Source organism: Eulemur rufifrons, chromosome 7 (assembly GCF_041146395.1).
Source record: "Eulemur rufifrons isolate Redbay chromosome 7, OSU_ERuf_1, whole genome shotgun sequence".
Taxonomy (NCBI): Eukaryota; Metazoa; Chordata; class Mammalia; order Primates; family Lemuridae; genus Eulemur; species Eulemur rufifrons.
Genome location: NC_090989.1, coordinates 109552189 through 110128904, shown reverse-complemented (window position 1 = coordinate 110128904; position 576716 = coordinate 109552189). Strand labels below are relative to the sequence as shown.

The 576716-nt window shown below is 34.7% G+C and overlaps 1 pseudogene; it reads left to right on the top strand.

Moving 5' to 3' along the window:
* The first annotated feature begins 259804 nt into the window (after window positions 1-259804).
* On the top strand, window positions 259805-259922 carry LOC138388666 (U2 spliceosomal RNA; annotated as a pseudogene).
* The last annotated feature ends 316794 nt before the right edge of the window (window positions 259923-576716 follow it).

Genomic DNA, 576716 nt, shown 5'->3' with positions numbered 1-576716 from the left:
GAAGTCCAGCTTTTCCTTTGTCTTGTTTCTACAAGTAAACTGCCACAACCACTCTCTCTGTTACACACCATCTCTGTCACTCTACACCTGCTGCACTGGCTCTTCCCTTGAATATCTTGCTTCCAAATTAAAGTTTAATACAAATACATCTAATTAGTGGAAGATGCACTTAGCACACAGGAGAAATGTGTAGGCTTTTTGAAGTTCTACCTTGGAAAGTTTCACAATGTGAGAATAAGGTTCAGATTTGCATCAGGCACAAATGACAGATACACTCTATGACATATTCATTAAGCAAAACAAAACAAAATAAACAAACAAACAAAAAGCCCACCAAAACCTCAATACTGTGATGTGCTAATATTATAATGGTTTTACTATGACCATGGTTACAATTTGAGGTCTGAGAGCCAGAATAAGAAAAATCAGAAAGTTAAGTACTTGACCAGAATTGAAATAATTCAACAAAAAATCAGGACTTGTTGATTATCCTGTGCTGAATAATCTAACTTAACAAACATTTTATACTTTCTTGATATGACATAAAATTCCACTCCAATATGGGAAGTCTAACTTAATTAGTTCACAATTAAAAAAATCATATCTCTTAGTTGCTAATTAATAGTTTAGACCACAAGATCTGGATCAAGCCAACAGAAATCAAAAGGTTTCAGTTTACATAGCTTTTGGGCAGCTGAAATTTCCAATTTATTTTGAAACAGTTCTCTAAAGAGAGCATACATTGGCATAGTTAAATCGAATGACCTCCCCATAGACACAGTCTTAATTTTCCCTAGTAACAACTAACTGTATCTTCTCTCCCAAGCTAGGCAGCTTCTTCCATTATCCATTTTGGATGTGAATGAATATAGAGTAGTACAAAAAGAATATAAATAATACTATAAATAAAGTATATAAAATACATAAATAAACATAATGTTAAGAATAATATAAGAATACAGGGAGTTTATGTCTACAGTAAAACTTAGTTTTATACTTGACAAATTAAAAAAAAATATAATTCACATTTGTGCTTCCCAGAGAATGAAAGCATTCTAATGGAACATTTGTGAGTCTAATTCAATTTTGCCAGCTTTCTTTCCTTTGGACCAAATATGTGTGGTAAACATTTTATACAGATACCAGCATGTGATCAAGGTTCAGACAAGCACATGATTGCTTAAGGAAAACAATTATTAGCATTAGAAAACACTCAATCTTGATGTTTTCTTTTTCCATGCCATGCATAGATCTATGTGAGAAGCAAGCATATGCATTTATGGCCACTCCAATATTTCTTTTACAATTTATGTTCCTCAAAATACTTTCTAAGGCTTCCCTCATCTTTACCCCAGGGGCAATCTCTATATTGGACCTCTTTCCCTCACCTCTGTACCAATCTCTCCCCTTTCTGTGTTCTTTAAGGCTATAGTCACTTTTACTTTTGTATGTTGTTGTTGCTTCTACCTCATCGTTCCCTGTTCTGCTTTCTTTTTCTTGCTTTGGCTCAATCTGTTTATGTTCTTTTTAAAACAACTTTTATAAAACTTTTCTTGAATTTACTGCTCTTCCATATAAATTCAGATAAGCTATTCATCCAGTAAACTTTCAATAAGGTCAGTTCTTTAGTTGGTAATTGTGGCCAAAAGAATGGTATCCAGAAAATGCTGGCATCATGTGTCCTACATGACTGAAATGGACACATATTTATTTCACATGGGCTGGAAAATTTGACTTGAAGGGTTAAGAGAGTAGGTTTTTAATTCTAAATTTTAGGCCATTATCTAATAATATTGAAGAAAAAAAGGAAGAAAACTATTGATGTTTAAGAAAGTTTTCAGAACAAAGATATCACAGAGACATTCACCAAATAAAAAATGTTCAATCTCACACAGACATTTTTGAGGAAAGGGTAGGGCTGAAGGATGGGAGTATGACTAAAGCAGTATTCAGGAGTGAAGAGCAAGCAATAAATAATGTGAAGATTGGTTTTTGGCTAGGAAAAGAAGGCTCAGACTCTCTAAGGGTAATTACAATTTTTACTCATTTATATTTTTTATTTACCAGAATAGGTGCTGGTAAATAAGGACATATAAGAAAATAAAATGGTTTTCATTGATTAATTGATTTTTGACAGGATAGTTCCTAACTGTTTAGTTCATCTGGCAAAGGATATGATATTTCCAGAGCATATCCTCAAAAGTTTCATGAGCAAGACAGAGAGAGAGAGAGAGAGAGAGCGAGAGAGACAGAGACACAGAAAGACACAGAGACACAGCGAGATAGAGAGTACTTACTTAGTCATGAATTCTGCCAGGGTTTTGAAGTTCGTAGGAGAGAAAAAGTATCTTTTTCTCACCCGTCACAAGGTTCATAGCTGAGACCCCTATAACAAAAGACAGATCAACAAGAGAAACGCATATGAATTTATTTAAGTTTTATGTGACATAGGAGTTTTCAGAAATGAAGACTCAAAGAAATGGGGAGATCTGTGTATTTTTATGGATGATCATGCAGAAGTATGATTGGAGGACAAAATGGCATGATCTAATTGTGATAAACTGGGGGAGCAGGAAACTTAGCAAGGCCTGTTTGTTCAGTTTCTTCTTGGCATCCCTGGGGAACATTCCTTTCCTCTGGGAATAGAACAGGTCACTTGTCACATGAGGGTCCTCAGGGGAAAAGGGTGGGAGAAGATCAGAGATTGACTTCCCTAGGTTTCATGGCCTGCTTCAGGGAAGAAGGGGCAAGGGGTAGTCTAGTTTCTATGACCCACTTCAGGGGAGAAAGGGGCAAGAGAAGGTCAGATAGACATTCTTGTTTCTGCAGTTTTCTCAATTTCCAAGGTGCCATATTTTGGGGTAGTTTTTTCTGCACCCCATCAAGTTGCAAAGGCAAATACAACATAGCTATCTTCAGGGCTTTTATTTTAGCAAGGAATCACCTGTCTGGGAGGGAGTAACTTTTTCTGTCTGAAGGATCAGGGAATTCTTCACAGAAGAGTTACTGCCTGAATAGGGGTTTTAAAGCAGTCTTTCTTAGATCTTATTGAATATGAGAAACAAATCCTGGGAAGTGCTTAAATCACACCAGTGTCTGAACATCTTGTGAATGCCATTTGCACCTCCTCCATGATCATAGGTTATTCTAATGTGCAGCCCGAGTTGAAAATCACAGGGGAAGTGCCCACTTTTTTGCATAGAAATTCTCAGGATCTCAAAAAGAGTCTAGGAGGACTTCCATATTTGTTTCTTTGTTTTTTGCTTGGGTGGCAGCAGCAGCACCTGAATTTTCTAATTTACATGTGGTTAAAGGGAATAGCACATACTCAATCCATGTCCTCAATGAATGTTAAATAAAAATATATGAATGCAGGGAAACACATTGTGCTAACATTGACAGAAATATGCAAACACTATCAATCAATACATGAACTTCCTTTAGGTGCTGACAAGAAATTTAATACAATTGTTGGTGAATTGTAGGGTTAAGAGTCACATACAATCAACTAAATTGAGATTAAGCTTTGAGAACACACTTTTGAAAATTTATATGTATTGTGGCAAGGTTAAAATCAGTTATTTATGACCATTCTAGGCTTTAATAAACTGACCTAGAACTGCTTGGAAACAGCTCTGATTGGCAACTGGATCCCATGGCTTCTCTTATTATATTAGATTTTCAATAAAGCTAGAAATGGAGGGAGGCAACTTAAAAAACTAGTGTATTTTGTTTGGTTGAGTCATATTTCACAATTTAATAACAATATATGAGAAATAGCTAATAAAATTGTTTTAAGGAATGCTGTGAATGTAAAGTATGTACAAACATAATAATGTACTTAATGAACTATAAAAATAAAAGGCTAGATTAATATCCTGTGAAACTTTTGCAAGTTAATTATGATACAATGAGAGGCAAAGGCATTTGTATTTTACTTAGCTCTGTGTGGGAAGGGGATTTTATATATCCCTGATTCATAGGTGATCACTGCGTGTGCTGAATCATAGAAAGAAAACAGCCCGTGATGTTCATTAAGGGCAGAGTGGGGAAATTAAAAAATGAAGCAATTATGGCAAATGCATGTATTGTTTTTAAGCTTCAATCATTTATTTAAATATTTTAATGACTCCCAAGTGATATATATGATATGAAATAAAATTATCTAAAAATGAATAAAGTTGTTTTGTGGAGAGTTACAAGTACATAAAATGATAGTCACTGGAAATTGGAAAACTTTCCTAAACACTAGCAAAATAAATAATGTACTTAAGCAAATACATACAATGATTAGTTTATTCATTACTTATTTAGTTAAATAAAACTATTTTAATCAAAATAGCCATCTCTTTTCTCATACGTGGAAAATTAATACTCATTTCAAACTTTTCAGAAAATTATGAAGAAGAAAAGAAAGATCTTTTTTTCCCTCGACCTTCGACCCAGAGATAACCACTAGTATTGTATTGGCTGTGCTATCTGGGCTGTGCATGCATTAAAAAATAGTCTAGGTTATCTGCCTTTCATTACTTGTCTAATCTAATCTTTTTCTCATAATAATGTAGTGTATATACTTTTTAATGTCAGTCATTTAAAATGGTTGCAAACTGCCTACTATTGAATATTTTCTTACTATTTTAAAAAAATATGAACAAAACTTCACAAGTTGTATGTGTATATACATATAAACACTAATCTAATTACTTAGAATATCTGTTAGTGCTATAAATTATATTATTAAATTAATATCTGGAAAGGTGCCAATTTATAATTCACACCTACAATGCTATTGAAAAAAGTCCTAACCAATCTCTTTGCTGAAAAACATCTGTCTGAACAGCTTTTAACTTTTTAGGTGGTATTTAAATACTCTATTCATGATTCTGCTCATCATTATAGTTTCTATAGCTTTATTGTTCATTATAAATGTTTATGTAAATCAATCTATTACTCTGTTTCTTAAAAAATTGTTCCTACCTTAAAATTATAAAGATTACTTGTCAAATTTTTATATGATTATTTTTCTAATTAAATCATTAATTCATTAGAGATTTTTTGGTTTAAGATACGGGGAAAGAATATAATATTTTTTAATTGGAATCAAATGGTCCCAATATGTATTCTTTCCCCACTGATTAAAAATTCCAGTTTTATTATATATTAAATCCTCATATTTACTTGAGTCTATTTCTGAAGTTTCTACTGTATTCTATTGATTTTTTTTCCCTTTTTCTGTATCAGTAATAGTTTAATTAATTATATTTTTATAACAGGTTTCTGATACCTAGTAGAGTAAATCCTTCTCATTTTCTTTTATTTAAAATTTTTTTTCTGGCTATCTCACACATTTATGATTTTAATGAATTTAAGATACTCTTACACTTTTTAATCCAATTCAGTTGGGCTATAATTAGAATTCATTACATTGATGGGCTAACTTTCAGAAAATGTTTATCTGCACAATACATACATCCAAGAAAATGGCATGTGACTGTACATTAAGGTTCTTTTTAGCTCTTATGTTAAATTTTTAAAGTTTCCTTTGTATAATTACTATTTTTATTAGGTTTATTCCAAAGTATTTTATATTTTTTCTGCCTGTTATTATTGTTATTGTGGATAGATCTATTTTTCTAATACATTTACATAATAATTTTACATGTTTACTTTGAAATTGACTTTCTTGCTGAATTCTTTAAGTTTCTGAAACTTTCTTTTAATTTTCCTGGATTTTCCATTTATCAGATAGCTTATACATCATATTACTCTCAGTCTATTATTTCCATATTTATTAATTCTAGTATACTATTGGCCTTCTGAAGCAACATTATAAATAGTAGTGTGAGCGTGCTAGAGCATTTGGTCCTTAATTTTAATGAGATTGTTCTAATTTGCTATTAGGCATAAAGCTTGCTATAATGTGCACACACATACACACAATGATGAATTTTATAGTAAATGTCTTTTTCTGTAATCATTTGATATGATTAAATATCTTCTTTAACTATTAAGATGGTAAACACCACGGATACCAAATTCTTATGGCACTAGTTGACAATTCCAAAATTCCTGTTCATTTGGCATAACAATTTTAACCCTTTTTTGTCTCATACAGGGATTTCTAATCTGGGATAGTACATTTGGGTAACTGAGAAAAAAATTAAAGCTTTAATTTTGATAATCTATGTCTTTTTAAAATAATTGCATAATATTTTAGTAGAACATTATATTCATTTATATTAAATCTTTTTTAAATTTTATTTTATTTTTAATTGTCAAATAATAATTGTATATATTTATAGGATACAATGTGATGTTAGTGTAATGATGCTACTTTCTGAGATCAGTCATCTTAAGCTATAGTTGATTTTAACAGTTATAATTTTGTTCTAATCGCATTGATTACATTGATGCTATGACATTTAATGCATGAACATCTGTTCATGAAGTTAAATTTCATTAGTCCTATAATTAATAAAAATATTCCATGTTCCAATTTAATGTTTTTACATTGAATATTTTCTGATATTAATATTGTACACATTTTTTTATTTTTTATATTTATCTGTTGTATTTTTACCCATCCATTTTGAAGTACTTTTATGTTCTGCCTTATGTTTAACAAAAAAACACTAAAGATTATCCCAATACAAATTTATATACTATCACTACTATTTTAGATATTGTTTCAGAAGAGTTATCCAATAATAGAATGTATACATCTGAATAGGGTTAGGCACATATATTATGATTTACAGATTTTATGATTCATAGAGTTCATTTTCTCAAATTTCCTTAAGATCCCAGAGACAATTTTTTTTTTAATGTGCCTTTTAGTTTTTGGAGTTAGTATTCCAAAATGTCTTTGTCATTTTTCTTTCACATGTTATGATACTTTTTTCTCCCTTTGGATGATATTTTTCATTGACTCCATGGCATTTTATTTCCTGTTTCTTACTCATAGCTGTAGCAGAGTTTCACATTTGGCCAGAATTTATACGAGCGGACCTTGTTGAACTTTCTCCCAGTTAAACCAGTTACCCATTAGACCTTCGGATGGAAGGTTAGGTGTGGTTTACTATTTGTGTTCAGTCACTTAGCTGTCACAAGTACTGAAGGAAAATGAGGTAGGGCAGCTGAACAGCAGCAGGGTTTTGTTTTCTCTGATCACTCTCCTCCATTCTTGACGGTGTGGTGACATCTGCCCTTGTGCCTGGGTAGGATTCTTCCTGATCTCTGTGGTTCCACACACATAAGAACAGCTCAGCCTGACTAGAAGAAGTGGATGAGAGACTTGTGGTTCCAACTCTGTTGTTTAATGTTTGATTGGCTTGTATATATATTAATTTTTTTTTCCCAAAAACATCCTTTGGGCAAGAAGAAATTACCTAATATATGAATTCTTATAAAACCTTCCCTTTCAGCAGGATATATCTCAATTATTTGATTTTAATTTGAGGAATTATGTGACTTTCCCTTGAAAAATTGTTTGAGGAAAGATCTTAGCATGAAATAACCATAGCCGATACTAGAAAGGTCTCACACACAGCTTACCACTTGTTTCCTGGCAGTATGACAAATGTAGGCTGTCATTATAAATCTTTTAATACTTGTTAGTCAACGATGAAAAGCAATACAGAAAAAAGAAAGCAATAGAGTAAATAGTTACCTTTGGGAATTATTATATAAACATGAACCTATATGACCCTGTTTCCTTAAAAAAAAAGCTTATATATAAAAAAGAATGAGAAAATAATGAATATATATGAATAATGAATATCTTAATCTTGGGTGGGTTCTGGTGTCTCAGGACAAATTTTACACTGGTAATATCTTAAGTAGATTTAAAATGTTATGCCTCAAAACAAAAAAAAAACTTATGTGGAAGAAGAGATGATATAATCTAGAAAATGGATGACTAAAAAGTTCTATGATAAAGATATTGTTGATTTGAGAAGCTTGAAAACAATTGTTTCAGAAGTTCTTATTGAAAAATATCTTTAAGTTACTGTCTTTTCATAATTTATTTTTTTTGGTTATTTCGTTTTATTTTTTGATATTTATTTTAATAGATTAGGTGGTACAAATGGTTTTTTGTACCATGGATGAATTGTATAGTGGTGAAGTCTAGGCCTTTATCATACCCATCACTTGAATAGTGTACGTTGTACCCAGTAAGTAATTTTTCATCCTATACCTTCCTCCCACTCTCTCTCTTATGAGTCTACAATGTATAGTATATCACTTTGTATTACCATGTATACCCATTGCTTAGCTCCCACTTATAAATGAGAATATAATTATATATAATATAATATATATGATAATATAATTGGTTATTTGTTTCCAGGTTACTTCACTTAGGATAATGGTCTCTAGTTTCATCCTAATTACTGCAAAAGATATTATTTCATTTTTATATGGCTGAGTAGTATTCCATGGTGTGTGTGTGTGTGTGTGTGTGTGTGTATGCACTCCATTTTCTTTATACACTTATCAGTTGATCGGCACTTAGGGTGGCTTCATATCTTTGCAATTGTGAATTGTGCTGTGATAAACATACAAGAACAGGTATCTTTTTTTACATATTGTATGATTTTATTTAGTTAGTTATTTATTTAATTTCAGAGTATTACGGGGGTACAAACACTTTGGTTACATAAATTGCCGTTTTGATACAATGACTTCTCTTTCTTTAGGTAGATCTCTAGTAGTAGGATTGCTGGATTGAATGGTAAATCTTTTAGTTCTTTGAGGTATCTCCATACTACTTTCCATATAGGTTATAATAATTTACATTTCCACCAACAGTATATAAGCATTCCCGTTTCACCACATCCCCAGTGACATCTATTGTTTTTTGACTTTTTAGTAATTGTCACTCTGGCAGAAGTGGTATCTCATTGTGGTTTTAATTTGAATTCCCCTGATGATTAGTGATTTTTAGAATTTTTCCATATGTTTGTCAGCCATTTATTTCTTTTCTTTTGAAAAATGTCTGTTTCATGTCTTTTGGGCACTTTTTAATGGGCTTATTTGTTTTTCTTTTGCTAATTTGTTTGAGTTTCATATAGATTCTAGATAGTAGTCCTTTGTCATATACATAGCTTGAAAACATTTTTTTCCCATTCTGTGTATTATCTGTTCATTCTGTTCATTATTTCTTTTGCTGTGCAGAAATTTTTTTAGTTTAAGTCCCATTTATTTATTTTTGTGGGTTTTGTATTTGTTTTGGTGGTCTTAGTCATAAATTCTTTGCCTAGGCCAATGTTAAGGATAGTTTTCCTAGATTTTCTTTTAATACTTCTATGGTTTCAGGCCTTATATTTAAGTCTTTAATCCATCTTAAGTTAACTTTTGTGTATGGTGAGAGAGGGGGATCCAGTTTCATTCTTCTGCATGAGGCTATACAATTTTCCAGCACCACTTATTGAATACAGTGTCTTTTCCCTAGTGTATGTTTTTGTCTACTTCGTCAAAGATCAGTTGGTTGAAGGTACATGGCTTTATTTCTGGGTTTCCTATTCTGTTCCATCAATCTGTATGACTACTTTTATACCAGTACCACAGTGTTTTAGTTACTATAGCCTTATAGTATAATTTGAAGTCAGGTAATATGATGACTCCAGATTTGTTCTTTTTGCTTAGGATTGATTTGGCTAGTCATGCTCTTTTTTGGTTCCATATAAATTTCAGGACCATTTTTCTAATTCTGTGAAAAATGACATTGGTATTTTGATAAATATTGCATTGAATCTATAGATTACTTTGAGCAGTATAGAAATTTTTAACAATATTGATTCTTCCAAAGCATGAGCTTGAAATGCTTTTCCATTTGTTTGTGATAGCTATGATTTTTTCACCAGTGTTTTGCAGTTCTCTCTGTAGAAATTCTTCACCTCCTTCGTTAAGTATAATAAGTATATTATTGTTCACAGCTTTGTAAATAGGATTGAGTTCTTGATTTGATTCTCAGCTTGGTTATTATTAGTGTGTAGAAATGCTAGTGATTTGTATACATTGATATGTAATTTGAGACTTAATTAAATCCATTTATTTTTTCTAGGAGTCTTTTACAGAAATCTTTAGTGTTCTCAAGGTATAAGATCATATCATCAGCAACAAAGATAGTTTGACTTCCTCTTTTCCAATTTGGATGCCCTTTGTTTCTTTCTCTTGTATTATTGCTTTGGCTAGGACTTCTAGTACTATGTTGAATAGAAATGGTGACAGTGGTCATCTTTGTCTTGTTCTAGTTCTAAGGTGGAATGCTTGCAGTTTTTCCTTATTCAGTGTGATGTGGGCTGTGTATTTGCCATATATGGCTTGTATTATTTTGAGGTATGTTCCTTCTATACCTAATTTGTTGAGTGTTTTTATCATGAAGGGGTGTTGGATTTTATTTAATGATTTTTCTGTGTCTATTGATATGATCATATGGTTTTTGTTTTTAATTTTGTTCATGTGGTGAAGCACATTTGTTAATTCGTGAATATTAAACTAACTTTGCATCCCTGGGATGAAACCCACTTAATTGTGCTGAATTGTCTTCTTGATGTGCTTTTAGATTTGGTGAGCTAGTGTTTTGCTGAGGATTTTTACATCCACGTTCATCTAGGATATTGGCCTGTAGTTTTCTTTTATTGTTGTGTCCTTTCCTGGTTTGGTATCAAAGTGATACTGGCTTCATAGAATGAGTTAGGAAGGACTCACTCCTTCTCATTATTTTGGAATAGTTTCAGTAGGATTGGTGCCTGCTTTTTTTGTATGTCTTGTAGAATTCAGCTGTGAATCATCTGGTCCCAGGCTTTTCATAGGAGGATTTTTTATTACTGATTCAATCTTGCTATTCCTTATTATAGTGTTCAGGATTTCTATTTCTTCCTGAATCAAACTTGGAAAGTTGTATGTTTCCAGTAGTTTATACATTTACTCTACATTTTCTACTTTATATGCATAGAGGTTTTCATAGTAGTCTTGGATGATCTTTTGTATTTCTGTGGTATCAGTTGTAAATGCCTCCTTTTTTTATTTGGTATCAAGCTTATATTAATTGTTGTTTTTCTTTTCTTGGTTAATCTAGCTAGTGGTCTATCAATTTTATCTTCTCAAAAAAACCAACAAATCAACTTTTCATTTCATGTATGCTTTGTATTGTTTTTTTCTTTTTGGTTTTCATTTTATTTAGTTCTGCTCTGATCTGTGATATTTCCTGTTTTTTTGCTAGCTTTGGGTTTTGTTTCTTTTTGTTTTTCTAGTTCCTTGAGGTGTGAGGGTAGGTTGTTAATTTGTGATCTATCCCTCTTAGCACTTCTTTTACTATATCCCAGAGATTTTGATAGCTTGTGTCAACATTCATTTTGAAAAAATTTTTAATTTTCATTTTAATTTCATCATTGATCCAAAGATCATTTCGCTATAGGTTGTGTAATTTCCATGTATTTGTTTATTTTTGAGAGCTCCTCTTGGAATTGCTTCCTAATTTTATTCCACTGTGGCCTGAGAATATACTTGATATAATTTCAATTTTTTTAAAATTAGCTGTTTTGGGGCCTAATATATGGTCTATCTTAGAAAATGTCCCATGTGCTTATATATTGTGTATATTCTCCAGATTTTTAGTAGAATATTCTGTAAATATCTATTAGGTACCTTTGTTCTAGAGTCTCATTTAATCCAGTGTTTCTTGTTAATGTTTTGCCTCAGTGGTCTGTCTAGTCCTGTCAGTGGAATGTAGAAATCTCCCACAATTAATATATTGATTTTCATTTGTTTTCCTTGGTCTAATAGTATTTGTTTTATGAATGTGGGAGCTCTACTTAGGTGTATATATATTTAGGATTGTTCTATCTTCTTGTTGAATTAATCTTTTTATCATTATGCAATGACTTTCTTTGTCTTTTTTTTTTTTTTAATCAACGTTGATTTAAAGGCCATTTTATATGATATAAGACTAGCTACCACTGCTTGCTTTGGTTTCCATTTGTGTGGAACTTTTTTTCCCCATCCCTTTACCTTGAGTCTACAACTTAAGTGGGTTTCTTGGAGACAGTAGATATTTGGGTTGTGCTGTTTTATCCATTCTGCCAATCTAGATCTTTTAAGTGAGGCATTTAGACCATTTACATTCAATGTTAATATCAATATGTGAGATACTGTTCCAGACATGTTGATTGTTACTTAGTTGCTTTGCATTCTCCGTTGTATCACTATTTTATAAATGCTATGAGTTTGTTTGTTTGTTTTACTTTTGGTTGTTTTTGTACTGGTAAGTATCGATCTTTCCTTTTGATATTTAACATTCCTTTAAGCATTTCTTGTAGGGCCAACGTAGTGGTGGTAAATTCCCTTAGAATGTGCTTGTCTAGGAAAGAATTTATTTCTCCTTCTTTTATGAAACTTAGTTTTGCAGGATACAAAATTATTGGCTGACCATTAGTCTGATTGAGAAGATTAAAGATAGGACTCTAATCCATTCTGGCTTGTAGTGTTTCTACTGAGAAGTCTACTGTTAGTTTGATGAGTCTTCTCTTGTAAATTACATGATGCTTTTGTCTCTAGCTTATAGGATTTTCTCCTCCACATTAACTTTGGCCAGTCTGATGACTATGTGACTTGGTGTTGTCCTTTATTCAATGAATCTTCCAGGAGTTCATTTGAGCTTCTTATTTCTGGATGTCTAAATCTGTAGCAAGACCAGGAAATTTTCCTTCATTCTTCCCTCAAACAGATTTTTCAAGTTTTTTCTTTTTCTTTTTCTCCTTCAGGGATATCTATGATTCTTATGTTTGGGCATTTTACATAGTCCCGCATTTATTGAAGACTTTGTTCATTTCTTTTGATTCTTTTTCTTTATTTTTGACTGATTGAGTTAATTCAAAAGCCTTGTCTTCAAGTTCTGAAATTCTTTCTTCTGCTTGGTCTAGTCTGTTGTTAAAACTTTCTGCTATATTTTGAAATTTCCTATGTAAGTCTTTCATTTCCAGAAGTTCTGTTATTTTTTTTAAAAAATATCTATCTCTTTAGTGATTTTTTTCATTCATGTCCTGAATTTTTTGTGTTTTTTTTGTGTGTGTGTGTGTGTGTGTGTGTATGTATATTGATTTTCAATTTTCTCATTGATCTTGTTGAGCTTACTTGTGATTCATATTCTGAATTCTTTACCTGACATTTGAAAAAATTCCTTTTTGTTGTAGTCCATTGCTGGAGAGCTAGTATGATCCTTTGGGAGTGTTGATATAGCCTGTTTTTTCATAATGCCAGAGTTCTTATGGTGGTTCCTTCTCATTTGAAGCCTCTTTCCTCAGTTCAAAATAGATAGCTTTGTAGTTCACCTATTCTTCTTTGCTAAAAACTGCTGCTCAGTGTAAAGAGAAAGAGCTTTGCTGCCGTTTGGCTCATGAAGGTACATACCCACTGTGGTGTTGGTGGCAATTTTGGTTGGCTGGACCTCAGACTCCTGGAAGAGTATTCAGGTGCCAACAGTAGTGGACCAGATTAGGCAAACCCCAGTCCCTAGGATGGCATGCTTGAGTTCTAGGGGACAAGACTGAAACCAGGCTGGCAAAATTGCCCTTGGGCTTCCCTGAGTTCAAGCACTGAACTGGCTGTGATAGGGAGGAGCAAGGTGATCTCCTGGTCCAGAAGAATGCTCAGGTGTATACACTCTGAACCTGCCACAAAATGGGTGGCCCTTCTCAATGAGATTAGCAGAAGCAGGCAGCTATGGGGCATACAGGCTACTCACACATTCCTCTCTTAGCAATGGTTTTTGTCCTTCTGGGACACAAAAGCGCCTCTATTTCCAGCTCCCATCCTGGCCCAGCTACAGCAGAGGCAGTAAAGGCACATGTTGTGTGCTGGGCTATTAGAATGGCTATGGGCCACGGCTGAAATAGGCAGTTGTGTCTCAGATTTGCCTCCAGGTAGGGTAGGTATCTCCCAGTAGAGGCAGGCAGTTGGGGGCAAGAACTGCTCACCCTGCCCTCCCTCAGTGGAAGCAGCAGTTTTTGTCCTTGGGGTATATGAAATCTCTGTGGAAGCCTGGGTATGGTGAGCAAGCTGTAGGGGGTGGGAGCAGATGCTCCCAAGTGCCCTCGCTTGATCATCCCCTGTGGGACCCTCGCCAGTCCTGAGTAGGAACAGATGCAACTGCCTCAACAGCAGTGGGTGGGGGAGGGGAGAAGGAAGAGAAGGTGGAGAAGGCTCTGAACTGGGGAGAGCTGGTATTCTGGTACCCTTTGTCCTGAGGGGCACACTATTGTACTGCACTCTCCTCTCAGTTGGAAGTGGTCTGCCCTAATGCCCAAGCTCCAGTTGTCCCACAGTTCCCATCAGATCCACCGGTCCCCTTAGGCTGCTGTGGTCTGAGTGGGTTCTAGGGAACATTAGCTGTGGATCCAGTGATGTAGAGACCCAAGGGCTGAGTTTCCTTAATTGGGACAGCTGCAAAAATGTCCATGAAGGGAGAGAAATGAGGTGCACCCTCCATGGAAAACCCAGGCATGGCAAGCACAGTATTATTGAAGGTGCAATGCCCCCACACCCTCTGAAAGCCCAGAACTGTCACACTTGTATCAAAAACTCTTGCTTGGGAGTAGAGGTGGCCATGTCTGCAGCATTGCATGATTAGACGAAGGGAAGCCCCCATCTCCAAGTTCCTTCCTGGGTTCCATTTCTGCTTCTGCTCTAAGGTGGGAACAGTCTCCTACACTACAGACTCTGCTCTGTCTTCACTTGGAGAAGTGCAGACAATTTGGATCATGAGTCAGAGACTCTCAGGAGCAGGAGAGTGTCCTTTGTCCCAAAAAGTACTCATGGCACTTCCCTGTCCTCTTGGGACAGCAACCCCTATGGGTCAGGACTCCAAACATATTGCTGCTGTCTTGTGTCATCTTGTTCCTTTGGGGTATTCACAGTCAAAGTGGGTGATGGGGAATGTTTGTGTGGGATCCAGTAACAAGGAGACTGAAGGGATGTGACTCCCTAGGCAAGATTGAGGCACACAGTGGGTGGGCAAACAGTATGGCACCTGCCCACCTTGGCTCAGGTCTGTGGTGAAAGGAAATGACCCTACGTGGGTTGGCAGGTCAGTGGTCTGTTCTTAAGGATTTCTCAGTTTGCCAGCAGCAGCAGCACTTGGACTCCTGAGGGTAGAAGGGCTCCCTGACAGATCGGAGCTGGCAGACTGCTACAGGTGTGAGGGAAGGAAAAATAAACGCTCCCGCCTACTCTTTCTGCCAGACTCCAAATTCCTCGGTGGTGGTTGGGGGGTGCTCTCTGCCAAAATCTTGCTCTTTGTTCTGCTTCACAACTTCTTCCCATGTCATCTATTTTGGTAAGGGTAAATTCTGGCACTCTTCCTTAAGTATTCCACTTGGTCTGTGCTTTTTCACCAGAAACTTTTTTTCTTTTTCTTTCTTTTTTTTTTTTTTTTTTTTACCAGAAACTTTTTCTTCTTTTTGGGATGATCTGGTAACTGATATCTCTAGTCAACCATCTTTCTCCCTCTTATTCCTATTCATAATTTATAAATGTATTCATGAGAATGGCCAGTATTAAAAGGTCAAAAAACCAATAGATGCTAGCAGGGATGCAGAGAGAAATGCATGCTTATATACTGTTGTAGGGATTGTAAATTAGTACAACCTCTATAGAAAACAGTATGGAGATTCCTCAAAGAAATAAATATAGACTTACCATTTGATCCAGAAATCCCACTACAGGGTATCTACCCAAAGGAAAAGAAGTCATTTTATCAAAAATGACTCAAATGTTTACCACAGCACTATTCACCATTACATAGATGTGTAATCAACCTAAGTGCCCATCAATTCATGAGTGGATAAAGAGAATGTGTAGTGTATATACTATGGAGTACTACCTAGCCATAAAAAGGAATGAAATAATGTCTTTTGCAGCAACTTGAATGGAACTAGAGACCATTATCCTAAGTGAAGTATCTCAGGAATGGAAAAACAAACACCACATGTACTCACTAATAATTGGGACCTAAATGATGGGCGCACATGGGCACACATGGGCACAAAGAGATGTAAAGGACATTGGAAACCAAGAAGGGGGGAGAGGATAGGCAGATGAGGGGTAAAAATCTACCTATTGGGTACAAAGAATACTAATGGGAACATTAAAAGCTCCAACTTAAGCATATATGAGGTATTCATGTAACAAAAACATTTGTACCTTTTCAATATCTTTTTATTTTATTTTATTTATTTATTTTTAACCTTTTTAATATCTTTCAACAAGAAAAAAAGTATTCATGTAACTAACTCTATAGAGAATTTAATTTTAAAGTAGATATATGACTATTTTATCCATATCTCTAAAAGTTTTTAAAATCAAATTGTTTAGAAATTTTTGGATCTTCTCATTTTGGGTAAGAAAATAAAAATGGCTTTGCTGAGTTCTGTTCTGAAGGGTCTGCTTTGTTATTTCTTGAAACAGAATACACAGGACTGCTTCTAATGTTTGTGGAGCCCAGGAGAAAATGACAAATGGAAGCCCACTACCACATATAGTGATTATTTAAAATTATAAAACAATCTGACAAATAAAAAATATTTCTATCATCTGACATTGACAAATATGCCTTCATAAAAACAAAATTAAAAAAATATGTAATCATTTTCATGTGATTAAAAAGTCAGCAAAATACTAACAAATAATTGCACTTTATTATTGTGCATATTTGGGTGATCTGGTAATAGCTGAGTAATGTTTAGATGAGTAATAAAACAAGGGCTGGCACAGTTAATAAATTCTTATAATTTTTTGTGAAATTTGTTTTATTGCCTCTATTTCAGCAAAATTACTATTATATTATTGTATTTGAGATATTTACATAGTTTGTGTTATAAGTATAATGTTAAATTAAACATTTCTTAAGGCATTGTGGTCCCTACTTTTCACTATTTTAATTTTGAATAAAACTTTACTTTGCTAAACTTTATATACCACATGTTATTGGTTGAATCATGTCCCCCCCACCCCACAATGTGTATGTTGAAGTCTTAATTCCCAGTACCTAAGAAGCTGACCTTATTTGGAGGTAGGGTTGTTGCAGATGTAATTAGTTTAGATGAGATAATACTTGCTTAGGCTAGGCCCTTAATCCAATATAACTGGTGTCTTTATAAAAAGGAGAAATTTGGACAAGGACTTATTCACAGGGAGAACACCACGTGAACATAAAGGTAGAGACTGGAATGATGCAACTACAAGCTAAGGAATGCCAAAATCACCAGTAAACCACAAGAGGTAAAGGAGCATGGAACAGATTCTCTCTCACAGCCCTCATAAGGAATCAACCCTGCCAATACGTTGATGTTGGACTTACAGACTACAGAACTGTGAGATAATAAGTTTCTGTGGTTTAAGCTACCCAGTTTGTAGTACTTTGTTATGGCAGCCTTAGCAAACTGATATACCATGTTTGACCTCCGTAATGGAGTAACATACAACTTGTTTCATTGGTAAAATATTTTATGTTTTCTCCAAACAAGCTACTCTACTTATATCATGCTTTCACCATCTCTTAAAATAACATCTAAAATCATACAGTTCTTCTTTCAAATGCTTAAATACCTACGTATTTTAAAGAAAAATGAAAATAGCAATATGTTGCTCAATTCTTTCAAGTTGCTTTTCGAATAAAACTTGATCTAGTATAGCCAGCAACTGGTCTCCATAGAAATTAAATCTTAGTAAACATTTTATTAAAACAAAACTACTCATAATTCTAGCATTCAATGTCCACGTAGCTGCTAATACCAGGAATCTGTATTTAGCTGCAAGTATGTTACCTTTAGAATTACATTTATACAAATATAAGAGGAATGTGAATTTTTTAATATTGCGAAATGTTTCTCAGCCACTCTATACAACTTTTATAATACCACAACTATATGGTAAATACCTTTGGAACTAAGAATTAGAACCTGATGAAAAGTAAGAAAACTGGAGTGTGATGTTATGGTAAACAAATCTTTATTGTGCAAGAAATATTACATTCAAACTACCTGAGATGAAAGATTTACAAATTAATTAATTTGTCTTTTTCTCTTCCCTAAATTCTTCAGCTACGCAAATCCTCCGTGAACGGTAAAGCAGTACCCATCTCTTCTGGCACAATCTGCGAGCCCTCGAGATGTTCAAATGCATTCAGCAAGAGCTGTGGATGAGAGTTCTCCTGGAATCTCAGAGCTATTAGTCCCAAGAGCCAATGGGTAACTGTGTGGTACCAGTGCTGAGCCTTGAATTATTTGTGACAGAGGGGCACCTATGTGTTTTAATGAATTTATTTTTATGTGTTGCTGATATACAAGATATACAAGACCCTCTAAAGTGTGGGGTCCAGGACAGGAGTGTCCCTTTTCTGAGTCTTTACTGCTCCTATTGAAGGGCAGTACAGGAATAAGGTCCCATACAGTCTTTATACTTTCCTCACGAGTTTCTCATGTCTCTTTTGAGGTCCTCATCTCTTCAACCAGAGCTTTTAACAGAGTCATTCAGAATTGTCTCACCTGTTATCCTCTAGGGAGTTAATGAGTTTCACGTGGTTGAAACACTATGTCTTCTAATTGCTTTGCCTCAAAGTTCATGTATGTCTGGCATACCTTTTTCAGAGGGTGTATGTCTGTGTGTGTGTTGGTGTGTGATTACTGCCATTTTCAACTTTTATTAAAAATAGAATAATGGCATATGCTCTATTTTTAGTTCTTTTTATTCATTTGGATGTGTTTTTTTAATTTCAAAGTATTATAGGGGTACAAATATTTTTGGTTACATGGATCGCTTCTGTAATGCTCGAGTCAGTGTGCCTGTCACCCAGATAGTCTTCATTGTACCTGTTAGGTACGTTTTCACCTATCTCCCCTGCTCCCCTCCACCCTGCTTGATTTCACTTGAGATTTACTTCCCTCTATACACATGTGTGCTCATGTGAGAAGAGAAAAATTACACATTCTACTTCCTGTTTTAAATGTTAATGATTACTTTTAAAACTAGAAATATTTATGGCTGGATGTATAAAATTCAGTATATTCGGTGTAAAAAGGCAGATTCAAGTACCTAACTGGATTATAAAACTTCACATAATAAAAAAATCACAATGTATTTAGACCTTCCAGAAAACACAAATTATTTGTGGCTCATATGTTTATTCATTTTTATTTTAGATTATGGTCTGAAGCATTTAAATAATTATTAAAAATTAATAATATAGTTAGGACTAGAGGCATTAACTGGAAATGAAAGTTTATACATTTTGTCTGTCAGCTGGAAAGTCCCACTCAGAAACTGTTTAGATATAACAATGGCACTATTATGACAGAACACAATAAGGTGATCATGTACAGGATATTTCCTCAGGCCTAGGAGTGATAGTGTGCAAATGACATATTAACAAAGACAAACTTGTTTCATTTAGGTAGTGTTAATTAGTGCCTCATATAATTATCGACATCTGGTCTGGTTTTCACCTGCTTTCCTTTTGCTGATAAATCCAATCTCTATTTAGGTGAAGTCAGCAAAGTGGGCTTCAATGTAAAGAACAGTATATCTAAGAAAATATATAGGCTTTAAGGTAATTATCAAAATGAATTGATGGTTACTGAATAGAACCCAACCAATGAGGATAAGTGACAGAGGGAAAAATAATACATTTATATTTATATCCAGTAGAATCTTTGTAGACCATGGACCTGGGAGTTCAGATAAGGTTCTGAAGAGTGTATCCATAGATTCATCCCATTTCAACACAGAATATATAACTTACTTAATTGGAAACAAAAGAAGTATAGCAGTTCTGGGAAAACAGATAATAAGTTAATGGAATTTTCTGATTGGTTAAAAATTACTCTGAAATAGTTTCTTGTTTCAATACTTATGGGTTAGAAAGCCTTCTAAAATAAATATTTAATGTCTCCTTCTACCCTAGTTAAAAGCATGTAAATATTTTCTAGAGATTGAAGATTTCACGATGCCGCTGAATCATTCTGTACAGTAAAATATTTGGCACTGTACATGCGTATCCATGGATTGAAATTTCATCTAGATGGACTATAGCACAAACTCCAGTAGTTATTCTTTTGCAAAAACTACTATCTGTTTTGCTGCCGCTTACTTTTTTCTAAGAGTCTTGTGTACATAGTTGAAATCTGCATTTGTCTAGTAAGTAGTTTTGCTGTGTAATCCCATTTTCTTTTACCTAATTAAGAAAATCTCACTGGCAGTACTCACTCTTCTTTAAATAATCATTTCTTTTTCTCTCTACAGGGTCATTTCCAGTAATAGACAAACATGGTATTATTTCTTTCATCTAAAAATATTTTCTCAAACCATTTTTTTTTGCTAGCTGTCTCACCAATTCTCTGAGCCTTTTCCATAAAACTCCTTCAGATAATGGTACATATCTGCTGCCTTCAATTTTTCTTTTCCCATTTCCATTTAGCCCCTTTCCAGTCGTGCTTTTGTGCCCACCACGTCACCTAAACCTAACTTTTCACAGACTTCTGCGTTGCTAACTTCAGTAGTCATGTTCTCCATCTTCTTCTTACTAGAACCTTATCAGCATTTGCTCAGCTGATCATTCTGCCTTCCTTGGCATGCTTTCTTCCCGTGGATTTCAGAGTACCACACTTTCTTGGTTTTCATCCTACCTCAGTGCTCATTCCTTCTAAATCTTCTTTTGCTCAATTCTTCTCTCTCTGGACCTTTAAATATTGATATTTTTCCCCATCTGCATTTATTGATGATCTCATCCAGACTCAGGACTCTAAACATTATCTGTAGGTGTGAGGAGGATGCTCTGTGGCTAGCCTGTGCTCCTGCGCAGGCTTCAGAAATTGGAAGAAAAGGTGAGTGGCAGCAGGCAGGTGAGACATACTCTTTATTGTTCGGGGAATACAGCATTGGTGAAAAGCATGGGCAAGAATATGGCGAGCACTTACATATGGCTCTGAACCAAAGTGGCAACATGCCATGAGAAAGCTCAATCACATGGGGTTACAGGAGATAACACCTTGGTTACATGAGTGTATGCTGATACATGCCTCCCCAGAAGACCAGCTACCCAGGGGGAGCTGAGCTGGAAAAAACACTGAGGCAGTCATCTTAGTTTGGCCTAAGAAACCTGTTGCTTATATAAATGTATTTTCCCTTATAGCAGGCCAAAAACTCCCAAATATATACTTCCATCCCTGACCACTCTCCTGAACTTCAGACATCAACATTCAACCATCTGCTTAAAATCTTCACTAATAGATAGGGAGTCTAATAGGTAACTCAAACTTAACATGTCCAGAACTAGATTCCTAGTCTTCCTAAAAAAATCTACATGCAGTCTTACAATAATGCTTTTTTCTTTCAGTTGTTAAGGTGACCGACCATCCCAGTTTACCAGGGACTGAAGAAGTTATTAGGATGAAGGACTTTCATTGCTAGAATAGGAAAGTTCTGGGCAAACCAGAATGAGCTAGTCACCCTACCAGTTGCTCAGGTCAAATACCTTAGGGTCATCTGTGATCTTTCTCTCACATTGCTTATATAATATACTAGAGAATCCTGCTGGCTCTTCTTATAAACTGACTGGTTCTCATCACCTTCATTGATACCACTTGGTCAAACCACCATGCTCTCTCAGCTGAATTACTGAGGCATCCTCCTAACTGGTCTTCCTACTTCCACCCTTCCATCTTGATATGGTTTGGATGTTTGGCCCTTTCAAATCTCATGTTGACATTTGATTCCCAGTGTTGGAGGTGGGGCCTGGTGGGAGGTGTTTGTGTCATTGGGGCTGATCCATCATGAATGGCTTGGTGCCCTCCCTGAGATAATGAGTCCTTGGTTTATTAGTTCACATGAGAACTGGTTGTTTAAAAGAGCCTGGAATCACTGCCTCCATCTCTTACCCTCTTTCTTACCATGTGACACACCTGTTCCCCCTTTGCCTTCCACCTTTATTGGAAACTCCCTGAAACCCTCAACAGAAACAGATGCTGGTACCATGCTTCTTGTACAGCCTGCAGAACTGTAAGCCAAATAAACCACTTTTATCTGTAAATTACCCAGCCTCAGGCATTTCCTTTATAGCAGTACAAATGGACTAATACACACCTCCCATCATGAATTCTCAATACAGCTGCCAAAACAATCTATTAAAAATATAAGCCAGATCATGACATTTCTTATTCCCCCAACCCTGTCATCTCTTCTTATTTCAGAGTAAAAGCCAAAAATTTTACAGTGGCTTATAAAACCTACATGATCTAACTCTAACTCCTGCTCCATATACACCCACCCATAGTTTATCAATTACCTTAACTCCTACAATTCTTTCCTTTGTTCAGTCTGCCCTGACATATTAGTTCCCTTGCTATTCCTTGTTCCTGCAGACAGACTACTGTGTCAAGGTCTTTGCACTGGATGTTTCTTCTGCTTGGAACACCATCCAGGTATCTACATGATTAACACTTAACACTTTACACTTGCTTCAAGTTTTGCCCCAAATTTCACCATCTGCATGATGATCATACTATTAAAAATTACACTCTCCTCCATTCCCCAGCTCTCTCTCTGTGCTTTATATTTTCCTATTATTCTTTTACTCTTTAACATTCCACATAATTTACATGTTTGTCATACTCATTTGTCTTTCTATCCATGTTAGAATATAAACTCCAGCGAATTAGAGGATTAAAAAATCTTTCTCAGCTGATATATACCAAGTACCTAAAACCGTACTCTATGCAAGAAGCACTCAATAAGTATTTATTGAATGAACAAATGTATTTATTTAATTTCACCTCAGTAAGTACCTTCTAAATTCCCCTGACAGTCCTAGCTCCATCCCAGATGCTTATAGAAAACATTAAAGATGAATGAGGCATTGTCCTTGAATTTGAAGAACTTACTATTTGGAGGGTTAAGATATAAGTATTAAGAAGACAAGTATTACATGTAGTAATAGCTACAAACCTTGGGATCATGAGAAAACCTGAGTTTCTTTATCTGAAAAATTAGTTGCCTATTCTAGGAGTTTCCTAGAGACACTTTCAATTCTCAAATAATATTACTTTATGGCTTCATAAATCATGATTGTAATTGTACTACAGAATCAGGTAGGTATGGACGAACTACTGGAAGAAGCTACACAAATCAATAGATATGGGAGAAACTGAGAGTCAAAAAGTATTACAATATACTCTACAAATCCAGGGAGAAAAGAACAATAGTAGCAAATATTTCCAAGTGGAGAAGGAGCTTACCCTGAGTAGAAGTGATTGGGTAGATCTGAGAATAACAGGGAACCTGGGAAAAATTGTCACAGCCTCCAAGGTGAAGGTAAGTACAGGTAAATCAATGTGTAGACCTGGGAAAACTGCATACTTAGTGGGAAATCTAGGCCTTGGGAATCAATGAAATATTCGAGAACTGTCTCCCCCATCTTCTTTGACTTTCAGAACAGAGATTTACTCTAAGAAAACTGGAAACAAACAAACACACCTAGACACAGAAACAAAATTGAGCAGGACTGAAATGACTGGTAGAGATACAGGTCAAAGGACCAGATGGGTAAGATGTAGAAAGGAGAAACTTTCCAACAGGTACTTTAACAGCAAAATATAATGTCAAAAGCATAAAGCACCATTTGAGTAGGCAAGGCTTATAGAGCTCATGGGCTAAGTATAGGGCTGGAGACTAAAAATCTTCCTGAATAGACTTAGATCTGTGTGAATAGAACATATTTTGAGCCTTTCTGGGAGCAACATAAAGAGGAAACCCTTAAGCCATAATATATAGAAAGCTATGCTATTACCCATTTCTTTTCTAAGAAGCCTCTTTTTAATAGCCCAGGAAAATTAATCTCACTTAAAAATGTGAGAAAAATGTAATCTAACTCCAATAAAAGTTACTGCTAAAAAGTAATAAAAATTATCATGATAATGTTCCAACAGACAGTGAGAACACATCAAAAAATGTAGCCTCATAATAGATAGAAACCCTGGCATAATATTTCAAAGTAATACAAAGAAAACATTAGAAGCTTTGAAAGAATATCACTATTAGGAAATTCAGGCTGGGTGTGGTGGCTCAAGTCTGTAATCCTAGCACTCTGGGAGGCTAAGGTAGGAGAATTGCTTGAGGTCAGGAGTTGAAAACCAGCCTGTGCAAGAGTGATATCCCATTTCTACTAAAAATAGAAAAATTAGCCGGGCGCACCTGTAGTCCCGGTTATGCAGGAGGCTGAAGCAGAAAGATTACTTGAGCCCAGGAGTTTGAGGTTGCAGTGAGCTATGATGATGCCACTGCACTCTAGTTCGGGTGACAGAGCAAGACTCTGTCTCAAAATAAATAAAAAAATAAAGAAATAAGAAATTCAAAATTATATGGCTAGCTAATAAGAAGATAAGAGGGAAGGACTGAAAAATATCAAAACTGATATTTTGGAATTGGAAAAGGAAAAAAAAACTTTACAAATAAAACTAAAATAAGGTGAACATAAAAATAAAGTGGTGACAGGAAGACCACTGTAAAGGAAGTAGGATAAATAGTTAATAAGTGAAAAACAAAACAAAACCAGTCAGACTCAAAGAAAGATATTAAAAGGATTTTAAAAATTGATGGAGTAAACCTGTAAAGCTGATCAAACATGTATTTAATTGTTGTTCCTGAAGATGGACATTGAAACAATGGAACAGACAAAATTATTTTAAACCACAGTTCAACAAATTTTCTAGAAAAAGAAGAATTGGTTCTATTGAAAATTCACACTCCTCTTGTACTTGGAATCAGAGCAGTCGACACCAAGATGTAACTTATACAATAAAGATAAGGAAAAATTGCCTTCAGAACTTCAGAACCACACATCTTTCATCCCCACTCTCTACCAACAACCCACACATACAGAAATCAAGTAACAAATAATGGAAAGAAAATGAGATTAGCACCAATTTCTCAGCAGCAACATTTTAAGTTACAAAACAATAAAATAACATTGTTACTGTACTGAAGAAAAGCATATGTGAGCTTCTTATACCTGGCCAAACATCCTTTCACTATTAATATAAAGGCCATAAAGAGTTCTACAAAGGCGATACTTGAAAGAATATTTTTCCCTAAACCTTTTCTAAGGAATCCGTCACAGAAAGAGTTTCAGAAAGACATAATATCTGGAAAGTTTCTTCATAAGGTCTAGAGGCATGGCAGTAAGTATTTGAAGACCAAAAAACACAGAGATAAAGATGAAAAATATAGTGTGCATATTACAGGCTCTGATATTGGAGAAATAATACAACAATTACAAACTAGGGCATGGGGGCAGGGGGAAAGAGTAGAGTAAAAAGAAATTAGTATAATCTTATTGATTGACTCACTGGTATTAGGAATGAAAAGATATCATTAAAAATTAATAAGCACTTGACACTTAGGTATATTTTGCTTTACAAGCATTAAGATTATACTTATGACTGGCAAGAGAGGAAAAGAAGCAGTTCCTCGCTGACATTAGTATTAATAATAGAAAGAAACTTTTTCAGAACAAAGTGAGATTTAAAGCATTATAGATAGGTATTAGTATAAAACTAACCATTGGAAAGAGTCCAAAGCTTCCCAAATAGCAAAGGAAATAACTAGAAAGAAAGAGCAAACAGCTAAAATAATGGAACATATACATGTATTCATGCTTCTACAACATAATATTCTATTATAGAATGAGACCAAATGTATCAGTTCTATCAATACATTTTAGAGGGCTCAACTTACATAATATAAGAAAAAGACTTTCAGATTGGCTAAGAAAGTAAAATTCAACTTTATGCTGTATGCAAAAGACACCTAAAATAAAGTGAATAGAAATGGGTGAAGATAAAAGCATGAACAAAAATATACCAAGCAAAGGCAAGAAAGAAGAAAGCAGAGGCCATGATCTTGATCTAAAACAAGGTAGAATTCAGGCCAAGTAGAATTAAACAATACAAAGTAGGACACTCTATAATGCTAAAGAGTACAATTCACAGTGAAGATATTAATATCTATTCACCAAATACCGGTAGCAACTTTCATAAAGCAGAAACTACAGGCGATGAAAGGAGAAATAGACACACATTAAAAATAGGAAACTTTAGCACACTTCTCTCAGATCTAGATAGATCAAGGTGGAAAAATGTTAGGAAAAATGTAGAAGACCTAAAAACCATAAGATAAAGTCTAAAAATATATAATAAGCACTTTTACCTGATAGCAGAGATTGTACATTTCTTTCAAGTGTGTATAAATCCCTATTAAAATTAACTATATATTAAGCTATAAATATCTCAAAAAATAGAAATACAAACATTAATGAGCCATAATGAAATAATAGTAATAATAACAACAAAAAGGCAGTTTCACCAGGAAACTATTTTAAAAAGTAAACACTTGTATCAAAGAAAAAATACAAACCAAAATTCTCAATTTCTAGAAAAGAATAATGATGAAAGCATGATGCATTAGATTCTAATGAAAACAAGAATGCCATTAAAAAGGTAGTAGAATATCTTTTTTGGGAAGAGCATAAAGCATAAAGGACTAGAGAGAACCACACTTTAAAATTAGTGAGGCTGGCATGTAAAAAATGGATAGAGAGGGGAATAGAAGCTCAGAGACCAGGTAGTTTAGATTAGCATAGTAGCAGAGGAGATGGGGAAAACTAGGCATATTTTAGATTATTTTTGTATGCATAATCTAGAGAAAGAAATGTATAAAATGATAATGAAGAGTGAGATGCAAGGAAGAATCACAATTCATAGCGTAGGTCCTAGGTAGTTTGCAAGCACCATTTACTGAGAGAGGAAGGCTGAGAGAAGATTTTGGGGGGTGGAGGGGAGGTGGTGGTGGTGTAGTTTATTTTGTAATTTGCAAAATAGATAATTCGTAATAGAAGAAATTCAAAAGGCCAATAAAATAAGATTAACTTCAACTTTGCTTTTCATCAAAGGAATATATTTAAACATAAAATTTTTAACCTATTAAATTGATAAATTATTCATGAGAGTGATGAAATGAACCCTTTCATAAACTGCCAATATTTTATAAACTTTTAACCTTTATGATTAGCAATATGGAAATATACAACCTATTAATTCCATTTTTAGGAATGAATCCTGAGAAACTAATTGTGATTTGGATCAATATTTATATACAATAATAGCAATCACAACCTTATACATAATAGCAAAAATTATAGTCAATCATTCATTTTCACCATATAAATTTTAAATAACAAACATTAAATTGATAGACCAATATATGATAACATCTATGTATTTATTATTAATCATGGTTTTGAAAGCATACCTCAAAAGGCAATTTTAGTGTGCATCAATGAAGAGCTCTTAGCAGTCAGCATAGCTATCTGCACCAAGCCACATTCTAAAAATACTGATAAGCTAAATTCACATAAAAATAAGCAACAGAAATATAACAAGATAAAATATTATACAAAATTACAACAAAAACAATAAAGAAGACTAGCATAACATTCCTAAAGACAATGAAAGCATGCTAAATGATACACTTAAAACATCAAAATTATTACATGTTACAAAATAAACTAAAGTTATTAATAAAATGATTTGAGACATAAAAAAACAACATAAGCATGAATTAGACAACTCAAAAATAAGGCAATGTCAAATGAGAAACCATGAGCTATCTATAGTGATTAGAATCGTGGGTTCTCACATAAATACAGAGAACCTAGATTAAAAATATTGCAGAAACCACACACATGAAAAAAGACAAGAAAATTATTCCAAAATTTTCCCAGTAGCTATTTCTAAGGTGTAGAATTATAGGTGATTTAAATTTTATCTTTCTAGTGTTTTCCAATTTTTATACAATAAACATGCATTCTTTCCATAAACTTTTGCATTAGAGAAGATATCAGGTGTAAACATGAATATGGATATTCCTCAGTTTATGACATACTATCATCTTTTATCTACATTAAGTGTTTTTCTTATGTATTTGTTTATTCTGTCTATTTCCATCCCTTCTATTCTTCTACTTTCCATAACCAACCATCTTCCTGTTTTTAATGCATATTACCTTGTTTATATGCCTTCTTTTTTTTTACCTGTTAATTTCATTCCTTTATTCATTTATTAATTGTTCAAATGTATATTGGATAACTATTACATCAAATATATGCCATGCTATTTTAAAAATCATAATCCAAATTCCAATAAATCATAATTGTTCAGAGAAATATGTTCTTATTAAACAATTTAATTAAACAACTTTAAAAATATTTGATCCCTTTTATGTCTGTGCACATTAAAGATATAGTTTATTAAATGTTACATGAATACATTTATCAAGCAGATACATATTTAATTTTAAATATAACCCTTATATGTAGTGACATTTTGTTTTGCACTAGAAATTGATATTTAAGTAATTTAGATAAAAATGTAATTATTTAACTACAAATATATGCCAATGACTTAAATTTGTTTGAAGATTGTGGTGAAGTTATTGAAAATTGACTAAGTGTCTTTATATGCCTTATTAATATTTTTATTTTATGTGTATGCATTTTAGTTTATATCAATGGAGGATTCTTTGAAGTTAGCAAAGCTATCTGTACCAAACCTCACTCTAAAAATACAGATAAACTAAAATCACATAAACTTATACAACAGAAATGTATCAAGGTAAAATACCATACAAAGTTACAATAAAAAAAATGAAAAGGAACAGCATGACATCTCTAAAGACAATGAAAACATGCTACTTTCATTTATGCATACTTAGAAAAACATGAAAACTGTTGATTGATTCCTTGGTTGTGCAGAAGATTTTTAATTTAATTAAGTTCTAGTTACTTATTTTCGTTATTGCTGTCATTGCCCTTGGGGTCTTATTCATAAATTCTTTGCCTAGACCAATATCTAGAAGAGTATTTCCAACATTTTCTTCTAGAATTCTCATGTCTTCATGTCTTAGATTTAAGTCTGCTATCCATCTTGAATTAATTTTTGTGAGTGGTGAGAGATATGCATCTTGTTTCAATCTTCTACATGTGGCTATCCAATTTTCCCAGCACAATTTATTGAATAGGGATTCTTTTCCCCAGTGTATATTGCTGTCTGCTTTGTCAAAGATCAGATGGCAATATGTAGATGGTCTTATATCTGAGTTCTCTCTTCTCTTCTATTGGTCTATATCTCTATTTTTTGTGCCAGTACCATGTTGTTTTGGTTGCCATAGCCTTGTAGTATAGCTTAAAGTCTGGTAAAGCAATGCCTTGAGATTTGTTCCTTTTGCTTAAGGTTGCTTTGGCTATTCAGGCTCTTGTCTGGTTCCAAATGAAGTGTAAAATTACTTTTTCTAGATCTGGAAAAAATGATGTTGTTATTTTGATGGGAATTGCATTGAATCTGTAAATCACTTTGGGTAGTATGGGTATTTTAACAGTGTTGATTCTGCTGATCCATGAGCATGATATGTTTTTCCATTTATTTACATCATCTGCAATTTCCTTCCTCAGTGATTCACAGTTCTCTTTGTAGAGATCTTTAAACTCCTTGTTTAAATATATTCTTAGGTATTTTATTTTCTTTATAGCTAATGTGAAAGGTATTAAGTCTTTGGTTTGATTCTCAGCTTGACTATTGTTGATATATAGGAATGCTACTAATTTGTGTACATTGACTTTGTAACCTGAGACTTTGCTGAATTTATCAATTCCAGTAGTCTCTTGGCAGAATATTTGGAGTTTTCCAAATATAAGATCATATCATCAGCAAAGAGTGATATAATAGTTAGACCTCCTCTTTTTGCATTTTGATACCCTTAGTTTCCTTCTCTTGTCTGATTGCTCTAGTGAGAACTTTCAGCACTATGTTGAGTAGAAGTGGTGACAGTGCACATCCTTGTCTAACTCCAGTTCTGAATGGGAATGCTTTCAACTTTTCCCCATTCAGTATAATGTTGGTTGTGGGTTTGTCATATGTGCCTTTTATAATGTTGATATATGTTCCATCTATCCCTATTTTGTTAAGAGTTTTTATCATAAAATGGTGCTGAATTTTGTCAAGTGCTTTTTCTGCATTTATTAAGATGATCATATGATCTTTATTTTTGCTTCTATTTATGTAGTGAATCACATTTATGGATTTACATATGTTGAACCATCATTGCATCCCTGGAAGTGGAATGAAGCCCATTTCCAGTGAGAATGGCTTCTATCAAAAAGTCCCAAAACAATAGATGCTGGCATGGATGTGGATAGAAAGGAACACTTATACAGTGTTGGTGGGACTGAAAACTAGTGCAACCTCTATGGAAAATTATATGGAGATTCCCCAAAGAACTATAAGTAGACCTACCATTTGATTTAGCAATCCCACTATTGAGTATTTACCCAAAGGAAAAACATTATTTCATCAAAAAGACACCTACACTTGAATGTTTATTGCAGCACAACTCACAAGTGCAGTAATGTGGAATCAGCCCAAGTGCCCATCAATTCATGAGTGGATTAATAAAATGTGGTGTATATATACACATATACATAGACACACATATATATATTCATATATATATATACACACACACATACATACCATGGAGTACTACTCAACCATAAAAAATGAATTAATACCTTTTGCACCAATTTGGATGGAACTGGAGATCATCAAATAATGGAAAAACAGACACCACATGTACTCCTTATTAAATTGGAACTAACCAATCAGCACTCATGTGCACAAATGGAAGTAAAACTCAACGGAAATCATGCAGGTGGGGGTGGGGAGGAGGGGATGGGTAAACTCATATCTAACCAGGACAATGTACACTATCTGGGTGATCGCACACTTATAACTTTAACTCAAACAGTACAAAAGCAATCCATGTAACCAAAATATTTGTATACCTGTAATATTCTGAAATTCAAAAAAACATGAAAACTATTACATACTATTTCAAAATAAGTGAAAAACATTCAGAAAATTATTCAAGACATGAAAGAAAAACATAAACATGAATTAGAAAAACTCAAAAAATGACAGAAGTTAAGGAAAAATAAAAAATGTAAGAAAAAAGTCATTTTAGAAATGAAGACTAAGATGGTAGAAATACAAGAATAAATAAAGCAAGAAAATATGCCTTAAGACAATTAGAAGAATAAAAAAAGGATAATTTTTTAAATGAAAAGGAAACAAAGAGACAAGTCACCAAGTTAGGCAAATAAATCCAACACAGGAATCAAAGCAATATTAAGAACTGTAATTCAATATAGTCTTGAAGTAAACACATAGATTTGAAACAGCATATTTAAAAAGTGCACTTTTTACCTGAGAATATCAATCAAGAAAGGCCAATATCAAGGCAAATTCTTTTAAAATTATTGGACTTCAAAAAGAAAAAAAGAAAATATCTCATGTGTATTTAGGCAGAATAATTGTGACTAATAAGTGAAATAAAATTAGATTGTCATCAGAATCTTTGAAAGCAACTCTGTAAATCCAAAGAAAATTGAGTAATATGTTTTATGTACTGTTAAAAAAACATATTTTGTATACTCAAGGAAAGAAAATGTAAATCAAAGATTTTTTAGATGTACCAAAACTTATATTCAAGTTTAGAGGGCAGAGGTAAATGGTTATTAAAATGTTAGAGAGAAGCAAATATTGATCCCTTGAATGTACCAAAGGATCGACTTTAGATAATCAAAATTACTAGAGAGAAGTCTACACAAGAACTGGTGGTGAGCATTAAGTACATAATTCCTTATAAAACTAGCATTATATGCATATTAAAAGAAAAGATTGTAATAGGTAACATAAATATGAGCTGATAATGTACATATATTACAAACCTAAAAAATGGGGAGAGCTAGGGGAGGGCATATGCAAAACTTTTTGGAACTATTCAATAATCATATTTTTTAGTCTCAGTCTATTGTGATTCTGAGACTATTATGTGTTTAAAATGGTATAAAGTGCTATAGAGGAAACAGACATAGAATATTCTAATTCTATTATATCCAGTATCCTTGAGAACCAGAATTCCTGGTGTGGAAGACAGGAGATGGTAATGATATATGGAAGAAATGAAATAAAGGCTTTCTGTTCCTGAATTAGACTTGGATCTCTTTTTAAAAAGATATATATACAATTTAAATATTCATCCTCCTTGCCAAATGCCTAGAAGCAATGTCTGACAACCAACACAGCAGCGATGAGCATCTATAATTTCCATATATTGTTCTTGAAAGAATGAAACATTTTTCTTGTTAGAGTTTTTTTCTTGTTGACAAGACTTGGAATAATATAAACAACTTTCTTTTCCTTCCTTCCTCCCTTCCTCTCTTCCTTCCCTCCCTCCCTCCCTTGCTTTTTCTCTCTGTTTCTCTTTCTCTCTTACTCCTTCCCACTCCTTCCCTCTCTCTAGCTCTTTCTTGGAAAAAGCTTGGAAAATTTAAACACCTTAGAATTCTGAAGAAACAAATTATTTTTCCTTTTCTTTACTCTAGATAACTGTTTTTGAAAAGATGTCTGTCTAAAAAACAAAAACAAAAATTAAAACTCTTTCAAAAATTGGCAAGTAAATTTTCTTTAGCCAAAAATGTTGAATATTACAACAAAATGCTAAAAATAAGACAAATAATATTCTCTTAAGACAAAAAACAAGCATTTAAAGTAAATTATTTCATAAAATGGAATTTCATGGACTAAGTAAAATGATGTTGACAAAATAAAAAATGAGAAACATTGCTGTGGAAAAATTTTTTATACAAAAATTATTCGCAAAATATGTTTCAGCTTTATCAAATTCAGGTTCGCTACTGTGAAGACAGTATTGTTGATTTATTCTAAAGGCTTTCTTAAGAATAAAAATTTTTTGACTTCTCAGGTGACCTCTTGTCTTAGTCCATTTGTGCTGCTATAGCAGAATACCTACGAATGGGTAATTTATAAAGAATAGGAATTTATTTCTCACAGTTCTGGAGGCTGGGAAGTCGAAGATCAAAGCACCAGCATTTGGTGCCTTTTAAGGGCCTTTCTGCTGCATTCACACATAGTGGAAGGTGGAAAGGCAAAAGAGGCCAAATGCTGAGTGAAACCTCATTTATAAGGGCCTTAATCCCATTCAAGAGGGAGAAGCCCTCCTGGCCTAATTACCTCTTAAAAGACTTACCTCTTAATACTGTCACATTAGAACCACCTGAATTTTGGAGGAGACACATTTAAACCACAGCACCTCTTAACTTATGTTAGATTTTTGTTTTATTCCTTCTTAACACAGTTTCTAATTTTCTCCTCTGATTCTCTTAGCTATCAACTGATTCCTGCTCTCAGACATTACAAGCCTACTATATTGCCTACTTTAGCTGAAAGCCATAATGGAATTGTCAACATTACTGAGTATGTCTTTAGCTTGTATACCTTCTATGTTCATTCTCAACTATTTCAAAAATTCTGAAATTTTCCTATTTTAGTATCATTATGTACAGATGAAAAAACACACATTTCCTTTAAAAATGTACATTTAGATGTTTACTTTATTAAACAAATCTTCAGTGGAGATTATCAACTCTTTTAAAAAATAAATGTAAATATTAAATCCAATATTATAATAATAATTATAATGCTTCAAAGCTATCTGCTATAGTCTGAATGTTTTTATTCCTTCCAAAATTCATATTGAAATTTAATCCCCAATGCAACAGTATTAGGAGGTGTGGCATTTAGGAGGTAATTGTGTCATGAGGGCTCCACCCTCATGAATAGGATTATATGCCCTGATAAAAGGGCTTGGTGGAAGAAATTTGTCCCCTTTCGCTTTATAAGGGCACACACTGTTCCTCCCTCCAGAGGATGCAGTATACAGAGTGTTACCTTGGAAGCAGAGAGGAGCCCTCACCAGACACAAATATCAGTGCCTTCATCTCAGACTTCCCAGCTTGCATAACTGTGAGAACATGCAGAAAATTATAGCTCCTCATAATCTCAAACTTTCCATGCCATAGTGAGATTTTTATCTTTGCATACGTAAAGGATCATTGAGTTTTGCCAAACAAAAGAGTTGTCTGTCTCCAAAGACAAAGTCTTTTGTTCTCATTCAAATTTAACAGGGCAAAAATCTTCCAAAGTAGTTGACATTTTCCAAAATAGTATGTGTCTGTCTATACATACATAAATGTGTACATACATGAGTGTGTATTTATATAATATGAATATATTTATCTATTTCTACATGAGATAATGAGGTTATGCAAATGTTATAACTTATTCTCTCTGGCTAAGTTCATGTATAGATGTTAAGATTTTTGTGTTTGTAAAATTTCCAATGATGAATTTTTATAAACTATAATAAGAAAAATTATGCTTACAAATCTATATATTGTTTAATAGATATATGTCAATGGAATATTTCTGGTTCAGAAGAAAATATCATCTAATCTATAAATAGGAACTATAAATTATAGATTTCTGATTTTTAAGCAATTACTATAAGTAATAGAAGGGTGGGATTCCTAAATTGTATTTAAAAGTAATGGATTTACCCTCTTAAGTATGCTTGTTTAATAAACTTGCAGTTTAGAGACTTCTTAATTAAGTGTCTCTTGGGTGTACTGGGCTCTGTAAGCTAACAAAATATGAAATTTTCCTTTTATATATTACATGTTGTTAATGCTAATATATGTGCAACACAATGTCTTTGCAAATTTACTTTCACTTTCTTTATATTTGTGCTTCTTTTTTCTTCTTTGAAAGCAATCATCCATTAGAAGATAAAGTAAAAAGAAATGTATACGTATGTGCCTATATATCTATACTTATGTGCATATATAGTACATATATCCATATATAAAACATAAACTTTCATATATACATGTATGTGATCATATATTTATGTGTATATGTGTTCATATGTGTATCATATAAACTTTAACATCCCAATGTTTTGCTTCCATATGTTTCCAAAGCCTCATTTAATCCTAATTAAATATGTTAGGCATATTGAGATAGCTATTGACATGATCACGCCAGTCAGAATATTTAATTAACGGCTGAGAATATAACCTCACAGAAGCCATCGTCTATATAGTTACTTGCCTCCACTCAAGTGTGACATTGCAAACATTAGCCATTCAGTATGTTATGCCCACTGAGTAATCAGAATAGATATCTATTCAGTCAGAACAAATGTCCAATACTAGTGTATCCCAGATAACTATCAAACCTTCTCTTAAAGTGTTTTGTCTACATGGTACAAGCCTTATATATTTTTTAAGAAGTTTGGAGTAGTTTTTAACAGTGAAAGATAAATCTTGAAGAATTTTCCATTCTATCAATAGATGAGCTAATGGACAATAAATGCCCAGCCTATCTCTTTATATTCATTCTCAGAGTGCTCCTGGACTTTAGAAAGAGGTCTATGAGGAATGGATCAACAGAAGGACCAGAAAATTCATAGACTTTCAAGGCTATGCAGCTAATCCACAGCCACATAATAATTAGAAAGTGTTTTCTTTCTCCATCATAGTTTTCTTGACTGAAGTTGGAGAATCCAAAAGAGTAAGTTATACAATCATTCCTAGGGACAAGTGGAAGCCAAATTGGAAAATATGATCATGGTGAGCTATGAGTTATTTCCTAAGGGGAATGTGATCATTTCCATTTTTTAATTTTCTCCTGTCTATATTTTGATCTTTTTAGATATATGACCATACCAGGAATGAAGTGAGTGCCACGGATCTCTGATTCAATATTAATATTAATAAGTATGTTAACTATAGGGTTTAATCTTTTGCTTCACTTAAGATTAGCATGTGGTTATTACAAAATATTATAAAATGTGACAACATATAAATAATTTTAATATATTTATAGGTTTCTTTTAATTTCAAGTGATCAGAAACTTAGGTAAAACAGGCTTAAATGAACAAGAAAATGTATTGGGTCACATCATTTAAAAGTCTGGGGAAAAGACCTGGCTTCACACATAGCTTGATCAAGAGACATAAAAAGTGTCAAAAACAATATTTCTTTCCACCTTTCTACTCTGCTCTCTGGAGTATTGGCTGCATTATCCGATAGCTCCTCTCCTCAAGATGGTAGCCATCTTTGGCTTAACTCCCTCTCCCCAGGGTATATCACTTTTAATAATCACATAAAAAGTATCATTGCATCTTTTTTGAAAGTGATAGGACACATGACTAGTCAGGAAAATGCATTGCTCTAATTGGTCATGTATGATCCCATGCCATCCCAAGAGTGGCTAAGGGCAGAGTATGTTGCCCTAAAGTAATACCATAGTATAGTCAAACACAAAGTATGAGTGAATTGGTAGCACTGACAACACACTTTCTGATTCATATAGACTAAGAAACTTTACTACCCATGAGCCCTTGTGAAAAGGATCGCTAAAGTATCTAATTCTGAAAAAAAAAAAAGTAAACTCAGGAGGAAGGATGTAATACAAGAAATAACATTTAGTGTAGAAATGGATGAAGTATTTTAGCAAGTTTAAGAGACAACTTTTGGTAGACAGAATAATGCCCCTCCCCCACAAAAAAAGTCAATGTCCAAATCCCTGGAACCTGTGCCTATGTTACCTTACATTCATAAAGAACTTTGCACATGTAATTAAATTAAGGGTCTTTAGATGGGGGTATTATCCTGGACTATTTGGGTGGACCCATTAAAATCACAAGTCTTTATAAGAGGGACACAGGAGGTCACAGAGCAGGGAAGGTGCTATCCTGTTGGCTTTAAAGATCAAGGTATGAACCATGAGGCAAGGAAAGTAGGCAACCTCTAGAAGCCAGAAAGAGCAAGGAAACAAATTGTCCTCTGAAGCCCTCAGAAGGAATGCAGCTCTGCCAACATCCTGATCTCAGATTTCTGTCTTGAGAACTACAAAGGAATGAATCTGTCATCCAGATCTATCCACGTTTCTGCAAATGACAAAATTTCCTTCTTTTTCATGGCTAAATAATATTCCTTTGTGTACATACACCACATCATTTTTATCCATTCATCCCTTGATAAACCCTTAAGCTGATTCTATAATTTAGCCATTGTTCTGATGTTCACTGGTACAAGGGGGCAACTATATTTGACAATAGTTTATTGTATTTCGGAATAGCTAGAAGTTTTCAAATGCTCCCAACACAAAGCAATGATGAATGTTTTAGGTGAATCTTGTCCCAGTTACCCTGATTTGACCATTGTACGTTGTATGCTTGTATCAAGATGTAACATGTAATCCATGAATATGTACAATTATTATGTATCAATAAAAAAATAAAAAAAAGAATGAATCTGTGTTGTTTTAAGGCACTAAGTTTGTGGTAAATTATTATAGCAGCAGTAGAAAAATAATATACTACTGATTGTAAAAACTAAGTTTGCTAGATTTAACAAAAAATGACAGAATATCCAGTTAAATAACTTTTTTCTTTTAGTTTATTTGAAACTCAAATTTAACTGAGTACCCTATATTTTACGTTGCGACACTAGTAAAATCTAAACATTTTTTATGTTGGTTTTTTTCCTTTGCTTTAATTTTGTTTTGTTAGGGTATTAAGAAAATAATAAAACAAAAACTTTAAAAAAAATAAACAAAATTAGAGAAGATATTTGATAGGTAGTTTAAATAATGACATAAGTGTTGGTAGAATTCTTCCTCCACAAAAGTAACATTTTAAATTGGCTCAAGTGACTTTGCTTAGAGTGGAAGATATCTTTCACGCCTGTAGGAGAGAGACAGAAGAGTATGCCCTGAAATGAATGAAGTGTAGAAACGATTTAGACTTAACATGAGGCAAGTTACTTACCCTCCCTTAGTCTTCATTCCTTCATCTATAAAATAGGGAGATCAATAATACTTTCATTTCTCATTGTGGTGGTCTGGGGATTAATGTAATAATGTGTGTAAGTTGTTTGAACCAGTATTGATCAAATAATAATCAGTAAACAAATATTTAGCTATTATCATGACATCTACCTGCAGACAGTGACGCAGTTATGTATATATACACACAAAACCTTATATCTTTGGGGCACTGATTATTCCAACTATATTCTAAACAATTATGTTTGACTGATGTGTGTTTACATGATATAGGCAACTCTCCTTCAGTCTCACTGTTTTCTTTGGGTTTCATTGTAAGATCATCTTATATTTTAATGGTACTTTTTACACACCTAAAATTCACTTCTATTCCATCCTCCATTTCACCAGTGAAAATATAAGTTACCCGTGTCCAGGATTGACTACATTGCAGATGCTATGTACCTGATTTTACATTTTATTTAAGATGTGTTTTTTCAGTTTATTGACTAATTAGAATAAAGAGGCCTGGCCCATATCAGTGACGAGTGGTAAGTGGCATGTTTGATGAGAATTTGACCATAACTTACTTTATGATAGAGAATTAATTTTGCAAACATTTTATTCTTTTTTAAATATCTCTTCTTTGTTGTGTCAACATGACACAATTATTTGAAAGGCATCATAATTTTATTATTTTGCCAATAATTGCTAAAGAATGAGATTAGTGATTTTATTAAAAAACAGAATGATTAAACTGAGCATTGGCATTAGCTTTTAGTTTTCATGTTTTCATATAAAATTTTGAATTATTAATTTTAAGATAAAATTTATAAATTCAGCATAACTAATACAGTATGTACTTCAAATGGCATAATACAATTTTTTATAACCTGGTAAAGTATCTGAACTTGAGCATTTTTCTTGGAGATGCCACTGCCATTTTTTGTGTTCTGTTTACCTACACTCACACACAGCTTTGTGGAAACAAGGCTGCTGAGCTAAACGATCACAGAAACATAGCTCCTAATGATTTGTTATTTTAATAGCATTGTTAACTCTGCTATAAAATTTATTTGTTCCTAGGAGATTCATTAATACCTGGAGTGTAATCTTTATTCAAAACATATAGGAGTCTTTCCATTTGAGAGTAATTTTAGAGTAAAAAGGGAATTAATAGTTGATCTAACTCCCCCATTTTTCAGGTAAAGAAACTGAGTCTCAGGGACATAAGGAAGTTTTAACTCTTTGAAATGTGATCTTGGTAAGTAATACTTAAAGATACAGCATTTTGATCTACAATATTTTTATGTCTTGGGTTTCCAGTTTTTTGATGATTAATTTTATTTAACAAACTTTAATGTGTTAAAATATCCAGCAAAACATTGAAACCATGTACTTTCCAATCTCTCTCACATATCATTCATATTTCATTTCCCTGATGCCAGGTATAAAAACCAAGAGGTACTCTGAAAGGGACATATATTAGTGGCATTATTACCCTCCATTTTCCTTAAACATCTGTGACATTTTCTTCCCCTTAAGAACATATATACAAATTACAAATGGAAAAGAAATAGCAATTGCAAGGCTTTTAATACAGATTTTATAGCTAAAAATATATTTCTATAGCTTTGAACGGCTTTAACTTAAAAAAAAAATGTTGAGACACTAGCAGACTCTGGAATCACAAAGTTGTATTTAAAGTGAATATGAGCCCAAGATACATTAATAATGATAAGATAGCATCTAAGATCCACAGGAAATATGTGTGTGTACATACTTAACAAACGTAAAATATATGTACACACAGCAAATACATGTTCACACATACACACACATACACACACACAATTTTTCTTAATGTAATGGTCCTGCAGAGCCAAGCCAAGGAAGATAGACTTACCTCATACTAATCCATGTTTTCTAACTTCGTGGGGGCTTAGATTATTTTCTATTGAGCTTTCTTGTCCACTGCATTAAAAGAAAAAATCGAGGACTAATTTGCTAAGCCACAAAGCCTGGCTCTCCTCAACCCATTTTAAGCTGAGGATATGCTGAATATGAAAGAAAGACATGAATGAAAATGAACACATTCTTTGAATTATAAAATTCCTAATAGAATGTATATTCTTTTCTTGAAATGAATACTCTTATGTATGTAGGTGTGTAGACATTACGTGTATAATATATCTATATTATCTACTTGTATAGATCTTAATGTATGTATTTTAAAATGTGTTTTTCTATAGTCTGACAGTAATTCTTTCCATCATAAACTGTTATTATATTTGAAATCATTAAGTTCTTTGAGCACCTGGTTAATCTTTAGCTTAAATTCTGTATCAGCCAGGTGTCCTCTTAGGGATCACATAAAGATTGGACCTCGCTTAAGTGTGAAATAATCCTGTTGCTTCTATCTGAGAGTGAATGAGTTTGGGATTAGATCAGATAAAATACACTCAAGCTAAAGTGCACAAGGTGGATTATGCAAGAAAAGAGGATTTAGTGAAGAACAGATCCACAACTTTTTGTTAACACAGAGAATGGTAGCTTTTGTAAGCAACATTTGTGGAAACTCAACTGGAGCTTTAAAAGCTATGCCTTTTGTTGTACATTTCTCTGCATACATTTGCTTTGTAGTTGGGAGTGCTAACTTTGGAAGCCATGCTGGGCCAGGACTCACGCTCATTTTGCCTAATGAAAGGCTAAGGATGTACTTTTACTCATACATTCTTGTTTTGTCTTCTTTGAAGTTTATTAAGCTCTCCTGAAAGATGTGAAGTTCATTAGGTTATTATTATGACCACGAATTAAATATCTGTTCCCTGGGGAGTGTTAAGCTTCAAGTATAAGCTATACTTACTATAATATTTACTTAATTACTAACATACCGCTTCTTGTTCTTAATATAAAAAAGAAAATACACCTACAAATGTCTATTGCAGTATGTTCTGAATTTAATAATACTTGTTTAATTATCAACATTCTATTGCTCCTTCTCAAAGTTACAAGTTATATATACAGCTGACAGTTACATATGCAAGAGATGTATTAAGCATTATGGTAAGATTTTTCACGAGAACTTCCAAATATCACAATTCTGTGTAACTTGCTGAGCTAAAGTTTTTCCTATATTCAGAGGAATATTCTCTCACCTCTAAATTGCCAGATACCATGAGGAAATGACACTGTTTATACGTGACATCCTTAGTGCTAACATTTCTGTTTTAATATAACAATCTTTTAAATGTTGAGAGAAATAGACATTTTTTTGTATCCACTGGTTTTAGTTTGTGATAGAACCAATCACTGACACCTCTAATTTAGGAATTAAGTGATCATGTCCATTCCACTCAATTATTTCTACTTTATTACAATTAATTTGTTCAATATCTATGTGTTCTCTGATCAACTAGATTATTAACTATTGAATATCAGTGAATACTTCTCACACCTGCTTGTACTTATAGTGCAGCATCATGTGTTAAACTTTTTGAATATTTCTTTTAATGTTGTACTTAAAAGTGATAATGAAGTAGATATGACCAAAAGGCAGGTAATTCTTGAGGTCTGGATATAAAATTATTGTTTAAATTAATCAATTGATTGAGAGACTATTTTAATACAACTGAGTTCTCAAGAATGAGAACCATATCTTCTCCAGAATGTTGTTTTGCTGCAATTCATTCCTAAAAAAGAAGTGTTAAAGCATATTTACCATTCCATGTAAATATCACATGTATATACATTGGAAGATAAAGAGCCCTACTCTTAGTATAATGGGATGTGATTCAAGATAAAAAGAAAAGTATGACAACCTCAAAGTGTCTCTCCCATCAGTCCACCAAAAATATGTATTTTTTTACCAACGTAATCTGTTATTAGATATGTACTTTGCGAGACTTACCTTAAAATGCCTTAAAATTTGAGTAATAAATTTTAAAGTTAATAAATTAAGCTAGCAGAGGATGATACCAGATGAATGACTCATTTGACATTTATTATTTATTATATGTAATGTTGTATAAGGCAATGAATGAATATAAAAATAGCTCAAGTACTGTAGCAGGATATGGGAGGACTTCATGGAGAAAGATAGATTTCTGACATCTTCATTTGGATATTGAATAATTAGGTAACAATTTTTCCAGATAAATAATGTATTGACTTTGCTTTAGCCACCAAGAAATCTAAGCCAAGTTCATGGCCCAGGTTTCTTACCTCTATAGGAATGCTTAGCATGCATTTTTGCATGCTAATCTCCCTAGTGCTAGTGGATTGCTTTCTCTTTAATCACGTTTTTCCTTAAATCAGATTCCTTCAGTTATTTATATCATCGTTTTGTACCACAGATATTTATGTAAGCTTCTTTAAATTCTCTGTGGAATAGAACAGAAAATAAATACATAAACAATACTATGAAAGATCAATCATTATAGATTTACTTACTCTTTACGTTAAAGTTTTCATTTTATTTCATGAAGTTCAATTTGTATACATTTTCTCATCTACTTTTGAAATATATGACAGTTTAGCTGGAGATTTAAATAAATTTTTATATTGCTTTTATATATTGCTGAAATAGTAAGCACAATTTACAATGTAGTTCCCAAAGAATGGATGGACAGTCAAGTGGTCCACAGAGAGTTTATTAGTTTGGGAAGAAAAACTTATTATATATTTTTTCACACATATTTTAGAAGTTTGAAAAGGAAAGCTGATAAACATTATTGCAAAAATCCTAGCACTTGCTTAATAATCTTTACTATATTAAAGGTTGTGGGTATACTGCAAAGAATATGCTTATCAGTTTAACTCAGCTGCATTTATTTATTAGGAACTGCTTATCCTGGGTAATTTTTTTCATATCACTGTATATTATATTTTAAATATGTTAAATCTGTGTTTTTTTTATTTTAACTAGTGGGTTGTGTTATGTTCCCAATTTTTAAAAAAAATTTTCAGCAGTTCAAAAGTGTTCCCTTAAAGAGCCAAAGTCTTGAAAATCAAAATGCTAGACTCAAAATAATGTCATGGCTTTAAATATTGAATGAACAATGCTCTAGTGAAATTATAAACTGTAAATTTTTTATGTATAGAAACCAGAGACTGTTTTACAGTGTCTTTGATGAAAACTGGGAATGCAAAATATGACATGTAGTATCTGAAAGCTGGGTTTTATTTGACCAACTAGGGGCTATCCTAATTTTCAGGAAATTTTCTGTTATAAATATGATCAAATAGTGAAATAAAGATATAAAGAGCTTTATGTCATTTTCAAAATTACAATAACCTCACTGGTAAAACAATCAGGTTTTTCCCAAAACAATCACAAAGTCATGCTTTTCAGCATATTGACGAATTGTTTTGCTGAAATAGAAAATGACCAAAATTTACTCTTTTCTTTATAGCAAAATCACTCGCAAGTCACACGTTGCCAGGAAGTATACAAACCCTCTGTAAAGTGACAAATATTATGCTCAGAGGAAAACAAGGCAAGCTGGTGGCAAATCTCTTTTATCAAATGATATTTTTTTGGCTTTGTATACCAATAGCACACAATCGGGAAGAGAAATACTACCTTGGGTAGGCGGGAAGAGATTTCTACTTATAGTAGGATAAAATCTCTGGGTATGGAGTGAGAATTCACTCTTAAGAGTGAATATATGTTCTTAAGAGTGAATATATGTTCAAGAAATGATGTATACTCAATAACTTACTATTATTCTCATCTTTGAACGCCCAAACTATAGAAGAAGAGTACTTATTTTATGAGCCATGTTGTAGATTGGAGAAGGTGCTTCTGGCTCATTTCTGAGCGAGCACAAGCCATGCGGGCATCAGGAAAGGCACTGCTGAATGAATTAAAGTGGCACTGCCAATCCACATACTACTTTATTCACAGAGACCAGTTGGTAGGTAACAAAATGCCTTCTGATTTTGATTTAATGCTGAAGGAAATGGTGAAAATTGTGGTACAATGATGCTAAACATTTGAGAATCCCTCAAATATTAAATATTAAATGTTATACTCTTATACTGGCTTACTAGAATTATCGCTAGAACCTTTCTAATTATTTTTCAAAATCATTCTTGTGTCACTCTAATCTAAGTGTTGGCAAACTTACTCTGTAGAGGGCTCAATAATACATACTTTCAGCTTTACAGGACATATGTTCTTTGTTGCAACTGCTCACCTCTGTCATTGTAGGAGGAAAACAGCCATCGACAATATATGAATATTAAGTGTGATATGCTTGGATAATAATTTATCTACCAAAAGGAAAAAAAAAAAAAGTGGGATGGATTTGGCCCATAGACTATAATTTGCTGACTCCTGATAATTCATTTCTTATTTCTTCCAGGAAGATTAATGTAATGAGCAAGTTTGATCATAGCATACCTATACTTAAAAGCCCTTAAGGGTCCTTACTTTGCCCATTATAAGGCCCAAATTCTTTAGAATGATATTTACGATCCTTTTTATCTGATTCCTCTTCCTCTTCTCAATCTCATCTTTTGCTTTTCTTCCATATGCCCTTTATTGAATCAGCTAAGTTACAGTTTCTTCAATGTACCATGCTCGTTAGGCCTCTGTGCCTTAAAAGAAATGTATACCTTGAACATGCCTTGACTACAAAACTTAGCAATTTTTTGTACTGTTATTACTTGTTCACATGTCTGGCCACTGGATTACAGTGTGAACCCCTTAAAGGAGTGAAGTATATTCTATTGATTTTTTATAGATAGTGCCTAGGATGGTGCATGGCCAATTATAGACACTTAATAAATGGTTGTTGACAATAGTTCAGTGATTAGAGCTCATTCAACAAAGGATGGATTAACTCCCAAAGTATTAAATCATCCATTCAAGTAAGTATTAAGGCTGAAATCTGGAGACTATTCACATGGAAAAGGAGTTTTAAGTAAACTTTAGACTTAAGAGTCAAGTTACAATAGAGTTGGTGCTCTCTTAATTTAAATCCAACTCTGATTATTTGACACACTTGCATCATATGAACTTCCTCCCCATTTTTAACAAGTATTAAAATGTTGGTCTTCATTTATATAGTGGGATTTATTGAGGCATTCTAATTGCATGTGTCTTTATTGCCTATAAAATCATTCAAGAGAAAGTTTTAGTAAAGCTTGAGAAAGGAAAAAAAAGAAAGGGTCTGATTTCTACTTCTAACCAAGATGGAATAGCAAGGACTGGATTGACCATTTTACTTTAAACAAACAAAAACTGGGCAATACAAGTGAAACAAAATTCTCAGGACATGGACATCAAGACAACAAAGGACAATAATCTCTCCCTGAGAAATAAAAAACAAATGAGTTAAGCACTACAGCTTGCTATCGGGAAAATATTTCCAGATTGCAGTGTAGAGGGGAAGAACACAGGGAAGTTGGCAATCTCATTGAGTTCACAACATCAACATCGTGCCGGGAGTTCAGGAAGCTCATAACCACCTTAGGAGAGAAAAGAGCTGCACAGGGAGAGAACTCCAGAGATCTGCAGAGGTTTCCTCTTGAGTATTTTGGCTGAATACTAGTTAGTACGTGTGTGTGAGGAAATGATCTGAAATGGGGAAATGAACTACTTAATAGGATTAGAAGAAACAATTCACAGAGATCACAAAGGACTGGAAATAGTGTCAGTTCCTACCAGAATTAGGAATGAATAAAATCATAATTCACAGGACATTAGATTAGGTAGGGTACTCAGAGGGTTTGGCTTCAATAATGAGATAAAATTAGCCCTCAACTAAACCTGTTCTGGTCCTGCTATTATAATAAAGTCGGAAAAAAAAACCCATAAGAATCAAACTATTTTCAACTAATTTGACCACTTCTCAGAATAAACTTTAACAGGATACTATTCACATTGTCTGACGTTCAATAAAAATTATCAGGCCTGCAGGAAGCAGATACAAAGTGGCTCATAATGTGGAGAAAGAACAATAACTAACTAGACGGAGTGACACAGGGAGACTCTGTCTCAAAAAAAAAAAAAAAAAAAAATCAATCAATAGAGTTCACTATAGTAACAGATAAAATCATAAGAAAATCATATAGTCATCTCAATAGGTACAGATAAATTATTTGACATAATCAAACATTCATTCCAGATTAAAAAATAAAGACTCTTTTCAATTTCCTTTTTTTTGTCTCCCCAGCTATTGTGTAGTGGCGTCATCAGAGCTCAGAGCAGCCTCAAATTCATGGGCTGAAGCACATGCCATGATGCCTGGCTTTTTCTATTTTTAGTAGAGACTGGGTCTTCTTACTCTTGCTCAGATGATCTCGAACTTCTGACCTCAAGTGATCCTCCCACTTTGGCCTCCCAGAGTGCTAGGATTACAGGTGTGAGCCACCCTGCCCAGCCAAAAATTAAAGACTCTAAGCAAACTGGAATGGAAAGAAATGTCCTCATTCTGATAAAAAGATCTTCAAAAAGTTTACATTTAACATTATACTTAAGGGTGAAAAGCTAAATGCATTTCACTTAAAATCAAGAAGTCAAGAATGTACACTTTTACCAATTCTATTCACAATTGTACTGGACCCAAGGCAATAAATTAAGAAAAAGAAATAAAAAGTATCCATATTGGAAAAGGGAAAAAACCAAAACTTTCATCATTTACGTATTATGTGATCATCTATCTATGTAAAAATTCTGATGGAATCTATAATAAAAGCTACTGGAAATAATGTGAATACAGCAAGGTGAAAGATACAAGATAAATTAAAAACTAAATTGTATTTATTTATACTAACAACAAAAGTTGAAATAGAATAATGCCATTTATAATAGCATGAAAAATAAAAAATAAATCTCAAGAATAAATCTGAGAAAAGGTGAAAAAGACTTATGTTCACTGAAAATTATAAAATATTGCTGAGAGTAATTAAAAACCAAAATAAACAAAAATATATACTGTGTTCGGTATTTCTTTTTATTGGCTATGGATCAGAAAGCCCAACAGTTATTAAGATGTTAATTCTTCCCAAATCTATTTTTAGCTGTAATGCAATCTCAGTGAAAAATCTCAGCATGACTATTTTGTAGAACTTACCAACCTGATTCTAAAATTCACATAGAAATAGAACTTAGAATAAGCAAAACAACTTTAAAAAATAAAAAGCAAAGTTGGAGTACTGACACTATCTGATTTCAAGGCTTGTTATAAAGCTACAGAAAACAAGCTTTTATATCAACATCAAGGCAGACAAATATATTAACGGAACAGAAGAGAGAGTCCAGAGCTAGCCCCATACATGTGTAGCCAATTGCTGGTACAAAAACAATTCAGTAGAGAAAAGACTGTCTTTTTTAACTAAGCTGGAACAATTGAATTTCCATAAGTGAAAAAATGAACTCAAGTTTCCCATATTTCATGCCATATGAAAAATTTAACTAAACATTAATAATAGATTTTCATGTATAACTTAATATTATAAAACTTCTAGATGAAGAAAACAGAATACTGGTCCCAGCTGAGTATCCCTTAACCAAAATAAAGGACCAGAAGTATTTTGGATTTCATACTTCTTGTGTTTGTTTTTGGAATATTTGGATATATATAATGAAGTATCTTAGATGGTACCCAAGTCTAAATATGAAATTCATTTGTGTTTTATATACACTGTATATATATAGCCTGAAAGTAATTTTATAGAATATTTTTAAATAATTTTGTGCATAAAACAACGTTTGTGTATGTGAGGTCAAGTGTGGAATTTTCTACTTCTGGCATCACATCAGCACCTCAATGAAATAACACTATTCACCAGTATGTCTAAAATTAAAAAAAACTAATCACACCAAGTATTGGTATAAATATGGAGCAACTGAAACTCTCATAAAATGGCACAACCACTTTGGAAAACATCTTGGCAATTTCTTAAAAGTTAAACATACCTCTACCATGTAACCCAGCTATTCCACTCCCATATATTTATGCAAGAAAAATGAAAGCATATGTACATACAAAGATTTGCATATGAATATTCATATCAGCTTTATCTGGAGTAACCACACACTGGAAAAACCCAAACATTCATCAATAAGTGAAAGGACAAACAACCTGGGTCTTATCCATACAGCGAAATATTATGAAGAAATAAAAAGAAATGAACTATTGATGCACACATGTATAAATCCCAAAATAACTAAAAAGAAGACATGCTGTTTGATTCCATTTATATGAAACCATAAAAAATGCAAACTAATTTATACAGAAAGGAAGCCAGTAAGTTCCTGCCTGTATGTGGTGGGGGCATGGAAGGCAGAGGAAGAAATTACCAAGGGGCAAGAGGAAATTTGGGGAGATGATGGATAAGTTAATTATCTTAATTATGGTGCTAGTTTCGTAAGTATATATATACACATACAATAAAACTTAACAAAGGGTAATTCTTAAATATGCACGATTTGTTGTATGTCTATTATGCCTCTAAAAGGCAGTTAAGAGAAAAAGGAAAAGAGTCCTTACTCTCAAGGAACTTTCAATCTTGAATCTTTTGGGGAGGGTTACATGGCTCTGCAATGGCTTTTTAGCAAAGACATTGCAATTTAAATAGTATTATTTTATTTTTTAAAGGGTAAATAAGAGCATTTGTCAGTTTGACAGATAAAGATTCATTTTCATTTACTTAGGTATGCAATATACCCAAACTTCTTCTGTATTTGGTGTTCCTAATGAAAATATTGTTGGCCTTCTAAGAAGATAAACATGTACAAATGTGATGTCTATTAAATAATGCCCCGAGGCAGATTCTGACCTTTCTCTGGTAGATAAAATTCTGTACGGCTCATCTTCTAGGAATTTCACAGCAGGTATAGAATTGACCAGTTAAGAATTTACTACAGAATCAAATATGACATCATAGTATCTTTAAGAAACAGTTCATTTTTCAACTTTATAAGTCTTTCCAGTGAGAGGTAATTTTTATTTGAATGTTGTGGCATTTATATGCTAATACAGAAAGCTCAAAGTTAAGCACATGGAGGACTGCAAGTTGCTAATTCACTTTGCTTACTTTTTCCAGTCACACATTCACTCATTTATTTCCTCAATAATCTCAAAGATTGCCCTTCCAATGCTCCCATCTTCCTTTGCTGCTTTTACCCTTTCTTCCTCTCCTATTTATGCCCAACAGATGTTCTTTCCTATTTTCTCTCTTCTTAATTTGCCTTCCCTAACTTGCCCCAACTCACTCCCAACCCCACTTCTCATTCCCCACCAACCTTGGAATGACTAGACTTGGGAAAGTGTAGGGAAAACCTATGCACACACACAAAGAGATAACTAGTTATTTTACATATGTTAAACAATCATAATTTCTGACATATTAAAATATAATTTTATGTTTACATCTTACTATTAGTTTAAAATTTGTTCATTAGGACTAATGTTTCTCTCCCTGGATAGAAATGGTCCGATTCCATGAATTTTGCACTCACTCTAAGTCTTGGTTCAAAAATTAGAAAGTGTTCAATCGATAGTATTGAAAAATACTTCAATTTTCTCCTACAGTTAAAATTTTCTTTCCCTTTTCATAATCTAAAACTTGTAGTTAGTGTCTGCCTGCATTATCATACAAAGATTATGGGTCAATTTTCTCTCTTTTTTCCTACTTACCTTCTTCTTCACTTGATAGCTGCTGTGTTAGGCCATTTCAGGTTCAAGAAATGGAGAGGGAGGAAAGGTGAGAACAGAGCTTTTCTTACTAGGCTGGATGGCTTTCTACTTTCTGAGTTTGAAGGATTGTTAAAAGTCAAACCTTGGTGTGGATTTAAGGGTTCTTTAGAAATTCCTATTGATGGGACAACTCATGAAATTCCTCCAACTCTAGATCAGAGGTGGGGAAGCTTTTCATGTTAGAAGGCTGCATTAATTTAGCAGTGATCAAATAAGGCTGCAGTCAAGAAATCTCAATTAGATATACTTAAAAATGTACATTATTTTATAAAAATCCAACTACTATGCACTCAATAATTTCAAAATATGATAACTATTTGGTAATTTTAAACTTAACTAACCTTTTAATGACTTTGTTGGAAAACATTTGAATATTTGGTTGCAGTGTGGAGGTCCGCAATTTCACTTGACCCTCTAGATGGGTATCTGTCATTTGTGACCTTAAGGGCGTCTTGATTTGGGTTAAGTAGGAGAACGTAGATTCAGGGCAGTAAGTGGTTGAAAAGCAAGAAATCATTTTCTGGGCATGTTGTTGAAGGTGTGTGTATTCGACTGCATTTTTCCATATTTCAATTGGATCTTTCTTAGCATTAAACAATGATTTTAAAATGTCATCTACAGGAGAGATCGATCAATTCCATCCGTAGTTCTTCAGTGCTTTGGTAATATCAACTAGGTGAGGCTGAAATGCTAATTTGAGTGAGAAGCCATGACTCTCAAAGTCAGTGAACTTTTCATTGTATTCTCAATAGGTTTATAATAGCTGCACGTTCTTCAAATGATTCGCATATATCATTCTGCTCATCAATGAATGACCTTTGCTAACTGGGGAAAATGTTCATCCGATAGTTCCTTTGGAAGAAGTGTTTTGAAAAAAGATAACGTTGTTTGAAATGCATGGATTTTTTTTCACATATGATATATAGATTTAGTTCTACTTTGCAAAGAAATATTCAAGTCATGACATCACACAGAAATGCTGCATTTCTATAGAAATCTTCTCTCAATAATTCACATTGCTGATTTTTTTCTTCATAAAATTTAATTATGTGTTTTCACAGAGAAAAATTTTGGCTAACACCTGTCCCTGTGATAGCCAATGCACTTTAGAATGATCTGGCAAATCCACACTGAATACCTCATCCTTCAACTTTGGTATGTTACGAAACTGACGATGCTGCCTTGCATTTGCACAAATATAGTTAACAATATAATTTGTTGCAAAGTGTCACTTAAAATAGTAGCATTAGCACAGAGATTTTGTTGATGCAATCAAAAGAAATGAGAGCATCTGGATCTGTTAATACTTTTTTTAAATCTGTGCAATAAACTCTTCATGTTTTCCTGTCACAGAAGGTGAACTGTCTGTACATAAACTCACTAAATTTACCAAATTTAGTCCAACTTCATGACATTTATCTTGAAAGTTGTTGAAGATATCTATTCCCCATGTCTGTTCGCAAGAGTGCCCAAAGCAAGTAACTCTTCATAACAAAGAAAATCTTCTCTTATGACCTGAATGAAGTATAAAACCTGCGCCAAGTCAGTAGTATCAGTTGATTCATCCAAAGTGATTGAATAATATATATTTTCCGTTTGAAATATTGCATGAAGTTGTTCTGTTAAGTTGAAAGCTAATTGATGATGCCAGTTATGGTTCTCCTTGAAAAAGGCAGTTGCTTGTACTTTGAAATGTTATTGGGATCTAAACATCCTACAACTTTGACTATGTATACTTTCATAAATTCTACATCACTGAATGGCTTCCCTTTTTTCTCAAGTATATAATCTAATTTATAAGTTGCTTCAGTGGCTTTGTTTACAGGTCTTATTGCTGCTTAAAAGAATTGTCTTTGCTTTTGCTTTTCATGTTTTAATTTCTACAATAAAACCTTTCATACCCCTCCCTCTAATTTAGAATATTTGTGGTCCTTATGAGTGTTGTAATGCTGGTAAGCATTAAATTTCTTTAATGTTGATGTTGCAGCATCACAAAGCAAGCAAATCACCTTATCTTTAGCAGAAAAAAGATAATATTGCAGTTCCCACTCCTCATTAAAAAATCTGTTTTCTTCCTTCAGCATTCTCTTGGTCTTCTTTGACATGCTGGGCTGTTAAGCAGACAGAATTTAAATATATTGTCAAGCTGTGCACCTATTCACAAATTCCACTTCAAACAGAAACACAGCACACCATTGTCAAAAGCTGATAGCAGACTGGTATACTCGACCGCTATAAACTGTCGCCAACCTGCCTCTGTGAGGTAGTTATGCCAGTCAGGCAGGGGAGGTTAGAACCAAATCATGATGATAGCAGCCTTCAGTTTAGCCCTTATGGCTCACTAATGTCCTAATTGTGTGGATGAATCTGAGAGGATTATTTGGTTGAAACTCATTTTATTTTTTGATATTTTAAATACATTCATTTTAAAAATAAAATATAAAAGATGAGCAAAAGGTATTAATAAAAATAAAAGGATTTATTTTGTAAAATTTGGATTCAGTCAAAAGGCTACACTTAAAGATCTAGAAGGCCACCTGTGGCCTTAAGGCTTCAGGTTCCCCATCCCTGCTCTAGATAGAGACTATTCTATATTTAGTTGTCCATTATAATTCATTCTGCGGACCCTACAATCCAAATTTGCTGTCAGCTTCATGCTGCAACCCTTAGGTCCTCCTTTTGGAAAAGATCTGACTATACTATATTAGTTCTTTGTCCTTAGTAGTCCATTTGGAGTAAGAAATTCCCATGTATTCCTTTTATTGGCAAGGCGGGTATTCCCTTGTAAAATCTTTATACAGGCATTCTTCTCACACCCACTTTAGAATCTGATACCTATCACATTGTGTTTTGAGTTAAAACTTCAATTTTTACCCTTATTTCATTAATTAGGTTTAAAGTCTTATATCTCTTGTGATAATGTTCACCTTAAAAACAATCAGTCCTTCTGACAAAGTCATTTCTTCTTATCGAATTTCAGACCTTATTGAGAGTGTGTACTTTATACACACACACATACATAAGATATGTGGAGAAACCAAAATTCTTCTAGAAGCCTGGACATTATTCCAGAAGGGCAGCTACTGTAACCTTTAGTTATAATGTTTTTCCCAAAGCAATTCAAACTAGGAAAAATAAAAAAAAAAAAAAAAAGAAATCATAATTGCTTTACAGGATTGAAAAATCTATCCCCTTCCTTCCCTTTCTTTGGTGCCCACTTGGTTTGTAGGAGCCATCCATTTTTCAGCATCCAATGAAATGGTAGCAAGTCTGAGAATTATCACTCTGTCTTTTTCAGGGAAAAGATAGTTGTTCAGAGGTGTCTCAACTAGAGGCATAATTTCAGTGCCCAAGCAGAGGATAGATGTTTACCTAGCAGGATTAAAATAAAGCCAAGCCTACTCACTAATTTGCCTATAACTTGAACTACCCTAGTAGCCTAGACCAGAGACAAGCCATACTCAGAGTCACCTGGTAGGTACTGGTTATGACACTGGGCGGGATCCAGGTGGCTGGTCAGAAGTCAAAAAACCCACAAAAGACTTGATCTAGTAGGTTTTCATGGCCTATTTACTTTATTATCCCTTTCTATGTGTAAATATGGGGTTCAGCAACTGGAAATGAATCTTTCAAAAGGGTTGGGTCCAGGAGAAGGGAGATAGCTGGGACAGAGGGTGCTGCCAAAATGTGAGAGGAAAAGGAGGATTATAAAAGTTACTCGATGTTCAAATTTTCTATTTAAACAATGGAATACTGAGAAACTAGCAAAAACAGATATTGAAGGTGGTACTTGTTCCATGAAAGGGCCATATATACACAGTGGCCTCCCAGCATAGAAGGAGCCAAGAAAGCAAATACAGGGCAACCAAATCCAATCTGTCAGTAATGGGTGATTTATTTGGGAAACTTACTGACAAAAGTGTGATCTTCTGCAAGTGCAAGACAGGTAGATCTCTGTACCATACCCCCCCAGACTTATATCTTGGGGAAAAGAAAAGGCTTATTTCTTGGGGAGAGGGTATATGTGTCTGGAAGGACTGTGTAGGTGGCTGAGAGAATGCTACAGGTGTCACAGCCTAGGATGTATGTAACAATATCAAGGGTTGTTTTGGAGGAAAGGCAAAACTTACAGTAAATTGACATTTCTACATGAAAATTAGTATATCAGCTAGACGTCTTGGAGGCATGCCTGGACTCAGGGTTAGTCAGAAGTCACATGGAGAATTAGCATATAAAATAGAGTTACTCTTCTTCCCATAGTACTTTTAATGCTGGCTTTTGTCTGCATTCCTACTAATGGAGAGAATGGTCTCAAAATCCCCATTATTACTTTGGACCAAAAGACAAGTAACAATTTTATTCACAAAAAATTCAAGAAAGACTGTTTTCTTGTATTCTTGGTAAGAATTTATTTTTTAAACATTCCTTCCAATTCTTCTGGATCAAATTTGTTTTTCTTGAATCTTGTTGAACATAAGAATGAGTTTTGCCCTATGCAAAGCTGACAAGATGTTGGCACAAATCTACAGGTCCAAATGTAGAATGTAAAGGCAGTGGTTATGTTCAAATATCTATATACATATATTAATAAGACTCAACTGTTGTGCCTAAATCCTCTATATATCAACAAAAAAAGTGAGTACAGAAATTGCAGAAAACTTAAATTGTGTCTACATAGAAGCGTTTGCTTATTTTTCTCTAATTAGCTTAAGCGGGGGAGTTCTTGTGATGACTAGCACTGTTTTGCAGGAATTGACTTGATCTTTTGGGAAAATGGTGAAGATGGAAGAGAATAATCAAAAAACAAGATTTTTATTTTACAATACTGTAAACTCCACTTATTTAGAAAGCTTTTGTGGAACACCTTGCCAAAGTTTATTTTGTTTGTTTTCTTTTGTTCTGGCTGAAATCTGACTATCCTATGCATCTGGGTTAGGCTTCTTGTTTCCTTGTCTCTTTTCTTGTTCTTCAACCCAGGACTAGATGTGTGTCAAAAGTGCTATTGAGACAGAGTTTGATAAGTCTTTGAGAAGCTTCAGGACAAAAGGTATCCTATTACAAATATAATTATTGCTAATATATCATGCAGATATAAGCTTTAAGTTTGTGGATCTCTCCTACCCTACCCCCTACCTCCACCACTCACTTCCTCCACAGTATTTCAAACAAAGAACAGCCAGTCCTTTTAAAAGTCATGGAAAAGTTTTGACCCAAGGCTGAGTTCTAGGACCATTGTACATCCTGTTTCCTCCAAAAATGTGTGACTGAAAATCTTTGGCACATGCAATGCATATTTGATGTGATGAATGAAATTATGAAGCCTGGGAGTTAGCAATATATGTACAATATAATACAGTGTAAGTGTAAAAATGTTTTCATGATTTCAAGTTACTGATCTGTGTGTTTTGTACAGCATTAGATCTTAATTAGCCATCTTATTATATATGCATCATATTTCTAAATATATGGCAAATATGAATCTGTGCATCTCTTCTCAGAGTTAAAACTTTCTGAAAAGCTTTTTCATAACACCTATTTTCAATCAGATCTGGCACATATATTTATTGCAAATATTTTCATAAAATGAATTTAATATTTAAAATGCAATTTTAAAGGTTAAAAGCAAGCCACTGGATATTGAATAACATATCTGCAATGATCTTAAGAATACATATACTTAGGCACCACATTTTAATTTAAACTCGTGTTATTACAGTAACTAGTCACAAAATGGCTCCCTATTTATGCAATATGTTAGCTGTAATGTTACTTAAATTGAACAGACGAGTGCCTTCTAATAATGTATGTTTACTTCATGAACTTGTGGGCAATTACATTGTAATTATGTCTTTGTAGGTGCTTTTTACTGACATATAGAGCGCCAGTGCATTTTAAATGTAATTGCAGTTCTCTGTACCATTTAGCAAAGCTGAAAATTGTTAAAGGTTTGTAAATTACCTACATTTAGACCATAGGCAACTAGACAAATTAAGTGACACTGTCAGTAATGTTACAACATAAATTGGTACCAAGTATAAATTCAAGGTAGACTTTCTTTTCTAAATTAGAATGTTGTTTATAGAGTGTCTTCTAAAAAAAAAAAAAAGAAAGAAAGAAAAGTGCACTCGGCTCATTGACAGGATAGATCAGCCTTTTAATACACACAGAAAACAGTGACTGGCCTGGAATAATTAAAATTGTGAAGCTGTTTAAAATTAGGAATTTGGGTTGGTTCTATAGTACTCAGAGAAAATGAGCTGTTTGCCCCCAGATGACCATGATGGCACTGGAGAAGAACATCTACACATGAAAATACACTGCAAAATGAGGAAAATCTGGCATTCAGAGTTGAACAGAATTCTGTGACTTTTAATCTCTATGGCCTTGTTCAAGTTACTTAAATCTTGAGCTTCGGCTTTTTAAACTAAAAAATGGCAATAATAATAGCCAGCTTCAAAGGACTACTGTGAGGATTTAGGATGGAATAGTGTTTGTAGGTCCTCAAAAAATGTGAGTTCCCTTAGTCTGATATTCTCCTAATAGTTGACTTGGCCTGCTATTTTTTAAAAAAAAGTTTTTTTCTTTAGATTTGCAAAAAATAGGCTTCTCTGAGACTATGTTGAATCAGCCAAGGAATCACAAAGTTTACATGGATTTACTTCACCCTATGGGATTAAAGAAAACCAGGGACAATTGTACACTGAAAAATATTCACTTTTGCTTCTGAAGGCATGCCCCATAGAGGAGACCAGTCTCCAAAGACCAGTAATGCCAGTTAAGGAAATTAATTTTGAAAGTATTACTCTGTCACTTCGTGCCTTCAGGCCAGTCACTTATTGATGGCAAAGGTTTAGGTCCGGATAAAACCATTTCACCCATGCAAGCCCGCTCCATTAAACGGGAAACGACATCTGGGCTTGACAGCTTAGAGAGCTCTGCTGTGCAGAAAGCCATTCTTAGAGGGTCATTTTACTTAAGTGTCAGATGAGAGAATTGGTGCAAGGCCATATTCTTAAAGTACAAATAATGAATAATATGATAAAATTACATGTATTTTAAAAATCCTATATTCATATGACATGCACATGATTAAAATTAATGTTTTAAACTGGGAAATTCTCTAGCTGTATAGAGAAGTACTGAACAAGTATCAGATGACCAATGTCTAACAGAGGGTTTATTTCTCACCAGGTAACCTCAGGCATGTGACTTACTATCCTGTAAATTTTCTCTTTAAAAACGTAACAGTAGTTAAGAGTTGTCCTTCCTCCTCACAGTTTTATAATTTATAAATGAGAAAATGGTCTTTATCAAGCACGGTATCTATATATTATAGTATTTTATGTGTACCGATTTTTCATAGAAATTGGCATGGAAACTTATAACTTTGATATTGTAGTTCTCTTTCCTATATTCTTATCATATATTTTTTCATCCTGTTTAGTGGTATAATTGAACATTGGTTTTTGTAGCAGGAAGATCAAAGAAGCCACCACCCATTCATACAAGCAAAGAAAGTGGCATGTGAGCCCTGTTATGTGTGACACTGTTTTCCCCACAGCTGAAACCAATAGAAGTCTCTGCAGCGAAAGAATTAAGCCAGACTCAGTTGTGCACTCCAGAAACAATAGTGTACTATGGAAAGACGCAAATTGAATTAAGATTAAGGGGCAGAGGGAACCTCTCAGGACATAGAGGGGCTGTGTAGAGAGGATTTGTAATTTCCCAGAGCTCAGGAGAAGGAACTTACCAGGTCAGGAAGCACTTAGTAGCTTGAGATTGAAAAAATGTCAGCAGAAAGTTTACTGGAGAAGCTAGAAGCCAAAGCATGACAGAGATTAGCAACTCCATGAAATAACTGGTCTCAAGATTCCTCTCCAGTGAGAAGGCATCAGGCATTTTTGGAGGCCTAGTGAGGCCAGAAGTCTGTGTCCTGATCTGAAAAAGATTGTTTGATTTTTTTGCTCAAAATGGAATATTGGCACAAGGTGTTTCAGAACCTCTGGAGAAACCTCTGTCCAGATGGTTGATGGAGGGATTTAATTTTTGTAAAAATAGAATGGAAAGTTTTCTTTGTGAGTCTGACTCTAATAGAAGGACACTGATGCTGAAGAAGCAACGTAGGTGGGAGGACAGAGATAGTCTCCCAAGAAGTGACTCAGAGAACAGAAGACTGTGTTCAGGGAATTCAGGAAGAGAAGTCTTTCCAGCACATATATTGCCTATTTCCTATTTCCCCTCCTACTGTGGTTGGCTTTGTTAGACAAACTGCTAGAATGAAACTGATTTTGTTGAAAGTGAACTCTTCTGTATGTAAGAGTGGACAATGGACGATATGAGACTAGTGGTGATTTGAATGATAATTTGAACCTTATAAAGCAAGCAATCAAATGTATCTGTTCCTCTGAACTTTCTGATAAGAAGTGGGACAAATCTGACATGAATTTGAACCCAAATTTTGTAGAAGGGAAAATCAAGATTGAGAAAGGTTAAGTGATGAGAAAATGGATAGATAGTTGGGGCACGTTGGGAGAGCTCCACCCTCAGTGTCCACATCTCAATGCTGAAAAACCTGAACCAATGTCCATGGTGATTGTGAGCTACTCTCTTGGCTCTTGGGTGGCGAGCAGAAGCTGAGATAGAGAGAGCACCCTGAAAGCCTGAGGCCCCAAAACACGAAAAAGAATGAATTTATGGAGAAACACTTGTTTTAAAGACCTAGAGGAAGAAAATTTTCTCTTTTTCTTATTGTAAACAATATTATTCCATATGGCTTGTCAAATTATCATTAGTTATTAAATAACATATTTTTCCCCACTGAATCAAACAGGAACAAGCTAATTTCAAAATATTGATAAGACTACTATTCATCGAAAACCTGTATTCTAGGGCAGCGGTCCTCAACTTTTTTGGCACCAGGGACTGTCTTCATGGAAGACAATTTGTCTACGGATGGGGGAGCAAGGGGATGGTTTCAGGATGATTCAAGTGCATTACATTTATTGTACACTTTATTTCTATTATTATTACATTGTAATATATAATGAAATAAATATACAACTTACTCCTTTGATCCATCTACAGCACAACATTGCCAGACATGTTTTCTTTATGCAGGGCTTTTTCTGTCAAAGCCAGATAGAACAACCTCCATGAATTACTACATTATCTGGAAAACCTCAGCCTGACTTTTAATGCCCTTTCATACTTGGCCCAGCTATACCTGCCCTAATTATAGCTACAAATACCTTTGTATATTCAAATTTTTCTTTTCATTGTGACTTTCATTTTTCCTTCTGAATCTGCCCTAATGGCTCATTCTACCTGAAATGTTCTAATATTTGGCCATCTCATCCTTCCTGTTGATGGACCACGATCCCCTTTGGCAACCTAGGACTTATTCTCTCAGATGCTGTGAAGTGTTTCTGGCAAACTGCACTTTGATCTTAGCCCCTTTCAGGGATTGCCTCAGCTGAAGAAAAAATACTGTGCCCCCTTCCCAGGGCAACCCACCCCCAATAACAGAAGTAGAATTATAAAGGCCTGGCCTGCTAGGCCCAACCTGGGACCTATCTGAAGGGTTGTTCCGTATTCAGGGCTCCTCAGGCCTCCAGTGAGACTGTGTCCCCACCCAGCCTTCTCTCTCCTTCTGCCCACTCTTGCTGCCTTCTCTTCTTTTCTTCTGATATTGATTCCAAAAGCATTTTATGGTAAGCCTCCTACACGCTAGTCTCCTTCTCAGGTTCTGCATCCTGGGGAACCCAATTTGCAGCCCTTCTCATTTCTGCTCCTTTTAAAAACTGCCACCTTCACTGCTCTTATACCCACCCCTAAAAAACTCCCTGCCAGAACGGGGTGATATGCAAGCTCTACTATAAAGCCCTCTCTGCCACTTCAGGTTACACAATTTCCTTCCACCCTGAAGTCTTATTGTCTTTGTTGTGATAATGACGATGATGATAAGGAAAAAGAGGAGGTAATTACATTTACCAGTATTATATAACTTAGTGGCTATTTGATCTGTTATTATTAACATTTATAGTTTTATCTTTACAAAATGTGTGTAGATGATTAATATAGTACATAGTAGGCATTCAAAACACAGAAAAGCAGGGAATATAATATCTTTTTCTTTTTCTCAGAGTAAATAATATACTATGCACGTAATAGGGACGCCACTTGCTGATTAGTAGTGAAAACTCAAGAACTGTTGGTTATTAAGTTTCAAATCTGAAACATCCTACATACATCAGGCTTTTCTACATGTGGAGCAGTAGTCACTGAACTTTCATCAAAAAGAGAAACTCTCTGAGCTTAGTGAACTCTCAGTCCCATTGCTGTTCTTCTTTTTCCTTAATCCATCTCACTCCCTTACTCAGCCTTTGCTCCCCGTCCTTTCCAAAGGTTGTGTAAGCTCTAATTCTCTGTGCTAAATCTCTCACAATTGGTATTTCTAGAATGGCTCCTGTTTTTTTTGACTGTACCATGATTAATACAGAATATAAACAACCAGTGTCCGCTACATTCAGCTTAGTGATCATCTTTACTGTGCAGAATGTTTGCAATCTCCATTCTATTTCCTTTCCTTTCAACATTTGGCAAGCATTTCTTATTTCTTTTACAAAAATATTATTTGAAAAAAAGTGCATTTATGAATGTTAAAAAGAAGAAAAGTTAAAGACAAAAATATTTAAATGTTGAGATCTACTTCTTCATGTAGACACAGAATAAAGAATAACCTGCATTATAACTACACATAACAAATGCTGTGCAGCAACATGGTTTTCCAACAAATTTGATAACCTGTTTCTGTCTCCCCCTTCCTCCATTAAATTGAACTCTCTGAATTATTCATGAGGGCTATTTTAATGGGATAATTTTTTCTTGCAAACGCTGACACTAATACCAAAGAATATCTCTAGGTATTCATCTTGGATAAATAAGGCTCCTGGTAACTCGTTTTCTTGATGCTTCACCTTATTCAAATGAACATATATGGAAGTAACTAATTTAAACCATTTTTTAACATTTAATGTTTGCAATATGTTTCTCTCCATATATGTATAGCTAAACATATGTTTACCCAGGAATTAACCAGGATGTTGAATAAAATGAAAGTAAAGCAGAAAGTTAAGCAATTCTCGGGTGAACTCGGGCAGGGCATTAAGAGGAAATTTAAAGTCCACATTTTCCAGCTGTGATGACAGCTCAGAATGACTTTGGGAATTGCCCATCTCTCCATAGTACTTTGGCCATAGTCAGAAGCGATCATTCACTTGAATGTGTACATTAGGGGTTCTTAACCCAGGCTAGTAGGATTTTAAGGAGTTGGTGAATCCCTTGAAACTGAATACCAAATCTTCTACGTGTTATTTTTTTTCCTGAAAATAAAGTTTATAACATTCATCAAATTCTCAGAGGTGTTTTTGACTATTCCACCACCACCACCTCTAAATGAAAAGAATTCTCATTTCACATAGAAATAAGACTTCAACAGTCAGGATTCTCTAGATTTCTGGTGTATTTGTGTGTTAGGGGGATGAGGTGGTGAATGAGTGGTTATTTGTCCCTCATTAAATTAGTACTAAGAAAATTCACACGCAAAATTTTCAGGATGTGGAGAAAATTATATTAATACTTTGTGGGTTAATAATACTAATATATCATTATTTTATTATGGTTTATTTACCAATATCTTTGAATTTTTTCCAAGTATCTGCTCATATCTTTCCCTAAATATAATCCTAAATAATTTTGTGTTTTTTGTATTGACATACATTAAGAAATTAAGTTAAATATTGAGATGGTCACCCTAACCTATTTTATTAGAAAGGATGGTGCCCATCTACATGGTAGTTAGAATGCTTGAAGATGCAAAAGTACATAAAAATGATGCTGTTATATAATATTACTAAAGAGGATGCAGCTCCTGAAGTTAAAAAAAAAGACACTATTTTTATTTTAATCACAATGTAAAGTGAGGACTTACGTTACCTTTAAAAAATCAAAATTCTAAGAAAATACTCATTCTTTTCCTCCCAATATAGCTTTCTAACATTTCTAATGGTTCTGCAATAAATTCAACAAGATTTTTAAAACACTGAGGTGACTGTCACTGCTGAAATGTGCCCTAGGGGCTTTTTCTGTCAGAGGAGATGACAGTGACTCTTCCCATGCAGATTAAGCTGGTGTTTACAGATTTGCCCTGGGTGTGCATTCTTATCCCGCTGTGATCTAGTAACACAGCCTTATGAGTGCCAGACAGATTTCTGGATAAGAAAGGCTTGAATGTACCCTCACTTTGCACAGGGTGCAGCCTTAACCTGGAGCCTTTAGCAAGGGTGCATTTCTTGTTCACTTTGACAATGATAATGTCATGTACATTTTACCTTTACTGTTCCCTTCCACTTCAGGTAAAGCATTGGGAATGAATCTGCAAAAGGCTCAACAGTGATTTCTGAGCTGAAAGTCAGACTGTGAATTGAAATAAATGTAGAATATAAGAAAAAATGAGGATCAGTATTAGAGTTCAATTTTTGGAGACATGCTAGGAGGCCTGTGTGACCACAAATGAGACATCTAAAAATATTTGAGTTGTTTATGGTAATTTCAAAAGTTTTGTTAATTTTCACACTGCACAGTTTTCACAGACAAAACTGGAGAGATAAGAAATCTTATTCTGGGCAAAAGCTAATCAGGCTCCAGATGCTGTGAGTGTAAAATCAGGGCCAGTGGAGCTGAAGCTGTCAGTGAGCAGACACCACCTCCAGCCTCCAGGCCCTCCCACCTTCTCACTATTTTGTGCTTAAAGCTAGCATTTTTAATAGCCATGAAAGAAAACTGGCTGTTGTCATCAGATACTGAAACTCAGCTCTCCACATTTTGATTTCTTATTTAATTTCAATGAAAACGCTCCGTTAAGAAATGTGTTAGGCTTTGAAAGAGATTACATTTTTTTCATAAGTGTACTTCAGTATACTGAGTTGAAAACATAATAAAATGTCATGATAAAGATGAAAATGTATAAGATGAGCCTCAAGGTCCCAGCTCCACCATTGTTTAGCTTTTAGATCTTGAGCAAGTCACTCCTTTCCATAAGACTGAATTTCCTTACTGTAAAACAGGCACAGTAAGACCTTTCCTTCTCCCATGCCTCACCCAGGCCAACCTGTAGAGTAACCTAGAAAGTGCAACACTAAAAAAGATTTTATGTAGTGCTCTATAGCATGTCCTGTTAATTTCAAGAAGCAACCAATTAATATATATTGATTTAACTGTTAATTTTTAAAAGCATGTAATTTTAGTAGGGTTTGTTTCCTTGGAATAGATGTAAGATTTTGGACTTTGAAATAGATGTAAGACTTTGGAATAAATGTAATATTTCCCATTACAACCAAAACACTAGTGGCTAAAACCTCTTCTCGGCAAATCATGCTGTGAAAAAGAATTTTAAAACAGAACTTTATCAACTACTCTTTAAAATTAAGCTTTTGAGCTGCATTTTTTAAATTAAACAATTTTGACAATAATGAATGTCATATATACAGAGGATATAGGGAAAGTATGAAATCTTCAGAAAATCTTTCATATTTTCTTTTAGTCATTACTAAAGGTAATTTAGCTATTAAGCATATTTTAAATTTCTAATAAATTTGATATTAATAAATGTCTGTGATTCCCAAGTATTAAAAAAATTCTAAGAAACAGTGATATAATCCAAATCTTTCTGAAAATATCCTGAGTCCAATGTCATCTCTGAAGGCCTGATAGTCTTGTCATTTGTCCAGTTTTTGTTCAAGACCCTTCGACCAGAACACAAATACAGTATAGCAAATTAAATGAAGGGAAGGGAGCCAATGATTATTGTATTCCATCAGTGTAGACAAACCCAACTGTCTGTACATATTTTTCTTAACATAAGTTATCTCAGCTAATCCTCAAAGCAGCCATGATGAGGTTGTCATTACTGTTTCCACGTCACAAGTGAAGAGTCCTCAGAAGCTTGTGCACATGTCCCAGGCCACACAGGCAGTGTCCTGATTGTAGGATTCCAAAACCTGAGTACTTTCTTCATTGTATTCCATCCCTAAGAGATGTAAAGGCCAGAAGATTATAGTATTTTCCTTCAGATGTGTTATTTTTGAAAGCAACATCTATTTTCATAATTTTATACAGAATGTGTGTGTAAGAATTGTGTTATTGACATTACTAAGCTGAATATTTTTCCTAAATAAGTAAATAATTGACTTAAGATAATCCCATTCCTCTCTCCTTCCCTCCCTCTCACCCTTCCTTCCTGCCTGTCTGCCTTCTTTCCTTCTTTCTTTCCATACTTTTACTTTTTTCTTTTTTTAAAATGTAGACACTTTTACTAGGTTCCTGCCAGACACCAACCTTGTGACAAGGATTTGAGTACAAGGAGTTTATATGGAAGATGATTCCAGGAAACACCTGTGAGCTTGTAGGGGCTTAATATAGGTAAGAGGAGGAGGTAATACAGGGTACATTAATGAACAGGATACTGCTGTGAATCCCTGGTGAATTCTGGGAGACAGAAAAGAATGTGTTTCAGAGCTGTCCCACCAGAAGGATGAAATAGCTGGGCTGTTCATCTACCAACTCCCAAATACCTTGCTGACAGCTGCTCCCAGGAGCTTTTAACCCCCTCTCCCCTCCCCACAACCCCCACCTCTCTGCCTGCCCCATACACAGCTGTGCATGTTCCTTCCACCAGAGAAAGCCCCAGGGAGAGAGTTGCAGTTGTTTGCAGTGAGAAGCCATCAGTTTATTCAGGAGACACGAGTGTTGAGGCGATTTGGGTGGAGCACCTACAGTGACTGCTGTAGACACTTCCTTAAGATTCCATTCTGTGGTGAGAGGAGACCCTTAACTGTTCCAAGTTGTTTCAACAGATTTAGTTTAACAATGAAAATGAACAACAAATATGCTGCAGTGAGAGAACATCTGACCCTTTTCTGTAGAGAAAAATAAATGCCCAGTAGGCAGACAGAGAATAATGGGCCTGGCCTGACCTAGATTGGTAGAAATTTAGATGTCTGTCCCCTGGGAAAAGAGGTCTTAAAGAGCTCAGAGTAGCGAGGATGAACTGAGAAAGCTTTTCACCCCTTTACTTTAAAGAACAGTATAAAATGGACTGTAGCCTTTGAAAAGTACCTGTAAGGCCAGAGTTAGCAAGATTAAAGAAAAAGAGCCAAGTTATGAGGTAAATCTTTAGTTAACTAGAGTGTGTAGCAATTAAGAAGGGAGAATAGTATTCAATTTGTATTTGAAATTTTATTTTGCTTTAAGCTCTTGTTCTGTCTAAGGTTTTAAGCCACATAGAAAACAAAATTGAAGATTATACATGTTAGATAGTAGAGAAATATTTCTGATGACAGTGAAAAAAAGTTGCATGCATTGATACAAATAATTCATCTCTGAATAAGTCCAAAACTTGACTTTATGTGTTCCTGAACCTTATATCTCTTTGAGACCTTACCTAATCAGAAGCCTAATAATGCAGAGGTAATTAATTCACATCCAAAAGTTACATTTCATGCTCCTTCTTAATTAGTAATGGAAAAGTCATACTCCCATTTACTTGCATAAAGTTTTGGTATATAGGTCAATATTGATTCAAAAAGCCATGCATAACTAACAATAACAAAATCTCAGTGAATGCAATAGTAGGTATTTCCCACAAGAGTTCAAACCCAATCTCATGAGCAGTTTTCAAGCTTCGGCTTCAGTCATGTCTACTAATAACCCATTGGCCAAACCAAGGAACAATCAAATCCAGAATCAAAGGATGGGGGAAACACCCCATGGAAGTTAGGGAAAGAGGGTGAATATTTTGAACAGTAATCAATCACACAGTACAATGGAGAAGAAATATGTAACTGGTTTTCTGTTTCCTTTTAGGAAAAGAAATTAAGTTATGCTCCTATAATTCTTATCCTTTTCCATTCCAGGATCTCCTATGAAAAAAATTCAGAGAGTGGAGCTGGAGTGCTAGTTAGCATTTATTTGTTAACCCTGTTTTCCAGGAGGCTAAAGGGGTTAGTAGGATACAATAATAGCAAATAATAATTAGAACATAAGAATCTAAAAGTTAATATTAAGGCGGGTGTAATTATCCCCATGGAATTTTATTTTCTTAGAATAAATGTAAGGTGTGACAGATATGAATGACTCTGCACAAACATTCTGTCTGGTCCCCAACATTTCTTGGCTTCCTTGCAGTCAGGCAGGCTATGACTTACTCTGGCCAATAAAATGATTGTAGAAGTGGTATCACTCTTCCACCATGACGGGGGAAGAAAGAAAAAGATTTCACTGATGGCTACTTGAGAGGAGACTCCTATGCCTAATGAGCTCGTGGCTCTAGGGAAAGAGGTAGGAAAATAAAACATTAACAGTGAGTGTTGACTGTTTTTGGCTGTGCTTGTCAGGTGTTACAAAAAAGAGATGAGCTCAAGAAAGAATTGGCTGAATTTCAAATAGACATAAAAGGATCTAGAGAGAGACTGAAAAGTCAAGGCCTTGCAGGTTTAGAAAAAAGAACTGCTTCTTGACTTTAAGGGGTAAAAAATTATTTGGAAAAATAATTTGGTTAAAATGACTGGACAAATATCCAATCTGGATTGAGGTCTTCACAGAAGCCCAGAAAGTCTCAAGAAAACCCCTTTACAAAAAGAGAAAAAAGAAAAAGTAAGTAAAGACACATAGAAATAACAATTATCTCAAAAAAGACATGTGCATGCAATTATTGGCACATAGAACTTTCTGCAATCAAGTAAAAGCCTACTAAGTTTTGCAAATTCTTGGCTGTCAAAAACCTTGACCATGACAATTTCTAAATGTAGGAATTCCTCAGTACATAGTTCCAGGTACTCTTCTCTTTTTATCTTCCTACCTAATCTCACTTATTACCTGTTTTCAATACAATCTATTGGCCTATTACTATTAAATTTAATCTGCAATCCAGACCTCAACTAAGCTTTAAAATTTTAACTCCTACTCTTTATGTAATATCTCCAATTAGATATCTCACGAGTACAGTAAATCATTGTCTCTTGCCCAATCTTCAGCAATAGTTTCCTGACTGGTCGTCCCACTTTTACACTTGCTCCCTTCTAATCTATTCTTTATACAGCAGCCAGAATGATTATTTAAAAATATAAATTGGATCATGTCACTACCCCTCCTTAAACTCCTTCAGAATAATTTTCATTGAATTTAGCCATAATGACAAAATCCCTAAAAGAGTCCACAGGGCCTGCAGGACCTGGCGTTTGCCTTCTCTCCAATCCACCTGCACACTTGCTATCCTCCAGGTGCACTGTAGTCCACTGAATTTCTTGAATACTCCACCCATTCATGTGTCTCAGAGCCTCTGAACTTGCTGTTCTGTATGGCTGTGACTTTCCCCTTTTATCCTCACAAATCTTCATGCATCCTTCAGGTCTCCGCTAAAATGGCAAAAGCTCACAGAGGATTTGGAAACCCTTCCTTCTTCCCAACTAAATTAGATATGCCCTACAGTCCTCTGTCAAGGTACTCTCTCTTTACCTTTGTAGCATTTACTATTATTTGTAATTTTATATGTGCGTGTGTGTTCAGCTTATCCACTAAAACGTAACTTCCCATGGGAGGCTGCTGTCTGTGGGCAGCTGGCAATCTACATCTATCCCTGCACCCTCTAATTGTTTCCCCGCATCATAAGGGTAGAAAGCTAACAGGCTTCCTTACACATAGGCTTTTGCATGTGAATTATGTTTTCCTAGGAAATACACTCTTGTGAAATTTGTATATGAGGTGGAGTTCGTCTTTCTGCCGCTTTATGCAGTTTTCTGCTGTCAAGCAAGGCAATGGACACATGGGTTTTTTATTCAGCATTGTCCACATGTCCAGTCTCCAGCTTTGGGGGTGTCCAGAAGCAGGTGCAGCAGAGCTGGGGCCTGGACTCCAGTCATCATTTCCTAGAAGTCAAGCAGTAGTTGTGGCAAAATGTCCAGTGGCTTCTTGCCTCCAATTCAGAGCGACATTGATGAATTATTGATCTCAATCATTCCTAGATGGCCACCTCACACTCCACCTTTCTAACTTGTAGTAACTCCTGGTAAGACCATGCTATGGTGCTATGTGAGATCTAGATTAGAATCTACTTCTCCAGCTTTTCAGTTTTTTCAATGACTTTATAAGCATCTAAGCCATTTGTTAAATCCTTTTCTGCTTATGACAAGAGAAGGAGAGGTTTCTGTTTTTTGCACTGAACCCTCACTGACACAACTAATGACAATGTTTGCATTGTTCATTCATTTTTATCCACCCCCTAGAACAGGGTCAGTCAAAATGGGGTTGGTTATAGAACGAATAATTGAAGCAGTCAATAATGTTTAGCTATTCCAAATTTGGAAACGTAACAATCTTTAAATTATAGTGAGTTCTAAAAACTCCATCTCCTCTCACCCAGTAAAATCTATTCCTGCTAAATCTTGTGGCAGATATTTAGCACATTTTCACTTACAAAAAGTTTCGTTTGACATTTTTAATTTTTTAAAAAGTATTTGCTCATAGCCCTTCAAAAAGATGCATTTTTGAAAGTTCCTTCAAATAAATACAAAAAATGTGTCTGTATGTGATTTATGTTTATTTTTATTTTATTAAGCTCTTCTCTAAGCAAATATATAGACCATAAAATAAATCAAATCGGTATGCTTTACAGCTTGCCAAGGATGCACTATTTTGCTGAATGTGTGACTCTTTGCAATCTTATAATATACTAAAGTCTCTGGCCAGATATTTATATATTGAAATTTAGATGTGACTTTTGTTCACAATTTTTCATTTTTGTCCAGAAAACCTGCAAGTACCAGTTTCCTTTTTTTAAATAAGAAAGGCAGTATCCACAAACAAAAATGTGGCCTGAATTGTAACATCAGGGTCCAAGGGTTTTACCTGAAGGAAGAAAATGGAGGTTGAGGGTAAGGAAGTTTGAGGTGGCTGTCACATGAAAAAGATAACACTATTAAACCACCATGTAACTTGGGCAAACTACTTCTCCAAATCTGTTTCTCACCTTTAGCAAAGGGATAATTATAGTTCTCATTCAATTGCATTCTTGTGGTACATGTGGCATTCAAAAAATACTAATAATTGTTATTTGTTATTATTATATAACTTTTAATAAATTTTTACATTTTTGTTAAGAAAAATTAAGATAATACACTAGAAAATTCATAAGAAATTTTTTTGAGTACTTTGATTTTAAAATGCGTTTCTCAAAATTAAGAATCATGTTAGTTTCTTGGAGAAAGCTATTCGAGAATTTTGAATAATAACTTTTTCCTCTGACAGGAACCAGGTCTATTCTTCATAAAAACCTAATATCAAGTTTTTTGAAATGAACGTGTTATATTTTATACTGTCAATCATGTTTAGTTAAAACGTAAGCAACAGAAACTTGAAATTTTAAAAAGAATCCCTACATGCTAATGAGGAAGAAGGTTGAATGCCCAAACCCCAAATAGCAACATAACACGATTTTCTTTGAGTTGAAATTTCTTGATCAGTTTTTCTGATACAACTTTATACCAAAAAATGCATGACCTGTCAACTTATTGGTCATTCAAGATATTTAAGGCTCATTTAGACATCTTGGATAGAGGAAAGTCTTAGTGAAACATTTTATAATTATAAGGAAATTAGACCAAGAGTCTAAATTAGTTGACTTGACTTTTTGAGAGTTTGCCCTGACGAGCTCAGAGAAAATGTGAGTGGGTTTGAAGAATTAACCTGTGTGTCTAAGTGTGTGTGTGTTCTGATTACAATAGGAATCCTTTAAAATTGTAAGTAGCTTGTACAGTGCAGGAAATTAATTGCAAATAGTATGTGCTCCGGCCCCTGTCTTCGTCTCTTGTATGATTTTATGCTTCTTTCCTTTTATCCACAATGTTCCAACCATCCTGGTCTCCATTCAGTTCTAGGAGGATTTTCATATATGCCATCCTTCTGGGTAGAATATTATTCCCACTGTTCCTCCCTTGGCTGACTACACATTTCATATTAAATGTCCTTGTTCTTTCCAGGATACTCCATGTGATGTAATTCCACTGTCTACTCACTATTTGCTTCCTTTATGGCACTTAACACCATTTGTGATTAAATATTTTCGCATATTCTTGTTATTTCTAGAGTGTACACTCCAAAAGGGCAAAAATTCTGTTTTATTGACCAATCTTTGTGAGATGCGTTACCTGGATTAGTTTTTCACTCTTCTTCCTTACAAACAATGCTGAAAAATAATATATTCTTGCATAAGGGGTTTCACTCCCCCTACTACCCTAGCCATGCAGGATCACTTTAGGACTCCCCATTTATATGCCTTTGGTTCCCCCCTACTCCCCACAAGGGATGTGTCACATGTAACAAGTGGGAGTAAATCTATTGGAATATTTTAAGTATTAAAACAATCTAAAATTACCTTAAACAGCATGAACATTACCTGACATTATAGGATATTGAGAGATTAGGAAGTTCCAAGATTTATTAATTCAGCCACTGCATATGATGGCACATGTGACTTTCTACACTCTAATCCAGACTCACCTGCCCCCACTCATTCATGTATAGCCTAAGCTGCCACAACAAATTTTATACCTTTATACACTCTGTTTCATCTCTTGGGAGCAATAAGAGTGTTAGCTCATATTCATCAAACATGTACAGTGCCAGGCACTACACTGATCAATTTCCCTTCATTATTTCATGTAATCCTCATACTATCTGATGAGATAGATATTATTAATATGGTCTTACTGGTAGGTTAAATAACATAGTCAAAGTCACACAGCTGGAAGGGAGAGACCAAGAGTCAACTTAGTTCATCTGACTGTAATACCTCCATTTCATAAACTCGCTGCCTAACACACTCCTTCTTCCAGAATTAGCTTCAACAACATTCCACTTACAATTTCCTGATTCTTCCAACTTCTCATCTTTCAACAATTCACTTCTGCTAAACTCTATTGGCACTTAGCTCACTACAATGTAACTATTTTTTTGAGTGGATCTCTTCTGAAACATTCTATGTAAACTAGCAACCACATTTTTTTTTCATTTTTAATCCCAGAAACCTATTATTAAGATGTCTGGTTTACAATTTTTGTTCATAGAGGAGGAAAAACAATTTTCTTTCTGGCCTTTATAATTTTTACTTGGGAGGGACCACTATGATAAAAGAGATTAACAAACAGAATTTTATTAAAAATGTATAGCTCATGTATATGTTGGGTCTGAGAAAAAAGCGTTCCAAAGTATGATGCTTTGAAAGTACGATACTTTGAACTAAAGAAGCAACCTCAAAACTAAGGTCTCTCTGACCTTTTAGCATCCCTATCTCTTGCCCCTCTGCAGCTCCTGGAATATAGGGAGTGGCTTTCTCTGAAGTTCTCTTATCTGACTAAGGGAAGCTCCTCCACAAGGAATATAATTGTCTTGAACCCTATAATCTCATCAAACAGGAAAGATTAACTGGCAGGAAGGAGGACTAGAGTTGATACCATACCCAGAGACCAGAGGAACTTTGTCTAAGGCTATTGTCTGTTTCTTATGCCCATTCATCTCCCCTAAAAATCACTTACTCTTCCTCTAAAAGTGCCTACAGCTCCCATTTCCCTCTCTCCTATAAAGAAGACTATAGAAACTTCTAAATTTCATAGGATTATTGGGTACTGACTTTCCTATGATGCCCCCATGCACATAATAAACTTATTTGCCTTTTCTCCTGTTAATTGGCCTATTGTCAGTTCATTTCTCAGACTCAGATATTAAATCTCAACAGAGGAGAAAGAAGGTTCTCTCACCCCAACATATACATGGGAGATACCCAGAGAAAAGCAAGTAAATCTTCAAGAGGTAGCTTTAAATTCAGGCTTAAATACCATTATTTGCTGAAACAGATGAAAAAGGGTGTGGGAGGAGGCTAGTTATGGGGAGATGCCCAGGAAAACTGTCGTTGAAACTGCAAGGGGTTTCAGTGTAGGTCAAGTTGCTCATCGCTCAAAGATCCAATTATTAAGACTATGAGGATTGCCAAAGAAGAAAAGAATTTTTAACATGACAGACGTCTTCTTGGGAGAACCAGAGAATCTGCCTTAAATCTGCCTTCCTGACTGAGGAGAGATCATGGGCTTTTAAAGGAGAGGCCACGTGCCTTGGAACAGGTAGTGGTGTAATTAACAAGGGGCTATGTGCATTGGGGGCAGGTTGTGGGAAATGGTGAATCTTGTCATCAGGAAGGCTGCCCAGGAGCCTTCAGAATCTCAATTCCTTTGTCTTGCAGAAAATCCACCATGCCTGGGAAACAACTCAAAAGGTCAAGTAGTTAGTTCAGGGAGAGGTTTATACAAGGGTTATTGAATTTTTTTTCGGGGGGGGGGCAGTTACAAAATACAGTAAACAAGAATAAGGTTTGTTAAACTGATTTAAGTCAATGCCTTCTCCATTAATGAGTCTCTAGTGAGTTAGTCATCTTTCTCTTCCTGGTAAGGAGAAGGAAACACCCTTACAAAATGGAAATTTCCTTTATAGTTGTAAATTTCTCTCATAAAATGGTAACTTCTCTGTTTTCCTAGCTTCTCCTATGTCTGCAATTTCTCAAAATAATCAGTTCAAAATAATTCTACGCCAAAGAGGCATATCTTGGGGCTGCTTATTCTCTTCTCCCACATGTTCAATGAAGCTTTGTTAAATGAATGATTGAATTAATTTTATTGTAATTTAACCTCCTATCTAAAACATGTCAAATGGTTCCTGTTAAGATAGATTTTTGAAGGTAGTGATGAATCTTGGGCATAAATTGCTGTCCGTCTGATGAAGAGCCAGAATCTGATCAAATAAACCATCATTATATTCCATTTAAAACAAAATTTTATTTTTTGTGGGGAAAAAAAAGTAACAGCATGTAGCATTGCCCTTAAGTAAAAGTTAAATAAAATAGTTAGTTCAGCTGGTTAGAAAATATGCTTCAAGTTTAAAACCACATATCATTGTTTGTACAGATGATTATTTGGGACAGACTTCAATGGAATCATACTTTGCTAGCAAGGAGGGAGGTTTTGGCAATAACAAACAGTGATCAGCAAGAGTGACTCATATTTTCCAACAGAGATCAATGGAACCTAATCCATTAACACAGACCTAAATATCACCTGATAGGAAGGGATGACAGTGGAAGTATGAGTCAGAAAGGTATGGCAGATTCACATTTAAGATTTTTTTTCATGTTATAATCCTTTTTCGTACTCTACAGGAAAGCAGTATAATTTTAGATTTTCAATTAGTTTACCCTAGGTATTAAATGAAAAATGTCTTTTTGAGTAATGTAAATTATTTTTGTTCACCTACTTCAAGCTGCTCTTTGCAGGATTTGATTTTTAAAAGTCCTTGGCAGCATCTTAGCAATAAATCATTTTAAAATGTCAACACAAATAGTTTCATTTTGGTGTGGATTAGAATCTTGCTAGTAAATCAGATGCCTGCTAAATATTTAAATATTAAAGGAGAAGCCAGTGAGTTAAACACAAAACAGTCAACAATTAACTATAATAAACTAAAAATAAATAATTCAAATACCTGGAAAAAAACATCTGGAAGCAAGTAATGATAGTGTCCTTTGCTTTAAAAATGACACTCAGAATTTCTTCTTCCCCAGTTTATCACAGTATTTTTAAGTATGCACTTGTTAATACAATTGTTTTATTTTGATATTTAAACTTATGTATAGCCCTTAATGAATTATAAATTACATGGCATGGATGTGGATTGAGAAATGAATCTGAGAGTTACTTTTGAGTCCATAACATCCTACTTGTGATTTCCTTTTCTGTTTTCTTCTTTCTTTCCCTGGCTATCTTTTTCTCATATTTTTTAACTTTTTTAATCTATTTATTTATTTTTTCTTACTCTTAGATTTATGAGCCTCTGGGAGGTAGAGACTACATTTTATTTTTATTTGTATCTCACAGCTCAGTCAGTATAAATTATGTCCCCAAAACATATTTATTGAATGATTGAAGGAATGATTGGGAAAGACTGACAATCATGAGGAGAAGGATAACTTCACATCTAATTGAAAAAGCTAGATGAACTCTGACTCAGAGCATAACAAGTCAAAGCAGAGCAAATTGGCATATCATATTTTTAACTACTAGCAGTTCTTATATGTAATGCTTTTCTTCTAAATAGCATAATATTGATATAAAGGCAATCATACAACTTTGCTGAGGGTATTAAAGTAGACCCAACTAAAAGGAGAGATACATACTTTTCTTAAATAGAAATATTCAATGATGTAGATAATGTTCATTTTCCACAAATTAATCTATAAATTTAATACATTTCTCAATATTTATAACAAGCATTTAATTTTTGGAACTTGAAGGGTAAATTTTAAAGCTGAAAGAAAAAAACATAATTGCTACGTATATCTTGAAAGAAAGAAAAGGCTGGGAGTGGTGGCTCCATCCTGGAAACCCAGCACTTTGAAAGGCCAAGGCAAGAGGATCACTTGAGGCCAGGAGTTCGAAACCAGCTTGGGCAACACAGTGAGACTCTGTCTCTACAGATTTTTTTTTTTTTTTTAATTAGCTGGGCATGGTGGCATGTGCCTCTAGTCCCAGCTATTTGAGAGGCTGAGCCAGAAGGATCATTTGAGTCTGGGAATTGGATGTTGCACTGAACTGTGATCATGCCTCTACATACCAGCTGAGCAACAGAGCAAGACCCTGCCTCACAAAAAAATAAAATAAAAAAAGAAAGAAAGAAAGAAAGAAAATAGAACACTGAGGAATGCTTAACCTCTTGGATAGAATAGCATATACAGAACCAGGAAGTTAATTTAATATTGCCACACAGTGGTCAAGAGAGAAGTAAGAAGACCAGTTAGGGAATTATTACAAAAGCCCCTGTTGGCGAGCCCCTCCTGGCAACCCCCTGTTTCAGCCCCCATATCCTTGCTAATTTGCTTGGTGTTCCAGTTTCTGATAAGGTGTGTAAAAATAATCCACTATGACGATTAGTCTATTTCTCTTTGTACCTCTGTCAATTATTGCTTTATATATTTTGAAGCTATGTTAATTGAATATGAATTTGTGATTATTATATTTTTCCTTTTTATTGATGTGTAATTTTTACTTCTCTTAATGCTCCTTTACTTTAATTCTATTTGACTCATGGTAATATTGCTGTAGTATACTGTGGTTAGTGATTTGCACTGTATCATATATCTTTTCCCATCACTTTATACTCAGCCTTCTGTATGGTTTTGCTTTAAGATAATTTCTTATGAGCACAACATAGTGGATTTTACTTTATTTTTTTCTTTATAAATTGATAATCTCTTTGATAGAACAATTTTATCCATTTAACTTTAATGTGATTACTGACAGAATTGGAGTTATTCCTGACATTTTATTTTGTGTTACTGTATCTTATTATAATTTCGTTTGCATATGTGTGTGTGTGTGTGTGTGTGAACTGAAAAAATGATGAGGTTAGTAATTTGGAATAGGAGAGCTTTATTTTTCAAAAGAGGTTTACAGCCCATGGTGGCTATTCCAGAAGGCTGGGAAGCAGGGCTCCCAGCCACAAGCCAGGAACATGTGTTTCAAGGGAGGGACAAAGGGAACAAGATTTTTATACCTAGCAGGGTGGCTAAATACACATATTTAATAAGCTATAGGAGGAGTCATGAATGTTTATGCAAAGAGAATTATGCACCTGCGCAATGGGCTTTCTGGCATTCTATGTGGTCGATGTTCAAAAATAGCCACCGTTTACGTCAAAAAGGTGAAACAAGGATGCAAAACACTCTTTGCACAGGTTCTGTAGACTGTTAAAACCACTTCATGTTTGGTGGTCTTTTATCAGGAAATAATGCTGGTCAGACTCTTAGGAAATAAAGTCTGATGGCCATTAGTAAGGGAGGGGTAATATGATGCATGTCTGACCTTCCACCATCATGGCTGGGAACTCAGTTTTAAGTTTTTCTGGGTCCCTTTGGGTGAAGGGGGTCTGTTCAGTGTGTGTGTGGGGGTAGGGAGGGTAGCATTTTATTTTTCGTTCACAACATCTATAAAATATATATGGGTATTAAATATATGTAAATATATAATGTGTAGTTCTTTTTTCTATATAGATTTGAAAACTACAGATTTTTATATTCTTTTAGGGATTACCTTTAGATTTTTAAAATACATACATATACATAAATTCTATATTCAATATTTTTCTATCTTTCTAACCAAATAGGACCTTCAGAGTATGCCTTGAATTCCCAATGAACAACTTCTAACTCCATCATATATAATTGTTCAGAACTGCAGTTTCATCTTCTTTTAATCAAACAAAAAGTGGCTTAAAGTTACTTTAAATTGTTAATATTTAATAAGCTTCAGACATATTTTATCAAGGTACGTATACACCATAATTTCATATGTTGAAAAATTTTCATCTGTGTTTACTTTTGTTTTATCAAAAGTAGATATTTTAATAATTCTTTGAGTGATAGTCTGTGTGTGGGCTTTTTTATTTATCTTTATGTGTTTGAAAATGTCATTTTTTTCTTACTTTTAAAAGAGGATTTGGCTGAGAATAAAATTTTATGTTGACAGATATTTTCCTTCTACCACTGAAGATATAATTTTACTATCTTCTGGCATGAATTGATGCCAAATAATGCTGGCAAAGAATTGTTGCTGTTAGTTTAAGTGTCATTCCTTTGTAAGCAAAACATATTTCTCTCCTCTGGCTGTGTTTTAGATGATCTGTTTATAGTTGATGATCTGAGGTATTATGATAAAGTATCTAGGTGTGAATTTATTTTTTTTAATTCTATTTGCATTTAGAGTATAATTTTAATTCTGGAAGGTTGTGGGTAGTTACTTCTCCAAATGTGGATTCCCTGCCATTCCCTTCAGCCTGTTCTTCTGGAACTCTTATTAAATTAGTATTAGACCATTTCAATTTAATCTGTGATGTTTCTCAATTGCTCTTCACATTGTTCTGTCTTTAATGAAGACAGAATATGGTACCATATTCTAGTTTATTCATTTTCTTTCTGACATTATCCTGTCTTAAGTTTATTCCATATATTAGATTATTTTTCTTTTTAATGATTATACTTTTCATTTTCAAGATTTTAAATTTATTTTTTTTTTTGTATCTGTACACCATGGAGTTCTACTCAGCCACAAAAAAACAATGGTGATATAGCACCTCTTGTACTATCCTGGATAAAGATGGAACCCATTCTACTAAGTGAAGTATACAAGTATACTTGTGGCAAAACAAGCACCACATGTATTCACCATCAAATTGGTATTAACTGATCAACACTTAAATACACATGCAGTAATAACATTCAACATGTGTCGGGCAGATGGGAGTGGGGAGGAAGGGATGGGTATATACACATGTAATGGGTGCAGTATGCACCGTCTGGGGGATGGGCACATTTGAAACTCTGACTTGGGTGGGGCAAAGGCAATATATGTAACCTAAACATTTGTACCCCTGTAATATGTTGAAATAAAAAAAAATTAAAAAATTAAATAACATAAAAAATAATAAATAAATAATTTTTTCTTATCTTCATTTTTGTATTCCTTCTGACTATTCTTGTTCTGTAAATTTTCATTCTTTTTAAAGGAAGCAACGTATTTTTTCATTTTTTTTAAATCCATAGTATATTCATGTTAAAGGTTTTGTCAAGACTGTTCTATAAGATCGAAACTTACCTGGAATAAATTTCCCTTCCAAATGTTTATTTTGATTTGTCCTTCTTAACATTAGACTTTTATGTGCTTGAAATTTGCATTTAAATTCACATTTAATTTGAAAGGATTCTTATGTTTGGTTCTTTCTATCAGTTCCTATTTTTTGCCTACCCTTCCCTGCCCTTGCAGGTTTTACACTTGCCTCTACTCAGCTCGCTGGGCCCCCAATACAGAACTGTTTTTTAAAGGCGGCTCAAAGTGCACAGTGACATTAAGGATTTACACATCCAGCCTCTGATTTGGCAAGCAGTTTTCCTCAGCTCCAGATTGGAGGCTATGTTTGTTTCCTCCGTATCCTTGAGCCTGTAGCTTCCCACAAACCAAAATCCAGGACAGTAAAGCAATGGTAGGAGATATTTTCAGCCTTCTTTAAAACCTGGAGGGCTGCACTAAGTTCTTGGCCATAGGCAGTGAGTCCGATTCCATCTCTGTGTTTAAGGTGAGCGCTTATGCTTCTGTTCCATAGAAGCTGATTCCTGACCTCCACTTCTTGCATCTATATCCTCAAGCTCAGCTTGAGTCCTGATTATCATATTGCATTTATGACCCATTTCTGGTCTGAGAAAATGTTTACCTTTATTGGAGACAGCTATTTTTTTTAATATTTTTTTCCTTTCTTTTTTAAAAAATTGTATCCATCACTGCTCTGTTTTTTGGAAAAGAAGATTTTTGATCTAGAATTTGTCACTTTTTCTTTAAAACAACCCTGTTAGATAGATAGGCAGGGCTAAGAAAGTCAGAGATTATTAGGTACCTGCTTTTTTAAATTTTACAGATAAATTACTGTAGAAATGTATCTTTCCAATATTTCAGGATAAGTTGAGGAAACAGGGCTAACCTCAGAGCTTTACATTCCCATTCTACATCGTATTTTTCTACATTTTTGTTGTTGTTTTTAGTCTTATTCTCTACTATTTTTTTAAAAAAATATTTGAGGTAAACGTTTATTTGGAAAAAAAATTTAATGTCTATACTTTCAGAATATTTTGAATGACCACATTCCAAGATAGCCTACAGTACTTTCTGATAGCTTAAATGGTTGCAGACCCTTTTCCTCAGAGTCTCAAGTTCAGGCCTCATGAAGAGCTGAAACCCATCACTTCATAACTTCTACCCTTTGGATGACCATCTGAAACAACCCAGAATAACTTCTTGACCATTGTCCCATTGTATCCCTTAGAACAAGCATAGGCTGGGCTATAGTCTTGCTCATTTGTTCATTCATCCAGTGGATCATGAATACCTACTATGTGGCTATCTCCAGTTTGCCAGGGAGGACCCAGGGCTCTGTCCAATGTAGCAGTTTTCTCAGATAAAAGTGTTCCAGTTTGAGTGATAAATTATATGGTTATGCTCATCAGATGCCAGCATGGCTCTGAGTGCTGTGGTTACTTGAGTGACTCACACACACAAGTAACCTCACACTTTCCCTTTTGTCTCCAGCCACCCTGAGTTTACATGAAAGCTCACTTGATGGAAATGGGGAGATCAGGGAATTCTTCAGTAAGAGGTATGTATTGTTTTCCCTACTCAGAGACTGTAATGGGCATTTAGAGGCCAACAGATTGTGTACATAAGTAGAAACTGTATTTCCTCTAAGAAAGGAAAGGAATCTAGGTACTGAGTCATGGGCTGGCTGTTGTCATCGGTGATGTCAATCCTTTCTGCAACTCCTTTTATGCTTTCCTCCTTGGTCTCTAACTTCTTTTTACTAGGCCAATTAAAAAGGAGGGGAAAAAAACCTCAAAACACTGTGATCACCTCTCTGGTGGATTTGTAAACTTTAGAAGAGTTATGACTTTGGAGCCAAAGTGTAGAAAATTAGGCACTAAGGTACAACAAATATGCCCATAATTAGAGTCTCTGAAAGTTTGATAAGTACCAAGGCCTTTCTATGTTCCAAATCCCCTAGAAAGGCAAAAAGTAAAGAAATGCCAAGATAAGCTTTGGAATATTGTGATCTATTAAATGTAAATTTTACAGGCTGGGCTTCTCTAACCAATTTTTTCAGTGCATATCTTCTCTGTTTATATTTCTTTGAACATTTTGCTAGTATCAAAAGTTTAAATACGAGGCACTTCTGGGCCCTGGGCTTTCTACACACACATATACACACACACACCCTCCCCAAGGACTGTGTCTGTAATGACACATTTTAGGATAAGAGCAATAAAGCATTATTTTTTCCCCATTGTCTCCTTTTCTTAGAGCATGGAACTTTTACAGCAACTTCTTTTTTTTTTTTTCTTTTTTTTTTTTTTTTGTTGAGACAGAGTCTCACTTTGTTGCCCAGGCTAGAGTGAGTGCCGTGGCATCAGCTTAGCTCACAGCAACCTCAGACTCCTCGGCTTAAGCGATCCTACTGCCTCAGCCTCCCGAGTAGCTGGGACTACAGGCATGCGCCACTATGCCCGGCTAATTTTTTCTATATAGATTTTTAGTTGTCCATATAATGTCTTTCTATTTTTAGTAGAGACGGAGTCTCGCTCAGGCTGGTCTCGAACTCCTGACCTTGAGCAATCCACCCGCCTCGGCCTCCCAGAGTGCTAGGATTACAGGCGTGAGCCACCGCGCCCGGCCTACAGCAACTTCTTTATTTAGAACTTTAGGCTGATTGAGAGGACAAAAATATCCACATATAAATATTCATATATAAAGAAAGGTGTGTTGTTTAATAGACAAAGTTTTTCATTAACCGTTGAATTTTAGTAGTCAAATTTCTATCCAAAGATGGAAAACAATGTATATGACAAGGAGAGATAGGATTATCTCACGAAAACAAGAAAGGAAGCAAAGCTTGTTACAAAATGTTCTCTGTCAGGAAACTCAGGAAACTATGCTCCTTCGGGTGGGTACAGACCCAGGCAGAACATGTCTCCTCCCACTGTACACCCCAGCCCTTCATTAAAGGGCAAAGCTAGGTTCCTTGCTACGGGGAGCCGTGACCAATTGCGAGTGCATCTGTACCATCCTCATCTCTTAATTTCCCAGGGCTACCACCATAAAAAGACATGGCCTGGATAACAGTTTACATGTGTGCCTACTGACTTTGTAATCTTAAACAGATTAACAAACTTTGAAAATAATTCAGAATTGTCTCTGATAATAGTCATATTATTGATTTTCTTTCTTACTTGTTCCTTTATGATTCATGCCAAAAATTTGGCAGAGACTTGACCAGACATACAACTACAAGCTGTTTTCTTTTTTCTTTTAGATTTGACAAACTGCTTGGGTTGATTCTAATTAAATGAGTAGGAAAAGAAAGAATCCAGGAAATGTTGTGTTTGTATTTACTTCCTGAGAATAACTGGTAAACAAATGAAATAGCTTATAATGACATGACTCTCTTTATTCATGAGGCAACTGGGCCTATACTTGATTGTCATCAAAAGCATCCAGGCATTTTAGGGGCTAGGCTGCCCAATACTTTAAAAATATGTTACCAAAATCCAGTTGTAGCCTTTATTTTAAAAAACGCTACAGAGCAATTAGTTGCATTACCCAACTTTATAATCAAGACCTATAGAATACAACTTTACTAGAGTGATGTTTAAAGGTAGAAGTTGCAGTAACGTGTGGCATTACTGGATGTGGGACATCACATGGGATGATCTTAGAGTCCCCTTTAATACACCTTTCACTATGATTCTACCTGGAAGAGATCTTGTTCCTATGCTCAAACACTATTATACATTCTGTCCGCCACTGAAGTTGCACATAAGTTTTTGGTTACTTTCTCATACATATATTTCTTATCACTAATTATATCATGAGCCTGGAGTCTGTAATACAAAATCCCTACCATAAAAATTTGCTATGTATGTGTTTAATGTTTGCCACTATTTACCTCCAGAATAGAGAGCAGCTCAGAACCTAGGTGATCAGAGAAATTTAGATCCTGTTGAGATTTCAGACATCATTTAGTAATGTGTCTTTCAAAGTTTTTGTTTAAATATCTGAACCTATTCTTATAAAGAAATATAACCCAAAGTCTAATGTATAAAAGAGATGTAAAAAGGAGCTAGAAGGGCAGGGCCTAGTGGATTGGATTTCCTCAAACCTCCCATTTCTCAGGCTTCCTCTCCATCCTAAACACATTTCAAAGAACTCTTAGGACCCCATGAAGTTGATCTAAAATGCACTGATCTCTGATCTCTTCAATTACAAGATAAAAGAATTACCAGAGTGATTTTCTTCAAAATTTCCAGATCACAATTCTTATCAGTAAAATCATTTTGAGCATATACTCCAAAGTTTATGGTTATACTACCAATATAATATACTGCTTATAAAACATACACAAAAATATACAAAATAAAAATTTCCAATGACTTGAAAATATGAAAATTATGTTTTTCTCTAATATCCCAATAGATCATCTTGTGTACCCTATATTCTCTGTATGAAGAACACAGCCCATGGATGTAAGGTCTGACATCCCCAAGTTTCATCACTGATTGCAATAAAAACTAGGATGCAAAACGTGACCACCTACTTAGTGATCCAGTGTTCTATTTACTTTGCAAATGTTCCCTCCAGTTCAGAGCTTGATGCTCTAGAACTACGTTTTTGAGTAATGTACAGCTTTCTTTATAATAACATATAAATTTCTTACATTTCTAGTTCTTATACAACAAGAAGGCCAAAAACTACTTTAAAAATCAAATATGATACAAACTTCAAAATTAATAAACACTGTAGTTGCGAGAATGACTTGTGATGACTCTTTTGTTGTGATGAAATTAAATTACCACTGTATCACTTGGGAATGATTTCACATGCATATAACAGCAAACAAGATTTACAAAGATTTAGAGAAATAGTGCTTTATTTTTCACACATAGTGCTATGGTCTGAATGTATTCCTCCAAAATTCGTGTTGAAACTTAATCCCCATTATGGTGGTAGTAAGAGATATTAAGAGATGGGACCTTTCGGGAAATGATTAAGTCATGAAGGCTCCGCGTTCATTAATAGCATTAATGCCCTTATAAAAAAGATTGAAGGGAGCTGACTTGCTCCTTCCACCTTGTGAGGACACTGTATTTGCCCCTTCTGTCATGTGAAGATGCAGCAAAAAAGTGCTGGCTTTGAAGCGGAGAGTGAGCCCTTACCAGAAACCAAATCTGCTAGCATTTTGGTCTTGGACTTCCCAGCCTCCAGAACTGTGAGAAATAGATTTCTGTTACTTATTAATTACCAGATCTAAGGTATTTTGTTATAGCAGCCTAACAGACTAAGACAGAAATAGTAAGAAGTCTGTAGACAGATGATTACTGGCATTGGTGTAGGGGTTCAACAATGTCAAGGCTGCTATATCTGGGAATTGTGCTGGCCCTTTATTTCATAGTTGTAAGGTGACTCCTATATTTACTTTTATTTTTAATAACATGTTTCAACCATTGACTGATTAATGAGCTACTCAATATAACAGTACACAATAATATACAGCACCAAAAAAAATTAAGTCTGTTTTAACAAAAAGTTCTTTTCTGTGTATGTATAACTACCTTTTCACATAATTGATTCAAGCTGTTTTGTGCTAGGCAGCCACCACTGATATTTTTGTTATTTCAAATCAATGACCAAATTTATTATTAACTCAAAACTGAGCAGCCTGAGGAATGGGATCGTTGAGAGTAAAAAATGGAGCGTTGAACACACACTTCTTATTCACAGTATGCTGTTGGGACTATCCCAGCTTACCGAGCCTCATTTATTTTTAAGTGTGTTTGCAGGGTCAATATACACCTGGTGCTATCTTCATATATTAGCTAATTAAATATTTAGAAACCAATGAATAATTATTTATGGGTGGGCTGGACTGTCATTGAAAAAGAGGGAAAGCCTGCAGGCTCAAGGAGGAACATATACAAGTGCCTGAGGGACACAATATAGGTGGGAAATGAGAAGAAGGCCTCAGAGATGGTCAGGGAAAAGGTCATGAATAATTTTAAAGACTTTGGATTTTATTCTCAGTGGAATGGAGAGTTTTTGAAGGGTTTGAAATAGGGTATTGACATGATCTGAAATAGATTTGGAGAAATTAAGTGAATGCTCAAGGTCACACTGCTTATAAGTGGTAAAGTTGTGATTAAAACCCACATCTTTTCTACTCCAAAGACTGAGCTTGTTGCAATCTATGTCTGATATTACTCAAATCAATTCTACACTCGAAGTTTGATTTATATCTAAGTTTATCTTTACTTAAAGAGAATCCGTTACATCCATAATAATATATTTTGAATCTGAAATATATTACAAAACATGAAGGCACAGAAAAAAGATACAATAAAAAACAACCCTCCATTGAAAAACTTTACTATATTGAAAACATTTAAGCAAACTAACATGACAGAATAATTCAAAGATTTATGTTAGTTGCATTTATATACTATGAAATACAATATGAATTATTATGTAAAAATAAATACAATTTTTTATTTCAAAATTTTTGTATACAATAAATTGAGCTGAACATACTATGTACATAACTTCTTTATGAATTTTTCATATATTTCTTTTATTCTAGATTGCCCACAGGTATATGATTAGATATGTTCAAATCCATGAGAAAGGCTCATGTTATATTTTCCTCCTGATTGGGGAAAAACTCATGAGAGAAACTATTCCCTATTCCTGTACAATTTGCAGTCTCAAGAAGATTGGATAGTTCAAAGAAAAGCCTCATTCTGTTTTGAAATTCTTCCATTATTTATTTATTCTGAAGTCATATTATTGCGTTCTTCGTTTTCCCTTTCTTCTGAGGGAGCTAAGACAGGACAGTTTTATGGAAGAAAGTAACTATCTCACAACAAAATTACACTTTTATTTATTCAGTCAAATAATTTTTTATATTGATGATCCTTAATTTCCTGTTCTTCTTTATTTTTCTATGAGGCAATGAAAATAAAACTTCCAAAGTGGATCAGCTGGTGCATCAGAGCTGCATAGACTATTAGTTTGTTTTAGAGTGCCTTTTTTAAAAAGCCACAAATTACCTTGATAACAGCCAGATTTATTCTTTTTTTCTATCTAGACCTGAATTTGACCAATATTTTATGTAAATGGTTATATTTTGTTGTGAGAGCCATGCCAATCTGAGATAAGAACAAGATATTTTACTGTCAAATGCTATCTTTATTTCGTATATTGAGGACAGCTCTTTATGCCAACAGATATACTTCTACAGTATTACCATTTTTAACAACTTCAAAATATTTTAACAGTATGAATGTACTAAAATCCATTTAAACAAATCCCTACTGTACATTTAGGCTATTTTCCACTTTTTATTACTATTAAAATTACTGTGAAGAACAAAATCATAATTAATCTCATTCATTTAGCTAGTATTCTACCATCTGTTTTCCCCCACACAGATAAAATGGTCTTTTCCAAAGACAATTCTACCCCGATTAAAAATCCTGTAAAGATTTTAAAGGAAATTCTAGTTATTTGAGAAAAAGAACAAAACTATGACCAAAAAATGAGAAAGGAACTCTGGTGCTTTCTTATTCCTCCTGCCTCATCGCATACTACATTCCCCTTTCCCTTGTCATTCCAGTCACGAGGGTCCTCTGTCGGGTACTTGTGTCCACCATGTTTCTTCCCAACTCAGGACCTTTGCACGTACTACTTCTCTGCTTGAAACCTGTTTTCTCCCTCTTCTGGTTAGCTCCCATCCCACATTCAGCTTGCAGTTTAGAGGGCCCTTCCTGAGAGAAGGCATTTTTGATCTCTTTGACCATGTTAAATACCTCTGTTAAAGGCACTCATGTCTTCTTCCAATGTAGCACTTGCCACAGTTGCTACATGCTTATATGATTTTTAATATAGCTCCATGAGTAAACTGTACTTTCTCAAAAGCAGAGACTTGTCATAATTTATATCTAGCACCTAGCACATTGACTGACATAAGTACATGAATGGTATGTGTGTGTACAAATATTTATCAAGTGCATACTATGTGCAAAGTACTATGCTAATTGATGTATCCATGTGAATTGTATTAAGTATGTTCTTAGGGTTGCATTTCTAGAAGTGGAAGTAATTTTGTCAAAGAGTAAACATATTTTTATGTTTTTAATACAGATGATCAATTTGCTTTCAGGAAATATTGAACCTAATTAAAATTAAAAAAGCAGTGTATAAGGGTGACAACCTTTTCCCCTGGAACTTCCAAAGTACTTACAATTGTTATCTGCTCTAATTTGTATTTCTTTGTTCCTAATGAGAAAGAATGGTTATTTTCATTGATCATTTGTGCCTTGGATTGTATATATCCTCAGGTTAAAATTATTCAGTGACATTTTACAAATAGAAATTCATAGATCCCTGAAGTTCCAAGAATTTATTCTTAGAGATCTGCAATACTTTTTAAGTTTTGTGTTGTCATGTGAATAAAATTATAATAAAGAAATTAATATAGACATCTTCTGGCCATCTGGGGAGCCATCATAAAATCAAGAACTACTAATTGATTTTAGTACCGATGTTTTCATTATGGTAAAAAAGGAACCACATAACACAACTTTACTTAATCAATAATGAGAAAAGAACAAAGGCGGACTTATAATGAAGTGATGTTTTTATACCAAATGAAGGCCAAAGAATCCTATGGTGTGCTCTATGAATAATAATGTCATCATTATTTAAAAACAGAGAGTTGCTGTGAAAACCCAAAAAAAACCTGCACAAGCACTACAGCTGTGACCTGAAAAGAGATTTAGTTTCTGCAAAACATCATCTTTCATATTAAATCATTATTTTTCATTTAGATTTATGTTTTTTGTGGGGATTTTTTACATTTAATTAAAATATCTGGCTTTGTTGTGTAAGATAATAAGACTTTTATATTGAGTTCCATATTTGTTCCTATTTACCACTATCTAAATAATTTTAATCAATATTAGGGGTCCCTAAGAATATTTCTTTTTTAAAAAATAACCTTGTATTATTCAACTATGTGAGACACAATCACAGGCCAACATAATTTCAATTAAGATCAACAGCTAGCACTAATATAGTGAACTATGAAGGAGAAATATCTACTATTTATAAGACCATAAAAATTACTGCTAAAATCACCAACACACTTTAAAGAGTGAAAAGTCATGCTATTAATAATTATATCAGGACAACAAGTATAAATCTAAACAGTCCTATGCAAACTGTGTTGTTTGGTGACCCTAAGTATATATTTGGCTTTGTGGTAACTTTTGTCATATAACATACAGGGCGGAGAAATGGGGATTTAGCTAGTCCAGTGATATGTTAGTCAGGACTGGGCACAATAATTACATGATATTAGCCCTTGAGATTTGACTCACCACATTTAAAGAAGAGAAGCAATAGAAGCATCTTATGGAATGGCTATATCTAGAAGTGAGTAGAAAGTACAAAATGAGTCATTATATACAAAACCAGGTAAGTGGAGAAAAGAAGAGGAAGTACTTGAAGTAAACTTTTTAAATAAATTAGACACTAGCATAATTTGCTGATTCCATTCATTTCCCTATAAAGAGGAATTATACCAGGAACACACAGCAGAATTAAGCAGTGTACCTTCAATCTGGCTTTAAATGCCATCTATAATTGTTAATGACTTCCAAATTCTTATCAATAGACCCAATCCTCTCCCAGACTCCAGAATCATGTATCCAACCCCTACTTGATGCATAGAAGACACCTCAAAATTAACAGATGCTGTATTAGTCTCCTTGGGCTATTATAACAAAATGCCATAGACTGAGTGGCTTCACAGTTCTGGATCAAGGTGTTGGTTGGCTGATTCAGTTCTCTTCCTGGCTTGCAGACAGCCAACTACTTGTATCCTCTCATGGGGAAGTAGGGGAGAGACAGTGGTTTCTTTCTTTATAAGGGCACAAATCCCATAATAAGGAGCTCGCCTTTATGACCTCATCTAACCCTCATTACCTCTCAAAGGCCCCATTTCAAAATATCATCACATTGTGGGTGTGGCTTCAACATATGAATTTTGGGGGAACAAAAAATATTCAGACTTTGATATATGCCAAAACTTTTTACATAACCCCCAACCTAAACTGGCTTTTCTCCTAGGCTTCCTCATTTCAGTGATACTCTATTCAAAACTGTTCAAGCCAAACATTTAGAATCATTCTTGATTCTTCTTTTTCTCCTATACCTAACAATCTAAAAATCCTTTTAGTTGTTACAGCAAAATAATGCCTTCCCTGGATTACAATGTCCTATGAGATATGGGGTCTGGTTAACTCTGATTTTTGCATCACTCCTGGCTATGCTTTCTTAATTTAGAGTATTACAGTTTTGTCCTAGAACTGATATTTCCATAATTGTTTAGCTTCATTTCTGTGTTTTAGTGAATACAATGCTCATTTCCAAGTATTTTTCCTTGTTTTCTCTGGTCATCTATCAGGTGGCCAAATATCATCATCCTGATGGTGTCATTGTGCTGTGAGTTCTTGTACATTTGAAACTATATGATTTTTGTCTTTATTTTTGAGTGATGACTTGACTTAATATAAATTATTGAATTATATTTTCATTGCTAGATATTTGTTTAACATTGCTTTACCGTCTTCTGATATTTAATGTAGATATCAAGAAGTCCAAGAACAGCTTGATTTTTAGGTTCAGTAGGTAGCTGTTTTTAAAAATTGGGATTCCTTTTTTTTTTGTCTTTGAATTCCAATAATTTTTCAAATATGTAACTTCATGTTGATTATTTTGTATCAATTATATCTCAGATATAATATACTCTTTGGTATTCAGAGTCTATTGTATCAAATATTTTCAATTCTAATTAGTTGTATATTCTTCTTTAGTTGCAACATATAAATGTACATTCATCCCTTGTATCTGTCCTTCATTCGTATTCTTTTTTTTAATCCCTTTAAACTTTTATGGGCTTAGCACTTTTGTTTGATTAACTTGTCTCTCCTCCCTGTCCCTATCTGTGTTTTCAGAAGTGTCTATTTTAATTTTCAGTTATCTTTTAATACTATAGGTAAGTTGAATCTGACAGTTTACTTTCATCTCTTTATTTATTCTTGCATATATATCTTCTTTGACCTCATGTTTCAAATAAGCCATATTTTTAGTTGATTCTTTGAGATCAGGAATATGTTCTTGTTTCCTGGCATAATTATTTTGAGGTAGAATTTTTTCTCCTGCTTTTACATATCAACTTCCTTTTCCCCCTTCCTTTTCCCTTCTCCCCTCTTCTCCTATTACCTTCTATTCATTTTTGCTTAGCTCCATGACTGATTTCTTCTAGTTATTACTCATCTTTAAATGTGGTCCATTCTGTCTGAATCAGCTTATTGTTTAAGAAAAGAAAGAGAAAAGTAAGGAGGTGATTGAACAAGAAAGACAGACAAATCCATTCTAGATAGAGTACCTCATGATCTTGCCAAATATTCCTGGGCCTTTGCCCTGGGAATATATCTTTATTCATTCTGCTAAATTGCCCCTCAGAGCAATTAGAATATTTGTGAGGGTCACAGCAAAATCTCCAATGTCACTCATTTTTGTGTGACAGTTTCACATTCACCTATTTATTTTTAGCTCCCTGAGATCAACCCCTTCAGAGCAAATTGCCCTCATCTCTCATACACCCTGCGAAATAAATGGATTACTTTCATCTTAAAGAGATGGCTCATCTCTGCTGTTTCTCCTTCATCCTTATACTGTGTACGAGATTCAGAGATACTCCCTCAGACCCTCACCAGATCTCGCCGTACCAAATAAAGAAGCATTAATTAGGCCCTTCTACTTTAGTAGAATTTTAAAATTTGCACTATATCTATGGAAGTATGTTTCCTACTTGGCATTCTCCCTCAAATTGATCTGGATTTCAAATTTCAATAGTTGTGGTTGGGAGTTGTGACTATTAGTTTTTTGGAGAAAGGTTTACAATTATTTTTGTTCTTTGTAATGTTTGCCTGCTTTTAGAGAAAATGAAGAATAAAAATGACTTTATTCCTGAATCTTAACTGTAAGTTTGGGCCAAAAGATTTACAAATAGAAATATGAAGCCAGTCCTCAAGATATTCAGGAAATTGATAATTTCCTCTTACTATTTCATATGCTATATAATGCTATATTCAATAGCTGACTTATTTTAATGCTTTCATCAGCTCTTATAAAATAGTTTTTTAAGCAAAAATGCACATGTAAGCAAAATTTATTATTTATTATTTTATATGACATTAAAGCAGCTGAATATATGTCTTTACTAACCAGGAATTTTTAAAATTCAAATTAAAATGATATGACATTATTAAACACTTATAATATTAACAAAATTTTAAAGTTTGACATTACCAAGCTTTAATGAAGATGTAAAACATAGGGAACTCTCCTACCATTTGAGGCATCAGTGCTACTCCTGGTGTAGACTCTAAGAAAGTATTGTTTATATGTAGAAGACACAAAGAATTTTCATTTTAGCATTATTGGTAATAGCAAAACTTTGGACACCAACTAAATGTTCTTTCATAAGAAAATAGATAAATAAATTATAACAAATAAAAGATTGGCATATTATATATCAATTAAAATGAATGAGCTAAAACTAACGTATTAACATGGATTAATCTCAAAATTATAAATGAGTGGGAAAGAAAGTTGAGGAAAGATAGGTAAAGTCAGCCATTGTATAAAGTTTAAAGTCATATACAACAAAACTCATGTTTCTATTAGTCAGAGTTTGATAAAAAAAATTTAGAAGCCACAGCATAGTCCACGTATGGATTTTGATACAAGAGATCAGAGGTACACACAGTAATTAAAATGGCTAGGGGTGTATAAATAAGGGAATCCACTAGCAATGCTCTCAGTTGTAACCATAGAGCTGATAGTTTTCAAGAGGTTCTTCAGAAAGCGCTGAAAGTCTCAGGAACCTAAAACTATATCAGCCAGCAACACTGGTTCTCAAGCAGCCATTACTTGTGATCTCAACTGCCTGCAGCACTAAAGCAGGTGAGCTTTCTAGAAAGGCGTTTTGATCTTCTTGTTTGAAATCTTCCCGGGGTCTGCCTGAAAGTGCCTCCAGAGCATCTTATCCTCCCTTCTTTTCTGCCTTCCAAATTTCACTGGAGTACCTCTCATTGGCAAACTCTAACCAAAACCACATGGAAAAAGGGACTCTGAAATGTTATTGCAGAGGAGACCTTGAAAGGGAAGGTAGTGATGCCATACTGAGAACAATCCAGCCAAATATTGTTTCAGGACAAAAACATTTCTAATAAATATTTTAAAATAAGCTTGGGAGCAATCAACACTTGGGAGTAATATAGGATAGTGATTACTTCTTAGGAGCAATCAACACTTGGAAGTAATACAGGATAGTGATTGCTTCTGAGCAGGGAAATATTCAAAGTTAAAGCAATGTGAAGTGAAGAGAAAAAACTATGAACATCCGAGAAAAGAATCTGTAATCCAGTTGTGGCCCCTAATGAATAGAGTTGTTAACTGTTCAAATCATTATTTTGAGCACATTCTTGTAGACCATAAATTGACCAGGTCATTTATCATCTAAGACTAATTAGATTTGTTTTATGACTTGAGTTTAGCCAGGTAAAAATAGTTTTTTAAAGTACCCAGATTCTCTATTTAAAAAGGTACAATTATCTACAGTCTGAAGGACTTTGCAACAGTGACTCTATCACCAGTTATGGAGGTTCAAGGATTAATTCTGTGTAAGATGAGGAGAAGAGTAAACACATAACTAAACAGGCCATGATGTGTGCACAGCTTGACTACCACTTGGGGAAGTGATAGGCAGATATATATAACCTTAGACTGTATTTCAACAGGAAAGGCTGACAATTTCTTACTTACAGTTGATCAAAAGACAAATACCGCTTTTTCAAATTTTCTTTACATATACACTTCCTCATTTCATCTTATGGAAAAGTAAAAAAAAAAAAAAAGGAAAAGAAAAGAAAAAAAATTTAAGGAGCAAAGTGGTTCTATTAGTCTGTGTGAAAATCCTATGAGTATCTTTTCAATCACAAGAGAATACCTTTTACATTTTTCTATCAGTGGTTAATTTAATCCAAACTTGTCCCCCCCATCCTGTGTCTGGTCTCCATAATTATTATTACAGCCCCATTAGATCTTGGCCTCTGATGTGGATTGCTTTTCTTTCAAAAGGCTAATGTCCAGTTTCTTACAACTTTAAAAACATATTTTTTAAAAAATTATGTCATATTTAAAACATTGCTATGTTTTAACATGATTAAAACACACAGGTAAAATATTTATAAGTATGTACTTTTATGTAGCCTTCCATAAATAGCTTTGTACTCCAAGAATTTACTCAATCTCCAAAAACACGTAAGAATAAATTACAGCATAGTGTTCAGGAATGAATCTATAGCAATGTTATAACTTGTTTTATACTAATGTGAATGTTCCAGTAGATCATGATACAAAAAACTGTTTACAAGAAAAATGTTGTGTAGGTACCAAGATGGGTCGAAAATCGATAATCTTTAACAGGAGGCAAGAAAAGTGAATCAATTTAGTTTTGTGTGAAATTCTTTAGCTACAGATGCCAACAGAAGAGCAAGTGGCTAGAAAACAAACAATGAGAAAGGGATTCCTACTGTTGTCCAACAGTAAACGTGTCAATTCTTCCTTGATCAGACAAAAACAGTCACAGAAACTATGGAGCTGGATGGTAGCCATATTTTTTCAAAAAGTATGTGTGGTTGTAATTTGCAGACTGTAAGAGGCAGACTGAAAAAAAGATCTGGCTGCAGATTTTTCCTCAGAGTTGATAGTCAACATCTGGAGAGATTAAAAGAAATAAACTAGTTTATTTAATTAAAGCCTTTGATAACTTACACGGCTCACTTAGTAATAACTAACCTGGGATTTACAGTTTGCAAAGTGTTTCACATTAAAATACTTCTAAACAAAGTGCTTGACCATGGACACTCAACTAAACTATTATATTGAGCACTTAAAATTTAGTGTGTGTGTTTATTCAAAAGCATATTTTCTCCGTTAAAAAGAAAATAAAACAACAACAAATAAAATGACAACAATACAAAACCTTACAGTAAAAACTGACTCTTGGTAACTAATAGAGAAAGAGACTGTAGGCCCAGTTGTACTAAACAGACTGACATGAGAACAAATATCTTTTAAGAGTATAAGCTTAAATTCATGAACCTTAAAATTGGATTTGTTCAACATCACAAAATTTTCCAGTTGCCTCAATGTCCCCATATACTTCCATTATTCCTTAGCAACCAGACAAAAGGAGATGGGATGTAAAATATTCATTTAATGATAGCCATTTGCTATATAAGGCTATTAACCATACATTTTATGTTGCCTTTTGGTATTCAATCTAGTCTCTCTATAAGTTATGTGATAGAGAACTCAAGAGGTGAGGTAAGAAATGTTTAATGTGGCTTTTTTGAGTTGTGGTCCAACAGTCAGAGACTTCAGGGACCATTATGTCTGTCACTACACTGTCCTCAGAAATGTTATGATAAATGAAATACGGGGACTCTCCAAAGTTAGATGCCTTCTGTGATTCACTCCTTGGTTTTCAGCTTCTGCAGTACCCGTGACATCAGACAAAGTGAAAGAGGGTTGACCAGCTTCAGCTTTGAAACTGGGATGCAACTGGTCAGAACAGAGGCAATTGTTCTGAAAACAATTCTGACCCAAAGAACCTTTCAGTGCAAATCAGGCAGAGAGGGATGTTAATGGAGTTGAGGGAGCTTAAAGTTCATCTAAAGTTAATGAACTGCCAAGGTTTTTTTTTTTCCTACTTAATTCTTTTTTTTTTTTATTCTTATTTCAGCATATTGCAGGAGTACAAAAGTTTAGGTAACATATATTGCCCTTGCCACCCCCACCCCCCGAGTCAGAGCTTCAAACGTGTCCATCCCCTAGACAGTGTGCATTGCACTCTTTATGTATGTATACATCCATCCCTTCCCCACCCACATCTGCCCGACACCTGATCAATGTTATTCCTAAATGTACTCTTAGGTGATGATCAGTGAAACCTTAACTCATGTCTCGTAATCTTCCTTTTTTATTTATTTTTATTTTTTTTATTTCAGCATATTACGGGGGTATGAATGTTTAGGTTACATATATTGCCTTTTCCCCACCCGAGTCAGAGCTTCAAGCCTGTCCATCACCCAGATGGTGCACAAAGCACCCATTAGGTGTGTACATACCCATCCCCTCCTCCCTGCTCCCACTTGCCTGACACCTGATGAATGTTATTACTGTATATACACTTAAGTGTTGACTGGTTAATACCAATTTGATGGTGAGTACATGTGGTGCTTGTTTTTCCATTCTTGGAATACTTCACTTAGTAGAATGGGCTCCAGCTCTATCCAGGATAATACAAGAGGTGCTAGATCACCATTGTTTTTTGTGACTGAATAGTACTCCATGGTATACACATGCCACATTGTATTAATCCACTCATGTATTGATGGGCCCTGGGTTGTTTCCACATCTTTGCAATTGTGAATTGTGCTGCCATAAACATTCTAGTGTAGCAATCACAGCAACAACAAAGTAATCTTCCTTATATTCTACAAATAGTTTGAGTAATAGTTGTTCATTTATTTTTCTAATACATATCTGTTGTGTGCCTTCTACGTGTGCAGCGCTGTTATAGGCACAGAGGTACAGTAGTGAACACAAACAACAAATGCTGTTCTTATGGAGGTTCCATCCTAGCAGGGGAAGAAAAATAGTAAAGAAAGTACACATAATTTCAGATAGAGGTAAATCATATTGAAACAATAATGGAATAAAGAGTACTTAGGGGGTTAAGGTGAGGGGAGAATAGTAAAGATTGTCAGGTAAGGCTTCTGTGAGGAGGTACTGTTTGAATTAAAGTTTGGCCAAGGAGAAGCCGGCCTTGCAATGATACAAGGCAAGAGTAGTTCTTGAGGAGGGAAAGGTGGGTCCAAAGACCCTGAGTCAGGAATAAGATTATCCTGCCACAGGAAGAGAAAGAAAACCCATGTGTATAGAACATAGTAAACTTGGGGAGTATAGTATAAGATTAGAGAGATAAACAAATAATGTAGGGCCTTGAGACTCCATTGTAAGAACATGTAGAAGCCACTTAAGAATTTTAAGCAGGGGAACAGAACTTTACACAAGATGTGTAAAGAATGGATTGGGCAGCCAAAAATAGAATCAGCTGGGGACTACTGCAGTAGTTTGGGTGAGACAGGATGTTAGCTTAGTCAAAAGTGGAGAAGGTGTTGAAAAGAAGGGTATAGATTTGTGATAAATACATATATCACAAATCTGTCCCCTTCTTTGAGATATATATATATATATATACACACACACATACATACACATATTTATATGTGTATATATATTTTTGAAGGTATAATCCCAAGGCCTTAGTGGTATATAAGATATGATGGTGTGAGGTATAAAGAGGAAATAAAGATTATGTTAAATTCAAGTTTCTGGATTGAGTAAATGAATGAATTACTCATATAGAAAAGACAAAAGAACTAATAATACTGGGGACACAGGGTGAGATCTGACAACTCTGTTTTGAATATCTTAAGTTTGATATTTATACTAGACATGCATGTGATAGATATCAATTGAGTACATATAAGACTCTGGAGTATAGAGGAAGCGGCAAGATCTGGGGTGGCAGTGGGGTAATCATCAGCAGGTGCTATTTAAAATTGATGAACAAGATGAGATCATCTAGAATGAAAATATAAATAATAAAACAGAATAAGGACTAAGACTGAAGCCTGAACATGTGGACATTTAGAGGTTGAGAAGAATATACGCCAGCAAAGAAGACTGAGAAGGAGCAGTTAGTGAGGCAAAATTTTAAAACAATATTTTAATATTAACAAATCACATGCCTTTCTTTTCAAAATAGATCCAGACTCTCACCACTTCTCAATACATCCATTGCTTCCACCCTTGTCCAAACCTCCTCCATCTCTTGCTTGAATTGCTGGAATAGCTTACCTGTTTCCACCCTCTATACTAAAGAAGCCAGGTGATCCTGTAAATCATCAGGCAGATGATGTCACTCCTCTGCTCAAAATCTTGCTAAGTGTCCTTATCTCATCTATATTTAAAGTCGACCCCTTTCCAAGCAGCCAAGGTCTTTGACAGTTTGCACCATTCTCTCTCTGGTCTCTTCTCTTTCCTTTGCTCACTCTACTTCCGCCACAATGGCCTCATCACTGTCCCCCAGGCGCAGCTGGCACTCTCCCCCTTCAGTGTGTTCCACTGGCTGCTCCTTCCACTGAAATGCTCTTCCCCTTTAAGTCATCACGCTTCCTCATCTCCTCAGGTTCTTTGCTCAAATATCGCCTTTGCAGTGAGGTCTTCCCTGAACATCCTGTTTAAAATGGCAATCCCTCTCCCTCCCAACTTTCCTTATTTTCCTTCCCTGCTTCATTTTTCCATAGCATGTAGCAATATCTGATGCACTATAAATTTTATTCATTTATTTACAATATTAATGCCTGTGTTCTAGATGAAGACTTTGGTTGTTGTACCTGGAACAGTTCCTAGCAATAAATATCAGTCAAATAAATTGATCATTTAAATCGATCAATAAATAATGTCATGGAAACCAAGAGATGAAAGTATTACAGAAAGGAAGAAATCAACTCTATTGAATACTGCTGAGAAATTGGTTAAGGTACTGTCATTTCCTTTGGCAAGATAGAGGCCATCAATGATCTGAATAACCTTGGCTGGAGCTATTTCATGGAATGGCACAGATGGAAGCCCAGCTGGAGCTAGTTGAAGAGAATTCAGAGGTGAAAAAGAGGATAATCTGAATTTACACAACTCTTTTGAGTAGTTCTGCTTTAGAAGAGAGCAGGGAAGGAAGTGGTTGCTAGAGAGGTATAGTATGGGGACAAGAATGTATATTTCTGGTAGGAAGATCCAATAGAGGAAAGCAGTAGATAGTGCAGAAGAGCAAAGTGGCAGAAGCTAAGTCTTCAATCAGGCAAACAGAGGCGGGATCCTGAGGGCAGTTGAAGGAGAGCATGGTCCATTGTAACTGGAGGGAAAGCATCTATACAGTTGTTAAGCTTGTTTATGTGACAGTCACTATATTGTGTGTGTATGTGTATCTGTGTTCATTATACCAAATACTTTAAAGGAGGGAGATAAATAATAAATACAGAGGCAACTTAGTGTACATACGTTTTGGCATCAGTCATTTCAAATATTGTCCACACCACTAACTCTAGGTGCATTGACTTAGACAAATTATTTAACATCCCTAAGCCTTAGTTTCCTCGCTGTAAAATGGAGATGATAGTGTAATGAATATGTACATGAGATCCAGCACAGTTATTGGTGAATAATAGATTCTCAATAAATGGTTGTTATTAACATTATTAAATTTTTTTATTTTTTTAAATGTCTGAATTTACTCTTCTGTATAGTTGGAATAATCCTTTTATTCTGACTTTTTATGAGGGTTAAATTATTGCTTTTTAAATTGTAATGTTAATAAGAAAGTAAAATATCAATACCAAATCCCAGCTAGAGCTATCAAAACAAAAACAAAAATTGTTCCATCTGCAACAGATTAGAGTGAACTCTGTGAGCCTTGCTCTTTTAAATTCAGAGACATAATGTTTTCATCCCAGAATAGAGGGTTCAGGAGTGTGTATGCCACAACTAAAAATAAAAGTGACAAACTGCAGAGTTTGAGTACTGGGACTAAACATTTGAAAGACAAGTTTGGTTAAAGTTCATCAGAGTTAACATTTCAATGGTTTCCTAACATTGTCATAGTGCATCTTTCTATTCTTCATAATTATGAACTTATTTTATCTACTTTGTTTTCACAGCTTTGTTTTTATTTGAATCTTCAGAGAAAGACGTGTTCTCAATATGACTGCAAAGAGAAAAGTGACTATCAACTATTAGTGGCTGAGTAAGACAAAACATGGAAAGCCCTTTAATGTTTATAATTAGAAATATTTCATTCTATGTACTCTTACATCTATAATCCTTACAGAAGCCTTTGACCAAAAATTCGTAAAACTCTGAAATACCTGGTATATATTATAAGGTGCTTTTCTTTCTTTATCTACTTTTTTCATAAATATGGTTTAACTTTCTAATTAGTCAATTCTATTTACTAAAAGTTAGTCTTAATATCCGGAATGGGATTTCTTGGAATGAAAAAAAAAAAAAACATTCTTATTGTTATGGAGTTAAAACTTTTATTGGAGAGACAAAATATTGTGTACAAAATTTTATATACAAAACCCAGGGCTGCTGCAAGTGCACGTAATTATATGTACACTAAAAGAAAGTATACTTAGGTAGTAACAGTCACATGGGGATGATATTCTCTGTACCTCCTCAATATCACATATTGATGATTCTCAAATTCATATGTATAGTATGTAGGATGACCAACTCATCTCAGTTTGCCCAGGAGTTTTTGATTTAAGCACCAAAAGTCCTGGTGGAAACCCCATAATCCTGGCAAACCTTATAGTCTGCTCTCTCTCTCCCCTGAGATTAAACTACCTCCTTGATATCTGAGCTCTGCGTGGACAATCCCACAGATGTCTTGCTCTCAAGAGGTCCCAAAACAAATTTATCCTTCCTTCACATAAAACTGCTCTTCTGCTTATGTTCCCTATTTCAGTTTTACTACCATTTACCCAGAAGGTCATGCCAGACACCAGGTCTTTCTTCTTAACTTCTATTCTCTCTCTCATGCTTCATCTGATCTGTCAACAAATTTTGTTAATTCCATCTCCTGAGGACTCAAATTCTTCTTCCAAATTCCTCCTCAAGCTATCTTAGCTTTCTGACATTGAAATCAGAAATCTTAACTAGATTTCCTATCTCACTCTTGTCTTGTTCAATCTATTTGCACACTGCGCTCAGAGCAGTTATTTTCCAAATTGCTAACTTCATCATTTCAGTTCTTTGATAAACACTATTCACTATTTCTTTTTTTTTTTGCTATTAGAATAATGTCCACATTATTTAACATGTGACATACTATATCAATATTTCTTGGCTGCTTTGTTTACATAGTTATTTTAACACTGGAAAGCTTTAAACATAGCAAAAAGCAAAGAAAAACCAACAAAAAAAATTTTTCTCTTTCTACCAATAAAAAAGTTTTATTTTTTTATGAATATAAAAGCAATATGAGACTAGAATAAGATTCAGACAATGTACAAATTTTCAAAAAATAAAATAATGTAAAAATCTTCAATAATTTCCACATACACAACAAACCTAATTTCAGTTATGTGACTTGATATTATTACTTACATTTTTGGTTCCTGATTCTTTAATCCCTGTATAATATATAAAGACCCAATCATACCCAAATTTCCTTTTGATGAGACTTAACTTTATCACATCACACTCACGAATTGAGGAGCTGCCTCTTACACTCCAAGAAAGGATGTCTTTTAGAAAAGTCTGTGCATATTCCTTTAGTAAATATAGAAGATACTTCTTATTGTTCCCCCAATATCTTTTATCTCCTTATTCATCATTAAAAGAATCCCAGGTTACAGGACTGCCCAGAATAGAGATTACATTTCCCAGCCTCCTTGCAGCTGTATTTGGCCATGTGATTAGGTTTTGATCAATGACAGGTAAGATGATGTGTAGTGTTCAACTTATTAGAAGTGTTCAAAAAGATAAGGGTCATGCTTTCTCTTTTTCTTTTCTCCCTGCTGTAGTGGACTATCGAGAGACTCTAGCAACTAGCATGGATTGTTGAAGATGGAGAAATAACCCATTAAAAGACTGATGATTGATAAACAAAATGTGTTATATACATACAATGTGATATTATTCAGCCTTAAAAAGGGAGGAAATTCTGAAATGTGGCCCTTGAAACATTATGCTGAGGGAAATAATATAGTCACACAAGAACAAATACTGTATGATTCCACTTATATGAATATGAGATATCTAGAATAGTCAAATTCATAGAGGCCAAAAGTAGAATGGTGGCTGCCAGGGGCTGGGAGGAGCGGGGAGTGAGTAGTTATGTTTAATAGGTACAGATTTTCAGTTTTGCAAGATAAAAAGATTTCTGTGAATGGATAGTAGTGATGGTAGCACAACAGTGTGAATGTACTTAGTGTCACTGAACTATACATTTAAAAATGGTTAATATGGTAAATTTTCTATTACATATATTTTGCCATGATCTAATTTTTTTGATTAAGGAAAAAAACCTGATGATTTTGGAATCATCATACCAAGCTTGAACTGCCTATATCTATATGATACCAAAACAAGCTTCTATGATGTTTAATTCCCTATTTTTCCCCCATCAGAGGTCATTTTATATCTTCACCTTTCCCAACTGATTTGGAGATTCTGATTATTCATTTCCTTTTTCAAAATTTAAAAGTAAGCGTTACTATCTCCACCACGTTTCTAAGTGTTTATGATGAGAATAAATGGCTCAAAGGTTAATTCCTCAGGAGTAGCTTATCCATAGCATGATTTCTGAGAAATAATAATCCATAATATAATTTAAAAACTCAGATAAATGTTTTAAAAGCAGGAAATAAGATTAGCATTATGACTTTGTAGATCTCTTCAACAGCAGAAATCTGTTTCTCTTGGTTCTGGAGGATTGAGAAGTCCAAGATCAAGGAACTAGCATATCTGCTGTGTCTGGAGAGGGAACACTTCCTGGTTTGCACACATCTCCCTGATGTTTCTTCTTATAAGGGCACTAATCCCATTCATGAAGACTCCACCTTTATGACCTGATTACCTCCCAAAGGCCCCACTTCTTAATACCAACACACTGGGGGTTCGGATTTCAACATATGAATTTTGGGAGGACACAAACATTTAGTCCATAGCATAAGGAATTTGGGAGAAATCCTCATCACAAATGTCATCCTTCAGTAACCATAGTACATTAAAATTAATTCCAACTTTGCTTCAAGAATGTTAGGACATATTGTTTATAACTATGGTCTATTGTTTGTGCAGATCATAAAGTTGAAGTTATTTATATAAAAAATACATGCAAGTGTATGTATATACTGTTTTCTGTGGACCATCTAAGATGTGGGAATGTATTAAAACAGAGCTTAAAGATGAAGTTGGAGGAGCTGAAAGCATCTCTGGCAAATTTATCTTTTGTAATAAGTAGGAAAGGACTGTCAAGTCGGGGCTGGGATGGATGGGTGGCCCATTCACAAAGAAGATGTCTTCTCTGGTCCAAGTGAGAGCTGTGACTTCTCATGTCACGATCAGTTACCCCAAAAGGAATAGCTGCACAAACAGCTTTTACCTTGTAGTTCTGTGAGAATGGCAATTTTACTCCTGGCTGATATGCCCAACATTTCAGAATATCCTGAACCTGTTCTCCATCCTACATATACCTTCCTCCTCAAAAATTAAGGCAGAATTTTTGTGGAGGGAGACAGAAGAAGCCAGCCAACCATGCTACTTCCCCTTCCTAAGCTTGCTGTCTCCCATTTGTTCTCTAAGTGGAAAGGCACAAAAAAACAGATACAAAAAGTGGTTTATAGCTCACTTGGATTTTCCTAATTGCCCTTGGGTTAAAGCAGTTTACTAAGGTTTAAAACTAAGGAAACTTGATTAGGGCTTTAAAATTCACACCTAATACATGTATAAAATGAGTATATTTTTGGTAAGTTATGATGCTCAGGATTTGATTATTGCTCATAAATAACCAAGTCCATATGAATCAAGCTAAGACCAAACAGAAAGTTTTATTAACCTCTGGCTTAAAATATTGAAATACCACATAAAAGTTTCACAATAAACATAACTGGGGTAGATCACAGATCCCATGAGTTTTATAAAGTATATTCAAGGTCTCTTAACAGCTTAAAAAATTGTACCAGCTGACAAAAATCTTAAAAAGCAGAGAAATTTTATTTTACTTTTGTAGGTCCTATGACACTGTTTTGAAAATCAACAGCAACCCATTTATATTATGAGTCAAGGTAGGCCTATATTACAAAAGAGTATTTTAGTCATTATTGTAAGTCAACCAAAAAACTATGAAAATAAATTTCTTCTGAACTACTTTAAGACACAGTTGTTCCAATCATTTGTATGTTTTTAACTGACCTCCTGAAGTGAAAAGTTCTAAAAAGCAATCCTGAAAAATTGATGGTGCATTTGATAGTTGTCGCTATGTAGCAATCTACTTCCAAATTTGGTAGCTTAAAACAATCATTTTATTTACTTCATATTTCTGAGCCTCATTAATTTAAACTGGGCTCAGTTGGACAATTCTTTTGCTGGTCTTGGCTGCTCTTGAGCAACAGAGATCAGTTAAGGGGTCAGCTGGTGGCTAGAAGATCTCCTCAGCTGGGACAGCAGCTCATGTGGTCTTTGATCTTCAGCAGACAAACTCTGAGCTCTCCACATGGAGTCTCAGAGTTCTAAAAGGCAGTGAGAAGGTGCAAGCCCCAATGCACCATAACTTTTCAAATCTTTACTTGTGTCTCATTTGCTATATCCCATTGGCAAAGTGTGTCCCTAGGCCAAGTATAGATTTAAGAATGGAGAGATAAACTCCACCTAGAAGAAGGAGTTGGGAGCTAGAAAATAGTGCTACCATTTTTTTTTTTTTGTCTATAACACAAAGTTCCATTTAGACAAAACTGGATTGAAAGCATAACATATGTAAGACACTTATGTACAAAACAAAAAAAAAATGAATGACATCTTTGTCCTCAGGAAGTCTGTAGACTACACAAAGAGATGGATATCTAAACACCTACTCATACTGCAAGACTGAAAAATTTATTCAGTGCTACGTATAAACACAAGGTATGCTTTGTGGAAGCCCAAAGCCTCATCTATTCTGACTTTAGTAATCAGAAGAAATTTCATATATGAAATAACAAATTGCTGGGCCTAAAGAGATAATATTTTAGGTAAAGAGATAAAGATATTGTAGACAGAGGGTATCCAACATATAAAATCATAGAGGTGTGAATAATATATTATGATTAATGAAATTATATTTCCCACTATCTTCCAACCCTTCACTAGGTTTATTTCTTTCGTATCTGTATCAGTTAAAAATAGATTTGGCTGCAAGTAATATAATAGTTACAGTGGCCTAAACAGATAAAGACTTTTTTAATCCCAAAAGAGCTAAAAGTGGTTTTATGGGGATATTTTTTGTCCTTTACCATTTTTATCATATTGACTTTCCTTTTCAGGTTTGTTGTATCATGGTTGAATGTGGGTGTTACACTTTCAGACACTGTCTATATTTAAGACAGAAAGAAGGTGAAAAATGAAGCTTTACCAACCACATTTTTCCCCTTATTTCGGGAAAGCAAAAGCTTGCCCAAAACTTTCCCAAGAGATTTCATTTATCTTAGAGAAGAAAATGTTTATATTTGGCTTGAAGCAATGATTACTTATCCCGTAAGCTTAGCAATTTCCTGTGCTCAACCACAACAGGGAGATTCTGTCAGTGAAGAAGGGGAAGTAACATCCGCCATATTATCCCATGATAGGCTTAGTTCTGTCCCTATGTCTATATCTATGTTATTTCTCTAGAATGTGATACCTTTCCTTCTTTCCATCATTCTTCAAAGATAGGCCAAAGGACCGACTCTTTTGTGAGGCCTTCCTATATAGTCTATTCCTAGTATGACCCATATCACTAAAAGTAGTCTTCAATTGCTTGCTAATTTTTATGTGGATAAAACTTCTCTCCTCAACCAAATTGTAAATCTTATGAAGGGATACTGTAAACTACATTTTTATATTCCCTTTAGTGACCATAATAGTACTGGGCATATACAATATATGGCCAATTGATCAAAAATAATTGCTGCCTCAGTTACTATTTCATTGCAGTTTTGCTTCATGAATGTTTATATGCTTGGAGTTGATTAAGCCATGATTCCTTCACTTCCCTTTACAATAACAAAGTTCATTGAAAAAAGGAGATTTAATCAGCATGGTGGACATATATCATCCATTCCATGTTCTTAAGCACAGGAAAGCCACCTTTCTCCTAGCCATGTTTGGACGGTATGTTGTCCTCCTATCTTATTATTGGAAATGGCACAAATCCAAATCATGGATAATGATCCTTTGACCTCAATTATTTTTGGAATTTTTATTTTTAATTGCAAATAATAGTTGTATGCATTTATGGGGTATAATGTGATGCTCTGATGTATGTATACATTGAAGAACGATTATATCAAAGTAATTAACATATCCATCACCTGACATACCTGATTTTTTTTATAGTGAGAACACTTAAAATCTACTCTTTTAACAGTTTTGAAATATACAACACATTATTATTAACTATGGTCACCATGCTATATACTAGATCTCAAAAACTTATTCTAACTCAAACTTTGTACCCTTTGATCAATATCTCCCCATTCCCTACCTCCCAACACCAACCTCTGGTAACCACTATTCTACCCTCTACTTATATTAAGTTTGACTTTTTTAGATTCCAGATATAAGTGAAATCATGCAGTATTTGTCTTTCTGTGTCTAGGTCTCAATTATTGATCCAACGATGCACATCTGACCTGAGCCAGGCCAATGAGGCTTAATTTCAATATTTTTGCTAAAAATATTAGGAAAGAGAAGCATTCTCCTTTTGTTGAAACTGAAACTGGAAGGCTATAGTTCCAAACATTTGCCTTTTGTGGAACAACTTACGCCTTTAGTAATCTAAAGTTTTTTTCAATCTTTCTGCTTTACCATTTTTAGCAGAAACAAATAGAACCAATTCAGAACCAAGGAAGGCAAAGAAAACAAAATTGACTCTCTACAATACTATATGAATCCCAGGATCTAGTGTTAGAACTGGTTCCCCTCGGCCCCAGGAACAGAGAGGCAGAGTCACCGAGGGTGCAAAAAGGCAAAGGAGTTTATTGGCTAGTTCGAGCTAGGGTCCAAGTCCCAGAGCACCAACGCAGTGGCCTCTCCACGAACCAGGACCCCACCCTGGGGTAAAAACTAAGCTTTTATACTTTTCAGTAGGTTACATACACCAGGCACACCATCCCCCTCCCTCCCTTAGTTCATTTGCTCCTTCAAGAGTGGCTGATCATGTTGGCTCCTGATTGATGGGCTCCAAGGTCATGTTGGCTTCTGATTGGTTGGTTCCAAGTCCTGGGACCTTTTAGTTGTTATCAGCGGTATTTCGGGGAAGGGGAGGACCCGCGCCGGGAAACCAAAACTTAGGCCTATTCCGGGAGGTTCAGCCTGTCTTGGAGTCACTCCTGCTCTCCTTCCTGTTCTACATTCCGCCCCCCCCTTTTTCTTGTCCCTATGAGCACTCTTGCTCATACAGGGGTCCCGTATTTCCCCTCTTTCTAAGTAGGAATTACGGCTCAGCCTCTGGTACTGTTCTCAGAGTACCATCAATTGCATGGTATTGACTTGTTCTTTTACAAAGGTAACTAATTTATTCAGAATACAGGGTCTGAAAGTGAGGATGAGCAGAAGTACAATTAGGGGTCTTAATAAAGTGGAAAGCAAAGTAGTCAGTCAAGGGGAGCTATTGAGCCATGACTCAAACCACCCTTCTCTTTGTTCACGCTCCCGCCTCCGTTTCGCCAGTCCTTCCCTGACTTTAGCCATGGATTTTTTTACTACCCCAGTATGGTCAGCATAGAAGTAGCACTCTTCCCCTAGGGCCGCACATACCCCCCCTGTTGGAGGAATATTAGATCTCCTCTATGGCGTGAGGGGTGGTAATTTGCAGATGCTGACCCAGAGTGAGCTGGTCGGCGTCTTTGACCAGCAAAGTAGCAGCTGCGATGATCCGCAGACACGCTGGCCATCCTGCCGCTACCGGATTTAGTTTCTTGGACAGGTACGCTACCGGCCGCCTCTAAGCTCCCAGCGTCTGCATGAGCACCCCCTTGGCTATTCCCTTGTTTTTGTCTATAAACAGGTGGAACTCCTTTGTGGGGTCAGGGAGCGCTAGGGCTGGGGCCTCTAACATGGCTGTTCTTAGGGCTCAGAAGGCGCCGTCTATTTGCATAGTCTATTCCCATGCCTGACCTGCCTTGTATCTTTTATACAAGGGTCGAGCCTTCTCTGCAAACCCCGGGATCTAGAGGTGGCAGTACTCCACTGATCCCAGGAACTCCTGTACTTCTCGACATGAAGTCGGAGTGGGTATCTCTAACACAGTGTGTTTTATTGTCTCGGTTAGCCATCTTTGACCTCCTTTTATTTTATGTCCTAGACAGGTGACTCCTTCCTTGCAGATTTGGGCCTTCGTAGCACTAGATCGGTACCCCATCTCACCTAGCACCCTGAGTAAGTCCTTGGTGCTCTCTAAGCAGGTCTGTGGGGTTGGGGCAGCTAGTAGCAGATTATCTACATACTGTAACAGGGTCATCTCTGGATGGCTGGCACGGTACTCACCCAAGTCATTGTGGAGGGCCTCGTTGAACAAGGTGGGTGAGTTCTTAAACCTCTGAGGTAGCCGTGTCCACGTCAACTGCCCCTGGATTCTCCTCTCCTCATCCTGCCACTCAAAGGCAAATATCTCCTGGCTGTGCGGGGCCACTGTCAAGCTAAAAAAAGCATCCTTTAAATCTAGGATGGTATATCAGGTTTGTGTCAGAGAAAGGGAGCTCAGCAGGGTGTAGGGATTGGGTACCATAGGGTGGATGTCTAGGACACGCGCGTTGACCTCCCTGAGGTCCTGCACAGGCTGATAATTTTTTCCACCTGGTTTCCTCACTGGCAGCAAGGGAGTATTCCAGGCTGACTGGCACCTCCACAGAATCCCAGCATCTAGGAGCCTTTGAATGTGAGGCGTTATTCCCACTCTAGCTTCTTGGGGCATGGGGTACTGCCTGACTCGGGCCGGTTTAGCTCCTGGTTTCAGTTCAATGTAGAGAGGAGGCCGATGTTTAGCCCATCCTGCTCCCCCTGTCTCAGCCCAGGCTTTAGGAAACTCTCGAAGCCAGTGGTCTATTTCTCCTTCCTGCTGGATCCCCACAGGTTGATATAGTTGGTATTTATCTGCCTGGGCCAGGGTCAGGACTTGAGTAATCTGAGGGCTGCTGATAACGTTCCCCTTAGCATCAGTTACTATTTTTTCTTTCTCTTCAAAATAGATACGGGCTCTTAGCTTTGTGAGTATGTCTCTTCCTAACAAGGGGGTGAGGCACTACGGAATGACCATAAAGGCATGGCTCACTTCTCCTGAGCTCAGGTCTAACTTTCGCTGGGTAGTCCATAGGTAGGGCCTGGTTCTGGTTGCCCCCTGCACCCAACTAGTCTTGTTGGACAATTTTCCAGTGGTCTCAGTAATTACTGAATGTTCTGTCCCTGTGTCTACCAGGAAACTGACTGGGCTCCCCTCCACATCTAAGGTTACCTTGGGTTTGGGGAGGGGGTCCGAACCCAATCTTCCCTATTTACTATATTCTCCTTGCCCCGCTAGTAAGACGTTTTTAGGCGATGCTTTTTTCCCTGCCCCCCCCCCCCCCCCGCTTTTTTGGACATTTTCTAGCCCAGTGTCCCCTTTTCTTGTAATATGCACACTGATCTTTCTCTAGCCTTCCCCTAAGGGGGCAGCCCTTTTTCTCTTCGCCGAACTTTATTTTTTCTGGCGTGCTCCCTGTAGCTGCCAGAAGAATCTTGGCCATCTCTTTGCTGGCTTTTTTAGTTTTCCTAGCCTGGAATTTTTTATCTTCCTGTCTAATTTTTTCTAGCCTTTTTTCTGGGGTCTCCCTATTATTGTAGACCTTCTCAGCCACCTCTAATAGATCCTGCAGTGTCTTTTCATATAAACTATTTATCTTCTGTACTTTTCTCTTTATATCGGGGGCTGCCTGGTTTATAAAGGCCATCATTACTGTCGCCTTGCTCTCATCTGTGGTGGGATCCATAGGTGTATACTGCCTAAAGGCTTCCATTAGCCTTTCTAAATAGGCTGCCGGGCTCTCTTCCGGCCCCTGGCGAACATCTCTTACCTTAGCCAAATTCGTCGGCTTTCGTGCCGCTGCTCGGAGACCGGCCATTAGAGTCTGGTGGTAGACCCGGAGACGCTCCCTACCTTCAGCCTTGTTGTAGTCCCAGGGAGGTCGTTAGAGTGGAAACGCTCAGTCTATGATCCCTGGATTAGTGGTGGGTCTGCCATCATCTCCTGGAACCAGTTTCCGTGCTTCCCCCTGTATTTTTTCCCTTTCTTCAGTGTTGAAAAGAACTTTTAGTAGTTGCTGACAATCGTCCCAGGTGGGCTGGTGAATGAACAAAACAGAATCTAAGAGGTTAATCAGATCTTTAGGGTTTTCTGAGAAGTTAGCATTTTGAGACTTCCAGTTATATAGATCACTAGTCAAGAAAGGCCAATATTGGTAAGCCTGCTCCCCATCTGCTTGCGGGGGCCCTATTGCATGCAGGGGGAGAGTCATTACTGGTTCTGGGTCTGGCATCCTAGCAGCCCTCTGCCGGGTCCTGTACGCCGGGCAATCTACCAGAGAAGCTGCAGTGGCTGGGGCTGGAGCCACAGCGGGGTTATAAAGAGGGGGTGGATTCCACTCCTGGTCTATTAGGTCAGGATATGGAGTGGAATCCAGAAGAACAGGGGGCGAGTCTAAAGGAGCGCCATTTATAAGCCCCGATTTGGACTCTCCCTCTTTCCTGGCCCCCTTTGCTATTATGATTTTGCTGTGTCCTATTGGGAGCAGGATCTTCCTTAAACAGGGTGAGGGATCCTGGACTAAGTCCTGCCAGACAATGCTGTATGGGATCTGGTCAGGGCGGCCCAGGGACCCTTTATTGAAGACAATTTCTTTTATCTTACAAATAATATCAAGATCGAATGTTCCATCCCTGGGCCACTTAACCCCAAAGGTTGGCCACTCGGACTCACAAAACTTAATAAATTTGCCTTTCCTGATTTTATTTTATTTTATTTATTTTATTTTTTTTTTTGGGACAGAGTCTCTCTCTGTTGCCCAGGCTAGAGTGAGTGCCGTGGCGTCAGCCTAGCTCACAGCAACCTCAAACTCCTGAGCTCAAGCGATCCTCCTGTCTCAGCCTCCCAAGTAGCTGGGACTACAGGCATGCGCCACTATGCCCGGCTAATTTTTTCTATATATATTTTTAGCTGTCCATATAATTTCTTTCTATTTTTAGTAGAGATGGGGTCTCGCTCTTGCTCAGGTGAGTCTCGAACTCCTGAGCTCAAACGATCCACCCACCTCGGCCTCCCAGAGTGCTAGGATTACAGGTGTGAGCCACCGCGCCCGGCCTGCTTTTCCTGATTTTTACAGAGAGGTTATGAGCCCTATCCCTGACTTCTTTAAAATGATCTATGAAAATAGACAGAGGCGTCGTCTGTGTCTGCCCCATGCTCGCAAAGGGAACGGGGGAGGGAGTTTCTTTCAGGTGTCCACCTGGCTGCACCCCTCGCAGGAACTTAGGCACGTCTTGGCTAAGGTATACCCATATAAACCCCGGGCCTGGTCACTCCTTTTTAAGGGAGTGAATCACCGTTATGCCGTACAATGCCGCCACAGAATTGCAGGTTAGGACTCACTTAGATTCCGTAGCTGTTGCCGTGGAACTTCATACAGTCACGCTTCACTCATTTAATCAGACAGACAGACTTTACATAGGAGGATTGATATGGAGCCACACTAGGACTCCTACCACAACCCAGTAGAAAAGTGTAAAGGCGCACTTTTGTGGGGGTGCCCAAGATGGAGGTGTAACAGTGAATAGATCGATACCAAACACCAGAGCTAGTGAGCTAAGGAGGATAAGTTGTAACCAAAAAGTAGTAACTCCAGAGACCGAGGGGATCATAGAAAGGATGGTCCTAGGAGATGGGGTTCCAGGGCCTCGGGGGAGTCGCGGGCCAAGGACTGGGAGACACTGTGGGCTGCGGAGGAGAAGGAGAAGTAATGGGGCATGGAGAATTATCAGTCCACTCTCGCCTGCCCCTCTGCGACAAAAGGGACATCTAACTCTGTTGTTAATCAAGGAATTTTCAGGACCGGGAATCGTCTCCCTGCACATTGGATCAAGTTTGCGGTCCTATGAATGAAGACGAAACATAAAACACGGACCAAAGCGACGAGGCGAGCGACAAACTGACACCAAAAGCTCAAATATGGAACGACACCAAAAACTCGAATACGGAAGACACCAAAAAGTCAAATACAGAACGATGATTGCAACAAGACAATAATACGGATCGACAACGACCACAAGACGTTCCACAAATCCTTAATTCTTGGCCCTGTGACCAACTTGGTTTCCCTCTGAAACAGACCCTACCGGGCCCGTGCCGGAAACCTACCGAGGAGGCGAAGGATGTCTCCCTCTGCTCCCGACCAGCGACCCTCTAGCGCGTCTGCCTAGGCCTTCTGCCGGTCACTTCCCAGGGCCCAGTTACCTGCACCGTATGGATTTTCAGAGTTCCAACTCCTCTTCGGGTCTGGATTCCGTTCCGGGGGTTTTAGGATCCTGGATGAGCCCCCAAAAATGTTAGAACCAGTTCCCCTCGGCCCCAGGAACAGAGAGGCAGAGTCACTGAGGGTGCAAAAAGGCAAAGGAGTTTATTGGCTAGCTCGAGCTAGGGTCCAAGTCCCAGAGCGCCAATGCAGTGGCCTCTCCACGAACCAGGACCCCACCCTGGGGTAAAAACTAAGCTTTTATACTTTTCAGTAGGTTACATACACCAGGCACGCCATCCCCCTCCCTCCCTTAGTTCATTTGCTCCTTCAAGAGTGGCTGATCGTGTTGGCTCCTGATTGGTTGGCTCCAAGGTCGTTTTGGCTTCTGATTGGTTGGTTCCAAGTCCCGGGACCTTTTAGTTGTTATCAGCGGTATTTCGGGGAAGGGGAGGACCCACACCGGGAAACCAAAACTTAGGCCTATTCCGGGTGGTTCAGCCTGTCATGGAGTCACTCCTGCTCTCCTTCCTGTTCTACGCTAGTCATCCCTAAAATCTGAATATTTCAATTAAACAATAAATTTCATTTGACTACTAATTCCCATTTGACAATTGATAGTTCAACATAGACTGGCAGCATTGTACCTAGAGTTGAAAATCTACTCTAATTTTGGTTCTGCCACTTTGTAGCCATGTAACCTTAGACCAATGTGTTGGATTGTGTGTTGTCAACTTGGCACAACCACTCCCCTCCCATTTAAGCATGGGAATTACATTTTCCAGAGCCCCTTTCGCTGCATGGTTCTGACTTAGAGTTGCCCAAGAAAGGAGTTTGTATGTGATTTGGAAGGTAGATGTGAAGAAACCTTTACTCTTGGAAGACCATGGCAGTCAGATATGGCGAGGGACAGATACAAAGGTCCTTAGTGGGCCCCAACTTGTTATTGCTCTCCTTCTTCCCTATGTCCAACTTGTGTTTCTGATCGCTGGGCCCAAGCCCACCAGTACATGCTTGGCTGTGAGATTACAGATGTGTTGCAGATCATAATACTCCAAATATGGCAGCTTGCCAAATGAGAAAACTATGGATGCAAGAAGCTCACTGTGACTCTCCTCTACCTTTGTCTATAAGAGCTGATCATAAAGAAATTCTCTGACTTACTTCACCTGTAAGTAAGTAATAAGACACCTAGTCCAGAGGTGTCCTATCCTATACCCAGAAACCAAAAAGAATGTAAACAGGCCTTTCTGTGTATCCCCACCCCAACTGGTTTATTACTGTTAGATCATACCCTTTTTATCTAATCATACTTTTACACAACCGTCTATTCTTCATGGAGCTTAAGCATAAAAATGCACAATTTTCCTGGATCTTTAGCTCATCTCATGTCACGTACAATTTTGATAATGAAATTTGTTATGCTTTCATCTTATTAATCTTCTTTTTGTTATAGGAGTGTCAGCCATGACTCTTGCAATGGAATAAGAAAAGGTATTACTTCTTCTCCCCTACAGAAGTAACATTTTCTCCACAGACAACTCCATAAGCTCCCTAGTCATAGTGCAACTTTTCTACCTAGATGAACACAGTTTCTCAAATTTTCTTGCAAGCTTTCACTTGTTTTCCAGGGCCAGTGCTTCATGTGAGCATGGCATTGATTATATCTCTTATTCTCTACTCCCCTCTTCCAGACTTTCACTTAAATAGTTCCTCGCACATTCATAAAAGGTCTAATTTCAATATGGAATTTCTTATTGCCAAAGTACATGTACTCGCTTTGTTTTCTTCACAGACCCTGACTAATAAGACCAGTTACTTACTCTCTTAAGCCTTAGTCTCTTTGCCTGAAAGAAATGGGTTGTCCTGCCTGCATCACATAGCTGTAGTGAGAATCCAGCGATAATGGGTCTGGTGTGTAAGCTATAAATGGATAGCATCATTGGATGTTGGTCCTCCAGAGCAAATGTCTTTGCTTTAGCACACAGGCCTTTACTGCTCTTTTATATATATATATATATATATATATATATACACACACACAAACCCTCAAAAGACAAAAGAGAAAGTAGGTAGTTTCTAATCTCAAGACAATAAGTATATGCCTTAGAAATAAAAAATTAAAAGGCAATTGCTGTTGAAACTCTATCTCAGGAATGTGCTTATTTCTTGATACTTTAATTTTTTTCTTCTTTTCATTTGCAAAAGAATATTGAAGTTTCCTTATTAATCACTTAACATTAAAATATGCATTTTCCTCCATTATTCCCAACTAAATTTCACAACTTCACTTCCTTCCATTTCAAATCTTTTTACTTCAAGCTTATTTTTTTGCATAGAAGATACAAGAATGAACTGTCAAAAACATCAATCAGATAAATAGTTATTTTAAATGTTTTTAGAGATTTATATATAAATTTAATCTTATTATTTTTATCTACACAAAACCCCCTATATAGTTAATCAAAGATTACACACACACACACATATATATTAAAGCTACCACTCAATTTTATTTCTTAACAAGAACTCTTTCATTAGTTGAGAAACACTAAACTAAACAGAAGTGTTATGAGGAAAAATGTATTTTAACTTGAGGTTTTGCTCAGGATTGAGAATTACTGTTCTGATTGATGCAAGCACTTCTTTTTGTTTGTAATAAAGTATATAATGGGCATTCTACAGTGAATGCACCCTTCCTACACAGTGATTTCCATCAATGTATAATTAAAAGTGGATTTCCTTTTCCTTTTTGGATGGTGGGAGGGAGGGGCTGGTAAACCTGGTTAAAGAAGGGAGAACAAAGAGAACTTTCATGAGTTCCTCTGCAAACAGTCTATCAGTTACAATTCCTAGTGTTCCAATAGCAGCGCCATTCTAAAGAAGTTCTGGAATAAAAAAAGTCAAGCAGGGGGTCCAAGGAAAATTCAACCCGCATGCCAACTAAAGGAAAGAAAGAAAAAGGCAGGGGGAAAAACCCTATCTTTTGTTGTAAAAAGAACTAATGAAGCTGCTGTTAGAACTGTCCACAGTGACACAACAAGGCTGTACACCCACACACATTGTTAAAATGCCAGTCATCCCTCGTAATGGGAAAAGGAAGTACTGCGATTTAAAGGAGGTGGTGACACACACTGCTTTTAGAGTTTAACTTTGGGAATCTTAGTGAGGGCACACTGTGGCTAGTGTTAACTCCCAGAAGTTAGTGGAAAAATGCATAAGGTTGTCTACTTCTGTCTTAAAGAAGAGATGGACTAGTGGGGGGTAAAATCCCATTGTCATTATAAATTGCTAATTAAATAATTATCAATTAGTTGGGCAGATAGAACTCATTCCAGTGTATTCCTTAGAGAGCTGTCAATAAAGAAAAACAGTAATTTTGATTTTTTTCCCTTTACAATATTCTTGCCTAGAGGTGCTAGTGATAATATATGATATATTCTATGTTAGATGTTTCACATAAGCTATAATGGATTATTGATCCAAGATAAATATTAAGTATAGCAAGTGAACATTAATTTTTTTTATTCTAATTGTATGGCATTATTTCACCATAGTAACTAATTGACAGGGTCATTTTTCAATGAACAAGACAATATAGTATTTATTTTCCAGTAAGGAAAATAATCTCAACACTAAATTTTCTAACATATCATATAGAAAATATTTTAGGAAACAAAAATATAAACCAGTATTTTTTTTTTAATTGTAGACTGTCTGCAATTTTCATTGCAAAAGTGTTTTATTTAAAACTTTTAGTTATATGCACTCACTAATATTAGATATTTTTTAAACATCTAGTCATTTAAAAAAGTAAGAGACAATGGAAACATTCAAAAGTAAATATATATATATAATATACACATATATGTATATGTGATATGTAAAGTAAATATATATGAATTAAAATACTATATATTCATGTATATTCTTTATTGTGAACTTAAGACTTTTAGTACTTACACATAAAGATCCTCATACTTCGCAAATGTTAAAATCATTGTTCGGCTTTTAGCATATGAGTTTTTCTGAAGCACAGATCAGGGTACTGTGCATAAACAAAACCCAAAGAATATGAAATCTGGAAAGATGGAAATTGAATTCCTAAGGAATCCAGTTGCATTTAAATATGAATGGGTTTGTAGCAGTCCTGTTATATATGTAGATCATTTCTGCCTTTGTAGAGAAATATGGACCTCTGAACCTCCCCAGTTGTCTTTTTTGTCTATGAATTTGAAAAGGGTTGTAAGCTTACTGAAAACTTTGGAAAATTCAGTAGCATGTTGGGGAAAGCAACTAATAAGTAAAATAAATTTATTTTAGTAGCTAATGAGAAAAACATCTTTCTTTGTGTTGGGATATTTTTTACTGAGAATCTGCATAAAGTTCAATTTTGTTATGAAAATAATGATAACATTTTAAGGTTTGACTTTAAAACCACTTATTTACACATGACAGCCATCTTAAATACACAAACCCAGCACTGCTTATTATATTCAGTTAATTACCTCACAACAGATAAAAGGTGTTTCTTTTAACAGCCTGATGCCCCTTCTAGACAATAGTTTACTTTTGGGGACTTGGAATCAATTGACATCTCAAAAATCTTAAAAGAGCTTCATTATGGCAAGGTCCTTAATTTGATTTACTTTAAGGAATACTTAATGGTTAAAGGTCCTTACAGTGTTGTTTTATTGAATTCTTGTCTATGGTTCAAGATTGATCCACTTCAACCTTTCAGCAGGGAGTAGTTTTCCAGGGAGGCCCAGCAGGACTCCAAATCAATAAGGTTAATAGATGTGGGGCCACGCAGTCAGAGGTGATATGGCTGGCATTTCTGATGCCAATGAAGACAAGTCCTGATGTCACTTTTGTGCTGGCAACAATGTCACCCTTATTACCTGGAGCATACAGTTGTTATGTGTTAACAGGACTGTGAATGACCCATTAATCTGAATTATTTTAAGGGAACTAGTTTACTTTTCCCTAAATTACTGGTTTCCATGATTTCTAAAATATCAACTGCTCCCTTGTGTAGAAAACAGTGGTATTCAGTTCTTTGTATTCTAGTATCCCCAGCAACAGATTGTACCCATAAATGTTAGCTAAAAAAACTAGAAGACATTTTGTCAAAAAAACAGTATTTTATGAAAGGAATTCCATATAAAGAGGGAGGAGTTTGTAAATAATAGTATCTAAAAAAGGCAAGAACTCATTCTAGAAAATCCTGTGTTTATTTAATAGTCTATATAAAACAACATGAATATAAAGTAATTAAAGAAAGAATGGATGGTCAAGTTTCATTCCTACTGTAGTCTAATCATTTAGGTTTTCTCTTTAAAAAGCCAGTAGAAAGTTAGCAATCCCTTTCAAAGTCAATAAATGTATACCATTTACAGTCATCTTGCAAGAGCTAAAGTGCTGACTCCAAAGCAAACAGATTCATCTCTTTCAATGCTTCACATAAATAAATAAATAAATAAAACATAGAAATTTTAGTAAGTAATAGTTTAAAAAATTTGGCCATCTTCCTTGAAAAAAGCTTGACAGCACATATTATTTCAAATAATTAATGTAGGTTTTACTCTACAAATTAAAGAAACTTCCTTGTTATCATATCATTCACAGAAGGATCTGTTTGACTATCTCCTACTTTTACAAACCCTTAGTTATTTAAGAAAACAAACAAAACCCAATGAATAATCTAAAGTTTTAACACTCCAAGAATTTCCTTGACAAACTCTATGACGTTCATGTATCCATCTTGGATGCATCCACTCTTATGTTTCACCATTGGCTGATTTGCCAAATTCTTAAAGATTTACAATTGCCAAAAACTTGGAAACATCAGACAATAACCATTATTTTCTTTAGACAAATTTTGCCAGTGGAGACAGAATGTACATTGGCAAACTAAAGCAGCAGATTGAACTGATGTATTCTTTTATTGTCTCCTATACTCATTAAACCTGTTTAAATAGTAAAAGATATTACATTAACTGGAAAATGCTTCAAGTCTGAAAGAAACCAGGTTTTTAAAATTACACTGGGAATTTTTCCATTAATTGAGTTGTAATCAGTTAGTATTGATCAGCCCTTCCTTCTATGGTGAGGATGTTAATGATGATGATGTAATGTGCACACAAAATGGTGGAAATGTGTTCTATTAATCTGAAGAGAATTTGTTTTTATGCCAAAGATATATGGGTTTACATGGTGTCCTTGTAACAATCCAGGAAAAGGTAGGAGTAAACATTCTGAACTTCTAACTAATCTAAATGGAGAATTTCTTTAATCTTAAATTAACTTTTCTATTTTTATTTTTGAAATGCTCGTCAAGCCTGTCCTGAAATTGAAATTGTTTGCTGAGGATAAATACCATACTTTAAAAAAAAAAAAAAAAAAGTATCTATTATTATACTTACCTTTCTGGAGGAAAGCAGTTCTTTTGCCATTTTTAAAAATCATGTCTAATTGGAATAAATTAACATATTTTGTCTATAAAAATTAATTCTAGAAAAGGAATGATAACTAGGAAAGCAATTTAAATTGTGTATTTTATAAGAAGCGAGAGAAAAAACTTTGTCATTCGCAGGGCAGCTCAGTTAATTTGATGTGCTTTGATGTAAATTTGGGGGTTGCTTTAATTTCAAAACATATTTTTTCAGTTAATAAGGGAGACAAAAGAAACTTTCAACCAGAATCTCCAGTTTGTTATCTCAGAATGTTTTGGCTTCTCAAATGTGAGAACATGATTGTTTTTATTTCCAGGAGAAGATAATAACACTGAAGCAATAAAAAAGAGTCAAGGCAGCTTGCACAGCACAGGAAGTTCACAGCCAGAGACTTAATTTCTCACACAATGTACTGTGCAATGGGCCCATTAACATAGATGAATAGGCTCTTTAAAGGTTTTTTTTTCCTTCTTCTTCTTCTTCCAGATATGCAGCTGCCGCTGAATGGTGATATGTTAATAAGGTACTCACTTGCCTATTCTTCAGGTACTCTGGCATTCTCAACCTAGGTAATCTCCATATAGGAAAAGCTATTAGGGGGCTGTATCTGCTACCACACCTTCAATTATATTAACACCTGCACTGATAATCCACGTAAGGTAAACTAGTAGGGGGCCTATGGCCTTAGTCCACCCCTTTTCTCCCTATAATGTTACATTTGTTGGGGGTGGGTGGGGAAGGAAGAAGGAGAAAAAAAAAGGAAAGTCACTTTTATTACACATCAGTGGGAACCTTGTGAAAAAGCTTTCATGCCTAGGAAATTGTTATTTCTTCAAACAGCTGACAGCCTGCAGAGGAAACTCTTAATGGAAACCCAGCTCCTGCATTGTTATGCATGGCCCTCATGTAGATTCAGGGGGGTGGATTAAGTTAGCTTCCAAAGGGTCTATTGTGTGTAGCATTAATTTGCAGGGCTCTTGATTTTTGAGTTGGAAGGTTTATAACCTCAGTGTTTACTTAGATGAACTACATCCTAGGTTTGTTTATTTCCGTCTGCAGTCTCTTATTTCCTAGTAAATGTTACATTTATATTTGTTAACAGCAAGAATGTTGCTATAAATCTGAAAGAAATAATTGCATGCTTACAATCAGTCATTGGAAAGCCTTGATCCTGATTCTTCAGGGTCACCCTTCACTGTTACATCTATAGAATATTATACAGATAAATTTATTTCTCAAGAATATTTACACTACCCAGTTAACCAGTAATATGAAGAAAATATAGTTTGGAATGAATGTTTAATTATAGCCTATCCTAAAGTGTTAACTTCCTGTGAAAGTAATATAATTGCCTCTTATTTCTTTCATAGAGCAATATTATCAATAAATGGCCCTCCAAAACCTGTGCCTTTTACTTTCAGATGAACAAATTTACTATAGAATTGATCATCGCTTTCTTTTGTTACTGTTTGAACCGTTACTTGTAAAGAATCGGTTGCAATTTTCCAATTGTGAATTTTTTTAATGTTTCCAAGTTGTTATTTGCAAACAAACTCTGTGTGGTATTTTAGGTATAGGAACCCCTCATAAGTCTCATCTTCCAAGATTAAAGTGCTAACTTTCATTCAGAAACTTTTTCAGCACCACCCCTATTCCTATTCCCTCCTTCTTTTCCTCCCTGGATTGTATAGGCCATTGCTAACATGAATTTAAAATTCAATATGAATGGCTGGCAGAAAAAAAAAAAGAAAGAAAAAAAAAGACATGCCCATTGGAATCAACCCTGGCCTTAATCTGGATTTAGGGACTCAATTGAATAGAAGTACATTATTCTTGAACAACTGAAGTTTCTATTATTTTAAAACCCTTTTTATAGAAAATAACATGCTTTTATAAAAGCATATTGAATATTTTATTACACATTTTCTGCTTTTGGTTAGTATTTTTTTAATGTCTTACAGATAATTTAAAATGTAGCCATTCAAGGAATTATCTCTGTTAGCATTTGTATTTAATAGGTCTTGTGATATAGTGGTGAGATCATTTATTTTCTTAGTCATCAGAACGAGGGCTCCAAGTGACCTTAGGTAGGTCTCTGAACCTTTTTGGGCCTTACTTTTCCATCTGTAAAAATTGTTTGATTTCTAAAGTCTCTAAGCAATAAAGTTCTATGATTCTTACCTAAGTATAATACTTTTTTAGAGAACTCCTAAAGCTGATATACCTGGACCTTCCCTACTCCCAATAATCAGTTTGCCAAACTTTGGATAATTGCAAAGGTTGCAACTATCACTATTTTTTCACCTACCATCCATTCTTTTTTAAAAAAATGGTATTTCAAAGTAAAACTGTTGATTGGGAAAATGTTGTTAGGAAAGCTCTGACATACGCAGCTGAAAACATACTTTGAAGCAAACTTTCAAGACCTGATTACTCTTGGCCTGGCAAGTAATTGTGAAAGATGGATCTTATTACCATTGGTTTGTTGTTTTTGTTTCCATCTTTCAGTATCCAGACGGTTCCTATCCTGAAAGGCAATCCATCCAACAATAGAATTTAATTTATTGATTCAGCCAATATTTCCTGAGTACCTATCATATGTCAGGCACTGTGCTAAGTATTGAGGATATAGATACACATATATAGGAAAGAAATGGGACTGCTCTTTGTAGCTTATTGGGGGCAGTGCCTATCATACTGTAGACACATAATGTGATAACTGCTTGCTGAATGAATAAAGACATATGCATATGTATAGGTATATGAATGAAGCAAACCATTAATGAATTTATGGTTTGCATTAGGCATATATGAGATATGAATTAAATTCAGCTTATTTTAACAGTAATTTATTTAACATCTCTGTGGTGTTGGGATTTTTTGTTAGGGAAATAAAAAAGCAGTAAATGTTGATATAGCAAGGAGAGAGCTGTTGTATAGTTTATACTCTTAGGTACTTCTCAATAGACACAAATTCCAGGTGCTATATATGCTGAAGAGTTGGCTCATGTACACTTTATTGAGGACAGACTTGATCTTGATCTTAAAGTTATTATTGGAGTTATGTATAATCAAGTTGTTATAGTGTGGGGAGAACAACCAAAACAAGAAAATACGAGGACCTCAAATGCTACCAATAAGCTGAATAAAGGACTGTATGGCTCAGTATATCATGCCAAAATAAGAAAAAAGAAATCAAATTTTTAGTTATTGCATAGATAATACTAATCAATGATGATGACAGTGACAATTGCCTTTTTTATTGGACTTAGTAAATACAAAATTCTATCTTGAATACTTTATATTTATTACCTGATTAAATTTTTCCAAAATCTCTTTGAGGTGGACATTATCTCCATTTTACAGACAAAGAAACACTAGAATCATGTTCCTCATTAGAAGAATGAGGTAACTTGTCCAAGTCAAAAGATGGCAAATGATAAAAACTGAAGTTTGAAGTCAAGTTTTCCTTACTCCTCAGTCTCTCCTCTTAGTCACTGCATGGCTATTATCCTATTTCTGTGGTCAAAGCTTTCTAGCTATTTCAGGTCTGCTAGTTGCTAACTTTGTTCTTCTATAATTCCTTAGGAGACTACTGTGTAGAAACATTAATTGCAGCTTAATACAAGAACAGCTTTCAGGACTGCAATCCATCAAAGAGAATTTTATTAAGCTCTTGTCCAAAGTCTAGAAATACAACTTTTTTTCACAGAAAGAGCTGCAGCAATTTTAGAGACTTCTAATGGAATATCAAATATAAGAGTCTACTTCTTGAAAGTAAATATATGTATGTAAATATACATATATACAAATACCATTGCAAGAATAAGATGAAAAAAGTGATAAGGATTAAACAGTGGATTTATGAAACTTGCAAAATGACCTGTTTAGACAATGACACCCTCATGTCATCATTAGGCAAGAAGTATGAGTGTTTCTAAATCCAAATGAGGAACATAAGAGAACATGTACTTTTCTTATCCTCCAAAAACAAATATAATTCATGGAGGGATGGATGAAGAAAAGCAGCTGCAAGGAGACTGGGAATAGATGTCTGATCCACTACTTTGACAACTGTAAAAACATATTTGATTGCTAATGTCATTACTGGAAAAGCTGATATAGTGCTAAGGGGTTTGCAGACAACATCAGTTTCTTCATGATTCCAGAGTTGTCATTTCTTGTTTATTATACTAGTAGAAACTTGCTATTATATAGTTTGTTTATATTTACAATCATATGTCAGTAAATTGGTATGTATGCAAAGAAACATTGGACCTACTTTTAGTCAAAAATTTTGTTAAAGATAGTAACTTGAATTTAGAGGTTTTCTTTTATTACAAATAAGACTAATGTTGGTAAATGTTATCGAAAGGAAGATATAAGGAGTAATTTCTATTTAATTATTTCAAGTATGAGTACATACTAAGAATGACATGATTACATATCTGTGAATCTGAATGTGAGAACATTTTCCCCTTATTCATAACAAACTTTCAAGACCTATTTTTGATTTGGGGTCTCAATATGGTTTAGTTGAAAGAAGGGGTGATTTGGTGTCAGATAGCTCTGGGAACAAATCCTTGCTACCATAGTTACTGTGTGGTCTTAAGACAGTACCTTAATTATTGGGTCTCTGTCTCCTCATGTCAAATGAGGATGAGAACATCTACCTTTCAGGCTTGTTGTAAGAGTTCAAGAGAATATATATGAAGCAATGAACTCAGTGCTCATTCTAAATGTTGAATAAATGATGATCACGTTTTAGTAATGACCAGATGCCTAGGAAATTATGACATCAGGGGTAGAATGAAAAAGAAGGTTATTAGTAATAGAAAAGGCAATGCAATAGATGAAAAGAGAATTTAAAGATGGCCAGAATTGGGAAAGGAAATAAACAATTCAAAAAACCAAAATATTAAAAGACAAGGATACTCAACAGAAAAGTTTGTTCACGTTGTACTCTTCTGACTTTAGGAATTGTGTTTTCACAAATAAATGCAATGCCCCCGCAAAAGAGAAAAAAAGAAGCAATAATGTAAAACTATGGGGAAAATGAAACAAAAACAAGAAAATTAGATTAAATATAAAACTTTTGTCAAAGAACAATTGAACAATGCAAAAGGAACAATATGATAAAACAAAAACCCTGGGAAGTCTTAAGAAAGAGACAAAAGGAAAACAAAGAAACATGGGAAAGACAGAAAAAAAGCAAACACAAACAGAGAATAAAGGGTTGAAGCCTACATTTGTTCAAGTCAGTAGAATGCACACACTCTATTTTTAATTCTGACAGCAAAAGATATCTGAATTGAGAAAAGGACATAACATGATATTAGAGAGAGAGAGCAATGATATTTAAAATTCTCAAGTTAAAACAATGCTTTAAGGATGATGTATCTGTGTTTTCAAATGCAAAAATTTGGGGGCTTTGGCATGAAGAAACCACTTGATTTCATTATAAATTTACCCATCTGGATGCCAGAAATGAGAAACTTGATTGTGTAGTCATCTACCCAATCAGAGAAGATATCTTTTTCAAATTGCAGTTATATCAACAAATACAGTAGAGATCTTATCTAGTAAAAACATCCATAAGCATCATTTTGCTGACAACAACAAAAATGTTTCCAGCTACACATCAGGCCACCTAAAAATTCTTTGGGGATCGATTTCTTCTTCTCTGTAGCAAAGTAACATGTGTATACCTACTACAAATCTTAAGGCAAACAGACTTGTTCTATTCACTTGTCATTGCAATGAAGCATCTGCTGCTCCCTATTTTTTTTGTTTTTTCTGCTTTCTCCAATTCAAAAACATCATCCTACCACCTCTTTTAGTTGTTAAATATCCCTGTGCTTGTGGCTACATTTCTTTGCACTGGAGAAACGATCTCATTAACAAACTAGTTCTGTGCGTCCTTAACACTGAGGCCCCTCGCCTGCAGCTGGAGGCAGCTTTCTGCTCAGCCCGCAGTGCGGTGACACAGGCAGGCAACAGCGTCACTGAGCACTAACTTCTACTCCACCGAGGCAGACGATGAAAACCATTTCAGAGCCACAGCAAAGCAGGAGAGAGGCAAAGGTAATCCTTCTGTTTCTGTAACCAATTTTTGCAAGAATCAAATATATTCATCTGGAAGAGACCACTGGGCAAAAAAGGGTTGGAGTGGGGGGATGTTCTGTGTTAAAACCGATGAACCAGCAATTAAATTCACCAAATTAGCTAGGAAATAAAATACAGACACAGGAAAAAAGGGCCTCATATATATATAAAATAAAAGTCTTATGGAAAATGAATGATTTGTTTGTACGATAGATATAAAAAGGGAGTGTGCTGGTAAAGGTTTTGTTACATGAGAGGGAAACTGTAGGTTAATATCTAGAAGTGGGAGGCGGAGTTTTTGTCCTGAAATCTCTAAGTTGGAAAGGACTTTAGAAACCATCTAGTCATGAATGATTGCATCTAATCCTTTTCTTTTTTTAAAGGGGTAGCTGCAAAGTTTTGGACAAGACCTCTGCAGCAACTGGAAGCACAGTGTACCCAGGTGGTGGGTCTCGTCTGTGACAATATATTTTTCTGTCTGTCCAATTGAATATGGCTATAAAGGGAATAAAACCCCATGTAATCTCCAGCAGTGACAATTTAATCAGTTGTATGAGGGGAAAAGAAGCAGAGTCCTCTCATTTTCATATTTGCATATTTGATTTTTGCATTGGGGAATAGGGGTTTTTGTCTTTCTATTGCTTCCCATTCAATTTTAATATTTAACCTTTTTATGAGCAAATTTTTACTATAGTAGGAAATATCGAATCAAGCATGTCTAAAAGGGAAAGGAAAGATTCCATTTTTGAAATCAAGCACTTGATGCAATATGCTTTGTGTAACATTTTTCCCTGCAAAGAATGTATGTGCCAAACATGGCTTGCATGTTCCCAGCTTCTGCACGTGATGCATCTGCTATTAACATTCAGAGATCCACCCTGAAAATGAAGTCAACTGTTTGGTGAACAATGCAAAATGATGAGGAATATACCATGATATGATTCCCTTTTTATGTTAATATTTCTTGAAAACCTAAATCTTACTAACTGCATCTATTTCTAAGGAAATAGAGTTTCTAATATGCTTTATATATGTACACAGGTCAGTTTTTATGAGGTTATAGAGGAACAATAAATGTAGTTAAATTAATAAAATTCCATTGTCTTTATAATTGACAGAATGATATTATTGCCTATAATATAATAACAGATTATGGGATAGATTATAAGATGAATAAGATGCAAGTAATTTGAACTCATCATCAATTACCCTTGTGATACTCCCATGAGTATATTAAAAATCTAGTCAAATGGTGTTGGATTTGAATTACTGGGACATGGCTATTTCTTTATGCATCAATGCATGTTAGCCTCCACTTGTGAAAGCCCCAAAAGTATGTTAGGTAATTAAAAAAAAAATAAAGCTAGTACTCTACTTGCTTAATGATTTAGAATTTCTTTGTGAAAAGTGAAATCTGAAGCCAAGATTTCACTGGAGAGGAAAAGAATAATGATTTTAAATCTATGTAATTTTACAGAAAAAGATTAAACAAAAGTTTTGAAATGCTTTGTATATTAAATTTAATTATGTACATATTTACACACATATATATTTATATGTGTATATATATGTTTGCATATATATATATATAAATGTGGCCTAAATGTTGCTAATCAAATTCTATGAGAAATAATTAAATTTACAATTATGAAAAGAAAAGCCATAGCATTTTATTTGAAAACAGAGCATGTGTCTTTTTAATTTATGTCCCTGAAAAGCATACCAGTAGCAGTATACAGGCATGATTAGATGACAGGTATAAAATCCTCTAGGGGTGAGCACAGATTCACATTAAATTCAAGCACATAATATGTCAAGGTTTGAGTATGTTCTTGTTTATTTAAATCTGCATTCTGATGATCACCCTCTCAAAGAGGTTGCATTTATATGAGTATGTGATCCAGTGATTACATATTCAAATTAACGCAGTTTCTTTGAATATGGTCTAATGATTGATCCCCCAAACACTGCAACTCCTCAGGGAAATATGCTGATGCCTCACACATTTTCTCAAGGCCTGGAGAGTACCAAATATGCCAAGGAGCGCCTTGAAGCATGGAAGCTCTGCTCTACCTAAACACAAGTCCTAGGCTTTAATCACAATGGCTAGGTTCACACTAAAGCAATTAACCATATGATTGCTTTCTCAGGAGCCCAGCCTCATCAGTGTCTTTCCTTCAGGCAAACTGACAATGCTGGGTCTAGTCAATGACTCAAGTGGATTTGATTACCTAAAAGGTACAAGTCTAATACAGTCACAAATGCACACTAGGAAGATCCATCCCAAATTATTTTCTAGAAGTTGTCATTTCACAACTAACACTTTAAATGTTAATGATTAAGGTAAAATAAGGTTCCATGAAATAATTAAGAGTTGACAAATATCAGAATGAAGGTGGAGACTAAATCCAAATGATACAGATCTGTTGTATAGTTTGCTTATTTATTTATTGGATTCTTTGTTCTTTTTTGCAGGGGATGGTAGTGGGTCATGATAGTTCTCAAACCTTAAAATCAGATTTACTTGGAAAATTTTAAGAGGTAAAAATGAATATAATTTGTGGTTGAATGGGCAACTTTATAAAGGGATGTGTGTGTACTGACAGATACATATATGTGTGTATGTGTGTGTACGTTTCTAACCTTGTGACTTTGCTAGTCATTGCTGGACTTGATGACATATTGTAGGGACCACAAGGGTGTGATATCTTTCCTCCCCATTGTAAAGGTCATGGCTGACACTCCCATCACAAAAGACAGGTTAACAAGAGAAAAGCATACTAAATTTATTTAATCAAAGTTTTATGTGACATGGGAGCCTTCAGAAATGAATACTGAGAAGCCCAAGGGAAAACTGTCTATTTTTGTGCTTAGATTCAATGAAGAGTGGACAGCTGTCTAGAAATGTGATTGGACAAAAAGGGAATGATCTAATAGTAATAGACTGAGGGGGAAAACCCAGCAAGGCCTGCCTATTTGGATTCTTGGCCTGTCCATGTGGTGTTCCTACCTTCTGGCTATAGGGCAGGACCCCTTTTGGAATGAGGGTCTTATGATCTGTCTGACAAAGTAGGTCAGAGAATTTCTTTATGGCCAACACTTACACAGAAAGTCCGAGGAAGGTTAGAAAAATAATTCTAGGTTTTATGGCTGGCTTTGGGGAAAAGCAAGGTAAAGCAAGGTTCTAGTTTCTATGTCTTGCCTTGGGAAGAGGAATTCTGGTTTCTATGACTCACTTTGGGGGAGAATGAGGCATGAGAGACAGAAGGGCAGGAAAAGGTCAGCAAGACTTTGGTTCTGAGGCTACTTCTGAGGCCTTTCAGTGTCCTTCAGTTCAAAGTGGTCAGCATACCAAGGCACCATACTTCGGGGTATCTTTTTCTGGGCTCCGATAATATGAAATTTGAAATTTTTCTGAGCTCCAGTAATATCAGACAGGAAACTTTCTAGCAGATTCTTCTTGGTATCTTAATGAAGACGTTTCTACTGTCATGTTAATAGTATTTTTGGTTACCATCCATTAAAATTATTTCTCTAAAAGTAAGCAACTGAATATGAATGCAAGATCTAAACAATAGAAACTTTCCAATGGAATTGTCATTTTTCAGCACTTATTTATATTATCCTAAATTTCTTCAAATGTAATTAAAATGCAATAGACAACAAAGGACATATCTCCTGAAAAATGCTAAGAAATATATGTTTCTGGTATATATTGCCCAGATATCTGGGAGACTAAGCCTGATGAGCTGGGCTGTATCCCTCTCTGGAATGCCAATGTACATATTGCTATGAAAAACTTGTTGAAATCACGAGATTGGCTCCTAAACAGATGTCTATGATATGGAATCCAACAGTTGTTTTATCATCTTCAATAAAAGAAACTGCATCATGATATTTTAGTCTTGATGATGTTGGGAGGCTCTTTTAAAAAAAGGACTTAGACAGTTAAAATGGAGCTTTTCTTTTTAAAGGTGTTAGGGTGATTTGTTTTCAATCAGAGAAGACTTTTTGTAAAGTTGTCAAAAACTTTTTATCTGGATTTTATTTTTAAGTTCTAAAGTCCAATGCTTTATGTTCAAATATTTAGTTAGATGAATGACAAAAATAATTTATCCAGTGACTTGGCAAATTATGTCCCAACTAAAGTTCACAATCATCCAGCCTCCTCATATTCAAAGCAGAATGTTCTGAGAATCTAGATCTGCTAAGAGTGTCTGAGGCACAGAAAATAAGGCGCCTAGGGAGTGGACCAAATTCTGTCACCATCACAGACAGAACAAACCTGATGGAGATCAAAATATATTTGTACTTGTATTCTATAGAGCCCATCCATCTATTTCTTTTCTTTCTTTCTTTTTCCTGTTCTTAAAGAAAAATAGACATATATAAATAAATCTAAACGCAGTAGTTATTTTAAAAAAAAACCCTTTTGATAATATGGAGTATAATCACAGCCTGTTTGAGGGATGATGAAAAAATAAACCTGCCTGTACTGTACCATCTTCCCAGTTGCTGCTGGTTGCAGTAGAAGAGGCTGTGTCTCCTGGCAGCCTGGTGCTCGCAGCTCACTCTCCTCCTCCAGTCTATTCTTGGCTGTGGATTCCCCTGTGCTCTTTGTGCACTTTAAGTTTAATTTTGCATTTAAAAACTCAATTGGCTCATCTGTTAAGCATTAAGCAGCTCCCTTTTGAGCCACAGGGGGAGCCCTGGGAAAACCCACAGCTGCTGGAACATGGAAAATGGGTTTAAAAAAACAAAACCATTTTGAAACTTTAAAGCATTTTAGCAGCCGTGGATTTCCCAATCCTTACCCCCCAAATGGTTCATCTGTTTAACTTTTATCTGGTATTGGAAAACACAAACCAGAGCATTAAATAGCCCTCAAATGACTTTTTGTTTAATACAAAATGAAAGTAAAAGCTAAGCAAGCCATGTGGGAAGATCTTTGAGAGAGCTATGGCCTGGAATACCTGCAAGCATATTCTCCCTCCAGTTACAGAAACACTTTTGAAATCCAGTCATGCTTACTGGAACCACAACTTTTCCCCTGCTCACTTAGACACCCTCCCCTTGGTGTCCCCCCCACCCCCCCCAAAAAAGAGGAGAGAACAAGTTCAAATTCCAATTTATAAAACAACAATAAAAACAATGGAAAAGTTAATAGGCTAGGGATATTAATGAAATGCTCAATCAAGATTTTAAGTTTCATAATGATTTGTTATTGACTAAAAACTAATGTTTGAAGAGAGTTCCACAGGCTCTATAAAAACTTAAATTATTCTTTTTTTTCATGTTCCCCATATATTACCCTAACTAGCTTGCAGTCTCCCTGTGGTAGGGCCCCAAGTCCCACTGTTAAATACCAATTCCTTTGAATCATGGAAAAACACTCCTTGTTAAAATGAAAATATCCTTTGGAAGGGTGAAAACCATAATTTACTTTAATACTTAATAGAGCCAAAAGTCCCACATGGCAAAACAAAATACTGTAACACTGAATAAATAGAGGAGATGGGAAAGAGATGCTTGAATTTTAGAATACTTCTCCTCAAAATTTCTTTGACCTGGGTGGAGTCTAAAATGAGAAGTTCAACGTAGCCAAAGGATAGAGGCGTAGGCACTGGAAAATGGAAGTGAAGAAAAACTTAACATGTTGTGTCTCTACTAGGAGCTAGCACAGTTGAAGATAGGAAAGGGAAGTCCATGTGGTTCCCACAAGGAAATTGGAAAACCACAAAAGAAATTTGTCACTTAACTTATATGCATGATTCTCGCCCTGGTGAAACTTATTGAAGTCTCATACAGAATTCGATTTTTTCGAACCATAGTGGCTGTAATAGTCCAAATCAGAAAAATTAATGAAGTCCAGAATATAATTTATCTAACATCATTCATTTTAATGGCCAATGTCAGATTCAGGATTCTAGTCTAATTTTTATCTTAGACTATCTTCTTTGAAATGTCAGATGTTGATCTGGGTGGTGGGGGATGGAATCATTAGTTTGTGAGGACACATTCATGGAAAATTTTCTCTTCTGCACTTTTAAATAAACATTGCATTCTTTCTTTTTTTTTTTTTTTTGAGACAGAGTCTCACTCTGTTGCCCAGGCTAGAGTGAGTGCCGTGGCGTCAGCCTAGCTCACAGCAACCTCAAACTCCTGAGCTCAAGCGATCCTCCTGTCTCAGCCTCCCGAGTAGCTGGGACTACAGGCATGCACCACTATGCCCGGCTAATTTTTTCTATATATATTTTTTAGCTGTCCATATAATTTCTTTCTATTTTTAATAGAGATGGGGTCTCGCTCTTGCTCAGGCTGGTCTCGAACTCCTGAGCTCAAACGATCCGCCCACCTCGGCCTCCCAGAGTGCTAGGATTACAGGCGTGAGCCACCGCGCCCGGCCAACATTGCATTCTTAAAACACTCAATTTCAATTTTATTTCATTTCTCTCTCTCTTTCTCTTGATTTCTGTCTTCAATATATCTATGAATCTATATAGATAGATATGGCATTATAACAGAAGTAAATGTATTCTGTAGATTATTCAAAGTATATAATGTTGTACAACGGGATTCTAAATAATTAAAAAATAGTGGGCATCAAGAAAATGGGAAAATAAAATCATAGTAGGCAAGTAGTTATACAATACATCCTCAATCCAAATACATACAATGACAAATTCTGAAATTATTAAAAAAAGAGTTTAAGTAGCATCTTTAAAAGGACCAGAAAAGATGTCAGTTTTCCCTATTGTCAAATTCAAATATTGAAGTTTCAAATTGAGGTAGAGACTAATGATAATAATGCAGGTTTACATGTTGGAGAGGGGACTATTCTATTTTTGTATTATCTTCAAAAATGTTTACCAGAGGGAACAAGTCTTTATTGAACAGCTATTCTGTGCCAGGTACAATGCTAATTGATTAATATGTGATTTTATGTGTCCAGAGATAATGCCAGCATAATGTTTTAATTGCAAATGTCCAACTCTTACTTAGTTCATGTCCTTTGAGCTATACCTGCTGTTCCAACTTTGGAGAAAGGGTGTTCAAGACCCATACACTGATTGAAGAACTTAATTATAATGTTAATTAGAGGCTAAAAACTAAATTATAGTTTGCAATCAGCTTTTGCCACAAGATACAGGGCTAAAGAATACTATTCTCTGTAAGCAAATGAAATCCATTTTAATATAGCTTAAGCCAAAAAAAGAGGCTCATGTAACTGAGGTGGTAGAGCTAGGCTCTAACAATGTCATCAGGATTCTTCCTTTTTTTCTCTATCTCTTATTTTAGCCTTTCTTTGGATTATGTCCACATCATCTCTTCAGAAAGCTTCCTCCAGATTATAAGGGTGGAGAGTGGAAATTAGATCCTACCACATTTAGCAGTTCCCGGTAAAGGTGGTCTTCCTTCTGGCTTTAATATTAAGAATGCTAGTAAAGGTTCTGATTAGCCTGGCCCAGGTAACATGCCTAACTTCTGGGTCAAGCACAGTGACCAGGGGCTATAGCGTTATTATGGTCAGGCCAGGGGCAGCTGCACACTGCTGTACTGTGATTGAACTTTACAAGAATCAGTTGGTTGGAATACAGAAAAATGGGTATCCCAAGGAAAGAGGATGCATTAGTAGAAAAAGGGAGGAAAGTTTCTAAGTGGATGAAAACCAAAAAGGTCCATTATAAATTCGAAGATAGTTTTGGGTAGGCCCTCCAGCTCTACTTTACATACATACACCCACACACATACACTCACTAAGAATCATAGACTTTTAAAATCAAAAGTAACTATCTGATCAAAATTATCCATTTTACATATGAGAAGAACCCCAAGGATGAATGCCACAATTTAATCTATAGTTCTGACCTCTGTCTGATATTCTTCCTATTAGCATATGTGACCTCATAGACATGATGCACATTCATACACACATATACACTATGTATATATGTGTATATATTTGTATGTATATGTGTATATATCAAATGTGTTCTATATATTTTCTGTATTTCAATAGAAAACATTTAAAATTTCTCAATACATTTATATTAATAAAAACTTCCATTAAATTTGAGATTTAAAGAAATTGAAATGAAATTACATTTGTGTGTCCATAACCAGGTTTTCATCATTTTATAACTGCTTAATATTTTCACATTGAATTTTTAGATGCATTCATTTATCAGCAAGTGTATATTTAATTCTGCTGTGTATGCAGGGTGGAGTAAGATGTTTTATTATTGTTGTTGACTACCCAGTATTCCTACCTTTTGCCTAATTTAGAGGAATCACCCATTGTGTGGATAGTAACAAGAGGCAGAAACCTGCTCCTTGCCGTCAAAGATAAAGAGACAGCAGTTTTCCCCATTTTCACACTAGATTTTAAAAATCTAGCTTTCTAGGAGTAGGAACATGTGACATACTCTTGGCCATTAAAAAGTTCCTTTCTAAGACACAATGATTCAACTTTGCATCTTCGTGTACATTTTGGAATGACATGTATCCTAGCTCTTTGATATCTATCTCTGAATATGCTGTGAACAGAAAATGGCATTGGATACTTTCAATAGAAAAGGAGTACACTGCCACTGAATGGACAGAAAAGCTGAGGAACCAGGTTCTGACAGCAAGACTAGACAGCTGAGCACACAGCCAAAATCAGTGTCACATGTGTCTGATTAGAACATTACTGCTCTCCCTGTGCCACCAACAGCACCATCATCAGTACCTCGCCACCATCAGGCCACTTCCCACCATGAATATTCTCTTGCAGCCTTGTGCCCCTCATTCTCTTGGAGTCTTGCCGTCCAGTCCGTTTTCTCTCTTTTCTTTCTGGAAAGACTTTTAGTCAAGTGATCATCTGCCTCTTTTTTTTTTTTTTTTTTTTTTTTGGCTTCTCATCATTGGAGTCTACATTTTGGGGCAATTTTTCAATTTTATTTTGTAACCCTTCAGGTGCAGTTTTTTAAAATCACACTTTCAACATCCAAGAAGTTTCTCATCCTACATTCCCTTTTCATAGCATCCTGTTCTTGCTTTGTGGGTATAAATTATCTCAAATTTTGCTGAAGATACTAGTTAGCATACTGTTTACTCTGAATTATTTGTTTGCTTTATGGCCACCAGTGTTTCTTTATCTTGTTTTGTTTTTTATGATGCAGACTTTTCATTAGGTTCCAGGTGATTCTTGGTTGTTGATTCATATTTAAATGCAAGGCAAGAGAAGTCTATCTGAGAGCATATTGGGTGCAGTGGTGGGGTTCTGCAAGTGAGTGGTAGGATTTACTTTTGGGTAAGTAGGCCAAGGACTAGCTATTACGCTGTGGGACTTCTAAATTTCCTAGTTCACCTCAGACATTTTATTCAATTCTTTTACAAAAGAGCTTGAACTTTCCTTTAGGGAGACAAGCATGTGATTGCTGAAGAAGAAAGATCATTCAGCATGCAGATTTCCCTGCTCTCAGCTTTGCTTCTCACTCCTTCAGAGGTACTAGATTTCTTTCAGCCTGATACCACTTTGGAGTTCTACCAAGCCAATCTGTTCCATTCTTGGTAATAACCCCTAACACATGTATTCCAGATTGTGTTTTGCTGTGTTCTGGTTGGCAAACACTCCACCAACTGTTCACTTTACAATAATTTATTGAAGTTTCTTATATGCTCTTTTCTTACATGTCATTATTGTTTTTAAATTTCTTTCTCTTATTTTTATTGTTTTTTAAGAAGATAAATAAATAGGCTTGCACAAATAAGTTCCTGAAAGAGACTACTTCAAAATGTTTAAAACATACAATTTTAAAATTTTAAAACATCATGTATACCAGTGGTCCCTAACCTTTTTGACACCAGGCATGGGGGGCTGGGAGAGCCCTTGCCACTTTGGCTCCACCTCAGATCATCAGGCGTTGGATTCTCAGGGAAAGTGCACAACTCGGATCCAACGAATGTGCGGTTTGCAGTAGGGTTCTTGCTCCTGTGAGAGTCTGATGCTGCCTCTGATCTGACGTGGGGCGAGGCTGGGGCAGTGATGCCCTCGATGGGGAGTGGCTGTGGGTGTAGGTGGGGCTTCACTGGCTCACCCACTGCTCGCCTCTTGCTGTGCGTCTGGCTCCTGGCAGCCTCAGACTGAAGCTGGCTGGTGCTGCTCCGCAGCCTGGGGGTTGGGGACTGCAGATGTATACAATTTACATTGGTTAATGCATTTATTTTCTTAGGATCCTGGAAAGTAATTAATAATTACATTGTGTTTGAGACTTAAATCTAAATAATAAAATCATATTTTAAGCACTTAAGGTATTTTACACTGAATTCTTTTTTTTTTTTTTTTTTTTTTTTTTGAGACAGAGTGTCGCTTTGTTGCCCTGGCTAGAATGAGTGCCGTGGCGTCAGCCTAGCTCACAGCAACCTCAAACTCCTGGGCTTAAGCAATCCTACTGCCTCAGCCTCCCGAGTAGCTGGGACTACAGGCATGTGCCACCATGCCCGGCTAATTTTTTCTATATATATTTTTAGTTGGCCATATAATTTCTTTCTATTTTTAGTAGAGACGGGGTCTCGCTCTTGCTCAGGCTGGTCTTGAACTCCTGACCTCAAGCGATCCACCCGCCTCGGCCTCCCAGAGTGCTAGGATTACAGGCGTGAGCCACCACGCCCGGCCTGAATTCATTTTTGTTTACTGTAAAATGTGATACATATACAGGAGACAACAGAGAATCATATAACAAACACCTATGTATCATCTACCCAATGCTACCAAATTCTAATATTTAGAAACTTCCTTCAAATTATTTTAAGAAATAAAAATATTTTAAATCTAGCTGAATCCTCAATTGAATTTCTACCTTAAACTTCTTCCTTCTCCAGAGATAATCCCCTTCTTGAATGTTGTTTACCATTCCCATCCATGTTTTTCTACAATTACTACAAAAGAGATTATAATATTATAAAATTAATATGTAAAAATCATATTAAAAGTGTCATTTTGACCTTGTTTTTGTTCAAAACATAATTTATAATATTCACATGTATTTCTAGTTTTATTTATTTATTTATTTATTTTGAGACATGGTCTTGCACTGTTTCCTAGGCTAGAGTGCAGTGGCATCATCATTGGTCACTACAACCTCAAACTCCTAGGCTCAAGTGATCCCCTTGCACCTCACCCTCCCAAGTAGATGGGACTACAGCCATGCACTATTTTTTTTAATTTTTATTTTTGTAAAGAGAGAGTCTTACTATGTAACTCAGGCTGGTCTTGAACTCCTGGCCTTAAGCAATCCTCCTGTCTCTGCCTCCCAAAGTGCTAGGATTACAGGCATGGTTCATTTATTTAGAACTTTATAATATTTCAATATATGAGTAAACAAATTATTTATAGATCCATTCTTCTGATGGATATTCAGATGGTTTCCATTTTTAGCTATTAAAGCCTATAGTGACTTTTCTTATAATCACATGTGAGTTTCTCTAGTATAAATATGTAGAAGAGAAATTTCTTGATGAACCTTACAATTTTCTAGAAAATAGTTTATCAGTTAAAAAAAATCCTAAACATACATATACTTATTATAAAAACCAACAATTGCATTCCTAGGCATTTGTCCCAGAGTAATGAAAATTTATATGTCAACACAAAAACCTGTACATCATTGTTCATATCAGCTCTGTTTGTAATAGTACAAAACTGGAAAAAACCAAAATGTCCTTCAATAAGTAAGTGGTTACACAAATTATAGTAGCATCTCCATACCATAGAATATTACTCAGCAATAGAAAGGAATAAACTTTTGGTACATGCAATAACTTGAATGGATCTCAAGTGCATTATGCCCAGTGAAAAAAACCAATCTCAAAAGGTCACATACTGCATGATTTCATTTGTGTAATATTACTAAAACCGCAAAATGAGAGAGATGAAAAATCAATTATAGCTTGCCAGGGTTTAGAGATAGTGGGTAGGGCAAAGGCGTGAATGTGAATCTGTGAAGTAGAAGAGGAAGATGTTTGTGATGATGGAATAGCTCTGTATCTTAATTACAGTGATGGTTGTACAAACCAATAAGTGTGATAAAACATCATAGAACTAAACATACATCATATCTGTCTCAATTTCCACGGATTGATACTGTACTACAGTTTGTAAAAGGTAGACATTTTGGGATACTGGGAGAAAGGTACAGGGAATTTCTTTTTTTTCTTTTTTTAAATTTCAGAATATTATAGGGGTACACATGTTTTGGTTACATGGATTTTTTTTGTACTGCTTGAGTCAAAGTTGTAAGTGTGCCCATAACCCAGATAGTGTACATTGTACCCATTAGGTATGATTTCACCTATCCCCTCCTCCCCACCCCGACCTGTATGATTTCCATTGAATTTTACTTCCGTCTGTGCACATGAATGCTGATCGTTTAATTCCAATTGAATAGTGAATAGATGTGGTATTTGTTTTTCCATTCTTATAATACGGAGAATGGTCTCCAGTTCCATCCAGATTGTTGCAAAGGGTATTAATTCATTTTTTTCTGACTGAGTAGTACTCCATGGTATACGTATACCACATTTTAGTAATCCACTCATGAATTGATGGGCACTTGGGTTGATTACAAATCTTTATGATTATGAATTGTGCTGTAATAAACATTTGAATGCAAGTATCTTTTTGATAAAATGACTTTTTTTCCTTTGGGTAAATACGCAGTAGTGGGATTGCTGAGTCAAATGGTAGGTCTACTATTGGTTCTTTGAGAAATGTCCATATTATTTACCATAGAGGTTGCACTAGTTTGCAGTCCCACCAGCAGTGTCTAAGTGTTCCTTTCTCTCCGCATCCACACCAGCATCAATTGTTTTGGCACTTTATGATAAAAGCCATTCTCAGTGGGGTTAGATGATATCTCATTGTGGTTTTAATTTGCATTTCTTTGATGATTACTGACATTGAACATTTTTTCATGTTTATTGGCCATTAGTATATCTTCTTTTGAAAAGCTTCTGTTCATGTCTTTTGCCCACTTTTTAATGGGGTTGTTTGATTTTCTCTTATTGATATTCATGAGTTCTTTGTAGATTCCAGTTACTAGCCCTTTATCAGATGTATAATATGCAAATATTTTCTCCCATTCTGTAGGTTGTCTATTTGCTCTGTTGATTGTTTTCTTGGCTGTGTTGAAGCTTTTTAATTTAATCAAGTCCAATTATTTATTTTTGTTGTTGCTATGTTTGTCCTTGGGGTCTTCATAAATTCTTTGCCTAGGCCTTTATCGAGAAGAGTTTTTCCAACATTTTTTTCTAGAATTCTAGGTTTACATCTATTATCCATCTTGAATTAACTTTTGTGAATGGTGAGAGATATGGATCCTGTGTTAATCTTTTACATGTGGCTACCCAATTTTCCCAGCACCACTTATTAAATAGGAATTCTTTTCCCCAGTATATATTGCTGTCTGCTTTGTCAAAGGTCTAGTGGCAAAATGTGGATGGTTTTATATCTGGGTTGTTCTGTTCCATTGGTCTATATATCTATTTTTGTGCCAGTACCATGCTGTTTTGGTTACCATAGCCTTGTAGTATAGCTTAAAGTCTGGTAAAGTGTTGCCTCCAGATTTGTTCCTTTTGCTTAAGGTTGCTTTGGCTATTCCGGCTCTTTTCTGGCTCCAAACAAAGTGTAGAATTATTTTTTCTAGATCTGTGAAAAATGACAGTGTTATTTAGATGGGAATTACATTGAATCTGTAAATCACTTTAGGCAATATGGACATTTTAATAATGTTGATTCTGCCAATCCATGGCATAATATGTTTTCCATTTGTTTACTTCACCTGCAATTTCCTTCCTCAGTGATCTGTAGTTATCTTTGTAGAAACCTTCCAATTCCTTGGTTATACATATTCCTGGGTATTTTATTTTCTTTGTAGCTATTGTGAAAAGTAGTAAGTCTTTGATTTGATTCTCAGCGAGACTGTTATTGGTGTTTAGGAATGCTACTCACCTGTGTACATTAATTTTGTAAACCAAGACATTGCTGAATTTATTTATCAATTCCAGGAGTTTCTTGGTGGAATCTTTGGGATTTTCTAGATATAAGATCATATCATCAGCAAGGAGCAATAGTATGAACTCCTCTTTCCCCATTTGGATATCCTTAATTTCCTTCTCTTGCCCAATTGCTCTGGCTAGGACTTACAGCACTATATTGAATAGAAGTGGTGACAATGGGCATTCTTGTGTTGTTTCAGTTTTGAGTTGGAATGCTTTCAACTTTTCCCTATTTGGTGTGATGTTGGTGGTGGGTTTGTCATATGTAGCTTTTATAATTTTAAGATATATTCCATCGATGCCTATTTTGTTAAGAGTTTTTATCATAAAAGGGTGCTGAATTTTGTCAAATGCTTTTTCTGCATCTATTGAGATGTTCATATGAATTTTGGTTTTGCTTCTGTTTATGTCGTGAGTAATATTTATGGATTTACATAAGTTGAACCATCCTTCCATCCCTGGGATGAAGCGCACTTGGTTGTGGTGAATTATTTCTTTGATGTGCTGCTGAATTCAGTTTGCAAAAGGACTTTTGCATCCATATTCATAAGGTATATTGGTCTGTAGTTTTCTTATTTAATTCTGTTCTTTCCTAGCTTTGGTATTAAGGTGATACTGGTTTCATAGAATGAGTTGAGGAGGATTTCCTCCTTCTCAATCTTATGAAATAATTTCTGCAGTATGTGTACCAATTCTTCTTTGTAGGTATGATAAAATTCAGCTGTGAAACCATCTGTTCTGGGACTTTTTTGTTGGAAAATTTTTTTATTGCTGCTTCCATTTCATTGTTCATAATTAGTCTGTTCAGAGGTTCTATGTCTTCCTGATTGATCCTTGGGAGGTTGTGTGTTTCCAGGAATTTGTCTATTTCCTCAAAGTTTTAGAGTTTATGTGCATAGAGGTTTTTATAGTATTCACAGATGATATTTTGTATTTCTGTGTTATCAGTTGTAATATCTTGTTTTTCATTTCTGGTTGAGCTTATTTGTGTACTTTCTTTTCTATTTCTGGTTAATCTAGTGAGAGGTCTACCAATGTTATTTATATTTTCACAGAACCAACTTTTTGTTTCATTAATCTTCTGTATTAATTTTTTAGTTTTGATTTTATTTGGTTCTGCTATGACCTTAGTTATTTCTTTCCTTCTGTTGGGTTTGGATTTGGTTTGCTCTTCCTTTTCTATTTCCTTAAGATGGTCCATTAGATTGTTGATTTGTGAACTTTCTATCATTTTGATATAGGCATTTAAGGGTATGAATTTTCACCTTTATACAACAGCAAGGACTGCTGTTGCTGAATCCCACAGATTTTGATAACTTTTGTCACCTTGTTATTTAGTTTGAGGAATCTTTTCATCTCCACCTTAATTTCCTCCTTGACCTAGTAACTCAACAGCAGATTGTTTAATTTCCATGACTTTGTGTACAATGGAATGCTTCTGTTGACATTGTATTCTAATTTTATTCTACTATCTTCTGAGAAGGTACATGGTATAATTTTTGTTTTTTTTCTTTTTTTAATTTTTTGTGACATATTTTGTGGCCTAAGATGTGATCAATCTTAGATAATGTTCCATGTGTTAATGAGAAGAATATATATTCAGTAGTTTGTGGGTAGAATGTTCTGTAAATGTCTGTTAGGCCCATTTGCTCTGGAGTCCCACTAAGTCTAGTGTTTTTATATTTATGTTCTGCTTGGAGGATCTGTCCAGTTCTGTCAGTGGGGTGTTGAAGTCCCCAGTAATTAAAATGTTGCTGCATATCACTTTGTTTAGATCTACTAGATTTGCTTTATGAATCTGGACACACCTGTGTTAGGTACATAAATATTTAGGATTTTTATGCCTTCTTGATGAATCCCTTTCCCATTATATAATGACCATTTTTGTCTTTCTTTAATATTTTTGATATGCAGTCAATGTTATCTGATACGAAAATGGTTACACCTACTTTCTTTTGATTTCCATTAGCATGGAATATTTTTTTTCATCCATTCACCTTGAGCCTGAATGAGTCCTTGTCAGTTAGATGTGTTTCCCGGAGACAGCAGATACTTGGCTTGAATTTTTTTTTTTTTTTTCCTATTCAGTCAGGCTGTGTCTCTTGAGTGGGAAATTCAAGCCGTACATGTTTGTTGAAAGAATTGGTAAGTGGGGTGCATTTCTGTTCATCCTGATAGGTAGACCCTTATTGCTTTCTTTTGCCTCTTAACTCATTCTTTTATATGGGCTCTGAGCTTTAGCTTTCAGGTGATTTTACACTGTTGGGTTTCTATTTTGCTAGTTGATGTATAGTGCAGATATGAGTACTTCCTGCAGGGCAGGTCTGGTCTTGAGAAATTCCCTCAGTGTTTACTTGTCTGAAGAAGTCTTTATTTCTTCCTTATATAAGAAACTTAGTTTTGCAGGGTACAAAATTCTAGGCTTGCCATTACACTGTTTAGGAAGACTTAAGATGGGGCCCCAGTTCCTTTTGACTTGTAAGGTCTCAGTTGAGAAGTCTGCAGTTAGCCTGATGGGTTTTCGTTTGTAAATGACCTGATATTTTTGCCTTATGGCTCACAGGAGTTCCTCCTTCCTATTAATTTTGGCTAGTCTGATGGCTATGTGTCATGGTGATTGCCTCTTTGTGATGAATCTCCCAGTTGTTCATTGAGTTTCTTGTACCTGGATATCTAAATTTCTAGCAAGACCAGGGAAGTTTTCCTCAATTTTTCCCTCAAGTAGATTTCCAACCCTTGCCTGTTTTCTTTTTCACCCCCAGAGATGCCTATAAATCTTATGTTTTGCCTCTTTACATAATACCATGTTTCTTGTAGGCTTTGTTCCTTCCTCTTAAACCTCTGTTCTTTATCTTTGACTGACATGTTTAATTTGAAGTTGTTGTCTTCAAGCTCTGAGATTCTTTCTTCTGTCTGGTCTAGTCTACTCTTAAGTCTTTCCAATCTGATTTGTATTTTCTTGAATGTTCCAGGATTCTGGCCTAAGCTGAGAGCACAGCCCTCCTGTGGGGGGAGGGGTGCCCTGTTAGTACACTATAGCTAGTATCCATGCTGCACTCTCTCCACTTATTTGCCCATATGGGCTCCCTCTCCTCCCAAGATTAATTCACAAATCTCCCCTCTATGCCCCTGAACCATGCGATCGAGACTGGGAGTTATGGGATCTAGCCTGTGGGCCCATCCATGGGTCTCTGAAGATTGATCCCTGACCATGCCAGGGAGAAGCATGCTGGTCCCGAGTTGCCCATGGAGTACCCAAGAAGGTTCAATGTCGCTCTGTCTTGGGACATCATCCACTCTGATGGAGAAGCCAGCAAGCAGCACCAGGGAAGGCTGGCAGGCTGGGAGGTCACAGTCCAAGCACCTCTCAGTCTGTTGCAGTACCCCAAGAAAAAAATTCTGAGCCCAACTCTCTGTGAAAGCCTCAGTGTGGTGGCTCAATTGACTCTCTTGGCAATCACAAGTCAGGGAGGGGAAGGGAAGAAAAAAGAGTCTAATTGGAGGAAAGCTAGCACTCTGGTCATGTCCATCCCTCACTCTGGAAGGCTGCCCACCTAGAATGTCCAGGCACTGGAGTCACACAGATCATCTGGGACCCACTGGACCCTGGTGGCTCCTGTACTCTGGGCTGGAGTTGGGAAATGTCTGTGTGAAAACAAGCAAGACAAAACCTGAGGAATTGGAGCCACCTGGGGAGGACAAAGGTTCATGGTGGGTAGAGAAGCAATATGGCACCTGCCATCCTGGTTCAGATTTGTAGAGATGGAAGGCACCCCAGGGGGGCTGGAAGCCTTGTGCCCTATCTGCAAGAAGCTCCCAGCTCACTGGCATCAGCAGCCCCTGGGCTGATAGGGGCAGAAAGTCTCTCCAGCAATTTGGGAATCCACCAACTGTCAGAGATGTGAGGGAGGGAGAAACGAACCGCTCCACCAATCCTTCTCACTGGACTCTAAGCCTCTCAGGCATTGATCTCTGCTGTTATCTTGCTCCTTCCTGTTCTGCTTTACAACTTCTTTCCATGGAGTCTCCTGAAGGTTCTGGTACCCTTCCTTCAAATTCGCACCCTATTTCTGTCTGTGTGTTCATTTTTTCCTTTTCATCTAAAAGTTCTCCTTCTTACTTACATGCTCTGGCAGCTGGTGTCTCTGGTCAACCAACTTGTCTCATTCTTTTAGGTATAGGGAATTTCTTCGTACTATCTTTGCAATTTTTTGTGAATCTATAATAATTTCAAAATAAAAGCTTAAAAAATACTGCAGTAAGGGTTCTTGAATCACACATGAGAGTTTCCCTATAACAAATATATAGAAGAGAAATTGGTCAACTTTACAAATTCTCCAAAGTAGCCATGCCATTTTATACTACCATCAGCAATGAGTGGAATTCTCTGCATCTACAAATTCTTGCCAAAATTTAGCCTTGTTAAACCTTTCTAATTTATAATAACCTGATAGGTATTTGGTTATATTTCATTATTGTTTTCTTGGTGTTTTCTTAAATTCTAGTGAGTATGAGCGTCTTTTCACACATTTATTAGCCATCTTGATTCTTAATTAATTTTCATATCTTTTAGCCAATTTTGTAATGAAGTATATAATTTTATTATTGATTTTTACTGATCCTTTTTTTGTTTTTATGTGATGAAAATATATTTTCCATTCTGTGGCATTGTTTTTTAAATCATTTTATATTTTTAAATGTGAGTTTATGTAACTGAATTTATCATTTTCTCCTGTTTTGGTTAATACAAATATTTTCCTAAAATTATTTTTAGAAGTATTGATTTTTGCTCTTCATTATAGATGGTTAATTGTGTATGGTATGAATTAGATATATAACTGTATCTACCTGTCTCTATCATTCATCCAGTTGTCCCAGCACCATTTTGACAGTTGTTCACACTTTTTCCTCTGACTTATCACATATAAAATCATTTATCACATGTAAATTTTTATATATACAAATATGTGTTAAAATGTGTGTTATTAGGCTGGGCACAGTGGCTCAAATCTATAATCCTAGCCCTCTGGGAGGTGAGGTGGGAAGATTGCTTGAACTCAGGAGTTTGAGACCAGCCTGAGCAAGAGTGAGACCCATCTCTACTATAAATAGAAAAATTAGCCAGGCATCATAGTGTGCACCTGTCATCCCAGCTACTCAGGAGGCTGAGGCAGGAGGATCTCTTGAGCCCAGGAGTTGGAGGCTGCAGTGAGCTACAAAGATGCCACTGCACTCCATCCAGGGTGATGGAGTGAGACTCTGTCTCAAAAAAAAAAAAAAAAAGGAAATTGAAGCCCCTTCCTCACTCCCCACATTTCATATTAAAAAAATATTTTTAAATGTGCATTATTGGATTCTCTGCTCATTTTCCCTTGTCTTCTCTGTGCACAGATATCACACTGTATTGGCTTCTGTGGCTCTATAATGACTATTGGTAGCTTGGTAGGCAAGCTACCAGTAGTCTTTCCCTTTTTATTTTCAAATTCTTTTTGTCTCTTCTTTGTCCTTTGCTTTTCCATTATAGGCATATGTTTGTCAATTTTCTTAACCTCTGTTGGAATTTTGATTGTACTTCTATCAAATTTACAGATTACTTTTTGTGTAATTGCCATTGTGGAAGAAATAAACTTCTGCATTTTATTGTGATATTAGGAAGTGTGAGCAATTTTTATTTCTAAATAATTATAAAAGTAGGTAACACATTAAGCTGAATATAAAATACCATAAAAGATAGTTTAGATTTTATAGTGTTAGTGTACAAATACCTTAGATAAAAATAATTAAAATTCAGTAAGTTTTGTATAAATTTATTTACATTCTGAATGTCAGGAAATACAACAAAGTAAATTTATTATTTACGAGAAAGAGTAGGAAATATTTATTATTTAAATATTAAACCTTCTTTAGACCATTCACCTTACTTAAAATACTTTTCTTCCTAAGTTTGTTTTAATCAAATGTGAATCTTTTATTATAGGGAAATTTATATTTCTGATTTAATATTTTCCTTCTCAAAGAGGGGACTTCTGATGTCCGTAGCATCTTTGTGATATTGAGTCTTCTCATCTATGAATATAGTATATACTGCCAATTATAGTAAAGTTTTTTTATGTCTTTCAATAATGTCTTGAAACTTTTTTCATAAGACAATTGCACATTTATTCAGATTTATTTGTAGGCAATATTTGTTTTCTTTTCTATAGAACATAAAATTTATAACTTTTCTAATTGGCAATTACTAGTATAGGAATAACATTGATTCTTATATCTGAATCTTACATCTAGGAAACTTGATGAATTAGTTTATTAGTATTAATAGTATGTAAGTTCTCTAAAGTTGTCTTGGGAGACAATCAGGTAGTTTGCAGGTAGAGACAGTTGTGTAATTTGTAAATCTTTCATAATTTGCTTTATAAATATTTTGAAACCTTAATTACAAGCACATAATTTCATTATTATTGTATCTTCTGAGTATATTTTTAATTGTTTTTATTATGACACTCCCATTTTGTCCTTATTTATTGCTTCTGACTTAATAATCAGAAAATTACTAACATATATTAACCTCTTATCAGACATTGTCATTTCATAAATGTATTAAATCACTTAATCCTCAACACAGATCTATTAGACAAATACTATTATTATCCTATCCTTGTTTAAGAAAGACAATGAAAGCATAGAGAGCTTAAATAATTTGCCCAGTGTGACACACCTAACATCAGTTAAGCCACTGAAAATATTTTAAAAATATCTCTATCATTTATTAATACTTGCAAGTGTGTCAATAACTTTGAAGATATACAATTATACATTTAATATTAAACATTCAATAAAATTCCTCTTTCACTCTGCTCCACCTCCATGAGAATCCACCTCTTCAACATTTGTTCTTAAAACATTTTTTAAAAACATTTCAGTCATTCTCCACCTCACTCAGTTTTATCCTTTACTATAAAGGATAAAACTATATTGTTCACAACAAATACATTTGAACTTTTTCTTCTCCTTCCTATCTATCTACTCAACACTTTATTATGAAAATGCCACACTTTTCCTCTGTGGTAGTCTCTTCATTTCCTTTAGCCCCTTTATTGTTTCCTTCTCTTTCTACCAATTCTGAATCTCAAAATCCTAAAGGATAGTAGAGTAGAAAAGTCTTGGATTTCATGGGAGAGGCTGATGGGAGTGGAGAGAAAGAACATGGGAGAGGATGAGAAGGTGAGATCTGCAGAAACGATACTAGATTAGTCATTCTTTGTCCCTTTAAGTAGGATTTTGATGCCCGGGATGAGAGTGTTTTAAGAAGGAAGATGAGTGCTTCTCAGTTGACTGCTGGTGAGAGGATCACTGAAAAATAGCCTTTGAATTTGGTAACTTCACCAAGAGCTATTTTGATAGCATGATGCTGGTGGAACCAGACTAGAGTGGGTTAAAGGGGGAAAAGCAGGCAAAAAAATGGAGTGAGAGAGAACAAGTCACCCACTGGAGAAGTTTGACTTTGTGGGAGAGAACAGAGTTAGGCAGGATGCGAGGGTGCTATGGAGATAGGACAAGATTGGTGATTGTTTTGAAATGAACACAACTGTTGTATGTTTAAAAGTTAGAAAGAAAGAATAGAGTTTGACTATACAGAAGAGAAAAGGAGAAAATCCTTAAAGCATGTTTGCAGATAAGCAACAGAGAATAGAACCCAAAACACAGGAGGAGGGATTTCCTTAGAGCATTTGAAGATACATTCTGGATCAAAATATTTAGGAGAGAAAGGGAGTTGCATGGGCAAAGATGGTATGCTTGTTGTTTCTCAGATTTTAGAAATTTAAGAATGTTACAGTTAATTTTGATTACTATGTTCCTGTTATTTATTTTTCCTTATACCTATTTTTACACATCATAAAATCCTTTGAAAATGTTGATCTATGATTTAAAAGAAAGAGCTGCTCTTCTAATGTTTTTATGTCACATGGAAAATAATAGTTCAACTAACTATTTTCTGTAATAATAAAGACCAGAAGCAAAAACCAAAGGCCAGGATCCCAGAGTCTTTCATGTTGACCTCTGTTCTATTATGAACTTTAAAATCTGTTTTACATCAGATGCTGCAGGAAATAGGATAGGAGAACATGGGAAAAGAATACATCCTGCTAAGGTTGCCTCGGTCCAGGGGGATTGGTGATGTTACCAAAGAGAAACAGATAGCAGTTGATGAGAGTTTTCAGTATGAGTGAAAATGCTTTGATGTAAGTTGATTTTTAAACATAGAAAGAAAGATGAAGATTTTAGCAAGAAAATATCGAAACAAAACCCAGATTGACCAAGGTATTGTCCAAGAAGGAAAGTTGCAAGGAAGTGAGTATGGGTAATGCCACAGAGAATAAAAGCATCAATCTGTTATTAGAATTCATGACAATCATTAAAAAAATTTGTTTAGTCATATAAAATTTTAAACATCTGTTTTAAAAAAATAAAATGTGTGATACATTTAGGAGAATAAGCTTTATATATAATAAATTATTCAGAGTGCATTTTGGGTGGGTACTCTGTATTTCACTAAATTTTTAAACAAATATTCTCCTTTTGCTTTGTGAAAAACTTCTTAGTATATTGTTATAGCTTTTCTAGTTTCTATCCTGCCTTCTACTTCTGTCATTGATTTCAAAACCATTATGAGTGTGATGTTCTTTACCCTTTGCTTAAAGGGTAAAAACATTGTTAGTTGACTACTAGTTTCAATGGAGGTGGTATGGTAATAATTACAGTAATAAACAAACAACTGTAAAACTATAAATACATATCACAGAATTTATCTGGATGAACTAATATTTTACACATCCTAGTGAAAACTATTCCCTCATGTTATGCTACACTCAACATAAGGGTCATGTCTGGGAGGCCAAAGTACATGCCCAGAGTAATTTATTCCACATAATACATAGCTTTTTCCAGTTTTTGTAACTCAATTTCTTCCTCTTTCACTGGAGCAGCTGAAGTTCGTGAGAAGGAGAGGAATGTGTATGCAGTCTTATTGTCCACCTGGTGAATACCACCACGTCATCCAAGATTCATTTCAAGTCTTACACATTTTATGCAGTCTTTCTGAACCTCCTTCTCCCATTAAAACTAATTTTTCTCTTCCTTGCACTTCTGGAAAGAGGAAAAAGAATGGATTCAAACTACCCCATTTATTATTGATTAAATTATTTGCTATATGTGTAATTTTAAATATTTATATTTTTATTCTTTGGCAGGATAAGACTCATTTGTCTACATTGCAGTGATATATTAATCAATGTTGTATTCAGAAGGATAGCAAAAAATCAATAATCAAAACCTGAATAGAGTCTGACTGTGTATTTGAAACTGTGAATAAAATAGAATTAAAATCAAGATACAATAGACCTAAACATCTTTTAATAACTCAAAAACTAGCTTGAAATGAATCTCAAATAAGTATACATTGGTTTTGTTTTGCTGAAATTATTCTAAATTTTCTACTAAGGGGAACATACCGAGAAGAAAAGAAAGAATATTCTTAAGAAAATATTTTATTTCTTTAAACAGATTTAAGTCTTCAAAAAATTCTGATGCTGAGCTGATTTTGAAAACTAATCATCGTTCATGTTAGAAAAGTTTAAATTGCCAGTTTAAGCCTGCTAAAAATATTTTTATTACATTCTTAGTAATTTCCCTTGGAAGCATTTCTAAAGGCTCAGGAAAACATTTACAATTTTATAAAACCTTTTAAATTAATTTATAACTTAGCTATGAACTTCTTTTTGGGAGACTCAAAACAGTGGGTGACCTTCTATCCATAATGTGTATGCTTAAATGTTTTATTACAACCAAGTGAATTACGATGGAATTATTTAACCTTAGATATCCCATTTTATTTAACTGCAATCTGTTTGGCGTTTTACTTAAACCAATTTACTTCTATTTTAAACAATTGCACGTTCACTTTTGTATGTTCTTTTGCTTCATTTTCAACTGTAGAATGGTTTCAAGTAGGGAGTGAGAAAATACTGATCAAATTTAGTAATTATCATTGGTATTTTAATCCCTCAGATGATTAAGAAAACCAATATTTCCTCATCTTCTTGATTAGTGAGATATAATATCTTGAGCTCCGTGTGTACTCAGTGTCATATGCTCTTGGTCCACCTTTTTTAATCTCACTGTTGCTATGGAAACCAACTTTGAGCAGTGTAATCTGACAGCATATTGCCTCAACCATACCTATCTTTTACTTTCTGTCCCAAGGTGTTTTTACATTAATTTTTAGTCCGACTTGTTTTCTGATAAATTCTTTAAGGACTATGCATTTTCCTCTGTGTAGCATTTCAATCACATTCATATGATGAGCTAGATAGTACTCTCATTGCTCAGTTTTTAGTTAGAATTTAAATTTAATCCCAAGTTAACCCATGGATTACTTAAATCTTCTAAATATCTGAGTAAATATTTGTCTTTATTTTCAAAGCTTATTGCCTGAAAATGTAGCCTGAATGATTTCTGATTTGGAGTCTTCATTGAAATTTTCCTTATGCAAAAGATTACATGGTTCTTTTTTTTTTTTTCCAGCTTATTATGGGGGTACAAAAGTTCAGGTTACATACGTTGCCTATGTACCACCCATCCCCCCGAGTCAGAGCTCCAAGCGTGCCCATTCCCCAGACAGTGCGCATCACACTCATCATGTAGTTATACCCCCATCTCCTCCTCCCTCCCCCCACCTCCCCGAGTCAGCACCTTCAAGCGTGACCATTCCCCAGACGGTGCGCAACGCACTCATCATGTAGGCATACACCCATCCCCTCCCCCCACCCCCCACTCAGTGTGATATCGATTGGTATCATTCCCAAATGTGCATTTAGGTGATGATCAGGGAAACCAATTTTCTGGTGAGTACATGTGATGCTTGTTTTTCTATTCTTGGGATACTTCACTTAATATAATGGGTTCTAACTCTCTCCAGGAGAACCAAAGAGATGTCATATCACCGTTATTTCTTATAGCTGAGTAATACTCCATGGTATACATGTACCACAATTTACTAATCCATTCATGAATTGATGGGCATTTGGGTTGTTTCCACATCTTTGCAATTGTGAATTATGCTGCTATAAACATTCGGGTACAGGTGTCTTTGTCATAGAATGACTTTTGTTCCTTTGGGTAGATGCCCAATAATGGGATTGCTGGATCAAATGGTAGGTCTACTTGAATCTGTTTAAGGAATCTCCATAATGCTTTCAACAGGGGTTGCACTAGTTTACAGTCCCACCAGCAGTGTATGAGTGTTCCTGTCTCTCCTCATCCATGCCAACATGTGTTGTTTTGGGCCTTTACATGGTTCTTTTTAAGAAATCTCTGTCCGTGGATACTGAAAAGTTTCTATGTAACATTATGTTACATTGGAACTCTTTCTACCTCAAGTTTGTCTGAGGTCACACACACACACACACACAAACAGTGGCAAGTACTCTCACATTCCACTGTAAGAGGCTTTGCCAAGTTATGTAAGTCTTCCAAAGAAAGTCCTGGAAATAAGTTTTATAACCTTTGTGCATCAACCACCCCCAGTACATATAAACTGAAGACTCAGACTTCAGCCAGAGATAAATTAACAAGCAGAGAGAGAGAGGCCTTTTCTGGAAAGAATTGTTGATAGACATTGAATATCATCTATCCTCTGTGGAAGGATGAGAAGTGCTTCAATTTTACTTCGAGTACCCTGTGCAAGATACTTTACTGAAATCACTCAGACAGCTTGATATGTGGCCCTTAGAGTATCAGACACACTCCTGAAAAATGTAAAGAATGTAAATTATATGAAGCTCCTGTGTCATCAAAGAGCAATAGTAGATTGTAAGAGCATTACCACTGACAGAGGGCCAAAGATGTGCATTTCCCATTGTAAAGGCAACGTTGGTGGTGTGTCACCTAAGACTGACATTCACCCCACTGGCTCTGTCACAACAGGTGTAAACTAATCAAAGGTAACCTTTCCAAGCTACTTACATTGCCTATGGGATTATAAACTGAAAAAGAAGATTAAATATAAAATTATTCAATCGATCCAGACTATTCCTGTTAATACACATACTATGCACGTATTACTTTGAGGTAGTGGTAAAAGTCCCTTTAACCTTTAGTGAAATGTCTTCTCTCCCCAGCAGCAGTCTAGGTCATCACTGTAGATTGAATCTAGAACAATGACTGTTGTCAGAACCAGATCTATAATGTCTGGACAGATTCTTGAAGTGTTGGGAGAACAGAAAATTAGCTGGGATCCTGCAGTGGGAGAAAGTGCCTTTCAACTATGAAATCTCAGGATTTTTCTCATCTATAGCAAGGAACTCCTTTTCTGTGATTGGTTCCCTAGATGTGTGGTTTCTGTTCATACACTTGCTATGATCGACTATGTGTGTACTACGTAATCCTAGTGTGTTAATTCTAGACATTATCAGCATACTGATGTTCATTCTGCTACCTTACCTATGTTACCATAGGTTGCATAGACTTGCAAATTATATAAGCCTCATTCATTGAGACACACAAGATACTGTGGCCAGGAATGGGGGTTTAGCATCAATATTCATGCAGTCCTGTTTAAGCTCGGTGACCAGATGTGGACCATAGAAAGTGATCAACTGGGGTCATTTTAGAAACAATTCAAGATGGCTGTATGGAGTGGTGTGAGGTGACCTCTTTGGAGAGAGGAAAGAGGCATATCAGGAGCCAAGGTGGAATCAAAAGTTACCAGCCAGTGAATATGCTTGTTAACGCCTCAAGGGAACCAGTTATGGAGTGAGGATCTCCAAAATCACCTACACAATCTCCATGAAAGAAAAAAATAAGATTTAACATCTGCCATGCAAGAATTACATGTACCAATGAAGAAGACCTTGTTTTATCCCCATACTTTCCCTCCCTTCCCTGCTGCAGCATTGGAGGAGCCCATGAGTGGGAGGGAGAAGTAATGGCCTCAAAAGCAAGGAAAATACTGTGGAAGTCAACTATACTTCTTTCCTCATTTCCCATGGGTGGTTTCCCATCAATACTGGAAACAAGTTGTGTGGCAAAGCAGAGACTCCAATGTTCAATTAAGCTCAGAGTTTCAGCTACTGCATGGGACTGGATATTTTAGTTACTGAATTAGATGTATGTTGTGATTCAAAGGGATTGAGGGACTTTTTTAGTTTCTGAGAGTGTTCATAAAAATCATAGATTTCAGCTTTTCATCTTTTTCACCAAGGGAAAAGAAAGACTAGCTCCACAGAGTGGTAGCTTGAGGTGGAAGTAGTTGTTTCTCTATTATATCATATGAATCTCATTTATTTAGTAGTTGCCTGGTATATTTAAGCTCAATTTTCTTGTTTTCTTACTCAAATTATCTCTGTCAGAGGTTGGTAAACTACAGTCACAGGCCAAATCTGGTCTGTCAGCTGTAGTTGTAAACAACGTTTTATTGGAACACAGCCACACCCATTAGTTTATATATTGTTTATGTTTGCTTTCGTATTACAAAAGTAGGATTCAGTTGTGTGACAGAGATTAAATGGCCTGCAAGTCTAAAATATTTTTATCTGGCTCTTTGTAGAAAAAGTTTTCTATCTTTGATTTGCATCTTTCTTAATCATTAGTCACCTAATCATTTGATTTCTGACAGGGGTGTTTTAATGTCTCCCACTGTGAAATTCTCGATTGATGAATTAAGAATTCACTTGGAGTTTACATCAGCTTTTACTTGAAAAGTTTCCAAAGCTGTGTGGCAAAACTTCATGACTGCTTTATCTTCTTACGGGCTTGTAATGTTATCAGCATCCCATATACCTCCTTTTCCCTTTTAATGTACTTCACCTTGAATTCACTTTTGTCTAATCTTAGTATTGATATACCTGCATTTTGAGTTAGCATTTACCTAGTGCTTAATTACCATTACTTAATTTTCAGTCTTTCTTTTTTGTTTTTTACTACATTTTGAAAACTAGTATTTGCCACTGTAAACTGATAGCAAGCCAATAGTTAAAGACTTTTCTGTTGAGATCAGTAGTAATTTTTTTTTATTTCAGCATATTATGGGGATATAAAAGTTTAGGTTACGTATATTGCCGTTGCCCCCTCTTCCCACTCTGAGTCAGAACTTCAGGCGTGTCCATTCAGTCTTTCTATAGCATTACCTTTTAGATATTTATCTTTAAATAAAAGATTGTAGCTATATTTTTTAAACCCTTGACTTGGGGAATTTAATCCATTTATTGTTTTGTGAATTCAAAAATGCCTGATTTTTTTGGTCATATTATTTTGTTTTATATTACTCACACTCTTCTGCTCTGTTACTGTGTTTTTTTATCTACTTTTTTTTTTTTTTTTTTTTTTTTTTGAGACAGGGTCTTGTTCTGACACTCAGGTTAGAGTGAAACTTCACACTCCTGGGCTCAAGTGAACCTCCTGCCTCAGCCTCCCACGTAGCTAGGACTACAGACACATGCCAAAATACCTAGCTAATTTTCCTACTTTTTGTAGAGATGGGGTTTCACTCTTGTTCCTCTTGCTCAGGCTAGTTTTAGACACCTGGCCTCAAGCAATCCTCCAGCTTCAGCCTCCCAAAGTGCTGAGATTACAGTTGTGAGCAACTGCACCTTACCTGCAAGATTTTAATATTTCTTTTTTTTAAATTTTTTTATTGATACATAATAATTGTACATATTCATGGGTTACATGTTACATCTTGATACAAGCACACAACATACAATGATCAAATCAGGGGAACTGGGACAAGATTCACCTGAAACATTCATCATTGCTTTATGTTGGGAGCATTTGAAAACTTCTAGCTATTCTGAAATATAATAAGCTATTTTCAACTATAGTTGCCCCATTGTACAACTGAACATCAGAACTTAAGATTTTAAATTTATTGCAAAGCTACAGTGATCAGCATTGTAGAGACTTCCAGTTCCAAAATGGTGATGTAGAGGCAAGCTGGATTCACACACTCCCATAGAAAACCAAAACCAAATGTACAGCACAGACATTTTCACTAGCAGCAACCCAAAGCTCAAGTATGAGGATAAGGAAGTTACTGGGGCCACAGAATAGTGGAAAAACTCTGAGCAGATAGTAGGAGTATTGGACTTCACATCCATGATGACTCTTGCCCTCATTCTGCCTGGTACTAAGCATGAGGAAAATCTACGTGCAATTCAGTTTCTACACTGGAAAAATGAAATCGAGGTGGTCAATCAGCTTCCTCACCTCTGGATTTCCCTGGATAAAGTCCTCTCCTTGTCTAAACTCACAGGAAGCATTGTGACTGCCTGAGGGAGAAATATCCTTGAGGTCAGGCAGAGAAAAAGCAAGGAGGTGGAACTACCATTCCCAGCCCTGGAAATTCTTCTCTATAATTTAGTCAAAGGAGACATCAAATCACAATGGCTGTTCAACAGCACCATGCTGTAGGAGTCATTTTCCACAGGTTCCCTGGGCATGAACCCCTACCCAGCCTTCCCACACTGCTTGGATAATCCCTTTGGGAGCTCCCCCATTCAGGATAGGCAGTATTCTGATCATTTACTAAAGCTGAGGTGAACCTGCGCTTAAGGTGTTACCTAGAGCTAAAAGGAGAAAGTGACTTAGTCACAAAGATTCACTAAACTAATATATTCAAGAAAAAACAAAACAAGCTGGACAGAGAAAACTGGAAAAAGTAACTAATCTTTTAATGCAAAGACATAGACATATATGCACAAGATACAAAAGCAAACAGGGAATCATGGCTTCCCCAAAAGAACAAAGCAAAAATCCAGTGACTGAGTCTAATGAGATGGTGATTTGTGAGCTCAAAATTCTTTTTCTTCAAAAGTCTTCTATTCACTTTTTTTCCTCCTCAGTGCCCTGTATCTGTTTTTAAGAACCTAAATAAAGTCTCCTATAATTGTGTGCTGGGGAAATCTACACATATTCACTCCTCTTGTGATAATGTGAAATGATAAAATGCCTGTGTGATGAGACGAAGTCAGATGAATGATGTAGGCATTGTGATGTAGGGTTAGGCTACTATTGACCTTTAACACAAGCATTGCAATATTGGGACATCTGATCTGATAACCAAGAAGGCTACTAAGTGACTAAGGGATGGATAGCATGTACATGTGGGTATGCTATATAAAGGGATGATTCACGTCCTGGACGAGAGTAAAACTGCCTGTGATTTCATCAAGCTTCTTAGAACATCGTGCAATTTAAAACTTATGAACTGTTTATTTCAGGAATTTTCCATTTAATATTTTCAGACTGAGGTTGACCACGGGCAGCTAAAACCACAGATAAAGGGAGACTACTGTATGCTCAGGTCACCATCTTTATTAAACCTCCTATCCTAGCCCTTTTACCATCTTAGAATTTCCATGTGGGCCTTGAAGAGTAATTCAGGCTAAGTGTAAGCAGTTGTAAAACTAAATGTTTTTAGAACACAAATAACATTTACATTTCCTGAGTTCGGAATATTTATACGTGTCTCTGAGTTTCAGTCTATTGCAATCTTTATTTCCCAGTCTTTATTTTTCTCTTGAAACCATTGTTTTGAACATAGGCAGCTGTGATTTCTGAGGGCATAGCTCCTACAGCTAGTGTATTGGGTAGTTTATTCCCATTCCCACCAGAGCCATTGAGTTTTTATCAATTTTATATTTTATTCATCTGTTTAAGGTCCTGTTAAAAAAAGAGGTAGTTATTCACAAAAAAGTTGGAATACCATCTGTAGAACAAAATCAAAAGCCATCAGAATTTATGAGTTTATCTTTGGCTCTCTCCCAATATTTTCCTTGATCTCTTCTCATTCTCAATTATCCTTATGACCTGCCTTCCAGATGTCTACAATAACATGCTGTCCTCAGATTCTAAAACCTATTCTGACTCAGCCTTCTAATAGTTATGTCTCAAGCAATCCAAAATAACCTTTCCCAGTTTCCCAATAAAAATGTAAATTGCACTAGTGCATCAGATCTTATCAAGATGTTACAGGATTATTTGATTAAAAATTCACATGTAGATATTAAGAGTGAACAGGAAATCTCCAGGAAGCATGTTGCATTTTAAAATTGTACTTTATTACCCTAATTTATCGATAGATGATATACAGGTGTGTCTGTGTCTGTGTCTTCCATTCCCTCCCTTTGAATGCTCAGTGATGTGACATATTCTTCTGCTTGAAAGAATAGGACGTATAACACCACAAATCTTTTTGTGTGTCCAAGTTAGTGATTCTCAAATTAGTAACGTTCTTGATGAATTTTTTACTGGTCTGTGAATAAATGAGAAAGATAAGGACACTATAATGCATTTTCATAAGCCAAATTGATTCAGTTTGCAGAGCTATAATTTATTCTGTAAATTTTGTCCTATTTTAATGAAATAATTATTATGTTAGGGAGTAGTCTTATTCTGAGTTTCCTGATCTTGACAAAGCAGTAATCTCTGTTGTAGAACTCTCAAAAAAAAACAAAAAATCTATAAAATGCCAAAGCATTGCAACACAATATATTCTGAGCTCCCAGGAGAAGTAAAACCTTTGTCTTATTCTACATTATATTGCTACTTCATCAGTGTATCTATCATATTATAGTGCTCATTATTTGGAGAATTGAATTATGAAGTACATAAAATAAGTCAAGCTTTTTAATGCTATATTTAAGAGTTTATGCTGTAGTGAATCTGTATTAGCAGACAGCCTATCAAAATTATATGTGATAAATACAACTTCCTATAAACTCTATGCTGTGGTATAGGACTATCAGTACTTTTCTATTTTTTTCAATTTTAATTTTACAGGACTTTATTCACTTGGTCCAAAACTCAACAAGATGATCTAAATTTTCTGCCTTCCCACTTCTCCATATCTTCTCTAGAATACTATCCCTGAAGGCATGTTTAAAATTCTCTAAATTGTTCTAAAACAGATTCCTGGCCATCAAAATTGTGTGTCTTCTTACTCTAGCTGACTAATTTCTTATCTATCTCTATATGTAAATTGTGCTAAATTTAGCTAAAAGACAAGGGGCCCTAATTTAAAATTCCTATGGCTCATTAGTCACATCCCATAATGTTGGAAGTACTTTTCAGGCAATGTCTTTTCAGTCCTAGGAAAGTTAAAAATCCACAACACATCTTGTTAGTAAGGACTATTCTTCCCCTGAGAAATTTAGCGTATGACCTGAAGAAATATCTGCAATACAATATATATTTTACTCTGTATTTATTAGACTTTTATATTTTCTTTAATTTAATAAATATATCCATATAATTTAACTTTTGCCAGGTGAGCTTTCTTGATTATCTCCACTAAAAGAAAACTTTATTCCTTTAGTAGACCCCCTGACCCCGTAACATACACATTTTTCCCTTTTGTGATCATTTAAGTACTTGCTTTTTCTCCATTTCAGCTAGTTTAATCCTACAACAGTAGAACAAGAAGTTTTCACTTGTGCATTCCTCTTAAACTTAGTCTTTATCTTTCACCTCTACTCAGTCTGTTTGTTATTTCCTCCTGGGGGAAACAAGACCTCCATCTTCCTGATTTTCCCAATCCCACATCATGGAAGTGCATGACAGTAATTGTTTAATGTAGACTGTCAGTGTGGAGGGAGTGGAGAGATAAGAATGTGGTTATTAAAATAGTTAAACATATGTCTCGTTTATTTATACCAATGCATTAATGAATACCAAAATTATTTAGCATAGGTCAATATCAGTGACTAAAATATTGGATGTTCAACCATGCCTTTTTTGTCAGTTTTAGTTCAATGATAATGCATATATACAAATTTCTGCTGCTACTATAGCTGGCCTTTGATCATTAATGACAGAAAGGACAAGACTGTAGCATGGATGGCCATGCTAAAATATTGAGTCTCAGGGCCCTTAAAACAGTTAAAAGACCTTAAGAGTTGAGACCTGGAGTTCAATTGTCCTCCAGCTTCAAAGACCTCCCACTCTAAGGACTCAGGATCCATATCAGACTCTTTATTGCTGCTATATCATTGCACATATTGTCCTTAAAATTACTGATAATCTCTAGAACTATTATGCTTCATCTTTTATCCTCCTAGACTAGGAAGATATAGTTTAGATTTATGTCCAAATAAACATATCTATGCTATCATAAACGTTTATGGCTGGCAGTGTAACTTCATGGCTTCATTTTAGATATGTGTCTTTTATTATGTCTAACATACATTATTTATCTATTAAGCATGTTTACCACTATTTTTTTATTAACCACTTGATAAATATTTTCTATACTCAAATTCTGAAGTTTTACTGATGGCATTTTAAGAATATCTGTGTTCTTACTATCAAATAGATTTGATAAGCCTTCTCTGTACTTATGATGATGAACACTCAAAATTATGAAAACCTAGAACATTTATATAAAAAATGAAGGTAATAAGAAGTAATTTTGGAATTATGAGAATATCATGAAGCTAGTTTTCTTAATTCAGATACTTTTTTTCCAGTTATGTTGATTCTGCAATAGATTGTTTACTCTTTCTAATTTCCAAAAACTAAACAGATCTTTTTTTTTCTTGAGTAGGAAATGTTAGAAGATAATTTTCTAACAAACAGATAAAATCATAACATATGTTATAAAATCAGCAAGTGTCAAAGATTTTAACTTATTAATCAGAAACGGAATAAAACTGGTTCAATGAAAGCTCAAAAGTGTCTCAGGTTTATAGTTGGGTAAGAAATACTGGAATACATATACAAATGGATGCAAAACTGTAAAATTTTAATCAATATGTGCAAGTCAATATATACTGCTCAAATGTATTCCACCAGATACAGTTTGTATATTTATAGACAGAAATTATTTACAATACTATTGTTTTTTTACAAGTTAATATCCATCTCTACAAAGTTGTAAAATAGCCTAGTCAAAGACAAAATAAAGTGAGCACTCCTATAGGATTAGTTAATCCCCAGAGGCTAAGGTGTTCCACTGAAAAGATACATACTAGTCTCTTTTCCCTATTTCAAAGTCTTCCATAATCTTCTTCTAAATTGAGGATAGAAGCTAGACTTACCAATAGGGTTTTATTAAAATACAGATGTCCAGGCATTACTCCTTATTTACTTAATCTATTAATGCCATATTGTAGGTATATTCTTTATAAATTATGTCTATAATGTTTCAGAATTAGTTTTTATGAAAATTATGGCCATTCACTTTTATAAATTAGATGTAACATTCACTGAAATTTTGAAAATGGGCTTTATCAGTTATTCCTAGAGACAGTTTGTCTAAGATTATTTTTGGAATGATTTTATTATCATGTTTTGTATGCTGCAGAAACAACCAAATTTTTTTGTCACTTACAGATTCTTTTTATGAACTCTCATTAGTTCTTTCACATTCCAAAAATGTTAGTAATAAATTAACAATAGCTATTATGTCTCTATCATCTACAAGTAGTCTTTGTTTTTCTCCAATGTTTGTTTGATGACTCTTCTAGTACCTATGAGAGTTTTTGTCTTCAGCAAAGAAAGACTTTGACATGGACAAGGAAAGTCTTTCCTCTTCCAATTCTATGGGAAAGGATTATACCAGGTACTTCACACTATTGACAATTCAAAGAATGGACTCTGTTGTAAAGGCTTCTGATGACATCACTTAGATAACTTTCACACTGGGTTGAGTCAAGAATAAAACAGCTTCATAAGACTTCTAACCCAAAATCTAGTGAGATATTACAGTTTAATATAATAGCTTCTATTTTTGTTATCTGAAATGAAACATTTAAAAATACTGCCTGATTTATTGGTAGTATATAAAATTTTAACATTATTTAAGAATTTCTTGGTGCCTCTAGAAATTCTTACGTTTCTGACTTTTCATGTTAATTCAGTTATTTACATAAATATTAATTGTTAGATTAATACTATACACTAATAAAGTTAGCTGCTCATTATAAAAAGAAAATTATTTTATTCCAGTGGATAAATGAAGAAACCCAACATGTATTGTAGTGATAAAGGCAGTGGTGTGGGAAGAAATCAGGAAGGCTTACCTAAGAAAGTAATGTTTTTTGTTTCCTGAGATTCTATGAATGGGTGGAATAAGCAGCATTCCAAAGAGAATTCAAAAGCACAGGACTTAGTGGAGAGAAATGCAGAAGTGCTCAGTAGTGAAAGATGGCCAATATATCTGTGACATGGAGACCTTGGGGAGCAGATTAGTGAGATGGTAAAGTAAGCAGAGGCCAGACCATGCAGGAGCTCACAGGCTATCGGAAGAAATCATGTCTGTATCCTAAACTTATCAAATAATCATTGAAATTATTTAAGCAGAGGGTGAATTATCAGATTTGTAGTTTAAAAGCATCCCTTTGACAACTCTGTGATGATTGGACTGTAGACAGTAGTATGAGGATTAATTTTGTCAGTTTGCTTGACTAGGCCAGTACATACCTAGATATTTGGTTAAACATTATTCTGGGTGGGTCCATGAGGGTGTTTTTAGATGAGATTAACATTTAAATCAGCAGACAGATTAAAGCTGACTGTCCTCCTTATTGTGAGTGGCTCTCATCCAATCCCTTGAGGGCATGTATAGAACAAAAGGCTGAGTAAGAGAGAATTTGCACTCTGCACCCAACTGAGCTGGTACACCAGACTGGACCTTACTCCATCTGCTGCTCTGTTTTTCAGGCCTTTGGACTCGACTGGAACTACATCGTTGGCTGTCAGGAGTCTCTAGCTTGCTAACCACAGATCTTGGACTTCTCACTCTCCATAATTACATGAGCCAATTCCTTATAATAAATTATTTTATTTATATAAGTATAAATATGAATATAAGTATATCTCCTTCCTCTTGGTTTCTCTGGAGAACGCAGACTAAAACAGGCACAAAGAGTGGATATAGGAAGATCTTTAGTAGACTAACTTCAGTTATGAGATGATGGTGACTTGAATTACAGTGATAGAGTTTATAGGAAGAGCCATGTATGAACTGGGGAGATAGTTAACAGACATAAAAGACAGGATTTGATGATAGATTAGACTTGAGTGTGAGAGAGAAGAAAGTGTCAGAGGTGACTCATGGATGGTGGTGCCACTGGTTAGGTCTGATGGGGAAGATAACAGCACAGTTTGAGGTCTTTGAGATACCATTTGGATGTGTCCACAAGGTAGGTCCAGCCTGAAAATATAAATTTGTGAGTCTTTTCTCTATAGGTGTCAAATGAAACCATGGGCTTGAATGAGATTTTTAAGAGAGAAGTAATAGAATTAGAAATAAAAAAGATGACTAAGACTGAACCTTGAAGAATATCCACATTTAATAGCCGAGCTGAAGATAAGCAAGGAAAAGAGAATGGAAAGGAGCAGCCAGAGAGATAAGAGAAAGACAAGCAAAGTTTGGCACCACAAAGGGCAAGAGAAAAGTGTTTCAGATGAAGAGAGAATATTGACAGAAAAAAATCATGCTGAAAAGTTATGGGAAGACAAAGATTTATTTTGATATTAAGGCTACTGTTTACCTTAGGTAAATCTTAGCAAGAGCTGTTTAGCTGAAGGTAGTGACTAGCTTTCTGGGGGATTTGAGTCAGAAAAGGCCAGAAACAGTGTCAGTCAGGTGCCTGGTTATAAAGGGTGCTAGGATCCTGCTACAGAGTGTTGTAGGTCATAGGGAAGTTATTGAAAATTAAGCTAGAAGAGACTTGAGTACATTTAAACGTGGATAGAAAAAGATTTGTTTGAGAGGAAGAGATAGACTACAAAAAGAATGTAACTGAGAATGGAGAGTTGCTTACAATGCTCTTGGAAAATCATTTGGAATCAGAGGTAGATTATTGAGATGTTTTGAAGCTTGTATGGATGCCTCTACTTATAGTGTATGTTATCTTTTTTGGTCAGCTTTTGATAATTTTTAATGATTTCTTTTCTCATTATAAATAAATATACATTAATTCTTAATTTTATATTCATAATTCAATACAATTGTTCTTAAAAAGGACCTCTCCTAATTCTGTAAGTATTAGGCCACACATATGTTAAATCCACCCCTTTTTGCAATTCAATTTTTGATGAACTCAATCATGCTTTTCCATAAAACTTACTAAAATAGCAGAATTTACTATCTGGACATGTTTCTTCTGCTGTGATTTCTAGAATCTGCTTTCCTTGTTCTAATGGTCTGTTATTTTTGCTTGGGTTACCTTCCCTTTAAGTAGAACTAAGTACAGTATTTTGTAGGAATCCTTCAGAGAACAGTTTTCCTGGAAGTTTTCTTTAACATACAATGACAATTCTGTAAGCTCAGCCAGAGCTTTGAAAGTTAAAGATCTGGGGCCCCAGTTCAGTAGTTTCAGACATAAGGCATCTATATACTGTCATGATTTGCTGGTATCTAAGCAGCAGGAGGGATGGAAAGAGAAAGAGTGCTGGGTGGGTTCATCAAGCAGGGAGGAATCTGTATGCCTGATCCAAAACTCTGCCTAATGTTTTCAAATTGAGATGGCAGTGGAAAGATCTGCTGTATCATTGTTGCCCACTATTTTATTTGTAAATTCAGATACTCTTACATTGAGGACAGAGCTCAATCTGCACAATAATGTCAGCAAATTCTGAACCCTTTACATAGGAGACACATACATTTTCAGACACTTCAGACACAGCAGAGGAATACTGCTTCTATCTTCAGGTGCCTTTCAGAATTGCGAGTTTTTCCACGCAAGAAGTTAGTAGCCAGGAATGGCCCAAGAAAACTTTCACATCCCCCTATCTCTCTAAAATTTCCCTTTCTCCATTCCTTATTGATCTGAGGTCTTTCCTAATGTTTTATTTACTTTATCCAGTCAAGATAAAGGAGGAAATGAAGAATATTTTTATGGGGACATCACTTTGGAATGTTATAATATTTGAAAACAATTTAAGGCTCCAAGTAAAGAACTGTATACTTGTTTTGTAAAATACCTTTGAAGTGAGTAAAAGGAGCCATTACTGGAATGTCTAGGAAGGCTAACAACAGTGTATTAAAAAAAATTAAGTACCAAATAGGCATGGCCATATCTATTTATCTTTCTGTTTATCTATCTACCTACTTCTCATAATCAAGATTCCTGTGAGCATTACAGTATCAGCTCTTGGGTGAGACTTTTTTGTTCCTTCACCTTCCCTTCCTTATCCTACAGAGCATATCCAGGCTATGCTCTGTCCTGTGTTGTCAAAGGTCTCTGATTTATCCTCGTATTGTACCCCGCAGTATCTACAGTGTCTGTCACATGTTAAGTGTTCAGCGCATTTACTAAATGCATTTATAATTTTTAAACTCTTTTCTATCTCATGAACACTACTATATAAAATGCTTTCATTATATTTTTGATTAATAATTGAACATATATGTTAATATTAGAATCCTAAAAATATTAACTATATATATTTTTTCTTTTTGTTAAAGGAAATGAGTTCATTTTTTCACCTATAAGATGTACTTACACAGTGGAATCTCAAAACATTATGCAAGCATGAACACCCATGCTTTAAATTTTGAAGTATTGCATAGTTTATTTCTTTAGTTAATTACTTATTCATTGAGGCAATGTCAGATGTATTAGTAAGGACTCTTTGGGGTCCTTAAGTCAACTTAGGAAACAAAAAAAAAGATTTATAGTTTCATGTAATTAAAATTCTAGGAGTAAATCAGGCCTACTTCAGACACACTTGGATCCAGGGTGTCAAATTATCAAATTATGTCATTTACAGTTACTCCTGACCTCCCCTGCCTCTACCGGTTTCTCTCTCCTTTTTTTGTTTCATCCTATTCCTTGTTCTGCTGCTTTTGTATGTTGGTCTTGCTTGTCCTAAAGCTTGTTTCTTTCAGGTATATAATAATATGCAATATTATTTTGGAATTATAATATATATAAATTTCTACTTGATTTAACATTGAATTGTGAAGAAAATTTAATTAAAATTACAGTATAGGAATTTCTTTATTCCACTAAATATTGCATGAAAATTTTTAACTCAACCAATTTTAGAAATTATTATCTTATATATTTAATGCTTTAAAAAATTCTTCTGTTATTATTGGAGGAATATTATTTTTAAAATTAAAATATACTGACTTCTTTTTAGCTTATTCTTGACATAGGCATTTTTTTCCAATGAGGGAATCTGAGAAGAATATAGAGGCTGAAGAGTAATAATATGCTCTTCTTTGTATATGAAAATGGCAGTCCTGACCTGCCCTTAGTTGGGGCACTTATGGCTATGATGGATTTTTCTGGATCCATCTGCCTTTCCTTCTAGGCACCCCAGGCTTCTCAGGACGAAAGGCATAATCGGCAGCCTCAGAACAGAGCAACGCTAATGAGGATGACCCTGACCTCGTGAGAATAGTGTTCTGACCCTTTGACCCAAACAAAAATAGAAAAGCTTGAGCAGTACATTTAAGAGTAACTTTGGAATTAGTTCTATGAGTATAAAGATAAATGAGAAAATAAATTCTACTCACAAGTAGAGAGACTTAGATAATTGTGTGATATTTGAAACATAAAACTTAAACTGAAAACTATTACACTGGTAAATTGAATTACATTATCATTCCTTTTAACTAACATCAGAATTACCTTTCCTTTAATGTTTCTGTAGTTAATAAAACCACATCTTATTATAATAATTAAAGCTACTGAAAATGCTTTAAGCCTTTTTCTTTTTAAAGGATGTATTTATTATCTATTTATTAGGTCTATCTGAAGCATATGCTGAAATTGTACTGTTTTTAGAAATTTTGAAATACCATTTTCATCAATTGATATATATTTAAATTATTATTGAGTAATATCAAAAAATTCTTTTCCACTAGATCTTATGAAGAAGACCCTCTTCAATGTGTAATTAGACATCTACCATGCAGTTTATCTCTATTAATTCGGATAATTCTGAATTACTGTCTTAAATATATACTACTCTAATGCTTTCATAGTAAATTCGTTAATATTTTATTCATCTGATGGTGTGTGGAAGCTCTACTGATAGCATAAATTTAAAATGTGCTATCCCTATATACAAATTATATGACTTAGGCGGTACATGGGCAACGTATGTAACCTGAACTTTTGTACCCCCATAATAAGCTGAAATAAAAAAAAAAAAAAAGAACAAAAAAAAAGATATAGAGATGGATACCACATGCTCAGGACAGTAGAATCAACTCTGAACATGTCTGCTCTAACTTGTTATGTACAAAAAATAAATCACTGTCTTATTTGAATCATAAAAAAACAAAAAACAAAAAACAAAGTATATGAAGACATACAGAATGAAATTATTGTTTAGCTTTATTTTTTCCGTAAGAGACAGGATTAATTTTCATGATAAATCATAGGCATGTAGAGGCAACATACGTTTTGGTCATTGAAATAAGAAAGAGAGCTGTGAACTGGTCTGATGGAAAAAAAAAACCCATAATCCTTTTTAAAAAGAAAATTATTGCCCCATGAATCCTGGTTTCACCAATCCTCTATTTGTATAGGTTACTTTTTTTTTTTTTTCCCCCAAAATGGCAGCTTCAGCTGTGGGTTACCTAACAGTGTATGAATGTAAGGCACTTTTTGACCATAGACATCCACTTTCAGATAAGACATAAAACCAGGGTCTTGGTACTTTCTGGAAGAGTGGAGGCACTAACTCCAGTGTCCTGGACAAATTTCAATTTGGGTAATTGCATTCTGCTGCCTTTAAAGGCCCCTGGTTGGTTCAGTTCAATGAGGAGCTCTTCAATTCCTGCCTGAACAGTTACGGAATGTGGCTGTGCTCTGAGAAGTGGTTACTGGGCTTGTTTTTTAGATGAGGGAATGTCAACACTGCAACACATACACACAAATAAATATGTGAATGGTGATTTGAAATCTCCATAAAGTAGGCATACTTCTGTACACTTCTACATTTTCATAAAACTAGACTCCATGGTATCACTGATTCATTGATATCATGGAAATAGGTTCTCTTTTTGTCGGTACACAAAAATATTCCAGTTATGGAAGAAGGCAATTATTGTTTAATTTTTGAGATTCAATTATATTATAACTAAAGCCATAATGCATGGAATAAAAGAATAATTTGAGGAGCAGAAATGGTGTGTTGAATGCCCCATCTTGTGGCTCTAGGGATAGCCCAATTGATAAGCACATTACTGTGACTTACATTAAGAAAGCTTCAACACATGTGCAGCAATTTTTAAAGGAGATTTCCAGTAACCTCTAACTACTTCAGGTTACTATTGACAATAAGAAGAGTAGGATTTTAGAAGTCTCCCTAAAGAGAGTAATAGCAGGATTTAGTTCCTAGTGGATTACAGCCCACATTATGAAACTACTGCACATTTGGCACAATTATGCACCACTGGCAGCCTTTTCTCAAAGGAAGCCTCATGTTAAATGAACACTTAGAATCATTTTGGAACTCATGCATCTTGCAGCTAACACTATGCTATGTTAAGCAGCTAACACTATGCCCATCTGGAAGAGAGAGAATATCAGGGCTGCAATATCATCAGTCCTTTCCCCTTAAAAGCTTTGATTTCATTAAAGGTGACCTGTCAAAGTGCTTTAGAAAATGAGATACTCTACAAAATGGGCTGAATAGGACATAGGGGCATTTGGTACATAAATTACTGTCTTTCCCATTGTTGTTTTTAAGATTTCCCAGGATCATGCAGGTTGGCTGCTTTTCCCCTTTGGTGTCCTACGAAGCCAGTCTAGAAGATGGTCAGTGGTCACTGAGGGGCTGAGTAATGCACATTTGCAGTATACTGGCCATTACTCTCCAGTGTGTGATTGGGATGGTAGATGATCAGAAGAGAATTTGGAAACCCCAAAAACAAAATGCAGGTTCTTCCAGAGCTAAATATTTGGGGAACTGAATTTCAAAGAATGAACATGGTTTTATTTCACACTGTCACTACTCTCACCACATAATGGTGCTTTAAAAACTCTGCCACAAATATTTTACAAAAAAAAAAAATGTAATCACATGACCACATATTATGAATTCAAGCCCAAGCCACCTTGCAATAATACCTATATGGGACATGGTGCAAAATGTGAATTAAGCAAATAAGACCCCTGCAAAGAAAACCAATTAGGCAAAGTTCAAATTGACTATTACTTATCAAAATCCTCTGGAGCTACTGCTCAGAGATGATTTATTTAATTTATTTTTTGAAATGATTTATTTTTACTCTATTCACAGTGCCCTGAACTTAGTTATCTAGCTTCCAAGACAAGAGCAAATAACAACAAGGGCTGCCAGCACCACGTCTAAGAATATTAGCAGAAAGTGATAGCTTTCAAAATTTCAAAAAACCACAGTAGCCTTTCAATTTTATGATTTCTCTTGCCATCAGTAGATTCCAGATGGGGATAAAGTAAAATAATCGTGGGCACCATAGTTATTTGTTTTTCTCTTATGTTTATGTATTAATTTTCAAAATACAGAGTTGGAGTTATCAGGCAGGTTTACCTATGTTTTACTCATAACTTTTCAAATCTCCATTTAGGTTATTGGTCTGTTCTTCAGTTTATTTAACAACTCAGTAAGAATAGTACTATTTCATAGACATAGATAAAAGGTAAAGGTAAATTTCATATCTTGACAGATTCTGAGCATATCACTATCTTATGTAACATTATTTATTTTTATTTAACTTGTGCAAAATAAAACTAATGATCTTAACTGAATAACATTACATTTAAAAAGTCGGGAGACCTTATATTTTAGAAATATGTTCATTTGAATTAATTAAAGTAAACTTTAAATTGTTGATAATTTTATGGTGAATCTTCATCTGTCTGAGAATGAGTTCACCCAGAACTTCATAATCTTCAAGGGTTCTAAGTGGCTTATATTATGCTCCACAAAATATTGTGTCTTCATTTAGTTATTATTCCTTTAGTAGATCCCAGGAGAGTATAAATTAAAAACAAAAAACAAAAAAATGGCCTCCATAGTTATTTGCTTTTCTCTTTATATTCTATTAATTTTTAAAATACAGACTGAAAATTATAAACTGGCTTTATGCTTATTCACAACTTATGCTGTAATTTATTTATGTTGTATCTGTCATTTTGATTTGAAATTTTTATTTGTATCTGAATTATCAATTTTGTTTTTTTGCCTGATGAATTCCTTATATTGTCTTTTCCTAATTATAAAACACAAATTTATAATATTATAATTACAAAATTAATTCACAAATGCATGCTGTTATATACATTCTAAGTATTAAGAAGTTAATAAAATAATAAATAAAAGTCTATTTTTAATCTTCCTTATCCTCACTGATTAGCCACCTTGGAGTTTGGAGTTTACATATCTTTGTATATGTTACATATATTTATTTTATATGCATGGATGTACATTTTTGCATGGATGGGCTTATTATATATGTAAGATTTTGAAACTATAAATGTGTTTTGAAGATTCCATATCATTGCATATGCATCTAATTTATGTTTTAAACCATGGCATAGTGTTAGGTTTATGTTTATAGTATATGTAAATGTAATATTTATTTTTTAATTACCTTATGATAAACATTTAAAATTTTGATAGTTACTAAATTGCCCTCTCCAAACCTGTGTCAATTAGTATTTTCTTTCTCCAGTATATAAGGATGCAAGTTTTTCCCAAACTGGCCAACTGAATAATATTAATCTTTTAACTTTTCTCTAAACTGATAGGCAAAAAATGATTACATTTTTGTTTTATTTTTTATGCCTTTATTGCTAATTGAATAGTATACATCTTTTCATATGCCATATATATTTGTTTTAATTACTTATTCATATATATTTAAACTTATATCTTAAAAAACATCGATAATTAATCAACATGTATAATTCTACCCTCTAACTAAGAAAAATACCTAGTGTACTTTTACTCCTTCTGCACCTTAATTTAATAATTTCTATTATGAAAGATGTTTTTCAAAATATAGGTCACATTTACTTATTCATGCTCAATTGTTCTGTTGGCTGCTAAATACAAAAATGGCTACTTCAGGTAATTTTCCTTGTGTATAGATTTATGACAATATTTAAGACATGGTAACTGCTTAATAAATCATTATGGTTGGAATGATCAATCAGCAATTTATAAGTCGATACTTTTAATAATAGACTATGTGTGTATGTAAACTATTTCCCTTTATTATTAAAATATCATTCATTGACTCCGCTTTGAATTTTACATTTTCATTAATCTAAAAAATTTTCTCTACCTGAGAAAAGAGAGCAGAAATAGAAGGTAGAATATGAGAAGATGTTAAGAAATCAAAGAGAGAAGGAAAAGGCAACGGAGAAAGCAGAATTAAAAGAAGCAGAGGGGAAAGAGAGAATAGTCTATAGCAGGGGTGGGGAACAAATTGTTCTGTAAAATTTGGATTCAAAGGGCAGCACTGAAGGACATAGAAGGCCACATGTGGCCTTAAGGCTGCAGGTTCCCCACCCTTGGTCTATAGATGAAAAGGAAATATTGAAGGAAGATAAAGAGAAAATATTTATTATTTCTTTAAAAGTTGAGCCGAGAATTACAAGATCTGGTATAATTAGATGTTTTTGACTGAGGTTGGATCCTGTGGCTGATTTTATTTTCCAAAAATGGCCCCTCCCCCAAATACTTTCAGAACTTCTAAAACTTTGCAACTCCCCGTCAAGGGATAGATTCTGTTTCTACTCCCCCTGAAACAGAGCCAGGTCTTTGTGGCCGCCTCAGTGAACAGAATGCAGCAGAAGCAACACTGTGTGACTTGCAATGCTAGGTTGAAAAAGGTGATTGAACAAGTAGAAGTACCAGCAGAAGAGAAAGCTGGGAACTAGGGAAGAGGCTCATCTGTCACCCTGGAGAAGGGGAACAGTACTTTTCCCTATGAGGAAAGGGCTTTGTATGCTCTCTGTAATAAAATGGGGCTTCTTTGGAATTTGGTATCTACATACTTTATTTTCCTCTCAAAGTTGCTTCTACTCATGCAGGTAGACTATGAAATCTGACTCATCCCTAAGATTTAGGGTTTTAAGTTTGGACTTCACACCACCTTTAAAAAGAAAAGATTGTGAGGATACTTTGTCTTTGCCCCTTTTTGACATTGATCCTTCATGTATTGAAAGTGGTAATTTTTAATTGCCCCATAATGCTGTTATGTTAAAAATGTTTCTAGGCTTGGCACGGTGGCTCACACCTATAATCCTAGCATTCTGGGAAGCCAAGATGGGAGAATCACTTGAGCCCAGGAGTGTGAGGTTGCAGTGAGCAATGATCATGCCACTGCACTCTAGCCAGGGTGACAGAGAGAAACTTTGTCTCAAAAAAAAAATAAATAAATAAATAAAGAGTTTCTAAAGGCCCTTCCACACTGGAATGAAATGTAATCCAAAAATAGAATTCTACTTCTGCACTACTCTCGTGAAAAAATATTTATTAGGTGTCTTCCCTGAGTGGGAACCATAGGGAAAACAAAAATGTAAGGTATCCTCCCCATTTTAGTGTAAGGCATTAAATATCACATGAGTGATATTGATGAGGGATACTAAGCCATCCAGATCAGAATCATCTGGACAGTTTAATATTTCTAAAGCTTAGTCCACAAGCCTCAGCTGAGCTGAGTCTTGGGCATCTATGTTTTGTTCTTTTTTAATAATTAAAAAAATCTACCATACAAACAATGCAAAATTTAAAAATTTACAAAAGTGTAATCAGAATGAAAGTTCCTTCATGACTATACCTGCTTTTGAAAAAAGAATGAACACATGGAAAGTTCCTGCAGCTTGTCTTTTTTTTTCCCCCAGTGTTCCTCTCAGAGGGAACTGCTCAAGTGTCTTTTTAGTCCTTCTGGACGTACATTGTGAATGTGCAGGCTTATATATCTATCTCCTTTTAATAAGTAGAATTCCATACACACTGTTCTGTGCCTTGGTTTTTCACTTAATGTAACTTAAAATTGTTTTATATATTCACATTGTGTACCATAATGACTTAATCGTTTCCATTATGACAGACATTTAGATTGTCTCCAGTCTTTTTCAAAGTATGACTTCTTTAATTTTAGGTAAATATAATTTTAAAAGCCCTCAAGTAATTTTAATTAGCCATGTTTGGAAACCACTGATGTGAACGATAAATGACTTAGATAAGAGAATGTATGTGACTGGCCTAACGAAGAGAGGTTTCATAGACCAGGTTAGATTGTGGAAAGCAGAGAGGGAGGTGGTAGAACATTTCAAGTGGGGAAGAGAAGAGTGATCAGTGGTACATGGTAGAGAGAACATAGAATTTGTTGGGAGATGATGAGGAGGTCTAGCTGTATTGAAGCATAGAATGACACAGTTATACCTTTCTATTCTTTGATGAATGCTTGGCAGTGAATCAAGCTAAATAACTTTCACACCGCTCAATCAGGAGGAGAAAAATGTTGCTACAATTTCTAGAATCATGTATCAATTAGGATTAAATTGTTTCATATGTCTCTAGTGCCTAGAATAGTGAGGCTGTCTATAAATATTGGCCAAATGAAATAAAGCAAGCATTTAATGGATTGTTTTTAAAGAAATCTTGTGTGTGAACTAAAAGTGTTATTTGTGTTCCCTGGGAAGGTTTTTTAAGTTGATATGGGCAAGTCTCTGGCATTAGGAGATTGATTAAGAACATAGGTTTTGGAGTCAGACAGGTCCGAGTTTAAATTTAAGCTCTACCACTCTATGAAATAAAGTAGTTAACTTCTATAAGCCTTAGGGTTTTTTTTTTAACTTGTCAAATAGGAACACTATAGTCCTTTCCTCATAGGGTTGTGTGAGAAATAAATAAAATTATGCAGGTAAAATATTTAGTACAGAGTTTGACAAATGTAAATGGTGATGACACTCCTTTGGAGTATGTAGCTGTCAGGAATTATAAAAGTCTGAAGAAATGAATGAAAATGTATTTTAAAAAATTATTAACCCCCTGAAATAAAAGTGGTATTTGAAACTAAAAAAAAAAAAAATAGAAAAAAGTACATGAATGAGCGAATAGAGGGAAAATCCTTCTCCTGTTAGGGCCAGGAGTTGCTTTGGCCTAGACCGAAGCACAAAGATGCCTGAGTTGCTAATGGTTGTAGTATTCTTAAAGCCGAGTTGCCCCTTCAAGTGGTAAAGTTGAATTTTCCTTCTGGTAGTTGGGTCAATCTGCCTCAGGCTCCCTGGAGTCAGGGGCCATTTCAGTGAGAGCACTGGATGTTTGAGATTGTATATTGTTTCTCTATAATTCTCTGTTTTGAAATTCCCTTTCATTATTTCTAAACCTTCAGCAAAATTTCATGAAAAGTTCTCTCTCTCTTGATCTCTGCTCTACTGAGCCTTTGTTAAGTCAAGGAAAAAGACCTTGAAAAGAAGTATATAGGAAGATATGTGTTTGATACTAGATAGGAGAAGATAATACAAATCTCTAATGAGAAGCAGTAGCTAGTAGAGTGGCCCTCTCACAAAGCTTACTGTAGACAAAGGAAGCATCTGGTAGGCATGATGCAGAGATTGGAGTGAATAATTTGGGGATTGTGAGGGTCCAATAATCAAGTATGATTAAGCAGCACTTAGGAAATACTTGTGGAAGTCTAATTTCCGTCAGTAAAGCTGCTGAGTCATCTTTCTGTGCTAATGTGGATTATAACATTTTAACACACCATCTATTAGATGTTTGACCATGTGTAATAACAACACCTGTCCACTTCCCAGAGTTCTATTAAGAATAGTAATATGGATCTCATGGAATTGGTGCAGTAGTTAAATAAAATTCTGTAATATATTGATGTAATGGAGGACTTCTCTTCTAACTGGGCATTAAAATAAATCTCATAAATAAGTTGAATGTAACAAAATCATGAAGCACTCAAAAGAAAATATGGATAAGGTTTTTTTTTTCTAACCTTGGGTTTTAGAAGAACTGTCTAAACACAAGGGTGAAGGAAGACAGTAGCAAGGGGGAAAGATTAATTTGACTTCTACAAAATGAATAAAAAGATTTATTATTAAACATTTTTAAAAAGGAAAATGAAAATAGAAAATATATCACCAAAGAAGTGGATAAGGGCTAGGTATATACAATTCACTTAAAAATCAATATGAATAAAATGAAGTTCAAAAAAAGTTCAACCTCATTAGCAAGGAAATGAATATCAAAATGTTCTCACCGAGATTATTGTTTTGGCAAATCCCAATGTTGAATAGAGTATGATGATATTGGAACTTTTTTACTTTGATGGAAAGAGCACAAATTGGTGAAAACTTCCCAGACTCTAGAAATATTCTAGAATCTAGTGAATAATTTGACAATAGGTAAGAACAACTGCAAAATAGCACAATGGTTGATTCAACATTCTACTTAAAAGAATGTTTTAAAGAAATAATCAGATACATAAAAAGATTTGTATACGGTGATTTTCACAGTAGTTTTAAAATGGTACAGTAGCATAAATTAACAATAGTATAATAATTCAAATATATTACATCAGTATGTAATATTACATTGCCATTAAAAATTATTATAGTGATATAATAAACTATTAAGCAATAGATTCCTGAGAGACATAATAAAGGGTAAATAGGAAAATGGGGCACTTTCCAAATATTCATAAAAGAAAGACTGGAATAAAAGGTAGGAAAATAATTGAGTGATGAATTTTTAGATCATTTTTATTTTCTTCCTTAACTTTTTATAAACTTTTCACTACATCAAATAAGAAAAAATGGTTTAAATATTAGAATTAATAAACATGTTGGAATAGAACACAGAAGATAAACACTTTAAATTTTCTATTGTAAACACCTTAATTTATAGATTAAATTGTTAAGTGCACCAAAACTTGCTCAGCTATGAGAATTGAAAGGTTTTTTGTATGGTCCAAGTACACCAAGTAAAATTACAATTTGAGGAACCCAACCTTTGAATAAGAAATAAAAAGGGCATCAGCCACTGGCAACAAGAGAACTGACTTTTAGTATCAAAGTATATCCGAAAACTGCTGAACTAAAAGGTTACCTGAGTAGAAGAAGTCAGGATTTGAGAGCATTAATTTTGTTCCAGTTGCCAGGACAACCATTTCCTTTCACTATATGCTCAGGTGGTGGCTCATTTAGAACCTGCATTTTAGAATGTCTGGACTCCCCACCCACCCCCCAACCCCCAATGAACAGAGGAATGGACAAAGTAAAAGCAACAGAAATGACAAATACCAGTGTGTATAATTAACTGTAACCTTAACAAATTATGGTCTGGCAGAATATTGACATCTACCATCAAGTCCATATTAAGTAGCAGGACATTGAATTTTATGTATATAAAATAGAAACGTTAATATGTATCTCTATATGTTTATGTACCTGCAAAATCAAATTTCAAAAATACATTTTAAATTAAATTATTATTTAAAGCACATATTTTTTCAATTTCCAAAAATCTTTAAGTGTGTATTTAGTTTAAAATGTTTCAAATATTTTTATGTCTCATAGTCACCAAATAAAAACCTGAAATTAAAACTTTTTAGAAATTTGAACACATTCAGTCCATAATGTGGTCTGGATTACCTTAAAGTGCACTTTCCAAGTACAAATATTTTTAGTTATGTATCCAGAATATATACTTCTAGGCATAAGGGTGTAGTTTTTACTTTCTTACTTATGAGATTTTTGTGAGTGTGAGGTATCCAAGATATTATAGACCATATAGAAAAATATATTTGTGAATAAGTACTGCAACTTCAATGTGAGTTAGATCTAATAAAATGTTATTTTGTGTTTCCATTTACTAGAATTGTTAGTGATTCAGATAAGGCCTCAGCATTGCTGGCATATTTGGGATCCTGAAAGTCAGTAACTTCTTTCTTATCCAAATTTATCAGAAAGGGAAAGCTAAGGCCAATTAAAGACCTTTATTATTTATATAGATAATATTGGAGAACATGGTTTATATATGTAGGCAAATGAAACACCAATATCATACTCCAGAATTAAGCATATTTATCCATCCAAAGACATGATTAGTCCAAGGATGGCCCTGCCCTGTCTAAAATGTATGGCTTAGAAGAGCAGAGCTAAATTTAAGCTTACTGTGGGTAACTTCCTCAGCTTTCCAAGTTTGTTAATTTGGTAAATCATTCCTTCTATAAGAAGGGGAAGTGAATGGCAGGGTATGGGGGACATAGGCCAGCAATGTTATATTAGTATTAGTGGGCCCTCCTCCACGTGGATGAATATCAGCAGTGGGAAAGACCTGTTAGCTTCCCTAATACCCCATAAAATGGAACTCACAGGCTTGGGCTTAAAACCCAGCTTTTCCACTTCCTGGTTGAGTGAACCTGGGAAAATTATTCATCTCTTCTGTGCCTCACTTTCACATTTATATTATAGAAATAAGAACAGTTCCAATTGTTATTAGAACAACTAATTAAGGTTACATAAAAAATATTTAGCGTTGCTTGACACTGGTATATTTAAAAGATTTTATCTGTTCTATTATAACTACTAGTAGTGAGTAATTAAAACATTACATAGGCAAATTAATGTGGTTACAGATTATTTTTTACTTGTTCAAAGACTTTAGTAGCATGTGTTTCAAATAATTAATAGAATAGTAATAAATGATCCATAACTATTTATTATGGCCAATCAGGGAAAAAAAACTTATTGTTAAGCACACTTCATTAAAATTAGTTTATATATCTGAAATAAGACAATTTCAGCTGAGATAGAAAAATATATTCAAGGTCTGTACAAAGAAGTGTCCCAAGATTGTGAAGTATCACATTTCTGATACACAGGGTCCACATTCTCTGTGTATTTAGGTTACTACCGCACTGATCTAAACACTTATTGCTGAAAGCTAACAGAAAATACTGAAAGCAATGTTCAAAACAGCAACTTTTGTAGTTAAAATAGCAGGTTTATAAAGCAATAAAATGAATGTATGATTGAAACTAGTAAAATGATCAAAGAGATATAGGAGGCTTTTTATGCAAAAATTCTGAAGGATTCTAGATCTTGTATCAATTGCATAGTGTGTATTGACCTTATAGAACCCATGACCTCTGCTTTCTGAGAAAATTTCTTTTTCATCCTCCCTCTTTACGGTACCATGTATTCATCAACATTGATTTAACACACCATCATCTAAAGGATGTGATAAGTTGGTGTTTATATCTGTCAAGGGACCAAGAAGATGAAAACTAGGCATCACCAAAAGGTGTAATTTTAGGTTGTTGGATACCCCTGCATTTTTCTTAATTATTTCTGACAGTTTATCTATTTCACCATGAGCTTCCTTGGAGGATACAGATAAAGAAAAAATGTTCTTCATGACCTAGAAGAAGAAATACATCTTCTTTTAATAAATCCCACCTGAAATCATATAGGGGAAGGCAAGAAGGAATAACAGTTAACATTTATCACTTGTACTGTTCCATTTACTAAACTCTTCTTGGAACCTGAAAGATAGTTTCTTTGCAGCATGAAGGAGATTTCTGGTAAAATGTGAGGGTCTGAGAAAAAAAGAGTTTTGGATAACTATATGAGAATCTGTGCAATGGGAAATTGAAATGTGTAAGCTACATTCTCTGCCCGTTCTCATCCTAAGCTCTCTGAAGATAGGATAAGTGTTTTGCTAATTGGTGTATCCTTAGCACTTAGCTTTGTTCCTGGAACATAGTAGCTGTTCAGGAAGTATACCTTGAAATACTTTGAGTTTCATATGACATTTTAATTAAGATACCATGAATCCTTCCAGAAATGAATGTGATAAACCAGAAGAACAATAAGCATAAACTTATTTATGAGTTTTTATTACATACCACTCCTACTTGTGCCTAGAATAAAAGTTATCCTTTGTAGCATGTAATAGAGGACTTTCTTGAAGCCATGGATTAAAAATTAAAAGTGCTAAGTAAATACTAAGAGGCAAAGGAAAAAAATGCATGTTTTATAGATAGTCTGTATTTGTTTTTCTTGGCTTGAGAGGGTATGAAAGATGGCATAACCTCTTCAAAGACAGCCTCAGTGAATCATGCCTCCAATTATTAGTAGCATTGTATAGTCATCTCCTACATTAAATCTGGGCAGGCTCAATATAACCAATAGAATTCACTGGAAGTGACTGTGTGACTTTAAGCGCAGTTCATAAGAAACTTAGCAGTTTCCTTCTTGCTCTCTTAGAAGGAGCTCTCTTGGTAAACACAGCCACCATGCAAGAATACTGACTGTACTGCCATACTGTGAGTAAGCCCAAGGTAGCCATATGGAAAAGCTGCATGAAAAGATGCCTAACCTGTCTCCTAGCATTCTAGCCTTTTTAGCTGTAGCACCAGACATGTGAGAGAAGAAGCCATCATGTGTAGCCCAGTCGAGCCTTCAGATGACTCCATTCCCAACTGCCATCTGACTCAGAACCACACAGCTGAGCTCAGTTAATTCATAGAATTAAGTTTGGAGTAGGTTGTTGTATAACCATAAAGACCAGAACAATTACTTATACAATCATCAGAGTGTAGTAGAGTTCAACCATATTCATGGGTTATCATTTATTAGAAAGAATTCCACATGATTACAAAGCAATCTTTTGAGTTTAACATAATGAATAAACCCAGATGTATAGGTAGTCATGTTTAAGCTTGGAATCCATTATAAAACTTTCTGCTGGGACTTGAAATGGGAAGGTGAGTATTAAAGGGTTAGCTTGAAAGACTTTCAGTTACCATGAATCATAATACACTCATAACTGTGTTTCTCAGGCCCAACAGTTCATGGAGGTACAATAGATCAGTAGGCTTTCACAAGTGTGGGTATTATAAGTTTAGCTGTGACTTGGGAAGTTCTATTTAATATGAAAATTCTATTTAATATTTGAAAGAATATTAATGCCTTAATTTTAATTTTTTTTCCATTTCCATATGGCATCTTGAGATTTCAATATGTTCTCTTGTTTTCAATTAATATGTGATCTGCTTGTATAGGTTTATGTTAAGAGTAAATTTCTGCTATTGAAATTTTTTTTTTCCTGGTATGTGCTTGGGAACACAGATCAATTGAGTGTAAAATGTCTCCTGCTCTGACAGGTTATCAAAGCAAGGAGACCAAAATGATGTCATATGTGTGAACAAATATTTTGCCAATTTTTCACTTTGGTTTTTTTTTTTCATTTTAGACAAATTTTTTTAAAGAGGTTAAAAATCAGATAAAATGGCTTTACATATTTACTTTTATTTTTACCGTTTTTGCAATTTCTGCAGCTCTTTATTTATTATGTAAATAAAATTTTCAATCTGATATTGCACCTGTTGCTTAAAGAATTTCCTTTAACATTTCTTGTAGTGCAGGACTTCTGGCAACACATTTTAGCTACTCTTGTCTGAAAAAGTCTGTATTTTGCTTTTATTTTTGAGGACTGCAACCCATTAGAGGTTAAGACTAAACATAATAGCAAGTAGTCTCACTCACAGATTTGAAATCAAATAAGGAGAAGAGAGAGAATAACATGGGAGAATATATTTATCAGGCTTATTAATCTAATGAAGTGATTCATTTAAACATTTATATATTCAGTTCTAATTGAGTTCCTATTATCCATTAAGGATGGAACAGAATGCAGAAGATATAACCAGAAAGGAGACAGATGAAGCCTTTGTCCTCAAGAAGATTGTAGTCTAGCAGTGGAGCTAGGGAATAAGGGCAGGTAAATATGCAAACAGAAAGTCAACATACATTTCCTTCAAGATGTCTAATACTACAGCATGTTAGAAATTCTAGATAATCCTCTCATACCTGTTGACAATATAATCCTGGAAAAAATATTCCTTATCAGTTGAATTGTGAAGGCAATTCGTTCTTAAAAACAGACACTGGCATGTATGTATATTTGGATCCAAAGTGCACATATGCATATACAGGCATGTAATTTCATATATGCATAGGTTTGCATATGTAGTATTCAATTCGTGAATAATATCACACCTTTCCTGAGGCTTGACCTTCAGTTTGGATCCAGATTTTAGCTTAATTTTACTCACCCCAAAATATAGATACCAAAAGATTATAGTTTTGTTAATTGTTTCTAATATGCAAATTGATCTCATAAAACTTTACTAGTAAATCCTAAAAATCATTTTATAAAATACTGTGTCTTGTTCTCTATTTGGCGTCTTTCGTGGTCAATGCTTGTTCTCGTGACTCCTATAATCCAGTTCCCCTGGATATCTTTAAATGGTATCACACCCTTAGGTTGCCCCTAACCAATCTCATTTTTATCTTTAACTTAAATTCTCATTGTGGCTTCCTTCTGTTAGTGAAATTGTCACTAAGCCTTCAATCTAGTAGCCTTAAAATCTTCTTTAACTTCTTGTTCTTATATCAAATCAATTGCTAACTTTCAAGCACAATCACCCTCTGTGAAATTTATGTAATTCTTTCTGTGCTAGTTCTATATAAAGTCTAGATTTATAGTCACTCATCTGAACCCACTTCCATCCTGGACACCCCCAGTTGCTTTTACCTATACTAATTTTTCTTTTTTTCAATTGCAGTCATCAGCTTCTAACATGGTAGAATATTAATTTATTATGTGTACTATTTATTACATGTCTTTCTCTGCTAGAATGTATGTTCTGTAATGACAAGATCTTTGAATTATCCCAAGCACCTCTGACATTACCTAGCACATAGTAGACCTCAATAAACATTAGTTGAATAAGTGGAAAATATTGTACTTATGCTGCTTTTTCTGAGAATTTTTTAAAATGCATTTGGTATTTTTCTTTCTTTTTACTTCTCTTTAACATCTACAAAAATGTCTTGTACCCATATGTTTGCTTGGAATTAAACATATAAAACTTAGGCCCCTGGTTCATAGACCTGCAAAGAACCAATATTTTTAGTCTAAGCACGTAACTTTCTCCAGCTTTAATTATTGGGTAAAAGGCAACATTAAAAATAATATATCAAGAGCTAACTTCTTACCTGAGAGTTTTGTTATTTTAACATATCTTACAGATTCTATATTTCTCACACAATTCTTGGGTTTATCTAGGAGGCTTAATTTAGCTATGATTTCTTTACTGCTGGGTCTCTGTTCTTGGTCTTGCATTTAAAAAAATCTTTCTCTTTGTATGTGCCTTTACTTAAACCAGCAATCATGTTATATTTGTTCTAATTTTTCTTGTGTTGTATTACATTGTTCTTTGATCATGGAAGCCATTTGGCAATGGTCAGTGAGGTAGTTAAAAAAATGTTAATGGCTTTAATAATTGGCCAAATGAGAGGAAATTGCTATAAGAAATAATTGATTAAATCTGGTAAATTTTTATGCTTGTAGTTACAATCCAACACTATGCTATTTATTTTGTTGCTCAAATTGTTCCAGTTTTGAACACTGAGAACCCCTTCGAGTTGGCTCTTCTTCCTTGTATTTTGAACATTTCTTTTCTTTCTGGCAAAGCAAGGTGGTCCCCGCTCAGTATTCACTGATTCAACTGTGGTATCAGCCGTTTCTCTAAGAAGACCTAGTTCCTTTTATTGAGAATGGCATTTAGATACTAAGAACTGCTGCTGAATGTGCTCATTGCTACTATTTTGTTCATTTTATTTTTAATCCTGTCTGGCAATCTTTGGCTTGTATATGGAAAATTTAATTTATTTTCACTGTAATTACTATTATATTTAGATTTAAATCTATTATCTGAATATTTCTTTATATTTGTTCAACTTTTTTTTTTCATTTCTTGTTAATTTCATTTAATCAAATGTCTTATTATTCTGTCTCCTTATTCATTTGTAAGAAATACACTACTTGTGCAATGCTAGTGTTTACCCTAGGATTAAAGCAGTCATTCTTGACTTTTCAAAGTCTAATGAAACTTTGTCATCTACCCTCTTTCTGTACAATGCAAAAATCTTATAACCTTTCACTTTATTTACTTCATAGAAATTTGAAAAGAGGCAGAAAAATAAAAAGAACCTAAATCATTCCTATTACTATTAATATTTAGTTATGTTGCCTTTAGTTTTAGGGTTTTGTTTTCTCTGTAGTTTTTTATAGCATCTTTATTGAACATAATAAATCTCTTTCTAGACAACGCAAAAACTTATAACCCTTTCACTCCATTTACTTCCCTCCTAACTTATATGTTATTTTTGTCATTTATTTTAACACTATATGTGCTTTGCATATTTTAGACACTATTTTTATTGCTTTATACAGTCCATATTAATTTAGATTTATTTATATTTTTATCTTTCTTTGTTCTTGGTTCCTTTCTGCATATCTGAGTTGTATCTGGAATGATTTCCTTTCATAAAACTCTGTTGGTGATGAATTTTTTCGTATTTTCTTTTTATGAAAATGTCTTTATTTTGTATATATTTTTGAAGGATACTTTACATGGAAATAGAATTCTAGACAGATAGGTATTTTCATTCAGCACTTTAAAAATATTTTCTTATCTTCTGGTTTCTATGATTTTGTTGAGAAGTCAGGTGTCAGTCTAATTGTTGCTCCTCTGTAGGTTTTATGTCCAGCCTCCCTTCTCCCTGGCTACTTTGGATACTTTCTCTTTGTCATTGGTTTTCAGAACATTTAAAATGATTGTCCAGATGCACATGTGTGTGTGCACACATGTGTGTGCCATGCTATTTGTATTTTGTGAAGCTTTTTTGAATCTGTGACTTGATGTCTTATGTCAACCTTTGGAAAATTATCCTTCTAGGGATCTCTCTCTCTCTCTCTCTCTCTCTTCCCTTCTCTCTCTTTGCTTACCTCTGTATCTCTTTCTGTACTTGTACCTATATCTGTATCTACCCATATTTATATCTGCATCTTATGTCTCCCATTTTCCCCTTCTCTTTCTGTTAGGATTTCATTCTGCACATTTTTTAAATTTATTTTCCAGTTTATGAACCTTCTCTTCAGTTATGTTATAGCTACTAATAAATCTTCCACTGATTTCCTAATGCAATTTACTGTAATTTTTACAGCTAGAATATTTTTGTTTGTTACAGTTTTAAGTTCCCTGACAACATTTTCCATTTTCTTGTGTATCCTCTTAAACATATGACCATAAATACGTTATTGTATACACATCTCTGTACTCCATTATCTTGACATCTTATGAATCTGTTTCTACTGACTCTTGTTTCTCTTGGTTTTTCATTCATTTATTTTTTCTCAGTGTATGTAATTTAATTTTTATTAAGGGTTAACCATTTATATGAAACTTTGTAGTACTAATTAAATCTTCAAAATAGAATTTGCCTTTGCTCCTGGTGGGTAGTTAGGACATTTGCAATCCCAGATAACATAATTACATTCAGACATTTTCATGTTTTTAAGCTAATCTTTGGCACCTCCCATGGCGAGTCTATTTTGAGTTTCCCTTTATTCCTAGATATTAGCCTCACAGGGTCCTATTTCTGAGTGTATTTATGAGGATGTTTACCAAAATATTCTTTCTTGGCAGACACTGGAATCCAGTATTGATCCTTCTAGTTTGGAAGCTGTTAAAAGTATTGATTGGGTTACTAACTTCTCAACCTGTCAGCAGATGTTTCTGATGCAAAGGTAACATCTTCCCAATACAACCTGCTTTTCCTGAATTGTGCCCTCGTGAGCCTTCACTGCCTTTTTAGTTCTCCGATATTTTCAAGCAGGTTTTTAAAAAATGTTTCATGTAGTCTTTCTAGTTATTCTCAGTGGAAGGTTTGACTCCAAATGCCTATTCCAACATTATTAGAAATAGTTCTGCATCCATATTTCTTTGTAGTCTTATAAAAATTTAAAGAGAAAACAAAATCTTGATTGATTGCCATTCAAAATTTTCTTTCATACATATATGTATGTTTGTATTAGTTTTTGTAAACTACATATAAGATTTTCTGTTTCATAAAGATGTTTTATTTTTACCTGATCATCCACAGGCTCTGTGTCCATATCTTAAGGACATAGCTTACATTCAGATTGACACAATTTTCATGTTCAATAATCTAGTCTTCCTTTATGTCAATTATTAGATAAGTACAGAGTAAGATCATGACCTTCCATGCATGCTGGGAAAGGAATGCAACCTTCAGGTACGAGGGACTTTACACACTGAGATATCCCTAGAATTCTCACTTTCTAAATATAGTCCAAACACTGTATATTTGATTTTTGTGCCATATAGTGTTTTAGGTTCATTAAAGTTATTTATTATGTCTTCCTAAGAGGACTATTTTTTAGTATCTAGACAGTAGTGATTTTTCTACCTAGCAATATTACAATGAGACTAGATACAATGAAAATTTTAATGTTTCATTTCCCTGAGATGGTTACTTTGTTATGTCATTACACTTAGGTTATCTCTTAATCCTCACAACTACTTCTTAAGGAACATATTATTATCTTCATTGTAAACAGTTGTATTGGTGAGGTGAAGTTTCCTCAGCTAATGTATTAGCAGAACCATTTTCTGAACCCAGATTTTTCTGGCTAAAGCCTATCCTTTCTGTAGTTCATCATGATGTAAAAATTACTTTGTTTCCCCAAAGCCAAGAATACTTATACTTTCAAACAATATGTTCTTTTCTGTATAAAGATCGTACAACCAACCCACCATCACTATAAAGTGAATCGATCTTCATTTTTATTTCTATGTTTTTCTCCAGTGCTGATTATAGATTTCCTCTGTTTTATTTCTAATTTCTTGTCTCTTATCATGCATTTGCAAAATGGCTGAGTAGGCAGTTATACATGAATGATATTGTATGTCTTAAAGGAGATCAAATCTGTAAGTTTAACCTCAGTAACACCATGCTCTGATCTTACTGGTACTACTTTTGCATTCAAAATCATTACACATATTTTTGACTATCATTGAATGACTGAATTTGGGCATTCCTTGCAAAAGTATATCTTTGGATTGCTACATTTTCTTCAGTATTTTCTATATTACTTCTTGTCTTTTTTTTTTCTCTTTCTTCTACTCCATTTCATTTATTTCATATTTTTTCCCACTGCCTGGTTATCATATTTTAAATATGTTAGCTGATCATATTTAAAATAAAATATGACTCTATTTAAAATTCTGAAGAATGGAGGTATATCACTAAAAGACCAAATGATATAGTTAAGATTCTATGTGCCTTCTTTTGTGTCCCCCTCAAAGCACATCATATATATGATTGCACAGTCTACTAAACTATAAATTTCTTGAGGTAAAGAACTTATGTGTGCTTGCTTTTTGTACAAATCTCTCTGTGTGTACTCATATATGCATGTATAAATTACACAGAGAAATATCTTTATGCATCACTACATTTATACATATACTAGCAAGTGCTTATAAACGTTTCTGAGTAAAAATATAATCTATCTCTTCTGACCACTCATAAGACAAGTCCTAATTTGGAAAAATTTAAGGAGGACTTCTAGAATAGTTAAGCATTTAACCATTTCAGTAGTCAAAAAATAGTTAGTTGAAGTACACAAATATCAGAATATAGATTTTTCTATAGGAATATATCAGAAGTTGAGTAGCCATAGATCTTTCAGCCAGTTCCACATTAAGATTTTTTTAAAAGCCTAGATTTTACTCAGTCATCATTTTCATGCTATCATATACAGTGTTAGTTATACCCTCTAAATTAAAGAAAGTTATTTTTTTAGGAAGTAATTTATTAGTAGAACTCATGAATAAAAAATTATACAAACTGACAAAATTCAATTCTTTCTTTTACTTTGAAGTTATTTGCCAATAGAAGGTTAAAAAAAACACATGCAAATGGAAAGACTATACCCAATAACTGCTATATTTAAATGAAATCTATTTACCTTTTATCCAGTCTGAATAGATGCTTTTTAATTATTGCTAATTGTTTAAGATGTCTTTGCATCCCCCAGAAGATTTAGTCTGTATAAATTTAATTTCTTTAAAATCTCCTTCTGTTACAGGCAAATACAGTAAGGAGCCTCATACGTATGGCAGTAAAGTAGTCATAAAGGCAGAAGTGTTTAAATGAGTAGTGCAAGAAAGTCGCCCCCAAAAGAGGAAGAAAAGCTATATGGTGAGGGATACAAGAAGCAAACATGAAACACACAGTTGAAACATTTAAGATGACTGTGAAAAAGGTCTATGTTCACTTGTTAAAGAATGTGCCAGGGCAGACTAAAGCATATGAATAGTTCTTTCACAGGTCACAGCATCCATTCAGCCCATGGACATTGTTATTACCCGACAGAAATAGATGGGCCTAATTAATATTCTGAACATACCTGAGAGAACATTCTTAAGGAAATCATCCTCTGGTGGTTTGGAAAGAAATAAAGAAAGGAAGAAAGAAAAAGAAAGGAAGAAAGGAAGAAAGAAAGAAAGACAGAAAGAAAGACAGAAAGAAAGAGGAAGAAAAGAGGAAAACTTAACAGTAAGCATTAAAAATTGGATCCAGATAACAAAGTCAACTGCTCTTAAAGTTTATTGCCAGCTGCAAATAGGAGTCTTGTTTGTGTACATTTTTTGGAATAAATGGTTGTACCTTATAAAATAAAATTGAACAGTAGTTTGAATTTACTAGTAATTATATTCTTGACATTTCATTGGATAATAGGCAAAAATCAGCAACAGAAAGTTTGTCATAGTAAATGCTTGCAAATGCATATAGTCATAAATAATGAAGCAATTTATTAGTTAGATATTTAACAGAAAATATATACAGTGAAAATACAATATAAAAATTTAGCATTTTAATGAAAAAGTGGGCATATCATTGATTGGAGACACAACCACCTACAAAGAATGTTTAAACTGTTTCCTAGATAAATTGTTCATTGAAATATTAATTTTCAGTATATGATTAAATCCACATTTCTCATATGCAGCTAGGATATAGTCAACTACTAACTTTTCAAATATTTTATTTTAAACATTTAGAATGTCATTTATGCAAGATTAACTATAATTATACCTATAAAAATTTTCACTGTTGCTAATAGTGATCAGAAGCCATAATTAATTTAGAAATACAACGAAAAATACTTGACTCAAAATAGGTGTCCAAAATAGGTTTAAGATAAATTTTATGAGCTAATTCAATATTTTTGAGTATGTATTTTATATATGTATACACACACCTACATATATCATATGTACACATTAATGAAAGAACAGAAGATAACACTATAAAATATTTTACACAAGATGAAAGTACTTACTGGAGAAATTAATTGTTAAAGTACCTTTTCTATTTAAATACCTGCATTTAACAAATTAATTCATTCGGAAATGGGAGTCAAGTGTTTAGTGCCCAAACCTAGTACAGCACATGTAAAACAAAATCCCTATTGAAATGAATGAAGCCATTCATTTACAAGACACAAAAAGCTGTACTTTCTTTGTCTTGATACTTTAAAGCCCCTTGACAGCATTTTTCCTTTTTATGGTGCTTTGGTTATAGATCTTTCTTTGCTCAAAAATCACAAAAAAACTACAAGCAGCAAATACTTAAATATGTAACAGATGTATAAGTGCTCCTTGGGATAAATAGATTATGGACAATTAACTGTCACCATATCCCTGTCTCTATTTCCACTGGCTCCTGTAGTGTACACCTGTGGCTTATTAGGAATATAACCACAGTGGTAACACAAATTCCAGGTTTGAAGGTAACCTAGAAAAATCTGCTTCTTTACTTCTTGAGTGTTTTTTATGAAAAGAGCAATAAGCAATGTAGAAACAAAACAATGTATGAATATCATTCAAGAAACCACTTATAAAAATACCATCTTTTATCTTTGTCTGGCTGTAAGTATATTTCAAATTGGATGGTTAAAGGAGAATTTGATATCACTTCAAAAAGTGTTAAATGCAATAGATGGTTCTTTTTAAGATTCTGATTCTAACAAACCAAACTAATTGTAAAAAAAACCTTATGAAAAAAACAAAGAAATTTGAACATTGATTGGATATTTGATGATACTAAGGAGTAATTAATTTTTTCCACTGTGATAATGATATTATAGTTTTGATTTTGAAAAGTCTTTATCATTTAGAGATATATATTGAAATACTTATGGATGAAATGGTGTATCTTCTGGAATTTCCTCCAAAATAATTGGAATGGTGTGTGAAAAGTGGATGGAAATATTGTGGTAATTATAAAATATGTCCAAAAATCATTTGATATTCTTGCCTTCAAGAAGTAGAGACTGATTCTTCTCTCCTTGAGTGCGAGTTGTGTTTAGTAACTTATTTCCAATGAATAGAATACAGCAGAAGTAACAACGTGTGATTTCCAACACAGTCATAAAAAGTATGACGGTTTTGTCTTTGTCCTCTCCTTTGTCTCTCTTGCTGTGTAGGAAAACATTGGGCATGTCATGAAGACATTACAGCAGCCATTGTGTGGTGGGCAACTGAGGCCTCCTATCAATATCTATGTGAGAAAAACATCTTGGAAGTGGATCTTCCAGGCCCAGTCATACTTCAAATGGCTGTAGTCCAAGCTGCCAGAACCACCCAGCTAAACTGCTCCTAAATTTCTGACCCACAGAGATTGAGATAATAACTGTCTATTGTTTTAAGCTTTTATAAAGAGAGAGAGGTTTTATACTTTTTCTCTTTTTCTTACCAGCAATAGGGAACTAGTCCAATATCTATGAAATGAAATTCAGTATCTATTGAGTTCCTGATGCTGGATAATAAAAATATTGGGAGTTACTATAATATTTTATCTACCTTCATGTATATTTGAATACTTCCATAAGAAAACCTTAAAAAGCTAATTTGCATTTTTCTTTGTCATGAAGAATTTAAATTTAGTTAAAATAGAACATATTTTATTTAAACAGTCCTTTTAAACCCCTTTACAATTCTTTCCCCAATAATATTTACATACCTTTGAATTATCGTCATCATCTTCCAGCAATTTTCCAAAACCAAAACCTTAATAGAAATGTCACACTAACAAAATTCGGTAGGATTAGAGACAAAACTAAGAAGGAACTTACAGAAGTGATTTTGGTATCTTCCCACTACCGTAATCTTTATCATTCTGCCACAGGTAAATATATTCTATGAGTAAGGCTGTGGGCTTTCTTGGCAAACACAGCTTCTGGATAAAACCCCTTGAGCTCACTGTAGCAAAAATAAAACTGTAAAAATAAAAGTTATTAGCTTTAAAAGATTGCTATGATATAATTAGCTAAATTTATACCTAAAATATAATCAGTGAATATATATGTAATAGCCTTGAACTAAGTACTAAATGAAACTGAAATATATTTTATTCTTAAGGAAAACAACAGGGTTTTTTTTCCTGATATAGTGAATTTTAAAGAAATTAGTTTTTAAAATTTTGAGTCTTTGGTTCCTAAAAATGTAAATTCTGCATATCATATTAATGTAGAAAATATATGTAAATACTTTCTGCCATAAACTATAATCAAGCAGTGATAAAGGAAAATGATGTGTGTGGGCACACAGGTCCATGAACCTTATTATACTGAGTTCTTATGTTTATATTTTTACACATTTATTGAGGAAGAAATAAAAGTTCTCCTCTTTGGGATTATACAATAAGAGATTAGTGATTCCTGATTTCAGATTTGAGTTTGCCTGAATCTAACCTGCCCTGGCCCAAATCATATGGAGTAGCACTATGTGCTTATCACAGTGCCCTGTTTTGTGTAGACAGAAAAGGGGATTACAACACAGCCTCTATCTTCAATGTACATTTAAATTTTGAGAAAACAAAACATTAAGTGAAAAATATAAGATTGTAAAAATATTAGTGATATAATTCAGGGGAATGCTGTAATTGAAATGGAAATCTACAAAGATTAGAGATGTATGTGGTCAGCAGCAGTTGGAGAAGTTTTCATGGGAGAGCTGAGACTTAGGTAAACTATGAAAAATCAGTATAATTCAGATATACAAAAGTAACGATATGGATACTATTGGTTGATTTAATCCCCATTCCCAATCATCTTTTAGTTGGAGGAACTTTGGGTAAAAGTTCTGAATGATAACATGGAAGTGAAATTCAGTTAGTTGTGTGACTCCTGCAAAGCCTGCTGTTTTTCTGTTTCTCCTCCCCACACCCCCTTTTCTTTCTGCTTCTTGGAATGCAACTGTGATAACCAGTCAGCCAAAAGGATATCTGAACCTCAGGGCCACTGCACTGAGCCACTCAACCAGCACCAGCAACTGCTCTTCCAGACTTCACATCATGTAACAAAAACAAACCCTTACTTGTTTAAGACTCCCTTGTTGGGTAGCGTATTACTCATTGCCCAAAACATTCCTAAAAGATACAGGCAACTATACAATATTGTAGGTAAGAGGAATAGCACTGAAAATGCACTCATTTGGGGAATAAGAATGCTTAAGCTTCCATAATTTGTAGTATTTAAATATAACATAGTCTGATTCCAAAGCCCAATCTTTGAGCAATAAATCCTGATGAGTGTCTGAGAGAGTGGAGGCCATTGCTTCTTTTATGGTCCCATATTTTAATCTTCTCTGTATAGTAGTATCTGAGATCATCCACTAAAAAATAGAGTAGAATGAAGATTATGAGATTATGTAGGGAGAAAAAAATCCTGAATAACCTCTATAGGAATGTGAATAGAATCCCTAAAAAATGAAATAAAAGGGTAAGTTGGATGTTAATAAGCTAGTTTTTATTACATTTGAGACATAAATTTTGAGCTCAACTGTGGTGATTTGGTTTAAATTAGGTTGAATGAATTTTCTTATTTCTGTCTGACACATTTGGAAGAATTGATGTCAATATTAAACTGAGTTTTAAATAAGAGATGAAAAAAAACAATCTTGGTTTTCTAGTTTAAGAGATTGATAATGTTAATACTTCCCATTGAAATGAAGCTGTTTGGAAGAAGTGTTTGTTTTGGAAGGAAAGAGGTAATTTCACTGTTGGATACATTGAATATGAGCTCACCTTATGTAGAAGTGTCTCATAAACTGCTAAGAACAGACACAGAGACAAAGGCAATGCATCATGAATGAAGTTCTACGTTTAGAAATAATCAGGAAAAGAAATAAAGGCTATAAAAGAGGGTGGTTTAATAAAACTGCTAAGTTCAAATTGCAGATATCAAGAACAGAAATGTGGGTTTCCATAATGGGTAGAGAGGCAGCAGTATAAGGAAAGAAAAACATGGATGGAGGTAGAGAGGAGGAATTAGGAAGGTAAAGTGTCAAGAAGGCCATGGGAGACTACTCTGGGACTCAGGCTATCAACAGTCAAGTGTAAAGCTGGGATTTGGGAAAGACCTTCCTAGAAAAAGGCTCTGGCGACCTGCAAGGACAGCAGCTCTGGTGGTGCTGGGGATGGCAAAAAGTTTGTATTCTAGGAGTGGGGTAATAAATGGAAGAATAGAAAATAGAAAATGTTTAGTAGTAGTAGTAAGACTGAAAACTTCCTACCTCTGTCTCCAGAGCCAACCCCTAAAAACATGTGAGAGATTGACATGAAATTTTAGGAGGGTAGAAGAGGTTTTATTCTTATGGCAGCTTTTAGAGAATGCAGATACTGGAAGCATAAACTCCTTTTGGCTTAACAATTTAAAATAATGTCTTTAAAATCCTTTTTTTTTTTCCACTACGATAATTGCTCTTAAACTTTTGGAAAAAATATGTGAATATTTTGAGTTGTACAGAGATTATAAAAAATTATTTTCTCCATTTTATAATAATTGACCTAAATGTGTTAACACAGAGAAAGTTGCAAGTATTAAGCTCTTAATGAAAATTTTTCTGCTTTTAAAAATCAAACAAAAGTTTTTATAATATGTTTAGACAGAAAAATGTTCTTTGTTCGTAAAAAAATTATAAATGTATTTTATTTATGTTTTTGTATCCATTTTATAAAACATAATTATTCATTGCTATCTACATTCTAATCATTATTATACAGCATCAGAAAGCTACAAATCCACATTTTTTTATCATAGCTTCCCACAAAATTGCCTTTATATGGTTATATACAATAATTTGATTTTAAAATGTCACTACTTTTATCTAGGATATGCATAGAAATATGAATAAAATATTTACATTAAAATAAAAACAATAAAATGACTAAAAAAAGCATTTCAGGCCTTATGCCATTCATTATCTTTTACTTAGGATTTATATGGTTAATTCCTTTTATGAGGTTCACGCTAACAAAACAGATAAAGGAAAAAAGCAAAGTCATTAAAACATTGATAAAACGTGTTCAGATGAAAATTTCCTAAAACAAAATGAAAAGAGATATATTCTCTTTTGGTCAAATAAAAGCCCTACAAAAGCATCATGTTTCTTCTTTCCTCCTGGCTCCCAGGAAGCTCAAGTTGAAATTTTGTTGAAATAGCCTCCAATTGACTAGTTTCTTATGGCATAATTATTTCTACATTTTATCTTTACTACATGGATTTTCTATTGTTTCCCATAATGTATTCATTTTCCGTTCTCTGTGTGTTTTTAATGTCATCAATTTTCTTATATCCTTTTGGGATGTGGGCAAAACATAAATGATAAATAATGAATTGTGTCATCAAATCACACTAAAGTCCAATAAATAAACGCATTGTCGGGAAAATTTTAAATTAATTTATTAAATTGAATTTAAAAAGAATGAGCTTGCCTTAAGTTAAAAGTGCAGGTTTAGGAATGAGAAGGAAGATGGCGGACTAAAGACATCACTTACAGGCCCATCCCAGTAGGAAGAATGGATTTCAGATATAAAGGAGAGGGCAGAAGAGATGTAAATCAGGTGTAGATCATAGAGAGAGGTGCTGGAGCCTGCCAGGGACCTCAGGGAAGAAAACTGCAAAGCAGAGAAGAAAGAAGATAAAAGATAAAAGATATTGACATGGATCAAACCCAGGGAGGCTCAGAGTCCAGAGAAAGAGTAAGGGGGATCCCTCTTTCCCTTCCATGAGACCCTGGAGACAAGTATACTATTAAGTTTCTTGGAGGCTTTTCCACCCCCACGTGCATGGTGACAACATGGAATAGTGAGATCTTGCATGATCCCAGAGCTCGGTCATTCCATGTGGGGCCTCCCTCCAAGGAGAGCACCAGCAGAGGCCAGAGAGCATCAGCAGAGGCCGGAGAGCTGGCTTTCTTCTGTTCAGATACTTCATCCCCCACTCCTCTCCCAACCACTGCAACAGGGACTGCAGCTTGAGCCGAGAATCCTGCAAGCAGCCGCTTCTCCCCAGTGGGCGTGTGTTGTAGCCCGAGGTTCCCATGGAGAGCAGGTGCCACACCTTTCCACTTGGGGGCCTGTAGTGGACCCCAGGGTGCCTGATTTAGGAGCTCCTTGACCGCTGGCATTTTCCAGAGCCACACACAAGCAGATTAGAGAAGCAGGCCGACCCGGTACACCCCAGACTCTAGAGCGCTACTAGGGATACAGGGCGGACGTCAAGGAGCCGGACTCAGGTGGAGAGGAGGCCCATGTGGACAGATCTAATGCGAGAAAACTGGGTTTCTGAAATGTAGCCAGCTAGGAGAGAATCCATACCACCTTCCCTCTCACGCAGAAAACCAACCCTGTTGGCTTAGAGTGGATCCTCCCGAGGGGAAAAGCTGACCCCAGGTTCCATAGCAACCAGCCATGGTGCATGGGCACCCAAGCTGACCTGAAACCGCAGCCCCTCTCCCACCCATTCCATCCTAGAGAGCAGTTTGAACTGAGATTTTTGGCGAGCAGCCGCCTCCCTTCAGTGGGCGTGTTCTCCAGGCTGAGGCCCATGCCTCTTCCCTAGACTGATAGTGAACCAGGGTTGCCCAATTTGGCAGTTCCCTACATGCCAGAGTTTCATGGAGACCCATGCTAAGGGGTCATACATGCAAACCTGGGGAGGTTTAAGAGCCAGATAGCCAGACTGTGCATCTCGGACTGCCCCCTTTACACAAGCAGACTTTCTGCTTTGGTGGGGGCACTTCACCCCCTCCCCAGAAGCTGGGAGCAGACCTTCTAACCCTGTCAAAATAGCTACCTTACCGTCTGTCCTGGAGCCAGAGGGTGGGCTGACCCAAGCCAGCCCCGCCCAGCCACACTCCCCCATCCATCTCCATTGTGGCAGAGAATAAGGACTCACCTGGAAGCTTCAGGGTCCCTCCTACCATCTGGGGCATTGGAGTGCTCTACCTGAGAGGCTAGAGCAGATCACAAGTCTCACAAACAACATTGCAGCTTGTACCTTCTGGCCAGCGCTACCTACTGACAGGGAGGTGAGTTTGTCCAGCCCTTTACAGAGCATTCACTGACTCAATCTTACAGGGTAAGATTGATTCTCACCCACAAGCACCTTCTACTGTTTCAGAGATTAAACTGGGCATGCCAATATAATTCACATGGCTAAGAAGTCCATAGGACTTGGGAAAGAGAAAGGATTTCAAAGACCTCCAGCCTCATCAAAGGGAGACAGGGAATCTGTCCACACACATAGCTCACCACTGCTACATCATACAAACAACTAGCAACTGTGAAAAATACCACACTAAGGATATCTATAACCAAGACTCCTACCCAGAACTTAGATCACCATCAAAACACCCACAAACAAAGCCAAAGGTTCTTACCCAACACAAGCTACAAGAACACCCATACAATGAGGAGATGGGGAGAAAATCCATCTAAAAAAGGAAATCCAAAAATAAGAAGTAACAGCTCCTCAAGGTGAAAAAGAATCAGCAAAAGAACTCTGGAAGAATTAAAACTCAGAGAAAAGAACTCCCCCAAAAGGGAGCACCAGCTCTCTATAAGTGGATACCAACCAAAATAAAAACATTGAAATGACAGATAAAGAATTCCAAATATGGACTATAAGGAAACTCAATGAAATTCAAGAGAAAATGGATTTGCATTTCCCTGGTGATTAGAGATGTTGAGCATTTTTTCATATATTTTTTAGTCTGTTTTCTTTTGAAAAGTTTCTGTTCACATCCTTTGCCCACTTTTTGATAGAATTGTTTGATTTTTTCTTGGTAATTTTCCTGAGTTCCTTATAGATTCTAGTAAACAGCCCTTTATCGGATGTGTAGCATGTAAATATTTTCTTCCATTCTATAGGTTGTCTGTTTGGTCTCATGCTAGTTTCCTTGGCAATGCAGAAGCTTTTTAATTTGATCAGGTCCCATTTATTTATTTTCATTGTTGCTGTGATTGCCTTTGGGGTCTTCTTCATAAATTCTTCCCCTAGGTCAATGTCTAGAAGAATTTTTCCAACATTTTCTTCTAGAATTCTTAGAGTTTCATGAGATATCACTTATCTCCATTGAGAATGGCCTTTATCAAAAAGTCCCAAAGCAATAAATGTTGGTGTGGATGTGGAGAGATAGGAACACTCATACACTGCTGGTGGGACTGCAAACTAGTACAACCTCTGTGGAAAGTAATATGGAGATACTTCAAAGAGCTACAAGTAGAACTAGCATTTACTACAGCAATCCCACTACTGGGCATCTACCCAAAAGAACAAAAGACATTCTATAAAGAAGACATCTACCTAGAATGTTTATAGCAGCACAATTCACAATTGCAAAGATGTGGAAACAACACAAGTGCCCATCAATACATAAGTGGTTTAATGAAATGTGGTATATCTAAACCATGGAGTTCTCCTCAGCCACAAAAAAACAATGGTGATCTAGCACCTCTTGTATTATCCTAGATAGAGCTGGAACCCATTCTACTAAGTGAAGTATCACAAGAATGGAAAAACAAGCACCATATGTACTCACCATCAAACTGCTATTAACTAACTTAACTGAGCAACACTTAAGTGCACATACAGCAGTAACATTCTTCGGGTGTCAGGCAGGTGGGGGGGAAGGAGGGGCTGGCTATATTCACACCTAATGGGTGCAGTGCACACCATCTGGGGGATGGACATGCTTGGGGCTCTGACTCGGGTGGGGCAAAGGCACTATATGTTACCTGAACATTTGTATCCCCATAATATGCTGAAATAAAAAAAATTAAAAATTAAAAAAAAAAAAGAAAATGGAAAACCAACTCAAAGAAACCAGAAAAACAATTCAGAAAATGAAAAATTCACAAAACAGATAGATATATTAAAGAAAAAACAAACAGAACTTCTAGAAATAAAAAATTCATTTAAGGAAATACAAAACACAGTAGAAAGTTCAAGAATAGACTAGACCAGGCAGAAGAAAGAATATGAGAGCTTTAAGACAACTCTTTTGCATTACTTAAGTCAGTCAAAAATAATAAAGAGAGAATTAAGAGGAATGAACAAAGCCTATGGGAATTATGGGATTTTGTAAAACATCCAAATATAAGAATCATAGGCATCCCTGAGGGTGAAAAAGAAAACACAAAAAGGCTGGGAAAACTATTTGAGGGAATAATCGAGGAAAACTTCCCTGGTCCTGCTAGAGATTTAGACATCCAGATACAAGAGGCTCAATGAATACCTGACAGACTCATGATACAGAGGCAGTCACCAAGACACATAGTCATCAGACAGGCCAAAGTCAGCATGAAGGAGGAACTCCTGTGAATAATAAGGAGAATGCATTAAGTAACTTACAAAGGAAAACTCAGGCTAACTACAGACTTCTCAATGGATACCTTACTAATCAGAAGGGATTGGGACCCCATCTTCAGTCTTCTTAAACAGAGCAACTGCCAGCCTAGAATTTTATATCCTGCAAAACTAAGTTTCATACATGAAGGAGAAATAAAGACACTTCCAGACAAACCAACACTGAAAGAATTTGTCAAGTCCAGATCTACCCTGCAGGAAATACTCAGAACTGCATTATATGTAGATCAGCACAATGGTCACACACCAGAAAAGCTAAAGCTCAGAGCTCATGAAGAACAATAGTACAAGAGGTAAAATAAAGCAACAAACAAAGTACTACCCAACTGGATGAACAGAAAAGCTTCCCATATATCAATTCTAACAATCAATGTGAGCAATTTAAATTTCCCAATCAAGAGAAATAGGCAGGCTGAATGGATAAAATAATATAAGCCAAATATCTACTCTCTCCAGGAAATACATCTAACCCACAAAGAATCATTCAGACTCAAGCTTAAGAGACAGAAAAAAATATTTCATGCAAATGGTAACCAAAAGAAAGCAGTGTAGCTATTCTTTTATCATATAAAATTGACTTTAAATCAACAATAGTAAAGAAAGACAAGATGGTCATTATGTAATGGGAAATGGAACAATGAATTTTTATTACAGCACAATTCACAATTGCAAAGAGGTGGAATCAACCCATGTGCCCATCAATTCATGAGTGCATTAACAAAATGTTGTATATGTATACCATGGAATACTACTCAGCCATAAGGAAGGATGACTTAATATCTTTTGGAACAATTTGGGATGGAACTGGGGGCCATTATCCTAAGTGAAGTATCTAATGAATAGAAAACAAACACCGCATGTACTCATTATTAAATTGGAACTAACAGGTGAGCACACGAGTACATAAAGGGAAGTCAAACTTAACAGAAATCAAGCAGGGTGGGGGGAGTGGATGGGATGGGCAAAAACCTACCTATTGGATACAATGAACACTATCTGGGGGACAGGCACACTTAAAACCATGTCTCAAGCACTATAAAAGTGATCCATGTAACCAAACATATTTGTACCCCCATAATACTTTGAAATAGAAAAAAAAAAAAAAAACAAATTACCTACTACATCATAATAAATAAGTACAATTTTGTAAAAAAAAAAAATAAAGAATGAGAAAGGTGATATAACCCCACATAAGGAAGGAATTTTTAAAATCATTGGCTGATGCTTTGTGTAAGCAGATCTCAGTGAAATGGATATTGGGAAAATAAGGGAAATATATACCCTCTTCATTTAAATTTCCCAACTTTCTAAAAATTTGTATTATTTTATAATTCCAAAGTCAGCATAAACTTGTAAGGAAAATAATCCTGAATTCTGTTTCTTTTCCTTCTCCACATACCTAACAAGTAAATACTACACGTATACTAAAAAAGTACAATTTTAAACAGAATGAATGCTCAAATCAACTTTATTAATTGAACTTATATCACTGTTAAAATAATCTATACATAAAAGGGGGGCAATAGAATAAACTATTAAAAAAGCTCTAGATTTATTAATATAAGACATGAAATAACAATATCAGTTTGGAATAGCACAACTTTTTCTGGTCTGGGAAACCTGAAATCCTTTTCTTACATTGATTATGTCATTGACAACTTAGCTGACCTTGACTAAGTCTTGACCTTTTGGTACTTCAATTTTCTCATGTATAAAACAAATAAATTTGACATACTAATCAATAAGCCTCCTTCCATTTCTCAAGCTACTTCCAATAATGTTTTCTAAAGTTTTTATGTTTTAGATGTACTATTTATTTTGGGTTTTCTTTGTCTTATTTTGTTGGATTTAACAAATTGAAAGAGGCAAAAAGTTATAGAGAAAATCACACAAGAGAAAAAGAACATAGATTTATCTACTTTTCCTGAATTTCTTTTGAAAAAATATGCTTATTACACTTTAGTAAACTTAAAATAGAAATGTTTAACTTCTAAAAGTTTGTAAAAGTGTAACCAACAATAAGTAATACTTAAAACCAGTTGCATTTTATAATAAAAGACGGAGGGAAGAAGTCTTTTAAGAGCACTTTGAAAACCGAGCGCTTAAAAGATTTTGGCATCTTCCAAAGTTGCATTTCGGCTTACAGATTTCTCAAAAAATGTGTTACATGAACATACTTTCTTTCAGAATCTCAACACATCCACCATGGAGAGAATTAGAAAAATTCATGGAAATGAAAACTACATATTTTAACATAACTCTTCACTTTTTCTCTCAGTTTCCAAAATGTTTTATTCTAATTTGTTTTGCATTTGGCATAATTTGGGACTGGATTGTCCATCCCCACTTCAGATTGACAGCTGGAAGGTATTCAATAACCGCAGACCTAAGGCAGCAAAATAGAATTATAACTGGAAAGAAACCAAGGAATTTGCATCAGCATTTGCATCAGTACAATTTCCATTTTGCTTTACCAGCTGGCTTAGTTTCTTGTTTATGTCCTTTTTCGAGCATTTGAGTGGTGTGTGTGTGTGTGTGTGTGTGTGCGCGCATGTGTTTTATAAGCATTGTACATCTTTAGAATAGTTGTATCTACCTCTGGTAAAGGAATGGAATCCAAGAGAACAATACCATTTTGGCTGAATCACTAGAGAGCTGGCTAAATCATCAGTTTTTATAATATCTTTCTGACACCATCAGACTCTAAAGCCTTCCTTTAATAACAATGTACATCTAATTATAATATCTCAGCTTCATTAACATTTTAAACTATCCTCTAACCTATTGACATAGTTGTAAAGAGGCTGACGGGTACTTAAATAAAAGAAGAAAATTACTACTTACAAACACTAACAAAGATGTTAGAACAGTTATTGAAGTAATTGATTCACTCTCTACAGCTGCAGAATTGATATTCTTCAAATGTTAAATTAATTTATTTAACAGTTGTCCAAAAGATTCCTCCTGAGTTTTCTTTACCTTTTTGGGGAAAAGATATATCACCACCAGCATCCCCAAAATGAATTTTTAATAGAGAGAATCAATGAAACCAAAAGTTTCTTCTCTGGAAGATCAACAAAATTGACAATCCTTTAGCTTAACTAAAGAGAGAGAGAGAGAGAGAGAGAGAGAGCGCGCGCGCGTGTGCTCATGAAAGAGGCCAGCCACAGTGGCTGTAATCTTAGCACTTCAGGAGGCAGAGGCAGGAGGATCATGTGAGGCCAGGAGTTTGAGACCAGCCTTTGCCAGAGCAAGACACCATCTTTACCAAAAAATAGAAAAAATTAGCTGGACATGATGGTGCATACTGGTAGTCCCAGATATTTGGTGGGGGGCCAGGGGAAGAAGGTTGAGGCAGGAGTTTGAGGTTGCAGTGAGAAATGATGATGTCCCTGCACTTTATCCTTGGCAACAGAACAAGACCCTGTCTAAAAAAAAAAAGAGAGAGAGAGACAGTGAAACAGAGAGAAGATGCAAATAATTAAAATCAGAAATGAAGGTGGAGACCTCTTTACTAATTTTACAGAAATTAAAAGGATATTAATTGTACATTAACAAATTTACTAATCAAGATAAAATAGACAAATTCCTAGAAACATATAAATTACCAAAGTGACTCAGGAAGAAATAGAAAATCTCAATAGACATATAACAAATAAAGGATTAAAGCAGTAATCAGAAACCTCTCAACAAAGAAAAGTCCAAAACCAGATAACTATACTTCTGACTTCTAACAAACATTTAAAAAAAATTAATGCCAATTATTCTCAAATTCTTGCAAAAAAGTAGATGAGGAGGAGATAATTTCCAATATATTTTATGAGACTATTACCCTGACACCAAAGAAAAACAAATATATCACAAAAAAGAAAACTGCAAACCAATATCCCTTATGAATATTGATGTAAAAGTCCTCAACAAAATCCTAGCAAAGCGAATCCCAAATCACATTAAAAGAATTATAATACGTGATCAAGTGAGACGCATCTCAGGAATGCAAAGATGGTTCAACATAAGAAAATAAGCTAATGTAATAAATCATGTAATTAGAACAAAAGGAACAAAGCATGATCATCTCAATAGATACAGAAAAAGCATTTGACATTTCAATACACTTTCATGATAAAAGCATTCAGCAAACTATCCGTAGAAGGGAATTTCCTAACATGATAAAGGACATTTATGAAAAATCCATGGCTAACATCATAGTGATGAAAGGCAAAAATGCTTTCCATCTAAGATCAAAAACAAGACAAGGATGCCTGCTTTTGCCACTGTTGTTCAATAACATAATGAAAGTTTTAGCCAGAGCACTTAGTAAAGAAAAACAACAACAAAAATATATTCAAATTGGAAAGGAAGAAGTTAAACTATCTCTATTTTCAGATGATATGATTCTGTACATAGAAAATTCCAAAGAATTCACAAAAATACTGTTAGAGGTAACAAACTAATTTAACAAAGTTGCAGGGTATAAGATCAATATGCAAAAATCAAATGTGGTTCTGTACACTAGCCATGAATAATCCAAGAATGAATTAAGAAAATAATTCCTTCTACAATTACATCCAAAAGAATAAAATATCTAGGAATAAATGTAACCAAGGGTGAAAGATTTGTATACTGAAAACTACAAAACACTGCCAAAAGAAATTAAGGGAAATATAATTGAATAGAAAGGGTCACCACATGTTCATGGATGCAAATTGTTAAAATGGTAATATTCGTCAATCTATTAATTCAATACAATCACTATTAAAATTCCAGTGGCCTCTTCTGCAAAAATTGGAAAACCTATCCTCAAAGTTATATGTAATAGCCACAGGCCCCAAGCTGCCAAAATAATATTGAAAAAGAAAAACAAAGTTGAAGGACTCAACACTTTTAAATTTCAAAACTTACTACAAGTCTACAATATTCAAAACAATGTGGTACTGGCACAATTATAGACATATACACTAATGGAAGAGAATTAAGAATCCAGAAATAGACCCAATATCTATGAGCAACCGATTTTGACAAGGATGTCAAGACCATTCTATGTGGAAAGTATAGTCTCCTCAAAAATTGATGCTAGGACAACAGGATATCCACGTGCCAAAGAATGAAGTCGGATCCCTTCCTCACTCTATCTATAAAAATTAACTCAAAATGGGTCAAAGACATAAATATAAGAGATCTATTAAAGTATGAGAAGATAACATAAGGATAAATCTTCATGACCTCAGATTTGACAATAGATTCTTAGTTTTTACATCAATAGCACAAGCAACAAAAGAAAAAAGTAGATAAATTGAGCTTTGAAAAATCAAAAAGTTTTGAACATAAAAGGACATTAGCAAAAATGTGAAAAGATAACCTATGGAACTGGAGAAAAATGTTTGCAAATCATATATCTTATAAGGGTTTAATAATTAGAATAAGTAAAGAACACTTACAACTCAACAAAATGTCAAACAACCCAAATAAAAAATGGGAAATGAACTTGAATAGACATTTCTTCAAAGATGATAAACATATGGCCAAAAAAGCACATCAAAAGATGTTCAACTTTATCGATCATTAAGGAAACTCAAATCAAAGCCCAATGAGAAATTACTTCATACCCACCAGGATGAAATACGTGTTAGAGAAGATGTCGTGAAAAACAAAATAGTAGGTGTTGGTAAATATGTGGAGAAATTGGATTCTTATGTTACTGTTAAGAATGTAAAATGGCATAGTCACTGTGGAAAACAGTTATCAGTCCCTCAAACAGTTAAATATAAAATTACAACATAATTCAACCAATTCCACTCCTAGGTATATATCCAAGAAAAATGAAGATGTATGTCCACAAATTTGCACAGGAATGTTTATAGCAGCATTATTTAGAATGGATAAACATGTCCATCAGCCCAAATCACCATCAATGAATAAATGCATAAAGAAATATACATAAAATGGAATATTACCAAGCCACAAAAAATTGAAGTACTTTTACGTGCTACAACTTGGATGAGCCTTAAAAACATTGAGCTAAGTGAAGGAAGCCTGATGTAAAAGGATAAATATCGTATTATTCCTTTTATATAAAATATCCACAATAGACAAATTCATAGAGACAGAAAGCAGATTAGTGGTTGCTAGGAAGTAGAGAGAGGTGGACTGAGGAATGTTTACTTTAGGGGTATGATGTGTTCTGATGTGAAAAAATTTTAAAACTTGAGAGGGGCGGTGGCTGCACAATGCTATGAATACACTAAATGCCACTGAACTATACACTCTAAAATGGTTAATTGTATGCTATTTGAATTTCACCTGGATACACAAAAGAAAAGAAATAATAGAGCCTGCTACGTAGGGATTTTTTGAGGACCAAATGAAGCAATGCATAAATACTATTATAACATAGTTCTTGGAACATAAAAAGCACTCAATAAATAACTGTAGTAAGAATAATTGTTTTAATTACTTTTATTATTGTGAATTATAATTAACATCATTGTTATCAACAATTTGCATAAATATATAGAAGACTTTATGGATGTATGGGTGGCACAAAGTCAAAAGCAACTACTAACATGTTAGGTGGCAGAATTAAGACTTAATAATTCTCAGAATGAGACAGCATTATATTAATAAATTTTGAGTACAATAAGAATTTCAATGTTCAAAATATTACTAGTGAAGAAAATGTAATCTAATAAGTATAAATGTGTAAAGATGTGATGATTTGGTAACCAATACACTCAAAATAATCCATTATTGTCATATATTTGTGAAGCAAGCCAATATAGTCTTTGGCTTCGTTAAGTAATATGAAGAATCCATATCCAGGAAGCATTAGTTTTATCTAGTTTTGTAGTAATCCAGACCCCATTTGATAGGTTGTGTTCATATCTGGACAGCACATTTGAGGACAATTTTTATGAACTGGAATATGTTAAAAGTGGGATAAAATATGATTTTGCTAGGCTTGAAATTTTGCCACGGTAGGAATGATTGAAAAATTAAGGATGACTATACTGGACAATAAACAATCAAGATTTTGTAAAAATGTTATTAACTTTTTACAACTGTAAAAACTCATTTTGTGAAAGATTAGTTTGTGTAACTCCACAGGTCTCTTAAGAAACATAGGTGAAAATAACAAAGAGAAAAGATATACAGTTAATATTAAAAGTAAAAACCTAAAATTCATCATTGCCTTTACATCTGGCATTTTATGCAATAGGAACTTCCTGTCACTGGAAATAATCCAGCAATGGCAATGAGACACCTATTGAGGATGGGATAGTCATTTAGCATAGACTAAGCCAGCCAGGCCCAAACACACAAACTTTATCTGTGTGACTTTGTCTAGTTATATACTCTCTTAAACATCCATTTTTTTCCCACTGTACAATTAGATAATATCTACATTACAAATTTGTGTCACTTTAAAAATCACCTATAAAACAGTCTTATGCCTGACCTAATAACACTTAGGGTATATTATCTATTATTATATCAACCTTGCATATAATAATGGATTAGATGTTCTCTAAGATTGTATAATCTCTCAGATCTAATGACACACTCAGACAATTAAAAGAAGATAAAATAGTACTATCAAAAGTGGCAGAACTACTCTCATCTTTAGTGGTAATTAGGTTAATTCACATGTTTGGAATTACTCTGTTCAAGATCCTTTCCTTCAGAGAATGAGAGGAAACAGAATTTGCCTTGGTAGGTCCTCTCCCAAATAGAGCAAGATCTGAACTGTAGATTATTCAAATCTACAGTTTGCAACTACAAAGCATTAGCTATATTTAGAATACACTGGCTTATGACTAACAATTTTAGGACTCCTCCTTTGGAAGATACTCAACATTATGTCTTTAAATTATCACTATGTTCCTACAATAGGGTAAGTAACAAAGATTGGCAGTTTCCCCAATCCTTCTCCTTGCAGGAGGAAAATTTACTAGAAGGGTTGAATAAAGGAGTCAGAGTGTCCTCCTCATGAAAATCTTTCTGCAGTCAGTGTGGGTTAGAGAGACAGGGCTCACTCCAACTCTGGCCATTCCTTCCCCAGGGCCCCAAATAATAACTGTGCTTTCAGCTAATGCTTGAAAGCCCCTTGCCTGGCTGGGGTATAGTGAGGAGGGAGAAACGCCCTGAAGGGAGGGCAGAAAATATCTAAACAGCCAGGACAAGCAGGAAAGCCAGTGTTATGGGATATTAACTGTGTCCCCTCAAAATTCATATTTTGAAGTCCTAACCTCCAGTAGCTCAGCATGTAACTGTATTTGAAGATAGGGTCTTAAAAAAGTAATAAAGTTAAAATGAGATAATTAAAGTGAATCCTAATCCAATATGACTGTTGTCTTTATAAGAAGAGGAGATTAGGGCAAAGGTCTAGGCAGAGGGAAGATCGTGTGAAAACGCAGAAAGAGGATGACCATCTATAAGCCAAGGAAAGAGGCCTCAGAAGAAAGCAACCTTGTTGAATCTTATCTTGGACTTCTAGCCTCCAGAACTAGAAGAAATGAATTTCTGTTGTTTAAACCACCAATCTATTGTACTTTGTTATGGCAACCCAAGCAAACGAATACAGCACGATTCTGACAAAGGCTTTAGAGTTTCACTAAACCCATTAGGAAAAAATGAGATAGGTTTATCCATGAGATTAATAAGGTCAGTTGCCCATAAAAATGTTATTTTGTATCTCTGCATTTACCAGAAGGTTAAATGGAAGAGTGGCAAATAATCTAAGGGCAAAGTGAGATAGGACACTGCCCTTTAAGGAGGCTGAGTGCTAGTGTCTGCTAATGCTGAGCATATGATGAGTAGCAGATGTTATGGTCTGAGACGCAAGAAAATGACCACTTGGAAGCCGAATTGAGCCAAATTAGTGAGTCTTTATTAGCTGGCCAGCGACTACCCTCTGCACCACCAAAGACAGCGGCGCAGAGAGCAGCGCTCAACTGGAAAAGAGGAAGGGTTTTTATACTATTTTACGTTGGGATCTTACCTGAGTCTAAGTACACAAGGTGGAGTCAGTTTTGTAATAAATTCTATTATCAGGGGGCCTGGGACCAGCCCCAGCCCACCTGTTTTGATTGTATTCTATATGCAAGTGAGTTTACCGAAGCAGATAGCATCGGTTAAGTCAAGGAACATTTCTCCAAGGAACATTTCTCAAGCACAGTACAATGTAACTATACACAGCTAGTGATTTTAAACAATCACTTTCAAGTTAATCACTTTATTTTCTCTGTTATTCATGTATTTTTCTCTCAGCTCATAGGTCATGGGCCTGTGAATCACACAGCAGCAGTGAGCCTGTACACAAGATGGCTTCACTGTGGCTCACAGAGCTATAGTGATTACTGTGCCTCATCACAGCAGATACACACCTTTGGAGGTAAAAGTTAAGAGGTAAAAGCTAAATTGTTTTGTATAAGAAAGAAGTGAGTTATGAGATGTCAGAAGACAAATTTTAGTGGGCAAACCCAGATGTCTGGAAGGGCTAGGCCAAAGGGAGGAGGGTGAGAAAGAGGAGTCCCAGTGGTAAGAGGAGCAGCAGAGAGGTGGGGCTAGGGCTTTGTCTGTGACTCTGCCCACCCCCTTTGTCATAAGAAACTTCTCTACTTTCCTGGATGTGAGTACATTTATTTTTCAGACTACAGAGAAGTATTGCACCAGTTGGCAAGTTTGTTGCAGGCTAAAACAGAGACTGCTCTGGAGGATGACTTATAATTAGACCACCATGACCAGGATTATCTGGGAGAGAAAAAGGGATTATATAGTAGTTTATTAAGGCTTTGGGTTGAAGAGGTGGGATTGGGTAAAATTCTGAATAGCAATCAAATAAGTGGGCTTCATTGTGTAATGAGGTGAGATACAGACTTGGGCTTTAGACATTGGCCTCATCTGAAGATCTTCTTCGAAGACCTACTCAATTTGCAGTATGAACCTTGCCAGGGAGAACCTTAGTTAACAGAGGCAGTGGGATGCCACTCCTGGAGCAGGCCTCACAGAACTCATTGGCCAGTATCATGGAAAAGAGCAGTTTCACTGATGTGAAACAAAAGTTTTTTCTTTCTTTTCCATACTTTCTGCTCTAAAAAATAAAAATTAACTGAAAAAAGAAGAAAATCTTGTGGGAAATTGAGAAGGAGGCAGTAGGGTCAATAGCCCATAAAGGGCTATAGCAGGCGCCATTCTTTCCTGTATGTAGATCCTTGCCCAGTCTTGGGCTGGTGGTAGCTGTAGGACATTGGTGGTGGTGCCCAGAAAAGGCAGTGTCCACAAGAGTATTGGTGGCCTTTGAGCATCAGTGGGACTGCCTGCACTGCAGGGACTTCCCTGTCCTTCAAAACAGCATTGATCCCCAGCAGGAGAATAAGGTAATAGTGCAGAGATGATAGAGCAGGGCTAATTTGGTTTACAGTCACAGCATCTGGCTTCATGCAGTGCCAAGAGTGAGTGTGAGCTTACCCTACATCTAGGGCCTGGGGGACACAAGAGTAGTAGAAAGGGAGAACCACAAACCAGAGCAGGGCAGCAACCTTTCCCAGTGAGAGTAAACTTGTTTTGGGCAAGAGTGAAACACCCTCTGGGGACTCCCAGAAATACTTGAGTGGGATGTGCACTTTGCAAGAGGCTTAGGTCCTGTGTAATGCATGGTAGGGCATAAGGCAGTGAGATTTGAGTTATTAATGTTAATGTGATCTCATTTGCTTCCATAGGCTGGTGTGGCCTGAGGAAATTTTGGTTCTTTTGTGTGTAATGGGGAGCTTCTGCTGACTTTTTAAAGAAGAGGAATGTAACATAATGAAAGTAGTGTCTTAGGAAGATTAAATTCCAATTTATGAGTAAAGAGAAATGACTTTAGCAGTAGGAACACATTAGTTACAATGCTTTAAAAATTGAGAAAATTTCATTGTAGGTTTTAAACAAATCTATCCCGTTTAACATGCTGATTTACATACATACCTCAAAGGAAAAAGAATGCCCAAAACTTTGGAATAAATTGCAGAGGTATAAAAAACTACTGCTAATTAAGGTCCTCAAAAGTTCTTTAGCTTGAAACAAAGCTCACATGTCTTGAATTTTAGTCTGTGCTGCCTGACACCTCTGAATAATTGCTAACATCTTGTTTTCATGTAGATTGTCAACTTCATGGTCTCTGCGTTGATTCTGAATCTTACTGTTCACACACAAATTAAAAGGCTTTTCTACAACCTGTAAAAGTAGAGGAAATAAAGAACACTGGGCCAGTTCCCTCTGTTTGGATAGTACATGACAAATAAAACAATTGCTGACTAAATCATTTAGCTGGCCTACATACTTCTGTTTAACTGTCTTGGACAAGTTATGATCTCATTGTCTCATCCTCATTATGTGTAAAATAAACAGGACTAGATGATCTCCAAGCTCTTTTCCATCTTAAAATTATATGATTCTATAGAAATAACTATATTTGCTCAAGAATTGTTTCATTTTCTCATGTTGACTAAATCTTCACATACTTTTCTCTCGGGCCATATTGAAAAGATTCAGAATTTTTATTTAATCTAAGCAAAATTGTCTTCCTTTCAAAAAGGCAGACAACAGCTTTAGCTCTCGTAGAAGGGAGCAGAAAGGAAAGGAGGAAGAGTAACTTCTACTTAAATGAAAGCTTCATTAGGAAAAATGAACTAATCAGTGTCCTCTGAGGAAAATTCATCTGTTCAGAAGGGCATAGGCTCTTCTGCTATGCATACTTAATATAATTTATATTATTAAAATTACTACATAAATATATGCATATAGATATATATTTATATATATGGAACACAGCTAATGGACCATATTTTACTACTTAGTATCATTTCTATCAAGAATTACTAGCTATTGTGATATTACATTTGAATATAGATAGGATAAAATATTCAAGCAAATATTATCTACACTGGTGCTGGGAATACTAAGTAAACTTGTTAAATAGAACCTTCTGCAAAGTTCCATATTCTGTGGTGAGTCAGTACATAACAGCAAAGTTGAAAGATGAGTCCAAGTCTCATCTAATAGCAATCATTTGTATTTATTAAATATTAAAAAGACTTCCATTCTTAGTTTAGACAAATTTGATGAAAAATTAAATGTACAGAAATATGAATTGAAAATATTTTTGAATGATTATTTGTTTTATCAAATACCTAAAATCAAACCTTAGAGTAGAATCTCAGAGAGTATACTTTTTTTTTTTTTTTTTTTTTGTTGAGACAGAGTCTCACTTTGTTGCCCAGGCTAGAGTGAGTGCCGTGGCGTCAGCTTAGCTCACAGCAACCTCAGACTCCTCGGCTTAAGCGATCCTACTGCCTCAGCCTCCCGAGTAGCTGGAACTACAGGCATGCGCCACCATGCCCGGCTAATTTTTTCTATATAGATTTTTAGTTGTCCATATAATGTCTTTCTATTTTTAGTAGAGACGGGGTCTCGCTCAGGCTGGTATCGAACTCCTGACCTTGAGCAATCCACCCGCCTCGGCCTCCCAGAGTGCTACGATTACAGGCGTGAGCCACCGCGCCTGGCCAAATCTCAGAGAGTATACTTTTAAAAAAAAGAAATGAAGGAAAGGGAAAAGGAAAGAAAAAAGAGAGGAGCAATTATGAAAAATGTGGTTTTAAAGAAACATCATAGAGTGGCAGTATTAAAAAAACAATTTAATGACAGCTTAAGTAGATGATAACATTTATTGAATGCAACAACTAATTTTTAAAATCTTTTCTTATAATATTAAGGTAAAGGAAAAAAGGAAATGGAAGAATACAGTACTGGTATTTACTGAAATCCACTATGGACTTGGCTCTGTTTATTTAATCCTCACAACTACCCAGTGACATCATTATTACAATTACCTTATGAAACATAAAAGAAAATTGCATGGGATACAAATTATAGGGAATCACATCTTAGGATCAGAGAAAAACATGGATACATGTGGACATATATAAAGACAGCAAATTGCTTACAAATGGATGAAAAAATAAAATTGAAATCTTAGGTGTTCTTTTCCCATAAAACTAAGAAGTACTGTGGACAACTAAATGCAAGAAAAATAGGCCAATGTTAAAAAGATCTTTTGAAATAACACTAAGCTGTTACTAAAGAGAGAAAATAATAAAATACCTGGAAAAGCTCATGCAAGTATCATTCAATGAAAAGAGGATCAATTTCTTCTTAATGTTTTATATCCTCCTTTATAATTTTCTCTTTCTTTGTTAATCTTTTGTCCTTTCTGGATAATTAAAGAAAGATCAATGGTGATGTGGAAGCTAATAGATTAGATGCAGAGAATTTCACCAGATGAAAGAAAAAAATAGAAATTTGAGGAATAGCTTCAAAAATCTTTGCAAAGCGTTAATGAAGCAAAGGTTTAGAGGCAATTATATTGATAATAATGGCAGTAGAAATATGTAGTCACAGCAAAAGTTTACATGAAAAAATAGAGTTTGTGTCTTTTTCTCACACACACACACACACACACACACACACAAAGTAGAGAAGAGGTAAAGCACTGTATAGGAGAAAATAAGGAGTGGCTTAATTTAACTCAAAAGTTTTTCTATTAATAGGTCATTTATTTTATTACACCATATTACAGTAACAACCTGGTTTATTCCTAATAATTCCTAACTGATAATAAAATGTTTTCTATTTATATTACAAAATACATTTTCACTTATTATACAGCAAATATTCTGTAAAACAGATAAGTAAACACAGATATATTTTAATCATGCTAGGGTAGATTGTGCCATGGCCACAGAAAATCCTCAAATCTCAGGAGTTTAAAACAAACAACCAAACAAACAAGGTTTATTTTTCTCACTTATGCAATATTGCCAATTGTTGAGTTGCTGCATTAATCTGGGTGGGCTGCCATAACAAAATACTGCATGTTGAGTGGCTTAAACAACAGAAATTTTTTTCCCCCAAATTCTGGAGGCCGAAATCCAACATCAAGATGCTTTCAGGGTTGGTTTCTGGTAAGTCCTGTCTTCTGGACTTGACACTTGACTTCTCGCCCTGTCCTCACATGCACGCATGGCCTTTCCTCTGTGCATGCACATGCACACATACACACACACACACACACACACACACACGGGAGTGGGGGGAGAGAGAGAGAAAAAAGAAATAGAGAGGTATCTGATGTCTCCTCCTCTTTGTATAAGGACACTGGGTCTATCAAATTAGGATACCCTTGATGAACTCATTTAATTTTAATTACCTCTGTAAAGGCCCAATATACAAATACAGTCACATTGGGGGGTAGGGCTTCAACATACGAATTTGGGAGGGACATAATTCAGTCTGTAATAGTTGCCTTGACCATAACTAACTTTAGGGGTGAAGGAAAGATGCAGTCCTGTCATGTTCCTGAAAAGAGGAAAACTGTAATATTGACAAATATCCCAAATGAGTATCACAATATGTATATTTTTATTGCATTACTCTTTTTATAACTAATCTAGTTAATAAATCTGTGTTAATGATTATTATATTAATATAAAACTTTTCAAAACATATGTTTCCATCATGAATTCCACAAGAAAAATTCTTAGAAGTAGAAAAGATGTATTAAACTGTTTGGAACATTTTGAGCCCTTATTGTGTCTTGGCAAATTTTCCCCCTGAAAAATGTTGTAGAATCATCCCACTTTCTTAAGTCCTTGCAAACAGTAGGCACTATTATTTAAGAAGAAGAGGAGGAGGAGAAGAAGAAAGGAGAAAGCCTTTGCCAAGCACACTATTAAAAAACACCATTTCATTGCTTTAATAAGTGTTTTAAAAATTTTATTACCATCAAGTCTTATTATTACCTTTTTGCTTAATACCTTTTGGTTAATTTTGAGAAGCATTCATCATTCAGTTACAGACATTTTACCTATTCTAAATTATTCATAACTTTGAAAAAAGACTCTAAATTCTAATATATGTACATAAAGATATGTGTGAATTTTATACACATATTAGTCAAAGATTCCATATAAGGAATTGATATTTAGCAGCACCTTATCCTGACAAATCTCAAAGATTGAGGTTAAAAGTGGATGTAACTTTGTGTTTCAGGGAGCCTATTTTTATCATAAAGGCAGGAACTCACGTGCCACATCTGAAAGAGCATATCTGTAATATCTGAAAGAAGGCCACCTTTTCCCAGAATAATATTAGAATCTGACAGCTGAATAAAACATCTCTGATCTTCACCATGGTTCTTTATCTCTTTATCTCACCAGAGACCTGACTTGAAGGTTGATGGCCCCTGAGGACGATACAAGTCCATGAATCCACTGAGTGCTGAACTTCCTCCTTCTCCTGTGCCTGGTAGTCTTTCGCTGATGTGAGCTCTTGCCTCAAGCTATTTACACCATGATCAGGCTAGTAATTAGCAAAATGTTTAATATAATATAGAAGCAATTAGGAGGTGATAACATGCAATTAAGATGTGTTTTCAGATTAAAGATTTTATAGTGCTCTTTTTCTTGAAAAGATAAAGTGCCTATCTCAAAATGTCAAACTGCAGTGATTTAATCTGAATTATTTTCAATTAATATGCATGTATTCTTGCGATGTGTTCACCGTTGTTATTGACATTGATAAATTAAGCTCATCCCAGCTGAATTTATCCTTGAGTCACTCTATATTTCCTGAATGTCAGCTCTTCATTCGTATTTTTTTTTTTCTGTGCCTACAAGCTGTGCGTGATCTAACTCTAAGTCCCTTGATTCATCCCTGGGATTACAGTGATGTGTCAGTCTGGAGGAACAATAATCTGAAAGGGCATTGTTATAAATAGAGTGTTAGAATATAATTGTTTGTCATGTCATTTCTCCCCTTTAAATTCTCTTGAGTCCTGTTGAAGTAATTTAGACAGCTAAGATGACAAGAGTCTTGAGACAGTACTTATAGAGTTGTCCAACACATCTTTAGCCTACTCTGCCTTTTGAGACCATCTCATCTACAAAGTAGGAAATGCAAACATCAAATGAGTTTTGACTACAGTGTGGGTTTAATTTGGGAGTTTATACAGGCCACTCTTTGTACAATAAAAGCATTATGTCTCCTAATTCATCTGTACTTATTGAGACAATGGCTGCCTATTTAAATGGCATTTAAAATTAATTAGAAATTGTCATGAATAAGGACAGCAACTATTGATGATACTTTAGAGGAATTAAATATTTAATATGTAGGAGTTTTGTTTTATAAAGACAATATGTAGATGAATCGATTGGGAGTAAAATATTTACTTTTTAGCTGAGAGACTTGCGGAAAGTTATTCAACTTCACCATTTGTAAGTTAATAATAATATTAATAAAAATGATATTATTTTTAAATGTAGCCTACTCTGCCTTTTGAGACCATCTTGTCTACAAAGCAGAAAAAGCAAACATCAAGTGAGTTTTGACTACAGTGGATACCATATAATATGGTGATGAAATTAGAAAGAAGTTTAATACTTCTTTCTAAGCAAAATGTACAGAAATTCCCCAAATTTGGAAATTATTATTTTATTAGGAAGCACTTCAATTTATAATCAGTTTAGCAATTAAAATTCTATATTATTAAATACAAACTATAAACAAGTGCAATTTACGAACTTAACAGTTCATAGTGTAATGAGTATGCTTTATGCCATGATGGATTTATACATACACTTATTGGACATAGTAAATGGACACATTTTAAATGTTGATGATTTTTTAACCTATCCAAGTTTACTAAAATGATGAAAGTAAATACTTTGACATAAACTGCTGTTTTATAAAGAAAAAAATTTATATATATTTATCTGATTGGCTTGTGAGTTTGACGTTATCAGTGACTATGGTCCATGGTCTTTGAAGTGGGGTGCATCCACCTAAGTAAACTAGACAATCCTTTTAGGTATGAAAACAAAATATTCAAACTGTAAGGTATATTTATATTTTATCTAAAAAAAGAAATATATTATTCTTTACTAATATTTAATTTATAATTGAAATCCTTGTTCTCATGTTGTCCTATGTCAAGAGCCCACACAGAGAACATACGTTATATGCAATGTGCAATGTATCCCAGGGCAAGAGAGTAAGTTCACACCATGGAGGTATCCATGGAGGAATCATCAAGGCATTTGTTTGCATTTGATGTTTTTTCATATAGTATGTAGTTAGGTAGCTTTGTGGGCTATGATATTTAGTTTTAATTAAACTAGGCATCAGAAAATTGACAAGTGACTTTGTAAGATTCCTGCAAAGCAAATGCAGCTGAACGTACTCATCGTGCAAATACAAGTGAATTTCAACAAAAATCTTTGCATAATTGGAAATGAGATTGAAAAATTAGCATCCTAATTTAGTAAGAGGGACCAATAATGCACTTCTTCCATTTGGGACTACTTGTCTTTGAGACGTGTCTGTTGCAGTGGTGAGGGTCAGTAGGCAGGCATGAAAATAAGTTGAACTTAAAACTAGAGCTCTAAGTAAATATCTATATTTGAAACTATTAAACTAAAATTTTAGATAGAGAATAATTACAAATAGCATTGCTTCTATTGAATATTGAGTAATAAAAGTTTATAACATTAATATATACAGTACATATTTTAAAATTTTGTTTATCCTAGACTCATTTCATTCTAACTTTCGGAGTATACCATATACATTTACAGAATAAATATACATACACACCAATAGAACATATTAGTGCAATTAGACATATTTGTGTTAAAACTAAAAATATTCATTTTTGCAAGCGTTTGGCTAAATCAAGCAAAGTTAAGGCTTGATGAAAAAAAATTTAGAGACACCTGTTGTAGACAACGAGTCTTTTACCCATTCAATATACCAAGGTTTGTGAAGTGTGTTTAAGAGTGTATGTGAGCAGAAACACATACACACATGTGTAAAAATGTATACTCCTGATATACAAGCTTGTGTAGACATGTACTTTCATTCAGTATACTTGTTATGTAGTTTTTATATGATTCCAAACACTTACATAGTTTGCTACGTGAATGATACATGTTTTGCTGTAAGAACTTTGAGTGTATTCCTCCCTACGTCTCATCACTCAGATCCCATATGTGACAACTTAAAGCAAACTTCCTCTCCCTTTAGGAACGTTCCATTACACCTAATCAGACTCCGTATGGGAGTTACTGGCCTCAACTACTAGACTTCAAAATGCATATAAACTCCAAATTAAAAACTGAAAATCCAGACAAGAATCTAAGTAAGCTTTGTGAGGTCTCTCGGGACCCAGAGCAGGCCAATACTGTGAAGCAGTTGGTTAATACAGAGTATCAGGATGACTAAACATACTTCTATAAATGTAACTTTGAACATTGTGATGAATATTTACCTGGGTAAACCAATTCATAGAAATGTTAGGTCTGTGCTTTGCACTGGACTAAGTACAACAGGAAATCCAGAGACAGGGAGCAGGGATTAAGACTCTGGCTGCTTGATTTCTAAACTTCAGAGAAGGAAAAGTTTCCCCATGGCTGATCAAATCAGACATTACCTACAGATTTAATTGAGCTGTTTTTCTAGTTTTGGAAAATTTCTCAAATGGTTTTTACTGCCTAAGGGAATGAGAATAAACAGTGTCCAATATTAGATGTGTCTAATTTTTCAGTTTTTTCTGATTCCATAATGTACTTAGAAGTAGCCTTAGAAAAAACTAATCAATAAATCATGTAGGCAAAATGATAAAGAATAGTGACCCATTTGAATGATACCACTTACACAGATTTATTTGCAAATCAAAGTTATTTGAAAGGCTAATATTAATATTTTGTGAATTTGGTAAAATAATCTCTAAAATTTAATCAGACCAAAAAAGCATTATTTAAAAAAATTAATATTAAAATTTTTTAGAACTGACAAAATGAAATATTCTTTCAAGTTTATGTCAATAAAATGTAAATCTTTTATCTATATGTCAATAAATGAATGAATCCAAAGAATGTTTTATCTGTAAATGATTTTATACATTTAGAAGGAATTTGTATTTTACATAAGGCCCTCAATAAAATGTAAATTTTCTTGTTATACTGTTATAAAACAAGAAAGTATATTTTGAGGCTAATTTTTAGGAAATGTCTGACAAAATTTATTTTGAGCAATCTAAAAGGGAAGGATATATACCCACATGATGGGTGCAATGCGCACTGACTGGGGAACGGACACGCCTGGAGCTCTGACTTGGGGGGAAAGGCGGTACATGGGCAACGTATGTAACCTGCAATTCTGTATCCCCCATAATAATAAGATGAAATAAAAAAAAATAAACATATGATGTTATAAGGAAATTGCTATTACTTTCTCAGAGCAATAACAGCCATCAAAAACTAAAACTGAAGCTTCTAATATTTGTATAATTTGAAGATAATTTCTCAGCCATCCCCATTTCTGGCCCTGATCATAGAGAAATATTTGTCTATTAATATTCTAAATATTATCAAAATTATAAATAATTTGCTTGTATTCAGAATAGACTAATGGTATTAATCTTAAGTTTGTTTGTTTTTAACCAGTCATAAGAAGCTAAGTTGCCCTCTGCAGTAGTCAATGTTTGTAGACTATTGTGGTCAAACATAAAATATGAGACAATAATACTTGCTCCCCCTAAAAAAATTTATTTCTCTCTCTTTCTCTCTCTCCCTAAATCTCTCTCTCTACATATACATATATGAACTGCATGCTCTCTCTCTCTTTATGTATATATCTCTCTCATAAATGTTTGAAAGCATTATATATATATATATATATATCATAAATATTTTGGAGCATGCAGGTTTTTAAACCTATGAAATATTTCAGTTCATCAGTAACTAAGAATCTGTAATGTGGCCTTTTAAAATCTTCCTGATCAAATTTAATTCTACTGAGTGATATAAGGGATCCATTTACATCTCCAACTCTTTAAGGAAAATTGAAAGAAGAGTTTTAACAACTGTGCAGTTTAGTTACAATTGTTTGCTAATAAAAGACTGATTTTATTTCAGAGAAAGTAAAAATTACTGATAGCAGCAAAGCTCCAACTAACACACAGACTTCATTATGTTCTACCTAGACATATGCATGTGTTTATAAAATCTGGGCTCTCTGCTTTACAATACATACAATAACTAACTAATTTTGAAAATCCGAACTTAAAACCTAATTCAAGGGGAAAACCTCTCAACCTAACAAAAGGAATTATTGCCGGAGATTAAACTGCTTGATGTTCTTCATTGTTCTAGTTGAGTCAGGAGGGAATATTAATTGAGATGTGCCATAGATTCCGGTGTGTGTTCCATAGTGGTTCACAGGTTTCCTGGTGGTCCTTCCAACGGGAATAGCATAAATGAGTGGAATAAGACGGATCATTCTGAACCACAGTAGTTAAGCCATTGTTCTGTTTGGCACAAAAGGTAATGGTTGGTTGATTTGCTTTATGTCTGTGCTGTTCTGATTTTTCCCCCATACACCCTAATCTCTACCACTTCCTCTGTGAGTCATCAGCAGCTGGACCCAGGGAGACCACGGGAACTGGCTCCTGGAAAAGAGCTCTAATGGAGCTATTACTCAAGTGCAATTCTCTTTAAGTCTAGTAAGAACTGTGAGTTATAGGGAGATAGAGAAAAGAATTGTTTTGCATTTTTTGCTTTGAAGAGCTTCCAAATCATGCTGACCTATTTGTATTTCTGTGCAGGCACATGATAGACATATTTATCTCAATAGTTCTTAAGAACAAATACAATTTAAATTTTAAAAAGTAAGAATATCTTAATTGTCACTTGCAATTATTTATTTCTGCTGGAGCATTTTGTTTATTGGTATTGATTTGGAGTAGTTTTTTTTTTTTTTTTTTGCAAATTTAAAAAGCAAAATTTTAGTACTTTTTCCCACATAGAATTCATCCAACAATTTCTGCTAGTCTACATCTGATACAGTTACTATTATAACCTCCATTAGACATAAACATGCCTACTTTCTCACTACACAGGGAATCTTGAATTAGATTCACAAAGAACAGCTTGATTTATAGTTGTTTTCTCTTCATTCTGTTTGAAAAAAAAAAAATCTTAGCATGGCATCAGACTTTGATATAAGGGAGTTCCCACAGTCTGCTGGCAAAATCTCACTGGTTGTGTATCAACACTAGAGATTAGGCTAGAGTTTTTATTTACTAAAGAGGGGGCTGCACCTGAAACTGTGGCTGTGGTATGGGGCTACTTTATATGACTCTGTGCTGAGAGTCCAAATCTCAGGCTTGTACTGTTATTTAACTCCTCACGTAGAACCTCAGATTCCTAAAACTAAAACAAGATATTTTAAAATAGCAAAAAAAAATAAAGAAACTTTACTGATTAATGCATTTTTCCTCCAGGTGGTATAAAAGAACTTTGCAGGAAAATACAACCACAGATAATAGTGTCTCTTTGTTGACTCAAAGTATAACGGAAATCAGAGGAGATCTCTGATAGCAGTGGTGCGAGTAGAGAGTGTCTCTGGTGCTCAAGGCCCATCTCCTCACTGTGCTGTCTCTACTCATACAGACTTATTTTTTTTCCATTAGCTCTTGCCTTAAGGCACCCAGTGTGCTTCTGCTGCCAGTCCTCTCTGGCTGTCTTTTCAGTGTGGCATGTATTGTCCAGGAAGCTCCATCTATTGAACCCAACCCATTTTTTTGTCCCCCAAGGAGCATGTTTCCTCAGACTCTTTAGGCATTATTCCCTCCCATACATACTTTAATGATGAAATTGTTGAAAAAGACTTAATGATTTGTCCTACTTAGAAATATTTTCAGTCAATGAAAGACTTCAGGAGTTTTTAAAAGGGCAGTACAATTGTTTCATACATCTACATTTAAAATCTATTTTCCCTGAAGGGGATTAAGTCTAAATTATCATGTCTGTAAGAAAATCACTTTTTTAGCCTTAGTTATATTAGGAATTGGGAAGTTTTAAATATTGCATTTGTTAGTATTAATTCATTTCAAAAGTGTATTTTTAGTATCACAGAAATGCCTGCTGAATTGAATGTTACTTTTATAGAGGTCTTTAATCATCTCTATCTAAATTTAAAGAAAATCTTTGAGAAGTTGAGAAATATTAGGAGATTTAAATCAATGTTTATAAATCCCACATCAGGCTTCAATAATAGGTGGCTTTAAAAGTAATCACATGAAGTCCTGAAAATAGCTCTGTTTTTTAATAGTGTGTTGTACGTTTTATGCCATGCCAGATATTTAAGAGTTATGATAACATACCAAAAATTTCAGCATACCTATTCAACTAGTTTTCTCAAAATAAGCAACATGGTAGACAAGCAAAGTTCTGCCAATTCAAATGTAAATTAATTTTTGGTTAGAAAATAATAATTAAGATTTACTCACTCGTGTGTTTCGGAGAAATTCACTAAGTTTTATAGTATGCCACTGCAAATTAATCCATGGTTAAAACTCATTTGTTTTCATGCATGATATCTATTAGTAAGAATATAATACTTATCTCCATATGTTTTAGCTTTTATTCACAGAGCATGTATTAGTTTTTATATAATAAAACATCTGACAATTTTCCAATCTTTAGATATGTAAGAGGTTGGGACAAGCCTGAAGGCCTTCCGGTTATATCCAATTGTAACAGATGTATTTATTTTATAATGGAAATGGGTTTCTTACTTAAAATTTTTGAACTATTTACAACTGCCTATTTTCCTATGCTATCAATAGTATTCATGATGACATTTGAAATACTCTACAAATATAAAGTGACCTCAAGGACTTTTGTTGTACATAAAAAGTAAAACAGATCTCGATGAGAAATTCCAAAAGAGATATATGTTTTATAATCTGCTGAGTAATTCTGATAGAAAATAATCCCATATTGAACAGTTCCCTCTTTTTATTACTGACTCATTTTTTTCGACAAAGAATTGTTAAGCCTCTTTTCTATATAAGGTATTGTGCTAGGGAGTTTTTATTTAAATCACAAGTGAATACTCTTTCAACATTACAAAAATTGATCAATAGTAAAACTATAATCACCTTGATATTTGTTGTATAATTCTTTTAAGATTGTCCTTTTTATCTCCTTGAATAAGTTTGAAAATATTTCATTTTATGGAACCTCTATATTCCAAGAAAACAGAAATGAAAACTTTTCTTGGTTTCTTCTCCAAGCTTTCCCAACTCAGATCTGTTGCCTAGGCAATGTTTTCTAATCTAAAATGTTTTAGCCCTCTGTACATTGCTGTACATCCTAGCAACAAAGAGTATGTGAGAAACAGGTTCCAGTGTCTCTCATGGAAAATTGAATGGACCCTAAAAATCCATCTCTTTCTCCTCATATGGTTGTATCCATCTTAGCAAACCAGGAATGAAGAACTATTCACGATTCCCAGAAACACATGCTCTTCAGTATCCATTCCACCGAAAACCAGGTATTGGCTTAAACTGTAGGCAAGTGGTTTGGGAATGAGTTCAGTGGTGGCTTTAGGAGTAGGGTAGAAAACTGGATCTGGATATTTAAATGGAAATGGAAAGAAAGAGAAAGAAAAATTTTAGGAAAATTTCAGGTTATCAGTAAGAGGACTTTCTTAACATCATTGTCCCTAAAGGCCTACTTTTCTTGGCAGCACTTGTATTTTTTGGATGCTCAGGCAGACTATAGAAAATGTGAGCCTAAGGATATTTAGTCAATAATGGGTTTGGGGAATAAATGTTGGAGGCCAATCTTCTTAAAAAAATCCCAGGGACAATAACAATAGAAAAATAAACTTGGATAATCCTGTGTTTATTGCATCTTAGAAGGAATAGGGCAGATTTCCAAATACATTAGGATCTATTGGTAGAAAGAAATCATTCCAAATTGTGAAAAAGGTTCATTTCACTCACTATACATTTAGAATTAAAATGACAAAATGGTATACAGAAGTACAGGTTGAGTATCCCTTGTCCAAAATGCTTGCAACCATAGTGTTTGGGATTTCAATTTTTTTTTTAATTTTGGAATATCTATATATACATAATGAGAAATTTTAGGTATAGGACCCAAGTCTAAACACAAAATTTATTTATGTTTCATATACACCTATACACATAGACTGAAGGTGATTTTATACAACATTTTTAATAATTTTATGCATAAAACAAAGTTTTGACTGCATTTTGACTGTGACTGATCACATGAGGTCAGGCATGGAATTTCCCTCTTGTGGCATCATGTCAGCAGTCAAAAACTTTTGGATTTGGATTTCAGAGCATTTCATATTTAATATTTTTGGATTTTAGTGTGCTTGACCTGTACTATCCACTAACCTAGAGATTTCAACTTGCATCCACCTATAAAAATATCAGAGTGCATTAAACCATTGCCTAAAATCAGGGAAATCAGAATCTGGTTTGTGCAGGAAGGAGCAATAAAGATGTGGTTCAAAGCATGAATGCTAAAATCAGGCAGATCTGGGTTCAAATCCTAACTCTACCTTTATTATAAATGTTACCCTGAGCAAATTGTTTCACTGTTCTGAGTTCTAGTGGCTTCCTCTGAGCAATGGGAACAATATTAGTACGTGCCACATAAGCGGGTAGTGACTATTCAGTGCATTAGCTCAGTTCCTAGGATACAGTAAGTTGTCCCTACAGATTGTTGTTATTCCTTCTCAGCATTCACACAGTAATTTACTAGTGCCATATCAACAACTACATTGCATTATAGTTACTTGTGTATTTAGCTTATTGTTTCTCTCAAATTCCTGTCGCAGTTGGATCTGCATCTATTTCTTCTTTGGACTACCACATTGCTTCTAAAACTACCAGTAAAGATTTATTTGGCAATTTATTAAGTTTTTTAAAAAACTATTTTCAAAAAGGATTAGACTATGAAAAGTGTTTACAATATGATTTAAAGAAAAGCACATGTACTTATCCTTAGGCCCAGTAAATATTTACTTAATGAAATATTAATGAATGTTTGAATTAACTGATCAAAGAAACTGTATTTATGTAATAAAATAAAAGGCTTGGATTGGGTCAGAAAACATCTAATTTTGAATCCAGGTGATGCCCTTTATAACAGTTTTAGGGAAAAGACTTTAATGTCAAAAACTGTGAAAAAGAAATAATTAAAATTTAAATGAGATACCTTTTATGTAAAGACCAATCCTCGGTGCCTAGCAAACCAATGACACTCAAGAAGATTTTAATGTTTCTGCTTTTAAATACACATGCAAACAAAAACTCTCACAATCATTTTATTGCGTTGTTTAGATTTTTATGTCTTGCCCGCAAAGTGTGTATTTATGTTGGTATTTCACTTATGAAGCTGTATAGAAATAATTTAAGACTAGCTTTAGAAGCATTATAAGAAAATAAAAATTCCCCAAGACACAAATGAAATGAGAAAGCATGTTTTTCTTAGATCTTTTCATTTCCTCCATAGGAAATTTATTCTATGTTTATTGATAATATTCTAATAAATTTTAAATGAGGGCTTAGCATGAAAATATAATTTTATTCTATATTTTATTAAACAACTGTTTATTGGGCACTGTATTAGTTTACTAAGACTGTCATAATAAAGTACAATGGACCCTCTAAATGTGTGGGCTCCACATCTGTAGATTGAAGCAACTTCACCTGGAAAATATTTGAAAAAAAATAGATGGCTGCATCTGTACTGAACATACACAGATTTCTTTTTCTTGTCATTATTCTCTAAACAATATGATATGACAAATATTTACATAGCATTTACATTGTGTTAGGTATTATAAGTTATCTAGAGGTAATTTAAAATATATGGTAGGATATATGTAGGTTATATGCGAATACTACATACACCATTTTAGGTAAGGGAGTTGAACATCTGTGGATTTTGGTATTCATGGAGGATACTGGAACCAATCCCTCACAGATACCAATGGACTACTGCACCATAAACTGGGGGGCTTAAGCAACAGAAATTTATCTCCTCAGTTCTGAGCACTACAAATCTGCAATCAAGGGTTCAGCAGCACCATATTTCCTCTGAAACTCTGGATAGAATCTTTTCTTGCCTGGCCCTAGCTTGCAGTGGTGGCCGTCAATCCTTGGCATTCCTTGGTTTCAGGATGCATCACTCCAATTCCTGCCTCTCTAGTCACCTGACATTTCCTCTATGTGTCTTTGTCTTCTTTTCTCATAAGGACATCATCACATTGGATTAGGACCAACCCTAATAACCTCATTTTAACTTGATTACATCTGGAAAAAACCCTTTATTTCTAAATAAGGTCACATTCACAGGTACTGGAGTTTGGGACCTCAACATATCTCTTTCAGGAACACAACTGAACCCATTGCAAGCACCGATTATATTATAGGCAATATCTAAAGTGCTGAGGACACAACAGTAAGAAAGACAAATAAAGAAAGCCTTGTGATAATGGTCATAACATCCATCTTTGCTTTGGGAAAAGGTTTGGGCTCCATATCTACAAAGGTGTTTCTCTTTGCATGATTTTTCCACCTAGCTATTTCTTACTTTTCAATACACCAGTGCTGTACTCTACAAATTCAGCTTCTCACCAGATTTGGACACAGATTAGACAAGTTGTTTTGATTGTATGTCCAGCCTAGATAGGTTCTTAATGTAATAGCAGATTAATGCTAAAAAGTATCAAAAACACATAACCACAACATCCCCCTGTATCTGGTTAACAGATGTGGAAACACAACCCATCTTATTACTCTGATTGTATCACAACATTTGCCAGGCAGGAATAATGGTATGCACAGCCCTCCAATTATAGAATTAGACATGGTCCCGACTCAGTTGGCATATTGACAAATTGGACAAAGACATGATGCAAACAAACATTAGGAGGAAGTGAGTAACAATAGGGAAGAAAACTCAATGAATGTACTCATTCCTGTTTGTTTCTTGTATCATTCATATTATAAATGTTGAAATACTGAGTTAAATAGGAAAAAATGAAAAATCATATTTAGATCTTTTGATGAAAGTAATACATGCTTGCTCTAAAATGTTTTAACATTTTAGCAATTTAGAGTATACAAAGAAGTTAATTCCTCCCTGACTGCCTTCCTTTCCTGTGCTTTATTGGTATGTGTATGATTTTATGTATATTTATGTGCATTGCTTTAAAAAAAAATAGTACCATTTATGAACATTTTGAAACTTGATTTTTTTTTCACTAATAGTTTTATCATATACCTAGGGTGGTATTTTGAAATTGCCAACAAGTATGGATTTAACAATTTCTCCTATTAAACCTGTCAAGTTTTGTTTTCCATATTTTGAGACTATGTTAGTAGGTGCATACACATTTAGGATTGTTATATCTTCCCAGTAGATTAACACTTTTATCATACAAATGTTTGTGTCTGGTTCTATTATAATACATTTTGCCTTAAAATATGCTTTGTCTAAGATAAGAAAACTAAACCAACTTTCTTTTAGTTAGTGTTTCATGGAATAACATTTTCATCAGACTATTTTTTTCAAAAGTTCTGGCATTTTTTTCCCATTTAAAGATGTCTATTGAAAGCAGCATATAAATTATTTTGTTTTTATTTTATCTAGCTTCATAATCATTTTTAAATGAAGTATAGTACATAAAATGTAATGACTAATAATTTAGCTTTAGTTCACTATCTTAGTACTTCCTTTGTATTTTCACCATCTATTTCTTTGAAGTCAGAAATGTTTTTTTAATAATACTTTTTATTTTGAGATAATTATAGATTGACTTGCATTTTAAGAAATAATACAGAAAGATCCCCTGTACCGTTTACCTAGTTTGCGTCAATGGCAACATCTTGCAAAACTATACTGCAATGTCACCACCAGAATATCGGCATTGATTCAATCAATACAGAAAACATTTTCCTCACTACTAGAATCCTTTTCACCATTTTCCACACCAACTTCCTTCATACTCCCATCCATTCCTTAAACCTTGATAAATATATTCTCCATCTTCATAATTTTTTCATATCAAAATGTTATGTAAATGAAATCATGTAATGTGATCATATCATCTCAAGAAATTTGCTTTATCCACTCAGCATGATACTCTGTAGATTCATCCAAGTTATTGTGTTTATCAATAGTTTGTTCCTTTTTTATTGCTGAGTAATATTCCATGATATGTATGTACTGCAATTTGTTTAATCATTCACCTATTGAAAGACATCTGGGCTATTTCCATTTTTCGGCTATAAACATTCATGTGCAAATGTTTGTGTAAACATAAGTTTTTTCTTCCCCTGGCATAAATACCCAGAAATGTAATTATTGGGTTATGTTGTAGTGGCATATTTGTTGTTCTGGGGGTTTGATTTTTTTTTTTTTTTATAAACTGCTAAACTATTTTCTATTTTGCAATCTTTCCAGAAATTTAATGATCCAGTTTCTCTGCAATTTCACTAGAGTTTGGTGGTGTCACTATTTCTTCTTTTACTTTATTCATTCTGATAGGTGTGTGGTAATATCTCACTGTGGTACATTTTCCAAATGCCTGTGAAGTTGAACAATATTTCATGTGGTTTTTGGTCATCACTTCATTTTTAATAAATGTTCCTTCATATTATTTGCCTATTTTTAATTGAAATGCTTATGTATTTAAGTTTTGAGAGTTGTTTTTGTATTCTAGACACTAATCTTTAGTTGGATATATGGTTTGCAAATATTTTCTCCTATTCTGTAACTAATCTTTATATTATCATAACAGGCTGTCAGAAAGTAAAAGTTTTTAATTTTGATGAGTTCTATTTATCACTTTTTCCTTTTATGGTCATGCTTTTGGTGTCAAGTCTAAGAACTCTTTGTTTAATCCTAGCTTCTGAAGATTGTCTTTTCTTTTTTCTAAAATGTTTATAGTTTTACTTTTAATATTTAAGTTTATAATCCATTTTGAGTTAATTTTCACATGGAGTATTATACTTACACTCATTGTTTTGCCTGTGGATGTCCAATTGCTCCAGTATGAATTGTTGAAAAAATTTTATTTCATCTGCTGAATTGCTTTTTCACTTTTGTCAAAAACCAGTTATTTTTGTGATTCTATTTCTGTATGTATTTTTATTTTTTATTTCAACATATTATCGGGTACAAATGTTTAGGTTACTGGATATAGTGCCTCTTGTATTCCTGTATATATTCTTTTATATCAATGTTATATGTCTCTCCCTCCACCAATATCACACTTTCAATATCTTGCAATTGAATAAACTGATTCCATCCACTGTATTGTTTTTCACTATTGTTTTTGCTATTCTGGTTCCTTTGCCTTTCCATGTTAATTTTACAATGATCTTGTGAAAATATTTTGTTTGAAATTTAATATGAATTATGTTAAACCTTATCTGTCTGGGGAGAATTGACATCTCTCCTATATTGAATCTTCCAGTCAGTGAACACAGTATGTCTCTCCGTATATTAGATTATTTTCTTTACTTCATTCATTAACATTGTGTAATTTTTAGCATAAAAGTTCAGTACATGCTTTCATAGGTTAATACTTAAGTATTTCATATTCAGTATTTTCGTGTCATTGTCCAGGCCATTGCATGTCTAACTTTGGCCTCTATGTGTTCATTGCTAGCACATAGAAATACATGTAATTTTTGCATGTTTATCTTATATTCTGCAAACTTACTGAACTCATTTATAAAGTTTAGAAGTTTTTTTTGTAGAGAATGTTCTACATGGGCAATCATGTTATCTGCAAATAGGGACTATTTTATTTCTTCTTTTTTTAACCAGTCCTTCTCTTATTTTTTTTCCTTGCCTTATCATACTGGATGTAATTTCCAGTACTGTGTTTGGTGAGAATGGCCATCCTTGCCTAATTCTTAGCTGAGAGAGGGAAGGAAGTAATGAAATTTTCACCATTAAATATAATGCTAGCTGTAGGGTTTTTGGTAGATTTTCTCTATCAAGTTGAAGAAGTCCCCCTTTATTTCTGTTTTTCTGATAGTTTTATCATGAATCAATGACAGATTTATACCAAATGCCTTTTCTGTATTAATTGATATGATCATGTGAATATGCTTTCACCTTTTAATGTTGTAGATTACACTGCTTGATTTTTTAAAAAAATATTGAACCAGGCTTTCATCTTTGGAATAACCCACTTCGTTATAGTGCATAATTCTTCATAAATATTGCTGAATTCTATTTCCTAATTTTCTCCTAAAGATTTTTTTTTTTTTTTTGTGCTTATACTATTGAGGGATATTGGTCTGTAATTTTCCAGTTTTTTACTGGTTTTGATGTCAGAGTAATATTAGCATTGTAAAATTATTTGGTTAGTGTTTCCTTCTCTTGTGTTTTCTGGAGGAGATGCAATAGAATCAGTCTTTAAGGTTTGGTAGAATTCTCTGGTGAAACAATCTGGGCCTGGAGATTTGACAGCCAGGTTATGGGGAGTTTTAAATTTATGAACCCAATTTCCTTAAAAGTCATGGGGCTATTTATATTCTCTATTTCATCTTGGGTAAATTGCGATAGTTTGTATTTTTTGAGGCGGTGGTCCATTTAGTCTGAGCTATCAAATTTATGGTGTCATATTTCTTGTTTTTTTACTTGTGATGTCTGCAGAGTCTGTATAGTTATCCCTTGTTCCATGCATGATATTAGTACTTTGTGTTTTCTCCATCTCCTTTTTCTTTGCCAGTTTTGCCAGAAGTTTGTCACTGTTATCAATCTTAAAAAAAAAAAAAAAAAACAACTTTTCTTTCATTAACATTCTCTATTGTTTTTCTGTTTCCAACTTCATTGGTTTTGTCTTCATATTTATTATGTCTTTTGCTTGCTTTGGTTTATTTTACTCTACTTTTTCTAGGTTCTTGAGATGGAAGCTTAGATTAGTGATGAGTTCTTTCTTCTTTTTCTAATGCATGCATTTAGTGCTATAAATTTTCCTCTCAGCATTGCTTGAACTATGTCCCACAAATTTTTATATGTTTTATTCTCATTTTTATTCAAGTCAATTTATTTTTAAAATTTCCCTTGAGACTTTTTCTTTGATCCATGAATTATATAGAAATGTGTTTTTTAGTTTCCAAGTATTTGGAGATTTCTTCCATTATCTCTGTGATTTTTATTTTAATCCAATTTTGTTTAAAGAAAACAATCTATATGAATTTGAATTCTTTTAAATTTGGGGCCCCATGTAAAGTCTGTCTTGGTATGTTTCAAGGGAACTTGAAAAGAGTGTGTACTCTACTATTCTTGCCTGAAATGTTATAAATGGTGAATTAGATCCTGTTAGTCAATGATGTTGTTGAGTTCTTCTAAATTCTTGCTAATTTTGTGTCTAGTTATTCTATCAATTGTTGAGAAAAAGGTGTTTTAACTTCCATCTTTATTTGTCTATTTCTCCTTTTGGTTCTATCAGGTTTTGCTCCACATGTTTTGTAGCACTCTTGTTTAATGCAAGCACATTTAGGATTGCTATGCATTGATAGACGGACACTTTTATCATTATAATGTCCCTTTCTATCTGGTAATGTTCTTTGCTCTGAAGTCTTCTTTATATGATATACATAGAACCATTCCTACTTTCATTTGAGTAATACTTGCAGGATATATTTTTCTACCTTTTACCTTTCAACCTTTAACTTTTTAATGGAGTGTCTGCAGTGTGTTTTTGGTAGACAGCATGTAGTTGGGTCGTGTCTTTAGTCTAATTGCCTATCCCTGTCTTTTAACTGGTATATTTAGCTAACTTAATGAAATTATTGATAAGTTAGGGCTTAAATCTATTATTTTATTTTTCATGTTCTCTCTCTGATTTTTGTTTTTCTGTTTTTCTTTCCCCTGTCTTCTTGTGAATCACTTGAGCACTTTTTGGATGTATCTCTAGTTATTTTTAAATTTTTATTTCAAAATATTAAGGTGGTATAAATATTTTTGTTACATGGATAGGTTTTGTAATCCTGGAGTCAGCACTGTAAGTGTTTCCCTCACCCAAATAGTATTCACAGTACCCATTTGTCTATCTTCTTTTGAAAAACTCTTATTCATGTCTTTTGCCCACTTTTTAATGGGGTTGTTTGTTTTTTTCTTGATGATTTGTTTCACAACCTTCCAAGATTCAATCAGGAGAAATAGAACTCCCAAACAGACCAAAAATGAGCAACAAGATTGAAGCAACAATAAAAAATCTTCCAAAAAACAACAACAAAAAAGCTCCAGACCAGATAGATTCATAGCCAAATTCTACCAGACCTGGAAAGAAGAGCTGATACCCATACTGCAGGAATTATTCCACAACATTGAGAAGGAAGGAATCCTCCCCAACTCATTCTATGAGCCAGCCTTGATACCAAAGCCAAGAAATGACACAACATACAAAAAATAAAACTATAGACCAATATCCCTTATGAATATAGATGTAAAGATCCTCAATAAAATACTAGCAAACTGAATTCAACAGCACATCAGAAAATGATTTATCTCTAGAATTTTAATGTAACACTATATATGATTTTTTAAGTGACTGCTTTAAGTATTATATTATATACACATAACTTATCACAATCTACTGATATTGTCATTTTACCAGTTCAATTGAAGTATAGAAACCTTATCTTATGTCTCTTTACCCTACGATTTTTCTACATACCTTTAGAACCATATGAGGTGGTGCTATAATTTTTGCTTCAACCATAAAGCATAATACAAAAGGCTCAAAAGGCAAAGAAAAGCATATAATATTTAGTCATAATTTTTCTTACCTTGTTTTTTCTTCCTTCCTGATGTTCCAAAGGTCCTTCTCTTATAATTTTCTTTTTGTTTAGATAACTTTCCTCAGACATTTTTTTTAAAGTACGTCTGCTAGTGAAAAATTCTCTTAGTTTTCCTTTATTTGAGAATGTCTTGATTTTTCTTTTATTGCTGAAGAAAACTTTTACTTAATTAAAGTTTCTGGCTTAACAATCCTTTTTTTTTTTCCCAGCAGTTAAAATATTGTGCTACTTCTTTCTGCCCTCCATAATTCTGATGAGAAATCCACTGTCATGTGAATAGTTTGCTTCCTATAGATCACGTATCATTCTCTCTGGCTGCTTTACAGAATTTTTCTTGGTCATTAGTTTTAAGAAGTTTAATTATGATGTATCTTGTTATAAATTGCTTTGGTTTATCTTATTTGGGATTTACTCAACTTCTTCAATCTGTAGATTTATTTCTCTTGCCAAATTTGGAGAATTTTCAGTGACTATTTCTTTGAGTATTTTTTAGTGCTGTCCTCTTTCTCGCTTTCTCTAGGGCTCTAATTAAGAATGTTATATCTTTTGTTATTGTCCTACATGTCCTTGAGCCTCTGTTTATCCTTTTCAATCTATTTTATCTCTTTTTTCTGATTGGGTAATTTCTATTTTTTTATGTTTCAGTCACTGCTTTTTACTTTGTCTCCTCTATTGTGCTATTGGTCTCATCTACTGTGCTTTATTTTGGTAAATTTTGTTAATTTTGTTCCTATGTATTCATATATTTTTAAAAATAGTTTCTATTTCTTGTTATTATATGGACATGATTTGTATATATTGATTTGGTTCCAGTAATATTGCTAAATTCTTTAATTAAGTCATTTATGTGTAGGTTATTTTGCATTTTTTAATGTAAATAATTACATTATCTAGGAATAATGAATGTTCAGTTTCTTCATTTCTAGTTCTTTTATTTTTTTTCTCTTTGATTTCTGCACTGTCTACATATTCTGTAATTTGTAAGTAAAAGGTACTATTTTGATTGTGTAATGGATTAGTAAATGAAATTGTGAGAAATTAAATGAATATTTTTCCATGGTCACAGAAGTCATGTTGTATCTTTCCGGTGTTTTCTACTGTACAACATCACCTCTGTCAACCATGATTATATTACTACAAAATTAAAAAGATGTGAAAATGAGCAGATGAAATACTGAATTGCAGCATCCCATTACCACTACCATCACAACTATCACAATAGGGGAAATTGAAAATTAATTAATGTTATTTCAGTAATTTTATGTTTTGCTTTATTTCTCTCATTCTGAACTTTCTGAACATAATTGGATTCAGCAAATTTAGAAGCCCCCAAATGAACCAGCTTTGTAACACATTCCATTTGGACTCTGTTGGTGTTGTAGTTTATTTCAGTACAATATCCTGTTTTTCAGCCAGTTTTAATAGTTCAGAAATATCACTTTTATTAAATCAAATTAAATTAGCACTTTTTTCTGAGAAAATGTCATGACATAGAGAAAAGATATTAGTTTTTGGAATTTTTTTTAAAAAACCTTTTTAATTTTGAGATAATTGTAGCTTCACATGCAATTATAACAAACAATACAGAGAGATAGGGAGATCCTTTGTATTCTCTACTCAGTTTTCCCCAATCATAACATCCTGCTCCTTATTGTCTGTCTTTCCTTCAATAGGTAGACTTAATTGGATACTAATAGCTATATAGTATACATATATTTTCAAACTATCACAATGTAACCTTTAGGTTTTCTCAACAGTCTAGTTATAAGACCATGTTATCATTCTATTATCATTCCAAGTGAAGATATCTCATTTTGTGCTTATCCTTTTACTGTTAATTTCATTGTAGTTAAAGAATGTGTCCTGTATGAATTATGCACTTTGGAATTTGAGGTTTTATTTTTATTTGAAGGTAATGCAAACTCAGGGTAATTATTTGCATTCCAGTTTACAATGTTCTTATATGTTTTTGTTTATCTGGCAATTACTGAGTAAAATGAATTTAGGTCTCATGGTGATAATTTGTCAATTTTTTCTTGTTTATTTCTTTAATAGTTTATGTGCATACTTTTGTATTAGATATTAACATATGATTGATGTTTACTAAGTGTTTGATTTATGTAAAAATTCAGGATAATTGCATATTTTTGGCAGAATGGGTCTTTATCAAAGTACATATACTTCATGTCCATTTAATTTTTTTGTGTTAGTTCTATGTTGAATTATTTCAGTTAATATTTTTGCCTCTTTTTTCATCCTTTTCTAGATATCTTTTTTAATTACTTTATTTTAAGCTTTTATGTGTAATACTTTTTAAGATTTATTTCATGTAAGTGGTTGAATTTTAAAATCTAGTCAATCTCAATATCTAGAATAGAGGGGAACCATCTCACCTGGTGAAGAGTATCTGCTGAAAACCTAGAGATAACATTGCATTTAACAGTGAGAAACTTTAAGCTTTTCCACTAAAATCAGGAAGAAGGCAAAGATGCCCCTTCTCGCCAAGGCTTTTCCATATCATCCTGGAGTCTTCATTAATGCAATAAAAGAAAGGAAATGAAAGGTATACAGATCATTTGTTCCCAGATGACATTGTCACGTATGTGGAAAATCTAAAAGAATTGATAAAAAATTCCTGGAACTCATAAGCAATTATATCAAGGTTTCAGTATTCAAGATTAATATACAAAAGTTAGTTGCTTTCCTATATAACAGGAATGAAAAACTGGAATTTGAAATTAAAAATATAATACTATTTATGTTAGCATCCAAGGAATGACTATAAATCTAGCAAAATATGTACAAGTTCTATATAAGGAAAACTACAATATTCTGATGAGAAAAATTAAAGATAAACTAAATAAAAGGAGAGATATCCCATGTTTATGGAGAGAAAGACTCAATATTGCTAAGATGTGAGTTCCTCTCAATTTGGCAATCCCTGATAAAATTCAAAAAAGTTATTTTGTAAATATTGACAAATTGATTCTAAAGTTTATATAGAAAGGAAAAATACTTGGGATAGTCAACACAATATTGAAGAAGAACAAAGTTAGAGGACTGATACTACATGACTTCAAAACATACTATAAAGCCATAGTAACCAAGATAGTGTGATATTAGTGAGAAAATAGGCAAATAGATCAATGAAACAGAAGAGAAAGCCCAGAAATAAATCCATTTAAATATAGTCAACTGGTATTTGACAAAGGAGCAAAGGCAATACAGTAGATAAAAGATAGTCTTTTAAACAAATGGGGCTGGAACAACTGGGCATCCACATGCAAAAAGAAAAAAAAAAATCAAAACACAGACTTTTCACCCTTCACAAAAATTAATTAAAAATTGATCACAGACCTAAATGTAAAATGCAAAACTGTAAGACTCCTAGAAAATAATATAGGAGAAATTTAGAAGATCTTGGGTTTGGTGATTACTTTCTAGACATAAAACCAAAGACATGATCTACAAAAGAAAGAATTGATAAACTGCACTTTATTAAAATTAACAAAATTTTCTCTGCAAAAGACACTTTAAAAATAACAAAATAAAAAGAAAAGTCCCAGACTAGGAGAAAATATTTGCAAAAGACAAATCTGAGAAAAGACTGTTATCCAAAATACACAAAGAACTCAAAACTCAACATTAAGAAAACAAACAACCCAGTTAAAAATGAGTCAAAGACCTTAACAGCATCTCACCTGAGAAAATATATGGATGGCAAATAGCCTATAAAGAAATTCTCCACATTGTGTGTCATCAAGAAAATATAAATTAAAACAATAATGAGATACCACTTATTAGAGTGTCAAGAATTCAGAACACTGACATCACCAAATGCTGAGAGTATATGGAGTAATACTGGTAGGAGTTCATTCATTGCTGGTAGGAATGCAAAATGGTATAGTCACTTTGGAAGATAGTTTGGTGGTCTCCTACAAAACTAAACATTCTTGTCATACAATCCAGTGATCACATTCCTTAGTATTTACCCAAAGAAGTTGAAAACTTATGTCCACACAAAAATTTGCACGTGAAAGATTATAGCAGCTTTATTTATAATTGCCAAAACTTGAAAGCAGCTAAGGTATCCTTCAGTGTATGAATAGATAAACTGCAGTACATCTAGACAATGAAATATTATTCACTGCTTAAAAAATGAGCTATCAAGCCATGAAAAGACATAGAAGAAACTTAAATGCATATTACTAAATGAAAGAAGCCAGTCTGAAAAGGCTACGTTCTGTATGAGTCTAACTACATGACATTCTGGAAAAGGTAAAATTGTGGAAACAGTAAAAAGATTAGAGGCTGCCAGTGGCTGGGGAGATGTAGGGATGAATAAGCAAGCACAGAATATTTTTAGGGCAGTGATACTACCCTGCATGGTTATTGTAATGGTGGATACATGTCATAAATTTGTCTGAACCCATAGAATGTACAACACGAAGAGTGAACCCCAATGTAAACTATGGACTCTGGATGATAACAGTGTGTCGGCGTGGGTTCATCAATTGTAACAAATATACCACTCTGATAGGAGATCTTAATAATGGGGGTGATTGTGTGGAGGTTGGGGACCAGGGGCTACAGGGGAAATCTTTGTATCTTCCATTAAATTTGAAGTACTGAACAATAGCTTTTCAGTAGATTAACTTTGTTTTCCTGGGCAAAGAATAAAATTATTGATCAATAAAACATGCTACTCTTCATTCTTAATATTTATGTTTTTCATTTTCATAAATAATGTTACTGGTTTGATCCTTCATAAAACATTACAAAATAGTAGCTATAATAAAATAGTGGAGTTTTTTGTCCTTCACTTTAGTGGGAATACCTTCACATTTGATATTTCATTGAATTTTTTATGTGTATTCATATGTAAGATTGTGGAATAGTGTTTTTGAACTATACTCCTTCTATTTTATCAGGTTAGCTCTGAAATAAAATGATGTTTAATTCATAAAGTAATCTCTCAGAGGAAACATCTGTTCTTTGAAAGCTTGAAAGAACACACTTGCAAATCGGAATCCAGTGCCTTATGGGGTAGGTTTTTCAGTAAATTTCCCTCATTAAGTTTTTTTTTAAAAATCTCTTATTGGAGATTTAGAGTATCTATATTTTGCAAATATGGTCCACTTTACTACAATCCTCAAATTTTTTAGTATGTGAAATGGTATTTCTCCAGAGGGATGCCAACTACACTGGGATAAGTAAATGCCTCTTCATTGGATTATAGATAGAATGTCCCATCTACTGTCCTCTTCCTGGGGAAGTTGTCCCACTGCAGTTCACTACATGCTGTCATTTGGTGTCAGTAGCTGGAATCAGCAAGAAATAAAGGCAGCAGCATTGCACGAAATACGAAAAGATAGATAAGACCCCAGCAGAGAGCCAAAATGAGGATTCATGGCAAAAGGTAGCATTGATAGGCTAGACTAGAAATTGATCAATTATAAAAGAACATTCATGCTGTAATTGTTATATTTATTCTTTTGGGCTCTATTTTCCTTTAATTTACTCTGATAGTCCATAATCCTAGTGTTGGGGTACCAAATAAATGCATGTCTTTATGGGCTTTTGCTGCATATTTTAGAAGCTATAATTTGACAAGCAACTTACTTCTGAGTAACTTTAATTATGACCTCTGTTTTATTATGTAGTAAAAGAAGTGACTTAATTATGATTGCTATTCTTGTAAGGCCAATGTTAACAATACGAGTGAGTAACTTTGGTTTCTATTTCCTGCTCCTTTCTCTTGATGCATTTTTTTTATTACTGATAAGAGAAACCTAACAACTTGGAGCAGAAAGTCCTTCAAGAGCTGCCACAGGAAGGTACTGAGCCCTTGAGTGGACATCAGCCTGAGCCTATAATAAGCTCTTCTCTGGCTGTGGAAAACCTGAAAGTGACTGGATGTTGGATGGAAAAAAAAAAATACCGTGAATCCGTTCCTGAGGGCTGAGATTATTGTGGATGAGAATAAGTGCTAACGGAACCCATCTCTGCTTATGTGACAACTGTGGGTTATCTCAGCTCCCAAATCTCATCCCCAAATCAAATGCAGCTGGTTAATCAGAAGAGACAAATGTCCATATGCAGGTGCCACGCTTACACAGCTGTATATGCTACTGAACATTGGGTTAAGAACAGTAAACATGATTACCATCTCAATTTAGTTAACATTTACCTGAACACAAGCCAGGATTTATTAACTCCTATGCTGCTCTATTTACTTCCTTCAAACTTAGACCATACTATAATAATGGACTGCTAATTTGGCTTCCAATAATGATATTAAAGCATGGTGTAGGAATTAGAAGCCCAAAATGCAATTTTGAATAATAATGGAAATAAATCCTGTGACAAGAAGTCCCAGGAGTTAATACAGGCAAGTGAGGATTCTGATTTTCCTAACTAGGAAATGAATGATTATATGAATGGACATGTCAACAAATTCTTGCCAAACTAATTAATAAAGAAATAAAAGTACACCTTCTCTTCATGCAATTAAGATGAACTTATTTTAGTTTAGCTACCATTCTGATATGATAATTGTAGCTAGAAGATAAATAACAAAACAGGCAAGGAAATCATTTCAGGGAAGTGGTTATTTTCTTAACTAGCAAAATATTTCTGGTATTTTTGCTGTCTACATCTAAAGCAAATTTAACAAAGATCATGTTTATTAAAAGTCCCTTTGGTTTATCCCAGATTACTTTTCAAGATCTAGTACTTTACTACCCTTATTATTTCCTCTTCACCATGTTTTCCCTCATTTTAAATTCTCCATTGAGACTGCTTATCAAGTCGATTATCCCCAAACTCTCACTTTATAAGTTAAAAAAATAGTATATTCAATAACCCCAGAACAAATATAATTTATAAAAAAAATAATTTGCAGTGCCAGCTCTTTGGAGAGATTTCTTTTTTTCCTCCTCTGTGTATGTGTCTAATGAGAGCATGTGTAGCAGGAGGGGAATATACCATTTGGGTTCCCAGATTGCTTGCCCTATTTAGCATTATTTTTTTTTAAAGTTGCAATTAGTATTAGCCTTAAGAAATGAATGAAAATTGGCGATGAATGAAAAAGTTAATAGATGTTAGTATTGTAATTAGCAAGGGTCTGATCTTGCAGGAGCGTTTTATGACTACAGTCTGTGGAGGACACGCATGTGTCTGGTCTGTCTGCCTGGAGCTTTGCACCACAATGTGATGGAAAGCTTTCAGTGGAGAAAGGTTGAATTGCCCTCTTATTGCTGCCACTCCATGATGATGATGGGGATACAAGGAACTGATACAAAATCTGAGCCTCATTCAACCTAACAGTCATAGTCCACCTTTTCCCCAGACAAGTGAGAACAGAAAACAATAAAAGTTTAAATGGGCTGGGCAGCGATAATGTAAGTGAGATGATGTTTTTATCTCAATAGAAAAAAATAGGTCTGTTAGATTGGAGAAAGGAAGTGTCTAGATATGTTGCTGGAAAAGAGTGATCTTACTTAGAAAAGGAGTATCCTGAACTTCCCTTTGTGCAGTTTGTCTACCATTTGCCCAGAGGGCACCTTCCTCCTTAGAGTGGGTCCTTTGAGTGGTATAGATATAAGTTTAGAGAAAGTCTAGAGAAAAAGAGAAAAAGAATTGAGAATAAATAATGTAATTAATATTGGTTTTGAGGTAAGCATGAGCATAAAATTTTACAATTGAAAATATATTTAAAACCAACAACACTCAGTATGATTAATGGTGCCAAGAAATGACATCTCTCATATACTGCTTGTGGGGATGTAAATTGTTAAGATGCTTATGAAGGACCATTTGGCAGAATTACAAATGTAAATTATTAAAGAATGCTCTATGACCCTGTAATTAGAGTACAAAATAATCCACTATAAGAAAATATACATGAGTAAAAAAAGTATATAAAATATATACAACACTGCTTATAATAATAATACAAAAAGGAACCATACTAAATAATCAGTGATAAGGGATGAGCTAAACAAATTATGTTGCATTTATACAACGGGATACTATGCATTATCTACAATGTGCTCCCATTTATGTAAAGACATGAAACATGAAAAGCCTCTGGAAAGATACACACACAAAAAAGACCTTGAGATAGGAAAATGATGAACTTAATTTTGTTTTGTGTAATTTTTTGTACCACGAGGATGACTGTATTTTTCATCTAATAAGCTGTTAGATTATAAACATATAAATACATGAAAAAATATACCTAACTTGTTTACTTAGTATAAAAATCTATGTCAATGTATAATTCTCTTTTCTTAAAATGAGTATGTTGTTACATATTGTATTTTCTTATATGTAATAATATAATATATATTATGTTACATGCTTAGTTAAGTATAAAAAAATTGAAACAGACACCTCAAATGTTAATAAGGATTAAAATCTCTGATTGGAGTAGCTGTGTGTGAATTATTTTGTTTGTGGGCTTTTCTTTATGTTCAAGGTTTTCTTTAATAAGTTTTATAATCAAGTAAACATTTATTCATAGAAAAGCTATCAGTAGATGCTTTTATGACTAGTTCTGGAATTTTTTGATTTTTTAGAATTTTTGATATGCTAATTCAAGTCTTTTGGGAAAGTTTTCTTGAATTATATATTTAAATATTCTATTCCTTATTTTAGGTTATTTTCAGTCTTCATTTACGTATCGGTTAATCCTGTTTGCTTTTCTTCTGCAACTATCACTATTTTACAAGAATTTTTAGTTCCTTTTCGATTTCTATTTAATTTTGGTTGCTTATTAAAATTCCTCTAATATCTCACTGTATTTCCATGATTTCCAGTCTCCTTTATTTTTCTATTATACATTTTTAAAAATACTTTTATTCTTTTATTATTTTTCTCTTCTTTGGGGAAATCAGACAGATCACATTTTATTTTATTTTATTTATTTCATTGTCTTTCCATTTGTCCCTGAATTTTTACATTTCTGCTCTGAGATCTTCCTTCAGAGAGGCAATTGCTTCATTATTTAAATAAAAAATTGGATAATTATTTCTTACATTTTTTCATAAGCTGAGTTGCAACACTTTTTTCTGGTGAGTAGTCTTTATCCACTAGAAAGTTATACTGCTTATTTATTAATATTATTTAGGTGATTTTTTTTAATTCAAGCTCTGCTAGTGGTTTTCTTTTTTTTTTTTCCTTTTCTTTGATTCCATTGTTACATTAGTTCAGTTTTTCTGGAACAGCTATTTGCAAGAGGTTTCTTTGGCCAGAGAGGTATCTTATTAGTATTCCAGCTGCTTGATTTTTTATAATGCAAATCTAAATTCTTCTTAGTTGCCCCAAATTCTGTCTCTGTGATTCTTCATATGGTAACCCTACTTTCTCTGCTTCTATAAACCAAACCTAGTCCAGGACTCCTGCTGCCAGCAGTTCACCTCTGTTCCTCCTCCTGCTGTTCAAAAAAAAGATATAGATATTTCACCTTTGGTTGTGCCTCTCATCTTCAGAAAGTATACATGTGCTAGTGCTTCTGAAATCTGCTGTGACTGAGCCCTCTTGCCGAGTCCTTTCTCTGCTGCTCTGTCTCTCTTTTTCCTCCCATGAAGCTCTTTTATTAGGGTTCTGGGCAGTCATATGTGTACTTTGGAGTATGCAAACTATGATTGCATCCATACTATACAGAGTTTGATTTTCGGGCTTTCATTATCCCCATTGCTTTTGGATAAGTGCAAGAAGAAGTCTGTATGGTGACCTGAACAATTGGGAAAAAAATGTGAGATTACATCTATGAGTTGATTCATTTATGCTTTCCTTCTTAGTTTATAATGGTTTGGAAAACATTTTTGTATCTCCATATTACACTCATCTATGTTTTCATCTGATGTATCCTGAGAATCACTTTTTGATGTAAATCTTTATTTCAGCAAGTATGTATGTGAAACAAGATTCTACATTCATTTTTGTGAATAGCTATCTAGCGTTCCCAGCAAACTTCACTAAATAATCTATTATTTCAACAATGAAAATATGCTGTTTATCAAACATTAAGTTTTTGTATATAATTCATTTTATTAATATTTTATCTATGTGAGATTATTTTAATTTAGATTTATGAAACATTTTAAATCTATTGTAGATAAACTTCTCTTTTTTCTTTTCTCTTCAAAATCACATTTTCAAATTCCCCAGAACTGATTTGAGATCATTATTGAAATTGAAATAAACTAATACATTCATATAATAAGAATTGATTTAAAAAATTATTGTGTAAACTTCAATGTTCATCATTAGTCTTTTTCTAGCAAAGCTTTGAGATCCATCTAAGGAAGGCAGATCACTGTTCAATTAATATAATTTCAGGAAGTATACATGGTACTCTCTCAGACCCTGAATATTTAAAGATGTGTATAACGTGTTTTACTAACAAGTTGGCTTGCTATAGATTTCTTAGATAAAAAGTTTCCCATTAAAACATAGAGGGCAATGTCTGTTGATTTCTTGCATTCAAAATGATGAAAGAGATGTCTTAAATTCAAGTTTTCTTTATATATAAGTAGCCTATTTTTTTTCCTAGTGACATTGCCATTTTAAAAGATGGGTAGTTTAGAGTAACTTCATTTAATATGATTCTATTGGTGCTGAATCCACAGAAGTTTATCATAATTTCTCTTCCAATCTCCAGGATTTGTGCTGATTTTATCATATCTTTAGAGTCTATTCTATTGATTATATTGGTAATAAAATAGGCAGGAACCAGTTAAAATGTCTATTTTAATAATGTCATCTTCTCTGACATCTATAAATTTATTCAAACAAGAGTGCTAAACCTCAAACCATTTATGAAACTTCTAATTTATAGTAACTTGCTCTTATGATGAATAGTAGACACCTATAAATAATTTATTTTTTTTCTTAACAACTGTAAGTTATCCAATTTTAATAAGAAAACAAAAAGTTAGTGAAGAACCAAGGAAATAATATTTTAGTCTGAACAATGGAGTTTATGACTAAAATGTCTGGAGAATTTCTTGTGTGACCAATAACCTTACTTTGAAGTTAGTTCCAAAAGATAATCCTCAAATTTTCTTAACCGTTAGAATCATTATTGAGGTAAACAATATACCATCTCAAGGTTATTATCTTTACAAATAGCAGTTATTAGGGTTTTTATGTTCAAATACGCATATAAAATCAACTTCTATACTTTACAGTCACACTACAGGTAAAATTATACAGAGAACAAATTATCTAATACTTATTTGAATCAGATTCTTCCAATTCATGCACTATTCACTATTTCAGTAAAATGAATAGAGCTCTAGTTGCCTGAAAGAGTTATTCAGCTTCCAAAAGTGCTTGGCTTCTTCCCAGAAAGTCATTTACACAGTGACACTTTATGAGTGATAAAGTGATATGAAGAGGTACTTATATACCTACAAGAGCATACATCTGCTAATAACTGGAATTGCCCTAAGAGCCAGCAGCAACTTCTTTTGAATGTCTTCAATAGTGGCAAACCTTCATCTTTCTAGGGTAGATCTGTTTTTTGATCTAGTCAACTAAAAAGAATTGTTCAACAGTATTTTATGCATTCCAAAACTCACAGAAAATCTTCTACTAAACTAAAAATAAATTTATCTTATAGCAAATTACACTTGGTAACTTTGACATTATTAAAAATGCAAATTAAGAAACCATAGACATTTTAGAATATTGCATAAATGATTCTTTGTGTTTAAACAGATTTCTAAAACATGATACAATATTTTAAATTAATGCTGAATAACAATAAAAAAGTTTTACCTGATTCTTATCTAGTAGGGAGTTTTAATGGACACATAACTGTAATCAGCCATAGATATTATATAATTTAGTCAAAAACAGTCATGAAGAGTACATATTCATGTGTAAGTTTAACTCGTTTTTACTTTTTTGATTTGCTTACTAGGAAGTTATGTCTTCTCTCTTTTACACAGATGTGCTGTACCTATTGACTCCTACTACTGAGATCTTAAATTTATTTTAAAGACACTTATAACCCGTTTCTCTCAACTGTGTCTTGTTTTCCTATATTTAAGCATGTATAGTTATCCTTTTTACTAATATATAGTTTTACCTCTCACTTGACTTACTATCCTGAATATTTACCTCCCTAGTCTCTTTTGGGGTTGTAAACAGATAGATAGACAATAGACAAATCAGTCTGAGCCATATATGCTATATTAAATATTTTAGTCATTATTTTAAGAATAATTAAAACATTTAAAATAGGGATTAAAAAGTGCTAAAAGTGGAAGGAGTTGTATAATAAGTTTTTGATTTTGAATAAGTCATCCTTTCCATAGCATATGAAATAAACTTTTTGGTGGGAAAAATGGATGATTTGAGAAATGTTTAGGAACTAAAAGTGACAGGACCTAGTGATGGATCGGATATGAGGTGACTCTTGGGTTTCTGGCTTAGGGAACTGGATAGATGGTGTTTATATCTCCTCAAATTGAGAATCTAAGTGTTTTGGAGGAATGATTACAGAAGATGTTATGTGTTAGACGTACTTTGAAGACATCTAGTTGCAGCTATCAAGTAGGTAGCTGGGTGTATGGGCTTGAAACTCAAAGGTCAAGCCTGGGATGGAAGTAAACATTTGAAATTGGCTTGGATCTAGTTAATCAATTAAACTATAGACATGGATAAGATTGCATGAGAAGATATTATAAAATGATATGAGAATAGGACCTAAGACCTTAAAATATGATAATTCTACAATGAAGGGTCAATAAAGGAGGATAAGTCTTGTATCAGAAGCTTATAAGTAGCCAGAGTGAGGAAAATAAAACAATATTGTAAATCAAGCCAAGGAAAGATGATTTTCTAAAGAAAAACTTATCAACAGTACCAAATCTGGCTGAGAGTTCAAGTAAAATAAAAAATGTCCATTGAATTTAGGAACATGGTGATCCCTGTGGATTTCAGCCAGAGTTATTTTGGTAGAGTAATAGAACCCATTTGGAACATCCACCTTTTCTTCAATCTCTTGTAGATGGGTTTAGATACTCTGCAAAAATTATATTTGTGTGGGCCAACAATGACCTACTATTTCTGTTTCTTAGTCTTATTTCTTCTTGAACTTGGTTGATAATGTTGATTACCCTTCCTTCCTTGCTTATTATTTCTTTAGTGCCATAGCTCACTTCATATTCTTCCTTCCTTGATTCATTTCTGGTTCCTGCATAGTGTTTGCTCTTTCCTTCCACTAGTCTGTTTTCCAATTTGCTTTATATTTGCAAAGATATCTTGAAGAACATAATAACTGCTTAGTGTAATCCTGTCACTGCATGAGGGGAACATGCAAGTGGCAAGGCAGCCAATTTAACAATGATAATATTCTGTGAAACATTCTGGAAGTTCTTTTTTTTTACCTCCCAGGAAACACACATATTATTGTATTGCTCATTAGCAAATGGTTTGTGGGTGAAATCGTAGGATGTAAGTTGTTCTAACAAAAATATTAATAACACAAGAGTTCAACTTTAAGAAGGCCTAGAGCACTTTTTTTTTGAAACAGGGTTTCACTCTGTTGCCGAGTCTAGAGTTCAGTGATATCTCGTGGCTCACAGCAACCTCAAACTCCTGAGCTCAAGAGACCCTCCTGCCTCGGCCTTCTGAGTAGCTGGGACTACAGGTGCAGGACACGCTTTCTGGCTGAGGTTTTTTGTTTTTTGTTTTTTCTTTTTTGGTAGAGGTGGAGTCTCCCTATTACCCAGATTGGTTTGGAACTTCTGGCCTCAAGCAATCCTCCTGCCCGGGGTCTCCCAAAGTCCTCGAATTACAGGTGTGAGCCACTGTGCCTAGCCTACAATAGTCTAATAGACCAAGATAATCTACAGAATATAGCCACTGATTTGGGAAAAATTTTCCTTCAGATTTTCAGTCATGTGATAATGATGGCAAAATTCAAAAATAGATGTAATATTGTATTTGAAGGGAATAGGAACAGAAAGAGTGATAGTGAGCTCCCAATCTACTGCAGATATTGTGCAAGCTAGTTTATGCATTTTCTCATTTAATCTTCACAAATCCTCATTTAGGTAAATTTTATTATCTTTATTTTGCTTCAATTCAGGAAACTGAGACGATTACTCACTTTTACTGGGGATATAAAGCTAATAAATTATAGAAACAGGATTCAAATTTTGGTTACTAAAGCTTCTAATTACATGCTTTTCTCACTATTATACCATAATATTTTTCAAAGTTGCATAATATCCTTAAAGACAAGTCAGTATAGATGGTCACATTCAGATCTTAATACTTTATTCAAGATTTGAATTATAAAGAAATTTCCACTGATTATAACTTTAAATAATTTAATTTTGTTGTATTTGGTAACCTTTTGGTATCTGTGCATACTTTGAATTGAAAATGTATGGTTTCCTTTTCAGGACACAGCTAACCATGGGGTTTACTGAGTTTCAAATACAATGAAGTTGTGCATTACACTTTGGTCTGAAATCACAATGCAAATTATTCCATAAATAATCTTCTCTACTCATCAAATTGTAAACATCAGTTTTTAACTTTTCAATTTCATTAATGATAGACTCTCTAAAGACAAACCCTCTAGTTGCACCATTATAGAGTCTTGTGCATTTATAGTGACTAATAATATAGCCTTTTAATATAAAGCACATAAAAGAAAAGCTTGTGATGTCAAATTTCCTAATTTCAGGATGCTTTTGTTATATTAAGATTCCACACAAAGGGAAATCATTATTATTATGTAAATGACTATTCTCAAAAGTCAGTCATATAAAACAGTACAAATTCAGTTTATCCCTTTAATAAGCAGACCAAAAAAAAAAAAAAAAGAGAGAAAACATTTCCTAAACAGATATGATAATTTTGGAATTTATATCACGATATTGAGTTGATTTTCTTTGGATCTCTACACTCAGATTTTCAATAGTGGTTATAAATGCTAATTTTATGCTAAAAATTAAAACAAAAGAGATTGATAAAATTGCATTTCTTTAGAAAAGACAATAAATGAAAATTAGGACTTTAAACATTTTTTTCTGATAGGCTGTTGCCATTGCTTCAAAGTTTTGATGACTCCTGCAATAATATATATCTATATTTCCCATGTTCCCATATTTGATAGAAAATAAGTGTTTTCTGAAACTTACACAATACTGAATTTAAAATAATTCATTTGTTTCAAAATTTAAAATAATAGGCTACATACTGAATTCACAAGCATTACTTCCATGAATGAAACCTATATTACATTTCTGACAATAATGACTCTTTTAATGGCAATAGGTCATTTAATTGTTTCTATCTTTGAGATTTTGATTAATTCATCATTTTTTGGTAGATGGCATAAATGATCACCTCACATTGCATAGAACATGCTGTTCCCTTAGTGATAAACAATAACTAATTATTTAAAGTGTACTATAAATTATTAGAAAAGTGTTTAAAATATACTTGGTTTCCATTTTTGCATTTTTAAAGTGAAACTAAATCTTTCAGGTTAAGAATGATTTTACATTTTTGGTCTACTACAATTTATGACTTTGCCCCACTTCTTTGTTTTGCTTTCTTGTTCCCCAGTTACTTTAAGGAATGTGAATCTCAGTAAGTTACATTTATTTTGAAATAAAAATATAGTTCAAAACAAATTCCATAGCCAGAGGAAATTTTCTAAAGGTGTCTGTATTTTTTTAAGAATCTGTGATTTATTTACACATTCCCTCTCTGTAAGCCACTCTGTTCTATCATAATAAAGCCTACAAATAAAGGATCTGCTCTATGGAGCAATGTTTATATAATACTAAGAGTACAAACATAGTGCTTGTTTGTCAAGATAGTTTCCAAAGACTGTTTCATCAAACTAAAAATATAACACTTAATATCAATTACTATTATGCACTTGAAACTTTAAAAATATTTATGGGGAATTATAATAATATATATTTTCTTTCACATCTAGTTAAACATTGTGTATTTATATCAGCCAGAGAAACTGGTAATATATATTGTACATGATAATCACCTTGAAAGATAATTTAGCTTTTTACCTAAGGGTAACCATAATTATTTTCTTGTTGAGTTGGCTTGTTAAATCATTCAGACTATTGTCATTTATCTGGGTATTTAAATTTTATTTTCAGAATTTGGGGAGAAAATCATAGACTCAACTTCTCTTTCAAATGTAAATCAAATACACATAATAATACATATATCTATATATGTCTATTTAAGGCATGAGTAATAGACTTTATTCTAATAAGAAAGTTAATTGATACCTAGTCTTTTTAATTTGGGGAATATCAAAAGTAATTTTTTCTTAGAGTTACTAATTTATAGATAAAATTTTCAGCTCAACAAATTTAAATCGTTACTCTCCTTTTTATGTTGCATAATTCAGCCAAGTATGACTATTGCTGATTAAATTCATATCATTTTGAAATGTGGTGTTTGCACAAAGTTATTAGAAAATCAGACTAGGAGGTGAGTAAAGGGGCAGAAAAATATATAAAAGCATTATTAACATCAATCATATCATAAATGTAAAAATATAAGTGTAATCTCTTTTATAAAGTTTATCTGGAGATGTACAAACTTTTAAATAGCTAAGTAAAATATTAACAAGGAGAAGCTGAGAATCAACATAACATTAAAAATCGCCTAGCACAAGTATCTGGAATACAGTAGATACTCAATAAAGTTTGTTGAATGAGATGAAAGAATGCACATTAGTAATTAGGGAAACATAATTATATGTATTTTGAATATAGAGGAAGTTGGTATAGTTTTAATATGTTTGCATTTTGAGAGTTTCAATGAAGGAGAGTTACTTCATTTAATTTACTTAACTTTGTTTTAATTGATTTTTCAGAGAATTCCTTATAGTAGCAATGATTCCCCAGGGTGCTAATTTTGAATCATGCTATGTTTAATTTTTAAAAAATCAAATAGCTTAGGCAAATGCATGAGTCTAGGAAGAAAAATATCCAAATAGTTCCTTTAGAATGATATCTAAATGCTGTAAGAGTTTTTACTGCTGTTTTAAAATTAAACACTTAAAAATATTTTTAGTAAACTGGTTTTGGCATTCATATCTCATATAGTCATCAAAGGTATAGTTAAAATTATTAATTAAGGCAATATCGAGCATAGTTTATTGACATTTAAACATATTGTGACTCATTTCAACTGACTGAAACTTAAATGTTTTCCCGGTTTAGTTGTGTTCAATAGGGGTTTTTTTTGGTTGTTTGTTTATTTGTTAGCATTGGTAGTCTCATCTAATTTCCCTATATGACTCAGCCAAAAGCCATAATTTTTTATATTGTGTGCAAAGAAACTTGGGTAAATTCACTCATAACAAATAAATTTAAAATGCTTTATAACTTACAGAGTGTTTTTTTAAAAAGAAATCAGATACGGTTTTCACAAACATTAATTTATCCCTCATGCATTAGTGTACTAGAGTTGGCTCCTCTTGCCTAAAAAAGATAATTGTCAAATTATCAAGAATGTTGCAAGCTGATTTAACACAATCATTATTTTAAAATATATATAAATTATAAAAACTTATCATGAAATAAATTATGCTAAAACACAGATGGTAAATATTTAAAACTCCCCGAATCTCAGTTTATTAGATTTTACTAATATTTGTGCTTTCAAAGTTTTTTACAGTTATTGAACTTGTATGGTGAAAATAATATCACTTAAATAATATGACAATGTGAAATACTATACTATACAATATAATGATGTGCAACTGTGCATCTCTTCCCAGCTGCACTGGTAGCTTGAAATTGAGCATGATGGAAAGATTTGTGCCACAAAAATCAGCAAATCAGATAGTTGTAAGCATTTTCTAGCACAATACAGATCTATCTCACAGATCACTCAAAGATACAGAATATTTTATAGAAGTGGAAATTTAAAATCAGAGAAATTAATTGAATTACCCAGTACCACTTGTAAGTGTTACAATCAACATGTTCTATTTAACTGTAAGCCATTAGTTTTTCATTGATGCATTTTTAGGCTAGCAAATACTAATAACATCATAATAGTCAACTTTATTGAGTTCTTCCTGAGTGTTAGGTTTTCTGATAAATACTTAATATGCCTTATCTTAATTGTCACAGAATGGTTGTAACCTTCACCCTCATTTTTCAGATGAATCAAATATATCTTTGAGAATTTTTTTTCCTTTTCCAGAGTTAGGATTTGAACTCAGACCTCTCTGACTTTGAAGCCAGAACCCTACTCATACTGCTCACTCAGATAACCTTCAAAGATAACTTGAACAGAAAAAGTAAGTGGACAAAAATGCATAAGAAAAACTTTTCTAATATTATTGATATCAGATTTGGGAGTCTATTTTTATTTTAACTACAATTCTCACCTATACTTAAATACTATAACTGTGATGTAAATTCTTTTATTCCTTTTGCTTCTTTTTAATGCTGGTAAAAAAAATGCTTCCCCTCACCCTTCATTAAGTAAGTACAAAGGCTTCACTTTAGGATTTTCTAACTTAAATATATCTTTTGAAAAAGAGGAGGCCAAATTTTAGTATGAATTCATTATAAGAGACTTGAATCTTATTTTAGGAAGCATTTTCAGGAAGCAAGATGCTATTTAAATATAAAATAGATTTGTTTATTAACTGACTTTTCTAAGCTATTTAAAGTACCATTAAATATCAAGTCTAAATAATGAGAAAGACTAAAATGTGAAATGATTGTTAATATTATTAAAAGTTATTATTAAAGAAGTATAGTTCTTAACAAGCATCAAGGTTTTGGTAAAAGAGAAACACTTAGAAAAATAAGAGTCATAAAATGCAGTGAAGAACAGAGCACTAAATATCATAAACTAAATTAGCCTGGGAGGGGAAGCGAAAGGGAATTAAAATAAAAAGAAACTGTGTGGTAATAGTAAAGAAGTAAAGATGATGTCTTTAGAGTTTCCAAAATGGCTACTATCCAATGAAGATGTTGCTATTTCAGATTAACATATTATTTTCTAAATTACACATAAACTCATGTATGAATGAGCCATATTCAAATATTTTCTGAAAACTGATATTTATTTTTTTGTTGTTGCCACATTTCTCAAGTATTTCACTCTATTCTTATACTGAGTTGCATCAGGAGAAAAATTTCTATTTAAAGGTAACTTAAATAAATAATACCTGAATTAATTTTTCACCCAATGATAGCCAGTGTTGAAAGCAATAGAATAATTATCTTGTGGAAGATACATTTTGCTTATTGAATATCTCCTGTATTATTAATACTAACTACATGTAATTTTTATAGTTGAAATACAAATAATCCAATTCTGATTTTTCCACACTTCAAAAAATTGTTTTATTGTTAAGTTCCAGGAAATTATATATATAAAAAAACTATGTTTTTTATTCGTCAGAACTGACAGGAAAAATCTTATAAATGAACTGAGAAATCTCTATGAATGTTTTCATGTAATTAAAACTGTACTAAAAATTGTATCTGGAAAGATATTTATAAAAACTTTAAAATGTTCAGAAACATGAGTATTGGTATTAAAAGAGAAACAAGCTGTCCTTTTAGAGTATGTATTGGAATTTTGTAACAAAAATGAATAATACTGATACTTGAAGCTCAAGGAAAGATAGCTAATAAATTTTTGCTCTTTTCATAGGTTGAAAAATCTATTGTTCAAATGCTACAATGATAATGGAAAAAGTACGCTTCATGCACTGCACTGCATGAGGACTCAAACATTTCAACTTGAGGTAGTTAACAGAGTACATTTCCTGTTGAAATTAAATTCTGATTGTTTTTAAACATTCTATTTTTTTGGTTTACATGACATGCATTTATTTTACCTTGGAACATCATTAAGTCTAAAAATGGCAGAGATAATACATTCAGAAATTAAAGTATTTATTTGGTTGGAAAGTTAATTTTATATATATTTTCAAAGTTATAATTGTTACAATTTTTTTATCTAAAACCATTTTTTAAATTGTCACTATTATGATTAAATCACTGTTAAGGGACATCATCTTCTCACCAGATTTTTAAATATGTATCTTTTAGTGTACTAGTCCAAAATATGTTTTTTGTGTAAAATTAAGGACCTTAGTTATATTAAAAATAGCAATCTGTGATGGAGATTTATGTTTTATTTTAACTAAATAATCTTTTTATTATTTTTTCTCTTACATGGTGACTTTAATATATTTGATGATGGTAAGTTATTAGTATAGCTTAAAACATAAAAAATAAAGAATTTTAATTTTAAATATTAAGATTAGCTCATCAGGAATTTTAATTACTTTATAGCATACTACTCAATTTTTCAATATTTCTAATGTATTGATGAAAATACTATGCACCAACAATTAATAAGATAATATAATGAGGGTCGTCTTTCCAAAGCATGCACTATCGGACTGATTCTCTCTATACTTTAATAAACATTATAGGATTTTTTCCATATGGCACAGTTATTGTTAATAAAAATGGATATTATTAACTTTAAAAAAACTGATTCTATTGAAGTGTTTATTTGAATTTAAATTAGAAGGTTAACAAAGTAGAATTTGTATAAATATATAATTTTATATTCACAAATTGGAATGAAAATATTTGGAGTCTTTAGTGAATAAAGTAGATAAACAAAAGAGATGGAAAGAATGTACATAATAACATCAATCCAATATTTTTATTAAGCTGCTTTATGTACATAGAATATTTATCTGGCTGAAAACGTTCCTGAGAAGACAATGTTAGACTTCATTATTCATACTGTCATTTGTAGATATAATTGAAGATGACCACATTTGATAAAGAAATATTGTATTCTGTAAGGTGGAAAGGAAATTTTACCATGTAGAATTATCCACTAGAGTCAGCTATTTTATGATAAATTCAGATATTGTATGATTGCTTTAAATAAGAATACAAAGCATGATTCAAAAATTTGGAAATAGAATGGAAGAGTAGAAGGGAAGAAAATATTCTCAACAGTTTCTTTTGGCTCAAGTGACAATGATATATCAAGTAAGTGTATTACTTATCAAGGATATTGTCTTTTTGTTTCGAAAAAATTTGTTTCATTATTGGAATTTCATATGTTGTTTCACTGTTTCCTGAATGCAAGGGGATAGTTAAAAATCCAGCATAATATACAGCCTTGATGAATTAACTTAGTCCCAATTTGATGAACTTTTTATCACTCATTTGTTAAAAATAAAAAGACTATAGAACTTAGAAAATACAACTTCCTGGATGCTTAATTTTGCACAGTAAATCTTAAACAGAGATTATTTGTCATATATAAATCTTACCTTGAAGCTCTTGTCGATCTATGTTATTTTTTCTTAATAAAAATAGTTGCTTTCAAAACACTAGACATTTTAAAAAACTGAAAACCTTATTATGAATTTGTTAATTGTATTTTGAAGTAGAAGAGGCTTCAGAGGTTATCTAATCCCATCCCTATATTTTCCTTTAGAGGGAACTGAGGCCAGAGGAATTAAATAAATTTTTCAAATTGCCTAGCTATTTAAAGGCACTTAGAGGATTTTCATCTTAAGAAATTTAGAAAAAGATAATACCGTGTGGTATCCATTTCCTTTTACTTTTCTCATTAGAATTACTCAATCTGTGAAGCTATAAAACACGATGTTCTCTTCAAGACAAAGTAGTAAGGCTTTATGCATATAAATGTGTGCGTGTGTGTGTGTGTGTGTGTGTGTGTCGTGTACCTCTGGAATTGATGGACTTATCCAATCTATTTTCTCAGTCACCTTGTTTTAGATATAAGTATAAATGAAAGATATTCCTTTTTGTTGGCCTATTTTCCAGCTTAATGTCCTTTTTGCTAGGGGTTTTCTTTTTATTCTTTCAAATGACACTTTATCTGAAAACTAAAAGAAATGGGAGATTAAAAAACAAGAAGGAAGCATATCTAGTAAGTTTAATAATAGAGCACCAGAACTGTACTTCAGCTCTTTTGATGATTGTGTTCTGAAAAACAAAAAATTATCTCAGAGCAACGTGGTAAAACTTCATTGTATATTGTGATTCCCTGTTGTAACCATAGCTGATGCCAACACATGTTCTGCATAAGTAGAGAAACACAAATTGAACTCAAAATGCCCCGAGAGTATTGTCCTTCATAACACCCTGGTGTCCCGTGTGTGGCTGAATGAATAACAAATGACTGAGCTATTAAGATACTAAACAAAAGTCATCTAGGCCCATAATATTGATGTTACGGTATCTCAATACTGTATTTGCTTTCATTACTTTGTGTAGAATAAGTCTTTCTATTAAAAAAAAAATCACATTGAGCTTGGTGGTAATTTGCTCCAGTAAGTTTTTAAAAAGGGATCCAGCCTTAGCTTTTTTTTTTTTTTTTTGCACATATTCAATGCTACAAGCATATTTACAACTATGTGATCATGCAAATTCCAAGGTTTTTTTAATAAGATCTAGGTGTAGATATTGGTGTTGGTCTTTATAAGTTTAGCTTCTTCATCATTAACTTTCAAATTTACAACTAAAATGGAATGTGTCCAACAACTGAAGTATAAATCATTTATGGCTATACATTCAGATCTCTTTAAGTATGATTAAAATAAAAATTTCAAGCTGCTTTGAGAGAGCACAAATTAAAGACATTCAAGTTTACCTTATATATGTATGGTATATGTGTGTGTGAGTATATATACATTATGGTAGGAAGTAGGCAATATGTATATATTCCCCCTCCACAGAGCCAAAATCACGAGAGAGTTTATCATTGCCATTTCTAATGTGAACTCTGGTCCAGGTGATATGTTTGTGCACACACATGTGTGTTATATGTGTGGTTGTGCTCATAGGGATATTATAGAGTCCTATTTCTCTGCTTTCCTTCATATTTCACAAATATCCAAATTATTGAGACATAATAAATTGTAAATAAAGAGTCTCCCATTGCCCAACATTTGGAACAATTCATCTAAGTTTTAACATAGTGGCCCTATCTACCATGAATGTTTTCTATAAAATAGAATTTGAGATGCATTGATGTGCCCAGACTCTAAAATCTCCAAGATAGCTGCATCAATTTACATAGTACAGGCAGATGTGATGTAACCATCCCATTATATGCATATAATTTTATATATTTCCCAATCATCCTCTATGTTAGAAGAAACATCCTCGTTTTAATATTGTTTAATTCTTACTTAGGCTCCAGGTTCACTTTTTAAAATCTTTTTATAAAGGAGAAATATTCTTTCCTTCAAATTAACACATATAAAATAGAAATACTAAGACACATAAAGGCCATGGGCTGCATTTTGCAGGGGATAGGTTCTGGTTGAATGAGATCTGGGATGTGTGCCAAATTAATAGAAAAAATCCTGTTCTTCCTCTCCAATAGCCACAATGTTCATTATTAAGAAAAGCATATGAACCACAGGATTTGATTTTAATAACACCAATGTCTTCATTAATCTGTATGTTCCATTTAGCCTCATTATTGAGCAAATGCTGAATTAATGCAGTACACATTATTGTCGGACTTCCTTTGCAAAACCTCTTTTCCCTCTTTTATCATTTATTCAGAGACCATCATGTGTATATGTCATGTTTTTAAACAGGCCTATGGCCCTCAATGTCTGTTTTCTTCCCACTGGTCTAGGAGAAGACTTTAGGTTTGGGACATCTACAAAGGGGTGTGGGAAATAGAACTGCAGATTCTCATTCAAAACCATAATTATTTTTCTGTCTTTTTAATGCTGTCATGTCAAGACACCTGCAACTGAGATGATATTTCCTTCATGGTCTCTGGGCCTCCTTCTAAATCAAGAGTGGTGATAGCCAACACTGCTTTGTATCTGCGGAACAAATAGTGGCCTTTGTCCAGCACAAGTCCCTAAACAAACTTAATCTCTCTAACACTGTGACAGATGACATTTAGATGTCCTTGTTACCCTTAAAATGAGTTTTATTGACAATCAGAGAACAAAAAGAAGGCCCAGATAAAGCCCAATGTTTTATAGGCTTGCTAACAACATCTTAGTGCAGAGGGTGAGGAGAAAGCCTGAAGTTGCCCCCATTTTCCCCTGCTTTGCTATATCACCATGACAACAGATATAGAAATCACTTAGTGACTCCTAGAAAGAAAACACAGTGACACAGTACCCCTTGTATGGCGAATCAAACTAAAGCCTTCATTCAAATGGCTATTCAGCTTGGGCATTCATGTAGAGGATAGGGTGGATTTTACACAGGTAACTACAAGAGAAAGGCCAGCAAGCCCTCCAGCCACAGCATATGGCAAAGTCTCTGTCTAATTAATGCATCCTCAATAGAATTTATCCATTTTAAATTTGTTTTCTTTTACTTGAAACATCATTAATGTAAAGGGCAACATTAATCAACATCGTGGAACTTAAAAGGGCATTAAAGAGTGATCTTTTTCCCTATGCAACAAGAATCTTTTCAAGTAGTTTTGTTAACTGCAGCAGATTCAAGGCACATTCTGAGTTCTTAATCAGAAGACAAATCTAGAGAGGCCTCTACTGGTGAGTCTCTCTCCGTGCAGTTGTCCATGTGGAATGCTCTGCAAAAGCAAGTGGGAGAACGACTTTCTGCTTTTATTGGAAAGTTGTGCACTGTACAGATCACCAGTGAGCTCACTGTACGACACATCAAATGATGGCATTGTGAAGTTTCCATGTCTTAGCTGCTTTTTCTCAGATAATAAAAGGACCTGAAAGCTCTCACATATGAGCTGCTCAGACATTTTGATATTTTAAATTTATTCAAGAAAGAAATAGCAGCAAATTATTTTTTTCTTTGTACATAAGACTCCCATTCAAGTTCAAGATTTAAATTCATTTTAATAAAAATTGTATTTCTTGATGTTGTGTGTGAGGGAGGCACACTGTTCATACACATCCCCATATAGTTCCCTCAACTCACAAAAAACTGAAATAAAATCTTTAGATAAAAGCAAAATATCCATAAAATATTTTTGATTAATTGAAAAGCAAAAATATACTGCCAAGATTTTCTAGTTATAATGAAGAAATATGGACCAAATGTAGTTCTCTCAAGTGAGATTTCACATGAAAATACCATTGCACTGTGTTTTCATCAAAGTAGACCCAAAATAGCCTCACTGCTTTTTGAAGTAACTTTTGGGGAAAAAAAAGAAAGATTTTATTTTTTCACCAGAAGTTGAAAATTATTTAATATTCCCTAGAATGAGGATATTTATTATCTGTTTCTGCATAGGGAAGCTCAGGAGTAATTTTTTCTCTTTGAAAAAATGACCTGACTCCACAAGTGTCTTTGTTTAAGTGTGGAATACTAGGGTGAGGCTACTTTTAATCTCAAAAATTTTCAAAAGGCAAAACTCTAACACTTCTATTTTCAACATTTATATTTTTGTATTCAATATTATTTGAAATATGATAATAATAAAATACTATTCAAATCGCCTTTACTCTCTTATATCTTTCAAAAGTTCCATGAGTTATTTTTTTTTTTGTTGGAATGGCCGATATCATTTTATCTTAGATTCCTTGTCAGCATATCTTCAGTAGGGTCATTTCATATTTCAAATGCATTCATGTTTATTTGGTATAAATTTTAGTCGAGTAATTTTTCATAGGGTGATTTGGTTAGTATGGTTCAGTAAATTACCTTCTGATTCATATAGGTAATTCAGGATCTTCTTAAAAGCAAATTCTGTTAGATGGCTTGAGCTCACTACCTTGTAGTCCCAATAGTGACACCTACTGGTAGAAAGAGAAGGAAAAATAGTTCTAGTTTTCTTTCTGTTTATTGTTTTGGAGAGTTACCAGGGACTTTGTTGGTATAAATACATCTTATTTACAATTATTTTTCAGATATTTTAAACATAGAACTCTACATTACCAAAACCTCATAAGTTAGTGAAAAAACACAAACGATATAATTCAAAGAATTTATTATGGAAAAGAAAAAACTTACTAGCAGGGAATGTGTTCTAAGTTAACACCAAATAGTGTATAGAATATGTAGTTACAATCTTTTGAGTTCTTACATAGCATAGAAAATGAGAAGCCAAAATTTAGCAATAGTCTTTCTTAAAGTGTCACATTTCACACTTAGAACTAGAAGATGATGAATGGTCAAAATGCTTAAGAAAAGTACTGAACATTTCTCAAGTTTCCATGTTTATCAAATGTTTTATATTTAAGAAAGAGCAAAGTTGATCCAGGAACAAAAAGAAGAATATACACTGCATAGCAACCCAATTGTCAACAATCTTTAAGGTTTTATGCTAATTAACTAGAAATGCTCTTTCTGAACACGGATTTATCACATATCATAGACTGAAATCACGTTGGAATGTGATAGTTTCTCAACTGAGCTAGAAGCACATTGTTTGCAGAACATTGACACAATAACATACTCTACATCAGAGAGGATTCAACATTAAAAACAATGTTTGCAAAACAGAATCACAGCTACAAGAGGAGGTATGATCTTCATTTCTCTTGGAGGCGTCGGTGAACTTCTCTCTAAATTGTGTGTTCTTAAATTTATAATATTAACACATTACACATCAGAGAATTTCCAGTTCTTCATAAAGCACATTAAGACTTTAATAAGAAACTGCTTTAGATAATTATTTGAAGGCCAAAATAACACCCGTGTAGTCTTTTTTGGACTGGTGAGTAATTCACTTGTTAAATTATAAAACATAGATCAATAATTTTGGAGTTTTGCAGTCACATGAGATAAAAATGGCAGAATGGAAAGAAATCAATTTAAACCCAGGTTTAATTGGAGTGGAAATTTTGTTACAAAATGTGCCCAATATTTTTTTCCAAAAACTCTGTCTTTATTGATATTTCACTTTACAAAGAAAATACTGCTATCAGTCCCCAAAAATATTGTTTTGCCTTAGGGATTGTGGTCAGGCATATGGTAACCCAGTGAATCATTTAATTCATGATACATATTTATGACCACTTTGTGATATCACTGTGTGGAAACGTGTGAAAATGTCACAAATTATTCGGTAGACAGTTATATTGGTGTCTTTGAAACAATCTTTGGCTCTGCTGTGTGCTTTTGTTTGTACAACTTGAGCACATGCTTCAAAATGTCATCCAGATTACAAGCATGCAAGGCATGAAGTATTACTTCTGTATCAATTTCAGAAGCATACTTTTTATTACATTAAATAGTTCATCAGCCAATTGCGTTTGGTAAAATCATGAAATTTCTTCCTGGTATTTTTTGCAAGAAAGAGTTTATGTGTTGTTATTTATGATCTGAGAAAAATCTTCAAAAATTGTTTATGGTAGTAAATATGGGTAAACAAAGGACTTTAAAAAAATCACATAAATTACAACATAAAAATCACAAAGCACAACATTTACACAAAATCATTTGGCCAACACCCTGGCAATTAAGTTGCAATACAATGTGCTCAGGGTGAAAATAAGAACAGAAATGAGAACAAAATAGCCACAAAGATTGGAAAAGTTTTGGGTTTGGTTTTGGCTTTCCTGAGTACCTGAACTAGTAACTCAGCTGATCATTAAACACAACCATAAAGAAAGCCTGTATTTTGCCTTTAGAGAGTTCATCCAGAGACTGCACAAGGGATTTGTACAGAATAAAGCTTCACAAAACCCAAGGGCTGTCAGAGGGAAATGGTATCCAGGAGGACAGGGCAGGCCAAACATCCCCTCAACAGCAAAGCCACACAAGAGAGCCAGAGGCAGCACTGCGGCTGCCAACACAACTGCCTACCACGTCTGCCAAGGAGCCAGAAGCCGCTTGTGGGAAAATATCACTTACCCTTAGCATCTGGGTCCTGTGATTGTTATCCAAAGAGACAGAGTGGTAAGATACAGTGGGATAAACAGCATCCCATTAAACACACACACACACAAACACACACACACACACACACACACACACACAGACATGACATTTCTCTCTCTGTGTATAGAGATAAGCCATACGTGGCCTTGAATTAGATGTTCTATAGTTGGAATTCTTTCAAATGAGATTTATTCTTAGTTGTATATTCAGACTTCATAATAAAAAGAGCTCTAGTATTTACTTTTCATCAATTGCTTTGGTCTGTAAAAACCAGGATTTTCATTGCATTTGTGGATATTTGCAGATGTGTGTAGTCCACTATAAAATTTTTATTTTCTTGGAGTAGTTAGTTGTAGCTGGCTGATAGAATTATTTAAAAATTAAATCTTGATCGTGGATAAGCAAACTAAAATGTGGTTTGATGTTAAACTTTTTTTTTCTTTTTCTTTTTTAGTATTGCATCACTATTTATTTTTATAAGGCCAAATTCCAAAATAATTGGTAAATTCTTATTCAACATGTATTATAAGTATAATGTGGTATATAATTACATAATATATATAATTATGACTTATACATAATGTTACAAATATATTTAAGTTTGATAAAGTCCATTCTAAAGTATACACTTTGAATTTACATCTGAACAAGTGTTTTTGAAATTTCCAAATGTAACAATGTGATTGTATAGATTCACTCTATTGAAATATGGGGACACACTGGAGAGGGAATGTAGAGAATGTAAAGATTGGAGACACCTTGTGGTTAGTGCAAAAGCCTTAATTCATTCTTACATGGAGAATTTGAAGATAATTATTATTGTAGAAAGTAAGTAATAGCTTTCTATTTGTGAGTCTTCAGTAAAAGGGTAAGAAAAGTATTTTTCATTTTAAATATTCTGCTCTGATATCAAGAACAGAAAATAATGCAATTTTAAGTGCTGATGGCAATACAATGTATCCAAAGAGAATTTTTTTATCTTTAAATTTATAACAAGTCACTTCTATTATGCAGGTTAATGGAGAGAATCTGGACTAAGAATACCACTTTTGTACACAGTGGATTTATTATTAAAACTTTTATTTTGCATGAATGAAATTAAAATTTCAGTGGCCTTTAGTGACTAAAAAATGTGTATTTCAAGGCCATAAAATCCAGTTGCTGATTTATGCATATTATTTAAGATAATGCATATGGGTCAGGATATGCTATAATATGCATAATAACATGCACACAACTACTTAGAAACATAGTCTGTATGTTCACAAACTATATTACATGGACATTTAATTTTTTAAATTTATATAAATAGAAAAGTAACTTAGGAATGTTTACCATCTAATGCTGACATGAAGACAATGTTCAAGGGAGGTAAAATTTTGTGGAAGTGCAAAACTCAATAGCAAGCAATCAATGTGTTTTTTTTTTTTATTTTTGTTGTATTTTGTTATCTCACACACAAAATTTGATGCTAACTGATAGTCTTTCGATGAATACATTATATTCTGGTACCAAATAATTCTCAAAAAGATTCAAATTTAGTTCCACATTTAAAGCATTTTAATGAAAACTACAAAATTATGATGAAAAGTATTTCTTTTCTATTGCATATCTGTGTAGTGGTAGAAGAGCCTGGGAATTCAAAACGATGCTCAATTATGAGAATGAGGAAGAAGAAAAGGGAATAAATAGATTTTAAACATTTTATTTCACTTAAAAATTTAAAATCCTAGACTGAAATATGAAATGCTTCTTCAATTTTTATAAATGCATAAAATAATATGAATAAGTACAAATGATCAATACGAATTTATGAAAACTTTTGTTATGCTATGTTTCATTTAGAAAGAAGAAAGCTAACAGCCCCAGGAAGATGTGTATAAAATCAGACCTACTTTCTATGGGGCATTTAAATCATTACACTCTAAAACTAGAATCTCAAATGTAAAAATGTAATTTTAATGTTATAGCCAAACTACTTTTACATGGTTCTTACTTTTGTTATATCTTTTCCTTGAAACTCTTATTTACTTTCTTATTTGCCTTTTTTCCCATTTCATTTCTCATCCCTAAGGTTTGCAATGAACAGTTTCAATTTTCATTCTTTTAATTACATTTATACCATGGCTATAATGTTTAACAGTTTTTTAAAAAGTTTAGTTGGTTTAGTAACCCATCAGTTTAATTAGGTATTCTTTAACATCCCATAATATATTCCTAGGATGTAGTATTATATACAAAAGCATTTCACCTAAATCTTAGTGTATTAAAATTGCCAAATTTTAACTTATCATAATTGCATGTGGCAGAACCATTTAACCCTTTATGATCTTAATATTTTAAATTATGAAAAAGAAAATCATATTCATTTATTAAAACCAGCACAGTTTACATTCTTAACTAAATACAAAGCCATGAGTCCTAGGATTTTTTTTTCCTCTAAGATACCAGCTGAAGTTACAGAGGACAAGTTATCCTCACATTCCCTGCGTTCATCTTGTGTTCTTTGTGACTGTCCAAATTGTATTAGAATTTGCTTATAATGATGTTATATGATGTCCTTGTTGTGATACCTGCATTTGTGGAGAACTTAATATTGATTTACTGTGTCTTTTGCCCATCTTTGAACAGCCTAGATAGCAATTACAGCTGTTGGTGGTATCTATTTTGTCTCTTCATAATTGTCATTTCTTGTTCTACTTAAGATTAAAATATGAAAATTGTACCATGTGCACATCAACAGTGCATTAACCAAGTTATCAGCAATATCTGTGAAACACCATCATTTTAACCACAGTTCTTTACATTGCCTCTTCATTTTATTTATGAAAATTGCATGCTACAGTATAAACTTGAACAAGGAACACATTCCAAGGTGAGACTCCTTGACATCAAGCCCTCATCAGGATCATTACTATCTTCCAAGAAATCACTAGGGCTTCCCCAATACCTACTTGCCTCTGCCAAATGCTTTCTCCCCCCTCAGACTGGGATTTCTGACAAGCAGGGACTGCTTTGTTATTTTTTAGCTCTTCCTTTAAAGAGCATTCCCAGATTCAGAGCTCTCTCTGCTACTCTCGTTTCAATCCACATTTCATAAAGAATATGGTATTTTATACAAAGCAAATCATTTTTTATTACAGAGAAGACATGAAATGAGTTCTTTCTAATCACAAATCGGTCTACCAGGTATAGAGACTTTTTCAAAGCACTGTTAAGAGCTGAACCAAAATTGAAAACTGTCTCATTTGAAGACCAAGTACTCTTCTGCAGGGTGGGAGACGGGGGAGATGACATTGCCTGTGCTCCTCTCATTATGAAATTTATCAAACAGAAGCTATAAAAATAATTTTTAAAATGTTAGGGAGAGAAAATTCTTTCTGCAACTAATTTGGGATTTTTTCCCCTGGTCAATTTGTATAAAACATGCAGTTGAAATAACTAAAACATTTTATGATTCTGTCTTGGCTCAACAAACCTTGATCTGCTCAAGAAGGATTTTTTGTGTTGTGTAATGAAAATAAACATCATATTTCAAGATGAAACTAAATAAATATTTGAATACCCTCCCCCCCCCCAATGCACAAATACACATGTACTTTCCTACCAGCAGACTAAATCCAGCTAGTTCCTAAAAAACATTTATTTTAAGAATAACTATTGTTTTATTTTACTACATCTGTTTGGAGACTTTCAAAAAATAACTATATGGAAAGAAATAATAACTGCATCTGCAATTTCTAGCAGAGGCCCCTCCTTATGAATCTGTGTAGGGCATTTGTGGATGTTGTTATTGTTGTTGTTGCAATCTAGCTAATAAAGGCTTTCTCTTACACAAGAGAATTTTGACAGGGTTGACTCCAGACAGCTTTCCAGCTGAGGTCTGGGGCCTTGCTGAACCTTCAAAATTTTCCCATTTGAGCTGCATCAAAGTGAAGGAAATTCAAGGATCACTAACGTCTCAGATGGTAGCACTTGCCCTAACAACGAAGGTTCAGGAATTCTTTGGAGCAGGCTGAGGTCATTTTTCTCCCCTTTTCTCCTAATGCTTTTCTCTATTAATCAGAGCTCAGAGCTCAGATTGGTCTTCAACTTCCTTCCAATCCTTGCTAAGCCTGTCATTTCTAGCTATTATTTACTTTAATGGACTTTGGCTGATCCCTTATGAAGCTTTGGATCTGAGAATAATAAGGCTGGAGAGTAACGGGCATGGACATGGGTGTGGGTTTGCCTGCAGATTAACCGTGGCAGATGGGCTTTATTGCGGTTTCCTGTGTACTGAGTGTTGATTGAGAGGGTATAATGAGAGAGGTGGTGTCTACACAATGGTCACAGCCACTTCATTGCACTTTGCGTCTAAACAACCCCATTTTTCTAAATCTTTGGGTTGTGAAATTTTAGGAAGTCAGAGCACAAGAACAAGTACAAAAACAACTGTAAATAACCATGAATGTTAATCCAACACTAATTGGTCCCTTCTTTCAATATGAGTCCATTTTGCTCAGTTTTTAAAATTCTGGGTAAATTCATGGCAAAGATAGTTAAACAAAATGTTCTCACATTAGGTAGTATTGGATAAAATAGCGAGCAACATGTATCTTCTACGTGTGCTTTTGTTTACTTGGGGATTTTTGTTTGTTTTGTTAAATATATGCTCTGATTATTGCCACAGACAATGAATGCTTAAGTTGTAATTATTTTCTATGCTTTGGCAATTATGTTGGAGATATTTTTCTGCGTTAAATTACCTATCAACTACAGAATAATTTTAAAAATAATATCAGGGCAGTTGTTTTATTTCTGACATAGTAAGTCAAAGATTTTGTACCTTTCTTTATTTCCTGCCTTTGATGCAAGCGTCTGCTCAATTGCAACTCACCATGCAATTAAAACATTTTTGTTATAGGTGATATCTAAAGGTCTTTTACACATTCCTCATTTTTAAGATTTTACTTAATTCCTCCCTTTCACCAATGGATTAAATCACAACTATTGATTCCTTTCTTCCTTTGGGGCTTTACCCATCTGTCTTTATGCTTTCATCCTACACCACTTGGTCTCAGAGGGGTGTTCTGAAAATGAACCGCCAAAACCTGGAGAAGACTCTAGGTCAAGTTTGTGTACAAGAGTTTAAATTTTTAGTGACAGTCCTCTCTCACGGCCGCCTGAAAGTTTCCACACAGCGCTGCACAAGCGAGCACCACCAATTATCCTCCTCCTTTGAAAACCATTATCAAGTTTTTCAAAACTTCTTTCATTTCACTGTTGTCATTCAGTGAAAAGGAAACTAACCACCATGTCAAGACAACTCAGCTGCCTAGCAACGCAGGGCCACATTTTAATTCTGACTTGCTTCTGGTCTTGACTAATAGAAAGTGACTATGTTAAGCCAGTCACAAGAGTTGTTTGTCACTTCTGAAATGCAAACAAAACTATATTGTTTTCCAAAGTATTGGGTGTGATTGATGTAAAGATTTACAGTAACATCATTCATTTTCCCTTGTGTTTTAGTAGGATTGATGTCATATCTTTTCATGCTTTATTAAATGCTTTAAAAGAGCTCAAAAAACATGACGCTTTTTGTCCTTTAAAGAGTCTAAAGAGGGGTTTTTCTTTCCAGTGAACTAGGCTCTAACAACTTGTGAAATTTAATGAATCTATTCAACTAGTGTCAGCCACATCAATAAATAATTTAATAAGGAACCATCATCCGTGAAGGAGAATGCAATTCAAACAATCGGAGAGGAATAGACCAGACCAAGGTCAACATTATGGGGTGTGGGGAAGAAAAGTTGAGCTTTTAAGTCATGAGTCTTAGAGTTTGATTTCTCAAATTTTCCCACAGCCCTGTATCCTTGCTTTTGGTTGCTCGTGGTGCAATTTTAATTATAAATCTTTTCAGGCATCTATTTGAGATGTCTATAGTAAAAGCATAACATATTTAAATCCCCTAAATTCATATAAAATGGTTATTCAAATTGAGAAATTGTAGCTGTGCTTAAAAGTAATTCTGATACAATTGACTAGAAGCCAATTAAGTAGAAAAGTATTATTATTATAGTTTAAATACTTCTCTAATCGCTTCTCGGCCTTTTGGCTAAGATCAAGTGTAGTATCTGTTCTTATCAGTTTAAATACTTCTCTAAAATTGCGGACATTTCTAATATTTTATATAAATATATAGTCAAACTTCATTTACTAGGTACATTAAAATATGCCAATTTATGTAATTTTAATGTGCATAATTGAGAGAAAGGTAATGGTCTTCTTCAAAATAATATAAGATCTGATAATAAAAGAGAAATTTCAAATATTAATTATAATTTACTCATGGTATAATATTCTAAGCAATAATATAATAATATTAATCATTAAATAAAATGTTTATAAAATATAGCTTTAAAAATTCAGAATAGCACAAAAAAATTAAGCTAGATGTCAGCATCATGGAAAGGCAGTGGAAATGTTTTTTTCTTTCCATTCTGAAAGGAAATTCAGAATTAAATGACCATTCTTTTTCATAAAGCTTTACTTATATTCTTAAATGGAATCCAATGATTAAGTAGGAAAAAAAGATATATAGATTTAAACCCTTTAAAACATAGCAAATGAACATTTTAACATGAATAAAAAGCATTGCCATTGATTATGAAGAATAATGATTGGAGTTAAAGGAAAAAGGATTATTTATCTTGAAATTAAATTAAAATCTTAAAGAGCTTTTAAGAGCTTTAAAAGAACTTAATTCACTAGCAATATTTTGTACAATTAGCCTGTATCAACATTGAATATGAATGCAAAGGATGTTAGTTTTAATTGAAACAGGAATGGTTTAAGTTCCATTTAAGAAGAATAGCTTTGAAATTATTACATTAGGGTAGCACTGTCATGTGCTGAAGAATGCTTGGCTTTGGGTGTCAGATCCAGGACTGGGACCCATCTTCCCAGTCTTCAAACAAGGGCAAATTACTTACCTTGCTGGAGCCTCACTTTCTTCATCTACAAGTGAGGATGGGAACATATTCTTCATGGACTATTGGGGTGATGAGAGTATCTGGCTTATCAAAGGGCTCAATATAAGTACAGGTAGTAATAGTAGCAATGGTAGAACATATTGCCTAAAAGCCCAGATTCTGGAACTAATCTGCCTTGGTTTAAATTCTACTTACAAGCTGTGTGACCATGCAAATGGCTTGCATTTTCTGGTCTTCGATAACCTCATCTATAAAATGAGGCTAATAATAGTATCTATATCTTAAGATAATTGTGGATATTAAATAAAATATTGCATATAAAGCACTTAAAAACCACCTGCCCATAATTGTAAGTGCTCAATTATCAAATTAGTTGTTCATGTTATAATTATGTCTGTGTTCTCTTTCCTCAGATACTAAAAATAAATAATTTAGCTCTTCACATATTTTTTGTGATAAATTAAAGTTAAAGATTTTATTTCCAGATTGGTAAATAGACTATTTAAACTAACAAATTCCATTCCATAACAGAAAGAATGGAAAGATAAAAATAAGCTTTTTAAATATTGGTAATTCTATCTGGAATTTTTTGTCAGATATTGTCCTGAAATATAATAGAATATTACTAGAGCATGTCCTGGAAAACCTCAGAGTATTCCAGCTCAAGTTAAAGTTGTTTGTCAGCTAAGTCTACTTATTGTATACAGCCAATTATTATGTCGCACCTGTAATAGCAGGAGACATAGTAGGGACAAAATCTTATTTTTTGAACTCTGGTTTGGTTTTCTCAGAATTTCCAGCATAAGGACATATTTATGAACCAAAAGCAACCTACAGACATGTTTTGTTTGTTCTAAAAAAAAAATCCTACAGATTTTTGAAATGATTATTGAATTGGTTGACAACATCTCAAATTTATATTTTGCATTAAAATCTAGATTTTTAGACTCTCTTAAAAAGTCAAAAGGACTGCAAGAATGAGACTGCTGTAATGGAGTTGAGTAATGGCTGAGGGGCTGTGGGTTTTTAAAGACATGGTTGAATTCTGCACCTCACCCTGTAAGCAGTGCTCTCTCCCCTCATCAGTCTATCTGGATTCACCTGTTTAAGAGAGGTGCCTGTCCCCCAGAAGCATTCAGATTTTTAGCATAAGAACTCACATAAGAAAAAGTGAAGAATCCATTAGTTGAGCAGTCCCCAATGTCTTTGGCACCAGGGCCTGGTTTCATGGAAGACAATTTTTCCATGGACAGGGGTAGGGGATGGTTTGGGAATGATTCAAGCGCATTACATTTATTGTGCAGTCAAATCTCTGCTTCTGATAATTTGTATTTGCAGCCACTCCCCAGTGCTAGCATCACCACCTCAGCTCCACCTCAGATCATTAGGCATTAGATTCTCATAAGAAGTGCTCAACCTAGATCCCTCATATGCGTTCAATTTACAGTAGGGTTCGCGCTCCTGTGAGAATCTAATGCTACTGCTGATCTCACAGGAGACAGGGATTATGCGGTAATGCTAGCGATGGGGAGTGGCTGTAAATACAGATGAAGCTTCACTAGCTCACTTGCTACTCACCTCCTGCTGTGCACCCGGTTAATAACAGGCCACCATCGGTACTGATCAGTACCACCTGGGGGTTGGGGACGGCAGCATTACCTGAATCCAACATTATCTACAACACAGTGAGTCCACTGCACTTTGTAATCGTGTTATTTTTCCTCCAGCATCTTCATAGGATTTTAGGTTTGATTGTATATGAAAAGTGTTAAAGACAACTTCTCTCCAGGCCTGAAAATAAAATATCTTTTCTCTGCCACTGTATATAGTTTCTCCCCTGGCTGGAGGAAGAAGAGATTAAGTCCCCAGTGAGGAGCTGTAGTAGGACGTGAACAGATCAGAGGAACCTGTGACAGCCTGCCTAGGATAGTACCCTTGGCCACAAGGAAGATGATGGTTTTTCTGTGTCTCCTGCCCTACCACACTGGACACCTGAGGCACATATTCAGAGAGGATACCATATGGAGTCTGACCAGTAGCCCTTAGAGATTCCAACTGATGGCTTCTCTGGGAGGAATGAGGTTGGAAACATGAAATTATGTTTTTGAAAATACGTGGGTGTATTTACATAATCACATATATTTCCTTTATAGTTTTAAAAATTATTTTTGACTGAGTTACAATTTTAGTGAAGAAAATAAGTAGAATAGTATCTAAATAATACATTTAAACTTTTTCACGTTCTTTCCTAAATACTTAGACTTGCATTCATTTGGTAATATTATTTGTCCTTTTTTAAAAAAGAAGGGAAAATAGGCTATGACAAACTAAGTATATTCAAGTTCCAATTATTCTTGATATAAGCATCATCATATCTCATTTGCAACAAGGTCTGTTTTACTAATCTATTAATTAAATAGCAAACTAAATACATAAATAAAGGAGTAACATGAAAGTAGAAATTTATATCTGAACTTCTTACTACCTTTCAGTACAAAATGTACTTTTGGGATGTGAGGGCGATCTGGCTGTGACATCTGTCACCCCGTTGATCGTCAGGGTTGATTGGGCTGATCTGGCTGGCTAGGCGGGTGTCCCCTTCCTCCCTCGCCGCTCCATGTGCGTCCCTCCCGAAGCTGCGGCTCGGTTAAAGAGGACGACCTTCCCCGATAGAGGAGGACCGTTCTGAGGTCAAGGGTATACGAGTAGCTGCGCTCCCCTGCTAGAACCTCCAAACAAGCTCTCAAAATGTACTTTTGATTGTCTTATTGAATTGTAGGGATGGGTGCTGAGGCTGTTGGCTATGTTTGGTGGGGTGGAGTGGAATTTGAAGTATTGCTACTGGACTTGAAATAGATTTATTTCCTTGCCTTCCACCTAGGATCGTGGCCTCTGCCTTAGTGACATAGCGCCCTCCTTGTAAAAGCAAATTTTCTGGCTCACATTACACAATGTATTAAGTAGCTTGTTACTTCTTTAAATATAGAGGTTTTGATCATATTTAAACTTGAAAATTCAGAATTTAAAAGTACCCACAAGATGTAAAAACAATTTCAAATCAAAAATAAAGTATATTCTAACCATCATTTGGTTAAATGCCTTCTTTATAAGTATTCTTATTTAATTGTATGTATCACTTTTTATTTACCAAGAAGTTTAAAATAAGTCTCTGCATAAGGAAATTTTCTCATAAGAAAATATACTAAGTTTTCATATGATATCTAGCTGCATATTTTTTTAATGCTCTGTTCATTTCCTGTCACAAGATGTTAACCTCAAAGAAATATTTGGTATCACTGAAATAAAAGATTTTTAATATCATTTTCAAGCCACATAAATTGTTTTTTTTTTTTATACATGTGCTGGTTGAATCCCATTGCCAAAATATTTAATCATACTTGCCCTGACAGATACCAACACAGAAAAATAATCTTGACATAAGAAAAAGACTTAAGTAAAATTTCAATATCCAGTCAATAATTTGGTCTTTTGAGCTTACATATATATATATTAATGGATCTAGATATATAATTCCTCCCAAATTTAATCTAGACAGTCCTTTCAAATGTATCATAATGGGGTCTAACTAATTTCTCAACTGGAAAGGAAAACAGGAAGACATGAAAAGTATTTGTAAATGGGATGATGATTCCAAGTAGAGCCTTTTTGTGTAAATAAATAATTATAAGGGTTCTCAGACTCTAGATTTGGAAAGAGTTTGGAACTCATGTAGTAAAACTTGGTAAAAAATGTGGAGACAGCTCTCTGAATCATCCCCCACCCCAGTGGGTTGCTTTCTGCCTCCTTGCAACAAAGGGAAGTTCCCTTCTTTTTAAGGGACCCTGTTTCACTGGACTGCTCCTGTTATATTTGGGGGTGAGGCAGAGTTGTCTTTCTCTGGCTTCCTAGGTCTCTCTTCAAAACTACAGCTTACAAAGCAGGTGGAGTAAAAGAGGTTGCAAAACTATCAATCACAGCCACAAATATAAGCAGCTAACATGGTGTTTCACTCACAACACATATTTAATATTTACAAGTGGGAATTAACACATAAATTAGATTCTTCTTTATCTAGGACTTATTTGCCTTAAGGTAATCATAACAGTGTCATTCCCCTCCCCCGGCTTGCCCAAAGAAGAGTGCTGTTAATCGAAGAAGACAACAGTCACTGAGAATGTCAGACCCACATTCAGTCACTATTCTGCTGCTTCTTCCCTTTTTTGCAAAATCTAATCACACCTCCTTATGCCCACCCACAATTTGGCCCAACATAGTTTTCTTTTTGGTGAGCCCATACATATGTTTGGTCTATTCACAGTAGTGAAAGGGAGAAAGGAAACAGTCAAAGCTGCAAGCCCATTCTGTTTTCTTATCCCTTAAAGTGACATTGAGGCTAGCAGAGTTGTCTGAGACTTGTAAAGCCCCAGGCAGGACTTGCTGAAGGTAGCTGTGCTCCTGTTTTATGTTTTGTTTTTTTCTTTATCTGCTTGTTCAGATGTACTTGGGTCATTATTTTAATGAATATCTCTAGAATGCCTAAGTAGATGTCATTCATTCCACCAAGTACTGGGAATAAAAAATGAATAAGACATAGACCTTACCCTGAAGTTGCTCCTAACCTATTGAAAAAGAAGATCATAGAAACACATACTTTCAATTAAAAGAACTCAAATGGAGATTGGGACATTTGACTATATATGGGAACAGCAAATGACTATCACAAGTGGAGTTAAATGAGGGGTTCACAGGGTAGTCAATGTTCTAGTAGAGCAACTTGAATGCAGTTCCTTGGCTGTTAGGAGGAACTGCATCTATAAAGGTCTGTAGGTATTTAAGAATAGAGGGCATGTTGGCCGGGCACGGTGGTTCACGCCTGTCATCCTAGCACTCTGGGAGGCCAAGGCATGAGGGTCGCTTGAGTTCAGAAGTTTGAGACCAGCCTGAGCAAGATGGAGACCCCATTTCTACAAAAAATAGAAAAAAATAGCTATGTGTTGTGGTGACTGCCTGTAGTCCCTGCTACTTGGGAGGCTGAGGCAGGAGGATTTCTTGAGCTCAGGAATTTGAGGTTGCAGTGAGCTATGATGACACTACTGCACTCCAGCCAGATTGACAGAGTGAGAGGAATAGCAAATGATCAGCATGGCTAGAGCAGCACAGAGCATGCTGATGTATATTTGATTAGATTGGAAAGATAGTTTAAGGTTATTAACACAATGTGATTGCTTCTGTTAGTAACAAGATATTTTTTCATTCAGACTGCAAATGCATTTTGCTTTAAAAAGATTGAATTAATCAAAAGGGCTTGTTGAATTTTCTTTCCATGAATATACTTTTTCCCAAGCAAATTTTTATTTACATGTGAAAGAGGGCAATGCTAGAAGATGAATTCATTGATAACTATGTTTTGTACAAATTTTAGCTAAAGAGATGAACTTTGTGATATTTTTAATAATTAAAAATTCTACATAAACTATCATCAATAGGGGGTCAGGAAAATGAATTTTCAATTATTAACACAATGGAATACTATAGATTCAATAAAATAAGGTTGTAGAAAAATATTGGGTTGTACAAAATTGATAGTCACTACATAAATTGTTGGAAGAATAAAAGTGGATTACAAAATACACAGTAAGATCCCAATACCTTTATAAATATACATCTATATAGAGAGAACAATAGTTTGAAATACATACCAAAAAGTATATTAGTGGTGTTCATCTCAGGGTGGTAGGATTGAGACTGATCTGCACTTTCTTATCTTTAGTGTATGTGTTTATTTTTTTAAATAAAAATGTTTTCTACAATAAATATGTATTGGTTTTATATATGAGAAAAAAATGGTTAACTTCCAAGGAAAAAAATGAACTCTCTAATTGTAACAAGGACCATTTTAAAACAGTCATTCCCAGTATAATCTTCATGTGTAGACAAAGCAATAGAATAATGTCAAAGTGTTTCAACTAGTCCTTGGACCCAACACTCAAAATAGTTGTCTCCACGATGATATGACTGCTTATTACTAGTCCATATAACATCATAAGGACAATTCTATCCTTAATGTGTTTTTGCCGTTGAATGAATTTGGCCTACAAGAAGACATTAGTTGAAATCCTCTGTAAACCTTCCACCACTTCTTGTATATATGTAGTTTTAGGTACAACTTATTTTTCAATTATTCACTTTGTTTTGATAATTATGTAAATAATAAATATGTACTTTATGCATTTATCATTATTGCAATTATCTCAATTGCATAGAGTTCCTTTGTATTATCTATGCTTTTGCTTGGAAGACTTGGCCAAATATTTTTCTGCCTCACTTTACCTTATTTGATTTAGATTGAAACCTTTACAGTTTTCACTTAGCAAATAACTCAAACAATAAGTGGCCATAAATCTAACTATTTTATCAAATAAATGCAAAAATATTTTTTATATTGAGTTTGAAATTTTACTAAACAAAATAGTTCCAATTATCAATAGATTTAAAAATAAAACTATTGAAAATCAATTTTAAGTGGAAAAATTTTATCAACTTCTATAGAAATTTTTGAAAAATAGAAATTTAAATATAATATGATTTTTTTAAATTTTTTTTTTAATTTCAGCATATTACTAGAGTACAAATGTTTGGGTTACATGTATTGCCTTTGCCCCACCCAAGTCAGAGCTTCAAGAGTGTCCATCCCCCAGACAGTGCGCACTTTTTATTAGTGTCTGGAAAATGGGCATCAATATTCAGTACAGCAAGTTACTTTACTTATGAGTGAGAAATGCTTTTTTGGACATTTGTCAAGCAGGCAGCCATAAATCATGATTGTATTCCTTTGTAAGCAGAAAGAAGCAGCAATACATACAGTTTGTACACCAGCAGTTTCATCTTCTCTTCATGTTGTGGCAGATTAATACCAGCTTAGCCCAAACATCCAAAGTTATGCTGTTGGCAATGCAGCCATCTGTTTTTAATGAATATCTGGGGTCCATTTTTCAGTTAAGCTTTTCTTATTGTGTGTGTATGTTGCATTTTCAGAGCTATCTGCATAATTACTTGAAGATTTTACTGCAAAATTAATATCCTTGCTGTGAACAGGGAACAGGGCAAAAACTAGGATGACAAAGCCTGAGATGAGGTGAAAAGCAAATCCAATTTTTCCTTGCACCATAGAAACCTCGTCAGGACTAGCTTTATCTGGTAATCCACATTTAAACTTTAACCTGTAGGGGGGCTCTTTGTGTTAGATAATGTAAGCATAAAAGGAGGCTGAATCACTAATCAGATTAATCATATTTTGTAACTCTCAAAAGCTTCATTAAAAGAACCTGGTATCCAAGTTACACATTTTTGTTGTTGTTATTGGTGGAGGAGGAGTCATTAAAAAAAAAAAAAAAGAATGGCATGGAAATGCTCAAATGTCTGCAATTTTTAACAAACCTTTAGCAAACAAGACCAAAGACCAATATAAAATCCTAATTCATAAAATTATTTTACTTTCCCACAGAATCAGCACATATATTATTTCACCTTCTTCATATTTTAGTATTAGAAGACAATATTGGATAGAGGTTGTGATTACTACCCTAAAGTTTTCATATTTTAAGCAGTAATCTTCTTTGAATATATTTGTATTATATGAACTCATAGATTATATATTATATAAAAATTATATATAAATGTAATTACATACAATACGTATATTGTAAAAGTTACAAATTGATGATTTATTATTCTAAACCATTTCTCAAAAGCATTTTGTAAAGTTATTTGCTCCATTAAAGAGAGGAAGGTATTTTGGAAATGGGGACTTTTCTCAAGAGTAAAATGGAAAAGAATGATGTTTGTAGGTTTAGCATTTTGTAAAATGTGATGCAAAGAAGTACAGCCACAAATTTCTTTTATTTGTTGAAAAAAGAGGGAAAGGAAGAAAAATGTTATTAAACTAAACCTTTGCAAGCAAACAAAATTTCCAAAAAAAGAAGCAAATGAGTTCTGTGGTTGACAGTCTGTGGCATGACTAGGTAATTGTGGGGAAAATGCAATTGCATGTGTAACTTTACGCTCACCAAAATCTCCTTCGAAAACTCAGCCCTTACACTTTAAATCAACAAATAACATATGGTATATTACACTAATGCTTGCTAACAAAACTGCTCCAATAATAATCTTGGTGAAAGAGTGTGCCAAGTAATAGCTATCGAAAACTGTTTCCCCTCTTGAATGATACCATATAATTCTGATGTCTAATTAGGAGTATAAAAACACTACATCAGTTCATTTTTCTCAGTGTAACATATATCATTCTAAGAAAAGATCAATTCATAAGATTATATACTAACATCTGTGGAACTCTAAATCTTAAAATCAACTATACAAAATTGCTAATGAAAATACACAGGTCTTTATAACCAAATCATTTCAGATGAGGAAACTCAACTGAATGAAATGACAGTATGGTATGTTAGCAACAGCAAAAACAAGCAAGAAATAGAAGCAACATCAACAGCTTTCTTAATATGTGTTGAGACCACATATAATATTTAAATTATTAAATATTTAAAATTGTATTGCACAAGATCCAAGTCAACCAAAAATCTGAAGTTTGAATATTAAAAATAATAGTTCCTGGAAGAACCATTGATAAGTTTAATGCATACTTTCTCAGCAGTATAGATGCATAGTTATGTTTGACAATATTAGAATGTTCTAAATTGAGAATTTGTGCATTTGTACATGTATGTGTCTATTATTTGTTATCCATAATAATGAAAGTATATTTCTAACTTATCTCCAAATATTTCAATAGTACCTTTGCCATTGAATACAGATATTATTTTTAGCCATTGAAACATCAGCTCTTTTCTGTGGAGCTGGAATTTGCTTGGCTTGTGTTTTCCAACAAGTAAGTGAAACATTTGGAATACCCACTCTTAAAAACATTGGTATATAAATTTTGTCTTAGATTTTTAAAATGCCTTTTACTTATTATTTTAAATTGTAAAAATCTTCACTGCTGTACAAACTGTACTACTGTACAAACCATAAAAATGTGCTATTTCACTGTATAAACATTTGCTCTATACCAGTGTTTTAACCATCTCCCATAAAAACAAAACAAACAAACCAAAATACACACAACAAAAAAATAAACAGTAAATCCTCATCCTTTTAAGATTCTAACATTAGAGATCTTTATCAATTTTAACCTCTAATGAGTTTAAGCTAATGGTGGGTAATGAATATTGTACTGATGACCTATTCATCAGAATATTGGACATCAGAATAGTGCTATGATTTTGTGTAAGTCATGTTAGGGTCCTGGTTGTCAGCTTATAACCTATTAAATGAGAGAAATGACCTTAGTTCTTTGTAAGGACACTTACAAGTTGAATATGCAATTATACTAAATATTGAATATAGGTGATGTTTGAAGGAAAGATCTTTCTTATATAAATATAAATATTCAGAGGTTTCTAGAGTAACAGATAAAAGTATAATTGATATAACCTTAAGTTGACTCTATTAAATTATGTGGTCAAATTATGTGGTCATCCCTACTACACAAAGAAAATCAGAAAGTTCATAAGCCTAGTAAATGCAGACAATATATGCAGCAATTTGAATCATTTGCTCTCCACAAGCCACAAGCTGTTCTCAAATTGGCAATTTTGTCTAAACTAGGCATTTGTTTGATTGATTTTTTTTTTTCTCTTTCTACCCTGAATGAATTGTGACAGTTTTTTTTTTACCTTGCCTCAGCATATCTACTCAGACATGGAAACAGGAGGCAGGAGATTCAACTCCTGGGTGATTATAGTTCTTGGGCCTCCCGTATGCAAAACACTTAACAGGATTTAAAAAATGAAGAGAAATACAGATAGTGCTTTACTTTCAGATTTCTTGAAGATCGCAAGGCCATCTTTCAGGTAAAATCATTATTTCCCCCCAATGAAGGGAAGGAAAAAGTCTTTACCATTCTTTAAATGATAATAAAACAAAAACAAAACAAAACAACAAAAATCCTTACATGACTGCTTCCAAGGGGGAAAAAAATTCCCCTTTGGAATAGAGAGCAGCTGTGGAGACATCTGTGGGCTGAACAGAGTCCTAAAAGAACAATTGCACATACATCTGTGGAGATAAAATAAGTGATGGATAAAATGTGAATTAAGAGCTCACATTCTGTAGATACTATTATAAATGTATAAGAATAAAATGAGGCTCATAAAACATCTTTTTTACTTCACCATAAACTATCTGGTGAATTAAGATAGGACCATAAAGGAGCAAAATAAGGTCAGCTGGAGGGGCACAAAATTGTTCAGTGTTTTCTTTTTGTAGAAGAGACCTAAGGACACATTTACCTTCTTTCAGTGAATACCATGTATTTTCATTTGACCATCTGTACCGAGAGAAATTTCAGTGATATCTGGCATACCACATATGCCTTGTGCCACATGTATTTGTTTCTCAGTAACCTAGAATACACGTTCAAGTCTTCACAATATAGTTTGGTAAAAGTTGAAGTGGATTGCAAATAAAATATAGTTAAGATATGGAGCAAATGAACTGTTTGTAGAATTACATAACAAAACACATCATCTTAGTTGTCATCGCTTTCTATCTTACTTTCCAAATAAAATATTCAACTTCAGAGCAACTAAAATCACATGGATAGTGGCAGAATTTAGACAAGAATCTAGACATTCTGGCTTTCAATCTAAAGTTCATTACATTATACTCCTAGTTAGTTATTTTAGAAATATTTTACAAGTTTTCTGAAATATCATTATGCCTTGCCATAATTTAAATGCCAATTAGATTATAAACATCTTGACATCAGGGAGTATGCACATATTATTGAGTATAGTTAAAACAAACCTTAACATTATGATAATTTATTATACTATTTAAATCTTTCTAGGTCATAGAAAAAGAAATCTTGAAACATTTAGTATACTATCAAATTCCTCTTGTCAAAAACTAAACAAGATAGCACATAAACACGAACAACATAAATCAATCACATTTATGCATGAGATTACAAAACCCTTCTATGAACCATTAGCAAATTAAATTGTGCAGTATAATATAATCAAGGACATTTTATTTAAAGAATTTAACGACAGTTAATCTGAAGAAGAAATTGATAAAACTTAAATTCAACCTTTTTTAAGACTATTCAAAAACCAGGTATCAAAAAATAACTTTCACATGATAAAGGCTATCTTAAAACAATAGAAAACATAAATTTTAATGGTAAAATTCTGGAGTCATTTCTATGTTCAACACCTATGAATAATCTGCTTAATTGCTATAAAATACATTATAGGCATAATTATTACAAAGGAAAGGACAAAACAACACTACTTATTGTTCATGTGGTTTGTATTTGGATAGCCCAAGGTAATCACCTGAATCAATTGAAATATTCTGAGCAATAAAATAATAAGTAGAAGTCAGTCAAAAATATAATCAAGAATTAGCAGCTTCAAAGCAACTTAGATTTAGAACTTGTCATAGAAAAAATATGCAAAATAGTAAAGTGTAATATACAGTGAGAAAAATACTTAACCACAGTACTAACCTAAATAAATAAAATGAAAATATTTACTAAGATACCAAATGAAGACCCAAGTATATGTAGAGACTTATTATGCTACTGAATTAAAGGATTTAATAACACAAAGAAATGTATTTTTTCAAAGTTAACTTATAAATTTAGTATAATGTTAATCAATATATCAAAGGGATTTTTCTTCAGAATTTTGCAAAATGATTCATAAGTTAATTTGGAGTACAATAGAAAAATGTGAGAATTGCAAAAACATTTTCAGAAGGATAATGAGAGATCCTCACTGTACAAAAGATTAACTTGCATTCTAAAGATATAGTAATTAAAACAGTATGCTATTGACACAAGCATCAGTGTAACAATATATCAGTCAGAAACATGCATAAGGATTCATATTAAATATTTAATAAAGGAAGTATCTCAGGTAAGTATATGAAGGTAATAGAATTTTTAATAAATAGTATTAATACAGTATATTACACCACACAGTAAAATTAATTTCTGATGAATTAAAAATATAAAGTTAAAACTGAGCTCATAAAGGTATTAAAGTATAGCTTAAGACTTACATAAACTTGGATTGGAGATGACTTTTTAAGTATGCTACCAGATGTAGAACTCTAAAGGCTGAAAATTAATAGATTTAACTCTTTCTCACCACTATACTGTTACTTCCCCAGCTATGATCTTCAATATGAGCTTTTTCAACATGGGTACTGCTAAAACCCTCTAGACAGGCAAATTAGGGAAACCTGGGGACGTGAGAGAAAAACAATAAAAAGGTAAGAAAAGTGTTCAGAAAAGAGGGTAGAAAGTTTCCAGTGAACATAGTCCTTAATTTTTTGTGAATATAAAATGAAAATTAACCAGTAGAATATTTATAGTGATAATTTATAATTATTTGAAACAATCAATATCATTATTATTATTTCTTCTACATAATGTTCTACTCATATCAGACCTCAGAATTGAGGCTGTTAGAACTTTCATTCTACTACATTATAAGTAAAATTGCATTTTTGAAATGATCTGCAAACTTAACCACTCAGATGAACATATGGGTCTGTGAGCATATATTTAATATAGTGTATTTTTAAAGGACTGACTTTTAAATAAGCCTTGGAGATACAAACTATTAATAAAGCAAGAAATATTTATATTTTTCTTTATGTATCTATAATGCAGTGTAATATAAATGAAGTTTACCTGGCTAAATTTTGAAATTATTTAGAACTATTTACTCCTTTTTTTTCTTCCATTGTCTCATCTTTAGAACCAGAATGTCTGTATATGACTGGTATCCTATGTTTGTCATATATTGTGTTTTGGGGAAAGATAAGTTGTTCCTTGAGGTTCACAGTTACACAGAAGAAGAGGAATCGTTCCTCAAGATATAATAGATTATACCAAGAGCCTTCTCCGTATCTAATTTAGATGACTTAGATGATATTTGGGACTTCTGAATTAATGATACTTAGATGAGATTTTTGGACTTGAGTTGATGCTGTGGTAGGTTGAGACCTTTGGGGATTTGGGGATAGGGTGAATGCATATTGGGTATGGGATGGATATGAATCTTTGGGAGTCAGAGGGTAAAGTGTCAGAAACAGAATAATGGCCTACCCCAAAGATGTCCACGTCTTAACTCTCAGAAGCTGTGGATATGTTAGGTTCCCTGGTAAAAGGGAATTAAGATTGCAAATGGAATTGTCTGTGATAATTAGCTGACCTTAAAAGGAGATCCAATATAATTACAGGGGTCCTTATAAATGGAATAGGGAGGCAGAACAGAGAAAACAGATGACATAGAAGTGTGAAAAGAGTTTGGGCCAATGTTGTGGCTTTGAAGAGAGAAGACAAGGGCCACAAGCCAAAGAATATGGGTGGCCTCTAGAAACTAGAAGAAGCAGGGAAAATATCCTCCCTTAAAGCCTTCAGAAGGAACATAGCTTTGACAAACCCTTGATTTTAGTTCAGTGAGACCCATTTTCGACTTCTGACTTCCAGAACTATAAAAGAATAAAATAGTTTTGTTTTAAGCAACTACATTTATGATAATGTGTTATAGAAACAATGGGAAACTAATATAAATTTAAATACATTTAAAAGATTTAGTGTACTTTAAAAATAATCCTGGCTTTAGGAGTTAACCTTTAGAAAATGGACCACATTGTTTTACTGTTTAATAGAAAGAAATTCTTATCTGCTGTTTTCTAACTCTAAATAGAAATTTCTGTATATAATTATTTTTATTATCTAAATGTGGTAGATTTTTAGGGTTTACTCACTTAAAATAAAATACAAGTTTAGTGTGTGACATATTCATACAAAAATTAACATGTCTATTTATTTGGTTTTGACTTTCTTGGATGCAAGTCTTTTGACTTTCATTCATTTTTTCATTCAATAAATATTTTTTGAGCACTCAATATATACCAGGCACTATTCTGGGATTTGAGAAAGTAGCAGTGAATAAGAAAAAGAAGTTCTTTGATTTCATGGATCTTATATTCTAATGATGGAGGAAAGGTAGTAAACCAACAACTAAGTAAACAATAAAATTATTAGATGATAAGTATGAACATATGATTATGTAATTACAGTATGGAATGGGTGGTTAGGAAATACCTGTGGGAATAAGTGACATTCAAGCTGAGATCCGAATGACAAGAAAGAGCCAAAGATGAGAAAACCTGGGTAGTCATTATAGACAGAAGAATAAGGTAAGGCCTTAAGCGAGTGTTCTAAAAGCTAGTGTTCTAAAAGAGAAGAAGGTGAGCAGTATCAACTGTGTTGACTACTCCTGAGAACTTAGGAAATATAAGAAGAGAGAAGGAACTATTGGATAGGCAACATGAAGAAGAACCTTGGATGTCCTTATTAGAATGAACAGAGGGGAGATGTTAAGGTAAAGAAATGTCACCATCAACTATAGACAAGTTTATTTTTTTTTAAGAAAACTTGATATGAAATGCATAGGGAAATGAGGCAGTAACTGGAGGGTGTTGTGGGCCCATGCAAGATTTTTTTTAATCGATTTCAAAAAATACTAGAACTTTCTTGTACACTGATAGAATGATCTGCAGAAAAAAGAAAACAATGATGCTGAAGGAAGTGGGAATAGACAGAACAAAGTCCTTGAGCAGGCAAAAGAGAATAGATCTAGAACCCTGTGGAGAACTTGGTCTTTGATGGGAGCAGGCATAGGCACTCATCCAGAGTACTGTTGACCCTTAAACAATGTGAGCAATAGTCAAAAATTTACATATAACTTTTGACTCCCCCAAAACTTAACAACTAATTGCCTACCATTGACCAGAAGCCTTACCAATATATAAACAGTTGATTAACACATACTGTGTATTTTATAGGTATTATATACTGTATTTTTATAATAAGGTAAGTTCGATGAAATAAAATGTTATTAAGAAAATCCTAAGGAAGATAAAATACATTTACTATTCACTAAGTAGAAGTGGATCATCATAAAGATCTTCCTCTGCTTTGTCTTCACATTAAGTAGACAGAGGAGAAGGTGGGAGGGGAGGGGTCGGTCTTGTTGGCTCAGGGGTGGCAGAGGCAGAAGAAAAAAGCAGAAAAAAACCTGTATATAAGCGGACCTGTGCAGTTCAAATTCATGTTGTTCAAGTAGCAATGGTACAACACAGGGTGTAGATGCTAATAGGTCAGTTGCGAATTTCATTAGTAGAAGATGAGCAAATTCATCTCCCATTGCACGTATTTTCTTAAGAGTATGAGAAATGTCATCTCATGACAGTTAGGGAATAGAGTGTAAAAGGTTTGAGAAGACATTACTTGAAAAGTTTGGTAACTTCTGGTGACTCATCAAGTCTATGTATGCATATATAATGTATAATTAATACATTAACATATTAACAACAGGGATACCTTCTGAGATTTCCTCATTGTGCGAACATCATAGAGTATACTTGCACAAACCTAGATAGTATAGCCTAGTACACTCCTAGGCTATATGGTATAGCCTGTTGCTGGTAGGCTACAAACTTATACAGCATGTTACTATACTGAGTAGAGCAGGCAATTGTAACACAATGACAAGTAATTGTAACATATGGGAAACATACCTCTCCATAGAAAAAAATACTGTAAAAATACAGTATGAAATATAAAAAAAGTACACTTGTATAGGGCACTTACCACGTATGGCATTTGTGGGACTGGAAGATGCTTTGGGTAAGTCAGTGAGTTAGTGGAGAGTGAATGTGAAGACCTAAGATGTTATTGTACATTATTGTAGACTGTATTAACATTATATACTTAGGATACACTAAATTTGTAAATAATAAATTAAACTTTGCTTACTGTAACTTTTTTAACTTTATAAACTTTTAATGTTTTTAAACTTTTTGACTCTTAAAATAACACAGCTTATAACACAAACATATTGTATAGCTATACAAAAATATTTTTCTTTAAGTCCTTATTCTGTAAGCTTCTTCTTTATTTTTATTTTTACTTTTTAAATTTTCTTGTTAAAAACAAAGCTATACACATGTAAGCCTAGACCTACACACGGTAAGGGTCATCATTATCACTGTCTTCTACCTCCACATCTTGTCCCACTAGAAGGTCTTAAAGGGCAAAAACACATACGAAACTGCCATCTCCTCTGATGACAATGTCTTCTGGAATACGTCCTAAAGGACTTGCCTGAGGGTGTTTTCCAGTTAACTTTATATATGTATAAAGTTGAACTACCCTCTAAAATTATGATAAAAGATATAGTAAATACATAAACCAGTAACATGGTCATTGCTATCAATATCAAGTACTAGGTATTGTACATGATTGTATGTGCTATGCTTTTGTACAACTGACAGTGTAGTAAGGTTTATTTATACCAGCATCACCACACACAAATGAATAATGCATTGTGCTACATTATGACAGCTACAATGATAGGAATTTTTCAGTTCTATTATAATCTTATAAGACCACTATCATATATGTGGTCTGTCATTGACTAAAATGTTGTTTTGCAGCATACGGCTGTATTTGAGTGGTTGTCTTTATTCAAACTTCGTGAGGACAAAAGGGTTTGTTAAGAATAAATGAATCATGGCCGGGTGCAGTGGCTCACACCTATAATCCTAGCACTCTGGGAGGCTGAGACGGGAGGATTGCTCAGGAGTTTGAGAATGGCCTGAGCAAGAGCGAGACCCTGTCTCTACTAAAAATGGAAAAAAAATAGCTGGGCGTTGTGGCACGCACCTGTAGTCCCAGCTACTTGAGAGGCTGAGGCAGGAGGATCGCTTGAGCCCAGGAGTTTGAGGTTGCTGTGAGCTAGGCTGATGTCACCGCACTCTACTCAGGGCAATGGAATGAGACTCTGTCTCAAAAAAAAGAAAAAAAAGAATAAATGAATCATTTCTACGATGAAAATGAACTGTAATTTACTAAACTTATTATATATGCATTTACTATATAAGCACTTACAAAATATATTCAGTGAATATTAATGCACTTTGACAATGTGAGAGAGGTTGTCAATCACATGAAAAGAAAGAGTTTCTTCTTTTTTTCCCCTTTTTTACTAATTTCAGAATATTACAGGGATACAAATATTTTGGTTACATGAATTGCTTTTGTACAGTTTGAGTCAAAGTTATAAATGTGTCCATCACCCAGATAGTGTGCATTGTACCTGTTAGGTTGAATTTACCCATCCCCTCCTCCCCCCTCCTATCTGCTTAATTTCTGTTGAATTTTATTATCATATGTGCACATGAGTGTTGATAAATTAGTTCCAATTTAAAAGTAAGTACATAAGGTATTTGTTTTTCCATTCTTGAGATACTTCACTTAGAAGGATGGTCTCAGTTCCATCCAGGTTGTTACTAAAGTTATTAGTTCACCATTTTTTTAATGGTTGAGTAGTATCAATACCTCATGGTATACATATATCACATTTTATTAATCCACTCATGTGTTGATGGACACTTGGGTTGTTTCCACAAAGAGTTTCTTCTTAATTGGGGACCAAATTTAGAATAGCTCTTTAGCTTGGGCAGCAGTGTAACCCTTACTGTGCAATATCGTTAACACCCAGACAATTATGGATTCAAATATTGAGTTTGAATCATTTCACAAGACATAATAAAAAGCAGAATAAATAAACTATCACTCACTCATACTGGTGGCCAATAATCAAGACAGAACTTGTGTTTCTTCCAATTGAAAACGGATTGCCTTTTTATCCCCAAGTTTTCTGAGGGAGATCTTAAAAAAAACCAGAAAACATACAGAAATGGCTCTTTGCATAATCCCTACATCCCTATCTTTGCCAATATGAAGACAGTGACAGTCCCATCAATGGCCAAACTCACTAGGAAACCACAGACACATTGTGGCCAGCCTGTTTGCTCTAACACCATGTCTCATGCTCTCTTTTCATACCCTACGGATGGATATTTCAGATTTTCTGCTTCTTCAGCTCCTTTGCTCTGATTTAGGGCCAGAAAAAAAAATACAAGTTTTTAAATACTCCGTTTGCTAATGAAGCTACAATAATGATCTTTTCATACTCAAGCTATCTATCCTGACTCTAAGTTAATAGCTAAAAATACAAAGGGAGACCAATGAGATACTGAGTCCAGAACCATGTTTTATGTAAGGATTAACTGTAGCTGGGTAAGGGCTGGAACAGTCAAGAGCCAAGTTGGAATTAGTGTGAAAAGAAATTTTGTATACTGTAGTAAATTTCTGGCACAAGATTAGGAGTAAGAAGGCAAAACAAGGTAAGTGCCTAGTCATAAAACAATACATAAATTAGATTGCATCAAAGACAAAAGGACAAAGCCTTGGTCTATCATTTAATCAACAGACTTCATATTTCTTCCTGCTTCTGTAGCTTCTGATGGCCTTTCTTGGGAAGAGCTTGAAGAGATCTCCTGTGACAGGACAGGCATGAGCAGACATGGGCCAGAGATAAAATTAATTTAATGCTCTTAAGTCGCAACTCACCAGCCTCTTCAGTCTGCCACTAATCAGAGTGGTAAGTGTAAGAAGAGGGTGGGAAGTTTGATTCTACTAAAAGCAAGATGACAAATCAAAACAATGTGTTACTCCACACATTAGGGAAAGAATAAGAATTGCAAACGTCAGGAACATTGAATTAGATTTAAGTGAAACATTATAACTCCAGAAAAAAAAGTCTCTGTAGGGACCGTATTTTCTATGAAATATATGCAAATAGTGTCTTCTGTAGCATAGAACTGTAAACTAGAATTGTGTTTGATGAACCACTGGCTTTTTAAGCTCATAGAAGCAGCAGAAGCAGCATGGCTGCAATGCCTCACTAAAGAAATGCAAACCTGTGGAGAAAGAGAAAGAGTGGGATGCTTACTTTGAAGTGAACAGTGAAGATTATTAGTGACAATATTGGTTGTTTAATTAAGAAGCCTGATGCTGTCTATTAATAAATAGGCACAATTTCAATGCAAAATGACAGTGCTCAAAGAAAGGCATCTCTCTCTCTCTCTCTCCCCCTCCCTCTCTCTATCCTCTTCTTCTCTCTTTTCTTTCTATATAAGACATGACATAGAATACATGGCAAAATGTTTGGTGTCATTCATGTGGTAAGCTAAAATAGAAATTCAAAATCCCAAAACCAATCTTAAGAGACTTTGTTCAGAAATAGAGCAGATTGAAATGACCTCTTACAGTAGATTGTGTCAGAAGAAAAGAGAAAGAGGCCATTTCTATAAGGCAGCAAGGTAATATAAAATGACAGAACCTGATGCCTTAACAGTGTATATATGTCACTGACAATGAAATAGTGGAGGCAACTGTATAGATCAAGTAAATGAGTGGTAAAAAATCAAATTAGCTTATGTTAGTTTCAACAACCAAAAACATAGACTAAAGAAAAATGTATTAACATGAAGAACCAATTAAACCAGAATTTTAAAAAGTTGTATTTGTCCATTACTCTTTCAAAATATATGGCTTTTCTGGAAAATGCTTCTAGGCAGATCTATGAAAGCATTTACTAGATTATGACAGATAAAATGGTGTGTTCTTGGGAGAGCATTATCTCCTATTGTCTCCTCTTGGGGCTTCAGTCCTGCACATGGGGGACTCACATTAAGATAAAATCATTAAATACATCATAGTTTATAACAAATTTCTTGGGATTCTTCTTACTTGCATTTCCAGTTGACATAAAATGTCATTTTCACTTGCATAAGGGTAGTCCTAAAGTTATATTCATCATTACTGAAATCTGGAAACGTTAGGCTTAGAGAAGTTTGAAATTTATTGTAGACTTCAAAATCTCAGAACTGAATGGAAACTGAAAATCTATTGATTCCAAAGGCCTGTGGAAAAGGAAACTGAGCTCAGAGAAGTGAAAGGGTTAGCCAGTAGCCATAGGAATTTAGTATAAAGTAAAGAAAATTGCAATAGAATAGATTGCACTCAGCTCTCCTCTGTTTTATCCAGTGATGCACATGAAAGACTTTTCATAAAAGCAGGATGTTGGACTAAAGCAGTCACTTAAATCATTTTACTAAAGTTGAAATAGTCACTTAAAGTTATTATTAGAGTGTTAATATTAATAACAATGATTAAAACATACATGTATTTCTAGCAATAAATTCATTTTAAAATTTCAGTTTATAAAAATATAAAAGGTTGAATTAATAAAATGTAGCAGTCTCAAATTCCAAGCAGATAAATCACCAGTTATCTGGGTTTGTCTTTCTTCCTTTTTTCCCTTCTCACTTTCTCCTCCTTTTTCCTCCTCTTCCTCCTCTTCTGTCTTCTTCTTTTGGTATTTTGGTGGTCTTTAAATATGTACAAATTCTTTGACACTCTTACTTTATAAAGGTGAATCCTAATTTCCCAATGGACTGGTTTTAGTGTGACTCTCTTCAAATGGATAGAAATACAGGGAAGTAACCGAATGTGTAACTTCTAACACACCGTCGTAAGAGGCATTTGTAACTTTCTCCTTACTCTAATTTTCGGATCACTTGCTCTAGAAGAAACCAGTTACCATGTCAATAGGATATTCAGGTAGTCACCTGGAGAGCCCCATGTGGTGAGGAACCAAGGCCTCCTGCTCATAGCTATATGAATGAGCTATCTTGGAAACAGATCTTCCGGATCCTGGTCAAGCCATCAGATGACTATGACCCCAGCCAACTCCAACTTCATGAGGTACCCTGAGCCAGAACCATTCAGCTAAGCTGCTCATGAATTCTTGATCTACAGAAACAGTAAAATAATAAATATTTGTTGAGTAAAGTCTCTGAGTTTGAGATAGTTTTTTATGTAACAGTAGGTAACTAATATAGGTATGCTACCTTTATCATGTCAAATTTTATGACAGGCTTTCTTGCATTTTAATAATTAGAAGCCTTTCTTTTAAAATGTAATTATGCAAGTATCACGCTTTCAGTATAAAAATAGAGAATTGAAATAAATAAGTATGGAGAAGACATACATATTTGAAGTAGTCCAGATAGCAATTGTTCACACTTCACTATAAATCTGTAACAATTTTTGCTAAGCATTTAACTAAGCTTAAAAAGGCCACCAGGTATGTCCAGAGTAAGAGATTAAGAACATAAACTCTGGAGCCAGTGTGTCTTGGTTGGAATCCTTGCCCCACCACTAACTAGCTGTGTAACCTTGAATAAATTCCTTAACTTTTCTTGCTTCAATTTCCATCTTTTTTGAATGGAGATAATGAGTATATTTGGCACCTAGGTTTGTTGTGCAGTCTAAATTCATGAAATTAGTATATGCAAAAGCATTAGAATTAGTCTGGACCATAGAATTAATTCTATATACTTGTGCTATCATTATGATTATTTTGTCATATTCTATGAACCTTTTTCTAATCCATTTTTAAGCAGGTTTGACATAATCTGCCATTCCCTCCTTAAAATACCTCTGTTGCTATTTTTTTCCAACAAAGTCTTGAATTTATTCCTACTTAACAGATGTTCCTTTTCAGTTATCTTTGTTTCTATTCTTCTCACTCTACGATCTGAAGCACTCCAGTGTCTATCTTGTTATCTTTTCTCTTTCCACGTGCTTTCCTTCTCCTTTACAGAGTCTTTGCCTGAAAGATCTCTTTTAGTCCAATGGGCTTATTCACCAACTCTTTGCACGGTCTGGCTCCCATCACATCATGGAGCAATCTTTCACCTCATTCACTGCACACCAGCCATACTGGCCTCCTTTCTATTCATGCCTCCAAGCCTTTGCATGCTCTGTTCCAGGTGCCTATAATATCCTTACTCAAGTTTTCTGCATGGCTTGTTCTCATTCTTTATCTTATAAAACGCCTCCTTGACCATCCACTATTACTTTTCTGTTTATTCCTTTTATACTTCTTATTAAAATTTAATAATGTTATGCCATGCTATTCATTCATTCATGCCACACGAACACTTTGGAGTTCCTACTGTGTGGCAGACAATGTTCTAAGTACTTACATCAGTGAAGAAAACAGTCAATGATCTCTGCCCTTACAGAGTTTACATTCTAGTTTTGATAAACAGTAATCAAAAGACATGATAAACGTACAAATTATATATTATGGTAATGGCAATAAGTGTTATGGTTAATGAAAAAAGAAGAGTATGGAGTAACAGAGTTGGTAGGGGCTGTGGAAGTCGGGGAGCTGCGACAGTATGAAATATAATATTAAGGTAGGCCTCTTCGAGATGGTGAGATTTGAGCAAATACTTGAAGACAGTGAGAAATTAAGTCATATGCTTATTTGGGGAAAGACTGCTGCAGACAGTGGGAACAGATAATACAAAGATTGCAGTGTCAGATCATACCTGCTTGGTTAGTAAACTGCAACAAGGCCAGTGCTAATGAAACAGAGAACAGAAGATGAAGTCAGAGAAGAAAGAGGGGAGGGAAAGAAAATCAAGAGGGAACCTGAGATCACTGTAAAGATGATGTTTTTTTAAATTTTCTTATAGTCTACCTTGTTTATTATGCAAATCTATTGAAAAAATTTAACAATTTGATCAGCACATTTCTAGTTTCCCTTTATTAGTTTTATCTGGTACTAAACAAAAATCTTAATCTACATATTAAGGTTGTTTTTTAATCTCATGAAAGATTTCTTTAATTTGTAATTTAATTTTTGTTTGTGTTCTATTTGTCCACATTTATTTATTAGAATTCCCAATTATCTATATTGTGGATATATAAACTCTATTTTAAAACATTATGTACTCTGTCATTGGTTTTGTCTTTTGTTCTTCCTTTGTGTTCTGGAAAAGTTCTTAAATTTACCTTCCATATCAGGATTTAGTTTTCTGAAATGTCAGTTCTTTCTCCTGCCTGAATCTGCTTTGAATACAAATCTTATATTGTAATAATGAATTATTAGTTAACTTTAATTCTTTCTTTACTGCAGCCAGCAGTCTCTTCACATCAATTAACTATATTAAAATCTCCTTTTACCTCCTCTAAGGGATATTTTGATTGAAGAAGCAGCATACCTACTTTCTAAAACAATTTTGTTTCCTATAATATCATCTTAATATATTCCTTTTTTAGGTTCTTAAGTAATAGTCTATTTTAATTTTATGTTGCATGATCATTTCCTTGGATATATTTGTTTCTTTTTGTTCATGTTTGAACAAAGAACATTCTATCCATGCTTGATATTTAACAAAACTCCACTTGAGTGGATTTTCCTTCTTACTCTTCAATAAAAAATTAGATATTGTTAAATCTTTCTCCTATCACAGCTGCCAGGGTTGGTAAACATGGGTGTCCATTACCACATTAATGATCTGCAACTGAAAGGGGAGGAAACTCCAAACCAGGAAATTTGACACCTACAGTTCCTACTCTGGGTTTGACAAAGTTGTGGTACGACTCATCATTTATCTCCTGTGGTTTTCTTTCTGGGCCAACTTCTGCTCCAGGTACATGACATTGTAGTTTATTGCCTGATGTATTCTACTCACCATATCAGGAAAAGTCCCATCAGGATGAATACAATCCTCCTAAATTTTTCACCAGTGTGAATGATAGCTTGTGGCTCTTCTGACTCAATGGTGGGAGACAGAAAGACTCACCAAGAAAGTGTATCTAGGGGCTATCTGTTGACACCCACCCTCCAGAATTAGGTTGTTTGCTCACAGAACCCTTGCTGCTTTCTCAGAAGAGGATGTTGCTGTTAATCTTTGAAGTTATCTATTCCTCTGGTCTCATATAGTGAACCCTTTGCCCTGTAATGACTAAACAAAGATAGGAAAGAGATTTTTCTCCCAAATATCTACATATGAAGCAAATAAGGAGGTAGTTCTGTCCCTGTCCTTCTATTCCACAATGCTCAAAATCTCCTGACAGAGAAAGAGTACAGAATGCTTTCTTCCTTGAACTTTGGTCTTTTCCCCACCAATAAGGTCAAGTGCAAAAGGCTATTTATCCTTTTCATTAATTATATCCTAAACATCTAGAAAAACACCAAAGCTTGCAATATGGATGAAAAAGTTTACTGTGCCAATGGGAAATGAGTTACAACCCAACATTTGCATTATGCCTCTGAATCACTAAATCCCATTCACGTTCAGAAGAGACGGGGATCACTCACACTGTTCTCTGGCCGTTTTAGCTCCTATGTCTCCTTGAGGTGAAAGGCAGGTCAACAAAATTCAAGCAGAAGTCAGGTTGAGATTTCAGCCAATAGACCCTATAGACATAACCTTAACAATTTTATCTCCAGATATTGAATGTTTATTCTTTACATTTCAGAAAAAAAGCAGGATGAATTTCATCTTGAAAATATAATTGCTGTTAATAGTAAGAAGAAAGTCATGACACATGTTAAATTTAACTTAAATCAACTTGGGGGAATTGAACATCTAAAGAAGCTAATACAATAAGGAGCTGAACTGATACAGAATTCCAAAGGCTCACTAAATGCTAAGTATATTTTCAAACAATAATAAATGAACTACATTTTCAATTTGAGTGAACCTCAACTGTTTGATTATTGACACAATTGAGACAAGAAGCAAATCATTTTGTGCACCCCTAATTGCATTATATTTTTGCATTGTATTTTCTTAATGAATGTCATCAGCAGTTACAACTTTGTGAAGAAAGTGCATCTTGTTTTATTTTAACTGTGTGCATACAGTTTGTATAGAATCAAAATATAATCAATGCCAATTTGAGTATTGATGCTTCCACATCATTAATGCCCTACCCTTTCCTTTGTCACTGCCTTTAACTATAAATAACACTGTGAGACAAACACTCCTCTTCCAATCTTCCTATTAAACTGCATGCCATTAAAAGTGAAAATAAATGTTATATCTATCTAGATATATATTAAAAAGTAATGAAGAGGATAATTATCAAGCCTGCATTGTAACTTCACAGCACTGCTGTCAGTTCCAAACTGCTCAATCCGCACTCTTTTAGTTCCTAATGCCAGAAAAAAATGTTGTGATTTAAATACAGTCATTTAATTAATTTCTTTCTGTTATTACTTTCAGTGTTATGCTGGTGGTCAGGCTCAGTGATGGTAAATTCAAGGTTGGAAAAATAGAAAACTATGAAAACTGGTGAGTTCACTTTTTCCTATATGGATATTTAGTCTTTTAGTGCTGAGTAGTAAGGGTAATGAAATTCTACAGATTTCAAAATATTCAAGTTGTGATTAGTTAGATTTTAACCAGTGGCAATATTGACAGAATGGTTTTGCATTTGCTGTCTCTTAACTACAAAAGCAGTTTGGTTACATTCATATGAAAACCACATGATAAATACTGATGAGCAATAATGGAGCCAGGAGAATGCTACTTCTCTATTTTTTCAGACAGATTTTTTTTGTATTACTAGGGGCTCTTATTACATATGAAACACAAGATTGTCTTTCCTTATTCTTTCACATTTCAAGATAACCACAACCTGGGAGAGTTGACTTTTAGAAATATTAATTATAAGTGAATGGGCTACAAGATTTATAAAGCACTCCTGGTAATGGTTTAAAATTATTGCCAAACATAAAGTCCTGTGACCTCTAACATAATGTAGAGTCCTTATAACTGCAGTTGTCAAACTTTTGATGCAACAGGAATTTTGTATAATAGTCATGAAGTCTTAATCACATAGTTAACTGGTAAGAATATAGAAGTAAATCCTTGAGCAGAAATAAGTATGATGGTTTATATTAAAGAATCCATATAACGAAGATCCAGAAAACAATTTAAAATAATTGAAATTTATAAAAGTAATGTTACATACAGATGAGTGGTGCAGTATCATTTTCTTCTTTTATTTTCATTGTATCTACCTAAGTAAAGTCCAATTTACCTTCTATTTATGTACTTTGTTTCTATAAATTATCAATATGATTTATGAACTTAGTTTCCTAACGATGTATTATCACTGGGATATTTGTATTTTATCTCTTGATTAGCCTAAGCATTATATGGGAAGTATCTTGAGGACAGAGTCCATGTTTTATTCACCTTTGTATCTCCAACTAATATAACGCACTTTATAAGTTATTGGCCAATAACTGTTTCTTGTACAAAAGAAAGAAAAATAATGAAATTAACTTTCAGTAATTGTTTTTCTTTGTTTTCAGGGAATAGTGTCATATTACAGTGTATATGACTATCACTATTCAACTACTTCTCTTGCTGTAATTTCTCATGTATTAATATTTTAGCATCAGAGACATTTTAGAATCATAAAAACTTTAAAGTATGTCTCCATCATCTCTAAGTGTCTCATATTCTTCATCATTGTTTTGAGACCCTTAATTAATTTAGCTTTTTTAAAAAAGAAATAGCTTTAAATCTTTACAAACCCAAGACTGACAGTTGACCAAAAAATTATACAACAATGTTTTCAGGCATGTTAGTCTAAGTTTTTAAATAGTTTTGTCTTAGTTGTTAGGCCATATCATTCTTTTGAGGCTTCAATGGATATTAGACACCCTCTGAAAGGGAATGAATATTTGAAATACATATACTCTTCAATAGTACTCCTGGTGAGAATGGCCAATGAACACACTCTATTTTTCAATACTCAGTGGAAAAGAAGTGCAGCCAGCAAGGGAAGAGGACACCAGAGTTTTCAAATATTTCATTGCCTACTTTTCTGCTTTGCTTATGATTGCATATTATATATATTATCGCACATTAGGTTATTGATGAGTAAAGTCAGGGATAATAAGAGGAGTCCAAAAATAAGAGAAAAAAACAAAAGAAAGAAAGGGAAAATATCTAGGCAATATATTGCAAAAAGCTTAAAGAGAATAGAGGAAACAGAAGTATGATTTGCATGCCCAGGTAGCTCATTAACAGAAACTATGGGAAACTAAACATGACTCAGATTCTTAATGAAAAAATTATTAATACAGAGAGCACCTGGCGTTATTAGATGTTATATTGGTTCTGGCTTTTTCTTTTTTAATGTTAGTTTGGAAAAAGGAAAACCATCTATCCCCTTCGGCTCACACTCTGTTCTATCAATAAACAATTGACAATTAATACTTTCTTACTTATAAGATTAGGTATCATGTCTGTGGTACCTGAAGGAAAATATTTCCAGAATTTTTTGACCATTGTCACTGAAAAAATCCTCCTCAGAGTTTTAAAATGTAAAATAAATTTTACATGCTCATTCCCAAACTTAAAATTCTCTAATATTATATCATATAATCATGAATGATGTTCTTGTCTAATGTCACATCACATATGACATTTTGTTCCTGAATAAGCCCATGAAGGTATGATTTTGAACGTATCTGAAATAATCTGCTTGATATTTTTTTAAAAAGCAGACCTAGCTCTTCTTTAATAGAAAGATAGAAAGGAGATTAAATTGTAGCAGGTATGGTGAAGCCCGGGAATCAAAGGTGTTAAAGGGAGAGAATAAGATTTTATTATCAGCTACATATGAAAACCCCAGAGTAACCTCAAACATGCAGTAGAAATTATTTGAGACTTGAATTAGTTGCAAAATTGACCCAGTTTTCTCAGAATCTTTTTTGACACAGGATTCATTCTTTCAACAAATATCTATTGAGTGAGCATAATTGGGCAGGCACTATAATAGACACTGGAAGTAAAGTGAGTTAAAACAGATATGGCACCTGCTCTAAGGGAATTTACTTAGTTGGGTAGAAAGATATCCAATTACCATATACATGATTTTGTAATTACATATTGAGCTAAGTGATTCAAAGTAAAGGAGCATGGTTTCCTAAAGATGTATAAGAAAGGAGTCTATACTAGATAGTAGGGCCTCTTGAGGAAGTAATGCTTAAGCCAAATGAAGTATGAAGTAGGTAGAAGTGGATGTTTAATAGACGAAGGTGGCATGGAAAAGGTACATGCAAATGGCTTACAGTGGGAGTACAAAATATCTGCATGTATATGGGAACTTGATTTATAAATATATTTGTAATATATTTAGAAATGGTAAAAAGAGTGTTGCTAGAGTCAGAATGCAAACTATGATCCACAGACCAAACTCAGCCTTCCACCTCATTTGGCAAATGCATTTTATTGAAGTGCAGCCACTTCCTTTCATTTGCTTATTGTTTATGGCTACTTTGGTGCTACCACAACAGAGTTAAATAGCAGTGACAAAAACTGTTTATCCCAAAAGCCTAAAATATTTCATTTCTGGCACTTTATGGGAAAAGTTTGCTGACTCCTGGTTTAATAGACAGCACTAAAGAAACTGGCTTGCCATTTGTGTAAAGGTAATGTGCAGATGTTGATGGTACAATCACTAATCTAATAGGAAAAATATAGAATATGTTTGTGTCTTGGGTGGGAAGAAAGACCTTTTTAACAACTTCAGAAATTACAAACCAAAGGCAAATTTGATGTTCTGACTCTACCAAAATTAAAGATTTATATCCATCAAAGTAATCCTCAAAGAAGTTATCAAATGTATGACTCACTGGAGAAGATGTTAAAATCTCTGCAACCAACAATAGATTATTCACAGAATGTTCAAGGAACTCCTTCAGGAAAAACACCAATACCCAGTACAAAATTGAGCAAAACAAATGACTGGGCAATTCATTTGAAAAAGAAGCCTGCCTAGGCAAAAAAATATATGAAGATATACTTAAACAAAATAGAAATCAGAGCAATATGGTGAAAATAAAAAATTCTGTTGGCAAAAATTAGAAAATAGTTAATAGTAATTGTTTGCAAAGTTGTAGAGAGGCAGGGATGTATACAGTGTTGTTGAGTGGTGAAGCTATTCAGAAAAGCAGCCTGGCAATACTTACTGAAGTTAAATATACCGTGCTCTCAATGCCACAGACTCACTTGGAGCATATATCTCCAAGAATCTGTGGCATCACTCCATGAAGAGAGATGCTCAAGGCAGTTCATTGCAGCATTGTTTGTAGTACAGAGAAGTTAGGAGCAGCCTACATGTTTATTATTAAAGGAATGGAAAAAAATAGGAGGGATACATACTAAAATGCAGCAGTTAGAAACTTGTTATATCTTAAAAACATTGTTGAGTGAGTAAGGCCTATAGCAAAATTTTATAAATATATATAAAACAATATTTAATGTTTGTAATTATTAAAAATATATTTCAAATATCAGAGGCTAACAGGGGAGTAAGAGACCAAGGAAGGGTAAAAGGGACAAAAATGGTGAGACTTCACAGAGACCAATGATCATAGTATGTTATAAACAAAAACGTATTATTTATTTGGCCTTCCCCACCAGAGGCACAAAGAGTGTCACTTTTCTAAAGGTTACTCTGCTTGTAATGCAGCATGAAAATAGAGATAGAGTAAGAGAAGATAAAAGGACAATAAGGTATCCTTGTGGGGTAAGAGATGAGAGTAGGTTGGTGAAAGATTAAAGAAGAGTGTTGGCTGTGGAGAAGACAGCAATGAAGAGAACTGAATAATAAATAGAAGGAAAAAATAAAAGAATAATGTACTAGAGATGGAGGCAAAAGAGGAATGAAGAATGGCTTCTGGTGTTTTTTATCTTATGCAATTAGAGATATAAATTACATAGCTGTGAGATATGGAATAAAATAAGAAAGTCTGGTTTGGTAGAATGAGGGAGAATAGTAATGTAGATTTGTTTAGGTGAGTTTGAGGTGATTCTAATGGAGATGTGAGAAAGTCCATTGGTGGCAGAAGTTCAATGCCAAATTCTATGATGAATTTGTGTATCATCAGCATAGAAATAATTCATACCACGGGATGGATGAAACTTACTAAGGGGAGCATCAAGAGTTTTCATTAAGGAATCTCAACATTTATGGCCAAATAGAGGGGAATGACCAATTCTTCAAAAAAGACTAAATACAGGGTTTTGCTATATTGCTCAGGCTGGTCTTGAACTTCTGGACTCAAGCAATCCTCCCACCTTGGCCTCCCAAGGTTCTGTGATTACAAGCATAATCCATCAAACCTGGCCAAGAAATCTGACTTCTACCAAACATTTAAAGAAAAACCAATCCTTATCAAACTCTTCCAAAAAATTGAAGAGGAGACAGAACTTCCAAACTTATTTTGTGTGTCCAGAATTACCCTGATACTAAAGCCAGAGAATGACACTACAAGAAAAGGAAATTATAGGCCAATATATCTGACAAATATAGATGCAAAAATCTTAACAAAATACTAGCAAACCAAATTCAACAGTACATTAAAAGGATCATTTATCATCATCAAGCGGGATTTATCCCTTGGATGCAAGGATGATTCAACATAGGCAAATCAACAAATGTGATATGTTACATTAACAGAATGAGGCCAAAACCCATATGATCATCTCAATAGATGCAGAAAAGGTATTCAACAAAATTCAACATCTTTTCACAATCTTGTCACAATCTTTTGTCACATCTTGACAAAATAGGTATAGAAGGGATGTACTTTAATACAATATAGGTCATATATGACAAGTCCATAGCTGACAAAATATTCAACAGTGAAAGAAAACTTTTTCCTCTAAGATCAGGAATAGGACAAGTATGCCACTTTCTCCACTTGTTTCAACATAATGCTGGTTTAGGCAAAAGCAAGAAATAAAAGGCATCCAAATAAGGAAAAAAGAAAAAGAAAAAAGAAATTGTTGCTGTCAGCTGATAGCATGATCTTCTATGTAGGAAACCCTAAAGACTCCACCAGAAAAATATCTTAGAACTAATAAACAAATTCAGTAAAGTTGCAGAATTCAAAATCAACATATAAAAATCAGTAACATTTCTATACACTAACAAGAACATATCCAAAAAAGAAACTAATAAAGAATTTCTATTTATAATAGCTACACAAAAAATAAAATACTTAGGAATAAATTTAACCAAGGAAGTCAAAAAATCTATACATGGAAAACTATAAAACAATAATGAAAAAAACTTGAGAAGACACAAATAAATGGAAAGAAATCCTGTGTTCATGATTTGGAAGAATTAATATTGAGAAAATATCCCTGCTACCAAAAGTGATCTAGAGAGTCAATGCAATCTCATCAAAATTTCAAAGTAATTTTTCACAGAAATAGAAAAACAATCCTAAAATTTATATGGAACCATAAAATAAACCCCACTTTGCCAAAGCAATCTTGAGCAAAAAGAACAAAGCCAGAGATATCACACTGCTTGATTTCAAAATCTATTATATAAAGCTACAATGATCAAAACAACATGATTCTGGCATAAAAACACACAGACCAATGTAACAGAATGGAGAGCTCAAAAATAAGTACATGCATTTACCAACAATTAATTTTTCAAAAAGCTGTCAAGAATTCACAATGGGGAAAGGAAAATCTCTTCAATAAATGCTGTTGAAAAATCTGGATATTCACATGCAGAAAAAGAAAATTAGACCCTCAACTCACATCATACACAAAAATCACTTCAAAAATGGATTAAAGACATTAAGACCTGAAATGGTAAAATTACTAGAAAAAATATTGAGAAAACACCCCATGACATTTGCCTGGACAATAATTTTTTGGATATGACCCCCAAAGCACAGACAAAAGCAAAAAAGACAAACGAGATTCTGTCAAACTAAAAAGCTTCTGAACAGCAAAGGAAATAATCAACAGAGTTAAAAGATAACTTACAGAGTGGGAAAATACATCTAATAAGGGGTTGATATATAATAAGGGGTTGATGTGTGCATATAAAGAACTCAAACAGCTCAATAGTAAGAAATAATTCAATTAGAAAATGAGCAAAGGATCTAAAAAGACATTTTCCAAAATAAGACATACAAATAACCAAAAAGTATACAAAATAAATGATCAACATCACTAATCATTAGGGAAATGCAAATCAAATCACAGTGAGATATCATATCACACCTGTTAGTGTGGCTTTTATCAAAAAGACAAGAGGGAACTGTTGGTGAGGATGTGGAGAAAAGGGATTCCTACTGCACTGTTGGTGGGAATGTAGATTGGCATAGCCATTATGGAAACAGTATGGAGGTTCCTCAAAATATTAAAAATAGAACTACTGTATTATCCAGCAATCCCACTGCTGGGTATATATTCAAAAGATATGAAATCAGTATGTCAAAGAGATATCTACACTCCCATGTTTATTGCAGCATTATTCACAATAGTCAAGATATGGAATCAACCTAAGTGTGCATTCATGGATGAATGGAGAAGGAAAATATGGCATGTATACACAATGGAATATTATCTAGGTATGAAAAAAAAATTCTGTTATTTGCAACAAGATGGATGAATCTGGAAATCATTATGTTAAGTGAAATGAGCAAAGAACAGATACAAATACCATATAATCTCACTTATATATGGAACATAAAAAAGTCTACTCATAGAAATAGAGAGTAAAAATGATGGTTAATAGACGCTGGGAGTTGGGGATGTGATGGGGGAGATGTTGGTCAAAGGACACAAAATTTCAGTTAGAAAGGAGGAATAAGTTCAAGAGATTTATTGTATATCACAGTGACTACAGTTAATAACAATATATTGTGTATTTGAAAATTAGTGAGAGCAGATTTTAAGTGTTCTCACTACAAAAAATAAGTATGTGAAGTAATGTATATGTTAAATAGCTTGATTTAGCCATTCTACAATGTATACATATATCAAGACATCATGTTGTACAGTATATATGTATACAGTTTTTACTGGTCAATTAAAAATATTTTTTTAAAGGCAAAACTAATCAATGGTGTTAGAAGTCAGAAGAGTGCTATCCTTTGAGGATGGGAGGTCATGACTGCAAAGGGACATGAGAAGGTTTCTGGGTAACTGATTAGGTTCTGCTGCTTAATATTGCTGGTGGTTACTTGTGTCTGTTCACCTTTGGAAAATAGACCAAACCATACATCTGCGATTTGTGCAATTTCTGTATTTAGTTTATACTTCAGTAAAAGTTTGCTTTAAACACAATGCTTTTAACAACTTTATTACTGTTCCTTTGCAGACTGTTTCTTATCCTAGATTATTTATTTATGAGATAAAAGAAGTTGATTTGCAACTAAACATGGTAGACTAAACATGAAAATGCACCTCTGCTTCCTTCCAGAATTATGGAAGGTAATTACGGTAAAGAAATTATGGTAAAATCTTTTTCTAAAGCCTAACTCTGTACAGAAACAGATACATTTAAATAAATGTCTACACAATAAAGAGGAAATCCTTTATCCCCATAAACCAACTCTTCCAAGAACACTAACAATCAGGCTTATATCCCTTAGACTGAAGATTGGAGGGCCCTTGACAAGTTGACAGCTCTGCTCCCCTGCCCCTCAACATCACTTTCCAATCAGCTTTTTAGTATCTCGCTTCTAAATACCAAAAACACTGAACAATAACATTAAGATAAGCTTCTAACCTGCTAACCTAAAAGATAAAGTAAAACAAATAAATAAAAATTAAAAAGAAGGACTATCACAAAGAACAGAGACAATGGTAATGTTGGAAGCAAAAGGAAAACAACAAAACCTATTAATATCCTGAGATAGATAAGAAACTATTTCATTCATGATATAAGAACATGATACTGTAAAAATATAGAGAGAGCCAAATAAAAGCTCTCATTAACTAAAATTTAACAGATTTTATTTTTAAAACATCCTATAGAATATTTAGAAGATGAATTTGAGTAAATCTACTAAGAAAAAAAAAAAAACAGGCAGAAAATATAATAGAAGAATAAGGCCGGGCCCAGTGGCTTATGCCTGTTATTCTAGCACTTTAGGAGGCCAAGGTGGGAGATCGCTTCAGGCTAGAAGAGTCTGACACCAGCATGGGCAACATAGCAAGATCCTGTTTCTACAAAAAAAAAAAAAAGGTAGCCATGATGGTGTAGTCCCAGCTACTTGGGAGGCTGAGGCAGGAGGATTCCTTCTGCCTAGGAGTTCTAGGCTGTAGTGAGCTATGGTCAGGTCACTGTTCTCCAGCCTGGGCAACAGATTTTTTTATTAAAAAAAAAAAAGAATAAAAGGAAAACAGAAGAATATTACAGGATCAATTGATAAAGTATAAACATATGAATACTAGGCAATCAAATAAGACAGGAAGGAAAAAATAAAAAGAGAGAAATATTCAAAAAATAATACAGGAAAACTTCTCTTATCTACAGAATACAAGTTTCCTGGTTGATAGGATCTGAAAAGAGTTCATCAAAATGGACTTTAAAATCTCTCCACCAAAGTGAATCATTATTAAATTTTAAACACTAGGAACAGAGCAAAGAGTTACAACTTTTTGAAGAGAAGCAATCAGATCTCATGCAAAGAGCAATCAGAATGGCATCAAATTTTTGAAGAGCATCATTTAAAGTCCCCCAAAGAAATGTGATTTTCAATCTAGAATTTTATACACCCTCAAACTTTCAAACAAGAGTTAGATGCTGACGATGATGAAAAAACTTTCAGATAGTCAAGGTCTCAATGTATTAGCTTCCCAGCTTCCTTTTCTTGACAATGTCTAGAAGGGAACTAGCCAAGAGAATAGGAGAGAGACAAAGGATACAAGAAATGAAGCTTCCAAACTAGAAAAAAAATCAAAAGAAAAGCTTGGGAAAATTGTACCGGGTCTGTCAGACAACAACCACATATTAATATAGTATTAATTACACAGAGGGCAACCAGTCCAGATTGGATTAAGTGGACCTAGGGTTACAGGAGACCTGTATTCAAAGAAAATATGAAAGTGACATATTGAAAGTGTGAGTAAATGTATGGAAAAAAGATTTCCTATCAGAGGAAAGTATGTGAGGAAATTAGCTACCTATTCACAGAAAACTAAACAAATGGAAAAAAAAAAATTATTTCCAGAAAAGATGGAAAAGTGTGCAAGACATGAAGTACACTGTTGTCAATGTTTACATAGTCAATGTAATATTTAAACACAGAATATTGATTTAATACAAAATCATATTCTATTTATATGCTGGGAAGATGGGAAAGAGATATGTGCATATGTGTGCTACGTGTGTGTGTATGGGGGGCAAAATGCATCCATGTGTGCAAGTATGTGAGTATATATGTGGGAGGTAGGGAGATTTTGTTAGGCATCTTCCATAAGGAAGACAGGAGTTACTGTCTAAAACAGAAGTTCACAAGTGAGGGTAGAAGTATGATATTCAGACATATGGTGGAAGTTGTAAGAGAAAGAGCTAAAATGTGCAACCAACTGCCTTTTGGAAGACATCCCCTAAAGGGGGTGGGGGTGGGTGGGACAAGGGAGTGCTATTTTTCTTGATAATCCTTGAAGAACTATTGATCTTTCAATTATATGCATGAATTATTTAATTAAAAACGAAAAATAAAGGAACAAAATCAAGCTCTAGACAAAGAAAAAAAGTTAGCTCAAGTTTACTTCATGCAATACGCCAGCAAAACCCACCCAAAGGAGCATCTGGTCCATGTGCCTCTGAGGCCTCTACTGTGACTCCCACCTCAAACTTTCTCTAAATTCTGAAAGGGCCTCATTGGCCTTGCCACGGTCAGGTGACCCTCTCCCATCCCACCAGTTATGTTACACTAAGGAGTGGGAGAATCTGGTTCATTCTTTTTTCATAGTAGAAGACAAGGCACAGCCTCTAATTAGACTACAAAATAGATTAATTAAGGTCTACTAGAAAGAGGAGGACATTGGGACTTGAATGCTGAGCAGGGAGGAAATAGTCAAACTTCCATCACAGTTACGGTAAAACATTTTCTAAAGAGTAATTGGGGTACCATGATTATTTTCATTTAAAAGTTTAAAAGATTTAATTCTAAGGACCTTTTCCAGTGGATTGGGCAAATAGTTACTATACTAATGAAATCCAAGAGGCAATGCAATACAATGGTTAATAAGGTAATCCTCAGCAACAAAGGGCATGAGAGTGAATCCTGGCTCTATCCTTTACTGCTGTGTAAGTGCATGCAAATTTCTTAAATGTCTCTGTGCCTCAGTTTCTCTATTTTCAAAGCAGAGAAAAAATATCTCATTGAGATGTTGGGATGATTAAATGAAGGAAATATGTATTTTTTAAAAAAGACAAATGCAGAGATAGAAAAGGAAAATTACAAAATGTAAATCCAGAACAAAATAAAACATTAAAACTTAGGAAAATATCTAAACTGAAAGCACAGGAAAGAAAGAAATTGCATGTAACCCAGAAACAAAACTCATTAAAAGTATCATTTTAGAATACATTTGCAAACCTGGATTAGATGAATAAATTTTAGGAAAAAAATTAAACCAAATTATGTCAAGAAAAGTTAAACTCTTAGTCAAATCAATAAAAAAAGAAATAAATTAATGCTTATCACTGCATGTTTTCCAAAAAGTTCAAATCTATACAATTATGCAGATTATTTTATTTACAAATGTTTAAGGAAAATATATTTGTGCTGTTATTTAAACTGAATCAATCATGACCCAAGAAAAAACACATCCAAATTATTTTTAAGAAACCAGAACTCTGGGCTGGGTGTGGTGGCTCTTATTGGACCACCATCATATTTGTTGTTCATTGTTGACTGAAATGTCATTATGTAGCCCATGACTATATTACTAAATCAAAAGAGTAAATTATGATTACCTTGATGGATCCTGAATTTATATCTCATAAATATTATTATCCATTTGTAGTTAAAAATCTCTTAGAAAAGTATAAAAAGACATATAAATATTTTTGTTTGTATACATACATAGATACATAAATATATACATATATATTCCAATGTCAGTATCATGATTAATAGTTTAATACTAAAGGCATAATAGCAAATTAAAGAACTAGACAAAAGTACACACTATTACAAATGTCATTGAATATTGCTCTAGAAATGATAGTCAATGTGATTAAACAATAGGAAAAATCAAGTTATATTTATTTTAACAGCATGGTTTGGAGGAAACACAAATCAATGAACAGAATAGAGAGTTTTAGAAATAAATAAAGCTTATGTTGAAGTTTTTCATATGATAAAGGTAATTTTTAAAATCAATGGAGAAAACATAAATATTTATTATATTATTGGAACAAATGTCTGACATTTTAGAAGAAAATAAAGAAAAAGCTTTATTCAGCTCCCTTCACCAAAATATATTCTGCTTCCATCAAATCTTAATAGTAAAAGAGATGGTAGTATAAGCAGAAAAAGAAAGCATGGTTGAATATTTTCATACCCTTGGAGTGTAAATTCTATTTCTAGTTGTGTCCCTCAAAACATAGAATATAAAGTGCTTTAAAAGTTTGACCATGTAAACTCCAAAACATCTGAATAAAAAAATAAGAAAGACTTAATACTCAAGTGTCATTGAGACAAACAGAAAAATAGAAAAATTATTTTAAAGAATACAGGCAATAGTTCATAAATATTAAAAAAATTATACTTTTAAAAAGCAAATATGAAAAAGAAATCATACTAATAGAAAAGTGGTCAAGGTACAAATATAAAAAATTTATATAAGGAGAAGAAATATAAGCAAAAGTATATGAAAGTCTTCAAGTTTACTAATAAATAAATATATAAAATTAAAACAGCATTAAAATAATGTTTTTCCTCTTATATAGGTAAAGAGGAAAATATTTCTTAATATTTAGTGAGAGGAATAGTCATTCTCAGACTCATCCACTAGTGATGGAAATGTTAATTTTTACAATTTCTCTGGAAGACAGTGTGTCAATATGTATCAGAACCTAAATTGTGCATTTTCTTTTACTCAGTGATCTCACTTTTAGGACTGTACCCAAATGAGATAATCACATAAGCACTAACTCCTGTACTCACAAGGATATACAACCAAGCATTGTCTATAATTCAGAAATTGAAAGTCATAAATATGAATTTGTTTATAAATGTCTAGATGTCAAGTATAAAATTATTGAAGAATTCTGTCAAAATATTGTTATTAATCAAAGTATTATGATTCAAGGCAATTTTTTCTTTATTATTTATAATTTTGTGCTTTAAAATTTAGTTTAATTTACCTGAATTTTGTACTTGGAAGGTACTAATATCACATTAACTTAAAAGCCAAAACCACTACGATATTTTCTGTCCATACCTCAGGTGTCCAAGAAATGCTTTTTCTTTTCTTTTTTTTTTTTTTTTTTTTTTTTACTTTTAGAGCATTTTTCTTTATTGACTCATCTTGGTCTAAACATTTTGAGTCAGTGGCATTATGGAAATAAAATCTTAGGCCAATACTTTACCCAAAATGTCATGATTGGCTTTAATTTAGAACAAGGTGTGTGACTTTGTTCAATAACTATTTAGTTGTAATAAATCATTATCATCGAATACTATAGCAGTCTCTATATCCTTGGTATGTTTGCAGAAAGAAAAAGATTTTTTAGTTATTAAAAATAAAATGGAGTGCTTTTATTCTGTTGTCAGAGCTACTGACAGTGTAATTTAAAACCAGTCATCTAAATATATTAAAAATAAATACATTTCATCCAGTTGTTCATTTAGGAAGAGAAAATAACAATGAAACAAAATAGGATGTAAGAACAGAGGTCATTTCTTTTCCTCATGCTCAAATACCATGAGACCTTTCTAGAAAGTCAGTAGTATATTTTTTATTCAAATCTTATTTTTGTAGACTAGATTCAAGTATAGAAACTGCTCAAAATCTTCAAGGAGACATTATTTTAAATTATAAGTAGTTTATATAAAATCTCTAAAAAGGGAGAAAACATTCTGTGAAGGTTTTGATCCTTTTCCAAAAAGCCGTTTTCTTCATCCTGAAATCTTACTTTAAAGTTACTTTTCTGTGGAGATGAAAGAGAGCAAACACACACTACTTGCAGCATGTAGAGAATTTATATTTTCATCATATAACTATAAGGCATTTCTATTTTCCCTCTAATATGGGATCAGACTAATGGATACAGGGATTATAAACACAACATTTACCTTTTCTAGAGAACACACCCATCATAGTATCCTATCTTGATAATTGTATTTACACGTGAATGTGCAATGGGAATGTATACAGAGAATATATTTACCAAACTATTTGCTTTTGTGAGTCTTAATTCAAACCATTTTCCTCTTCATTTTGGACAGAATATTTTCAAGGGTTAGTTATCTCAGGTTTCAATTCTAGGAGCTTGTTGTCTCTTTTTCTCCTTCTCTTTTCAGGATCTAGTGGAAAAGCTATTGTTATTCTCTAGTTTTTCTACCTTTATAACTGGGGAAACACCACCAGCATGACTCACGGGGGTGTGGCGACAGTTATTTTTTCTTAATTAGTTAAAATGTGCAATGTGCTAATTACTTGATTCACAAGGAAAAAAAAATCATTAAATAAAAATCACATTTGACTGGCTTTAGTATATTGGGGCATATATTTTTATTTAAATGCAGAGAGCATCTGAATGTTAACTAAGCTACAAAATATGTTCATGGTGAAACTAATTAACACTACAACCATGGGCACAATTCCCTTATGGGTTAATTTCTCAATGAAACTCAAAGATACTTTTTGACCTACTATAATGTTCCTTCTGCCAAGGTTAAGAGAAAGATATCACCATAATTGGAGCATATGAGTCTGTATTAACCTGATTTAGGTTGGGGAATCAAAGATTTGCACAAGGAAGGAATTCATAATAATTAGGGTGTAAAACATGCAAGCATAGGGGCTTAAACACAGCATGAATTAATTATTCAGTGTTGTTCAGTCCATTTGGACTTATAAATTACAAAAGGTCATAGAGAGAAGATTGTAACCCTTATTCCCTTTCTAGTCTAACAGCCTAAAACTTCTTAAACCTCAGTCCTTGCAGAGGATGAAAAAGCATATTTAAAATTATGAAATAATAATATACAAAGCAAAACGATAGTTATATACTTAAAACATACGTGGGGCAAATAAAAATGATTCACCCCTTGTTAGGTAATTCTAAGAATCAAGAATGCTTAAATTTCACATATCACTCAAATAATTTTCACTTTTTTGTAATCAATATCATAACAAATTGATGTTGCTTTGCATAACTTTCTTTTATTGATAGTATTATCCTTACTCAGTGATACAGGTTTTAGTAAATCAATGATTTCATGATTTCTATGTATAATTCTTAGCGGAGAAAAAACAAACACAAAATAACAAAAACAAAATTACCTTGGAGATGATGGTAAACTGAATAATAGCCCCCTCAAAATGTCCACGTCCTAATCCTAGAACCCGTGAGTATATTATATGGCAAAAGAAACTTTGCAGATGTGATTAAGCTAAGGATCTTAGAATGGGAAAATTACCCTGAATGTTCTGATGGGCCCAGTGTCATCACAGGAGTCCTTATAAGAGGGAGATGTCAAAGTTCGAGACAAGGTGATGCAAAGACAAAAGTAGAGGGAGAAAAGGTGATATGATGCATGGACAATGAGCCAAAGAAGGGGAGCAGCCTCTAGAAAGTGGAAATGGCAAGGATTAATTGTTCCCTAGAGTCTTCAGAAGAAACACAGCCCTGCCAACAACTTTGATTTTTACCCAGTGAAACTGATTTTGGGCTTCTGATCTCCAGAACTATAGGATAAATTTGTGTTGTTTTAAGCCACTAAGTTGGTGGTGATTTAGCAACAATAAGAAACTGATAAAGAGAGTATTAGAAGGCAGCAAGACATAATGCACCCACAAATAGCTTACTGTATTAGTGTATAATGAATGAGACCATCTCCCCGAATAAAGTGATCAATGTGAATATTAGATTTGATATAGTTCTCAAGAGCCTATATCTTTGTTCTTAGGGAAATATTTAAGCTAAACACAATGCCTGTTGTTTTCAACAGTTGGCATTAATTAAAATCAACAAAAATATAGAAAGAACCTTTGAGTAATGCCTAGTGTATTGAATCACTAAGGAGGATGAAATTGTAAAAGAATACATTTCTCTGCCTTTAGAAAGATTTTCATTTAGTAGAAGAGAGAGATACAAAAACATGTAGAATAGGAAATGACATTTGGGATTTATATTTAAATAAAGTACTTAGAGTTTATAGATTAGAAGGCTTAACTTATAAGGTAGGATTTAGTATGATGGTTAGATATTGCCAGATGTGGCAATATCATAAGAAAGGAGGAGGTAAAAAGAGTAAAGATGATGACAATCATATAGAGGTAGCCGAAAAGTGACTGAGAGGTGAGAAAATGTTCATATTGTATAAATTTTATTCCTTCTATTAGTTTTGTTGAATCTTTATACAATTTTTTTTTTACTCAGCTTATGAACATAGCTGTACCTCTCCCAATCTAAAAGTTCCTTTTCTACCCTCAACACCTCAATTATAATCTTATAACTCCCTTATAATCACAAGCATCTCTTTCGATAGAGTAGTCAACAGTTGGTGCCGCCAATTTCTCACTTTGGATTTTCTCTGAAACTCACTGTAAACCTAGTTTTAGCTCCTATTACCACCTTTTAATTGCCCTAGCCAAAGATCATTTCACATTTAATAAACCTTAGCTTATTGACATTAGCCAAGAGTTGGACTTTCCTCTCTTCTCCTTCTGGCTTTTCTGAATTTTTTCCTACTTTCTTTCATTCACTCTTTCCCTCAGGTAAGTTCTCCACTTACCCTGGATTCTTTCAAAAATGCCCATGTGTCAGATACTGTTGGTATATGGCCCATACTCCATTGATTCCTTCTTATGGGTTCTTGGTACTCATTCTCCAGCTTCTACTGCTTTCCTCCTAATAGTTGTCATTTATACTTTTCTTCCGAGGACTTTCCTAGCACTATTGGAGGCACTTCGGCCTCATGCCCAGAGATCCAAAAGTACCTGAGTATATGTACCCCAGGGGGCAGCCCACAGCCAAGACAGACTGATGTATTAATAGAAATAAAACAATCCAGCTACCTTGTATTGAGGTGAGACAAATGCTGGGGTGTGATTTAAGCTCCAAATCTCCCTTTTTAGTACTTTTAGGAAAAGTGCTGAGAAAAAGGCTAGTATTTTACCTAAAATTCTGCCCTCATTTGTTGTCTTCTCCTTCCCTATCCTGCTTTTCCCCCGTACTGATTTATCTTGGGAATATTTTCTTAATAAATCATTTCCATATAAATCCTTCTGGGGAACCTTTCCTAAGACACTCCACACACTATTGATTGTGGTATACTCAATATAATGCTACTTTCCATAAGAATCTTTAATCCTAATCTCCACTGAAAACACTTCAGATTGGGACATCCAAATATCTAGGAAATATCTCCATTTGTTTGTTTCATTGACAACTCAAAACTCAAGATAGTACAAGCTATACTTCTCATCAATTTCTTCCTTATATCCAATATAGTTCTTACTCCTGTATTCACTTCTTCTTGGCTAACAGGAAATGAGATAATATAAATTAGCAAAAAATATTTTTAAAAGGGAATTTAAGAGCAGAAATATACAATCAGACATGATTAAGGCCAATAAAAAAAATAAATCGCATACCAAAGAGTTCTATACATTGCCAGAAATATGTCTCTAAGCCTTATGGTAGCCATCAGTTTAATAATTCAATATCCGTAAGTTAAAAATTAATCTGTTTTTTAAAATAATCCAGCTATACTTGAACTAAAAAGAAATATCCCAAATGTCCTCACTAAAAGAACACTGTATACTAATAATGAATATATCATCCATGATTTTCTTGCCAGAAACACTGGAATGAGTTTCAAAAGGCTGATGCTTGTATTTATCATGTCAAAGTTAAATTTTATAAAAAGGGATTGAGATTTTTTATATATTATTTATCCTATTATTGAGGATCATGCTATATACAAAGAAAATAGCAGGATAAAAGAATCAGAAGTGTCTGTGGCAGTCAGGGACTGTCAGGGAAGACTCATTAAAATGATGGTATTGGGAAAATTTAGAATGTGGTGGAGAATTAACTATGTGAATATTTAGGAAATATCATTTCAGCCAGAGAGAATAGCTGTTTCTCTAATGTTTGAGGAAAAGCCAGAAGGCCAATGTGGCTGGATCAGGGCAAGTATGGAGGAGGGTTGTAGGAAACAAGTGAGAGAGTGGATGGAGGGAAGACTTGGTAGGCCCTTGCAGACCATTTCGAGTACATTGGCTTTTACTCTTAGTGAAATGCAGAGTGATTGCTGGGTTTTGAGGTGAAGAGTAGTATGATATAACTTACACCTAAATGAATCACTTTTACTGTTGTGTTGAAAATAGGAGGTACAGTGAATGAAAGAAACAGTGAGACCAGTTAGGAGGCAATTACGGTAATAGAGAAGAGAGATGATGATGGCTCAATCAAGGCGGCAGTAGTGGAGGTGATGAGAAGTGACTTGATTCTGATTGTATTTTGAAGATTGAGTTAATAGTATTTCCTCAAAGATTGAATGTATGATATGAGAGAAAAAGGGAACTAAATAAGGACTCTATGTTTTTGGCCTGAACAAATAGAAAGACTGAGTTACTACCAACTGATAAGGAAAATGGGGAACAAGATGAGGAATATTGAGTTTGAAATATCTATTAGACACCCATAAGGGATATATAGAAGACAGATGAATACTTGAGTCTGGAGTTTGGTACTAGGTCAGATAACTAAGAGAAGAAAAACTGACAAAGGATTAAGACCTGAGAGCCAGAGGAGAGGTACACCAGTAGAAAAGTGTGGCAAGAAACAACCAGTGAAGCAGGAGAAAAAAAAACAGGATTAACAGGATTGTGTCATGTTAATATCTGGGACACCCATATCAAGTGAAGAAGATATGTCAAAGAGGGGAGAGTGATCAACTGAGTCAAAAGTTGCTTGTATCAAGTAAGATGAGGATTTTAAAATTTTTCATTGGTTTTAGTAACTTGAAGTTTATTGTTGACCTGGAGAGATCATTTTTGATAAAGTGGTGGAGGGGAAAAACCTGACTGAATTGAGTTTAAGAGAGAATGAGAAGATAAGAAACAAAAACAGCATATGGTATTATAGCATTGAAATGAATGACAGCAATGTCATAAAGGACAGGAAGGAGGAAGGAATTAGGAGTATTCTGTTATAAATACCTATCTACATATAGCAGGATATAGTGTTTTTGTTTCACCAGTTGCTTCTTGTCCTTATTCTGCATTGAGAGGATCATATGGTCTTGTTTTTACTTCTATTTATGTGGTGAATTACATTTATAGATTTGTATATGCTGAACCATCGCTATATTTCTGGGATGAAGCCCACTTGGTCATGAGAGATTTTTTTTTTATAAGCAACTGAATTTGATTTGCTAGTATTTTACTGACAATTTTTGCATACATATTCATAAGGGATATTGGTCTGTAGCTTTCTTTTTTCATTGAGTCCTTTCCTGACTTTGGTATCATGGTGATGTTGGCTTCAAAAAATGTGTTGGGTTGGTGGGATTCCTTCTTTCTCAATGTTGTGAAATAATTTCTGAAGAATAGGTACCAGTTCTCTGTAGGTAAAATGTTGGGTGTGAAACCATCTGGTCCAAGACTTTGTTTTTAGGAAGGTTTTTTTTATTGCTGCTTCAATTTCGTTACTTGATAGTGATCTGTTCAGAAATTCTATTTCTTCCTGATTGAGCCTAGGGAGGCTGTGTGTTTCTAAGAATTTGACCATTTCCTCCACATTTTCAAGTTTATGTGAATAGAGATTTTTATAGTATTCATAGATTCCTTTTGGCATAGTTTGTAAATTGTTGTTATTAAGAGCACACATACTGTTATATAATAATAACAGAAATTAAGATAAATAGGCCTTTAGTGTAAGGATTTGTGTAAATCTGGCTAGGATTTGCTCTTTGTTTCGTATTTACTGTAGCTATATGTTCCAGAGGTTTTAAATTCCTTGAGTGGCCTTGTTTTTACCTCGCTTTGTTACTTTGAGCTTCTCTATGTACTCCTCTTCTGGGAGAGTGTATGTTTTGTAGCTCCTTCAGCTGTAATGCCATGTTATGGTACTGGAGCCCTGTTGACGTGATGGTAATATCTGTTGGATGGGTTGAGCTGGGGAGAAGGGTTTTATACTCTTCTGATTAAATTTCAGTCTCTTAGTGGGTCTGTGTCTTGGGCTTATATCTTTATGTTTCTCCCATGGTACAGCTATATTTGTCACCCTGCCCTCTACTACTCCTTTCCCTGGCTACAGAGTTCCTAATCTATTTTATTGAAGACTTAACATAGTGCTACTATGTTTTTTTCTTCCCTTAGGTGAGAAAGAAAGGTTAAAAGGGGCTAGACTGGGAGGCATTCCCTTTCCTAAGCTGGAATAAGGCACTGACAAAGTCTTTTGCCATGGAAAGTAGACTTTTGTTACGGAGAAGGCTCTGGACATATTCCACAACAAGTACTTTTTTCCTCCTTCTGCCAAAGCCATAAGGGGATCTTTCTCAGATCCTCACAGTGAGAACCTGTGGGGTTCCTACAGGTAAAGTTCAAGAAATTACAGGGGTTCCCTTTAAGACAGTGGCCCCAGCAGTTTCTCACACTCATGCTAGTTTACACTAAGCCTCCAGTAATTTTGTATTGTGATTTGCCAAAATTACAATATAAGTATTTCTATTAGTTTAGGGCTTCTACAACACTTGCTTCAGGCAAGCAGACTTCAGCTTTGTCTCTCTAGATGAATTTGTCTTTCCAAAATTTGGAATGGTGGTTTGCCCTGCAAACTTAGTGTTCAGATGGATTCAAGGTTTTATTGAAAGTCATTGATTTTCCATTTTTTAAGGCTTTTTCTTGTTGTAAGGATTGAAGAAATGATTTCTAAGCTCTTTACATACTGGAGCTGAAATAAGAAATCATTTATCTGACTTTTTAATCTTTAAGATATTGTTTTGTAATTTTAAATAAAGCATTTAGGACTGTCTGTACCAAGAAGGTAATGTTTGAGCAAAGACTTTAAATGGAGTGAAGATGAAAGTCAAGTGCAGATCTGGGGATGAATATCCATGAAAGAAGCAATGGAATGGGTAAAGACTGTACAGCAAGGAGGCCAATGTGGCCAGAGCAGAGTGAATGAGGTGATAATAATAGAAGATTGGCTGAGAGAGGCAATGAAAGAGCAATAAGTTCTTTATAGGCAATTGTAAGGATTTTGGCTTGTCCATTGTGAGAGTTAGAATCTTTCGAGGGTTTTCAACAGAGTCATGACATGGCCTGATGTGTTTTAAAAGTGTCATTTTGGCTCCTGTACAGATTAGAGTAGAACAGAGGGGCAGTGTGGAGAGACCAGTTAGGATATTATTGCAGTAATCTTCAGGCTGGGTTATGGTGACTCAGAGCAGTGTGAAAGTGGTGGTCATAGTGAGAACTGCTCAGATTCTGGACATATTTTGAAGATAAAGGCCAATACGATTTAGGCTGGAATTGAGTATGACAGTAAGCATAGAGTAAAATAGGACTTCATGTAATTTTTCCCTGAGTAATTGAAAGAACTGATTTGCTCTGAATGACAGGTTAGTCTTTCTGAACTATGAATCTGACTATATCTCACTGGTGATTAAAGGCCTTTAATGCCTCTCCATTGTGTCCATTCTGGTTTCCTTAGTGTGACATCCAAGCACTGTCCCACCCACAATGGCTTTTCATTTGGTGTTTGTCTACTTCCGTAGGCCTAGCCCTGTACCTCTTTGAGCCTTTTGTGCCATTCATGCTCATATCTTTGAGATTCTATTTAAATGCCACATATCAACATATTTAGATCATCTTTTCTTTACTTGGAATTAATTTTCTCCACTCTCTCAGATAGCTAACTCCCACTGATATATAAAACTTCAGTTGAGATGTTACCTCTCCTAGAAAATTTCAAACCATTCCTTTATGTTCACTCTTCCCAAGTCATAGATGGTCCTGTAATCCTATTCCTATTTCATTGTATTATAGGTGTCAGGCTACATGGTGGCCTCCTCACATGACTGGCTATCTTTGAGCCTTAAGGTAAACAGAAAGTCTGTAAGATTTGTCTATGTGTGGTGCCAGTTGCTGACACAGTCTGTGCACTCACTATTCATTAATGGAATAAAAACTAATACTGTTTGACGTTTTAAAATTTTTTGCTTGCTTTGTTTTAAATTTTGGAGTTGGAAGAACTCAACAATTTTAGAAAGTGGCTGTAGTATGTAAAGGAAAATTAATTTTATTTTTCTATGGAGGAAAAATAACCAACATTCATTTGGTAGCACAAGTTGTTTAATGATTATAAAGGCAATTTTAGTTTTAGAAGAGAAAGAAAAACTCACAAGTACATCTTTTACAGAAACTAAAATCTCATCTTTGTTATTAGCAAATAAAAACCTATAGGCGGGGGAGGGGGGAACCTATAGGCACATTTTCTAGTACATTTTCAATTTTTTCCTAAATATTAATGGGGCATTTTATTTTAGACAATTTATTTCACTGATATTACTTTTATGCTCATGGTTGAATATAGTCATAATGAGTTTTTCTCTTAGAATTGTATATTTTAATGTTTTTTCTTGGAATTAAATACTCCTATAAACAATGGAGGATTATAGAAAGGCCAATAAAGTCTGCTGTGTATTCACTGAAAACTAGTTTGCTTTCATGGCTTCGAGAAAGAACTGGTATTAATCGCCTTCTTTAATAGTGTTTAGTAATGCGAAAACAAGATAAAATTTGTCTACAAAGACCAGATTCTAGAATAGACCAGATGAAAATTATGTTTTATATTCAAAATAAAAACTCTAGACACTAGCAAGTTAGTCTAGCAATACAAGCTAAGTCTCAGATGTTGGAAATAACTTAAAATCCAAAAGAAAATTCTATGGATATCAAAAAATGGAGCAATTTTAAAAGAAATTATAATTAGTGAGAAAACATGTGCACAATGTATAATAAATGTTAAGGTCAAATATGTTGCATTAATTTACACCAGTAGCTGGAATCTATTCTCTCATAGACTCAGGGCGTGTGTCTCTGTGTGTGTGGGGGTGTGTATGAGTGTGTGTGTGTGTGTGTGTGTGTGTGTAATCTTTTTTCTTTATGTTTACAGGACTCCAGAAGAGAATCAATATGTTAAAAGGCACATACTATGTTCAAAATCAACTTGAACTTCAGAGGTTCTGGTTTTATAGTGAAACTGTGTCAGGGCTTGAGTTCCTTAGAGTAGGAAAGATATATTCTTTGTGTAAGAAAGATTGAGAAAAGGGAAGAAAGATTCTTTGACACAAAATACAATTCTGAAAACTTGAACATTTTGATGTTACATGTACAATTCAGAAAATGTTTTGCTCTATTTCCAGTATTTCCAGTTGAGGAAATGGGGAAGAATTGGGTAAATAATCTACAAAAATGTACTCAAGAAGCTCATTTTATTTCCCTTTTGTGCCCTGACATTTGTAGAGACCCTTGGGCAACTCTGGGATTAGGGAGAACTGTTCCTACGTCAGGTGGGTATAAATACGTGCAAGACTTTGCCTGGGACACATGCCTTAGAGTACCCCCTGCTTATATACACCAAGAAAGATACCTTATGTCAAAGGCGTTTTAGGGGTAATAATTCTGTTACTATCTGATCCAAAAGCATAAAAGCATATCCCTTTGGTACCCCCAAAATTAATATGATGCAACATGTTAGATTTTTTTGACAAATGGAGAACTTGCAGAAAATTAAATGCACATTTAATGACTAACAGACAAGCTCAATATTTGCATATTTGGGATGAAAATCAGTTTATTAACTTGTTTAGAAGATGGTCTATAAAATGCAAATACACTTAATTTCACTTATTTTGTTTATTTTTAATCAATAGAGATATAGACATAAAGAGCCCCCATTGATTAACACCACCAAATGCAGCCTCAGAGCAGAAGCCAGCATTATCACTTTTTACACACATATGTGAATATATATAAAATACATACTTTGTGCAATTTATGTGACTGATATCAGTCAGTTCTTATTATTCTTCAACCTACTTTTTTTCTCTTTCCACAGGTTGAAAAATCTTTCCATGTCAAGGTATATAGATGCACCTTATTATTTTTTGCTTAACTCCTGTGTGGTATTTTATTCAGTTTAACATCTATAGTTCATTTGAACATTCCATTATTAATACATATTTAAATATTAGATTATTTTTTACTTCTTTCCTATCTTCCCTCCTCTTCTTTTTTCCTATTTTTTCCCTTGTTACCACAATCACAATGCCTTTACAAATAAAGCTGAGAGGGAAAATTTTTGGATTGAAGGATATACACATTTCCATTTTCATAAATATTTCCTAATGATCTTCCAAAAAACCTATATCAAATTATACCTCCTCCAACAATGTATACAAATATTAATTCCTCCACAACTCTAACACTTGTTATTATTAAGATAATAACATTTGATATTATTGAATAATGGATAAAATAAGTACCTTATTTTTGTCTACATTTACTCTGCCCTCATGAATAGTAAAGCTGAGGACCTTTTATATGTTTATTGGCCATTTGTACTTCCTTGGCACTGTATAAATATTAAATAAATAAGTGATTAAATTACTGAAGGAAGCAATAAATTTAGAGTGCTAGAGAAATGAAAGTCAGTCACTGACATCCAGGAGAATAAAAATGTTTCCTTAGCATTATGATTACAATCTTATTATGCCAAACACAGAAATTAAATAGAGCTGTTTTATTTCTATTATGCACAGAGAGGTCATATATGTTTCCTGGTTAACAACTGGATTACATTTATTATGAGTTTACAAGCCCACTATGTATCAAAACTCATGCTAATTATACTTATTTTCCTTTTTTTTGTGCATGGCATTGTAGATTTAGCATCTGTAGTTTAGTGTAAAAAACCACTATTTATTGTTTTTAGTTGTAAATTAGGCTCATGGGTTGTATGTGTCTGCATGTGTTTGTGTGTAATTTTTAACCTTTGAAAAAACTGTGTGAAAGTTCACATTTACTCCATCTTTGTTACCCACCATCACTCCCTCAATCTCCCCATCTCCTTTTCTACTCTTGAACACTGCTTCCTCCTTTTCTCATCTCTTTGCATCTCCATAGTATGCTTTCAGTCTTTATTTACACCAGGATTTAAAGTACTACCTCTCTCAATAGTACTTTATTCTACCTGTATCAGTAATCAAAGTTTTAAGCTCAACAAGAGAAATTTCAAGTGGCAGAATTGCTGAGATCAGTTAATTACAGGGAAGGTAGTGTACTTCTGATCAGCAGGGACTGTCTTATTGCTAATACCTAAAACATTACATAGGCTGGTATCCAGTTTTGGACTAATTGGATTTGGTCATTTAATTGCCACAAGCGTAGCTAACTTACTAGGTGTAACATTCTGTACTAAAATCCTTAAGTGCAATTTTAAAAATTAATCCTCATAACATCTCTATTCTTGTCTTTAAGAAATTAGGAAACTGAAACTTAAGAGCATATGTACAAAAGAAAATATGTATGAAATATGCATTTCATAACTAACATAGAGCTACTTTTCAAAGCTAACATTTTTGGTGCTTAATTACATTAGCACATTGCAGATAGTCGTGAGACCCAGGAAACTTTGTAAACACTCCTAAGCATTAAAAGTGTCCCTACTTTAAGTTGACTTACATAAACAACTAGAATAAAGGCTATTTCCAAATTATGCAAACTCTTTGATTTTAGCATACTTACTGAGTTTTTTTGGCATTGCATTAAAAAGGAACAAAAGCATAACATAAAAACCAACAACACACTAGACGGAGGGGATCTTGATCTTGAAGGATCCAGCAGAGAAAAGGAAAGTACCATAAAGCATGTGGCATATCTGATGTCAAACTTCTTCATATAAGGACATTGCTATAAAATGTAAATATCTTCAAAGGATTAACCCTTCAACATCACGAAAATATGCACATGTTCAAAGGGGTGAAGCATTTTCTAATCTGAACATCTTTAAAGGGGGGGGAATCAATAAATGGCATGAAAAACTTCAAAGCAGGACCTCCTGTCAATGACAGAAGTTCCTCAGCAATGCGGAGGCTTTGAAGGAGGACTCCCAGTGCTGGGAAACCTTTGAAGTGACTGAAAACAGACATTTATAATTATGGAAAGGTGCAGTGTCCAGCAGGGATAGTACAAAGACACGTCTGAGGTAGGTACAGGCAGAGATTGGGAGGTGGCAGGGACACTGACCTTGCAGCCTCTCAACCTAAAAGTCTTTCAGGTCAACTCAATAATCATATGTAAAACGGCAAGTGTGGAGTGAGAATAGTGGCAAGAGGCTAGAAACCAAATTATTTTCAATCTCACATTTCAAAAAAGAAAAAACGCTTGGCACCCCCAAAGCGGATCTTAATACATACCGCCTGTGCAGGGTTTTTGTATAGCTGCCTGATCTATTAAGCTGTTACCAGAGCTTAGCTTTCTGCAAACAAGTGTTCCATAAGTGTGAAAAATTCTCAGAATCAGCTTCTTTACTCCCTTAATTCCCAAATTTATGGTACCGAAATCTTTTTAAATGTAGTTATTATGTAAATCAGATGATGTACTACAGGATGAAAAATGATTAAAATCTATGACTTAACTGTTGTTTGGGTCAAAACTACTTTGAGTCAATAATTTGGTATCTAATTTCCAGAATTCAATTGAAGATCTTTTTGAATAGGTGGGACTAACATTAAAATGGGCATCAAAGACAACCAAAGAAGTCTAAGCCAAAAGAGGTCAATTATAATGTTTATTCCACAAACTAGATTTCTTTTTTTGCCCTATTTTACCTAACACCCTCAGGGCTCAGTAAGCTAATGGCATCCACTTGCTTCTTGGTGCCATTCGTTATAGAGTCTGCTTTCCTCAAATAGTTCTTTCATCCATCAAATATTTATTGACCATAACAATGTTCTAGGCTCTACTCTGGGTACTCAGGGTACAGTGCTGTGCACAGATACTCCCAGAGCTCACGGAGATTACAGTCTAGGAAGGGAACCAGGCATTGACCAATAATCAAAAAGAAAAGTGTAAATTATACTGTAATAAGGGCTTTAAAGAACAGGTATCTGAAGGAACTGGCACATTCTGAAGAATCAGCAGGCTTCCCTGAGGAAATGACAGTTGGGCTCAGATCTAAAGAATGAGTGGTCATTATCCAGGGGCAATGACTTGAGGGTGGATGGTTGCACAGGAAGGTATGTTACATAGAGTTAGCAGCAAGTACAAAAGCCATTTGATGGGAGGAGAAGATGAATGGCACTTTTATGGAGAAGGAGAAGGGTTAGATATGGAGGGACCAGATAATGCAGACCTTGCTAATGACTTTGGTCCTAATCCTAAAATCAATCAGAAGACTTTGAAGGATTTTGAGCAAATGTCTGACATAAGATCAGATTTGCATATTACATAGATAATTTTTGCTTCAATGTGAAGAATAATTTGAGAAGGTGGGAAGGAACAAGAATGTCAGAGAGGAAATTAGTTAGGCTATCACTACATGGTTAAGACAAGAATGATGGTAGCTTGGACAAGGGTGGTGGCAGCAATGATGACGAAGACAAGACAAAGACTTGAGAGACATTTTGGCTGTAAAATTGATAAGACTTAACTGTTAGAAAGAATAGGAAAAAAGAGGGAGCTATTGAAGGTGATGTCCATATTTCTGCATGGTTTGTGGGGCTAATAACAGAGAAAGGAAACCTTACAGAGGGATTTGATTTGGGAATAGAATAATGAGGTAAGTGTTTGTTAGTTGCATTTGAGACACAGATACTTTTGAGTCATACAAGCAGGTATGTCAATGATTTTGAAGGATCTGGCAGAGACAAGGAAAGCACCATAAAGGTGGGGGCATACTGATGTCAATTTATAAGTTACACTGTGCAATGTAATATATTTTTAAAATGTATTGCTTCATATAAGGACATTTCTGTATATGGATCTAGAGGACAGATCTTGGCTAGAGGCAAAGACATTTGAATCACTCATTTATAATGGTAATTGAGGATAGATATAATTGCTTAGGAGGAAGTGCTGGAAATGGGGAAAGTATTATAAGATATTCTTAAGAAAGAACTCCAACGTTGAGCCCTATGTGTTTTTCTTGGATAAATTGCAGTGGTGTCCTTTTCAGGATTTCCATAGGGTTCATATTTTAAAAATTAGTTTGATATTTCATACATGACAAAGTATGATATTCTAATATCATGAGCAGCAATTATAAAAGCCATGTGTTAGGCCTTTGAGATGAATACAAAAATACATCAACATTTTTATTATTCCATATATTTTTAGAAATATATTTTCAGAAATATATTTTCATTTCTTATGGAATTTTACCTACATAATTACATTTTCCATTGAGGTTAAGTAGACAACTTCAAATATTTGTATCAACTCTTAATTCTCACAATAAATTATTACAGCTGTCCACTTGTCACTTGTCTGGCTTTAGTCTGGTCCCTTCCAATTAGTTCTCTTTTCTTCTGTCAGAGATATTTTTGTAACATTTGAATTTGATCATGTCACTTTCCTACACAAAATTCTCCAGTGTTTCTTCATTGCCTTCCCAAGGATAAAATATAGAACTTTTGCTGGTTTTTATATACCATGGCTCACATGTTTTTCATCAGCTGTCCCCAACTGCTTTCTCAATCTCATAACCTAATACTATTCTTTTCTCACTCTGACTCTCCAGCAATGTTTAACTGCTGCAATTCTAGAGCATGACATAGTCTAGAATACTTCTTTGACTTTTCATGTGTCCCTGACATGCTGTGCACTTAATAGTTCAATATTCATTAATTCAATAAGTGCTTAATGAGTATGACATGATAGGCATTTTTCTAGAAATTTGTGCCCCATGCGTGAACAAAGCAAAGAGCTGAAGTTTACATTGAAGCTTACATTCTGGTGAAGAAATAGGAAAAGAACCAACATTTCACAATAGACATAAAAAATAAATTTTAGAGTTGTGTTGAGCATCTACTGTGGGCCAGGCACTTCTAAACACTAGGGACATATCACTGAAATAAACAAACAAAGCTTCCCCAAATTCCTGCCTTCAAGGACCTTACTTTTTAGAGGGGGGAGATATACACTCAGCAAAAACATATATATTAGGTTATTAAGTATGAAATTTCCAATTTCCTTAAGTACTAAGTTTGACAGTTGATATCTCTGACATTTCAATTTGACACTTCTTTTATCTTTATTGTGAAGGTACATCCTCATTTTTCAAATGCACAATTTTGGCTTGTGATTATCTTTCAAAGTTGTTTTTAGAGCAATATTTGTGAAACCAAGGATAAGTCAAAAATTTGTGTTATTGTCGAATATGATTTCTGTCCTGGAACCAATGCAGTGCAGACAGCTTGAAATATCACAGAAGTGTTTGGAAAGGATGCACCCAATGAATGCACAGTACATTGATGGTTTGAGAAATTCCATTCTGATGATTTTAATCTTGAAAATGAACCACATGGGTGACCTGAAACCAAGGTGGATAATGATGATCTAAAAGCTGTAGTGGAAGGGAATCCATCTCAATCTATGTGTGAATTAGCAACAAGGATTGACATTACTGTTCCAACAATATTGGACCATTTGAAACAACTTGGAAAAGTAAAGGAGCTGGATAGATAGGTACCGCCTGAATTAAAAGAGCATCAGAAGAGAAATTGTCTCAAAACTTGCCTGTCTTTGCTATCACGACATAAAGGCGAACCATTTCTGCACCATATTGTTATATGTGATGAAAAAAATAGATTCTTTTTGACAATTGCAAGCATTCAGCACAATGGTTGGATAATGATGAAGTGCCAAAACAGTCCAAAACTGAATATTCATCAAAAAAGCTAATGGTGTGTGTTTGGTGGTTCAGCACTTGTATTATCCACTACAGCTTCATGAAACCTGGTCAGTCGATTACAGCAAATGTCTACTGCAACCAATTAGATGAAATGATGAGGGTACTTGTGATTAAGCAGCCGAGATTGGTAAATGGAAACAGGACAATCCTCTTTCAAGACAATGCTTGATCACGTGTTGCACGAACAACACAGCTCAAACTACAGCTGCTGGACTTGGAAACTCTCTGTCATCCACCATATTCACCAGACCTGGCTCCAACTAACTACCACTTCTTCCAGGCTTTGGACCACTTCTTTCAAGGAAAAATATTCACTTCTCAACAAGCTATGGAAAATGCCTTTGGTGATTTCATTGCCACTTGCTCTCTAGGCTTCTTCACTGCTGGCAAAATAATCTCCTGTTAAGATGACGCAATTGTGTCGATAGTTTAGGTGCATACTTTGATTAATTGTACTGTTTCTTGTTTGAGACACAATAAACTACACTTCAATTTGAAATTGGACATTTTACATTTAATGACCTAATAATTACCTTGTATATTAGAAAGTGATATGTGCCATAGGGAAAAACAAGCATGGTAAGTGCTATCAGAAGTGTGTTATTGGGTATGAACTGAAATTTCATATATGATGATTGAGGTGACATCTGAACAAAGACTTGAAGAAGGTGAGGGAGCTGGCAAGAGGACAACTGGGGAAAGAATGTTCTATCCAGGGTTCTATCCAGGGTCAGGCTGTGCTAGATGCTCATTGAGGAGTGTGCCTGATGTGTTCAAGGAACATCAAGTTTCCCAGTGTGAACAGAATAGAGTGAACAAAGGGTAGAATAGTAGAAAATAAGGTCAAAAAAGGGAAAGTAAGAGGCAGGTCATATGGATCCTCATTGGCCATTGTAAGAACTTCGGATTTTCCTCTGCATGGATGGGGAATCACTGGGGTATTTTGATCGAGAAATTATCTGATTCACATATTTAAACAGATCAGTCTGGTTGCTGTGTTAAGAATAGAATATGGGGAGAGGGGCATGGATAGGAGCAGAGAAAAGACTAGTTAGGAGACTCCTGTAATAACACAGATGAAATTCTAAGATAGTGCAAATGAGGATGTAACAATAAAGGTGATGAGAAAAAGTGGGATTTCAGAATATATTTTATAGGCAGAGTTGAAAGAAGGGATGTGGGGTATGATAGAAAGAGAAGCAGCAAAAATGACCCCTGTAGTTTTGAGCTATGCTATCAAATAGAGAAAGCTACAGGAAGAGGATTTGGGAAGAAAGACCAGAGATTCGGTTTTGGATATGTTGAATTGAAGATGACTATTAGACACCCAAGTGGAGATACAAAGTATATGATTGTGTATGTAAGTCTGGAATTAGAGAGTGAGTTCTGAACTGGAGATGTATGTTTGGATATTGTTGGAAAAGAAGATGAGCCTGGGTGATCACATAAATAGGGAAGAAAGGGGCACTTAGGGTAGAGGCCTGGGCATTCCAGGGGAAGGACATGCAAGTAAGACTAAGAAAGACCAGTGGAAGAGGAAGGAGGAAGACCAGCAGAACATGTTATGCTGGAAGAGTTAGTTAGGAAAGTCAATCACAAATGAGAGAATGATTAACATGCCAGGTATTTCATCTGAAAAGCATCTGTCTCAACTCAAGTTTTGCCTTCCTTGGAGCACCTCCTTTTCTCCCACAAAGCTCTGGCAATTGCTCTGATTCTGTCTCCTTGCTGCATCCACCTCTATTACAGGAGTTTCTTAGAAAATCTGCACGCTCCCTGCCTCAAAAACTTTGTTCTTCTCACCTTTCATATGCACCACCAGGTCCTGTCAGTTTTACTTCATAATTTTACCTTCAAACTGACCTACTCTTCTCTATCCTTCCTGCTGCTACCTTACACCAAATTACCATTGTCTCTGTCCCAGCCTAAAGCAATAGTCTCAGCGAGGCGCCATCTCTCCCATACACTTCAGCCTGACTGCAGGTTTTAAAGTACAGCTTTCCCTATGCCCTCTGAATTTTTTAGGAAACTTTTTTTTGTAAATTAAAGCATAAACCCAATGAGAAAAGTGGCCTGTCATTATTACCTAGCTGATTAAATTTTACAAACTGAACACACCTGTGCAACCCTTACCAGGATATAAAACAGAGCGTTAATAGATTCCTTAGAAGACCTCCTTCTGTGCCCCTTCACTATCTCACGTCCCCACCACCAGCTCATATTCTCATAGATTTGTTTTTCCGGTCTGAATTTATGTGAATGAAGTAACACACTGTGCACTTTTTAAATTCAGCATTAAGTTTATGAGATTGATCCATGTATTGTATGTTACTGTAGGTTTTTTTTTTTTTTTTTTCATTTTTACTATAGTATAGTATTACAGTGAATGGCTATACCACAATTTATTTGTCCATTATACTATTGATTGGTCATTTGTACTTTGGTGATATTACAAATACTGCTGCTGCAATATATCTTTTGTTGATTGGGGTTTGCATTTCTATTGGGTATACACCCAAGAGTAGGATGATAGCAATTTAAGAGAGTTCCAATTGTTCCACATCCTCAGTCAACATATTTTCTGTCTTTTTTATTTTGACTATATTTCTATTGGGTGTATAGTGATGTCATATTATAATTTTAATTTACATTTCACTGATGTCTAAGAAACTTGAGTGCCTTCCCTTTCATATATTTTGTATACAATGGGACATCAACTTTTGTGAAGTGCCTGTAAAAACCTCTTGCCCATTTTTCTAAAGGGATATTTACTCTTTGCTATTCATTTGAGGCAGTTCTTAAACTACTGGGTGCGGCGTGCACACAAGTCTTTTGTCAGATACAGGTATTGTAAATATCTTCTGCCACTGTGTAATTTGCCTTTTCATTCTCTTCATAGTTGTGTTTTGATGAATACAAGTTCTAAATTTTAATATAGTCAAATTGTATACTCAATTCCTTTTCTGTTATAGTCAGCATTCTTTGTGTTTTATTTAAGAAATCTTTGCCTGCACCAAATTCATGAAGAAACTCTGCTGTTTTCACCTCAAAGCTTATTGTGTCATCTTTTATCTTTGTATTTACAATACCTCTAGAATTGATGTTTGTGCCTGGAATGAGGTAAAGATTCATTTTTTTTTCTGACATGTACATCGAATTAACCCAGCTCAATTTATTGGAAGGAACATAATTTTGCTGCCATATTTGTGTCAACTTAGTTGTAAATTAGATGACCACGTACTGTGGATCTATTTCTAGATTCTCTCTGCTATTTTTCTATCCTTGCTCCTCTACCACATAAATTTAATTACTATAACTTTTAATAAGTCTTCATTTCTTGTAGTATAAGCCATCTAGGTTTGTTTGTACATCTAAAAAGATTTGCCTTGACTATTATTTTCCCTTTGAATTTCCACATACATTTTAGAATCAGTTCATCAATGTACTAAGAAAATTCTTCTTGGATTTTAATTGGGATTACATTGCCCTATGCATTTTAAACAAACTCTTCAGATGATTTTTATTAATTTCAAAAGTGGAGAAATACTGAATCAGTGGTTTTCAAACTTTGTCACATATCACAATCATGCAAAGAACTTGTTAAAATACAGATATACAGATGGATGGGCCCCACTCTCAGTTTTTCTGAGTCAGTAGGTCTGAAGTGATTCCCAAGAATTTGCATTTCTAACAAATGCCTAGGTGATGATGATGATTCTGAAATCCTTTGAGAAACACTGCTCTGAGCTACAGGTCATGGATCATGTCTTAACAATCACTTATATTTCCTGTTATTTATCAAATGGAGTCATGGTTAGCTGACATTCCCTAAGACCGATGAGTGTTATGAAAGCCTATATTGCAATACTTATTAACACATAAGGTGCATGGGTTATATAGAACACATAAGCAGTCATCATCTTGTGCCTCATTAGTATAATACAATGGCCTAGGCTTGATTTCATTTACACTGAGGGAAAATCAATTTGTGAATGAGGAATGAGTTCTTCCATGGGAAAACATAAAACTTTGTTGACTCTAAGAGCATCATTTATTGTCTTCCCTTGTGCTGACTCAGTCTTTCAATGAGCACTTATTTTTAAAAATCCAAAATCAGACCAATGATTATCTCAGTCCTGATTCATTCCTTTGCATTAATATCATTTCAGTGTAGCTCATATCATGGATTTATCACTTACCACTGTATCTTTTTTCAGATTTGTTCTTTTTCTTCATTAAAAAAATACAGAATCATCTTTCGTAACTTTTGCTACTTGCTTGCTTATGTATTTATATATTTATGTTTATAGATTTGGCAGAAGGCAAAATGAAAAAAGACCAAAATTTATCCTTTCTCCTTTTTCAAATTTATAATTTGTCCCAAACACTCAGTACTCTCTTCCAAGTTAGTATCCTTTAATGCACCATGCCTAATATATCTATGTTCTTAATAATTAACACTGCATACAGGAGAAAAAGTGTACTGGATAACTTGAGGCAGCAAATCAAAACTCAATGCTTGCTCCTCGGATAAGAATCATTCATGCATAATCTCTAACACCCTTACAGAAGGCAGAATCAGAATGATTACACAATTACATCTCACATGCCAGTTCAGCTGGCACTCTTAGCCATTTCTCAGCAAGATGAGGGTGGAGATAATTCTCACTCTGCCTGGAGGAAAATGAAAGTGCCCATTCTGCCATATGTTTATAAAAATTTTCCCCAAATATCAGACTTAGCCAAGTTTATAAACTGGAATATCATCTAATCCTAGAAATGTTTTAGTGCATCACATTCACTTAACAAATTTTGATATGAAATTCTGGAGGATTAGTAAGTGACTTGTGTCAAGTCATGTAGCTTAATGGTTATAGACCCAGGCTGGGGACCCACTCTTGACTCCCAGTACAGTGTTCTGACCACTCCAAGGTACTGACTTCTGCTACTATTTCTCCAGCTCTGGCTACTGGTAGCACTTCACATCTTTTTTCATAGGTTTATTATCCCGAAACAGTAAGTTAATTGACATTAGAGGCTTTGAGGGAAAGACTATGGCAAGTTGTAATTCAGAAACAGTTTTTGATGGGATTTTCCTCCAAATTTTCCCTATCTATTTGAGGTTTCCAATGGATCACACTTTTCTACCTGTTAATCCCCATTCAGGTAAAGTATTTGAAGTAGGTCATGTACATACCTTTCCGTTCCTTTCTATCACTAACTTAACCGTTTTGTTATTCAGCATGAGCCCATTATTACAACTATGCAAAACATTGCCCCCCCAAACAGTTGCTAATTCCATGTCATTTTCCTTGACATTTCTGCAAAATCTTTCTTAATCCACTAGTGTACTTCCTTTAAAGCCCACCTAAATAGTCAACCCCCCTTAAATCGTTTAAAAATAACTCTATATTTATACAAATACTGCAGCTATTGTGGCTGCATTTTGGCTAAAGTCAATTAAAAGTCAATATCAATAATAACAGTCACACCAATAAAATAGGAAAAATAATACATGTTCATTACATATATAAATAGGGATAAAAATGTTTTAGTTTAAGAGAGATTGCATATATTTATTAAAGACATCAGTAGATTTTATTATTAAAGTTCAGATGACTGATGTGAAAAGCAAAATATCTCAAATTCAAACATGCTTATGGAAAGTCATTCTTTGGGAAAATGTGGAGACTATAATTAATTTTAGTTACTAATGACCTCAATTAATTATAAACCTTTTAGTTAATAAACAACTCAATTTTATAACATCTGCATAAATAGAAAACCAGTTATCTTACTTGCTGATTCTTTCTTTATTTAAATGTCAGCCAGCATTCTGGCCATTGCAATGACATAAAGTTTATGTTCACATCTGTTTATTATTAATATTTTCATATGTTAAAAATCAGGATGATGAAAATAAAAATAAGGAATAAAAATAGGAAATGAGAGACAATTAGAGTTTGTGTTACACAATATTTTGCTTTTATTTATACTTCATAGTATTTTCTCTAGCTGGTCCATAGTTTGTCTATTCAACCAGAATGTGCATCCCCAAACATTAGAGATCAGAGCTTTACATAAAGCTAGTACATGATATATGAAATAGAAATATCAAAATCCTCTCTAAAATTGTTCAATAACTGTGACATGACAGAATTTTCTGGGTTTTATTTGCTATTGAGAAAGAGCTGGCTGGTTAGTTGAAGTAAGCATCCCTCACTAAATCAAGCCCTCTAGTACTGGTACAGGAGTGGCTAAGGAATGCGGTACCATTATCGTGTACACACACATGCATCCTGGACCTGGGCACAACCTGAATTTCTTACTTCCTTATGACAATATCCTTTCACGATTTTAGCCTCTGCCTCAGCTTTTGTGCCAGAAGTCTATAACGTCCTGTGATCATTTATATCTCATCATTTCAACTATGAGCAAAAAAGAGACATGGAAGGAAATAGGCATTTTTCAAGAAAGCATTAGATTCCATGGATCAAATTTAACTCAATGTATCACTTTTTTTTAGATTGTTTGTGATTTCTATACCACAACAAGCGCAATTGATTAAAAAAACAGCTGAGAAATGAGATTTGGCAAATTCTCTGTAGGATAAAATATTTTTAAAATACCTTTGTGATAACTTTGACATTGAAATGCTAAACAGCTCAAATTTTTCACATGGATTAGAAAATAACCATCATATTTCCAGCAAACTTTTTCAAGATTATTGTTATTTTGTAACATTAGTATTGATTTTTGTCCTTGTATAGAAGAAGGCTCATTTTATAAGTTGTTTGAGCAAGTAATCATACAGGTAATGCTCACTCTAAGCAACCTAATAGATTATGAGATTCAAAATTGAAGTCTGGTACATTATGGGTGATTAATTCATAACAAAGAATTCATCACAGGATTTCTTTAAAAAGTATGCTATTATAATATGTTTTGATTTACAGAAACATGATTATACACAATTTCTAAGGGGATAGGAGCAATGAAACAATGTACCATTCTGAAAAAATGAGAATATGATAAAGATTTCAGAAAAGTGCATTCTGCTTCTTTTCCTTTTCTTTCACTGGTTGGAACTGTCTCAGGTATACAATTATTGCATGACTGAAAATCCTAGTCTACGGCACATAGTAAGTGCTCCGCAAACAAATGTTAATTTAAAAGTTGAATAGAGAATCTGGAAACAATTATTCATTTATATCCAAAAATGTTTGTAAGCTAAGTGTTACTTGTGCTGTTATATGAATTATTTCCTTAATGGGAAATAGTCTTGTGGTGTGTTGAATGTTACATACCTTTGCCTATATGTGATTGTAAAATAACTGCTTTTTACTTTAGAGGCATTCCAAAGTCACAGTTTCTATTGACATTACCTATACATATTCTTCTGGTTTGAAAAGAATCAATTTTCCATGTAAAAACAATATTAATCTCCACACTTCTACCAAGACCCTCATCAGCTTATGCCCTGAACCATTGCAATAGCCTCCTACCTAGTATCCTCCCCTCTAATCTCTCTCTATTCCAATTCAATCTTCCACTGTCTGCCAGGTTAATCTTCCCAAGATCCTTCATGTAATGCATTTTAATACATTTTTAAATCAAAGCCATCATATGTATTGCTAGAGGTTATGAATTATTTGTATAGCCCCCTCAAACTCTAGGATGATGGAACATGCACCAATGAGTTACTTAATAAATGCTGAGTAACAGAATACATGTTATCTGGTTCCAGTCCTGACTCTGTTCCTTATTAGCTGTATGCCCTTAAATCATAGAAGCTTCAGTGTCCTCTTTGCATAAATGGAGACAATAACAATAATTATTTCATAAAATCATTCTGAGTAAATCGATAATTTATGTGAAGTTCTTAGCACAGTAGCTGTCACATAAGTGCTTGAGAATGTTGCTATAGACTAGTTGCAGCTACTGTTAACAGTAAGTTTTCCTTCAACTCTTCCCTGCCACCCCCGCCTCAAAAAACACATCTACCATCTATTACAAGTTGTATAGTGTGGGTAGCTCCTATTCAGCTCAGCCCATTGTGCTGAAAATACATGTTTTTAATGTGAAATTTTCCTATTTTTATTTTCCAAGTAATATATACTTTAATATTTTAAATCAAGTGGCAGCCAAATAAAATGTTTCTCTCTATGGTCATTGCTAGTTTCTTGATGAAAAGTTGATCATGGTTTTTCAGGCTATGGAATTGGGTAAGTGGAGAAAAGGGCTGGTGGGGAACTCTTTTGAAATTCACAGAAGTAACTGACCTAGATATATGGGAGGTGGGGTGGAGCTTTTATTATACTTATAAATATTTAGGATAAGTTTCTCCTTCTTATCATTGTGTTATCATTATTGTCTTCATTGCTATTATTTTTGTTTCCCAGATCCATCCATGGTAAGTATAAATTGAAAAGCAGAATAAAGCATGTAATGAATATGTAATATTTATAGCTAATTTATGCCTCATGAAAAAGTTTTAAGTAATTTTGTGCCTTATAATATTTTTTGACTCACTTAAAACAGAATAGAGAGATTAGGTGAAAAATTGCCCTTTTATATGTGCATTTGTGTGTTCTCATTCATAAATTGTGGATTTTTTAAATTAGGAATTAAAAATCAGATTTTATTTAATCAGAATGACAATACATATTATTGTGTAAAATTTTTATTTAACTCTGTCAAGGTCATCACTCCAAGTCAATACGTCTGGATATACCACCTTTATATAAGTATGGAATTTCAGAGTAGCAACATTATTTAATTATTAATTTAATCTCTTAACCATTTACAGTAGTCCCACCTTATCTCTGGTTTCAGTTACTTGCAACCAACTGTGGTATGAAAATATTAAATGGAACAATTCCAGAAATAAACAATTCATAAGTTTTGAATTGCATGCCACTCTGAGTAGCTGATGAGAGCTCATGCCGCCCTGCTCCATCCAGCCTGGAATGTGAATCATCCAATAGCAGCCTTGGTTATCAGATAGACTGTTGCAGTGCTTGTATTCAAGTAACCTTTATTTTATTCAATAATGGCCCCAAAGTGCAGGGGTAGTGATGCTGGCAACTTGCATATGCCAAAGAGAAGACATATAGTGCTTTCATTAAGTGAAAAGGTGAAAGTTCATGGCTTAATAAGGAAAGAAAAAAAAATGTATGCTGAGGTTGCTGAGACATATGATAAGAACAAATCTGTCTGTGAAGTTGTGAAGAAGGAATTCATGCTAGTTTTGCTGTAGCACCTCAAACTGCAAAGGTTACAGCCACAGTGCATGATAAGTGCTTAGTTAAGATGGAAAAGGCATGAAATCTGTGGATGGAAGACATGAACAGAAACATGTTCTGATAGCAAATGGGTTCTGTACTATCTGATTTCAGGCATTCACTGGAGGTCTTGGGACATATCCCCTGAGGTTAAGAGGAGACTATTGTAATTTAGTCATTTATCCATTAATGCATATTCATGTTGTTTTCAATTTATTATAAACAATGCTTTAGTAATGAACATTTATAGTTTATATGAGCATATTTAATTAACACTGTTTCCTATATTTAAAATGTTAAATTGTGGACATAGGTATTCTTAAGCTAACCACCTCAAAGAAATTCCTCAAACTGGGGTTCTGAAAACTTGTTCTTCTACAGCCCTAAGTGCTAAAAGCTCACCTCAGAAACACACACAATAAACCACATTGTGCAATTTATTCAAAACATGATTTGAAATGTTGATGATCATATGAATATAGGCATAACTCGTTTATTATGCCTTGTTTTAGTATACTTTGCACATATTACATTTTTTTTTGAAATTGAAAGTTTGTAACAACCCTGTATTGCAAGTCTATCAATTTTTCCAACAGCATGTGCTCTCTTCATGTCTCTGTATCACATTTTGGTAATTCTTGCAATATTTCAGACTTTTTCATTATTATTATGTCTGTTATGATGATGTGTGATCAGTGATCTTTGCTGTGACTATTGCAATTGCAAATGGAATGGAAATAGCAAGAGAACTAGAATTAGAAATGGAGCCTGAAGATTGACCAAATTGACTTGAACAGGAGTTTCTTATGGATGAGCAAAGAAAGTGGTTTCTTGAGATGGAATCTACTCCTGATAAAGATGCTATGAGCATTGTTAAAATGACAACAAAGGATTTAGAATATTACATAAACATAGCTGATAAAGCAGCAGTAGGGTTTGGGAGGATTGACTCTAATTTTGAAAGAAGTTCTACAATGGGCAAAATGCTATCAGACACTATTGCATGCTATAGAGAAATATTTCCAGAAAGGAAGAGTCAATAAATGTGGCAAATTTCATTGTTGTCTTATTTTTGAAAATTGCCACAGCCACCACAACCTTCAGCAACCACCACCCTGATCAGTCAGCAGCCATCAGCATCAAGGCAAGACCCTTCACAGCAAAAAGATTATGACTTGCAGAAGGATCAGATGATCGTTAGCTTTTCTTTTTTTAGCAATAAAGTATTTTTTCATTAAGTGCACATTTTTTAGACATAATGATATTACACACTTAATAGAGTACTATACAGTGTAAACATAACTTTTAAATGCCCCGGAAACCCAAAAAACGCTCTTTATTGCAATATTTGCTTTATTGCGGTGGCCTGAAACAAAACCCTCGATATCTCCGAGGTATGCTTATAATATTTATTTTGTCAGCTACACTCATTTTTCTTCAAAAATGTGAAAAAATAATAGTGGTTAAAAAGTAATACAATTGATCCTTGAATGACACAGATTTGAACTGCATGTATCCACTTACATGCAAAATTTTTTCAACAACAGTTACACGAAGTATACCTGCTGCCCCTTCCACCTCCTCCACCTCTTCTGCCTCTGCCACCCCTGAGACAGCAAGACCAACCCCTCTCCTCTTCCTTCTCCTCCTTGGCCTACTCAATATGAAGATGATGAGGATGAAGATCTTTATGATGATCCATTTCCACTTAATGAGTAATAAATATATTTTCTCTTCATATGAGTTTCTTAATAACATTTTCTTTTCTCTAGCTTACTTTATTATAAGAATACAGTATGTAATACATATAACTTAGAAAATATGTGTTAACTGACTATGAAAACACTAAGGCTTCCAGTCAACAGTAGGCTATTAGTAGTTGAATTTGGGGAGAGTTAACAGTGATATGCAGACTTTCAAATGTGAGGATGTCAACACCCTTAACCCCCAAATTGTTCAAGGGTCCACTATACAGACAAAAGTATATCAATGGTTACTAATAATATTTGTAAATAACTATCCACGGGAATCTGAAGAATACAGCATCCTCTCTAAGAATGAGGAAATATAAAAGGGAATGAAAACAAGTGGTATATAGACCCACATTACCACCTTAAGAGACTTTCAAAAACAAAGAAATCTTACATTCCTTCTTAAAATACCACTCATTTAGATGTTCATAATTGCTTTACCTGGGTGGGCAAAGGGCAGTTGATAACAAAAGCCTTTTTGCTAGCAAGACACAGGATAAAATAATAAATCAACTCCAACTTACAAATATCTAACTAATGTAAAACATCTAGATTAATACCATAATTAAATATTTTCAAAATATTTTTGTCTCTTATGTCATGCCCATATTGCCTGCTGCACCCCCTAGCTATGGAAGAATCTTTGTTTTACTCTACAGGATAGCTCTTTCCTGATGCAACATCCCCATCTGGTGAAAACAGATCTTTGCACTCAAAGACTTATTAGGGTAGGAGTCATGGGTCGGATTTGCACATAAGTAGTCATTCTAGGATAAAAGATTGTAACAACAACAATATTTTTTTAAAGAACGTTTTAAAACTTTTTGTTTTAGACTCAAGGAAAAAAAATCACAAGGAAGTTGTTGCTACTGTTGTTTTGTTTTAGGAAGTGGCTAGGAAAGTTTCAGGGAAAAGAGAGATAAATAGTGAAAGCCATTCCAAATATTAGGATTGGTTAAATTTAGATTTATTTCAATCCTCTATCAGTTGGTGAAAGCCAATCCTGACTCATTACAGGGTCTATAGAATAATGTCCAGAGCTATAAAAAAAGACAATGAAAAGGCCTTATGGCAAACACATATCCATGAAAACTTTTGGACATTTTATTGCTTTTTAATATTTCTCATTTAAAAAAAGCATACACTTTATGAAAATCAACTCACCACAATTAGTATTTATTAATTTTAAAGTGAGCCAGAAGACTAGAAATATGAGGTTTACAGACATTTAGTTATAATTATCCATGTTCTAGTTTTTCTTATTACTAGAAATAATGAATAGTTGATTATATTATTATATTTTTATATAAACTAGAGATATTTCATGGAAAATATTAAAGAATTATCATAATAGAGGTACAAATATTTAATCCTTTTGTCATTTTTTTAATTATTTAAAAATATATAAAATATACTTGATAAATCTAATTTTTCTGTCCTAGAAAAGTATGGGCTTATGATAGATGGAGATTAGCAGAGAAAGTAAGCGTAATTTCATCACAGGGAGAACCAATAAAATACTGTATTTCTGAATGAATTGTTACCAGCAAAGAAGAATGATTCTTGGTATTGCAGACTTCTCCTGTTACTTACATACATATAAATTTGCTTAGTTATTTTTGTTTCTCCTACTTCCAAAGGTGATCGCAGTCAACTGAAATTATACATAGGTCTACAATAGCCATAAAGTAGTTGACTTCATGCATGCATACACACACCCACAGAAATATACTATACTGGCTTGTGGCAAATTAAGTAATGAATTTGACTAACACCTATGGACGTCCTTTGAAAAGAGTTTTAAAAATCCTATAAGCTACCAGTCAACTGGTTATTAATTTAGTTCAGTATTCATAGTAATAGTGTTGTCACTCACTATCATCTCTCTCATTCTTTCTTTCTGTGCCTCTATTTATAGCTCAGAGTCTGATAGTCTAAGGAAAGAGGGCAATTTTTGTTCTTGGAAAAATTGCTTTCTGATCCTCTTTGCATGATAGTGACTAATTTATAAAAGCCTTTTGTCTGGCTAGAAGCTCAATTTTATTTTTATTCTATTAAGGTTTTGCAAGAGTTTGATGTTATTATTATTCACAGAATAATAGAAAAAGTAACACATTCTAAAAAATTATTCTTTAAAGAATGAAATAATGGCTCATTTTAGAAAGATGAGAAGACTTCCTGAAGGGAGAAATATATATAATACATTTGGTATAAATTAAATACAAAAAGTATATTTAAAATAGGTGGCAATCTAGAAAATTTTTTCTGTCAAATTAAAATAAATGCATTTATTAATATAGTTTTAGAAGTTTTGGTTCTTAAATACTAATACGGACTTCTCAGACTCTCAGACATACTCGACTACTAAAAAGAATATGGTTATCCCTTTTCCTTTTTGTTTTTTTGTTTCCTGTTTCTGTTTCTCCAAATATACCAATATCGGGTGGTCTCTTTAAAGCTAATTCTTGGAAATATCAACAGCATCTAATTAAGTCAGGTTGATTCTTCAAAGCCTCTGAGTTGGAATCCTAAATGTTTCACTTACTAGCTATGTAATTTTAAGTAATAGATTAACCTCTCTGTGCCTCTTTTTTCCTCATCTGAAAAATGAGATTTATGTATGATACTATATAACTATAAATGATTACATGCAAAGAACAGTGCTTGTCACATGATATGTGCTCAATACATTTTAGCTATTATTTATATCAGCCTGGGAAAATTTTGTTAATTCTACATGTCCAGGGATTGTCTTTCTAACTTTGCCCACTCTTAGAAACTGCCTTATATAAGCAAAGGCTTGGTAAATAATTTTACTGATGCTGGTGAAGAAATTATCAACCTTTAGGTCTAGTAATCTAAGAAAATTATTTAATCCCCAGTACCATACATAATAAACACTACTTCTTAATATTTGAAAAACTATGTACTTTCACAGACCTTTTTCTTTCCTATTAAAAGTTCCATTAAGAAAATTGTTTTAGATGTTTCTCTCAAACTGATGCTGATTTTCAGTAAAACTATGGCTATCATCTCCACTTCAAAAGACAATTCTTTTTCATATTACATATCAGAGTTGATGTATTGATGATTCTTAAACAAAACCTTTTAATCACTTCTTAAGAAATGCAGTATTAAAACTGAAGTGACTAAAGGCTACAAATGTAAAAATATATATATTCAAGTGCCCAAATGGAGATAACAAGTCAGTGATTTAAAGCACGGACAGGCACAGGAAACACGATGGGCAAAGGAACTTTGAGCCATCATTCAAAAGCTCACAACTTGTTTTATTGCATAAATCACCATTTCTTTGAAGTTTAAAATGTGTCATGTTAGGAACTTTTTGAAAGATTGAATATGTTAAAAGTATTTTGGATCATTTTGCATTTTTATTCCAGAAGCAAATGTAAAAAGTTCTATTTAGAGATTTTAGCAAAGGGTTGAGATTAAATTTTTAGATTTCATATGTAAGGAAAGCAAGAGAAAAAATGTTTTTCTAGTGTATTAAACTGTTATTTTTCTTCAAGAATATTAAAGGTTTTCACTATGGAGTCTCCAGTTCAATGATATCTAAATTACCAGAAAAATATATGTAATGTCCCTGCAGGACTTTGAAAGCAAGATATGAGACGTAAACCCATTTTCAGCCTGCTGATGGCCTAAGGGCTTTTAAAATATTATGCAGCAATGTTTAGTACTTCATCATACCAGAGTTCTCTTATCTAGAAAACATTTCTATAGTGTAAATGACATGCCCAAAAGAGGACTATAGCTGTACACAAACAAGGTTGGATTAACTTTTTAATAACTTTAAAATTTCCAAACTCTTACCATTTTATTATTTTAAAATAAAAATGCTTATCTTCAAAAGTCACAAAGTTAATGAGGATTAAGTCATGAAAAATGCTGTGCTATTATAAATTTGGGAGATACGTGGTGGGAATTTGATACAGCATATAACATATCCTTTACTGTCTTTTCTTCCTTCCAGAAATTTTCCTAAGTGAACCAGGGCCCAACCTGTAAGACACTTTTTTTTTTTTTTAATTTCAGCATATTGTGGGGGTACAAAAGTTTAGGTTACGTATATTGCCCTTGGCCCCCCTCCCCCCACCCCCAAGTCAGAGCTTCAAACGTGTCCATCCCCTAGACAGTGCGCATCACTCAAAGATGGATCCCTGAGGATGGATCATATCTTCTCACAGAACAACTATGATGAGCAAGATGGTAATGATGCAAGATCAAGAAGAGGGCTTTGGGTGGGTGAGAGGTGGAGTAGGGAAGATGGCTATGGAACAGTAATGGAGGCTAAATCGGCATGATAATGGAAAAGGAAATTTTAAAACAAAATAATGGCTTAAGGGTGAGTGGGTAGAGGTTTGGGAAAAGATCAAGGGGTTAAACCTCCCACCATGGGAGAGGTTTAACTGAAATATTAAAGGGTAATCAAAATCAATATCTTTTTTTTAAATTACATATTTGGGTAAGGATTGAATTGGGAGTAGAATTGGGTGAAGAAGTTGTATTAGTAAGCATGTTTAATCTATTTACTCCATCCTTCTTAACATTTTGAAAAGTACAGAAATTGTATAAAACAAGCACATCAAATGAATTTCAGAAGGGCAGGCACAATGGCTGTCCTGTAATCATAGCACTTTGGGAGGGTGAGGGAGGAGGATCGCTCAAAGCCAGGAGTTTGAGGTTGCTGTGAGCTAGGCTGATGCCACTGTGCTCTAGCCCAGGCAACAGAATGAGATCTTGTCTCCAGAAAAGAGTTTGAGAAATGTTTAATAGTATAATTTTAATGATTAATCCAATCAGGTTTCAAAGACAGGTATATTATGATTTCTTATCCTTTATTAATTATACAAGTTGATAGTATTAGAATTGTGGATTTAGAATTTTGAAAGGGGCTTCAAACCATTCCTTGGACATTTCTATCTCTAGGTAAACACTAAGAACAACAGTTTGGAGGCGAGACAGAAGCAGTAATTGCAGATGGCAGGGTAAGTGGGGAGAAGGCTGCCTATATGCTAAAGAATAGTGGAATGAAAATAATGGCTGGACTGTTTGAAACAGCACTTGAGTCAGCATTTCCATGTAAGATTGACAGGACTTAATGACCACCTTATGTTGGAAATAAGTGAGGAAGCAGAGTCAAGTATGATTTCAGAATTCTATTTTGAAAGAAAAGAGAGTTGACTGGGTTATTAATTACATTAGGAAAAAAAGAGAAGTGAAAGGTAGGGAAGAAATGAGAAATTCATATTTGGAAATGATGTTGTTAAAGATGTTCCAAATGGAGATTGCTAATGAACAATAGGATAGGTATAGAATAGTATTAAAGGAAAGTGTATTTTGGAATAAGAGTTGGGAAAGTATAGAAAGCAGTAAATAGAAGTATTAACTCAAGTGTAGTGGTAAAGGGAAATAAGACAGGATGTCACAAAGACTGTTTTGTTTTGTTTGTTTTGTTTTGATTTGATTTGGGTGTGATGGAAGGCAGAACACCAATGATCCTCACCCTACTATAATCTCCTATTCCAGTGTGAATACAATCTGCCAATACAATGGTACGTCACTCTCATGATTAACGTACATGGCACTTTATATGATAAAAAGGAGACTATCCCAGTGGGTCTTACCTCATCAGGTAAGCCTTTTGAAAGCATAGTTTCTCTGTCTGGTCTCAGAAGAGTAAGTCAGACAGATGAGTTCCAAATGGCATGGAAAAAAAATCCATGCTGTGAACAGCCTGTGGAAAGCTCACATGGCAAGGACCTGGGGGCAGCCTCTAGGAATAGCCCCCAGTCATCAGCTAGCAAGAAAGCAGGGACCTCAGTCCTACAACCTCAAAGAACTAAATGTTTCCAACAACCTGAATAAGCTTGGAAGAGGACCATGAGCCTCAGATGAGTTGGCAGCCTTGGCCAATGACTTAATTTCAGTCATGTGAGACCCTGAGAAAAGATCCCAGTCATGTTATAATGAGACTCTTGACCCACATCAACTGTAAAATAATGAATTTGTGTCTGGTTGAAACTGCTGAGTTTGTGGTAATTAGTTATGCATCAATAGAAAAATAATAGAGTTGTTTTATGTTTGTTTTTATTTTTAATCTATGGTTGAGGGTGAGGAACAGGCTCAGAAGAAATCAATGGGTATACACGGTCATATAGTGGTGTAATGGACATTGGAAACCAAGCCGTGGAATGGAGATGAGAGATAAAAATTACCTATAGGGTACAATGTACACTATTCTGGAAACAGGCACACTGAAAGCCCTGACTTCAGTATTATACAATTCATCCATGTAATAAAAAACACTTGTAGCCCTAAATCTATTGAAATAAAAAAAACAGAAAAAAAGGAAGATTAAAGATATTGAGAAAACACATGGGCACATAATACAATCAACAAGAACATGGGTCAGTCTTTGAGAGAATAAATGATAGAGAATGTGGGGTTTTTTTTAATTTATATATATATTCATATGTACTATTGGGAGTTGAAGGGCAGAAGGTCACAGATAATTAATTCTAGTGACATCTAATTTTCTCTATCAAGTATAAGGGGAGAGTGTATGGTTAAGATTGGGATTGTGGCAGAGAGACACAGATGACTTTTGGTACCAGGTCTCTAATTGTACAGAATCAGGAGGTACCTTCCTTTTTTAGAATTAATCCTATGGAAAGCCCAAGTCTCTCCATTCTGAAAGAGGGAGATTGAGGAATTGAAGGATTGGATTCTTAGATCTGGACTGCATTTCTACAGTCCACGTAAGAAGATTCTGTGGTGGATGTGGGGAGTCACTTTATTAACATATTCCAGGTCCCATTTTGCTGCTTAAAACCTTGAAACACTGCATATTAGAGAGAAAAAAAATTTAAAAAAAATTATCTTTAGTGCATTCAACAAGTAACTTCCCTGTATTTTGTTCACCTTCATTTATATGTTCTATTAGAAAGGGTTCAACCGGACTGAGATTATCTCTTTTCTGAAGATGTAAAATTTGTCCATAAAATTTGTCTGTGCATGGTACTTTCTTTGGGGGAGATTATAGCTAATTCAATTATCTGATGGTTTTTGGCATACTCTGGTTTGTCTACTTCTTGATTCAGTTTTAGAAACTTACAGTTATCTACGAAAGTCTATTGCATCTAAATTTACTATTTACAGTCATTAAGTTATTCACTATAATTTTACAGCTTTTTAAAAACCTTCATTCCATTTGCAATTATACTCTCATTTTTTTTTCTTATATTATATATATTCCTTTGATGTTATCAAGATCGATCTTGTCTGTATTTTAATGCTGCATTATTCTTTTCAGAAAATCTACTTTTATTTTTCGAGCATTTCTTATTGTTGTGTTTTTTCTATTAAGTTTTGATCTTTTTCTTTTTCTTTCCTTCTTTTATTTTCTTTGGATTTCTCTGGCTTTTGTTTAATTTTTTCTTCTTCTGGCTTCTAGATGTGAATACACTTACTTTCAAGTAGTGTAGGAGAGTTTTATGTTTCCAAGATTAAGGGAAGTAAAGGTTTGACTACGGTTTTATTTTTGATCTCTTATTTTATTGCACTGCAGTCAATTAATGTTGCCCACATAGTAGCTACCATGGGGCTGTGAGGTATTGTTCCGCTTTAGAGAGTATTTTATAAAATGTTCTATAGTTTTAAAATCCACACCTGAAGCACTAGAATAAGCAATAGAAAAAAGTGGTCACATGTTATAAGTCAACTTAATCTTAATAGAACTTAATAGAACAGTGCTAGACACTGCCCGAATAGGTGGTCACTATATATTTGTTGAATTAACTATAACATACTAAAGTATTTAGAATATTTCATAAATGACTAAGAAGAATAAATAAATTTTGGATGTTGCTTTAGGTTTATTTTTAATAACATAGTATTTCAAGTTGACATCATAATTCAAGCCTTTGAAAGGAATTCTGTTATATATTTTCTAAAAAAAGTTCAATATCCAGAATATTTTCTGAATGAATATGGCCAGAAAATAAATTATTCTTAACATATACAGCAGCTGTTAAAGGTAAACCATTCAGAAAAACAAAATAAGAGCAAGTTTACAATGTCTCTGTATTTTATTAGATCACCCCCATCTCTCACCTCATACTGGTAGTTGACAAAAAGAGAGAATATCAAATGTTATCATATAGAACCTCACATATACTCACGAAGAAGAAAATCAGCAGCTTTCCAAATTTATGCATTTAAAAAAAGCATGTTAAGGGTCCAAACTATAGTCAATTGCTAAAGAGTAAATACAAGAAACTTAGACCACTTACAAGGATGGAATTGAATGGCATAACTCAGCAGAGGAGATACGGACCTCTTGCCAGGAGAGACAAGAGAAAAAATAAAACTCCAAAAGGGCACCCTCTGGGAAAGTTCTTACACATTTGGGCATGCCTTCTGGTTGGAGTAGGCCAAAACTCAATACTTTTATTTCCAACCTTTGACCTTGGACATCTGGAATTCTAATTTGAGTGAAACAGAAGGAAGTTTCCTTTTCTATTTCAAAAATTCTGGGAGGAAAAAAACTTCAAGCCCTTAGTGTTTATTCTGCTAGCTAAAGCTACTAATACTTGTGTACTTGTACAGAACTCTAAAATATGGAACATTTGGTTAGGAAATAAATGCCTCAGAATGTTGATGATACTGGCACATTTCTTGTTTCCACTTACGGATTTGGACAATAACTGAGACAAGCAAAAGTAACCCAGTACTTTGACTCTCTTTGATGTCCTATCTAATTGGACATCCTCCAATTCTAGAATTTAAATACGCGGAGGCATTTTCTTACCGTATATTTGCACAACACATATATATTTGATGCAGAGTGCATTTTAAAAGAGTTTTCATCGTCAAAAGAAATTTTAATCATTATATTACATTTTAAAATATAACAAAAAATGTGATTTGTCATAATAGCTCTAATGTATTTGGACTATATTATAATTAAGAAATCATATTGCAAAATAAGTTACATGAGAAATATTCACTTTTCTTTTTTACATAAAAAATTATTTATTTTGACATTAAATTGTTGTTTGACCACCTCTAATATAGGGTCAGTTAATTCTTTAGTACAAGATAAACATTTACTCACATAAAGGTAGCTCATAGTAAATGGACAAAATCACAAGCTTTATGGTCATAGATACCTAGTCTTAGCCACTTGCTGTGTGATCTTGGAAAAGTTATTTAGCTTTTCTATGTCCAGTTTCCTCATCTGTAGTAGGCATTTTGCTCTGTGTATATATCAGGATTATTGTGTAAAGCAACAGTGATCTATGTAGAGCATAAAGTAGACCCTTACTAAATGCCATCATCATAATTATCCTTATCAACTTCATTATTAAAATGTTGGAAAATCCATCCAGTGGGACTAAATATGTTTCAGAATTTTTAATTGCCCATGCAAATCTAAGTAATAGCTGTGATCTTAATAATTCTTACAGCCCCAGGGGTCATGGAGGCAATGTGAAAGAGAAACTATCTTTCTCCTTTGTGCACAGAAACCACACACAGGGATAATTGGATGTTGGTCAGTTAAAAAAAAACTAGAAAATTCTCATGGCATTTGATTAAATTATATTGCAGAAACCATATCTATCTCTATTATGAATATGAACTATCATGTAGTAAATGTTAATCATTAGGAATGGGTCTATTCATGACACACTGAAAACTATCTTTTCATCATCATAGAAAAGACATTATATTACCATGTAGTTTGCCAAAATGAATTGACTTGGAAATAAAGCAATTTCTATTTGTAGTCTATTTATTTCCTTTTATGGGACTGACTCAGTATTTTCTGTGTTTTTTTTTTTCTTTTGCCAAGATTTCTTTGCAAGATTTTGATCCATGCTATGAATTCATACTTAACTATGTGGTAAGAATTCAAAATATTTACACATTCCTACATTTTATATACTTCAAAGAAGATCCATCCTTATTTGAGTTTTTGATGTTACCTGTTTTACCAAAAACTAATTTATATCAACTATTGCCTAAAAGTATAATCTTTTTTTTTTTAAATTTCAGGATATTAAAAGGATAATCTTAAATGTATTTTGATTCTATTTATGACTATTGTTAATATTTGAAGTATATTTTGATATAGAAATGTTTACCATGGTCTGTATTTTCTGGCGTATGTAAAAAAAGTTTATACAGTTACATTAATTCCAGAATTTATAATTATAATATTTTTAAATCATTGAAAATAAATAACTAAAAAGAGAAAAATAAAGTCAACACCCCCATGCAATATATCTACTATTTTATGGAAGCAAATGAATAGCTAAAGTACCAGTTGCCAAATGTACTTTTGAATCTGGGCTTACACATAGGTGGGAGGGTACATAACCACATTTAGTTTCTTTTCAAAGCACATGCTTTCATTTTCAGAATCCACAGTTTTTATTATCACTAGAGGAGTACAGAAGCAAAATGATTTTGATTTCTTTCTTTTTTTTTTCTTCTTCCTTTTTTTCTTTTTAAATCTCATGCCTGTGTTTTCTTTCCCTTTGCAGTTCACACAGCGTAGTGCTTCCTGAAAATGCACATGTAATTCCCATTAGCTATAATGGAACTTGCATGCATCAAGGACAGAACAGACCCCACTGCATAGTGTCTTTCTTGTATAGGATTGTGAGCACCTTGTCTACCTTATGGCAGGTCCCTTGACAAGTTCTTTGGGAACATTGTTTATCATCAGGGAAGCCCACTCACATCTTGGATGTACAGAAGTAGACCCCTTCCAGATGGCCACTTGTCTTTGCACATGGCCAAAACATGAGGCTTCCCTTTCCCATGTAGACAAATGTTTTTACAAGCATTTTTGATTTTTTGTGGAAAAATTCAAACATGATAAAAAGCAGTTGGTATACTCACAAATGTAAAAGGAAAATATTGTAGTATGTATATAGTTTATGGTTCTTTTAGTACTCATCATTGATTGGAAACAAGGAACAATGATTTGGTTAAATTTAGAACATAATTAGATCTTATATTCCAAATTTAGAGCCAGCTTCTAGCCTCTGGGGTTCCATTTCCAATTTTCCATATCAGATTCTCTGTATTTATCACAGAAGTAAGCAGGTAATAGATGATTGCATTCTACAGCATGTATGCTACATACCACATTTGTGTGAATTTATATTCTTGACAACAAGTGAATGGATACACACTATTTTACAACAATTCAAATGAATACCTATAGCCATACAAGTTGATGGCATAGTCTATTCTAAATTTAATGGCAAAACTATTGATTCCTTTTGCTGACTCTGATTACTAAATGTGCCTTGCTCTGGTGGAAGAAATCTCAACCAGGATTCTAATGACAGCTTTGCCCTTCTAAATGGTTTATATCTGTTAGATACAGGGAGAGAAAAGAGATATATTATATGGACTGTGATGATTGATTTTTTGTGTCAATTTGGTTAGGCCATAGTGGCCAGATATTTGATCAAACATTATTCTAGATGTTTCTATGATGGAACATTTTAGATGCTTTTAACATTTAAATCAGTAGAGTTAAATAAAGCGGATTACCCTCCCTAATGTGGGTGGGCTTCATCTAATCAATAGTAGGCCTTAATATTTAATAGAAAAAGACTGTCCTCTCCCAAAGAAAAGGGGATTCTGCCAATTGACTGCCTTTAGACTTGAAGTGCAGAATCAACTCTTTCCTGGCTCTGTAGTCTACCAGCCTACTCTGAAGATTTTGGATTTGCCAGCCTCCACACATATGTAAGATAATTCTCTAAAATATCAACACCGCTCCATTCTATTGGTTTTGTTCCTCCAGGTAACCCCAGAGAGGCCTAAACTGTCGACTGTCAAGTCTTTTCCACTTTCCCCACTGTAGGCTGCTTCATCACTTACAATATAGAATTGGGAATTCTACTCCAAGAAAAGTGTCTCAGAGACTCAAAGATTTATCTGACAATTAAAATTGAAAAAAATTACAATTGTATTTCATAATAGCAGCCACACAGCATAGGACTATTTATAGTAAATAATAAGAATAACCACCAAATAAAATTCAAACTTACCAGGGCTGCCCAGAATTTAACTGTGTGATAGCCAAAATGTTATTTTAAATAAGAACTCAACTGAAAAAAGGAAGGAAGGAAGGAAAGAAGGAAGGAGGAAGGAAAAAAAGGGTACCTCAATAAAGTAAATATATAACTGAATACAACCTGTGCCGACATTATTCAATTCTCATTTTAGAAAAACCGACTACTGAAATTTTCAGCCAATCTAATATTCACAAGTATCAATCCAATGTATATATTGAATAGTAAGGACATCAGAAGATCATTGACATTGTGCTCTTCAATACAGTCAACACCAGGATTGTAATAACATGATTATGTCCTTATTATTATTAGCACTTGGTCTGTGTCCCTCTTGATAGGTAGATAGATAGATGATAGATTATAGATAGATACCAATGTTATAGATAACCTACCAGATTACCGTGCTGGGCACTGAAGTGAACCAGAGACATGTCTCTGTCCATAGAGATTTTATAATACAATCTAGCAGCAAATACAGAAAAACAAACATAAAATCACATTACAGTGGGAGAAAGTGTTGTGATTGGAAACCTGAAGTGCAGTAGAGAGTACAGCGGAGGCATAGTTCAATTGATCTTGAGCATCCAGAAAGGAAGCCTAAGAAGAGAAGTAAGTCAGCAGATGCCAGGCAGGTGGAGGGGAAGGGAAGCATGTCAAAGCAAATTTCATTGATAAAGATGAGGTCAGTTATCCAAGTCCTTATTTTCTCCTTTTCTGTTGAAAGCCTCCACATTATTAAGAAATTTCTTCTAATCACTTGGTATGTGAGAATCCAGTCTTTGTATTTGTGTGCCTAACTGTGACACTGTTTAAAAAAAATCGAAATCTATTGTATAAGTGTCTCAGAGTTGGCGTGGTGTTGTGATTCTGTCACTTGTAACCTGATCCACAGAATGCTATCAATGATGCAGGACAATGGAAAGGAACAAAGGAAGTGATTATGCAGACATAATTTATGTTTCATTTTGGAGCACAGCCAGAGATAAACACAGCCATATATAAACTCTACATTTACGAAAACTCTCTGCATCAGCGTTGTGACTAGAAGTAGCAAACAGAAAAGTGAGACCAGCTTTTACCAAACTGCTTTGTGTGGCATCAGTTTGTGTTCTGGAAAAACAAACAAACAAACAAAGCTGCAAGGGAACCTGATGCCAGTAACATTGTTTTTCTAAAAAGTGTAATATAAGTAGGTTCAAAAAGTTACATATAGTTAGATAGTTATTTTTATTAAAAAAGTTACCTGAGGTGTGCCACCTCAGAGAAGCCTAGAAAATTGCATGAGAGAGGTATGAAGGATGACATTCAAACTGCTTGTCACACACAGGTAATGGATTCCAATAACCATCTCACTGTATGTCATTTTTAAGTGACTGCTGATCTATATTATGTATTTATGATATATCTGGGGCTTATTGTATATTAAACATATTAAACCTAGTATCAGCTCCTGAATTTATTAGTTTTCCTTTGGGAAAATTGCTCCTTTATGTAAGCAGGCTTTAGAGTTTGTGAGTATTTGCTGTTTGGGAAACATACGATTCTTTTAAAAATTTTGTGGTGAAATAAGTTTAAGGAATTTTGTTCTGAATAACTTAAATGAGAATAATTTAATGATATATAATTATAATGAATCAAACTTAGACTAGAAATAAAGAGTTCCATCATTTACATCATGTCAAAAATAGGTTAATCCAATATTATTGTTTTTATTAGATGTGAAACCATATATTTCTTTTTTTCTCCTATGTGAAACAAACTTAAGTAAATCATGTGATAAAAGTGAAAGAATTAATTAACTTTCTATACATGGGCAGGCATATGATGAATCTCTATTCTTTTCTTTTTTCCTGTTTAAAGTGGGCACACTTTTGAAAATTGAGGGAGTTCCTATTCGTAACCTCACAAAATGTTGGTCTTTCTCTATTACAATGAGCAAATAAGAAACAGAATATGCCATATGACATTACTATTGCTACATATTAATAGTTTATCAATTTAAATTACATGACAAAACAAATATTCAATATGTCTTATAGGCACAGTGCCTAGAATGTTATAATCACTTTAACTATTTGATGAATAAATGAAAAAATAAACTAATGAATGAATGTAAGAAGCAAAGAAAGGGTGTAGGGATTTGAGTCAAAAGTCCTGTTGGATTCGGGTTCTAGATCTACTTGCCTTAGTAACTTAGAAAAGACATTTCACATCTCCGAACTCCTTCAGAGTATTTTTCTAAGAATCAAAAGAGATTAAATGTAACTTTATAAAGGTGATTTACTGCTATTATCATTATCAAAAGAAATGGTCATGGTAGTGGCAGTAGTGTTCCAAGTTTCTTCAAAAAAGAAAGTTTGAATGTAGTATCACAGTGTTAAAAAAAGAAAAAGATCATTTTAGGGAGATAATATTTAATTAGGAGAATTTTGCTTAAGGGGTACCTGAGCCCCAGGCTTCATGCAAGGGAGTCCTGAGTATCAAACACCCACACACAAATACATTTACGAACACATAGTTTATAGTTTATTCATACTAACTAAAAACTGAAAACAGTCCACATGTCCCTCTTTGGGAGAAATTGTAGTATGTTCACACAATGAAGCACTATTCAGCTGTATATGCTGATGTATAAAACAACATTGATGAATCTCAGAAGTGTTAGACTGAGCAAGAGAAGCCATACACAAAAGACCACATGCTCTATTATCCTATTGTATTATTTCATATCAAGTGCATTATTTTGTTGCTAATGTAGCTTTACCACATACTTAATGGTTTACAACAGTCCAAACTTATTATCTTACAGTTACATAGGTTTGAAGTCTGACACAATACTATTATAAAATAAAGATATCAACTAATCTTTTTTCTTTTCTGGAGGTTCCAGAGGAGAATTCTTTTTTTTCCTACATTTCTACCTTTTAGAGTCCAGTCATGTTCCTGGGCTTGTGGCCCATATGCTTCATCTTCAAAGCCAGCAGCATTCCATCTCTCTGACCACACTTCTATAGTCACTTTTCCTTCCGACGCTCTTTTCTGACTCCCTCTTCCACTTTTAAGGACTTTTGTGATTACTTTGGACCCGTTGGGACAACCCTGGAAAATTTCTGTATTTTAAGGTCAGGTGATTAGCAGGCTTAATTCCAATCTTAATTCTCCTTTGCCATTTAGCCTAAAATAGTTACAGCTTCCAGAGATCAGGATGTGGACATTCTTGGGGAACCTTTTTCTGTTTACTACATGAAGTTATAGCACAAGAAACTACTTAAGATAACAAAAATCAGAGCAGTGGTTCCTCCTGGGTGTGAGAAAGGCATTAACTGGAGAGGGTTATGGGGTATCTTTTTGGATTGGAGTGAAGATTATAAGAGTGTAGACATTTTTCTACACAATGAATTTTACACTTAATTATCTGAGCATTTTATCATGTGTGTATTATATTTAGCTTTATAAAATTAAAATAGTAAAAGAATACACAAAGCACCTTCATCTCTTCAGATCCAGAGTTCATCCCAGTATTTCAGATTCCATCGTTTCCTGATGAAAATCCTACCTTGCACATAAAGACCTTCTAAGCTGTGAATTCAGTTTATATTGTAAGTCAACAATCTGCAGAGACAGTCTTTGTTTTGGAAATGTCAGTACTGCAATTAAAAGAAATAGAGGATTTTTTTTCAGGCAGTCTTAGCAGATTTCTGACTTCTTATTCATGCCTTGAGCTCAGAAGTTAAAACCCTGAATTCTTTAGTATCCTTTTCTAAATTCTCCAATACTGTCAGAAATAGCCAAACTACCCAAAGTCCTTGGGCTCTTATTTCCACCACAATGTTGCATTGTAAAAGCTACTTGATATTCCAAAGCCCTTCCTTCTTTAGATACTTTACTCCAGGAAACTAATAGTAATAATTTAAGTAATTCTTGAGCCCTCAAATACCATGGACTACCATTGTCTCTTTTACTATTAGCTATAAGGTCATTACTGCCATCAAATCTAATCACATGAGAGACCAACTGTATGTTTCCCTTTTTTTTTAAATTTGGAAATAATTTCAAGCTTAGAGAAAAGTTGCCAAATTTAAAACTGCACAAAAAGTAACCCACTCTTTACACACACTGGCCTATTGTTTACACTTCACCACATTTGCTTTACCATTTGCTCCCTTTCTTGCTCTCCTTTCTCCCTCTCTTCACACAAACTATTTTTTTTAATCAAAACCACTTGAGTAGTACTCCATAATATCCTGAATTTAAAAAAAGTGAAAAAAAAAACACTTGAATTCAAGTTACTTAAATCATGACCTTTCTTTCTAAAGATTTTATTGTGAAGTTCTTAAGAATAGAGACATTCTCTTATTTAATCACATTACAGTTATCAACTCCAATAAATTTAACATTGACACAATGCTTTCATCCGATTGACTATGTTGTATTATAATTTAGTTAGTTGAATTAATAATGTCATTCATAGTATTTCATTCCTCTATAATGCAGGATCCGGTTTAGGATTAAATGTTGCATTTAGTTGTCACATTAACTGCCTTTAATTTGGGTCATTTCCACAGCCATTCTTTGTCTTTTATGAAATGATATTTTGAATGGCCACCAAATCTCTCAGTCTGCAACATTTGGTTGCTATTGCCTCTGGAGAATAATTGCCTTTCCTCTCCACCTTTCAAATCTTAACTAAGTTTCCCCAATTGGCTAACACTAAATAGGTACCAGACAATAGAGAACATTCTGGAAAACATTGTTTCTGGCTTCTCCTCTGTAATGCAGTGACCATAGGAGGAAGTGGTGATGGTGCTTGTTTGGCAACAAACTATTCACTAAATCATGATGAACAACTACACACATAATCTACTCTATGTATGTGTGTGCATTTATATTTCAGCTATTAGAGGAAGGAAATGGGAAGTTAAAAATTTCAGTATTTTATCTCTTTCACACCTGTTGTAAATAAAGTGAAGTGAAACATTGGAAAAATATTTTTCAACTTTGAGCATTGATTTAAATTTAGTTGAGGACGAATTTGTAATACCAGGGCTAATGCCATTGCAAAGGAAAGTATACCAACTAAATTTGGGAGAAAAATCCAGAAGTATTCTTTGTGGTTGTACAAAAAATAATTTAAACTTTAAATAAGAGACAATTTAAACTCTTTTGATAGCAAATAAATTCTTTGGAACAATTCAAAGATCATACTAAATATTTTCTAGATCTTCCCAAGCATATCTTAATTAAATACAAGTCAAATTTGATCTTATAACCATTTGAACACAAAATGGGAATGTCAACTATGATATTAAAATAAATAAATTTAAAATAGACAAGGCATGTGATCCATTTGATGAGTTATTCAAATTAGGGTATCCTTAAACAAAAAAATGACTTTTTCTTCAGCAGAAAATAAAATTAATTTTGAATTAATTGTATTCATGATTATTTGGTATAAATTTTTGCTTGAATTTACAAAAGTTAGCAAAATCTTACAAAAATTCCCAAACAAATAAAATATTTTTTAATTTTAGAAAAGAAACAGTTTCTTTAAAACAATGGAAACTACTTATGAGCTATGTAATAGTAGTGATATTCCAATACAATAAAATTAGACAAAAACTTCGGATGACTAAGGACAGTCATGTAAAATAATAGCAAAACTAATTTCTGTAGAGTCATTTTAGATCAAAGAATAATCTCAATTGAAAATAAAATTGAACAAATTAAGCAACATATTGCTGTTTTCTGTTTTCTTTATTGTATCTCAACAATAAAAAGAAATCTGAAAGTAGAAGAACTTAAGAAATACTGTAGGAATCTAGATACTGCTTTAAGAGACATTGGAAATCATGATACAAGTGGTAATGTCATATGGTAAAATGGTACTTGTTTTAGTTCATTTTGGGTACCATAACAAAATATCAAGAACTAAGTACCTTATAAAGAACAGAAATTAACTTTTCTCAGTTATCAAGTCTAAAAAGTCTAAGATTAAAGGACTAGCAGATTTGATGTCCTGTGAGGGCCCATTTTCAGGTTTATAGGTAGAGCCTTCCTGCTGTGTCCTCACATGGTAAGTGAATGAGTTCTCTGGGGTCTCTCTTAAAAAGGCACTAATCACATTCTACCTTTATAACCTAATCACCTCCCAAAGGCTCTGTCTCCTAATACCTTGGGGATTGGATTTCAGTGTATGAATTTTGGTAGAAAATGAACTTTCTAATCACACCAAAACTCTTGAAATATTTCTGTGACAACGATAATTTATCATATGTAATTCTATTGCAATTTTGAATATGACATGCAAAATTCATCATTTATTTTTAAATATGTGTGGCTTTAATAATTTTATTGACTATTCCAGTTTCTATTTCCTCAGCAGAATAAAATTTGCCCAAATTGAAGACTATTTAAAATCTACATCCATTCAAGAAAGATTGTGTAATTAGGGAGTTGTGTCCATAGAATGTAAACTGTGTAAAAAATATTTATTATAATATGATGAATAGCTTTGCTAAACCAAAAGCAAAACACAATTTTATTGAAAAAGATGTAACAGTTTGTGAATCACTTATGTCTTTATTTCATTACTCATCTGAACACCATAGTCCCATCAACAGACCACCCCAATATGCACAGTAATAATGGAATTCAGTTGCCTATATTTTGCTAAATTTCAGTCATATGAAAACCACAGATTTATATATTTTTAATTTTGTCATTATGAACTTTAAGATAGGAGAATAGATCAAATTTTATTTAACAAGTTAGCTTGATTTATAATTTTCAAGTATTATAATGCATGGTGGTAAGTTTTTACTTGCATTTTTGTCTTGAAGTTGCAAATATTAGGAAGGGCCTGCAAGGTGTCATTTCAAATCTCTTAAAAAGAGATACCCTAAACAGATTCAAGTAGACCTACCATTCGACCCAGCAATCCCATTATTGGGCATCTACCCAGAAGAACAAAAGTCATTCTATAAAAAGACACCTGCACCCGAATGTTTATAGCAGCACAATTCACAATTGCAAAGATGCGGAAACAACCCAAATGCCCATCAATTCATGAATGGATTAGCAAAATGAGGCATATGTATACCATGGAATATTACTCAGCTATTAGAAATAATGGCAATATGGCATCTCTTTGGTTCTCCTGGAGAGAGTTGGAACCCATTCTATTAAGTGAAGTATCCCAAGAATGGAAAAATAAGCACCACATGTACTCACCAGCAAACTGGTTTCCCTGATCATCACCTAAGTGCACATTTGGGAATAATACCAATTGGGTATCAGGCAGAGGCGGGGGCTGGGGAGAAGAGATGGGTGTATACCTACTTGATGAGTGTGATGCGCACTGCTTGGGGAATGGACAGGCTTGAAGTTCTGACAGAGGGGTACGGGGGTGGGGGGAGGGGATGGGTGCATACCTACATGATGAGTGCGAAGTGCACTGTCTAGGGAATGGACACGCTTGAAGCTCAGACTTGTGGGGGATGGGGGGGCATGGGCAATATATATAACCTGAAATTTTGTACCCCCATAATGAGCTGAAATTAAAAAAAAAAAAAAAAAAGAAAGAGAGAATCTGCGAGCTCTCCAAAAAATAAATAAATAAATAAATAATAAAAAATTTTAATTAGAAAAAAAAAAAGAGAGAGATTCCTCTCTATAATCTTAACAGTTACACCCTGGCTTGAAGCCTTTATGCTTCCTGTTCCATCTGCCTGAATGCTATTCTCCAAGTGATGTGAATGTACCACTCCCTCATGTTTTCAGGGATTCTGCCCATTGTCCTCTCCCTGTCTCTAAATCAGGGTTTCTCAGCTTTTGTACATTTGGGGCCAAATCATTGTTTTTTGAGAGGACAAGGCTGTAATGTGCATTGTAGAATATTTGGCTGCATTCTCGGTTTTTACCTACTGGATATCAGCAGCACTTTCCCAGTTGTGACAATCAAAATGTCTGCAGACATTGACAAATATCACCTGGGGGGCAAAATTGCCCCAGTTGAGAACCACTGCCATAATGCAAAACTTACTCCATTTTCACCCTCTAAACTTCATTCCTTGTCTTTTTTTTTAGTATAACTATTTATTTATTATCTGTTTATTGTCTGATCATCACTCTCCATTCTACTAACAGGCTTGATGAAGATAGGGACTTTATCTTTTTTCTTTTTTTTTATTTCATCTTATTATGGGGGATACAGAATTTCAGGTTACATACATTGCCCATGTACCACCTGTCTCCCCAAGTCAAAGCTCCAGGCGTGTCCGTTCCCCAGACAGTGGCATTGCACTCATTATGTAGGTATATATCCCTCCCCTCCTCACACCCCCCTTCCCCGAGTCAGCACCTTCAAGCATGACCATTCCTCAAATGGTGTGCAATGCACTCATCATGTAGGCATACACCCATCCCCTCCCCCAACCCCCCACCTCAGTCTGATATCTGATTGGTATCGTTCCCAGATGTGAATTTAGGTGATGATCAGGGAAACCAATTTTCTGGTGAGTACATGTGATGCTTGTTTTTCCATTCTTGGGATACTTCACTTACTATAATGGGTTCCAACTCTCTCCAGGAGAACCACAGAGATGTCGTATCTTCATTATTTCTTATAGCTGAGTAATATTCCATGGTATACGTATAGCACCGTTTACTAATCCAATCATGTATTGATGGGCATTTGGGTTGTTTCCACATCTTTGCAATTGTGAATTGTGCTGCTATAAACATTCAGGTACATGTATCTTTGTTATAGAATGGCCTTTTTTCCTTTGGGTAGATGCCCAATAATGGGATTGCTGGATCAAATGGCAGGTCTACTTGAATCTGTTTAAGATACCTCCATAATGCTTTCCACAGGGGTTGCACTAGTTTGCAGTCCCACCAGCAGTGTATGAGTGTTCCTGTCTCTCCACATCCACGCCAACATGTGTTGTTTTGGGATTTTTTGATAAAGGCCATTCTCACTGGAGTTAAGTGATATCTCATTGTGGTTTTGATTTGCATTTCCCTAATGATTAGGGATGTTGAGCCTTTTTTCATATGTTTGTTAGCCATTCTTATATCTTCTTTTGAGAAATTTCTATTCATGTCATTTGCCCACTTTTTGATAGGGTTGTTTGATTTTTTCATGCTGATTTTCCTGAGTTCTAAATAGATTCTTGTTATCAGTACTTTATCTGATGTGTAGTATGCAAAAATTTTTTCCCATTCTGTAAGTGGTCTGTTTATTCTCATGACTGTTTCTTTGGCTGTGCAGAAGCTTTTTAATTTAATCATGTCCCATTCATTTATTTTTGTTGTTGCTGTGATTGCCTTAGGGGTCTTTTCTTCATAAATTCTTTGCCTAGGCCAATGTCTATAAAAGTCTTTCCTACATTTTCTTCTAGAATTCTAATCGTTTCACCACTAAGGTTTAAGTCTGTTATCCACCGTGATTTTATTTTTGTGAGAGGTGAAAGCTGTGGGTCCTGTTTCAGTCTTCTACAAGTGGCTATCCAATTTTCCCAGCACCATTTATTGAATAGGGATTCTTGTCCCCAGAGTATGTTCTTTCCCGCTTTGTCAAAAATTGGGTGTCTATATAAGGATGGTTTTATATTTGGATTTTCTGTTGTGTTCCACTGGTCTGTGTCCCTGCACTTGTGCCAGTACCAGGCTGTTTTAAGAACCACAGCCTTGTAGTATAGTTTGAAATCTAGCAAATTAATACCTCCCATTTTGTTTTTATTGCTTAAAATTGCTTTTGCTATATGGGGTCTTCTCTGATTCCATACAAAGTGTATAATTATTTTCTCTACATCTGTGAAGAATGATGTTGGTAGTTTAATAGGGATTGCATTGAATCTGTAGATCACTTTGGGTAGTATAGACATTTTAACAATGTTGATTCTTCCGATCCACGAGCATGGTATAGTTTTCCACCTATTTTCAAGTTCTGCTATTTCTTTTCTCAGTGTTTCATAGTTTTCCTTATAGAGGTCCTTTACCTCTTTAGTTAGGTATATTCCTAGATATTTTATTTTCTTTGTTGCTATTTTGAAGGGTATTGAGTCTTTAATTTGGTTTTCCGATTGACTGTTACTGGAATATGTAAATGCCTCTGATTTGTGTATATTGATTTTGTAGCCTGAGACTTTACTATATTCGTTAATCAATTCCAGGAGTCTCATGGTTGAATCCTGGGGTTTTTCCAGATATAACATCATATCATCAGCAAAAAGTGAGAGTTTGATCTCTTCTTTCCCTAGTTGGACTCCCTTGATTCTGCTCTCTTGCCTGATAGCTCTCGCAAGGATTTCCAATACTATGTTGAAAAGTAATGGGGACAGTGGGCAGCCCTGTCTGGTTCCAGTTCTAAGTGGGAATGCTTTCAATTTTTCCCCATTCAGAATGATGTTGGCTGTGGGTTTGTCATATTTGGCTTGTATCATTTTTAGGTAGGTTCCATCTATGCCTATTTTGTTAAGCGTTCTTATCATAAAACGGTGTTGAATTTTGTCAAATGCTTTTTCTGCATCTATTGAGAGGATCATATGGTCTTTATTTTTGCTTCTATTTATGTGGTGAATTACATTTATAGATTTACGTATGTTGAACCACCCCTGCATCTCGGGGATGAAGCCCACTTGGTCGTGGTGGATTATTTTTTTTGATAAGCACTTGGATTCGATTTGCTAGTATTTTATTGAGAATTTTTGCATCTATATTCATAAGAGAAATTGGTCTGTAGTTCTCTATTTTTGTTGCATCCTTTCCTGGTTTTGGTATCAATGTTATATTGGCTTGGTAGAACGTGTTGGGGAGAATTCCATCCTTCTCAATATTGGAGAATAGTTTATGTAGGATGGGCACCAGTTCTTCTTTGCATGTATGGTAAAATTCAGGTGTGAACCCATCTGGACCAGGGCTTTTCTTTTTAGGAAGATTTTTTATTGCTGTTTTGATTTCAGTTCTTGATATTGGTCTATTCAGGTACTCTATTTCTTCCTGGTTGAGCCTGGGAAGTCTATGTGTTTCTAAAAATTTGTCCATTTCCTCTGCATTCTCCAGTTTGTGTGCATAAAGATTCTTGTAGAATCCATAGATGATATCATGTATCTCTGTGGCATTGATTGTGATTTCTCCTTTCATGTTCCTAATGGAGGTTATTAGAGATTTGTCTTTTGTGCTCTTGGTTAGTCTAGCCAGAGGTGGGTCTATTTTGTTTATCTTTTCAAAGAACCAACTTTTTGTTTTATTAATTTCCCTTATGGTTTCTTTGTTGTCTTTTTCATTTAATTCTGATTTGATCTTAGTAATTTCTCGCCTTCTGCTGGGTTTGAGGTCATTTTGTTCTTCTTTCTCCAGCTCTTTGAGTCTATTCATTAGGTTGTCTATTTGTAAGTTTTCTGTCTTTTTGATATAGGCATTTATGGATATGAATTTTCCTCTCAGGACTGCTTTAGCTGCGTCCCATAGATTTTGATAAGTTGTATCTCCATTGTCATTTAATTCAAAGAAACTTTTGATTTCCATCTTGATTTCTTCCTTTATAGAATAATTGTTCAGGAGAAAGTTGTTTAGCTTCCATGACTTTGAGTAGGAATGAGGGTTTCTGTTTGGGTTCATTGTTACTTTTATTCCTCTGTGATCTGAGAAGATGCATGGTATAATTTCTATTTTTTTGAATTTTTTAAGACCTGCTTTATGTCCTAAGATATGGTCAATCTTAGAGAATGTCCCATGAGCTGATGAGAAGAATGTATATTCTGTGGACTTTGGGTAGAATGCCCTGTAGATGTCAGTCATGCCCATTTGTTCTAGCATTCTATTTAAGTCCATTATGTCTTTGTTTATTTTCTGTTTAGAGGATCTGTCCTGTACTGTCAGTGGGGTGTTAAAGTCTCCAGCTATTACAGTATTGTTATCTATCATTTGGTTCAGATCAAGTAGGGTTTGCTTTATGAATCTGGGTGCACCTAGGTTGGGTGCATATATATTGAGTATAGTCATGTCTTCTTGTTGAATTGTGCCTTTAAGCAGTATATAGTAACCATCTTTGACTTTTATTACTTTTGTTGATTTGAAAGCTAAGTTATTGGAAATTAAGACTGCCACACCAGCTTTCTTTTGGCTACCGTTTGCTTGAAATATCTATTTCCATCCTTTTATTTTCAGTCTAAATGCATCTTTGCAGGTTAGGTGAGTTTTCTGAAGACAACAGATACTTGGTTTGTGTTTTCTTATCCATTGGGCCAGTCTATGTCTCTTCAGCGGGGAGTTCAAGCCATTCACATTTATTGAGAAAACTTATAAGTGGGACAGATTTCTCTTCAGCTTGTTGGGTAGAACTTCATTGCTATGTTTTCTCTCTTAAGCCATTGTGGTATCTGGAATTTGATTTTTAGCTCTTGAGTGTTTTACATTTGTGGGTCTTTCTTGTGCTGATCCATGTGTAACTCTCTTTTTAGTACTTCTTGGAGGGCTGGTCTTGTCTTGGTGAATTCCCTCAACGTTTGTTAATCTGAGAATGTCTTAATTTCTCCTTCGTATAGAAAACTTAGCTTAGCTGGGTACAAGATTCTAGGCTGGGCATTATTCTGTTTCAGAAGCATGAAAATGGGGCCCCAACCTCTTCTTGCTTGTAAGGTTTCAGTTGAGAAATCTGGCATAATTCTAATGGGCTTTCCTTTGTATGTTACTTGTTTCTTTCTCTTTGCAGCTCGAAGAAGGGACTCTTTAGTGGATATTTTGGTCAGGCTGATGACTACGTGGCGTGGTGTTTTCCTATTTGCTATGAATCTCCCAGGGGTCCTTTGAGCTTCTTGAACTTGTATATGCAGAGTTTTAGCCAGGCCTGGAAAATTTTCCTCAATTATGTCTTCAAATAGCTTGTCCAACCCTTCCTTATTATCTTCTTCACCCTCAGGAATGCCAATAACTCTCACATTAGGTTTCTTCACATAATCCCACATTTCTTGAAGACTCTGATCATTTCTCTTATTTCTTTGATCTATCTCTGTGACTGACTTATTTAGTTGGAAAGAGTTATCTTCAATCTCTGAGATTCTTTCGTCTGTTTGATCTACCTTGCTCTTGAGACTTTCCACAGTGTTTTGTAGCTCTCTGAGTAAATTCTTCATTTCTAGGAGTTCAGTTTGGTTTTTCTTCAAGATTTCAATTTCTTTAGTGAATTTTTCTTCCAAATCCTGTATTTTTTTTTGTGGTTTCTTTGTGTTGGTTATCCATTGTTTCTTGTATATTATTCAGCTTGTTTATAATCCATAATTGAAATTCTTCCTGTAACATGTTGGTATTTTGAGTCTGGTTTGTGTCAAATGGTTGAGAGCTGGTATTTCTCTTTGGGGGTGAGATTTCCGTTTCATTCTTTGTGCTCCCCATTTTTTTTTTGCTGGGCCCTTCCCATCTAGATTTATCGTTGGATCTTTTCTTACAGTTTTAGTCTGGCTAACAGCACACTTTGTACTCTGTTCTTAGGCTGTGAAGCAGTCTAGGTATAGTGCTTCCTTTGTCAAGAAGGGGAGACTGTTGTGTATTGTTTAGAGTTTTTTCTACTTCATTTGGGGGGCTGCTTCTGGTGGGTCCAGCCCTAGAGGATTGGAGTGATCCAAGACTGCTTTGGCGAGTTAAGACACTGTATTGTGGTCTTTCAGTAAGCAGGCAGGGTCCACACTAGTTGCAGACAGAAATTCTCTCTGTTTGTTTGTTTTTTGTTTCTTCCCCCCCCCTTTGGTTCTTCCCCTATAGGGGTGGTTTCTGTCTCTTTCCATAGGAAAGATACTAGCTATGGGGAGTGGACGGTGCCCTCGCTCACTCAGTGCCCCAGCTGCTGCAGATCCCACGAGCAAAAGTCTGCCCTGGCCCAATGTGCCCAGGGACCAGGCTCCACACTTTCACGTCTGGAGAAGTACTCAGTGTTTACACAAGGGCGGGGCCCCTATAGAGGATCCTTGGACCAGGGGAGGGAGCCACCCAGGGAGCCTCTTGGCACCCTATGGCTCCGCAGAGGCTTGGCTGTGGGCCCCAAGATGGCGATCACACGCCCACAGATCGCTGACGCTGGGAGTGACTGCTCAGGGTCCAGTAGGTTCCAGAGCCAGGGGCCTGGTGAGTTCCGAAGCCCACCATGGCTCCCCAGCTAGAAGGCAAAAAGAGAGAAGGAAAAAAAAAAAAAAGCAAGCAAGGCAAGGCAAGGCAGGGCAGGGCAAGGCAAGGCAAGGCAGGGCAAAAAAGAAAAAAGAAAAGAAGAAGAAGAAAAAAAAATTAAAATTAAAAAAAATAAATAAATAAAACAAAATAAATAAAATCTGTAGTTCAGCGATCCTTTGTTTTTTTACACCTTAGCACAGCTCCGTCCCTCCTGCCGAGCGCGGCCCCAGCTGAGATTCCCCCAGGGTCCAAGCTGTTTTCCTGGTAATGTCTCTTGCCCACCGTGTTTATGTAAATCCGGCGCTCTTGGCATGGGTTCAGAGATTAGCGGAGTGAGCCACCCAGGGAGCCGCCCGGCACCGGCACCATATGGCTCCGCAGCGGTTTCGCTGTGGATTTCAAGATGGCGCCTGTGCGCCCGCTGGAGGCCGAGACTGGAGGGCATTAACATTCCAGGTTCGGCAACCACCGGAGTCGGGGGCCTGGCGGGCAAAGATGCCCGCTGGGGCTGTCCGGCTAGTGAACTGCCGAAAAAAGCAGAAAAATACACAAAAATAAAATCTATAGTTCGGGGACTCTATGCTTTTTTACGCCTTAGCGCAGCTCCATCCCTCCACGCCGAGCGCAGCTCCGGCTGAGATCCCCCCAGGGTCCAAGGTGTTTTCCCAGTAATGTCTCCTGCCCACTGTGTTTATGTGAATCCCACGCTCTTGGCGTGGGTTCAGAGAATAGCAGAGTGAGCTGCCCAGGGAGCCGCTCAGCACCTTATGGCTCGGCAGTGGTTTCACTGTGGATTTCAAGATGGCGCCCGCGCACCCGCAGATAGCCGGGACTAGAGGGGATTAACATTCCAGTTCAGCAAACACCGGAGCCAGGGGCCTAGCAGGCAAGACGCTCACCGGGGGCCACCGGCTGGAGAACCGCTGAAAAAAGAAGCAAGGAGATATAAAGAAAGCTGTTGTTCAGGGACCCTTTGCAGCTTTCCGCCTTGGCGCAGCTCCATCTCTCCTCGCCAAGTGTGGTCTCAGCTGAGATCCCCCAGGGTCTAAGCTGTTTTCCTGAAAATGCCTCCTGACCGCAAAGCCCCATGTCTCCCTCGGTGATTCTGCACCGGCTTCAGGCAGGTCTCTAATTAAGTGGGGGTGGAGGTGAGTGGGGAGAACAAGCCGCTTTCCTAGGAGGCTGCCCCCGCCCCACTCGATGGTGAGGTGGGTGCAGCCGTCCCGCACTCCGCTGTCTATTGTCCCTCCCGCACTCTCCAGAATTTCGCGATCTTATTTCCCATTCACCTCAGACTTTTCTTGCTCTGTGTGTCCCACATTGATTCTCCGTGGATTCACACAGCTGTTCTTGTGGGGGAGTGGTCCTCTAGCATTGTGGTAGGTCCGGATCCATGCCTTCCTCTCCGGGAGCACGAATCCAGGCATTCACCACCACTCCGCCATCACCGATCCTCTCAGGACTTTATCTTATATATGGTTTTATCTTCAGTGTCTAGAATAGTGCTATGTACACAATAGGTGCTCACTGATGAATGAGTGAACAGTAGAGGATACCACAGAAATGTTTGCACCACTCCAAGTAGTCAAAATGGCACAAACAGCTTCCAAATGTCATTTCACGTAAAGCTTTTTTTCTATTAAAAGCCCAAATTTCCAAGATGAGGGCAATAGTTAGCTGCAGGCATCCTTTTTCATCTATTTATACATAAGATTACATTGTGCATTTAAAAATATTGATTGGGAAATGTAATCATTGAATGATTGATGAACATAGCATATAGTAGCAATACATCATTTTATTTGCAAAATCTAAAATGTATCAGGAAAATAATGGAGCTTAAACATTTTCAAAATTAATTTTTTATGGGTAATTAAACTACGGAAGTCATGGATGCTTCCCTACTTATGGTTCATGGACATCATTAGGCCCATGTTCTTGAGTAGAAATAATCCACTGGACACAACTAATATTTATTCCTTGTGGTTGGTGTTTAGATCTATTATTGGACATTACAAAATTTTACTCAGTAACTCCATCTCTCTGGCTCCTGAAGTCATTTGAATTGAGCCTTGACTTACAGGTTTCTTGAAGAAAGCACAATTAAAAGGAAAATCTTCCTCAAGTTGGGAAGGTGGTCTTTTTTCATTGGCTTGCTTTTTTCATTAGGTTTAAAAGAGACCTACAAGGGGCAGTGATGAGGGAAGAGGCCCCTTACTCAGGAAGCCAGATTGGACAAATCATCCAAGCAGTAAACATGATAATTCAGGAACAATATCACAACCCAGGTTATCTTTATAACCACTCATATACATTAGTAAAACATTGACTGATTTTAAAAAAAATAGTTAAGAAATATAATGACCATATCTAGATAATCACAGACTTTGGTCCAAAAAATACAGGAACTCCTAACTTCTAATTGTTACTCTTAGGCATTTGTGTTCATCATATCTCAGAACACCAAGAAAATAAACTTCTATTTGTCTCTCTTCAAATACAGAATGGTTTAATCATATGATACATTGGATGGTACTAAAATTAATAACTATCTGGTGTGGTGTATTATTATAGTAATTCATAGTGCTCAATACAATGCTTCTAGTGTGATGAATTATTTTCCTAATGATGGTTCTACCATAATAGATCAACTAATAGATACTAGCAAGTTCATAGAGTAGTGTACCTCAGAGTTGCATGATTTTTATTACAGAGAATTATATTGGGGGAAGTATTTTATAGCCATCTAGTCTTTGACAAAGCAGACAAAAACAAACACTGGGGAAAAATATTATTTTTTACATTCCATTTTTTTTTAATGCACAAAGCACTATGTATGCTAATATTATTATCTCATCCTGGGTCTTTAATAAAATATGATTGAATAAAATATTAAGAATGACTCTTTGCAAATCTGAAGTACAGAATTCTTGGGCCCCCCTAATACTGGGGGACAGACTTTAAGTTGATCCCAATGATCTCTACCTCCTGGTGTTTAACCTTTGTACAACCTCCTCTATTGTTTCTAACTAACAGAAAATGACAAAGATGATGTGATGTCACTGCCATGACTATGTTATGTTATGTGGTCAAAGGCATGGATGTCATTCCTGTGATTACCTTACCTTATACAACACTCTGTCTTACTAGCAAACTCATTCTAGGGTATCTCTTTTCCTTTGGGCTTTCAACAAGCAAGCTTCCATGAGGACTATAGCTGCAAGGAAATGAACTCTGCCTACAACGTAAGAGAGCTTGGAAGAAAATTCTTTTCTAGTTGGACCTCTGATGAGACTGCAGTCCCAACCGACACATTGATTATAGCCTCGTGAGAACCTGAACAATAGAATCTAACTAAGCCATATCTCAAATGTGAAATAAGAAATATGTATTGTTTTAAGTCACCAAGTTTATAGTAAACTGTTATGTAGTGATAGAAAACTAATACAATTATACTACAGGGGACTTTCCCTAAAGTTCTGATATGAAGTTACCTATATGGAATTTCTGTTTCTCTTAGAAGGTATTAATAGAGCTTTATATTCTGTCAGGTTTTGGTGGTGGGCAGGACAGTACATACTTGAAATCTCAACAGTCCAAGAAACATTTACAAACTGGATGCTAGATATTTTATTATACGCTAGGACAATGCATATGAATAAGATATATTTCTAGTTTTCAAGGCGATTATAGCATGGAGGAGAAGAAAAACACAGAAACAGATTATTTCAATATGTATGTGTTGTTATCATAGATTATAAAAAATGGGTCAAGGAGAGGTGGTACAGGTACGGATGGCCTCTTTGGGTAAATGGTTTTGAAATGGGAGTTGCCATCCAGGGTGTGTAAGACTTATTAAACTTCTGCACACTAGGAAACTGATTAATAGTGATTGTAACAACAACAACTAAAGAGCTAATATTTATTTATTCTTTTTTGAGTACCAGACATTGTTCCCCATGCATTATTTAATCCTCACAACAATCCAATGATGTTAGCATCATTTTATAGATGGGGATACTGAGAGTTAAGGAGCAGCTCATTACTGACAAGGATAAGATTCATTCCTGAATTCTATACCTATGCTCACCTGTTACAATATGCTCTCATTTGAGAAAAAGTCTTCTGACCTTCTTTTTCCCCACCTTCTAAATTGCATTTTCCCTGCATTTCCTTCTATTCCCATGGTTGCCTGATCTTGCATCTTTAAAGCACCAATTATGCCCTTTTTCAATTATTTCATATCTCATTTATCACACCTGAATAGAATGTAAATTGTTTAACAGCTGAAATTATCCAAATCATCTTTTGGTCATAATAGTGCTCACCAAATGATGAATGTACCTTTAAAGTATCTATAGGCAAAAAGAATTCTCAGTTTACTTGTGATTGTCCATAAAGATGACTTCTGAGAAAGAAAGCCTCCATATTTCTGGAAGTGTGATTCATTCTTATTTATAATAATTTTTATTTATTTATTTTTTTTTTTTTTTTGTTGAGACAGAGTCTCACTTTGTTGCCCAGGCTAGAGTGAGTGCCGTGGCGTCAGCTTAGCTCACAGCAACCTCAAACTCCTGGGCTTAAGCGATCCTACTGCCTCAGCCTCCCGAGTAGCTGGGACTACAGGCATGCGCCACTATGCCCGGCTAATTTTTTCTATATAGATTTTTAGGTGTCCATATAATGTCTTTCTATTTTTAGTAGAGACGGGGTCTCGCTCAGGCTGGTCTCGAACTCCTGACCTTGAGCAATCCACCCGCCTCGGCCTCCCAGAGTGCTAGGATTACAGGCGTGAGCCACCGCGCCCGGCCTATAATAATTTTTAGTAAAACAAACTAACAAGCAGATAAATAAGCAAATGAAGCATAGGTAGATAGATAGATAACTATGCCTAAGAGACTTCAAAGGATGCTTCAGGGAAGCATATACTCATGGTTAGCATTCTTAGTATTTACTTTATGCCAGGCACTATACTGAATTCTTGACATGTTTTTTTTCATTTAATCTTTACAAAAACTCTATTAAGGAGATACTCATTTTTTGTTTTCCTGAGTCAGAGTATCGCTCTGTCACCCTGGCTAGAGTGCAGTGGCATCAACATAGCTCACTGCAACCTCAAATTTCCAGCTCAAACAATCCTCCTGCCTCAGCCTCCCGAGCAGCTGGGACTATAGGCCTGCACCACCATGCTCGGCTAATTTTTCTATTCTTTGTAGAGATGGAGTCTCGCTCTTGCTCAGACTGGCATGAAACTCTCCAACTCAAGCAGTCCTCCCACCTCGGCTTCCCAAACTGCTAGGATTACAGGCATGAGCCACCACACCAGGACTCTCAATTTTGTTATACATATGACAAAAGTGAAGATTGCAGAAGTTCACAAATTGTCCTCAAACACAGAGCATGTGGTGAGTAGGATTTTAATACAGATAGTCAGTCTAATGTTCAGGTTTGTGCCATTAATTTGTGCCATAATCTGTGCCATAGATTATACATACTGTGTAATCTAAGTTTTGCCTTCCTGTTTTTTGTTTCTGTAAATTGTTATCAGTTAATAACATTTTAATAGGAATACTCTGAGGACTTTTCTGGACCAATTACATAGGGCAAAATTACAGAAGTTCAAAAAGAAAATAGGTAGACCTTACTGACTATAGTGGATTGAATGGCGGCCGCCCAAAATCATGTTCACACCTTAACCCCTGGAAACTGTGACTGTGACTTTATTTGGAAAAAAGTCTTTGACGATGTAATTAGATTAAGGATCTTGAGATGAGATCATTTTGGATTACCTGGGTGGGCCCTAAGTTCAAAGACAAATGAGCTTATAAAAGACAGAAGGGAAGAAGATACAGTTATATAGAAGAGATGGCCATGTGAAGATAGAGGCAGAGATTGGATGATGGTAGCCATAAGAAATGTCTAGAGCTACCAGAAACTGGAGGAAGCCAGGATGATATTCCCTAGAGCCTCTGGAGATAGTAGAATCCTGCTGACATTTTAATTTTTAATTTCAGACTTCTGGCCTCCAGAATGATGAGAGAATAAATTTATGTTGTTTTACGTCACTAAATTTTTGGTAATTTTTTTATGGCAACCCTTAGTAGCTAATACATTGATAACCCTTGCTTTTTATAAAGAACTCATATAAGTATTATCTTACCTAGAATATTTTAGACAAACCTGCACTTAAGTGGTCATTGAACCATATAAAATGTAATATATATATTCATATACAATATTTTTTTCTAAGAAGAGTCCATACACACCCAATTCTTAACAGGACCTCTGAGCTAAATCTAAACCACCAATATTGAATCAGAAAATGCACAACAAAGAATGTCCAGAAGACAAATGTTGACAAGAAATGACTTTCTTTGGGCCTAACCTTGGAGAATTCTTCTATGCTTCTTGGAAATAAGTAGCAATGGTCAAATGCCTGATGCCATAGATAACACAGAAAGAATCCTAACCCTAAGCCAAATATCTCCCCCAAATGTAACCTAGATTATATATATTTATTTTTGTATATGAATATGTTTTGAAAACAAACTTACATATTGTATAGTTCATATTAATAATTAGAGAGATAACATGGTAGAAAAGATAAATAAGGGCTTTGGGTCTGAATGGTTCTATATTCACTTTTAGTTCAAGCACCTGCTGCCCATGAAACCCTAAAGAGATTTATCAACCTCTTTGGACATTTTTCCCCTCATTTACAAAATAGGAATTGCACTCTGTAAGCTTTTGTGATGAGTAGAAATAATGTATAAAAAATTGAAATGCAAAGAAAAAGACACTTCTTAACAATACAACAATAATATTAATAGCTGAAAATAGAAATAATCATTCTGCTTAGGTCTAAAAACACTCCTATTATCCAACTCAGAAATCCATTGCTATAGGTTTATAAGAATATTTATTAATGCCTCTTGAAAATAGCAATGGGATTCTTTCTAAGTCAGTCACTATTATAGGGAAAGCAACCTTCAGTGTCAAACATAACTTTTAAATCATAAAGTACCACTGGATTTTGCTTCTGGAATTTTGCCACTAATTGCTGATACAACACATCACATTTCAGCTACTGTGCAGATAGTGCCATTCGGTTGATGATCCTACTCCAAGCCTCTTAGTGGCAGCTCTCATTTTAAGACTGTGATGAAAAAGTCAATGATGTCTGATTTAGGAAGTTCTTTTCAAAGTCCACCCCTTATCTTGTAAAACTCAATTTACAAAATTCACTTGATCCTTTTGATCACTTTCACTAATCCAGTTCAAGAGCTTAAAGTCTCTCCAAGTGGCCCTTAATTAACGGCCAGTACGAACGTGCAAGCACACACGTGGACTGTACTTGTAAGTTAACAAAGCATCTGCATCTTGGAATTTGATAATGACCTTCCTTCTGTGGACAACTGATTGAGACAAGACATATGGTAGCTGTATGAAAACTTTCAGTAAACCTGAGAGGTATATCCATTGACCTCACTGACTCCTATTCCTTAACTTTTACTTTACTGACTCCTCTTCTCTGGAATAATCAGGATGAGGGAGAGGAAGGCCCACTGCAAAAGTATAAAAAGGAACAGAATGTCAATCAACACTTCTACAATTCCTAAAGTGTAGCCATTTCATATTTTTAGAAAAGCTAGTTAGCTTATTGAAGATCAGGGATTTTTTTTTTTTTTTTTTTTTTTTAGAAAATATTTCCCAATTAGAGTATCTTCCCAAAGTCTTTTAAATTGATAATACAATTTTGTGTATTTTTAAGCCACTGAGATATAAATAGGAGCTTTCTCTAATCTATCTGTTGCTTTTTCTTTATATATTCTAGTGGCCAAATCATACATTCATTATAACACATTTTAACCAAAGCAATTAGAGCACTACTTCACTCTGATTTTGTCAAATGAATTAGCAAAAGAAAATACATGATGGATTAATCACAAATATCTAGATAATCTGTCATCAGAAAGCAAGAGTTTCAATAGAAATGGTAAACTTAAAAGAAAGATTAAAATGCCTTAATAATAAGTGCCTTTCCATTGGTATTTGTAATCTAATAGCCATTCTCTTTGAGGACTTAAGGGCTGTGATGTTCAACAAGGAGCCACTAGCCACACATGGCTATTTAAATTTAAATTAATTAAAAGCAAATAAAATTTAAAATTTAGTTCTTCAGGTGCACAAGCCACATTTCAAGTGTTCGACAGCCACATGTAGTTAATGGCTTCCATATTGGACTGTGTAGATATCGAACATTGCAGAAAGTTCTACAGGACAGAACTACTTCAGAGGTAAAATGGTGCCCTCTTCCATTGTGCTTCATTGTTTATGTTAGAAAACGAGAAGCAGCAAAATTTTCTGATGTAAGATCAAATTATTTCAACTTCTCCTTGATGTTTAACACAGTTCTTTCAAATGTACTTTTTAAATTGTACTTTGCAGAAGTGACCCCTGAAATTATAGCTTCAATGGTCTTGAAGTAACCGTAATTGTTTCCTAGCAGTAGTGTCTAAAATAATATTAAACCATTCACAGTGATTAAAATACTCTCTACAAATTTATGTGAAACAATTCACAGAGGTAATTGCTGTATACGCCCCTTATAATATAATGCTCTTTAATATTTACATACATATACGTGTTCTTTTGGCACTGTCTTTAACCTATTTGAAATGAAAGAAACTTAAGGCTCTGTTTCTTGGAAAAAAAACAAAACACAAAACAAATCCTCCTTTATCTTTTACCATTGTCACCAAAAATAAATAAATGATACAAATGGTTCTTTTACTGGTTTTAAAAGTAGAGCTAGAAATTATGTGAAGTTGGGACTATTGAATTATTCATGTGTTCTGATTGAATGGGATCATTATCTCTGGCCTTACAAGCTAATAAATACTGTCTAATGCCTGGATACTATTTTGATGTAATAGTGTCAGGAAAAAGAAAAAACAACTGACTTCTTTGCAAGCTTGAGCTTAAATTAGGGAGGAACTCCCTGATGAGTTCATTACAAGAAGTGTGTGTATGTGTGTGTGAGTATGTGTGTCTGTGTGTCTATACACAAATATGAAATATCTTAGACAATTCCTCTAGTCAGCCTTCTCTCAATCTTTCTAAAGATATTTTAACTTAAACATGCAACTAAAGAGTTTCAAAATGGCTCTGTTGTCTGGTGCTTGCTGCAGTTTTTCTCACCTTTCTCTAGTCTCATCTTCCAAAGATTTTGTAAAAGAATTTCAGAAAATGCAGATTGAGGCTCAGTGAATGATTATGCTATCTAATCGTTTGCCAGTGAGCAGTCAAATAATCTTAAATTATAGACCAGTAGGTTTATTTCCCCCAGATTGATTTCAATGAATGAATTTGCCTGTGTTTAATATCACCATAAACCAGAAGGAGTGTAGAGAGCCTGAATTAAGGTTGTGCTCTTAAAGGCAATCACAGAAAGATGTGTATTTGTAGAAGATCTGAATGCATGGAGATAAATATATTTGACAGCTGGTTTCAGAGAAAGTAAAATTATGAGTGAACTGTGTTACAAAATACCTTTATAGGCTAATAGCTATAGAAATGTAGCAGAATCTGGTAGCATCAAAGAAAAATATCATTACTGACTCTGCTGATTTGTTTAACAAAATACACATTGCTTTTTCTTCCTTTAGAGTGAACACCACTCTTTTTTTCACAAGTGATGTAGAGTCTATTAAGAGTATAAGAACATCCAACAAAGAGCCTGTTAGCAATTCAGTAGTTTGCAAAATTTACACAACACCAAAGTCTTTCCTCAAAGACAGCTGGCTTGGTCTTACACAGAATGCATAGGTTTTCCAAACCACTTTTTTCATCATCTAACACGAGTTAATAAATCATGCAATTTAATTAAGTTTTTTAACAGGAATTAAAGTGTGTGAACTATCTAGTGGAACAGTGTGAATACTATTTCAATAGCGTTGTTCCCGCAGAGCTGTCTGCCTTTTTCTATCTGATCTTGGAAGTGATGGAGAGCAAGTGAATTTTTTAAAAAAGTAAACATCCTTTATTAGCTAGTATAGCTAATCCATGGCTGAGCTTTTATTGTATTTTTCTACAAAATGGCCATGGGATTTTATTCTCACATCAAAGAAGACAAATATGAATTCAGAGCTCAAAGAAAAATGTCAGAGGTGGGTAAACTATTATATTCTATTCATGACTATTATTATTTCTGTCTTTGTCTTTTAGAAATAGAAAGTGCTCCCTCCAATGGGTGAAAATAAGGCACTTTGTGCCTTTGCCTCCTGGAAGATACAAACTGCCAGTGTTTCTCTGGTGCTTCCCACCTGTCAGTGTGCTAGGTGCAGACCTGACAGTCCACCGGTGCTCTAATTCCTTAAGGCCAGCATGGTTGGCAGGAAATTCACAATGAGCCTGTCCCCAAACAGGGCCTTTGGCACTAGACTTCCCCTGTTCACTTGCACTATGACAGGCTGCACACAAGACAGATATGTGGATCAAAGGCAGTGCCTGTGGATACACCCAGCAGGATCCAAGGACCATTACTAGTGTTCTCAATAATCTGCTATTAGTATTGTATAAAAAATGAAGAGTACACTATTCAGTGATAAAAACATATTTTATAACAAAAATATACACGATATATATTTTGGATGTTGAATTCAAAAGGAGTCACACAGAGCTCTAGAAGAGCATGTAACAAAGGAAGCAACAATATGAGTTGGGAAACTTCCAGATATCTTTCATACAGATGTTTTTGCTCAACTGTGAAAGTATGATGGATAGAAATGAAAAAAATTAGGTTCAAGGAAAGTCAAGAAAGGATGCAGCTCTGCCCTGACTGTTGTCATATTCCTATAAAATTTCACAATATTCATTGTTCTTCTCTTACAGCATAGAAATTTGGTGAACTGTTTATAATTAGAATTCCAACCTTATATAGAAATTTCTGCCATCATGAGACCCTGGATCACTCACTTTCTTAGAGTAGCTCATGTTCTATGAGCATTTCCTCTCTCCCTCACACATCTGTGAATATATGCCTTTGTCTGTCAGCTCACTGCTGGATTCTCAGAAAACAATTATGGAAATAGATATGCAAGCATATATAAAATGCATACATTTATAATCCAATATTAAAATTATAGAGGCATGTCCAAACTAAGAACCATGTCCAAACTCGGTGATGTATGGTTTTACCCCATGTCACTGGAAAGACTCGGAGACTTATTCTCTTTTACCAAAAGCTCTCTCTTTGGTATTTTAACCTCAGATCTTTGAACTCCATAATGTGCTACATATGCCGCCATTTACAGAACCCATGTTTCCCAGTTTATTACTTGATGTTTCCTCAACTGAACATTCCACTTCCTCTCCCATCAGGACCCAGAGCATCCTCATCTAAGTAAGCCTTCTTTCAATCATCCAATGCCATTTGCTGCCACATAACGACCTAAATCTAAAGAATGAGGGAGAAAACAGGGCTTTTCATAGCACTACCAATTTTTTTCTCTCACTCTCATTGCCCCCTGCTATTAACCAACTACCTAATTTTCCTTTTTCTTCATTAATATGATCTCAAAAGGGAATTAATTAAACCAGGTTTGGTAAAAGCATAAAATACAATGCAACCAATAAAAATGATGCCATAGGTGAATATTAATACAGAAATATGTTATAACTTAAAGGAAGAACCCAAATTACAAAATGTATGCAGTTTAAATCTACCTTTTAGTTGAAACATATATGCATCTGTTTATAAAGCAGTATAAAAAGATATACATGAATATAATGGATATATGTGTCTATGTATATATTATGTGTGTGTGTGTGTGTATATATGAATGGCTAAACAATGGGATTATGGTTGTATTTTAGTTTAATCTTCTTATTTGTCTGTATTACTAATTTTATAGTAGTTTGAAGATATAAATGAGACATTTGTGAGTGCTGGTGAATGCATTCAAGTTGATGGGAAAACTCAGATTCTACTGTCATGCTTAACTACCTGTATAAATTTTACAAAGTTTCATACCATCTCAAGTAATGTTTCCTCATGTGCAAATGAGAGGATTGGACTAGAGATTGAGAATGTCCCTTCAACTTTGAATTTTTATAACTATTAAATATCATATATGACATTTGAATTCTCCAAATATGTGGACCTTACTATGTGAAGGAAATAGTACTTCTCTTAGGTAATAAGGCCACTAATGTGCATGCATTAAACACTATATAATGCTTATTATTATGAAACCCCAAATTAATAATAATAGCAAACACCACTTAGACTTACTATGTTCCAGATACTGTTCAACACTATTTTCATGAATTAACTTTTTAACTTCCAAAAGCAAGCCTATGAATTGTGTTATAATTATTTTCACTGTTTTGCAAGTAAAGACATTCCCCTGTGAGATTGGCTGGTATTATTATCCTCATTTTTTTCAAGAAGAAAAAAATGATAAACCACAGTCAAAGTAAGAGGCTGAGTTTACACAAAACATTCATTAAAGTCAGGAATTCTAAAGTTTTGTTTTTCTTCATATCCACATACAGTAATTAGAATATAATTAAATGAAAATGGTTTGACAGCCCTCTAGCCCTAAAATTATTTGATTATTTAGGATATTTAGAAAATGCAATGGAAAGAAGGATATATGTGGTAGGTTCAGGACTGAGAGAGGAAGCTGGTGGTAATTTCACTTCAACTACCTCCGATCTTTAGTGTGTGCTTTGCCGGCAGTCGTTTAGTATCCTGCACTGCAATTCTGAGAGTGGCCACTAGATGTCAGGCATAAAGTCTAGGTGTGGCAATTAAGGTGACCCTTTACAGCCAATTTTAAAAAGGGACCATATCTATTGAGTTATTTATTTCTGATACCAATGACAGCTCCCTCCCATACTCCCAATTTTGCCTTATGACCAAGGACACTACAAGATGGAATGTCATGTGTAACCTGGGCACTGCCAGATCTTCAAGTTGGACAGTAAAGGACAGGTCTTTATATGGCCCACATATAGCGTATGTCTTACTGGAAGTTCTCAAGAGATGGTTGTCATTTTCTTGAAGTGCTCCTTTATGAATTTGGAGTCGATTATTGAAGAATTCCCTTCTATTCTGAATTCATATAATTTTGATGGCCTAATTGTGTTAACTATGGCAAGCACGTAGAGGTTCTCTTAAGAGTATGTTAATGGAGATTCTTACGTTGATCATGTTCATTGTCTATATAAATGCATAAGAGACCCTAACCAGCAATGATCATCTCTTCCTTAGTTCTCTCTATTTCAGAAAGAGGAAAAAGTAGCCACATCTTTTCCTACCATTTGGTTTTGAAAGTAGAAGGATAATTAGCTGCCTTCAGCTCTTCCAAAGAGAAACATAAGTCAATATCCTAATGAAAAAACTTCTAAAATGAGAAGCTGTCTTTCAATTAAAATTCATATCAAAATTACAGCTCAGGTCAGATGATCTATCTCAGGTCAAGACTCAGAGATAAAGAAAAATTCACCAAAGTAGGACATGCTCTCAGGATAGAGCCAATACTTAAGTTTTTAGTCAGGGCTTGTAATCAGAATGTATGTGATAGGAAATGTATAGAAGTGTAGGTAGACAGTATGTTAACACAGGTATCTAAGGACCAATTATGACGCTTGGAGTTGGAAGACTATACTTCAGCCTCCAGGAGAACTTGCAGGAGCAAGCTAGTTAGGGAGAAACAGGACCAACAAAGCAATGAGGCTGGGGTCAACAATAAGAAATGGGTGTGTACACGATCAACTAAACAACAGTTCAGTTTCTAGAATCAAGAATATAGTCAGAGAAAGAGATCAGCTAGCAATCCAGAGAAAAAGGTTTGACTGGCTATTGAACCATCAACTTCTTAACCTAAACCATGCAGATTCCATCTAGAAAGGAATACGATTAATCCCACAGCCTGGGATAGGACATGTCTATAGCAAATAACCTGTAAGTGTGAACACTGGAAGAAGTGGAGTTAGAAAACCATATATTCTTAAAGTTTACCAAGAACACTCTCATTTGCTAGCCATGATGGTTAATTTAATAATAGCAAAAGCATGACTCCTGAATCAAGTAAAGAGAGTTGAATAGATAAAAATGTTTAAAAATATTTTATCTTAGTATAAAGTTATAATAGCTTCTTTTAAATCAAATCTCTTGCGCTTCTAATCTCTTAGGAACACCACAATGATGTGGTCAGAAACAAATTTCATATCGCTGTTACTACAGCTCTGACATTCTCAGCTATCTTTACAAGGGATCTTGTATTCACTGATCATAATGAAGAGGGACAAACAGTCATTTATAAATGATGAATGTGAGCTCCAGTATTCAAACCTGGAGCCACGTAATCTTCTCTCCATTGTTTTCTATTGAAAGGCAAACTAATATATCAGAATTAGATTGAAATAGGTTTGCATGTTGGATTTATCACTTACTAAAGGTGTGATTACTGAGAATTTATCTTTGAAATCCAGTTCTCTCAATTGTGAAATAGGAATAATTGTATTTAACATGAAAGATTATTGTGAAGGTCAGAGGATACCTAGGCACATAGGTGGTACTCAATAAATTATTTTGATTATTTGAGTGTGTCATTGATTTTAATCCACTGATTCATATATCCCTAACCATTAGTATCCATGCAGCATACTCACATGTATTGCTAAATCGAGGGATTATAGTAGGGGATTTTAATGAACCCAAGTTTCTCCTTATAAATTTCCCTTTCTTCATCCATAAGGTGGGTTTATTGGAGATGCCACAAAAACTTGAGAAGGAATATTTTTAAAACCAGATGGATAAGAAAGAATGAAATAGTGGCTTTTGCAGCAACTTGGATGGAACTGGAGGCCAAATGAATAAACCAGGAACAGAAAAATAAATGCTGCATAGTCTCACTTATAACTGGGAGCTAAACTATGGCTATAGAAGGGCACACAGACTGGTATAATGCTGCAGTCCCTGACCTGTGGGTACAGCCGGCTACTGATCCACAGACTGTTAGGAACCCAGCTGCGCATCACCACCTGAGCTCCACACCCCGTCCCCCAATCCTCATCCATGGAAAAATTGTCTCCCATGAAACCAGTCCCTGGTGCCAAAGAGGTTGGGGACCGCTGGTATAATGGACATTGGAGACTCAAAAGGGGGAAGGGTGGGAGGAGGTGAGGGATGAAAAACTGCCTATGGGGTACAATGTATACTACTCGGGTGATAGGTACACCAAAAGCCCAGTCTCCACCACTATACAATATATACATATAATGGAATTCAACTTGTACCCCCTGAACCTATTAAAACAAACAAACAAACAAAAACTGTAAAAAACAAAACAACACACACACAAAACCAGCTGACATTCAATTTTCCCACAAGATATTATCAACTCCCTAAAACGAACCATTCAAAACCCACTGAAGGCTCCAATAGATCTAGCAGATTGCTGGGCACAATGCCAATCACAAGTCAAGGACCTCTGTTGACACCACAGGCTGAAACTGAAGAAGCTAATATGATGCCCATTGGTTTCCTCTTTGCCTCAAGACTGCTCATGTTGAATGAAACAAACCCACCAGTCACTGAGCAATTATGCATGTAAAGTAGATGGAAAACACCTCAAAATGAAGAGTGTGGACTCGGTGGGATATTGAAAGCCATCCTGGAATATGAATCAGGCTAAATTCTAGTTACTCTGTGCAAATAACAACAGTGACGTGAAATTGATTCCTCATTCTCCTTTTGAGCTTTAATCAATATGCATAAGGAAATCCAGGATGTTTTACTCTTTTCTATTCTATTTCCTACATTATTAGAAAAAGATAGATCAGGATAATATTGTGAGACTAGGTTACTCAAGGTAGTACCATCAATAGACTATTGTGAAAGTACAATTAACTCATGTGTTTGATCATTTATTTAGCAGAATCTCTAAGAAACTTCTGGACATGATCTAGTGAAGCTCAAAATAGCTCAAAGTTAATTAAGCTCTGAGAATGGTGTTATTGTATACCATCACACAACTACCCACAACACAACATACACACATACACACACACACACCACACACTCCCTATTTGCACACATCACAAACGTCTTCAAAAACTCCCAAATCATTTTTGATTCATCTGGGAAAAACTCAGAGTTTCATGGTTGACATAAAATATCTAAATTTTAAAATTTATCACCCATGTGGAAAATGAAGTCAGAAAAGGCATTTTGCTAAAAGATTCCACAGGCAGGTCACTTTACATTTCTTTTATTCATCACTAGGTGACTATTTCAATCCCTATAGCTATTATTTCAAAATGTCTCACTCTCTTCAGGTTCCCAGCCACTGCCCCAGATCAATCACGCTTCTAAAGGACCTAAACTTCTTTCAGCACTGAAATCACTCAAAGTAATTCCTTCTACTTCCCTGTTCTTGGCCTTAAAACATCTCTATAGCTACATTCTTTTTGAAAATGAGGTGATATTTCTCCATAACCCTACTACCATAACCTAAGACGATTCCGTCTTATTCTGTCTGGCTCTTCTCCATCAACTTTCCTTCACAGACTAGGTAACTGGTGGTGTTACCGACAGTAGACCGGGTGTGGCTAAGGAGGGAATTTGAACAATTTGATTTCCGACACCTGTGCTCCCTTTGGCAGGACATATACTAAAACTGAATTCTGACACCCACTTTCTCCTCTACTTCCAAAAATGCACTTCCTCCCATATTCCTTTTCTCAATTAATGGCACTATCACATCCACGTATTTCTCAGGTAAGAATCCCCAAATCACCAGAATATCTCTTATTTGTATTTACTATGTACCAGATACTTTTGCAAGGCATTTTACATGTATTGCTCATTTAATCTTTCCAACAACCCTATTGGGTACTATTAATACATGTATTTTACAGATAAAAAAAATGAGACACAGAGAAGTTAGATAACTTTCCCAAGGTCAAAAAGGTAAGTCCATCTGACTTTGAAGGCTTTGCTTACATCTGCTATAGCCACTTAATACGTGACTCTCTTCCTTCAACACTCTAATGAACTATAAGCCCATGCTTGTTCTGTCTCTGGATATCTTTTTGTCTCCATTCCCATAGACTCAGATTAGTACTTCATTTTTAATAGACTCCTAACTGATTTCTTTGCCTCTAGTTTTATGGTTTCTCTTCCTTCTGGTCTATTTCCAAAAACCATTGCTCTGATTATTTCCCTATATCTCTCAATAATATCTAAGTGCTTTTTCGTTTTACTTCTGAATTAACATAACTCTTCAGCCTGGCATTCAATGTTCTTTGCATTATTACCTCTATATATCTTTTTGGGCTCATCTCCCAGAGTATTCACTTTTCCTGTGAGTTTTCAATCATATACTCTTCTTTCCCCTTAGCATTGGCCTCATACCAACTGCACAGAAAATACAGTGCTTCTAAATTGTGCAGAATATACTGTGCTTCTCCTAAAGCAAAGCCCAGTAGAGGATGGAGATTTCAAATCTAGCCTCAAGCAGATTTCCAGGCAGATCTGGAGATGGCTAATTATCCTTCCCTTTGCCTGTGGCACCTCACATTCAGAATACTGCTGATCAAGGCACAGACCAGGCAGATCAACAGGTGTGTGTCTTTCCCTTCTTCCCATCAGTTCCCAATTCCTAGGGGATAAGAGCCTGAATTCCACTCTGATTTCTCCTGTCCTTCTCTGATTCAACACTAATAACACCCAGTTTAACCCTCAATTCTTCTATTATTTCTTCTTTATGCTCCCCCACCCATAGTCTCTCCTCACTTCTTCTGATATGAATCTCTTTGGGCCACTAGTGTGTCACTCAAACCTAGAATAAAGGTTTATTTATCTTATCTTGTTGTGCAAAAGTCCATCAGTGAATTCTAGCTTGACCCTGCTTTTACTTAGTTTCCACTAGTTCCCTCTCCCCTGGCTCTGCCTTCTCTTTGCTTTTGATGGGCCAGCCAGGTAGTTGGCCATGCCAACAATCTGCTAGGGATAAATCATGACAACTCATATGTTACCTCAAACATGAGTATTCTCTGAACCACCTTAGCTAGGTAAACCTCGTGATACTCTACTCATATTGCAGGGCCCATCTCACTTACCACCTTTATAGGTAAATCCTCAATTAAGACTACTTAGCAAATCCCATTTTTTGAGAATTTATCTGTGTGCCAGGCACTGTGCTGTGTAGTTTTTGTGCATTGCACATTTAATATTTACAAAGAGAAGGTTGCCATTATTAGACCTACTTTTTTTAGATATGGAAATTAAGATCTGAGGAAGTTAAGTGGCATGATCAGGGTCGTACTGAGTTGGGATCAAAGTTAGGACCATCTGACTTTTATCTCCTTTACAGTAATTTACAGAATGTTCTGTCTTGCGCAGTTATCCTTGTATGCTATAGTTATTTTACCCCTTTCATTACATTGGGAACTCCATAAAGGCAGATGCCCTACCTTCCTCTGTTTTGTATCTTCCTGAAGAAGCTAATACAGTATCTTAAACATAGCAGAAACTCAACACATATTTTTGAATTGAATAATTGACAATAAATCATTTGAAAATTGTAAGGTCAAAATTTATACCCACAAGAGTTTTCTGACTTTATTCTTTTCATGTACATAAAGAGAATAACCTGAATTCTCTCCCTCTCTCTCTTTTTCTTTCTCTCTCGTCACTGGATTTAGAAATTGGATGTATTTGACAGTTGAAATGAGATGCACCAAGACAGCAGTTGAGCTCCTGCATTTTTATGTCACTGATAGCATTTAGTCAACTCAATTGGAACTCTATTTTTCTTTATTCTTTGCAAAAACTATTGAGCAGAGGCAACAGAAAATGGGAATAAAATAGAGAATAAATAGTCCAAATTCTCTTTACGTAACTTAGAATTTGTGAAGATTCGGGTGGAGATAAAATCTAGGTTTACAGCTTCTTTTTTCTTCTCAGTAGAAGGGGAAAAAATGGCAAGGATGACTGGTTCAACTGAGCAAATGAACAACACAAGCCACATTGAACAGGAATGGTTATCTGACTACTAAAGAGAACACAATGAATTCAAGTACTTTGAGAACATTTTTCCAAATGAAAGTGGCTAGTTAAAATTTAAGGAAAGCCTTGGGTTGTTAAAACTGATAATCTGCTTTTCCAATTATAAACAATTTTCACCTGCTTGTTAAGGTGGGGGATTCTGTACAGCTCTTGGATTCAATATAGTTCAATTAAATAAGTATTTATTGAGTGTCCGTGTGGTGCCAGATTGGGACACTGTGTTCAGTGCTTATTTCAATTACCTATGTGTTCTGGACAAAAATAAAACTGTGTTTCTTCCAAAGGTTCTGTAATTCAGATACTCATACTAATCGTGACTGGATTTCACTTTGGTGAATCTAAATTGATGATATTTTGTTTTGTAGATTGGAAGAAGTAAAGTTAAGGAACTTGTGCAAACCAATGACAGAAACAAATAAACCACAAAGATTTCAGACTGGGAGAACAGCGACCCCTTCCTCATTTGCCTGTGGCCTCTGTGGAAGTATTAGCTTGCTAGCACATTGTTTGATTTTATGAAAAGATACATCGCACCCCAGTGCTGCAGTAAACTAGACCCGAGAATCAATAAAAAACAATTCAATTGTTAATGTGGCATCATGCCAAAATCCACTTATTTCATAATATATTAAATATTGAGCTTAAACTTACTGAAATCCCTATGAGATGCTACCTATTAAAACAAGAGGATTTAATAGACAGAGCTGTCAGAGAAACCTTAAGAAAAAAAAAACCCGTAAGTGTTCAGTTGCATGTGTATTTCATTGATTTCAAAGGAATACATTTTAGATATGTCTTTGATGTATGTATTCACATAACTTGGACCTTTGAGATTAAAATAAAAATAAACATATAAGTGGTTAACTGTTTTCCAGGGAAACAACTAATACCTGATAATTTACTCTTCAAATCTCAGAATGCTGAAAGCCTACACAAACAGAACTTTGTAAAATCACTATTATTGTCAGGTCTCTTCTAGACCATTGTTTGTAATTGCTATTGAAATGTGAAAATGCCTCTTTTTTCTCCTCTCAACTAGCACATGATCACCCATTCAGTCTTTCACAAGTTTGCCGCAAATGATGCCAGTGAAAGCATCCAATGAGACCTTCAGACATTAGTGTATCAGCTATTATCTGCTACACTTCTGGACCAAAATAACAAATAATATGCCTGGAGGTGCTGCCATTTGTGACTGCTAGTTTCCCTGCATGGCATATGCCTAGAGAGTCTCAGATGAGAGGTGATTGCACAAAACTGTGATTGTGAGATGACTTAGCAGAACCCGTGATGATGTTCTAATGGCCTCCTGCTGGGGGGAACAGGAGTAATTGTTTGTCAGGGGAGGGAACACATCTGTAAGAAAGCATCTTCTGCAAACCAAGCAGCCATGTGGAAAGGGAAAGTGAGAAACGTAATACAGGGAGCCACTGGCAGTGGAGAAAGTGCACAGGTTCAGTTAAATAAAGTAGTAGTTACAGAAGGCAAGAATGGGGTTATGGAGGACCTGGTTAAGTGAGATTGAAGTTGTACGCTTTGGAAAACAACAGAAACAAGTATTTAAAAATGAAATGCTGGCCTTCTAAGATTACCAGTTTCTTCTGGCAACCTTGAATAATAATGAAGATGTGAAGCAATGAAATGCTAGGGAAGGAATTAGAGTACCAAAGTGGGAGAAAGCTTGCATAATCTTATATTCTCTGGGAGTGTTTTCACAGCTCAGGCATTTCTTTTAAGAGGAGACCTTTTCATGTTCTATTTTTTATCCAATGTCTTCCTTTGTTCATTGCTTAGCATAGTGATCTAAAACAAACTAGTGTTTTTAAAACTGTACTTTTAAAATCAAGGCAAAGCTATTGAATTTACATGGATTAGAAACATCAATGTCATATCATACAATTGAAGGATACTCATGGCCCTGTTTGCTGCTGCACTAAGCATCCTCCATTTGATCAGAAATAAGTGAGGGCAAGTAAGCTAATTAATCCTGTAAAATGCTAATTCCCTCTACCTTTTATCCCTTTCCCAAATTATGATTTTTATCTAATTTCTGAGGAACTGAAATGCTCATGCCAGTAGAGTCTGTCATTATTAAAATATAAATCAACACATAAAAGAATATTGGCCTATGGGAAACACTGTAAAAAAATGTAATGCCCTCTGCAAACAGCTGTGCTCCTGACCCAGCAGTTTTTTGTTTGTTTTCCAGACAAGCTACCAGATTGTATCTATTTTAGTATTTCTAGCACATCTGAAGATGTTTCCAACAACATAAATTTGAAAACATGAAATTTTATAGCAATGTTACTGTAATTAAAATAAGATAAATTCTAGAAAAAAAAAATCCCTGACCCTCCACCTCTCAAACCTCCAAATAAAATCTGCTTGGTGCGAATTTTAGTTCAAAGGTTAGAATAATGTCAAAGAATTTTTATATCACCCAGAGGCCCATGAAACCTGGGAGATGCCATGTATGTGAAAGTCTACATGAAGAATATTGCCTCTTGTTTCTGTTATTTGGATGGTTTTCAACCATCAACAGCCATTTTAAGTAAGTGATATTACTTATTAATTAATTATGATATGCAGCTGAATTCCATGAGGGTAAGTGTGATGGAAGGTGAAGTGAAGGAGGAAACAGACCCGTGCTTATGTCATTTAAGAAAGCATACTAAGATTTAAAGTAGCCAATGAGGCTACCCCAGGATGTAGGAACTGTAATGCTAAAAACAAGAAGGTTCCAGGCAAAGGAGGAACCTATGAATCCACCCTATGAATGTAATTCTACATATGAGCCCATGTAATACAAATCTCATCAAAATGTAAGATGAACTTTCATTGCCTTATAATTTCTCACACTTTGGACTCTCTGGTTCAGTAGCTTACCTGTAACTAAAATTTCTTGTTCATTTGCTTATATCTACACTAATTCCCATACATTTCCTGATACTATTGTTGGCCTATTCATTTATATCCATTGATCCCATTAGAATTAATTCAATATTCATAACCCAAGTTTCAAAATGCCTTCTTCTATTGCTTGTGTGTGTGCGTGTGTATGTGTGTGTGTGTCTGTGTGAAAATCATCAGAAAGAATCATCCTTTTTTTTTTTTTAATATTTTTTGAGACAGGGTCTCACTCTGTCACCCAGGCTGGAGTACAGTGACATGATCATAGTTCCCACTGTAACCTCAAATTCCTGGGCTCCAGCGATCCTCCTGCCTCAGCCTCCTAAGTGGCTGGGACCACAGGTGTGTGCCACTATGCCTGGCTATATATATATATATATATATATATATATATATATATATTTTTTTTTTTTTTTTCTTTTTTGTAGAGAAGGGGGTCTTGAACTCCTAGCCCCAAGCAATTCTCCAGCCTTGGCCTCCTAAACTGCCTGGATTACAGGCGTGAGTCAGCATGTCAGCATGCCAGGCCAGAAAGAATCATTCCTTTGTAATACTGAAAACCATGTTGTTTTGAGTGCAGTTGTGGTCTGGAGTCCAAGGGATAAGAGAGATTTATCCTTATCATAATGGATTATTACAAAAAAGTTATTATCTTCAAAAACAAACATATCGATGATCACTGGTAATGCACGTATCATAGATAACTGAACGGTATTTATTAGGAATAAGAGTCTCAATTTATCTTGAGTCCCAATTAAGACAAATTATAATATACATTTGAATTTGTAACACCATCACCAACAATTAAAGTAATACTCTCTTTCTTCCATTACTATTTACCAACTTTTCCTTGATTATGATGTATTATAAAATAAAATGTCTCAAATAAGAGTGTGATCTGAGTCTACTAATGTGGTTTTTCTAACATTCCTATTAAGTTGTACCATTACTTTTGTAAGGATAGTTTTGAAATAGATATTCACATAAAATAACAGATATGTTTTAGTCACTATCAATGGCTAGGCTTAAGCACAAATCAGCATCTGAGCCTGAAGGGTGAAGCCAATCTATTAGAGGCAGAATCTGCACATCCTCACAGTTTCAAATGACTTCAGTCACACACTTGAGACATCAGTGTAAGTAAAAACTCGTATAAGAACTTGAAGAATCCATGAGAATAGAAATAAAACATAAAACTCATTCTTGGTAGAAGCACATAAACATACACACTTTTACAAAATAACTTCAATACATTTTCAAATACCATAAATAGGAAAGCATGTAACCCATTTTTTTCCACAAGTTCAAAGCATTCCAATACTCTTTCAGAACTAGCAACAGATGCTTTCTTATAAGCCAAGTATTTCATCCCTACTTTTGGCTGCTCTTAATCTAGATCAAGATCTTAACTTGGTATTATACTAGCAACATGGATGGATCACTTGTGACAGATCCACTGGCCCCAGTTCCCATTAGCTGAGAACTTTGCCACCAGTTTAATCTCAATAAAAGACTTTTCATCATGTCGCTCCACAGACCAAAATCTTCAGTGACACTATACTACTGCACATGGAATGAAGTCCAGACTCCTTGGGCTCATAGACAACCTGATCCCAAACTGCTCTCGTTATTGTGTTCTTTAAAATAATTTCCTTCATTGTGAAAGCATATTACTACATTGCAGAAATTCTGAAAAATAAACCTTTCTCTGATGAATTCTCATAGTCTTGGTAGCTCCCTTGTCTGAATAGCACATAAATGGTCCTAAATTGTACTTGATATGTAAGTGTTCTGGGTTTGTATGCTTTTGTTTCTTTGCCTGTTTTCAGTTGCTGTAGATGGTTAGGTGCATAGTAAATGCTCAAAAACAAATGCTCATACGTTTGTATGAGCTACGTAACCTTTTTTTTTTTTTTTACAATTTATATTTGCTGAATTTCAATTGTTCAAATTTTTATTTTCATCAAATATGCTGAAAGAACACAAATTCTAGACATGTTAAGTCATCTCCTAAAAGCATGCAGATGGTTCTCCGAGAAAACCAACCCTAAAAAGTTTACCTGTTCTTAAAATTCAGGACTTGATTTAGCAAAAGCTGCCAAGAACTTTGAATAATTGTGAGAATTTTAATGTCTTTGAAGATTGATTTACATATGTCCTCAGTTTTTGAGCTGTAGCATAATCTAATTAGAAATAGTAAACATGTTATGGTTTGGGACTGTGGGAAAATGGCTAAAAAATAATATTTTGATCCTCATAACTAACTATGAACACCATCAATAGCAGGAAAATAGATTCCTTGTCTATGGCAAAGACCATCAAAAATCTCTCCCTTACCTACCTTTTCAGCCTAATATTGTATCACTTCCCTTCTCTGAAATCATACCGTAAGAATAAAATATCCCTTCTTTACCTTGTGTATGTTCTCATTACTAAGCATATATTTTATTTATGTTTATTTACTCTTTGTAAATTCTGAATTTAAACCATGACTTTTTCATCTTTGTACTCCAGGTGCCCAGTATAAAATAGAGTATGTTTCTGTAAGCGGACCATTAAATAAATAAGTGAATAATTAATGGCAAATTAATAAATGTTTATATGTATCATTAATCTATACTTATATCATTTAACAATGATATAAATGAAAGTTATATAATAAAGTGCTTAATATCTAATATGCGCTAACTTAAGGGACTTATTGATCTACTGCTGTCTGAGTTTGTTTAAGCAAGTTTTTGACCCAGACTGGGTTTGGAAGTAATGAAGGAAACAGTGCTGGGTCTTAGGGAAGTTTCAGGTGTCTGACTGGATCAGACAGAAACTGAACTGTATTCAGCAAATACAGAACGGGGTCCTGTAGAAAGGCCTCAACTGTCTCACTAAATCAGACAAAAAAAAAATCTGGGGAATGAAGAGAAGTTGGTTAATGGACACAAAAATACAGTTAGATAGAAGGAATAAGTTCCAGTATTCAATAGTACAATAGGGACATTATAGTTAACAATAATTTATTGTCTTTCAAAATAGTTAGAAAAGAAGAATTGTAATCTTCCTAATACAAACAAAAAAGTATATGATGATGAATATCCTAATTATCCTAATTTGATCATAACACATTGTATACACATGTACCCCCCAAATAGGCACAAATATTGTATAGCAATAAAAAAATTAAGAATAAAAAATTACACAATAAAAAAGATACACTAAAAACAATTTTATTAGTAATTTTAATAAGAATTTAATCATAACTAACTCAGGTTGATTTTGTATTTTCTTGATTTTGAAGATATTGTACCCAAAATGGTTCTCTGAATGCAACTTGAACCCTATCAACTGTCATTCATGAATCTGGAATATATCAATTTTGTAAAAACTGATTCCACAAAAAATAGGAAAATTAGCCGGGTACAGTGGCATGTGCCCATAATGTCAGCTACTCAGGAGGCTGAGACAGGAGGATCATTTAAGCCCAGGAGTTTGAGGTTGCAGTGAGCAATGATGATGGTACTGCACTCCAGCCAGGGCAACAGAGCAAGACCCTGTTTCAAAAAAAATAAAAATAAAAACTGATTCTGGGGAGCAGACAGGCTTGAAGCTCTGACTTGGGTGGGGCAAAGGCAATATATGTAACCTAAACATTTGTATCCCCATAATATGCTGAAATAAAAAAAAAAAGAGAGAGAAATAAAAATACATGTTTTCAAAAAAAATAAAATAAAATAGATAAATAGAAAAAAAATCTCTAATAGGTTTTAGCTTATTATTACTTCTGGTTCTTCTTGTTCTTGCATCATGAAAATTTTTGAAAATATTAACAGCTCACAGTTTTGTTTATGAGAGGACAGCCATCTTCTTTGCTCCACAAATGGAAAGTGTTTCTGTTTTTAGATATATCAACACCAATAAGAATAAATAATTCCATGATTTTCTTTATTTCTACATTACTTATTCCCTTCCAAAAGTTTTTTATGCATATCTTTGTTACCAAAGTGAACTGAGGTCCACTTGCCTGGCACAGTAAAGCCAGACACTGATGCTGAGAGTTGCAGCCGGAAAATGAGGCATTTTATTGCATGGCAGCAAACAAGGAGAATGAGAAGCTAATGCTTAAGACCTGAGCTCCCCAGTGGCTTACAAGTAAGAACTTTTAAAGGCAGGGTACATTTGAGGAAAGTAGAAGTTGCAGGCAATTGTAAATCAATACATGGACATTATACGTTGGTTTGGCCCAAGAAGGCAGGCTAACTTAGAGCAGGGGCTTACAGGTCATAGGGGAATTCAGAGATTCTTTGATTTCTGCTGGTATGACTCTCCCCAGACTCCACAGGAAGAAATTTAGAACAAAGGATGATGATCAGAGTTCGGTCCTCAGTTTCCCCTTATCAGAGCTCTATGTGATAGTGGTTGGCATTTTCCCTTTGGTGGGGGTTTCTGTAAAACAATTCTAGAACATATGTTAAGATGTTATCTTTTAGTTTCTATAGGGAATCTAACACCTTGTGATTCTGGCTTACTTAGAAGACTTGTTAAGATCTTGCTTACTAGGTTGCTCATTTACTTTTCAAGGCTAACTGGGTGCCTGGAATTTTCCTTGAAGGAACTCAAGATTTTTCTTTTATTTCCATTCTTGGGAAGCCTGGTAGGTCTCTAAAAAGGGTCCCTGCTCTGTCTTACATTCCTTCATCATTTGTCCATGTACAAACAATGTCAATTAAATTTTGATACAGAAACATCCTCAAATATGAAAGAATACATTAACCTTGGATGGTCCAGGTGCTTGTTGCCAAATATTGTGCATTGAAGTTCTTCCTATTGACTAAGTGGATGGGAATACCATATTTTCTTTGTCTATAGAAATATTGGCAGTCCCTGGGTTACAGATAACCCAACTTAACAGTGTTTCATACTTACGAACGGGCTCCCAAGTCTCCCCATGAGGATACTTTATAATTAAATGATTAAATTAGTGATTAAGTAACTAGTTTCTTCCATGCATGCAAACCTGCACGGTGTAAGTGGTTCTTTGGGGCAGCATTTTTACTCTAGTGGCTAGTCTCATAGACAGGTAGGGAAGCAGCTGACAGAAACGTAAGAACACAAAGAATAAGAAGATCCAGAGCCAAGAAAGTTTACAACAAAAGAATTAGCTGAAGCCTTTTGTCTTGCCGAAGCAGGGTTTGCTAAGTTTGAGGAGCAAGATCCTAACATTGAATAGTTTACAAAGGCTTACCTTGCAGTTAGTGAAAATATCAGCTGCTACAAGGCCATTTATGGTGAGAAAAAGAAAAAGGCTGTGCAAACAATCCTAGATATCTTTTTCAAGAAACTGACTTCAGTGGTAAGCTCCCCTCTTTCAGCAACAAAACCAAATCCTGATTCTTTACCGCCCACTCCATCCTCTCCAGGACCATCTCCATTATCATTTTCTAATTAATGATAGCCTACCTTCTTGCCTCAAAAATCCCCCTTCCAGGAAGCAAGATAGTGATGTAATATTAGGTAAGTGTCAATCTTTAATATTCTATTTAAAAATTTCTTCTATCTTCTATCTAAACTTTTTATGTGAGTTTGTTTTTATGTTCTGTTTGTTTGAATTAAAACAAAGAGCACAATATTTACTGTAACTTGTTCTTATAGTACAAGGATATTATTATTATGATATTACACTATAATATTGTTATTACAGTATTACATTGTATTATTGCCACATGTGAGCCATCATGGTATTGTTGTTGTTATTATTATTATTATGTATATGTGCTGTTCATCAGGGATCCAAGTTACATACAAATCGGATTTAAAGATGTTCTCAAGGGTGTATCTCCTCTATAACCCAAGGACTGCCTGTATACTGTTCACTCACTCATTGATCCTCAGGTTTGAAAATTTTTATCTAGGGTATTTATTTCTGATAATTCATAGCCTGTGATTGTACTTAATCAATTTCACAATCATCTTTAGAATCTAGACAAGAAAGATGGTCTCTTTCTGTAGTCATCTTCTGATTCATCTAACAATTGTGAAATGTTTTCCACTGTCAATATTTTTTCTCTTTGCCATTATGGACTAAAACCAAAAACTTCTGTATTTTCTACTGTGTTCATCAAATGCTAAAAGAAGATTTCAAAAACAAAAACTGAACTAGATTTAGTGGGTAGGTAAAGTTACTTGAATATAGGGATTCATGGGTTCACCTGGATCCAGGGAGTCTAGAACTCCCTTCTTCTGGAACTCCATCCCAAGTTAATTTATATTGTGAGTGGGTGCCTCACTTTGGGGTGGGTACCAAAAGTCAACATATAACCTCTTTGAGATTTGCAGTGATTGTCTAGGTCAGGCAGAAACTGGACTGGGTGGAGGGTCCAGGATTCCTCCATTTGGAACTCCAGTCAATATCATGTAAATTCCCAGAACCTGCACTTTTTTTCAGAAATGCAAGAACCTTACCCAAGGTCATTTGGAATTATAGTGGCCATAATGTGGAAGTTTTAATTTGGGAAAAAGTGTATATTTATGGGGTACTTTAGAAAAGGAAAGATCAACAATCCCACAGAAACAATGGGAGATAATGGGAGATATTTTTAAATTAGCACAAGAGACTTTTTAAAACCCTAAAAAAAAGAAGAAGAAAAAAGAAAGAAAAATAGGTTGTTTAGGAAAGTAGAACCCTTATATCAATCAATGGGGTCTGCGTCCTTAAGTTAAAATCAAGCTCAGAACAATAATGAAAGGTATTCTAGTCCAGCATGGAAAATGCTTTGTCTACCTTATGTGTTAATGGGCTCCACCCTAAACTCAGTAATTTAATTAATACAGCACAGGCTGAGCTGGGAAGCTGCTGATTTTAGTTATTTTGAGACCTATTTTGGGGAAGGAAATTTATATCTGTGGAGGAAGTCTCAATTTATGGGGGTGTCTCCCTCTCTATAACAGGAAGAGGAGAAGGATTAAACCATTAGAGTCTTTTACAATGGAAAAGATAAAAAAAATTGGATCTATATACCAAGCCTTTTGGGCTATTTTGTCTTAATGAGGCTTCCTGTGTATGCCTTTCTTAGGTTCAGCAGGTTATGGTATTTATGTCTAACATCTGATTACAGTGAGCTACCTAAGTAATAATTGCTTAGGGCAATAATCAGGCAGGTCAACCAAGTAAAGGGCAAGGGCCCCTTGACTCAGCCCCCTTGCTGAAATAAGTAAAATGATCAAGGGGTGAAGGAAATATCCTCAGAGCTAATGGTTTTTGAGAAAGATGAATGGGCCCTTAGAAGAATGGATGATAGTTTATAACAAAGTCTCTCTGGCTGTGGTGAAATCTCTCTTGTGATAAGAGTTAATCTTCAGAGGATTGATAACAGTCCCTTTGGAGGCTCTGTCTTTAGGCTGGTATGGGGAATTCAAGAAGCCTTTCCTTGCTTACATATCAGTAATTTATATAACAAAATGATATAATTTGAGATGGTATTTCCTGAACTCCTTCAATGGCTAGCTTTGTTTAATGAGCAACTTAAGCAGAATTATTAAGAATTAGTAAATTAGGTGATGGTAAATGGGATGGAAATCAGTAAATGAGTTTTTGGTAGTTTCTTTTTCAGTAATTTAAAGGCTTAAAGTTATGTTGGATTAAATGATAGATATTTATGAAATGTCTGAGTCATTTTTAAGGAAGTTAAAATACTAAAATTTGTTTCTTGACCATTCTGGTTTTGTTGTGTATTAGAGAAGGAGAGTCTGATGAAGACAGAAAAATGTAATTTTGACTGATAGGACATTTCCCAATTACATTTAATGATTGTGGTAGGCTACTAGAAATTGTTCTGAAGAGAGAATGTTAGGTAGATAGTGAGGGACTCCAAGTCTCCTAGGGACAAAAGTGGGTGCTGTTGCTTTGATGCAATTGCCCCACCTGGGAAGAAGGCCCCCATCTTGGTCCTGCCTCACCCTAATCTCCCAAGCAACTGTCATACCTGGGGAGGAGAGAACACCTTACATATCTGCCAATCATAATTTAGCACGCCAGCTGCAAAAGAATGCAGAGGTCTCTCTAGCCCATGGGCCAAGCAGCATATGTACATAGAGTCCGGAAATTGACCTAGAACAACCTGCATGCGTAGTAATGCAACTGCCAACTGTCCAGCCAGAGGGGTTCCATGGTGACGTCTAAACCATGAAGGAAGTCTCAATCCAGGCACTACAAAACAAGATGCAGACCATAACCAGTCCCTTTTTTGTACCTTTCCTTTTGCTCTCCCTTTGCTGTGACAATGGGTCCAGCCGTCAGCTGTGTATCATGCTCTGTAAACCTATATTTTGCTCTTGCTCTATAATCCTATCTTTATCTCCTCAGTAAACCTCATTTTTCATGCTTGCCCTACTAGGGTGCCTCTGGTCAAGAACCGACATTCTCACACTAAAACCTGACAAAAACAGGTGTTCACTGCTTTCACTGAGAAAATGTAGAATGTGTCTTGGCTAACTAGAAAACATTCAGTAATGAAACAACAAGTTGGTTGAGACTGATAATCAATCGATGTGTGACAGATATTTTACCATCTATGTCTGACATGTTCTAAGGCCCAGGGATATAATGGGAACAAAGTAGATATAATTTCTTCCCTTACAGAGTGTCGTAAAGGGTAAGCAGGTACACACATATACACACATATTTACACAGTATACATAAGAAAATACAGAAATTAGTGATTTTGTTAAGTATTACGAAGAAAAAGAGGACTGTCCACTCACTAGTATCTGCAAATGGATGAATGGTTGAATTTAACTCCTCATGTCAACAGTTTTTGTTGCCATTTATCTAGTGGCACACATAGTGTTGGTCTCACTGTTTAATATTCAATAATGAATAAGTTCTGCTAGCGGTACATCTTGTTTTTATATGGTTTTAAAAAGCTAGGTGTATTTGGGTTTGTTAATAAACATATAAAGAGTTGTATTATAAGGAAATATGTTTCTAAAAATTATGAAACTAATTTTATATTAGCTTATATACAAAATGCTAATATAAAATGGTTCAGAATTGCTTGCTTCCTAGGTTTTCACTGGAAATTAAGGTTACCATTAACATATGATAATTAAAACTAGAACCAATAACTCTTTTTGTGAGGACAGTGAGACGTGTTTTGCATAAATGAAGCTGTAAGATATAAAAGATGTGTCTTTTTTCGAGGAAAAGAGTAATTTTGTCTAGTTTGAAGGTTATTTAAAAGTTGCTTCAGAATGAATGAAGAAAGAAAGGAATGATAGGTAAAACTGAATGTATAGGAAGGGTATGGGTTTGTGGAAAATGAATTATGTGATAGGAATTTTGTGTATGATCAAGTTAACTAAAATCATGGATTTATTCATAAGTTTTTCTAAGAATCAAGCTTAATTTCAAAAGTACACTGGTGCAAAATTAGAATTTGTGACCTATGTTAAAATAGATGTTTTTGGAAAATTTATCTGCTCTTAATAAGAAATAAAGCTTTTGATTACTTAGGAAAAATGGGTTCTCTCTATTGAAGAGCTGAAAATTTTTTTTGCAGCTATCTGCCTTTCTGTATTTGCCTTTGAAGTCTTTTGATTACCATTTTTATCAAGTGAATGACTATTCTTTCCACAGTGACTTGTGATCTTTTTGACAAATTTTCCAAAATCAAGTTCTATATTAGGTTTTTGTACTTAAAACTAATTTTGGAACATTTCAAAAGGGTCCCTGGGCCGGGCGCGGTGGCTCACGCCTGTAATCCTAGCACTCTGGGAGGCCGAGGTGGGCGGATCGTTTGAGCTCAGGAGTTCGAGACCAGCCTGAGCAAGAGCGAGACCCCATCTCTACTAAAAATAGAAAGAAATTATATGGACAGCTAAAAATATATATAGAAAAAATTAGCCAGGCATGGTGGTGCATGCCTGTAGTCCCAGCTACTTGGGAGGCTGAGGCAGGAGGATCGCTTGAGCCCAGGAGTTTGAGGTTGCTGTGAGCTAGGCTGACGCCACGGCACTCACTCTAGCCCGGGCAACAGAGTGAGACTCTGTCTCAAAAAAAAAAAAAAAAAAAAAAAAAAAAAAAAAGGGGTCCCTGGAATGTCTAAAAGAGATATATTAAACTAATTAGGTTTATTTGATATATTAAATTATATAGGAAGCATTGTAAAATTATAAATAATGCTAACTATTCTTTAAGTTATATTTGTATAGATATGGATATATTTTTGAAATTGTACAAAATTCAAGAAATCTAACACTCTTGGCATAACAGTTTTTGTTCTAATTCTAGTTATTATCTTAAAATGTTGTATGCAAAATAAGTAACCAAATTACTTTGTCAATTGCTCATTATAATGAACTTTCATTAGATTTTTGGCATGGTCATTCTAAGTCTTTGTCATCCACAGGGATAGTTTTGATTTTACTCTAAAAGTGTTTGTAATCAGCTACAGTTCAAAAAGTGTTTGGTCTTCAAGAACGTTCATGGAAAAGATTTTAACAAATACATGTTTTTAATAACTTTAAGATCATACTATTGGATTGGATGGGAATTCCTGAAAATCTTATTGATTGGCTCACAAAACTAATTCAACATTAAGTAGAATAAAAATTAATTGAATGCTAAAAACATGCTTTAGCAGGTTTTTATGCCATGTTAGACAATGCTAAAATTGTTAAGATGTGCAATTTGAATGAGCTTCTTAAGACTGACCCGACTGAATTCTCCTATAATGATTTATTAAACAATACATTGCACTAGTTTTGAAAAAGCAAAAATATTTGAAAAGATGTAAATTCAGTATTAAAGGTGGACTCACAGAGGACCCAGATGGTGGCCTGGTCCTCCTTGAGTCTTTAAAGCTTTCATTGTTAAGAGCCTTGCACTTCACAACTCATTATGGAATAGGCAAGATGATCCAAATTAGAAACAAATATTGGTGAGGTGACTGTTCTAAAATTGCTAAAATGGTTAATGGCTAATGTTTGGTTTGTCAAACCCATAAACCTGAGAGGACAATTAAAACTTCAGGTGGTACATTTCTGCTACTTAATGAATCATTTTGAAGTTTACAGAAATACTTCATTCAATTGCCACCTTCAATGGGATATAAATATATTCTTCTAATAGTCTATGTTCTTTGGTTGTATAGAAGTTTTCCATGCAGGAAGGCTGATGTTATAATAGTAGTTAAAAGGTTATTCAAATCTTTATTGGGCATTCCTGGATAAATCTCCAGTAACAGAGGTACCTATTTTATTGGGAAAATTATAGAACAGTTAAGGTGTTGCAAACACAATGCATTGCCATTGTCTCTATTATTCCCAGTCTTTTGGAAAGATTGAAAGAGTAAATAGCCTTTTGAAATTGAAATTGGCAATGTCAATTAAATTGCCTTGGACAAGGGTACTGTAATTATGAAATAATTACTGGAAGGCCTATATCCTTAATAATGAAACCTCATATATCTTCTGCTTTTCTAAATTGTGATATGGCTAAATGCTGTAGGGTTTCAATATATTGTACCTGGATGTATGTCACCAGATGAAGGAAGCTTTTCCTGATCCACCAACTGATGATAAACAGATCTTTCATGATCTATAACCCAGACTGGGTTTCTAGAAATGGCATCTGAGAAGGACTTCCCTTGAATCCCACTGGAAAGGACCATACCATGTTCTTTTCGCCATATGTACTGCAGTAAAGCTTCAGAGCCTTACACTTTAGGTCCACAGTGTACAGCTTAAAAGAGCCCCTCCAGACTCTTTGAACCACATATCTGTCAGGGACTTTAAGGTAAAACCTGACAGAGTAGTTTTTTTTCCCCTAGAAGTAGACAAATTCTTGGATGTGGACAGCTTTTTTCCAAGATATCCAAACAAGATTCCTCATCATAATACAGTTCTTACCCCTCTTCATTTTTCTTTGCTTATGCCTACCATTTTTGCTTGACAGCATAATGTTATAACTAGATTTCTGGACCCCTTATTCAAACCCCCTACTCTCATTTAACCCAGTTATGACGTGCTAGATTACTTACTAGCTAAACAGGGAGGAGTTTGTGCAATGTAACACTTTTATTGCTCATCAATAAATACTTTGGATATTGTAGAGACTTAGTTACAAAAATTAATGAGCTGCCTATCTGGTTAAAATGGATAGACTCTTCATCTACTTCATTCTTTGATCTATTTGATTTTAGTTAATTTGGTTCATGAGGACCCTGGCTAAGGAATACTCCAAATTCTTAGTATTATCCTCCTAATAGTCATAATAGTAGTCTCCCTGGTGCAATGTATTCTCTCAAAAAGTCTTAAATGTGTATGCACAGCCATCTGCTGAACACTAAATGGTCTCTCTTTAGCCAGAATAACAAGAACTCAAAGAAATATGTGATTATGAGGATATCATAACCTATGAAAGACATGTTGAGACCAGTAATCCAGTATGATAGTGACTGAGAGTAGCACTTATGCCTTAAATTTTGGTCACACTCTCACATAAAGAGGAGGAAATTGTTAAATAAAATTTGTAGAAGGCCATTGATTTGGATCCTGCACTAAGCCTAATAAACCAAACCAATATGGAGTTTAACTATAGTAGCTGAGCTTCAGTTAATTGCAGGATGCTCTGTAACTGATTAACCAATTAAGCTATAACCAATTAAGTTGTCTCTATACCACACTTCCATTTCCTGCAAATGCTGTCAGATCATGTTATTGGCTGGAGTTCTCTGAACCTGCTGTGGTTCGAAGGGCTGCCTGATCCACAGATTTGCTTTGCTTTGTTTTGTTTCTCTTTGCTCAAACAAACTCAGTTAAAATTTAAACTTGTCTAAGGTTTTTTTTTCATTTAACACCAAAAAAGAACATTAGTTATACAACTTGGATGATCACTGAGTTGTATCTGTTTTGAAGAAGTCACATTTGCTTTCAACCCATCCCTGTTGCCAGGAAATGAAACAAGATGTGCTAATAATGAATCAATAATATGTTGATACTGTGCATGGGGATTAATCAAGAGCCCTCATTCTCTTTCAGGACAATTTTAAGCTGCCAGTAATCAGCACAGGCATGCAAGCTGGAGGGTAAGCCAAGCATACACTTCCCAGAGACAATCAGGCTACACATAGCAACTTTAGCAGTGAAATTCAGAAAGAACCTTCCAGGCTCCAAAAGTAGAAATACACACAACCTTAGGTTAAATACCAATCCTTTCATTCTCTCTTTGGGTCAACTAGTACACATTCAAATTACTTAACCTTGAGTTGCTTCTTTTGTAATGAAGACACTAACTTACCTTTTCCTTTATACTTGAGAGGAACATCTAATTAAAATAAAGATTTTCCCCTTATTTGGATAAAAATGCTAATTCTTGCACCTGACCATTTTACCACTTCTTGCTTCCTCATTATATAGAGAGTAAATATCAACTTCATAGAGTAGAATAAACCATTACAGCTCTGATTAAAGTGACCCTAACAATTTGATGCTGATTGCCTCCTTCAGGGAGAATTCATTGATAAATAATAATATAAGGATACAAAAGATGCTGTTTTAGTTGCTCTTTTGAAAAACAATACTTATAAGCAAGGCAATATAAAAACAATAAAAAAGTTTGTTCCTGTTTTTATTTTTCCACTTAAAATTATATGAAAATAAAACATTCTATCACAACTCTAATTTTACACATGAAAAAATATAACCAGAAAAGTTAAAGAGACTACTCCACTGCCACCAAGTTAGTTATTTCCCGAATGTTGATTCAGTTAAAACCCAGGCTCACAGACTTTATCTGCATTTTCTCTGACTTTGCTGACTACAATACTACAGACCTGATTTCTATTCAGATGGGCAGTGTCCCCACTCAATACTGAATGTTCCATTGGCCTGAACATGTGGATTGCATAAACCTCTAATGCCAGCCAGAAAATACTTACAGTCCTGGCCTTTCCTATACCATATTCTGGCAACTACTATGCCTGTTGAAAATTTACCAGATGTGCACAACATCGCCCATATTTTCTTGTGGGTCTGTTCTCTGTTCATCTTTACCCTACTGTGTGCCCCAGGATGCTGACCAACAGAGATTGCACTAATGTGTTCCTTTATTTTCTAGTTTCTGGGCGGGGTTAGCCAGTTGGAAGCACCCAGGAGATGGAGAAAAAAGGAAAGTGAAGTCCCAATATTCATTCCCATAGTTCTTTTTCTACAGGGTCAACTCCCTCAACCCAAGGTCACAGCACCCATTGGAAGCCTTTTCACTAGGTAACAGAAACCTGCTGTTGCTGGTTGCACTATCACTTGTGGTTTGCCTTATACCATGCTCACACCTTTATAAATGATCCCTTTATAATTGAATTCTCCTGAAACTACCACTTTCATTCTTGCTTGGATCCAAACTGCTACATAAAAGGAACAAAAAGAAGGAATACAATATAAAGCACTGGAAAAAAATAAAATAATGTCTACTCATCCCTAACTCATTCACATTCCTATCTCATTTTCCAAAATTCTGTTTACTAGCAATGCAAAATCTAAGCATAAAATCTTTATCATCTGTACTCTAGGCTTTTCTACTTATTAAAATGATGTTTAAAATATATAGCACTCACACCTGTAATCCTAGCACTCTTGAAGGTCAAAGCAGGAGGATTGCTTGAGCTTAGGAGTTCAAGACCAGCCTGAGCAAGAGCAAGACCCCATCTCAATTAAAAATAGAAAAAATAGCTGGGTGTCATGGTACATGTCTGTAGTCCCAGCTACTCAGGAGGTTGAAGAAAGAGGAGTACTTGAGCCCGGGAGTTTGAGGTTGCAGTGAGCTACGATGATGTACTCTACCCAGGGCAACAGTGACAGTCTGTCTCAAAAAAAAAAAAAAAAAAAATACACAAACACACATAAAGAGCACTTAACCTAAGCAATAAATGACCACATGTATATTATGCCATCTTACACTTGAAAAGCAAATAAAAAGATCTTACTAAGCTCTTTAGTGATAATCCTTATGTCCTAAAATATTAAAATGTGGAAATGGTCTTAGGAAAAAATTCTGATATGTTACTTCCTAATTGAGTATATTTTTATTGAAAAATGCTGAAAAATTTACTACATGTGTGCAATAATACTGCAATCAGTTAAAAAATTGGTTAATAACATAGGGTTGGATCAGTCTACTATGGAAAGACAGTATCTCCTCCTCAACTTTGAGAGTTATATTTTAAAAACCCCCATTTAACCTGAGGTGAAAATAAGCTCATGATTGAGGGGTTAAAGTATAATTTTCAAAACATTCAAACCATGATTCTCCTATAAATGTGGAATAAACACTATTAAAAATGGTATTAATTAATTACTGAGGGAACCTGTAAGATGGTAAGGCTGGCTCAAAGGAGATTTTGAGAAACAGATTTATATTATATAATCAGTCTATCAAAGGAATGCTGAAATGGATTTGCTGATGTCTATAGACTGCAGTCCAGAACTGCTTTAATGTGCTGTAGAGACATAAACTGTAACATTTGGGGTTATCATTTCTACCAGCCAGAAACATACAAGTTAACATGTAAATGAGAAATACTAAATGTGATTAAGTTGCAAATAGTTAAGTGAATACAGGTGCATTCTTCCATAAAATTAAATAATTCTTAAGTCTGTAAAACAGTGACATTGAAAAGCCATTCTATCATATTCTTTATTTACAAGTTTTGGATAATTTTTCATAAAAAAAAGATATTAAAACATTATGGAACATGGCTTGTGTTTAATAAAGTTATTAGCAAACTTTTGCTTTCCCCCAATTTTTTATTTATTGAAATCAAACTTAAGGCAAAATCCTACAGAAACATATAATAAAATCTCTATATCTCTATTGACATCTTATTAACATGAAGAAATGCCTTTCTGTGGCCTTGGATTCCTTATGGTCTTCTACTTCTCTGTCTATCTCAAGGCAGAACAGACAGTGTGAATCAAGTTCTTGAGATTCTTCCCTTTCAATCTACCTTTAATGAGTTTCTTTTAGATCTATTTCCATGAATAACTAAATTGTCAGAGTATGTCGCTTGTCTTCCATTTATGATGACTCTGCAACTTTTCTCACATATGGCCAGTTAAATTTTAAAAATTCTGATTTCAGTAGATGTAGACTTTAAAAAAACCACATCTAGTAAGAGTTTTAAGGGTTTTTTTCTTGTTCAAACTATTCTTAAAAGTTTCCAAATAATTTCCTCTTTGAAGCTTTTTTGGAACACTTTTAACACAATAAGGCAAATCAGTTTATAAATACAGTGTTTTTCCTCAACAGCAAAGGTAATAAAACTCAAGAAAATGTGAATAACCAAAGTTACAAAAGTGAAAAAATAAGAGAAAATATGCCACAGACAATAAAAGGTAATGGCTATGACAAATAAGTACTGTATGTCGAGAACTGAAGAGGGTCCATTACATACCATGTTAGCTTCTCCTCACATCAATTCTACACCCTGTGGCTTCTTGAGATAAAAAGTAGCAAAGTCAGACTCACACAACTAAAAATGTGAGTCAGGATGTGAAACTCTATTGATATCTTTTCACTATGAGAGGCTACTTCACTAAGAAATATGTTCTACATGTTATAGCTATAAATTATAGTGATACTAAAACAAAACAACAAATCAATTTATGAATACCCATTGATGCTCAAGTGCAAGAACTCTGCCTTGTCAATTCTGGAAATAAATTCTTCATAAAAATAATATGAGAATAGGATATATTTTATCACCATTAAAAAATTGGTAGCACAATCATCTATAACTTTTTTTATAAATAGTTCATTAAAAATGTGATTGTAACAAAAATAATGAACTTGAAATACTCTGCTTTGCAAAAAAGAAAGCTCTTTGTTTATTACAAAACTTTGATGTCAAAATCTAAAATGTTTTCCTTTCCCACAAAAGCATGTTTTTTTCCTGGTTTTCACCTGCTGTGAGAATTATTCCTACATTATAATTAGTTCAGATAAATGAATGGCAAGATTGCACTTCAGATTTTACTTTTTAAAGCTCATTTACATGATGGTCTATGATGACATGGTTATTAACAATTTTGGGGCAATTAATTAGGGTGGTTGGGAGAGTTATTAGAACAAAGTGAAACTAAGAGGTTACTTTAGTAAATCCTTCTGCTCATGAGACGTGATAGTAGCCACTAATTCCCACTAATTGAACGAATAGTGCTGTTCCTCCTCTCACGATACATTATTTGGTAGGCACTAGGTTATTTGAAGAATTTTTTTGTAATTTCAGAGTGTGGAGTCTTGTTTTCCTTCCTTCAAACAATTGCCACATTTCTTCTCTTTTTCATTTTCAAGCTATGCAGTATTAAGTATGTACTTGCTGCTTTCTCTTTCTTAAGCAGCTCTTTCTTCAAACTTGTAAGCTCTGCCTTACACAAGCATATCATAGCAAAATCTCCAGAAATAACTTAGAAAAATAAAAAAAAATGTCTTTCTGTAGCTTAGGATCCATCCATTTCCTTATACATTCTCCTCTTCTTTTCCAGATACTCATTCAGGACTTCCCATATCAGTTTTCATTTCCTTCTTGGGCCCCCGAGTCCATTGCTATCAGGTGGGAGCTGCGAGTTGTGGTTTTATACAATGAGATGTGAAAGTGACACATGGCACATTCAGGATGAACCAATACAAAGCCTCTCCCCAGTTTTCCACTCTCTCTCTCCTCACCTACAACAGCACTCCTAGAAGAGGACAAAGAAGCCACAAGTTCCCTGAGCCACAAGTCCTATTCAAGTATGATCCTTGTCCCAAAGTGTCACCCAGACCCACAGAGGGCTTTGCTTTAGTGAGAAATAAATTTTGCTGTGTTAAACCACTGGGATTATTGAGTTTACAGAAAAATTTAGTTTACCCTTCTAATACATCTTGAAAAACCTTAAAGCAAGAAGCTTCGATACCTTTGTGACCTTGTTATTAAGGAACTCCTTGTCCATTTATATTTCCAATACTCACAATGTTGTGTGTGTATGCTCAAGGATTTATTGCAATTTAGATAAGTGGCAACAAATGTTTTTAAACAAAATTTATAGATACCAAATATACAGTAGAGAAAAACACACCATTTTAAATGCTGGCTGCAGTTTGAATGAGAAGGGAAATTATGTTAATGGAAGAACAGCTTTTTTTTGACAATAAACAACTTTGTGAGCCTTTTTGTTATTAAAGGCATGTCCTCATTCCCTACTCTCTCACATACATGTACACATAAACAGGCAACATTTTGGATAGAAGAAATCTATATTTTCTTTCTTTTCTTTTCTTTTCTTTCTTTCTTTCTTTTTTTTTTTTTTACCCAGAATTTCCCAACAGAAGAAGATATCTAAAGTACTTAGCTTAAGAAGTAATTGGAATTTTGAATGTCCCTTCAATAGGGCCTGGAAGTGGGAGACCAGGGTGGGGGTGAGGGAAGGGACTTTAATGACAGTGACATACAGATAAACTCAGTGAGAAAACTGCAGGCTCACAAGAAATTCCATGTGGAGATGAAGGATGAGGAAAATTAGAATAGTCAGTTCTTCAGGAGACGTTCTGTTTTCTGTTGTTGACTATTCTATGCTGGACTGTGATCCCTCTCAGTGGTTTCCAAACTTCAGGAACAGTCTATTTTTATTAAAATATTGCATCTAGCTTTAAAAAATCTAATATCCATTGAATGTTTCCATGATTTTTATGATTTTGTTAATAGCAAAAAGTTTTTTGGGGGTCCTGCCCATCTCCCAGTCTTTATCTTCTGAGACCTGTGGAGCCTGAATACATCACATGAGTCTTTCATGGGTTAAATATAAACAATAAGTAGAGAGGCACTGAAGACTGCAGCCACTCGGAACCTCTTAACCTTCCCAATCCACCTCTGCAGAGGTTTATGAACGAATAGGTTTTAATTAATTAACTACTTAATCAATGAGCCTCCCAACAATCAATTCTGATTAATTTTCCTCCCACTAAATTGAAAGGAAAAAAAGTCCTGTCACCATTACAGGTACTGCTGCAACAGGAAGTGTTAAAGACCAAGGAAGGGAAATGGGCTTAAAACAGACCTTCTTTCCTCTAAGAAAATGATAATGATCGAACTCCTTCTTGCCTCCTCTAAGTCTATACATTTACAAGGTCTCAAACAGGGAAAACTGAACCACTAATATGTTGAACTGCACACCTTCTGTCACAGATAGGACTACCTTTACATGTATCTTTAATTCTCTTTTTAAATCTTTAATGGGTTTTTCGTCATAGGCAACAGAGAAAAAAAAAGAAAAATCTTTTTAAAGAACACAGCGTGGTTATAAATTTGTCTTATAGTGGATAAAACCAATTAATATGCCGTATAGGTCAGCCAAATATTTTTGGCCTAAAAATTTATAACATTTCAAGGTCTTTTCAAGGAGAGCTGTGGTTTGGACAGTTAAGCTACATCATAGCGCCCTTCTTGTTCTGTAAAATTCAGTAGTTGGACAGTACAACATACATAGCTGCTTATTACTATATTTAAAATATACTGCAAATATCTAATTCACAATTATTCTATGACATTTCATAACATCAAATATACTTTGAAAATATTGTACATTAATATTTATTTTCAACTGCGTAATCTTTAAAAATTAACAGTAAATAAAAGAAACAGTAATTCTTTATAAAATAATCATCAGTACAACGAGAATCCTTTTTTATACAACGAAATTCTTATTTAGATGCATAGAAAAAAGTATGCCTTATCGAATATGATGCTACTTCTTCCCAAGACAGATCTTTTCATAAAATCCCTCTTTTTATGGGCACTTCTATTCAAATACATACACGAACATTTCTATGCATTATTTTAAATTATGAATTGTTGGCACAATATATTTGTACTTTATGTAAGATTTTTTCACTACAGAAAAATATTTGTAGTTATACTACACAAAAATTGAATTTTAAAAAATTCCCAGTCATGTTTTACTCTTCTGAATTTCATTACTTTAATATTTGGCATTTCTGTGGCCTGAAAAGACTAAAATCACTTAAGATTTAATGAAGAGCTATTTACTTCCTAAATCTTCTTCCCTCGAGTAATGAAATAATTACCCTCCCATATCATAGAAACGTGAAACTTGAATCTCAAATTGAGCTGTTGTGAGAAGGGTTAGTGATGCTGCATAGGTGATCACCATGGTAACATTTGGAAATGGCACTAATGTCAAGCCAAGAATGTGGTATTTCTATTCCCATAAGAGCCTAGCTAGGGACTGGAGATGAACTCTTGCATGGTCTCAGGAAAATGACTGAAAGCTAACATTTACTGAGTCTCCCACTGGAGTACACACATCAACATTTTATATCATTCTCAGAGGAAGATGATTTGAAAATACAACAACATATTCTCAATAGTTTTAATTAAAATTGCTTTGTAACATTATATCACTATGATGTGTGTGTGCATGTGTGTGTATGAACTTGCTGTACATTCAAATGAGGCTTATCCCTAAGGAAGAGCATGATGATGTTAGGAAGGGAATTCACCAAACCTTTATTCACATAACGGAGATAATTAAATAATTAGATATCTTCTAAAATATTAGAACAAGTTAATTCATTTTTAACAGCATGGATTAGGAAGACAATTCTATAAATCCTAAGGAGAATATGATTTACTTGGAACTGAGGAGGAATAATTAGAGCTACTCTGTCCCTGATATGAGTGTGAGTGTGTGTGTGTATGTGTGTGAAGTGTATGTGTGTATCAAATATATCCTATTTTAAATTCAAGTATACAGGAAATACTATCTTGGACTGAATGTGGAAAGACAAACTAAATTAAAAACTAATATAAAATATATATACAGAATTTAGCATTATAATTTTCAAGTGCATATAGTAAGTTAAATTGGGATTACTTAAAATGCTTCCAAGAGAAAGAGTTCATATAATAAGTACATATAATAATTACTAATTATAATTAGCATACTAAATGTTTGTATGCAACTGAGTTCTTGTAAAGTACGTGAAAACAGTTTGTTCATGCAAATAGACAAACATTGTCCTTATAATCTTGCTTGTACTTTATTTAACTACATCAAATAATATATTTTAACAGTATATAAAAATTTATATTTTTATAACATGTAAACATATAACAATTTTTAAGAAATATAATAACAAATATTTTCTACAGCTGTTGAAAAGGTAAACTTCAGCCCATCTCACCAATTCACTTATTCATTCAGTCAGCTGGTCAATCAACAAATAATTCTTGAGCGCTTACTGTCAAGTGCTATGCTAAGTGTTGCAAATATAAAGAACAAAACTAGATACACTCTTCTTGGAGTTTATGGTCCACTGATGAAAGTAATAATCAAATATTCACACAAATAAATGTAAAATTACAATTGTAGCAAGTTTTTAATCAGAGAGAAGCACATGGTGGTTAATAAACCACTATAATAGAAGAATATGACTCTATGGGGAGAGATCAGAACAAACTTAAGAAAGTGAAAACTGAACTGCCATTCAAATAGGTTTCAAATGCCAAAGGAAATGTAAGAATACAATATTTACCCCACAATCCGTGTTGTGGGGTAAAATTTCTGACCCTTACAATAACAATATTGATTTATATATCTTTTTCTACTAGTGAGATTGAACATTTCCTATAGTTTTTTTTAATGACTTGAACTTCATAAATTATTTTGTGGTTTTTCTGATGACGTCCTTTCCCCATTCATTTACCTGGGCCAATATTTCTTTTGTAAACTTAGTAGAAATGCATAAGGAACACTAGCAAAATTCTATCTTGTTGATTATTCCACAAATATCTGTCAATTATTTAATGTTATGGGTAAAATTGTGTGCCCCCTAAGAAGATGTGTTGAAGTCCTAATGCCTGGTAGCTACGAATGTGACCTTATTTGGAATAGAGCCATTCCAGATATAGTTAATTAAGGTGAGAACATACTGGAGTAGGTGGTTCCCTAATCAATATGACTGGTGTCCTTTTACAAAAGACAGCCATGTGGAGACACAGAGATACAAAGGGAGAAAGTCACGTGACAATAAAGGCAGAGATTGGAGTTATGCATCTGCAAGCCAAAAGACAATAATTGCTGGCAAACCTCCAGAAGCTAGGAAGAAGCAAGGTTAAAGTTCCTCAACAGGTCTCTGAGGAAACATGGTTCTGCCAACACCTTGATTTTGGACTTCTAGCTACCAGAAATGTCAGATAATAAATTTCTGTTGTTTTAAATCACCTAGTTTGTGTCACTTTATTGCAGCTGCCCCAGGGAACTAATATACTTTATATATGCCAGGCACCATTCTAGGCCCTTATTTGATTGGCTGACACTGCAAGAAATGCAATGACATAAAAAGTATGGTCCAGGCTCAAAGGAGCTGCCATTATATGTATCTATGAGCTAACTTGAGAATAATGAACACGTTACTTTTTGGTAAATATGTGGTAGAAATTACAAATGGTTGTATAATGTAGAGAATCAAGAAAACACTTTCGAGATATTTGAATTTAAATGGTTTACAGGGACGCTATGGAGCATTAACTCTTAAAATTCATAAATCTAAAAAAGAACTCAAATGATGTCTCAAATATACCTTAATCTCCCTCATGAGAAATGAATAGAATTAGAGCAGAATTTCTGACTACATCAACACCATGAAAATATCATGCACAATTAAAGGAGTCCATATATCATAGTATGTGGATAGAGGATTAGTCAATTACAAATCCCCGTGCTTCTAGAGATTGAGGTCAAACACTTTAGGTTGTATGAATAATGGTGTGGTAATTTAATTGCTAATTCCATTTTCATATATTATATTAAAATAATAGACTATAATGGAAATGGTATGGGAGTAGACATAATAAAGTGTGGTAATTTGTAATGTAAATAAAGGTAGTGAGTGGCATACACAGTGGGCCAAATTCAGCTCTTGGATAAACACACAAGGGTCCTATTAACTTTAGAATTAGCTGAGTTCATTCACATGAATTAGAAGATTCTCTAAAACAGTCATTTTTTCCTGAATAAACTGTCTGATAGAGATTTATTTATTTTCATATAAATCATATGAAATTTATATTTACTATAAATGAAAGATATATATATAATTATATAGGTATGTATATGTGTGTGTGTATGTGTATCCTTCACAGTTTTGTAATGGCCATGCATAGAATTAAAGAGTCTGTACTCACTGAATCTGGCTATATAATTTTCTCTGGTCAATGGGACATTAGGAGACATGAAAATAGCATTTTCTTGTTGAGGATTACTCTTTCTTGCTGCTAGGAATCTTTCCCCTACCACATATAAACAATACCAGGCTAGTGTGTACTGGAGGATAAGAGACCACGTGGAGAGAAAAGCCCCAGCATCCCAGACATTCCAGTGAGGTCTTACACCAACCAGTCCCAGTTGAGCCAGCTCAGTGCAGAAGAAATCCCCAACGAACACATCACAACATGAAAAATCATATATTTTTATTGTTGAACAATTTAGTATTGTAGTAGTTGGTTATGAGCAAAAACTAACATGTACAATTTTAAAACTAACTAGTTAATAATACTAACAGAGTGCCTAGTATGCTTTAGGCATATTACTGGGGATTTTGCTTACTATTTCTAAAGTTTCAACTAAAATGTGGTTATTGTTTACCTTTATTTTATCAACAAGGAAACTTGCCTTGCTTAACAGAGTCAATGAACTAAACCAGGTTCAGTTAATGAACTGAACCAGCTGTTTCTATTTTACCAAACTTTCTCTTTAAAAGAATCAGCTTAGCCTCCCCTTGATGCATTTACTTATCTATTAACAGTTTTAACTAAGTCCCTTAGTTGCTGTGCCAATAATTATCCACAATTATTAACTAATATTCACTTTTCTGCTTGTGTCTATTGGTCCAATGAGTAAAGAATGTTTTTTAAGCTCAGAAAATTAAGTTTTCATCTCATAGGAAACTCATGTTTGTAAATAATAAAAACATGATTTAAAAAATGAGAGTCTAAGCAAAACTGAGGTGGGTCAAAATTGAGCACTTTGTATAATTCAAGAAATTTCTAGAAGAGTTAACTATCTGCCTCTGATGATGTATAGTGTAAAATGAAGTGAAGAGTTCTTGGTGACTGCTGATCATTGGATTCATAGCCTGAGATAAGCTTACAAATTATTCTAAAGTAGACAATAAGAATGATAAATAATTATAGAATACTTTTGTAATTTTGGTCAAGATACAGAAAACTGAAAACTAGTTTGTAGCTCACACCTATAAACCCAGCTATTTTGGAGGCTAAGATGGGAGGATCTCTTCAGGTCAGGAGTTCAAGACCACCTGGGCAAAATAGCAAGACCCGTTCTGTAAAAAATTTTTAAAATTAGCTGGGTGTGGTGGTGTTGTTGCGCAAATGGCCTCACTGCCATATGTGTGCAGAAGCCAATACTATGGCACCAGCTTTTGAAAAAAGAAAGGCTTTATTGCAAGATCAGTTAGCAACAAAATAGGAACTGGGCTCAAATCTGTCTCTCTGATTTGGGGTTGGGGCAAGTTTCTGATCTCAGAGGGCAAGGAAAAGGATTTAGGAATTGTGGCTTGGCAGGGTCTGATTGGAAAGCTTCAAATGTGACCATTATGGTAAGGTATGCTGAGGCAGATTTTAGTCCCAGATATTCTGGACCAACTAACCCCTCACTTCTGGAAAAGTTCCAGTGTTCAGGTTCTGGTCAAGTCCCAGTCTTGTGGGTTTTGAGGGGAAGAATCGCTGGTTCTGCGTATTGTCGAGTTGAAGCTTTTTCTACTGCACATTCCCTGGCTACGTGACTTGCAGTTTTTGTCTCTGTTATATCTACAAGGTAACTTGATATTTTGTTATCAACAGCCTATGCCTAGTTTGGGCTGCACCCTTGGTTACAATAGCACATGCCTGTAGTTTCAGCTACCCAGGAAGCTGAGGTTGGAGGATCTCTTTGCTTGAGCCCAGGAGTTCGAGGCTGCAATGAGCTATGATCATGCCACTGCACTCCAGCCTGGGCAACAGAGTGAGACTCCATCTGAAGAAAAAAAAAAAAAAGAAAGAAAGAAAAGAAAAGAAAAAAAAGAAGAAAGAAAACTGAAACTAGGTATTCACCTATTCACCTATCTCACCTGTTACCAAGTGACCCTCCTGAGAGCAAACTAATGGTGATCAGTGCACAGTGGATGAGAGAGAGGGAGGAGAGAGAGGAAAAAAAGAGAGAGAGAGGAGAGAGAGTGCCAATCTAAAAAATACACAGACTGTTTGGCTAGTCAGGATTCATCCTCATAATGGTTAAGAGCGTGGATATAGAAAACACTAAGTCAAATCTCTGGTGGTCATACAGCCAATAAATGAAGGTGGCTGACAGTAGAGCAGAGGAAGGGATTGCAGCATCTCTGACAAGTCAGGAAGTCTCCTCCCAGGTGAGAGAGTGCTCTCATCAACTGACACAGATCAGCTCGTTGGCAGCTTGGCAATATGAACCGACAGGGCAAGTGTATGAGTTTCCTGTGACTGCTGCAACAAATTATCACAAACAACAGCGATTTATTCTCTGGCAGTTCTGGAGAACAGAAGTCCAAAACCAAGTTGTCATCAGGGCCACACTTCCCTTCTGGGCTCTAGGGGAGGATCTATCTCTTGCTGCTTCTGGAAGAAGCCTCTTTCTTGGTTGTTACCACCTCAGTCTCTGCCTATGTCTTCCTAGCACCTTCTCCTCTATGTGTGTGTGTGTGTCAAATTACCCACACCCTCTGTCTTATAAGGATGCATGTGATTGGAATTGGGGCCTACCTGGATAATCCAGGGTGGTCTCCACATCTCAAGACCCTTTACTTAATCATATCTGCAAAGGCTTTTTATTGAAAAAAATAATATTCACAAGTTCCAGAAATTAGGAAGCGGACATATCTTTGGGAGCCATTGTTAGCCGACCATAGCAAGCCAGGGGTGAGTCCAAAAAGAAAAAACAATTTTTTTTTTCTTTTAATTGAAGAGTCACTGTGTCATAAAGAGGCAATGTTTTTTGAATATTTGCTATGGACCCAGAACAGTTCTAAGTGCTTTTAATATATCCTCTCATTAATTATCAAAACAATCTTCTATAGGTAGGCACTGTTAGTTTCTCTATTTTATAGATATGGTAAGAGAAGCAGAGAAAGTTAAATAAATCCACACATTAAAGGTATAAGCAGAATATTACTGTTCACATTATTCACCTAAATGCACCAAACATTTAAAAGCTTGAAGACATAAATTATTCTTGCTTTTTCATTCACATTCATTTACTCCACATTTCTTCATTTATCATATACTTATTGAGTACTTGATGTGTACCTAGCAATGTTCATGGTCCTGGGAATTTAGCAGTGAACAAGATAGAAAAGCTCCCTGTTCTCCAATGGAGCTCATATTCTGGGGGTCAGGGGGACACAGATAATCAACATACAATTAAATATGTAAGGAAAATACCACACAGTGGTGACTGTTGAGAAGAAATGAAAGCAGGGTGATGATAAAAAGTAACTAGTGGGGCTGCTCTAGATTAGGTAGTGCTAGAAGGCCACTCTGTGTTGGGGGGAGCCTCTTAAGCTAAGATTTGATAAATAGGAAGGGACCAGCAACATGAAGTCCAAGTGAGAGAGCATCCTAAGCATAGAAACAGCTAGTGGTGCAAAAGCCCTAATCCAGAAAAGATGTCTGTGTCTATATTAGTTTGCCAAAGCTGCTATACCAAAGTACCCTATAAATTGGGTGGCTTAAACAACAGCAATTTATTGTCCTACAATTCTGCAGGCTGAAAGTTCAAGATAAAGATATCAGCAGAGTTGGTACCTTCTGAGCGCTATGACAGAAAAATCTGTTCTATGCCTCTCTTCTAGCTTTGCATGGTCAGCAGTCTTCAAAATTCCCTTGCTTACAGAAATATCTCTCCAATCTCTGCCTTCATCATCACACGACATTTTTCCTATGTGCCTATGTTCAAATTTCCCCTTTTTATATGGCCATTAGTCATGCTGGTTTAGAGTTTCATCTTAATGACCACATCTTAAATAATTACTTCTACAATTACTCTATTTCCAAGTAAGATGGCATTATAAGGTGCTGGGGATTACGACTTTAACATATGAATTTTGGAGGGACAAAAGTCACCCATAATGGTGTGCTTAAAGGATGCCAAGAAGGTCAAAATTACAAGAGTAGTGTGGATGAGTCTTCCCTTCTGGTGACTTCATGCTTACTTAACCAATTATAATATTTTCAATCACAAATACCAGAAAAATTTATCTCAAATTTAAACAATAAGATATCTAATTGGCTTATGTATCTAGAAATACAGAGGTAGAATGCAATTCCAATTTGATTTCTTCAAGATCCACAATGTTAATCTTTTCTATGTGTATTATTTTTATCCCTAGGCTGATATAATGGAATAAGATGGCTTTAACAGAAAGAAGGGCCCCTTACATCCACCTATGACAAGAGAATGAGCTCTTTCAAGAGGCCACCCTGAATAATGCAGGAAAGCTCTCTCCTACAATCTCAATGGCCCCCACATGAGCATCACGGCCATTCCTGATGCCAATCAATCATTGGCAAGGGAGATGTGATAACATAGCTATGCCCATCCCTGTAGCTGGAAGTGCCAGGCAACAGAAAACATAGATGAAGAGCGAAGACTTGTTTAGGGAGGAATAAAGGGAAATTTGATACTAAATAGACAACCAACTGTATCCATTACATTTGCCAAGCAACATTTTGATCTTACAAACATGAGAGCCAGTGTCTGGATGCTCATGCATCTCACAAATTTATGACATTCTGTAGTAACTTGATGCCAGACATCTTTCATATTTAATGTCTTCTTTACGTGATCAATTTCATTTTTCAACTTAGCAAATGTTTCTTAAGATCTACTATCAGACACTGTGATAAGTATTGAGGATACCAAGATGAATTCAACACAGTCCTTGAACTTGAGAAACTCACAGTCTCCTGTGGAAGCCGACACATAAACAGATACATATATTATAGTTCAGGGGGTCCATGAGAGAGATGTGCACAGTTTACAATAAAAGCCAAGGAAATGGTCATTGACACAACTCAGGAATTAATGGAAGGCTTCTTAAAGAAGCTGTGTCTTGAAGGATAATTTAATGTTATGCAGGCAAAGGGTGGGACTGGAGAAGAGCACTTCAAACTAAGGAAAGAGCAGAAGCTGTTCACTGGTGAATTGAATGAATGGAGAGTAAACACAAGGTAGAAAGAAGCTGGAGATGAGATGAGAGAGAAAAACACTGGCAGAAACAGAGTTGTGTGGTTTTCACACCAGGTTAAGGAGGCTAAGCTTGGTTCTTAGGTCATGGGAGCTATTTAAATATTATCCAGGGGGAACAATATCCAGGATTACAGAGGAGTGAGAGGGTGTAGGCAAGACAATACTAGAAGGGATCTAGAGGAGAAAGCAGATTAAAGCAGTATCTTAAATGAAGGATGGAGAGATCAGTTGGTTTGAGAAAGTGGGAAGTGGGATCCAGGATTTTTCCCAGGTCATGGAAAAAAAAAAAAATATTTCTCCTACCCTCCTATGTTTTGGGGCCTGCAAATTAAACTGACAAAAGACAGATTCAAAGGAGAAAATGTATTCAAATTTTATTTTTAATTTATGTGCAGAAGGAGAAGTGAAAACCCAAAATGACAGACCTGGAGGCTTACACGGCAATTTTTTTAATTTCAGAGTTTTACAGAGATACACATATTTTGGTTACATACTTTACTTTTGTACAGTTTGAGTCAAAGTTGTAAGTGTGCCCTTCACCCAGCATGCATTGTACCTGTTAAATCCCCTCCACCCCCCTCCCACCTACTTGATTCCCCTTGAGTTTTACTTCTATATGTGCACATAAGTGTTGATCAAGTAGTTCCAATTTAGCATGGTGGGACTGCAAACAAGCTATGCAGCATTTTAACAAAGGTCAATAAAATGTAGAAAAGCCAAAAAAAGGAAAGGCATGGTAAATTGTGGGAAGGTGACTAGGAAATATATGGTAGGTAAGAGTTGTTTAGTGAGGGTTGTTATGCAGATTCATCTCAGTACCACCTCACGTGATGAGTCATCTCCTGTGATTAAGTAGTTCTCCTCTACTTAATATGGGAGAAGGAGACATCTTTACCAATGGAAATTTCCTTTAATAAAAAGGAATTTTTTTCCTTTATAAATGGAAATGTTCTTTAATAAAAGGGAAATTTTTGCTCTGCTTTTAGGCAGATGGAGGAAGGGCAGAGAGTTTTTTCTGTGTCTGCTGTTTCTCAGTTGCATTCAGCTCCAAATAATCCTTATGCCGATTTGGCATATTTGGGGGTGGCATATTATTGTCCCTTCACCAGGTTCTTGTGTATGTCCTTGATAGATGGTGCTATCACCAATAGAAGAAGACATTTGGGAAGAAGGGCCAAATTTAGGTGGAAAATGATGAATTCATTTTGGGCCATGTTGATCAAATGTGCCTGTGGGATCTTCACTGGGGATACGTTGGGGAGAGAAAAATTACTCTAGGCTCAAGAGAGAGATCTAAACTACAGGCACGATGGGAAAGGAAAGTGCTTTCTTTTAGGTAGCAGTTGAAAGCATGATACGGTTAACATTACAAACGGAGGTTCATTTCCAGTGGCATAAAAAGAGCAATAGGCAAACAAACAAACAAATTGACCTAGGGAGGATTTAAAGGGAGAAGCAGTGGCTTACTCCTGGAATCCTAGCACTTTGGGAAGCCGAGCCCAGAGGATCACTTGAGGACAGGAATTCAAGGAGTTCAAGGCCAGCCTGAGCAAGAGTGACATCCTGTCTCTACAAAAAAGTAGAAAAATTAGCCAGGCATGGTGGCATGCACCTGTGATTCCAGCCACTCAGGAGGCTGAGGCAGGAGGATCACTGGAGCCCAGGAGTTTGAAGTTGCAGTGGGCTTTGATGATACCCCTGCACTCTAGCTCAGGTGACAGAGTAAGAGCCTATCTCAAAAAAGAAAAAAAAAAAAAAAAAAAAAGAGAAAAATGAAACCATTAAAGAGTTAAAAAACCAAAACCACCATAACAACAATAATAGTGAAAACTTTAAAACACTTAAAAACTTATCTGTCTCACATTGTTCTAAGCACTTTGCAGATATTAACCCATTTAATACTCACAACTCTATGTGGTTGTATTTGTTGTATTATCATCATCCTCATCCACATTTTGCAGATAAGGAGACAGAGGCTATACAGGTAGTAAGGAGAATAGCCAAAATACAAATCCAGGCAATTTTGCCTCAGAGTCCATTCTCTTACTTCCTTTAATAGATAGCTTATCAGGCAATTAACAAGACAGGAAATAGAAATTTCTAATAAAATTCTGGGATGGTTCACCCTCACTAGCAATGAAATGCTGTAATGAAATAGATTTTTTTTTCATTTTAATATTTGGCATAGCTACTCTATAATAATATTGCTTATGATTTGAAAGACTTCACAGAAAAATGAATCATCATACACTATTCTTGGGAAATTATTTCATGTAATAATTCACTTCTGGAAATATATGTAGTTTAGAAATATCTGAAATATAAAAATGTTCATGCAATATCATTCAGAATAGAAAAATTGCAAACAATATAAATTTCCAGCAAGTGAATTAAATCTTGGTAAATGGAATATAGTACAAGTATTAAAATGTTGGATATGTAATGCTTATAGTAACATGGGGAAATATTTCTGTGATAATAAGTTGAAAAAGCAGATTATAAAATTGCATATTTCTTAAAGTTTAATAAAAAAATATATACACAGAAGAAAGTCAGGAAGGATGTCAAAATGAATACCAACATCAATTTTTGCAGATCTAGAAAAAATAATTCTACATTTTTTTTGGAACCAGAAAAGAGCCTGAATAACTAAAGCAACCTCAAGCAAAAGAAATAAATCTGGAGGCAACACTTTACCAGACTTCAAACTATACTACAAGGCTATAGTAACCAAAGCAGCATGCTACTGGCACAAAAAATAGAGACATAAACCAATGGAAGAGAACAGAGAACCCAAATATAAAATGATCCACATATTGTCATGTCATCTTTGACAAAGTATACAGAGGATGGAGGAGACCAAGATACAATAACTCCTTTGCTGACCTAGGGGAGTTCCACTACAACCTTGGGCAGGTAACTGTTGGCTGAACCCTAGATTGCTTGGATCACTAAAATGAAGGCCCAGTGCAATCCACCTCCCCCAGTGTGCTACTCTGCTCCCAGGTGGCACATATAGAGATGTCTCAACCTCCTGGCTCTGGGTCTCACACATCCTAGGCTCTGTCACAGGTAGAAGCAGTTTCTATTCCTCTGTTCCCATTCCTTATGCCATATGTTCTCAAGAACAAGGTAATAAACAAACAAACGAATTAATGTTTCCAAAAGGAGGGAATCCAAACAGATAAAGGGTATCAGGAAGTCATTTAGTCCCCATGATTATCCTTTAGGTTGAGGACTATAAAGTTTGAGGGAACCTCAAAGTTTGAGTTTGAGTCATGAAGTCCTTTAGCCTAGGAATGTGGTTATCTGCATGTTACAGTCAGGACTGAACTACTGAGATTTTGTTCCACCTTAACCCTAAAACCATCTGACCAATTTTACCAGTCATTAATCCATTCTTTATCAAGGACTCTTTGGAACTCCTCTCCTCTTTAGAGAAATAATTCTTCCCCAAGGGTATAGCCCTGGTCTCTTCCCAGGTTATTCTCCCAATTAGCTGGATCCTCCAACTCCATGACCTCAAGGAACATTCAAATAGCATTCACCACTTACCTTCAACAGAAACACAGCAGGGCTGCCAAGGCCCATTACTGAAAGGGCCACTGCCAGCAATCCAGGCAGGTATACAGCTCGCACCTCCAGGTACTGAAGGAATGCCAAGCCTAGCCCACTACTGCCCTCTAGGCAGTCCTGCTTTTCCTGGATATTAGCAGCCAGGCAGACTTGAGGCCTTTAGCTAGCCAGGGGCTTCCCTATGCTGGCACTTGATGACAAAACATCCTGGGCACAGAGGAAATGGAGCCAAGGAACTTACTGGAGTTTGGCAAAGGAAGAACTAGGGCATCTACCCAGTGTCTAAGCCAGCTTAGTGGATCTCATTTGAACTATGGGAAGAGGGGCATGCGTGGGAGAGGGCTCTAGCTGTGGTGTTAGGAGGTAGGAGGTTCACATGTGGGAGTCACCCCAGGCAGACGCTGCTCATAGTCACATTAGAGAAGGCCCACACATGTTTCTGGCCCTCAGGGATTCTGGCCCCAGCTCCAGACAAGGGCTCTGTCTACAATTACGGCAGCTGTGCAGAACTTCAATGCTGAAAGAGTGACCGAACAGGCCAACAACACCTGCTGCCAACCTCATGCTGGCTCTTGAGGCCATTGCTATGAAGAGCCAGGTCATCTTCCTGTTCAGGGGGAAGCCCTTGTCACCTTGCTCAATTGCATCTCATTTTCTTGGTACTTTTCTATAGTACAGAGATGTTAGAATGTATACTCTCCAAAGAACATAAGCTTCCTCAGTAGAATGTAATCTCCCTTGCTTTAATTTTAAATATATAAGGATAGACACTTTTTTCTGCTTTATTTATTGCTGTAGCTTCAGTGCCTACAACAGTCTTTATATAAAAATATTCAATTAATATTTACAAAATGAATGATTAAAAGAAACCATTTCTCAAAAAGAAGTTACTTGGAATGATGTCAATAGGTAGGTATTTATTTTTAAAAAATGTATAGACATAGGAATTTAATAAAATACAGAAGTACATTCTGAGTGAAAAGTATAATGAACTTTCTCAGTGAATCAAATATTCATCATAAAATCAAGAGGTTAGCGCCTTAGTAAAATAACCAATATGCTTAAGCAACATTTTTAGACTATTCACCAATAGCTAATGTAATGGGCAGTTAAATTATAAGAAATTTTCAGAATACTATGAGATTAAAGGATTTTATTAGGTCTAGCAGCTTCTGTGGTTGTGCAGGGAAATGTGTATTTCTTATACCCATATGTCTACCAATTCAGCAAGGTTTGGTGGAGCCCTTCAGATGAGTGTCTCTTTGGTCACCATGTTGCCTCCTCTTGGTTCTCACTGTTATATTGCAGGCAACCTTAACATGAGGTCTGCATCCCTATAAGGATTTTCAGAAATACCTTGTGGCATCATAAACCATCATATGGGAGAACATCTGGTGCTGACTGCAGCCTTGAGAAATATACAGATGTGGTGACCAGCAACTCACATGGCAATTGCTTCAATTATTTAACCACATATGAATAGAGTGCCTCATGTGGTTTTCAAAATGCATTACTTGAACACCTATGTGCATATAAAGAGGGTAGCCTCATGCATGCTGAGATAACCACTGAAGCATATCGTTCTTAGTCACAGAGGAAAAGATATTATCATGTGTTATACTCATCTGATTAGTAGTACATGTCAATTACATTGGTGTTTTGCCTGAAAGTCAGGATGAAATTTTATGCTTGCTGTGGAGTGGCAGACATATTTTCCCTTGGGTGGCCACAGGAAAAGTGCCAAGAAGTGCATTTTGATTAGTATGCTGTATTCATTCACAGACTTGCTTTCCAAGGCTTTCATTTCTTTTAAGTGAACTGGTATGTGAAAAATTTTGCAAAAACCAAGACTTTTTAGAAAGCTCATTTGCTAATTCCTTGATGGGTGATGGTATGTGTTGGAATCGGTGAAGTCACACTTGCATTTAGTATAAGAACATCTTAGATAAATATATTTTTGCACTACTAATATCACCATGTTTGTCAATGGTTAACTTCAAAGACTACATTTCCAGTTTAACTTTTAATTTAGGACAAAGATGAGGATATTCAATTGAAAGAGATTGACACAAGAGAAAAAATGAATTAAAGACAATTAATTACATATAAACCTACAATTTCAAGGTTACACAAAACAATGCTAAATCAGTTTGCCAAACAATTAACTTTCTTTATCTCTTTCTAAAAATGACAGTGACCCAATTCCTAACACATAGATTGAAATTTGTCATCTATTCATTCAACAAACATTTATTAAATGCTCATTACATGCAAGATACTAGATTAAAATGTGAACACAACATACTCTCAAAGAGCATGCAATTGTGTAATTGTATGGAAAGTAAGGAGAAAATGCTACAGAAATCTAAAAAGAAAAAAAAAAAACACAAAAAATCCCTCAGTTATCGCACAAAATTGAGCCCTGTGGTTACTTGGTTATTTGAAAACTCTGTTAAATACTCTTAAGTATTTAATTCAATTCAAAAGTTACAAATATATCTTTATTCATCTATCCTCTAATGTAAAACTATAGCCTTTCCTCTGAGTATAAATCTGGTGATAAGACTAATGTTTTCTTTCACAACTTTAAAACATTTTTAAAATTAGAACTTGGAAATGCTTGTAAAAGTACATGAGCACAGAAGTGCAGAATTCTTTTAAATGTTTTGATCCCCATATCCTCTCCTACAAAATAATCTTATCTTCAATATATCTTATTCCAAAGAAAAATTTTTAGCAATTCATCTTTATGAAATCTTTCCAGGGCATTCTAATTAAGTTTTCTTTGAAATGATGTGTTTTGATATATATTCTTCATTCACATGTTTAATTACATTTCATAATTATTATAAAAGCACAACAGACATATGTAGGTTTGGAAACATACACATATGACTCACACGCTCAATTAGTAGGAGCAGAAATGCAGGTGCATCCTTGAGAATAGCCTATTAGAATGCAGAGGCATTGGCTAATGTGTTTTATAGATGGAATAGAGAGTTTGGGCCAGACTGCAAATTTGCTTAGATATTCCCCAAGAAAAATAATCATCAGATAGAATAGAATAATGTTACTTCTGGAATCTTTATCTGTAAGAAGGAATGATTTTTATATTGGTAAAAGCTAAGGATAAATTGAAAATATCTCTAGTGTTTCTAGAAAGACTCTAGAATCAGAATCAATCAATACTGAACCAAAAGTATACCAAGCCATAGTGCTAATGGCTTTGTCAAATAGCTATAAAATATAATGCTGTACCTTCAAAACAATGGAAACATTGGCATTTTTCAGAGATACTGCCCATCTAAAAGCAACAGACACAAATTACAAGGTAATTTTACACTGCTAGAACAATGTTCATTTTAAGAGAATGAAATATAACATATCTGCTTCGGCAATTACATCTCAGAATTGAAGAATATTAGAATTAAAAAAAGAAATGGTTGACCAATGGAATAATTCAATGTATGTTTACTATGACTAGGTTTACTAAGATTATGGATTTTCCTTATTGTTCCAGAGACTTAAGAATCAGGATTGTGTTTCCTTCCTCTATTTCCAGCACATAAGACAATGCCTTACACATGGCAGATCCTCAAATAAAATGTCAGAATGAATGTTCTAAAGAGCATTACCACAATGCTAGAGTAAAGTTGTTCCTCACATATTCAATATGCTATTACTTCACCCTGATTTTAACAAAAGTCACAAGAGACATTTATTAGATAGCTACAAAGAGCTGACTGTCTTGACTTAATGCCTGAGAAGAAATTAAACAAGGGTGGTTCAACAACGGAGTTCTATGACATCTGTAATGTTCAGTGGTTCTCAGAAAAAGCTAGATTTTTTTTTTACATTTAAAGAGTCATCTATGGGAGTCTCATTGATAAGATGCTCTGCTATACTTTTTGAAACAAATAGGACACAGATATTTGGTTTATCCAGAAATTAAAATTTTATTTTTTCGTTCAGTATTTATAGTGGTATGTTTCTTGATTGTTTTCTACATTTTTCTCACTTCTGGTGATTTTGTTTCACATAGATGAGATGGTCAACGTGTTTTGTGCAATTGATCCTCCCTTGGTGGCTCATGTTGTTCTAGAAATGGCTTGTCAGTTTAAGCCCTCTCAGAGTGCAGGAAATAGAATGGGATCTTGGCATTATTCTATCTTTGGGAACTATGATTTAGTAGCAGAGAGATTTCAGTACCTTTCCTGGCTTGCTGTCCCGGTGGGCTCTTACCTTGACGGAGATCACTAAATCTGCCTTCTCAGGACCCAATGAAGCAATTTGGTTATCTGAGTTGGGACTAATTTGTTTTATCCGTTCATTTCAACATGCTTACATATTTTCATTTTCAGCTCAGCTGGCCATGATCTCTTTATGAATTTACTATGGTGGATGAACAGACTTGTTAGATGTGCAATAACTTTTAAATAATGTACCCTGCTTTATCACATAAAGACCAGTCAAGAAAACAAATACCACTCTTAATCTTACAAAGAACTTTAACATGAGGGATTTTTAACATAGGCTGAAAAGCAACACAGAGATTAGCAGCAGCAAAAAGTCACTAGAACCCCTAGAAATGGAGGGCAATGGAAAGAAATGTGTTACCAGAACCCACAAGCAGACTAGTGATGACTGCTATGACTGCTAGAGCTGGAGGTGTGAAGTGGGAGGGCCTCTCTGCCAGGCTGTGGGGAGCTGTCCAACAGGATAGAGGTACAGAGAAGACTTAATCATTGCAGGTACACCAAGGGAAACAGAAGGAGGGGGAGAAATATTTTCATTTCTCCTCAACTCCCATTCCCCCATGATCAAGATGATCCTGTAAGTCTTGAAGTCTTGGAAGGAGTAGGAGTCTCAGAAATGCATTTCAATGTAATAAAGAAGAGAAAGAAAGGGCAGGTAATGGATCTAAGTATAATAGAACTAATGACTGACATACCTGCATTTTAGCAGTTTCCAAATAAGGTGCAAAGCCAAACTGTACAAAGGTAATCCATTGTACTGCAGGAAGAAAATATGAGATCTTCTTTATTGCTCATTTTTATCTAATATGAGAAAGAAAACTTTGTTATTATTTAACATTTGGCGTGACCCTGACACTATCATCCAGTTTCTATGTCATATGGGCATAAGCTGGTGAAGGAGCATGAGGCAAACAGAACACCAGGAGCAGGTTAACCTGGAAGGGGAAGGAAGCATTCTCCTTTGTCTGCTTTTAGCATACTGCATCATTCAGCAGTGTGTTTAACCTGGGTTCGTGGATTTATTAGTTGCAGGAGCTAATTTCTACTACACTAACCAACACCAAGTGGACAATGAATTACAAAGATTGACAATCATATTAATAATGCAAGCACAGGTAAACAATAGAAAAGCTGCAGAACTTCCTCTAGTAAGACAAGTCTTCCTTCATTAGCCATTTTACAAGGTAAACAATGGTGATTTAATCATAACGGACAACAAATTGGCCAGAAAGTACAAAATTATATAAAAGACCATTTGAAATATGAATTGACTTCAATTATTCATAAAAATAAACTTTACCCTGAGTCCTTTTGGTACCTTGAGAATTAACAAATTACAGTATTACAGAGACAGATCATATCCCCTACGTATTTGTTTTATAAAAATTTCAATCTCTATACAGCATTCCTTTCTTTATTAGAATTTTGTTTCTGATATTTATATATATGCTTTAGTATTATTGGCTAATAAGTCCTGTTGTAAGCCTACGTTTAATAGTATTTGTAAAAAGTGGATATGTTTTATTTTGTTTCTTGTGACAAAGCTTTTTAACTCAGAAACTTTATTTTTAAGGTTTTTATGATAAAACTGAAGGCTGAGGCTTTACTCCAAGATATTTGATTTAAAACAAATCCAGACCCATTCTTTGAATATGGATTCTGTTTTCAGACTTACACCTGCATTGTGTCTTACATTTCATCAGTTATTTTTCTATGTTCATTTAAATGACTTTTGATATTATTTATAAGGATTATTTTACACACTTGGACTCCAAAGTTTAAAGTTATTCCCTGTGGACTGTAACTATCAATCTTCAAGCCCAATTAATTAACAATATAAAACTTTGTGAGTTCTTTGGTCAATATCAAAAAACTGCAAAAAGTGTGAAGTTTTACCTTACTTACAAAGCTAAAAAATCAGTTTGCCAAAGTTTGGTAGATGCTGGCAGAAGACAGAAGACTCTTGGTTCTGGTTCAGATAAAAAGGACTTCATTACTTATGGCACAGGAGGCAGCAGGAGTTTAATGTTCACATCAGCTCCCACTTGCACCCCAAGTCCCACTGAGCTGTGCAGAGCAGTCCAGGGAGAAGTTTCACATTCAGTGGATTTGTATCACAGCTGAGGATCCCCAAGTTTGGGAAACACCTCTCTTTTTAATGAGGTGTAAACAAAACTGCCTGACCTTTGCCCTGGAGATGGACATTACCTTTATTTTACTGGACAGAAAACAAATTGCCCTCTGCTCCAGAAAGAAGGATTATCCTCATCTTCCAAGGTGGTTTACTCTGTAAACATTCTTGAAAAGATAGCCCAGAACAAAAGGTTGCCAGTGACTCTGTTCATAAAATGTGCAGAAACATGGAAGACTCACAGATAGTACAACACTCAATGGTTCAGATACGTAAATGTTTAATTGGGGCTGGGGCAAAAGCGTTACGAGAGTCCTTATCTTTTTCTTTTATTCAAAGAATTCTGAAATTTCAAATTGTTAAAATTCAGTATTATTATTCATCATATATTAGTGACAGTAGGGCATGTGCCTCATTTAAAATAAATATACATGTTTGGGATGTGTTAACCTGCAAAAAAAGTTTTATTAATAAAAGTGTAAGGTCAATAAAAGTTTGGAGATAGATATTATTACTATAACCAACTAGAAAGTTGAAAAACAATTCAGAAGAAAATGGCTAAAATCCTGTGAAATGTGATATACAAATGGCATCAGTCTGGCTCACAGCTTTAAAATGGAGTGAGAGAGCCATTCTATTAATAAGGACTACCTGCATGACCTGCAACCTTGCAAAACAGGAACTTGCCTCGAAGAAGCTTTGAACTGGGCCAAATCTCCATGACCACAACATCCTGGAAAATAGCTGAATTTTGCCAATGCTGCAACTCCTGAATAGCAACAACCAATTAACTATGGATTCATGTACTAAGCTATTACTACCAACAACGATAATTCTTTCAAAACAACTTGTGTAATCGATCTCAGCATCCTTTCAAAAATCTCTACCTGGAGCTCCAACCTTCTCTGTTGGGAGCACAACTTGGCTTCTAGTCTAATTTGTGTCCCGAATTGCAGTTCCCAAGATCCCATTAAACACCTTGTCTTACTGCTTTGTAATTTGGTCTTACACCTCTTCTTGGTTGATGGGCCTTATCACTGAGAAGGACAGTAAAACAAGAAACCTAGGCTTGGAAATTAAGCAGGACCAGATTCCATCCCCAGTCCTCTGTAATAAAGGCACATAAATGAATTTCTCTATGCCCCATTTACCTTAACTTTTGATAAAATATATGTATTTGTGTGTGTGTATGTGAAAGTCACTGTTACTGCTGTTAAAACATTGTAGAAATTAGTATTTTTAATAGTATACAAAATTGTGATTGTAAACAGAGAGTAAAATTATTAGAAAGATTAATGGCAATTTTAATCTTAATATTATATACATATTCATTTAATTAAAAGAAAAAGAGAATACAGGTCATATGCTCTTGTATGTTTGTGATTTTTAAAAGTAGCAGAAGGGAAATCTAAAAGTGGCAAAAGAAAAACATAATTTAATAAGATGAGTGATTTGAAAAATTTAAACATTATAGAAGAAGGACATTTTAGTTAAAACTATGTCTCATGTTTAAATGGGGAGTTTAATCCAAAAATTTTAATAAGAATTTTAATGAACTTCCAAGTTATCAAAAATGTAAATTATTAAAGACTGAGCAGAAACTATTGTTTCCACTTTCATTGCAGAATAACTTCTTTAAGAAAGAATGATGAATTGCTTCCTTTTGCCTTATCTTTGCCAGTCTCCTCTCCAAGAACGAGAATTTACATGGCTCTTTTTTTCATCCTTAATTTCTTATTGTCAGTCTCATATGCCCCATGCTTATGACATCACAAATCTCTTCCCATGGAGAGAGTGGTTTGTGATGTCTTAATTAAATGCACTGTGAGGCTTGAACATTTCTAGAATAAATAATCATTCTGGGAGCCCATCTAAATACAGTGAAAATAAAATGTATTGTGCATAAATGAATAAATTATAGGTAAAAATGAAGATAACATGTAAAAGAAAGATAATACTGTCACTTTTCTGATGACTAGAGTTGTTGCAACAACATTTATTCAACGTTTCATATGAACAAGAATAAATGCATTAAATATTGCTGTGTCACCTGTGGCCCCCATGAACAACTATACTTATAAATTCCTAATTCACTGAAGTTCCCAGGATTTGGTTTTTGAATCATCATTATTTATATTCCCTTTGAAAGAAATATTGCTGAGTACTTTTCTTTAGTTGTGGGAGATATAAGTATTACATGAATTTTTGTCAATTAAATTGGTGAAATTCATCTCTTATCTATTTGACAGATCATTTTTAAACTTTTCATCATTAAGGTAAATATACTAGCTATAAGCAGAAGAACAGACAGTGGTTCCTTCTAGCTAAGTCATCATTGAAACCACCACATGAACCAACCTGTCTGATAAAGTGATTATTTAGAAAAACATTTAAATTTTGCAAAACATCTATTGATTTAGTTCTTACAATGTTCCCTTTTGATAATTATAAATAAAATGAGCATCTTCGAAATGAGTTATTTGCTAGAGTGCTATTTTTTCAAACTTGAGATTACAGGAAGTTCGGAGGATTGAAATGTAGTCATTCATTTTGCAGTACTTTTCTTAAGCCTCAGCTCTGTATATCTGTACACAGCCCTAACATTTCCAGATCTAAAGATAATCAAGATCACCTGACTGAAGACTGGGCCAATTATATGCAGATCCAGATTTCATCAGTAGAAAGCTAATGCATCCTTGTTGAAAGCATATAATCATTTTGAAGTATCTTCTTCTTCTTTTTTTTTTTTTTAGGAGAATGTCAAAAAAGCAGTCTATTTTATGTGCCTGGGAGTAGCTATCTAAGCTTCAGGCAATACAAACACTGCTATTACTAGGGAGTAAAAGCTCTGCATAATTAACAAACATCATCAGCCTTACAGTTCCTGTAGAATGCGGTAAGTTCCTTGCCTGAAGGCTGCTCTCATCCTAGTAAGTCTGTTTACCCTGTCCAAGATTAGATTAGTTTAATTATTATGAAAAAGACTGCTAAGATCTTACAGCCTAATTATGCAAATGTTTCTAAATGTTCACAAAAGTAATTTATTTATTTGGAGATAAATGAATCTGTTTTGTCATAAAACAGATTGCAGTCCTGGCAATGTACAAGTAGGGTTATGTAGCCTTGGGCAAATCTTTCACCACAAATATCAGTGGGATCCCTAGATTACAACATTTAAAAATACATAAATGTTTTTTAGCAGGTTTTTATTGTTTTTGTAAATTATAGTAATCCCAGAAAGAACTATCACAGGTTTAATACTCAACCCAACCTTGTTATGAAAACATGGTTTCTCAGCAGAAGCATTTAAAAGATGCTAACAGCTAAAACATTCCTTGTAGACCTATTAAGGTACACCTGTTTTATTGTGCTTCAGAGCACATATATTCACAATACTGTTGTTTTCCCCCTCTTCCTTGTAGTATCATAGTTTAAGTAATTCATAAAAAAGCTATAAACAGATAGTAGAATATATGTGTAGATCATAATATCTGTATTAATTTTACCTGTAAAAATAGTATTACATTTAAATAAGTTAAACTAATGCCTCTCTTGGAAAATGACTCCTAAATAAGCTTCTAAATAATAATACCTTGATACATAATTTAGCTGAAGCTTACAAACTTGGAAACACACACTTTAATGCTACCAAGTCTTTGTGTTACCAATATCAATAATATCTTTAAATAGTCATGTCTAATTAACCCAACTGAGGTCAGTTATCCAGAGCTTCAAACTTTGATATCAAAACTTTTGCAAATTTGCTAAGTTTAAGAATTTTTAGCAAAAATAAATATTCAAAGAATGGGCCAGGGACTTGGTTAGGGAACTGTAGTGGATATATTTTGTTCTTGGTTGCCTATCATTTGTTTTTTGGTTTTGTTTTATGTATTTTTTTTTTTTTTTAAGAAACAAGGCCCATTTAGCCTGGGGGTAATCCATTTTCTAGGTTTGATTGAGGGGGCATAGTCTCAATCTCTTTTCCCTCCTAACACAAGGGTAATCACATGACCTAAGTCAAGCTAATCCCAGGATTTACCTGGCAGAAGCTATCAGGAAATGATGAAAATGATGATGATGTTGTTGATGATGATGATAGACTAATAAGAGTTGCAATATAAAAATTCATCATTTATTGAGCACTTTCTATTATGCCAGATACTGTGATCAGCTCTTGTGTGCATAATTAATCTCATTTAACCCTCCTTTTCCACTGAGACTACAGAGCTATTAGGATGTGAGACTTGGGCTATCACCAGCCTGATACCCACTGTATAAGGGGAATCTGTCAAAAAGATGGAGCTCTGAGGATATTGCTTGAGGACAAAGATAGCATACTCCTCTCTGTACTGGACTTGTCACTTGCAACTAGGAATCACAGTGTCATGAATATTACATTGCAAGTAACATATCCTAAAATAGAGGTCTGATCATTAGCCATAGTTGGCCATCCTATGAGGAGCCATGTTCTGACCAGAGGATACAATGCACATGAACTAGAGAAAGCCTCAACTTAGAAATAGATGCAGAATTTGAATGATACATCAGAGAAGGGGAGGTGCATAGGTCAGACTCTATATTGTAGTTGTTATGTGTTATGTATTTAAAAGTATATATGTAAGAAAAAAAGGAGGGGGTGCATATATGCTGGATAGTCGACAGTGAAATGCAAAGGAATATGTTGTTTTGAGATGCCCAGCAACTCCTTCCACTTCCTTTGGTTAAAACAAACAAACAAACAAACAAACAAAATGCGTGTATTCATGTGGAGTACTAATTTCGTATTTCAGTTCAAAGGGAATAGTCCTATTTCCCTGTGTAACAGAAAATGGCCTGAAAAGGAGTAAAAATATTTTCTGTCTCTTCAAAACCCCCTTTCCCTTTTTGAGAGCTAAAACCTACATCTCTGTCTCAGGCCAGTGATCAGGAGGGGCAGGAGAGTGTCTTTTGTTCTTTGTGCTTGGGGGAATTCCCCAAGTGGAGATAAGGAGACTGTCTTAGCCAAAGATGGGATTATGGGATTAATCAGAACCTTTAAAATCTTTGTACTTCTGCTCACAGGACATTGATACTTTGAGATGGGAGTTGACCAACCTCCTCATTTGCCAGCAGATTAATAAACTCCTCTTTCTTTCTCCTCAAACCACTTATCCTTGTTCTTCTGATGCAGCATTGGGGACAAGTGCCAAACTTTCAATAACACCTCCACCTCTGCATAAAGGTAGGTACACAACTGAATTTAGGCAGTCACATTCTTCATTAGGAATATTCTGACACACAAAACAGGGAAGAAAATTTTCAGCTGAAGTTGTTAAGATAGCTTGATGTGGGTCTTTGGGGTGATGGGTGGTATGTGCTATAGCTATCTTGCCCCATTATGAGAGAGCCTGTCTGGAGGAAAAGCAATTGACAGAAGAAAGTGTTGAGTACCTGGGTCTAGCCATGGCTGAAATCAGATTTAACTCTGGACTTTTCAGATATTTGAATCAATAAATTCCCTTTTCTGCATTACTTAGTTGGAGGTTGATTCCTCTCACTTGTAGCCAGAATCCTGCTGTGAAGAGAAAATTCCAAGTTCAAATGAAATGAGATAGAAACCAAATCCATTTTTACCCTGTATTTATGTTTGTAACCATTGGTATTAAATTTAGTTTACTTCTATAAGTATGAGTCATGTTCATCTCCACTAAGGGTTCTAAACACAGCAAATCAAAATTTTGTCAACTTTACTTATATCCACTAGCTTCTTTTCCTTTTGGACCCTGAGGAACATCATGGCAGCCACCCTTTAGGGCCCTGGTCACAAACTTGTACAGCCAGCCTCTGGCATCGCCTGTGCCTTTAAGACTAATGGGGGCTAAATCTCAACAGAAAAAGAATGACACCTATGTAAACATTCAGAAATGTTTTCTTTCAGTCAGACGTTCTATTCTAGGAGGACTGAGTTTATTAGAAAAAAGTGTGTTAAAAATAATGGAGTTTTGACTTGTTTGTGTGTGCATGTTTAAATTAACTGCTATTTAAATAAGCAGGACAATGGGTCTACAGGGAGATTCCAGCTGAAGTTCTCTTGTCTATTAAATAGATGGTATGAACAATGAGTTTAACAGGCTTCTATGATATCACCATTATCCTGGTTATTGAACCCATTAGAAGCTGTTTTCTGTCAGTTAAATGATCATATCTCAAGTGCACCTGCTTTACAATTATTCATTTGGAGCAAGATCATTAACATATTCCTTAAGTCGTTTACAGGCAATTTGACTTAACATTAACAATTTTTTTGCTCTTTATAGCAAATTAATGAGATATGTAAATATATGGGTGCACAGAAATTCTATACAGTTCAAATTATTAGGCTACAAAAGATCTACAATTGATGTGACTTACATATCTTTATATAGGTAATGGTTGAGACTCATTAGTAGGTATGATATTTAAGAAATTTCTGAAATAACGCAAAGATAATTACAGTGGACAAATTAACATAGATTTCTCTTGCAGTTTGAGTAATCAGCAGAATATTACAGCTGTTAATTCATTCCCTGGCACATAGTAAGTATTCATTTAATGATTGTAATATTTACAATGTTATGTTCAGTTTTATGGGGGCTTAGAAATATAAGATATATTTTTCCTCCATTTTTAAGCTAGTAGAGAAAATATAGCAGAAATCATTCAATGATATCATTTTTGTAAATAATGCCAATGCTTATCTACTTTGCAGTTATTTCGTATTATGTGCCAGGAATTGTCCTACGTGTTTCACTTTGGTGTGTTAATTAACACATTGACTGCCACACTAGGAAAAAATATTCTCTGGAGCCACGGTGTTTTATTAAAACAAAACAATCTTTCTTTATTTTTTATTTTTTATTGTTTTCTGTTTGTGAGTTATATGCAATGCAATCCCCAATTTTAGAATTAAATTGTCAATATTAACTGTAACAATAAGAACATCAAGTAAGATTTTCACAAACCAGCTGCAGCATTTTGCTTCACATGGCCCCAGACTCAAAACTAGCCTGGGTTAAATACATCTCACATGGCAGTCAATATGTTAATCTTTGTAATATACTTACAATGTTGTTCCTAATATCTCTGGTTCACACACAGAAACAATGAGATACAGATAAGTTAAGCAACTTAGTTAAAGTCACACAACTATAAAACAACAAAGCTATGATTTGATTTGGGGCAGTTGACTCAGCATAGTTATCTTCATCACTGCCTCATAAGGTATGGAGGACAACTGCCTAAGATAATGGTTTCAAACTTAAGTGAGCATCAGAATCACATGGAAGGCTTGTTAAAACCTTAGAGAAGAGCTAACCATCCCAGAGTTTCAGTAGGTCTGGGTTGAGGCTATAAATTTGGGTCCCCGATGATATAGATGATAGTGATTCTGGAACAATCTAAACCACTGGCCTAGGGTAATGTATCAGGAGAAGAGGAAACAGAAGCTCACCATCATAGGGCTTGGATCCTGCTTGAATACAGTTTAAGCTGCTGATATCTGGACTAAATGAGACTTTGGTTCGTACTGGGGAGTCTTCAAAATGGGAAAGCCAATCTCCCTTGCTTCCTAGACACTACCATTTTTACTTGTCCCCTGACTTTAATGCCTAGTCTAAAAGTTACAACAAAATAAAAGCCGTGGTTCTTATGAAATGACTTATTTGGAAAAGAGTAGTTTTACAGTTATACTCCAGGAGCACACTCATGCAAAAATGAGTTTGTGTGTGTTTATAGAAGGATGATCAGTAGGCTAAGTAATTGAAAGTATGAAAGCCTCTTCAAGAGATCATTTCCAAGAAATAAGTCTACATTAATGTATTCACTCATTGATTAAATAGATATATATTAATACCTATCATGTACTAGGTTTACCATATTAATAAAATATAGCTCCTACTCCTGTGCAGTTTACATTCTAGGAGGGAGAAACCGGAAACAAACAAACATAAATTCGTAATATATTGGTGGTAATAAGTGCTATGAAGCAAAGTAAGTCAAGAAAAGGGGTGGGAGTCCATCAAACAGAAAATCAGTGAAAGCTTCTCTTATAAAGTAATGTTTGGCAGAGACCCAGATGAAGTGAGGGAGGGAGTTATGCTTTTGATTTTGGAAAGTTATACTTTAACATAGATGAGGGAAAGAAAAAAGTCAGGGATGACACCATGGTTATTGTCTGAGCATTCAAAATAATTCAGTAGACATTTTCTCAGTTAGGAAAGTGTGCCAGCAGAACAAGATGGGGTGAGGATAAGAATGGAGAGTTTTATTTTAGGCATTTAAATTTCTATAGTGGAGTCATTCAATAGGCAGAGTCAGATTTTTAGGTGAGAGGCCCAAACTGGAGAAATATTAATAGATTTATGAAAGAACATATAGATGATATCCAAAGCCATAGAATGTATGATATTATCTAAGACATAAGTATAAATAGAAGTGGAAAAAAAGTCTATAAACTAATTCTTGGGGCACGCCAGCACTCCAGGATTTGGAATGTGAAGAGGAGTCAACAAAACTGATAAGGAGCGTTACAATATAGAAGAAAAATTGACAGAGTGATAGCCCAGAAACCAAGAAAACAAATGATTTCAAGAAGGAGGTTGATAAATTGTGTCAAATGATGCCAATAAGTCCCGTAAGGTAAGGATGAAAATTGACCATTGACTTTAGCAACTTGAAGACCTTGAGCAGAGCAGTTTGGGGCCATAATAAAGGCAAAAGCCAGATTGATACAGTGGCATAAAGAGAAATGGTAACACAACAGGAATATAAATAGTAGAATAAATTGGAATATAGTCATACAGTAAGATAATTAATAGCAATACAAGTGAACAAATTAGAGCTACAAACAAGAGCATAGATGGACCTTACAAACATAATATTGAGTGAAAAAGCAAGACACAAGAGTAGCACCTATATGATTTCATGTATTAGCTGTTCAAAATTTAGCAGAATAAAATAATACTATTTATGGATGCCTACATTGATAGTCAAACTTTAAATAAAAGCAAGAAAGTAACTACCATAAATGTCAAGATAGAAGTTCCCTTTTGGGAGGAAACAAAATGTGACTAAGAAAGGACACATGGGACTGCTGGGATGCTGACAATGCTCTATTTCTTATTTTAGGTGGTGATAATAGGAGTGGTTCCCTTACTCATATACATTATTCATATACATGGTGTTTTCTGTAGTGTTTCATGTGTCCTATATTCACAATAAAATAATTTTTAAGAGTGAAAAGAAGGTATAGGACATGAGATTTAAACAGTCTTTTCAAGGAGTTTTGCAGTAAAGGGGAGAGGTAGAGAAGTGAAGCAATGGCTGGAAAGAGATGTGAGTTCAATGGGCGATAGTGCACATGTTTGCAAGCTGATGACAGTTATCCTGTAGTGAGGGAAAATTGATGACTTAGGAGAGAGAGGAAGTGATGCAGGAGTGAAATCTTTGAATAAGTGAGAAGAAAACAAGGTGGAATTGGCTTTAGATAAAAGGACAAGTAGCTAATACCCATAACCAGAGGGGTGGTAGAATGCAAGGGTACAGATCCAGAGCATTTGGCAAACCAAATTATGGCAGCAGGTGGAAGGTTTTCCTGATTGCTTCTATTATATTTTGTCAGTGAAACAAGAAATAAGTCACTGTCTGATATTATGGAGGAGGAGAAGGTGTTAGAGATTTGAAAAGAAAGGAAAAGGTATAAAATTATTAACTAAGAAGCAATGGAAAATGAGACGTACAGGGAAACATCTAATAGCATTGTCTATCAAGCAGAACTAAGGTCCCACTTGAAGTTAGTGGTCAAGAATTTAATACGAGATGGTCAGTGATGTTATATTTTTCTCTGGCAGCACTCGGCTATGCAGATATAAGCAGCACATAGTTTAAGAATTCGACTTAAGTAGAGTTAGGATTTTGCTGGGAAGATATTATTTGATAAGAAATTAGCAGTTCAAAGAACTGTTCGTAATGGTAGACTATAGAATCCAAGATCAATAAAGGGGTGGTGACAGTGATAAGCTTGTAGAATCAATGGACTAGAGCTCCCGGTGGCATGGCATGAAAGAATAAAAATTATATCAAACAAAAAACTATAGCTACAATATTGAGTTAATATTTGTGACCAAATACTGATGTAGGAATTTAAAAAATTAGAGCACAGCTTTGTATACTTTCTCATGAGTTTCTTCCATTCTCACAAACCTTGTTCTATCCATCCATTTCTAAAGCAGAGCTAATTGAATAGGAAAGGAAATGTGTGTGGGTGGGGTGTAGGGATGAGTGCATAAAGGAAAAAAAAAAAAAAAAACAGAAGAAAAAAAATCTCCCATTTAAAGGAGTTCCTGAGTCCCCATCCTTTGGGAGCATAAGCAGAGCTATTTGTCTCAGGCAGCATTTAAGTCATGACCATTGCCCCTTCTGGATGGGCAATGAGATTTTCTTTCTTGTGACTGTCCACAGCACCTAGTACAGTGCTCATTATCATTAAAAGCTTACTAACCAAAAAAGAGAGGAATGCAGAGGGGAAAAGTTTTGCTGAGGTCATTTTCTTATTAAAAAAGTTGTACTCCTGCTCCAATTTATTAAAGCAAGGGCCACAAATGGGGTTTAGAATTTCAATTCACAGTATAAGCTCACTCCTCTACACTCTTTCTCTACACGATTTCTTTAGAAAGTGATACCTTAGATAAGCAAATGAGGTGAATATATTTGTACTATTAAATTAAATACTGTAAGAAATATATATAGTTCTATGGAATTCTTTCAACACTGCTATTCCAAAAAATTACTTGCTGGCTAATATTTTAAGGACCCCAGAATGTCAGCATTTGGGAAAAAAGCTGTTTGAAAATGTATTTGTTATCAGGCAATGAAAATATTCAGAAAATCAGACATGGAGTTAGCCTACACGTGGTTATGTGTGAAGATGATTTTTTAAAATCAAGTTGCTGGCCAAGCACAGTGGCTCATACTTGTAATCGGAGCAATTTAGGAGGCTGTGAAGGGAATATCACTGGAGCCCAGGAGTTCTAGACCAGCCTGGGCACATAGAGAGAACCTTTCACTACCACAAAAAAAAAATTAAAAAATTAGCTGTGCATGGTGGTACATGCCTGTGGTTCCAGCTACTTGGGAAGCTGAGCCAGTTGGATTGCTTTGAGGCTGCGGTGAACTATGATCCCACTACTACACTCTAACCTGTGCGACACAGCAAGACTGTGTCTCAAAAAAAAAAAAAAAAAAAAAAAAAAAAAAAGAAAGAAAGAAAGAGGGAAAAAAGAGAGAGAAGTTTATCTTTTTTTTTTTTTTTTTGAGACAGAGTCTCACTCTGTTGCCCGGGCTAGAGTGAGTGCCGTGGCATCAGTCTAGCTCACAGCAACCTCAAACTCCTGGGCTTAAGCGATCCTACTGCCTCAGCCTCCCGAGTAGCTGGGACTACAGGCATGTGCCACCATGCCCGGCTAATTTTTTGTATATATATATTTTAGTTGTCTATATAATTTCTTTCTATTTTTAGTAGAGACGGGGTCTCACTCTTGCTCAGGCTGGTCTTGAACTCCTGACCTCGAGCGATCCACCCGCCTCGGCCTCCCAGAGTGCTAGGATTACAGGCGTGAGCCACCCCGCCCAGCCATATCTTTAAGTTTAAAAATGTGGAGGGGAAAAAAACTTCACATCTTATGTTTTAAATTTTAGGTTGATTTCTTTATTTGTACAGAACAATGCTATATAAATGGGAATAGTATATTAATAGTAGAACAAACAAGCTGGTACAGTGGCCCCAGTCTTCCCTAGGTGGATTTGCATCACATAGAATGATGATGTCACATGTATGCTTAGACCTGACTTTCCATATTCCTGCCTATTCTTTCCATGAATTACATGGAAAGCCCCAATTCTACAGTATCTCTGGGATCAAATTTTACCTCACAGATGTAGGTTGAGGCGGCCTAGATAGATGGGAATTTTCAAAGGGCCCTCTCTCACACATCACCTGCAAGGTACGGGCACCCACACTACCAAAGTACCTCTAGAGCAGGAGCTTTATGAGCTGAGAGACAAGTCCCTGAAAAGGCAAAAAGACAAAAGGCCAAGTGCTGAGGATCACGTCATGAGCCCTGGATGCCTGACAGCAGACAAGCAAGCAAGGATTTGATGCTGAGCTACAACCAACATTCATGTGGGGAGCCTGCCAGAGAGTCTTCCTAGACCTTATGTTAGCAGTATTCAGCATTTGGGAAAAGAAACGTGGTATAAAATAAGGAAAATAGTGAAATGTTTTCTTATGATAATATACTTTTAAAAATTTAGAGAATTGCATTTTATTCTTCTTAGAAAAATAACACAAGTTAATTGAAGTAAAATTAGAATACAGTAAGAAGAAAAAGGAAAAATAATTTTCTAACCTACCACCAAGATACATGTGTATTTTTTAACAAAATGGAATTATTCAATAGCAATGTTTGATCCTGCTTTTGTCACTTGGTATAGTTAGAATAGCATTTTAAAGAGCCATTCATCTATAATATGTGTCATCTTAATGCTGAATGAATCAAGGTATTCAGTCTATTTCATTAATATCCTATGGTTAAATATTTAAGTGGTTTCATTATTATTGCATGTATCTGCAGTAGTTTCTGATACCAACTATCTGGAGAGGCCAAACGTCATAGGTTAAGGACCCAATCCTTCACAAAGACTGCCCTTACTCAGACACAAGCCACAAATCTGAAGTCTCCTGGCCACCTTCGCTCTAACTAGCTGGCTACAAATCTGAAGGTATCCCCTCGGGTTCCATAATTCTCTAGAATGACTCACAGAACTCAGCAAAGTGTTATACTTCTTATATTATTTTTATTATATTACAGCAAAAGAACGCAAATCAGAACAAGCCAAAGAAGTGCATAGGGTAAAGTCTGGGATGGTTCCAAACACAAAGCTTGCATCGTCCTCAGGGATGCATTATCTTCCTGTCACATCAATGTGTAACAATATATAGAGTACCTCTAATTCGGCAAGCTAACCTAACCTTCCATGTTAGAGCTTTATTGGGGTTTATTTACTAGGCATCGTTGCTTGAATCATTGGCTATGCAGTTAAACTCAATCTCCAGTCTCCACTCCTATCCCCGGAGGTCAGGCTGATAATCGTGCTGCTCAAAGTCCCAACCCTTCAATCATATGGTTGATCTTTCTGATGTGGTCAACCACCATCCTGAATCATCTCACGATGATTAAATTATCATATAAGATGATAGTTAAAATTGGCTAATGACTAATAACTAAGATTAATTATTAACTAGCATACATTATCTATTCCAGACACTTCTATCACTTGGGGAATTCTAAGTATTTAGAGGTTAACTTCCAGGAACCAGACAAAGGAGAGTCAAATTGTTTATCACACAGCACCTCAAGTTACAAATTGAGTTTATCACACTCCTCCACTCAAAATTCATTATTCTGACCCATACTTACAAATCTCCTTTCTTTTGTTTTTTATTTTCACATTTATTTATTTATGTTGTTAAGTATGAAATGTCTAATTTCCTTAAGTACTAAGTTTGACAATTGATATCTCTGACATTTCACTTTGACACTTCTTGTTTTATTTTTATTGTCAAGATACATCCTCAGTCTTTCAAATGCATGCTTTGGCTTGTGATTATCTTACAAAATTTTTTTAGAGCAATTTTTGTGAAACCATGGATAAGTCAAAAATTCATGTTACTTTCAAATATGAGTTCTCTTGTGGAACCAATGCACACAGACAGATAAAAATATTAACGAAAGGTTTGGGGAGGATGTGGCTAATGAACACACAGTACGTCAGTTTGAGAAGTTCCATTCTCATAAGAAGAGAAATCGTCTTAAAGCTTGCCCTTTTTTGCTGTCAGGACATAAAGGCAAACCATTTTTACATCATATTGTTATGTGTGATGAAAAACAGATTCTTTTTGACAATCACAAGCACTCGGCACAATGGTTGGATAAAGATGAAGTGCCAAAACACAGTCCAAAACCTAACATTTATCAAAAAAGCTAATGGTATCCATTTGGTGGTCCAGCACTTGTATTATCCACTACAGCTTCATGGAACCTGGTCAATAGATTACAGCAAATGTCTACTGCAACCAATTGGACAAAATGATGAAGATGCTTGTGATTAAGCAGCCAAGATTTGCCAATGGAGACAGGCCAATCCTCTTGCAAGCCAATGGTTGACCACGTGATGCACAAACAATGAAGCTCAAACTACAGCAACTGAACTTGTAAACTTTCTGTCATCCACTGTTTTCACCAGACCTTGCACCAAATGACTACCACTTCTTCCAGTCTTTGGACCACTTCTTGCAAGAAAAATATTACTTCTCAACAAGCCGTGGAAAACACCTCTCATGATTTCATAGCCACTCTCTCTCCAGGCTTCTTCACTGCTGGCATAAACAAACTACCTTTAAGATGGCAAAACTGTGTGGATAGTTTAGGCACATACTTTGATTAATTTTACTGAGTCTTGTTTGAGATATAATAAACCAGACTTTTTATTTGAAATTGGACATTTAATATTCAATAAACTAAATATTTTTTTGTTATAACCAATTTCATTCCTATTTCCCCTTTTTCATTGGTACCCATTCAATTGTGCTTTATATATCTTAAGATATTTCTTTACCATTATAAAATGTATAGTGATTAATTAATATAAATGGCATAGTGTTAAAGAGTCTATTTTTGAATCTTATTCAAATTTCATTATTTTATGACTCTTTTTTATGGCTATATGTGTATCTAGTTAATGACTTTTAAATACTGTGTAGTATTTCATAGCATTCATTTACCTCTATTTACTTACCAATTTCCAGAGTCTTTGATAATATAGGTTGCCTGTAATTCCCTGTTTCTACAAACAGTGCTGAGCCTAACATATTCCTAGTTGTCCCTTTAAGGATTTATGCAAGAGCATCTCTGAAGTATACACCCATTAATGGGATTGTAGATCTTAGACTGCAGTAATACTTTTAAATCTAACAAGGCTTTATTCCAGAACAGCTGGGCCAGTGGTGTAGGAAGGTCTCCATTTCATCTACTTGGTAATCCTAAATTTTATCCAATTTTCTAAGCTTTATAATTTGGTGCAAAGTGGTATTTCAGCATGATTGTAATTTGTATATTTTATTACTAGTGAGCTGAAACACCTCTTCATATTCTTGTTAACCATTTAGTTTCCTTCTCCTTTGAATTGGCAAATAATATTCTTTGCCCATTTTTTGGCTGAGTTCTGGATTTGCAGATGCTGTTTGGTATATTTTAGTTATCTCTTGTTTTTAGATATTTAATTAATATCTAAATAGATATTAGTTTAATATCTGAACTAGTTTAATATCTAAACTAATATCTAGATATTAGTTAATACTTTGTATATAACTATTGTTATTTTTGTTTAAAGTGTATTTCATTGAACAGAAGTCTTTAATTTGATGTAGTTAAATCAACTGTTTTTTTCTCCTAAAGACTTGTACCTTTGCAGTTTTCTGTAATATGTCCTTCCTCCCTTCAAGGTTGCTAGGGTATTCTCCTACATTTTCTTTATTAATTTTATAGTTTTCTTTTGCACTTAGATCTTTAATCCATATAGAGCACTTTTTTTTATATGTTATAAGAAAGGAATTCAAACTATTCCAGCTACATAATGTACCAGTTTTTTTTTTTTTTTTTTTTGGCAGAGTCTCACTCTATTGCCCAGGCTAGAGTGCTGTGGTGTTAGCCTAGCTCACAGCAACCTCAAACTGCTGGGCTCAAGCAATCCTCCTGCCTCAGCCTCCTGAGTAGCTGGGACTACAGGCATGCGCCGCCATGCCCGGCTAATTTTTTCTATATATATTTTTAGCTGTCCATATAATTTCTTTCTATTTTTAGTAGAGACGGGGTCTTGCTCTTACTTACGCTGGTCTCGAACTCCAGAGCTCAAACAATCCACCTGCCTTGGCCTCCCAGAGTGCTAGGATTACAGGCGTGAGCCACCACGCCCAGCCTCCAGTTTTTCCAATACCAACTTCTAAATAATTTATTCTTTCTCCATTGGTTTGTGTTGTAACCTTTACATATCAGTTTTCATATATGTGTGTCTTTTTTTGAGTCTCTAGTCTGTTTCTTGGTCTATTCTGTCCAGTATTGTGCCTATACTACAATGGTATTATATTTTATTATCTAAAGGTAAGGCATGATATATTTATATCTCTTCAAATTATTCTCCCATGAACATTGATTTATTATTTTGTCATAGGTTATTTTGTTGGTGCAAATGATGTATATGCTACTATATTTTCTAATTATTGTCATTATTGCCATAGAAGAAAGTGTATAGATTTTTCTTAGTTGAGCTTATATTCAGAAAACTTGGTCAGTTTTCTCATTAAAACTAATAGCTTACCTGTTGAATTCTTGGGTTATCTACATAGCTGCTCAAATCACTAGTAAATAATGAGTTTTATCTTCTCCCTTTCAATTTTTATACCTCTTATTTTTCCTTTCCAATTTTATGTTACTGACATTGCTATGATAAACATCCCTGAAAGCTAAATTCTTGAGCACAATCTCAATTATTTTCATAGAATTCACTCAGAGAGGTGAATTTTTGGGTCAGAGGCTTTTCCTATCTTAAGGCTTTAAAATATAGTGTTAAAATTTATACTGTAAATTTATACCAAAATGTTTTCCCAACAATAGTGTATAATAACTTTTTGGATTTGTATCAATGTCTAAGATTATCTATTCTTAATTTTTACAGTTTGATAATATTAAAAGGTATCTTTTCATTTGCTTTTTCATTATTAAAATTGAATCTATTTTCATGTATCAGGTATAGAATTAATGAAATAAATAAGGTACATCAGAAAGTACATTTACTTTCCATTTGTCAATTTTATTAAGACATTGAATAAGATAATTGACATGAGTGCTCTCTTGCTTATAACCAATTATCCATTCTCTAAATGCACAAATTATTCTTAATTCATACCTTCAATGTATTGAATTTCTGCTTTGTGTAAGGCATGGTATTAGGCATAGTCAGAAATCAAATTTTCAGAAATCATGATCCTTGTTCTTAAGGAATTTCTATTCTAATAGAAAAAATAAGAGATAGACATAAATACTTATGACAGATGATAGAACTAATATTTACCATAGGAGTCTCATGAATGAACTCTACATAATGCTAGAAGAGGTAAATACAGTTATGTGCTGTGTAAGGACATTTCAGCCAACATCAGACCACATTTATGATGGTGGTCACATAAAATTATAATATTATATTTTTACTGTCCTTTTCTATGTTTAAATATCTTCAGATACACAAATACTTACCATTGTGTTACAATTGCCTACAGTATTCAATACAAGAACATGTTGTACAAGTTTGTAGCATAAAAGCAATATGCTCTAACATATAGCCTAGGTGTGTAGTAGGCTATATCATCTAGGTTTATGTAAGTACACTCGATGTTTTCACAATGTTGAAATTGGCTAATGACACATTTCTCAAAATGTATCCTCTGTCAACAAGTGACATATGATTGTAACATGAAATGAAAAGGTTTTAAAGAACTCATTGGGCAGTAGAGGACAGTTAAAAAATTTTAAAAAGTGATCCCAATCACATTTAAGAGATCTTGACCTGCCAGTGGTATTTAAAATAGATTTAGAAAGATCAAGACAGCAGCCTAAAAACAGATCAGGTGGTTGGTAGAATATTTAGGCCAGGTAAGACTCAATGATGGGCTTAACCAGTGAATTAATAACAGAGATGGAGGCTGGTCCGATGGTAGTGGGTTATCAGAATTTATTAACATTAGTGTCACTAAAGTTGGTATTCAACCCCCCACTGCTAAATTTGACTGGCTAAAAAATAAATAAATTAAAAAATAATAACAAAGATGGAAAGGAGGGAAATGAAATATAGTTAATGTTTCTAAGATTTAGCATTTGTTTGCTTTAGGGGCTTAAAGAATAAGGAATCGTTCTTACTGTTTTAGCTTGGGCTATTGAGAATACAGTAGAGCTATTAACACAAATGGATTAGAAATCTAGAGTAAGAGCAATCTGGTCTGGGAAGCTGGAAAAATAACATGTTTGATATTTAGCCGGAAGCTGAAAAGCGTGTGTGTGTGTGTGTGTGTGTGTGTGTGTGTCGGTGTGTGTCTGTCTGTCTGTCTAGCTCAGAATGAAACTAAAGGTATGAATTTGAGAGTCATCTGCATAGAGCTAAAGGTAAAAATCCCATGGTCAAGATCTCACAGAAAGAAAACATACAGCAAGTAGGTAAAACAGTGAAGGTAGTAAATTTCTGCAGGTTTGCAAGTACAGGATTGGCAGAAGAGAAGCCAGTAAAAGAGAAGACAATCAATCAGGGAAGCAGAAGGAGAACTCAAAGGTGTGGAGACATGAAATCCAAGGGAGAAAAGAAGCACAGTTTAGTCAAAAGGGTTAAATGGTACAGCCAGTTGACAACGGTGAGGACAAAGACCAGAATTGAATCTGTTGTATAAGGGACATCAGTGACCTTCAGAGAAGCAAATCCAGTAGTTACAGTTTCTGAAGCCAGAAAGTATTGAGCAGCCACAAAAAAGGGCAAGCACTGATCGTCAAGCATTGTATCTAGAAGCATAGTCATGAAAACACCATGAGACATAAGACAGTACCTCAAGAAAGGTGGGGAGTACTACTCAGCTATAAGAAACAATGGTAATTTCATTCAATATATTGCATATATAATTTCTACCAAAATTAGTCTATGGTTTAATTATTTTAAATAGATTTGTCATGAAAATGCTAATACATTTTTATTGTGAGATAAAAATATTAAAGAAACACTTTGTTAAAAAAAAAAAAAAAGAAAAAGAAAAAGAAACAATGGTGATATAGCACCTCTTGTATTTTCCTGGATAGAGCTGGAACCCATTCTACTAAGTGAAGTATCCCAAGAATGGAAAAATAAGCACTACATGTACTCACCATCAAATTGGTTTCACTGATCATCACCTAAGAGCACATTTAGGAATAACATTAATCCGGTGTCGGGCAGATGTGGGGGGGAGGGAATGGGTGTATCTATACATAATGAGTGCGATGCACACCATCTAGGGGATGGACACGCTTGAAGCCTGATTTGGGGAGGGGGCAGGGGGGCAAGGGCAATATACGTAACCTAAACTTTTGTATCCCCATAATATGCTGAAATAAAAAAAAATTCAAAAAAAAAAAAAGAAAAGAAAAGAAAAGAAAGGTGGGGGAAAGTCTTGCTCAGGGAAAGGGAAACCTGCCATATTTATTGGTAGAGTAAATAGAACCTGCAAAGGATAAAAGTTAAAGATACAGAAAGAAAACCATATGAATGGAACAAAGACTTTAAAGATGTAAGGGGTATTGGGAAAAAGGTGAAGATGATGGATTAATTTCAAAAAAGAGGAGAGGTACATTTTATTCAGAGAGCAGAGAAATTTTTTCGTGAATAAGTAACCTTTCACAAATAAGGCTAATAGTATTTTTAATGTATAAAAGAGATCAACTAAATTATAACCTGCAGAATTTAAGACTGCAATTGGTCCGTCCTATTCTCAGATATATCAATAAGGAAAACAGTTGTTTTGAAAAGTGACGATGACAAAAGATGTCCTCCCGATAAGAGAATGTTGATTTTTCCTTTCTGTTAGTACGATTTGTATTTATATTAATATTATTAATTATGCTACATATTTGAGTCAAGGGGCTAGTGAATAATTCAGGATATCTCCTACTGCAATTTCAGGTTATAAACAAGTCCAAAAGGCTTTATGGCAGGCTCTGAAAAATAACTCTCTACAGTGACTGATAAGAGTCCTGTGACTTCCTACATTGTAAATTGCCTATGATTACAAAACAAGCCACCATATCCTGCTGCTCCCTGAGGCTGTTTCTTTTGTGGTAGTTCATCCATCCTTTGTTGTAACCTATAATCCTAAAGGATCAATATTTGATCTCTTACCCTGTATCAGTTAATGATCTGCTTAGTTGTGAAACTAAAGATGGGAATAGCCATGTGAACACAATATGCTATTACTCTCCTCTAGTATACGCAAAATACTACACTTTGTAGAAGTGAAGGGATAGCAAGGTGTCTACTTCAATTCAAATAAATACTGCACCCCATTCAGTGGAAAGAGTTAGTTCACTTGCTAATACTACTAAAGGGGTGGATGAAGGCAACTGCAATTTAACAAATAGTACTCAGAACATGACAGAACCTAATAAATATTAAGAAAGGACTAGATGACTACCATGGAGGAAAATAAACCTCTATGAAGAAAGCCATGTATGTAAACACTTGCTTAGGAGTTTTATCATAAGGTTAGAAACTATTGTCAGTTCTTATAAAACATGTGCCTTCACCTACACAAGTGGATAAACTCTAAGCTTAGGTATTCTGATAGAAAATAAAAATAACTGACTAAAAAGCAATAATTTACCAGACTTGTGATTTGTAAACGTAAAAGTACTCAGTAATAAAATAGTATATTCCCACTCCATATCTCTTTCAAATTTGGGGAGATTATGTGCTTTTCTTTAACATAAGCTTTATATGAACTCAGACATTTCATATTCACAAGATAAACCTTCTAGTTTTTTACCTGGATACATCTGGAATAAGAACAGATGGTACCATACCTTCAACTGCTTTTAAACTCTTGCTTGATTTATCACATAAAACTTGTCTTGGCTTTAAATGCTCCTACCTCTTCTGCCCTTCCTTCTGCTTCTGTAGTTTCTATTTGTTTTTGCCTTGCACTGTATTCTGAATATTAAAACTTCAGTGAGGTAATTGCAAAATGTAGAAGTAATAGAAATTTTGGAAGGATTATAACAAAATGTTACAAGAAGTTATTACTATGTCATGGGATTATTGGTGATTTGCTTTCTGTTTTATACTTCTATATACTTTCCTTATTTATACTTCTTTAATATTACCTGAAAAATTTACAAAATTTTATATTATTTTTATAAAAAATATAATACTATTTATACTTTGAAAAAAATTTGATGGTAATCTGTGCCTGAATCGCTTATTTTTTTCTTCATAATTCTAGTCAATAAAGCTAAAAATCACTTTAAACTTTTAATTCCTGCTTTTCAGCTTTATAAAACATTGCCTCCTTTTTCTAATTAATTTAAATAGAGGTATATGTGTGATTATACAACCATATTTCTATATTTTCTGATCCTTAATGGAATTGGAAGTAAATAAAACCAAATTTAGGCTGACATCTGAGATTTAAGAGAAGCAATGTTGCTTGCTTAAACCAAATTGAAATCCAAATAATTTATTTCCACTCACACTAATCTCTGTGCAACACGAGTTAACCTTATTTGATTTTATTCTGTGAGAGTGGGAAATATTGTGGTCAGCATTCTGACTTCACGAAAAAAAATGACATTCAGCTAAAATAACATAGCTCTTATTCTAATTTAAACTATTACTGATTTTCTTGCTGTAAAAATTCACCTTAATTTATAAAAGACATTCAAATAACAGCTTAAACACGTTTTGTGAAGGATTGAAGCTATTAAGTTCTCCCTATATAATTCCTAAATTCAATGGAACCATAATACCTGTGAGCTAGACGGTATTAATTTAGAAAATTTCTTACATAGAAACATATCCCACTTCTTGCCATGTCCACACAATTGGGGTATTTCTTGTTCTTATGCTATTCAACTCTTCCTAGAGACCTAGCTTACAGGGTTTTTTTATATTATATTTCAAGAGAAATGTATATATCAATGTTACTGCACACTGAGAAGTAACCTAAGGGGGAAACTGTCCCAATAGGATGAATGTTCATCTTTAGGAAAGTCTGTATCTTTTAGGAAAAAGGATGGCTCAAAGGAGTCAAGTTGGCAGAGAAAGAGAATATATGATGATAAATCAATTATATATCATCCCCTGGAAAGTAATGGCTCTGACCACCTCACTGACTACCTCATAGGATTATTGTGAAGATAAAATGAGAATTTAGGTGAAAGCATTTTATAAACTCTAAAGTGCTGTGCAAATATTATTATTCTTCTTGAATAACTTCCATCTGTGCAGTGTCTGGCAAGTGTAAAAATAGAGGAGTTGCGTGACAACCCAAGTTAAAGGTTTACTTAAGCTGAGTAAATTGATCACAATTAGAAACATTGATTTGTAAAATTCTTTCATTAATTTAAAATGAGATTTCAAGCAATGTGTTACAAATAAGATGACATTGTTTGAATTTTCTATCAAGAAATTGTGCGGTTTAGAGGGAAAAATCTAGTAACGTGACTAATTTCTAGTATTCTTTTATCTTATTATACTTGGTGGTTCCAGTTCAACACTGAACTTGCTGGTTTTTGTTTTTTTCTCTTCAACCATTTGTATTTGACATTTGTTATTCAGATTGCATTTTTGATCAGCATAATGCATTTACAGTTGACAGGCTTATTAATATGATATTTATCCATTATTTCATTTTCAGAAAATATTAGCATTATAATAATTGTGCTTAAATTGAAAGTAACACATACAGTTTTCCAGGTACAATGTTTTATGGATATAAAACTGTTCACAACTTCCATGGACAACAACAGTGCTGATTACAGATCATTCAAACAAATGTTCTTTGATTTGGCTATTATAACCACGTCTGTCTCTGTTAAGGGGGGGAAATAAAACTAGTGATATAATTCCCTATGTGTTGAAACCTTTTAGCTGGGAACAGCTTTTTAATGGCTTTCTTTGCAGTCAGCAAGAAATGTACATTTATTCAACTGAAAGCAACAATGATGATAAGGAAAAAAAAATGTTTCCAACTCTTGTTTCACTACATGATTTTGAAGATGCTTTTGTGAAGTTTCATTTACAGTCTCTAACAAAGCAAATCAAGAGATACATATATTATCTGTGTATAGAACACAATAAAAGTATGAAGAGAAATAAAATGACTGCATTGGATTGATACAGCAGTGTATCTGCCCAGACAGGGCCTATTTTATTCCTAATCATAAAGAATTGGCTGGCAAATGTTAGGTATTTATTCACATTTGAAAAAAAAATTTCCAGCTCAATTCAATATAATAAGTCACCTAATGATCACAGCCTTTGTAACAAAAGAACTAGCAGGATGTTGCAAATATGTCAGTGAAGAACAGGGGAAAACATTAGCAGGCTCATCTGCTAGATGGTTTCTCTCTAATTAGATGACTGCAAGAATCTCAACTGAAGTCACATCTCCATCACCAACATTGGGGAATGTCAAAATAGTGTACTAATTGTCAGATTTAGGCATATCCAAACACTATATTGATATTGGCTATAATAGGATTTAACTTCTTTTCTTGAGTGGATGCTCTATGAAAGATTTGAAATTAAATCTCTTCAAGCAGAGTTAAATTTAAACAGGGATTGAGTTCTAAAGTCAGTAATTCAAACAAAAATCTGGTAGAGTCGAAATTACCATCGAAAAGTGGTTGTGTTACTTTTAGACCTCCAGCACTTACATCCTTATAAACCCAAAGCCAAGAGTTAGATCTCCTGTTCCCTTTTGCATTTTAGTCGTGACCTCCCCTGGAGTGGTAGATGGCAGAATCTAATTTGAACAAGGGAAAATCCCAAGAAAATATTCATTCATTGTCTCTCCTTCTTCTTTCTCTCTTTCTCTCTTCCTCCCTCCCTCTTTTCTCTCTCTCTCTCACTTCCTTCCCTCCCCTTCTTTCTCTCTTTTTCTGTTTTTTCAGAGCCTGCATAATTGAATTCATGGAATTTAAATGAGTGGTATGCTAGTGTACTATCCTGTACCTGACTATGCCATTCTGAATACTTAAATACATTATTTTTCCTTTAACCTTAAGACAGTGTTTTGGGATAGGCATTAATGCCTTCATTTTTAGATAAGGAAACTGAAGCTAACAGAACTTATGAAATTTGTAGGACAGTAATAAATCTTGAGTTCAAATCAACTCAATTCTAAAACCCGTGCCCTTTATATTATACTGCCCCCAATGCCTAGAAATGTGGGAAAGTATTTAAAGCATGACACAACCATAATATAAATAATAGAGCTGAACTTGGCCAGATTATTTGAATAATTTTTAGAATGCTACATAAAAGGTAAGTAAAAAGTGAATTAAGTAAAAAGTAAGTAAAAGTAAAGTAAAATTAAGTAAAAAGTGAATTTCAGAGTTGGAAAAAGGATTAGTGGTTAGTGGTTATCAAGGCTGTTATTTAACTCCTTCTGTCATCACTCTTCTCAGCCAGGCCCTCACCAGCTCCTACCTAGAGCATGGCTAACATTTCCTTGATCATTGTTTTTTTTTTTTTTTTTACTTTGAACTACTCCCTTTTTAAACCAACATGGAAATGTTTTTAATAACAATCTTCCTAAAACACCTTTTTCATCACATTCTTGCCCTCTTTAAAATTTTTTAATTGCTCCCCGTGATGGTTAATTTTATATGTTCACTTGGCTAGACCGTGGTATCCAGATATTTGGTCAAACATTATTCTGGATATTTCTTTGAAGGTGTCTTTTGGATGATATACATTTAAATCAGTGGACTTTTAGTAGAGCATATGGCCATCCATAATGTCAGTGGGTTTCCAATCAGGTGAATGGCTTAATAGAACAAAGACTGACCTCCTTCTCAGCAAGAAGAAATTCTGCCAGCACTGTCTTTGGACTTGAACTGCAACTGCAGCACTTTTCTGAGTCTCTAGTCTGTTGGTGTATCCCACCAGACACTGTGTGTGTGTGCGTGTGTGTGTTTGTGTGTACACGTCCTATTGATTTTGTTTCTCTATACTCCATATTTTCTATTTCATCAAGCTAAGCTCTTGACCTTGGGTTTCAGAGCTTTCTGTTATTAGAAAGCATCTCTTTATTCAAATTCATTTCCTCCCATACCAGTTTCTGGTAAGGGTTTGTTTTCTGGCTCAGAGATTGAGACTTCCTGCTGTGTCCTTATACTGCTGAAGAGAAAAGGAGACTCCCTTGGGCCTCTTTTATAAGGATGCTAATCACATTTCTGAGGGTTCTGACCTCATAACCTAATCACCTCTTGTTTTAGTAAATTTTGTGCTGCTATAACAGAATACCATAGGCTGATAATTTATCATGAGCAGATATTTATTGGGTCACAGTTCTGGAGCCTGGGAAGTCTGAGATGAGGTGCTGGCATCTGGTGAGGACCTTCTTGCTATGTCATTCCGGAACAGAAGGGCAAAAAGAGGGCAAGAGAAAGCAAAAGGTTGAACTCAAAGCTTTGAGCCCAGCTATAATTGACTTTAATCATGAGGGTGGAGCCTGCATGACCTAAACACCTCCCATTTGGCCCCACCTACCGACACTGTTGGATTAGTGATTAAGTTTCAACCACATGCTTTTTGAGGGACTCATTCAAATCATAAAGGCCTACTTCCTAATATCATCACTTTAGGGGCCAGGGTTTCAATCTATGAATTTGGGGAGGTGGCACAAATATTCAGACCATAGCACTGTACTCCTGGCCCTGCAAACTTTATGTACTTCTCACGTGCAAAATACACTCATTCCACCTCAACAGCCCCCAAAGTCTTTATTCATTCCAGCATCAACTCAAAAGCCTACAGTTCAGAGTTTTATCTAAATACCCTCTAAATTAGATATGGGTGAGACTCAAGGTACAATTCATCCTGAGGAAAATTTCCCTTCAGCTGTGAGCTGGTGAAATCAAATAAGTTGTGTGCTTCCAAAATACAAATGTGGGACCAGCACAGGATAGATAGTCCTATTTTAGGGAGAAATAGGAAAGAAAAAGGTATGACAGGTCCTGAGCAAGATCAAACCCCAATAAGACAACATAACATTAGGTTGAAGAATAATTATATATGGCTCAATGCTCTGCCCTTCAGGCCCAATGGGGCTCTGGTCCTGCCTTCCAGACCCACGGGGGTGAGAGTCTCACCTTCTGGACCCACTGAGGTGGCAGTTCTGCCCTCATGGCTTTGGGCAGCCCCAACTTTCACAATATCTCTGTGCGTGGATTGTATACCTAGTTATCCTAGGCTGGAATTGCATGCTTGTGGCGCTACCAGTCTGGGATTACAGTGGTGACCCCAATCCAATGGCTTCTCTGGACGTGAGGACTCTCTGAGGTGGCCCCACATTCACTGGGGCTTTTGCACTCTTGCCTCTGAAGAGGGTGGCAGCTGCAATGATTTCTGAATTGCCTCCAGGATCATTCTTCTACTGTTTTGGACAATAGCTCCTGGTTTCTGTTTAGGTGGCTGACTAGTCTCCTTCTCAGATGGTCATATGGCCACATCTTTGGTGTTCTTTCCCAAACACCCTTTCTCATTCTTTATAAAATGGGTAGAATGAGAATTTTCCAAATCTTTAAAGTTCTGCTTTTCTTTTGATTAATAGTTCCATTATTAAATAATTTCTCTTGTCTAACATTTTACTACAGATGGTCAAGAGAAGCCAAACCACACCTTCAATACTGTGTATAGAAAGTCACCCAGCTAAATACCCAATTCCATCCCTCATGAGTTCTACTTTCCACAAAACACTAGAACGCAAACACAATTCAACCTAGTTCTTTCCACATTATAACAAGGATCACCTGTCCTCCATTGTTCAATGACATTTTCCTCATTTCTATCTGAAACTTCATTGGAAGGGCCATTACTATCCATATCTCTACCATTATTCTGATGTGACCACATAGATATTCTCTAAGAAGATTAAGGCTCTCTATAGTTTCCTTTTTCTCCTGCTGAATCCTCACCAAAATCACCCTTTATGGTTTGTTCACAGCAATGTAGGATAATTCTTGTTTGCACCTCAAAACTTTAAATGCCCTATACCCATTACCCAGTTCCAAAGCTGCTTCCACATTTTTAGGTATTTGTTATAGTAGCACCCTCATTTCTCAGACCAGTTTATTGCCTTAGGCCATTGAGATTGGCATAACACAATACCATAAACTGGGTAACTTACAAGCAACGTACAAGTTTATAAACTTATAAATAACAGTAATTTATTTCTCACTGTTCTGAGTCCTGGGAATTACAAAAGCAAGGCAGATTCAGTATTTGGTAAGGGTGCACTTTCTGGCTCATAGTTGGTGTCTTACTGTTATGTCTTCACATAGTAGAAGGCGCTAGGGGGTCTCTCTCAAACTTTTCTATAAAGACACTATCTCCTTCATGAGACCTCTTTCTTAGTAAAGGGATAGGCATCAATTTGCCATGTCAACTTGTAGTGGATGATTGAAACACTGTTGAGAAGGATTCTCTGGCTGTCTCGTGTGCCTCAATAGCAAAGAGTATTATAATTAATGAGCAATGCCACATGGCTAGGGAGGGGAAGGAGTAGTAGTGTGTCAAGTATTTACTCTGTTTGCCATCCTCATTGTAATCATTATAATGCAAAGGTAGTGTATATGTGTAAAATGTACATGTGGCCTATCACTGTCTGAATCATCATTATGTGGTCCATGGCTATATTTCGCTTATGATTCTGGTGGCTAGAAAGTCCAAGTGCTTGGTGCAGGCATCAGTTAAGCTTCTGGGGAAGGCCACATGATGCATCACAGCACTACAGAGAAGCAGAAAAGCAAGCAGATGTGTGCAAAATGATACGCAGAAGAGGCAGGGGTCACTTACAACAATCCACTCTCTTGGAAACTAATACAATCCCAAGAGAACTAATTCAGTCTCATAAGAGCAAGAACTTACTCACTACCTCAAGAATGGCACCAAGCTTCCAATGAGAGCATAACCCCCATGATCCAAATGCCTCCCATTAAGCCCCACCTTTTAAAGATTCCATTTTCTAACAATGTCCATTGTGGCATGAGTTTTGGTTCCAGCATGAGCTTTGGTGGGAACATCCAAACATAGCAGTAGGTTTTCTTTCTCTCTCTCCGTCTGTCTCTCTTTCTTTTTCTTTTCCTACTGTAAAATGCCTGACTCTCTTGTCAGATAAATACACACACACACACACACACACACACACCATCTTTTTTGCAGGTAACCATAAAAATTTACTCAATCTCATAAATCTGAGATGCCACAAAATTCACCCAATTTAAATACAGAAAAGCAAATTAGTTCCTTAAATGAACTAATCTTAAATCCACCATTTGGAGAAGTAATAGGAGATGAACATTTAAAATAGGTAATAATTCTGTCTTAACTAAAGACTTATAATTGAAATATCTTAAGTACTAGACAGAAGGAAATTGCACTAATCCAAATGAGATGAACTTATTAAAAAGGGATAAAAAGTAAATTTTAGTAATTTCTGATGCAATGTAGAAGACATTGGAAAACAAAATATATTGGGTACCTTTTTCAAATGGCAATTAAGATTAAGTAGTATCCTTTAGCTGGATGTTGTGGTGTGTGCCTATAGTCTTAGCTACTCAAGAGGCTGAGTTTGGAGGATCACTTCAGCCCAGAAGTTCAAGGTTGCAGTGAGCTATGATAACACCTGGGTGACAGAGAAAGAGAGACCTGTCTAAAAAAAAAAAAAAAGAGAGAGATTAAGCAGCATTCTGTTATAAATGAACAATAGCCATAGGGCACTAGATCTATATATTCATTAAGTTTCATTTAAAACTTATTTGTTTTACATAAAATTAAATTTGCATACAAATAAGAAATTCTCTGTTTTTGAAACTTTATATTAAGTATAAAGACCTCAAGTAGTGCTTGTCACATAGTGGGCAGTCAGTAACTATTTGTGAAATATATATGGAATGAATAAATGGCATCAATAAACTTTCTTTTAAATACTATAGATTAGAACAGTTTGAATTATTGCCTGGGAAAAATTAAGTAAAAAGTAAGATTTTCACTCAAAGAAAACTGTTCATTTATTCACATTGAACAGGATCCATGTGGCCTATATTCATATTCAGTTAATCAATCTGAAGAGCACTCTTGGGAGTGAGAGATTGAGAACTTTAATCTCCTCCTATGGGCTTCTCTGTTCTCTTCACATCAGCAGCCCTGGATTAACTTGCAGTTCCTCAAACACACTAGCCAGTCTCAGGCTTCACACTTGCTCTCCCCTCTGCCTAGAATCCTCTTCCCCCAGATGTCTGCATGGGTCACTCCCTTAGGGATGCAGTTCTCTGCTTAAATGTCTTCTTTTAGAGAGATTTCCACATCAACCTAAGACACAATCACCTGATCCCTTTCTTTGCTTCATGTTTCTCAACAATCCTTGTCGATCGTTGGCATTATTTTCATACTTATTTGTTTGTCTCCTGTCCTGGAATTAAATCCCATGAAGGCAAAGATATTGTTGTTCTTTCTCACTGCTGTATGGCCCAACATCTAGAACAGTTTGTGACACAGAGGAGTGCTTTTTAATATTTGTTAATACTAAATGTATTACATCATGAAGACACTAGAGGAGGTCAGGTAGCAAGGTGAATCAACATTCGTGAAAAAAATCTGTGATGAATTGATGAATCATCATTAAAATCCCTTCTGTCTGTACGAGAAAGATGGTACTCTGAGATAAACAGAATTGCTATAGAGAATTTACATCCTGTCCTTAAAGAAAGAGGGCCTACCCCGGCATTTATTTAAAATAGGAATTCAGTCCTTAATATAGGAATTTCAGCTTGTGTTCCACATTGCATCATTCACATAACAATCAAGTGCCAATCAGGCCATTTTGAATAAAATAAACTAAATCAAATAAAAATTAAATGCAAACATCAATACACTTAAATTTAAAATACTGTTAAAACTTAAAAGGAAGAAATAGCATAAAATTAGCATGAAAATTAAGCAAAAACAGTTAAACTGAGTTGTTAAATAGGGCCATTAAGGAGACAAAGTACCACTCAGGCTATTTTCTAGCCAAATAACAATTTGTTAATATAAGCACATTGGCTGCAAATTAATTCCTTATAATCTAAAATGGGCACTGGTTTCATTCTCTTCACTGATGCAAACTTCTACCCTCTAAAAGCCAGAGTAAAGAAAAATAAGGTAAAGAGAAATGCGCTTTTGTTGTGTGAATCTTTGGTTGAGACTTCATATTACAAATTATGATGTTTTTGTTTTTGTTGTTTTCTAAAATCAAGTGGATCTTATCATAGAGGGGAAACATGTCCAGGGTCACAAAGTTTGCTCCTCTGTATTACTGTGGGTTTGACCTTGTTACTGTGGCCATAGATAGCACTATGTATTTCATCTAATCTACTCTTGAGTATTCCCAGTGATGGCACCTTAGTGACCTTTTCGCAGCAAATTATTCCAAAATCTAATCAACTCTACATTTAGAAATACTTTCCTAATGTCTAACCTAATGGTCTAGTTTCAGGCTGTTATACCTCGTTATACTACCCTTAACAACTTTAACGAATTCCTCTTCTTGGTTGGGTTTTTTCACCTCCCAAGTACCTATGCTGTATCACAGCCATTTGTACAGTCTATTTTCTAAACAGAATTGGGCAAATAATGATCCCTTAACCTCACTGAAAAGACCATGATCTGTAAATCCTCTATCACCCTTATTACTGTGATCTAGATTCTAGCCCTCTTAAAAACTAGAATGACTTTGCATTTTAAAATGCCAAGTAATGATATAGTGCTTCTGTTTCCTTTCTGGTAGTGTGCAAAGCTATTGTCAGGTTTAAGTCTGGAATGTTGGTTCTTAGTGCACTCATGGCTGAAGAATGACCAGACCCACCAAAGCTAGGCAAGCATGAGGTGAAGTTTATTGAAGGGAGGAAGATAGGATTATAGAGCAAGAGTGACACATAGGTTTGCAAAGCATGACACATACAACACAGATCATGACTGGACCCCTTGTCAGAGCAGGAAAAGAGAGCTTGGTTATGGTCTGGGTCTTGTTTTATGGTGTCCGGATAGGGACCTCCCCATGTTTGAAACGTCACCATAGAACCACTTCGATTGGACAGTTGGGGAGCTGCATGACCTGACTCTTACTGCCCTTGTGAATTCTAGGTCACTTTCCGGACTTTATGGTAACCATGAGGCCTGGCCCATGGGCTAGAGGGTCCTCTGCATTCTTTTTCAGCTGGTGTGGCAAGTACTGATTGGCAGATTAGTAGAGTATTCCCTCCTCCCCCAGGTATGGAGAATTAGGGTTGGGCAGGAGCAAGATGGGGGCAACAGCGCCCACTTTCATCCCTAGGAGACCTAGAATCCCTCACTATCTACCTAACACTATCACCAGAGTTTAGTCAGCTTCAAAATGGAAATGAATCTACTAATGTGATATGATTAATGGTCCGCAACCAAAGGGCCTAAATGTTTCTCTCAGCTTGACTAAATTTAAACAGGTTTCTTTCTGAATATAAGACCCAACCTCCCTTTTCTTAGAATATTTACTTTAGAAACATTTCAACTGTAATTTCTTTCACTGCCCCTTTGAGTTGTAAATCTTCTACAACCCAGGAGTACCTTTCACAAGGGAGCCATCCCTTTGAAATGTCATCAAGAAAGGCAGCACCTCAGTTACACAGAGTCTGTGGGAGTGTAGGAGGCTAACTCTAGTAAGTGCCAATCAGCCAACATAGCTGGCCTAATCGAATTGCTCAATCTCCCCTCAACATTCCCCGGTACTTTTCCATTAGCAGACCCCGGTGTTTAAAAACTCTCCCACCTTTTGTTTCAGTGGAGTTAAATTCAATCTCTGTTCCCTGTTGCAATAATCTGAAATAAAGTCTTCCTTGCTTATTTAACTGGTCTCGTGCAATTTTTCTTTTACATAGATAAGGAAAAAGGCAGTCTCAGACACTATAAAACACTGAATGTTTTCAGTCATGATAAAAGTTAGATAAAACAGATTATTACAGTACAAGTCATGTCATATATAATCAGGTATGTCAACTTTGTGAGAATTAATTGAGCCGTACACTTGTATTTATGTACTTTTCTTTATATATTATATATATATATATATTCAATCAACAAGCTTACTTAAAAAATATAGTTTGAATTCTGGTTCTGTTATTTATAATGTTAGGACATTGGTGCACGTTACTTAGGTTCTCTAAACCTCAGTTTCTTTATAGGTTACTCCAAGAGCAAAATATACACCTCACTGGGTGGCTGTGAGATTTAAATAATCAAATGTTGTAATGTTCATGGTAAAGTACACAGTCTCTAATAGTCAGTAAATGACAGCTATCACTACTATTGCTTGTCAGTTTTTAAACTGTCTTTTTTAGTAATTGGTGAAAAGTTACTGAAATAAAAAATAAGTCCCTTATTTCAGTAGTCCTCCAATAGGTCAAAATGTTCATTCTCCCATTCTCTAAAACTTTTTAGACTGCTAGGTAATTAAGGCTTACATCTGTTTGCCTATGAATAGCAATAAATCCTACATAGCCTATAAGACAAAAACATCTAAATATAATCTAGTTTTTAGTCCTATAAATATTCAGTTCTAAAATTAGTTTTATAAACTTCCTGATGAATTCCCTAAAGTCCAGTTCAGCCAAATTGTCCATAATCACTGGCTTCTCCCCAGTATGTCTCACATATTTTAGGTTTACTGATCATTCACTAATTCAATCAATATTTATAATTACATGCCAGACATTGTTCCCGGTGAGGGGAATATTGAAAAGACAAAGATTTTATCTTTTGGAGCTTACTGTATAATGGTAGAGTTAATAGCCAGTTAAAACAGATAAATCATTAGTAATTTCACTGTTATAAAGGAAAATAATAGAGAAAAGAGCTATCAGAGGAGTGAGAAGGTGATCAGGAAAAACCTTTCTCAAAGGAAGTGAAATTAGTTGAGAGAATTGGATAATGATTAAAAATTAAAAAAAATTTATAAGAGCCTTAAAAATATCTAAGGAAAAGTGGTTCCAATTAGAGGCAACAAGCGCAAAGACCTGAAGCAAGGAAAATCTTGAACTGTAACTGAAGTGTAGGGAACGAGGAAGACAGTGACAGTGATAAGGTCTGAGGCAGGTAGGGGCTAGATCAGGGAGGGCCATGATCAGAAGTTGTCCTAGGGTTTTAATCAGGGAGGATGTAATCAGATTTATGTTTATAAAATGCTGACCACAGTTCTTATGTGAGGGTTACTCAACAGTAGGGGTGGAAGTTGGAGGAAGAATAGACACAGGGAGCCTAGTTAGAAGACTGTTATAGTAGCCCAGTCAAGACGTGATGGTGGCTTTAGCTAGAGTAATAATGGATAAAATAATGAGAAATGATGAGATTCCAGATGTACTTTGCAAGTAGAGTCAACAGAATTTGATGATAGATTGAGTATGGGCTCTAGAATAAAAAAGAATGTCCCCTTGGTTTTGGCCTAACCAATGTGAAGGGTAGTACAATTAAATGAGAGGAGGGAGTAATAAGAGGTAGAGAATACAATCCGGGGTTCAGTTTGAGATGCCCATTGATTCCCTCTCTCTTTTTCCTTTTGCCTATTTTAATATTGCCTATTCTTTCACATCCAGGTCAGAAATACTCTTTTCCTAACAAACTTGGTCTGTGATTATATTAATAATTTAAGTCTGTGTAGCACTTAAAGTTTTGCTTTGTTCATTTTGGTAATTAATCCTAATCTCTATGGTTAATTTCATATACTCACAGTTATTTTAACTAGATTTTAAAGCCTTTGAAGTCAAGGAATAGGCGTAGTAAGTTTTTTTAGCATTTTATCACAGAATATTTTAAAATTGTACAAAAGTAGAAAAAATATTAAATAACCTCCATATTCTTATCACCAGCTTCAACAATTAGCAAGTTATTGCCAATTTTGTTTCATCTATATAGCAATCTGTTTTTCCCCTGTCCCCACTGGATTATTTTGAAATAAACACCAGATACTTAATTTCATCTGTAAGAACTTCAGCATAAGTTTTTGAATGGTAACTTTTTTTTTAATAAACATAACTACCATACTCTAAGACCTTGAAATCAGTGATTTTTAAATATTTAAAATATGATTATGTCATAAATATTTTTTATAGATTTATGTGTTCAAATCAGAGTCCAAATTATACCCACACTTTGGTATTGGTTGATAATTCTCTCAAGATTCTTTTAATCTACAGTTCTACTTTATCTCTTTCTTGTGTGTGGTGGGGTGTGTCTGTGTATGTGTGTGCATGTGAAATTTATTCACTTAAGAAGCCAGGTTATTTGTCCTATAAAGTTTTCTATAGTCTAAATTTTTGCTCATTTCATCTCCATGGTGTCATTTTATATGTTCCTCCATTTTCTGCACTTTTAATTAGTTCAGCATTTAAAAATATTCTTTTCATCACCATAACATAGTTTTATTCTCTTGCTAAAAACTGGATAGGAATATGAAAATATGAGGAACCTGTGCTATGCTAAAATGACTTCCTTATCCCAGAAGAGATTCTATTTAAAATTCAATATCTTACATATTTATTATGTGTTTATCATGAAAAAGGCCTTGCATTCTCAAGCATATGAGGAAATATTTTGAATATACATTGAATTTATATACAAATAACCACAACTTAAGTTTTGTTTCAATTTTACTTCAAAATTCCTTTGTTTGAACAAAATTATTTTAATAAAATGTTAGCTTTTCATCCTTCAACACCTGAACCAGGCACTGTATAAAGTGTTTTAAAATAAAATGAATTCCATTATTTCTAACATATTATTTTAACCCTAAAAATATGTATTTGATATTTATTTTGCTAAAATTGATGTGCAAATATAAAAAGTGTTTAAAGTTATAGCAACAGGTTTAAGGTGGAATTAAACAAAACTCATTTGGATTGTGTGTCACTTCTCTTTAATTTCTACTTGCATTAGATTTTATTCTGAGATCCTCCTGTGAAATATTTAGAATACAAATTGTAATTGACTTTTTATACCAGCTGAGAAAGAACAACAGGGGACTCATATCTAAATTAAAATACATCTCACCCGGCTCTATAAAATAACCAACAGTGCATTCAAGTGTGGGAAACTCAGTTTTGGAAAGAGAAGTTGGAAAACTCACTCTCATATTCCTAAAAGAAGAGATGTTATCACCAGGTGCAAGAGCTACTACCCCCTAAAAAAGACAGCTGTTTTATAATCTGTATTAGTTTTGTAGGGCTGCTGTAATACAAACTGAGTGGCTTAAAACAACAGAAATTTATTCCCTCAAAGTTAAAGTGCCAGCAGGGCCATGCTGCCCTGAAGCCTCTACGGGAAGATTCATCCTTGAGTCTTTAGTAGTCACTGGTAGCCCCAGAGACCTTCTGCAGTTTGTGGCCGTGTAACTCCAATCTGCCTCTGCCTTCGCATGGGCACAGCCCCTCTATGACTCTTCTCTTTGTATAAAGACACCAGTCATATTGAATCAGAGCTCAGCTTTATTTTAACCTAATTATATTTGCAAAGATTGTATTTTCAAATAAGGTCATTTCACAGATACCAAGGCTTATGAGTTTAACATATCTTTCTGGAAAAACTCCATTCAACCCATAACATCACCCTCCCTCACTCGAGATATATGAAAATAGTAGTAGAGTCCAGGTTCTTGAATTCTCACCTTGGGTAACTTATTATGTACCTGGGGCAGTTGGGAAAATTACTATTTAAAAGTTTGGCTTGCAGCATTTTTCTGTAACAGTAATTAGCCTTTACAAAAGAGCCACTGGTTTTAACCCTGAACAATAAAAGGCAAATGACACAAATCATTCAGTGGGTCTGACTTTATTATTTTTTTCTTTTGTTCTGTGAAGGCAGGTTTATCTGTTTTGTCCAGATAGCACCCTCTCATGGATATGCAAGGGTGAAGCAGAGTGAGGGGCCTAAATAAAGCCATCTAGGACTGCCCTTCCTCTGAGATTGTGCCATACATAATCACCTTTTGTTCAACTACATTTACCAGAAGTGAGTCCTGCTTTGGTTGTGTATTTGGTTCACTGATTGGTTCCGTTTTTCTAAAATACTTCCCTCTATTCAAGTTAGGTTTTCTCTTGATTGTCTGATAATCTCTTATAGTTACTTCCTCTTGCCAGCAGGATCCCTGGCAGCTATTACTCTAATTTCTTCCTGCCTCCCGCATCAGCTCTTATTCATTACCTTGTGTGGGATAGTGTGGGGACCCACTTGGACCCCCCAGAGTTGGTATGAAGATTATTTTAATGTGAAGCCATTTCAACTTAGATGAGAAAAGAAGCCTTTTTGGAGCTTCCCATGTCTGACTAAAGGCAGAAGCTTTTGAGAGGAAGGCTGCTACAAATTCCTTCTCTGGAGAACCTTCACAGCCAGGAGAGAGAGAGATCACTGGCACTAGGATAAAACGTTGGATAAACAAACATTATCACAAACTGTCATACCTTCATTTGTTTCCTTACAAGCCTATTTTCTTTCCTTTATCAAGCTTAATTGCTTTTCTCATAGAAGACTTTTCTCCCTCCCTCCCATTCTCTTATTAAGTTGGGAAATAAACCCCTATCTCTAGTTATTCAGTGAGCTACTTCTTGTATGCCTACCATGCTGCCATAGGCATGTGAGTAAACATCGTCTCCTGCTAATCCGTCCATTTTTAGTTCATTCACATTTCTCCAACCATTCCAACCTAAGATAGTAGAGGAAAACTTTTCCTCCCAAGGTTAGTGAAAACAGATCAAATGATATCGTAAATAAAGGAGTTTCACAAGGAAATACAGAAGCCAATTGGGCAGAAGAAAAAAAGACTATGAAATATTTAAAGACCAAGAGACATGCTGACAGGAGAGCCCAACTTGATAGAAAATATGAAAGAAATTTGGAGAGAGAATCATTGAAAAAGAAAAAGAGTAAAAGAGCTTTGCTGTATAAATGCTGGCTTATATATCTTGTACCACAAGGATAGAGAATGAATTTCGTCCTGTTCCCCTCAAAGCTGGAGCTAACAGAATCTAACTTACTGATATTTTAAAGAGCTACTGATTACTTTTATTTTCCACCACCTTTCCTCCTCTTCTTCAGCTATTGTTCCTAGAGTTCACACCCATGCTGCCCATTTATCCACATTGCAACTCACAACAATCCTCCTTCAGTTTGTTCAACTCACTTTCTATGTCTCCCTGAGTGGCTGCCCTTCTCCTGTGGAACACATACTATTAATACTAATAGAAAGCATTACTTTTACAAAATGCCCAAGTATAATTGATTACACTTGGCTTGTTTCCATTAAAAAATGGCAAGGCAATCAACTCTCACTTTTATTCCAGCAATTTTGTTGCATAAATAACACTTTTGCTTAATTGTTGCTGTTTTGTTGCATAAATAATGCAATTTTGTTGCATTTCTTGGTAGTCCTCAGTATAATGCAGAGCATGATGTGTATTTTCTATGGTTAGTGAATTCTTTGATTCAGTTGCTTCCAAGACAAATATATTTGGCTCAGACCTCTGGAAAGTTAAGCAATTAAAAAAAATGTCAGATAAATGGCATCAAAATCAAACCTCAGTTGAATACAAATGCACAAGCACACAGTGGACCTTTGACATATAACAGAATCATTCTCAAAGGTCACAAAGTGAAGACCACGGTCATTAGTAATAATCATTAAATAACTTTGACATTGTGATTAACTTTGGTTTCATGTGTGTCACAAAACATCTTTATATATGAATATTTTTACAATTGTGTTAGGTCCTAACATCATAAATAATTTCTTTTCTCTCTTTTTCCTCCTCCTTCTCCTTTCCTCCCTTCCTTTCTTGCTTTCTGAGTTGTATCAAGAAGTTCTCACTCATAATTTGCAAGGCCCAGTACAAAACAAAAATGAGCAGCCCCTTGATTAAAAAGCAGGAAAAATATGCTATTACAGGTATTAAAATGTAAAGTTTTTTCCTTCAAAATGTTTATACTTATGTAATAAGATAATGGTGATACATGAGTAACACCATAAACTTACAAATTGCAAAAAAAAAAAAAATCTTTATAATAGAGCATTGTTTCTATCAATGTAAATATAATTGTTTATCAAAGAAATAGCCTGTACAGAAGAAAGTATGTGAAAATGACACCACAACAGGGAGAAGACACAGACATGGACTACCTTGGCACACATGGAGGGGTGCGGCAGGGGCTCTACCCATGAAGGCTTCCCTCCTTACCACTCCCTTAGTATCGGGTCACTGTAATGGCATCCAATAGGACTGGCTCCCTTAATAGGAGAAAAGTGTACTGAGTCCCTGTAAGTCACTTGGGGATGAGGGCCAGCCTGCCCAATCTTGGTCCCTCTCCCTCTCTGGACCTATATATAGCGTTTTCCTGACTGTGAACTTGGACCTCAGATCTATATTCTCTTTAAGAGGGAACAGGGGAGGATAGGATGAGTTCCAAGAGGGTGGGAATAAGGAAAGTCTCCTTTGTCTATCCCAGCCAGAGATCTCTTATTCTGTAGACAGCACTTTGAGAACAGAGATGGAAACAAGAATTTCTATGTGATTGTAGAGAGGACCCATGGTTCTTTCCCCACACACCTACAGTAATTGTGTTTCCAAGGCTCAGCTAGAGGGCATGGGGTTCTGTGGGAATAATATGTTCCTAATAACAGTGGCAAAGTTAACTAGGGTTAAGTCATAGCATGGCCTAAGTAGGAAAGTACAATGTTTGCTATAAGATGAGATGGATTATTCATCAAAAAAGCTGTGGGAATTGGCTCATTTGTAGGAAAACTAATAGGAGAAAAGATCTAGGAATAGATAGTGAAGATACTGAACTAGGGAGGGAAGACTACAGGCTTTTAGATATTTATTGATATGAGTTTATTGATATGGAGGTGCTCTTGTGACTCAGAATTTAATCTCCTGCCAAAAAACATCTGGACTTGGTCCCAATGCACACTACTAGGATATCTCCTTGAAATTTGAAAAGATGATAATCTACTATAAATGTCACGGAGGTACCAGTTATGCCTTAACTTCATACTGAAGAATTTGTCAAAAAGATCAGAGAGTTGAGCTTGTTATAAAGGATTTATTACGTAAAACCAGTGCTTCCACCAGTTGATGTTTGCCTTGGTTCATTTTCTGTTGCTATACAAATACCTGAGACTGGATAATTCATAAAGGTCATGATTCTAAAGGTTATGAAGTCCAAGATTAGGTGCATATCTAATGAGGGCCTCATGCTGCATCATAACCTAGCAGATGGCATCACATGGCAGAAGCACATGCAAAGAGACAAGATGTGAGGGGAAACCTCGATTTCAAGGTAACTAATCCAGTCCCGTGAGAGGAAGAACTCACCCACTCCTGTGAGATGGCACTAATTCCTTCATAGGCAAGATCCCTCATGACCTAACTGCCTCTTAAAGTTCCCACCACCTCCCAGCACCATTGCACTGAGGAGCAAGCCTCAATTCGAGTTTTGGTGGAGACAAACCACATTCAAACCACAGGAACTTTGTTCCAAGGAAACTCTCAGAAGTTACTACTTTTACTAAGAAATATTCTGGTGAGGGGGCATCATTGAGAAGCTCAGTCTGAGATTACTCTCTTAGTAGGAAATTGATGTAGGAGATGCTGCTATGTAACCAGGTTCTCTAGCATTAATGGGGATAAAATTTCAGACTAACAGAGTCTAACTGGCAGTAAAGAGGTAAGGTAGATGTCATTTCCTGTAACATGCAGTGAGGCTGGCATGGCAATAACGGGGCCTTGACCTATAGGGGTCTACAGTAATGGCTGAGGAGAACATGATCATGAATAATCAAGCGATTACATAAATTGAGCTGCCCATTGTGATCTGTGCTTTCTCACACTCAACAAATCAAAAGTCAAGCAGGCACAGATCGGCAACCTATTATAAAATGCAAATGATTCATTTGGGGTCGGACCCTGGCAGATTCGTGAGGCATAAGTTCCATGAACAAGTGATTCATACCTCCTGCCACTTACCTCTGTAGCTCTGACTTCTCTCCTTCACTTCATCCCTGTAGCCTCATGGTAAGGAGGATTTCCTATGAACAATTGACAGAAGATTAATTAAAAAAAAAAAAAAACACAGGGTTGGTTCACAGATGAGTAAATTCAATGTATTCATAAAAGCTAAAAATGGGTATCTGCCATTTTTTACATCTCTACACATGAATGGTCCTAAATATACAGTGGTGAGAGAAAACCCTCCTAGCAGTGCACCTGGTCAGTAACTCTTTTGTGAAAAAGTAGCTTCACATAAGGATATATGTAGATTCTCAGGAAGTGGCAAATGACTTGGTGTGTTGGTTAGAGGCCTAGATAGATCAAGACTGGAACACAGGAGACCAGGGGTCTGGGAAAGAGGCATGTGGGAGAATGCATGGGGTGGGCACAGTCTGTAAATCTTTATGTCTTAGCAAATATCCATAATGAAGGAAACACTTTAAAGAAGACAAAATGACTTGGATATTAGATATCAGCCAGACCTGGTCCTTGGTTACCCCAGTCCTTTTTCAGTGGGCTCGAGAATAGAGGAGCAATAGTGACAGGAAAGAAGCCTATGAACCAGCTCCATATCCTATGCTTTCTTCACCAAGGCTAATGCAGCTGCTGCTGTTGCTGAATATTTGATCTTCAAACAATACTGACCAACACTGAGCATGGAGCCCACCCCTCCACTTACCACTCCAATATAAGACCATCCCCTAAAGAGAAAAATCAAACAACCACTTGGTAACAAGCTGATTATATTGCACCCCTACCCTTCATGAGGGTACAGCAGTGCCAACTTGGTCCTTACTAATCCAACTAGTGTTTCACTCTTACTAGGAGAGAAATGTGGTTAGCTATGGGTTTACCTTCGCTGCCTCCCTCCCACCCTGTTTGAGAATTCACAGAGTGTCTGATAAACTGGCATAAGATTCCCAGTGAGATAGCTTTGGATAGAGAGTGGAGAAATGAACAAATAACCACAGGACCCATTGATTTAACCGTGTACTATATCATGATAACCTCATAAAGTCTCAGCTGAGGTATCTGCAAGATTGGGCCACTATTTTTCAAAATGTGAAATAAACTTACAACTAACAGCCATTATATGATGTGTTTCAGATAACTAGAATGCAATGATCTGAAAACCAAAGGGTGAAAGTGGCAGTGGCTCTTTTTACCGTCACTCCTATTGACCATCTTGGGTATGGTGAGCTCTTTGCTTCCCAAATATTAGGTACTGCTAGATTAGAAGGTCTGGTTCCCACAAAAGGAAGGGTTTTTGCTTGTTTGTTCATTTGTTTGTTTTTTCTCTCCAGGAGATGCAGTAAAGATTTGACTAAATATAAAGCTTGGTTTACCACCCAGCCATTTTAGGCTCCCCATGCTGACAGACCAGCCAGCAAAGAAAACATTGTGTTGGACTGGCAAGGTGAATGATCCTGATTATCATGAGGAAATAGATTGGTGCTATATAAAGGGGACAAGAAGATGTATGTTTAGAACTTAGGGGATTCACTGATGTTGCTTTTCGTTTTCCCATGCCTGGTGATAACTGTGAATGAACAATTGTAGCAATTCTTGCCTGACAAGGGAAAGTAACCAGAGGCTTAGACCTCTAATGAATGAAGGCCCACATTAACCGGTGGGTGAGCAACCTACACCAGCAGAAGTGAGAGGAAGATGAGAGGAATAAAGATTGGGTTGTAGAGGAGTGAGATGATGTATAGAGTTTACAAATTATGACTTAGGGACCAATTGCAGCTGTAGTCAAAACAAAAATCCCACTTTTGTCTTTGTTTCCTCTCATTTTTAAGAATATTTTATTTTCAAAACAACTAACCATCATCTTAATCAATGACCAAACACAGTGACATTAAAGTGGAGCATGAATGCATCCTAAGGGCACAAGGGGAGGACCACAGCAGAGGATATCATGGTCCTGCACATTTCCCTTCAGTACTTACAGATCTCATTCGACTCCTAAAGGCAAGACCCCAAAGCCTTGAGTGTGCTGAGGAACATAGTCGGCCATTAAGGAAGGCTGGAGGTGCTGGGGAATTAATCTCCCCAAGATCAGTCCTCAATCAATGATGGATGAGAGGTGAAGGATAAGCACTCCACCTTTCTTGTCCTTCTGGTAGGCAACTCTCAGGGGTAAATTACATAGTCCCCCAGAGGTCCCCATCAGAATTGAATTGAGTTGACAATAGCAGAAATCTGCTCACTAATGCACATTTGTTTTCTTTCTTCCCCTTGCTGACTCACTTTCTGACTCTCTTATTAACGTTTTCTTGGATAATCTGCCAAACAATTACTTTTACTCAAATCCTTGTTTTAGGGTCTGTTTCTGGGAGAAGCCAACCTAAAACACTCTTGCAGAAGCATAACGGGACTGTCAATTCACATAAAAATCATTTGAAGGATAGATATGTACTGGAAGAGGTGTTTTTCTTAGAGAAATTAAAAAAAAATTCTATTAATTTGATTCTTAAACATAAAAAAAGAATATAAAACTCTATAATAAGTCATACAATAGTGAATTTCCAATGTTTAAAGCAGGTAAAAGATATACTAACATAAGAGATTAATGTAATCTCTATTGAAAGGATCTAAGCAATAAAGGGAAATATTAAGGGTGTTCATACTAGGAAAATTCTCTTATGGAAAAAGTTTTAGTTAAATATCTGACTTGCATCTTATTCTTTTGTCAAATCATGGCAATTAATGATTTGTATAATTTTGATGAGGCAGAAATTATTGGCATTAATCATTGACCATATGTTTCTAAGATTTCTTATAGAGCATTTTTCTGTGTTAGCTACAACCAACATGTTGGACATAAAATGACAATGAGAATTGGGCCGTATTAGATAGTGGTCTGGTTAGAAAACTCACTATTAATCACTCCTTATTCATGAGTTTCTTGTTGGAGGGGGTATAAACACAAGAAGTGTCTTTTTGGGGGCTTATGCTATTCTAGATGATAAAGCTGATTTTCAGCATTTGTAGCATTTGCTCTAGGCTCAAGGTCTTAAAAGGACTCTCCATACCCTAAACCCAAATGCAGATCTTACATCACCCTGATGTTAAGTCAGAAGAGATGGCCCTGTTGAAGCACACACATGAAATGAAATAAAGAAAGATCCAAAAAAAGTGAAGGAGGACAAAATTGAGACTTATTAGAGATAAAACAATTACGGAAGCAGACAAAGGAGATCCAATGTATATGTAATTTCTACATTGAAAAAAAGGACAAATGATATAGATAACAATATTTGAAAATAACATAGAAGATAATTTTTGTGAAAATAAAAATAGATTGAAAGAACCAAATAGTGTGATGAAGCGCAGTACTCACTATAATTTTATGAGCTTAAGAGAAGCCATCTTGTATGCAGGCTAGTGCAGCCATCTTGTGTACGGACTCACTGTTGTGTGAAGTAGAGAAGAACACATGAATAACAAAAAAATTTTATACAGTGATTAATTTGTAAGTGATTGTTTAAAATCATTAGGTGTATAGTTACATTGTACTACACTTGGCAGTTCCTTGGAAAAATGTTCCTTGGATGTTCCTCAAGGAAATGTTCCTTGATCTAATGATACTATTTGCTTCTGTAAGTTTGCTTGCTTATAAATTATTGTAATCAACATGTTTTTAGCCGTATGTGTATTGTTAGTATTGTTAGTGGTGAAGGTATATAAGCCCTGTTCACTTTAAGATCGGGGCCATTCTCTGTCTCTGGACTTTCCCAGAACAGGGGGTGGTCGCTGGCCAGCTAATAAAGACTCCTAATTTGGCTCAATTCGGTCTTTAGGTGGTCATTTCTCACATCTTAGGCTATAACAAATAGATCCCAGAAAAATTTACTACATAAGTGCTAACACCAAAACATGTGCTAAAATCACAGGTCATGAAATGGGTGGTATATTAGTTTGCTAGGGCTTCCATAAGAAATTGCCATAGACTGGGTGACTTAAATAACAGAAATTTATCTCACAGTCTGGAGGCTGGAAGTCTAAGATCAAGGTGCAAGCAGGCTATGTTTCTCCTGAGGTCTGTCCTAGGCTTGCAAGTAACTATCTTGTCCCTATGTCCTCATGAGGGCTTTTGTCTATGTACATGCATCCTTGGTTTCTCTCTTCTTACAAGAACACCAGTCATATTGGATAAAGAACCCCACCCTTGTGACCTCATTTAATCTTAATTTCCTCCTTGGTAATCACATTGAGGATTACGGCTTCAACACATGAATTTTGGAGAGGACACAATTTAGCCGATAACTGGCAGTCAGGAAGGATCTTCAGTCTTCTATGAAAGGGTGATAGGAGACTTCCTTCACACAACCCTACCCTACAGCAGTACTTAAGCTACAAGGCAGTTGAGTAAAGCAAAAAAAAAAAAAAATGTTATCAATAATTTTATAACTAGGCAAGTTGTTTTTAAAGTATTAAAACAAAGACCTTTTTTAACATGTATAAACTGAGGTAAATATTTTTCCTGAGCCCTTCTTGAAAACAAAGGATGAATTACAGCTAAGAAACCAATGGAAAATCAGTTAAAATCCATAAATAGACATGGGGAGACATACATGCACAGGTAATAAAAGAAGTAGATTTAAATAACTATTGGGATTATGACTACAAACTAGAATGTGTAATAAGCCCCAAAGCAGAAAAAAAAAAAAAAAAAGTTTACCATATATCTAAGACTTAGAAAGGAATTAAGGGAAAAATTCCTCTTCAAATTAAATTAGTACAACAAAAAGACATGTATAAGAGTGCTCGTAATAACACTATTCATGCACATGAAACTGAAAGTGTTCAAATGACCCTCAATGGTGGAATAAATTATAATGTATTCAAATAGTGGAATACAATACAGCAATGAGAAGAGACAGATTACTGTAAGTAACAATATAAATAAATCTCACAAATTAGAGAAGGCAGACATAAAAGACTGCATACTATGTTATTTACAAAAAGCTCAAAAATAGGCAAAATTAATTTATGGATCAGAAGTCAATATAGGAAGTAGTGCTGAAAGGTGGGCACAATGTGGGGCTTCTGGGATGTTGGCTCTATTTTTTGATCTGGATGCTGGTTACTGGGTGCATTCATTTTCTGCACCCTCATTGACCTATGCACCTTTGATTTGTGCATTTTTGTATATGTATGCTATACTTTTAAAAAGCTCCAAGAAATTAAATTGCTAAAAGCGACTTTAGAGCACCTCTTCAGTGCACAGCAGATAAACTTTTTAACAATCACAAACAAGGCAAGGATTGGTAAAACTTAAACATGTTAAGACTGATAATAATCAGTTTTTTTGAACCCTATTTTTAAGTCTAATAGAGATATTATGTTAAGAGATAAACACCAAAATAGTTGCTTTTGGAGACCAGACAAGAGGTACTACAGTCTATCTTTGGTGAATAAGTGAAGACATCAGGCTAAAACCCAAGGACAGAGGATACAGGGGAAAGGAGGCATACCAGAGGAAATCTTCCTAAGATTAAAACCTCTTTGCAAAGCAGTAATTAAGAGGTCCTCTTGCAGACTGAAAAATCAAAGAAGCCGCTGGAGACTCTAAGAGGGAAATTTCAGCTAAAGTTATTAACTTCTTTTTTTTAATTTCAGCATATTATGGGGGTACAAAAGTTTAGGTTACATATATTGCCCTTGCCCCCGACCCCCATTCAGAGGTGATTAACTTCTTGACACACTGTGACTTAGTTTAGTGTTTTGCTCACCTCACTGATCCAATCAAATGCCGAGACCTGTTTTCTCTACATTCTGAAAATCTTTATAATTCACTGCTTCCTTATGACCCTCGCATCTCTACCCTGATCCAGGGCAATTGCAGATGAATTACTACACACTGTTTCTCTTTGGTTTCATGCCCCATCAAATTCTTCTCCATGGTATACCAAAGTGATCTTTCTGAAATCTGACCATGTTAAACTTTCACTGAGCACTGTGCTCCTCGCAAATAGTTACAATTAAGAAGTCCCCCACCCTTTTGTGTTCCAGAATATGTATTACTGCAAAAAACTATCTTTCCCCATGTAACTTAGATAAAAGTCACAGCTACCTCCCTTGTTGACCTATGACAACACCACACACACTCTCCAAATTCCCACTCTGACTCCTAAGTGATTAGCTGAACTTTTTGTACACATTGACCAATCTAAACAAAATACCTGCCAACTTATTTTGACAAAACTTTATTTAAGCTTTTCTTTTCCCCCCGGGTCTATGAATTTTGACTCATCACTAGCATAAGCCAGCATACAACCCTTCCTTAATAGTCCCTCCCAGGATTAGACTGACCTCAGAGTAAAACATTGTCTGACCTAGTCTCCAATCATGCCACTTCCATTCATTCATTTCATTTCCCTACACCTGATTTTTTTTTTAGCCTTGTTCACTCCTCCCTATAAGAGAAAGCCTTTTTCTGCCTGATCTTGGAGATATTTGCAGGTGTCATGGTATGAACATTCTTCTTACCGTAGTAATACCCCCCCATTGAAATAATCTGCTTTCTTTTATTGTGATAATCTTTTTGAATAAATTATCTCTTTACCTAAATCCAGATTATACAAATCAAAATCTGATCATGCCACTCCTCTATTTAAAACCTGATTGGCTTTTTAGTATATTTAAGATAAAGCCCAAATTCCTCGTTTGCTAGTCCCTTTCTGGGCTATTTTATCTCATGCCCATATTCCTTTAATCCTGTCTCTTTCCACTCCTAAACCACCTCCCTTGCTATGCCCTTTCGTAAGCCATCCTGTATGTCTTTGTAGTTACTTATTAGTAAGTTATGTTTTCTCTGGAATTTAGATTTTCCAACTTTCTGTCTCTTTGCCTTACCCTCAGCCTTTCTGGATTTATATTGCTTATCTCTCAGGCCTCAGATTTGATGCTTTTTCACCAAGGAGACCTTCTTGGACCTATTGTGTAAGAAAGAGCTTAATCTACTTTTAAGTTCTTCCAAAAACTTCTTGTGCTTTTCTTTTCACTGTAACTGTTTCTTTAGTGATCTATCTTTTCCATCATTAGACTCTCTATCTCAAGAAGATGGAAACTGTGTGCTTCTAATTGTTGCATTAATAGTATCTATCACATTAAAGGCACTTAATAAATAACAATTGTATCAGAATAATTATATTAGTTGAGGGAAAGAATCAGTCAATTGCTTAGACACAGGAGAAGCATAGATCAAAATGATGAAATCTGCTTCCAACAAAGGACAGTTTATTAGTATTATTTTGGTTACAAGTGACCAAAACTGAACTTGAACTAGCTTAGGCAAAAAAAAAAAAATGATAGTTACTGATCTCATAAGAACATTGAGGGAAGGGACATGTGAATTATTTAGGGCTCTCTCAATAGCAAGTTTAAGGAAACTCAATTTACTTTTACTGAAACCTTCTGGGGTAAGTTTAGCTTTAGGTGAAGCTTAAATGAAAAATTCAATTGGTGATCCATGATCTGGTCTCTCATTGTCTCCAGTTTCTCACTGTTCTCTTCCATGTGAAAGCTTCAATCTCAAGTCCATTGGTGGTAAGATGGAAGCAATGGAGTTCCCGCTCCTCACAACTTCTCTACTATCAGCCTCTGAAACAGCCTCATTTTTTTGTTTTTGTTTTTGCTTTTTTCCCAGTGGTTTTCATAAAAGTTCTGAAATCCACAATGAGGTAACTGAACTAAGTCACATGTCCCCTCTGAACCAGTCACTGTGATGAGCAGGATATAGTTACCTGTTTGGCTTATGCTTATGTAAAGATGAAGGACAAGTGACCCCAACAGGAGGTCATAGAGCTGACCTATGGACTATATAAACCCAGACCCTGAATACCCTCAAGACCTCTCTCTGTCTGTGCCACACTCAGCACTGTCTCTTTCACCACAGGGTGAAGCCATGGCTCAGAGAGCTCACTGTCTTTCCTTCTATTTCAACAAATGTGACTGCACCCCAATATTTTAACATTTAAAAATATATTAAACAATTCATTTCATTTCTCACAATAAATAGCAAAAGTTTCATTGCATTTCTAAATGGACACTTTAAAAATAAGTTTGCTATAGTAGTTACAGCAGGACAATCATAGAAAAGAGATACCAAAATCCAATTAGTATGTCATTAAACACCTGTCACAAAAGGCAACAATACTGATCACAAATTATTATCCTATAGAAAATATAAAAACCGAGGTAATTATTAATAAATGTCAAAATACATTGTAGAGAAAATTTACCATATTAATTTCCTTTCAATGCCAAATATATGACCCTGAAAAAGTTAGAAAAATAATAGAAGTTTTCAAATAGTACATGGTGCTATTGGTATAATTTTTCAAAGTTGATGTGCCTTTTTTTCCAAACCATTTCTAATCCTGAGTTTATGGAAGTTTTTTCCCCTACCTTTTTTTTTTTTTATCTTTCCGAGTGCATGAAACAATTCCCTGTAAATAGATTTTAATTGCACTTAGCAGCAAATTAATCCTTCCCTCTAGATATTCCACATTGCCTCATCAAACCAGAAAACAATTTAAACTTGGCCTGCCTCTAACCAGAAGCCACATTTTCAGAACTTATTCTGAAGAGCAGGAAGGCCTCCAATAGGTGAGATTGACTAAGGTAATTTAAATATGGGTGAATACAGGAATAAATTCCCAGGCTCTGTTACTCTCTTTGTTGAAACCCATTCTTTTGGAAAATCGTTTTCTTTAGCCATTGGACAACAAAATGCATTGTCAAGAAATTTTATAGCAATAATTATAAAAGATGTCCATTTGAACCCATTGAGGTCTCACTGATTTTATAACACCCAGCAGACCTCCCTGCAGGAGAACACTATATTTATGTGAGCAATATATGCGAGAATTGAGATCGTAAAATTAAATGACCACATAGAACTGTCATTTATATGATGAGCGCCTACATATGTGAAGGCTGGTTTATTTTGCAGTGTCGGGTTGAGTTAAATGGTTCACTCTCAGTGAACGTTTTTAATCACGCATTTCTTCACTGTTTCTGCAATATTACACTTGAAGGACTGGTAAGCAGTTTGCTATGAAATGCTAAATGGTTACTGGCACTGCTATTCTGACAGAAGAGCTCACTAAAATAGAAGTACAGTACATATTGTATGCAATTGTTTTATGAGAGACATTATGGTTACTAGAATAACATTTCACCATTACCAACTGCTGAGAGAAAAGTCATTAAGATATTTGGCAAGCCAGTGCAATTTTTCAACAGAGCTATAGTACAAGACCTTAGAACAGCTTCCATAGAGAGAGGCTGGTTGTCTCACACGAAAAAAAGAAATCAAGTCTCAAGTCTTCAATGTTGCTTTATTTACAGTCGTTTGTTTTCAGAGTCCAGTGAAGTTACAGGATATGTCAGTAGAGTCAGAAGACAAATAGCAAATCTATGCATGAAATATGTGCTTGTATGTTTTACATACAAGCATTTCCTGTATATGTGTGTGCTTATATGTGCGTGTGCAGAAGAATAACCTCTTGTGATAAATTTATGACAACTTCAGTACGTTAGAACTCACCTTTTCCTAGGAAACTCCCTTTGTTCAGAGATTACCTTGTCACTATTAACAGTTAAGTGTGTTTGTGTGTGTGTGTGTGTGTGTGTGTGTGTGTTTTAACAGAAAGACATTCATGGATGGGCTGGGGTGAGGCTATGGATTGGTCTGAAACACTTCATCCAAATAAAGGAAAATAAAATAATTAGCTTGCTGAAAACATTGAACATTTCTTACTATGATTATTGATGGTAAAAAAAAATCCTGATAATTTTGCAAGTGTTTTGTAAATATATATACACATACATTTGTGTGTATGTATATGTGTGTATAAATATGTATATATAAAACATCTGCACAATAGATGGCTTTTTGATTGCTAAACTGACAAAACTTAGCACCTGCCCTTGCCAGTTCTACTTTCTTATTCTACTTCTCTCCATCTCATTACATCAGAAAAACATACCAGCTTTCACCAGAAACAAATATACTTTGGGCTGTATCTCTAAACAACAAAAATAGACCAAATTGGAATTATTTAGTCAAATAGATGAATGTGTTTGAATAATTGTGAAGGAAAAACTAAGTTATCTCGTTCTCTGTGGTCTCCTTGGTAAGTGGCCTACCACCTTACACAGAGCTCCTGGTCAGTAACTAATAGCTGAATGAGTATTCAGAGAAAGAACATGGAGATCTTCTAATAAATAATAGTGTCCAATAGACTATTTATTACACTGTTTTTTTTACTTCAGAATATTACAGGGGTACAAATGTTTAGGTCACATATATTACCTTTGCCCCACCCGAGTCAGAGTTTCAAGCGTGTCCATTCCCCAGATGGTGCACACTGCACCCATTGTGTATATGTATACCCATCCCCTCTTCCTGCCCCTCATCTGTCCTACACCCGATGAATGTTACCACTATATGTGCACTTAAGTGTTGGTCAGTTAAGGCAGTTAATAGCAATTTGATGGTGAGTACACGTGGTGCTTGTTTTTCCATTCTTGTGATACTTCACTTAGTAGAATGGACTCCAGGCCTTCCCAGGATAATGCAAGAGGTGTTAGATCACCATTATTTTTTGTGGCTGAGTAGGACTCCATGGTATACATATACCACATTTTATTAATTCAGTCATGTATTGATGAGCACTGAAATTGTTTCCAGATCTTTGCAATTTATTAGAAGATCTCCAATGTCCATATTAAAAATTATCAGCTGGGCGCCGTGGCTCACGCCTGTAATCCTAGCACTCTGGGAGGCCGAGGCAGGTGGATTGTTTGAGCTCAAGAGTTTGAGACCAGCCTGAACAAGAGCAACACCCTGTCTCTACTAAAAAAAAAAAAAAAAAAAAAAAAAAAAAAAACCTAGAAAGAAATTAGCTGGACAACTAAAAATATATATAGAAAAAATTAGCCGAGCATAGTGGTGCACGCCTATAGTCCCAGCTACTTGGGAGGCTAAGGCAGGAGGATCGCTTGAGCCCAGGACTTTGAGGTTGCTGTGAGCTAGGCTGACGCCACGGCACTCTAGCCCAGGCAACAGAGTGAGACTCTGTCTCAAAAAAACAAAAAAATTACACAGAAAACTGATTTCTATTCATGTATATTCAAAACTTTGGACTCCGTGTAGAAAGGTCTTGAGTGTCTCACAAAAGTTATAAAGGAAATAAAAGCTATGTAGTCAATTCGGTTAAAAAAATCAAAGCAGTGAATTAAATAAATTTACCATTCTTTGCTGTTTTGATACGTATAGAAATACCCAAAGCATACATAACTTATAGAATCATCATGTTTACATTGCTCTTCATAGTTGTGTTTTACTTCTATCAAGCTCTCTATGACTTATTTTTCATAAGCCCATTTTTATCTTCCTAGTTACTAATAATAAAACTCACCAATACCATTAAAATAAATGTGTGGATCACTTTACTTTTTTTACACAATTTTGGACAGCACCACAATGACAGGGAGGATACTGTTCTTGATGGAGGTGATGTTTCCTAACAAGAAAATTAAGTAAGCCCCTGACTGTTGATCTTCCAATAATCTCCTTCAGATTCATGCATTTTGTTTCAAATAAACTATTATAGTATCTTATACAGATGGTATAAATATGAGCTATTTCATTTTAAAATAAGAAGTTTCTTTCTTTACCTAGTCCGCTGTATCCTATCATAGCTACATTTCTTCCCAGTGGTAGCCAAAGCGACCTGATCTAGCTGCTGAATTTCTATGCCTAGAAATTTGGATTTTAGGCCAATGGAAGAGCAGGAGTGTGTTGTCGTTTGATTCTACTTCTCCCTTTCTACCAAGGTCTAACCTAGATCCAGACATAAACCAGTCTGTAAAATTCTATAACCTGTACACATAGCCCCTCCCATTATGCCATGTGGAAGCAGGAAGGAGTTAACTCCATTCTAAAATGGAAGATTTAGTAATATTTAGATTTTTCTTTTTTTTCTTTCATTTTCCCCTTTTATGCTATTTTTTCCCTAATATCTCCTAGCATCATAAGTGGTACATAGTAGGTTGTATTTGAATGAATGAATAAATGAATTAATTAATATACAGATGAATGAATTAATCAATAATTAGAGTAGATAAATGAGTGAAAGAATAGTTTAAATTACTGTCTCATAATACATTTCTCATATGAAGCACATACATTTAGTTACCTTGCAGTGGAAAATATTTACAAGAATACTATTGTATATTTCCCTTATATAACTATTGAAGATGTTACTCATATTTGATAAGAAAAAGTATCAGCATAGTGCAGGGGAAAAAAACATTTCAGCACAGAAGGCATTGTGTTTGCCAAATTATTAACAATTTTTTTTAATGGAGCAGCAGACACCTTAAAAATGCTGAACAGCAGCCCGTGGAAAAAGATTTTAACAAAATACATACTTCAGTTTAAAGAGAGCTGTGAAAACCTGCCTGGTAAACAAAATAGCTTTATTTTTTCAAAGTTTTCAAGGCTGTGACCCTAGGGAAAGCTTAATTAAACTCAATGAAGAAAAAAATTAAATCATAAAAGTTGAATAAGTCAAAATATAAAATATTCAATTATTATTGCCTGTGGGGTTTATTTTGTAAATATTTCATCCACAGTCCCCACTCAGCTTCCTCTCCTTCCTGTCTTTTAAAGACTATCTAGGGAATAAACCCACGTTTCCCTACTCAGTTGCTTGACTTCCTTTTAGTCTTCTTATAATTTATTAAATGATGTTTTTAGAAACATAAGTACTTCAAGTTTTCCTTCTACTGTTTTGTGTGTCGTTCCTTTCACTCAATTGCTGCAATTAGAGATTTAAAAAGGATCCATTAGAGCTTTAGACCATCCTTTGGGGTTTGGGCTACAATTGTTTCTTTCGTGGAACTGCCTCCAGTCCCGCCTTATATACACTACATTGAACATCCCAATGTGACATAAATCTCCCAAGATGAAGGGGAGTTTGTTTTATTCGATATTCAGAAGCCCTCAGAAGAGGTTCTCATTTATGTTACAATTTCTAAAATACTAATGTAGCCATCAAAGTTCATCTCATTATTTTTCTATTATGTACCTATTTATGAATTGTGAGTCTCAGGTAAATATTTAATAAAATTTATTGCTTTAAATATGAATAAACATAAAAGGGTGAGTCTATGTTGAAATAAATGTCATAAAGTTTAGATATGTATTAAAACTATATCACTATTGTTTTTAATCAACATTTTGGCAACCATTCACTGTATCATCATTATTTTTCTTATTATTTTTTACATCAAAATATTAAGGAGGTACAAATGTTTTTGTTGTATGGATATGTTGTGTAATGTTTAATTTGGGGCTTTTAGTGTGGCCATAACCAGAATAGTGTTCTGGTTGTCCATGATACATACAACTCTTCTTGATTTCTAATGACCTTTACATCTCTTTGTGCCTGTGTGTGCCTATTGTTTAGCTCACAATTATTAATGAGTACATGTGGTGTTTGTTTTTCCATTCCTGAGATACTTTGTTTAGGATAATGGTCTCTAGTTCCACCTAAGTTGCTGCAAAAGACATTATGTCATTCCTTTTAATGGTTGAATAGTACTACATGCTATATATACACCACATTTTCTTAATCTACTCAATGAATTAATGGGCACTTAGGTTAATTGCACATCTTTGCAATTGTGAACTGTGCTGTGATAAACAGTTGAGTTCAGGTATCTTTTTGTTAAAATGAGTTCTTTTCCTTTGGTTAGATAACCAGTAATGAGATTTCTATATTGAATGATACATCTACATTTCTTTCTTTGAGGAGTCTCCATAATGTTTTCCATAGAAGTTGTACTAATCTGCAGTCCCAGCAACAGTGTACAAGCATTCCTGCCTCTGTGCACCATGCTGTCATCTATTGTTTTTTAACTGTGACCATTCTGACAGGGGTAAGGTGGAATCTCATTGTGGTTTTATTTTGCATTTCCCTGATGATTAGTGATGATTTTTTCATATGTTTGTTAGACATTTGTCTATCTTCTTTTGAAAACCTTCTGTTCATGTCTTTTGCCCACATTTCAGTGGGGTTGTTTATTTTTATTTCTTTCTAATTTGTTTGAGTTACTTGTAGATTATGAATATGAGCCCTTTATTGGATAAATAGATCGTGAATATTTTCTTCCATTCTGTAGGTTGTCTATTAACTGTGTTGATTATTATTATTGTTTTCTGCTGAGCAGAAGCTTTTAATTTATTTAAGGCACATTTATTTCTTTTTGTTGTTACTGTATTTGCCTTTGGGGTCTTAGTCATAAATTCTTTGCCTAGGCGGATGTCTAGAAGAGTTTTTCCTATGTTTTCTTCTAGAATTTGTATGGTCATGCCTTAAATATAAGTCTTTCATCCATATTGAATTAATTTTTGTATACGGTGAGATTGGAATCCAGTATTATTCTTCTGCATGTGGCTATCCAATTTTCCCAACACCATTTATTGAATACGGCTTCCTTTCTTCAGTGTATGTTGTTGTCTCCTTTGTTGAAAATCTGTTGGTTTTAGGTAGATGATTTTATTTCTGGGTTGTCTATTCTGTTCCATTGGTTTATGTCTCTACATGTATACCAGTACCATGCTGTTTTGGTTACTATAGCCTTGTAGTATAATTTGAAATCAGGTAATGTGATGCTTCCAAATTTGTTCTTTTTGCTTAAGATTGCTTTAGTTGTTAGGGCTCCTTTTTGCTTCTAAATGAAGTGCAGAATTATTTTTTCTAAATTTGTAACATATCACATTGGTATTTTGATGGGGATTGTATTGAAGCTGTAAATTACTTTGGGCAGTATAGATGTTGATTCTGCCAATCCATGAGCATGGGATATTTTTCCATTTGTTTGTATCATCTATGATTTCTTTCATTAGTGTTTTATAGTTTTCCTTATAGAGATCTTTCACCTCCTTTGTTAAGTATATTTCTATGTATTTTATTTTCTTGTAACTATTATAAAGGGTATTGAGTCCTTGATTTGATTCTCAGCTTAACTGTTACTAGTATATAGAAATGTTACAGATTGGTGTATGTTAATTTTGTAACCTGAGACTTTGCTGAATTTATATATCAGTTCTAGGAGTCTTGGTGGAGTCTGTAGGATTTTCTAGATACAAGATTGTATCATCAGCAAACAGGGATAGTTTGACCTCTTCTTTCGCTATTTGGATACCCTCTATTTCTTTCTCTTGCCTGATTGCTCTGGCTAGGACTTCCAGTACTATGTTGAATAGAAGTGGTGCTGGTGGTCACCCTTGTCTTGTTTCACTTCTTAGGGGGGAATGGTTTCAACTTTTCCCCATTCAATATGAGGTTGGCTGTAGGTTTGGTATATATGGCTTTTATGATTTTGAGATATGTTCCTTCTATGCCTAGTTTGTTGAGGGTTTTTCTCAGAAAAGGGCACTGGATTTTATGATATGCTTTTCCTGCATCTATTGAGATGATTATATGGTCTTTGTTTTTGCTTCTGTTTGTGCAATTAATCACATTTATTGATTTGTGCATGTTTAATCAACCCACTTGATCATAGTGAATTTTCTTTTTGATGTGTTGTTGAATTTGGTTTGCTAGTATTTTCTTGAGGATTTTTGTATCCATATTCATAAGAGATATTGGTTTGAAGCTTTCTTTTTTTTATTTTTTACTTTCCTGGCTTTGGCATCAAGGTGATATTGGCTTCATAGAATGAGTTAGGAAGGATTCTCTCCTTCTCAATGTTATGGAATAATTTCTATAGGATAGATACCAGTTCTTTGTAAGCCTGGCAGAATTCAGCTCTGAATCTGTCTGGTCTGGGACTTTTATTGTTGGGACACTTTTTATTACTGCTTCAATCTTTCTGTTTGTTACTGATCTGTTCAGGATTTCTATTTCTTCCTGATTCAGACTTGGGAAGCTATATGTTTCCAGGAATTTATCCATTTCCTCTATGTTTTCTAGTTTGTGTGTATAGAAGATTTCATAGTATTCACAAATGATATTTTGTATTTCTGTGGTATCAGTTGTTATGTCACCTCTTTCATTTCTGATTGAGCTTATTTGAGTCCTTTCTCTATTATTTCTGGTTAATCTAGCTAGTGGTTTATCAATTTGTTTATATTTTCAAAGAACCAAATTTTTGTTTAATTAATAACAATAATACTTTGTATTGATTTTTGGTTTCCATTTTGTTTAGTTCTGCTCTGAAGTTTGTTATTTTCTTTTGCTGGAAATGGCTTTGGTTTGCTCTTCTTCTAGTTTCTTGAAATGTGGGATTAGGGTGGTTATTTGTGATCTTTCTGTCTTTTTTATGTAGGCATTTAAGGCTATGAACTTTCCCCTTATAATTGTTTTTGCTATATCCCATATAATTTGAAAGTTTGTGTCTTCTTTGTCATTCAGTTCAAGGAGTCATTTGATTTCCATCTTAATTTCATCATTGATCCAAGGATTGTTCAGCAGCAGGTTGTTTAATTTCCATGCCTTTCTGTAGATTTGAGTGCTTCTCATCAAATTGGTTTCCAGTTTTATTCCACTGTGGTATGAAAGATACATGGTATAATTTCAATTTGCTTTTACTTTGCTCAGACTTGTATGGCCTAAGATATGATCATCTTGGAGAATGTCTCATGTGCCAATAAGAAGAATGTATATTCAGTATTTTGGGGACAGAATGTTCTATAAATATCTGTTAGGTCCATTTGTTCTAGAGTCTTGCTTAAGTGCAGTGTTTATTCATTTTCTTCTTCAATGATCTATCCAATTCTGTCATGGGATGTTGAAATTCCTGGCAATTACAATGTTACTATTTATTTCTTTGCTTAGATCTAGTAGAATTTGCTTTATGAATCTGGAAGTTCCTGTGTTAGGAGCATATATATTTAAGCTTATCATATGTTTCTTATATTGCTCCCTTTACCATTATATAATGACCATTTTTGTATTTTTTTATCATTTTTGATTTAAAGTCTATTTTATCTGATATGAGAATGGCTACACCTGCTAGCCCATGGTTTCTATCTGCATGTAATATTTTTTCTATCCCTTTCCCTTGAGTCTGTGCAAGTCCTTGCAAGTTATATATGTTTCTTATAGAGAGAAGATACTTGGGTTTTTTTTTTTTTTAATCCATTCAGTCTAGCTTTTTTAAGTGGGACATTAAGACCTTTCACATTCAGTGTTAGTATTGATATGTGGGATATTGTTCTGTTCATAATGGTGGATGATGCCATGTCACTTTTTTTTTCTTCTTGTCCTGTTGTTTTATAGGAGATGTGAGCTTTAATTTTGGGTGTTTTTATACTGGTAGGCATCTATTGTGCTGTTTCATGGATAATGCAGTTATGAGTATTTCATGTAGGTCAAGTCTAGTAGTGACACATTCCCTCAATGTTTTCTTGTCTGGAAAAGTCTTTATTTCTCCATCATTTATGAACTTTGTTTTGCAGGATACAAAATTCTTTGCTGGCAGTTGTTCTGTTTAAGACTAAAAATGGGGCTCCAATTCCTTCTGGCTTCTAAGGTCTCCTCTGAGATATCTGCTGTTAGACTGGTGGGTTTCCCTTTATACTTTAGTTGTTGCTTTTGTCTTGGTGCTTGTAGAAATTTTTCTTCATTTTGATTTTGGCCAAGTTGATGACTATGATGACTATGTGTCTTGGAGATGTTCTAGTTGCTATTAATCTTCCTGGTGTTCAGTGATCATCTTGTATCTTGATATCTGAATCTCTGGTGAAACCAGGGAAGTTTTCCTCAATAATTTCCTCAAATAGGTTTTCCATGAATTTCACTTTTTTTCTACTCCATCAGGGATACCTATAATACATATATTGGCTCACTTCACATAGCCTGTTTCTCTGGGTGATTATTCATTCCTCTTTATTCTTTTTTTTCTGCATCATTGACTGACTAGTTTAGTTTGAGAGCCTTGTCTTCAAGCTGTGAGATTCTTTCTTCTGCTTGATCTTGCCTATTTTTGAAGCTTTCTGCTATATTTTGGAATTCCCTAAGTAACTCTTTCATTTCCTTCAGTTCTGTTATATTCTTTCTTATGTTGTCTAGTTCTTTAGCAACACTTTAATTTTATTTATTGATGTCCTGAATTTTTTTTATTTTTTTTTTGGCTTCTTTGAGTTGGTTTTAATCTTTCTCTCAAATCCATTCACCTTATTTGCCATCCATATTCTGAATTTCTTTTCTGACATTTCAACAATTTCCTTTGGTTGGTGACCATTGCTGTAGATGTATTGTGATCCTGGAGAATGTTAAACTAGCTTGCTTTTTCATGTTGCCAGAGTTCTTCTGCTGGTTTCTTCTCATCTGAAACCTGTACTATCAGCCAACGGCAGATAGCTTTGCAGCACACATGTTCTTCTTTGCTGGAAACTTTCTTATTTAGTGAAAGGTCCCTAGATGGTGCTTTTGTAACCTACTCTGGAAGACTGACCCAGTAGGGGAGTGGTAGATGCACCAAAAACCTGTAATGCAGCTGTTCTGTGTTGCCCCCTTCCCCTGTGATTGTCACAGTCTAAGCTGGTGTTGGATGATCTTTGTGCAGAGTGTTGGGTTGTTCCTTGGGCCACTGTTGGAAGCTTGGGTTGAGGGCTGGGTGAGTTCCTTTCCACAGAGCCTGGCTTTGTGTGAGATTGCTTTGCCTGGGTCTCCCCATAGCAGTGACAGTAGCAGCTGGGTGAGGTTATCTAGGCAGTGATCATGGGTGTCAGTGCTGTGGGTATTCACTTCCACTGGGTCCAAGTATAAAGGCAGCTTAAGACTAGTGGATCCCTGGTGGAGCATTGGACTGCAGAGGCAGTTCCTGCTAGGCATCCAGGAGGAGCCTTGGGGGTGGAGACATGGGTTCCAGCAGCAGTGCTGGAGCCTCAGAATCAGGGCCACAGGGCCTGGGGGTAGCTTGGGAGCTGAGTGGGGGCTGCAGGGTTGGACATCAGCATGGTAACTGCAAGGGCATAGCTGTAAGGCCAGGTGGCACCACATGAACTATGGGGATAGAGCTGTAGGGCTCGGTGGCAGAGCTAGAGTTTTGGGGGCAGAGCCACAGGGAAGGAAAGCAACACAGGAACCACTGAGGCATAGCCGTGGGGCTGGGTGGCAGCTTAGAGGTCACTGGGGTTAGGCCCTGGTGCCAGGCCACTGGGTGGCTGGTGCTCTCCCCATGCCTATGTCTTGCACAGGCAGTCTCCATAGGGCTTCTCAAGTGGCATCCGTGGTGCCTATTCTGCTCAAATCCTACCCCCATTGGAGGGGAGGGATGCTCAGCTCCCAGTCACAGGAAATATTAGAGCATCCACTCTCCCTGCTTTCTTCTCACCCCAGCTGGGGAGATGTGGAGGAGGCAGCAGCAAAGCCAAACCCTGTATAGACCTGGCACTCTGGACCTGAGAGCTCAGAATGGCATCAGTTACAGCAACCTGAGAACAGAACCATGTTGCCGCGCAGATTCCAAGCAGCTCCCTGATCAGTCCAAATGTCCAGATGTCTACAGTGGTGGAGGGGCCCACATCTTGGGCTGTAGTGTCTGTGGCAGGAGTGCAGAGCTCCAGGGCTTTCTCCCTCTATCTTTCCCCATGTGTGGATTCCTACTCCAGATACCTTCTGATCTTGCTGAGCAGATGGCCCTATCACCTTCTCCTTCACTCTGAATATATCCCATCATTTCTCTGATGACTCACAATGCTCTTTCTAGGAAGGTCCATCCATAGGTGGGCACCCATCTGCAACTTTTGATCCTCTTCCTGAAAGTGGTACATTTGGGCAGCTTCTAGTCTGCCATCTTGCCCCTCTCTCAAAGTTAATTCTCTCATCATGATTTTTCTATCCCATCAGCAGACTCCTAGTTTTTCTAATGGACCCAAGTTATCAGAAAGTGTTAGTATCTGACACGTTTTTTCATGATAAATATATTTCATTATACTTTATATAGGCTGACATAAAAACATGAGTAGTATTTTATTTTATTAACAAATCCATACTTTACAGGTCAATGATATCATGTAAGTTACAACTTGCTTTCAAATTTATATTTTGGATAACTTATGATTATTACATATTTAGTCTGTTTAAGCAGAAGGATAATAAGTAATAGTTATAGTTACACATTTTATTCTATAGCATCTCTTTGTGTAAATTAATCATTTTCATGCCTGCCCATTATCTTTTGAATAGTCTTCATGTATATGGGAAAATTCCCATATTGAGTGTCTTCTCCCCAATATGGAAGGCAAAGACCAAATTCTGTGGTTGCCTTGCAGTTATTTCTCAAAAATGTTACCTCAGCCACACATTAGATCAACCCACAAAAGGCTGGGCATTATCAACATGATGCTAGGCACTTCAGAGATCTTTGTTTTATTGGTGTAGTTAGAACAAAATTATCTAGCAAAGTAGAGCTCCTAAAATAGAAGTGACATCCATGTTGCGATAGTCCTGGTTTCAGAAAAGTCCCATTCCTGGTTTTTGCTTCTCTGTGGTGTCTGTGGCACCATGGAGATTTCTTCATCAGACCATGATAGCCTGGTTATGAGCACTGCTTCTGGAAATTAGTCTCAAATCTTTGTCTTTGCAGCCCTTCTGAAGAGCCTCTGAGCTACCTAATAACTTTTAATAAATTATTTTTCTGTTTAAATCTTCCAGCATACATTCTGGTGCTTGCAACTAAGAGTCCTGACTGATATGTATGGTTCATTATGCTCATGAGAACATAAAGGCTGGAGAATTTTTAAGCTCTGTGATTATAAGATTGGAAAAAAATGAAGTAATATTCAATAAGTAAATCAAATTCACTGGAAGTTTTTGAAAACTAAGTTATGACCTACATTAATAAGCTATAAAATGGCTTGGTAAATCAGCAAAAGAAGCATGAAATAATTAGGAAATAATTCAAAACTAATTATGTAATTAGAGAGGCATACATGATCAAAACCGCTGTATTAAAATTTCAAATTGTATTTACTCAGGAGTATATTGAAAAACTTATTTATTCTCACTATCTGAAATTCAGTTACTAGAATCTCTTGTCCAAGGAAGTGAGAAAAAAGAAGAAATAGTCTTAAGATTTCAACAAGGTAGAAGTCTTGAAAAGGCAAATAAAATATAAAAATGACCTCAAGGAGCATGCTATAATTTCCTCATTGGAAAATCAATACTCAATAATCATTTAAAGAAATAAAAGTGTTGAGCAAAAGTGAAAAGGAAAAGTGTTCTGAAGAGTGACTTTGAGTTATGAAATACTATTTCAAATGGCAGAGTGGTAAAAGTAGAACACTAATTTGGTACAACCAAATCATCCATTTCTAATATACACTCTGCTCTGTGTCATCCATTCACTAATGCCTGAAATATATAGATGACTGAGATGGCTCTTGTTCATCAGGGCAACTCTTGACATTAAGACAGTAATGCAATTATCCCCAAAGCGATAGACTCCTAATAAATTGATTTATGTGCTATGGCTAGGATGCTTTTAATTTCATAGCCTATCACATGAGTACAATATAAAATTCAACTGAGAATTCAAAATTTAGCTGAGGAAGAACACTTTAGCTACAAACATATTGCAAGTTAACATTTGAAAAATAGGAAAATATTTAATAGAGAGAACCAGAGTTAATTAAATATTTATCCTTCCCCCCCCCAAAAAAAATCATTATTCCTTGGCTGCAAGGAATATAACAAAAAATAAAAAAAGCTGTCATCTGAATTTGGGCACTCACGTGAGCTAATATACTGTCCAAAAATAAATAAATCAAGATGTGACTATTTTTCTCAAATTATGTTAGTTGATTTTTACACTATTGAATTAGAGAATTTGTTGTTCAAGTATTGCAAGATGGAAAATTCACAGACATAGTTTGAATATCAGGCTTTTAAAAATGACAATATGAAAACAATATTCACCTGCTTGATAAACTAATGGAGACAGCATATCTAAAACAAGATGTCACTCATTTTAGGTAACGTTAATATCCATTTGTGGGGAGATACTATGTTGAGATATTTACTGATGTACTTTTCCCTATTCTGCATTCACAGACTCCTTTGTTTTTACCCTAAGAGAGTATTTTAATCTCCCTCTATGAACACTTCACCATTATCCATAGCAATTAGACTTGAAGAATTCACCATGTGTTCGTATTAAACTATATGATGGAAAAGAGTGTGGACAAGTGTTTAAAAATGCAGAATCTTGAGCTAGACTCTGAATTCAGATGCTGGCTTTGTAAGTTGATAATCAAATAATTTTCAGCAAGGGATTTAACTTTTGCATGCCTCAGTTTCTCACATATAAAATAGGGTTGTTTTATGACTTAAGGGAGTTTATATGCATAAATTGTTTAGAATAGCACCTGCCACACGGTAAGTATTAAATGTTCGCTGTTATTAATGTTAGTTGTTACTATGCTCAAAATTTGCTGATCTCAGGATCTAAATAGATTGACTTTCTCATAGCTTTTCCCACTTCTAAAGACTAGACCAAAAGATGCCATGCACAGGAGAGTAGAGTTAGGTTTCATGCAGGAGCATATGAGTATGACAGCGCCAGAGCGAGCACCGCTCACACCAGCTCCTGAGAGAAAGCCAGAAGCCCGAGCAGGCTGAACCCAGAGGTCAGCCCATCTCTGATAATCACTCAATTTGGCCAGATGCTTATTTGTTCCTTGAGACTCCATGCAGGTCCTAGTCTACACCCCCAGCCCACCTCAATGTTGGTAAAATCACACCCAGCAGCCTAGGACTCTTGTATAATCCTTCAAAGAGAAGGATGAAACCTTAGAGTGAGGAGGTGGTGTTACGCAGGGAAAGCCTTGCCCTGTACCTGGATGAGTCTAAAGGAGCTGTTTTGAAATAACCCACTAAACTGGGATGGCAATGGATTCTGTAGCCCCTGTCACATATTTATTGAATTTCTACTTTATTTATACTAATTCTATTAGATCTTTACACTAATATTTTTTTCTACTACATATAGTTTCTTCTAATTTTCTGTGGATTTCTATTAGATCTTCCTGCATACAGTATTTTATTAATACTAACTTCCTCTTAAACTCTGGAATATGATAATACTTACTTCAATTTTTCTTTCCTGAATGTAATGGTGACATCTACCAAAGATATATTTTTTAAATGATTTTACAATGTCAAGATGTCTATTTAGGCTTTCTAAAATAAAATTGGGCATCCAAGCATATAAAAGGAGCCCTGCTGTTAGACCCAGAAGGCCTAACGTTGAATGGGCCCTACCTGCAATCTACTAGCTAGATGATCTTGTCAAGTCAGATAGCTTTTTGAGACCTCAATTTCCTCATCTGTAAAATGAGAAATGCTGCATTTGTGACCTTACAGAAATATTTTAAGAACTCAATGACATAACAAATATGAAAGCATTTTTAAAATTGTAAAGTTCTCTATAATTATCAGGCATAAATCTACAATCATATGTCAGCTGCTCCCTTGCAAATGCTCCACAACAACCTTAATATAAACTCATTCCTTCCTGAGAAATGTACACTTTTATGCAGGAAGACAGCTTTGGAGTTTGGCGGTAATCATGGGTCAATATTTTTAGTGGAGTTCACTATTGCTTTCTACAAATACCCTGCTTATAATGTTTAATAGTTAAAATGGCTCATTCCAAAGTTTCTTAATGAAATAATTGGGAAAGATAATAAAGAAAAAGAGTTTATATGACTTATTTTGGGGCACATTTTAGTTCAAGACAGCAAATGAGAATGTTAAAAAAAAGTAAATTTCTAGGATTTGAAAGAGGAGTCCAAACAAACACATAACTCCCATATTATGCGGAAAACAGCAGTTATATTGTCCTACAATGAGTCCCCAAATTAAAATCATAGAAATGGATGTCTATATATATTTCTTATACTGAAAAGCTGAAAGGTAGAAAAGTAACAGCTATGTTCTTGTCCCATGTCCTGATAATGACACTGGTAGGAATATCTGCTACTCAACAAGGCCAAATTGATTCAAAAAAACAAATCTAGAACAGTTTTAAATATTTAACTTAATTTCGTTGTATGAACTAGTATTTATTAAAGTCAAATCTTGATTAGTCAGGAGTTGATTATCTAGTTTGTAAATTATCTGGGGATTTTTTGGGGTCTCTTTTATTCCCTCTAGCTCCTGGGTTTTGGTCACTTCACTGTCAATTAACCTCCCTGCTGAATGGTAGATAAAGGAAGTAAAAAGAAACAAAAATGTACTATGTTGCATCTTATTAGCAATCCTAACAAAGTCTCATAAGAGAGAATTTGGAAGAATTAGTTTGGATTATTTATAGATTTCTGTGTTTCATTATATTTGTTTGCTTTTCTAATTTGTCTCATTTAACTAATAATATTTTATTTCCCTAATGGTAACTCTAAAGAGCTACCTCAAATATATTTCAAATTCTATGAACATGTTTATCTAAAAGCAAATTAATGATACTTTTAAAAAATCTTATTTTTGTTTTATATTTTTATTTTATAATATCAATATATTATTAATTTTGATTATAGACTACATGGAAGGATTTTAAATGTGTATAACTAGTAAATATAATTCTTCACATTCAATAATTCATGTTTTTACTAGATTTTTAAAAAGATTTATCTATGTTCATACACACGCACACCCATACAGACACACACATCCCTTGTTTATTTTGAAATGCATGTGTTATTCCGTTAGATGAATGCACAATAGTTATTCATATGTTTTCCAATTGTACATTTTACTAGCTCTATTTTCTATTATGAATTATGCTGCAATTATCATTCTTGTACATGTCTCCTTATTAATTTATATGAGAGTTCTCCATAATGTACATCCAGAGGAAAAATTTCTGTGTCATGAGATACATCAACTTTACTATATACCAAACTAATCTCCAGAGAATCTGGACTATTTAACACTTCTTCTAGGAGTATCTGAGAGTTTCTGTTTCCCTAACACTTCTTATCATCAGATTGTTTTTCATTTTTGCCACTGACAGGCATAAAAAATTCTTTTATGGTTTTAATTTGCTTCCCCTGATTACTAGTACATTTGAGCATTTTTCATTCATTTATCAGCCACTATATTTTTTCTCCTGTAAATTACCTATTCATATCCTTTGCCTATATTCACTAAGCAGTTGATACTTCTGTTTGTCACTCACTCATGTGGGCCACCATATTTTCTTTTAGTCTGTGACAAGTTTTTCACTTTGTTTATAGTTTCTTTTGCACAAAAAGTTCACTTCTGCTGTAGCAGATATATCAGAATTTTTTTATCATTTGTACTTTTTTGTATCTTGATTAAACAAGTCCTTTCTTATCTGATATTATTCTATATATTTTACTAAAACAATTTTAAAGGATCTAACTTAACTTTTCTCATATAGATAAACAATTGTCCCAGCACCATTTATCTAACAGTCCAGGCTTTCTCCCATTCATTTGTAATGCCATATCTCTCATCCATTATCATCATATATGAGTGGGTCACTTTCTAGGCTCTTTATATTCCATTAATGCATTTATTCATACTGTACCAGTATCATTATTATTAATTTATTAAAATTCCTGATATTTGTTAAGTCAAGTCTACTATCCCAGTTTATCTTCAATTTGTCATAGTTATTTCTGGCCATGCGCTTTTGAATTTCTAATTTTCAAGTTCCATGAAAAACCCTAAAACAATATTAGAATTATATTAGATCTAGAGATTAATCTGGAGTCCATCATCAGAGTTTTCCCAACAAACATATGAATGTAACTTTCCATTTATTCTTTTATGATCTCCAATAATTTTTCTCCAACAAACTTACATTCTGTATAACTTTTTCTACTTTAAATAACAAATTTTTATTATTTTTTGTAAATTATTAGTATAGTTATTATTAGGACTGATATTGACATTTGGATGTTGGTTAGTTCTAAAAATCTATCTACAGTCCCTTGAATTCTCAATGTAGGTAATCCTATAATTGACAAATAAGAACAGATTTTTGTCTTCCTTTGTAATTATCATTTCTCTAGTTTCTTTCCCTTTTTTTCTTCCTATAATCATTTTTTAATATTGCATTGACTACTACCTATATTTTACTGTTGTTTAGAAGCCAGGAGAGTAGGCCTCCTTTTCTTATTCCTAACTTAACGAAAATGCTATTTTCTTGTAGGTTTTTGATTGATGACTTCAACTAGGTTAGGAAAATTCTTTTCTATTTATAGTTTTCATCTGAGTGTATTTTTTTTTTAAATCAAAAGTGAGTTTTAGAATTTGTTAAAGGAGTTTTCAGCATCTGTCTTCATATGGTTTATTTTCTTCTCTTAGGTAGGTATATTACTTTCCCAGGGCTGCTGTAATAAAGTACCACAAACTGGATGGCTTCCAACAGCAGAATGTATTATCTCAGTTATGGAGGCTAGATGTCCAAAATCAAGGTGTCTGCATGGCCATGCCCTCTCTGAAATCTTTAGCAGAAAATCTTTCTTTGCCTCATTCTAGCTTCTGGTAGTTTGCTGGCAGTCCTTAGTGTTCTTTGGCATTCCTCAGCTTGCAGCTGCAGCACTTCCATCTCTGCCTGTTGTCACACAGTGTTCTCTCTGTGTCTCTTTTATCTTTTTATAATGATCCTAATTATATTGGATTATGAGTCCACCTAATGACTTCATTTTAACTTTGTCACATCTGCAAAGACCATATTTCTAAATAAGTTCACATTCACAAAAACTCGGTGTCAGGACTTCCACATATCTTTTTGGGAGACATACAGTAATTGAATCCACAACACTAGGTATATGCTGCCATCAATTATGTATTGAAGTCAATATTTAATGTTATATATAATTTTATATATATATTTTCAACTTATATGTGTCTTTGTATATCTTAACACATATATGCACACATATACATCCACATACATACACATATTTGTAATTTTCTGTTTACACCATCTCAAATACTCATGTCCATTTGCATGAGTATTGGCATGTTTCACTTAATTCTACCTAGCATTCTCCCTTTGTTTGAATTTAAGCTATAATCCTGACTGATCCACCTACTGAAAGGCAGTCAGCAGAAAGGCCCCAAGCTTCTTTTTCTAATAACAACAAAGCACCTTAACAAAAACGATCAATACAATTTCTAAATAATATTTAATAATAAGCAAAGACTGCATGGCATTCTTTTGGATTAGTAAGTTTCAACCTCCTTGTCATTTAGGGAAACTTCCAGTTTTAACAAAAATCAGATGTTTTATACTGATTGAAGAAGGAACCTGGCATAAAAACTCACCTGCAGTAACATGTCAACATTTTGTATAAAACTAACAAATCAGAGAATACGGCTACCCTGATATAGCCAACAAAAAAATGAAACAACTGGGAAGCAGAACTATTGAAATTCATGGCTAAGTAACCTAAAAATTCATTATGGAGCATAGCATATGTGGGTGTACTAAAATATAACAAATTATCTATTTATGAATAAAGGTTCTGCATCATCAATGAATATGTATGGAGTACCTATTATTTACAAGATCCATGTATCAAGTTGTTATATAAAACATTTTGCTAATGTTAGGTATATAATCTGTCTTAAGGGCTTGAGAGGGACCAAGATACAAAGTAAATGGGCAAATTTTCTCAATGATCATCAAATTAGAAACATTATTTTTATGTTGTTATTTGTTTCTAGACCACTGGTTTATTGATTTGACCAATAACTTTTAAATTTATTAGTAGTGGATAGGACACCAAAATCTACAAGAATTAAACTACATTAAGGCTTCTTATTTGCTCCTAATGCTATTTTGTGGATGTTTTACAATATCTCCTTATGTGATAAAAGTACATGTCCTCCCAGAGCAATACCCCCAGCCATTATCTTATAAATATGTGAGTCAACAGAGGAGCAGTGGCCAATTTCAAATTATCCTTGATAGATGTTAGTCAATTTTCTTTCATTTTTACCATAACAAAAGTGCTCTTTCTCTGCCTCACCTGATGGACTATGCCAGCTGGTTAGGTACCAAATCTCTAAAAGTACCAATTAAAATAAAAATAGCTAAATCTGGAATAAGTAACAAAGTACAGCTTTGGAACAGTGTGAAAATATATAAGTGATCATTATCAACACCTGCAGTCTACTTTGGTTGGCTTATAATGACTCATTGACAATAATCTAGTGGTAGCACGAAAAGCTGAAAAGTGAAAATAGAAAACTTCAACTTTCTTAGTGATAATTAAACTCAATTTCTTATCATTTATTTTCCAACTCACTTATTTAATTTATATTGATATCAAACTGCATCAACATATCTATCCTCAAATTTTTCATTATTCACCTACATTCTAACTATAATATTCTCTATGTGTGGAGGGAAAAAATGTCTTTTAATATATCATTAAGAGGTTACTTATTAAATCAGTTTCTTTATCTATAAAATGAAGAAATATGCGTAGCTGAGAGCTACACTGGGAGTTCCACTCTCAACTCCCACACTCAAGGCAGACATTGATGAGGAAAGTTTTTGTGGTCTGGGTTATGCACAGCCTTTTCTATCAAGTTTTTGTGTAGATTGCCTTGTTTCTGGAACCAAGGTAATACCCGCACAAATAGTTATCTTCCCCTCCTTTCATATACTCAACACACCATGGCGTAACAGGGACAGGATGATTAAAATGAGGATTATAATTAAGAAAAAGAAACAATGGAAGAAACAGTGCAGTCAGTAGTCCATGGCAATCAATGTAGGAACCCTTCAAGATCATGCATTATGAAAGTCCACCATCCTAGGGATGGAAATTTTCATGATTAGAACAGACTCTAATCTCTGTTCTAATCATGCTCTTCAGGTCCTTTTCCACTATTCATTATGGCCCTTGTTTTGATTTCTGCAAGATTTTTCAGTTATCTTTCATGGACATGTTTGAAATGGGTGCTGGAAAATATGCCCTATTTGCAGCTATACATATTTTACAGTCAACTTTCTGCTTATGCATGGGTAGCAAATGTAATTTGAAGTCCAAAAAAGTCAAAAGACTTTTAAGTAGGGGCTGATAATTTTTTCAGCAATATAATTCTTTCAAAAATTTGGTTCTATTTGCCTCCCGTGAGTTTCACACACTCATAACCACTCAATGTTCTTTTGAGCCTTATTTGTTTTGTATCCTTGACCCAGTGACTTTCATTCTTAATGAAATTATGGTGACCATGAAGCCATCTTGAACATACAAGTGAAAACATCAGATCTTACTCTGATCTGGGCCCTGAATTACTTTATTGAACTAAATTCTCAGTAGATATGAACTTTGCTTCTCAAGTTACTCCAGGTAAGAGTTTGCCAAATGGATTTCCATCAAAGAACATGACATTCCCTGTTTTCCAGCCTTTGACGTTCGTCTCCTCCTCACCAGTTGTCATGCCTACATTAATCTGGGAAATTAATACTTTTATTTTTAACAAACAGCACCCTAAATTTCAGAAGCTTAACACTTCAAAAAATGTACATTTTGCTCCTGTGACAGACTGAGTTTGGCAGTGGTCCTAAAGTTTCCTAGAAGTTTGACTCAGGGATTTAGTTTTTTACTTCCAGTCACATAGGAAAAAAAGGGAACATGAGAAGGTCACAGGACATTTTTATGCCTAATTCTAGAATTAGTGCATTATTTGTGTCCACTTCTCATTGGCCATAACTTAGTCACTTGGTCCCACCTATGTGTGAGTGAAGCTGAGAAAAACTGTTTTTTTTATTTGACTAGAAATAAGAATAATAATGTAGTGATTTCATAGTGTGGTAGCTGCTACAAACATTCAGTTTTTATTGTAATCATTAATTTTGATATGATTATTATTTCACATTCTTGAATATTTTCACTGGGAATAGAATTCTAATACGGCAGTTCTTTCCTTTCAGCAAATTAAAACCATCATCCATTGATATCTGCCTTCCATTGCAATGTTGAGTAGTCAGCTGTCAATGTAACTATTCAACATAAGAAATCAACTCCTATTTCTTGCTTTCAAGATTTTTTCTTGAGATTTTTCTCCTCCTCTTTTATTGTATTTAAATTTTTTTTGCAGTTTTACTAAATTTTAAAGTCAAACATTTATACTGATTTTCTTATACAAACTGTACTTTATGGTAATCAAGTAGTCAATCAGGGGAAATTTCTCCTTATAAAAATATTCCAATTAATAAATGAAGAAAGAATGGTAGCCTTATATCTATTATGCAACTCCTAACCTATAAGTAGAGTAAACATTGATTAGTTCCTGTTACTAATGCCATTTAACAAATTAGTGTAGTCTTTAGTGGATTTAAACAACCTTTTATTTTGCTTGTAATTTTGTGAATCAGGAATTCAGGAAGAACTTGGCTGGGAATTTCTCACTTTGGGTCTTTTGGACATTTTAAGCAAATGTCTGATGAGGCTACAGTAATCTGACGATTCAGCTATACTGAGTGTTCAAGATAGCTCACTCATATGGCTAAAAGTTGATGCTGTCTCAAAACTGAGAGCTCTTACGGGAACTGACTGAAGTATGTAGTAGTGGATTCTCCAACATAGCAATTTCAGAGCAATCAGACTTGTTATATAGCATCTGGATTCCCTTACAGTAGGGTTTCTCAATCTTGGCATTATTGACAAATTGTAGGATGTTTAGCAGTATCGCTGCCTCTACCCACTAGATGGCAGTAGCACCACTCTCCCAGTTGCGGCAACCCAAATGCTCGTATCTCCAGACATGTCCAAATGTCCCCAAGGGAAGGTTATATCACTCTTGGTAGGGAATGATTGCCCTATAGCGAGCATCCAAAAAGAGCCAGGAGGAAGCTGCATAATTTTTTCTGACCTAGCTTCCAATGTCTCACAGCACTACTTCCACTATATTCCACTGGTTACAAGAAAATCACTAAATTGAGATCCAAGGGGAAAGCAAATATACCCAATCTTTTAATGGTGAATGTGTCAAAAAAAATTTGTTAACGTGTTTAAAAATATCTACAAATGACCACTGACATCAAAAAGTGAAGAAGAAATGAAAACTAGTGAATCTGATAAAGTCTGTATATCTACTTATTGGCTGAGTCCAATGAAACTTTATGTATAGAACAAAAATGTTAAGTCCTATGCTTCTCATATGTCCTAAATATTATTGTTTTGATTTTTTTCAACCATTTAAAAATGCAAAATTTTTTCTTTGTGGAACATTCAAAAATAGGCAGTAAGCCCAGAGACCACAGTTTGTCAACGTGTGATTTAACCATTTGATGATTATATTTGGTAGATTAGATCAACATCTATTCCCTGTTGGATGAGAGACAAGAGAATTTAGCTTTTAGTCTTCTTGATTTTCTATTTGAGTTCATATTAATTTAAAACTTCTGGCCAGATGTGGTGGCCACACCTATAATCCCAGCCCTGTGGGAGGCTGAGGTGGGAGGACCACTTGAGGCCAGGAGTTTGAGACCAGCCTGGGCAACATAGCAGGATCCTGTATCTAAAAATTAATAATAATAATTAATTAAAAAATTCTGTACCCATTGGGAAGAACAGATGTATTGATGTATGGAATAATGTGTTTTTATGTTTGTGTTTATTTTTGACGTGCCTATGGCTGAAATTGTACCACCAAAGCTATATGTTCTCTCTGCATCTGTTTGTGTATATGTCTCTTTATTTGTACTTAAGCAATGCTTTCCCTCTTAATTGTTTCTCATCTCTGGAAGTTTTTAATCAACTACATTATTTTATCTCTTAAATTAGAAGAACTCTGTTGGGATTGGTTTATAGACATAAATAAGCACTCACATAAACAAAATATTTTTAAAATTCCCAGAAAATAAGAGAATTAAATTTCTAATATTTTCAATGAACTAGACTTTAAAAAAAATCTTTCTTACAGTAAATGCTAGCACAAAAACATTTTGGAAAAGGAGACTAGTGTAAAATTTTTTATTTAAAATAAACAGCTATTTCCTTTCCCTGATTTATCAGTGTTAAGTGTTAATATTATGCAGGCAACATTTTGTTTTACGTGGGTTTTCATCACATAGAAAATGTTAATCTGAAAGTCCTAAGCATACAGATTTACGGGTTAAATAAACTGACAGCAACAATACTTCTTCATAATATTAACATTATGAAAAATCTAAGTTTGTTTTTAACTAAATGAAATCATTAAGTTTATAATTTTTATACTAGCAGTAATTTATAGTGTGTCACTTTAAATATGATCTTTAAGATCTTATATTAATGTTAAATTGAGCAAATTAATAGGTGATTCTTATATATGTAACTATTTTCTAAATGACATGAAATACTGAAACACTGATCATAAGACTAATTTATTTTATACACTTTTGTTTGTTGTTTATGTATGGTACAGAGTGTTTACATCTTTGAGGCATAAATTTATTTGTTTTGAGTTATAATACTGGAGTCTGAAAAGAAGCTATCAAATGTGTTATAATTTTAGCAAATTCACTCTTTGTTGAGCAGCTTTTCCTCCTTGATGTGTTAGTCTGTTTTGTATTGCTATAAAAGGATACCTGAGACTGGGTAATTTATAAAGAAAAGAGGTTTATTCAGCTAATGGTTCTGCAGACTGTACAAGAAACATGGCTCAGCATCTGCTTCTGGTGCAGGCTTCTGGAAGCTTCCAATCAAGGCAGAAGGTGAAGGGGAGCAGGCGTGTCACATGGCAAGAGACGGAGCAAGAGAGAGAGGAGGGGTCCTCACGCTCTTTTAAACAATCAGCTCTCAAGTGAACTAAGAAAGTGAGAACTCATTCATCATGGCCAGGAGAGCACCAAGTCATTCATGAAGGATCTGCCCCCATGACTCAAACACTTCCCACCAGGCCCCACCTCTAATACTAGGGATCCAATTTCAACATGAAATTTGGAGGGGACAAGTACCCAAACTATATCACTTGGCTTTCTGATTAATGCTTTTATCTTAAACAGTCTGATCAGTCACTTGATTTTATAAATAACATTTTATTGGCACACAACCAAACCCATTCATTTACGTTTTATCTATGGATGCCTCATGGTACAATAGCAAAGTTGAGTAGTGCAATAGACACTGCATGGCCTATAACTAAAATATTTACTATCTTACTCTTTATAGAAGAAGTTTGCCAACCCCTTAGCTACAATATAAAAGGTTATCTTTTCTTTTCTATGTAATCTACGGAAAGGGCAGAGATTCTGTTTCTTATCAGGATCATTGTTTGTATTTTATGTTATTGTTACCCATGTCCTTGACTATTAACAAAAAAGAAACAGTTTTCTTGTTGGTGAAAAAGTTAAGGTTTCTTACAGTAGTATTCTCCCCTATATTTATTTTTAAATGTTATATGTCACTTTGATCACTTTGATTAAATAGATAGCTAAGTATTGCTTTTTAGGCACTCATGATCCAATCTATCTTAATAAAATGCCCATATGCCCTACAATAACTTTAACTTGCTTTCCCAGTGTTGGACCTAAATTCACACCTCTTTTATTAATTAGATTCACAATGTAAGAACTACATGGGAAAAGTTGTTAAACCAGCAGAGACACTCAGCCTTCCCTCGGTTACATTTGCAACCTTTATAACAAAGTCCTGGAGCTTTCTCAATACCCTTCCTGAGTGTTATGTTTTTACCCTCAGAAGAAAGACTGATCAAAAACATTATAAAATAGCCATTTGTTTTACTCAATTAGAGAATATCATTGTCCTCCATTCCGATACTACTAGTTGCAGTTTTAAATGAACGACAATCATTAAATATTTATTATCTACAGATAATTTCTGATATATTCTGATGCTGCAGTCCCCATCCCCTGGCCTCAGACCAGTACCAGTCCATGGCCTGTTAGGAACCGGGTCTCACAGCAGGAGGTGAGCAACAGGTGAAGCTTCCAAGCTTCATCTTTATTTACAGCTGCTCCCCATCGCTCACCTCACTGCCTGAGCTCCACCTCCCCTCCCTGCCCCGCCCCCCGTGGAAAAATTATCTTCCATGAAACCAGTCCCTGGTGCCAAAAAGGTTGGGGACCCTTGTTCTAATTTGTTTCTGAAGGCTCTGCTGTAAGTTACAGACCTGAGTTTTTGTCTTCAGAAATAATAGTCCCCTCATCTGTAGTTCACTTTCCACAGGTTCAGTCACTCATGGTCATTCACTGCTCAAAAATATTAAATGGAAAATCCTATAAATAAGCAATTCATAAGTTTTAAATTATGCACAATTCTGAGTAGTGTGGTGAAATCTCAAACCGTCCAGCTCCATCCCACCTGGTACGTGAATATTCCATTGTCCGGCAGATCCACACTGTCTATGCTACCGGCCCCTTAGTCGCGTAGTAGCTGTCTGGATGATCAGACTGAGCGTCACGGTATGGCAGCAGTTATGTTCAAGTAACTCTTATTTCACTTAATAATGGCCCCAAAGCCCAAGAGTAGTGATGCTGTCAGTTCTGATATAAAAAAGGGAAGCCGTAAGCGCTTCTTTTAAGTGAAAAGGTGAAAGTTCTCTACTTAGTAAGGAAAAAACATAACATTTTTAGGATTCAATACTTTCTGTGGTTTCAGATATCTCCTGGGTGTCTTGGAATGACTCCCATGGATATAGGAGTACTACTGTACTCCAAGCAATTCATATGTCAAAGGATAGACTCCAGTATAAGCTCCAGAACTGACATTGCTTAGATATCTTTCAGACCAGACCACCGGACTGAGTGAGAACTTCCAGGACACTTTTCAATCCAGGGGTAAAAGCCTTCATGAAATCAGACTGCTGAACCCAATTCAGCAAACAAGAATTAATTAAGTAGCACTTATTGAACTAACTAGAAATTTTTTATCATGGTTGTTTGAAATATTGTTGATGTTATTTTAGTGCTGTAAATTTTTAAGGTTACATGAGGAAATCTTTCTCTTCTTAAAGTATTTCTGACCCTTAAGTTAATAGATTGCTTTTGTAAATTGAAATAAAACATTTTAAAGTGATATCTGGTTCTCAGTGAAACACCAAAGTTCAGAAACCTTTCCTGAATCTCCTTCTTATGTTTTTCATGGCAACACAATCATTTGCATAGATTCAAGTAGAATCTGTCCTCCTTTTTATCAGAATAGAATTGCACAAAGTGATTATGTAACCAAGACCTTACCATCAGTGGCATATTTGAGACTAATTCTCATTCAGTTATGACAAGGCACTATTAAAGAATAAGATTGACTTTATACATAGAGATGGTGTCTAAAATAATCTCCCAGGAATACTGATATTCCTGACTAACAGATTCCCAATCTTATAGGTAGTAAGGAAGGTCAGCTTTTGTCAGGCTAGTAGCCTTAGCAAAGTTTGGGAACCATAAAAAGGGGAAAATTCCTCCAAATTTATAGATGCTACAGGTAAAGTCCAGTGAAGAAAGTTTTGGGGGGTTGAGTTTACTAGCCTTGCAATATCCAAAATAGAGGCTTTTAAATGTTCAATGTGAGATTTCCTATGAAAACTTCCGTATTAACTCAGTGGCTTTAGTGGTTGCTTGATACTGCATGCCCGTACATTTGCAAAGCAACTAAAGGAGGCCTACATAGCTAATTACTACTTTTGCTGAACTTGTGTAAATAATCACCACACATGTAAACGGGACAAGCCTTTTCATGAATAAGAATAATCTTGAGAGAGACATTATTTATGATCATTGCCAGGAAAAACTGGGGATGACTTTTTAAATGTTCCAAAAGAGACTACTAGATGTCTTTTCAGTGAGATGCTGGGCATTGTGTAGCCAGCCTTCTGGGAATTGTCTAATTCCATAATTGTGTGCATGTTTGGTAATCTTTAGATGGCTTATTTCTCTGCAGAGATTTTAACATGTTGAGTTTGCAGGTGTCACTTGTTTCCTTCCCATGGTAATGCAAAATGGCTCCTGTTCATGGTGATGCAAATCAATTTTGACACGTAAAGACATATATAGGTAAAGATATATACATATATCTTTATATATTAGATATCTAATATATCTATTATATAAATATACCTAAACATGCATATGAATATGTATATAAAAATAGAGTCTTTCATCTTTTATCAAAAGTCTTTCTTCAAAAGATAAAATAGAAAATGTGTTACAATTTCAATTTTGGAAAAAATTAGTGCAACATATAGACTGACAATGATTATACCCAGAATATATAAAGAACCCTTATGAAGTCATTAAGAAAAAAACTTCAAAATTCACTGTATTAATTACCTACTTGCTAGATAACAATGTTACCCCAAAACTCAGCAGCTGTAAATCTGCAAACATTTATCTCAGTTTCTGCGGGTCAGGAATTCAGGTAAGGCTTAGCTGGGTGCCTCTGACTCAGGGTCTCTCACAAAGCTGCCATCAAGGTATCAGGAGATGCTGCAGTTTCATTTGAAGGCTCTGATAGGGGAAAACTCACTGCCATGCTCACTTACATAGTGGTTCTTACCAGCTCATTGGACCAAGAGCCTCAATTTTTTCAGCTCTTGGCTGGAGGCCTCCCTCAGTTCTTTAACACGTGGGCCTCTCCGTATGGTAACTCACAACCTGGCCTGTGGCTTCCCTCAGTGTGAGTGTGTGAACGGGTGAGACAGCAAGCTGAAGCCATGGTCTCTTGGCAACTTAATCTCAGAATTGACATTTAAATCATTTTTTGCCATGTTCTATTTGTTACAAGCAAGTCACTGGGTCTAACCTTTATTCAGGGGAGAAGATTACACAATGAGGCAAGTATCACTGGAATCCATCTTAGAGGCTACCTACCCCAATAAAGAATAGAAATATACAGAACAAAAAACACAGAGTACATAGACCTATTGAAAGCTGTTTAGCCTCATTAGTAATAAAGGAAATACAAATTAAAACCACAATTTTACAATTGCTAAAGAAAAAGTCTGACATTACTAAATGCTGGCAAGAATTTGCAGAAATCAGTGAATGATGGCAATGTAAACTGATACTACTTTAGAAAATAACTTCTCATCACTTTGTAAAGTTTCACTGACACACAATCTATGACTCAATAATTCTACTTTTAAATATGTATCCTAGAGAAATTGCACATGAACATCAAGATATGTTCAAACTGTCCTGAACCACATTGCTTATAATAGCAAAAAAAAATCAAAAACTTAAATGGATAAATGAATTGTGATAGATTCATACAACAGAATGCAGTACTAACCAGTTACATATGTCACTAAATATTTGTGAGGAAAGTAAGTCACAGAAAAGAAATACAGTATGATCCAATATAAATGCTCAAAAATAGAAAGTTAAACAATATCTACTTTAGGAATACATTTACAATATTTTTGGTTATACTTTAAAGAAAATCAAATGAGTATGACTATGCCAAATTCAAACTGCTGGTTCCATGTGAGTGGGAGGGAGAGAGATGTGATGGAAAGTGGCGCATAGGAGGCTTTGACTCTTTCTTCAGCTGGGTGACACATACATAGATGCTTATTTATTTATTGGTTATTATTTTTATTTTTTTTAAATTTCAGCATATTACGGGGGTGCAAATATCTAGGTTATGTATATTGCCCTTGCCCTACCCTAGTCAGAGCTTCAAGCAGCCCCATTCCCCAGACCGTGTGCACCGCACCCATTAAGTGTGTATACACCCATCCCCACCTTCTCCCTCCCATCTGCCCGATACCCAATGAATGTTACTACTGTATGTGCACCTAAGTGTTGATCAGTTAATAGTAATTTGATGGTGAGTACATGTGGTGCTTATTTTTCCATTCCTGAGATACTTCACTTAGTAGAATGATTCTAGCTCTATCCAGGATGATAGAAGAGGTGCTGTATCACCATTGTTTTTTGTGGCTGAGTAGAACGCCATGGTATACATACACCACATTTTATTAATCCACTCATGTATTGATGGGCACTTGGGTTGTTTCCACATCTTTGCAGTTGTGAATTTTGCTGCTATAAACATTCCAGTGCAGATATCTTTTTTATTTTTTTCCTTTGGGTAGATGCCAAGTAATGAAATTGCTGGATCGAATGGCAGTTCTACTTGTAGCTCTTTGAGGTATCTCCATATTACTTTCCACAGAGGTTGTACTAGTTTACAGTCCCACCAGCAGCGTATGAGTGTTCCTATCTGTCCGCATCCATACCAACAGCTTTTGATCACCTTTTTGATAAGGTGGTTACTATTTTTAAACCAAACATTTACATCATATGCGTTTTCAATGACATATTTTGCATTTTAACTGAAATTGGTGGAATTTTCTTTGATATTCTGAAGAATATTGTATATATCAGAGCTTTCATTAAGGTTTAAGTAAAGGAAGTCATGACTTCATGATTCTAATGGAAAATCATCTCCATTAGGACTTTGTTATAAGGACCCATAAAAGATTAATTTAATAACTGTTCCTATTTCCATTAATGCATTCCTGAACATATTATTGTATTATGGTCACCCTTATTGCTCTTCTCTAACTAACTCTGTTTTAATATATTAAATATTTCTTTTGTTAATGAGAATATGCTGATTTTATGTTTCCTCAAACTCCTTTCTGGAAAGAAGGGAATAAAGTAATTAAAAAAGTAGTATGATTATTTAAATTTATCATTGCACCAGTTAACCCCTCTCAATAGTATCCAGTATTTTCATATAATCAATTTAAAAGTAATAAAAAAATAAATAGAGGAGTCAGAAACATAAAAACTTAAAAGAAATAAGAGAACTCTCCAAGATATATCATATCCATTCTATTAGTCCAAATAAATTGGTTTATTTTACAAACAAAAATCTTAAAATTAATAACATAGTGTCAGAGTGAATGTTTTAAATGAGTTACATAGACAGCATAGTGCTTAACTTAGCAAAATATTAGGTCTAAATTATTTGCCTCCTGTGACCCCTGAAAAGGGCTTATGTTTGTGGTTTAAATATAAAACAACTCAGAAATGCTTATCTTTCCAACTGTAAATTAAAATCATAAACTGTTAGATTAATGAATATTTCCAATGAGTTCTCACATGCAGAATAGTAAAGAATTGGGAATTTGTTTTGACAAAAATGATTGGAACTTTTTTAAAAAATATTTTCAATACTTAGATTGAGGAAATCAAAACTAATGCAATATAATTTAGCAATACACTAATCTTTATTATAAAACATAATACAACTAAGTTAATTATATGATGTTACTAAACACAGATATTTAACATTTTTTCACACGTTTGGAATCTTAAAAATAAAGCAACACTTTAATAGAATGACCTTGTTTCCTTTAAAAACACATTTTTAAATTGCTAACTTTTCTACTGCTTAGGATTTACAGTATAATATGGGGGCATTGTGTAGAGAATTTTTAACATTTTTTGTAAAATTTTGCATAAGGTTTTATATTAGTCAACCTAACGATTGCTGAGGTTTCATATAGAACTATCATCAACTTTCTAAATGAGCACAATACAAAGCATTTGGCTTTTAAAATTTTTTTAAATTTTGATAACTATTTAAAACTCTAAATGGAATTATCATTTTCACCCTTCAACTACAATGATATATGTATTGGAGAATATAAAGATGAAATCTTATTCTACTTATTTTATATTTTTTTCTTAAAGTTTCACATGTGTAATAAGCTTGGGACTTGAAGGGTGAACAAGACTTACCTGATCTCTTCACTTAAAGATGTCAGTATATTGGGAAAAGGAAAAAAAAAGATATCATCAGGTAATTACTTATATTAATAATTGTCATGAATGCAACTGAGAAGGAATAAAGTTGACTCATACCATATGATATCATAATTGGTGATGCCCAGCTTAGTCTAGGGAATTCCAAGATACAGCCAAGAGGAAATGAGCAGGAAGAATGAAGGAAAAGGAAACATAATGGAATGAGGGACTGTCTATGGCAGGAAGCCTTATGATTTCCAGGAATTTGAAAGATAGCCATGTCATGGAGACACAGAAATATGGGAGAGGGGAGTTGGAGGAGGAGGTGAGGAAAAGAAACAGAGTTTAGTTTTCTTTTCCATTTTCAATCACTGTCATGGTGAGGCTCAGGTTACCTTTACCTTGAATACTGTACCCAGCTCTTCTAAAATATTTCTGCTTAAATCCAACTACATGTAGCTCCCAGAATAAATTTTTCTTGGGCTCATTGACATTATAATAATATACAGTAACACATTATTCATTGTGACATACTCAATAACATACATTGAGAGAATACACAGTAAGTCATTGGTCATCTACTTGCTCTTTCCTTCCTGTCTGGCCTTGCAAATCCCAACCATCTCTGAACTCACTTCGCCTGGGTCTCCCTGGCATTCACTCTACTCCAGCCTCACTGATTCCTCGCTGAGATTCACAGCCTTCACATTTGTGGCTTGCTCTGACCTGAATATTCTCCCAGATATTCACAAGGATAATTCTCTCCCTTCATCTGTCTCTGCTCGAATGTCTCCTAAACACGTTATCTAACTTGGGCCCTCCGCCACCCCCCAGCTCACTTTTTCTTCACAACAGTTAACACCAGAAACATGCTGTATCTTGATTTATGTTTTTACTGTCAGTCATCTCTTCTAGAATGTAATCTGTGAAAGTACTAAATGGCTTTGTTTAAGGCTATATCTCCAGCAAACAAAAGAATGATTGACCCATAATAGGTACTCAGTAATGTCACTTGAATGACTAAATGAGTGAGTCATCTAGTCATCTAGCATACCCTTAGTCTGGTATTCATTAACTGAGATGCAGCACAGCATAGAGGTTATAAATTCAATCTTTGAAGTTTGATTGTCTTAGTTTAAATTCTTCCCTGCCACTTATTAACAATAATTTTGGGTAAATTTTCTAAATCTTTTCCCCTCAGTTTTTTCATTTTAAATGATTAATTATCATAATAGTACCCACCTCGTTTTTTGAGGTTTAAATAAGTTAAAATACTTCAAGTGCCTGGCACAGAAGAAGTACAGTTTGAGTGTTTCTTATTAGCACCTCTTTCCATTCCCTCGCCAACAAGCCTCCCCACCACATGCAACACCGTAGCTTATTCCCGACGACACTCTAACATGGCTCCAGCAAAGTCAGTCAATTTTATATTCTTCCCATAGAAGATGACCACTGGCACATAAAGTGACTCTGTGTATTAGAAAAGGTAGTTGCTCTGGGTAGATAAATTAGTAAAAAGTACACATTCTTCTAGGTTGATGCAGCCTTGCCCTAACACACAGAAAGGATATTAGCCTCCCTTCCTTCAATCAGGTGCCTTTACGCAGGATAAAAACTGTACAGTTTTACCTGCCCTTGCAATTTTCCCTGCCCTGCCAAATTTCCCTCTCTCATTTCTCCCAGAAGGTAGGCATCAGCTGGTTCAAAATAAGCCTTAGCAGGAACAACAGTCAGTATACACAGTAACAATCCTTAAATCTCTATGGCTTAAACAAACAAAATGTATTTTCCTTCAGCTACACATTCATACCAGGTTAACAGAGAGGCTTTGCTTAATTTTGGTTTTTTTTCAGGGCCTCAGAACTGAGTAACCAGAATCTTGAAATCTTCATGTCAGGGAAAAGAAAGCCCCCAAGGGTCTCATACAAGCATTAAATGCTCTGGCATGGACATGGCCCATGTTACATCCTCTCACAACTCATTGACCAGGACTGGTTACATAGTTTCGCTCAATCAGAAAGAAGTCATAAATTGCATTCTTACCATGAGGCTAGACTGTGGAGAACCAAGAATATTTGGCAAACAATACTAATGGCTGCCACAGAGACTCAGAGATTATGTTTATGTTAAGTTTATTCTACACTTGGATCGTTCCATCTCTGTCCTGGGGTATAATAATGATATTATGTCATTTCCTTCGGCATTATTTAACCAGGGGATTTCTTCCATGTATTTTTGTGTCCCAAACTAGACTTTACATTTATTGAAAACAGTAAATGAATTGTATTTTTCAGGAACACTCTGATAGACAGAAAATTGTTTTGTGCATAAAAACACTTAATAAAAATATAACAATAGTCTATTTGTTCTTTAATAAAGCAATCACCTCACAGTTTAGCCTTAACTTTGACAGTAAATAAAGTCATTTAAGAGTCTGAGACAAATACTGTCAACTTAAGAGAAGAAGAGAGAATGAATAGAGATGAAGAAAAGTAAGGAAATAAGATGGTGAGGGGGAAAAAAAAACATTGCAGGATGACCAGAAGAAATGCACATTTAAACATGAAGATGATATACTCTATACCTTCCACCTCTATCAATTCAGGATTCATTCTTATTCATCTTTACATCATCTCAACAACTAATGCAAAATAACATCAGAGTTATTGTTCAACACAGAAATCTTCAGATGAATGTAGTGATCAAGTGTTGACAAAACACATTTTTCTGAAAGACTAATCTTGAAACCCTGGTTTTATGTATGTTTCTTGCTCCTGAATATGTAATAACTTCAAGTTTCTCACTAAAAACATATGAACTTATCTGTCTGGAACTGAAAATCAATAATCCATATCCTCATACTACCTTATTTCCTAACACCTCCCCTCCTCAAAAAGAGATCCAGGTACTGCTACCTTTGATCTCCAATATTTATTCTCAAGATTAGTGGCTTCTGACATGTTTCTATCCACATTTCCTTTCCTCTTTACCTGAACAATTATCAACTAAAAATGCTTATTCTATAGTCAAATTTTAGGACAGCCTCATTTCTCTCTTTCCCTTTAAAATAAAAGTTGTCTATCCCCATTATCACCAATTCTTATACATTCATGGTCACTTGAAGCCATGCCAAATAGGATTTTACTCCTTCTACTCCACTGAGACATCTCTTATTGAAGTTACTAATGACCCCACATTGCTAAGCACAATGAGAAATATTTGCTTCTCATTTTAACTGACTATTTATTATAGTAGCAATTGACATCATTGATCATTCCATACTTCTTGATGCACTCATTTTCTTTTCTTGACTCCCTGGACAAAACTCTCTCTTGGTTCTCTTGGTCCTACTCCAATCATCCACTCCTTTGCTTTTTCATGGCTTCCAAGAAAGGAGTGGTAAGAGACAGTCTGGCAGTTCTTTGAGAATAGAATGCAGAGGTCAAGGCAAATGCAGTTAGGAGGCTATGCAGTAATCCTGACAGCAAGTAGAAGTGACAAGAAGATGTTGCATTCTGTGGTAAAAAGACAGATATATAAACCCCTGGAATAGAATAGAAAGTCCAGAAATAAACCCTTGCATGTATGGTTAAATGATTTATAACAAGGGTTCCCAAACCGTTTAATGGAGAAAGGATAAATGTTTTTTTCAACAAAGTGCTGAGGAAAGTGGATATCCACATGTAAAAAATTGAAGGCAGGCCTTTCCCTTACCTTAAATCATGTACAAAGATTAACCCAAAATGGATCAAAGACCTACAAGTAAAACCTAAAAATAAAACTCATAGAAGAAAACTTAGGGGAAAAGCTGCATGGAATTGGATTTAGCAATAATTTATTGCATATCACACCAAAAGCATAGGAAAAAAAAGAAAAAATAGACAAATTACACTACATCAAACTTAAAAACTTTGGTGTGTCAATGGCCACAGTAAACAGGCTGAAAATGCAATCCATAGAATAGAAGAAAATATTTGTAAATCATAATATAATAAAGGATAAATATCTACTATATAAAGAAATCCTATGACTTAGCAATTTTGACAAAAAAAAAAAACCTCCACAACCTGATTAAAAAGTGGGCAGTTCTTGAATAGATATTTCTCCAAAGAGATATACAAATGGCCAATAAGTACATGAAAAGATGCTCAACATCACAGTCATTTGAGAAATGCAAATCAAAACCACAATGAATATTATTATACTTTATATCCATTAGGATGCCTATTATAAACAAATCAGAAAATGACAAATGTTGGTGTAGATGTGGATATATTGGAACCCTTGTAAATTTCTGGTAGAAATGTAAAATCATGCAGCTGCTAAAGAAAATGTTACGGCAATTCCTCAAAAACTTAAACATAGAATTACCATATGATCCAGCAATTCCATTTCCGAATATATACCCAAAAGAATTAAAAGCAGAGACTCTAATAGGTATTTGTACATCCATGTTCATAGCAGCATTATTAGCAATAGCCAAAAGGCAGAAGCAGCTCACCTTTTGTGTTCATTGAAGTGTGAATGGATCAACAAAATGTGGATATACATGCAATGGAATATTATTGAGCCTTAAAATATTATAGAAGGAAATTATGACACATCCTACAATGTGGATCAACCTTGAAGACATTATGATAAGTAAATAAGCTAGTCACAAAAAAACGAATATTGTATTATTCCATTTATATGAGGCACCTAGGTAGTCAAATGCATGTGTACAGAAAGTAGAATGATGGTTACCAGGGACTGCTGAGGGAGAGAGATTGGGAGTTGATGTTTAATGTATACAGAGTTTCAGTTGCGGAAGATGAAAAAGTTCTGGAGATGGATGGCGATGATGGTTCACAATAATGTAATTGTGCGTAATGCCACAGAAGTATGCACTTATAATGGCTGAAACAGAAACAGTAACTTTTGCTATACATGTTATCACAATGAAAAAATCGTGTTTCTGTCTGAATATATTTGGAGGGTAGAGGCCCAAAACTGGAGGATTTTATGTGAATGTGAAAGAAAGAATTTGGGGGTTTGAGCAAATAAAATAGAGAAAACTGCAGGTATTGAAGACTTGGGGTGTAAATCAGAAATTGGGTTATGAGATTTTGTTGAGATTGAGGTGAAATGAACAATTGGATTGTTGCAATTGACTAACTGCTTTTCCTGCTTCTACCCTTGCCTTAAGGTCTAATTGCAAAACAACAACAACAACAAAAAAACCTTTATAATTTTAAGTCAGAGTGCTTACACTGCCACTGAAAATCTCCATTAGTTCCCCATTTAGTTCAGAGTAAAATGTAAAGTTTTAAAACAGGTCTGCACGGCTCCCTGTGACCTATCTATCTCCCTGTGATCTCTGACTATTTCTCACCTTACTCTCTGTACTCCAGCCACACCTGACCTCCTCTCTCTTTCTGGATCACCCCACCTGTGACCCCACCTCAGGCCCTTCACACTCCTGTCCCCTTGCTTGGAAGGTTCCACCTCCACTCCCCATCTATTGGCATGTCTACGTTTTCAGATCTTTCTGTTTCAATAGCATCTGATTAGTCAGGCCTTCTCTGACACAATATAAAATACAAGCCCTCCTCTGCCTGTGCTCTTACCTGCTTTATTTTTCTATCTACTTATTACCAGATGGCATATAACTTATTTACATGTTTGTTTACTGTCTTTTTTCCCTCATAGAGTGTAAGCGCCACAAGGGCAGGGATATTCCTCTATTTAGTTCACTGACGTCTCTCCAATATATAAAAGAGTATCATCTGTGATGTATGATAGCTTCTCTACGTATTTGTTAAAGGAATGATCCTTTTCTGACCACTCTAGAGATGTGCTCCGAGCTGATTGTTCCCTGTTCTTAATTTATAGTAAAATAAAAACTGGGACTGCTTGTCTTTTCCACTGTTTTCTTTAACTGTTTATCATACAGTCTTAAATATATTGTATTACTGATTGCACATTTAAAATAACATGAAATATGTAGTAGATATTTACATTTTCGATTATCTCATAAATACAACTTTTTACAGTTTTGTATGAATCAGTATCCAAATAAGGCCCTCACATTGACATTGATTGATAGAACTTCTAAGTTTCTTTTAAACATCATTCCTCTACATCTTTCTTTTCTTCTTTTTTTTTTTTGCCTTATGATTTTGTCTTGCAATATTTTTGTTGAAGAAACTAGGTTGTTTGCCTATAGAGTTTCCCACAGCCTGAATTTAACTGATTGCTCCCCTGTTCCCTGTATTCCCTATAAATTTGTTGTTGAGTTGATACTCAAGGTTTAATCAGAATCAGCACCTGTTTTTTTTTTTTTTTTTTTGGCAGTACCACTTGAGAAGCGGTAAAATATTACCATTACAGATTGAATTCATGTGTTCTCTTTGCCCCTCTTTTAATTCTTTGCCCATTTTTCCTTTATCAGAAGTATATACTTCCTATCCCAGATTTTATGCCTTAATATATTATCATTTATCCATAAATAGCCTCTCTTAGATTAACATAACATATTTATTTTATCATAAATGGTATCATATTTTATGTATCATACTAAAACTTACTTTTCCCGCTCACTTTTTTCCCTCATTTATTCAACTTAAAAATTTATCTGTTTTATTCATTTAATAGGCATGCAGTATCCCATCATAAGAATATGCCATAATATATTTGTTTCCCATTTAATTAATGCTGTAATATTCTTTTGTGCACATGTGTATACCTAGATTTAGAATTTCTCAGTCCTATAAGAGGCACATTTTAAACTTTACAATATCTTGCCAAATTTTTTCCAGAAAGTTCTGATAACATTTTAAACTCCCATCTCATTGTTTTTCCAAAAATACACTAATAACTTGGCATTGTCAGATTTAAAATTTTACCAATCTGATATTTTTCAAGTAGTTTATCATTTTCCTTTGCATTTCCCTACTAGAGTTTGAGCATCCTGATGTATTTGTTGGTAGTTCAGCGTTCTTTTTCTATGAGTGATCTGTTTATATTGTGTAGCTATTTTTATCCAAGTTAAAAATTTATTAATTTATCAGAGTGCTTCTTTTATTCTGAAAAACAATCCTGTGTCAGCAATCACATTGAAAATATCTTCTCCTTTAGACTTTAGACTTGTCTTTTCACTGAGTTTATGTTGCCCATTGTCTAACTAACATGTTATTTCTCCCTTAAAATGTGTACTTTCATAGCTTTACCTCCCTTAAATTTATAAAAATAGTCACCCGTATTTTTCTTAAAGATTTTATTTTATTCAAATTTTAATTTTGTTTTTCTTATTGTGTGACATACGAATCTTCTTTTAATTTTTTTCCATATAGATAATCAGATTGTCTCCAAACTGAAAATTAAAATTTCTTCTCTCCCCTCTAATTTGTAAAGCCACATCTGTGGGTTACCAATTTCCCAGATAATGGCAAGTTGATGTCTGGGGTTGCTACTTTATTCTGTTCACCTAATTGTCTACCCATATACACAGGCACTATTTACAATTTAGGATGAAGAGTTCATAACAGAAATTTTTTAAACTAAGGCTTAGCCAAACATTAATGGGTTTGTTATAGCAGATTTCTCTATTTCTAACCATCTACGAATAAACAATTCCAGCTTTAACAGATTACTTCATCCGTTTGTATATCCTAGCCAAAATCCAGGAATGGCTGCAAACAAACACATTGCATATTCCCTCTCTCTTGGACCAGTTCCCTACCTGACATGTTCTCCCCTCCCCCCTCCTGGTCTAGCCAGCCCCCCTTACATATTCATGGCCCACATGAGCCCAGCACATGTCACAGTTCACCAACTTCCCTGGATTATTCACTTGGTTTTCTTCCCCCATGAACATTTTTTTTCCTGCTGCCTTGTGAACTCTGAAATACGTGTCACGACTGAAGAAACGATGAACATAATATCAGAAACCTGGAAGTATTTATTGAAGAACATATCTGATAAACAGTGAACATTCTGGTTGAAAATTATACCTTAGTCAAAGAGTGCAGGGAAATTTACCTATGTCATTTAAATGCAAAAAGTCTAACAGAAATGAAGATTACTGTAAATATTTCCTTTTTAACTCCTTTTGAATTTATCTGTTTGACTTCCTTTCTAGTCTCCGACATTTTTTTGGCCAACTTAGTGCTAATACATCATCAGGCAAGCCAGTACAACAAGGAAATTTTATTGTAAGGAAAAAAAATTAAAGGTTTTAAAATATTGTTGATTGAAGAACATAGAAAACATCATTTAAAAGCCTTTTAAATTACCATTCCCTCCATCGCAGCTAAATTTCCCTTTGTCTCATTTCATGCAGCTGGTCTGAATGATGACAGAGTGGTTTGTGATTATGTGGATGACATTAGGCGCCAGCTGAAATGGACACTAAAGGAAGAATCCAGCATCCTGAATTTATAATTCCTGCTACATTTGGCACTGCACCAACTTTACAATTATGCAGTCCTCTTCTCCCATCCTTTTTTTCCCCCTGTAAATCCCATGGCCAATGAATGCTACTATGGCAACCAAAGCTGGGAAAGCCAGGGGGGCCTTGGCTACAAAAAGAGTTTTTAGAACATCATGGTAACTGGGAGCCTAGTGGCAGACTCTCGGCAACCACATATTGTTACACATCCTGTCTAGGAGTAAACGCTTCCACCACATTTATTTACCTGTGTTGTCGAATCTTGCTATAGAATTCTAAGGGCTTGTTATTGCTGTGACGGTTTTCATTTTCAATTATTGTATGGTTCATTCAAATCACACAGGTACATTTCCACCAGTCATAAGAAGCTTCCTAAAATAGACTTTTAGAAACTGAGCACAGCTGTCAAAATAATGTTATCGTCTTCAAGAATCTGTTTCGAAGATAGTTATTCCAAAGAAATTTGAAAGTTATATTCCTATATTAGCACACTAAGTAGTTCATACCAGTTTAGTAAATCAAATATTCCATACTGCTAGCTTAATAAGATGGGGAGTCATGCATGAAATGACTGCCAGGTTAATGACATAGGGAGCCATGCATGGCATGTATTTGCATATAATAGCACAGAATGTTCTCCTAAATCCTTTAAATTACTCATCAATTCTTAAACAGGCATTTAACTAAATCCTCATTCAGAATCAGGGAGAAAGTTTTTTTTAAAAAAGAAAAAACACCTACATATTTGAAGTGACTAGATGGGAGCTAAAGAAAACCTAAAAGATTATTTTTGGTTGGAAATTCTAGCCTTGGAGAAAGGATTAGAAATCTACGTAAAGAAACAAACACATCTCCCAGGCCAGAGCAGAGGCACACACACCAGCGCCAGGCTTGTTTCCCAGCACTGTCGGTATCAAATGCCCGGTGAGCACAGATCAGAAGTTTCGCTTTTAGCCTCAGAAATAAAGGTGTATCTCTAAAGCAGCACAAAAAATGTAGATTAAACTTGGAGTTGCTCATTGTTTACAGTGTTTTGATAGACCCAATTCTGAACAAAAGGAACAAGTTTCCTTTCCCTTGGCAACCTATATATTCAAGGTAGGAAGGAACAGGTTTACCTCCAAATCGCTTTGTTTCTACTGGTTATGTAAACTTTTATACAAACTGAGCAGACTGCTTACAATCAGAGCAGTTATAAACCCCAACTATTATTCAGAGGAAACCAGAAACCACTCATGTCACACAAAGGCTATTTTCACATCTGAGAGTAATGGTTTACAAAAAGCTTCATTAATTATCACAAATACTCATTACAAAATAGGATGTATATGCATAACTAAAACCAAAGCTCACCCAAAGAAGAAAGGAAAAGAATGCAAAGATTTAGGTAATTGGCCTTCTCTTCCTGTCACATCTAGTAATAATGGCACCTAATCATTGAACAGGTACCCTGCTCCAGTGTCCCGAGTGCTTATCTGCAGCCCTCACAATGATGGGGCCTTATCTCCATTTGACAGGTAGGGAAACTGAGGTTCTAATTCAAGAAACAGGCTGAAGCCAGGATTTAAACTGTTTTCAGTCTCAATTTAAATCCCAGGCCCTTTCCACTAACCACACTCTCTCTCCAAGGTATATTTATTAGCAGAGAATAAGTGATATCTTGAGAGAATGAAGAAAAATAGGATGGAAGATATTTTTAAAGAGTCATCAAGAATTTCCAGGTTTCTTACACTGCCATCATGTGCCAATGCAGAAGAGAGACAAATCTCAATACCAATCATTTCTTAACGGTATAGTTACTCTCTCTGGGAGTTTTGATTGTTCTTAGCTGATTAAAATTATAAGATAAATTGGCAATAGGGTGTATTTTGTTGATAATTAATATCTTGAAGCAATTCTAAAACGTGGGGGTTCCAAAAATATAAAACAAAACCCAGTCTATTGAAAACAGAGGCAGAAAGTGTCTATGCATGTACATATAGTCAATGGGTTGACATAACTCCATGAAGACATGTTTTCTTTCAGGCACAGCCCTTCTTTAAGTGTTCTTTATGTTCGATTGAAAAATGAGCTCCTTTCCAGAGATATGGGTAGACTTGCTGTAAAATAAAATAGTAGCCATAGCTATAACGTGTGTGTCTCTGCTTCAGGTGGGGTTGGCAGTCAGCTGCTGAAACATAAATGATTTGCAACACTTACCTAACATTCATCCAATAAACATAACTTTGAATATTTTTTTAGTTGTAAGATACACTAGCACAAATGTATAAGAAGCAGGATGTTTTCTTCTGCTTGATTCATGAGCTGCACATAAAGAAATGCACTTATAAATCAGAAAAAATAGATATCTGATATGGAGTCAGATTACAGAGATACAAAAATGAATGAAGCACAGATTTTTGCCCTCCAGGAGCTCACAGTCTAATTGGAAAAAACACTGGAAATATTTAATCTTCTAGATGCTGCAATATATACAAACATTGGAGCATAGAGAGATAAATCTAGCCCAGGCAAGAGTGGGAAGTAGGGAGGTTGGGGAAGGTTTCCCAGGTGACATCTAAGTTGAAAATGACAGGATACAGAGGACTTAGTCAAGCAAGTGTAGTGGAGGGAGCGTAGCATGTCAGTCAAGGAGTTTGGAATAAAATCCAGCCAGGAAGGCAGAATTATAGGCAGCTCAGGGGTGCCTGGTAGGGCGATGGTTGTGTCAAGACCTAAGCAGTGTTCACTTCTAGAAAACCCTATAATGGCATAAATGTTGAAATTCAGGGCCTAGTTTTTCAGTATAGTTACAATGGGCATATTTTATGATCCAAAAACTTTGGATAAATTAGCAGACAAGATTGCTTGTGTACAGTGGGATAAACTGTTGAGGTCTGATTTTTTTCCAAAAAAAATCTGAATTGCCTAATTGCTGTAAAAAGAAAGTAAATTTAAGCTAAGTTAGGTAACAAATTATTAACATATAATCTCTGTTCTTCGTATGATCTGGAGATAGTTGTTTCTTGTTGGTTTAATCTAGTTTTTTTCTTAGACTGCAAGTACACAAACTTGGGTTACTCGTGATCTCGTGATCCTTAATTGGTCTATATGTGTCCGGCTTGCTTTCTTTCACATATTTATTAATTTTGGTAACATAATAACCACCTAGAAAACCACAACCCCGAACAAAATCTATCACTTAAATAATCTACATCTAATTGTACAATACCCTTCACCACCAACCTATTACCTTAACCCAGGGAGCAATCATCCTGAATCTTATTCATCATTCCCTCGCTTTCTTTTTTAGATAGTATTATTGCTTCTAAAGTTTATAAATATATATATATTATCTTTTATATATTTTTACTGTTTATATATATTTGCTGAACATATATAGTTATTTTAAATTTTTATCTTAGTAAAAAGATATCATGCAGCAGGTAATACTTTCAGAATTTCTTTTTCACCTAATATTAAGTTACTCTATTGCTAAGATTCATCCATAATTTTTTGTTACTGTATTTCATCCATTTTAACCACTATATGAGTGTGAATAATATGAATAAAACACACCCTGTTTATGAGCTTTTTAGTTTTTCCAGTGTTTCACTAGTGGACAGTTTACATAAATAACATATATTAATAACATATGTAACACATACATAGTAACACATATCTCTGATTAAACATGGCCACAAGTCCTGGATTTCTCTTGGTTATTTGCCTAAGGCATAGGATTACTAGGTCCTGGAGTAGGTAAGTGTTCTACTGTAGTAATCCCAAACTACTTTCAAGTAGTTGCATCAATTTATGCTCACAATAGTAGCGTATAATAGACACTGTGAATAGGCACTTGATATTGTTAGACTTTATAATTTTTGCTAATTGAACCTATTGTATGCTTGTTTTCTATTTTCCTGATCACCAGTGATGCTTACCTTATGTTTTACTGGGCATGTGTGTTTTCCTTTTATTGAAATGTGTTGCCCATATTTTTGTATTGAGTTCTTATTGGCATAAGAATCTTCATGCCTTTTAGATACTAATTCTTTGACAATTGTGTGTTTTGTGAATACATTCTCCTAGTTTGAAATGTCTTTTCATTTTATTTAAACTTCTTTTTTGTGAGCGAAAGTTTTTATTTGGAAATGTTGCATTTATTAATTGCTCCTTTTATGGTCAATTATTCTGTTTTATTTTATAAATATCTCCCTGCTTTAAAGTTTAGAAGAAATCATCTATATTTTTCTATCAAGGATTTAAAGTATGGAGTTGATTTTTGTATATCGTGGCAGGTAACAATCCAATTTTATTTTTTCCATGTGTATACTATTTTCCCAGTTCCTTTTTGAGGTCCCTTCTTTCCTGATTTTGAGACATGATATTTCTCTTATATATCAAAGTTTCACACATGTGTGGATCTACATCTGAGCTCTGAATTCTATTCCATTAGTCTGTTTATCTCTGCAACAGTTTCACATTGTCTTAATACCATAGCTTTATAAAAAGTCCTGATATCTAGAATAACAAGGTCTTCTTCCATGTATTCTTTCTCAAAACCCTTCTAGTAATTTTTCCCTTTAATCTTCTACATAAATTTTATAATTTGGTTATAAATTCCATAACTTTTTTTTAGATTTTAATGTGGTTTTCCTTAAATCTATGCATCAGTTTAGGAAAAATTGACATTTTTAAGATATCAGGATTACAGTCTATCTCGGTTTATTTAAGTCTTATTTCATATCATTTAATACAGTTTTATAATTTTAATAAAGAGATCTTAACATCTTTTGTTAGAGTTATTCCAATGTACTTGTTTTTGTTCCCTGTTGGCTTTATTTTTTCCAAATCTGTGTCTTTGTCCTTTATGTTGTTAGGCAAACAAAAAACTTTTAATTTGACATGATCAAAGTAATTAATTTTTCACCTTTATGCTTTTGGGTTGTTGTTAAAGAAGTGCTTTGCAACTCCAGATCATGCAGATATTTTTCTACTTTATATTCCATTTATTTTATAGTTTTATATTACACATCAGTCTTTAGTTGCAGTACATGTTTGTATACAGTGTTAACTAGAAATCCAGTTTCATTTTTCTCCATATCATGGTCTATTAAGCAGTTATATTTTCTGCATGGATTTGTGGTGAAACCTTAATCATATATTAAATTCCCATTCTTAGAACCCTATGGTAACATTGATTTATTTAATTTTTTTCTTTAAGTTTTTGTATCTACTTTCTGACTGGTTGTAAGCTTAAAGTGATTGGTAAGAATCAAAATACACATTTAAAACATTTCTTAAGTAAGAGATAAAATTGTATTTATTGTTTACAACATGATGTTTTGAAGTATATATACATTTTGAATAGTTAAATCTGGCTAATTAACAAATGCATCACCTCACATAATTATATATTTTGTAGTAAAACCATTTAACATCCAATTTTTGCATTTTCAAGTATACAATATATTGCCATTAACTATCATCATTATACTGTACAATAGATCTCTTGAACTTATTCCTACTATCTAATGGTAATTATATATCCTTTGACCAACATCTCCTTGTCCCCCTTGCCTCTTATCCACTCCAGCCTCTGATACCCAACATTCTACTCTTTATTTCTGTGAGATCAACTTTTTTGATTCCACATATGATTGAGACCATGTGGCATTTGTCCTTCTGTGCCTGGCTTATTTCTCTAAACATAATTTTCTCCAAGTTTATCCATGTTGACATAAATGACAGGATTTTATTCTTTTTATGGCTGAATAGTATTCCACTGCATATATATGCCACATTTTCTTTATGTATTTACCTGTTGATGGATATTTATGTTGACTCCATATCTTGGGTATTGTGAATAGTGATGCAATAAACATGGGAATGCAGATATCTTTTTGACTTCCTGATTTCCTTTCCTTTGGAGATATATATATATATATATATATATATATATATATCTCCAGTTGTTGGATTAGTGGGTCATATGATAGTTCTATTTTTAATTTTTTGAGGAACCTCCATACTTTTTCTGTAATACTATATTATTTTACATTTTTAGTAACTGTGTGTAAAGATTCCCTTTTCTCCACATCCTTTCCCATGTTATCTTTTGTCTTTTGATAATAGGCATTCTAACAGGAGTGAAGTGATAGCTCATTGTGATTTTGATTTGCATTTCCCTAGTGATTAGTGATGTTGAGTATTTTTTAATATACCTCTTGGCCAATTTGTATGTTTTCTTTTGAAAAATGACTATTCATGTCTTTTGCCCATTTTTTAATCAGGTTTTTTCTTGCTATTGAGTTGTGTGAACTCCTTATATATGTTGCATATTAGCCCCTTATCAGATATATGTTGTGCAAATAGTTTCTCCCATTCTGTGGGTTGTCTTTTCACTCTGTTTATTGTTTCCTTTGCTGTTTGGAAGCTTTTTAGTTTGATGCAATCCTGTTTATCTATTTTTGCTTTTGTTACCTGTTCTTTTGAGGTCATATCCAGAAAATCATTGCCAAAATCAATGTCATGGATATTTTTCCCTGTATTTTATTCTAGTGGTTTTATTGTTTTGGGCCTTACATTTAAGTCTTTAATCCATTTTGTTTTGATTTTTGTATATGGTAAGAAATCAGGATCTAATTTCATTCTTCTGCATGTGGCTATCCAGTTTTCCTGACACCATTTCTTGAAGAAAGTGTCCTTTCCCTGTTGTGTGTTCTTGGCAAATTTGTCAAAAATCACTGGGTTGTAAATTGTATCAATTTATTTCTGGGTTCTCTAGTCTGTTCCTTTGGTCGACATGTCTGTTTTTTATGCTAGTACCATGCTGTTTTGGTTACTATAGCTTTGTAGTATATTTTGAAGTCAGGTGATGTGATGGTACTATGATGTCTCCAGCTTTGTTCATTTTGCTCCAGATTACTTTCACTATGTGGGAACTTTTCGGGTTCAATAAGAATTTTAGGATTGTTTTTACTATTTCTGTGAAAAATGTCATTGGTATTTTGATAGGGACTACATTGAGTCTGTAGATCACTTTGAGTAGTATGGACATTTTAACAATATTTATTCTTCCAATCCATGAACATGGAATATCTTTCTATATATTTGTGTCTTCTTCAATCTCTTTCATCAATGTTTTATAGTTTCAGTCTAGGTATTTTTCACCTCCTTTGTTAAATTTATTCCAAAATAGTTTAGGTTTTTTGTAGCTATTGTAAATAGGATTATCTTCTTGATTTCTTTTTTTTTTTTTTTTTAGGAATAAGTTATTATTAGTGTATAAAAATATTACTGATTTTATATGTTGATTTTGTATCCTGCAAGTTTACTGAATTTGTTTATTAGATCTAACAGTTTTTTGGTAGACTCAAGATACACATTTTAATGAAACCCATTCCAATGAATTATCTAAAGAATTACCATGTGTTCCATTAATGACTGCCATCTACATTAATTAATAATAGTGACTCGACTTATTCTGAAGAGTTTCATTGGTATTAACTGACTTAACAGACCAACACTTAAGTGCACATACAGTAGTAACATTCATCAGGTATAAGGCAGGTGGGAAGGGGGTGCAGGGGATAGGTATATTCATACCTAATGGGTGCAGTGTACACTGTCTGGGGGGTGGACATGCTTGCAGCTATAATTCAGGTGGTTCAAAGGCAATATACATAACCTAAACATTTGTACCCCCATAATATGCTGAAATAAAAAAAATAACAAAAAAAATAAACAAAAAAGGTGAAAATAAAACATTTATGAATATAACTACACTTTTGTCCACTGAGCACACCTTTGCCATGACCATTGCTGCTAGGTAAGACATTTGAGACCAATGACAATGGTTTTGAACTGTCACCACTCAAAATATTAATAATAGGAATTCTTGGGTTAACATTCCCTCTGAGTACAAAGTAAGTTAAAAATATGTCTACACCTAGACACATTGAAGTGAAATCTCAGAAAATCCAAGGAAACGGAGATAGAGAAGAAAAAAAATTGACCACAGATTACTTATAATCAACATTGGACAATGGAAGATATTGGTGTAATATTTTTTAAAGTGCTGAGGGAGAGTTAATTTTCCAGCTAGAGCTCTATACTTTCCCAAAAGCATCATTCAAGAGTCAGTACAAAATAAAGACCTTTCAGATATACAGACTCAGACATTTCACAAATTACCAGAAGGGATGGGGGTCGGGGTGGAACCTAAGCTACACTAAAAAGATAATAATCTATCAAGAAGAAAATGAAGAGAGCAAGAAGTAGGCTGTGAAAAAAGGATATACCAGGAAATCAGTTCATAAAGTAAAACAAAGAATAACAGTAAATATTTATTGAGTATTTACCATTTCCAGATAACTTTCCAAGCAATTTATTTAAATAATTTGATTCATTTAATCTTTATACCACCCTAAGAGGCAGGCATTAGTATTATTATTCTCATTTTTCAGATGTATAAACTGAAGTACACAGATGTCAAGCAATTTATTCAAAGTCACACAGCTAGTAGAAGGTGAATAGTAGATAGGAACCAAGGCAGTTTAGCTCTATAGCCTTTTCTGTTAACCAGTCTACTCTATAACATGTCAATGAGTATGGATCACAGCATGATAACAATTAGTAATAATTATAAAATTTCTTAAAGTGATTTCAAGTAAAGCTCCAGAAAATAAAAATCTGGTAACTGGGTGGGCAAGAGAGAAGATAAGAAAAAGGGTGAAGGGAAATAAAACATGTTTCTTATCTTGTGGAAGAGTATACAGATACAGGTTAACTTTGACTATATTTTAAAAAGTATAATGTTAACATCACATTTTAATTTTTTGTGATAAATCAATGTCTTTATAGCCCTATTGACTTGCTTAATACTTGGTACTTAATAGGTGCTCAATAAATGTTTGTTGAATGAACACTCTAAAACAAACCACTTTTAGCAATGTAAAGAAAGTTAAAAATGAAACAGTAACACTATCTAAAAATAAAAACTCTAAATTCTTACTTTCAATTAAAATTAATGATTATTAACACAGTGTAGTACTTGGAGCAGAAAACAAGTTATTGTGCATTCTCTCTCTGTCTCTCCCAATCTCTCTCTCTCTCTCTCTCTCTCTGTGTGTGTATGCATATATGTGTGTATGTATATTCACATATGTATACATATATAAAAACACTAAACTAATTCAAAAGGTATTATTTAATATATAAGGGCATTACTCATGTGCTGATTTTAAAATTATTTCACAAATCTTATATTTAATCAGTAAAACCTCACCATGATGGCTCCTCTCAGTTTCAATTAAGTTTGATTGAAATTAGATATGTAAGTTTTTAAACCTCAAATTCTATAATATTACCTAAGATTTTGTCCAAACCTAGAAGATAAAAATCAATATTACTGCCTATAAAGATGGGGTATAAAATTGTTAGATGGCTAAGATTGTAAAAAACTTTTAACAGAAATGAAAGGAATGTAAGCAGACCTCAAACTATATTACAAGGCCGTGGTTCTTAAAACAGCCTGGTATTGGCACAAGTGCAGGGACACAGACCAGTGGAACACAACAGAAAATCCAAATATAGAACCATCCTCATATAGTCACCTAATTTTTGACAAAGCGGGAAAGAATATACTCCGGGGACAAGAATCCCTATTCAACAAATGGTGCTGGGAGAATTGGTTAGCCACTTGCAGAAGAATGAAACAGGACCCACAGCTTTCACCTCTCACAAAAATCAAATCACGGTGGATAACAGACTTAAACCTTAGGCGTGATACAATCAGAATTCTAGAAGAAAATGTAGGAAAGACTCTTACAGACATTGGCCTAGGCAGAGAATTTATGAAGAAGACCCCCAAGGCAATCACAGCAGCAACAAAAATAAATGAATGGGACATGATTAAACTAAAAAGCTTCTGCACAGCCAAAGAAACAGTCCAGAGAATAAACAGATCACCTACAGAATGGGAAAAAATTTTTGCATACTACACATCAGATAAAGGACTGATAACAAGAATCTATTTAGAACTCAGGAAAATCAGCAAGAAAAAATCAAGCAACCCTATCAAAAAGTGGGCAAAGGACATGAATAGAAATTTTTCAAAAGAAGATATAAAAATGGCTAACAAACATATGAAAAAGTGTTCAACATCTCTAATCATCAGGGAAATGCAAATCAAAACCACAATGAGATATCACTTAACCCCAGTGAGAATGGCCTTTATCAAAAAAACCCAAAACAACACATGTTGGCGTGGGTGTGGAGAGACAGGAACACTAATACACTGCTGGTGGGACTGCAAACTAGTGCAACCCCTGTGGAAAGCATTATGGAGGTATCTTAAACAGATTCAAGTAGACCTGCCATTTGACCCAGCAATCCCATTACTGGGCATATACCCAAAGGAAAAAAGGTCATTCTATAACAAAGGCACGTGTACCCAAATGTTTATAGCAGCACAATTCACAATAGCAAAGATGTGGAAACAACCCAAATGCCCATCAATACATGATTGGATTAGTAAGCTGTGGTATATGTATACCATGGAATATTACTCAGCTATAAGGAATGATGAAGATACGACATCTCTATGGTTCTCCTGGAGAGAGTTGGAACCCATTATATTAAGTGAAGTATCCCAAGAATGGAAAAACAAGCATCACATGTACTCACCAGAAAATTGGTTTCCCTGATCATCACCTAAATACAAATCTGGGAATGACACCAATTGGACATCAGACTGAGGTGGGGGGTGGGGGAGGGGATGGGGGTATGCCTACACAATGGGTGCATTGCACACCGTTTGGGGAGTGGTAACACTTGAAGGTGCTGACTCGGGAAAGGGGGGGTGGGGAAAAAAAATATGAAACTATTGTTTTTAACTTGCACTGTTCACTTAATAATTTATCATGAATATTTCCCATATTATTTCATATCATTGTACAAGAAATAATGTATACATTATGAGGACATACTGTATCTAACAAGATATACTGTTAGACTCTTTGATTCTGTAAAACTAAATTGAAAAAAAAATATATATATAATAAAAAAATAATAAAAAAAAAAAAAAAAAAAGGAATGTAAGCAACAAACTTGTTATTCTACAGAAATACTATTTTCTGACTGGTATAAATTATTAGTAAAGATATAGGTTCTTTGGCATAATGTTAAGAGCCACAATAATATAATAATAAATTACAGTATAAGAGCTTTCTGTGTAAATATTAAAATGTGCCTTATATATCACAATAATCACACATTATTTAGCTAGTTTTATTGATATGATACATTTATATGGTGGTCATTTACTGATACTTTGAAGTAGAAGAATGTGCACATCATTTCCTGGTAAATAGTGACATAAGGATTCAGATAATTTGAAACCCTATTTCAGATTATGGTAACGTTGTTTTCTTAGGGGCAGGGGCAGGAGGAATCATTTTCTATCCTCCACTTAGAGGAAGGCATTCAGTAACATGGACAGTTCACATGATTTTATACAACTTCAAAAGGTCACATGACTTCAAAATCTCTGTCCCTTAGGGTGGTCAGGTAAAGCTTCATGGGAAAGCAGGACTAAGCTTGCCTTGAAGACAGCAAATAATTTAATGGGAAAGGAAAATGAGTTGGAAATTCCAAGCAGTAGAAGAACATGATAAAAAATAACTCTAGTATAATTTATAGAGAGAAATAACAAGGAGATCAGATGAGCTAGAGCTGGGGTCCATTTGAGAAAAGAGTGGAAGACAGGCTTGGAATGTTGGGTTGGGACTAGATAGAGGATTTTGAATAAAAGGCTCAAGAGATTCCATTTTATCCTGGTTGCTAATTAAGAACCTTTATCACACAGGATAGACTAAGTTATGATGAGATTTAAAACAAAAATCTTAGTGCCTTAAAACAAAAGAAAAACTCTGTCTCTGGTTCCTTCTACATGTTCACCTCAGGTTAATGAGGGGTTTGCTTCATGTTTTTCTCATCCAGGGATGCAGGCTGAACCATCAAAAATGTTTTCACCATCTAAAATGTCACCATGGAAGAAAGACAAAAAAAGGTACGCATGCACAGGCTCTGCTATGGTTTGAATGTTTGTGTCTTTTCCAAAATTCATGTTGAAACCTCTTCGATATGACAGTATTAAGAGGTGAGGCCTTTCAGGAGGTGATTAGGCCATGAGAACTCTGCTCTTATGAAGGGATTCGTGCCTTATATTAATAAAAGGGCTTGAGATGGGTTAGTCCATTCTCCTTTTTTGCTGGTCTGCCTTCCTACATGTGAGGACTCAGGGTTTAATCCTTCTGCCATGTGAGGATGCAGCAAAAAGGCCCTCCCCAGACACCAAACCTGCTGTGCCTTGGTCTTGGACTTTCCAGCTTCCAGAATTGTGAAAAATAAATTTCTGTTTTTTATAAATAACCCAGTCTGTGATATTTTGTTATAACAGCACCAACAGCCTAAAACTTCTAAAGGTTGCCATCTAGAAGTGGCATCCATTCCACCCACCTTTCATTGACCAAAACAAGTTACATGGTCATGCCTAATTTCACAAAAGTAGGGAAGAGAAATCGTACCATGTGCCCAGAGGAAGGAGAACTGGACATCCTGGTGAAGAATGCTAATGATCACTCAGAATGTCTGATGTTTTCATCAGGTTCCATACACGTAGAAATTTGTTTAGGAAAAATACTTGGTATAGAATGCAAAATAGAAGCAAAGGACAGAGCTGGAGATAAGGGAAGCCCTTTGTTACAACTGCCAGATGTAGCAATAAAACTCTGAAGAAAAAGGAAGCACAACAGTGAGAGACATTGTGAAGGAATAAATTTTAAAGCCCTGTTAACTGACAGGCATAAGGTGTGAAAGAAAAGACAATCTTGAAGATGATTAAGAGATTTCAAGCCTAGATAAAAGAGGTTTCTCTTAAAAGGAAAGTTCAAGGGGGAGGCAGTTTTGGGGAAAAGATGAGTTTAGTTTATATAGTAGCACTTTCAGACAGAAGGACAGGGATGAAGCAAGCTCGGACTGCTGGACAACGCGAGTGTCTCACTGGAAGCTTCAGCTGAGCCTGTGGAGGTTCTGAACATCAGATGACCCTTTAGAGCTGTCCTGAGCTGGCCAGGGCTGGGCCTGCAAACCTGCAAGGGGCGTGGCCATGGACAAGGTGGCTCTCCTGGCTGAACAATTGCTGAAGAGGGCTGACTGCTCCAGCATCTCACAACGTGCCCTGCAATTGCAGATGCCTAGATTTAGCATAAGTGAAGATGGGAGACAAAACTCGAGGAAAAAAATATTCGGAATACCTAAAGAAAATATAAATATTTTGTGAGGTATATCATTTTCTTAGGATTGGTATTCCCATAGGTTAACCTTTCAGGGATCTGAGCTAGCTCTATGTATAATTCAAGAGCATGATGTTCCTCTGGGAACAATCTCATAGACCGTGGTCTCCACATCAAGCAGCTTGAGAAGTATATGGGGATTCGAGCTATCAGAACTTCTTGTGATCTTAATAGCTCCCTCAGGTTTCACCTCTGAGATTTCCTTCAAGCACCTATAATATCTGAAGAGTAACAGGCCGGTCAGATTAAAATGTGGGGGAGACAGTTCCATTTCTTGGGTGTTTTAATTATTGTCTGGCATTTCGTATTAATTGGGAATTCAGACAATGAGGCATTGTTAAAAGAAATGAGGAATCTTTGGCATGATTGTTCAAATATTAGGTGTGGCCATCATTCCCCAAAGGTGGTGACCAAAAAAAGGAGGCAGGATTTGTTTAAAGATTAAGACAGAAGAAGTGTATAGCATGGTGACTAGAGTTAATAATAATGTAGTATATACTTAAAATTTGCTAAGAGAGTAGATCTTATGTATTCTCACCACACACAAAAAAGATAACTATGTGAAGTGATGGATATGCTAATTAGCTTGATTATGGTTATAATTTTTCAATGCATATGTGTATCAAAACATCACATTCTACACCTTAAATATATATTTTATTTGTCAATTATACCTCAATAAAGCTAGATAAAACAATAAAGGGAGAAAGATATGTTAGGTAATTGCTAAGTCAAGAGACATAAATCTAAACAAAAAAGAAAAAATGCTATTATAAAAAAAGCCAGCTGGTATTATTTGTATCCATTTCTGTTCAAATTTGTTTATGTGTGTGTATCAAAATAGGAAAGACATAGATGAATACTGATACATAGGGTTATCAGTGATGTAGTAAATGAACAAAAGCAAAAGCAAGCTGAAAGGAAATGTGTAAGTTATTCTACTATTCTGAAAATAGAATAATCAACCATCCAAAAACTACATTTTTTTGTTTATGTGCTAGTATTCATTTGTGTGAACAAGTAGAAGAGTAAAATTGGTAATCTTATAAGAATGTGAGCAAAAATAATGTGATAATTGGCATTTTTTATCACATCTCTGCTGTATATTGTTTCACCAGTTATAATAAGGAAATATATATTTTGTAAGTTGAAAAACATCACGTAAAGAAATTCATGCAAGTAAAAAAGTGATAGAACAATACATGAATCCTATTCTGAAAGTTGAATTTTAGAGTTTCTTTACAAAAGCAAACCTGAGAGCCATTTAGAACAACCAAACACCTTGCAGAAGCTTGACATGCAGAAAGAAATATGGTACAGGAATAAATAAGGGTTCTTTTGTGTACAGCAGGCAATTCAGTCTTGGTCTAAGGTAGCAATCTGAGCTAAGCAGCCTGTCCTATTCATATAAGGTCATTTCAGAGTAGATCAAATTTATTACCAAAATGGTACAACGTACAGAGGAAATAAAGATCGATTTTATAAACTGCCAGGGTTAGTTTTTATAGAAAATATTTGTTTTAGATTTTGCCTTATCAAATTCTTTGTTTCAGTAAGTGTTGCTCTATAGGAGATGCTTACAAATTTTTGAAAAGTGCAAAATTATTAGAAAAATATGAAGAAAGTGTTTTTTACAGATTGGGAGCTATAAGAGCACACGGAAATTATAATTGGAAGTAAAAAAATGAAAGATACTGGATTAACTGATGATTTATAATAGACTAATTTAAAAGACCCTAGAAGATCATTATTAAAATTGTTTTAAAGGATACACAAGTGAATCTTGTTTTGTAAGTGGAAAAATTAAACATCAGAAATGTGTCTGGATTATAAATTACAATAAACATTTTAAATATATTAGAAAAAACTAAAATCACATGAGCCATATACATAAAGACTCCACTAAATTTCTCCCAGTGTTCAGAAAAGTTAAACTTTGTGGTAATATTTTTAAACATCTCCAAATGTTAGCTTTTATAGTTTACAGCTTAATTCAATGTGAAACTTTTCTTTCAAAAGTGAATTGTGCATAATCACGTTCCATAGAGCTTTCTGTGTTAAAAATATCCACTAAATTCAGTGCTATCTTATTTATCTGGCTCCTACATAGCCAGACCTCCAGTTTGTCTAGATGGATTTAGTGTACAAGTAAACCTATTTTCTTAAAAATGAGGCCAATACATAAGAAGAAAATTCTATTAGGGAAAAGCACCTATAATCTTAGCTGAATGATCTAAAAAAATTACATCCACTTTTCATGAAATGAAAACCACAGGACTTCATAAATTCTTCCTTTGTAGAGGACAACTTGGTGTATCTGAAAGCATGTTCCATCTGTACAATATATAAAAACAACTCAGAACAGGCTGGGCAAGTCAACCAAGACGAGAAGAGATCCCACTGTGCAAACCTGAGTCCTGTGCAGACAATTCCAAGATTATTTATTGCACCTTGGTGTTACAGGAAATGAAGGCAACTAATTGTGCATAATCATTTTTCAAATGGCTTCCACATCAAATATATCCATTAAATTCAGCACTACATGATTTTTCTGGCTTCCAACCTATCCAAGTCTCTAGCTTATGTTGATTTATTTTGGGTGTAACCTTCTGAGTCCTGCACTGTGCTAAACATTTTGCAAGGCACGCTCCCACAAATTATATAATTCAGTCTCTAGGACAGTCCTCCAGCATAGATTCCCTTCTCCCCATTTTATAGATGAATAAGCTGAAAGCAAGAAATATTAAGCAACTTGTCCAAGGTCATACAATTAATTAGTGAGTAGGCTGAGTTTTGAGCATCAGTAAGTTTGCCTTCAAAGCCTAGATTATTTCCACTGTATCATGCTGTCTCCAGGAGGTTACTGTTCAAGGTACCTTGCCTTTCATACATTAAAAAAATCAAATGATTAGGCTGAGCTCTTAGCATTCCTTTATTCCTATTCAGAAGAAGAATGAACTAATGAGCTAGAATGACCAGCTAATGAAACCACTGGTGATTTAATGAAGACACTGCTGAGACATTTTACAGAATGACCAGATTCACTATATTTCATTACATTAAAAAAAATCTATAAATATGCATGTGTACATAATTTTACATAATTATATAAATGGAATCCTCCTTCTCATCAGCTACCACCAGACACCCATCTTCACCTAACAATCTCCTTCATGTTCACTCTCTAACACTTGGAAGTTTGTCATTGGCTTTTGAGGTACAACACTTTTTTTTGACACTCCTCTCTGTTTTCCTCTTCATTTTCTCCCCAGTGAACAACATCCCATGTAAACAGCCTAGTACATATCCTTTTATAATTTTTCATGTTCATATAATTATATGAAATACACACATCTATGAATTTGTATACCTACCATTACTTATAATGTTTAGAAATATAGGAAGATGTGTCCTTCTTTTCCAAATATTGAATCAAATCATGCCTTCTTTTCTTCATCCTACTTTTCTCACTTAACAATACATAGGGTAGGGTAAACCCCTCAAAGTCCACTAGTATATTCTTTAATTCATTATTTTTATTATTTTTATCATATTTAACAATATAGAAATAAACATCCATGTGCATATATTTTTATTTGCTGATGTTTTTATTTCTATGAAATAGATTTCTGGGAATCTATGAATTACATATGAATTAAATTTCTGGGATAGAGTCTATTTAGTCTTAATTTTTACGGCTGTTGTCAGATTGTTTTCCAAGAAGGCTGTAACTGTTCACATTACTAACAGAAATGTATGAAAGTATCCTCTTCTCTGCATATTCCTGGTAGCAATAGTTCTTTTAAGTTTTGCCATATTGATGAGAATAAAATGATGTACCACTGTTACTTCTATTTAAATTTCCCTGCTACTAGGACATTTGGGTATCTTTTCATAAGGTTTTCACAAGGTTTTTGGCCACATGGATTTAGTCTTTGCTGAATTTCTATGGAACTATTTTCTTATTCTACAAATTTTGAAATATATTTTAGACAGTAAATAAAGATATGTGAAGTATTTTTGTGTTTTTACCAAAGCCTATCATTTATTTACTGTCTGGGGGATGTCCAGCAGAAGATTTAAATTCAATTTAGTCAAATAAGTCTATCTTTCCTTTTTTGAATTTCTGTATCCTCCGCCTTAGAAAAAATTTTCCCCTGCTCCTTATGTTCAATATTGTCACTTAGATAATACTCTAAGATTATTGTTGCCTTATTTTTTATATTTAGATATTTAATTTGATCTGTCATTTAAAAATAGTATAGGACAGGAAACAATTTTTTTCTAGATGGATAGAAATTTGCTAGCATTATTTATTAAATAAAACTTTCCTGCTAAATTGAAACGTTAATTTTGTTATAAACTAAATTCATAAACACACTGGTGATGGCATGCAAAAAAATGCTACCCAAAATATGGCACCTTGATCCTGAGAAAACAGCAGAAACAGGAAGGCCACTCTCATCTTCCCCTTACCCTTCTACCCTGAAACAGGCCATAAACCTACAAAGGTCACTTTCTGACTTTCTCCTTCTCGTCTTCCCTGAAGACCATCATGTGACAGGTGTCCTGCCCTATACCCAGAGAGGAGGAATGTCACACAGAGAGGCCAAGAATCTTAACAAACAGGCTTTGCTAAGTTACCCCAATATATTACCATTAAATCATACTCCCTTTTGTCCAATCATACTTCTACATGACTCTCTACTCTTTATCAAACGTAAGCATAAAAATATAGTTTTTCCATGTTTCTTTGGGTCTTCATTTCTGAAGTCTCCCATGTCACACAAAACTTATATTAAATAATATATATGCTTTTCTCTCATTAATCTTTTTTTATTATGGGAGTCTCAGGCATAAACCTAGTAGTGGTTGAGAAAGAAATCTTTTGTCTCCTACACTGACATCTCTTTCTAGAAACCTCACATCTTAATTTAGATTCCATATTATCCAAGAAACAAAAGTGGCACTAATTTTCTTGCAAACTTTGTCGCTTATCAAATATAAATTGAGTGTGAGATGGAATAAGAACTATGAAAACACAAGGGTGTGGTAATTCCTGTCCCATAGGGACTTACCGGTTATTAGGGGGTACTAGGATGATATGGTAAGCACATATAAAGTGCTAATAAACAATACCAAGCAGCAATACCAGGTGAGATCTATGATGACAAGACAAAAGCATGGGAGAAGCAATTAGAGATATGTGTTTTCATATCAGGAGTGAACACAGTGTAGAGTGCAATGTGTAGGGTAAACTTTGGCAGAAGGTAAACTGACATAGCCCTTGCAATGAGATTTCTTTTTTTAGACAAGGTCACACTCTGTTGCCTAGGCTGGAATGCCATGGCTCAATCACAGCTCATTGCAACCTCTAACTCCTGGGCTCAAGCGATCCCCCTGCCACAGCCTCCTGAGTATCTGGGCCTATGAGTGGGTGCCACAATGCCTGGCTAATGTTTTTTATTTATTTATTTATTTTAGAGACAAGGTGTGGCTATGTTGCCCAGGCTGGTCTCAGACTCCTAACCTCAAGCAATCCTCCCACTTTTACCTCCCAAAGTGTTGGGATTACAGGTGTGAGCCATCAGGATTTAAGAGCTCTAAATATTTAAATACCCAAATAGATTTCCCTAATTTTGTTGATATAGAAAAATAAGAAAATATTTTAATGATGATAATATCATAGCTAATAGCTGATATCAATTACCAATGAGAAACGCATAATCTAAAAAAGTCAACAATAATTGCTAATTCCTCACATTTTAATCTTAAATATATTTGTTCATACTTTTTTGAATATTACCTTAAAAGTTCTATTTTATAACATTTTAAAACAATCAATTAGGGTAAGTGTAGGTATCTATCTGAATGATGAGATACAGCTAGTTTCCATCCATTCATTCACATAAAATTCCTATAATATATGAGAATAGGAGAAGACGGGACTCAAGTTTTGTTTTTATTTTTGTTTCTTTTTACTTGTGATGTGTGAAGACTGCTGCCAATTGGTAGTGGAGGTACTCCATCATCGTACCATTAATAGATCTCACGAGAACAAGGTTTCATTACTGTGGATATTGGATAAAGCCCTGCCAGAAGGCTTTCAATACCCTAAGGAAAAGACGTGCTAAGTCCCCAAATTAGGTGCGGCCGTCTTTGGGCAAGAATTTGAGGTTTACAGGGATGTTTATGCTGGGGTTTGAGGAGCCTTGATCCAGATATTTCCCTAGGGTGACAAATCCATAATTGCACTTATCAGCTTTAGGCTGCCTTGATTAATGCAACCTTCTGTGATTTATCACCCAGAATATTCTTTAAACAGGTGTTCTCCTCATTGTAATAAACTGGAGTTATTCAGGAACGACAATACAGGCTTGTTTCATTTATTTGTTTTGTGAAATTCACTGAGAACACATTACAACCAAAAATACGCAGTCATTTTGTAGAGACCAGAGGTTAGTGTAGTTAGTTTTGAAAAGACCTAGAGTCAGGTTAGTTGATGTCAGACTGTGATGTTTTCTACTTAACTTTCTTTACACTTTGAAAGGAAGTGGCCATTTTTTTAATGTTACTCCTCTAGTCATTCTGACTTTCAAAGTGTACTGCCTTGAACCCCAGATCCTCCCATCTTTGGGGAATTTCTCAGACTCAGGAAAGTTGCCTAGTGTGTGAGAATCAAATGTAGCATATCAAAGAGGCATGATGAAAAAATCACTCATATACATTTATACAATCATATTATATACATTGGGCATACTTTTTAAAAAATTATAAGCTATGGAAAAATATATTACACTTCTAGGCTAACTGTTGTGCAGATGATATACATCTATGCACACCAATTTAACCATTTTAGTGTTGAGCATAGTCCAGGCCTAGCTGGTATAACAAATTCTATTTCACTACTTTAAAGTTTTGCCAGGTATATTTCCATAGGGCAACAGTACATCGCAGTGGATCAACAAGTAGCCCTTGGGTGTCAACATCCCAAGATGTACACCTGGCCACACCACTTACTAGCTGTATGACCTCAGGCATATTAATTAACCTCTCCGTGCCTAAATTGTCTCATTTGTGAAGTGGAGTTCATAGCCACCTGCTTCACAGGGTTATTCTGAGGATTAAATCAAATAAGATACGTGGAAATCTTTGCTACTTTCATTAATAAGAAAAAGAGCACTATTTAAGCTGTCAAGGGACTACAGATTGTCTTCAATCAAGAGCAACTTCTATTTGCTTAAATTCTATAATATTAAAGAGCAGCTTACTTTGGTTCTTATCTATTTATTAAAGCAGGTGTGATGGAGAATGCTTGTCAGTGCTTTGATGAATCCATAAACTGGGGGTAACAAATCTTTATATTCAAAGAATTGGTCTGTTTAACCTAAGCTGTCTGTCATTACATATACTGGTTTCTCACTAGGAAAGAGCTAAGTTTAGAATGGCCTGGAACTCCACTACTTGAGAATCTTTATATCTCAACTTGTGTTTCTTTCCAAAGAACAGAAAAAGAGATAGTAAAGATGATGAGTGAACAATATATTTGAAGCAAATCTGAGAGTTCTGGAAAGCCCTGTGAGCTAAGCAAAGACGAAATTATTTTCTGGTTGTGAGGAAAGACTGTGAGCATTTAAAGGCTCAAATTGCCCACAAATTCCAGGGATAGTGTGGGATCTACACAGTTTAATTCTGTAGGTTGGTGATTCCCAAACTTAGTAGTATATTGGAATCTTTTGGAGATCTTCTTAAAAAAAAAAAAAATACTGCTTCTTGAACCCTGCCCAGACCAAAAGAATCAGTATCTTCAAGGATATAGCCCTGGAACATATGTTTTTGAAAAGTTATCCCAATAGTACTTATACACATCTGTATTTGAGAATCAAGAATCAATGAGGTATTTTTTAAAATAAACCTTTTTATATTGAAATGACAGGATTTAGAGAAAAGTTGAAAAAATACTACAGAGTTCTCATAAATCTTGACTTGGTTTCCCCTAATGTTAACATTTCAAGTATTGTCAAAACCAGAAAACTAATATTGGTAAGTTACTAATGTATTTTTTTTCTATTGCAGAATTCAATACAGGATGCCATAATGCTTTTAATCATCATGCCTGCTTAGTCTCCTCTAGTCTTTGGCAGTTTCTCAGCTTTTCACAACTTTGAGAATTTTGAAGGTGCTGGTATTTTAGAGAATGTCCTCTATGTAGAATTTCCTCTTGTTTAGACCTGGGTTATGGGTTTTGGAGAAGAGTATCATAGAGGTGAAGTGCCCTTCTTATCATTAAGGGGTATATGAAGTCAACATAACTTATCACTGGTGGCATTAACCTCAATTATTTGGTTAAGGCAGTGTCCACCAGATCATTCCACTATAAAGTTACTATTTTTCCATTTCATACTCTGTTCTTTATAAGTGAGTCTTTAAATCTCATCAAAGATTGGCTGTATGTGTGTGGTGGGGAGGGGTGGATTAAGCTCCACCTCCTGGAGAGAAGAGTATCAGTGAAGGTTTATGATCAAAGCATTACCTCCAGAAAACTGCATTAATTAGGTACACTAGTGGGCAGGAAACTGTTAGCTAGGAGATTAATTACAAAATTCAAATCAGAAGAAATGAGGAACTGAACAAAAGTAGAGGCATTGGTAAAGAGCATATATCTAAAAAATATTGTGGAAGTGAAAGAAACCATGGCTACTGATTCGAAATGAAGGAAAAAAGAGAAAGCAATGCACTTCTGAGATATATTGAGGTTTTGATCCTAAGTAACTGGACAGAGGGTGATACAATAGAGAATAGAGAAGGTAACACCTTTGGTTGGGACATATAGAGTTTGAAGTTCTCGTGGGCATCGAGGTAGACCTGCTGAATGAGCAGTTAGAAATGGAATCACAAAACCATTTACCTCCTTGTGAAATGTGCTACCTTATAGGGCCCATTCCATGGCACAAGCTGCTCTTTCTGGCTTTCCAATCATATTAATACTTCCAAGAAAATGGCTCACTCTTTAGAGGCAAGGCTCAAGCTATATATTGTGATTAGGGTAGAGGTAAGAGGAAACATCTTCAAACACATTTGGGTCATTCCATCCATCCCATAAGCAAGGCTTGACGTTTGCTCAGTTATTATAACCCCACTATAAAAATAATGAATCTAGCTTCATCATGAAGATTTGTGGCCTATAATTAATGGTACAATTACCTTACAGTTAGAACCTCCAGAGTTTTTCATTACCTATGTGAAGAGATAATCCAAAGATATTTGAAATCTAGTATCTCTGTGCTTGGGAACTGGTGATAGACAAGGAAACCCTCATTAGCATTTGCATTTTGCATTTCAAATGGAAGGGGTATGTGTTAAAAACTGAGCTGCTCAAGCTTTAAAGCATTCCTTAATTATATGTTTGAAACTGCCTGAAAGCCAGGGGACTCCCTGAAAAAAAAAGAAAGAATATTGACTAAATATCTTCCCTTTCTGAGTAGATAGGAAGAATGCAAGGAATTTCCAAATCTCAGGGTGGAAGAAAGCTGCAAAAGTGATTTATTCTTTTCCATTACTTCACCTTGGTAGGTCAGAGGGGAGGTGAGGGGGAGATGACGAAAAGGGGGAGGTAGAAGGCTATGAAAATTGTCCCAGGGTGATGGGGCTTTGCCCTCTTTTAAGTGGCCATCTTTCGAGGAGAGCATTCCTGACAGCCTGCTTCATTCAGTGTCTACTGACTGATCTCTGGAATTCATTTCCCTCATTTCACCTTCATAGCTTAGAGTTTATAGTCCATTCCTTTAGTGTTGTTAATGATAAACCACTTGTAAAGACCAGTTTAATTTCCAAAAGATATAATATAAAATCTGAGATGGAAGTATTAGGTACATGGACTTTTAAGAAATGTTTTTTTTTTTTTCTTTCTTCTTATTCTTTCAGTTTTAAATAGATCTTTTTTTGCTTCTTCCTCCCTTTTCCTCATTTATCATCTTACTTCTCACTTACAGTTTTACTTCTGTGTGTGCCATTAGCAGGATAATATTAACTTCAAAACCTTTAGCTATACGCTTTGTTGACTCTAAAAGTTAAAGTAGGTTTTCTGGCTGGCTTTTTTTCTGGAAATAGCTAATATTAGCATGTGACTTGCTATTATAAAATTTTTAAATTATGTACTATAAAAAACTGAGAAAGCCTTCCTGAGAAAACTGTCTTTATTGTGTTATATCCTATGGAGCATTGGGCGACCACCGGATGCCCATATTCTCTTGCTCTTATCAACCCGCCACTGCTTCCCACACATCATTGCTCTCTCGCCTTCATTCTGCTACATATCACCGTCTCATCCAGCCACCAGCAGACACCTCTCTTTGCCTGGCAACCAACCAGCTCCACAGTCATTCTTCACATGGAATTTCATGTTTTGGGTTTTTCTCATTTTTTTTCACTTGGCATTACATTTTGCCTCTCTCTACCCCTTTCTGAGATGATTCTACCCTTCCTCAGCTGCAGAGTGTTACCTAACACCCACTTTTTTCTAAAAAACTCCACAGTGATTAAAAAGAAATAAAATAATTAAAGGAGATTTCTGAAGGCTATATAGTTCTCTCAGTCTAGACCTGTGATTATGAATCCTTTGGCAGTCATGGACTTCTTTGACAATCTGCTGAAAACTAGGAATATTTTTTAGAAAAATTCACACAACTGCATACACATACTGCCGTAGTCCATTTAATGTTGCTATAACAGAAAACCAGAGACTATATAATTTATGAACAATAGAAGTTAGTTTGGCTCACAGTTCTAGAGGGCAAGTAAGACGTCCAAGAGCAGAGGAGTCACATCCGCCTTCCTTCCATCCAGGTGTTGGGAGGGCACCTTTTAAATGAAAGTTTTCTTTCCCACTTTCAGGAAGAAAAGAAGGAATGGCAGAGTGATTTTTTGCATCTCCTGTGTTTCTAATTCCTTTAAGTCAAGGGCAATATATGTAAACTAAACCTTTGTACCCATATAATATGCTGAAATTAAATAAATAAATAAATAAGAGGACAAAATGAAAAAACAAAATAATTAATATGCCAGAGTGGCATCTTTTGGGGTGGCATGTTCTGGGCTCCTTCAAGGTCAACAGGATTTTTATTTTAAGACTTGTGTTTTCTCTTAAAAATTCATATAAAGTTTTTTTTACTCCATTTGATATAAAATAATATTTTAAATTACTTATCACTGAAAGAAATGGATTATCCATAAACATGAACGAGGTAGGTCCAAGACTTGTGATATTGAGCAAGCACACCACTAGGGAAGTCCCTAGGGTATATGAATTCCATGGAGACAGAAGAGCTCAGCAATAGAACATTCACTACCTATTCTAATTCTTGTTTCAAACACTTCTACTATTTCAAAATATTTTAAAAACTTTTTGTTTAATCTGTTTTTGTCTAAAAACATCCATCTAGGTCCAGCAGCAATGTTGCTGCTTCTATGATCATGACCCATTCTCTAATTCCCATAACAGGAAGTGATTATATCTTCTCCTGAAAAGTAAGTCAACTAATGTTTACTGACATCCTAAAATGTAAAATAGCTGATTGAGGAATGTGAAGTAAGGGAAATAGCATTTTTTAATCTTTACAATATGCCAGCATGTTCATAAATTATCTTATTTAATGCAGCATTAATTCAATGAGATGCCTACTATTATTCTTAAATGAGGATGTATAAGCTAGATGTTGAATAACTTGCCCTAACATATACTGCTAGAAAGTGGCAAAGATAGTTAGAAATTTGAGTTTGTTTAGTTTCATAATCCATAATTTCTTTTATTACACCTAGGTCAGTTCTCTGGGCTCTATAGCAGTTGCTTCTCAACAGAGGAGAAAAACAAATGAAACTACTTACTTTTAAAAATACTAATAGAAATGCTAATCAATATTGATATTGATTTTGTATCTTAGTATTTTTTTTCAATGAAGGAATCACTTTGTAAGCCAGTTTTTACTTATTTGCAACAATTGTTCTCTACAGTGAGAACTTGCCATCCATCAGGAAGTAGCATATCACCGAATGAAAATGTAGAATAGAAGACACTTTGTTCACAACTTTTATAAAGAGACCCTGGGGAAGTCTCAGTTACTGCCAGAGTCCCTGAATCTATATGTTCATTTTGAATTGTCTGCAAGTTAAGTAATGTGTCTCATTGAAATATATTAATTGTTGTTATTTTTCAAATGTATAAAGAGAATATTTCCAGTTACAAATACAAATTTAAAGAAACGTTTTACTGAATTCAATAACTTTTGCACCATGAGTATTTTTCATTCAATGAATACTTAAAGTATAACTGATAACACAGATGCAACCAAAAATTTTATTTTATTTTGGAATGTGGTTTTAGTGCTGGTAAAGGTTGGGGATGGCTAGAATTTTTTTTAAAGGAATTTCTTCATGTGGTTTTCAGAAGTAAACTAAATTTACTTTTGCACTGCACTGCATTTTATCTATCTCTGGAAACATTTTGAAGTACATGGTGGATTTAATCCCATTAATCTTTGGAAATATGATGAGTGGTTCAGTTTCTGATTTTCATAATCAGCTGTTCTAGGTGTAAGATATTATTGCCTTATAGAGACATCTGCTGGTAGATAAATGAAGGTCTGGAACAATAAAATTCTGTCTTCTTCTCAGTATTTGCCAGAGCTTCAGTCTGAGGCTGTAACCTCACATGCATCTGCTTCAGGTAGTGCATGGCTGTTAAAATTCTAAATATCTTATCATTTCACAGTCCAATCCTTCTCAGGTCACATAAACTCGCCTTCCTTACACATGTGCCTTGTTTTTAAAACAGATTCACACATGTATTTAATTTTTTTTTTTTTTTTTTAAGAAACTGACCATTATTATCCTGAAAACCTCAGGCTTTCTGGAAGCTTCTGCACTCTGGGGCAGATAGCGTGAGAACTGCAGCACTTGGAGTACACAGACTCTTCAAAGTAAACCATCACCTATTCTGTTACCTGTCTTGGATTTCGAGATCAGCATGATCATCTGAAACATGCAAGAATAAAAAAAGCCACTCTTTTTCAGTTCTCAAATTGCAAAAACAAAAATAAAATAAATTTAATAATCCTGCAAACTTCTTAAACTTGAAGCCTCTAATTTTTTCATGACAGGAGGAAAGTGTCTTAATAATTTTATCATTAAATTGAAATGCTCCTCTTCCAATTAGCTACACAAGATTTTTCAGTAATAATTAGCTGCAGCTAATTAATTATCACCTTTCACTTTAAAAATGATTACTTGCTGAAAGTAAAGCAACCAGTAGTACTGTTTGTACTAACCTTAACCATCACAAGAGGGATGAAATAATTTATTTTCTTTTGGTGTTTTACTGAACAAGGCTCACCTTTATACTGCATCTTTGGAAAAGCAGCACTGTATTAAATCATATTGTAGACAAAATTAAATTGCCCATAAAAGTCAATATTACCAACAGTACAGTGTAGCAGCTTATTCATGTCACTTCTTTAAGCTCACTGCACATTAATGTGCTAATGTGATGGAAAATAAAGAATTATCACGTGCCTTCCCAGTGCTTTTCCCCCTATTGTTTATATATGTATTTTTTTAAAGCAACTAGAAGACTGTTTCATTAGCTAAGGCATTGCCTGCCAAAGGAAACGACATAATCATTAACTAATTACAACTAAATAATAGCATTGCACATTTTGACAGGTTAACGCACATTCTGTTAAGAGTTGAAAGCTCAAGAAAGAGAATAATAAAGCTACTACTCTCACAAAAATCCTCAAATGCCCATATGGGAAATAAACTCTTTGAGGGTTTTCGTTTACCATGTGTCTGTCTTTTTTACTCTTGCCCTCATTGTACAAAAAGTGTGTGAATTTGTATGAACATTCTAAACTAATTTACTAAGCAATCAACTTATTTTTACTGATTTTGTCCAATCATAAATCATAGAATGTACAATCAACTTATTTTTACTGATTTTGTCCAATCATAAATCATAGAATCTACTCACATTCACAGTTTAAACATGCTGAAGTCATCATTTTTGGCTGTTTCCCTCCTTACCAATGAAGCGGCAAGATACACATGGTGACTCTCAGATGTGAAAAGACTAAGGAAAATCAAGCCAAGAGAGGAAAACCTATGTTTTCCAATGTAATCTAGTTCATTCAAAAACCCCAAAGCAAAACATAAAGACATGCTTGAAATGGCATTTTACCAATATTATCACTGAAGAGTTCACAGTTTAACTTAAAAATAATTTTGGAAGGATTAGTATAAAATTAAATCATCTATTTTATGAGTTCTTACATAATGACTCAAATATTTTTGACTATAGCATAATATCATATTTTTCCCAATCTCCTTACACATATTCCAGCAAAATTCTTTTGAAAAGAAAAGACAAAAAAGTTAGAGAATTACCTTCTAAACCTTGTCCTTTAGCAAGCAAATAAAAGGACAATTGAAGAATTGTTTTCCATCTTTGTACGTGCTATAGCTGGTTAAACCCCATATAATGTAACCGCAGAATGAATTAGTACATGTCAAACAGCATGAATGTAAGTATAGAATTTCTAGCTTTTTTTTTTTAATTTACTTATTATCACTTGAAAACATTTTCTCCTTAATTCTACTATCACAAAACTTCATTTGAGAAAACTTATAAAGTTAGCCAGCTTACTGCTAAAGTAATGAAGAGGATGGACCCATCAAACTAAACATTGGGCAAACACTAAACATTGGAAACCAATTATGATATAATATTAATAGAAGCAGTAAGTCATTTAAGATATTTCCTTTTTGACACTTGGGTATGGAATGATAAATTTAAAAAACAGATGGGGCAAAGGCAATATATGTAAACTAAACATTTGTATTCTTATAATATGCTGAAATAAAAAAAAATTTAAAAAATGACTATAAATTTTTCCTGTAGGAGAAAAATGAATCATTGCTTAGCACACACCAAAAGGGACCCTAAAAGGAAAAAAATGTTAATATCAGAAGGTGGAATGAAATCTATACATTAAAGGGTGGCATTTTTGTTGCAAACCACAAAAAAATTGTAAAAAAAAATTTAAATTATTTACCTTTCTAGTTCAGCACAAATGTCCTACAGCTAATTATCATGAGATATTGCCTAGAAATTAACCAGTCATGTTGTGTTTCTATCTCCAGATTTACAATTAGTAATGCTATTAATGTGGTTCCTGTACTTAGCGTTACTAATTATATTGCTATGAACTAATGGTGTTAAAAATAGCAATAGCCATCAACTACCAATTAATGCTTAATGAGAGCATATAAACCCTGGCATTGTAATGAATTTGAAAATTATTGTTGCTTGCGTTCCTTTTGTAATCTTGCAAAAATGGGTGTAACCAATAACCACTGAAGTAGGCTACTGATTGAAAACATACTTATCACATCACTGCAAGAAATCAAGAGATGAAATAAATGGCTTCTGAAGGAATAAATATATTCCATTTTAACCTCAGAATTCAACACCCAGGTTTTTGGGAAGATTCCTTTCTAGTTACACAATATAAAACAAAAATTGAAGCATAATTTATAAAAATGTTCTTTCAAATTCATGAACAAAATAGGAAAAGCTTTAAAAATTTGGAAGAGGAGTTTTTATGAAAGAATCAGTCAACAAATCTTTTCTCCAAATATTTACATAAGACATATCTCAGAAGTTCAGATGTAAGATAGGAACACACTGTATTAGCTAGGTTAGGCCAGTTTATGCTGCAGTAACAAACATTCACCAATGGCTTAACATACAAAAGTTTATTTCTTGCCCACACTGCATGTCCAGCACAGTCACTCAGGGACTCCTTCTCATTATGGTTACTCAGGAACTCAGGCTGAAAGAGATTCCATATTGTGACGTGCTTTCATTATCTCCACAGGGAACTTGGAAAATTGTGCCCTATTTATTATTCCTATCCAGAAGTGACTTACATCACTTTAGATGACATTTCATTGGGGAAAAAAGTCATATGATTGTGTCTAAGTTCAAAGTGATGGAAAATGATACCCAGAAAAAGAATAACTAGAATACTGGTGAACAACCACAATTTATTTTAGTACTTTGGCACAGTTTTAATTACCATAGCAAGAAAACTTTGTCTAAAACGGAGAATCTCACTGGGGAATTCTGAGTGGTGGAGCAACATTGGTAGAACACCAAAATATCTCTTTGAGTCTCCAGAAATATGTTCATTGGCCTTGCCACTAAAAAAGCCATTTCCTACAATGAGCTACTGGTATTTTCCCAGTAGTAGAGAGTGTTGCAATATTTATCTTTTCAATTTCAAAAATATACTTTAATATTTTATTATGGCAGCACTCTTTTCAACCCTTTGTTCTATTCAGAACCATGGTGGATTTCAAGAATAAAATAGAGTAGAAGTCACCATAAAATGGGGTAAGAAAAGAGATAACATACCTAACAGAGAGGCTAATGATGTACGTGTATGTATGAGTGTTTTGTCAAACCAGCACAAAAATAGCTTAAGAAATCCACACTAACAGTGGTAATCACATACTAAGGAAGTGTTAGAGATCAAAATATCCCATCCCAAAATGTGACTGTGAAGGATTTCAGGACATGTCATGCCAAAATATACCCCAAATATGCTGCTTTGGCATATTGATTATCTTCAGGTAGAGACATTTGGAAAAAAGCAAAGGCAGGGAGAGACTTTCTTTGAACTCCCCTTATCTGCCTAAAGATAGATCCTCCAAAAGAAATTCAGTTGTCATAAATTCTCTCCCAGGGAGTTTCATCAACCAGGTAAGATTGACTTTTATTACAGAAGTGGAGCCTAAAAATCAACACCACATACTGACAAAATTTGTTCCAAACTATCATATCTCCCATCTATTCTTCTAAGGGCCCATTCATCCTTCCTCCAAATCACTGACTTTCTCCTAAGTGGTATGTATGTCCTCCTCCTCTTCCCCTATTAAGATGGTATATAAGTTCTTAAATCTCATGGCTTTGGTGAGGGAGTATTAACTTTTTCCTATAATGCTCCTGTGCACATAATGTTAAAAATTCATATAGTTGTATACTTTTTCTCCCGTTAATCTGCCTCTTGTCTGTTTTTCCCCCCATACATCCAGCTATCAAACCTAGGAGGATAAAGTCATTGTACCTCTACAGAAGACCTGAAAAGACACTAAAGAAAACTCACAGGACTCCACCACAATTATTGCAAATCTACACATTAGTGAAGGAAAATGATAAAGTGTAGCATTAGTATTATAGTAAGAATATGCATCTCAGCCAATGGTTACCTAACAGCAAGGGGTCCAGAGGGGTTCAGTGCAAGCTTCAATTATCCTCCTTCTGCAGTGCCAGACAGGATGTACCTCTCTTGGATCAGGAACTTCCAACACATGGATGCAAGACCTTGAAAATAGGAGCCCTAAGTGGAGTCTTGATGACGTCTTTTTTTTTTTTTTTTTTAATAGAATGAGTGGATACAAGTTGAATTCTGGTACATGTATATATCACATAATGGTGAAGTCTGGGAAATTTTTCATCCCTCTTCCCCTGTCCCTCCACCCTTTTGAGTCTCCAATGTCTATCATATCACTCTGTGTGTCTTTGCATAGCAATAGGTTGGCTCCCACTTTTAAGTGAGAACATACAGGATTTATTTTTCTGTTCTTGAGTTACTTTGCTTAGGATAATAATCTCCAGTTGCATCCAAGGTGCTTCAAAAGACATTATTTCATTTTTTTCTGATTGCTGAGTAGTACATTAGGGTATATGTGTATATACTATATTTTCTTTATCCACCCATTGGTTGACAGACACTTAGGTTGATTCCATATCTTTCCAGTTATGAATCATGTTGTGATAAATATCTGAATGCAGGTATCTTTTTTACATAATGATTGATTTTCCTTTAGGTAGATACCCAGTAGTGGGATTGCAAGATCAAATGGTAGTTCTATTTTTAATTCTTTGAGAAATCTCCATACTGATCTCCATAGGGGTTGTACTAATTTGCATTCCCATCAACAGTGTATAAGTGTTCTCTTTGCACATTTTCACCCCATCTGCACCAATATTATTGTTTGTTGACTTTTTAGTAATGGCCATTCATCTGGAGTAAGATGGTGTATCACTGTGGTTTTAAATTTCATTTTCTTGATGATTAGTGACGGTGAGCATTTTTTCAAATGTTTTTTGGCCATTTGTATAACTTCTTTTGAAAAATGCCTGTTCATATTATTGCCCACTTTTTAATAGGGTTATATTTTTTCCTTAAAAATTTATTTGAATTCCTTGTAGATTCTACATATTAGTCCTTTGTTGGATACATAGTTTGTGAATATTTTTTCCCATTCTGTAGTTGTTTATTTACTCTTTTATCTATTTCTTTTGCAGCACAGAAGCTTTTTAGGTTAATTAAATCCCATTTATTTATTTTTTTTGTTGTTGCATTTGTTTTTGGGGTCTTAGTCACATATACATTGCTTAGTCCAATGTCCAAAAGGGTGTTTACAAGGTTTTCTTTCAGCATTCTTATGATTTCAGGTCTTAAATTTAAGTGTTTAATCCATCCTGAATTAAATTTTGTATATGGTGAGAGATAGGGATCCAGTTTCATTCTTCTGCATATGGCTGTCCAATGTTCCCAGAACCATTTATTGAATAGTGTGTCCTTTCCCCAGCGTATGCTTTTGTCTGCTTTGTCAAAGATCAGTTGATTGTAGGTATATATTTTTATTTCTGGGTTCTCTATTCTGTTCCATTGACCTATGTGTCTATTTTTATGACAGTACCATGCTCTTTTGGTTACTGTATCCTTGTAGTATAACTTGAAGTCAGGTAATGTGATGCCTCCAGATTTGTTCTTTTTGTGTGGGATTGCTTTGGCTATTCAGGCTCTATTGTGGTTCCAAATAAATTTTAGAATTTTTTTCTAATTCAGTGATATGGGGTGGGGAACCTGTGTCCTCAAGGCCACATGCAGTCCTCCAGATCCCCAAATGTGGCCCCTCAACCAAATCCAAGATTCACAAAGCAAATCCCTTTATTAAAAGGATTTGTTCTGTAAAATTTGAATTCACTAAAAAGACCTCAGTCAAGTATCCAAGAAGGCCACAGATTCCCTATCCCTTTATAATTTTTTTTTTGCAGCAATTATAAATGGGATAGAGTTCTTGATTTGGTTCACAGCTCTGTTATTGGTGTATAGAAATGCTATTGAATTTTATATGTTGATTTTCTGAGCTGAGACTCTGTTAAATTCATTTATCAAATTTAGGAGTCTTTTGGAGGAGTCCTTAGGGTTTTCTAGGTAAAAGATCATCACCAAACAGATAATTTTACTTATTTATTTTCCAATTTGGATTTCCTTTATTTCTATCTCTTGCCTGATTGCTCTGGCTAGGACTTCCAGTATTATGTTGAATAGAAGTGGTGAAAGTGGGTATTCTTGTCTTCTTCCATTCTTAGAAGAAATGCTTTCAATTTTTCCACATCCAGTGTGATGTTGGCTGTAGGTTTCTCATGTATGGCTTTTATTATTTTGAAGTGTGTTGTTTCTATACTGAGTTTTTTGAAAGATTTTTATCATGAAGTGTTGCTTGATTTTATTAAATTCTTTTTCTGCATCTACTGATGTGATCATATGGTCTTTGTTTCTGAGTTTTCCAAATTTGCTGAGACTTGTTGTGTGGCCTAACATATGATCCATCTTGGAAAATGTCCCATATACTGATCAGAAGAATGTATATTCTGCAGTTTATGGGTAGAATATTCTGTAAATGTCTGCTTCATCTATTTTTTTCTAGAGTCCTGTTTAAGTCCAGTGTTTTCTTGTTGATCTTCTGCCTCAGCGATCTGTCTTGTTCTGTCTGTGGAGTGTTTAAGTCCCTGGCTATTATTATATTGTTGCTTATTGCTTTCCTTACATCTAGTGGAATTTACTTTATGAATCTGGGAACTCCTTTGTTCGGTGCATATATATTTAGGATTGTTAAATCTTCCTGTTGAATTGATCCCTTTATCATTATATAATAACCATCTTTGTCTTTTTTTATCATTGTTGATTTAAAGACTATTTTATCTGATATGAAGATAGTTATTCCTGCTCACGTTTGGTTTATATTTGCATGGAATATCTTTTTCCACTCCTTTACTTTGAGTCTATGAGAATGTTTGTGAGTTAAATGCATTTCTTGGAGACAACATATATTGGGTTGTGTTTTTTTTTATTCATTCAGACAATCTACACTTTTTAAGGGGGTACCAATATTTTTCACATTCAATGTTAGTATTGATGTGTGAGATAATGTTCTGGTCATAATTTTGATTGTTACCTAGTTACTTTATTCTCTCCCTTGTATTACTGTTTTACAAGAGCTGTGAGTTTTAATTTTGGGTGTTTTTACACTGGTAGGTATTGATTGTTCTGTTCCATATATGGAACACTTTGAAGCATTTCTTGTTTCTTTCCTAGAAAATCTATTTGAAATGTGAGAATCTGTGTACTACTATGGTTCCTTTCCATGGAGGAGGCACATAGTACCTGTGTCTAGTCAGCCATCATGATCCTATCCTCTCCTTAGTTAGGTCTGCTTATACTCCACTGATCAGGTGGCCACTTCATTGCTATGTAACTTCCCATGATGGCAGAGTCCATTGGCATTGCACCCAACCAGGTACAAACTGTTAATCTTGCTGTTATTAATAACTTATACTGACAAGCTGGTACAAACTGCCATGAAACTTGTCTTGGAATTTGGTCATAAAACAAAATCATTACAACACTATTAAGTATGCTTTGTTTCATGCCATGGCCAAGAGTCAGCATCTCTAAGGCACCTCTCTTATAAGATATCGTAGGACAAAACCAAGACATATAGAAGTAGCCCTTACAGTGCAATATCCAAATAGATCTCACAAAAAGCTAAGCATATAAACTTAGAAGGACATCTCTATTATTAATAGGTCAATTTGCAATATTGGGGCTTGTGGATGAATATATCTTTAGGCCAGAAGACATATCAGAATACTGAATTTATTTTCAAACACATCCCACCCCTAATCCAGCCCCCTCTAAAACTATTTTCATTGCTATGCTGAGACATTGAAACTGAGGAGGATGTGTTTTAGGCATATTTGCTGTTCTAGCTGCTATTCCTGTATGTAACATATTGCCCCATGACTTAGAAGCTTAAAAGAACCATTTTATTAGACTTGCTAAATTTATAACCCAGGAATATAGAAAGAATATATCATAGTAGAGTAGCTACTCCAATACTGGCCTCAGCTGGAAGTACTTGAAGGCTGGGGGCTGGAATCATCTCAAAGGCTCCTTCACTCACATGTCTGATGGTTGACGCTGGCTGCCAGTCAGGACCTCAGCTGCACTCAGAAAGAATACTCACACAGAATATCAGCACCTCTCTCTGTGGCCACTTCATAGTAGCCAGCCTCAGATTTCTTACATGGTGCCTCAGGATTCCAAAGTTGAGTGCCCAAGGAGGGACAGGAAGTAGAAGTACCAGTTTCTTAAGTTCTGGAAACTGGTCTAGCATGACTTCTTTTGTGCTCCATTGGTCAAGCAGTCTCAGGGCCCAAATTCCAAGGGAAAGACAAGACTTAGATCCCACATTTCAAATGGAAGAGTATCAAAGAATTTGGAGGCTATGTTTCAAAACTGTGATAGCTATGTACAATAAAATATTTTCAACGTTTGGCTTCTAATCTTCAACTTATATTGTATTTCCTTAGATATCTAGTGTAAGATCAATGTTTTTGCTGATTTTGAAAGTTTGCAATTTGAATTCACCCAAGTAGCCTTAAAAAAAAAAAAAAAAAAACCTCTATTGAATAGTAAGAGTAGGAAGATGACAGGGAGTATGGGATGCTCCACTATAGGTCCTTGAGAAAAGTTACTGAAAACTCCTGAGACAAGATTGGAAATTCACTTGTGGGATTCGTAGGCAACCATAACTACTGAAAACTGTTATTTAGTTTATGTAAATTTTCTCCTAAAGAAAAAGTAAGGAAAGTTCAGTGATCATGAGTAGAATTCATTTATCTAATAGAGCACTCACAGACAAGTCTCAAATGTATGATAGATATTCATTTTGTGATTAAGATTAAAAAGAGCCAAAAAGTGTCAAACATCATATTCTATTATTCTATATGACCAAATAAGCTAGTCCCATCATAAAAGTTGTTAAAACAATAAAGATAAAAGTTTTTATTTCATGTGTCAACAAGGTCAAAAATTTGATGGCATTGAAATTTTCTAAAATTGGAAAAGAAGAAGACAGTGTGCTTTGAAAGAGAATGATAACATATATATTGATTCCACCATTGTAAGCTATATCTATTTAAATTGCTGTAAGAGTCCACTTCAATTAAGTAATATAAAATATTTAATTTGACTGCATTTATATTTAAAAATACTTAATTCTAGTTTGAATTTCAGCCTCAAAAAGTTAATCCAATGTGATTATACTAATTGATATTCTGATCAAACTCCATTGAAGACAAACATAGGAAATGATAATTGCATCTCTACTAGTTCTTACACAAGGAATTTGAAAATAGATATTTGAGTTATTTTTACCAACTAATGTTTTTACATTGAAGTTGTATTCAGTATCCCGAATGGATGAGTTTCCTAAAGGTGACATTTGTCTCCTCATTGATTTCTAGGATTTAATCCAATGAATTGATAAGCTAGTAGTTCCTCTCTCTCTTTTTTTTTTCTCTCACATGTTTTGTTCATTCCCTTCAACTTTCCACAGTTGATTGATGAGCTATACTGTCCAGATAAAGAGCACTGCTTTTGAACAAGAATATATGTATGGCTGGTCTAGAGTGTTCCTTTGTTTTGATTTTTCCTTAAATGCAAATGTGAATTCTTTTTTGAGACAGAAGAAAATGACATATTCTTATACAAGATATTGATAATTCTATAGTAATGTGCTAATTAGATATGTGCTTCCAACATAAAATAAAACATCAAACCTCAGAAATGAGAAAAAAAATATATTTACATAAGAAAACAAAAATGTCAAAAACTTCAGGAAAAAATTCCACAAAAGCAAGGTACAGTATCTGTTAAAAATAAAGAGCTGTAAAATTTTATTAAAGAATATAACCATGTTTCTTAATGAGAAGATTTTATGTTTAAAAAGGATAGATGGATGATAGGTACATATAGTTTTTCATATAGCTACTATATATAGTTTTATGTATGTATATAATAATTACAAACACAATCACACTGGAGTTGATAGAATCATACTAAACTTTCCACAGAAAAATAAAAGTATAAACAAATAAAAGATAGTTTTGGAGGAGAATCTTGGAGAGCAGGGGTTGGAAGCATCTTATCAAACACCAAAACATACCATAAGGCTATTGTAATAAAATAATAGTTATTAGCACCTAAACAGAAAACTCAGCCACTGGAACAAAGACCCTATTCAATAAATGGTGCTGGGCAACTTGGATAGTAATATGCAGAAGAATGAAACTAGACACATATCTCTCACCATATACTCAAGATGAGCAAAAGACTTAAACTTAGGACCTGAAACTATAAAAATCCTAGAAGAAAACCTAGGAAAAACTGTTCTGGACATTGGCCAAGGCAAAGAATTTATAACTAAGATCTCAAAACAAACACAGCAAAAACAGAAATAGACAAATGGGACTTACTTAAACTAAAAAGCTCTGCACAGCAAAAGAAATAATCAACAGTGTAAACAGACATGCTACAGAATGGGAGAAAATACTTAGAAACTATGCATCCTACAAAGGGCTAATATCCAGAATCCAAAAGGAATTCAAACAACTCAACAAGAAGAAAACAAATAACATCATTAAAAACAGGGCAAAAGACATGAATAGACATTTTTTAAAAGAAGACATACAAGTGGCCAACAAACATGAAAAAATGCTCAACATCACTAATCATCAGAGAAATGGAAATTAAAACCAGAATGAGATACCATCTTACACCAGTTAGAATGGTCATTATTAAAAAGATAAAAGATAACAGATGTTGGCAAGGATATAGAGAAAAAAGAAGGCTTATACACTGTTGGTAGGGATGTAAATAGGCACAACCTTTATGAAAAACAATATGAGGATTTCTCAAAGAACTAAAAATACAGCCACCATTTAATCCAGCAATCTCACTACTCAATATCTACCCAAAGGAAAAAAAAATCATTATATAAAAAATACATATGTTTATCACAGCACTATTTATAACAGCTAAGTCATAGAATCAATGTTAAGTGTCCATTAACAGATCATTGGATAAAGAAAATGTGTGTGGGATATATACACATATACACAAACACACACACATATATACACACACACACACACACACATACATACACACATACATAACACACCAGGTAATACTGCTCATCCATAAAGAGTAAAATATCATGTCCTTTGCAGCAGCATGGATGGAATTAGAGGCCATTATCCTAAGTGAAATAACTCAGAAACAGAAAGTCATATACTGCATGTTTTCATTTATAAGTGGGAGCTAAACGATGGGTACACATGGCCATAAAGAGTGGAATAATACACATTGGAGACCCCAAAAAGTGGGAAAGAGGAAGCAGGGTGAAGGGAGAAAAACTACCTATTGGATACAATGTACACTATTCAGGTGATGGGTACACAGACTTTTCACTACTGTGCAATATACCCATGTAACAAAACTGCATCTATACCCACTATTTTTCTATTTTCAAGTCAAGAAAATAATCTTTTGAATATAAAAAAAAATTTTAATAAAATTTAATAAAATAAAAATTAAAAAATCCCCAAACGGAATAGGATATTTAGAAAAACAATAAACAACATAGATTGTATTTTATTTCAAAAGTGCTATAATTGTCTACCCACATGTAATAAAAACGTTAGTACTCTTACCTGAAACCATTGAAGAAACTCCAAATAGAATTAAATTCTAAACTCTAGGGAAAAAGTTAGAAAAATATTAGAAAATATATGTTTGATCTTGGAAGAAAACCTTCTTAAAGTAAATAATGAAACTCAATAAAATGAATTTCAAATAATGAAAAATAATAATAGGAAAGATAAATGTATACGACTTCAGAATTAAAAATCACATATCACAACAAACACCATAAATAAAAATATTTGCAACACATGTGACAAATGTTAATATGTATAAAGTTACAAAAATACTTACAAATTGATAAAGAAACGATTCACAGAAGAAATTCACATGAACAATAAACATAAAATGATATTTTCAACCTCTCTAGTAATCAGGAAAACACAGATTTAAACACAAAGTACCATTTTTTCAACCCATTGAATTAATAACAATTAAAAGAACTATAATAACCAGTTAGTATGCTAAATCCATAAAACCTTTTTATAAAATAATCTAGCATTATATAATAAATAAAAACAAGACATGTATACATTCATTGATGCAGCAGTATCACTTGTGGGACTCTATGGTAGAGAAATAAAAGTGCTGCTACTGTATAAGGACATATGGCAGCAGATGTATATTGCAGCTTTCCTTGAGTGTCGCAAATACTGGAAAATAACAACAGTGACAAAAGCTATTATGTCCATTTAGAGAAGAATGGTTAAATAGCTTTTACAAGGTCCATACTATGGAATATTGTGTAGTTATATGAAAGAAAGTCAGAGCTGTATTCATTGACTGGCAAGAGCATCTATAATATAATAAATTTAAAAGTCAGTTTCACACTAATTTCTCTACTAGGCTCCTATATGTGTTTAACAAAAGAAGGAGAGAAATAAAAAATACATATGAAGTTTGTATAACTTTAAAAAATAAAGTGGAAAGATCACACATTAGGGTCAATTACATTTGAGGGGCGGGAGATGGGGGGTAACATAACAGGCTGGAATGATTAGCAATTTTTTCTTTATCTCTTGGTTATTTGACTTCCCTAAGTATGAAATTGCTTTGTAGTTAAAAAAAAAAAAAAAACTCAAAAAAGAAAGATGGCCTTGAATGTTTTAAAAGTTTTCTTAACATGCAGTGTTTATTCCTGCTTTTACGTAGATTCCACCCAACCTGGACTAAAATTTGGAGAAAAGGAAAATGTATGGATTTCCGTTCTGCAGCTTTAGACCTTTCCCTCCAGGTGCTGCGTAAAGATGAATGCAGCTGAAAACAACCTCTTCTGCCTTCTAATTGTATGTGCAAGGACATTTGTACTCTTAAGGGTGAAAAGGATGCAGATATTTTGGCATATTAGGTTAATATATGTTCTTAATTTGGATTACTGAATGCCCTGTATCTATTATATCGTTCTGGGTTTATTTTGTCTCCATTTTGTCTTAGTGCTCTGAGAAAGGTTACTGATCTTTCTTATCTTTTTTCAACTTCAAGAGAAGCAGAAGGTAATGATTACGTATGGGGTGTCATGTTGTAAGAAAAACAAAAAATCAGGAAAGAAGGTCCCACAACTAGAAGGTGATTTTTATGGATGCTATTATAAATACCTATAGGTGGGTGTGTATCTGTGTATCTATAGGTGATTCTTCTTGTGTATTTTTTCAAAGTTAGTTTTAAAAAAAATTTCAAAATAACATAACATGAGAAAGTAAGTCTCAGTTTATTCCACTTCCCAGCCTCTAAGACTCCATAACAAACAATATGTGATCTAGAAAGCGCTCTTAGGAATATAAGATTCTCTGCTTTCACCACATGTCATATCACAAATAAAAAATAGTTCATCCAATCCTAAATAGATAGATGCACAGAACTGAACCAAAGGTCTGGCATATGTAAAGAAAATTGTGTCTTCCAGATGGAGACAGAGGAACTCATGAGAGCAGATACTTCTCATTGTCTTAGATACAGAGTGAAGAACGAAGGAGAGCTTGATAGCTTCCAATTCTCCAAAGCTGTGAAAAGCAGATAATTGACTAACAGATGAATTATGTATTCCATTATTTACATCATCAAAATAGATGATTCAAGCTAACTAGTAAAAATTGTTATCCAGATAAAGAAGGATTTCACAGGGGCTTGAAGCCTAAGGAAGCTGAGAGCGGCTCCTAGAGAAATGATCTCGGTTTCACATAGTGACATAGAAATGACTGAGAAATGTGCAAAGGTTGCTTGGCTCCTATACTTGGTGGCAGGCAGGCGTGCTGCCAGCATCCCTGTGCAGCTGGGAGGCACTCTCAGGAGGATATAACATCCCTGTAAACGTGAACCAGGGAGTGCTCCCAGCACATGACTGCTTCTTCATTCCACGCAGGTGGCTTCATGAACTCTGACTGTGCCTGTGGGGACCTCTGAGGCCTGCGAAGCAGCAGGGGTTACACGTCATCTCTGTAAAAGTATCTGGGTCTTTATTATTAAAGAAATTGTATGTCTCTGGAATGCCTCTGTTGATGTCCTTCTGTCAATCACAATACTACCTTCTTGTGACAATCATGCATTTATGAACTTTTAAGAAAATATAAACAACATGGCTCATTTTCTAAGCTGAACAAATAGTCATTAATTTAAAAAAAAAATTGTTTGCTCTCTAACTGGAAAAATTCTTGTTTTCACAAGCATAAGCCAGTAAAATTATATTTACAACTAGGATGATATTCAAAATATTTAACAGTTAGTATGTCTTTGGCATGGACTCATCAGAACAGATGCTATCCATAAACAACTAGTACTGGTGAGTAACAGTCAAATACCAATCCTATTTACAACTCTCCAGGAATAATGAGTACAAAATGAAAGATAAAAATGTGCATCAGTAAGTAACTGGCACATAAATGCTTCTCGAACAGATTTTTAAAAGGTCAAAAGACATCACTAAAATAAACAACATTGTGCTAAAGGATATGTTCTCCCTCAGAATTTCCCATACAAATAGAGTTTATGGTGATAACACTCTGGCAAGTGGTTGAGAGAAATACTACAGCATTGATGCACTTAAAATTAGGAATCTCAATGTTATTTACCTATTTATTTGCTTGTATATGTTTTTATTTATATCTCAGGTTGTTTTATGTAAACTTTGAAGAGACCATATAATCTTCCGAATAAGAACTTCATTGACGACTGTGACTCTTGAAAATTTATTGAGTAAAAGATGACATAGCTTGAAACAAGTATATTTATGTTTTACTGAGAAATATATTTTGTAAGTACAATATGGGTAAATAATCCAATTTTACTCATTAGTGGCCATTTAAAGCTAATTCAAATGATGTTCAGCAATCAAAGGCAATAAAACATCTTTACAAATATTCTCTAATTTTCTCTCTTCATTCAAGCCATATCCTTTATTTTCATCTTTATTAATTTGCTGTACATTTAGCAAAATTTTGAGCCTAAAAAATTAAATTGTATTTAATTTTTCAAAAAAGGTAAATAATACGTTTGATTATGTTTTTACTTCCATCTGTGCTTTCCCCAAAGGGAACAGTGAAATATTCCAGTTTGATCTTTGTACCTGTATAATTCTCAACCTCTGTTCATCACATAAACACTGGTGCTAATTAAAACAATGGATTTGTTTATGTAGCAAATTTCAACTAAATCCAGAATCATGAAATAACACTTTGTACTATATGAGGGGAAGATATCATCAGACAATTGCATAAATCTATATAGTTGAGCATTTTTACTGGATTTCTTTAGAAAATACAACTATTATGTATATTTTAAGTCCTATGAGTCCCACAGCAAATTATCTATGTTATTAAATGTTTCTTTCCTTGACTGATGTCTCAACTTTATCTTAATGAATTTTTATAGTTACAATTTATTTTTGTTTTTATGTTGTTTCTTCATGTCTAAAACTAAAACTTCTAATCAACCTGTTGATATTTGTATTTCCACATTAGTTTGCAATTCATTATGATTCATCACAGAACTTGGTATATTCATTACCTATAAATGGATCTGTGGCCAAATTAAGTCATTAAAATATGATGTGTGGCTCTCCTTATAATATGTGTGGCTCTTCTTAATTAAAACAAATATTTATGTCTGAAATTACATAGGTTGTTTAACTCCTTGAACATTAAGAGACAGAAAAGATACACACTATTATATTGAATACTTTGTCATGACAATGGTATTAAATTTAACCTTTGTATTTAAGTATTATTTCCATTATAATTCATATGTATGACATGTCAGCAAATATTCATGATCAGAGAGAATATTATGTATATTATATTCACATTACACATTTATCATTTAAATAAGTCATATATAAAAGAAGATAATAGCATCAATAAATAAACACAAAATATTCACCTTTCCCAATAGTTACAATTTCTATTCCACCAAATTATCCTTCAAATTTTTAATAAGCAGCAAAATGGACAGACTGAAAGGTCACACCCTTGCTTTGCCCAAGCTTTAGAGGAAGTGTTAATGAGCACGGAATTAGCCAAAATTTGGCAGCAGTTATATGAAAGAGAAGCAGGGGGTCTGTGGACAATTCGCAAACTAATCAGCTTCTGAGTAATTGGAATTAGGCCACCATGATTTTAAACTTAGTTACACTCCAGTATGCAATCCTCCCATGAGCATCTTTGTTATGCATTGCATAATATCTATTTCCATTCCTGCCATGCAAATGTCCACACATTAAACCTGAACAATATTATAATGACTTAAAGAAAAGCCAATAAAATTCCAAAAGTACATTCCTAGAGCATTTAATATGTACCAAGATGTATTCAAGGTTCAAGGGATACTGGGATAAACAAGATAAATTTTTTCTTCATGACACTTACATTCTGGTGGAGAAGACCTATCTATAATAAACAAGTAAATAAATGGTCTCTTGCAAATTATTCTATTGCTGAGCAATAGAATTGGAAGTGGTAGTTATGGAAGGCACATTCAGTTGGCTGAGGAGAAAAATGAGAAATACATAAATAGACACAATGAATATACACCACTTGTTCTGGAAGGTCACAGTTTAGAAGAACAGAAAGAGGTTTCTCGTTCAAACCCTGTGTCCAGTGCAATATTTACTGTACAATTTCTTCTAGACAGGTTGCCCTCCTGATTGCAATTATTTGTTTCTACACTCATCCATCCTCACTTACTAGAGAAATCTTTCTAAAATGTCATTTATATATGCAATTGCCCAGCTCTGAAATCTATCACAAAAAGATTCAGCTATTTAGCGTGCCTGGCTTCCAAGACTTTCTGTTTCCAGCCCGAAGCTCTACTGATCTTACTCCATCACACACAATGTAGCTCATCAGGCAGGTCTTCCCACCCTCCATGCTCATTCCCACACTGGGCTGCTACTGTTGTCCCTGCCCTTTGTTTATTTCAACTCAACACATTTTTGAAAACCCAGCTGTACAACCACCTCCAGCTTTCCCTAACACGGTGGCAGAACAGAAAGAAGATAAGCTTTCAAGTCAAATTTCTGTGGTGAAAAGCGACTTAATCTCTCTGATATGCAGTTTCCTCATCTGTAAAATGGAGTGAAATAATTCAATACCTCTTCGAGAATATTGTGAACAGAATACTTAGCCCCTACTAACCTTTCTTTTTAAAAATCTATCTTGCATTTATTGACCTAATGCTATTTTCATCTTTATTTTACCTAATAATATTGATGCTATTTGTTAATTCTGGCACCCAAGCAGAATTGCAAATCCTGTGAGGACATAGCCATGTTTTTCATTTCTTTTGTGGTTCTTTGCTGCAGAGCTGGACATACTGTAAATGCTCAAAAAATACATACTTGTAAATTAATTAATGAGACAGATGATTGCCAATAAATAAAAAGGAATAACTGAGGAACTAACTAATGTTTTGGATAGAGTACAAAACCACTTCATAATAAGCCCAACTAGTTAGCCATGAAATCTAGCTATACCAAAACATTAAAAATAAGAGAAATAAAATAATTTCAACAAAATAGAATGGTTTAACAGAAACTTTTGTATTTCCTGAAATTAAATTTTCAGATCTTCAGGAAGAAGGAAAGTGTTCACATAAGAACCATAGAAGAAAGTGGTTCACAATAATAAACATTAGCTATTTGACATGAAGCTATACTGAATCCATTATCAACTTCTCACATTTAAACTCAGGAATATGGATTACAGTTGCTTGAAAATAATATGGTTTTTATACAAAGGGCGGTCACGGTCTCCACAATGGCAATTCAAAAACAAGATATCAAGGTTTTGTGTTTACACATCTAGAAACAAAAAACTAAACAAAGAGAAAAAGTGCATTTTAAAAAAATGTAGAATCTTCTAGCTTTTAAAAGGTAAGGAATATGCATTTAATATTAAATAAAATATAAAAACGTCTACCTTTTCAAGTAAAAGTCAATGTGATATGCACTCTCATTGCCATTCTGCTAGGATAATACAAAAGTGTTTCCCATTTTCTATTTAGTAAATAACCACAAAAAACTATTTAATAAGTTTAGGGATATCTTATTTATAGTGATTCAGAGAAGCCTGTAGATGAATAAAAATGCATGATCAAGAATGCCTGCACAACAACAAATACTAGACTATGTAATTAGGGGATCTGTTTCATCTCTAGCTCAAATTTGATATTATCTGACAAATATGTGTTTATCTGCTTATCAGACAAAATTCTTCCTCCTTTATGTTTGAATCTACATCTTTGATAATCAAAGAAGTATATATTTAATATATCATAATTCATGAGAAATATCCTCATCTGAGTTCTAGCAGCATTTTCCACCAAACTCTTAAGATGTTCATGTTTGTTTAAAATAATTATTTATTAAAAATTCAATATGGCATGATGATTATCAGTTTCTGGTTTGTAAGTAATAGGATCTGAGTTTAAATTCTGGCTTTTCCATTTGACATCTTTATAGTATTACTTTAAATAAGTTACTTTAACCTCTCTAAGGTTTATTTTTATCATTTGTAAAATGAGGTTAATGATACCACCTCACAGAGCTGTTGGAAGAATTAGGTGCTCAATATACTCATGTATTAGTAACTGTTAAAATTAACTTTTTTCTGGCCCCCAAACTGCAAACCTTAAGGATGTGGATAGAATTTGCTTGTATATCTGCCCTAGTACCTGGCAGTGTGACTGATACATGATATAGATATAATAAATATTTGTTGAAAAAAGTAAATGCAAATGAAATTGGGAGTTGTTTACAAAATAATAATGTATGCCTATACACTTGCAGGGTGTCAGCCAAAAAACGTTTTTAGGATGTCATATTAAGTTTTTAGTCAGCATGGAGGGAGAGAAGGACTTCATGACATAAAGGGTTCTACTGTGGCTTCACTTTGGAAACCTGGACAAAACTGTGCTGAATTTTAAGTCTACTCATACTTATTTCAAGTCTACGTATGTATATGCTTAAAAGCATTCCTATGTCATTCTAAGAAAACAAAAAATTAAATTTATTGTTTTTCAGAATTCATCCAGGATAAAAAAGCAAAACTGTTTTTTTTTTTTTTTTTTTTTTTTTTTTAAGTATATGAGAATAAAAGACAGAAGGTGAATTTAGGAAGAAAGCAAATCCATCTCAAAAATTTAGATTATAAAAAATGCTCACATGAAATTAGCCGGGCATAGTGGCGCATGCCTGTAGTCCCAGCTACTTGGGAGGCTGAGGCAGTAGGATCGCTTAAGCCGAGGAGTCTGAGGTTGCTGTGAGCTAAGCTGACGCCACGGCACTCACTCTAGCCTGGGCAACAAAGTGAGACTCTGTCTCAACAAAAAAAAAAAAAAAAATGCTCACATGAATGAGTTACTGAGTTCTTAAGTTTTATTTGAAATAAGACATAAAATGTGAAGCTGAAAATTATAATTATTTCCTGCACTTTTTAGCAGTAGAAATAATTTAACACATCATGTTCAAATAACTTGCCATTTAGTCATTCAGTAGATATTTTTCTAAACCATTTTTATAAACCCATCCTGTCCATACAGTAGCTACTAACCACATGTGTATTTAAATTTAAGTTTATAATAATTAAAACATAAAATTTAGTCCTTCACTCACACTAGCCACATTTCAATTGCTCAATAGCCACCTGTGGCTAATACGTACTATGTTGGACAGAGGAGAAAACCTTTCTACAATTGCAGAAAGTTCTTCTATATATAGGACAAAAAAATCTTCTAGACAGTTTGGGGACATACAAATGGGTTGAGAGCAGGGTCCTGTAGCTAAAGAACTGAAGATACACTGGAGGAAATGAGACATGAGCAAAAACCACTTTAACACAAAACAGTTTTAATTTTACAAAACCAAGTACCACAAAAACACTAGTGAGCACAGAAGACTATATATTAAGATTTGAGTTTAATTTTGAAGAATGATCAAGATTTCTATTTGCATCAGTTGCACGGCTTTAAATTTCTCACTTTATATAAAAAATAAAACCCTTAGAGCAGTAATTCTAGTAAAGTGAAAGTTTATAATGCTATTTGACTAATGTTTCTTCTTCCTTTATAAGTGTTCTTCTGTTTTTCTGAGAAACATTTAAGGTGATTTTATTTTCATCTTAGATTGTTGATATTTGATGATTTCTAAATAACACTTATTTGTTGAATACTCCAGAAATAATGCACTTCTAAATTATTTTAAACTAAAAATTGCTCTGTTGAAATTTGATGCTTAACACAGTTTAAGAAACAATGTGTATAATGTGCTAAATGCAAAGTCAAATTGAGATCAGAGCTATGAATTTAGCTTACAGAATTTTCCTGAGATGAAAGCATTTATATCAAAAGGTATAAAAATATTTTTTGTTTTGTCTGACTCATCCTCTCTCTATATTGTTTTCTCTATCTTTCTTGGAACATAAACACAGCTACTACATAAGTTTAAGAGTTTAAAATGACTGAGAAGCTATTCCACTTGGCTATTGTACTGAGTAGCGATACTGACAAGCTCTCATTTAATACAATGGAAAAAGCCTCCCTTAGGTGTCCCAAGTAGGTGTAATAACTTACCAACACAAGGTGGTGCTCTGTTCTTATGAAACAGCCTGTCTTTGATTTGGTCTAGAAAGCAGAGGTCAAACATCCATGCAGCTTGACCAATTTTTTTGAAGGTTTTAAAAACTGCTAATGTATAATTCTCACTTGAAAACCTCAACCATTTAAAAATCATTCTTAGGAAGCCATCCTAATCATAATTCCAGCCACTCCAGGAGGATCCAATTTATCTCATTGTACTCAACAGTACTCATTTTGACGGTAGTAGGCCTTGGATCTCTCCGTGATTGCTTCTTTTCATTTTCTCTGTTTGTGATTCCTTTTGATCAGATAGTTCTTACACTTCTCTTTGAGTTGTCTCAAGTCTATTGTTTCTATGAATTGATCAAACTTTTTCCAGGCAAAATCTTCCAAGTTGACCTCCAAATGATTAGAACGACTTTGACTCTCTCTGAATTAATTAATCATTTCTTTATCTCATTTTGCTTCTTACATAAGTATGAACATATATAATGTAACATGTATGATTATATAGTTATATATTTATCTAATGAGAAATCTCTACTTCTACCCTTCTGCTAGAAAATCCCCAACAGTATAATTTGAAAATGTGACTTATACAGAGTTAACCACATTTAAATAAACTTCTTTGCTGCTGGACAGGGAGCAGGCCAATGCCATATTCTATTTAACAATTTTTTTAACAGAAGAACAACTAGATATAACATCAAATATATATATATGTGTGTGTGTACACACACATAAAAACAAAAAATACAAATTATATCTACATCTATGTATAATATATTGCTAGAAAGAACTAAAGTTATGATTCTAGCATTACATAATTTCACATGTGCCAAATCCTCTAATAAAATAGAATCTGCTACCCTATGCCACCTGGTAGGCATATATTTATTTTTAATATTTCTCAAGGAAACTTTTTATAACTGTGTACAATTTCTGGGAATTGATCTCAAAATAATTTCAAACCACAGTCTTCTATGCTGAATCTTATGAAAGCATTTATCTTGTTTACAAATGGTTAAAAAAATCTCAAGAAATCAGATTGGGAGAGGTTGCATATTTCTCAAATGTTTTAAAATCACAAAACAAAAAATTCAAGAAAAGAGAAAAGAAAAGTTTCTACTTGTCTTCAATGGTTTTCTAAAATCATATCTCTAATGGAAGTTTAGTGACATCATTACAATGTCTTAGCTTCAGTTCTTCAAAGAACATGTCCGGCTACTATAGCATTTCTATATTTGGATTAATTAGAAACGGAAATGTGGGTAGCATTAGCTTTGAAATTAAATGTGCCCCCTAACAGGAAAGTAATTATTGGATTCATCCTGAAGATCTGTTTTACCAGTGAAAACTTAGGTTATTAAATTGAACAATATGTACTCAGGACAAGAAATGGAAATCAGGGCATCCATGGACAGAGCACAGCGGAACCAGTGGCTCTTATGAAGCCAGACCTGATATTATTCTTTTGTTAGGAGGATTATTATTGTTAATATTGTCACCTTTATGACAAAGGTTCGAATATGAAGAGTACTTGGAATTCTTAAAAAGCCTCCATTAGTCTATTCAGTACCCTACTTCTAACTTCCATTAACGTATCTTTCCCACTGTGTGATTAGGCGGCTCCACCAGAAGCCATAATCTGGATGAGTCAGGGAAGATGTAGGGAGGAAACTTTTCCATAAGCTTGAAAGACAAAATGGTAATTTATCTGGGTTTCAAATGTTTCTTCTCCTTGATGTTTCATTTTCTGAATAAAAGCTTATGGTGAATAAAGACTATATTCAGAATATTGTGTTTTTCAAACATCACACACACACACACACACACACACACACACACCCACATATGCAAATACAATAATAAAGGTAGTAGAAGGCAGGTGATGGTAAGGGAAAATTTGGCCGTTTTAGTTATGCTATTTAAATAATGTCAAGTAGAGCGCTAATATCCATGGCCATTTAAAAAACACAAAGCAGTATTTTATCTCGCCAAAGCACTAAGATTCTTAGGAACCAGAACAAAGTTTTTTAGAATCAGATCCAATATGCAGCTAATACTTAATAAAGATTGATCTGATGACGCAGATCCTTTGATCACTTTGGGGATGAAGATCTCAAATCTTAAAATCTTGACTCAGTAAGGCAGTGTGGAAAATGCTGAAATGCTGGCTAGAAGCGTTTTTACGATTGAAAACCAATATTGGGTGCTCTTTACAGAGCTTAGTGCTAAAAGCATGGAGTTTCCTAGTGACTTCAGGACCGCCTCAATTACCTGCTCTTCCTCCACCTCTCATAGCTCATATTGGGATAATCTCTAGAATTTCCCCAAAAGGAAGAGATAAAACATCTGCTTAGTGTATTCCCTATCAATCTTTATTCCTTTTGGGTTCCCCACTATTCAGAGAGCCTTTAGCCATATTCCTGCTGCATGGTACAAAGGACCCCTTGCATTCCTTTTAAGATTTTTAAAACATAATGAACTAATAAGGTTCTCAATATGGCATATTTATTCCATTGTTTAGGTGAATTAAATTATTTTTAAGTTATGAAAACCATGCATTTTCCCTGTTTTACTCCAAATATCATATGTTGACTTCCATAATTGAAAAATTAAAAGTAGTCTCTGTGCAAATGTATTTTTTCTCATTGGCTTATGGAGTATCATATTAATATATAACAATTACAAAATATAACTCCTTTATTTTGTCTATAATAAATATGTCTGGAAAAAATAGAGTGATTTTTTTTTAAGGGACCATATCTCAGCCCCAGGAAATAGGAAAACAGGAATTTTATCAAGATGTAGATTTTGGTATGGGCTAGGTAGGGAAAAGAAAAGAAAAGAAAAGAAAAGAAAAGAAAGAAAAGAGAAAAAAAGAGAAGGGGGGAAGGAGAGGAGAGGAAAGGAGAGGAGAGGAGAGAAACGGAACAAGGAAAGTATGCATAGTCTGTTCCACAGAGTCAGGAAAGAATCAGCATAAACAAGCCTGATGATGAGTTGTAGAATCATTATCCTGTGACATCTTATCTTCTCTCTGTCTACAAATAACTTCAATGACCAGTATGTCGTAATGACATTGCATATGTATATATGAGATAATATATTATGCAGTAATTTAAAATGCGTTGGAAGTGTTGTGCCATTGGAAAATGTAAATGCTATAGGGGTGATATTATAAAAGGCTTAGTGCAGCAAAATAAGATAGGTGGTATAATCTCAACTACGTAAAAAACTTACATAAGACACAAAACTACAATATGCCAAATATGGAGTATTTCTCTACTTATCTTCTTTACATATTCACCAGTATTTTCTTTTCATATATGTTTTGCATATTTCTCAGTAAGTTTATGTGTTATGGATTAGATCTTTATTTAATTGTATTTTAAAACTGATTATTATTAGCTTTAAAGGGAGTTATTGTTTTTTTTATTTTTTAGCAATTTATTAAAATCACATTTTAATTATAGTAGTTTGGTTTTCTTGGTATGTAATCATGTCATATATAAATAATTATAATTTAACATCATTCGTTCAGCTCTTATCTTGTTTTCTTGTGTGATTAGATAGCTCTTTACCATTTTAAACTTATAATAGTGAGAAAAATACCTCAGATCATGTTCTACCTAAGCTTATATGTCATGGCCAAGGTTTTATTTGTGTGTTATTTGGCTTTTATTTTGTTTAGCATTAAATTGATGCTTTTATGGGAGAAAGACATTACTAATTTTAAGCATGATGTAAACTTGTTATTAATAACATTAATTAAGGAATTTGGAGGAGGCCATTTGTGATTGTGGGAATTGGACAATTTTGTCACTGCCTTTTCTCTATATTTGCTGATTTTACAACAGAAGCCTGCCCAGCCTAACTGAGTGGGTAAAGGAAGGACTTCAAGACTATTACAAAGTACATTCCAATTTTAAATTACTCTCCTACATTAGCGTAAGGCAGTGTATCGGCAATACATTTGATAGAATACGAGATTTGCAACATAAGACTTTCTATTGGTGATTCCTCACTTTTCTGTTCTTGGTCCACTGTTGTAAAAGATGGCTTCAAATAGATTCTTTTACATTCCTCCCTAGTCACAACAAGTTTGGTGGGATCTTGGAATTTCTCTTTTCTGAAAAACAACACCCAACATGCACATAATACCATGTATCAATTGCCCATTTTCCTTTACAAGGTTTGTGGAAGACAAATAGACAAAATATTAATTTTTTCCCAAAGCATATCTTGGCAAACTGAATCAGGGTATATATCATTTTACCAAAAGTGGCACAAGACTGATAACTGCTAATTTCCAAAGAATACCTTATAGAATATGCATTTTACAAAGTACATATAATGGTTAAGTCTTTGAACAATTCATGGAATGTGTAGTATGTTAGATATGAATGAGACTCAAGGTGTGATTCATTTTGAAGCAAGTTGCTCCCCAGCTGTGAACCTGTGAAATCAAACATGCAATGTACTTCCAAAATTTGATGGTTGGATAGGCATAAGATATACATTCCCATTCCAGAAGGTAGACATAGGAAAGAAGAAAGGAAGGACAGGTCTCCAATGAAGTCCAAAACTTAACAGAGCATACAATATTAAGTCTTAAGGCTTGGGAATAATCTTCTTTGAATAATCTTCTCCAAACCACTGGCCCAGAGATCCTGCCTTCTGGACACACTAGGGCTGGAATCCTGTTCCCGAACCTTTGCCTGGCAAAGGTTGGGCCCCTAAGACTCTTGGTGTCCTGATTTCACAGATTTGCTGGGCACAACCCATACTGAAGCCCTCACAGGTTGGAGTTACATCTGTGGCTCTCCCCAGTGGAAATCACATTCCCATGCAGGTGGCTCTACGACTCAGGGTTGGGGAGGGGCAGCCCTGCCCCCAAGGCTCTGCTGCGCATTCCCCTAATGGAGGCTCTCTGTGGTGGCCCATCCCGTGGCCATTTTCTGCCTGGGCCCTGTGGCTCTCTAAGCAAAAGGCAACTGTGTCCACAAAGCTTTTTTGGGCACAATGCACACCGCACCCAGGTTTGCCAGAACCGCAAGTGGGGCAGCCAAGGAGCATAATGGTGGAGTGAGAGTAGCAGAGCCCTTGATGTGAGCTGCAGCTGGGCAGTAGCAGCCCTGCCTTTGAAATTGTTCTGACCCCAGGCCCTGGCATTCTAGGCCTGTGATGGCAGGGGCAGCCTCAAAGAACTCTGAAATGCCTTAGGGGTCATCCTTCCTTTTCGCAGACAAAAATCACTCTTCATGTTCCTTTCATGGCAATACAGGCTTTTTCTAGCATTCACCTCAAAACTTTCCCAACTTCTACCCATTACCCAGTTCCAAAGCTTCTTCCACAGTTTTAGATATTTGTTATATAGCAGCACCCACTTCTCAGTACCAATGTTATGTCTCAGTCCACTCAGGATGCTATAACAAAATGCTATAAGCTGTGTGACTTATAAACAACACAAACTTACTTCTCACAGTTCTAGAGGCTGGAAAATCCAACATCAAGGCACCAGAAGGTTTGCTGTCTGGTGAGTGTCTAGTTTCTAATTCATAAATGGCATCTTTTCCTTGTGTCCTTACCTGTGGAAAGGGGCAGGGGTTTCTCTTGGGTCTCTTTCATAAGCACACTAATAGGCAGTAGGAGTGGTACATTCCTGATCTCTGTTCACTCTCTTTACACTCTCCTGAAGCAGTTCAGCCACCCTAGTGGCAGCTCTAAAGGGACGACAGTGACACAAATGGCCATTGGTTGTTATGCACCATCTTCTACAAAGATAGTTAACTTTGAGGGCACTGGATAGTGTAGAAGGAGCACATACACATCTGTGACTTTACTCCAATTTTCCTCTTTTCTTTTTGCCTTTACATTAAAGACCCACAATAAATCTAAGGAACTTGAAATGTAGCAATCTATGCAAACGCAGTGTGTGGCAAAAAGTGTTATTTATTTGTTTTCCCCAAAGGGCACTGGATCAAAAAAATAACAACTTCCAGAAACAATGAGACATGGTCAGATCATCTCTCTTCCAATCCTAGCACAAGACATGGGATGCTATTTATCTAGCATCTCCATCTTTTTTATGAGGTCTCCTCATCAGGACACTTATTGGGATTTGAAGGAATTTTCTCCACTGATTTCTCACAACAATGCACTGATATCTTGAGAAAAGAAGTTGATTATCATAGACAACCTACAGGAATAAGAGAAAATATTGGCATTTTACACATCCGATAAAGGGCTAACAAGAATCTATATAGAACTTAAGAAAATTAACAAGAAAAAAAAATCAAACAACCCCATCAATAAGTAGGCAAAGGACATGAACAGAAACTTTTCAAAAAAAGACAGAATAATGGCCAGGAAAAATATAAAAAAGTGTTCAACATTTCTAATCATCAGAAAAATGCGAATCAAAACCACAATGAGATATCAACTAACTCCAGTGAAAATGGCCTTTATCAAAAAATCCCAAAACAACAAATGCTGGCATGGATGTGGAGAGATTGGAACACTCTTACGCTGCTGATGGGACTGCAAATTAGTACAACCCCTGTGGAAAGTAATTGGGAGATATCTCAAAGAGCTAAAAATAGAAATACCATTTGATCCAGCAATCCCACTACTAGGCATCTATGCAAAGGAAAAAAAGACATCGTATAATAAAGACATCTGCACTTGAATGTTTATGGCAACACAATTCACAATTGCAAAGATGTGGAAACAACCTAATTACCCATCAATACATGAGTGGATTAATAAAATGTGGTATATGTATACCATGGACTACCACTCAACTTCAAAAAACAATGGTAAACTAGCACCTCTTATATTATCCTGGATAGAGCTTGAGCCCATCATTTGAAGTGAGATATCACAAGAATGGAAAAACAAGCACCACATGTATTTGCCGTCAAATTGGTTTCACTGATCATCACCTAAGAGCACATTCAGGAATAACATTAATCAGGTGCCAAGCAGATGTGTGCGGGTGAGGGAGAGGATGGGTGTATACATACATAATGAGTGCGATGTGCACACTCTAGGGAATGGACACCCTTGAAGCTCTGATTAGGGGAGGGAGGGGAGCAAGGGCAATATAAGTAACCTACAGTTTTGTACCCCCATAATATGCTGAAATAAAAAAAATTATAACAAAAAAATAGATTTGCAATAAAATTCCAGGTGGACTTTAAAAAAAAAAAAAAAGAATCCCAGTTAACAATTGGATATATTGATTTAGAGTTAAAGATAGATATCTAAGATGGAGACAAAAACTGGGAATCATGGGAATGTATATGGTCATTGACACTCTAGAGAAAGTTGAGCTTGTCTAAGGTGAAAAAGAGACCAAAAAAAAAAAAAAATAGGACTGAAGAGGAATCCTATGTAACATGAGCATTTAATGGGCTGCAGAAAGCAATGAACCAATGAATCAAATTGGAAAGCAACAGCCAGAAGAACAGGAATTAAAAATCGGAGGTTGCAGTGTGACTGAATCCTAGGCAATACTGTAGAGTTTGAAAAAAAAAAAAAAAAGAAGAATCAGAAATGGCAATTACCACAAGAAGTAGGAAAAAATGAAGACTGGGCTCTGTCAAGTAGGACTTCACAGGTGTCTGTAGTAAGATCAGCTCAGTGGAAAAGAGAAGTGACTCCATTTTTAAAGGCTAAAGACTAAAGAGGAACTGAAGAAGTAAACAGAGAATGAATGGTGACTTTTTTCCCTGTACTCTTGACAGTAAAGAAAAAATTAAATGCTTGACAAATTATTTGATACAACATTGGTACAATTCTCATGATAATTTTCTCTTTGCCAAAAATATAAAAGAAATATAAAAGGCATAATCTCATGGATGCACAAACTGTAACAATTATTGTCCTGATAAAAACTTGGAAAAAATGTTTTAATAAGTGTGTTGTAAGCGATTATTTGTGGCACATTCATAAAAATTATATAAAACATACGATGTAGATCAAACAAATAAAAGTTTACATTCTAAAGCTATGTAATATAATACACAATATATAATGGAAAGTTAGAGAAATAACATAATATAAAACTGCACCTCCTAGCCTAAAACCCTCACACAATATATTTGTTTCTAATTCATTTCATGTCTTACAGCAAAAGAATAAAAAACTAGTCCCCATAACTATTAAGGCAAAATAGAAATAAAGTTCTAACATATTACCAGAGAATTTAGGAAAGGTCAAACAAGCAATTTTGAGAATCCAAGACAAACTTGGATTTTTCCTGTTCTTTTAATGTAAATTTTCTAAACAGATCATTGAGGTGGCTCCATACTTAGGATTTTTACATTGGAGATAATATTATACAATTAAAACTAGATATTTAAATTGTATATTAAGATTTTCTTATTTGGATGTTGATGGACTAAAGGATTTCTATTTACAAAAATCAAAAACAAAAAGCAACCCTTACATTGTAAAACAGCATCTGGAAAATATGATTTTGCCAAGATTAGAACCCATCTGACCTTTTTGAACTGGTGTTAATCTTTGGGGAATTGCATTTGTTTATCCTTAGAAAATATGACTTCCCGTGTAAGAAGAGAGCTTCTAAAAAGCCAGAAGGATTCTTGAATATCAGGTAGTGAGTTCCACAAGCAACTTTTTCAGAAGTTGGCCATGCATGAATTACAAACACATGGATTTGATCTTCTCTAAAAGAACAAATTGTTTTTTTAATAAGTGAAAATATTGGCAAAATGCAGTTTGTTTTGCTATACATTACATTCTGAATAAAAGTTTTAGAAACAGAAAACATGTATCTTCTCTACTTGAAAATAGAATGTGATTTGTACTGAATAATTGTGGTGTGCCGCAAGTACAGTCATATACTAGGATTACCTAACATTCTTACAGCACTAAGTTTATAACGAATTTTTAAACTTACGGCATTTGAGGATTAACTCTGAGTTTCTCCTGTTTTCCACTAACCTTCAAGGTCAATGACATTCTGTAATTGTTAGTTTTGCTAAGGTACAAAGGTAAGTTAGATAACAAACTCCTTGTGTCTACATTTCAATGTAATTTTGCGATTTTTCTACTCATCTTTTGGCATTGACATTCCCAGAGTAAAATATTTTGTCTTCTGACAAAAATGTTCATAAGGAAATGTCAGTTAAAAAAGAAAAGAAAAAATAATTAAATTGTTCTATGAGAAAATGTCACAGGAAACATATGACTTGACTAAAGAAGGTGAAAAACTGGGAACTACAAAAACTTCCACATTTGCAAATTTGGAAACAGATGTTCTTAGGAAGAACTGTTCTTGAAAGCCCAGGGTCTTCTTGTACTCAGTGTCTTCCTTGCAAACAACTAAATAGAATTGGAATTTTGAAATAGAAGACATAAATTTTAAAAAGACTGCCATTTAAAATGGATCGGTTTACCATGACATAACACTAAAAATAATAGCTACTATTTATTGGGTACTTACTGTGTTACTACTGTGTTAGTACTTCATGGAATTCATATAATAACCAAATAAGATGACCTATTATTTCTCTCATTATACACCCAGGAAAACTGAGGCTCAAAGAAGTTATATAGCCTCCTGAGAAAACCATATTATAGTCATATAAGCCAGGTCTGTTGGACATTAGTCTGTTGTTTTCAAGTATTCATATGAAAATACATATTTCAGAAATGAGATATTGAGTGCCTCTGGAGGAGCTCATTTATTAGGTTTTATGTAAAATTTGTTTAAGATAGATGGGGGGCTTAAGATTGTTATTGAATGGATAGTAGGTTGAGTGAGTGGTCTCTGGAAATATGACTGCCTGAGCTCAAACCCCGGAGCATCCTCTTGGACATGTCACTTATAATCTACGGCCTCAGTTTTCTTGACAGTAAGATGTGGGTAATGATGGTACTCAGAGGATAGGTACATACAAAGGTACACACAGAGCACTTAAAACAGTGCATGACACCTAGGTCTCAATTATTTTAGCTATTACTGCATTCTGCATATCTCCAAGGCTATAATAACCTTCTTTGGTTACATAACTCTTTATATGTTTTTCCTCCCTCTCCCTAGAATATAGTCAATGCAGTCAGACATCATAATCAATAAACTGATTTCATAAATTAAGGACATTATAGAGAAAGATATGCTTTTAAAATTTTGGATATGATTCTGACTACTTTTTCCTACAAATATTTTTACTGCTTTTGGTAATATTTATTTTGGAAATTCATTGTGTAAACCTAATTTACAATAAGTTTGTGTGAATATAATATAATATAAAATAATATCCTGAGAAGAACTAGAAACAACTCTTCACATTCCACAAAAGAAGAGTCACTCAAAATGATACAATCTAAATTAAGCAATTTGAATTCTTTTAAAAATGGCATTTAACTAGTAGACAGAAAGACAAGGAACTGAATCAACTTAGAAACTTCCTGTATTTTGCAGCAACAGTGTTGTGATCCTTCAAGTAAAGGGAGATCATTTTGATGCCATTTTGAGCTCACTGTTCATTGGAGCATAAAAGCAAGAGGTGGGTTGGGAGTAAGGCTGAGCTAGAAGTCGACTGGAAAGGAACGCAGCAGGAGGCGAATGGAGCGGTTAGACAGATGGGTGGATGAAAAGACTGGCACACAGAAAGGTGTTCGATGATGACGCAGCTAAGAAGGGGGAAAAGGTTATAAGATGACCCAATTACCACAAATAACCCCAAAATAATAACTGTAAGAATAGGATGCCAAAAGAAAAAAGAGATTAAAGGCTCGTTCAAAATATTTTCTGGAATTCCTTTCGCAGCCCTTCTCAGACTAAGCTGCCCAACTATAGTTATCCCAATTGATCATATTTTCATATTCTATTAAACATTCAGCATTCTAAATATGTAATAAATGCTATGCCAATGTACTTATGACTCCATGTTTAAGACTCAACGTTTGTTTTCTGTGTGTTAAGATTCTGTAATAAGAAGAGAAGACAAATAGATGAAGACACAATCATCAATGGCCAATACAATAATGCAATAACTAAACCTCCCTATCCAGTTCATATGTTTATTGTTGGGCTTATAATTTATTACTTTTTTGTGAGTATATTTTCCACACTAGATAATGAGATCCCTTGAGGGAAAAATTGATTTTATTATTTGCAATATATAGCACAGGACCTGGCACAAAGTAGATCCAGAAATAATGGGGTAGGGAGGGAAAGGCAGAGAAGGGTGGGGAGGAAAGAAGAAAGTAGGGGTGAAGAAAGAGGAGAAAAGAGGGAAATCAGGTATGTGTACACAAGAGAAAATGAATGATATCACAGCCCACTTCCACATTCTATCTTAAGCAATAATTTTGTGGGATAGAATTCCACTGGATTTAGTGTCCCAAGAGGGCTCAAACAACATAGATAGTGTCTTGCATGTGTACTGCACTTTATAATTTACACAGTTCTTTCATAAGATTATTTGTTTGATTTTCACAGTAATTCAATGCAACAGAAACCATTTTCTGCCTTCCTTTACAAAAGAAGAAACTGAGGTTCAGACAGTACAAATGACTTTCCCAAGTGTACTTAGATAATACATAGCAGAGCTAGAACAAAACTAAAATTTTTTAAGTTCCTAAACTTCCCAGGAACAGAGTTTAAATTTTATTAAATCAATTGTACACAACATTGTGAATTTCTTAACAACAGGCCTAAAGCTTGTTTTGTACATACCAAGGAATAACAACAACAACAAACATATACTGACCGCTTCCTACTTGGAGACAGTGTTCTAAGGGTTTATTTGTATTAGTCTATGTAATAATCTTCACAAAAACCCTATTATTTAATATATGAGAAAAATGAGAGCTGAAAGGTGAAGTAACTTATCTAAATTCACACAGTAATGGGAAAGCTGAGATCTAGCCATGATTCTAATAAAATATCTCTGTCTTTTTAGTATAAATATGTGCTTAAAATACAAGAAATTGTAATTAAATCATAATGTCATTCTGGAAACTTTATAACAATCTCTGAAGCCAATTATCTGTGTTTTTTGGCAAAGCACTAAGCCTTTTGTATCTGCTTCTTTCCCATGAAATAAGGGTATATGAGGCAATATCCAAGCTGTCCCTGAGATCTATTAATAAAAATTGGGGATGAAAACCTACACACAATCTTGACAGCACTGGGGTAGTAGTAGATCAGGAAACAAGAAATCAGATTGGAAAAGTCATCATATCAATTAAGAAAACGATAACTCAAAAAGAGGATTGAGTATGAAAAGTAAAATATCTATATATTTAATTACAAATATAATTGTTTCAATGCTAATTATTTATCCTTATATAACTGTCTACAGCCATTTAGCATTGCTTATTTCCTTTTCTGTTGCTATAGCAGAATTCCTGAGACTGGATAATTTATAAAGAAAAGAGGTTTTTTTAATTCACGGTTCTGCAAGCTGGCAAGTTTAAAAAGCATGGAGCCAAAATCTCTTCGTGCTTGTGGAAAGCAGAATAAAATCTCCCCACGGGTTCTTGTGATTGCGTTGAGAGAGGAAGGCAGAAGAGAGATCAAGTAATGCTGTATGAGAAAGCCTGGACCTAGACCTAGACCCACATGGCTGGCTTTGAAGATGGAATGGAGCCAAGAGCTGAGAATGTGGGTAGTTTCTAAAAGCTGGAAAACACAAAGAAATGGATTCTCCTCTAGAACATCCAGAAAGGAAAAACAGCCCTGCTGACACCTTAATCTTGGCCCATGGAAACACTGATTAAATTTCTGGCTTACAAAACTATGCAATAAAAATTGGTGCTGTTAAAGAAGCAGTGGCAGCATGGAGCCAGCATCTGCTTGGCCTCTGGTGAGGGTTTTCGTGCTGCATCCCAATATGGCAGGTCAAACGGGAAGCAGACATGTACAAAGAGGCAAAACTTGAGGAGCATCCTGGCTTATAACAACCCACTCACAGGAGAACTAATCCATTCCTGAGAGAACTAAGGCAGTCTTGCTGGAGCAAGACCTCACTCACTACCATGAGAAAGGCATCAAGCCACCCCCCAGCCCAAGGGGAGCCCCCAGTGACCCAAACAGCTCCCAGTAGGCTCCACCTCTTAAAGGTTCCACTCCCCGACATTGCTGCACTGGGAACCAAATTTCAACATGTGTTTTCATGGGAACAAACCATATCCAAACCATAGCATGGGTAAATCACTTTTGAGAACATATTTGTGATCCTTTATTTCAACCCTGAATGATGCTAGCACTTTGGAGACAGGGCTCTGACCAAGAAAGTAGGTTACAATTAGCAAATTTCAAAGGGAGGTAGGAGTGATATGCTGACATTTCCAATCTTCTGATTTCTTTCTTTCTTTCTTTTTTTTTTTTTTTTTTACATAAAACAATAGTTTTATTGTCTTTCCTTTTTGACTATGAATGTAATACATGGTCATTGTATGCCATACATCGTACAGAAATTTAAAAGACAAAAAATATTACCTATGATTCTACCTCATAGAAATATAACCATTTAAAAAATTTGGTGATAATCTTGTAGACTTTTTAATACATCTATATATTTAAAATATATTTTGCCTTGCACATGGATCTTAATATGCTTTTTAAATTAATAATCTATCTTGGAAATTTTTACTTCAACATTGTCTATAGTTGCACAGTTTCTTCTTTCATGGTCTGCTACCCCAGTGCTATCAAGATTGTGTGTAGGTTTTCATCCCAGATTTTATTATTTTATTATTTTTATTAATAGATACATCATGGAAGCCCTAATGACTGTTAGATATGCTGAGTGAATTGTCTTCATTGAACTCACGCCATCTCTAGTATTTCAGACTCTGATAAGGGTAGTCATATCAAAGCTGCTTTGCTGCTTTGGCTTTTGGAATACTACATTATCTTAATTTTTATTTTCCTTTTCAACGCCTATGCTTTTTGTATTGATTTCTCTTTTCTCATTTCTCAGTTTTTTAATCTCATTTTTTAAAATGAGAATTCTCTAAAGTCTAGTTTTGACCCTTTGTCCTCTTTTTGTTTAACTGTCCCTTGGGAAACTTGCACAATCTAAATGACTAACTAGAATTTATGAGATTATGAGCCAGATCCCTCCCTGCCTATTATTCCATTTCAATGAGATGTTTCAGCCTCACGGAAAGTTAAATATGTATAAAACCTGAAATAATAATTTTTTCCAAACCAGCATTGTATATGGAATGGCCTATATGGTTATGTGGATTGACCTTTAATATCTTTAGCTGCTGTTCTTCCTTCCATAAGCTAGTCCTTTAGGATATTTTTTAGAATAAACATTGATGGATATAATAACAAAGATATTATTTTCATGTTGTGTTCTACTCTTGCTCTAAATAATTATTTCCAAATCTTTTGAATGAAGAACTTTGAAGAAAGATCTGATCTTACTTTACCCCAAAATTCTTAAAAGATAAGTATTTAGGAAGTATTAAACAAGGAAACAGAGTAATTGGAAGGGCAGTTTGTACTTTCTCTCCTTAGTCTTCATTTCTTCCATATCCATGTTGACAGTCAAATATAAGGAAAAAGAAAACATGATCTATTGGTCAAAAACCCCTGTGGAAGACATTGAAATTATACATTTATTTCTCTCTCTCTCTCTCTCTCTCTCTTTCCCTCCCCTCTCCACTGCCCCTCCTCTCTCTCTCTCTCTGTCTGGCTAGCCTATCTTAACTGTTCCATCATGTGTTTTCAAAGTTTCTATAACTATTTAACAATATTGAAGCTTAAGTGATGAACATAAAATTGCCATTATAAAATAGAGTTAGAATAATGCTCACTGCCTCAATTCTTGTTAAATACCTGACATCAGATTGAGCTCTGAACCCAAAAGTCCTGGGAGTAGTGAAAGCACATTACTGGAGGAGAATAAGGTATTAGTTCTTGATAGGCCACAAGCAAGCTGGATGACTTTTTTAGAAAACATACCAAATTCAATGAGTTTCAGCATCCTCATCTTCCAACTGGGGTTTTGGGCCATTCAACTCCCTATACACTGACTAGTTCTAGGATGTTTTGCATTTCCACCTTGTTCTCAGACTGATCTCACTCAAACAGAGCAGTGAATGAATACCAATAAAAAATTAAAAGTTGATGTGAAAAGTATTTTCAAAAGCTTCAAATACGAATTATAAATCTAGAGGTATTTGGTGCCTCTACAGAAGGGAATTTAGAAAGATCAGGTAAAGTACATCATTATATGCAGAGTTGTGAGATTGTTCTCAGCTACTTTTAGAACTGCTCTTGAGTACTCAGTAGGAGGAAAGTACTTTTGTATATTTTAAAATTTGTCATCCACTTGAGGATATATTCAATTAAGGTGTCATGTCTCCTCTCAAGTAGAAAAACAAAGGTAAAAAGCCTAGTGGTACAATAGCATTTAACAACTAGTAATAGTGTTTCTGCCTGATTTGGTGTAATTACCCAGGTTGAACATGCTCAGCTTCAGAATTATAGGCAACCATTAATTATCTGTTCCCTATCCCCAAGTGCATATATTTTGCCTGAGCTTTTAGGGTTAGGAGTCCAAAGGAAGTAGAGCAGCTTGTTTTACTTGAACTTTAGTGTGTGATATATTTCACAAGACTTTTGGGAGAAAAGTAATTTGTAATACAAAACTACTAACTTTAGCTAGTACTGGATTAAGAACAAAATACGTGTATATATATGTGTGTGTGTGTGTGTGTGCGTGCGCGCGCCAGCTTAACTCACCAACTCTGTGGACTTCAATGATGTCTGCAAATGAGAATTTTTTTAAATCATATTGTAACACAGCACTTCTCATCTTCTTTCTACCTGTGCAAAAGCCAATTCCTATAAAAACCTGGTGCCTTACAAAAGTGGAATGGGAAGAAGACTATTTCTTCCACTCTAACCCACCCATGGCTGTAAGATATTGAAAGAGAAAGACATAAAGAAAAAAAATTAAGTTCTGTTATATGAATGCAGTCCCTTTTGACATTTTCTCCAAAGACCGCAGTAAAGATTTAAATTGCTGTTCAATTATTGTAAATATCAGACTCATCTTTCATTGAATGCAATAATGAGCCAAGACATGGTAATTTAACTTCATAAAAATAATGAAAAATTTTAACGTTTCATTGATTTGTGTCATTGTGGATCTTTTGTAATAGTGTATCCCAAAGTAAAGTTCATCACCTTTTATTACCTTAAATTCAGCGTCTCCAAGTATAGTTGTACATGTCATACTCTGTACAAAGTTACCTTGCTCAGCAAACATGATCGGGGGTTGAAGTGAGCCTGAGTTTAGCTCTCCAAGCCACGGGGCTGTGACATAAAACTTGCACTCTGCCCCATCGACCCTGTAAGAAACAGCTTTTTCTAACTTCTCCACCCAGAGAACGAAGCTTTTCCTAACGCACACTCAGGAGCTGCATGTGAAAGCAAAAGGCCTTACTTCTGTTTTGTTTTGTTTTTTTTCTTCTCTCTAGCATAATTCTCTAAAATTTTTATTAAATGATATGATCTATTAAAAAATGGATGGTTTCCTCATTTGTCTTTGTTTTCCCACCATCTAGCACAGAGCCAGTCTCCAAATAGACACTGGATACCTGTGTATAGTTGCTGAATTAGTGGAATCTGGAGACAATGAAGTAATGAATATTCTAGTTCAAAGCCAAAGCTTGCACAACTGCAGAGCATGCCATTTACGTGAAAGGCTATGGAAATGACACCAGCTAGACTTGTGCGACACTGTTGTACAGCTTTCCATGGACTCCTAATTTTATAATGGTATATTTTTGAATGTTTTTAATAATAATTGCAGCAATCACCAGGTAATAAAGAACTTTATGTGTACAATATATCACAATATCTCATTTATTCTTCACAGTCAGCAATTAAATATATTTATCACTATTTTTTTAATGAATTAATTGAGCCTCAGAGAGTTAGAATTACTTCTTGCCTAAGATCACATAACCAGTATTTTCAGAGTCAGAATTCAAATACAGCTCAGTCTGGGGCCAAGGCACATGAGCTTATAAATTATCTTCTTTTACATGAATATTTGAAAGAATGTTATGATTTTATAGAACTATAGAGTTCTATATATAATTGAGTTTTAAGGAAATAGATTTGTAATAATCATTTTATAATGTCACAAAGACATTTATGTAATCTTTCAGTTAATGAAATATTGTGTCATCTTAAATTGTGACACATAAAAATGCACACCAACATATTTGATTCTGCCTTTTGGTGAAATAACAAAGTCCTAGAATATTCATTAAAGCTAGTGTTTTTAACATATGATCACCTAAGGCCTATCTGATTTTAGATAAGTGGATATTCATTTAGGTAAAAATACCAAAATGGGGAAAAACAATAAATTCTGTTATTGTTACTAGATTAATTTCTATAATATTTTTAAAATATCTTTTTTCACATTATTCCATTTCATTTCATCTCATAGGAGGTAAAAATATTCAGAGAAGACTAGTTATTCCAAAAAGGTGATAGTGCTAGTGAGAGGAAACTGATATCAAGGCTTGTACATGGATATGCTTACTCTAAATTAAGAACACTATTTCATCAAGAATATTTTTGGATGCTACAGAACATTGAACAGACTGAGCAAATGAGATATATTTTCCAATACAGATGCTTTTTTTCTTACTTTTTTTATCTTTAATTATATGGGTACATAACAGTTGTATATATTTATAGGATACATGTAATATTTCGATATAGGTATGCAATGTGTAATAATCAAATCAGGGTAATTAGGGTATCCATACCTTAAGAATTTAACATTTCCTTGTGTTAGGGAAATTCCAATTCCACTCTTTTAAGTTATTTTAAACTATACTATAATTTATCATTGATTATAGTAACTTTGTTATACTATCAACAATAGTACATTTGAAATAATACAAAACAATATGAAACATTGTTCATTCTATCTAGTTATCTAACTATATTTTTGAACCCATTAACCATCCCCACTTTATCACTTCCTCCCCACTACCTTTCCCAGCCTCTGGTACCCATTATTCTACTCTCTGTCTCAATGAGATCAATGGTTTTAATATTTAACTTCCACATATAAGTGAGAATATGTGAGATTTATCTTTCTGTGCTTGGCTCATTTCACTTAACATAATGTTCTCCATTTCCATCCATGTTGTTGCAAATGACAGGATTTCATTCTATTTTATAGCTGAATAATATTCCATTGTGAATATGTACCACAATTTCTTTATCTATTTGTCTGTTGATGGACACTTGGGTTGATTCCAAATCTTGACTATTGCGCATAGTGTTACAATAAACATGAGACTTCAGATATCTTTACAATATGCTGATTACCTTTCTTTTGGATATATATATAGCAGTGGGATTGCTGGGCCATATGGTAGATAGTTCTATTTTTAGTTTTTTTTCCCCTACTAGCAAATTAATTGATTGCAAGAATACAAGTCATCATACTAACAGAATAAAGGGGGGACATCAAATGATCATATCCATAGATTTAGAAAAACAATTTGATGAAATTCAGTATCAATTTATGATAAAACTACTGTAAACTAGGACTAGATAGGAACTTTTTAAATCTGAAAAGTGATATTTACAAATAATTTTAGCACTCATCATACTGTATTGCCTCTATTCAATATCAGACTGGGAAAAATGTATAAGAAAGGGAAAAATTTCTCATTCACAGATTTTTTGTAGATTCTCTGTATATATTTATTATTATTTTTTAAATTTCAAAATATTATAGGGGCACAAATGTTTTGGTTACATGATTGCTTTTGTTCTACTTGAGTCAAAGTTATAAGTGTGTCCATCACCCAGATAGCATACATTGTACGCTTTAGGTGTGATTTCAACTAAAGAGAAAATGTAATGGTTATGTATCGTCCTAATAAGTATAAACCATAGGGAAGAAAAGCATCTAAAATATGGCTCCTCAATGATATGTTTGATGGCTGGAGTAAGGGATGTCTGAGTAAGTGGAACACATAAAGAGGTGGGGGGATCCACACATGTTCTTTACAGAGATGTTGAAATGTGTAGACAGGATAGTTATTAATGGATCTTAGAACAAACAACAGCATAAAGGGTATTTACAACTATGTTAAAAGTTGGATAAAGGAGGAAAAGAAGGTGGCCCCAGTATTGAGAGAAGGCAAAGTAATATTATACTTCTATTAATATTGTGCAGTAATATATATTGCACTGATAGAATTCAAATATGTCTATGAGGCATAGAAAATAAGCATTAGTTCCAAACCTTATTTTGCTTTTGGCTTCTCTATTAAAATGAATGTTCTTTAAACCAAAATTGGTATAGTCAACTGGGTTAATGAGGGACAGATTTTCAAGTAAGGATTCTGAGTCAGAGTAGTAACCTCGTGTGAAGACAAGCTTTAGGTCTGAATACTGATACTTCTACTTATGAGTGGTGAGATCTTCAATAACTTGTTGGATGGATCTCTCTATACAGTAGTTTCATTTTCTGTAAAATAAATGGTGTCAGCCCTATGATACTGCAAAGAAAACATGAGCATCTAGTAGGCAAACATTTGATAAGTAGTCCTCATCATATACATGCAGCACTCAATTACTTTAACTATTATTATTATTTTCAGACTTGGAGTCCTAGAAAGCAAAACCTATATCTAATTAAATGTTATAGCTCCATTCCCAAGTCAAAACTCAAACACTTAGGGTTTAAATAAATATTTGGTGAGCAAACAAACAAAAATTAAAATAATATAGGAGCACCGAATTGTTTTAAATAAATTCAAGATCCCAGGTTCTTACTAATTTCACCCCAAAAGATAAAATCTGTACATATAACCATAAAATCAACTGTTAGTAATAATTGAAGAATTGTAACAAATATGGCAAACTCCAAAAATAGAGAATAAGGAAATATTCCAATTTTTAACTTTAGAAGACAGACTCCAAAAACTAGTAACTAGTGATTTAGAAATTGATTCATAGTATAGTTCTAGAGTGAAGCATTGAATACAAGGCCTGTAGGTACTTAGAACAGAATTATGTTCTCTAGAGTAAGTCAAGAACTTGGAGCAAGCAGAAGAAACATTATGTAATTAAATTTTAGCAAAAAGAAAAGTGATAATGTTACAAGATATCTTTATAGGTGCAAGAAAAACCCAGGTAGGAAAACAGACGTAATAGGGATCATGGGCGCTTTGATAGCAATAAACAAATAGGGTTTATTATTGGTCTTACTAAGAGGGAGTTGTCAAATCCACCCATACTACTGATGACACTTCTGATTCAATGATTGTAGCTACTCAAAGATAGGAGCCACGTGCATGAGAGATGACACTCATTTTTCCTATCAGGTCTAGTTCCGATGTGATGGAAGTTTTCATGTTGTATACATAATCCCATATCCCTGGTCATGCCGTTATGAAGCTCATAAATCAAGGAACATCTAAGAGACATAGTGGGTACTTCTCAGTTCCTGACTTTCCTGTTCTTGAAACTTCATTTCTTATCTATCAATTTTTTGACAGCAAGACATAACTAAGCAGCTGGCACAAAAAAGTTTCAGAATGTAGAGATTATTCTTAAACTATGTCAGTCTAATGTAGTGGTCACATTCTGGGGACTGTTCAGGCCAGATATAACATGCATATATATTGTGGTTGATCTGTTTAGTGTGATTTTGTTTTCTTTTTAATTGAAACTTATTTCTATAACTGAGGATAAATGCACTTTTGGCAGAATAAAGAGTAATTTTCTGAATTATATGGTTGTCTGAAACTGAATAAAAATTATCTTTTTTAGAGAGGGTAAATACTTATCAATTTGTCAGACAAGCTGTCTTTGCTAGCTTGGTCTTATTTGTCTCTAAACTCAGTTAAGAACCAAAAGAAAGTTTATGTGGAGAAAATTTTGTTTGTTACAAAAAAAAGTTAACATTAAGATATATACAAAATTTATAGGGACATCTTGGTTCGAGATGAGACTTGAGACCACATGTTTACCTTCATCCTTCAAAAGCACCATTGAAAAAGCTGTGTATATGTAAAAATAATATTAATGGACAATGTTGTGTAGTAGTAAGCTCCTTTCTAAGCAGTTTTTAAAGAAAGATTAGCAAACACTTGTCAGGATGGTATAAAAATTGTTTCAGAATTGGGTGAAAGATTGAATTGGATGAACCACATTTCTTCAAAAGAAAAATTACATAATTTGTACAATTAAAAATGATTTCCTATTCCAATTGATCAACATATAAATATTTATTGAATATGCATGTAATCTATATACATGACAATAGGTATTAATGCGATATATTAATATTATACTTTGTAAAGTTGCCTACCTCTCACCCTATTGATATTATTGAGATTCCATTTAAGCTTCTGCACAGCCAAAGAAACAGTCACAAGAATAAACAGACCACCAACAGAATGGGAAAAAATTATCGCATACTACACATTAGAAACTTTTTAATTTAATCAGGTCTCATTCATTTATTTTTGTTGTTGCTGTGGTTGCCTTAGGGGTCCTCTTCATAAATTCTTTGCCTAGGCCAATGTCTGTAAGAGTCTTTCCTACATTTTCTTCTAGAATTCTAATCGTTTCTCACCTAAGGTTTAAGTCTGTTAACCACCGTGATTTGATTTTTGTGAGAGGTGAAAGCTGTGGGTCCTGTTTCAGTGTTCTACACGTGGCTATCCAATTTTCCCAGCACCATTTATTAAATAGGGATTCTTGTTCCCAGAGTATGTTTTTGTCTGCCTTGTCAAAGATTAGATGGCTATATGAGGATGGTTTTATATTTGGATTTTCTGTTCTGTTCCACTGGTGTGTGTCCCTGCACTTGTGCCAATACCAGGCAGTTTTAAGAACCACAGCCTTGTAGTATAGTTTGAAGTCTGGCAAATTAATACCTCCCATTTTGTCTTTATTGCTTAAAATTGCTTTTGCTATACGGGGTCTTCTCTGATTCCATACAAAGTGTATAATTATTTTCTCTATATCTGTGAAAAATGATGTTGGTAATTTAATAGGGATTGCATTGAATCTGTAGATCACTTTGGGTAGTATAGACATTTTAACAATGTTGATTCTTCCGATCCATGAGCATGGTATGGTTTTCCACCTATTTACATGTTCTGCTATTTCCTTCCTCAGTGTTTCATAGTTCTCCCTATAGAGGTCCTTTACCTCTTTAGTTAAATATATTCCTAGATATTTTATTTTCTTTGTTGCTATTTTGAAGGGTATTGAGTCTTTAATTTTGTTCTCCGATTGACTGTTATTGGCATATATGAATGCCTCTGATTTGTGTGTATTGATTTTGTAACCTGAGACTTTACTGAATTCATTAATCAATTCCAGGAGTCTCTTGGTTGAATCCTTGGGGTTCTCCAGATATCACATCATATCATCAGCAAAGAGTGAGAGTTTGATCTCTTCTTTCCCTATTTGGACTCCCTTGATTCTGCTCTCTTACCTGATAGCTCTCGCAAGGACTTCCAATACTATGTTGAAAAGTAATGGGGAAAGTGGGCAGCCTTGTCTGGTTCCAGTTCTAAGTGGGAATGCTTTCAATTTTTCCCCATTCAGTATGATGTTGGCTGTGGGTTTGTCATATACGGCTTGTATCATTTTTAGGTAGGTCCCATCTATGCCTATTTTGTTAAGCGTTCTTATCATAAAAGCGTGTTGAATTTTGTCAAATGCTTTTTCTGCATCTATTGAGAGGATCATATGGTCTTTATTTTTCTTCTATTTATGTGGTGAATTACATTTATAGATTTACATATGTTGAACCACCACTGCATCTCTGGGATGAAGCCCACTTGGTCGTGATGGATTATTTTTTTGATAAGCACTTGGATTCGATTTGCTAGGATTTTATTGAGAATTTCTGCATCTATATTCATAAGAGAAATTGGTCTGTAGTTTTCTTTTTTTGTTGCATCCTTTCCTGGTTTTGGTATCAAAGTTATGTTGGGTTGGTAAAATGTGTTGGGGAGAATTCCATCCTTCTCGATATTGGAGAATAGCTTATGTAGGATGGGCACCAGTTCTTCCTTGTATGTGTGGTAAAATTCGGGTGTGAACCCATCTGGACCAGGGCTTTTCTTTTTGGGAAGGTTTTTTATTGTTGTTTCGATTTCAGTTCTTGATATTGATCTATTCATTAATTCTATTTCTTCCTGGTTGAGCCTGGGAAGGCTATGTGTTTCTAAAAATTTGTCCATTTCTTCCACATTTTCCGGTTTGTGTGCATAAAGATTCTTGTAGAATTCATAGATGATATCGTGTATCTCTGTGGCATCGGTTGTGATTTCTCCTTTCATGTTCCTGATGGAGGTTATTAGAGATTTTTCTTTTCTGCTCTTGGTTAGTCTAGCCAGAGGTGTGTCTATTTTGTTTATCTTTTCAAAGAACCAACTTTTTGTTTTATTAATTTCCCTTATGGTTTTTTTGTTGTCCTTTTCATTTAATTCTGATTTGATCGTAGTAATTTCTCGCCTTCTGCTGGGTTTGGGGTCGATCTGTTCTTCTTTCTCCAGCTCTTTGAGTCTATTCATTAGGTTGCCTATTTGTAAGTTTTCTGTCTTTTTGATATAGGCATTTATGGATATGAATTTTCCTCTCAGGACTGCTTTACCTGTGTCCCATAGATTTTGATAAGTTGTGTCTCCAGTGTCATTTAATTCAAAGAAACTTTTGATTTCCATCTTGATTTCTTCCTTTATAGAATAATCATTCAGGAGAAGGTTGTTTAGCTTCCATGACATCAGATAAAGGACTGATAACAAGAATCTATTTACGGCCGGGCGCGGTGGCTCACGCCTGTAATCCTAGCACTCTGGGAGGCCGAGGCGGGTGGATTGCTCAAGGTCAGGAGTTCGAGACCAGCCTGAGTGAGACCCCGTCTCTACTAAAAATAGAAAGACATTATATGGACAACTAAAAATCTATATAGAAAAAATTAGCCGGGCATAGTGGCGCATGCCTGTAGTCCCAGCTACTCGGGAGGCTGAGGCAGTAGGATCGCTTAAGCCGAGGAGTCTGAGGTTGCTGTGAGCTAAGCTGACGCCACGGCACTCACTCTAGCCTGGGCAACAAAGTGAGACTCTGTCTCAACAAAAAAAAAAAAAAAAAAGAATCTATTTAGAACTCAGGAAAATCAGCAAGAAAAAATCAAACAACCCTATCAAGAAGTGGGCAAATGACATGAATAGAAATTTCTCAAAAGAAGATATAAGAATGGCTAACAAACATATAAAAAAAAGCTCAACATCCCTAATCATCAGGGAAATGCAAATCAAAACCACAATGAGATATCACTGAACTCCAGTGAGAATGGCCTTTATCAAAAAATCCCAAAACAACACATGTTGGCGTGGATGTGGAGAGACAGGAACACTCATACACCGCTGGTGGGGCTGCAAACTAGTGCAACCCCTGTGGAAAGCATTATGGAGATACCTTAAACAGATTCAAGTAGATCTACCATTTGATCCAGCAATCCCATTATTGGGCATCTACCCAAAGGAACAAAAGTCATTCTATGACAAAGACACCTGTACCCGAATGTTTATAGCAGCACAATTCACAATTGCAAAAATGTGGAAACAACCCAAATGCCCATCAATTCATGAATGGATTAGTAAATTGTGGTATATGTATACCATGGAGTACTACTCAGCTATAAGAAATAACGGTGATACAACATCTCTTTTGTTCTCCTGGAGAGAGTTGGAACCCATTATATTAAGTGAAGTATCCCAAGAATGGAAAAACAAACATCACATGTACTCACCAGAAAATTGGTTTCCCTGATCATCATCTAAATGCACATTTGGGAATGATACCAATCAGATATCAGACTGAGGTGAGGGGTTGGGGGAGGGGATGGGTGTATGCCTATATGATGAGTGCGTTGCGCACCGTCTGGGGAATGGTCACGATTGAAGGTGCTGACCCGGGGAGATGGGGGGTGGGGAGAGGGGATGGGGGTATAACTACATGGTGAGTGCGATGCGCATTATCTGGGGAATGGGTATGCTTGGAGCTCTGACTTGGGGGAATGGGTGGTACATGGGCAAGGTATGTAACCTGAACTTTTGTACCCCATAATAAGCTGAAAAAAAAAAAAAAGGACAGATCAAAAATAAATAAATAAATAAGCAGTCCAAAGGAGTTAGAATACTCAATATATCAAAGACCAAGGCTTTTTCCTTCCTGTTTTTGTGCCATTTTTGGCCTCCATCCCCGAAGTCACAGCTGTTCAAGCTCCACCAACATATCTACCTTCCAGCCAATAGGAAGAAGAAATGGGAAGATGGGCTGGTCTCCTCCCTTTAAAGACACTTTAGAAAGTTATATATGGTATTTTTGCTGATATTCCATTAGGCACTTAGTCTCATGTCACCCAATTATAAGGAATTATGAGGAATATTCTTACTCAAGATGACTATGACTCAGGTAAAAATTGGGCATTCTACTATCATAGAAGGTGAAGAGAATGAATGTCCAGGGATAACCAGCAAACTCTGGCCATGGACCAAAACTACAGACCAGAGTATAAATGGAGTTCAGGAGAATGACAACCCTTCTTCCACTGGTGAAAGAGGAAAAGAAGATGACTCAAGGAAGAGCCAATGTTCAGTTAATTGTCAGGAAGGATCAGTGAGGTGATTGAGGATGACTAGGAGTCTAATAAAGAACAGAAGTTTTTCAAAGAGCACATTTGAAAATTTGAGAAGCCAGGGAAAAGAATAGTGGGTTGATAAAACTAAAGAGAAAACAGATGATCTCAGGGACTTAACATCCTTAACATTTTTTGGAAAAAAACAGGGCCATGGCTGGGTTAGCCGGCTGCCAGCATGTCAAGATGAAAAGAACTGACTGTTATCCTCAGCTCCTCAGGACTCAGCTGCATCTTGGAATGGCACTGAAAATGTGAGTGCTCGTGCACATTTGACAGTATCTTTGCAGAGCAGAGCTATCAGAAGAGGAGGAATGGGCAAAGCTGAGGCAGCTGAGTCAGCCCAATTTTATGACAGGGAGATACAGAGGAGTGATTCAGGAAATTCTGATGAAATTAATAGTTTCCAACAGAATCTATTAAACAAAAGGTAGGACCTAATTCTCAAATGTGTGGATAGAGGAAAGATGTTAGCTTTTCTCATTCCCTGTTAGCAAGAATACCTTGTAACAAGATGGCAAACAAGTAGCATTCAATGTGTATATAGCACCTGTGATGGAGATGAGATCTAGACTGAATCTTGTGGGTGCTTCAAGGCGGCTAACGATTTGATTCCTCTTTTTACAAATATTGGATAAGTAGTTTAAAATATTTATTTAGCAAGGAAACGAAGGGTTTCATGTCAGAAGGAAAAAATGAGGGCTACTTGTGGTAGAGCTCAAACTCCACTTCTGTCTTGCTCCTTGTTCTTCTGTCTCCCTGCTCTTTTGCAAACTTGTACCTTCCACTAGGGAACACTGAAGTCCTACAGTTAAAAAACTATGCTCCTACGAAGGCAATTTGTTAGTCATCTATTATTACTTGAGCATCTTCATTGAGGTCTCACTGCCTACCCCATGGACATATGAAACAATCCCTTCTAACAGAATGCAATGATCTACCTAAGAGGGTATCAGGAAAATACAGTTTTTCCCCCATCCCTCTGTGTTTCCAGTGATGTCTGAGCATCCCAATAGACTGGCATCTCAGTGCTTGCCATCTAAGCATACTCTTGATCAGCCTCTATATGTAGGTCTCAACTTGGGTCCTAGAAACTCAAAGAAGAATAATATGTAGCCCCCGTCCTCAGAGAACTCACATTATTCCAAAATAGATTTTGAGACTGTTTTTCCACCATAAAAATAAAGCAATACACAAATTTACTACTTTTGCCTATTTTGTAAATGACCTAAATTTGCCTGCACTTTAAAAACTGTTGTTCTTGAAGTTAATGCTTTAAAATACTATTTATAATGACATCATGCTAGATTCTGTAAGAACAGTTTTACTATTCAATCCTATTATTTCTGATGATTGGCTCATCTTCATTCAGACTGAGTACATTCTTCCTTCTCCAGATTTCCATACAGCAGCCTTTGCTGCTTTTCTCTCACAAAAGAAAGGATTCTATTTTTCTCTTCAGAATATTGTTTTTAGGTTTTTCACTAACTGTCCTGATTTTTGACCTTCCCTTTAGATCCCAATGGCAGCTTGTATCTATAAGGTCACTTATGAACCTCTGCAGACCCCAGAGAGAAATTTTCCTATTTGGAAACTGAGCTTTTCAACATGAGCAAAAATGATATTAGCAACTGTCTTCCGGAAAATGCTGTATCTCTCTGAAAGGTAGCACTTGTAGAATTTAGATCCAGCAAAATCTTGCTAAATAATCAAAGGCAAGTTTCCTAGAATGAATTTATTTATTCCTAAAAGTGTGAAACAAAAATAATGCCATCTCTAGCCTACTTGGTGATGGAGAAAAAAAGTCTTGTTTATAGTTATAATGAGTTGGAACTAATTCTGTTTCTTTGTTTCTGGTTTGCCATATCCAGTCTAATTGTTAGGGTATGTGTACCCTTCTAAATACACAGTTTGCTTTGAATAAGATCTGAGTGGAAAAGAGTCTCAGTTCACAGCCTATGGACTCTATTTGCATCTCCAAGGAAATAGTTGTTTACTACTCTATTGTCATTTGTTCAGAGCGCAACACAGAAGTGAATTCCCATCAATATTCATAGTCCTTGTAGCCTCCAAAGGCTCCCTGTGTGATTGTGCTCCATTTAGCTCTAAATCTGTATTCCCATATAGATTTAAATAAGAGAGCTAGGGAAATTTTGAAGTCTTTTGTTCTCAGTCACAGTAATATTTAAATAGTCCACTGGGTATGCAAGTATTGCCGATTCCTTAATTGCTTTGTTATAGCCTACCACAAAAAGATCCACCTCAGGGAAACATAACCCTTTTTTGTTTTTTTCATTTCCGATTCTAAGAAATCTTTACCTCTCCCCCCACTAGCTTATTTATAAATCAATTTTGTTTTTTAAATGCAC